This window comes from Aotus nancymaae, unplaced genomic scaffold, assembly GCF_030222135.1.
Source record: "Aotus nancymaae isolate 86718 unplaced genomic scaffold, 86718_ANA_hifiasm-v0.15.2.pri h1tg000014l, whole genome shotgun sequence".
Classification (NCBI taxonomy): domain Eukaryota; kingdom Metazoa; phylum Chordata; class Mammalia; order Primates; family Aotidae; genus Aotus; species Aotus nancymaae.
The window spans coordinates 54,806,256-55,382,971 of record NW_026988425.1 but is presented as its reverse complement, the minus strand read 5'-3'; the positions used below and the strand labels follow the sequence as shown (position 1 = coordinate 55,382,971).

Below are 576,716 nucleotides of genomic sequence, written 5' to 3'. Positions count from 1 at the left end.
TGAGCACAGGAAAAATTTTACCTTTTATTAGCCCTGTAAAGTTAGACCAGCTGATCTTTTAGTGCATATTACAGACATCAAGTTCTCTGTATGGTTGAAGTTTCTCTTTTCAGACTTAATGCAAGAGTCAGTGCTACTGAGTCTGTTATTCAAAAGCTGGTGGGGTCCAAATCTCTTTTGATTAAATGTTAAATAAACAAAACATCACTCTCAGAGATGGTCTCTGAAGACACAGAACGGAAAATACTTGGAATGCTAAACATACTTTTTAAATCTTGCACAGCCTTTTGTAAAATACAGCAACATATTTTCAAATGGATTTTCTTTTCTGTCTCCAGCATTTAACCAGTCTTCAGACACAGTTGCCACATCATTTCCTTTCAGCTGCTGCAGGCTACTTGTGAGTCAGAGTACTGATATCATGAGCAGGAATGACCTGGGTGGGGGAATAGGGGCACTGGGGATTTGGACACATGACAGGAGCCCCAATGCAAAGGGCTTCCATCCAGCTGCACCTGCACGTCCCCTGCCAGTCGTCCCCCACCAGCAGTTCCCTGCCAGTCATGATATCACAGAAAGTTATTTCCTTCAAGGAATCCAACTTTCTTAGCTCACCCTGCCAAGGTCACATCCACCCTGTTTACTGGCATGTCACATACCCACATAAGAGAGTTACACAGAATTTTTAGAAATCTAAGTTAAATCTGAAAATAGCATGTTTTTGCTTTCTCTGAAGTTCCCTGCCTTCCAATATTCCAGATAAGCCTTGAAAGCTCCCTCATAGAACTATATAAAGATAAAAATTCTTTCTGTATCCTGAGTTTTTATTTTTTTTTTTGAGATGGAGTTTCTCCCTGTCACCCAAGCTGGAGCGCAGTGGCGTGAACTTGACTCGCTGAAACCTCCACCTCCTGGGTTCAAGCAATCCTCCTGTCTCAGCCCCCCAAGTAACTGGAAGTACAGGCGTGCACCACCACACCCTGCTAATTTGTATTTTTAGTAGAGACAGGGTTTTGCCATGGCAGCCAGGCTGTTCTCAAACTCGTGGCCTCAAGTGATCTGCCTGCCTCAGCCTCCCAAAGTGCTAGGATTACAGGCATGAGCCTTTGTCCCTGGCCTGTAACCTGATTTTAAATGCTTTGACTTAAAATATGGATTCTTTTTTTTTTTTTTTTTGAGACTGAATTTTATTCTTTTTGCCCAGGCTGGAGTGCAATGGTGACATCTCGGCTCACTGCAACCTCTGCCTCCTAGGTTCAAGCGATGCTCCTGCCTCAGCCTCCCAAGTAGCTGGGATTACAGGCAAATGCCACCATGCCCAGCTAATTTTGTATTTTTAGTAGATATGGGGTTTCATCATGTTGGCCAGACTGGTCTTGAACCCCTGACCTTCAGTAATCTACATGCCTCGGCCTCCCAAAGTGCTGGGATTATAGCTGTGAGCCAACGCACCCAGCCAAATATGGATTCTTAACTGCCAAAAGCCAACTCACTTATGGAACAGGATCCTTGGTCAGAAAGAGTTGCTTTATTCTCTATTCTATAACCTACCCCTGCCCCAGCTGCTGACAACATCAATGACATTCTTTTTCTTTTTTCTTTTTTTTAAGATGGAGTCTCACTTTGTCACCCAGGCTGGAGTGCAGTGGTGCAATCTCGGCACTGCAACCTCCTGGGTTCAAGCAATTGTCCTGCCTCAGGCTCCCAAGTAGCTGGGACTACAGGCATCCACCAACAGGACACCTGACTAATTTTTTTTTTTTTTGTATTTTCAGTAGAGACAGGGTTTCATCATGTTGGCCAGGCTGGTCTCCAACTCCTGACCTTAAGTGATCCGCCCATCTCGGCCTCCCAAAGTGCTGGGATTACAGTCATGAGCCACTGTGTCCAGCTGTCAATGACTTTCAATCGGTTCTAAAGTTTCCTGCTGCCCTGAGTGATTCTTTCATCTTATAGACTGTTGGGATGGCTGCTGAAAGAGAATCATAGAGCCGAAACCAATTCTGAAGTTCCTTGCTTCTGAGAGATGAGAAGTGTCTCAATACTGGGTGGCAAAGGAAGAAAGAGTGAAGACGCAGTTAGGGAGGCTACCATTTGATGGACAAACCACACCGAGGGCTCTCCTTAAAAAGGAAAAGCTGACTTTTGGATGGTTCTGTCCTCTCCTTTTCTACTTACTAGCTGTTTGGCTTTCAGCTGCAAGAAACCAGTGTAAATGCGAGGACAAGGGATGGAATATTCAAGTGCATTTTGAACAAGTTGTTTTTTTTTCAATACCATCTTGTGCTTCCTGACTCAGAAGATAAGAATGAGGAGATCTCAACCTCTTGATGATGTGCCAGTGGCACTTGTAGTACCCACAGCAGGAATGGAAAAGGCAATATTTATTCCCAGGACCCTGATAACATCATCGTTAAAGTCATTCGTCCACTCCTAAGTAGCTTGTGTTTTACAAGATCTGGTGAGAAAGAGGCTTCATGAGCTGTACTAGGCATTTTTTTTTTTTCCTTTTCCACCCTTACCTAACATATTTTCCACCCTTACCTAACATATCTAAGCACTGTTTGGAAAAAATTAGATGGATGACAAAACTGAATATGCCATATGCTATTATATTCATTTTAGTTTAATGTATCCAGAATATATTTTCCTGTTGCAAGAATGGAAGCTTTCATCCTTTCTCTTCATCATCAACTACTCAAAATACGAAAACATTACATAACACCTACTTAAGTTTCTACTATGTGTCACATCCATCCATCCATCTACATGTCCATCTGTGAGTATTTCTCGAGTACTTAGCATGTGCCAGACCCTATGGTGGAGATAAGCAGAGGAACGGTTTGCAAGCCTTGCCCTTCAGAAGCTTACAGGCATGCAGATGATGTCACTTGTGTCTTCTGTGCACACCTTCATTAAACACAGTTAACTTTCTACTGTTACTACACCTGGACAGGACAGCAGGGGATGTGGCTTTGCCCTAGACAGTGCCCTTAGGTTCATAAACTTTCCCTGCCCCATTGTCTATGCTTGCTATCCACCCTGTCCACTGAAGCATGATACACAGTCAAGAGAAAAATTAATGTTTACTGCAGTGGGAGAAAAATTCAGGACATAGCTCAGATAAAATACAGAATAGTGTCAAATATTCACTTTGTAATTGTAAAATTGAAAGCCACTGCCAAGTACAGTTTATTTGTTTTTCTCTCCTTTCTAGGCTACTGACCCCTACTCCAGAATTAGGCCTTTGGGGTTACAGCTCATCTGGCTTAATTCACCCATTCTGTTTTTCAGTCCAGTCATTTTTCTGGTCTCCAGAGGCAAGCCATGAGGTCCTTTCTTTTGGTGGTGGGGTGATGGGCAGGGATCCCTAAGCGTAGGTTCCTTATCCATCATCCAACGAGCTGTGTCCTTTGAAATACTGTTGTATTTTGAGGGATGTGTGAAGGGGGGAACTGAACTGAAAGGAAACCTGGGCTGAGGACAGGACGCCAAAAAGGCACCCAAGGCTTTCTTTTATGCTGTGTCCAGCCAAGCCTCGGACAAGCACCGGGGTTTGTTTATGGAATTTCATAAATAGCCCAGACAGCTCTCCTGGCTAATACTTCCTGAAAAAGTTTCCATCCTCCAGGACAAGGCCAGAGCTTCCCGGCTTGCCTGCTGCAGTTTAGCAAGGCTGGGTTACAGGTATGCAAATACATTACTGGTGGGTTAAGATAGGGATCCTCTTGGCCCTGGGGGCTGCCGGCCAGGTCCTGAGGCAGTTAGAGCAGCCACCTGCAAAAAGTCAGGCAGCCATGCCTCGCCTTTGTTTTTGTTTTTTGTTTTTTTTTAAATGATGTTATCTAAAGGGAAATGCCCCACCTTTTATCATCTGAGCTGATAAGAGTTCTTCTGGAGAGATGACTGAAGATAGCTCCCTCTGTTTGCCTAGGGGCCAGAAATTCTAGTCGGCCATGAGTCCCATTGCTGGCCATTGGTGCAGAGGCCAGCTCCAGTCCAGGAGTTTCATCCTTAGCCTCAAGACCATCTCCCCCAACCCTTCGTTACTTCTTGCTCTGAACCACAGGTGAGCATTTCTGGCTGCTCTTGTGTCCTGTGTGTGGGGGGTTTGTTTTTGTTTGTTTGTTTGTTTATTGAGACAGAGTTTCACTCTTGTTGCCCAGGCTGGAGCATGATCTTGGCCCACTGCAATCTCCGCCTCCTGGGTTCAAGCAATTCTCCTGCCTCAGCCTCCTGAGTAGCTGAGATTACAGGCGTGTGCCACCATGCCTGGCTAATTTTGTATTTTTGGTAGAGACGGAGTTTCTCCATGTTGGTCAGGATAGTCTCAAACTCCCGACCTCAGGTAATCCACTCACCTCAACCTCCCAAAGTGTTGGGATTACAGGGGTGAGCCACCATGCCCAGGCTTCTGCCCTGTGTTCACAGCCTTCACTTTGGGTACCACTAGCCCACGTTGGCTCAGAGTCTTCATCCTCAGTTCCCTCAGCCTATCAACAGGTCCAATAGAAATATAATGCCAGGTATGTAATTTTAAGTTTCCTTCTAGCCATATTTTAAAAGGTTTTAAAACAGTTAATATTAGGGTTTTTTTTTTTTGCATCCAAATTTATTTATTTATTTAAACAGCTTTGTCGAGATATCATTCACACACTATGCAATTCACTCATTTAAAGTGTGCCATTTAGTATGTTCACAGTGTTCTTCTTCTCATTGTTATTACTATTTTGAGACAGAGTCTCACTCTGTCACCCAGGCTGGAGTGCAATCGTGCAGTCTCGGCTCACTGCAACCTCTACCTCCCGGGTTCAAGTGATTCTCCTGCCTCAGCCTCCCGAGTAGCTAGGACTATAGGCATATGCTACCATGCCCAGCTAATTTTTGTACTTTTAATAGATACGGGGTTTCACCATGTTGTCCAGGCCGGTCTCGAACTCCTGACCTTAGATAATCCACCTGCCTTGGCCTCCCAAAGTGCTGGGATTACAGGCGTGAGCCACTGTGTCCAGCCTTTGTTCACAGAGTTCTACAATCACACCACTATCAATTTTTTCTTTTCTTTTTGGACTCAGGGTCTTGCTCTGTTCAAGCTGGAGTGTGGTGGTGTGATCATAGCTTACTGCAGCCTCAAACTCCTAGACTCAAACCATCCTTTCACCTCAAGTTCCCAAGTAGGTGAGAACACAGGTACGCACCACCACATCCTGCTAACTTTTTGTATTTTGTAGGTAGTTTCTCACTATGTTGGCCAGGCTGGTCTTGAACTCCTGACTTCAAGTTATCTTCCCGCCTTGGCCTCCCAAAGTGCTAGGATTATAGGCATGACCTCATGATTAATCTTAGAATTTTTTTCACCCCATAAAGAAATCCCATACCATTAGCACCCACTTTCCATTTCCCTCCAGATCTCCCCAACCATAGCAACCACTAATTTACCTTTTGTCATAACAGATTTGCCTATTGGCTATTTCATATAAACAGAATCATGCAATGGGTAGCCTTTTGTGTCTGGCTTCTTTCACTTAGCATGATGTTTTCAAAGTTCATCCATGTTATAGCATTCATTTTAATTGTGTATTTTATTTAAGCCAATCAAGTATTATCACTTTAACATATAGTTAAAAAAAAGGGTTAATAATATATTTTGCTTTTTAAAAATATGTCTTTGAATTTTTGTGTGTGTTTTTACAAATACAGCACATTTCAAGTGCTCAGTAGCCACATGTGGCTAGTGGCTACTATTCTGAACAGCACAGCCCTAGCCAGAGTCTGTTCTGCTACCTTTAAAACAACAAGAACAACAACTCTCTCCACTTACCGCCTCAATCCTGGGGACCCTCACCTGCATCAGCACCTACACCATCATTCACAGGTTTGAGGATTTTAAGGTAATCACCATGTTGTGCTGCTAAATTCTTCCTTCTTTTCGCTCCTAGAAGACCCCCAGCTCCTGCTTCTGCCTTGTCCATTGCAACTGAGATCAAAGCCTTCAAGCAGGTAACTGGAGCTCACCCTGCCTGCTTGATACCTGCTTGCTCTGTTTCTCCATACCTCATAGTTAGACGATGCATCTTGCTAAAGTGAAACGTTCTGCATCCCTCCATGAGAACACTCTAGAAAAACCTAACAAGAGAAGCTTTCCTCTTACTTTTAAAAAACAAGTTTGTCGTTTCTTAATTTTCTCCCTGGTCCATTTTCCACCCATTGTCTTGCTCAGAGCAGCTCTAAGCACTCAAATAAAGCTCACCAGTAGGGTTAGATTTGTGAAATTTCTACAAGCTTCCTCACAGCTTTATCCTGCTCCTGTCAGCCATTTCCCCCCAAAAAATGGACATTTAATCAGTGCAAGAGTACATTGTATTAGGCTGGCTCCTCAGCCATCACCTCCATTCAGGCTCGAGGGAGACTACAGAAAGAAACCCACAGTGCTGCCAGTGATTGCCTGGGATGCAGGAATTTCAATACGAAGCAGTACCTTTATGAACTAAGCACAGTATTTATCTCAATATAGCTCTGACTATCTGGTAATAAGTAAATTATTTCTAAACATTTGTGACTCAAGATTGGTACATGGAAATGTTTGTGAAATTATCTTTTTGAGGGAAAAGCTTAAAAGATTATTTAGTTCACAAAATGGAAGATTGAGGGCAAGTTTAATAGAAATGTGAGAACAGCAGTATCAGCATCTATCCTGTTACTCTTCCAAGTCGGAAGGGAAAGAATGAGCTAAAATCGTTGCAGAAGGAATTTGGTGTTGACTTTAGGAAGAATTTTCTGCTAATAACGTTGAAGTGCTGGAGAACCTCACAGAAGGAGTTTCTGGGTTTCATTCTACCAACATCTACTGAACACCTTCTGGAGATTTCCTGGTTTGTGTCTAATTCTATCCTACAGCTAAATCGGGAAGATTTCACCCAAATGCTTTTCCAGAGTCTGGTTTTCCTAAATTGAAGTGTTGCTATCTCTTTTTCCAAACTTAACTTTTCTTTTTATTCTCAGCCACCTTTGAAGGTTCCCTGGGCCCACAAGACCTGGAGCCTGCCATATGCACACAAAAAAAGTTTTAAAAATTAAGCATTATTCGAAAAGTAGAAAATCTACACAAGAAAGAGTTCTTTAGCCTCTTGGTCAAAAAGCCATTCGTAAAGCAGCAGCATTCTGGGGAAAGTGGCAGCAATGGCAGTCACCTCAAAGGTTTGGAGACTTCCTGTGAGCTTATTTACATGACCTACTTCTTTTTATTCAACTAAAACTTTGTTCTCTACAGAAAATGGCAATACCATTACCATTTTAGCATTCCCTGTGTTCAGCCTCACCCTCTAACAGCTTGGCTGTCTATGCAGAACAGTGAAAACACCCAGAGCCCCAAGAAATGTCATAAAATTTTACCCTGTCCAGTGACACTCTATTCAATGAGTTGTAGAGAACCACGTTTTCTTCCAAACACCTAGCTATGAATCATTGACTCGTTGACTTCCATTTGGAGTAGTTTTCCTGTTGTAATTAATTTTTCCTTGTGTTATGCACATGCATGAGCACCTAACCTTTCTTAAGGATGCATGTCTAATTCCACGTAATTCTGAAATTCTTCAGTTGTTTACATGGCAATCTTGTGTGATACAGGCTAGTCTACTACTGCTATCATTTTAAGACTGAAATATCTTAATAATAGTCCCCCCTTTTTTTTCCTTTTCCTCTTGCTTATTTCCATATGGAAGGAATTCTTTTGAGGTAATAGGGCAGTGGGGTAGGAGACAGTTTGCTTTAATTTCTGCTAGTTATTCCATGTTATGCCCAAATGGGTTATTTGCATCTGGTCTCTATTTGTTTGCATAACTAGATCAAATTCTGAAAGGACTTCCATTTTGAACGGTTAACTCTCACCAAACACACACACACACACACACACACACACACACACACATGACCAAGCTCCAAGCTGGAGACACCAGCCTTGGAAAACCTTTGCTAGAGAAAAAAGGATTCCCCTAAAGTTCATCACAAAGCCGTTCTGGTTTCAATTTCCCCTCTCCTTTTGAAATAAGATCCGTTACCCTCAGCCCTCCACCTAAAGTAAAGTAGCTGGGACTTGGCAGGAAGTACCATGGCAGACCACCCAACAACAGGGGTGTCTGATGTGGAAGGGAAAAGTTAAATGAAAAATCTTAAGATGATGTCAAAGAGATGACTCAGGCTCCCATTTCTCTCCAGTGAAGATCCGCACGCTGGAGTGTTCAGTTACTCACCCAGCTAGAAGGGGCTGGGCTAAGTCACTTTCCAGTCCATACCTCAGCCTTCAGGCAGTGTACACCAAACCCTTTCAAGAAACTCTGATGCTTTCAAGTTCTTGAGAAATATTCCTATTCTCTAAACTCCTCAGGCTGTCTTCTGTCCACATACCGATCCTGTCTTCTGTCCACATACCGATCTCTTCCTTTTACACATTTTCTTATCACTGTCTGATGTGTTTTTTCCCTTCCATTAAGCCGTGAAGTTCCTAAAGCCAAAGAATGGGTCTTGTTCCACCAGAGCGTGTCCAGCACCTCTATGCTAATACCAGGGACAGGGGAGTTACTCAACCCACATCGCTGAGCTTGCATTACTTACTTGTTTTGTTATCACTCTGGATCAAGAGTCTCTCCCTTAGATTGTGAGATATGGGAGGGCAGGACCTCAGTTAGTGAAAAATGCAAGTGGCTCCCTGCCAGAGTCAGCATCACTAGTGCATGCGGGAAACAGCCACATCTGGGGTTTGTGATTTGAGGGGTTTTGGAAACACCTTCCACTCTCAACTTCTAAAATGTCACCAACTGTCACCTTTTTTCACTTACTGATTTGAGCCTTGTTCAAAGTCATACATGTGGTGTGACTTTAAAACCTTTTGATGATCTTCATATGATTTGTATAACTTACCATGTTACTGTTGAGAGTAGATAAAGGAACGATACCGTGTGGGAAAAGGAGGAGACATGACCAGAAAGGTGAGAGGGGAAGTTCGGATGTCAGTCGGCCCTAATCACACCAACATCTTTTCAATAATGTGTGATGGTGTTGATATGAAGAATTTTTCTCCATCCAAAGGCACAGCAGATTCTTTGTGTGTTGACTAGAATATGAATAAGAATGGGTGCATTTAAAGAGTGCTCACTATGTGCCAGAAAGTTGCTCTAAATGCCTATGAGCAACCCAGTAGACCCCGCAACTCCCTGTTATCCTTCCAATTTTACAGATGAGAAGACTGAGGTATGGGGGATCCAAATGTCACCAAGGCAAGAAGGTGGCCAACCAAAAAGAAGAGTAAGAATTATTGACACTTTTATTTTTATTCCTTTTCTTTTTTTTTTTTTGAGGCAAGATATCACTCTATTTATTGCCCAAGCTAGAGGTCAATGGTACCATCATAGCTCACTGCAGCCTTGAACTTCTGGGCTCAAGGGATTCTTCCTACTCAGTCTTCCGAGTATCTGGAACTACAGGAAAGCGCCACCATACCCATTTGATATTTTTAAAAAGAAAGTTTTATAGACACAGGTCTCGCTATGTTGCCCAAGCTGATCTCAAACTCCTGGACTCAAACAGTCCTCCCACCTTGGCCTCCCAAAGTGCGGGTGTTGGGAGCCTGATTCATTATTTGAAATAATTAAGCTGACCTTCCCTCATCCCCTTCCCATATTCACCCCCATGATTTTCATCCTTCTCCTCCCTTACCTTTGATAATCTTAATGAATCCTAAACGTGGGAAATAAAGTTTCATCTAAGAAGGCAGAAACGGTGTTCTTGGCATGCATAAACTCTTCTACAAAGAAGAGTTTTCAAGAAATGGAAAGAATATGCTGTCATTAACAACAGTTTTTAAAATGTAAATTGTGATTCAATACTTTAAAAGTACCCAGGGATTCCTCTAAATTGCAATGTGCGCATTGGGGTGATTCCCCCCTACACTATTGACTAAACAGAGATTATAACCATGGCAACCTTTACATCACTTGACACATGCATATGGAGCACGGCCTTCCTGGTGGGGAGGGGTGCTGCTCTGTGTATGTACGCTGTATGCGGTTATAAGATGTGTGTAAACAGACACTCACGTGACTCAGCCAACAACTTCTTTTCCTTAAAGAGGATGAGTTGACAAAGTTCATCTTGTGGCTCTGACTAGGGATAATAAGAGTCCTTATTAAGTTTTACATTAGAAAAATTAACTATATTGGTTCCCTAGAATCAAGGTGATTGCCCAGTAAATAGGAGGAGACCAAGCTAAAGTAAAAATAAATACTTTTTATTTTTTTTTAAAAAAAAGCAGATAAATAGCAGAGCAAGAGGCAAGAGGCAGGATGCACCATGCCTTGGTCCCTACATGTTTGTAGGGTTTTGTTAAAGACAATGGTATGACGTTGGAACTTGGATTGCCTTGAGTACACCCTCACAGCGTTGCTTGTGGGGCAAGCATGCCTGGGAGATCACCTGGGGCACCATGCCCTGCCTATCTCAGACAAGTAACTCCAGGCAGCAGGGGTGAAGCTGAGCAGCCTCATCCTTAAGGGGCAGAAGCCAGCTGATATTTGTCTATTAGGGCTATGAGGCTGTGAGGTTCTGCTGGGTCCCTCCTGGAAACGGCTCCTTCCCATCCAGCACCCAAAGCCAGCAGCAGAGGGCAAAGCAGCTGGGCTTTAGCTCCAAGCTCCACAATCCTCCTGGTGAGCTTGAGTTTAAGGGGCTTTTACATGCAGTATGACTTGAAAACCTAATAATCTTTATCTAATTTATATAAAAGAAATAGCTCTTTAACCAGTGTGGCAGCTTGTGCCTGTAATTCCAGCTACTGGAGATGCTGAGACGAGGATTGCTTGAGCCCAAGAGTTGGAGACCAACCTGGGAAACATAGTGAGACCTTGTCTCTAAAATAAACTTTTGTTTGTTTGTTTGTTTGTTTGTTTGAGATGGAGTCTTGCTCTGTCAGATGAGAAGAGTTAAAATCCCTGCCAGGCTGGAGTGCAGTGGTGTGATCTTGGCTCACTGCAGCCTCCGCCTCCCAGGCTCAAGCGATTCCTCTGCCTCAGCCTCCCAATATCTGGGATTACAGGTGCATGCCACCACACTCAGCTAATTTTCTTGTAGTTTTAGTAGAGAGGATTTCACTGTGTTGGCCAGACTGGTCTCAAACTCCTGACCTCAGGCCATCTGTCTGCCTTGGCCTCCCAAAGTGTTGGGATTATAGGCATGAGCCACTGCACCTGGCCTTAAAAAATGTCTTTTAAGTAGCCAAGTGTGATGGTGTGCACCTAGAGTCCCAGCCACTTGGGAGGCAGAAGGATCCCTTGAGCCCAGGAGTTCAAATCTGCAGGGAGCTATGATAGAACCAACTGCTCTCTTGCCTGGATGACAGAGTGAGATCCTGTGGAAAGAAAGAAGGAAGGAAGGAAGGAAGGAAGGAAGGAAGGAAGGAAGGAAGGAAGGAGGGAGGGAGGGAGGGAGGGAGGGAGGGAGGGGGGGAGGGGGAAGAGAGGGAAGGGAGAAAGGAAGGAAGAAGGAGGGAAGGGCAAAGAAAAGAAAAGGAAGGGAAATAGCTCTTTGAAGCAAACCTCTTAAACCTTTAAAAATTGTCTTTGTTACTTGGGGGCTTTGGGTTGACTAATCTCTGTTATGAACTACGTAAGGAATTCACCAAAGTTATCCTTGCCTTTAATTTTTATCACATGTGGCTGTTTTATGTTCTTGTACAAAGATAGTGTAGGTTCAACATATTGACATTTTTGGAGGCTTAGAACTACCAATAAAACACTGATACTTATTGCACTTTACTCTTGAGCTTGTAAAATGCACGTAGTAAATTTTTAACTTTCAAAGAAAACTTTCACTTTCATGAGGACCTTGGCTTGAAGCTATATCCAGTGCTACAAAAAGTGCTGATAGCTCCTTAGGTTGGACATCCTCTACTTTCTCTCAGCCATGGGGTTTAGACATGCAGTAAGAATTATTTAAAAAAAAAAAAAAAGATTCCGTCTACATTTAACAAAAGTTAGAGGAGTTCTTTTTAATTCTAGAAAGAAAAGGGATTTTTTTGTTTGTTTGTTTTGGAGAATATCTAAACCCACACGTAGTAATAAACACATTACATAATGCGTTCAGATACTAACCTTCATTTTCTCCTGCTTAAAGAACTGGTGGTAACCCTTCACTGATGGAGTGAGGGAAATGTAACTGTTCACACCTACTCTGGAGAACTTTTGAACATCCCATGAGGTCTTATTACTAGGTCTGCATTGAAATGTCAGCCTCTGTCTTCAGGATGTTTAATTAGAGATTCACTTCTTTTTGAAAGCAATGTGTTTAGGCCCTGAGTCCTATTCAGCTTTTTCCCAGGGAAAGCTTTGTGTCCCCCTGATATAGCTATTGCTGAGTGATGCTGCAGCTCTTGGTGTCTCTAACCTGGGCACTCTGCAGCCATATGCCCTTACTACCGAAGACCACAGTTCTTCTCAGCACTGTGGCAAAGGCAGAGGCATTTAAAAAGCTCTATCTAATGGGAATAATTTCTTCCTGCTTGGAGTTTGAATGTAAATAGTTCCTTCACGGGATGAATTATGAATGAGATCATTACCTAGCCCTTGTCTGTCACCCAAGGTATTGCTGTTTGAGAACTTCATGTTCAATATTGCCTTGAGTACACGAAACCCAAGGCCTTGAGGAAACGCTGACACATTAAAGGCAGTACAGATGAGGTGGGTGGGCTACCAGGGTCATTTAACCTCAAGCTCAAGGGGGCCACAGACTGTGGCTGCCATTCTGCAGCAAATTTGTGTAGGAAAACAGAATGCATCTCATCCTAATATAAATCCTAAGTTAAATCCATCAAGCTGTCGACTCTCACTATAACAGCAGGAGAAAGGCTGGGTCCAGTAGTAAGGGGCATCAGAATCTGTAAGCTTCTTTTCTTTGTCCTCTCTGAGGCTCTTAGACAGTCCACATACCTGTTGATGCAGTAATACCTTGCCAATGCTTACCGCCATCACTAGTTAGATTTTGTTATATCAGCTGTATCAGTCAACAAACCTCTCTTGTTGGTAAGGTATGTCGATGGCCATGACAATATCAGAGATAAATGCTCTAACAGCATAATTGGTTCTAACCCACTTGCTGACCTGTTGGAAAGAAATGGCATATGAAGATGTAGTACTGGCCAGAAAGAGGGGTGCAGCCAGATGAGACAGCTGATCCCTGGCAGAGGTCTGCATTACCTCCAGGGGAGAGCTGAGCCCTGGCTCTTGGGAGAACTGCTCTGTGCACTTGCAAGCAGAGCCAGGGCACACAGAAGGGGCCCTGGGAGGCTGGGAGTATGCTCAGGCAAACGTGAAACTCAAGCCTGAAAGCTAAGCCCCAAATCCAAATATGCTGTTACGCAAAGCGTTCATAGATTGGCTGGTGTTTGATTCTCATAAGAGGTTACTTGTTGGCATGTGCTGAGTAATTCTCTGGCATGCCTGTGGCTCGTCAGTGGCATTCCTTCCTGAGTCACCACTGGACCCACAGCCTGGCTCAGGGAGCAAGGTCCAGCACTGTCCAAGAGCCTCTCTTTTCAGATGAATCCCAAAGCCCACTGCCCTGATTTGCAGATGTCACTGCGCTTCCTTTTCCATCTTCAGAGATGAGCTGGTAGGCATTTGCAGTGAGTGTTTGAAGGACTTGAGGAAACATTTTGGGGGTTGCACCTAACTGTTGAAGTGATTAATATTTGTCTGTCATCAGCTGGATGAGAAGAGTTAAAATCCCTGCCAGAACTTTGGAGGCCTAGGGAGATGGCATCTCTCTTGGGAGCAGCATTAGGCCAATTACAATGCTCAGCATTTCCTCAACACTCTAGGTTCAGAGTTCTTTGCAATCAGTTTGTTTCTTTAGCTGAGTTTCTTAAACACACACCACCCCTTGTGGAGCTCTCTGGGCCTCCACCCAAAAGCTAAAGGATACAAAGAGGAAGAAGAAAAGACTGAACAGCCGACTCTACCCAACAGGGAAACCAAGCCAAACATTTCAGCATTTCATTATTCTCCAAAAGCCTGTCGATACTACAAAGGGGGAAACTAGGAACAGCCAAAATGTGCAACATAAAAGGTTGGCCACATACATGATAGGAAAACAAGCCATCATTAAAATCGTGCTGTAGACTGTAGAAGAAACTTTAATGATGTGGAAAAATATAAACAATATATTGTTAAGTGAAGAAAGCTTTAAAACAGCATGGACAATATTATTATAGTTTATGAATATATATGTATAGTTCTAGGTGATGCACACATATAGAAAAAAGACTGAAAAAATACCAATTAAAATATTAATGGCAATATTTCTAAGTTAGGATGGACTATAAGTGATGTCTCTCTTTTTTCTTCCAAATTTTCTATAATGAACATGTTTTAATTTTATTTTTATGACTTTATTATTATCTTGATTATCAAATGAAACATGCTCACAGTATGAAATCCAAACAATATAGAAATGCGTAAAGTCTAAAGTAAATTTCTTTCCATCCTGCCTAAGAGATAGTTTCTACCAAATCTGTATTTTCAAAAGTATTATGGAATGTTTATGTATTAGAATCACATATAGTACTTCAACTTATCTTTTTCTTCACTTAAAGTACCTGGGATATATTCCCAGGTATGTATGAGTACTTTCTTTCTTTTCTTTTTTAAGTCAATCAGCTAGATCTCTGGGAGGCCAGCAGGGAATGAGAGATTCTCCACAGGTAGGCAGGGGAATGAATGGGCACTGGAGTCACAGAATGCAAGAGCTGAAAGGGATATTAAATGGGGCTTCATTTAGCCCACTTATTAAATGATGGAAAAATGAGGGTCCAGAGACCAGAATCCACATCTTCTAATTCCCCATCCAATATTGTTTTTACTATGTCACACTGCATACAGTATAAAACAGATATTAATAAGTGCTTTTCAAAGAGCTTCAACTTTGTCAACCTTTTGTTTTAGCCTTATCCTCTGTAGCCGTTTTCATGCTGCTGATAAAGATATACCTGAGACTGGGCAATTTACAAAAGAAAGAAGTTGAATGGACTTACAGTTCCATGTGGCTGGGGAAGCCTCACAATCCTGGCAGAAGGCAAGGAGAAGCAAGTCACATCTTACATGGATGGCAGCAGGTAAAGAAAGAATTTGTGCAGGAAAAACCCCCCTTATAGAACCATCAGCTCTCATTCGACCTATGGACTAGTACGAGAACAGCATGGGAAAGACTTGCCTCCATGATGCAGTTACCTCCCACCGAGTCCGTCCTACAACACATGGGAATCCAAGATGAGATCTGGATGGGGACACAGCCAAACCGTATTACCTCCCTTGAGCGAATTGGGGGAAGGGATCTTCCCCACTTTACAGATAATACTAGCCAACACTGGTGGGGCACCATGTGCCATGTTATAAGCCAAGCTATTTGCCTGCATTCTCTCACATGTTCTCACATGAACTCTCTGAGGTTGGTACTATTGTTATGCCCATTTTATAGATGAAAAAAATTCAGGCTCAGAGACTTTGAGTAACTTGCCAAAGTCCCCACAGCTGAGACACGATGGAGCTAAGGCTTCAATCTATATCTAGTCCTAGAATCCTTACTTTGAAACATTACACTCTATTTTTTGCCGGCTTAGCACATAAACTTTTCCCATACAACAAAATTTACTCTTTCCCTTTTTCTTTTGTTGTTATCCAGTCCTTCGCAAATGAAGTGAAACAGGAATGACATTAGAAAATGCAATCTGGTGTCAAGCAGGGTTCAGGGGCCTCACTTGCTGTTCAGGACTCTGTGCCAAACACTGGGGTAAAAACAAAACAAAACACCCAGTCCAACCACAGCTATTCTCACAGTTGGCAAAGGAGTCACCTGGCACTTATTCAGCGTGTCCCATACAAGGTGGTAAACTGCTTGCTCCCCTGGTATTTTCATTTCTTATGTAATTGTGCACTCCTTTCAACTCGACCAACATGTTAGCACTTGTAGGTAAAGCTGATCTTTTTTCAATCAGACACACAATACACATTGAGTCATGTGTAGAAGGCCTGCACAATGTTTTTGTTGTGAACAGAGCCCCAAGGGCCTCCTCTTACAATCCTCACATGTGTGTGACCCTCATGGAAAGAGGGCTGCCTGGTGCTGCAGTGTGTGGCTCTCTGCACACAACAGCAGGATATCTGGGTGTGTGGTGAGCTGTCACCTCACCCACCCAATGCTGGCCTTCCGTAAGCCGGTGGTTTGGGGCTTACCAAGACATTTGTACTGTAGCCTCTACCATTTATTCACCTTCTCCTTTCCACTTCTAGTGCCTTCTCCCTTAGCCTCAGGCTTCTGTTAAATCTCTCTGCCTTACAACAAATTTTCTGATTTGTTTTCTCTCCTTGTGTCTTGGAAAGCTGCACTATCTCCACCATTGCTCCATAAAGCACAGGGCCGTTCCCCTTTCCCTTTCTTCCATCCTCTCAGAGCCTCTTCTCTGCTCCCGGCCCTGTCCCACATGTGTCATTTCCTCTCCTTTCTCTGCTCTCCAGGCTCTCTGTCACTACTATATCCATTTTCAGCAAACAGGCTGGAAGCGTCATTCTGAATGTGGAGACTCTGTGTGCTGAAATGACTCAACCCATTGACTCAGTGGCCTGCTACTTGGGTAAACTTCTCAGCACTGCTGTTTACTAACGAGATAACCTTGAGAAAGTTATTCAGCCAGTCTAAATCTCATGTTCTCCGCAAGTCAAATGGGGATAATGAAAATCTCTACTTCTAATTGTTGTGAGCCTTATATTATGCTCCATAATCCTGAGGTTTGGGTTACAGGGCTCCAGACTTGTATATGCCTTACTAGTTGGATGATACTGACCAAGATACTGACCTTCTCTCTGACCAAGTGTCCTCACTTCTAAAGTGAGAGTGATAATAATAGGACCTACTGTATTAGTGTGCTGGGAAGATTAAATTAGTGACTAAACATAAAAGCACCTGGAATAATACCTGGCACACAGGCACTTTCCCCAAAAGTTGGCCATCATGACATTGGTTCATGACAGACTATGCCTAGAATGTGGCTTGCTTGGGGGCACTCACAGGGTGGCAGCTACACTGTGCTGCTCTTGCTCTCCACTCTGGCTGTTCACCTCCAGGAAGCCTGATCGTGCATTTCCCCCAGAGTGTATTTCCAGAAGTACTCTTCTCTACATTGCACCAAATGTAAACCATGCCATGGGGCAGCCTGGCCTAGGGACATTTAAGTCAAGAACTGAAACAGGAAGGAAATAATGTGGCAGGTTTTCTATTATAGCTCACTGTGCTTTCGTCCCAATGTTGAATAATTTCATCCTTAATTATTCTGCAAAACAACGTTAGCAAATCACATTTAATTTCTCCCCTTAAAGGAAATAACGTATATAGCATGCTTCGAGCAGAGCTTGGGGCTCCATAAATTGCGGGTCTTGTTCATTGATTCTTGTAAGAGCAATCTAGCCACATACAGAAAACATAGAAGAGAAAGAAAAGGAAAACTAAATCCTTTCCTTTAGTCCACCATTTGTTGTCATTTTGTACTCTCATGTTTTAATGTACTACGAGAACTCATATTTTAAAGAATTCTACTGACAATCATTTCAGAGAATGAAGATTCTTTTTTAGAGAGTTAGGCCCTTCAAGAATGCAAGAAAAGGATGTGCCTGGATTCTCTTTGGTAAAGTGAGGAAGCCCAGGGTATGATCTCTTCAAGCGCTGTCCAGGTCAAAACAGCCTCAGAATCTTTTGGAAGATCTCCTGAGCTGGAGCATCTCCAGCATTTGCATTTTCCAAAACAGAAGGTACTGGGATTTACTTGTCATCAACCAACTCAAAGGATAGAATATAGCACCAGATCCCCTCAGAAATGATTGAGTTCTTTTTTTTTTCAGAGGTGAACCATGGCTGGAGAGTGTTAATAATACATACATGAGAGTTAAAGCTTATAGATCCCTTTTTTTTGGTAAAAATAACAGTCCCCCACTGGGTACGGTGGCTCATGCCTGTAATTCCAGCACTTTGGGAGGCCGAGACGTGGATAACCTGACGTCAGGAGTTCAAAACCAGCCTAGCCAACATGGTGAAATCCCATCTCTACTAAAAATAGAAAAATTAGCTGGGCGTGGTGGCTCACACCCATAATCCCAGCTACTCCAGAGGCTGAGGCAGGAGAATACCTTGAACCCGGAGGCAGAGGTGAGCTAAGATCATGCCATTGCACTCCAGCCTGGGTGACAGAGACTCTGTCTCAAAAAAAAAATTAGCCAGGTGTTGTGGTGCACACCTGTAACCCCAGCTACTACTCCGAAGGCTGAGGCAGGAGAATAGCTCTCGGAAGGCAGAGGTTGCAGTGAGCCCAGACCATGCTACGGCACTCAGAGATTGTGCCACTGCACTCCAGCCTGGGCAACAGAGCGAGACTCCATCTCAAAAACAAAACAAAAACAAAAACAGTCCCCTTGGTCTACCTTCTGTAGGAATTGAGCTTTTCGTGCAGTGGGTTCATTTTAAGTGTGGGATACTCGGATGTCTCTTCTTGCTAGTGGAAGCTTCATATTCTGTGCATTCACTGCCCTCTTGCTATCCACTCCCAAATATCTTCATAAAAAGTCACTGAAAGACTATGTCAGAGGAAGAAAATAGAGATATGACTAAGAAAAGCCTTCAATTAAAAAATAATGTAAACCCCTTAGAGTATAATGTCCTAAAGGGCAGAAGAAGTCTAAAACATCAATAAAATTGTCAGCTTTTAATAACCAGCCACTTTGTCATGATACTTTATCATTTGCAATGCGTTTTTAATAGCAATTACATACTCACTTGTTTGTTTACTTATTCCTTCAACACCAGGACCACACTGTGACTTCTGTGGGTCCTAGGACCTTTGCCTTCTTGGGATCCTTCCTCCATTAGAAAAATTAAAATAGCTTAATAGACATTGTGAGTCCTTAAAATGTGAGAAAAAATTGAAACATTTTCTTCTGTCCTAACAGTTTATTTTTTCCTTTGACTTTAAAAGAAATTAAAACATTTTCTTTAGTTAGGGATGGTGATGCACACCTGCAGTCCCAGCTACTCAGGAAGCTGAGGTGGAAGGATTGCCTTAGCTTAGGAGGTCAAGGCTGCAGTGAGCTGAGATCACACTACTATACTTCAACCTGGACAACAGAGAGAGACCCTGCCTCACAACCCTCCCCCACAACACACACACACATCAAAAACAAAAGAAAACATTGTCTTGGGCCCCTAAAAAGCACTGTGAGCCCAGAACTACGCTCACTGTATTTTCTGGAGGGGCCAGTCCTGACAGCTCCTGTGCCAGGTAAGGGCTACGGGTTAGAGACACAAAGATGAGTCTATACAGCCCCGACACTAAAGAGCTCAGCAGTCTCAGGAAAACAGACCTGCAAACAAGCCATTTGGTGGCTGGCAATCAGGGCTATGACTAAAGTCTGTCACTGGTTCTGCAAGAGCATGCAGGGGCCAGCTCCTAACTCTACAGAGAGTGGGAGGACAACTTCGTGAAAGGAGCATTGCTCATGTGGCTGCTTCAGACAGCATTTTTCAGCAATTTTGTGTTTAAGGCCCACTTTCAAATTTTAGAATTTCTTTTTTTTCTTTTTTTGTTGAGACGGAGTTTCACTCTTGTTGCCCAGGCTGGATTGCAATGGTGCAATCTCAGCTCACCGCAACTTCTGCCTCCCGGATTCAAGTGATTCTCCTGCCTCAGCGTCCCAAGTAGCTGGGATTACAGACATGTGCCACGCTGCCCAGCTAATTTTGTATTCTTACTAGAGACAGGGTTTCTCCATGTTGGTCAGGCTAGTCTTGAACTCCCGATCTCAGATGATCCACCTGCCTTGACCTCCCAAAGTGTTAGGATTACAGGCATGAGCCACCGTGGCTGGCCAAATATTAGAATTTCTTGATAAATTAAGAAGTGAACACTGGGCCAAAAAAACAAATTTCAGAGAATTGAAGAAACTTTGCTGTGAATTTTGGTATATGTGGTTTTATCTTCTGATCAATATGTAAGATGTATTTTTCCTACAACTGTGGATACATGTGGTCACCTCAATATTAGCCAGTAGTGTCAAGCTGAGCGGCCTTTCAGCTGGGGATGGAGGGTACCGGCTGAGAGGGAGCTGTGGGACTGGCTGAGAGGGAGATGTGGGAAGTTCAAGGCATCGAGCTGGTCCAAAGGAAGACCATGTGTTCAATGGGGCATGAAAAGCTTTTCCTCTTGGTTACATGAAAGACTGCAGCTAGGACCCAACATAATTCTTCTCAGTGCTGAAGAACAACCAAACAAACAAGGTGATGATAATGTTTAGTCTTTTTCATGGGAAAAATATATTCTAGACATTGATCAGAATCTGGCAATAGACGTAGTTTTCAGGTGTTCAAGATATACCAGCCTGCCAAGCTACAGTGGTTGATATCTACTACTCTCAGAATAATAACTGCAAACACTTAGAATGTCCTAAGGACCATCCTAAGAGATATATATGTGTCTATAATCCTCATTGCAATCCTACTATGTGAGCATTATGATGATGCCCATCTTAAAAATGAGGAAACCGAGACCTGGAGACTTTTAATGATCCACCTTAATAAGTAGCAGAGCTGAGATTTGAACACAAGAGCTCTGGATCTAAGACCTGTGCTCTCAGTCACTACGCTTCATTACTTGTGTGGATGCTTCTTACACACCCTCTGCTGTCTCGTGCCTGCCTCTGATCAGCCTCACACAGGAGCAACTGGGCACTGCAGAGTGGAACAGGGGCCCACTCATCCTCCTGCCGTGAGCAACCCACAAGTGCTTCCAGAAATTAATGTCCTAGAACAAAAGGATGGATCCCAAGACTGATTTCGCTTGGCATCTCAGACAGTCCCACAAGGTCCAGCAACCCATCACAAGTTGCCCTGGCAAGATTGCCAGATAAAATCCAGGATGTCCAGTTAACTTTGAATATCAGACAAAGAACAAATGATTTTTAAATATTAGTATGTCCCAAATACTATCTAATCCATACAAAAAGTGGAAAATTCTTTGTCAAGTATCCAAAATTCAAAGTTAACTGGGTGTTTGGTAATTGTATTTGCTAAACGTGACAACCCTAAGCAGTAGCCAACTTGCCAACATGGCATGGCACAGGCTCTCCTTCCTTCCCTGCTTGGCTCCCTGTCTTTCATCCAGCTCCCGGGGGTCACATCCACAATAAAGAACAGCTTTATTCTGGGGTCATATCCACCCCAGACTTCTGGGAACTCAGGCTATGACCCAACTGAGCAAGGGTTTTTCCAGGAAGACAAGGTAGCCCTAATGCTCCCAGCTTTCCTGAGAGGTGGGCACTGGTGCTATCAGCATGGTACCCAAATTACAAATCAGGAAGCCAAGGTTCAAGGACATCCATCCGTTTGCTGGACTCACACTCTACTGCTCCAGCTCCATCAATCTTTTACCATGAAAGAGTCTTCCAGACGATTCTTGAGAGACATTTCAGCATTATTAGAAAAGGCATTAATTGGCTTAGGCAATCATTGATCAATTTAATAATTACCTCCATTTGTTGAAAGAAACCCTCTCAGCCACGCTGTCAAAGGGATCCTGTGACATAGGCACTGGAGAATCAGTCTCAAAGCAGCTGTAGTGTCAAGATGTTCAATGTCTCCTTTTTTATGCTCGTTGGAATGGTCAAAGTTAAAACATGAAGTTTTCAACTTCAGATCTTCGCAATGAAAACACCAGTGTTACTATTTCCACATATAACTAAATATAATATTGTTCATTTCAAATGTAATGACTGATTGCAAAGAGATAAATGCAGAAAGTCTTGAAATTACAATTGCCTTTCACCTGAACCAGAAGCTCAGTTCCCTTTTCATTGCATTTCCATGTAGGTTGGCTTCTGAAAGAGCTGAAATACTATAAACTACCAGTTGGGACAGTTGGAGAAAAATAGCAAATATTAGAGAAAACCTGTGCCAAAGCACTTGCACCCAGTGGGTATACACAGGAATGTAATCTTCTCACAAACTTTCAAAAACAAAGCCAAACCTTGGCTGCAACTAAGCCTCAAATGAGAAAGAAACTCTCATTTGCTTATGAAAAATGGGAAAGGCTGTACTTTATCTACAAGGTGTTCTTTTCCTTGTAAACCGTGTGAAACAGACCTCTTTTTTGTTCTCTTTGTCTGCTGGAAACTTCATTTTGAAGGAAGGAAGTTACAAGGAATGAACCACCTTGTAGAGGCAAGGAAATCTTTCTCCACAGTGTGGCTGGATTTGCTCCTGGAAGCAGCCCCCTTGGTAGGTCTGTCCAATAAGGCTTTTTCTCACAGCAGCCCAGGGAAGCAGATGGATTAGATGGCTGGCTCTGGTTACCTATGGCTGCCTGCCCAGTACCCTGGGCATTCCAAGGCTCCACCTTCCACCTGGCCCATAACCTCTGACCCTGGCCCTGTAGCCAGCAAGGGTGTGGGGAAAGAGGGGGGAGGGTATAGGTATCAGGCTGCCTGGGCCCAGGCTGCAAATGAAAGAGTCAGTTGTTTCCATTCCTCATGCTCTCTTGTGCAGTCTAGGGAGCTGCAGAACTGGTATTTCTCCAAATCCTGGCAGCTCACATGGCTGTGTAGACAAGCTTTGCTTATAGTGGTACATGTGTATGTGTGTTGCATGGGCATCAGCAGTCCTGCTTCCAATCCCAGCTCTGCCTCCGCCTCATTCTGGGACTTCAGAGAGCCCCTTTGCAACCTCAAGGAGCCTCAGTTTTCTCATCTATGAAATGGCACAGTTAGATCCTTGTAGGTGCTTGGGAAAAAGTGGAGAGTGGGGTGCAGAGTAGGGGCTGCTGAGTTTCCTGCCATCCTGTATAATCCTGCTCACCACCACCCCAAGGGCAGCAAAAACAACTCCACCTTCATCTGTCTTGTATTTTGTATTTTCACATAAAACCTTCTCAGAAGAAAAAGTTCTGTCGGCTTCTAAAAACCACTGGACTAGTCAATCTCTAAGTGACCTATGAAATTGATTATTAAGTGACCTATGAAATTGATTATTCTGTAATTCCATGATTCCAAAACAAAAACGCAGACTTAGACCTTAAAGGATTGTGTGCTGTTTGAGAGGGTGAGAAAATTATAACATATGTAGTGATGTGTTTCTGATACTGAAGATTCTCTTATACGCCACCTCCCTAACCTGCCACAAAAGGGACATATAAAGTTTCCAGAGTCCTAGCCCCCTCCTTTGTTACATCTGATAAAGGCTCACATGTTAATTATTTAGCCAACGGTGCTAACTGGAACATAGTCATATGATGAAGCTGCCTTGAAAACATTTCCGCATGTAACATAAGGCTCTTGCAACTTAAACGTATTTTTTTCTTCTTTCATATCAGCAGTTATTTTATGGAACTGGGCTGAGACAGCTTAGCAACAAAGGGCACTGGATTGGTGAATTATTCATGTAATCTACATTTCCTGGCTGCTGTGGATAATTGACAGGTGTCATGTCACCTTTTACAAATGTCCCACAATTATGGACCATATATCAGTGTTTGACTTCGAAGTAATGCTTCCTCTCTAAGCTAGTTTCATATTTTATTTACAGCTTGGTGGCATTTTTGACTTGGCTGCCTATTTCTCTCACTTTTGATTCCAAGCCTTTTTCTCCACTTAATATAACCAGGAACATTTAAATAATAAGAATCCCTCTCAGTTCGCTAAAGGCAGTCATTCATTGCTGGCGTGTTTCATTCATTCAGCCATTATGTTAGTCAATTTCTTGATTTAAGAAATCCAGGATGAAATGCAACTGTAAGGAAACCATAATATAAATTCTTTTTTATGACTTGTTTTGTTCACAAGGAAAAAACCAAAAGAAAATCTTCTCTGTGTCTGACATAAGTTGTAAACTGTGAGGGAGAAAGTTGGCTAGTTAAAGAATATCACTTACTTAATAGGAGCAATGGCATATTTCAAACCTCCACCAGAGTTGGAAGGTTTCTAGCATTAGAAACAAAGCCAAGACGAGTTCTATGTAGGCCTAGTGAGAAAATCAGGTAAGAAAATAAACCTGCAATTGATAACCCTGAAGACTAATGAGAGAACATACCCACACATGAAACTGAAATGTTCAGAGCAAACTGGAACCTCCGGAGTCCTCTAGTCTACCTTTACACTTTACACAGCAGGAAACTGAGGCCCAAGGCATGCAAAGGCTTGTCCATCATCCCAACACCAGTTAGTAGAAAGGCTACAAGCCAGGTCATCTGGTTCCTCTTCCAGCACTGTCACTGCTCTGGCCTGGAGCACTCTCCTTACCTCCCAGGATTCATTCACTTCTTCTACTGCCAGTGGTCACTGACTCTTCCTTGGGGAAATTCACCCCTTCCTAATACTCAGCTCTGTGATTTGTGTAGAATTATCTCAGACTCACTCTTGACATGAGCATGATTGATTAAGTCCATCAATTTTCCTGGATGGAATGGCCACATGACCTAAGCTAGACCAGTGAGAGACAGTGAATCCCAGCACTTGGATGGGAGCTGTTGGAAGAGATTTTCAGTCCCACTAGATTGGCTGTTGTAAGGCTGCAAGGTCTGGAGATGCTACAGATACTTTGCTACCAGTATGGGAAGAGGCTGGAGCTACAGGGAGTGGGTGGGGAAAATGTATCATGTGATACCTGTGGGTGAAGCTTGCCAACACAGAACAACTGGGCAGAGAAAGCAAACCTGGGTTAAGTAAACATATCATTTATCTTCTAAACCAGGACGATTCTGAGAATGGAAAAGGGCAGGACAAATGCTAAACCAGACAGGATGCCGGAACAGTAGGCATAAACAGAACTGTTCTAGGCAAACAGGGACACACAGTCATCTGCTCTACGATGACACCATCTGAGCTGCTAGATTAAGCCTTGACTCTGAATTCTGCTGGCTGGATTAAGCGAGCACTCTATTTGGCCTTTTTGGTCTAGGTGACAATGAATTTACTTCATTGTTGAAACCAATTTGGACCACTATATGGAATAGCCATACAAGCAGTAACACAGAAATGGCAGGTCTTTCCCTCTGCCTTAGAGTCCTGCAGGCTGGTTGAGGACTACACAGCCTTTGCTATTCTCTGATTATGGCTGTCAGAGCTAGGACCCCCGCAGTAAGGGGGACACTTGCAAGCCTATGGACACTCATTATCTCATTTGAAGGTATTGACTGCATTGTGTGCTAAATGCTTTGCCTCAGCAGAGAGAGCTTGGAGAACAGTTGAGTCATGTGAAAACCCTGGTGGCAGCAACCTAATTTGCAGTCCTGGGGCTTAGGGGAAATTAGCCAGTCTTAATAGGGCTTGCTTTACAAACTCAGACCTACTGGTTGTAAGCAATGCTGCAGTAACCTTAATTGTCAAAAATCATGGAGCTGTTGAATGGCATGGTGAAAGTAATTCTTCATCTTTGACATTCAGAATAAGTAAAAATTAAGAATAAGAAGGTCTTCTAGTTGTAATTCAACTCAGATTATGTTAGAGCACTCTTTAAACATGACTGCTATTTCCTCATGTGAGTTAGGAAGGAGGGGAGCGATGATGACACCACGGTATTAGTATTAGCCAATTCTACTGTGGTCAGTGCTCACTTGGCCACACTGAGAAGGATAATGGAAAAAAATCATTTTAGTTTTATTTTGGAGGGGGTTATATACTTACGTTTGAATATGAACATGTCAGAGCATCTGAACATTCCCTTAGAACAACTTCATGAAGCAAGTTTGGGAAGAATTGGAAAACTGCCTGCCCTCTCTCCAGGCTGCCCGACTACAATATAGTTCCTGGGTGAATAAGGGTTCTTTTACGGAACTACTGAAAGGTTTGTGGCCCCTCTAGCTTTTCCTACAGAAGTGTTGGTGACTGGGCCTCATACCGCTTTTCTACATACACAGAAAATAGAATTGAAGTGAATCAACCAAACAATATTTTTTTTTTTTTGCATCAAGATGAATGTGCTCATGTGAGATGTGTAAAGCAGAAAGCCATAGTAAATTAAGGCTGTGGTCTCTGTCCGATTTCAAAGCATGTGATTTGGCTGAGGGGCTGACCTGCTAAACAGCAGGAAGCTATCCATTGCAGCTTATCATAAAGAGGTAAGCTGGTATGGATGGCTAAGGCTGTTGAAATTCAAAAGAACTGGAGATCAGGGAGGGCTGGAAAGGTCAGAAAAGAAGTCAGAAAAGAATTCAGGAAGGAGGGGAGACTTAAGCTGGGCCTTGAAAGGTGCACAGAAAAGGGAGGCTATTTCCTCTAAGTAGAATTAAAGCACCATGGGACACTTAGAGGCATGAATATTCAGGATGTTTCTATACATGAGTACCATTAAGCAGCTAGGGTTCTCCCATGGAAAGTAAGTGAGATGTTAACACCACAAACTCCTCAGCAGAGTGGGTTTTAACTGTTCACAAAGCTAGGAATGAGCTGGCAAATCTAGCCACCATTAATAGGCATTATAGTCCAAGTATATTACACAGTAATTTTGAGTTATATTTCTCGAAACATCAGCATCCACACATATTCAAAGGGAAAAGTTCTGATGTTTTCAGCTGATGACCAAACTGGATGATGCATGGCTGATTTGATTTGCTGTATAGTCAATTTTGTCATTAGGATGATTACAAAAGTAACTAGACACTGACAAATTCATGAATTATTTAAAGTTATGAACGCTATGTAGCAGGTGGATATTCTAGGTCCAAAGAATGTGAAAGTAATAAAAATGTAGGAGTGTTACATATTTTTAGGGGTTTAAATGTTTACATATTTCTAAAAGCTCAAGGGAACTCCAATAAATGAGGGACAGTGGCTAATATGGTGACCTAAGACATGTCATCATGGCAAAGCCCTCAAGGGATCTACATTTTCATCATGCTAGTCACCAGTCTTCCCTTCCCTAGGAGGTGGAATGACCAAAAATTCTGGATCTCTCTGGTACTGCGTGTCAGTTTGACCATGTGCAAAGTTTAAAGTTAATCTACCTCACATATTAAAACATGCTGATAGTCCCCTCCCATTCCTCCCAGACAAATAGGCCTCCAGTCTACAGCACTGAGCCCTAGAGAAAGAAGTCACTTGCCCGAGAATTGCATTGAAGTCTAAAGCCAGATATTCTACTCAAAGCAAGTAGAAAAGGAGGGGGAAGAACTCAGTGTGTGCAAATATTAGACAGTGGATGCTCAGGGCAGATAAGTTCTCCTACTTGTGAGAAGATTAAACAAGACATTGAAGAAAGTTAGGGAATCTCCTTCCATAAATATTTAGAATTTTTAATCCAGTGTTTATTTGGAGACAAGTAGATGGGAATAATTATTCTTTTCTCTTTAGTTTCTACTAAACCTCTGTTCCCAAATATCATTCTATGAGACAATAATATCTTATTGGAAAAACAGAAAAGCCTTAAGTGAGCAGGTAAAAACTTTATAATTGAGTGAAGACAGGAAGAAAAGAAAATATTTTGACACATATCAAGACTCCTGACTGCAAACAATAAAGACTCTCTCAGGTCACCTTGGAAAAGTGGGAGATTTACCAGGAGAATTTGTGGACTGGGCAGCTGTGGAATCCTGCAGTAACAGTGGCAGCTCTGGGTCTGGCTGTTCTCCCATCTCTCTCCGGGGACACCCTGACTCATCCTCCTCTCCTTCCTGATCAGTTTCTTGGCTTCCTCAAGGCTTCTTCTCCCTCATAACCAGCTTACACATGGCATTCATTACAGCCTCTTGGGCCCCTCTCTAATCAACACCCTTCAGTTTCAGCTCACCACCACTACCTAGCATATTCTTGCTGCACTTAAGCTCTCAGGAGCATGACGCTGATTGGCCCAGTTTACCTACTGGAGTCAGGTTACATTTTAGACCATTGTCTGGCCAATGCAACAGTGGCCCTTAGGTCAGGTGCCCGCCACTGGTCCAATTCACCAAAGCAGATGATGGATGGGGGTAAAAGGGTGTGGTCAGAGCATTGCTCATCAGAAAGGGCTGAGGCATGGGCAGGCTCTGATTACTGTCCCTATTAAATTGTAATGAGGACCAGCTTTCCTTCAGAACTACCAAAAATGTCCTTAAACTGCACCATGACGGCATGTTTTATGATTTAATTCATTCAATCATGTATTCGTTCTTACCTATCTCCTATAACAAAAGATTTCAAGTGACTTACACAACTATATACAATATAAAAGGATTAAATAGTTGAGAAATGTAGTCAAATGGAAAAAAAAGAGAAAAATTAAAAGCTGGGGACAAAATTAGTACCAAGTAGTCTATAATACTCAACACTAGAAATTTGCTAAAAGTGGGTGCTATGGTCTGAATGTTTGTATGTCCCACTGCTCCCCAAATTTGTATGTTAAAACCTAATCTCCAATGCAACAGTATGAAGAAGTGGGGACTTTAGGAGGTGATTAGGCCATAAGGGCAGAGCCCCCATGAATGGGATTAGTGCCCTTATAAAAAAGGACCAAGGCAGCTTGTTCTCCCCTTCCGCCACATGAGGATGCAGCAAGAAGGAACCATCTCTGAAGCAGAGAGAGCAGCCCTCACCAGACAATGACTCTGCTGGCACCTTGATCTTGGACTTCCCAGCCTCTAGAACTGTGAGCAATACATTTCTGTTGTTTACAAATTATTCAGTCTAAGATATATTGTCATAACAGTGGGAAGGGACTAAGACAGTTGGCCTTGAATTTGTTTCTGAATCTAAGACCTGCCAAACTTAATAGCAAATGGCTACATATAAGGGGAAAGTCCAGTCAGAAAATGTCACATAGAATAGGTTACAAGCCAAGCCTGTGGAAGCCTGTCTCTCCAAAGAGATAGATTCTCTTCTTTCTGTGTTGATTTGTGGGCTGCCTTGATAGGGAAGGAGACTCTAGATTATGTCTCAAGGCTTCTTCTGGTCTTGATTTCATAACAGTAGTGGAAATTTCATTGACTGGGTCGGAAAACAAATCATTAAGAAGGTAAAATTTATGTAGCTAAAACCAACCTCCAACACAAATTCATTCCATTGGAGCCTTAGCCCCCAGTCCCCTCCAAATTTGGAGACACAGTTTGAAAGCTGAAAAGCTTTCTCATTTCTTTTTTATTGTGCATTGTAAGGCAAGAAGTACATAAGAAGGCTGGCTCAGGCACTCCAGTTTTTTGCCTGTAGCATTTCCGGTACTCTCAGATCTTCCGAAGCTCTTTATTTACTACTTTTTTGCTTCCTTTTGATGATAGAGCAGCAAAAGTTCTAGAAAGCTTGGTCCTGGAGCCTGACAATGGGAGAGTGCTACCCTGGGGTTTGAGGCATGCCATGCTACATGAGATGAACTGTGAGAGCTCTGGAAACTGAAATGGAATGTTGCCTCATACTGGAACTGGTACTCATTCTATATAAAAGGACAGCTGTTGTTTAATATTCATTGAGCAGCCACCATGTTCTAAGTGCCACATGAAGCATATACATGATGTGGCATTTGAAAAGAGAAGACTCGGTTGTATAGGAAGCGGTCACTGATAGTGGATTTGATGATTGTACAGTAAGGGGTAGAAGGGACACTTGGTGCTTTAACTTTTGCTAACTGAGAAAAATGCTATGTGGATTGCTGGGATGGTGATCCTGAAAAATCATTTACAATATTCAATTAACAATAATTAAGGCACTCAGTGGGAAGCTCCTCGCTGACTTGCTAAGTAGCAAAAATTGGTACTTGGCATTCCCAGTGGATGAGAGAAAAGATAATAAGTACCCCAAATGTAAAGACAATCAAAATGAAACCAATTATGACCAAATTATATTAGGCAAATAGAAGCACAAGTTGAATCAGGAATATTTAAGTTTTTAACAAGAAATATTAAAAAGAGATATAATAACATTTTAGCCATTAATTGATCATCTAATCTAGTTTAGTTCTGGAAAGGGAAATGGTTTATAAACCTTTAAGTTTTACATATGTTGATAAGGGACCACAGTCTATTAAAAACCTCATATTTTTAGGCATTTGTGTAGGCTAATTTTCTGTTAATATAGTTAATAATGAACCACAATTGATTCTATTACCAATAGTCTTATTAAAAAGACAGTTTGCTAGTCATTTCATCCATCTTTTCATAACCATGTGCTCACAAATATTAATGCTAATTTGATTTACTATATTCAACTTTAATAATTTTAAACTATCCTCCATCAACTAGTTTTTATAGCATTAAAAAAAGTATTTTTTCTTTACTTCTTTACAGTTTCTTTTCAACCTACTCTCTTATTATTCTTTACTTCATCAATTTTCCCTCCTCCATATATCTGAAATTATACAATCGGTTCTAGAATTCTAATGATCCCTCAATATCCAACTGAGGGATAAGTCAGTCAAGGGTCACCTGTATATACTTGTAATGCAGTGAGTCTAAAGCATGGAAAACTTGTTAGTTTTCATCTAATTCAACTTCCTGACTAGTATGCAACTATGTGTATATCCATTTCTCAAATTGACGAATATTTATATCTAAAGACCTAATCCAGACTGATATCTGGCAAGGGAAAAACAATGCATTCATCCTTGCAGTATTCATGTAAGCCTCAATAAGAGTTATCTTTCAAGTCCTCTGTTCTGCTCTGTATATCCAAGTACATCACCTCCATGAAGTCTTTACTGTTAAAAATTTTATACATATGTTTGGGCTGGTCATGGTGCTCACGCTTGTAATCCTAGGAGTTTGGGAGGCCAAGGCAGGAGGATTGCCTGAGACCAGGAATTCAAGACTAGCCTGGGCAATATAGGGAGACCCTTGTCTCTACAAAAAAAAAAAAAAAAAAAAATAGCCAGGCATGGTGGCATGTGCCTGTAGTCCCATCTACTCAGGAGGCTGAAATGAGAGGATTGCTTGAGCCAAGGAGTTTCAGGTTTCAGTGAGCTGTGATTGCACCATTGCACTCTAGCCTGGGCAATACAGCTAGAACAGTCTCTAAAAAAAAAAAAATTAAGGATGTTTGAACAAAATCCTCATATTTATTATCAAAAAACTAAGCTCAATCAATCCATTCATATGAAAACCACTCTGGAAGGGTATAGATCATGGCTATCATGTAGATGTAAACATATATGTGTGTATGTGTATGTGCATATATAAATATGTAAACATATATATGTATCTCTAAGGAAATTTTTCCAAAAAATGATCATACTCTTACAAATATAATGGCTGCATAATAGTATGGATGTAGTTCACCTCATTTGATTAGTCCTCTGTCACCAAGATTTAGGCTCTTTCCAATTTGCTTGTACATAAATCATTACACACCCATCTGATTGTTCCCTTGGGATGAGTTTCTGAAGGTTATATAGTTTATATATATATATACACACATAAAAAATACATAATAACCTGCATACATAGAGGTCATATATATTTTATGACAGTCTATTTAAATATATATGTATATATACATATGCAGAGAGACAATTAGTTCCCCCAAAAGGTGGTATCATTTTGCATTACTATGGGTAGTGTATCAAAGTGTCAAATAACCACTCAGGACAACTCTGGTTTTTCCTTGTATGACAGCTAAGAGGCATTTGGCTGTCATTTGTAGTGTTTGATTACTAGTAAGGTTGAAAATGCTTTTGTATGTTAAATCATTATTTCTTCCTTTGTAAGTTCTTGGATCATTTTCTTTATCCACTTTTATATAATAAGGATATTGACCCTTTGCTGGTTACACATACAGTATTGCAAATGTTTTTCCCAGTCTGTATTTGTCTTTTAAATTTGTTCACAGTATTTTTTCTGGCTATTTTGCATGCTAATGTTGATTCTAATATTTAGAAGAATAAATATTAGAATCAGTTTAGACAATTTCAAGAAACAACAAATCCATTTGGGAGACTGATGGGCATTTTGTCAATTAAAAATATTAATGGCTATAACTTCCAGTATGGACTCTGAAATCTAGGATCTCCATCTGCAGTTCTTCCCTTCACTGAAAAGCACTAAGTAGCTATTTTGGAGATATTGCCTTCGGTTCTATGAAAAAGAAACAAAACAACAACTACGCAAAGCAGAATATGAATGAGAACAGAGGACAGGATAGTAGTAGCTTTGGAGCTCAGAGTTTGAAAACAATGGTTGTTGAGTGGGACTTTGGGGCAGATGTGTGCTTGCTGATGGGCCAATTGGTAGGCTTCAGTGGCATGACTGGTTAAACTTGGGGATTAGATGAAAGTGCCACCTTCAATTATATCTTGTGCCTTCTTTAGGGTATGTCTATCTATTCAGATCCAGTAATGAACTCTAGTTTGGATCAGGGTAATGACTTGGTCCTATGAATTATGACCATCAAGATATTTTTTTCACTCAAATAAAAGGAATGACCTGAGCTAACATAACTTTACTAGGGAGAACGTCTGCCGACCTCTAAGATTTCCATCAAAATCATAGTTTGCCAAGGTGTAAGCTGACCGCATCCTTTATAGGCATGTGGCTCAGCCAGCTGGCAAGCTCTGGCCCCACTCTCCCCAGGCAACCAGCCAACAACCCAGTACTTGAAGCAAGATTCATGCCCACTGCAGCATTTATTTTGCTTTATTTTTTGAGGTGTTAGCCACATTCTGTTAATTGGGACTTTTGCAAAGTTTTTCAGGCATTTGGAAGTGCTCCTTTTCCCATCAATTTCTAATGAAAATATATAGTTCTGTCTGTGTTTTCAGCAAGAAATCTGTAAAAAAGACTGAAGCCTTTTTTTTTTCTTTAGCTAATTCAATGTAGTAGAAATGAGGCAGGGGGGTTCTCAGTCATTTCTAAGGATGACAATTTTCACTGCTTGACAATCTGAAATAGAAAATTCCAGTGATCTGATGATAGGCCTGTGTACAGCTCACCCCCCAAATACAATGATAAATGTTGAACAGCAGAGTTTAGGGCCTTTTGCTTAGGCATAAAAATTTAGGGAAATAGCTCATCAAAATTGGCTGAGTGCCCCGTTTTCTTATTATACAGACAGAAGTCACTGAACCACAACTTTGCTGCTTAGAAACAGGCACTAAAAGAAAGGGGGTAGGGGAAGTATGAATAGCCAGTTACCTGTATTCAATCATGAAGTGAACTTTACACTCAAGAATAAACTGATACATGTTAAATTATGCCTGAAGAAATGTCTGGAATAGCACTCAAGAGAACTGTTGGCTGGACTCTGCTCCTCCTCAGTCAGGTGACCTTAGATAAGATCCTAAGACTTTAAAGGGAGAATCTGAACAGACAAGTTCTAGATTCTAAAGCTCCACATTTTGGGGACTTGATTGAAGAGACTTATTAATTACTCTTATTAATAGGTCCAGGTATACCCTATTTTTTAAATGTCCTTCTTCCAAACTATAAACTTACTATTCATGAAGCACTTACTGTCCGTTAGGTGACATACTTGGTTCAGCAGAGTATACCCTCTGTCTCATTTTAAGCAGTTCACAATTCTCCAAATGGATGAGTAGTCAGGGCACACATACCCACCAATAAGGTAACAGAGACCTGGAGTCATGCGGAATCAGGAAAACTAGACATGGCCCTTTCCAGATCCTTTGTTCTAAGACTGACTCCATGATATCTGGTTGGAGACTGTTAGCTGGGTTTCATGGAGGAACTGGCATTTGAAGAGAACATTGAATGAATGGCAAGATTTCCAGAGACAGAGATGAAATGGAGGAAATTTTAGGCAAAGAGAACAGAATAGACACAAAAAGTTTAGGCAACATTTACAGGATTCCCAAATGAAAACACCTAGAGACAACAAATCTAATCTGTTTGCCATTTAAGTTAGAGTATTAGTTTTATCTGTTCCACAAATAGTCACTCAACACATACTCTGTATAACACACCAAGCTTGGTGATAGAGGACATCCAAAGATGTTGCTGGACGTTCTAATACAGGTTTAAACTAGGCATTTTATTTTGTTTTTGTGTTTTCTTTTGTTTTTGAGACAGAGTCTGACTCTATCACCGAGGCTGGAGTGCAGTGGCGCAAGCTAGGCTTACTGCTGTCTTAACCTGCTGGGCTCCAATGATCCTCCCACCCCAGTCTCCCAAGTAGCTTGGACTAGAGGTATGCACCACCATGCCCAGCTAATTTTTTTTTTTTTTTTTTTTTGGTAGAGGCATGGTCTCATCATGTTGTCCAGGCTGGTCTCGAACTCCTAGGCTCAAGCAATCCACCCACCTCAGCTTCCCAAAGTGTTAGGATTACAGGCATGAGCCACAACACCTGGTGGCATTTTAAATAATGAAAGAAATATATGCATATTTTGTATAAAATAAAGAAGAGGACAAAGAACTAAATTAAAAAATTACCTACCTTGTGTAAGCTTATAGACTTTGAAGGTAATGCCTCATTCAGCACGTGGAATCAAATATACAAATTTGGATGAACACAGAAGCAATAACTAATTAGCTCAAACAACATTTAAATTGATCTTTCCAGTGAAAAGGCATTAGCAAAAGCAATCTAAAGAACACCTGTTTAGATGAACTAGCATCGACAATTAGGTTCTTCAGGGAATGAGGCATTTCCAGTAGCCTTCCTTCCAATAGGAGGCAATAGAGCTTTTTTTTAATTACTGTAATCAAGAACGTTTAACGAGGCCAGAGAAAATACTCATGCCCACCTCTTAATTTCTAAGAGGAGGTAACTTCTTTAAGTCACTCACTTAATTAGCATGGGCTGGGCTGGGGTAGGGATGCTCTGCAGGATTCTCTGCTTGACACTCTTTCTCTTCCTCTTTAAGAAATCTGGGCTCAGGCCAGTTTAAACCTGTGTTAGAATGTTCAGCATCATCTTTGGATGTCCTCTATCACCAAACGTGGTGTGTTATACAGAGTATGTGTTGAGTGACTCTTTGTGGAACAGATAAACTAATACCTTAACTTAAATGGCAAACAGATTAGATTTGTTGTCTCTAGGTGTTTTTGTTTGGGAGTCCTTTAAATGTTGCCTGAACTTTCTGTGTCTATTCTGTTCTCTTTGCCTAAAATTTCCAGGTCTCTGTTACCTTATTGGTGGGTATGTGTGCCCTGACACTCATCCATTTGGAGAATGTGAACTGCTTAAAATGAGACAGAGGGTATACTCTGCTGAACCAAGTATGTCACCTAACTGACAGTAAGTGCTTCATGAATGGTAAGTTTATAATTTGGAAGAAGGATGTTTAAAAAATGGGGCATACCTGAACCTATTAATAAAAGTAATTAATGTGGCTCTTCAATTGAGTCCCCAAAATGTGGAGCTTTAGAACCTAGAAGTTGTCTGTTCAGACTCTCCTTTTAGAGTCTTAGGATCCTATCTAAGGTCACCTGTAATCCCAGCACCTTAGGAGGCCAAGGCAGGCAAATCACCAGGTCAGGAGTTTGAGACCAGTTTGGCCACCATGGGGAAACCCTGTCTCCACTAAAAATACAAAAATTTAGCTGGGCCTGTAGTCCCAGCTGCTCCAGTGACTGAGGCAGGAGAATCACTTGAACCTAGGAGGTGGAGGTTGCAGTAAGCTGAGATCGTGCCACTGCACTCCAGCCCTGATGACAGAGTGAGACTCCGTCTAAAAAAAAAAAGAAAGAAAGAAAGAAAGAAATCTGGGCTCTAAACTTTTCAGTAAAAGAAAAAAATCTGGTCCCAACAATGTGACCCGAGAAGGAGCAGGTGGTGTATTTGATTGGTGAAGTAGAAGTGGCAAGCGTGGTGCCCACATATGGTCTCTAGAGTGGCTAGTGCTGCCCATGCTGGGTCAGTCTGAAGCCACAAAGGCTGCCACTGCACAGCTACAGGGAGCATCATTCACAGAGTCGAGTGAGAAGCTTGGCTTCACGCCTTGCTGCCCCGTCTCTAGATGCCGCCCCAATGATAATAACAGCTAACATTTATTGAGCACAGACTAGAGGCCATGCATTTTATGTGCAACATCTCATTGATTCCTTGCAGCCGCTCCAGGACCTAAGTAACATTAATATCCCCATTTTAAAGACAGCACAGTTATCATACAATAAATGTGTTATGCCAAACAGGGCACCTTTTACATTAAAAAGGTGTTTTTTTAGTAGAGATGAAGTTTCACTGAGTTACACAAGCTGGTCTCAAACTCCTGGGCTGAAGCAATCCTCCCACCTCAGCCTCCCAAAGTGCTGGGATTACGGGTATGAGTCACCACACCCAGCCTCTAATAAGGCACTTTTGAGAGAGAGAGGAGGTACTATTACTAATGACACTAGGACAGCAGGTGTAAACCAGGTCTGACTCAGGCAAAGCAGAGCACGTGGTCACCCTCCAGATAAGGGCCTTCAGGTGCAGGGTGCTGGCTTGCACAAGACCAGGGACATAGCTGAGCAGGGATACTCTGCAGTGTGAGCCACAGCAAGTTTCCACTGGGCAGCTTTATATCTTTGTGCTGGGCATTTTGGAGTATCCATGTTTTGTTTATATATATATATATATGAAGAAACTATGTGAAATCTACTTCAAATCGTTATGTAAGATTAAATCAGGACAAAATACCTAATCTACAGGGAGGAGTTCAAAGCAGTAGTCACTCAGTAAACCCATTTCCTTTCCTCTGGCTCGCCTCCGTGTGACCTCTGCAAATCCCTTCGTTTCTCTGGCGTTTGGTTGCCTCACTCATGGAAGAATGGAGTGGGCTTAAGGGGAAACCTCTAAACGCTGGCATTCTTTCTCCTCTGGTTCCTCTGGAGCCCATCTTTGTTCACCCATGTGCAGCAGGAGGAATAGCCCTCTCCTCTGTCTTTAATTCAGAGAAATGGCTTCTTTTATTCATGCTCCTTTCACTTTCAGTGCTTTCTCTGGGAGGCTGAAAATGGCGGCTGTGGGAGACTGTTCACTCCTCCTGCTGTTTTCCTTCGGCTCATCGGCTTGTGCCGGAGCTCCTCCCGTGGGTCTCTCCTCAGTGTGGGGCGGAAGTACCTGAGAGTGAGCTGCTGTGCTGTGCGGTGCTGTGCTGGGCAGGGAATCCCTTTTGGATTTGGCTTGGTGGATTTTTTTTCCCCCTGAAACTTCATATCTATCACTTTATCCTTTCTTGAAATCACAAAATGTCTGTACAAAACAAACACACAAAAAACAAACCAGAAACTGCATTCAGAGGTCACACCATCATGCCAATGTAAGGACCATTTTTCCTAAGAACAAACATTGGAATTGAATCGAGAATCAACACCTTAATGAAGCAAAGCCGGTAGGAAGTGAGAAAAGCACACAAGGCTTATGGAATGAGATGGTTCCTGGAGACTGACAGAAATCCTCAAGGCAGTTTGGCCTCCAGAACATGCAAGGGTACCAGCATGCATTTGTCTTCCCTCTCCTTTTTTTTCCCTCCCTTTTAACTTTTCTTTTTTTTAATTTCTCCTTCTTTTCTTTCTCTTCTCATTTCTTTTCTTGAGACAGGGTCTCACTCTGTCACCCAGGCTGGAGTGCAGTGGCACAATGACAGTTCACTATAGCCTCGACGTCCTGGGCCGAAGCAATCCTCTAGAACTAAAGACAGGCACCACCATGCATGGGAAATTTTTTAATGTTTTATAGCAGACGAGGTGCAGTGGCTCACATCTGTAATCCCAGCACTCTGGGAGGCTAAGGCAGGAGGATCGCTTAAGTCCAGGAGTTCAAGACCAGCCTGGGCAATATAGGGAGACCCTGTTCCTACAAAACATAAAAAAAATTAGCTGGGCATGGTGGTGCACATCCATAGTCCTAGCTACTTGGGAGACTGAGGTGGGAGGCTTGTTTGATCCTGGGAGGTTGAGGCTACAGTGAGCTGTGATTGTGCCACTGCACTCCAACCTGGGTGACAGAGCCAGACCATGTCTCAAAAAATTGAATAAAAATAAAATTATTTGTAAAGATAGAGTTTTGCTATGTTGCCCAGGCTGCTCTCAAATTCCTGGCCTCAAATGATCCTCCCACCATGGCTTCCAAAGTGCTGAGATGACAGGTGTGAGCCACCTTACCCAGCCCCTTCCTTATTTCAAAGGTATTAATTGAGCACATACTTGGTTGCATTTCAGGAACTACTCTAGGCTCTGAGGGTTGGAATAAACCAAAAACAGTCATGCTCCCTGCCTTCACAGAGTTTTCACTGTAGCGGTGAGAGAGGTGTTGATCCACTAACCACACAAATGTGTCAGACGGCGACCCTGAGGAACACCATTAAAGGAGAAGTGTGATGGGTGCTACAGCCTGCTTTGACTTCATGAGGGAGGCTGGGCAAGGTCTCCCTGAGGAAGTGATGAGGCTCACACTGAGACGGGAAGGATTAGTCAGCATTCCGGGCATAGGAAGCAGCTTGTGCAAAGCCCTGAGGTGGAGGGAAGCTACTCTAGTTTGAAGAACTGAAAGAGGGCCAGGCATCTGGAGCCCTGAGAACAAAGGGGAGAGGGTGCAAGATGGGCTGGAGAGGGAGTTAGGGCCCAAGCCACACCCAGCCTTGGAGGCCTTTTTACGGATTTAGGCTGTTCCTAAAATCCATGGGCAACTTTTGGAAGTGTTTTCAGCAGGAAGGTGTTATGATCAGAGTTTATTTGAAAGTGATCACTGCAGGAAAATGGACTCAAAGCAGGGAGGAAAGGGAGCAAGGAAACAATAAGACATAACAGTAGCTGGTGTGTATGGAGCATGTTACTGTGGACCACATGCTGCTCTGTGACCTCTCTACACATCCTCTCCTTCAATCCTCACACAGCACTGTGGGCCAGGGACTATCATCCCTGCCTTTTCACAGAAAAGGAGACTGAGACACAGAGTCACTGGAACAGCATTGGTTGGCTTGTAAGTGCTAGAACCAAGCTGTGACCCCGGTAGTCCTTAGCTAGAGTCTGAAGCTTAGTTACTACATCCCAGGGGCTCCTTCCTGCCCATGGGCTGGGCAGCAGACAGTGGAGGCTTACACCAGTGTAGTGCCATAGACAGAACCATATTAAATGGGAAGAACTGTCAACAGTCAGACCAGCAGTGGGGGAGGGGAGAGGGAGAGCCAGGTTGGGGTGCAGCTCAGGGGCTGGAGCATCTGGGAGTGGCTGGGTTTGAGATGGCACAGATATCTAAGGGCATGGAGGCTTCTGTACAGCTCTGAAGCTAAGGAAAACAGCTTTGAGGATTTGGAGTCAAGATGGCCAAATAGACACAACTCCGGTGCACAACACCCAGTGAGAGAGAGGCAGAAATCGAGAGATCTCCTAGCTCCAACCAAGGTACCAGGTGCATTTCAACATGTCTGGTTTGATGGTGAGCAAAGCCCAGACAGGGCAGACTGAGGTGGGGAGGGATACTGCTTCACCCAGAAAGTGCATTTGACCAGTGAGTTGGAGGCTCCCCCTCTGGCACTCCAGTCCAGATACAGTGCTTTCCCCAAAGCCTCAGCAATACACAGAACAGGGGATCTTTGACAGTCAAACGCTGGGAATTACAAACACAGAGTTGAATAATAATCCAGGACGGTGTCCCGCACTGACGCACAGATCTAAGCAAACGCATAAGCCCATAAGCTGGCGGGGAGAGCCTTCGGACCAAGCTATTGCCCCATCCCTCTGCCCGGAGAGAGAGGGAGCTAAAAGCGGGAAGACAGTCAGTGTGGCTGGGCAGGTCCCTACCCTTCCCCTCAAGCCCCAGAGGGCTGAAGCACTAACTCTAGTGGGTTACACAGCCAGTGCCTCAGCCTAAGCTGAACCCTGAATGATCCAGCCCTGTGCAGGAAAGACATAACCCACCATTAAAGAGGTGGGACTAGGCTTCATGTTTTAACAAAAAAACACAGGAAGCCTACATAGCAATGGGACGGTGTTCATGACCACCCAGCAGCACCTCCAGGTCAGCGGAAGAGGCCAGCATAACCTCCCAGTGTAAACAAAAAAGACACAGAAAGCTTACCTGGTAACCTGAAGGTGTCCCTGGAAACCCAGCAGTGCCTCGATAGGCAGATAAGTGACCTCATCAAGCAGCTCCCTGAGATCACAGCCAGGTAAATCCACGAAGATGGGAAAAAATAAGCACAAAAAAGATGAAACTATCAAAGACCAGAACCCCTCTTCTCCTTCAAGGTATCACAACTCCCCAACAACACAGGAACACAACGTGACCAAGAAAGAGTGTGACAAATTGACAGAAACAGGCTTCAGAAGGTGGGTAATAACAAACTTTTCTGAGCTAAAAGAACATGTTCTAACTCAATGCAAAGAAATGAAAAACCTAGAGAAAAGGTTAGACGAAATGCTAACTAGAATAACCAGCTTAGAGAAGAACATAAACAACTTAATGGAGTGGAAAAAAACAGCACGAGAACTACATGAAGCAAACACAAGTTGTAATAGCCAAATTGATCAAGCAGAAGAAAGGATATCAGAGTTTGAAGATCAACTCAATGAAATAAAAAGAGAAGGCAAGACAAGAGAAAAAAGAGTGAAAAGAAATGAACAAAGCCTCCAAGAAATATGGGATTATGTGAAAAGACCTAATCTACGCTTGATTGGTGTACCTGGATATGACATGGAGAATGAATCCAACCTGGAAAACATGCTCCAGGATATTATCCAGGAGAACTTCCCCAACCTAGCAAAGCAGGCCAACATTCAAGTCCAGGAAATACAGAAAACACCACAAAGATATTCCTCAAGAAGAGCAACCCCAAGGCACATAATTGTCAGATTCACCAGGATTGAAATGAAGGAAAAAAATGCTAAGGGCAGCCAGAGAGAAAGGTCAGGTCACCCACAGAGGGAAGCCCATCAGACTCACAGCAGATTTCTTGGCAGAAACCCTACAAGCCAGAAGAGAGTGGGGGCCAATATTCGGCATCCTTAAAGAAAAGAACTTTCAACCCAGAATCTCATATCCAGCCAAACTAAGCTTCATAAGTGAAGGAGAAATAATATCCTTTACAGACAAGCAATTATTGAGAGATTTCATCACCACCAGACCTGCCCTACAAGAGCTCCTGAAAGAAACACTAAGCACAGAAAGGAACAAGTACCAGTCACTGCAAAAGCACACCAAATGGCAAAGACCAAAAATGCAATGAAGAAAATGAGTCAACTAACAGGCAGGAAAACTAGCCAGTAACAAAATGGCAGGATCAAATTCACACATAACAATATTAATATTGAATGTAAATGGCCTAAATGCCCAAATCAAAAGACAGAGACTGGCAAACTGGATAAAAAGTCAAGACCCATCAGTGTGCTATATTCAGGAAACCCATTTCACATACAAAGACACACATAGACTCAAAATAAAGGGATGGAAGAAGATTTACCAAGCAAATGAAGAACAAAAAAAAGCAGGGGGCGCAACCCTAGTCTCTAATAAAACAGATGTCAAACCAACAAAGATCAAAAGAGAGAAAGAAGGGCATTACATAATGGTAAAAGGATCAATCCAGCAAGAAGAGCTAACTGTCCTAAATATATACGCACTCAACATAGGAGCATCCAGATACATAAAGCAAGTTCTTAATGACCTCAAATGAGATTTAGACTCCCACACAATAATAGTGGGAGACTTCAACACTCCACTGTCAATATCAGTTGGATCAACAAGACAGAAAATGAACAAGGACATCCAGGACTTGAATGCAGAGCTGGACCAAGCAGACCTAAGAGACATCTACAGAATGCTCCACCCCAAATCCACAGAATATACATTTTTCTCAGCACCACATCACACTTACTCTAAAATTGACCACATAATTGGAAGCAAATCACTCTTCAGTAAATGCAAAAGAACGGAAATCATAACCAACAGTCTATCAGACCACAGCGCAATCAGATCAGAACTCAGGATTAAGAAACACACTCAAATCCGCACAACCACTTGGTAACTGAACAACTCGCTTCTTAGTGTCCACTGGATAAACAATGAAATGAGGACAGAAATAAAGATGTTCTTCGAAACCAATCAGAATGAAGACACAACTTACCAGAATCTCTGGGACACCTTTAAAGCAGTGTCAAGAGGGAAATTTATAGTAATAAACGCCCACATGAGAAACAATGAAAGATCTAAAATTGACAGCCTATCATCAAAAATGAAAGAGCTAGAAGAGGAAGATAAAAAAAAAAAACCTCAAAAGCTAGCAGAAGACAAGAAATAACTAAGATCAGAGCAGCACTGAAGGAGATAGAGACACAGAAACCCCTTCAAAAAATCATTTAATCTAGGAGCTGGTTTTTTGAAAAGATCAACAAAATAGACCACTAGCCAGACTAATAGAAAAGAAAAGAGAGAATAATCAAATAGATGCAATAAAAAAAGATAAAGGGGATATCACCACTGATCCCACAGAAAGACAAACTACCATCAGAGATTACTACGAACAGCTCTATGCACATAAACCAGTAAACAAGGATGAAATGGATAAATTCCTGGACACTTGAACTCTACCAAGACTAAACCAGGAGGAAGTTGAAACCCTGAATAGACCAATAACAAGGGCTGAAGTTGAGGCAGCAATCAATAGCCTACCAACCAAAAAAAGTCCAGGTCCAGATGGGTTCACAGCAGAATTCTACCAGACATGCAAAGAGGAGCTGGTTCCATTCCTTCTGAAACTATATCAAACAATACCAAAAGAGGGAATCCTCCCTAACTGATTTTATGAGAACAACATCATTCTGATACCAAAACCAGGCAGAGACTCAACTGAAAAAAACCTCAGGCCAATATCCATGATGAACATCGATGCAAAAATCTTCAATAAAATACTGGCAAACCAATTGCAACAGCACATCAAAAAGCTTATTCATCACAATCAAGTAGGCTTCACCCCGGGGATGCAAGGCTGTTTCAACATACGCAAGTCCATAAACATAATCCATCACATAAACGGAACAAAAGACAAAAACCACATGATTATCTCAATTGATGCAGAGAAGACCTTCGACAAAATTTAACAGCCCTTTGTGCTAAAAACTCTCAATAAACTAGGTATCGACAGAATGTATCATAAAATAATAAAAGCTATTTATGACAAACCTATAGCCAATATCATACTGAACAGGCCAAAGCTGGAAGCACTCCCTTTGAAATCTGGCACTAGATAAGAATGCCCTCTCTCACCACTCCTTTTCAATATAGTATTGAAAGTTCTAGCCAGAGCAATCAGGCAAGAAAAAGAAATAAAGGGTATTTAATTAGGAAAGGAGGAAGTCAAACTGTCTCTATTTGCAGACGACATGATTGTATATCTAGAAGACCCCATCTCAGCCCAAAATCTTCTCAAACTGATAAGCAACTTTAGCAAAGTCTCAGGATAAAAAAATCAATGTGCAGAAATCACGAGCATTCCTATATACCAATAACAGACAAACAGAGAACCAAATTAAGAGTGAACTCCCATTCACAATTGCTACAAAGAGAATAAAATACCTAGGAATACAACTAACAAAGGATGTAAAGGACCTCTTCAAGGAGAACTACAAACCACTGCTCAAAGAAATAAGAGAGGACACAAACAGATGGAAAAACATTCCATGCTCGTGGTTAGGAAGAATCAGTATCATGAAAATGGCCATACTGCCCAAAGTAATTTATAGATTCAATGCTATCCCCATCAAGCTACCAATGACCTTCTTCACAGAAGTGGAAAAAACCACTTTAAACTTCATATGTAATCACAAGAGAGCCTGCATAGCCAAGACAATCCTAAGCAAAAAGAGCAAAGTGGGAGGCATCACACTGCCAGACTTCAAACTATACTACAAGGCTACAGTAATCAAAACAGCATGGTACTAGTACCAAAACAGAGACATAGGTCAATGGAACAGAACAGAGCCCTCAGAAGCAACACCACACATCTACAACCATCTGATCTTTGACAATCCTGACAAAAACAAGCAATGGGAAAAGGATTCCTTGTTTAATAAATGGTGTTGGGAAAACTGGCTAGCAATGTGCAGAAAGCAGAAACTGGACTCCTTCCTGTCACCTTACACTAAAATTAACTCCAGATGGATTAAAGATTTAAACATAAAACCTAGCACCATAAAAACACTGGAAGAAAACATAGGCAAAACCATCAAGGACATAGGCATAGGCAAGGACTTCATGACTAAAACACCAAAGCAATGGCAACAAAAGCCAACATAGACAAATGGGATCTAATTAAAATCCAGAGCTTCTGTACAGCAAAAGAAAACATCATTAGAGCAAACCGACAACCAACAGAATTGGAAAAAGGTTTTGCAGTCTACCCATCTGACAAAGGGCTAATATCCAGAATCTATAAAGAACTAAAACAGATATACAAGAAAAAAACAAACAACCCCATTCAAAAGTGGGCAAAGGATATGAACAGATGCTTTTCAAAAGAAGACATATATGAGGCCAACAAACATATGAAAAAATGCTCATCATCACTGGTCATTAGAGAAATGGAAATCAAAACCACATTGAGATACCATCTCACGCCAGTTAGAATGGTGATCATTAAAAAACCTGGAGACAACAAATGCTGGGGAGGATGTGGAGAAATTAACACTCTTACACAGTTGGTGGAAGTGTAAATTAGTTCAACCATTGTGGAAGACAGTGTGGCTATTTCTCAAGGATCTAGAAATAGAAATTCCATTTGACCCAGCAATCCCATTACTGGGTATATACCCAAAGAACTATACATCGTTCTACTATAAAGACACATGCACACGTATGTTCATTGCAGCCCTGTGTACAATAGCAAAGACCTGGAACCAACCCAAATGCCCATTAATGATAGACTGGACAAAAAAAAGTGTGGCACATATACACCATGGAATACTATGCAGCCATAAAAAAACGATGAGTTTTTGTCCTTTGTTGGGACTTGGATGAATCTGGAAACCATCATTCTCAGCAAACTGACACAAGAACAGAAAACCAAACGCCTTATATTCTCACTCACAGGCAGGTTTTTAACAATGAGAACACATGGACTCAGGGAGAGAAGCATCACACACTGGGGGCCATTGGTGGGGCCTAGGGGAGGGATTGCACACGGTGGGGACGGTGGGGAGTGATAAAATGGGGAGAAATGCTAGATATAGTCAAAGGGGGAAGAGAGGCAGCAAACCACCTGGTTATGTATGCACCTATGCAACAACCCTGCATGACCTGCACATGTACCCCAGAACCTAAAGCAAAATTAAAAAAAATAAAGAAAGAAAACAGCTTTGATAATCTAGTGTGGGCGTCCTTATTTTCTTTCTTTCTTTTACTGGGAATTCCAGGAGATCAACTAAGAACTGCCTGCTTTGGTTATCTTCTTTTAAAAAACCAGACCTATGCCAGTGTCATTCCTGCTTTATTTATTTGTTCAACTTGATGTTTAATTATTTTAGTTTCTAAAGGTTTTACTTTCACTGTGAGAGCATTGCTAAAAATTCTGTCTGACGACTGCTTGGATTCACATGCTCATTGATTTTCCCCCTAACCCATTTCAGAATTAATCTGAGCAAATAGTCATGTTTTCTAGCTGCCAAACTCTCCCACTTCCGCCAACTGACATTCTTAAATCTGACATTGGTCAGCCTTGACCCTTGGAATGTACGTATCATTTTATTTCAACAATGTGCTTTATGTGTCTACATGTTAAAATTTCTTAAGCAATACAGACTGTACTTTGTCAATAGCTGCTACAAAAATACATTTTTAAATACCCAGTGGCTACATTCTTGCCTCGAGATAATTTTCTGGAAAACTTGCTAAAGAACAATCTTCTCACCGATTTCTAGTAGGAATGTAATAGTTCACACTACTGGACTACAAAGGCCTATTTGGCAAACCCATTCTCTGACACACTCATGTGGACATGCACACACACACCCACACCTACACACAGAGTTTTTAAAAGCAAGGTGAAGACATACACTATTGCAAACATGTTTTAAATTCTAAAATATATCACCAGAGGGAAAACCCTAACAAGTTAGTCAGAATTAGAATTCTAACTATGTAGAGTATCTTTGGCTAAGCTACTTTCCCTCGGTGATTCCACAAAGGCAGCAAGGCTCTGTGTATATTTCTTTGTTAAAATACACTTGAAATGGGGGTTGATCATCCATTCCTCAGTTCATACAATGATTATTTGGCATCTACTCTGTGCCAGAGTGATATACCAGGAGGGCATACGGTCCATTTTTTAAAAATACAGGGTCTGTCTCTGCTGCCCAGGCTGGAGTGCAGTGACACAATCCGGGTTCACTGCAACCTCCACCTCCTGGGCTCAAGTGATCCCCCCACCTCAGCCTCCCAAGTAGCTGGGACTACAGGTGTACACCACCATGCTTGGCTAACTTTTTTGTATTCTTTGTAGAGACAGAGTTTCTCCATGTTGCCCAGGCTGGTTTTGAACTCCTGAGTCAAGCGATCTGCCCACCTTGGTCTCCTAAAGTGCTAGGGATTACAGGCATGAGCCACAGCACCCAGCCATTAGCTCCATTCTAAACTTCAATCTTGTGGAGGAATCAGAATGAAAGAAGCAATTCATTACAGGGCAATAATAGTTATGAAAGAGGAAACACAAGGTGCTATGGGAGAAACACCTAGCCCAGGGAGAAGTGCATCAAACCAGGGTTTCTGGAGGAAGAGAGATGAAAGCTGAGACCCGAAGAATGAGTAGAAGCTATCCAGGAGAAGAGAAAAAGAAAAGAGATTTCTAGGCAGAAGGATCAGTGTATTCTGAGATTCAGAGTATAGAAGAATATAGAGTATTGAAAGAATGAAAGCAGCAGTGCTGGATCTTAGAATGCAAAAGATCGTTGGTGAATAAGACGAGGTCTTGCAGGGTCTTAACTTGGGCTTTATCCTGAGGATGTGGAAGCCATCGAAAGGGTCAAAGCAAAGAGTGTGGAGAATTGACGGAGAAGGGGAAGGCTGGAGGCAGAGAGATCAGCTGTTGTAAGGACACAGAAACTGGTGGCAAGAACTAGGAGAGTAGCTGAGAGGGCAGATTCAAATGACAATTGGCAGACTGGCTATTAGAGAGCAGGGGAAGGGGAAGATCAGAGAAAGACTCCCAGGTCTCTGGCTTAGTCAACTTGGTGGATGACAGCACCATTCTCTTAAAGAGAACACAGGTGGGTAGATTTTTAGCATGCTGAGGCTGATGTGTCTACGAGGCATCTAAAGCAGATGACCAGTATAGAGTGAGTTAGTTAGCTGATGAATCCGCACTAAAAATATAGACGTGGTAACTGAAGCTAGTTAAAGGAGTGGAAGAGAGAGTTCAAGAAGAGGTGTCCAGTGATTTTATAATATAATATGGAGGTCACACGTGATTTTGGAGGTGTAAGATGGGTAGGGGGATGGAGTCAGAAGCCAGACTGCAGAATGAGCACCAGAGGAGGATCAAGTAATAGGCAGTGTAGACAACTCTTTCAAGAAGATTAACCAAAAAAGGGACTAAAGGGTCCGGGAGCAGCAGCTGGCAGGTGGTTTAGGAACTGGGAGACTGGTAAATTTGAATATCAATAGAAAAATCCAGAAGAAAGAGAGGGGCTGAGGTTTCACCAAAGAGAAACAAAGTCCTACTAGATATGGCATCCAGGGACTGGGCAAAGAAAAGAAAGTGGAAAGGATGGATGTGGTGCAGTTAGAGTACAGTGTTGGCTGTGCACTGAGTTGAAGATGTTCTCACTGATGTTTTGATTTTCTATGTCAGTGGAAGGCAAGATAATCTGTCAGGAATGAGAGGGAGAGGCCAAGTTCAGTGGCTTCTGCCTATAATCCCAGCACTTTGGGAGGCTGAGACAGGTGGATTTCTTGAGCTCAGGAGTTCAAGACCAGCCTGGGCAATGTGGTGAAACCCCATCTCTACAGAAAAAAAAAAAAGAAAAAATCAGCCATGTGTGGTGACACATGTCTGTAGTCCCAGCTACTTATAAGGCTGAGTCAAGAGGACTGCTTGAGACCAGGACGTCAAGGCTGCAGTGAGCAGTGATCACACATCACTGCACTCCAGCCTGAGCAACAGAGCAAGACTTTGTCTCAAAAAAAAAGAAAAGAATGAAGGGGAGGCTCGGTGCAGTGGCTCATGCCTGTAATCTCAGCACTATAGGAGGCCGAGGCTGAAGGATTGCTTGAGACCAGGAGTTTGAGACCAGCTTGGACTGAATAGTGAGACCTTGACTCCATGAAAAATTTAAAAATTATATGGACATGGTGGCACACATCCAAAGTCCTAGCTACTCTAGAGTTTGAAGTGGGAGGATTGCTTGAGCCCAGGAGGTGAAGGCTGCAGTGAGCTACAATTGTGTCACTGCACTGTAGCCTGGGCGATAGAGTGAGATGACCCTGTCTCGGAAGGAAGGAAGGAAGGAAGGAAGGAAGGAAGGAAGGAAGGAAGGAAGGAGGAAGGAAGGAAGGAGGAAGGAAGGAAGGAGAAAGGAAGGAAGGAAGGAAAGAGGGTAAGAGAAGAGAATGAGGGAGAATTTTACAGGACAGGATGGGGAACAGAAGAAAATGAAGAAAGTTTTCTTTAAAAAAAAAGTAGTATATCTTTAATTAAAACAGAAATACATACCTATGGCTTTAAAAAAAATCCAGAAAAGTATAGTGAAATGTAAGTCTGTGTTCCACCCTAGTAGCCCAGCCCTCCAGTTCCCTCTCTGGAGACAACCATTGTGGCCTGTTGGTTCTTGCATCTTCTTTCAGAGATATTTTATGCCCTCCTCTGACCCACTCTTTTTCATTTAATATGGTACCTTGGAGATAGTGCCACATGAGGACAGATAAATCTACCCCATTATGAACCATGCGTTCTTTAAGTGGTTCCTTGTGCATACTTCTGGGCTCACAGGTAAGAGTGCATAGGAAAAATGTGTAGCCTTGAAATTTCCCTCTAAAGCCATTATAGCAGGTTACACTGTGTTATGCTCCTCCCGATCATAGACAATGCAATGTTTTAGTAAATATCTTTTTTATTTTACTCAACCTGACAAGTGGAAAGTGAAATCTTATTTTACTTTGGATTTTTTTTAATTGAGAGGAAGAAATTTTAAAAATATTTAGTGGCCAATTTGGTCTCTTTTGTTTTTGGTGAACTGCCTGCTCATGTCTTGGCCCATTTTTCTTTTGGGTCATTGGTCTTTTTCCTATTGATTTTTAAAAATAGAGAAGGTTGAAGTGGACAACAGGAAAAGGTTGAAGAAGGCTAGGCCTCCAGGGCACCCACCTGGGTCCTCCATTTCTGTAGAAGAGCTGCAGACAGAGCCCTGTAGGTTCTTTCTGAATTGAACAGCTCTTAGTTGAACTGATGTCTGCAGCCTTGGCCTGTGATTTCTTTCTCCAAGAGGTTTACAGTTTCATGAGTCCTGCGAGGTAGAGGGGAAAGGAAGGAAATCCCCATTCTTGGAGTCTGCATTGTTGGCCTGTGAAAGGATGGGGAGAAGCCTGTGGAGGAGCAGGTAGCTGGGTAGAAGCAGTCCCTGGCAGTGGGTGAAGCTCCCTGAAGCTCTGAGTCAGCTCAGACCTTGACCCCTGGGTCCCCTGGGGAAGGGATTTCAGAGTCTTCTTGCTGGGTCTTCGTGTCTACTTTTGGGCATAGGTGTCTTCTACTTGATCTACATGGTGTGGATTTCTAGACCTGGAGTGGACCAGCCCATCTCTGGTCTACTGTACTTGGTCATTCTGGATGCAGGATGGTCATTCTTAATGCTTACTTGGCCCAAGCTCGGCACCTTCACACATGGGCTATCACCACTGGGACCACCCCCTGCCAGCCACTCTCCTGGTCCACACCTAGTCCTAGGCCCAAGGTCCAGAGGGCCAGAGGTTGAGGAAGCTGAGGAAGCAGGGTGGGGCTGGGGCATCCTTTTTCTCAGCAGATAGCTGGCTCCCACCTGTTGCATTTTTCATGTCCCACAGAGAAGTTTCAGGGCCTGGAAGCCACGTTATACCCTAAACTCCTCAATAGCCATCTAAGACAGTACCTTATCTCAGGGCAGAACTTGGAGCTTCTATTACATATGAAATGTCGAAGAGATGTGAGCTGTTTTGTAAATGATCTTATCACAACATACAAATCATACAGTTAAAAATGACCTAAGAAGTGAAAGGACAGAAACACATTTCAAGCATTCATTAGTATATAAGACATGCCAGGTATACATGTGACATTTGGCCCTTACCATACCTGATAGGTAGTGACCATTATTATCCCCACTTTGCAGATGGTAAAAGTGAGGCTTAGGACATTTAAGTAATGTTCTTTAAATTACAGGGCTAGAAAGTGGAAAGGCAGGCATTGGAACCTAGCACTGTTTAATGCTATCACTCTATGCATCCATGTAGATTCCCACTGCACGAAGGTAGCTGTGGCTAAAGAAGACCTTACAGACTCAGCAACTAGCTTCATGTTTCTTGATGCTTTGCAGATTCTTCTTTTCCTGAGAAAGAGACCTATCTAGGGGTTCTAGACAAAAACAGACCCACCTTGCCTTATTAAACAGGGCCCTCACCTTAGACCAGCTGAGCCTCTCTTTTGTCTAGTGATTGGAGCATGAAGTTTCCATGGGTAGGTGATGGCTTAAACTACAGAAATCATTACTGAAGGGGGCATTAATATGATCACTCCTGATATTCAAATGCATTGGGCAGTCTAGCACTTTCCTATGAAACTTTCATAACCAACGCTTTTAGATTTCACTGGTTTAATTTTTTTTTTAATTTCTTGTCCACATCTCCTACCCAACTCCTTCATTTGTGAGGGAGGCTCAAGCTTGGAATCTGGCATCCGTAGAGCTTTGACACTGACAGGTACTGGGGTACAGACCCAACACTGAAATTCAGAGGGGCAGATTATTTTATTTTTCAACTGCCTTGATGGCTGAAGGTGGTAAACATGTCACTATGTAACAGCTGAAAAGGAAATTGAACACAAAGAAAAAAATGACACACCCAATAATCCACTATTTAAAATATTCAAACATTCAAAATTCATGGACTGTGGCAAGCCTTATTTTTTCCAAACTTTTTTTTCCATAAAGGTTATTAATGAGAGGTCTAATTGAATTTCTTATTTTCTTTCTTTCTTTCCTTTTAGTTTTAACTTGTGTTGTTCAGGTAGATGCTGACATTAAAGTACTACCTTTATTTACAACATACACTATTTCCTGGGACATTTATAGCGTGAACTATGTGGAAATAAGACTATATTTCTATTGATAAAAATTACTATAGTCTGTTACCTTCTCCAAAAAATCAGCAATCTTGTAAAATTGTTTCATATCTATTTTCTCTTTGTCTCTAGAACCCAACTTTTAGAGAAGTCTTTCAAAATTTCTCAAGCTACAATGTAGTAGATGGTTTCTAAAATGCTAAAAATACCAAAATAGTATCTTGAATTTCAGTGCCGTCTCCTCCACTGTAAGTGCCTAAGCCATTATCGTGACTGTCTTGGAGGGGGGCTGGAGAGTGAGGATGAATGAAGAATGAAGCTTTTCTTTCACAGACAGTGGAACTGACCCCAATCATAATTTTCAGTTCCTAATAAGGAAAAGTGCAGCCAGTTAAAATGGCCCCAAATTAATTATTGTTGAAGCTAGCATTTTTTTTGTAGAGTTGAAAACTAAAAGGGTGGTACTAATTTACAAATAACAAGACATAGAGGAAGCTAAAAGAAGCCTAACCTTCCAGGTTGGCATTGACGGGCAGGATCCAGCCACCCGCCACTTTGAACAAGACAACAGTGGCTGCCTGTGTGGGTCCCTATGTTGGAAAAGTATGCTTCCTAAAGTCCACTATTGCTCTTCTGTTATCTTAAAGGGAGCATATGTATTGGGGGTAACCAGAAAGGAAAAGGGGAGAAAGGAAAATACAATTCCGAATTAGAGAAAATTTGTGTCTTGATATCTCAATGAAAGTGAATTAGATTTCATTGCCAACTGCACCCATAGTCATAGTAAATGGAAAAAAAAAAAAAAAAAAAGGAAAATTGCAGTTTCTGGACTGCTTGGATTAAAGAAATCAGTGTGCGCTCCCTGGAAGTTCTAGGAGTTGCTTCCTTAGCTCTCTTCTCTCCCTCACTTTTCCCCACACCTGTTTTCTCACTCTTTGGCTGATTTGGAGGTGATATTAAGAAACCCATGTCTGGGCCGGGAGCGGTGGCTCACGCCTATAATCCCAGCACTTTGGGAGGCCGAGGTGGGTGGATCACGAGGTCAAGAGATCGAGACCATCCTGGTCAACAAGGTGAAACCCCGTCTCTACTAAAAATACAAAAATTAGCTGGGTATGGAGGCGCCTGTAGTCCCAGCTACTCGGGAGGCTGAGGCAGAAGAATTACTTGAACCCAGAAGGCAGAGGTTGCAGTGAGCCGAGATCGTGCCATTGCACTCCAGTCTGGGTAACAACAGCAAAAACTCCGTCTCAAAAAAAAAAAAAAGAAAAAGAAACCCATGTCTGAAGAACATGATCTCCAAGAAAGGCATTGCATTGTCCATTTGGAGACAGGCTCAGTTATGAATCCTGGCTCTCCCACTTGCGGGCTGTGTGATACGGTCAAATCACTTAACATTTCTGAGGTTCAGGGTGCTCATCTGTGAAATAAGGACAGTACAACCCATCTTGTACTTTTCAGGGTGACTGTGAAGAAATATATAAGTACAAGCTTCTGGATTCTAGTTTTTCTCCAGCCACTTTCTAGCTGTGTCATTTCACAAAGTAACTTATATGTGCCTTATATATGAATGAATTTCCATCTTTGTAAAACTAATACTCATCTCATATAGTCAGCAATAATAATACTTACCTCAGTTAGTCTTTTAAAGGTTAAAGGAGATGAAACACCCCTTGAAAGTTTCTGGCACATAGTAAATGCTTTAATAAATATTAGCTGTTATTATTATTAATATTAAATAACAAGTGTAAAGTGCCCAACACTTGACTGAGAAAGTGTGTTCTATAAATGGTTACACATTAGTTTGAAGCTGTAACTGTGTACATGTTGACAAGTCTTCAACTATTCAAGCTAAATACACGAGTACACATATCTCTAATTTTTTAATGCTTTATTAAAGTATAACACACATAGAGCAATGTGCAGATGTCTTAAGTATAAATTTAATAATTTAATTACATTTAACTCTGTTTTTAGATGATTTTAAAAAGCTAGACACTTTCTCTGCTAAGTCTGTCAGTTAGAAGAAAGGAGATTAATTTATTGAATTAAAATATAGTTGTATTCAGATGTATTAGTCTGTTCTCCTGAGACGGGATAATTTACAAAGGAAAGAGGTTTAATTGACTCACAGTTCCGCATGGCTGGGGAGGCCTCAGGGAACTTACAATCATGGCGGAAGGGGAAGCAAACTCATCCTTCTTTACATGGCGGCAGGAGAGAGAAGTGCAGAGCAAAGCGGGAAAAGACCCTTATAAAACCATCAGATCTCATGATAAAACCACATAAAACAATCACATCTCATAAGAACTCACTCAATATAGTGAGAACAGCATAGAGGAACCCCCCCCGCCCAGCCAGTAATGTAATCACCTCCTATGAGGTCCCTCCCACAACACGTGGGGATTATGGGAACTATAATTCAACATGAGATTTGGGTGGGTGCACAGCCAAACCATATCATCAGATATTAGAAAAAGGAAATGCTACATTAAATATATACATTTTTAAGCAACAAACAGCATGCATTTTATTAATGTAATTACTCCATCTTAACTACACTCCAAAGATTCCTTGGAGTCACCAGAACATTGGCAGTTGCTGCAAAGAAGAGGTGGTGACACTTTGATAAAAGTGCCTGTGAGTTTGACCTCTTTAGCATCCCTGATCTGGGATCTTAATTTTTTCCCCCTTAATTGATTACATCTTGCAGGAAGTTAAATAGCTTCTTTGAAAGTGCTTGACAGACAGATATTTTGCATAAATATCTGTTTATGAAGCATAAACACCAACATCTCTAGCTTTGAAAATCCTTTATTCTGAAAGCTTTCGCTGATTTCCACTATTACAAGCAAATGACAATTCCTCTTAGCAACTCTTCTATCTAGCAGTTGACATGTTTATTTTGACAATGATTGTAAAATTCATTCTGATTTCTAAAACACCCAAATGTGAAAAAGTAGGAGTCTTAGAACTGAGAAGACATTATTTTAATACTTTGCAACATATATTTGACCAAAAGCAATATAGGTTATCTGTGTAAAAAAACCTGGATGTTGTAATTGTGACTCTCTCTTTGGCTTTGTAATTTGGGAACTAAACTGTAATAAGGGCCAGAGATTTGAAGTGGGGAGTCTTAGATATTGTATCCAACGCAAATATCACTTCAAGATAACTTATCTTTCATATAATTATCACATTTTGAAGTGCCTATTCTGTGCCAGACATGTGCTATGTACATTCTCTTTTAGACTTCATAAAAACTTGTATAAAACTGGCCATATTTTTCATTTTTACAGATTAAAAAACTGGGGCTCAGAGAAATAATTGTTCCAGCTAACTCACCTGTGTGGAAGATCCTGAATTTGAACCCAAGACTTGAATTGAACTCCAAAGCTTAGACTCTTTCAAATACAATAACTTTCTCCAGTTGTGTCATGTTAAGTATGTTTAGTGTACTCAGAACACAAAGAATGACTCCAAGGATTTGTTAGGGGCCAGAGGAGTAGTAGTGTCACACACACACACACCACACACACACACAACACAATTCATTAGGGAGTTTCCCTAATGAAAGGGAAATTCAGTGATGGCTGAAGGTGCTAAACATGTCACTATGTAACAATTATATAAAGCATAAAAACCTCACTGGTACAGACCGTTGGAGGGAGGGTTGGATTGAATTAGTAGAAAGTACGAATTTTAAACTCATTTACATAATACAGATTTTCCTAATCCCCTACGAATTTCAAAGGGGAAATCCATTCTCTCATTTCATGATCAAAACAACCTCTCAAACTAGGCAGAGTTGATACTATCAACCCAATTTTACAGGTAAGAAAAATAAGGGCTGAGAAAGTTAAGTGCCTTGCCTATGGTCAGAGAGCTGTTTAGTGACAAAAACACACCTTCTTACTCTGCAGAGTGACCTAACAAATTCCTTCTGAATTACCACATAATTATTGGATAAGAATGATATGCATTCTTATATTAATTATTCATATATAAGGGATTGCCTGAAGTGCTCAAAGATGTATTTCAAACATTTCCCCTGTAATCTCATTTACATCATTCTTCTGCACTACTTAGCAAGACAGGGTTTGCTAAATGGAAGGAAAATTTCTACCCAGATCCCAATCAAGTTATTATAAATTCCAAATTAATAGGGTCTAAATAAACAAGAGCTTATTATGGAGCTAAAAGCTGATAATGTTATTTGTTTCTGATATCTTTTCTCATTTGCCTCAGCCCCAATTTAAGCATTTTATCTACTGCATTTTTTTCTTCCTGTTTCCTTATTAGAGAAACAGGGCAAGAGAGGTATAGAAGGAAAGAATTACTTGTATGTGAATAAAATTAATAAGTGAAATTATAGAAGGGGGTGAAGAGGCATCTTTTTGGTAATTTATCATAATGTTTAGTAACAGCAATTTGCAGTAATGAAATAACTAATCTTTGCTTCTCCTGGGTATGTGTTGTATTTATCGGCTATGCTTTACTTACATATTTTTTATTACTCCATTTCCTAAATTATTTAAACTTACAAGGCAACCTCTAACTTATTAATGGTAAGGCAGGCTTCGGGAATGGGAATCATGCAAATAATGATTTCATTTTTTACCCGTGTTTTTAGGGGACTGAGATATCTTTGTCATTTACTTGGGATTTACAGGGACCAAAAAGCTGCACATCATTCACCACTGGGGACAGGCAACCCAGCCTGAACTCCAAGGGCCAGGAGGACTCATCTCTATAAAATAAACTTTATATAAATAGCATCTGGGTGGAAATTTGGTTTTCCTTGTGCTGGGTTTCCTTACCTTTTTAGAAGAATCCAAAGGGATTGAGATGAGTGAGAGACAGGCCAATAGCATGAAAGGCCCAGTGCCTCTCAGAGCTACGTCTTCCATGATTAAAAAATAATGACTTTTTTGTTTGCCAGGTGCAAGGACTAAACACTCTTGGATTCTCTCTGTTCTGTCGTTTGCCCTCTAATCTACAAACACACCACAAAGGCTCCTCTGTTCCTCCCCTCAATCGCATTTCTCATTCAGACGTCCTTCCTGTTTGGGGTTCTGTTTCTTACTTCCATTTGGTTCTTTGCTTTCCTGTAGGGGCTTCTAAGTCTGTTTGTTTTCAGGTTTCTCACATTTTTCTAGTTTTGAATTGTTCCTTTCTGCAGCACAACCTCTACGTGTCGCTCCTTTTTCATTTCACTGCCTGTCTATTGTGTACCTGGTATTATTCATCATCTTTGCTTCTATTTACTTCCCTCCTCCTAGCTCTTATTTCTTTATCTCTGGCCCCTTACTTCCGCTCCTCGATTCTCCTGTTCCCATCTCGATGCCCTTTGACCAAACATCCTCTCCCCACTCCTACTTAAAGCAACTGAAGAAACACTCCCAACTAGAATGGAGTAGTGAGAAGAGACTGGAAAGAATAGAGAGGCGGCAGAGTGAACCTGGAAGGGCGTGCGAGTCGCGTTAACGACTTCCCCATCCTCTGCTGGCCTCCCCCTGTGTCCGCGGGTGTGCTTGCAAGGGAAAGACGCCGCACAAAGGAAGGGAGGAGGAAATGAAGGTGAGAGCTCAGGGCACAGGGACTGCCAAGCTGTTCTTTAAATAATACCTCAGTGTTCGTCTTGGGAACTCTACAGAGCAAGGTTGTATTTCAAGCCCAGAGCAACTCAAATCAGCTTCCCCGGAACTGGGATCCAGACGCTCTTGAAACGAAAACTGCAGGGCAGTATCGTCAGAACGTTTCCACTTGACCCTAAATTACTCTAAAACTACTTGTGGCAGAGTGCTAACGCCGACATCCAGAACAAACATCTGACTTCTCATGGTTGCCTATGACCCGGCCTCACCCTTGGCATTTTTTAATTTTAAAAATATTTCCAGAGATGTTTATAAATAAATCACACGTTTTAGAACCACCTTGCTGCCACTCTGATTGTACTGCAGAGGAAAAACCCGTGACAGTTCACACTGTGGAAATTTTGCTTCTCTCTCACCCTTCAGAGAAAAAAAAGGAAAAGAAAAAAAAACCAAGCATAATAAGTATTTAAAAGCCAGATGAACAAGAAGCTCTCAGAAAAACAGTTTTACCAGCCCGGTCATAGTAAGAAGAACAGAGTCAAATGTTCAAACAACTTGACTTTTCTTCCTTTCCCTCCCATGCCTGGGTGGCTTCTGAAGCACCGTGCAGTCCCTGTTTGGGGACAGTGGGACCCAGGAGCAGCTCCTCTCACCTGAAGTGCTGCTGAGGAAGGATGATGACATCACTGGTTCTGTTTTTCCTTCTTCAGACAGGTGTCTGTTTGTTGATTTTGAAACTGAGTCCCAGGGAAAACACCTAGCAGTTCAAATACTTCAAAACAACAACAAGCCTGCACTTTTGTAAATGGTTTTAATTTTGACAAAAGAAGGCCTTTTGCTCGGGTGAGGTGAACAGGGAAAATTGCCCCAAATTTATAACATTATTTTCTAGCATCCTGTGTGATGTCAGCATCCCTCCCCTCCTACCCTGGCCTATTCTTTAGACCAAAGGGAGCGGAGCTGGGCCTTAGGCGTTGCCAGAGGAAGGACAACAAAGGCTCAGGCCTGAGGCTTGTGCCTGACCCTGCACTGATGGAGGGTGGGTCTGAGCAAGGCTGCACCTTCCTGCTGAGGCAGCTTCCAAGCCTCAGGCTCTGCCCACTCAGCGCTGCCGTCATGTGGGACTTCTTGGTCCACGTGGGTCCTCTCTTCAACAGTATCTGCTTATTTTTGTTTTTGTTTCCTGGCTTCCCACAGATAACAAAAGGATGAGCTAAAAACTGACTCCGTATAATAGAATGATACACACACACACACAGTTGGGAATAAATTACATTCCCACAAATACACACAAAATTGTATGCACTGGGGTCCTAGTTTTAGTGCTCATTTTTCCTCTCAAAAGAAGTTTTGAAATAAAACGAAAAGAAAAAACAAAAATAAAACACTAGAAAAAAAATCCACGGCCAGATGGGGTCCAGTGACTGATGTTCTTGAGTTTTTCTGTTTCTGTTTGTTGGGAACGTTGCTGGCTTTTGATTCCTACCTTCGAGGGCTGGCGTGAAAGGGTCACTGCCTGGTTGCTGAGCTCAGGACTCTCATCCCCTTTGAGGAGCTGTATCACTGTCTTTGTGTTACTGGGTAACAGATAGGGCTTGAGCAGCTGTGCACAGTGTTAGCTCCTGCACAGAGCCAAGCAATGGTCTAGCGTAGGATGGCACCTTCCCAGCTGGCCTGGGCAGGGCTCTGGGCCTCTCCCCTCTGCCCTGCCGCAGAAGGAGGGGTTTATCTGGCTCTCTGCACTCTGCAGGAAGGGAACCACCTCCAGACTGAGTGTTTTCAGTAAAAACCCATCCCCACAATGGAGAAGCCATGAGCTCCTGTTACCTATGTCGTCACACAAACTTCCCGTGCTGGAATCAGCTGAGGTTTAATTCTCACTCCACTTAAGAACTATGACTCTAGTAGATGTATTAGTTACCTAGGACTGCCATAAGAAAGTCTCACAAAATGGGTGCATACCTATGCAATAAATAAAAATGTATTGCCTCACAGTTCTGGAGGTCAGAAGTCCAAAATGAAGATATTGTCAAGGCCATGCTCCCTCTGAAGGCACTGAGGAGGGGGCCATTGGACCCTCACTCCTAGCTGCCAGCAGCCTCAGGAGCTCCTGAGCTTAGCTGCCTCCCTAAAATCCTCCATCCTCACATGGCCTGCTTCCTGCTTCTTTGTATCTTCTTCCCTCTGTGTGCATCTGTCTTTGTATCCAAATTTCCACTTTTCATAAGGACACCAGTCATATTGGATGAGGGCCCAGGCCCACCCTAATGACCTCACTGGAACTTGGCTAAATGTGTAAAGAACCTGTTTCCAAATAAGACCACATTCTGAGGTATGGGATTTAGTACTTCAGTGTATCTTTTTAGGGGGACACAATTCTGCAAATAACCATCATCTACCTTGTCATTTAAATATTTTCTCAACTTGCAAAAAATTATCTTGTTTTGTGAATCTGCACGAGAAATATTCTGTAACTAGAGTAATGATGAATGAGATTCAAACAAATGGTGAAGAAGAACCGTTCGAGAGGTTAATAGTGGTCTGAGCATTAGGAACTTGTTAGGCCTCTTCCCCTTGTGCGTGCCTGCTCAAGCCTCTTCCGGTTTCCCCAGCAAACTGGGAATCTGATTTATACTTTAAACTGAGATTTCAGCTGGCTTAAAATTTTTTGTTTTATTTTTTACTGTAATAGTGGCTCTCACCAGTAACAACAACAACAAAAAAAAACACACAACTTTTCATTATCTATGAAGGAGGGGAGATGCTGGAACATATATTAATATGTCAGTAGGGATAATATTGGTTGCCCAGTAGCATTCACACCTATTATTGTACAGTCATGATGTAAGCCTTAAGGTGACATTTAAGGGTATTTGAGATCTTGATATGAAAAGTAATTGAAAGGAGTTTTTGGAATTGAGTTGTCATAGCATTTTCTGTTTTCTCTCTTTTTTTTTTTTGAGATGGAGTTTCGCTCTTGTTACCCAGGCTGGAGTGCAATGGTGCGATCTCGGCTCACCGCAACCTCCGCCTCCTGGGTTCAGGCAATTCTCCTGCCTCAGCCTCCTGAGTAGCTGGGATTGCAGGCATGTGCCACAATGCCCAGCTAATTTTTTGTATTTTTTTAGTAGAGACGGGGTTTCACCTTGTTGACCAGGATGGTCTCGATCTCTTGACCTCGTGATCCACTCGCCTCGGCCTCCCAAAGTGCTGGGATTACAGGCGTGAGCCACCGTGCCCGGCTCATAGCATTTTCTTAAGAATGTCAGAGCATATTAGGGTTAATGAACGTTTTGGGTTCTTCTGATTTCCTAGGCAATATTCATAATGAACCTATGATTCAAGCCTCACCTTCCAGGGCTTACACATTGGCTAATTATCTTTCATTTTCATAGCATACCTTCTGCCCCCACATATTCTCATAGCAGCCTCTACAGCTAAGAGAAATAGATATGATGAGCAAATGAGAAAAACGAGGAGGCTCAAAGAGTGGAGGGACCTCACAGGTGGTCCCTGGGAGTGCCAGGGGCTGCTTCTCCAGCCCATGGTTCCTGTCATTTCATCTGGCTGCTGGCTTCTATTACCAATCCATGGTGCTCTAAAAGGTGCTGATTTCATTTACAGGTTAGGCTAGTTTTCAGCGTCCTGTTTGAACATTCTGTTTTTGATTTTTATTTTCCAGTTTTTCTAGCTGGGTAAGACTCAGGTAGGTAAACTGGATCCGAGGAGAGATTTCTCACCTATCCCACTCTGAACTATAAAGGCTTCCCTGCAGGTGGGATTTAAAAGGGAAATGAGTGATAGTTAAGCCCGGAAGAGCCAGGTGAGAGATGGAGACCAACCCTTGTGTTTGCATAGGGGGAGTGCTTCATGCAAACGGGAGCGGGTGCAGGAGGGCTGGATAGTCTTTATTCTCTGAGTTTTCCTCCCAGTCAGAAAAATTTTTATTTTCCTTTTGATAATTTACTATCAGTGTACAAAATTAGCTCAGTAATTTTTTTTAATTAAAGAGGGTTTCGCCATGTTGCCCAGGCTGGTCTCAAACTCCTGAGCTCAAGGGATCCGCCTGCTTTGGCCTCTCAAAGTGCTGGGATTACAGTCATGAGCCACAGTACCTGGCCCACTATACAAAATTAGAGTACAAAGAAAGTAAACGTTTCTGCAATCTCAAGACTTTTCCACCTCTATCTAAGGGTCAGCCACATTGGTAGTTCAGATATATCCTTCCAGGCTTTTTTTGTTTTCTGTTGTTTTGCTTCATTTTGTTTTGTTTTGAGACAGTCTTGCTCTGTCACCCAGGCTGGAGAGCAGTGGTGTGATCTCAGCTCACCATAACCTCCACCTCCCGGATCCAAGCGGTTCTCACGCCTCAGCCTCCAAATACTGGAATTACAAGCACACGCCACCATGCCAGACTAAGACTAAGGTAGGTAAAGACTCAGGTAGGTAAACTGGATCCTTGGAGAGATTTTTCACCTATCCCACTCTGAACTATAAAGGCTTCCCTGAAGGTGGGATTTAAAAGTGACAGGAAACGAGTGACAGGAAGCCTGGAAGAGCCAAGTGAGAGATGGAGACCAACCCTTTTTGTATTTTCAGTAGAGACAGGGTTTACCATGTTAGCAAGGGTCTCAAACTCCTGACCTCAAGTGATCCACCCGCCTCAGCCTCCCAAAGTGCTGGGATTATAGGCGTGAGCCACTGTGTCCTGCCCTTCCAGGCTTTTTAGTACAAACACTATATTGGTCTGCATCTATATTTATATATAAATTAAATCATTAACATGATGGAATGTCATAATCTGGTCATTCTGCACCAGCTCTTTCTCTTCTTATATGGTAGACATTTTTCCATGTCAACTAGCTACAAAGATGTAACTTATTTTTCTCTTTTATAAAAACACATTTCATGTTTTAAAATAAAGCAGCCCTTGCACAGAATCAAATCATACAGAAAAGTATAAAATGAAAAGTAGAAGTCTTCCATCATTTACTTCTAGTTCTTTTCTTGAAGTAACCACTGTGACTCCTATAATAGTTTCTCATATGTCCTTCCAGAAAACATATTTACTAGTATCTCTGAATATGTACACATGGATAACTTTCATTCTGCTTTGTTGCTTGGCTTATGTAATACATCTTAAAATCTTAAAGAATTAAGACATACCTAATTATTTTTAACAGATGTGTAGTATTCCCTTACATGACTACACCATTATTTAACCAGTTCTCTATTAATGGACACTTAGGTTATCTTAAACTTTTGTACTAGAACAAACATCCTTTTACATAAATCTTTAGATACAGAATAAAACACTGGTGTTCATTCCTCCATACTCTCGTCAGCCGTGGGAACAAGCACTTTATTTGTGTTGTACAAAAACCTTTGCCAATTTGATAGGTAATACTTTTTTTAACTTTCATTTGTTTGCCTATTAAGAAACCTATTTTATATGATTTGTTGCCCTGAATTCCCTGTTCACGACTTTTGCCTGTGTCTATTGCAATGTTTATCTTTTTCTTATTGATTTATAAAAAAAGGTTTGCATTCTTATGTGAGAACATGCACACAGAACTCCGGTTCTGTATATAAGATTTTAAAAAGCAACTACTTTTCACATTTTCATAATTCTCTAATAAACTCCACAGAGACCAGGCTAAAGTTTACATTTGTTAAAGCAAATTTTCCTAGTGAAGTGTAAATCATGCAAAAACTTGATAAAAGAAAGATGCAGGAGAAAAGAATAGCTTGTTTTCTAGTGTCCCTTGCCATCTGAAGAGCACTTTTAGGGAGAATTTGCTAAGGAAATCATTCTTATCTAATAAACATTCCTCATTAGCAATTTTGTTATCCAACTTTAAACTTAAGCTAGACCTAAGTAAAAGTAATCAAAACTGTGTTTTCGTAATTCCAAATGACTCTCACTCATTCTGACTGATTCCTCCTCAGTTCAAATTACTGAAGTTTTCTCATAATACTTAAAAACAAGCCCATTTACAGAACCATGACATCATGATGATCAAGACTGCATTCATTTTCTCCTTCACACATTTTCCTACTGGATGAGTGGCTTCCTTGTTTAAACATGGAATTCACTGATCATGAAATGGATTTCATCCAGACACAAAATATGAAAAAATGAACTCATGGGAAATGACCCTTGAAATTCACACCATCCTCAAGGCTTGAAAGGATTTTCTATTTCATCAACTTTAGATGAGCCATAATAATAAAACATAAAATGCTATACAAAGATTAGAAAATCAGAAGTCACATACCTCATAGTTCTTCCCAAGTCTTACTTTTCTTAAGCTAACTCATTCTCAGCACTTACAGACAGTCCAGCCAGCCTCTATTCTCTGTGCTTCCAGAACACTCTGTGCATGCCTCTTTCATCACTTACTATACAATTTTGGAATGATATGAGGTGTATCTTCTCCCCGGCTTGATTGCTAGCTCCTCAGGTCAAAGACCACATCTTGTTCATCTTTGTAAGCCTGCTAGATCTCACAACACCTGGTACTTAAGTGGGCTCTCAGTAATTACTTGTTTTGTTGTGTTATTGCTACTATTTTGAACTATACAGAGAACCATTTGGACCCCATTTTTGCTCATCTGTGACAAAGATGGCTGATTGCCACTTAGCCACCACTGCCCTTTCTCCCCCTTCTCCATCTTGCTGGTGGAGCCTTGATTTTGTTTGAAGGCCATGTGCTCAGGAAACGACTCCCCTTGCCAGGCTAGGGTGGAGACCTGAAGGGTGATTAGTCCAGGCAGACTTGGCAGGCTCATGCCCTTGGCCTGTGGCCCAATCTTAGCCAAGGAGGTCTGAGTGTAAGCCACCTGGGGAGCTTTGGGAAAAGGCTTTTCTTATAGTAGAGAGAGACTCATAGGTGGAGACTCTCTGTTTTCACTGGACGTTGTTGTATTGCATGGGATGTCTGGAACTGTTGCAGACAGACATCTTGTCACATGAGTGGGGCACATCCCCAACCTACTAAAGACCTACGAGAGACTCGTAGGTGGAGACTCTGTTTTCACTGGACATTGTTGTATTGCATGGGATGTCTGGAACTGTTCCAGACAGACATCTTGCCACATGAGTGGGGCACATCCCCAACCTACTGAAGACTGTAGAGAGAGCCTTGGTTGTTTGCTTGGGCTGGAGCCACTCTTCCTGAGACTTTCGTTTTGGGAGATAATTAATCCCTAGTTGAATCCCATATACTTTAATAAAGATGGGGGAAACGAGAGAGCATTCAAGAGTCCTCTACTAAGAGGAACAGAATGAAACTAAAAGGTTAAAAGGAATCAGAGATTGCCAGGCGCAGTGGTTCACGCTTGTAGTCCCGGCACTTTGGAAGGCCGAGCAGGGAGGATCATTTGAGTCCAATAGTTGGACAGTAACCTGGGCGACATAGCTAGACTCCATCTTTACCAAAAAAAATTTAATAAATAAAAAAATTAGCTTGGCCTGATGGCATGTGTCTGTAGTACTAGCTATTCAGGAGGCTGAGGTGGGAGGATTGCTTGAACCAGGAAGGTGGAGGCTTCAGTATTCTTATGGCTTATGTAAAGTTAATGAAATAGAAAATCATGCCACTACACTCAGTTTGGGTAACAGAAGGAGACCCTGTCTGGAGAAAAAAAAAAAAAGGATCAGAAGGTTTACCTCATGGTAGAGAAGACTATGAAAGAACTTGGTTGCTGTTTCCAAGTTCCTGGAGCGTTTTATGGGAGGGGTGTCAAACTGTTATTCTCCAAGACTTCTGAAGATCTAAGTGAAAGAGGAAATGGAATTAAAGCAGGAAAGACTCTGGCTGGATTCAAGGGAGAATTTGCCTGTAAGAATGATCAAATACTGACATGGGCTACTTCCATACTGTCCTTTTGGAAGAAGACAAGAATGGGCAAGTACGAGTCTTTGAGCAGTTTATTATTCACCTACTGATGGCAATAGGAATAATCAAATGACTACCTGAAGTTTGTAATCTTACGTTCATCTGGAGAACAGAAGCTGCTGAAACTTAAGTAGATGAGGAATCAGCTACAGACTTCCAAAACTATCCATTAGCTGATAAGTTTGATCTGACAAAGCTGGAAATACCTGTTTTAGCTCTATCAGGCCAAAATGTCAGCCCAACATCCAGCTTATAATTTACGTTAAACACACACTACTTAATCAGAGCTTTGTGATTAGTCACATGTCCAGAACAAGGACATTATATGAGAAATGTAGCCTCAGGGAAGGTGGCTGATTGAGGTGCTTATTAGTAGGGCTGATCCTAAACTTAATCCACTTTTCCATAGAAGAATGAAAAATGAGTATTGGATATGGTCAGTCTCTCTGACATGTAAAAACTATAAACACAGTATCCAAGTCAGCAAGCAGCCTGGTGTGGAGCAGCTCTGCTTCACAGCCACTGGCCCCGTGTCCAAGACCAGGATTAAAGGAACTACTCCAAGAAATGCTACTGGAAGTCAATTTTACTAGCTGTGAAATTATGGTGCTGGATCATCATTATTCTGAGTGATAACTACCTCTCAATTTACAACCAAATTTTTTTCTTTTTAATTTATGTTACAACCAATTTTATATAAAAGCTATTATTAGCAAGACTTTCTCATTAACCCCAGAGGCTAATGTAAATACAATAATGGCATCTTAAAATCTTTGAAAAGTTTCATTCTTGTTGATTTGATTTTGCAGACACCACTTCGTTTGACTGAGATTGCCCCTGGGACATTTCTTTTCCTTCGAAAACTTGTAGGAGAAATCTTAAAATGCAGCCCCTGCATATTGAAACGTAGCACTCTTTCGCAAATCAGCAAGTCCTCTTTCAGCCACACCAAGCACGTTTCTATCTCAGTGTTTCCTGAGCTGGCCCCCTCCAGTCCCCTGCTCCTCTTCTTTTGCATGGATTCTCCAGCTCCTGTCCTCTCTTTTTCTTTTGCCTTGTTTTTGAGAATCCCACCATGCCCCACCTGATTCTCTGCAGCACAGGGGCACAGGCTCCCTGCCCTGACAGCACCGAGAGCCTTGAAACACCTCTGCACATCAGAGGCATTCAAAAGACCTCCACATCGATGAGCAACCTTAGGGAAGCAGAGTCTGGGGTTGCAGGCTGTCCGTCCCTTTCCTTTACACCCCCCGCCCCCTACCTGCTTCAAGGCTTGCAGCGGGCAGTGGGGAAGCCTGTGGATTTAGGTGGTGCCAGCGAGGCTGTGTTATTTGGGTCCTCATTCCTTCCCTTAGCTCCTGAGGTCAAAGCATAGAACAACCCTGTAAGTAGGATGCTGGCTCCTCAAGTCTTGGCTTAGAAGTCACCCAGACCTCATAACAAACCTTATGCTGCCACCTAATACCAGTGTGTCTTTGAGCAAGGTATTTCATCTCTAAGAGCCTGTTTCCTATAAAATACAGGTAAAAATATCAACTTCCCACATTGTTATAAGGATTAAATGGCAGATATAAAGAAAGCATTTATATATTACTCAGTGTCATTGTAGAGAAGCAAATGCCCCCCTTTTATAGCAATAATTGACTTCTAAATACCTGCGTTCAGAAAATAGCAATAGAGAGTATTTGCCACCTGCACCCAAGTTATTTCCTTTAAAAGCACCTAAGACCTGGCGAAATAGCTGCAGAGCCAAAGGCCTTCACCCTGGGGTGACTGGAGAACAGGCTGCCTCTTCCTAGAGTGACAGAGGCTCAGCAACATTGCATGTAGCACACTCCTCCCTGGGACACCAGGAAGGTTAATGAGATAACATCTAGATGGAAAGTGCTGAATGTGCTAAATATTACCAGGTTGCAATTGCTGGAGCAAGCTCTCCTTTGTCGAGCACACATGGCTCTGAAAGAGAAGGCATAGCAGGTGAGGTATAAATTAAGTGAGTCAAACACACCCTCTCCCCAGGCATGCCTCAGCTTTTCAGCAATATTGAGAGCCCCAGAAACGGAAAGGGCTTCATGTCTCTACTCTTCTGCATGCAGTTCAACTGGTTCGATTCCTGGATTTAGAAGGCTGTCCTGCCATGTTTCTGCAGAGTATCTTAGAGGCCACTGACTACACAGCTGTGAGGGACCTGCTCACCAACCTTGTGACCTGGGGTGGACTGGGGCACCTGGCTGAGTCTTGGTTTCCTTGCCTGGAAAAGAGAGATGACAGCTGCTACCTATTTCACACAGTTGTGAGGCTACAAAGCAAAAGTGCTTTGAAAATTGCAATGCATATGAATGTGAACTATTAGATGCCGCTTTTTATTCCCTCGCATCTTATCTGACCGTAACTGATGTTAAGAAATAAAAGTTTCCGACTCTACTTGCATGCTACCAACAATGTATGGTACACCGCAAAGTCTAGCTGAATTTCCACAAGGCTGAATTATGGATTGGTGCAATGAGGAAAGGTGGTACTGTTGGTTCTATTCTTAAGGACCAGCTTGTCCATGGCCCAGTGCTTGAAGTTCGTGGATCCATTAAGCCACGCTGTTATATAGAAATAGTATTAGCTTTGATTTATGTAGCACTTGGAATTTTTCAAAACACTTCCACGTGTATTATCCCAGTGCCATTTAGTGTCTATCTCTAGGTCTCTGTTTCTCCTAGATCAATCTTTTGGGATAACAGGTTTTCTCCTTGCTGTTTTCCAGTACATTGTCCCTGGAAGAGGCAAAAGCCCAGGGCTTCAAGGAGTTAGGGCTTTAAGATACCAAAACATGACCTCAAGAGATTTGCCGGAGAGGTAGCCTCAGTGGCAGCAGTCATTGGAGAAAGGAAGACAGCTGCCCAGCCAGTCTGACGGACCATACACAGACAGCCCCGTTCACAGGGAGACAACTGTCTCTCCACAACCCGCGGCCACCACAGCAGCTTCAGGAAAGGCTCCCACATTCCCAGAGCCTCTGCTGCGGCTTGCTGGCAAATCAGCCCCTCAATAATCTTATTGTATGTTTTCAAAATAATTCTCAGTAATGCCCCAAGAATGTCTGAACTTCTGTGTGAACTCTCTAGTTTGCATATTTTTCAGCTTATTAGCGGGAACTCCAATAGACAAGGCCCATGACCTTGCTTTTCCATGGACCTCTTGGCCAGGGTGCAAGGGCAGCCTCTCCTGCGGGTGAACTTGCAGTGCCCTCCTGTCTTGTTCTGATTCTCTCTCACACTGCTTCCAGCCTCTTTCTTCCCTTGCCCTCTTCATACCCAGCATTAAAAAATAAATCACTTGGCTTTGATGGTAGGTTACTCATTAGAGAAGGCTACAAGATTCAGGTTCTGAATTTTCATGAAACAAGATTCTGGAAAAAGAAGGAGAGAGCAGAGATAGTGCTGCCTTTGATGACCTGTTTACCCCAAACCTAGCGCCGCTGGGAAGAGAGCACTCAGCTTCTGATTTCAGTATGACTGCACGCAATAGCAGTTCTAATACAGCTTGTCATTCATAAATCCCTGAGACATCACAGGCCCAGCCAGATGTGATGTGGCCTGGCCTAACCCTTCAGTGCAATGCAAGGGAGGGTGGAAAATAAACCTTAATTAAAAACAAGATCTGATACTGCAAAACTACGGTTTAAAAAATGCTTTGAATGGGCTTATTTGGGAGTGTATTCAAGTGTATGGATACACAGATTCCAGAGACACTGTTATCCTGTTTTCTTAGATGCAGCTAATTATATAGAATCACAAAGAAGATAAATATCAGACTTCAGAGCTATAGGATAAGCTTCTCTCCAATACCTCTACCCAGGCTTTACCTATAGATAGTGTGATATATTTTGATTCCACATGCCAATTCTTTGTGGATTTCCAGTTACGTGTACAATAACCTTAGAGTTAGGGTCCTGCAACAAAGACAAGGGACCACACTGGTAAACATATTTTAAAATAGTTCCCAATTTTTTGCTTAAGTCATCCAGTCACTTCTATATTTATTCTTTTTTTCTCCAAGAAACCTTCCCTGATTACTATCAAAGTTGAGTCTTTTCTCTGAAACTCCTATTAGATCTATGTAAGATCTTATAAACTCTCTTGGTTTCTCTTTTATACTTTTCATTTGTCTCTCTGTTCAACCTTATGAATAATTTTTAACCATTTTTTTCCTTTTTTTAAGAGACAAAGTCTCACTCTGTCACCCAGGCTAGAGTGCAGCAGCCCAATCATATCTCACTGTAGCCTTGAACTCCTGGGCTCAAGGAATCCTCCTGCCTCAACCTTCTAAGTAGGTGGGACCACAGGTGTGCATCACCATATCTGGCTAATTTTTTTAAAAAAATCTTCTGTAGAGACCAGGCCTCTCTTGTTACCCAGGCTGGTCTTGAACTCCTGGCTTCAAGCAATCAGCAATCCTCACACCTCAGTCTCCCAAAGTACTTGGCTTACAGGCATGAGACATGAGCCACCACACCTGACTACTACTATTTCTCCTTCTTCTTCCTCTTATTATTATTCTTTTTGACTGGGCCTACTGACTTTAACCAGTCTATTAGACTTTTTTTTTCAATTACATTTTTAAAATTTTTATAAATTCTATTTGTTTTGAAATTTCTAAGAATACTACTTTTAGTCCTTTCTCCTTATATAATTTTGATCCCCTCTATTATTACTTTTTGCCAATTAAAAGTATATATTTCATTCAGGACATAGGCACAGGTAAAGATTTCATGAGGAAAACATCAAAAGCAATTGAAGCAAAGCAAAAATTGACAAATATGATTTAATTAAACTAAAGAGCTTCTGCACAGGAAAAGAAATTATCATCAGAGTGAAGAGACAACCTATAGAATGGGAGAACACTTTTGCAATCTATGTGTTTGACAAAAGTCTAATATCCAGAATCTACAAGGAACTTAAACAAATTTACAAGAAAAAACAAAATACCAAATTAAAAAGTGGGCAAAAAACATGAACAGACACTTCTCAAAAGAAGACATTTATGTGTCCAACAAACATGAGAAAAAGCTCAACATCACTGATTAGAGAAATACAAATCAAAACCACAATGAGATACCATCTCAGACCAGTCAGAATGGCAGCTATTAAAAAGTCAAGAGGATATGTGCAGTGGCTCATGTCTGTAATCCCAACACTTTGGGAGGCCAAGGCAGGTGGATCACTTAAGGTCAGGAGTTCGAAACCAGCCTGGCCAACATGATGACATCCTGTCTCTACTAAAAATACAAAAATTAGCTGTGCATGGTGGTGCATGCCTGTAGTCCCAACTACTCGGGAGGCTGAGGCAAGAGAATTGCTTGAACTCAGGGGGCAGAGTTTGCAGTGAATCGAGATTGTGCCACTACACTCCAACCTGGGTGACAAAGTGAAACTCTGTCTCAGTAACTAACTAACTAAATAAATAAATCAGTCAAGAAACAACAGATGCTGGCAAGGCTGTGGAGAAATGAGAACACTTTATATACTGTTGGTGCAAATATACATTAGTTCAACCATTGTGGAAGACAGTTTGGTAATTCCTCAAAGACCTAGAACCAGAAATACCATTTGACCCAGCAATCCCATTACTAGGAATGCAGCCAAAGGAATATAAATCATTCTATCAAAAGATACATGCATGGGTATGTTCACTGCAGCACTATTCACAATAGCAAAGACATGGAACCAACCCAAATGCCCATCATGATAGACTAGATAAAGAAAATGTGGTACATATACACCATGGAATACTATGCAGCCATAAAAAGGAATGAGATCATGTCCTTTGCAGGGACATGGATGAAGCTGGAAGTCATTATCCTCAGCAAACTAACACAGGAACAAAAAAAACAAACACTGCATTTCTCACTTAAAAGTGGGAGTTGAACAATGAGAACATATGGACAAAGGGAGGGGAACATCACACACTGTGGCCTGTGGAGCGGGGGTGCAGGGGGAAGGGAGAGCATCAGGATAAATAGTTAATACATGTGGGGCTTAATACATAGGTTATGAATTGATAGGTGCAGCAACTCACCATGGCACACATTTACCTATGTAACAAGCCTGCACATCCTGCACATGTATTCTGGAACTTAAAATCAAAAAATAAAATAATGTGGCCAGGTGCGGTGGCTCATGCCTGTAATCCCAGCACATTGGGAGGCCGAGATGGACAGATCATGAAATCAGGAGTTCAAAACCAGCCTGACCAACATGGTGAAACCTTGTCCCTACTAAAAATACAAAAATTAGCTGGGTGTGGTGGCTCTCACTTATAATACCAGCTACTCAGGAGGCTGAGGCAGGAAAATCGCTTGAACCTGGGAGGCAGAGGTTACAGTAAGCCAAGATTGCACCACTGCACTCCAGCCTGGGCAACAGAGCAAGATTCCATCATACATAAATAAATAAAATAACGTGATTATGAGAAAAACTCACATATTTTATGTGTGATGGTAGTTACAATATCTAATGTCTTTCTGGGTTTGATCCTTCTATTTGGTTTCTTGGCTATCCCCCATGGTGTCTTGATTGCTATGTGTCTTATGAGTTTTGAAGGTCAAACCATAACCTTTGGTGCTCAATTGTGAGAATGAGGCCTGATGTGGGAGGTGGGTTCCTCCGGAGAAGATTGTGTTCATTTCTGCCATGTACCTGAAAGCAACTAACACATGAAACCAGCTTAAAATAAGCATTTCAGCTTGAGGGTTTTTTTCTGGTCCTCACAGATAGTATGCATTTTGGACCTCAAGTCCCTGTGCAGGTTTGCTTGTGGTTACACATTTTCAGGGAAGATTTTTTTTTTCCTTTCCACTCAGCACAATGATCAAGAAAAGCAAGTTTCCTTGCTATCTCTGTCTGTGGAGTGGGCTTATATCCCATTCACCCTCACACTGAAGGTGCTTTTCTTTGGGGTCCTAGCTTTACATGCAGATTTCATATTAGACTTCACCTTGGTTGGCCCCTGGGCTTGTTTTCCTGTCCCCTTCACCCCATACTGACATCAAAACCTAAGATCATTGTCAGCAAGGATCTACAGATGCCACCATGGAAAAGGTTACATTCAGGTAAGGACTGTCACCTTTCAGGATTCCTGCTTTCATTTTATTTGCCTCTGACATTTTTTAGTCTTCTATCAGCTCAATGGTACATTTAAAAAAATTTTGTTTTTGAAACAGGATCTCACTACATTGCCCAGGCTGGAAAGCAGTGGCACTATCTCGGCTCACTGCAACCTCCACCTCCCAGATTCAAGCAATTCCCCAGCCTCAGCCTCCTGAGAAGCTGAGATTACAGGCATCCGCCACCACACCTGGCTAATTTTTGTAATTTTAGTAGAGATGAAGTTTCACCATGTTGGCCAGGCTGGTTTCAAACTCCTGACCTCAAGTGATCCACCCACCTCAGCCTCCCAAAGTGTTAGTATTACAAGCATGAGCCACCATGCCCAGCCCGAAAATAAGTTTTCATTCTGACATTTTATTTAGCATTTTTAGTTGTTTGCAGTGGAGGGCTGTTCAGAGTATCTATTGCCATACTGATGTAAACAGGAGTCCTATTGTATTACTTGTCGTTTGAAGTGTTTCATATTTTTAAAAATAACAATTCTAAGAAGAACTCCTGGAAGAAAACAAAAAACAAAGAACATTAAGTTAGGATTGTGAGATTATTGGTGAGTATTCCTTGCCCCATTTTTTTGTACTATACATGGAAAAAATTTAATGTTGGTAACCAAAGGTGTCTTTAGGATCACATCTTAAATAATAGTTCATTTCCATAAACTGAAGTGTCAAGTAATTCTTAACTTATCTCAACCAAGTAAATCTGGAAAGGAAATATAGATTGAAAAAGACCCCCAAGTGGGTAACATTGAGTTATAAATGCAGTAAAGCCACTATTCAAGTGCAGTAAAAGCACTACCCAACTTGAAAATACATAAAATAATCTTATGTAGAACTTGCTCTGAAAGAGCTGGATACCTATTTTCTTCTTAAAGGCAGTAAATGATGTTTCCAGTATAAACGTCTCAGGAAGATTGAACTTTAACATTTGCTCATTAAATTATACTATTCTTTAACACTCTTTTCAAATCTCTTAAAATACATAAAACTGACTTTTGAGTGTTTGTAAGTAAATATTTCAAGTTCATATCACATTGAGTACAGCCTCTCAGTCTCCTGAATATTTGTGGTTGAGCAGACGTGATGGTACCCAACCCTACCAACAGCTCCCAGTGAAACCCACACACTGAATGTTTTATGGTACTTGATCATATCACTCCTGACCTCATTATTTCACATTCGCTAGTGGAAGATGATCAAATTTTCAAATTATTGCCAATCTGGTAGGCAAAAAAATGATTATCTCATTATGGTTCGTTATTACCTTACCCTTTTAACAGCAGGATAATATTTCATTGCATGAGAGGAAAATAATGTTTTCACAATTAGATTCCATATTTTACTATATGTTGCCAGACTGCCTTAAGAAAAGTCTACCATGCTCTTCTCTATGATGCTACAAAGTCTACCTTCAGGACAGGCACAAGTTCTTATATTAAAGTTCCAGGGCGGGCGCGGTGGCTCATGCCTGTAATCCCAGCACTTTGGGAGGCCAAGGCAGGCGGATCATGAGGTCGGGAGATTGAGACCATCCTGGCCAATATGGTGAAATCCTGTCTTTACTAAAAATACAAAAATTAGCTGGCTGTGGTGGTGCGTGCCTGTAATCCCAGCTACTTGGGAGGCTGAGACATAAGAATGGCTTGAACCCAGGAGGCGGAGTTTGCAGTGAGCTGAGATCATGCCACTGCACTCCAGCCTGGAGACAGGGTGAGACTATCTCAAAAAAAAAAAAGTTCTCTAAACATCTAAATTCCTAGATTACATTTCTAAAATGATTTTAGTTTATATTTTATAGTTTTACATTGTATTACTTGTAAAGTCCTACTGCCTACTATCTATAGCTGTACCTTGCTTTTAGAAAAAAAAAATGTGTAAATACAAGAACCCAAACTTACAAAACAAATAAGTGAGGGAGTTACTATTTGCATTACAAAGTTATTATTTGCTTTACAAAATGGAACCAATTTAAATTGAAAGCACCTTGAGAATTATCTGAAATATGACCAGATTTGCAAAATTTAATTTATACATAACTCTTCCAGAATAAATCAAGCACACAAAGTGAGGTATATCTAGTTGAACATGATTTTATGAATCTGAAGAGGTCGATTTAATCTGCTGCTGCTTTTTTGAGAGGCAAATTGTGCGCAGTATAAGGAATCCATGAAGGATTAACACAACTGTAGTTATGTGATTTTTTTTCTCAAAAACTCTTGTTTTTAAAATTATTATTATTAAAGCCTGTGCTTCAAAAGTAGAAAGAATATCCATTTCTCTGCCCTTGCTTTTCAGGCTTTCCACTGCATGCCAGCCAACAGGGTGGCATATGGCACATAACATGCATAGTCAACCTCCCACCAGCATATTTGCAGAACCAACAGTACATATTGAACTAAACCACACCTCCTGTAAAAGACTTGTAATCATCCTTTACTCTTTGGTGTAGAAGAATGGTGGTAGGTGGGGGTGGAGGGGGGAGATCTGACATTGGGCAGGAGAGCTGAAGGGAATAGAAATCTAGCATTACAGAGGGGGGTGGCCTTCTGATTCATTGGCTCTAATTCCCTCACCAGACACACGAAATGACAATGCTATAGGGCTTAGAAAAATTGGGGCAACTCTGGGGCAGTGGGCGGCTGAGAATGTATTAATGACAGCCTGCCTAGGCCTTTGAGCGGCAGATAAAGCACACAGATACACACTGCCCACGGTAAAGCAGCCCCAGTCCTGCTTACCAAAGAATTTCTCAGTCTTTTGTCCCAATCACTCATCTTTTTAAAGCTTGATTCCAAAATATGCAATGTGCCATTTTAAAATACTTTTGCTTTTAGAAGAAGTGTCCAACATAGAAACTGGAGGGAGGAGTTTGGCATTTTCCCATCGCATTCGGGAATCCCCGCCTGCACTCTAACCACAATTAGCGTGGTGCCTTCAGAATGCAGGCCTAGGAGGAAGAAGGTGGGGAGTAGGCTAGGTCCTCCTGGCACTTCCCTTTTTCCTTTCCTCTCACCCGCTCTCCAATCAGTCAGAACTGCAGGCAGCTACCTGGGGTCTACTGGACACTCCTAGAGGGCCAAAGGAGGGGCTGCACCCAGGATCTTCTTTGGCACTTTCAGAGTTTATGGTCTCTGGACTAGAAAAGAACTGATCCATTGTATTTTATGAAGTCAGTGGGAAATTAAAGTAATTAAATGGGAAAAGGACTGGACTAGGCATCGGAAGACCTGGGTGTGCTTTCAGCTGTGTCACTACTTAGCCAAGTAGCCTTGGGTCAGAAACTTAATCTCAGGTCTTCTCAGCTGAAAAATGAGGGTTGAACTAAATGACCTAGGAAGTAAAACTGAGCCAAGTGATGGATTTTGTGTACATGTGGGTGTCTGTGTGTCTATGTGTGGAGTATGAAAAGATAAACTCAAGGAAAAATGGATAAAAGCACCCACAATGTAAAGATCCAGAAGTGAAAGTCAGCAGCTGGAATGATCAGAAGATCTAAGGAGAGAAAGTTCTTTGCTATTGGCACTGTGGAACAAGTGACCCCAAAATGGAGTGGTGTAAACCAAAAACCAGTTTGTTAATTTTTTTTTTTTTTTTTTTTTTTTTTTTTTTTTTTTTGAGACGGAGTCTCGCTCTTGTTACCCAGGCTGGAGTGCAATGGCGTGATCTCGGCTCACCGCAACCTCCGCCTCCTGGGTTCAGGCAATTCTCCTGCCTCAGCCTCCTGAGTAGCTGGGATTACAGGCACGCGCCACCGTGCCCAGCTAATTTTTTTGTATTAATAGAGACGGGGTTTCACCATGTTGACCAGGATGGTCTCGATCTCTCGACCTTGTGATCCACCCGCCTCGGCCTCCCAAAGTGCTGGGATTACAGGCTTGAGCCACCGCGCCCGGCTGTTTGTTAATTTTTTTAAAAGATGACTTTGTGGGTCATGAACTCAAGAAGGGCTTGGCTGCTCCCTTGGCACACTTGGTTTTCATGAAGCTGTCATCAGATATTGACGAGACTGCAATCATCTGATGGCTCACATGGACTGAGTGCCCTAGATGCCCATCCCCATGGCTGGCAGGGGATGCCCAGTGAGGCTGAGACCAGAAGGCCTTCCCAACTTGGCTTTCTCAGTGGAGTCAGGCCTCTTACATGCTGGCTAGCTTCCCCCACAGCAAGCGGCCCAAGACAGCAAAGCAAAAGCAGAGCGGCCTTTTCTGGCCCAGCACTGGAAGTCACACAGTGACACTCTACCATCCTTCACTGTCACCAGCCCATCCTGATTCAGCTGAGGAGATGGGGACTCTTCCTGAGAGGACGTGAAAGGATGTAGGGGCCGCAGGCACCTTCTAAGAACACGCTGATGTTCTCAGTATCTTTGAAATAAATGTCTTGATAATTTATATGATTCAATCAGCTTTCAGAGACAAGAGGCCTTCTGAATAATCAGTTTGCTGTGTCCTTTAAATGTACTTTAAGAATCACTGCACCTTTCAAGTAAATGACATGGCTTCAAATCTGAGATAACTTTAACCTCCACAGTTGTTTGATGTGAATAAGGTTAGCTACAAAACTCCTTGGTGCTGGGAAAAGGTAAAGAACTGTGTAAAAGGACCGGGCACAGTGGCTCACGCCTGTAATCCCAGCACTTTGGGAGGCCGATGCGGGTGAATCATGAAGTCAGGAGATCGAGACCATCTTGGTCATGGTGAAACCCCGTCTTTACTAAAATACAAAAAATTAGCTGGGCGTGGTGGCGCTCGCCTGTAGTCCCAGCTACTCAGGAGGCTGAGGCAGGGGAATTGCTTGAACCTGGGAGACGGAGATTGCAGTGAGCCAAGGTCGCGCCACTGCACTCCAGCCTGGTGACAAAGCAAGACTTCATCGACAAAAAAAATTGTGTAAAAAATCAGATAACTGGACTATTATTTGTAGGCTGATTAGGATGCTTCAGAAATAGGCCTCTGCTCTGGCGAATCTGACAGCCCATTATGAACATGGGGCAATAACACCACACAATACAGGGAAAGAGACAGCAACTCAAGAGTGCCTCAGAGCAAACTATTCATCGCAGGTAAAACGCCTGCTACTGGGGCCTGGAGCGTTCTGATGCTGGTGGCTGATGGCAAACACACTTCATGCGCTCGTTCTTGAGTCTAATTTCTGTAATGATTTCTTCCCATCATGTGCAGCCACCATCAGGCTGATTTTAGTTCCTGGGGCTTAAGCAGTTTCTAAAGGTTGTTATCACGCCCCTTCAGTGGAGCATATCTTCAAACACCTTCCTGGATAATTACCATGGCCCAGTGATTGGGGAATCACCAGAGTGATTTTAAACACACACACACACACACACACACACACACACACACACACACACCCATGCTTCTCCAGTGTGTTTCTCTGTGTTTGTTTTCTTTGTGCATTTTCAAAGCCCAGCGGTTCATGAGAGACAGTAGAAGGACAAAATAAGAAGACATATGGTAGTGCTTAAATTATTCCCCGAAAGGGAAAGTGTCCAATATGAAATTATTCAGTTTTTCTCTACTCTTCTGGGGTGGGGAGAAAGCATTTCAACCAAGAAAATAATAGGGTACCCACAATGCCCAGAGGAGAACTGAATTATATTATCAACTTCCAAATACAGTCAGCAATATTTCACCAGAAAAGCAGCTTTGCAAAAATTAAACTTCTAATGTTTACACTGGGAAATACCTCCAGTCCTTCTCTACCATTCCCCAGCATCCCCTGCACACACACACATGCACACACACCCCACACACACACACTCAATTTCTTAGACTTTCTAGCTCCTCTCTGTTTTGTTCACCTCCATTTTCCTATGTACAGGTTACTCTGTAGTGAGGTGCCCAAAATGTCTGTAAAAGGAAAAACTACCCAAAGTAGAATTTTGTCTTAGTTTTCAAAATGTTCTAAGAACCCATGGATTAATCTGACATAAGATTGTGAAAAGTGGCAGCCAAAAGGAAATCAGTCAATTAGACAGTTTCTTCCGATCCCTTTTCATTCAGTTGGGTACTAGAGGAGGGAGGCAGGGTTGGCCTTCAGCTGCTGTTGTTTTTACTCAGTTTGTGCAACTTCAATCTATTCAACCTGGGCATAGGCATATTATATAAAGGTTTTATGAAAAGAGATAAACTTTGAGAAATATTTTTTAACTTCAATTTTAAAAATAGGTATAATGAGTCATGCCCGTAATCACAGAACGGGAGGCTGAGGCAGGAGGATTGCTTGAGACCGGGAATTTGAGATCAGCCTGGGCTACATATAGTAGTAGTCTACTTTCTCTACAGCCTCTCTACAAAAAATAAAAAATGTAGCCAAGCATGGTGGTACATGACTGTAGTCCTAACTATTTGGGAGGCTAAGATGGGAGGATTGCTCAAGCCCAGGAGTTTGAGGCTGCAGTGAGCTATGATTACACCACTGCACTAGAACCTAGGCGACCAAACTTGTCTTTAAAAAATAAAAATAAAACTGGGTGATGCATTAACATGGGGCAATATCAACACAATATAAAAATGTATATGTTGAAGAGTATGTCTCCATTTGCTCTGGCCCGGTCCCTTCCCCCAGCCACCTCTCCCTGTAAGTGAGAACATTGTTAGCTTCTTGTGCATCCTCCTGGGATTTATGCTGATACAAGCAAACACAAGCATATCCATATTTTCCTCCCTTTCCCACTGTTTTGAGAAAGAATTTAGGAGAGAACGAACTGGACTCACTTGTCCTGGGGGTGGGAATCCATGATGGGATATCAGCAGCTTGGAAGAATGGAAATGATTTCTCAGTGATTTAGATTCCCAGAATCATTTTATTTGACTTTGGTTCTTTGATTAAACCTATTCTTTGGGCCTCTTAACTCTTTAAACTTCCAAAATCTTTGTTGTCTGAGCAAGCAAAAGTTTTAGATCACTCATAGAGCTCATCTTTTTTGCCTAACAACAAAAACATGTGTATGCTGACTTTAAGAAAAGAACAGGAAACACAGTGGCAAGAGCAGGGCAGTGTCCTTTTAGGAAGAGCTGCTGTCACCCTGGGTCTCAACGTTAGCATGTTGGAGTGCTGGCCAAGGCCTGAGGCATCAACATTTATTCCACCCAGAAGCTTTTCTTTATCTTACATGCACCTAGACATAGAGACAAGGCCTTACAAATGTCTTATTTTTCTGACACTTAAGAATCTCAAATAGAATGATTTTGTAGATTTCAGAAACAGCAGGAATGTGTATGTAGCCAGATAATTGATGCTGGGTATTGTGTAGGACTGGGCCAGATCCCCAAAACAATTAAATACTTTTAAATTCATATTTTAGAAACGAATAGGCAATAAAGACAACAGCCTGTCTTTCGAACAATTTGAAACACAATAACGATTAAATGTTGTCATTTTTTGTATAGTGCTATATATATGCAAAATGTTGTCATTTTTTGTATAGTGCTATATATATGCCAGATGAATAAAAGATAAACTAAATCGTGAATGACATATAGAATAAATTACCACATAGGTGCGGATTATAACCATTGCTTTACATTGTAGATATTTCCTAGAGTTATATGGTGAGTGAGTTTGTAGAAATGAAATGAAATTTTGTTAAATATTTAAGGAAATCCTTAAGGTGATTCATTTATTTTAATATTTCATTTTAACTGGCTTTTTTTGTTGTTGAAAAACAAATACATGTGCATTGTAAGATGTTTAAACAATACAGAAAGTATACGATAAAAAAATCTTCCACTGCATCCCAGGCTGTCAGGCCCGGTCCTCGGAGGTAACTATCACAACACATTGTTATGTTTCCCACAGAAATATTCTGCACCTTGTAATATGTCTATATCTCTATCTTAAAAACACAGACAAGGGCATGTAGTAAACTCGTTCTCTGCTTGGCCTTAGTCCTTGTTAGCAGCTGCATACCACCTCTCCCAAAGCCACAGCATATTCCCACAGAATATTGGAAGGACAGGCCTCCAGTAATTCAGCAGCCAGGTCCTTACTGTGGGATGACTCTTCTATGAAGTGAAGACAAATCTTCAGGAGGGTAAAATACAATTGCCTTCTAATCATCTCTGTCACCCAGGATGGAGTGCAGTGGCACGATCTCGGGTCACTGCAGCCACGACCTCCCGGGCTCAAGCAATCCTTCCACCTCAGCCACCTGAGTAGCTGGGATTACAGGAGCATGCCATTATGCTCTGCTAATTTTTTTAGGGATGGGGTTTCACTATGCTCCCCACTGATCTCGAACTCCTGGGCTCAAGCTATCTGCCTGCCTCGATCTCCTAAACTGCTAGAATTACTGGCATGAGCCACCACGCCTGGCCTAATAATCTCTTTTGATAAAGCGATTTTCTCATATAGCAAGTGGTGTCCAACTCTCCTTTAGCCACTGTGGCTTCTTGGACTCCCAGATCTATCCCCCAGGGAGGTCACCATGCTCAACCTGGCTTCCGTCTGCCTGCGTTGCAGCCCAGAAACTCCTCAGACAGTCAGCTGGGGCTATCCTAGGGTCCACCTCATTTGTTCCCCTCACAGAGACCATCACTCTGGGCTCTTGCTGTCTCTGTCTAAAACCATTCTTTCACACATTTTGCCTAGTTTTTCAGTTGTGTCAGGCAGGAGGATAAATCCAGTCCCTGTAACTCCATCTCAGCCAGAAGCAGAAGTGTTTTTTAAACACCGAAGTGTTTCCTAAACTTGGATGTGTACAATCATCTGAGAAACTCATTAAAAATAAAGATTCCTGGGCTCCCACCCAGAAATTCTGATTTGGCAGGGTTGCCTGGGAATCTGTATTTGTAACTAGAGCCCCAAGCAGTGTTGAAGCAGCCTTGCCATGACCAGGCCTGCTGTGTGAGAACCACTGGCTCAAAGGATGATTATGTTTATTTGTCAGCTATCCTCAAGTGATACCACCATATGGGCACTTTGTTATTCAGATGAATAAAATAAAAATAAATGGCGAGGTGGATTTCTTGCCCAACTTAAATTGTTGAGCCTTTAGAAACACACTACTGTCTCTGATGAGTGTCTAAAGAGGCCTGAGTTCGGTTCTAAGGGACAGGTCTACTCAGTGGGTGGCACTGCAGATGCCATGTGCTTGAAGGCAAGTTGGAGATCAAGTTGGAAGGGACACATTTGCTTGTCTGCACAGAGAGGGCACATATCCCAGCAGCTTTAGCTTAGTTAAACTCAATTTGGAAAATATTTTTGGCTCATGTGGTTTTATGCTTTTAGAGTTCCATTTTAAGCACTGGGTCCATCCAAACCCACTGAAGCTGAGCTGAAGCATCCAAGGAAGATGCTGAGTTTCACACAGATCTCTGCTGAGTCTGGAAAAATCTCTCAGATTTGTCCAAACTGCTTTGTTGAGAAACCAAAACAAAAGTCACTAATCCCAGTGGGGCTTGTAAGGTCCATGGTTTTTGTCCAAAACTATGGCAAAAGCAGTGGTCAGTCATGTGACTTACAAGTCTAAAGGTTTCATTATAAAACCCAAAAAAAGCCCCACAAGCTTAGTCTTAAAATATGCTCCCAAGAGACAAACCAGAAAAAAAAAAAAAATCATCTTAGTTTTGGCCTGGAAGCATAGACTAAGGAAACATGTCCAAACCAAATGTTGCCAGGGCTCACTACATTTTAAATCCAAAGTTAAATTTTATTCCATTGAGGTGACACTGTTTATTAACACTGTCTGTGGCAATTGGATTGTCTAGAAAAGTTCAGGAGCGCTGGAGGCCCACTCTTGTTTATGCTATGAGCAGATCCGGCCTGCTGTCGAATAAAATAAGTACCAACAACATAAATTGTAAGATTTTGCTTTACCATATCTTCCTTCCCCTAGGATATGTAGACAACACATTATGAAATGAATTATCTTTCCTATTATTTAACATAAAATTTTACTCATTAATGTCAGGTCCTTTTACAACAATGACTCTTAAATTCTAGGATACATTTGTGACACTTGCATATTCTTGTTGTTTATCATTATTTAACAAACCACCTTAAAATTTAGAGAGTCATAACAACAACCACTTAATTGCATTTCAGGATTTTGTGAGTCAAGAATTCTGGCAGGGCTCAGCTGAGTGATTCTTCTGTTGCATGTGATTGACTGGGGTCACCCATTGGTATTCAGCTGGTGGCTGGTCTTGTTTGGAGAGTCTGAGATAATTTCACTTACATGACTAGAAAATTGGAGAGTGATTGTAAAGTTAGCTCAGCCATGTTTTTCTCTGTCTCCATGTGGTCTTAGGGTCTCATCACATTTCTCTGGTGGCCCAGGGCTCCCAGAGACCTATGTAGCTCTGGAGCTGTCATTGTATCATTTCATTGATCAGAGCAGCCATGTGCATTTCAAGGGGTGGAGAAATAGATCCCACCTCTAGGTGGGGAAAATGTCAAAGAATTTGTAACCATCTTTCATCCACCACAACACAAATGCCAGAGCTCTCCTCTCAGAAATTCTGGTTTGCTAGGGGTGTGGCGGGGTCCAAGATCTGCATTTTAGAAGGCATTCAGTGAGATTCTGGTACAACAGGTCCTTATAGCACACTTAGGAAAATACCAAGTTATAAAGTATAATGGAAAATGTGCTTATAATCAATCTATTCATCAATCAATTAACGAACATTGACTAATCATGACATGTGCCCCAAATCACATTAGGTGCTGTGGAGTGTAAAGAAAGGACCGCTGTCCTCACTGCATTCGTGCTTCACTGGGGCCACGTGCAGGGGAGCAGAGCCTGAATGCCAGAACCATGGGAGAGGATTGGGTGGGAGCAAAGGGGCAGTACAGAGTGGGCTCCTGCAGCCCGGGGGACTGAGGCAAGCACCTTGGAGCTGAGCCATAGAAATCAGATCAAAAAGTGTGCTGGAATGAGTAGGTGGACAGAATGAATTATGGGGGAAAGGGAACTGGACTCTTTAAAGATCCCAGCCAGAAGTGCGGCTGGGGGCAGGGGAAGGGAGCAGGAAGCACAATGACTACCAAGCTCATTTTCCAATGTGTAATCTTTTCTCCCAGGCTTTTGGCAGGATTATCTCCTCTAGTGTCTTCATCAGCTTGGGCTGCTGTAACAAAATACCACACACTGGATGGCTTAAACATTGATTTTCTTACAGTTCTAGAAGCTGGAAAGTCCAAGATCAAAGTATCAGCAGGGTTGGTGTCTGTTGAGGAAACTTCTCCTTGGTTTGCAGATGGCCTCCTCCTTACAGTGTCTTCACATGGCCTTTCCTTGGTGCACGGGGGCACACACACACACTCACACATATATACACACATGCTCACACACTCACACTCACACATGCTCACACAAATCTCACACACATATACACACACACATACACATGCTGACACACTCACACAACATACACACACACTCACATATACACAACCACATACACACATACACACACTGTCACACGTACACACAAACATACACACACACTGTCACACACCCCTACACACTCACAGCCTCACATATTCAGACACACACACACACACACACACATGAGGAGAGAGACTCTCCCTCTTCTTATAAGGCCTCTACTCCCATCAGGAGGGTCCCATGCTTATCTAATTCTAATCACCTCCCAAAGGCCTCGTCTTCCAACATCGTCACTTTAGGGGTTAGGACTTCAACATATCAATTTGTGGGGAGGAACACACACACTTACTCGGTAACACCTAGTCCCTTATTCCTCTGTGATCCTGGCTTTCTGTCCAGCCCTGCTGGCCTGTGTTGCTCATGTGCAGACACACCACGCAGCTCAGCTCCAGAATGGGAACAGCTACTCTTTCTAGCAACAATGCACACTTTCAGGGCAGCCCATCTCCCTTCCTCTTAAACTCAGCTTCTGACTCATCCTGCTTCTGGCTTCATCAACCAAATGGTGTCTGGACCCCACCCCCAAAGCAGGCTGTGTGTGAGGAAAAGGGAGGAGAGGGGAGAGGGTGGCTCCTGGAGGAGGCACAGGTTGGGAGGATCTCAGTTACTGGGTAAGCTATGAAGGGTATTATGATGGAGTCTGTGAGCAAATTGCTTAAACAATGCTAAGAAAGATCATCTGAAATCTAGAAAGATTCACAGTATTACAGATAACAGTGGAATGAACTCTGTTGCTGACCAGAAGAACAGGGTGGGGAGCAAGTGCTGGAAGAGAAAGAGGGTGCAGGAGGCCATCTGTAAATAGGGGCATCTGTAGCACGCTCAGCAGGCCAGGCCTGGCTGCGCCAAGATGTCTAATTGGGGTGGACAGGTACACTCCATCCATGGAAAACAAACCCTTCCTGTCCAGATCAGAGGTTGCTGTCAGTACTAAGCTTCTAAATTCTGAAGCCCAGAGTTAAGACCGAAAGCCAGGACCGAAAGCCAGGAGTGTTGTCAGCAACCAGGCAGGAGCCTAGGCACAAACAAACGGAAGTCCAGGGCTAAGCCGTGAGCCAGGAATCAGCCTGGCAAGGAGCCATGGGACAGGTCGAGAGTAGACTGAGCAGCTGCAGCCCCCACCGAGCAGGGTGATCAATGGGTCAGAGGATGCTCTGCAGACAGACAGCAACCAGGAAGACACAGATAGCCATGAGCAAGGCTGCGAAGATCGGCCAGGATCACGGCCCATCTGCAGGAAGGGGAATGGGAAGTTGGCAGAGAACAGGATTGAGGACAAGCATCTCGGATGGTCTCACTGCCAGTAAGAAAGCTGCTGGTTCTTGCATACTTGCATACTTCCTGTTGGGACAAAAAGCAAGCTCAAAGCAGCCCAAGGCTTCTGGGTCTGTTTTAGGGACAGGATGGGAAGGGAACACTATGCCTCTCTGTTCCAGTTAGATGAGAGGGCCCCTCTAGGCAGATGCAGGCCTGGCTTGGCAAGCAGAAGCATCTAGGAGAAGAAGAGAGCCCCATCTTCCAGGCAGATGAGGATGCACCCCCCCACCCCCCCACCCCCAAGCTTGGTGAGCAGAGTGCAGTCTGGATTCAGCGCCCCCATCCCTCAGCCAGAGCTTCCGTGCAAACACGTGTAACCATAGGTGATGACCCTGCCGTGAAGCAGGAGAGGAGAGCCAATTGTGGTCCTGAAATACTTGCACACACTGGCCAGATCTTAGTGTTTTGACCGTAAGTCAGGGCAATGTTGGGCTTCTCTTCTCTGAGTTCTCTGGCACCTTCTCAGACACAGGGGTTGTAAATGAGTCATTATGGGGGTCGGGACAGGTATGAAACATTAACACTGGGCTGATTCGGAACATAGGTGCAAGTGGGTGAGCCCAGATGGCCTGGTGCATCTGCACCGTGGTGCCACCGCAGCCTGCCCGGGCAGTGGCTGGCTTATGCTGGGGTGGGGTGGGTGAGCTCAGAAAAGCTACCGAAAGGCACTGCTGCCAGAAATGCTGTTCCAGCTGGATGACAAGCCATGTTCTACGCCCTGGTGTCTGGAGAACAAAAACTCCTGCTGTGCTTCTTTTAAGATTAGAAAATACCACCTTCCTATAGGGTTATTTCTGAAGATTTCATTAAAAGGCAATGGTGGTCACAGCCTTGCCACCTTAGCTCCCTTCCCCGGGGTGGTCATTGTACCTGACCACTATGCTTTTTTTTGCCACTCAGAGTAGCCCTTAACCTGCCTCTATTTCCTAATTTGTCATCCATCCATTTCCTTATCTTTCCATAGCAGCTTTCCCAGGGAGCGTGTTGGTTCTGGCAAGACGCTCTTGACCTGATTTCTGTTTCAGTTAGGTCTGTTTCACTAGGTCTGGCCAGTTAGGTCTCTCTTATGCTACTCTTTTATTCAATATTTCTTGAATGCTTGGCATGTGCTGGACACTGTGGTAGGGGAATGCAGAGATGACTGACATGGTTTCTCCCCTTAAAGAGTTTGCAGTATGGTAAGAGACACGGAAACAAACCAGCAGTAGTGGGCAGTGGCTGTGTGCGGGCATATCCAGCATCCATTCCCTCCTTCCTCTTCCTAACAGAAGCATAACACTGTTCTGGAATCTTCCCTCTCCTCTCCTCCACAAGAATCACCTCTCTCTCTCTCACACACATGCACACGCGCATGTATACACACACACACACACACACACACACACACAGTGCCTGCATTGGAGGTGAGGTCTAGAGACTATTTGGTGGATAAAGCCAGAAGTGGGATGAGTCAGAAGTGGCATCTAAGAGGAAGGGAGCTGGGGCCACACTGACAGCCCACGCGGGCACTGGATGGGCTGTGTTATTGGATCCACTCTGGAGGTGAGCTGCGTGGCATGAGCGACACAGGCCAGCAGGACTAAAGAGAAAGCCAGTGTGCAGCTGTGCTTTATTCATTTTCACTGCCATAAACTATATAGTATGAATATACTATAATTTATTTATTAATATTCATGAGTTTATTTACTCATTCAGTCAATGGACATCTGAATTCTTTCTAGTTTCTCAAAATTGTGTTTCTTTGAGAGGTGTTGTTTGATTTTGTTATTATGATAAACAATGCTGCTGTAAACATTCCAAAACAGGTCTCCTGGTACACATGGGAAGTTCACATTTAGGGGTTAATACCACATTGTCTTCTCCATGATGGTACAACTGGCATTTCTGACAGCAGGCATAAGTGCTCCATTTGTTCCGTATCCTCACTCACACTTTGTTTTGTGACACTTATGATTTCTTTTTAAATCTAGTGATATACATTGCAAATTTGAACTTGAATTTTTCTATTAATGAGATTAAACATATCATAAACATTGGTCATTTGTGTTCCTGCCTCTGTGAAAGCTTATTCAAGGCTTTTGCCCATTTCATCCAGAGAAGACTGATGGTGGCGTGGACCAGCATAGTGGCAATGGGGTGGTGAGAAGAGGCCAGTGAAAAGAAGCACTGTGTTGTTATAAAGGAATATCTGAGGGTGGGTAATTTGTAAAGGAAAAAAGGGTTTATTTGGCTCATGATTCTGACGGCTGGAAAATTCAAGATTGGGTATCTGCATCCGGTGAGGGCCTCAGGCTGCTTCCAATCAAGGCAGAAGGTGAAGAGGAGCCAGCCTGTGCAGAGACTACAGGGTGAGAGAGGAGGGAGGTGCCAGGCCCTTTAGCAACCAGCTCTGAAGGAAGTAATGGAGAAAGAACTCTGTTAGACTCTATTAAGGCATTAACTCTATTAGGGCATTAATCTATTCAGGAGGATCCACACCCATGACCTAAACGCCTCCCATCAGGTCCCACCTCCGACACTAGGGATCAAATTTCAACATGAGGTTTGGAAGAGAAAAACATCTCCGAGCTATAGTAGCTCTGACAGGATTTGTTGATGGACTGTGTGAGGCATGAGAAACAATAAAAAATGATTAGTCCAAGAGACATGCCTCAGCAACAGGAAGGATGGCGTTGCCTTTGCTGAGATGAGAAGAAGGGAGGCAGAACAGGCTGGAGGGAATGCAAGGAGCTCAACACTGGACATGATGTTTGAGGTTGCTGTGAGGTATCTCAGAAGTGGTGTCCTGTAGCCTGCTGGACAGAGAAGACTGGAGTTCCAAAGGGAGGCTCTGAATGATGCTAGACGTTTGGACGTATCTTTCAGGATCGTCACAGAAAAGAGTGCAATACTCAAATTAGACAAATTTAAAGAGGGTTTTATTTACAAAGAAACTATTTTTACAAATGGGGGGACAGGGAAACACAACAGCTGGTGAAATACCAGTGCTCTACTTGGAATAGCAAAGAACAAGGGAGATAGGTGTTACAGGAATTTGTAGGTGGAGAATTGGGTCAAGAAGGAGGCTTTACCCAAATGTGGTAGCTCAAGTCTGTAATCCCAGCTACCAGGGAGGCTGAGGTGAGAGGATCACATGAGCCTAAGAGGTCAGGGATGTAGTGAGCTATGATTATGCCACTAAACTCGAGCCTGGGGAATAGAGTGAGACCCTATATTTAATAATAATAATAATAATAGTGACCAAGGAGGCCCATGAGAGACATTATCTTTGGTTAAATGTCTTCACACAGTTGGAGCTGAGGGAAAAAAAGTCCAACATCACTCTTCTCTTTCCCTTTAATATCTTGCCACCATTCACTGTTAGTCACAACCAGCCAGAATCCAGAAGGCACAGAGACCTACAGATAGAGTACATACAAGCCAACCTCCTAGGTAGACACCAGGGCAGAGAAAGGTAGAGAATAGACCTGGAGGGAAAGAGAAGTTACCTGGAGCAAGCAGAGAAGCTGGTATAGCTGGAATTTACAGCCAGGAGACTGGATGAGATGACTGGAGAATGCACAAAGATGGAAAAGATCTTGAAGAGGTCTGAGACTAAACTCTGGATTAGTCTGGTTCCTAGAAGCTGGATAGAGATGGAGGAAGCAGCAAAGGAGACTGAGAAGAAGCAACTAGGAACTCCAGGAGGGTATGGTGTCTGGGAAGCCAAGGAAAGTAGTCATTTCTAAATGTGCCACCTGCTGTTGATAGGTCCAGGAAGATGAGGCCTAAGAACTGACCACTAGATGTAGCAAAGCAGAGGTCTTTTGTTGACCTTGACAAGAGCAATGGTAGTGGAAGGGGGACCTCACTGAAGTGGGTCTGAGACAGGAATTAAAGCCTTGAGAATAGACAACTTTTTCAAGGAATTCTGCTATAAATTGTAAAATTATATATAAAGAGATGAGGGAAATGGATGGTCGATGGAAGGAAAAGTAGATCAAGACAGGCTTTGTTTTTAAGATGAGAGGAAATAACAGTCTGTTTGTATATTAATAGGAATGATCCAGTATAAAGGCAAAAAATGGATGATGCAGAAGAGAAGTAAATTGCAGGCAATGCCCTGGAACAAGCAAGAAGAGGTGGCATCTGGAGCACAAGGAAAGGGCTTGGGTTGAGTTAACAGCTTGGAGAGTTCATCTCTAGGAGCAGGAGGGATGGGATGGTGGAGTGTGTGTGTACAGATGCTTGTGGGTGTGTAGATATGATGGGTAGTTTGTGGTGAGCAGATTCACTTTTCATCATGTCCATTTTCTCAGTGCAATAGAAAGCAAGGTCATCAGCTAACAGAATCTGGGAGAAGTTTTGAGAAGAGAGGAAATAATATGAAGCGGTCCACTAGTTTAGCAATCATCAAACTTTTTTTCGCTTGCATACCTCCTAAAATAATTTCGAAAATGGATATTTCCTCATATATTTTTTAAGTGGCAACTAAAATTTTTCATTATAAATTTAAATCATTGCAAAAGATGTAATTTCATTTATATAACCAGCTGGGAAGAGAACGAGTTTTGTTAAAGCAAAGTTATGGAATTTTAGAAACGCTTCTGAGTTATGTAGCAGAAATCACAAATATTATTACCAAAAAGTATTTTTATAAATATTTTTATATCTATTATTAAAATTATTTTTAATGATCTACCAACTGACAATTAGTTCTTCTTCAGTTTAATTAAAAGCAAAGAATAGGAAACTGAGCTGTAATAGTTATATGCCCCAATAATGTCATTTATTTTCTTAACACAAATACCAATATTTCAGGTTGTGCCTGTATCTAATTCCTTATGCACTGGGCCATGGAGCATACTAAGATTCATAACAGATAAGATGCATGGGTTTTTTTCCTATTTTCATAAAAAAGAGAAGAGCAATTATGAAAGGAGACTCCTGAATTCCAGATGTTCTCAGGCAAGTTAATTTGGGGAAAGTGTAAATCTGCAAAGTGACTCTCTTAAAAGTATCCTTGCCAACATGTCTCTTAGGAATTCTTCATGTATAGTTAAACATATATACAACATAAAATTGAAGATTTTAGCCATTTATTTAAGTGTACAATTCAGTGGCATTAGTTACATTTACATTGTGGTACCACCATGACTACTACACATCTCCAGAACTTTTTCACCATCCCTAATGGAAACTCTGTTCCCATTAAACGACTCCTCATTCCTCCATTCCCCAGCCATTAGCAACTAGTCTTAGCATTTTTGTCTCTATGAAACTATTTAGGTACCTCATATAATATCTGTTTTTTGTGAATGGCTTATTTCAATTAGCTTAATGTCTTCAAGGTTCATCCATGCTGTAGCATGTATCAGACTATCACTCCTTTTAAAAGCTGAATAATATTCGTGTGTGTGTGTGCGTGTGACATTTTGTTTATCCATCTGTCCATGGGCATTTGAGTTGTTTCCCCTTTTTGACAATTTGACTAATGCTTCTATGAACATGGGGTACACAAATATTTATTTATTTAAGCCCCTGCTTTCAATTCTTTTGGATATATACCCAGAAGTGAAATTTCTGGATCATGTGGTGATTCCGTGTTCAGGTATCCATTCTAAAGACACTTGTCTAAGAGAAGAGGAGCAAGAATGGACCGAAGGAAGATAGTATAATTGCAGGACTCTGGTAGGGCTCAACTGAGATTGGCAAGTCTGAATTTAAAGTAAAGCCAGTGAGCATGTTTGTGTTATTTTATTCCAGCACATTCAGTTGTGCAGGTGCAAGCATAGGTTAGAGGAAATTTTGGATAGAACCATGAATTCAGTTTAGTCAGGCCATGATGTTAAAGCAGGGAAAATGTAAAGGAGTTGAGCATGCCCATAATCTGAGTGGTTACAGTTATTGAGTGTGGAATATAAGCTGGATAAAGACTTGAAAAGCATTTTATAAATTTTTCCATACTGACCTGGCAGATTCTGTTAGATTAATTTCTAGGTTCTTTATAAATGAAAACCTTTAAAAATATGTTTTCCAACTGTTTGTGGCTAGAGTATACAATAAAATTGGTTTTTATATACTAATCATAGATCAAGCCAGCCTAAAAACCTCTCTTTTAAACCCCAGTGCTTTGTATATAGGATGCATTGGGTTCTTTTGTAAGTGGTCATATCCTCCATAAATACTAGGAGTCGTGTTTCTTGCTTTTCAGTTCTTATGATTTTCTTTCTTTTTCATGTCTTGCTGTATTTGCTAGTAAGTCCAGTATAATTTTGGATAAAGAACTGGTGATAGATGACCATTATTATCTAAGGACTGACTTTAAATGGATGTTTCTAACTTTCCATCATTAATAAAGATATTTACTCTAGGTTTTTGGTAGGTACATTATCCAGTAAAGGAAGTTCATAAGAGTTGGCTAAGAGTTTTTTTTTTTTAATCATGATTAAATATTGAAGTTTTTTGTACTAGTTTGTTTTCACACTGCTATAAAGATATACCCAAGACTGGGTAATTTATAATGGAAAGAGTTTTAATTGACTCACAGTTCCACATTGCTGGGAAGTCCTCAGGAAACTTACAGTCATCGCAGAAGGCATAAGGAGAAGCAGGTACCTTCTTCACAAGGGGGCAGGAGAAAGTGAGTGTGAGCACAGGAAAAACTGCCACTTATAAAAGCATCTGATCTCGTGAGAACTCGCTCATCACAAGAACAGCATGGGAGAAACTGCCCCATAATCCAATCACTTACCTCCCTTGGCATGTGGGGACTTCAGGTCCCTCCCTTGACACATGGGGATTACAACTCAAGATGAGATTTCTGTGGGGACACAGCCAAACCACATTATTTTTTCAAATGTGTTTTCTGTATCTACTGAGATGACCATATGGTTTTTCTCTAATGATTGGTTAATGGGTAGAATCTATTTATGGAATTTTTAATATTGAATTATTCATCTATTTCTCATATAATCTTAACTTGGTCATGATGTAATATATTTTTCATCTTACTGGAGTCTTTTAATATTCACAATATAAGGAAACAGGGTTCATAACACTCATTTCACAGACAGGAAACTGAGACATAGGGAAATATGGAATATGCATGAGATTTACACCCAGCGGGTAGCAGGACAAGGATTTAAACCCTGGTCTGTCTGATTCTGAACTTATGTTCTTTTCACCAACTATTCTCTTTGAAGCAGAAACCAGATCTTTCTTATATGCCTCAAGTGGCCGGGGCAGTGCTATACTCACAGTACTTTTCAAGAATTTGTGTTGAATAAATACTGAATGGATGCTCCAGGACTCTTCTGTGGATTTTTAGAATGTTCCTTAGCTAAAAAAAATAAAATAAAATAACGCTCTTCATTAAATTAGTTCATCTTAGTATTGGTCATAAAATGATGTGAAAGGCAAACAGAAGAAAAGGTCTATAAAAGTGGGCCTAATGGTTAATCCTAATAGTTCTTTACTACTACCGTTCTTGAAATTCTTTATCACATTGGAATGGATAAAGATGGCCAGGAGAAGACAGAAAATAATGAAAGGAAGAGAAAGTCTCTTAACAGAGTTCCCCTCGGTCAGTGTTTCTACTAGTATGTCCATACTCAGCACCAAAGAGAAGCCAATATTATTGATGCTCAAGTCTTCATTAGAGCATCATCTCTTCAGTTTAAAAAGTGGTATTTTCTGAGCAGAAATATTATAGAGAGATTGAGAACAAGCCTCCCAATTAGAGAAAGAAGAAGGACATGCAAAGACATACCTGAGCATGGTTAAGGGGCAGGAAACCAGGTAGAAGTCCCCCTCCATCCTGCAGGACCCCGGGATGGGCCTCTGGGGCATAAACAAGGGCAGGAGGCTCTCTACATAAAACTTTTGCCAAGATGGGATGAAGTAGTCAACTGTTATAGCCAAAATAATATTTCACTGCTAATAGAAAAACAGGCAGAAAAAAACTACCTTGTCACCTCTTCTGGGAAAAGCAAAAATAAAGTTGTATTTCATCCTTAATTTTCCACCTTGTGGGCACAAATAAAAGGAAATTACTTCTGGGCAATACTGCACATATTATAGAATAATGAGCCATCTTAAGCAGTTGGGCAAGAAGCAGAACAACAAATGTTCACTCCAGAAAAGAAAAGAATCATGCAAAAAGAGTAGTGTTGTTTTCAGCAGTAAAACCTTAAAAAGAAATCAAAAGGGAGATACAATCAGATATACTACCAAGGGCCAACTAAGAATGCCACACATATCATTGTTAAAGAGACAGAGTGACACTTGGGTATACACTGGAAATTTGGCACTTGGGAAGATGATCTGATTTACACCTGGCTCCTCACTCCACTCATGGCCCTCTCTACCTGCAGCACCAAAGCAAATCATTTCATATCAGCTTTCTTCTGTGTGTGTGTGTGTGTCTTTTAATTGTTAATTCATTGAACACTCCAACAAGTTATTCTATGAAGCCAGCTAATAAGACAGTCCCAAACACAGTAAATCAATCAGCTTTCAAGACTGGCTTCTAATTGCATGTGGCCCTTCTGTGTCACTGTGTTGGCAAAATTAGTAAGATGGCCCCCAAGGTTCCTGCCCCCGGTGTATATGCCCTGAATAATTCCCTCCCCTTGAGTGTGAAGGCACCTATGGATATAATGGAATATCACACTCTATATCAATATGTTATGGGGTATGGCAGAAGGTATAAACAGATGTAATTAAGAGCCCTAAGTAGTTGACTTTGAGTTAATCAAAAGACAGATTATGCTGGGTGGGCCTGACCCTACGAGGAAGCCCTTACAAGAGTTCAGATATTTGAAGTGGGAGAGATTTCTTCTGCTCATATTGGAAAGGCAGACAGCTGTGTTGTGAACCGCTAAGATAGGACATGTGGCAAAAATCCAAGAGCACCCCAGAACCCAGAGTAGTCCCCAAACAATGACCAGCAAGAAGCTGGGACTTCATTCCAACCCAAAGCAACTGAGTTCTGCCAAGGACCAGTGAGACTAGCAGAGGATACGAGGCCTCTGAGGGACTTGCAGCCCTGGACGACCCTTGATTCCAGCTGGGTGAGACCCCGAACAAACCACCCACCTAGCCCACATCCAGACTTCCCAGCCAGGGAAGCTCTTCGATAATAGACGTATGCTGTTTAAAGTTACTAAGTTTGGGGTATTTTTTAATGCAGCAATAGAAAACTAATGGGTTTATTGCTGAGCCTTAACATTTGAGAAAAATATGCCTAATCCAAGGTTTTGAGGTACTGTGTGGATTTATTAGGTAATGTGGGAGATGCAAACGGCCTTCTTTGTAAGATAGAAAAGATGTCTCTATCGTTTTAGCTGAGGGCACGTGATCGCCATTCATGCTGTTCATCAAGCATTTCCAGCAATCCCCCACTCTGGATGCCGACAACCCTGCACAGTAGTCCCCTTTTCTGAGGTTTCATTTACCAGGGCTCTGTTACCCATAATAAATGGCAGTCAACTGAGGTCTAAAAATATTAAATGGAAAATCCCAGAAATAAACACTTCATAAGTTTTAGCCATTCTGAGTATCATGTTGAAGTCTCCAACCTTCCCCCTCTTTTCCACCAGGAACATGAATCCTCTCTTTGTCCAGTGTCTCCATGCTTTAGATGCTCCCACTTGTTAGCCAGTTAGTAGCCATCTCAGTTGTCAGGTGGGAAAAACACAGGGTCTGTTGCTATCCACAGTTTCAGGCATCCACTGGAGTCTTGTCTGTCCACGTTGGTGTAATCCTTGTTGGATGGATGATGTGCATGATGTTGGCCAATGAGATGGAAGCAGAGGTGATATGTATCATCTCTGGGCCACAGCACTTGACTGATGCAAGACTCTCCAGAGCTCTCTTTCTCTCTGCTATAGTGCACAGCAGTGTTCCTGATAACCTGGGTCCGACAGTGAAGATGTGTGGGTTGGATCCTATTCTCTCATTATGCACCTGTAGTGAGAACAAAATCTTTGTTATTTTAAAACACTATAATTTTAGGTTGTTTGTTACTGTAGCACAACTTAGCCCATGCTGACTCGAATGGGGGCTTACTGAACTACACAGCCCAAAAAGATTGCCAGAGACACAGAAATGAAAAGATAAGATAGGAGAGCATACAACATCTTTCATGTTTTCGTATGTGTAAGTTATTTCTGCTCCTCATTGTAAAAAACAAACACCTCAATTAAGTGCAAGCAGTAAAGAAAAACATGAGAAGAATGTCAGACATCACTCATCCATGTTGAAAAGCATGGAAATAGCAGGAGCCACTAACGTCTGAGAAGAAGTTCAGAACCAGCAGAGTGGTTGGCTCTATTCTCCAGCAAAGAGTAAGGGAAGCTCTTCTTGCACAACTCTTCTTAGGACAAATGCCATCATCATCAGTCTTTAGGGTTCCCATGGTCCCTTAATTGTGAGAGGCTAGAAGGCAGAGTCTCCATGTCCTACTGAGCAAGAATGAAGATAATTGAGAGCAAGTGTGTTTATCCAGCAGAAACAAACAACACAAACAAACGGAAAGTCTGATCGGGGGGTGTGAGGGGGAAGGTACTATCATAGGAGAAAACAGAGATGAGCAGTAAAATTCTGCTTTAGCAAAGGAGAGAAGCAGCATCGGGCTAATAGGAAGATGTGCGTTATGTGATCAGTTTAATCAGTTTTAAGGGCCTTTTGAAAGTAGTTCAGATGGGTTCTGAGGCAAACACTATACTTAGATCTTAAAGATAGAGGTTCTGGTGAAATGTTCTTTGGGAAATTAGCAGAAATTTCATTCTAGCAGGTTTGGATTTTGAAGATAAAAATACCACTGGCTCTGTGAATAGTGGGATACTTAAAGCAGACATGTATAAATTAAGCTAACCTTATGCATATCTTCTCAAAGTGTTATTCTGCTCAGATGACATCAATAATGTATAGCCACGGAAATGAACTGAGGAGGGAAAGATCTCCTGACTAGCACCTGGTAACTCTTGACCAATTATAATAGAACTGACTCGATTCTACTTCTCAGACAGTTAAATATGATCAAAAAGATACATCACCAAAAACTAGAGTTGGCCACTCTTACTTGTGGAACATGTTTCAATTTGAATATATTAGCTGTGTCTACATAGGAAGAGGAAATGGAATTCTGGAGCAATGAACTTGGTAATTCAGGCCATAAGCTTATATTTACAAAGAAAACATAAAGTAATTGTGACAAAGTAGGTTGTTCAATTGAGTCACCTAAGATAATTGCTTCAATTCCCTCACCCCACCTTTTCCCATAGCTGTGTAGTCATAGTTTTGGGAAATAAGAATATTGTGGATGTTTGAATGTTGTCACACCTAGTGAGAGCCCCAAAGCTATTGTATCTGCAAAACATTTGCCGGCTAGTCATATGCTCTTCTCATCCAATGCTAGGTGATTTGACCAGCATTGTACAGCTACTACAGGCAAGCTAGGTACTACAGGCAAGTTGGGTACTACAGGCAGGCTAGGTACTACAGGCAGGCTAGGTACTACAGGCAGGCTAGGTACTACAGTGTTTTTCAGGTTCTATCTATATATCTCTGGACCTGGGTGATCAAGCCATCTGGATGATGAGAAAAGAGTACAGCATTCTTTAAAGGAATGCCACTCTGCTCTCACAAAGTCAGCGATCACAACAGGGAGAGGTAGCAACTTAGGGTCCATTTATATGTAACTAACTGCGTCATATTTAATGAGCTTATCACCAAAGATACTAAAATAGGCATGTACTGACCTCTCATGTGCAACCTGAAATTGTAAAGAGGTGGCGCTAAAGAGGTAGTTTAGGTGTTCTGGAAAGAATCACTTCCTTTCTAGAACCAGTTATCCTCTCCCTGGTTTCTCAGCTTTTCTTCTAAATAGCAATGCTGACGCTTTATTAGTTAATCAATAAGACATGATACAGAGTATGGTTATCATAAAATAATCATACCCTGGAGCATTTTGAGGCATGAGCCACTTGTCTCTAATCAGATTGGGTTGAGATTACCTTTGGATAATCACACTCCTGGGAACTGTCTCATTTCTATTATGAGTACATTTTATAATAGGGAAAAATGTACATTTCTGCAGGGGGAAAATGAAGTTGGCAGCATATACCTAGCAATCATTTCAGTTGAGCTGAGAAACATTCCTCTTTTTGAACAAAGTCAAACTATGCTTCATCTATTCAAGCAATGTCAGAGAAAAGAGGCACCTCACATGCAGTGTGGGAGATGCAATACAATGGAAACTGTATTTTACTTTGGTGTTGCAAGCTTCAAATTATATGCAAACATTCAAAAAGGGCATTTGAAACTTGGCGTGCATGTTTATAAATGGCACATTTTGAATCTGGAGTGGGTTTAGGTGTCTAGGTTACAATAACAGATGATCTCCCATGTAAAAATGGAACAAAGACTTTCTTTAGCTTCCTACAGAGAAAGATGTTCATTTCGGCTTCAATTATAATACTAGGCACACTGGAGATTCTGTTAAGAGCAATTTCTGTCTATTCCTCCTTATCCTGACCAGCCAAAAATTTTATTCAAATTACATATATTGGAAAGTTAAAGACAGAAAAGCCCAGTGAGCCATGAAATACACTTTACAACAGTGTGCATAGCACTTAGCCTATTGGTTTTAAATGATGGAAAAATCTATTTAAAATGTTAGATGAACACACTGCAGGCTGCAGAGATGATTATAAACTCTTAGAGCTGTAGGTTTTAATCCTATTTTTTTACACATAGTATTTATATCCAGGAAGTTTTAACATGGGATAAATGATAAAGTAAAAAAGATGGTGAGATACTTATGTTAATTACTCTGTGATGGAAGTACATTTTTGTAACTAATAATGAAAGTGAGAGACAAGAAAGCCAGACATTATTATTGCTATATTGGTAGAATCAGATGCCTAATATTGTGTGTTATTTTTTTTTAGCTATAAAGCTCTCAAAATAAAACAAAATTATTTCAGGTTGATCTTTTGAATGAAAGAGAAAAGGTGGGACAGAGGAAAGAAAAACAGTCTCATTTATGGATTTGTTACATTAGAATTAAATTTAGCTTCTATATGGCAACACTGCACTTGATTAATGATACCCCCTTTCAATGCTGGTTATTTCAAGAGCCTCAGAATGTCTGTCTGGGGTCCAGCAATTGCTTAATCCTTCCTACCATTTCATTTCCTCCGAATTCTACTTGATCTCTACAAAACAGCAAGGACAGCTGGGCTCCTGGCTTGAAAGAAATAGGGCCTGGCCAGAAAGAAACCAAGTAAGGATTTGTACTAGTCATTAAAAATTCAACTCACAGGATAAGATAGAAGAGTCCATTTTTAATTCAGAGAGCAGAAAGACTCCCTACCTCAGATTTCCCCACATTGGTAGATTACTTGTTTTTTCTGCTAATAGTGTCATTTTCCCTTTCCCAGAAGAGCCAAGAGGCAGCCCTAACACAAATTGTGCTGTCACCCCACACCTCCCAGTATGAAAGTCAGCCGAGCGCGACATAGGTGGAGCTAGAATGAAAGTGCCTGAGAACAGGCTCGTTCTCTTCTAGAAGCCATGTGAGCCTCCCAGCCTGGCCCTGCCCTGGACTGGGATGGGACTTCTCAGAAGCGTTCTTCCACCATTTTGACATCCCTGGCCCCCATTAATTCACTTCAACCTTGACTCTAACATCACCACTGCCCTGAACGGCTATCTCTAAGGCCACCGCATAGTTAAAAGTGAGTGGACTGCACCAACATCTTCCTTGGTTGCTGCTACATTCGTTCTCAGCCAATAGTGACATTTCACTATTACTGTCTCTCTCACATTCACTTTGCTAGGTCCTCTTTCTTCCCTAAATATTAAACATCCTCCCAAGACCAAGAGTGTTTTTGGCCCTTCATTTTCCTCTCTGGGTAATGAACCCTCTCTCGTAGCATCTACTGTGTCAAATCCACAGGTCTGACTTTGACCCATGAATAGCTTATTGTCTTCCACTAACACCCAAACCTGACAAAAACTGAGCTGATTTATTGTGGTGTGCAGAACTCTAAGATGGCTCCCTGTGTGTGATTTCTAACCCCTGATATTCAGACCTTTGTGTATCCTCTCCTCTTAAGTGTAGATAGAAACTGTGACTTCCTTCTAATTCACAGACTATGGCAAAGGTGAAGGAACGTAGCAGGTGTAATTAATGTCCTTCATCAGTTGACTTTGTGAGTTTATCAAAAGGGAGACTATCCTAGGTAGACCCAGCCTAATCAGGTGAGGCCTTTAAACCTGGGTACAGGTCTTCCCTGAAAGAAGAGACTCAAAGCAAGAGAGGCAAACACTCTCTTGTTGACTGTGAAGAAGCAAATGACCACTTTGTAAACTGTGGGTGGAGAGGGCAGCCTCTAGGAGCCGAGGGCCTCAGTCCTATAGTCATTAAGAACTAAGTGCTGCCGAGAATCTGAATAAGCCTAGAAAAGACTCTCAAGCTCCAGATAAGAACATCAGCCGGCTGCCCATGCAACTCTGAGTAGAGGGAGACTCTGAGTAGAGGAGGACGCAGCTAAGCTGTGCCAGGACTCCTGACAGAAATCGTGTATTGTGTAAATTAAATAGGTGGTGGTAAATTATTTTGCAGCAACAGAAGACTTACCTTTCCAACTGCTTTCTTACTGTCCACTTGGGCTCAGAGCTTTAAAGTTACCTGTGACTCCTTCATCACATAGCAAGATCTGTCACTTGTGCTCAGCCAGTATCTACTGAATTCAACTGCATTCCTCTGTTTTATTCAAAACCTTCATTTATTCAAAACATATTTGCTGGATTCTGTGTTCAGCTCTGGATATGCAATGATAAATGAGACAGGTATGGTTCCTGACATTATGCAAAGTAAAATTTAGTGGACAAAATAAACATTGAACATATAATTGCAAGGTGCTTTTAGAGAATTCTGGAGGGAACTTTAATCTAGTCGGGCTGGGGAGGAGGCAAGGAAGGCCTTACTACCTCAAGCCTCAATGATTATATCAGGCTTCTCATTCCTCCAGGCAGTTACACACAGAATTGCTGGGCTCATCTTCCTCAAAGATATTTTCCAACTTCAGGAAATTGTCTTCTGTTTGAAGACTTTCAATGGCTCCCTATTACCTCACAGATACAATAAGGAAAACACTGATAATGTTGTAGAAATGTTATTGTGCCTCATCTAATAAAGGCCCAGAGAGCTAGAGAGACTTGAATGAAGCCACAGAAATGGTAGAAACAAGATCAAATTTTCTATAAGCAAACTCTGAATCAAATCCTCTTCCCATACTGTTGCTACCTCTTTGATATTATAAAATGTTTGTAAACATTTTTTAAAATCATAAGTATGGAGCTTACAAATGTTACAGATAAATCAGGTAACGTCAGGTAACGTCTCCAAATAAAAAGCACTTAAACTCATTTTTGGCCCTTATCTCAGGAACAATTCAATTAGTCTATATGCTTAAAGCTAATCTAGGATCAATGTTTGGTTAATACACCTGCATTCACAAGCCTGTGACTATAAAATGAGGATCACATTTATGCTTATACCTAAATTACATAACTCTGAAACTTCCACCTGGCAAAGAAGAAAACAGCAGCAGAGGATAACTCCTGGTGATCCACCCAGCTCCCCTTTATAGACCAAGCACTCACTACTAAGTTTGGGATTTTTAACCAGGAAGAGCTTTCCTTTTCTTCAAAGAATTACCCTCAGGAACCTCTTCATTAGGAAGGCTATTCCAACCCTCCACACTTGGGGCTGGGGGGCCAATATCAGCCAATGACTGTCTGGAATGTGGAGTACAAAAGGCCAATTCTGTGATGTGATCCATTTCCAGAATCCATGCATGGGATCCGATGAAATCTATCTTCCAGCTGAGACCTCGTTCTTGAATAGCTTTCTTCCCCTTCCCTATCCTGCTTCTCTCATGCGCTTCTCCAAAGAATAGTACTCAAATCAGTCACTTGGGCAAGATTTCCCACCCCAGGCAAGGCTTTTAAGTAACCTAAGCTCAAAGGAGAAACTAACTCCGAGTATTCCTCATTTGTTTCTGTACAACACCGAGGGAGCCTCATAAGTGCCTACTAACCAATCTGTCATGGCAGGCTCATGTTACGTCCTCACCTTTTCCTCTCCCATGCAGATGTTCTTACCACTGCCCAGGTATCTGGGTGACTGAACTCCACCACGGTTTCTGCCGAAAGCTTGCACTTTGAGAACAACACTGTCCATGCTAAGGATGCTGGTTATCAGAGGTTCCCCAAGCTGGCAGTGGTCAAGATGTTGCAGCCCACCTGACTTCCACACAGAGTTGGAAGAATGGCCTTTTTCTTCACTTTTTGGACACTCATTCATGGAGGGCCCATGGCAGGTCTGCTTTTGCCCAGAGTTTCAGAAGTTCTGCTTTCTGGCTTTTATTTCTCTAATCCTGAGAGATCAAGCCCATTTCTAGGGGCAGGTGGCAAAGCTGATGTCATCCCTTTAAAATCTTCTTATAGCCTATGCCTTCAACAGAACACATCCCTCCTATTCCAGCTAAAAATCAAAAGCCCTGTGGTGAGCACGAATGCATGAGGAGGAAGCCTTATCTTCACCAGTATCTTCTGGCACCCAGTTCAGCCAGCCAAATTTTTTTTTTAACTCAGTTTTTATTTTAAGCCTGTATCACGGAAACCTCCTTCCTGAAACTATTTTGGATAGAGAACTTCTGTAAAGAAGAACAGATACAACCTGTTTTTGAGAAACTCTTAGTTTGTGAAAGTTATTAAAATGTGCTTAGATACACATAGAAAAAACTTTCAAAATACAATTCCTCTAAACCTTACAAAGTTTATTCGGTTTTAAATAAGGAACTTTTATAATGAAATCCAAGAATTTTTTCCATTTCTCTTTCACAGAGATTCAAAGTTTATGTGGTATGTTCTCTAATATGTTATTAAAACAATTCTCAAGCATACAGCAAAGTTGAAAGAATTTTACAGTAAACACCTTTATACTCATCATCTAGATTTTGCTATTAAAGTTGTACATATTATACTGGCTTTATCATATCATCTTACATCTAACAATCAATCCATCCATCAGTGATGGTGGTTTCATTATTTTTAAAAAAGACATTTCATACTTTGATTTAGAACAAGAAAATATCCCATATTTGGAAATTTAAGTGCAAAGAAATCCTACTGTATATTATCTCTTCAACAATAAAAATATTAGAGGCATAATCTCTTATAGTCTTGAGAAGCTGTACTTGCCAGACTGGCCTGGCAGGGAGATCTTAAATTATCTTTAAAAATACTAGTTCTGGGAAAAAACGGGCCCCGGGAAAGATGGCTGAATAGGAACAGCTCCGGTTCACAGTTCCCAGCAAGACTGATGCAGAAGGCAGGTGATTTCCAACTGAGGTACCTGGTTCATCTCATTGCAACTGGTTGGACAGTGGGCACAGCCCAAGGAGGGCGAGCCAAAGCAGGGTGGGGTGTCACCTCACCCAGGAAGCACAAGGGGCTGGGGAGCTCCCTCTCCTAGCCAAGGGAAGCCATTAGGGACTGTTTCCTGCACTTAGGCCCAGATACTACACTTTTCCCAAGATCTTCACAACCCACAGACCAGGAGATTCCCACAGTACCTACAAAACCACCAGGGCCCTGGGTTTCCAGCACAAAACTGGGCGGCAGTTTGGGCAGAAACTGAACTAGCTGCAGCAGTTTTTTTTTTTTCATGTCCCAGTGGCACCTGGAACACTGGTGAGACAGAACTGTTCACTCCCCTGGAAAGGGGGCTGAAACCAGGGAGCCAAGTGGTCTGGCTCAGCAGGTCCCACCCCCACGGAGACCAGCAAGCTAAGATCCAGTGGCTTAAAAACTCACAGGCAGCACAGCAGTGTGAGCTCATCCTGGGTCATTCAAGCTTGGTGGGGAGAGGGGCGTCTGCCATTGCTGAGGCTTAGGTAGGCAGGCTCAACACCACGGTGTAAGCAAAGCTGCCAGGAATTCCAAACTGGGTGGAACCCAACAGCTCAGCAGCTTCAGGCACTGCCTAAATAGATGTCCTTACTGGGCAGAGCATCTCTGAAAAAAGGCAGCAGCCTGTCAGGGACTTATAAATAAAGCCCCACCTTCCTGGGACAGAATAGCTGGGAAAAGGGGTGGTAGTGAGTACAGCTTCAGCAGACCTAAATGTCCCTACCTGGCAGCTCTGAAGAGAGCAGCAAATTTCCCAACACAGTATTTGAGCTATGATAAGGGACGGACTGCCTCCTCAAGTGGCTCTCTGACCCCCATGTATCCTGACTTGGAGACACCTCCCAGTAGGGGCTGACAGACACCTCATACAGGAGAGCTCTGGCTGGCATCTGGCAGGTACTTCTTTGGGATGAAGCTACCAGAGGAAGAAACAGGCAGCAATATTTGCGGTTTTGCAATCTCCACTGGTGATTCCCAGGCAAGCAGAGTCTGGAGTAGACCTCCAGTAAATTTCAGCAGAGGGGCCTGACTGTTAGAAGGAAAACTAACAAACAGAAAGAAATAGTTTAAACCTCAACAAAAAGGACGTCCACTCAGAGACCCCATCCAAAGGTCACTGACCTCAAATACCAGATGAAGATAAATCCACAAGGTTGAGAAGAAACCAGTGCAAAAAGGCTAAAAACTCCAAAAACCAGAATGTCTCTTCTCCTTTAAGGGATCACAGCTCCTCAACAGCAAGGGAAAAAAACTGGATGGAGAATGAGTTTGACAAATTGACAGAAGCAGGCTTCAGAAGGTGGGTAATAACAAACTTCTCCAAGCTAAAAGAGCATGTTCTAACCCAATGCAAGGAAGCTAAGAACCTTGAAAAAAGGTTAGATAAAATGCTAACTAGAATAACCAGTCTAGAGAAGAACATAAACAACCTGATGGAGCTGAAAAATACAGCATTAGAACTTCATGAACCACACACAAGTTTCAATAGTCAAATTGACCAAATGGAAGAAAAGATATCAGAGATTGAAGGTCAACTCAATGAAATAAAGCAAGAAGACAAGATTAGAGACAAAAGAGTGAAAATAAATGAACAAAACCTCCAAGAAATATGGGATTACAAGAAAAGACCAAATCTACATTTGATCAGTATACCTAAAAGTGACAGAGAATAAAACTAAGTTGGAAAACACTCTTCAGGATATTATCCAGGAGAACTTCCCCAACCTAGCAAGGCAGGCCAATATTTAAATTCCAGAAATGCAGAGAACACCACAGAGATACTCCTCAAGAAGAGCAACCCCAAGACACATAATTGTCAGATTCACGAAGGTTGAAATAAAGGAAAAAATGCTAAGGGCAGCCAGAGAGAAAGATCAAGTTACTCACAAAGGGAACCCCATCAGACTAATGGGCTCTCTCTCATCAGACTAATGGGTTTCTCCAGCAGAAATCCTACAAGCCAGAAGAGAGTGGGGGCTAATATTCAACATTCTTAAAGAAAAGAATTTTCAATCCAGAATTTTATATCCAGCCAAACTAAGCTTCATAAGCGAAGGAGAAATAATATCCTTTATGGACAAGCAAATGCTGAGAGACTTTGTCACTACCAGGCCTGCCCTACAAGAGCTCCTGAAGGAAGCACTAACCATGGACTGGAACAACCAGTACTAGCCACTGCAAAAACATACCAAATTGTAAAGATCATTGATGCTAGGAAGAAACTGTTATCAACTAAGGGGCAAAATAACCAGGTAGCATCATAATTGCAGGATCAAATTCACACATAACAATATTAACCTTAAATGTAAATGGGCTAAATGCCCCAATTAAAATACACAGATTAGCAAATCGGATAGAACCAAGACCCATTGGTGTGCTGTATTCAGGAGACCCATCTCACATGCAAAGACACACATAGGCTCAAAATAAAGGAATGGAGGAATACTTCCCAAGCAAATGGAAAGCAAAAAATAAAAAAATAAAAAAGCAAGAGTTGCAATACTAGTCTCTGATAAAACAGTCTTTAAACCATTAAAGATCAAAAGAGACAAAGAAGGGCATTACATAATGGTAAAGGGATCAATGCAACAAGAAGAGCTAACTATCCTAAATGCACCCAATGCAGGAGCACCCAGATTCATAAAGCAAGTTTTTAGAGACCTACAAAGAGACTTAGACTCCCACACAATAATAGTGAGAGACTTTAAAATTCCACTGTCAATATTAGACAGATCAACAAAACAGAAAATTAACAAGGATATTCAGGACTTGAACTCAGCTCTGGACCAAGCATACCTAACAGACATCTACAGAACCCTCCACCCTAAATCAATAATATATACATTCTTCTCAGCACCACATTGCACATATTCTAAAATTGACCACATAATTGGAAGTAAAACACTCCTCAGCAAATGCAAAAGAATAGAAATCATAACAAACAGTCTCTCAGACCACAGTGCAATCAATTAGAACTAAGGATTAAGAAACTCACTCAAAACCACACAATTACAAGGAAACTGAACAACCTACTCCTAAATGGCTACTGGATAAATAACAAAATGAAGGCAGAAATAAAAATGTTATTTGAAACCAATGAGAACGAAGACACAACATACCAGAATCTCTGGGACACATTTAAAGCAGTGTGTATAGGGAAATTTACAGCACTAAATGCCCAAAAGAGAAAGCAGGAAAGATCTAAAATCAACACCCTAATGTCAAAATTTAAAAAACTAGAGAAGCAAGAACAAATAAATTCAAAAGCCAGCAGAAAACAAGAAATGACTAAGATCAGAGAAGAACTGAAGGAGAGAGACACACACAAAAAAACCTTCAAAAAACCAGTTAATCCAGGAGCTGTTTTTTTTTTTAAATGTCAACAAAATAGACCACTAGCCAGACTAATAAAGAAGAGAAGAGAGAAGAATCAAATAGATGCAATAAAAAATGATAAAGCTGATATCACCACCAATCCCATAGAAACAAAACTACCATCAGAGAATACTATAAACATCTCTATGCAAATAAAACAGAAAATCTAAAAGAAATTGATAAATTCCTGGACACTTATACCCTCCAAAGACTAAACCAGGAAGAAGTCAAATCCCTGAATAGACCAATAACAAGGTCTGAAACTGAGGCAGCAATTAATAGCCTACAAACCAAAAAAAGTCCAGAACCAGATGGTTTCACAGCTGAATTATACCAGACATACAAAAAGGAGCTGGTACCATACCTTCTGAAACTATTCCAAACAATAGAAAAAGAGGGAATCCTCCCTAACTCAATTTATGAGGCCAGCATCATCCTGATACCAAAACCTGGCAGAGACGCAACTAAAAAAGAAAAATTCAGGCCAATATCCACGATGAACATAGGTGCAAAAATCCTAAATAAAATATTGGCAAACCGAATCCAATAGCACATCAACAAGCTTATCCATCATGATCAAGTTGGCTTCATCCCTGGGATGCAAGGCTGTTCATCATATGCAAATCAATAAATGTAATTCATCACATAAACAGACCCAGAGACAAAAACCACATGATTATCTCAATAGATGCAGTGAAGGACTTTGACAAAATTCAACAGCCCTTCATGCTAAAAACTCTCAATAAACTAGGTATTGATGGAAAGTATCTTAAAATAATAAGAGCTATTTATGATAAAGCCACGGCCAATATCATACTCAATGAGCAAAAACGAGAAGCATTCCCTTTGAAAACCAGCACAAGACAAGGATGCCCTCTCTCACCACTCCTATTCAACACAGTATTGGAAGTTTTGGCCAGGGCAATTAGGCAAGAGAATGAAATAAAGGGTATTCAAATAGGTAAAGAGGAAGTCAAATTGTCTCTATCTGCACATGACATGATTGTATATTAAGAAGACCCTATTATCTCAGCCTAAAATCTCCTTAAACTGATAAGCAACTTCAGCAAAGTCTCAGGATACAAAATCAATGTGCAGAAATCACAAGCATTCCTATACACCAGTAACAGACAAACAGAAAGCCAAATCATGAGTGAACTCTCATTCATAATTGCTACAAAGAGAATTAAATACCTATAAATACAACTTGCAAGGGATTTGAAGGACCTCTTCAAGGAGAACACTAAACCACTGCTCAAGGAAATAAGAGAGGACACAAACAAATGGAAAAACATTTCATGCTCATGGTTAGGAAGAATCAATATCATGAAAATGGCCATACTGCCCAAAGTAATATATAGATTCAATGATATTCCCATCAAGCTACCATTGACTTTCTTCACAGAATTGGGACTGTCTTCAAGAATTGGAAAAAAACAACTTAAATTTCACATGGAACCAAAAAAGAGCCCACATAGCCAAGACAATTCTAAGCAAAAAACAACAAAACAAAAAACCAAAAAAACAAAGCTGGAGGCATAACACTACCTGACTTCAAACTATACTACAAGGCTACAATAACCAAAACAGCATGGTACTGGTACCAAAACAGAGATATAGACCAATGGAACAGAACTGAGGACTCAGAAATAACGCCACACACCTACAACTATCTGATCTATGACAAACCTGACAAAACAAGCAACGGGAAACTGAGTCCCTATTTAATAAATGGTGTTGGGAAAATTGGCTAGCAATATGCAGAAAGCTGAAACTGGATCCCCTCCTTATACCTTCTATAAAAATTAACTCAAGATGGATTACAGATTTAAACATAAGACCTAAAACTATAAAAATCCTAGAAGAAAACTTAGGCAATACCATTCAGGACATAGGCATGGGCAAATTCTTCCTGACTGAAACACCAAAAGCAATGGCAACAGAAGCCAAAATAGACAAACGGGATCTAATTAAACTAAAGAGCTTCTGCACAGCAAAACAAACTATCATCAGAGTGAACAGGCAACCTATCCAATGGGAGAAGATTTTTGCAGTCTACACATCTGACAAAGGGCTAATATTCAGAATCTACAAAGAACTTAAGCAAATTACAGGAAAAAAAAAACAAACCTCATCAAAAAGTGAGTGAAGGATATGAACAGACACTTCTCAAAAGGAGACATTTATGCAGCCCACAAACATATGAAAAAAAGCTCATCATCACTGGTCAATAGAGAAATGCAAACTAAAACTACATTGAGATTGCAAACTAGAATGGTGATCTTTAAAAAATCTGGAGACAACAGATGCTGGAGAGGATGTGGAGAAATAGGAACACTTTTACACTGCTGGTGGGAGTGTAAGTTAGTTCAACCATTGTGGAAGACAGTGTGGCGATTCCTCAAGGACCTAGAAACAGAAATACCATTTGACCCAGCAATCCTATTACTGGGTATATACCCAAATAATTATGAATCTTTCTATTATAAAGACACATGTACACATATGTTTATTGCAGCACTGTTCACAATAGCAGACTTGGAACCAACCCAAATGTCCATCAGTGATAGACTGGATAAAGAAAATGTGGCACATATACACCATGGAATACTACACAGCCATAAAAAGGATGAATTAATGTCCTTTGCAGGTACATGGATGAAGCTGGAAACCATCATTCTCAACAAATTAACACAAGACCAGAAAACCAAACACTGCATGTTCTCACTCATAAGTAGGAGCTGAACAATGAGAACATATGGACACAGGGAGGGGAACATCACACATTGGGGAGTGTCGGGGTTGGGGAGGGATAGCATTAGGAGAAATACCTAATGTAGATGATAGGGTGATGGATGCAACCATCATGGCATGTGTATACCCATGTAACAAACTTGCATGCTCTGCACATGTACCCCAGAACTTAAAGTACAATTAAAAAAAAAAAAAAAAAAGGAAAGCAAGTAAAGGGAAAAAACAATAAATGGCTTCCTGAACAATGAAAAAAAAATACTAGTTCTGGGTGAAGATTGTTTTAAAGCAATGGGTAAAGCAGTCATAAATTAAATCACATTGAAAGTTGAGCAGACTGTCAAGTAAAATTTTAAGTACTAATTCCCTAAAGCCTTTGTTCAATCATCAGTGTGGAAAGCTACTTTTACTTAATCAGTAGGTAAATGTGCCTATTTATTAACTCTTGTGTATGAAGTCAGAAACTGAATTTAGTTACAATCTTAATGCACTAAATAGAAACATATAAACTTCTGTAACATTTACATTAATGTGATTAAATCACCTGGAAAGTGTTACATTAGGAGCAATATACTTCATTTTGTGACACCATTTTTGATAGGGATCTAAGCAGAGACAAATTTCAGCTAGCAAAAAGCAGACATACATTTTGTTTTACTTTCATAAAAGTAAAATTTGTTCATCTTGGTACATATGAAGCAGTTTTATCATTTCAAATTAGATAACCAGACAGTTCACTCAAAGAAAATTTGGCTGATTGATTTGTTGCTTAAAGTGGCTAGTTCCTTGAGAATGCTATAGGAGAATGGCAATGGTGATGAAAACGAAGTCCCTGCATAAAAACAGAAAACAAGTAGAAAATTCAACCCAAAAGCCATGGACTACATTTGTAACCAAACTTGGTTCATACAGATATCCCAAAATGTGAGTGGGTGGGGTAACCCACCAATAGCCACAAGATCTGCCTCATATTAGCATCTGTGCAGAGGGAAGCTGAGAGAAGCTATAGGGCATCTGCCAGATGTGAAAGCAGGAGAGCCCAGAATTCACTGAAAGCATAGCAGGCCAATTAGAAGACAGCAGGTGAAACCAACGGGGTTTTATCTACTCCAATAGTAGGTGATTACAAGGTGCACAGTAAAATCTGAAGAGTCCATAAGCTTTTGAAAATGATCAGCCAGGGCTCCCTTCCAGGCCAGGGCCCCCACACTATAGCAAAAGGACTGATAGTGAAGCAACTGCAAAAGGACCAAGATAACAGAGAGCATGGAAAGAAATGGTCCAGATAAAAGTGGGAGAGGGACGCAAAACCAGGAAATTTAAGCATACAAGCCACCATATTATGTTAACACTATAAGAAACAAGAGGTAGCTCTGTGAAGTCAGGAAAACTACCTGAATCAAGCATCCTTCTAAAAGTTAAGGAAAACTAATGTCACATAAAAATAAACACAGAAGTAATGAAGTCAAATCCCACACGGTTATTGAAAAAATAGAATGAGGAGAATAACATTCCTAGTCAGTGAGAGGATGTCAGAAAGACATGCCCATAAAATAGATACATTTTAACCTATTATTTCAAAATGATTGAAAAGATATTAAGAAAACAAAACAAGACAATATAAATCAGAAGTAGAAAAATGAGGTGATAAAACTTGAGAAAGAAATAGAAATTAAACAATCACTTTGGAAATGAAGGCTAAAATAGAAGCAGCATGAAAATATATAAAAAGAAAATAAAACACCTTAAAAAGAATACAAAGTGAAAGGGGAAATTCATTAGAAAGAGATAAAAGTATTTGAGAAAAAAATGACAGATACTGAAAACAGTCAAAGGAGATCCAATATATGGATAACAGAAATTCTTGAGGAAGAAAAACAAGGCAACAGAACAAACACTAAAAATTATAATTAAAAAAAATCCTAAAGCAGACAAATATTTGAAACTACATTTTAAGCTTAGTAGTCTTTACATAAAAGGAAAAAATTATTTGGGCATCTACCCCCTCTTCCCCCAAGAAGAAAATTAAATTACACATTATTAGTGAAACATTTAGAAAGCAATGATTTGTGGCAGGAGGAAATGGAGTAACATATTTAAGACGAGAAAAGAAAATGTAAGCCGAAGATTTAAATGTACCAAAAATATATTTTCCAGTATAAAGGGCACAGACTATTATCAATATGTGACAACTCAAAGAATGTCATTCCCATAAATGTTTCTCTTCAGGAATCTATTAGAGCAGGGGTCTCCAACCTGAAGGTCCACAGACCCAGGGACTGATCCATGGCTGTTAGGAAATGGGCTGCACAGCAGGAGGTGAGCAGCAGGTGAGCGAGCATTACTGCCTGACCTCTGCCTCCTGTCAGATCAGCAGTGGCATTAAACTCTCATAAGACCATGAACCCTATTGTGAACTGCTCACGTGAGGCATCTAGGTTGTGCATTCCTTGTGAGAACAGCTGCATCCCAAAGCCATTCCCTAATCCCTTCTGTTCAAGGAAAAATTGTCTTCCATAAAATCTGTCCCTGATGCCAAAAAGGTTGGGGACTGCTGTAATAGAGAATAAGCTTTAGACAACCTCAATAACCCAGAGATATTACACAAGGGCTGATGATGAGCATGAGATACATGGTTACTTGTAGAACTTAAGATTAAATAAGTTCTGAGAACTAAATAAAATTTAAAAGATATGTAATAGTTATTTGCTTTGACAATGTAAACATAGTTCAAGCATTAAAAATGTGGAAATAGAAATAGGCAAATGTAAGCATGCTTTCACTAAGAGACATCATAAACAGTTTTATTTCAGTAAATAGAAAAGTTTGAAACTTTGACAGAGAGACAGTTTTGTAAGCAAACATTGAGAATATGTAATTAGAACATGTTTCTTTAGTTACTCAATGCTTTGTGGGAAGAATGGAGCATTAAGAAGCTATTTCAGGGTCAGGTGAGAGCTGGCTTGGGCTAGGTGGTGGTGGTGGCAGAGATGGGGAGAAGGGGAGGATATGGCTTCTAGGATGCATTCCCAGGACTTGCCGATACAGGGAGGAGGGAAATGTAGGAATAAAGGCTAACTCCTAAATTTGCTTTTGAACACTTGATAGATACTGATCCAGTCTGAAGCCTGGGAATAAAGAAGGTTTTGGGTGGCAGCAGTGGTGGTGATGTTGGGGAAACAACTAATCTGTTTTTGCCATGCTCAGTTTGAGATGCCTCTTAGACTCCATCTGCACATCTGTCAAGCAGACTATTAGTAGATACTCAAATCTGGAGTTCTAAGGAGAGGTTAGGTTAGATTTGGGAGTCAAATAGATACTATTTACATCTATAGAACAGAATAAGGTCACATGTGAGAGTCACTGGATTTTTAAAAGCAGCAGCTTTAGCATACAGCCATGGAAGAATGTCAACATTGGTATGTGAAGCAGAGAAGTCAGCAAAAACGGCTTCTATATGTGCTTGATAAGTGTGGTGGCAGGAAGTTAGTCCTCAGCCACTGCTGCAATGACATGTCCCATGACAGCATTTTTTTTTTTTTTTGAGGTGAAGTCTTACCCTGTTACCCAGGCTGGAGTGCAATGGTGCAATCTCGGCTCCCCGCAATCTCCGCCTCCTGGGTTCAAACGATTCTCCTGCTTCAGCCTCCTGATTAGCTGGGATTACAGGTGTCCTCCACCATGACCAGCTAATTTTTGTGTTTTTAGTAGAGATGGGGTTTCACCATGTTGGCCAGGCTGGTCTTGAACTTCTGACCTCGTGATCTGCCCACTTCAGCCTCCCAAAGTGCTGGGATTACAGGCGTGAGCCACAGTGCCCAGCCCCATGATGGCTTTAATAGCATCATGCAGGTACAACTGGGCAGTGTCTGTCTCAGATGGAAACCAGGTACCTCCCCCTTTCTGCCCTGGGGCTTATCTGACCCATGAAATAGGAATCTAATGGTACTTGTACATGAGCTGGGACTGGGAAGATAACACTTGTGGGATCACCCCTCAGCTGTGGCAAATGAGATCCAGTAGATACATGATTCCTATCCCCCAGGCAGACAGTTCTAAGGTAAATTTTATCACACTCTTTGGGGTCTTATGAATCAACCACTTGTTGCACCAGTCACCTGTAACTGTGGCTACTTCCATAATACGACCTTTTATTGGCTTTCTATTCTTCTCTATGACCTCTGGTATGGTTTGGCTGTGTTCCCACCCAAACCTCCTCCTGCAGCTCCCATAATTCCCACATGTTGTGGGAGGAACCCAGTGGGAGATAATTGAATCACAGGGGTAGGTCTTTCCCATGCTGTTCTCATGATAGTGAATAAGTCTCATGAGATCTGATAGTTTTAAAAATGAGTTTCCCTGTGCAAGCTCTCTCTCTCTCTCTCTCTGCCTGCTGCTATCCATGTAAGATGTACTTGCTCTTTCTTGCCTTCAACCATGATTGTGAGGCCTCCCCAGCCATGTGGAACTGTAAGTCCATTAAACTTCTTTCTTTTGTAAATTTCCCAGTCTTGTGTATGTCTTTATCAGCAGCATGAAAATGGACTAATATAGTAAATTGGTACCAGTAGAGTGGGGTGCTGCTGAGAAGATACCCAAAAATGTGGAAGTGATTCTGGAACTGGGTAACAGGCAGAGGTGGAACAGTGTGGAGGGCTCAGAAGAAGACAGGAAAATGTGGGAAAGTATAGAACTTCCTAGAGACTTGCTGAATGGCTTTGATCAAAATGCTCATAATGAAATGGACCATGAAATTTAGGTTGAGGTGGTCTCAGGTGGAGATTAAGAACTTGTTGGAAACACAACTCTTGTTATGTTTTAGCAAAGAGACTGACAGCATTTTGCCCATACCCTAGAGATTTGTGTAACTTTAAACTTGAGAGAGATGATTTAGTGTATCTGGCAGAAGAAATTTCTAAGCAGCAAAGCATTCAAGTGGTGACCTGCGTGCTATTAAAAGCATTCAGTTTTAAAAGGGAAACAGAGAATAAAAATTTGGAAAATTTGCAGCCTGACAATGCAATAGAAAATAAAATTCCATTTTCTGAGGAGAAATTCAAGCTGGCTGCAGAAATATGCATAAGTAACAAGGAGCCAAATGTTAATTCCCAAGACAATGGGGAAAACATCTCCAGGGCATGTCAGAGGTCTTCATGCAGACCCTCCCATCACAGGCCCCAAGGCTTAGGAAGAAAAAAATAGTTTCATGGGCTGGTCCCAGGGTCCCTGTGCTGTGTGCAGCCTAGGGACTTAGTATCCTGTGTCCCAGCCACTCCAGCCATGACTTAAAGGGGCAAGGTACAGGTTGAGCTGTGGCTTTGGAGGGTGCAAGCCCCAAGACTTGGCATTTTCCACATGGTATTGTGCCTGCAGGTGCACAGAAGTCAAGAATTGAGGTTTGGGAACCTCTGTCTAGATTTCAGAGGATGTATGGATATGCCTGGATGCCCAGGCAGAAGTTTGCTGCAAAGTGGGGGCTCTCATGGAAAACCTCTGCTAGGGCAGTGCACAAGGGAAATGTGGGGTTGGAGCCATACACAAAGTCCCTATTGGGGCACTGCCTAGTGAAGCTATGAAAAGAGGGTCACCATTCTCTAGTACCCAGAATCATAGATCTACCAACAGCTTGCACTGTGCACCTGAAAAAGCCACAGACACTCAATGCCAGCTCATGAGAGCAGCAGGAGGGAGGCCATACCCTGCAAAACCACAGGGGCAGAGATGCCCAAGACCATGGGAGCCCATCTCTTGCATCAGCATGACCTGGGTGTGAGACATGAAGTCAAAGGAGATCACTTTGGAGCTTTAAGATTTGACTGCCCCACTGGGTTTTAGACTTGCATGGTACCTATAGCCTCTTTGTTTTGGCCAATTTCTCCCATTTGGAATGATTGTATTTCCCCAATGTCTGTACCCCCATTGTATCTAGGAAGTAACTAACTTGCCTCTGATCTTACAGACTTATAGGTGGAAGGGACTTGCCTTGTCTCAGATGAGACTTTGGACTGTGGACTTTTGAGTTAATGCTAAAATGAGTTAAGACTTTGGGAGACTGTTGGGAAGGCATGACTGGTTTTGAAATGTGAGGACATGAAATTTGGGAGGGGCCAGGAGAGGAATGATATGGTTTGGCTGTGTCCCCACCCAAATCTCATCCTGTAGCTCCCATAATTCCCATATGTTGCAGGAGGGACCCGGTCGGAGATAATTGAATCATGGTGGTGGGTCTTTCCCTGCTGTTCTCATGATAGTGAATAAGTCTCATGAGATCTGATGACTTTAAAAATGGGAGTTTCCCTACACAAGCTCTCTCTCTGCCTGCTGCCATCCATGTAAGATGTGACTTGCTCTTTCTTGCCTTCCACCATGATTATGAGACCTCCCCAGCCACATGGAACTGTAAATCCATTAAACGTCTTTCTTTTGTAAATTGTCCAGTCTTGGATATGTCTTTATAAGCAGTGTGAAAATGGACTAATACAATCTCTCACCTCAGCTCCCTGGAACCTTTCTCCAAAAAAACCATCTAATTACAGGTCTTTGTCTCAGGCTCTGTTTTAGGAGGGAACCAATATCTTAAGAACAAGACCATATTCAATTGTGTTGAATGCTGCCAAGAAGCCAAGGTTTGCAGGATGTGATGAGATGGGATTACTGGAAACCCTGACAAGAGCAGTCACAGTGGAGAACTGGAACTGCCTCAATATGAGGAGTTTGAAGAAAATAAAAGATGAGGAAATGGAGACAGAAAATGGTAGACATTCTTTCAAGGGTCCAAATGCTGTGGACCTTTGAATTCCAGCTACTCTCTCCTTTTTGAAATATATCACACTTTCCAGCAACTGAGGAGGAGAAGTATAGGCCAATAGCTTGACCCTACATAGGATCAAGGCAAGGTTTTTTTTAAAAGCCAGGAGACAGTAGACCATAGGAATGATAAGCATGCCCAACAGAGAGGAAGAAACTCATGCAAGAGGGGGAGGGGAAATTGGGAATTACAGCAGGTAGGATCTTGAGCCCAAGTGTAGGGGTTGGCCTTTGGCCAGAACAAGGACCCTTCATTCATAGAGGCAGAAAGAAGGCAGAGTATAGACAGGTGTGGATATAGGTAGTGTGGTGGCTTAGATGGTGGCAAAATAATGGAATTCATCTCTGGTTGCTTCTATTTTCTCACGAGTTATATTATTAGGTCAAAAGCTGAGGGAGGGTAGTTGGGGGTGTAGAAAGTTTGAGAAAATAAGATGAGGGAAATAATTTTGGAAACTAAGAACACAAACATTGACTTAATCCATTTGCATTGCTATAAAGGAATACCTAAGGCTGGGTAATTTATTTAAAAAAATATTTATTTTTTAAATAAATATTATTAAATATCAATATTATTTAAATATTTATATTTAATAATAGATAAAAAATATAAAATATTTGTTAATTTATTAATATTAAAAATATTTAATAATATTGAATATTTATTTAATAATAAATATTTAAATAATATTTAAAATATTATTTAAAAATATTTATTTTGGTACAAGAAGCATGATGCCAGCATCTGCTTTTAGTGAGGGCTTCAAGAAGCTTTCACTCATGGAGGAAGGGGAAGGGGAACAGGCATCAAACAGCGAGACAGGAGAAAAGAGAAGAGGTGCCATGCTCTTTTAACAGTTCTCACAGAGACTAATACAGTGGGAACTCATTCATTATCACAAGGATGGCAATGGGCCATTCATGAGGTATCTGCCCCCATGATCCAAACACCTCCCACCAGGTCCCACCTCCAACACTGGGGATCAAATTTCAACATAAGACTTGGAGGAAACAAATATCCAAACTATATCACATATTAAGCAAGTGACAGCTAAGCTGTACTGAGTGCCCATTTATTTGTTTTACTAAAAGGACTGCTAATTAATTTCCCATTTTGGGGGCAGGTGGCTTTTACATCTAGATATTGTTTATTTTTTAAAACTTGCTGTTACCAACATTATAGAGTAGTAAAAATTATAATAAAGAACAAAAATGGAAACCCAGCCTCTCAGACCAAAAGCAAGGGGCCAGGAAGAGCCAGGGGAAGGATGACTGCTCAAAGGACCATGATCCCAATGAGAATATTTAATTTGGGTCATATAATTGGCTCAATGTCATCAATGTACATCAAAAAACTCCTGTTGCAAATGTACAGATGATTTTTTAGTAAAAGAATGCTTTAGAATATATATTTTCCCTAAAACAAAGCATTAGATAGAATTATAATCTTTCCTCTATCAGCAGCTTAGAAAAAGAAAAGTTGTATGAGCTTATTGCAGTGGTAGAGGTGAGACACATTAACAACTGTAGGCTTCCCAAACCATAAGCCTGAGTAGAGAAGTTTCTAAGTGCCACACTGAGCAGTGACATCATTGTTTCCCTAGTTACCCAATGTGGAGGCAGAAATGAATAATCTAGATATAAAAGCAATAACTGATGGGGTGGGAGTGTTATTACCTTTTATGGCCATGAGATCTGTAATCCCTGTAACTCAAAATGTGGTCACTCAAAACATGTAACCCAAAAATGTTATGGGGCCTGTTGACTCATTGCTTATGGTACTGGCAAAATACGTTCTATATTCATTTACTTTTGTGGGAGCTGAAAGTAGCTGTTTCATTGGCTATATCTTAAGTCCTGAATTAGAGTTTTGTGTATATGTCAACACAAAAATATACACATATTTTGTATTTTGCAGAGAGCTAGTAGATAACAAGTATCTAGTAAATATCACAAGATTATAAAATATGTATGTGTTTATTTATACAATACACATGGCTCATTCCATTCATTTAGTTAAATGACACCTACTCATGACACTCTCAAAAGCTGAAACAATCCTATTTCCACCCTGATAGGAAACTTAAGTTCACTTTTCTTTTGCACTTATTGTAATATGTGACCATCAGGTAGCCCTTTTTTTTTTTTTTTTTTTTTTTTAAGGTGATTGTCTTTCACAATCATCTTGAATACTTTTTGGAACAACTCTAATACGTAAGCTAAAATGATTATTCTCATTTTAGGGGTGGAAAACTAAAGAGTATAAAGTTTAAACGTTCCATGCAAACTCATCTTTTATTGTTGTTATAAATACTTTTGTTTCAGGGTGCATCTGAGATCAATAGCCAAAGAAGACAGCCTCTGAACAGTGCTTCACTGTCACGCCCTGAGTCTGGAAAGTTGTATTTGAGTGCTGGGTTTGATAAATGTTAACTAGAAGCTAAAGCACAAAGACCATGGCTAACAGACACAGTGCCAAAAGTTCAGCCTAGTAACTACTCATCATGCCTGAACAAAAAGATATTTTATACCAGAAGTGTGGAAAAGGATTTTTTGCAGTTTTTCTAGAATCCTCGTCACAGTGTTTAACAATGTTAAATCATTTAGATAATAATTTTTCTAGTTTTCAGTTTACCTAATAGTAAGTTTTTGATTATTTTATGGAGTTTTTTTTTTCAGTCAGAACAACATTGTTCCTGTCTTTTCAGTTTATTATTCCCAAATAAAAAACTAACCTCTGCTGGGTGCGGTGGCTCACGCCTGTAATCCCAGAACTTTCAGAGGCTGAAGCCGGCGGATCACGAAGTCAGGAGATTGAGACCATGCTGGCCAACATAGTGAAACCCCGTCTCTACTAAAAATACAAAAATTAGCTGAGTGTGGTGGCACTTGCCTATAATCCCAGCTACTCGGGAGGCTGAGGCAGGAGAATCACTTGAATCAGAGAGTTGGGAGGTTGCAGTGAACTGAGATTGCACCACTGCACTCCAGCCTGGCAACAAAGTGAGACTCCATCTCAAAAAAAAAAAAAGTTTAATCTCTCTTCAGAATTTTAGGGCTGTGTACTATAGCCATTAGTTTAACAAAAATCTGTGCAGGGTGAGGGGCCAAGATAACCAAATAGAAACAGCTGCTGTGGAGGCCTCCACTGAGAAGGAAAATGGCGAATGAATCCTGTACCAGCAAACTGAGGTATCCAGGTCCTCTCACTGGGACTAACTAGGCAGTTGGCGCAACCCCCAGAGAGCAAGGAAAAGCAGGGTGATGGTCCACCTAGGAGCTGCAAAGGGCAAAGGGAACTCCCACCCCTGGCCAAGGGAAATGGTGAGTGATTGTGCTACATGGCCTGAGAAATCACACTTTTTCCACAGATCTGTGCAACCCATGGATCAGGAGGCCCCCTCCCGTGAGCCCACACCACCAGGGCCTTGGTTCCCAGCACAGAGCTGTGCAGGTTCTCCACAACCATTTGGCTGGAGACTGCTTAAGGCTACCAAGTTCCCAGGGCCTTGGGAAGCTGTCATTACTGCAGCTGCTTGCTGCCTAAGATCAACTGAGCTCCCAGGGGAAGGGCAGCCATTATCACTGTGGCTGCCTGCTGCCTAAGATGACTGAGCTCCCAGGGGGAGGGATAGCAGCCACCACTGCAGCTCCAGTTTTCCGGTTTTCCCCTTATGGTCCTGTTAGGAGGTTGGGTGGTTTGGACCCAGGAGGAATTCCCCACAGCGCAGCACAGTGGCTGTGGCAGATCATGGCCAGACTGCCAGACCCTGACCCATCCCTCCTCAACTGGCTGGCCTCCTTGTGGGAATTTTAGCTACTCAGGCTGGGGGTTTACAGTCAGAACTCTCATCTCCCTGGGACAGAGCACCTTAGGAAAGGGGCAGCCATGGTCTCTGCAGATCAGTAGACTTAGTCTTTCCCCCTGGTGTCTCTGAGGAATATGGGCAGTCTGGATGAGTGGGATTCCTCCAGCACAGCATACCCACTCCACCAAAGGGCTGCTAGAATCACAGCAGGTCTCTGATCCTTTGCCTCCTGATTGGGTGAGACCCCCACAACAGGAGTTGCCAGACACCTTATACCAGTGGGAGCATTCCCACTGGCATCAGGTTGGTTTCCCTCTGGGACAGAGCTCCCAGAGGAAGGAGGAGGCAGCTATCTTTGCTGTTTTGCAGCCTCCACTGGTGACACCTCCAGGTGTGGGAGGGACCCAGGCAACTAGAATCTGGAGTAGACCTCCAGCAAACTGAAGCAACCATACAGAAAAGGGACCTGTTAAAAGAAAACCAAACAGAAAGCAACAACAGTATCAACAAAAAAGTCCCCAGCACAACCCCATTCAAAGGTCAGCAGCCTCAAAGATTCAAACTAGATAAACTCATGAAAACAAAGAATCAACAAAAAAATGCTGAAAACTCAAAAAGCCAGAGTGCCTCTTCTTTTCCAAATGATTGTAACACCTCTCCAGCAAGGGTACAGAACTAGGAGGAGACTGAGATAGATTAATTGACAGAAGTTGGCTTCAGAAGGTGGGGAATAATGAACTTTGCTAAGCTAAAGGGTCATATTCTAACCAGATGCAAAGAAGCTAACAACCATGATGAAACATTACAGGAGCTGTTAACCAGAATAACCAGTTTAGAGAGAAATATAAATGACCTGATGGAGCTTAAAAACCCAACACAAGAACTTCACAATGCAACTGCAAGTACTAATAGCCAAATAGACCAAGCAGAGGAAAGAATGTCCCAGCTTGAAGACTATCTTGCTGAAATAAGACAGGCAGACAAGATTAGAGAAAAAAAGAATGAAAAGGAATGAATGACACCTCCGAGAACTATGAGATTATTGAAAAAGACTGAACCTACAACTGATTGGGGTACCTGAAAGAGACAGGGAGAATGAAACCAAGTTGGAAAACATACTTCAAGATACATCCAAGAGAACTTCCCCAACCTAGCAAGAGAGGTTAACATTCAATTATACAAAATCCAGAGAACACCATTAAGATACTCCACAGGAAGATCAATCTCAAGACACATAATCATCAGATTTTCCAAGGTTAAAATAAAGGAAAAAATGCTAAGGGCAGCCAGAGAGAAAGACCAGGTCACCTACAAAGGGAAGCCCATCAGACTAACAGTGGACCTCCTGGCAGAAACCCTACAAGCCAGAAGAGATTGGAGTCAATATGCAATATTCTTAAAGAAAATAATTTCCAACCCAGAATTTCATATCTAGCCAAACTAAGCTTCATAAGTGAAGGAGAAATAAAATCATTTTCAGACAACCAAATACTGAGGGAATTTATCACTGTTGGGCCTGCCTTGCAAGAGCTCATGCAGGAAGCACTAAATATGTAAAGGAAAAATCATTACCAGCCACTACAAAACTACACTGGAGTACAAAGACCAAGAACGCTGTAAAGGAACTACATAAACAAGTCTGCAAAATAACCAGCTAGCATCATGATGACAGTATCAAATTCACAGATAACAATATTAACCTTAAATGTAAATGGGTTAAATGCCCCAATTAGAAGACACAGAATGGCAAGGTGCATAAAAAGTCAAGACCCATCAGTGTGCTGTATTCAAGAGACACATGCCATGTGCAAAGACACACATAGGCTCAAAATGAAGGGATGGAGGATAATTTACCAAGCAAATGGAAAGCAGAAAAAAGCAAAGATTGCAATGCTAGCTTCTGACAAAAAAGACTTTAAACCAACAAAGATTGAAAAGACAAAAAAAGGACATTATATAATGGCAAAGGGTTCAATTCAACAGGAAGAGCTATTTTAAATATATGTGCACCCAATATAGGAGCACTTAGATTCATAAAACAAATTATTAGAGACATACAAAGGGACTTACACTCCTACACAATAACAGTGGGAGACTTTAACACCCCACTATCAACATTAGACAAAGTATTGAGGTAGAAAAGTAACAAAGCTATTCAGGTCTTAAACTCAGCTCTGGATCAAGTGAACCTGATAGATATGTACACAACTCTTCACCCCAAAACAAGAGAACATATGTTCTTCTCAGTGCCACATGGCACCTACTATAAATTGGTCACATGATTGGAAGTAAAACACTCCTCAGCAAAAGCAAAAGAACTGAAATCATGACAGTCTCTCAGAACACAGCACAATCAAATTGGAACTTAATATTAAGAAACTCACTCAAAAAAACAAGAAAAAATAAGAAAAAAGAAAAAAGAAACTCACTCAAAACCACACAATTATATGGAAATTGAACAACCTGCTCCTGAATGACTCCTGGGTAAATAATAAAATTAAAGCAGAAATCAAGAAGTTCTTTGAAACGAATAAGAACAAAGAGGAAATCTACCAGAATCTCTGGGACATGGCTAGAGCAGCATTAAGAGGGAAATTTATAGTACTAAATGCCTACATCAAAAGGCTAGAAATATCTCAAATCAACACCCTAACATCACAATTAAAAGAACTAGTGAACCAAGAGCAAACAAACCCCAAAACTAGCAGAAGACAAGAAATAACCAAGATAAGAGTGGCACTGAAGGAGAAAGAGACATTAAGAAAACCCTTTGAAAAATTAACAAATCCAGCAGCTGGTTTTTTGAAAAAAATAATAAAATGGATAGACTGCTAGCTAGACTAATAAAGAAGAAAAGAGAGAAGAATCAAGTAGACACAATAAAAAATTATAAAGGGGATATCACCACTGACCCCACAGAAATACAAACAATCATCAGAGAATACTATAAACACCTCTATGCAAATAAACTAGAAAATCTAGAAGAAATGGAGAAATTCCTGGACACATACACCCTCCCAAGACTGAGCCAGGAAGAAGCTGAATCCCTGAATAAACGAACAATCAGTTCTGCAGTTCTGACGTTCAGGCAGTAATAAATAGCCTACCAACCAAAAAAGTTCAGGATCAGACAGATCTACAGCTGAATTCTATCAGAGATATGAAGAGGAGCTGCTACTATTTTTTCCCGAAACTATTCCAAACCATTGAAAACTCATTTCATGAGGCCATCATGATCCTGATACCAAACCTTGGCAGAGACACATACAAAAAAGAAAACTTCAGGTCAATATCCCTAATGAAATCGATGCAAAAACTCTCAATAAAATTTGGCAAACGGAATCCAGTAGCACATCAAAAAGCTTATCTACCTCGATCAAGTCGACTTCATCCCTGGGCTACAAGAGTGGTTCAACATAAACAAATCAATAAACATAATTCATCACATAAACAAAGCTAAAGACAAAAACCACATGATTATCTCTATAGACGCAAAAAAGGCCTTTGATAAAATTAAACATCCCTTCATGTTAAAAACTCTCAATAAACTATGTATTGATGGAATATACCTTGAAATAATAAGAGCCATTTATGACAAACTCACAGCCAATGTCATACTGAATGGGCAATAGCTGGAAGCATTCCCCTTGAAAACCAGCACAAGACAAGGATGCCCTCTCTCACCACTCCTATTCAACATAGCATTGGAAGTTCTGGCCAGGACAATCAGGCAGGAGAAAGAGATAAAAGGTATTCAAATAGAGAGGAAGTCAAACTGTTTGCAGATAACATGATTCTATATCTAGAAAACCCCATCATCTCAGCCCAAAAGCTTCTTAAGCTGATAAGCAACTTTGGCAAAGTCTCAGGATGCAAAATCAATGTGCAAAAATCACAAGTATTCCTATACACCAAAAACAAACAAGCAGAGAGCCCAATCATGAAAGAACTCCCATTCAGAATTGCTACAAAGAGAATACACCTAACAAGGGATGTGAAGGACCTCTTCAAGGATAACTACAAAGCTCTACTCAAGGAAATCAGAGAGGACACAAACAAATGGAAAAACATTCCATGCTAATAGATAGGAAAAATCGGTTTTGTGAAAATGGACATACTGCCAAAAGTAATTTATAGATTCAATGCTATTTCCATTAAACTACCATTGACATTCTTCACAGAATTTGAAAAAACTACTTCAAAATTCGTATGTAACCAAAAAAGAGCCCATATAGCCAAGACACTCCTAAGCAAAAAGAGCAAAGCTGGAGGCATCACACTACCCAACTTCAAACAAAACATCATGGTACTGGTACAAAAACAGACACATAGACCAATGGAACATAATAGAGAACTCAGAAATAATATTGCACATCTACAACCATCTGATCTTTGACAAACCTGACAAAAACAAGTAATGGGGGAAAGGATTCCCTATTTAATAAATGGTGCTAGGAGAAATTTCCTATTTAATAATGGCTGGCCATATGCAGAAGACTGAAACTGAAGCCCTTTCTTACATTTTATCCAAAAATTAACTCAAAATGAATTAAAGACTTAAATGTAAAACCCTAAATAATAAAAACCCTAGAAGAAAATCTAGGTGATACCACTCAGGACATAGGTGCAGCCAAAGATTTCATGATGAAAATGTCAAAAGCAATTGCAGCAAAAGTAAAAATTGACAAATGTGATCTAATTAATATAAAGAGAATCTGCACAGCAAAAGAAACTATTATCAGAGTGAACAGATAACCTACAGAATGGGAGAAAACTTTGGCAATCTATCCATCTGACAAAAGTGTAATATCCAGAATATACAAAGAACTTAAACAAATTTACAAGAAAAAAAAACCCCATTAAAAAGTAGGCAAAGGACATGAACAGACACTTCTCAAAGGAAGACATTTATGAGTCTAACAAACATGAAAAAAAGCTCAACATCACTGATCATTAGAGAAATGCAAATCAAAACCGCAATGAAATACCATCACACACCAGTCAAAATGGCAATTATCAAAAAGTCAAGGAACAACAGATGCTGGTGAGGACGTGGAGAAATAGGAATGCTTTTACACTGTTGGTGAGAACGTAGATTAGTTCAAACATTGTGGAAGATGGTGTGGCAATTTGTCAAAGACCTGGAACCAGAAATACCATTTGACCCAGCAATCCCATTACTGGGTATATACCCAAAGGGATATAAATCATTCTATTATAAAGATACATGCATGTGTATGTTCACTGAAGCACTATTCACACTAGCAAAGACATGGAATAAACCCAACTGCCCATCAATGATAGACTGGATAAAGAAAATGTGGTACATACACACAACAGAATACTATGTAGCCATAAAATGGGATGAGATCATGTCCTTTAGAGGGACACAGATGGAGCTAGAAGCCATTATGTTCAGCAAACTAACACAGGAACAAAAAACCAAACATCGCATATTCTCACTTGAAAGTGGGAGCTGAACAATGAGAACACATAGACATAGGGAGGGGAACAACACACACTGAGGCCTCCTGTTGGTGGGAGTAGACAGTATCAGAATAAATAGCTAATGCATCTGGACCTGTTCCATGCCAGGCATGTTCTCTAGGTACTGCTGTCACCTTGAAGTCTCCTTTCTCCATCCTGGAGACTCGCCTTGTCTCTGTTTCTTGGGTCCCAGGTCTTCCTCTTTCTTGCCTTACATCCTTGTTTTGGTGGAGCACATCCTCCTATAGCTTCTAGAGGAAGTATGCAAGGGAAATGGACTTCTACAGATCTTCATTCTGTTCTCACAGTTTTAGATGAGCATGAAATTGAAACTGGAAAAATCATTTTCCTTCACAATTTGGAGGCACTTTTTCATTGTCTTACCACTTCTACTGTCATGTTTTGAGAAATGTGGTGCTATTCTGATTCTTGATCCTTTTATGAAACTCATTTCCCTATATCTCTGGAGATTGTAGGATTTCCTCTTCATCCCTAATGCTCTGAAACATTGTGATGATATGAAATGGTGTAGGTCTATTTTAGAGCACTGTGCTGGGTAAACATGCCTTTCAGTTCTGAGGAATCCTCTTAAATTACTTTTTATACTTTCCTTGCCTTCATTTTCTCTGTTTCCTCTTTCTGGAGCTCCTATTATTTAGGTATCAAATTAGGCCTTCCAATTTTCTTATCTTTTCTCTCCTACTTTCCATATATTTGTGTTTTTATAATTGAACCTTCTGCAGTATTTACTAAATTGTGCCTTCAACATCTATCTCCTATTTTATGTAAACTCTCTTTATATTTACTACTGCAATTTTAACTTCCAAAAGCTTTTCTTTTCTTTCTTTTTTTTTTGGTTCTGTAATTTTTTTTAAACATAGCAATCTGTTCTTTTTTTAATGAAAGTAACAACTTCTCTTATGTTTCTGAACTTGATGGTGTACATCTCCCTGAAGTGCCCCCATTTCTTCTAAGTATGTTTGGTGTCTGTCATATCAAGAGCCCTTCTGGTATTCCACTGCGTTTTGCTGAAACCAAAAGTTGTCCACCAGAAAGCTGATTAGAAACTCTGTGCATGTGCACTTAGCTTGCTGGCTATAGTCTTCACTGTAGGGCAATTTAGCTGAGCCTATCCCTTGGGGCATGCCCAAGGTCAACATGTTATTCCTTGAGGAGTTCCTGATGTCAGGGTCTTAGTTCTTTTCTCTCCCCACAATAAGATTTCTGTTTTTCTGCCAGCAGCATGTTAGTTTGACAGCCAGCTGTCTGGGAACTGAGAGGGTCCGGGGCAGTTGCTGTACAAAGTGGGAAAAGGATAAAAGAATAATTGCTTCATTAACACACTGTCATTGAAGCCTTAACCTCATCTTCACCCTTGCTTTCCAGAGATACCTGGGTCTTGGGGGATTTTGTAATGTAAATTGAATTTCTGCTCAGCTTTCCTCACTAAGAGTTTAAAAATCTGCTTTCTCCAGTCCACTAAGTCCAAAATTTTGAGACTGTTTTCTTCTTTCCTGTTCTCCCTTTTATTATATGTTGTGCCTTTAACTAGAAATTTGACTTAAGCTTTTTAAAGGCTTGTCAGATCAATTCAACAAACATATAATGAGCACCTATCATGTGCCAGGTTCACAGATTCATCACTTTAATGTATCTGTGGGCTTTTTGGCTCTTATTAAATGCTGGTCTGGATTGATAGATATTTTTCAAGCTTCTATTGTTCTCCATGAAGCCACTGGGCTACTTTATCCAGTTTTTATGTCTTTTCTTTATTATATTATCTCTAGGGTACCATTTGTTCTTTTTCTTGTCTTCTATCAACTGGAAATGTTTTCCCCATCTTTTAGATTTAAGTACATAACCTATTTCTGAGCCTGTGTCTTCTTTCTACCTAAGAATGCCTCCTTTACCAACCTACAATAGTGAGGACTTAACCTCCAACAAGTTAATAAAATTAATTACTGCCAATGTGTGTTCAGGCTAAAAATGGATCATCTTCTCCACTCCGATTGGACAGTGCCATGATTCTTCCTGTGTCATAGACCTGATAATAGTGATCCAGAGATGTTATAATTAATCACCTTGTCCATTAACATTATTATTTACTAGCACCCACTGTGCAGCAAGGACTGTACTAGGAGTTTTCATATGTGTCAGACAGAATTGTTTTCTGGAGGCATAGTGTCTGGATTACAACCATTCCAGTTATTAGCTATGTGACCTTGGATAAATTATTTCTTTGTGCTTTGTTTCCTCATCTGAAAAACAAGTAAGATAATGGCACCTACATCAAATGACAAATGTTTCTTCTGTAACATGAATATAATAGCATGTCCTCCAAAAAATCATTTTGGATATTATATGATCTGATATATATCAAGTCCTTAGTATGGTACAATCATGGCTTCCCAACAGTCCCCCAGAGTCTTAATACTTTCTGGCATTAACTCAAAAGTCCAAGTCCAAAGTTTCATCTGAGACAAGGCAAGTTCCTTCTGCCTATGAGTCTATAAAATCAAAAGCAAGTTAGTTACTTCCAAGATACAATGGGGATACAGGCATTGGGTAAATGCTCCCATTCCAAAAGGGAGAAATTGGCCAAAACAAAGGGGTTACAGGTCCCATGCAAGTCTGAAACCTAGAAGGGCAGTCATTAAATCTTAAAGCTCCAACATGATCTCCTTTGACTCCATGTCTCACATCCAGGCTACACTGATGCCAGGGGTAAGCTCCCAAGGCATTGAGTAGCTCTGCCCCTGTGGCTGCTTTCACTGACTGGTATTGAGTGCCTACGGCCTTTCCAGGTACATGGTGCAAGTTGTTGATGGATCTGGATTCTGGGGTCTGGAGGACGGTGGCCCTCTTCTCACAGCTCCACTAAGCAGTGCCCCAGTGGGGACTCTGTGTGAGGGCTCCAACCCCACATTCCCCCTCTGCACTGCCCTAATAGAGGCTCTCCATGAAGGCTCCACCCCTGCAGCAGACTTGTATTAGTCCATTTTTCACACTGCTATAAACAAATACCCAAGACTGGGTAATTTACAAGGGAAAGAGGTTGAATTGACTCACAGTTCCACATGGTTGGGGAGGCCTCAGGGAACTTACAATCATGATGGAAGGCGAAGGTGAAGCATGGACCTTCTTCACATGACAGCAGGAGAGGGAAGTGCAAGCAAGGAAGTTCCACACTTTTTAAACCATCGGATCTCATGAGAATCCCTCACTCTCACGAGAATAGCATGAGGGAAACTGCCTCCATGATCCAATCACCTTCCTCCCTCAACACATGGGGATTATAATTCGAGATGAGATTTGGATAGGGACACAGAGCCAAACCATATAAAGACTTCTGCCTGGGCATCCAGGCATTTCCATACATCTGCTGAAATCTAGGCAGAAGTTCTTAAACTTCAACTCTTGTCTTCTGCATGCCCGCAGGTCCAACCTCATGGAAGTCACCAAAGCTTGGGCTTGCACCCTCGGAAGCAATGGTCCAAGCTGTACCTTGACTTCTTTTAGCCACAGCTAGAGGTGAAGTATTTGGGATGCAGGGCACCATGTCTTAAGACTGAATGGGACCTTGGGCCTGGCCCACAAAACCATTTTTCCCTCTTACGCCTCCAGGCCTGTGATGGGAGAAGCTGCTATGAAGGTCTCTGAAATGCTCTGGGGGCATTTTCCCCATTGCGTGGTCTATTAACATTCAGCTCTTCTTTAATTACGCAAATTTGTGCAGCCTTGAATTCCTCCTCAGAAAATATATTTTTCTTTTCTACCACAAGGTCAGGCTACAAATTTTCCAAAGTTTTATGCTCTGCTTCCCTTTTTAATATACATTCAAGTTTCAAGTCAATTCTTTGTTTATGCAAATGATCACAGGGTTTTAGAAGTAGCCAGGCCACATCTTGGATGCTTTGCTGCTTAGAAATTACTTCCACCAAATACCCTAAAATAATCTTTCCAAGTTCAAAGTTCCACAGATCTCTAGAGCAGGGGCACAATGCCACTAGTCTCTTTGCTAAAGCATAGCATGAGTGACCTTTACTCCAGTTCCCAATAAGTTCCTCATCTTCATCTGAGACCACCTCAGCCTGGACTTCACTGTCCATAACACTATTAGCATTTTAGTTACAACCACTCAACAACTCTCTTGGACATTCCAAACTTTCCCTCATCTTTCTATCTTTTTCTGATCCATCTAAATTGTTCTATTCTCTGCCTATTCTTCAGTTCTAAAGTTGTTTCCACATATTCAGGTATCTGTATAGCAAGACCCTACTTCTCTGGTAACAATTTTCTGTATTAATCCATTCTCATACTGCTATAAAGAACTACCTGAGACTGGGTAACTTATAAAGAAAAGAGGTTTTATTGACTCACAGTTCCACAGGCTGTACAGTAGACATGACTAGAGAGGCCTCAGGAAACTTAAAGCATGGTGGAAAGATGAAGGGGAAGCAAGCACATCTTCACATGGTGGCAGGAGAGGGAGATAGAATGAAGGGGGAAGTTTCACATACGTTTAAATCACCAGATCTTGTGAGAACTCACTATCGTGAGAACAGCAAAGGGGAAATCTGTCCCCATGATCCAATCCCCTCCAACCAGGTCCCTTCCCCAACATTGGGAATTACAATTCAACATATTTTGGTGGGGACACAGAGCCAAACCATATCACCATGCAATGGGGCAGTCTGGCACATGGTGTCAGCCTGAGTGGTGTGAGGAGGGCATGCATTGAGGGGTAGAAGGGGAAGTAGAACTTGCAGCCCTTGGCAGAGTTTCAGAGCCCAAGGGAGGTGAAGAGGGCACTTGTATGGGAGAGGCAGCAGTGACAAAGGAAGATGGGTTACATATAGAGACATTAACCAACTAAGGAAGTACATGAAAGGTAATGGGAGAGGGGTTTCTCATTGTCAGGGTAGGGAGTTATAGATATGGAAAGGATGAAAACTAGAATCAACTTTGTGGTGTTCATTTGGAATTGAGGGTATTGGTATGAACTGTGTATCTGTTGAAGAAATGGACATCACAGTTTATAACCTTCCCACAAAGAAAATTCCAAGCACAGATGGCTTCAGAGTAAATTCTCCCAAACATTTAATGAATAAATAATAACAATTTTACTCAAACATTTCCAAAAAATAGAGCAGAAAATACTTCCCAACTCATTCAATGAAGCCAATGTCACCATGATACCAAAAATAGGACAGCTATTACAGCAAAGGAAACTACAAACCAGTATCCCTTATGAACATAGATGTGAAAATTCTAAACAAAATTTTAGCATATCAAATACAACAATATATTAAAGGTATAAAAAGATAGTACATCATAACCAAGTGGGGTTCATCTGAGAAATGTAAGATTGGTTTAACATTAAAAAATGAATCAATGGAATTCATCATGCTAACACACTAAAAGAGAAAAACATGATTATCTCAATAGATGAAGAAAAGGCATTTGACAAAATCCTGCTAAGATTCTGTTCTACCTCATCAAGTACAACCTCTGTTGAGAAGGATCATTTGAGAAGGAGAAACACTGATAACTGTCTATTCTATTCTTCAAGATATTCAGAGCTGGGACTCCACAGCCACTATGGTTACATGTTGCTCAAGCATATATTCTAATTCTCACTTAACTTTTACCTAAATGCATTAGATTATCATTTAACTCATTGTTTCCCAAACTCGGTTATGTGAAACAGTAGCAGTCCTTGAAACATGAGGCCCTTTGTGGAACCTCATGATGCACATTAACATATTAAAAATCTAAGTCCAGGGAAGAAATCACATTCAAGATATTTTTACTTCATGTGAATTTCAACCATTGGTGTCTTATCAGGGTAATTATTCTATACTCACTAATAGAAGCATTTTATTTTGACCCATCCATCCATTCTTGCTTATATATTATATAATATGTATAGGAGTTTATAAAAAAATAGCATGGCTAGAGCAGTCTGGGAAAACTTGGTGGAAGGGTGAATGGGTAAATGTCCTGGACTCTTGCCTGCTGCCAGTTTACAGTAATCTTCCTTAAACATCACTTTCCTCCCAATGTTCCTCTGCCTGTGTAACCTCCTACACACATCAACTCTGTATTCCACCATGGAAATTAGTATTTTCCCAATTCTTTGGTTTTAATATGTTTTGAATGTATAAAAGAATATAAAATGCTTACTCTAGATTAATAAAAACAATCTGTTACCAAGAAAATGTTTTAAAACCACAGAAGAGATCAATGAAAAAGATAACTTTTAGTTGTCCCAGAGAACCCCTTTAAGGGGTTTCTCTCTATATACCCAGAGAAAGCCATGTGATGAAAATGAAATTTCTTCTGGTGTTTGCTAACACAGTGTTTCTTTCTATAAGCATGGAAAACATATTAAAAAGAATTGTGTCCTGTGAGAGGTGAATCTATAAAAAAGCTGGGCATCAAGTCATAAACCTACCACAGGCAAGTAAAATAAAAAGGGAAACCCAGCAGAGCATTTTCCTTTTGTGTGTTCAGGGCATTAGTGAATTATTCTTTGTGCAAAGCACTGCACATCTGGGAAGTGAATAGTTTAAATAAGGTAGTAATATATTTAAGAGCACCTTTTGAAAGTTACAATCCCCAAGGAAGATAAACCATAGAATCCTTTCATTGCAAAAAAGAATTCAAATATATTTGTTATAACAAAGGAGCAAAATGGATTGTGGTATGTGTAATATGCTGAATGTACAAAAAATAGCATTCTTGCTCAGTCTGATACTGCATAAGTAATTTTTCAATTAAAGTACCTTTTCCTCAACACTTGAAATAGTTCTTGGATAGTTGTAAAGTACTAATGTTAAGTGCAATGGGGCAATGGTCATTTAGTGTAAACAGGAACAAGACTTCAGCTAAGCTAGAATAGTATTACAAACATTATTTTGATTCTTCCTGTGAAGATTTAGAACCAAAGCTCATAAAAGCAGAAAGATACTGAAATTAATTTATAATGATCTGGCCTTAGCCGGCAAAATCAGGACAAGCCCTTAAAATACATATGCTTTGAAGCACAGGTCCAAAAGAAAACATACATTTGTATCTTAGTATGTTATCTATTTTGTCTTCCAGGTTCAAAAGGCAAACAAAAGGCCCAAATTATAATTATTATTAATGGCTTCAGAAATACATTAATATTATCTATACTAAGGACATGTACAGAGGGATAATGTTGTAAGAAAAATTGTGGAGAAAACAGAATATTACATAGATTCATCAAAACTATTATTTTCTATCTTTCAGGAAAGAGGCTTTCAAAACAGAAACAGTTTTAAGTTAAATGAATCCATCTTTGCCCCCTTTTTGGGATAAAGGAAAACTTAAAAGGTCTGTATATCTGAAAAGATACATCCATTTGTACAAATAATTTTACTCCAAAGTATATTTATCGAGAGAATGCACATTTGGTTGGGACTTAGCATCTTAATACCATTGCCATGGTCACTGTGAAGTACCTTTAAAAAATGAAAGATATAATTCCTGCCCTCTAAGGACATTTTATCCTGTTAATTTTAGAATTCTAGAAATAATACTAGATATGGTTTAAAACTAAAATGCATTTTATTTTCTTGGTGAAACATACTCATAGAAATTCATATTAAGCAAAGATACAATCCTGAATAATCTTTTTCATTACCTGGATGAAAATGGTCATCTTTATATCCAGACAGCACCCACCAGTAGAATAACCAAAAGAACAGTTGTTTTCCTCATTAGATTACTGGCTCACTAAATTTTCATTCAGAAAAAGAGTTTCATTGACTTCTGTCATATTTATTTTTACTAACTAGGACTACGTCCAACAGAAATGCAAGCCTATGTGCACTAAGAGATAGCACAACCATATTCACAGCAACACTATCTGTAATGCAAACTGTTAGCAACCCAGATGTCCAACACAGTAGAATAAATAAGTTGTCATTTATATAATGGAATACTACATAGCAATGAAAATGAACGGACTGCCTCTACATTCAACATCATAGATAACAAGTGAAAGAAACGAGACAAAAGAATATATGAAGTATGATCTCATTCTGTAAAATTTCCAGACACACAACACTAAACTATATGGTTGCATATGGTACATATGGATGCACATCCAAGTGGTAAAACTGTAAAGAAAAGCAATACATGATTACTTTAAAAGTAAGATTAGGCCAGGCACAGTGGCTCATGCCTGTAATCCTAACACTTTGGGAGGCAGAGGCGGGTGTATCACCTGAGGTCAGGAGTTTGAGATCAGCCTGGCCAACATGGTGAAACTCCATCTCTATTAAAATTACAAAAATTAGCCAGGCATGGTAATACATGCCTGTAAGAATTGCTTGAACCCAGGAGGCAGAGATTGCAGTGAGCCAAGATCATGCCACTGCACTCTAGCTTGGGCAACAGAGTAAGACTCTGTCTCAAAAAAAAGGTAAGATTAGAACTTACTCAGGGAATAGGAATTGAGCTTGGAGAGAGGGTTGTGACTGGAAAGAGATCCAAAAGACTTCTGACATGCTAGTCAAATTCTTCTCTTCTCCTCCTTCTCCACTTACTTATTTTACCATGAATGGCAGTTACAAAGAGTAACTTTGTTATTTGGTTGTTATTCTTACAACCATTTTCAAGTTGTACATGTCACATGTTATCACTTTCTTGTATGTTACACTTCATAGTAAAACATGTTAAAAAAAAATCCCAAGGATTAGTACGCTAAATAATACACATAGACATAGACACACACACACACACAGACACACATCCCCCACTCTAATTGGCTTCAAGGAGAAAAGAAAAAACCTGATTCTATATTAGACTTCCCTTGTTCTCCTTCTCTTCTACTGAGCACATATTAAGTGTGCAAATGTACTTACCAACTAAAGAGATAAGAGTTTCGAAGTGCATCAAAATGTGCTATTCAGTGTCATGAGTGTTATTTGTGAGCTTCAAAGACTTAGGTGGCTTTTTTGGCTGATGCTGGAACTGCATGTATGTATTCCTATTCCCCCACTTGTCTATTGACAACACTGGCTGATAAGTAGCTATGCAGTAGTGCTTGAAAAAAATGGGCATCTTCCTGTGCTTACAGCTGTGACACAGAAGCAGCTCAACTTTGATCTTACACCTATGGCCTGCCCCTAAGTTTCCTGCTTCCATCATTACTGTGGATTCTAATCTTAGAAAAAGCCTGCCTCATTGAAAAAACAAATATACAAACCTCAGCTAACCCAGCTATGTCCACCTATAATATTATTTATCTGACTTAAGCCTTAACCTATTTTTCTCCATGCTCCTGAATTAGTTGAGTACTAGGTTATTGTGTTACCAAATCAGCTCCCTTTCATCTGCCCTGAATGAAACTTGTAACAAATTCTGATTACTGGTGATGGGATATCCTTAGAGCCTCTTTCAGCAGTTATCCCAATAAAAATCTTGGTTAACAGACTGATAATATCAAACTCTGACATATTACATCAGAAAGAAAATAAGTTGACCAATTGCCCATTTCTTTACTCCAGATTAGATTTTCTAAAGGAGCACAGAAAATCTATACAGCAACTTTATTCTCCCCTCTGTGATCATTGGTATTCTCTAGCTCCTGGGTAGGTCAAAATCAATTTAACATGCACAGCGGCTCATGCCTATAATCCCAGCACTTAGGGAGGCAGAGGTGGGAGGATAGCTTGAGCCCAGAAGTTGGAGACCTGCCTGGGCAACAAAGTGAGACTCCATTCCCTGAAAAAAGGAAAAAAAGAAGAAGAAGATTAAAATACCGGAATCTGATCTATGTTCTTAGAAAATTAAATTTTATTTTTCAAAATCAATCACCTAGTAATGTTCTGGTGCAAAAAATAAAGGCAATACAGCTCACTCTATCATCCAAAGGTTTATCCACAGAACAGCTTACTTCAAGCAAACCTTGATCCAAAGCTTGGTAAAATAATTAACAACACTGCTTAAGTACATGTGGTCAACAGTCTGTCTACTTAATTTATCATCCTGAATCAAGGCCTTAAAGGCAAAATAATTATTTGTCTCTGTTTATTCTGGCAAAGATAAACATTGAATGAAAATGGGCATCTCTTTTTAGGTTGGTGCTTTATTTCAGCCTGAGTTATACTTTCTCTCGTTTCTAAAATAAGGTGAATAGGAATGACTTTTGCAAGGGGGAAGGATAAAAGACAGAGATATAGAACAATCCTATAAAGTTACATTATTCCACTTAAATGATGTCTACACTGTAGCCTAATACTTTTCTCCAAAATACTATGACTCAAAGGATATTTCTCCAAATAAAATTACATGCTGTAAGAACGTGCTACGACAGAGCAAATACAGACCGTAACTAGTAACCCTATTCCTCACATCACTGTTATAAATGGGGTGTCACTAAATTAGAGTTTCCCAAACCATCATGCCCATTCAAATACATATTCCAAGCCTCATTTAATACTGAAATTATGTCGGGATTAGTTACTATTTGGCTTATACATACCATGTTTACTTTCACTTTTAAAGAAACGAAAACTGACATACAGCTTATAACATTTTCTGTGGGAGCAGAAGCCAGTGTGATGTAGGACAAAATGTAAACTTCTTATATTTTAAAAAAGCATTTTTAAAAAAGAGGAATAAAAATATCACTTTATGTTTGTGAGTTACTGGGATTCAAACCGTCTGATTCCATGCCACAGCTGTCCTTAGTTTCCTTAATAATGAATTATCCAAAATCTTCGAATGAAAAAAGTGATTTTAGTAACTGTAACATCTCAGGCTTTTGTTTATCATGAGACAGACATGTATTCTCATTTTTTTCCACACTCTGCCCCCAGTCATCACTTATAAAATAAAATCTGAGTTAAAAAAAAAGCCATGCATTTTCCAACCAAACGTCTTCCTTGACAAATATTATTTGAAATTAGATTATAGCTATGTGTCTTCTTTTTCCACTCCTCAGTGGCAGTTAGTGGCAGAAAAGAGATGATCAAAGCAACAGCAGGATCTAGAATTTCCACATATTAGCATAGATTATTTTAATTAAACACAAGTCCAGAAATTAAGTATAAATGGTTTCTACATAAAATATGGTTTAAAATTAATGAAGTACTTCTATTAGGTTGGTGCAATTACCAAAAACTGCTATTACTTTTGCACCAACCTCATAGAAAGAAGCTTACCTGTTAATTCATTAAAGTCAAGATTGCACCTATTCAGATAATCACAACCATCTAGCAGCTTCAGTTAAAATATTTCCTTTAATTTATCTCTCCTGAGATACAGAGAGCAAAATCATTATTTTACTGGATTAGCTTTTTAATTTTATAAGGCAATATGTGATTATTTGTACAATGCTAGAGTTCTGAGTTGTGATAAAGACTATGGTAAACAATTGTTAAACTCATGTTTCCCTCAGTTTTTGCACAGCCAGTGGTTGCTTAAATAAATAAGTAATGTGCTGTGTATACACAGAAAATAAAAATTTAAATACCTATGTTTGTGTCAAATCGTGTTTCTTTAAAGAAGGCAAATGAACAGTTCTCACTCAGCACACATAATATCCCCTAGTTAGATATTTTAAAGTTGCTCAACTCAAACAAGGAATTCTAAAACAATCACCCAAAGCATGAAAAACAATGTCATCTTAACAGATTAGAGTTTCCTAAAACTAATTGCATAAAAAACTAAAAATTGAAGAGAAAAATCTTTGACATAAAACTTTTGCTATCAGGAAAAAATATAATAACAATTACTTTACAAAATTTGCCATAATCTATTTTATACCCATTTGTGGTCCTTGATACATTCATTGTTGCTTTTCAGTATGGAATTCCCTCTCATTTAGTGGCCCTGCTTGGGCTCAGGTGTCCAGAGGTCTCTACGAATCAGGTGGAGGAAGATGATGGAGAAGCTGCATAGCAGAGAACCTTGCACCAAGGGCAGGGCTTGGTGGTGGAGGAGAACCATGCCATGGCTGTGCCCACTCAGAATCCTCAAGTAACACAGTTGTCTAGGTCAGTGGTTCCCAAGCTTGTCTACAAATTGGAATCACCAGGGGAGTTAAAGTGCTCCTGACACCTGTGTCCCATCCTGAGAAATAGTGATTTAATTGGTTTGGGATACGGCCTGGGCTTTGGCATTTTAGAGATCTCAAGGTGGTTCTACTGTGCAGACAAGTTTAATCACAACTGCTTTATATTATTTTATATTTTTGAAAAATTAGGTTCAGGTCAATTTTAGGATGCTTCTTACATCAGTCTCAGGGCATTTGGGGGAAATCTAGAGGACTACTTGTTCTAGAATATTTGCCTAACTATAAATCCATGGAGGTAAACCAAGATCCAAAAGCAAAACTGTGATATAATGGAATTATTTATCATTGCCAAAAGAAGAATAAAAGTAGAAAAATAAAGGCATTAAAATAAGCTAAAATTTATAAAATGTTTCTTCAAGACAAGAATTATGAATGTATCAATTTGTTTTTTCCAAACCCAAGCCCTAGAAACTTTCTTCTGTTTGCCACTTGAAAATCAGAAGAATGAGAGAAGAACACTGTCTACAATAATGTGGGTTTAAGTAATGATCTGGATTTGTACAACCTAGTCCAGCTTTCCACCTTATCAGATGGACCAGGGGCAGCTGCTGGAACGAGGAAGAAGGAATTGGGTATTACACATGAATAAACCTGCGGAGAAGCTAAGTTCATTAATGTTCTGTTGGCAGGAATCAAAATGACTTAGAAGCAGCCAAGCTGAATTACAGGTTTGATTTACTTAAGAGATACATGTTATGTGGACATCAGCATTTTTTTAAACCAGCCTCAAGGCAGCCTTGATGTCGAGACCTTGTAATCCTTCCTTTCACAGTAAGATCCAATTGTATTTCCCTGTGGCTTCTCCAACTCTTGTGGGGGTATATGAGCTATGAGTACAGAAGAAATAAAATAGTTTTAAAAGTTCAAAAGTATCAGCTTATCAAAAGTAAATATTGGGAATACTAAATATCTCTGCTCCTTTTTTTTTTTTTTTTAAGGTATGTGAATAGATTGAAACTGGAAAACATATATTTCAGTGTCAGGTTCACAATGGGAAGATGTAGCTTCATTTTGATTAATGGAGCTAACATATCTTAACCAAAGCACTGAGCTGAATGTATCACTCCTTTGAAATGGAAACAATGACTAGATCATAATAGGGATATGTGGATGTTGCCTTCCCACCTCATTACACAATGTAATTTGCTGTCAGTTCAAAATTCTACCAATAGTTGGGCAAACCAAGGCATTACCTGCTTATGTGGAGCAACAGTGCCTAAGAAAAGAGTATAGTGGGTGTGAACTGTAGCCAGTGGACAAAAATAGTGAAAAGCAACATGCATGTTCAGTCTTAAAGGCTTCTTTGGTTTAATGCAATGGAATGTGTTCCAAATGTCAATATAGGTAATTTTCAAGATCTTCCCAGTCTCATTGAAAGTTGACTGCAAATCACCAAAGCATCAAAATAGAAGGTAGTTCTCGATTATTTCCAAATAAACCAGATCATCCACAAGGATGTGCTCTTCTGGCAAGTGACATGGCAACTGGGTTTTCATTTTGAGGGCCAACTGCAACCAGTTGTTTATTCTGAGGTTTCAAACTTAACAGGTCCAAAACGGAACTGTTCCAGTTTCAGATCTACGGATCATTTCCCTCCATATTCTGCTTTTACTTCCCCCGTACATGCTGCCAAAGTTAAGTTTTCCACCTACACAATCAACAAACCAGAACTGGGAGTCATCCCGGGCTCCTCTCTTTGCATTTCAGTGCCTCCCTCCACGTTCTAGCCACCGTAGATCCTGACTGGCAAATTCATTCGCCCCCTACTCTCCACTCTGTTGGCCACCACTGTAGTGACCACCCCTGCAGGTTGTGTCCTCATCTTTCGCGCTTAGACTATTGTATTAGCATCCTCTTTGGTCTCCAAAGGCCTAATTTTATGTTCTGTCAACACCCTCCCTACGCTCTGGAGTTTTTTCCTGCCCTGTTACTCAAATATGAGTATACCATCTCCCTGCTTATTCTCTGAAAGCTGTGTGCCTGTACTCTTGCTTTTCCTCTGCCTGGAATGTTTATCTCCCCGTGTTCTTGCTGACTAGCTTTTGATACACTTAAACTTAAGAAATGGCCGAACATTTTCTCTGTCAAACCTTTTCTGATTTATCAAGCTAAGTTAGGTATTTCCTCTTCTGTGTTTCTTATATCACCTTGTAATTTCTTTCTTACATGTTGGTCCTCTCTCCTTATGAGAGGGAGCTCTATACCTTGCTCAATACACCCAGGACTCAGAAAGCGCTAACGAGTCCACTTGTGTTAAATCAGTGATTCTTCATCTGCCTACTGAAAGTAGCTGGGGAACTTTACAAAATACTGAGGCCTGGACCCTACTGCAGACCAATTCAAGTGGAATTGCTCGGGGTGAAGCCTAGGTACTTGTAGGTTTAAAAAACTGCCCAGGTGATTCTAATGTACAGCCAGGGTTGAAATCCACTGTGCAAAACCACTGATCTCAAATGCTAGTTAAAGCTGTATGAAGAAAATAGGAAGTTTGATGGTTTTTTTATTTTTAAGGATATTGTGTTAGTTATCTATGGCTGGGTAACAAATCATCCCAAAATTAAGCAACTTCAAGCAGCCTTTCTCTCACAGTGTCTCTTGGACAGGAATCTGGGCACAGCTTAGTGGGTTCTCTGACTCAGGGTTTCTCAGAAGACTGCATTCATGGGGTGTTAGCCAAGGCTGTATGTGGGAAGAAGGAGAGATTGCATGTGAGCTCACTCGACTGGCTATTGGCAGGACTTGGCTCCTCACTGGCTGTTGGCCAGAAGCTTTCTTTGGCTCTCCTGCCTTTCATCAGGGCAGCTTGTAGCATGGCAACTGGCTTCCATTAAAGTAAGCATGTGAGAGAACGAGGAAGTGAGCAAGGTGGAAGCCAGAGGTTATCTTTAACCTGCAAGTGACATCCTTGCTTTTTGCCAGATTCTGTTTATCAAAAGCTCTAGCCCAAACTCAACGGGAGGGGATAATACAAGGGCACAAATATTAGGAAGACCATATCTTTGGGAGTCATCTTAGACACTGCCTTCCACAGACATTTAATGATGATACTCTAAAAACTAATTTACCTTAAAGGAATCCCAACTAGGCTGTCTTAAAATTAGGAGCATGCACATCAATGGTTTTCTTGTAGAACAAATGTCATATGCTTTGGTAGAGATGAACTAAAAGTAAACTCACAGGTGTACTTTCTAATAATAAATTTATACTTTTGTTTAATTTTCTAACCATAGTTGCATTAATGTAAGGCCATTTAGACAAGGTAATATCAAGGCAAGGCAGCTTGCATAATTCCAGCCTTTACAGGCCTTATGAATTAGGTCAATGTGCTTTCCAAGGACCGAAAGTGCTCCTTCTTTTTTTCCTAACATTTTCCTACTTATACAAGTTCATAGAAAATAGGCCAGACACTCTAAGGACTCAACACAAAATCTGGTTTTAGTAAAGAGCAGTTACAGTAAATCTAAAGGTAAAATATCAAGCAAAATAGGCAAGTTGATGTACTGATATTAAGCTGATGAGAGTAATCAATTTTAAGTTTTTTGCTCATTTTAGTGGGACAAGCTAATGTATCGAACAACACTGAATACTAATGTTAATAACTATAATTTAAACCTTCCTCAAAGGCCCTATCAATACTAAAGGATTCATTCATCTGTGGACTGCTTATCAGCTAATGCTAAAAATGCACGTTAAAAGTGCTTAATGATATTTAACAAAACTACACAAACCACTAAAAGTGAAAAGAAAACCTTATGAAGGCACAAATGACTTGCACTCTTGAAACCTGATGTTGACAGCACATTTACACAAAATCCTAAACTAAATTTATATTCCAACTACAAAATGACATCTCATAAAACAGCACTGGCCTTCCAGATTCAAAGTACTGCTTTTGATAGCACCTTTTTCCTTGAATCATTTTCTAAATATTTGTTCAAAAATATTTGTAGTTTGTAAAACCTGATGGGGTTTTTAAAAGGATATGATCATATTGCACACTTATAATAGATGTAACAGAATCGTGCTTTAAGTACTTTTTGCATGCACAAGAAATTACTTATGAACAATCTGTTGTCGTTTGCTTTTAAAAAGATTAAATAGCACCATTGGGGGAAATCTGCCCTTTCTTTCAGCTGAGGTAGCAATTCTCAGTGACATGATTATAATCACTAAGACCTGGAAGATAAAGCCGTGATCAGCTACTATTAGCCAACATAAATAATTCTGTGTCAACCACTGTTAGTTACAGCAGATGTGAGGATTAAAGCTAGTAACCTAAAGATTTCTGAATCCCTATAGCCCTTTAATATGTCTCTCAACCATCCAGTTCTCATGGCCTAGATAGGGTTATTTGGGGCTTAAGTTTGAATATGTTAACCTTATTTAAAAGATGGCATCTCAGCTGCCAAGCTGAAAGATGATTGAAACAGACAGGTCACCTAAAAATCTAGTAAGCTTTATTTTCACAGTAGTGAGTTAGCAATTCTAAAATTACTTTCTGTGTATTCTAGTCATGAACAAATGAATAAATATTTTGAGGATAATGGAAGCCAGGTTTCTTTCTGTTAAAGGAGTCACAAATATGGAAAAGGGAGAAACTAGAAAGCAGTGTTTGACTGGAGTTGAAGATAGTACAAATTCACAGCTTTTAGTAGCTAGAAATAAATATTTTTGTACGTATCTGTCTGTTGAGAGAGACAACTATAAGCCATGACACACCAGTAGCAATGAGCAAACCTGACACTCAGTAGATCTTGGTTCCTGAATACCATTCTACGTGGAAAGGAAGCAGAGCTCCTTGGAGAAATAGCTAATTGCAGGGCTAGAGTGGGAACAGTACAAGATGAGCCAGAACATCTTGTACCAAAAAGTAAGAAAGGCCCCAAAGAATGATGAGGACACAAGTAAAGGACACAGACATCCTGGGGCTCCCATTGGTCAAATCTGGGACAGTGAGAACATCAAAATAAGTAACAACAGTAACAGTATTTGGTTTGTTGACTAAGAATCCATGAATTCATTCTGTTGCAAACAAACGAATGGGGGAGAAAGGAAAATGCTTTCTTTCAGTAGAAAGTCAACTAATAAATATTGAGTTAGGAAATCAGTCACTCAAGGATAGGGAGGAGGAACAGGTTTAAATGTCTCATGGTAAAGCATTCAGTCTCTATAGCACCCATTGACATGAAAGAGCTGTTTCTCAATAAGGATACAATTCTCTGCTGCAGATGATATCACCTTGCTCCAGAATCCCAGGGGCCATATTATGACTCTTCCACTGGACTTGCCATAAATTCCACACTACATCTTTTCACACCACTGACACACTATGGTCTGCTGGGTCATATGATCCAAGCGTCAGGGCTGCTTGCACCTGAAGCCGGGAACTGTTGCAGAGCCCTTTCCTGCTCTGGGCCCTGTTCAGAGCTGGCAGCCTTCCATGTCACTTGGTGTATGATGAGCTGGTGCATTACTCCTAGATGTGGAATACTAGTGCTATACTTCCTTATTGGTGTAGAGGCTATAAGATGCAGCAACTTGTCTTTCACTTCAGAGAGGAAACCTCGACACTGCCCTGAATACTGGACCTCTAAAAACTTTACTGTGACTGGTCTCTGAATCTTCAGTGTTTTTCTCCCATCCTCTGGCACTCATGTATCCTACCAAGGCCTTCACCATACTATCTCTTCATCATCCTGTCCAACAAGTAGGATGTTGACAACAAACTGGATCAGTGTAGTGTTTCTGAGGGATGAGATGGTCCAGAGTTCTTCATATTATGACTGAGAGTGAGAGTTAGCATATCCTGAGGCAGAACTCAGCCTGAATATTTTTGTCTGTTCTATATGAAGATGAACTATTTCTGATCCTGTTTTCCAACTGGAATGGTATAAAATGCAGTTACCAAGTCAGAGTACATACCATGTATCTGTATTGATCTGCTCTAGCAGTAAGTCCAGCACAACAACTGAGAGCAGGGTTGTATAGTTACTGTCTAGGATCTATTCAGTTTCTTTAAGGACCAGCCTGCAAATATAAAGAGGATTGGGACCACCACTCCTCCACCCTTCAGGTTTTAAATAGTGGGACTAATTTCCGTTATTCCTCCAGAATACAATATTGTGTCTGATTTACTATCTTGGCAGGAGTGGGAGGCAGTTTCAGTGTTTTACTTGGCTCTCCTCACTATGACAGCTTAGTCCACGGACCCAAGCACCCTTAAAATCCAATCCCGAGTGCTCCCTGGTTCTTGCCAGTATGTCAGCATGTCTCAGATGGGTTATGTAGGGATTTAATCCTAGTTACTGGCTTGGCAGCCAGTATACAAAGTAGGGAAGTTGGAGAAGGTGGGAGAAAGGACTACTGCCTTGCGGCAACAAGATTTTTTATCTTCCAGCACAGCAGACACGCTCGTTAGACCAGAGGGCCCAGAGGGAGCTGCAGGGGCATCCATCCAGACCCCATCCCATGTTCAGAATCCCAGGTTTCTGTACCTTTACATTAATAGACCTGCCTGGTCTAAATATTCAGTGCTCCAATGTCTCTGGAGCTCTGTGACTCTTAATTAGCCTTAGAACCTGTGGTTCAACGGAATCTGCCCTACAGGTGATAAAGCCCTCTTTTTAAGTTACCACAGAGCCTCTCATGCTTAGCTATTAACTGCTTAACAGTCCCATTTCTCATTTTCCATCTGTAGTGTTTAAATATGTTAGCAACAACCAGCTAACTCTGCTCTCATTGCAGGCATTATTTTCAAATGCCTGTTATCACAGTTACCACCATTATTTCCCTCTACTGGGACATGGTTCTAAGTCAACACTGGTGAAATTAAGCTGCAAAGTTATGCCAGGGATTATGAATGCTCCATCTACCAACCAAGGTGGCATCTTCTCGGTCAGGTAATTGATGGGACTATCCCAATTTTACCCCAGAAGGAGATGCCAAGATGGGATTAAATGTGTAAGACTTTTTATTAGGGAAAACTCCTGTGAGAGAAGATGGGGAAGGAGCTGGGAAAGAACTGGTGGACTATCACACTAGGTTGCAAGTTTGACCCCAAATGTCAGAGAGAGGGAAGGAAGTTTGGGTGGAAGTGTACCAGACTGCCATGTAGCCTAAGGAAGGGTTGGCAAAGCAATGGGGGATGTCCTTGAGCCTAAGTTGGCTATTAGAAGAGTCTTGTATCTCCTAAGGTCTCTATGATGCTCAGTTGCTGAATTGTGACAAAAGCAAGGTCTTAGCACAAATACAGTGATGGATTTCACAGCATAGCAAGCAGTTGGGGCCCTTGGTGAATTAAAGCTCCCTATAGTTGGAGGTCTGTGAGGTACATTCTTATAGCAGCAGCATCCTAGCAAGAGGCAGAGCTGGGATTCAAACCAAGTAGTTTGGTTTGAGTGTATACTCTCACCCACTGAACCAGAAGGCATGTCTTGGAAATAAAGAGGTCTGAAATAAATCTATCATGCAAAAGATTTATAAGGAGTCTGGGCCAGACTAGTAGGATCTCTAGGATCCTCTAAAGAGTTTGTATCTCATTCTACAGACAATAAAGTGGGGGATACAGGGCGAGGCCACATCACAGTTAACGTATAGGACTATATCCCATATGCATTACATACATGCATGAATAATTTACAGACTGATGTGTAGCTTTGAGTTCTCTGTGGTGTAAAAGGATTAGCAGATTTAAAGACAGATGCAACAAAAAGTGATTCCTGTACTGCATATAAGATATGTCATGCTGCATATATGGTAAAGTGGTCCAAAAAGTGCTGACAAAGCATTCATACTTTCCAGGATATAAAAGTTTGAAAAAAAGGACCAAGACAAATCCATTTTCTATAACTCTTTATAAAATCTTACTGTGGTACAAGGCAATCAAAAATTCATTGAATTTTTACTCTTTTAAAAATTTTATTAATTTATGTTTTTGAGATGGGAGGTCTTGCCATGTTTCCCAGGCTGGTCCCTAGCTCTTAGGCTCAAGAGATCCTCCTGCCTCAGCTTCTCAACGTGCTGAGACTACAGGTGTGAAGCACTGTGTCTGGCCACTATTTATTACCTGTATTAAAAATTCTACCATTTTTTACACAGAGGCACTATTGCCACTTAGGCTGTGTGTCAAATTTGCATTTACAGGCTAAATGAAGAACTTAACTCCTATTTATAATATTAATTAAGTGACAATCCATGTTAGCTGCCAACAATCAACTTACAAATAAATTCTATAGAATACAACCTTTATTATCAAAAGGAAGTTACATGTTTATTACATTAAACAGGTACTATTAATACTATTTTATAGCTATAAGAATCCAGGCATAAAGTTTTCTTGACCCACATAATGAGATAAAATATGAATCCAGAACTAGAGATAGTATCAGAATCCTATACACCTATATTCATTAACGGTACAACTCTACAAGTGTGGCACAGTCCTACAATAGAATATTAAAACCTAGAGATTAAAAAAAAAAAACAAAAAAATTGGTCCAACTTTCTTGAAGGCAGAAATTATTATTATCTGCTTATTACAGAAAGTGGAAAATCAGTTGATCAAGGGCAAATCCTAAGAACTTAGGAAAACTTCAAATTCAAAGCCTCCAGAAACTCATCAAACTCACCAGTATTACTTATCATACTTCAACAAGACATATATAAAACAGAATGGAGTTTCTGATTTCAGACTGTTTTACTTCCTTACTGTAAGCCAGGAAGGCTAAAAACATAAACTCAGCAGAAGCAATTAAAAATTAAGTGAGGGACCAAGATGTGTAAGTGATGGTTTAGGAAACTATATTTATAGCCTGGTATCATTAAATTTTTGTTTATTTTTAAAACTAGATTCCAAATATACACATTATACTCTGAGAGCTTTTTAAAGACATAAACTAGCTTTTAGAATTAGACTTTGGGATGCAATTCCAAATGATTTTTTTACGTTCTACAGTTCTGAATGAGAACTAATGGTTCTGAATAGAGATTTAAAAATAAACATAAAAATATGGATCAGTGGGAGAATTTTACTTGTAACTACCTGTTACGTATCAGGGGTCTCTATGTAAACTTCTGAGACTCAAACACTTTACCTACAGGCAATCTATATCCCATCTTATTTTACAAAGCATTGTGATGTCTTCCTATGTGTACATATACAATAATGATAAAGGATATCTGTTCCACGAAAAGTGTATTTAAAAAGAAATACAAGTATGCAGGTCAGGATGAATGTTAAACATGAACTTCAAATTTGGCTCTTGAGCTTCCTAACAAAATTCTATCAAAAAGTGGCTTCCGAAACTATTCTTAGAATCACATACTAATATAGCTTACATGGGACTTTATATAAGGGACACGGAGGCTGGGTGTGGTGGCTCATGCCTGTAATCCAAGCACTTTGGGAGGCCGAGGAAGGATTGTTTGAGGCCAGGAGTTTAAGACCAGCCCTGGCAACACAGCAAGACCCCATCTCTAATAAAATTAAAAAATAAAAAAATTAAAGGGCACAATATGACACAGAAGACTATACCCTTGACAGCATCATATAGCAAACACAGCTAAAAATTTCTGCATGGTTACTTTAAGCAGTTAGCTTAGGTGAAGGCAGAAGGTCCAAATTAAAATGCTACTTGGTGAAGGTAATCGTGCTAGGGGCTGCTTTTGCAATACAAAGTTTTTACACTGAAGGCTTCTTAAACATGAATTAGAGTCTTCCCAATGGGATAGCAATTCTAATTTAATGGCTAGGAGAACCCAGTACAGAAATAAGAAGTCACCTGACATAGCTAAAAATCATTTAGGAACAGGCCTAATATTTGATCCTCTAGATTCAGCCAGAAAGTTTCCAGTCTCTTACAATTTTAGCAGGACTTCAACCCAAGGCTTCAAATTTACTGGAGATTTCACTCCTCCAAAAGGAAGGCTCTAACTACAGGGAATTAGTTTGCAGCATGTGGCATTCTGAAGATTAAGCATTGTAAATATGAAGTTTTGGAGTTAAAAAAGCAAACATGCAATTTTCAGTATTATGTCAACAAAATTCTATAAACTACCCAAAACAGCAATATATAATCACCTATATTGACTGTGCTCAAAAACACAATGAATTGATTTTAAAATGTAAGGAAATGGCCATGGGCAGCAAGGAATATCAAGAGAAGCACCTACTATCTAATCTTTCTCCTGCAATCTGCGTTTGGAATCACAGGCTGCAAGGTATCTAGTGAGGGCATTTTCAAAGATCTCTATTTAGATCTCTAGTCTAGCTTGCTCTTATCTTAAATCGTAGCACCTACAGTCTAGGACAAATTCCTTCTATTTTATCAATGAAAATAATGAATCACTACTTTCCTTCAAATACTTTTACAAAGTTGGAAATCATTAAGTGACTAGTCTTCTCTCATTAACAAGATAACTACAATTATTTTAGCCTTTCCCCAAACATCTTATTAATCTTTAGATCTCTTCTTACTAGGGTATTTCATCAGTTTCAAAACATACTTCAACAGTTTGGTACTTTATTATGAGTTTCACAAATAACCAGGATTTACATTATTTCATAATTCCTTCAAACATTCTCAGTTTTATTTGTAAGCAGCAATGCTATATCGTGAAGTCAATTATTTAAAACAATGTCCTAGGTATTGGGGTAACTGACCTCATATAGCTTACATTCTAGTGGGAAAAGAGTGAACCAGTAAACAAGATATCAGTTTGAGGTAAGAGCTGTGGGAAAAAAAAATAAGTTATAGGGATGGGGATGTCTTTTGTAACAGGTAGCACTTCATTTGAAACCTCTAGGAAGGCAGTAGCCCTGCAAAGATATGCAAAGAATGTTTTAAGCAATTTTTGGCTAATGAAGGTTTAACAAGTTATTCTGCTGTATATTTATACGCATTCCTTCCAAATTATATAACCTTGTATTGTTCCCTACTGAATCCTTTTTTTTTTCAAGACGGAGTTTCGCTCTTGTTACCCAGGCTGGAGTGCAATGGCGTGATCTCGGCTCACCGCAACCTCCGCCTCCTGGGTCCAGGCAATTCTCCTGCCTCAGCCTCCTGAGTAGCTGGGATTACAGGCACGCACCACCATGCCCAGCTAATTTTTTGTATTTTTAGTAGAGACGGGGTTTCACCATGCTGACCAGGATGGTCTCAATCTCTTGACCTCGTGATCCACTCGCCTCGGCCTCCCAAAGTGCTGGGATTACAGGCGTGAGCCACTGCGCCCGGCCTGAATCCTGTTTTTATTTTGAAGACTAATTCTATCTTTTATAAGCTTTTCATTATCTCCTTTAATTGGTATATTCCATAAGTTTAAGACGCATGCCTTCTAATTTAAACAAGCGTTTCTTACTAATATTAACTAACATTTAGTTTAGGAAGTGTTTCTGCCAAATAACACTTAATAATAGTTGAAAAAATAATAACTGAAATAACTTACAGGATAGGCCTAAATGAGTTTTCTAGAAAATAATCTGGTCATACTTTGCAGGGAAGACAGGCTGAAACAGGCAGAGCATGATCCATTCAGAAGATGAGGCTAATGGGACCATGAACCACTGATGGGATGGTCTAACAGCAGTGAAAGAGCCCAACAGAGAATTGAGAGGTTTATAATGTCATTCAAGTGGGATGAAGAAGCCAATCAACTGGCAAGTTAGAGAAAACCTTCCCCAGCACATTAGCTCTCTGAGACATGCTGCCACCACCTGGGCAATAGGCAATTTTGAAGTTTGGGGGAATTTTAGTTATTATCTGTTAACAATTACAGAATCAAAAAACATACTTTCATTTTATAAAATCAGCATTTTTGTCAAGAAAAATAAAAGACAAAAAATGCTGAATTCATAAAATGGAAGTATGCTTTTTGATTCTACAATTGTGTTGTTTTTTTGATTTAAAAAGAGATTTTGGCCAGATGTATTTTAAAAAATACTGTTTTATTTTTAAAGTCTCTGGTTCCCTATCTGTAAAATGAGTATAACAATACAATCCTGTGGGGTTGTTCAGTCTCGGGATTAGTAATAATAAGTATGAAGCACCTAGCCCAGCACCTGGTACATACTATTATTCATTAATAGCCTTTTTTTTTTTTTTGAGACGGAGTTTAGCTCTTGTTGCCCAGGCTGGAGTGCAATGGCATGATCTCTATTCACTGCAACCTCTGCCTCCCAAGTTCAAGTGATTCTCCTGCCTCAGCCAGCCAAGTAGCTGGGATTACAGGCATGCACCATCACACTCGGCTAATTTTGTATTTTTAGTGGAGACGGGTTTCACCATGTTGGTCAGGCTGGTCTCGAACTCCTAAACTCAGATCATCCACCCACCTCTGCTTCCCAAAGTGCTGGGATTACAGGCATAAGCCACTGCACCTGGTCACAATAAGTAGCTTTGAAAAAATTCTTCTTCTTCAGTATAAACTTTCAAATATTGCTAAAATCTGATTACTCTAAAAAAAATTACTGGCCAGGCACAGTGGCTCATGCCTGTAATCCCAGAAATTTGAGAGGTGAGGCGGGCAAATCACCTGAGGTCAGGAGTTAGAGACCTGATTGCCCAACATGGTGAAAAGTAGTCTCTACAAAAAATACAAAAATAAGCCAGGCATGGTGGTTTGCACCTGTAGTCTCAACTACTCAGGAGGCTGAGACAGAAGAATTGCTTGAACCTGGAAGGTGGAGGTTGCAGTGAGCCAAGATTGCACCACTGCACTCTAGCCTAGGCAAGAGAGCAAGACTCTGCGTCAAATAAATAAATAAATATCACATAAATGTGCCTATTAAGAAATGTATTTGCACTATGCTTCAATGGAAGAAAACAACCTCACAAAATAAAATTTAGGGAAAAAACCAATTCCATCAATGTAAGATGCAGGTGAGAGCACTCTCAAAAGTCTTTTAGTCAAGACTAAATTGTTACTAAACTATATTATCTTAAAATAATATTATCTGAATCTTATTCTGGTTTCACTACTTACAACTTTGACATGGGTTAGAATGAGATGTAATTTTGTACCAACCAAGGGAAAAATACTTTTTAAGCAAAAAAAATGGCATATGACTGCCACAGGGCTTCCATTCTCAAAAGAAAAAAGAACTTTATAAGGCTCTACTTATAAAATATAATTGCAATAGAGTATACTAGTGCTGAAGAGGCGGGTAGTGTGATATACTACATAGGAATTATCTTATGCAAAGGCAGGCATAAGGTTTATTAATTAACAGCATAAGGTTTAGTTAATTTGGTTTAACTTACATGAATAAGATTTTATATTTTAGAAGTAAAGCAGACCTTATTTCCTTGTTATTCTAAATTGGTATTCTGACAGACATTTGAGAGAGAATGAAAACCTGATTAAGAATCTTTTCAAAGAAATAAGATCTCAACCTGGAACAGTGGCTCACACCTGTAATGCCAGCACCCTGAAAGAAGCCTTTGCAGGAGGATCACTTCAGGCGAGGAGTTTGAGAACAGCCTGGGCAAAACAGTGAATCCCTGTCTCTAAAGAAAAAATTTTAAAAATTAGTTGGGCATAGTGGCATGCATCTGTAGTCCCAGCTACTCTAGAGGCTGAGGTGGGAGGATCCCTTGAACCCAGGCAGTCAAGGCTGTAGTGAGCTGTGATGAAGCCACTGCACCTAGCCAGGTGACTTAGTGAGACCCTGTCTCAAACAAACAAACAAAAATCACTGAAACTCATTCTCTCTAGTTGGGCTTGACTTAGAACTGAATACATTAAGCAAAAAATTAACACTGGTTATAGTTTTTAAAAACAGTGAGGATGCTAAGCTGGGCACAGTGGCTTGTGGCTTATAGTCCCAGCTACTCAAATGGTGAGGAGGAAGGATAGAGCCAGGAGTTCGAAGAGGCAGTGGGCTATGACAGTGCCACTGCATGCCAGCTGGGGCAGAACAAGACCATGTTAAAAAAAAAAAAGACCTTAAGAAAACTTGCGATGATGTTTATATCAAATATCTTACTATGCTATTTATTTAAGTCAGATAAATGACCAAATCCAGTCCAATTTACAGATTTTAAAGCTGAAAGGGCATTGGAGATGGCCTAGTATGCTTTCTACATACGTAAGTGGAAACATGCTCAGAGTGATTTATCAGAGTATACATATCATTACTCAACCAAGACTTGTGAATCTTAGTTCATGAGCTCAGACTCTTCACTATGGAAAGTAGTTCACAGTATTCAAACCAATCCTGACATCACCTTTAGGTAAGGCAATGCAGACTGCAGTAAGGAACTCCACTGTGGCAACCCCTATGCTACTCCTGGTTTTGCACACTGCCCTGTAACTTGAAGCTAGATAAGCAAACTTAGATTGTAAAGGCATGGTCTAGACCATCAGTGCCCAACCTTTTTGGCATCAGGTATTGGTTTCGTGAAAGACATTTTTTCCCTGGACAGGGTACCGTGATGCTTTAGGGATGAGACTGTTCCACCTCAGATCATCAGGCATTAGACTCTCAGAAGCAGCACACAACCTACATCCCAAGCACTTGCAGTTCACAATAGGGTTCGCACCATGAGAATCTAATGATGCTGCTGATCTGACAGTAGGCAGACAGGCAGAAACGCTCACTCACCCATCGCTCACCTCCTGCTGTGTGGCCCAGTTCCTAATAGGCTACAAACCAGGTACCAGTCTTTGGTTGGGGACCCCTGGTCTACATTACAGCTAAAGAGCTACAGAGGCTTTCTCCTTATGTGCCCTTTCTTCCTGCCCAAGACTTCTGTGCTTTTAACCAGGGATGCAGCACTGCAAGTATCCAGAGGCAGTAACTGGGAAAACCATCTACCATGATTAAAACAAAACACGTGTTGGCCTCTGGACGATGAATGTTAAAATAATACATTCTGATCACATCTTGAATTCACGACTTGGGGAAGTTTCAGAAAAATCAGTTACCTCTAGTAAGTATTTAATGCACACAATCCAGTGACTGAGTCTGCTTTTTTCTGGCTATTACAAGTACAGGCTAGGCCTAAGCAGCATAGGCTTTGAAACTATCACCTAGGTTTTCAAATAAAAATGAGTAAGAAAACAACTGCTGGTAATACAACATTATAAACATTAACATATGCCCAACGAACAGTATCGTAGATCGTTAGATTATCTGCCAAAAGCCTGTTCCCTAGTAAATAACACTTATTGTTTTACCTAAACTAGTTAAACATGTCGTATCTGGCTCCTCAAAGAGAACATTCTATAGTGTTTGGAGAACTAAACAGTGAAGAGGTCTTGCAACATTTGTCAGAGGTAGTCAAACAGTGCAAGCAATCACAAAATTTGGTCACCAAGCAAACCAGAGCTAATCTTTCAGTTCCTGTAGATTAGAAGACAGTATTATACTAACTCTTTCTCTTTCTGCATGTTGACTTTCGCATCCCTTTATTTGTGTAACGCAAGAACAAGCACCTCTATGGGAACTCAATGCCCTGACAGTTTAATTACTTGTCAAGTTTACTCTGGGCAGGTATTGATCATTCTTTCGTGAAATGAGTTAGGTACTTATTAAAAACAAACAACAAAACCCCCCTTTTCACACAGCATGGCGGCATTTCTCTTGGTAACAAGGTTGAGTGGATCCACCAAGGCCCAGCAGCCTGCCCCCTTTACCTAAGAACTGTAACTATTGTCCACCCAGAAGAGAGAGGCGTGAGGCGGGACGTGAACCAGGATGAACTCGTCGCAATCGTCAAGAGTCGCTGTGTGACCCTCACCTTGACTTCGGGCGGTTTGTGGGGACCCAACTGCTTTCTTGCCGCCGCTTGAGTTTCCCGCAGCCAAACACCTCACCCACCCGGAACCCTCCAACTGTCCGGCTAGAGCAGGGGATGGGGGTTGTCTCTCGATCGACCTCAGGGTCAAAGGCTAAAGTCCATAGCCGCTTCGGAACCGCTCGAGTCCTGAAGCCGCTCCACGCCTCCACGCTCACCACCTGGTCCCCGCAAGACGCGGCAGTCTCGGGCTCCAACCCGGAAGGGAGCGCGGGTGCCGTCACCCGCCCCGCGCGGCCTCACCTGCCGCTCCCCGGAAATCTCAGCGCCGCCCCGTCCCCGCCCCGCACCCTCCCGTGTCCTCCAAGTCGAGGTCCCAAGACCCATGCAGCAATGGCGCAGCCGGAAACTGACCCCTGGACTTCCTCCCGTTCGGCTGGCGAGTCGGAACGCCTGTGGGCGGGACGCAAAGGCCGCAACTTCCGCCTTCCTGTTTCCGGTCTGGCGGTGAGTGGGAAGTGGGGAGTAGGGAGTGGGGAGTGGGGGTCACAGTCTCTGGGGCGATGTAGAGGGGGCAGGTGGCCGCCGCTGCAGTGCTTTTCTCCCGGTAACCAGCAGAAACGGCGGCGGCGCAGAGTGTGGCGGGGCCAACCCAGGATCCTCCGGCTCTGCGCGACGAGGGGCTCGAGCTTGCTAAGGCCGAAGGGCAGGGGTGAACGTGGCCTCCGTGCGTCTGCGGCCCCGATAGGGTAAGGAGGGAAGAGTGAGCAAGGGAGAAACGTTAAGAAGGGAAAGACAAAGGAGGAAGTGCGGTTGGTCGTCAACTGCCACCAGCTGCAGCTGCAGGGCCCACGCGGATCTTGTTGGGAGATCGAGCCGGGTCGATCTGTTTTGGGAGGAAGAGTAGGATTTATTCCTGAAAGTGGGAGGCGCGGGCGTTTGGGTCCGAAGTTGAGGTGCAGGGAGAGGTGTGGCCTGCGGACCATGGCTATTTTACTGCAAAGTTCTTTTGCTTATCTCTGAAACTTACATTGGTTATTCGCTACTGGTCTGGAGAAGGTGAAGGCAGGTCGATCTCAGTAGTACCTAATTCTGACTCTATGGGTGAGGTCGTATGAAGTCTGGGAGCTGAGATATTTAACATATTAGGCACTTTCATATGTGTTCAGTTGAAAATCGTGGAAAGATACAATAAAACCAGTTTTTCTGAGGTAATAGGATTGTGGGTGGATTACTATAATTTGTTTTGGTTATCTCTTCTTATTTTCTAAGAAAAGGACATAAATTGTATAATAGACCCCAAAAACCTTTAAAGAGTAAGGTAAGGTGTTTGATTTTTTAGTGGTGTACCTAATCCAGTAAAGGAATGAATGGCAACATTTTTAGTATAAAAAGTTCAAAATCTAGGAATGGGTGTGGTATCAGTGAGCCAACTTGTCTCCTATATGTCAGTGAAATAAAAAAATTTTATTATTGAAATAAGTAACTTAGTAAAATATTCGATTTCCAGTAATTAGGATTTTCTTACAGGGCATTTGCAATTGTGGTAAATTCAAATGAGGAAGAAACAGATATGAAGTTACTATAATGTACAAGCAATTTTACATGTCATATAGGTTGCTTATATACAATACAGAAATTTTCCATTTAAAATTTTATTAACAATTATCCTCAAAGTTGTGACTTAAATTTTGTTTTCTTTTTTGTATTCTCTCCAACTCACCAATTGTACAGAATTTATACCATCTCTCAGATGTATACAGTAGAACTCAAGAAGACAGACAATCAAGGGTCATCTGAATCGTGATTGGGTCACTAATAATACCAGGACAAAGTTAGAGATCACTACTCAAGCATAAGGTAGATGATTCTTTAAAAATTCCAGTTGAAATTGTAAGAGGATGTATATACACTCATTCCCCACCCAGGTATTCTAATTCTGCACTTTGAAAAGAAATTGGCACAAACATGAAAGGTAGAAAAGCCCTGGGGCAAAATAGAAAACGTCACTCAAGTCACATAATCCTCATTTGCCAGATGCCTTTTCTTACACTCAAAAAGGAACAAAACACATGGCATCTGTTAAGGCTACTTTTCTCATTTATTAAGTTAGGCTTATTTCACAGGGGTCCTCAAAGCTGAAAGGGCATAAAATAGCTGGGTACTTTTTGCTTATTTGGCATATTAATGTGATGTCATGACTCCCTTACCCTCTCTTTCCCATTCCTGGAAATAGCCATCTCTCCTCCTCTGTGAGCATTTCACATGCTTTGTGGCTTGTCCTTTTCAAACACCAAATTTGCTGATTTGTATTTTTGTTAATTAGTAATACTAAGGATATGTCAAAAAATGACAAACTGTATTAAGCTGTTTCCTGGAATGACCATAGAAAACTCAAGATTCTTTTAAAAGTCTCCTGCTAAATAAAGTTTGTCTTGAATATGGGAGGCATGTGAGAATGCATAGTCCTTATGATAAAGTCAAATGGCTCTTTTTAATCTTCTATAACTTTACGTCTTTGAAGTGTCACTATTCTGGATGTCTAGATGAATTACTTTTTCCTAACTTGGGATACTAGTCTTTATTACATTAGTACTAATTAGTACTTTTTAAAAAAGCAAACTGAGTGATAATGGAATTCTGAGTTAACTGGTTGTATGATGAAACTTTTTCAAAATTTGATTAACTGCAGTCTTTTTTTTTTGTTTTTTTTTCCTCTGTGTTCTCCACCTACTTCCCCCAGCCCCAGTTTTCTTAAGACTGCTATGAAGATGTTTGATATAAAGGCTTGGGCTGAGTATGTTGTGGAATGGGCTGCAAAGGACCCATATGGCTTCCTTACCACTGTTATTTTGGCCCTTACTCCACTGTTCCTAGCAAGTGCTGTACTGTCTTGGAAATTGGCCAAAATGATTGAGGCCAGGGAGAAGGAGCAAAAGAAGAAACAAAAACGCCAAGAAAACATTGCAAAAGCTAAACGACTAAAAAAGGATTGAAGGACTGAACAGTCTCTACAACCAGGGAAAATCATTTGGAAAATTATGCAGCTTTGGAAGAACCCACTGAAGTTCTTTGGATTTCTTGACAGTATTATTTAGTAAATGAAATTTGACCAAATGGAAGAATCATGTTCTGACCTCAATACTGTAGTGATTTTTAGGCTTGGGTGTAGAAGTTTATAGGTTTCTATTGACAGTTATTGTAAATTAGCATTTATTATGGTACAAATTCCTTATAACTGACTTAGTAATTTGCTGCTTAGCAGTTTATGTACTGAAATGAAGACATCCTATAGGGAAAAATGAGTTTAGATTATGAACTCAATTCAGATGAACTCTATTTAAAATGAGGTCCTGTTTTGGACAAAGGAAATTAAAAATGTCAAAGTCAGAACTGTCCTGTCTGAGGTGAAAAGTGTGCTTTGGCTTAAAAGGGATACAGTATATTAATTACATCTTTTTTCTTAGAGTCATTTCTGGCTTTCTCAAAACAAAATAATATTAATCTATGAGTACTTCTATTTGCTGCATTTTTCTTATTTTAGCCTTTGAGACAGCTGGTAATTATGAAGACATTTTGCATTTTTTAAAATGTAATTTTATAAAGAATTATCTTTACTATGTAGAATACCACCTTCTGGATAGAACAATTTTTGTACTTAAAACACTGCCATTTTCATAGAGATGACTTTTTGAGAGGAGTAACACTATGGTTAGAGCTTGCAGTAAAAATGCCAAACACTGTAGTAACTTGGAACCAGGTTATTCTTATGCTAAGCAGAACTGTAAAATAGTGTCTTATCAGGTAATTCGCTGATTACATAGACACCACTTTTGTTTTTTGTTTCATTCTTTAACTCGTGGTAGTAATTTTTTTTTTTTTTTTGAGATGGAGTTTCGCTCTTGTTACCCAGGCTGGAGTGCAATGGCGCGATCTCGGCTCACCGCAACCTCCGCCTCCTGGGTCCAGGCAATTCTCCTGCCTCAGCCTCCTGAGTAGCTGGGATTACAGGCACGCGCCACCATGCCCAGCTAGTTTTTTGTATTTTTAGTAGAGATGGGGTTTCACCATATTGACCAGGATGGTCTCAATCTCTTGACCTCGTGATCCACCCGCCTCGGCCTCCCAAAGTGCTGGGATTACAAGCGTGAGCCACCGCGCCCGGCCCTGGTAGTAATATTTAATACTTTCTAATCAAACAGGTTCAAAGTGAAACTTTAAATTTCTGTTAAAGAACTCCTCAAGAGTAACAGTGAAGTCATACTTCATAAGTGGTAAAGAAAGGTATAAAGTTTGTAAACATTTTGTTGGGTATAGTAGTAATTGGGTGAAAAGGATAAATTATATCAAAATGAGAATGTGCTGTAATTGGAAGTAAGGAGCTAAAGGATGTTTCTTTCAGTTAAGTAGTATAACTGGAACATTTTGCTATTAAACATGGCTTTTATAAATGCATGGCCCAGTAATTTTTATTCACTGTTAGTATTTAATTCACTGTCAGCTTATTAATGTTTTCTGTACCCCTGATAATGAATTTTAAATTATAAAAAATTGTCCTGCAGCTACAGTTTAAAAATGAAACTAGATATTAAAATAAATTTGATAATTTTTTATAAAGAGGTCCTGGATTTTGTTTTTTTTTTTTTTTTTTTTTGGAGGGACTAACATCTTAAGTTACATTATGTTATGCAGGTTAGAATTTCAGTTACAGCTGAGCATACTTGTAAAACTTTAGGGCTATATTCCTCAGAACCTAAGGACCACTAAGAATGTTTATGGACCAGTTTGAATAACAATGCTGTTCTTTTAGATTATCAGTCTCTGATATATCTAAAATTCGTTTGGTTTTCTGCAATCAAGCTGTTCATGGAAATAATTTATGTACATGTTTTATTTATGATCACATTTTAGAGTAAAAGTATGGAAACAAAGGATATACTCATAATTCTCATTTATCTACTAAAGTTATGGTTTCATCAGTTCTAACGACTTAAGGATATTTAAAAGTGTTTTTCTGTAATTTGTTAGTCTTAACAGATGCCAATTTTGTATTTGTCATATACTGTTTTTGTTTTTTTCACTTTTCCCAATCATTTAGACAGCCTTTCTATATATGTGAGATAAAGATTTTACTGTGTGTGTGTGTGTGTGTGTGTGTGTGTGTGTGCAAGAGTTAGAGAGAGTATGGAATATTATGAGGTTTGGGATTCTTCAGAAAAATCATCTCCCACTGCAACAGAGCACTGTTGTTAAAGAATCCCATTTACTATTATCTGGAATACTAGAAATGATATCTTGTATTGTTTAATACCTAGAGATTGTTTACCTATTATGGTGTTTCTGAAGTTCTGATAACTAAGTACAATCAATTACCTTTCTAAAGCTGGTTTTGGAGGAAAAAGCCGTCCCCAGGCTGCCTGTAACAAACGTTTTATCAAAAATAAGCAAAGTTTATGTGCTGGATCTTGAGCCATAGTATCCATATGATAAATTTCAGCATGTTACTACTTACCAGATATATAAGGACATTTAAAATTTTACTTCTTTATAATAAGCAAACTAGAAATAAGCACAGGAAGCTGTGGGCTGGAAACCTGATGTTGAAATAGACCTTATATTTTATATGGTTCTAAATTGGAGAAAATTTGATCCTATTTAGGAATGATTGCTTTTATATTTGCTACTGGTTATAGAATCATGCTGATTTACTTCATATCTGGAATAAATAAGGACGAATTCACATTTCTCAAACATATTAAAAGAGATTACATGGTCAAATACCCAAAGTTTGGGAAATACATGTACAACTGAGACAAATTTCTTTTCTGGATGATCTCTTGGAGTCTTTTAACTTGACTACCATAGATTGTCCTCTATACCTCTCTCCAAAGAAATTAAATACAATTTGGGAAAGCCTACTCTTCATAAACTCAGGTTACATTTAAAGAGCTCAGTTAATGATATAGCATTTAAACAACATAATAGTATTGATTCAAGGTTAATTAAATAAATAACATCCAGAGATCTGTTAGTAAGAATAGGAATGGAAAATGATTATTTCCTCCATTTTTGTTAGTTTTTAACTTCAGGTATCTAAGGCATAGCTAACAAGCTAGGTTTATGTAATCAAACCCAGTAGCTTTTCTGTACTTTGTCAGTTTGTGTAATGCTAAGCTATTTTTGTAAAAATGAAAAGTATGCTATGTGTATGTATAATAGCAGAGGCATAGAATGGAAGGCTTTACTTCTGATAAAGTACTTAAGGTATATAATATTTTTCATGTTAACATGAAATTTTACCTTTGAAGTTAAAGTTTTTTTGGCATAGGTTTAAAATCTGTCTTGAGACATTTTCATAATAAAAAACAATGATACGAAATATGGTGGGCAAACTAATATTTACTATTTTTAATTCTCCTTTGTGTCTGGCCTAAAAGCCAAGTTTTTAAAGAAAAGTTCTTTAGAAAGACAAATATTAATTAAGCCAAGATTATAGTTTACTTTTTATGCAGGATATTTAACTTTGTGCCAACACCACCTAACTAATGTGACCAGTCATCCTTAACATGTTAGCCTGGTGGAAAGGGATGTGGATAGGTTATTATAAATTCATTTCCACCCCAGAAATCGCCTTGAAAAGTACAAGCTCTACTAATAATGGTGGCTCTGTATCATCATCATTAACATAGGCATTTTTTATAAAGAACTCTTGGCCAAGATTTTCTCATGCTGCTTATGCAAAACAGGTATTTTAAAATGAAAACCATAAAAATTGGTAGTTAATTTCTGCCATATCTAAGATATTTATAAATAGACTATATGGCAAACATTTGCAAAAGGTGTATATAGAATGAAATTAATGAGCTAACAGGAATTTGGCAGCAGAAACACTAGTGTGTTAAAACATTTACAATTTTCTCTGCAATCCAGTCCAGGAGTTGTTAAGTACATCTTAATCTCAATTCACAGTCCCACCTATACCACAAATTAAATAATTATATATCTTTTTTTTTTCCCTTGAGATAGAGTTTCACTTTTGTAGCCCAGACTGGAGTGTGATGGCATGGTCTTGGCTCACTGTAACCTCCGCTTCCAGGTTTCAAGCAATTCTCTGGCCTGAGCCTCCCAAGTAGCTGGAATTACAGGTGCCCGCCACCATGCCCAGCTAATTTTTGTATTTTAGTGGAGATGGAGTTTCACCATGCTGGCCAGCCTGGTCTCGAACTCCTGATCTCAAGTGATGTGCCTGCTTCGGCCTCCAAAGTGTTGGGATTACAGGCATGAGCTACTGTGCCTGGCCTTTTTTTTCTTTTTTTAGAGACAGTCATGCTATGTCACCAGGCTGGAGTACAGTGGGAGTACAGTGGCCTCATGGTAGTTCACAGCAGCCTTGAACTCCTGGGTTCAAGTGATCCTCCCACTTCAGCCTCCAAAGTAGCTGGGACTGCAGGTACACACCATCATGCCCAGCTAATTAAAAAATTTTTTTGCTTCAGGACATGGTGGCTCATGCCTTTAATCCCAGCACTTTGGGAGGCCAAGGCAGGTGGATCACCTGAGGTCAGAAATTCAAGACCAGCCTGGCCAACATGGTCTTGAACTGGATCATGAAACCCTGCTCTACTAAAAATACAAAAATTAGCTGGGAGTGGTTGTGCACATCTGTAATCACAGCTACTCGGGAGGCTGAGGCAGGAGAATCACTTGAACCCTGGAGGCAAAGGTTGCAGTAAGCTGAGATGGCACCACCGCACTCCAGCCTGGGCAACAGATGAGACCGTCTCAAAAAAAAATTTTTTTTTTTTGTGGTGATGACGTCTCATTATGTTGCCCAGGCTGTTCTCAAATGCCTGGCCTCAAGCACTCCTCCTGTCTTTGCCTCCCAAAGCACTGGAATTACGGGTCTGAGCCGCCCTGCTGGCTGTATGTATCGCCTTTCATACTACCTAGTGGCTAGTTCCTTTTTTGCCTCTGTGGTAAAATGTAATACCACTTAGAAATGATGTAGTAGAGATAAAATATTTCACCTGGTACTATATGACAACTGCTGGAATGTTGGGCTTTTTGTCATTAAGTGTGGTGATTTTGTCACTTGATTACTTGTTTTAGTATAAATGCTTTATTTCTGTAGTGTATTTCTTAGGCAGTTACATTTTTTACCTGCTATTAAGTAAAAATTTTAATCTGTGTTTTTAGGAATTCATTGTTAATGCCTAACCAAGGATTTACTTATATTCAGAGCATAAAAATGCGGGTCATTCATTCAGTAAATATTGAGCATCTATCGTATGCCAAACACTGTGAGGGTTTTAGAATAACAACAAAAACTTGGTTGTGCACTCCAGAAAATGTATGACCCTTTTAATGTACTTTTGTAGGTAATGTTTTAACATGTACATTGTCTTCTGTCTTCTAATGGAATTGATTTCTGCTTTTTGAGAGCTTTCCCCAATTGTCTATTTTATTCAAAGTAATTTTCATTCTCACGGAACTCCAGTTATTGTATTATTTCTTTCTCTGCTGTTCTTTCAGACTTTGTTATGGATTGTATACTTCTATTGGTCCTAATTCCTCTCCAAATTCCAACCACAGTCCTACCACAAGCTAGCTTTAGTCCCATATTCTCATCAAGGTCTTAATGGCTTTTTTCACTTATCAACTAAGTTTTCTTTGCCTCCACATGTTTTATCCAAGTTCACGTTTTTGGTTAGTCTTTTAGAATCTTACAGGTTACCTCTCCAGAAATAAGAATCTTTTCATTCTTTTTCTCCTATATTTGATCAACTGGGAGAGTTCACTATTTTACCCTCATTATTTCTACCAAGTTATATCTATGAGTGGTTCCCAAATGATCATAAAGATCCAAAGTGTACTCAGGATTCACGGCTACAGGATCCTTCTCAAGGGAGTAATCCTAGGAGGGAAAAACAAATCTAAGCAAATTCATAAATAACAATGACTAAGTCAAATGAAGGAATTAAGTCTAAAAGAAGTTAGATTTCTATAGTACATACTCTCACATTCCTTGTGCATACTAAAAATGAACTCTTAAGATTAATGGAATAGGAAACTTTGTACATTCAGAAAATACAAGGCAATTCACTTTTGATTTCTTTTATTTGTTAAAATAGACACACTCATATACCTGAAAAGATTTGACTATGATGCATTCATTGACTGGGGCTCTTGCCATCTTGTGGCATCCAGGATCCTGGCTGATAGGTTTTACCAGTGCTGCTGGGAGCCACTGAGGGTTCTTCCTTTCCAAAGTATGGAGCAGAGGCATGCCCTTTAATTTGAGTGTCAACTGGTGGAGCCAAGAGTTCTTCACTGGTCTCTTTACTAAGGAGTTTTTCTTTTTCATAAAACTCTTGGCTTTTTATTTTGATTTCTTCTCTGTATTTTTCATTCTTTAGTATTTCCTGCATGTATATATAAATGGAAGAAATTATCAAATTTCTAGTTAAAAAAATCAAAAATAGTTTTTATGAAAAGAGCCAATAAAAATAAAATACATATTATATACATATACATACATACATACTTTGCATTTAAATAATAAACAGTTATGTATATGTTTGAAAAAGCTGTATGATTACATACTAGTGTTACATAAACAGTTCTGTCCTGATTTTATGCTATAATAGACATGAAACACTACATAGTAGAAATATTTACTACCCAAAAAATGAAACAAACAAATGTGAAATATTACACGAGAGCCTAAGAGACACTCTATGAAAAATTTCCTAAGCCTAACACTGATTTCTGCCTTAAAGCTCATCAGTGACTATACTTTTCCACTGGTGAGAAAGAAGTGCTCTGACTACCCTTTTTTTTCCTTTGCTGTTCAAATGTGTGAATGCTAACATCACCTTCTACAGTACCAGAACCAAGCCTATCTATTAATAGTTCCCTTTCTCCTCTGGGGTGGTATGGCAGGAAAGGAGGGACATAGGAATGGAATCAGGGTTTGGCATGCCCTAGACACTGTTGCAGAGAAGCACTTTGCTATTGGAACTACTTTCTCAAATCTGTGCAGAGTTTGTACAACGCAGTTCTGTTCCTCAGAATTCTATCTAGGAGGATCTATGCCAAAAATTACAATCAATCCTTTGTTACTGTATTTCCTTGAATAAAAGACCATCACATTTAAGAAATATCACTATAGCATTAAAAAAGGCAGACTCCACACGCAGTTTCAAATATGTTAAAATTTGAAAAGATAGGTATCCTAAAAACAAATGCAATACAGTAATTACATCTTTGGTCTTTATTCATTCCCTCTGTTTTTACAATGCATTTCTAAATGTGTACAAATTTTTAATGTTCTTTTTGCTTACTTGTATTATCTGATTTTTAAAGAACATGTTATTTGTAATGTGAACTTAGAATGTTAACGTAACTAATATCTTGACAACAGTGACCAAAAAAAAAGTTCTCTCAAGTATTTTTAAAATTTAAAAACTTTTAAAAAATGACACTTAAAGGGCAACATCTGAATATCTAAATGTATGATATTACCTTTCTGTTTCTCAAGTGAATTTCAATGAATATTGACTGTATAGTCCTTTAAAAAAGTAAGCTCCAATACTAAAGTAACATTTAAAATAACAGTTTGGGACAGGAGCAGTGGCTCATGCCTGTAATCCCAGCACTTTGGGAGGCTGAGGCAGGTGGATCACCTGAGGTCAGGAGTTCGAGACCAGCCTGGCAAACATGGTGAAACTCAGTCTTAAAAAAAAATGACAGTTTGTACTTAAAGGGAGAATTTTTTTTGTGGTTTTAGTGTTACAGACTTAGTTTTAGATATGACGAAGGGCCCATCTAATGAAACTTCTTCCTCAAAGCAAATATGTACAGGAAAGAACAATATTTATAAATATTCTTGTAATTTTCACAACACAGAGCAATTCCCCATGAGTAGTTTAATCACCACAGTAACTGAGCTTCTGGGCAGTTGCTACAATGAGGGTGAGAGTAAAGAAATCAGGTTTTCTTTTTCCTATAGCCTCTAGAATTCTTATGTAAGGTGACAATATATCACAAAGGAAATCTCTCCATATCATACCGGAAATAGTGAAAGTAGAAAAAATTCAAGTTCCTGTGTCTTAATAGAAGCTCGTTCTTTGGAGTAGAATGAAAGGTTCAGGACCAGGTTAAACTTGCACTAGTAATCTACCTCAAGTAGCAAGAAGATACTCAGAAATTGGTATAGAGCTTGCTTGGATTTTTGTTTAATAGACCAGTCACATCACCGACTTTATTTGCATCACCTCTATAGTTGCAGTCTTAGAGCTGCTAAATGCATGTGCTTTTTGATGAAAAGAAAATAGAGGGGAAAGATCTGTTCTCATTTCTCCTGCCTTCACATAATTTCTCTTTATTCAACATTACTCTTCTAAGACTTTCTTATAATCGCTATTAAGGCAAAGGAAAAGCCAATCTGAATATATTAATTATTTTTACATATGAAGATGGATTAAAGATTTCAGAGTTGAAATATATAGAGACTATAATGTTTTCTAAAAAAAATTTCCTTTTCTTTTTCTGAAAAAATATAACTGTTACCAGGCAAAATTAAACAGAACATAAATCATTTATGAAAATAAATACAGTCTTGTAAATATTTAGAATTGAAGGGCCAAGTGCTCATGCCTGTAATCGTAGCATTTTGGGAGGCTGAGGTGGGTGGATCACTTGAGGCTAGGAGTTGAACACCAGGCTGGCCAACATGGCAAAACCCTGTCTCTACTAAAAATACAAAAATTAGCTGGGCATTATCGTGCATACCTGCAGTCCCAGCTACTCAGGAGGCTGAGGTAGGAGAATCACTTGAACCTGGGAGGTGGAGGTTGCAGTGAGCTGAGATTGCGCCACAGCACTTAAGCTTGGGTGACAGAGCAAGACTCCATCTCAAAACAAACAAACAAATAACAACAAAAACAAAAAAACTATTTGGGATTGATAAGAAAGTAGTCAGGTGGAGAAAACAGGATAGGAATTGTAGACCTTGAAGACCCTTAAGAAAGTCTATTTTCAGGCCGGGCGCGGTGGCTCACACCTGTAATCTCAGCATTTGGGAAGCCGAGGTGGGCGGATCACAAGGTCAAGAGATCGAGATCATCCTGGCCAACATAGTGAAACCCTGTCTCTACTAAAATATAAAAATTAGCTGGGCATGGTGGCGCGTGCCTGTAGTCCCAGCTACTCGGGAGGCTGAGGCAGGAGAATTGCTTGAACCCAGGAGGCGGAGGTTGCAGTGAGCCGAGATCACACCACTGCACCCCAGCCTGGTGCCTGGTGACAGAGCGAGACTCTGCCTCAAAAAAAAAAATAAAAAAGGAGTCGATCCAAGATGGCCGATTAGGAGGAACTCAGGATTGCAGCTCCGAGAGAAGGCGCAGAGGGTGAGTGGATGCCGCATTTCCAGACGGATTTTTACTGCCCACAGACCAGGAGATTCACAGGAGGAGCCCCATGGGTCGCCAGTGCCGCTGGTCTGACCGGCGTGGCCGCTTGGCCTACGCCCTGGGGCGGGGGGCAGTGGCTCATTGAGCAGAGTGAGAGAGACTGAGTCCCCTCTGAGCCAGCAAGGGGAGCTGAAGCAGGAAGTCAAACCAGGAGACTCCTGGGCAAGGGCACACCACGAATCTCAGAGCCGCTGCTTTGGCTGACGCAGCGGCTGACAGGGCAGCAGATTTTTACTGCCCACGGACCAGGAGATTCACAGACGGAGGAGCTCCACGAGTTGCCAACGCCGCTGGATGGACCGGCACGGCCGCTTGGCCAACACCTGGGGCAGGGGGCAGCGGCTCCTTGTGCAGAGTGAACAAGACTGGGTCCCCTCTGGGCCAGCAAGGGGAGCTGAGGCAGGGAGTTAAGCCAAGAGATTCCCGGGCAAAGAGGGCACCACAGGAAGCACGGCTGAACCCGGGACGGTCCAGCTCTGTGGGGGAGGGGCGTCCCCCACCAGGAAACACCCTGCAGTTCCCAGGGCAATTTGCCGTAACCAAGGTAACCCACCACTACAGAGACTCCGTCACTACAGGGGCAGGCCAACATAGCGGAAGCAGTTCTAACTACACCCATATAAACAGGACTGCAGGGAAGTTCACACGGAACTTGGGCGGAGCCCACAGCAGCTCAGCGAAGCCTCTGCAGGCTGAGTGTGACTAGGCTGCCACCTTGTGGGCAGGGAAAACAATAGCAAGACAGCGGGAAATCATAAAAGCCCTAACTCCCTTGGACAGAACACCTGGGGGGAAGAAAAGGGGGTTTATGAGTTCAGCTGCTGCAGACTTAAAATTACCAAAATCAGAAAGACAGCAACTACAAAGTCGATAGGTGGATAAATCCACAAAGATGGGAAGAAACCAGCACAAAAAGGATGAAAACACCCAAAACCAGAACACCTCTCCTCCTACAAGGGAGTGCAACTCCTCACCAGCAAGGGAACAAGACTAGATGGAGAATGAGTGTGATGAAATGACAGAATCAGCTTTCAGAAAATGGATAATAAGAAACTTCCATGAGCTAAAAGAACATGTTCTAACCCAATGCAAAGAAACCAAGAACCTTGAAAAAACACTTGACGAAATGCTAACGAGAATGGACAACTTAGAGAGGAATATGAGTGAATTGATGGAGCTGAAAAACACAACACAAGAACTTCGCGATGCATGCACAAGTTTCAACAGCCGAATTGACCAAGCAGAAGAAAGGATATCAGAGGTCGAAGATCAACTCAATGAAATAAAACGAGAAGGGAAGATTAGAGAAAACAAGGTAAAAAGGAATGAACAAAGTCAACAAGAATTATGGGACTATGTGAAAAGACCTAATCTATGTTTGATAGGTGTACCTGAATGTGACACACAGAATGCATCCAAGCTGGAAAATACTCTTCAGGATATTATCCAGGAAAACTTCCCCAACCTAGCAAGGCAGGCCAATATTCAAGTCCAGGAAATAGAGAGAACACCACAAAGATATTCCTCTAGAAGAGCAACCCCAAGGCACATAATCATCAGATTCACCAGGGTCGAAATGAAGGAGAAAATACTAAGGGCAGCCAGAGAGAAAGGTCGGGTTACCCACAAAGGGAAACCCATCAGGCTCACAGCAGATCTCTCAGCTGAAACCCTACAGGCCAGAAGAGAGTGGGGGCTGATATACAACATCCTTAAAGAAAAGAACTTTCAACCCAGAATTTCATATCCAGCCAAATTAAGCTTCATAAGTGAAGGAAAAATAAAATCCTTTGAGAATAAGCAAGTACTCAGAGATTTCATCACCACCAGACCGGCTTTACAAGAGCTCCTGAAGGAGGCACTACACACAGAAAAGAACAACCAGTACCAGCCACTCCAAAAACACATGAAATGGTAAAGAGCATCAACACAATGAAGAATCTGCATCAACCAATGGGAAAAACAGCCAGCTAGCATCAAAATGGCAGGATCAAATTCACACATAACAATATTAACCCTAAATGTAAACGAACTAAATGCCCCAATCAAAAGACACGGATTGGCAAATTGGATAAAAAGCCAAAACCCATCAGTGTGCTGTATCCAGGAAACCCACCTCACATGCAAGGATACACAAAGGCTCAAAATAAAGGGATGGAGGAAGATTTACCAAGCAAATGGAGAGCAAAAAAAGCAGGAGTTGCAATTCTCATCTCTGATAAAATAGACTTTAAAGCAACAAAGATCAAAAGAGACAAAGAAGGACATTACATAATGGTAAAAGGATCAATGCAACAAGAAGAGCTAACAATCCTAAATATATATGCACCTAATACAGGAGCACCCAGATACATAAGGCAAGTTCTTAAAGACTTACAAAGAGACTTAGACTCCCACACAATAATAGTGGGAGACTTCAACACCCCATTGTCAATATTAGACAGATCAACGAGACAGAAAATTAACGAGGATATCGAGGATTTGAACTCAGACCTGGAACAAGCAAACCTAATAGACATTTACAGAACTCTCCACCCCAAATCCACAGAATATACATTCTTCTCAGCACCACATCACACCTACTCTAAAATTGACCACATAATTGGAAGTAAATCACTCCTCAGCAAATGCAAAAGAACGGAAACCATAACAAACAGTCTCTCAGACCACAGTGCAATCAAGTTAGAACTCAGAATTCAGAAGCAAACCCAGAACCACACAGCCTCATGGAAAATGAACAACTTTCTCCTGAATGTGGACTGGATGAACAATGAAATGAAGGGAGAAATAAAGATGTTCTTCGAAACCAACGAGAACGAAGACACCACATACCAGAATCTCTGGGACACATTTAAAGCAGTCTCTAGAGGAAAATATATAGCAATAAGTGCACACATGAGAAGAAAGGAGAGATCTAAAATTGACACCCTATCGTCAAAATTGAAAGAGCTAGAGGAACAAGATCAAAAAAACTCAAAACCTAGCAGAAGAAAAGAAATAACTAAGATAAAAGCAGAATTGAAGGAGATAGAGACGCGAAAAACCCTACAAAAAATCAATAAATCCAAGAGCTGGTTTTTTGAAAAGATCAACAAAATAGACAGACCACTAGCCAGACTAATAAAAAAGAAAAGAGAGAATAACCAAATAGATGCAATAAAAAATGACAAAGGGGATATCACCACAGATTCCACAGAAATTCAAACCATCATCAGAGATTATTACAAACAACTCTATGCACACAAATTAGAAAACCTGGAAGAAACGGATAAATTCCTGGACAGTAGCCTCCTCCCATGCCTAAACCAGGAAGAAGCCGAAACCCTGAATAGACCAATAACAAGGTCTGAAGTCGAGGCAGCAATGAAGAGCCTACCACCCAAAAAAAGCCCAGGCCCAGATGGTTTCACAGCCGAATTCTACCAGACATACAAAGAGGAACTGGTACCATTCCTACTGAAACTATTCCAAATAATCCAAAAAGAGGGAATCCTTCCCAAATCATTTTATGAGACCAACATCATCCTGATACCAAAACCCGGCAGAGACTCAACAAGAAAAGAAAACTACAGGCCAATATCCATGATGAACATAGATGCAAAAATCTTCAATAAAATACTGGCAAGCCGATTACAACAGCACATCAAAAAGCTTATCCACCATGATCAAGTAGGATTCATCCCGGGGATGCAAGGCTGGTTCAATATATGCAAGTCTATAAATGTAATTCACCACATAAACAGAACCAAAGACAAAAACCACATGATTATCTCAATTGATGCAGAGAAGGCCTTCGACAAAATTCAACAGCCAAACTCTCAATAAACTAGGTATTGACAGAACGTATCTCAAAATAATAAAAGCTATTTATGACAAACCAACAGCCAATATCATACTGAATGGGCAAAAACTGGAAGCATTCCCTTTGAAATCTGGCACTAGACAAGGATGCCCTCTCTCACCACTCCTATTCAATATAGTACTGAAAGTTCTAGCCAGAGCAATCGGGAAAGAAAAAGAAATAAAGGGTATTCATTTAGGAAAGGAGGAAGTCAAATTGTCTCTATCTGCAGACGACATGATTGTATATCTAGAAGACCCTATCACCTCAGCCCAAAATCTCCTGAAACTGATAAGCAACTTCAGCAAAGTCTTAGGATACAAAATCAATGTGCAAAAATCACAAGCATTCCTATACACCAATAACAGACTTAAAGAGAGCCAAATCAAGAAGGAACTGCTATTCACAATTGCTACAAAGAGAATAAAATACCTAGGAATACAACTAACAAGGAACGTAAAGGACCTCTTCAAGGAGAACTACACACCACTGCTCAACGAAATAAGAGAGGACACAAACAGATGGAGAAACATTCCATGTTCATGGTCAGGAAGAATTAATATCGTGAAAATGGCCATACTGCCCAAAGTAATTTACAGATTCAACGCTATCCCCATCAAGCTACCAATGACCTTCCTCACAGAACTGGAAAAAACCACCTTAAACTTCATATGGAACCAAAAGAGAGCCCGCATAGCCAAGTCAATTCTAAGCAAAAAGAACAAAGCGGGAGGCATCACACTACCAGACATCAAACTCTACTACAGGGCTACAGTAATCAAAACAACATGGTATTGGTACCAAAACAGAGATATAGACCAATGGAACAGAACAGAGGCCTCGGAGGCAACACAACATATCTACAACCACCCGATCTTTGACAAACCTGAAAAAAACAAGCAATGGGGAAAGGATTCCCTGTTCAATAAGTGGTGTTGGGAAAACTGGCTAGCCATATGCAGAAAGCAGAAACTCGACCCCTTCCTGACACCTTACACTAAAATTGACCCCAGATGGATTAAAGACTTAAACATAAGATGTAACACCATAAAAACCCTAGAAGGAAACCTAGGCAAAACCATTCAGGACATAGGCGTAGGCAAGGACTTTATGACCAAAACACCAAAAGCATTGGCAACAAAAGCCAAAATAGACAAATGGGACCTAATCAAACTCCACAGCTTCTGCATGGCAAAAGAAGCAGTCAATAGAGTGAATTGGCAACCAACAGAATGGGAAAAAAATTTTTGCAGCCTACCCGTCTGACAAAGGACTGATATCCAGAATTTACAATGAACTAAAACAGATTTACAAGAAAAAAACAAACAAGCCCATTCAAAAATGGGCGAAGGATATGAGCAGATATACAAAAGAAGACATACATGAGGCCAACAAACATATGAAAAAATGCTCATCATCACTGGTCATTAAAGAAATGCAAATCAAAACTACATTGAGATACCATCTCATGCCAGTTAGAATGGCGATCATTAAAAAATCTGGAGACAACAGATGCTGGAGAGGATGTGGAGAAATAGGAACACTTTTACACTGTTGGTGGGAGTGAAAATTAGTTCAACCACTGTGGAAAATAGTGTGGCGATTCCTCAAGGACCTAGAAATAGAAATTCCATTTGACCCAGCAATCCCATTACTGGGCATATATCCAAAGGATTATAAATCGTTCTACTATAAGGACACATGCACACGAATGTTCATTGCAGCACAGTTTAAAATAGCAAAGACCTGGAACCAGCCCAAATGCCCATCGATGATAGACTGGACAGGAAAAATGTGGCACATATACACCATGGAATATTATGCAGCCATTAAAAACGAGGAGTTCACGTCCTTTGTAGGGACATGGATGAACCTGGAAACCATCATTCTCAGCAAACTGACACAAGAACACAAAAGCAAACACCACATGTTCTCACTCATAGGTGGGTGTTGAACAAGAGAACACATGGACACAGGGAGGGGAGCAGTATACACGGGGGTCTGTTGGTGGGGAGGGGAGACAGCGGGGGGGGTGGGGAGTTGGGGAGGGATAGCATGGGGAGAAATGCCAGATATAGGTGAAGGGGAGGGAGGCAGCAAATCATACTGCCATGTATGCATCTATGCAACAACCTTGCATGTTTTTCACATGTACCCCAAAACCTAAAATGCAATAAAAAAAAAAAAAAAAACCTAGAAAACCTGAAAGAAATGGATAAATTCCTGGACAGTTGCTTCCTCCGAAGCCTAAACCAGGAAGAAGTCGAAACCCTGAATAGACCAATAACAAGGTCTGAAGTCGAGGCAGCAATGAAGAGCCTACCACCGAAAAAAAGCCCAGGTCCAGATGGGTTCACAGCCGAATTCTACCAGACATACAAAGAGGAACTGGTACCATTCCTTCTGAAACTATTCCAAATAATCCAAAAAGAGGGAATCCTTCCCAAATCATTTTATGAGACCAACATCATCCTGATACCAAAACCCGGCAGAGACTCAACAAGAAAAGAAAACTACAGGCCAATATCCATGATGAACATAGATGCAAAAATCTTCAATAAAATACTGGCAAGCCGATTACAACAGCACATCAAAAAGCTTATCCACCATGATCAAGTAGGATTCATCCCGGGGATGCAAGGCTGGTTCAATATATGCAAGTCTATAAATGTAATTCACCACATAAACAGAACCAAAGACAAAAACCACATGATTATCTCAATTGATGCAGAGAAGGCCTTCGACAAAATTCAGCAGCCCTTTATGCTAAAAACTCTCAATAAACTAGGTATCGACAGAACGTATCTCAAAATAATAAAAGCTATGTATGACAAACCGACAGCCAATATCATACTGAATGGGCAAAAACTGGAAGCATTCCCTTTGAAATCTGGCACTAGACAAGGATGCCCTCTCTCACCACTCCTATTCAAAATGGTACTGGAAGTTCTAGACAGAGCAATCAGGCAAGAAAAAGAAATAAAGGGTATTCGATTAGGAAAGGAGGAAGTCAAATTGTCTCTATTTGCAGACGACATGATTGTATATCTAGAAGACCCCATCATCTCAGCCCAAAATCTCCTGAAACTGATAAGCAACTTCAGCAAAGTCTCAGGATACAAAATCAATGTGCAAAAATCACAAGCATTCCTATACACCAATAACAGACTTAAAGAGAGCCAAATCAAGAACGAACTGCCATTCACAATTGCTACAAAGAGAATAAAATACCTAGGAATACAACTAACAAGGAACGTAAAGGACCTCTTCAAGGAGAACTACACACCACTGCTCAACGAAATAAGAGAGGACACAAACAGATGGAGAAACATTCCATGTTTATGGTTAGGAAGAATTAATATCGTGAAAATGGCCATACTGCCCAAAGTAATTTACAGATTCAACGCTATCCCCATCAAGCTACCAATGACCTTCCTCACAGAACTGGAAAAAACCACCTTAAACTTCATATGGAACCAAAAGAGAGCCCGCATAGCCACGTCAATTCTAAGCAAAAAGCACAAAGCAGGAGGCACCACACTACCAGACATCAAACTATACTACAAGGCTACAGTAATCAAAACAGCATGGTACTGGTACCAAAACAGAGATATAGACCAATGGAACAGAACAGAGGCCTCGGAGGCAACACAACATATCTACAACCACCCGATCTTTGACAAACCTGATAAAAACAAGCAATGGGGAAAGGATTCCCTGTTCAATAAGTGGTGTTGGGAAAACTGGCTAGCCATATGCAGAAAGCAGAAACTCGACCCCTTCCTGACACCTTACACTAAAATTGACCCCAGATGGATTAAAGACTTAAACATAAGATGTAACACCATAAAAACCCTAGAAGGAAACCTAGGCAAAACCATTCAGGACATAGGCGTAGGCAAGGACTTTATGACCAAAACACCAAAAGCATTGGCAACAAAAGCCAAAATAGACAAATGGGACCTAATCAAACTCCACAGCTTCTGCATGGCAAAAGAAACAGTCAATAGAGTGAATCGGCAACCAACAGAATGGGAAAAAATTTTTGCAGCCTACCTGTCTGACAAAGGGCTGATATCCAGAATTTACAATGAACTAAAACAGATTTACAAGAAAAAAACAAACAAGCCCATTCAAAAATGGGCGAAGGATATGAACAGATACTTTACAAAAGAAGACATACATGAGACCAACAAGCATATGAAAAAATGCTCATCATCACTGGTCATTAGAGAAATGCAAATCAAAACTACATTGAGATACCATCTCATGCCAGTTAGAATGGCGATCATTAAAAAATCTGGAGACAACAGATGCTGGAGAGGATGTGGAGAAATAGAACACTTTTACACTGTTGGTGGGAGTGTAAATTAGTTCAACCATTGTGGAAGACAGTGTGGCGATTCCTCAAGGACCTAGAAATAGAAATTCCATTTGACCCAGCAATCCCATTACTGGGCATATATCCAAAGGATTATAAATCGTTCTACTATAAGGACACATGCACTCGAATGTTCATAGCAGCACAGTTTACAATAGCAAAGACCTGGAACCAACCCAAATGCCCATCGATGATAGACTGGACAGGAAAAATGTGGCACATATACACCATGGAATATTATGCAGCCATCAAACACGATGAGTTTGCGTCCTTTGTAGGGACATGGATGAACCTGGAAACCGTCATTCTCAGCAAACTGACACAAGAATACCGCATGTTCTCACTCATAGGAGGGTGTTGAACAATGAGAACACATGGACACAGGGAGGGGAGCACTATACACTGGGGTCTGTTGGGGGGGAGTAGGGGGGACAGCAGGGGGGTGGGGAGTTGGGGAGGGATGGCATGGAGAGAAATGCCAGATATAGGTGAAGGGGAGGAAGGCAGCAAATCACACTGCCACGTATGCACCTATGCAACAACCTTGCATGTTTTTCACATGTACCCCAAAACCTAAAATGCAATAAAAGACAAAAAATAAATAAATAAATAAATAAATTAAAAAAAGAAAGTCTATTTTCAAGTATAAATTATCATAAAGCAAGTATTTTCCCTTACTTGGAACAGTAAGGAATTTCTTGGAACAATATCCCCTTATATTTCCATATGTTTATCAAATAACAGTATGTTTCAATGTTTGTATAAGGATAAAGCAGGAATGAGGGTCTTTCTTCACATAAATATTTGTATTTTAAAAACAAATATTCACAATTTCACTTATTTATCTTGCTGCCAATAAATATTTCTCTTTAACATTTAAAAAAAGATGGCTAAATAGTATTTTATCACTAGTATTGTACCATGATTTACTTAACAACTCCCCTACTGATGCTTCAATATTTCACTCTTCATTAAAAAAAAAACATTGTGATGATCATCCATATGGGTAATTATTTGACTCAGACAGGGTTCCAATCCCAGATCTACCATTTACTAGCTGTGTGACACCAAGAAGGCTACTTAACTTTTTTAGTCTCAGTTTCTTTATCTGAAAATGGGGCTTATATGCATAATAGTATTATTTTTCTTAAGATAGCTATGTATTACAAGGTGAGTAAGCTTTTATAAAACAATGCCCAATGGGCCGGTGTGGTGGCTCACATCTGTAATCCCAGCACCTGAGAGGTGGGGAGATCACTTGAGGTCAGGAGTTCAACACCAGCCTGACCAACAAGGCAAAACCCAGTCTCTATTAAAAATATACAAATTAGCCAGGTGTGGTGGTGCACTCTGTAATCCCAGCTACTCTGGAGGTTACGGCATGAGAATAGCTTGAATCCGGGAGGTGGAGGTTGCAGTGAGCCAAGATCATGCCACTGTACTCCAACCTGGGTGACAGAGCAAGACTCTGTCTCGAAAAAATTAAATAAATGAATAAACAAACAATACCAAATGGAAGTATCTTCCTTTTGTTCCCCTTAAGAAACCTCTAGAGTTCCCTTAAAGATTGAAAAGTTTATGCAGATTACAGATTTTTCCATATTCTACTGTAAGCCAAACATTATTCATTTAAAAAATTGAATCTTGTTTATATGTGACTATGTAAGTATAAATATTTATACCTCAAGTAACTCATATGTATACTCTTCACAGTGTTATTCTCTGAACTTTTCTCAATAGTGGCACAGAATTTGGGCTCTGAAGCCAGACCACTGAATACAAATCTCAGTTCTTCCATTTACCAGCTGTGCAAACCTGTGAATATTACTTAACTTCCCTGTGTCTCACTTCCGTGTTGTGTGAAATGGAGATAACGTGTTTTCTTCAATGGGTTGTTGTAAAGATTGGGAAAGAACTGGCTACTGGGCAGTAATAGTACAATAGGGGAAGGTACAAATAGATTTTTAAAAAGTGACTGTTTATCTCATTCTATTAAAAAATAAACATACCAAACTTGTACCTATCTCTCTTTGAGATGGGTAGAGGTGTTACTAAGAGGTAATCTACTAGTTTCAGACAAAAGATGGAATAACTGGTACCAGAGACTAGTCCTCCTGCCGTGACACAACTAGAAAACTGGACAAAAATACATTTTTCAGATACCGGACAACAGGCAGCACAGTAGTGTGATCCCCGAAGGGCATCAATGAGAAACAAATGAGATAAGCCCTGTATCATCCCAGCTTTCTGGCTGGAGGCACATTACTGGATGCAACACAGGGTGGGGGAACCCAAGCAGAGGATGATGGTTTAGGGAGAGAGAGAGAGGGTTGTTTAGTGAGTCCGAGAAAGCTAGAATATGCTGGGATATATTAGGCAGAGTACCAGGATACACAGAGTAAGTTTTAGAAATTTGCATAGTAATCCACTTGAGTGTTCAGCTGAAAATTAAGCTGTCCATGTGCAGGGTGAAACTTCACAAAGCCAGGAAGGACAACTTTTCGCTAAAGAATACTGGGCAACTGTAGGCTGAAAATTACTGGAGTTTGCACTGGACTAAGAAAAAGTCAAGTTCTAACCAGCCAGGGAGAGTTCTCTAAACACCTGAGGCATTGTAAAGACCTCAGAAGGGTCACTCAGGTGTAGGGCTAAACTAGCTTGGGAGTATAGCCTATTTAAGACCTGTGCTGTACAATACAGTAGGCACTAGCCACATACCACTTAAATTAAATGAAAAATTCAGTTACTGAATTATACTAGCCACATTTCAAGTATTTCATAGCCAAATATGACTAGTGGCCACTATATTGGAAAGCACAGTCATAAAACATTTCCATCATAGCAACAACTGGGATTGGACTCTACTGCTCTAGGGCTACCCTAACAAAACTTAAAAATAAGATTCTAGCCAGGCATGGTGGCTCACACCTGTAATCCCAGAATGCTGGGAGGCTGAGCTGGGTGGATTCCTTGAGTCCAGGAGTTCAAGATCAGCCTGGGTAACATGATGAAATCCTGTTGCTACAAAAAAATACAAAAAGTAGACAGGCCTCGTGACATGCAGCTGTGGTCCCAGTTACTCGGGAGGCTGAGGTGGGAGGATCGCTTGAGACTGAGAAGTCAAAGCTGCAGTGAGCTGAGATCGCACCACTACACTCCAGCCTGGGTGACACAGTGAGACCTTGTATCAACAACAACAACAACAGCAACAACAACAAAAGCTTCCAAAAGTGTGGGCTGATTCACATGTCAATTAATGGCCCTCCAGAACAAAACTCAGTATTTTCTAAAGGCAGACAACAAAATTGAGATACTATACATAATACTTTAATGTTCATCATGTAATCAAGAGGTGAAGAGGAAAGTATGACCCAAAACCAGTCAATAGAAGTAGACCTAGACATGATAGAAATGGTGAAATCAACAGACAAGGACTTTATCACAGTTACTATAAAAATGTCTAAAGATTTAAAAAAAAACAATCAACATGAGGAAAGAAATGGGAACTGTAATAAATAACCAAATATAACATCTGCATGAAAAACAACCTATGAAATAAAAAAATTGAGTGCTTAATGGTAGATTAGATACTGTAGAAGAACAGTGAATCTCAATATAAGACAATGGAAAATACATAAACTGAAGCGAGAGTGTTTTTAAAAAGGCTAATAAATGAACAGAGTCTCAGTGAGCTACTGGACAATACTATGCAGTCTGACATACATGTAGTCACAGAAGGAGAAGAGAAAATAATGACTAAAATATTCCAAAGAGATAAAAACATAAATTCACTGATCTAAGAAGCTCAACAACCGCAAGCAGGATAATCACATAACCAAAGCACATCTAAATCAAATTGCTAAAAACTAATGATAAAATCTTAAAAATAGACAGAGGAAAAAAGACACTTATACAAAGATAAAGATAAGAAATAACATTGAGTTCTCATCAGAAACAACTTACAGTTCTCTATCCAGTAAAAATATCTTAAAAATGAAGATATTATAAGAACATTTTCAGAGAAAAGCTGAATTTGTCACAAGTAAACCTGTACTACAAGAAATATTAAAGGAAATACTTCAGCTGAAGGAAAAAGATACAAGATGGAAACCTTGTAGAATAAATAGCGCTGAAAATGATCAGAATGAAGGACTTCATTGCAGAGAAAAACACCAGAGTTTTGGACACTCTGCTCAGTGCTAGATGTCCTGAAACTCTATGTCCACCCAATCTAAGTTCCCTGAACACATGAGGAGCATTGTTACACTGTCCATTGAAACTGCCAATACAGATTTTGAGGCCAGTCATTACTACGCTGCTAAGAAAACTTCTCAAGCTTTGTAAACGTGGTTCAGGAGATGCACAGCCTGAAAGGCAAGAGGGCTGTTGTTACCATGTGTAGCCCTCAAATTAACAACACTCTGCCTCATTACCTCCTTATTCCCATCAACAAAAAGTCTCTGCTCACCAAAGCTTCCATATTTTACATCATTGTCCTGGCTCCCATGGCTAGGGATATAGAGCAGTATATCAACAATGGCCTTCTTGTCCATCTGAAGCAGAACCTCATGGAGTTGACAAATGAGGCATGCATGAGGTCAACCCCTTCTAAGAGGGTCATATAAAGAGTCTCCTGGAGTGAAATATTGAATAATATAATTCTCCAAGAATCTCAGGGAAGAAGAGAAAGAAACCATACTGACAGGAAAAAAAAAAAGGCATACGCTGTATCAAAATCTGTGTGTCAAAACTTTCCTTAAATGTATGTGTTATAAACAACCAATGTTCTGTAACAATCTCTCTCTTTTCAGGGGTGTTCTGCTGGAACAAATTAGTTTAGGCTTGAGTTGTTTATGAAGCCTTAATATTGGGAAAACAAATTATCAAGTGTGAAAAGTATTACAGGGTAAGTATCCCTTATCTGACATGCTTGGGAACAGAAGTGTTTGGGACTTTGAATTTTTTTGGATCTTGAAATATTTGCTTTTTACTACTTACCAGTTAAGTATCCCCAAATCTTTTGAGTGCCATAATGGTGCTCAAAAAGTTTTGGATTTTGGAGCATTTTGGATTTCGAATTTGAGCTGCTCAACTTGCATGAATTAAATGTTTGAATTTATATATTTTTCCAGTTAAAATTCAATATAAATTAACATTGTGAAGGATTAAAAAAGAGAAAAAGAGAAAACTCTAAATGCCTTTAACAAGCTCATCATTGTTTTTGTAATGTAGTTAATGGTTATTTATAATGTACTATTCATTTATTCAGTGATGTGAACTTAAGCCCTCAGAAGGTTGTAGCTCAAGTCCTTTCCAATGCTGTTACTTTGCTAAGAGCCCTGCTTAAGAACCCTTTTGGTGACTATATTATTATTATTTTTTATTATACTTTAAGTTCTGGGGTACATGTGCAGATTGTGCAGGTTTGTTACATAGGTATACACGTGCCATAGGGGTTTGCTGCATCCATCCCCCTCCCTCTCCCCGCATCTACATTAGTTATTTCTCCTGTTATCCCTCCCCAATTGCCCCACCCCCTGCTATCCCTCCCTTAGCCCCGCAAGTGACTACATCATTGTTGCATTCAGTGTTGCTACTTGCTCTGTATAGTAATGACAAAAGAGATTTAAAGTTTGTTTTTTAAAAAAACAAACCTTAAATATGCAATTACCAACATGCTGACTTGTAGCTCACTCATAGACATTAGGCATGACATAATCAGTAGTTACCCCACTCCAATCATACAGTCCCTCATGTGAAATCCTACTAATCATGAACCTTCCATAAAGGCAGGGAATTCAGCTCTAATATATATTTATCGCTGTGGAAGATATTAGATAACAGAAGTGGATATTTGAACCATAAAGAGGAGGTAAAACAAATGGCAGAAAAATACTAGAGGTCTCTCCAATGATATGTTGGGAGAGAGAAAGAAAACTAATGTTATGTAAACCTGGACTTTGGAAATGCACTCTAATATCTGAGGGAAGGCTAAGAGCTGATGACCAGTGCTCTCTGATCAAGTTATCATAACTATAAGATAAGTTTAGATTACTTGATGAGTATTGGGGGAAGGGAAGGCTGAGAGATATCTAAATGGGTTCAAAGGTTACTCAAAGAGTTTTCAACCTCAGGTATCTGTCATTCTGCTTCTCTGAGGCCACACTCAGACCAGAGGTGTGGGAGTGAACATTTTTCAGTCTATACTATTAAATGGAATCAAATATTTAGATGCAGATCTAAGAATATATAAAAACTTTTTTAGGAATATTATCTGTTATTATATATATACCTAATGAACAAGAGAATGTAAACACAAATTATAAGTTACCCATTTTTACTAATTTAAGATATGTAAAATATCACTAATTTTTTTTATGCTGTGTGTGATGTGTGTATAAATAAAAATGAATAATTGTTTTCAAACCATCATTCAAGATTTCAATCCCTTAGCCCAATTTTTCTCCTTAAAAGGCTCAAACCTAGTCAACTGAGAATTCTTCTATGAAGGAGTGTTTCAGTAATACTTTATATGCACATATATATGATGCTGATGGTGTGATATTCATGGTAAGCATAAAATTCCATAATAACATACTTCAAAATTATTTGAATAATGTTTATATTGATAGACATGGAAATGGAATAGAGTTAATGCTCAGCCCTTTATTAGGGAATTAGAAATTTGCTTTAAAAATGTCATGAATCCAGGTAGAAAAAAGGCATGTTGATCACACACACGCACACACACACACGCACACGCACACATACACACAAACAATATGCCATTTCTTCTTTAATGTTCTGGCTCCATGTTCCTCTAAAGTTTAGCATTTATAAATGGTCTCTATTTAGATTCAAGTACTTGTGAATTCCAAGTATATCATATATAACTATGTTCAAAACACACGCCAAGACAAAATCTAAATATAGTTTAAAATAAATTCAACAGTGCTTCATTGTTAGAAAGTTTACTATATTCAAGAGCAAGTTAAAACTCAGGAGTCAGTCTTATGGCCATGTCACTGGGTTCTTTTTCAGTTTTCTGTGGGAACAAAACCATGTCTCATTTATAAAGTTCAAGTCATATTACACGTAAAAAGCGAGAACCTGGATTTATAAAAGTTATAATTTAACATTAAAAATTAGCAGTACATTTGTGGCAAAAGCTTAATGTGCATATATTTTTAATATCTACTGGAGTTAGACATACTTTTCAAAGTATACATAAGATAAGGACATAAAAAATATTTATATTACTAAATATTCCTAAATGCATACATTTTTTACTGGTTACCAGACATAAATTTGATCTTGACAGCTCTACTAATTTCTTTCCATAATTTAAACTATATATACTAGTGAATAATTTTTATTTTAATAAATATTTAAAAATTTAAAGTATGAGGATATTGCCTTTGAGTCAATTAAAACATTTTTCATAGAATACAAAAGGATTTACATAGATTATAAGTGAAATTTGGCATGAAGTACGTTTCAGGACCCTATACCAGTAACATTTGTTTACTATTAGATAGTCACACTCAGAAGGTAGCATCCCAGAATATACCTGACAGACCCCCATCTTCAACATAATTATAAAATTACAATGGCAATTTGGTGTTTTAAAATGTTCAGAGCTGAATATTCTTTTACAGTGTCAATTTTGTAGCATGCTGAGAAACAATTCAGGCCTAGCAAATGCTATAGCGATGTCTCAGCTTGAATACATTGCCAAGTTGTTTAATTAAACTACATTTTCTAGTTCTACACGTTGAACTGCCAAGATGAAATAAGTTATTAGATCACCCTTTTTCATCTATGAAAGAAGGAAGAAAAAAGAAAGAGGTGCACAGATCACCAAAAGGTATTCTGTATTCAGGCCCAAGAGAATACCTGCTAGATTACCAATCAAAAATAAATTTAATCTTGCCTGGATGGGAGTAGAAACCAAAAGAGTAAATAAAGTGACAGAGCTTAGGTTAGTATGATAGTACTGGGTTGCTAAGAAATCTATTAGAATAAAAACAACAGCCAAGCGAGTTATGCTTTAGCAGAAGCTGCTCCTGCTATGTGTTCTTGCCAATCACTAGTACACTTCTGCCAAATCAATGTCACATTTAATTTATTCACATTGAAATCTATTGCAAACATCCTTTGATCAATTACAATAATGAGAATGTACACTGAGTTTTGTTGTTTTGACATGCTTTCTTGAACCTCCCTCATGCATTTTTAAAAACATTTCTAATTGCAAGAAGGCTATCTCAATGATTCCTGTTATTTGAGGGGACAATTGTATGGTTTGTTTATATTATTTGCTGGCTAGGAATTTCTGGCATTGAGTTTTCTTTCTTTGAACTTGAGCCAGATTAATTATTAAATCTCAAAATGTCACTAAAATGAACTAATCACAGAGCTCAAGTCATTAATAGTTTTGCAGGTGGTACTGCCTTTAAGAAAATAAATGAACTTCCATATATATGTAAAAAGGGCCTCTGAGCATAAAGACACAATTATTTAATTGAAAAAGAAATTTAGCAGTTAAACATTAATAAAAAATAATTAGAGTCACTTAATGATAGTCCTCTTTAATTGAACTACTCTGGTGGGAGAAAAGGAAAACCTTGCTCCCTTGTGTGGGAAGAGGAAAGACCATAATCCCGGGGAGAAAAAGCAATGTCAGGTCCCCATGGCTTTCCAGGCTTGGCCTCAGAGACAGAGAAAGAAATGGCAGAAAGGCAAGAGCCCCGGAGGAAAGAAAAGGCTCCATCTGTGAATGATTGCTAACATTCATTGAGCTATTATGTGCCAGCTGCTGTAGGGGGAAAAGAATTCTTCTGGCCTAGGTTGAGAGAGGGAAGAGTCGGACGAGAAGTAAGACATAAAGAAGTTGTAATATAGGCTATATATAGTCTGCCTTAGAGAATAAAAAATGTGTTCAGAGGCAGCACCCTCCAGGACTTGTTGCAGGGGACAATAGGATCTGTGGCCCTGAAAGATATACTTATTCATTCATGTGTTTTTCATTCTTTCATTCATTTAATATATACTGAGCACCTACATTTTAAAGGCCTAGGGATGCCGAGACCAAAACTTAGCTCCTATTCTTATGAAGCATCTTTGGGGAACAAAGAGGATGGGCAAAGGAGGTACCCTGCTGTAAGGCAGACTTCTGCAAGAGTCAAGATAGGGTAGAGCTGGGTAAGCTCCAATGGCCAATTATGTGGCTAATGCTTATGGGTCCTTTCCTACTTTCCCATTCACTAACTAATTGGTTCATGCATATGTTAACTGAGAGCCCACTAAGTGCCAAGGATTGAGTTAAAAGACACAACTTTTACCCTGTGCTCAAAGAACTCACAATCTAAGGAAGAGAGATAGGTTTTAAAAAATTAAATTATAATATGATAAATTCTGCAATCATATAAAGCAAAGAATGTTATGAGAATGCAGAAGAGCTGGTATCCCAATTATTATCCACAGAGTGTGGACTGGAAGGTTAGAGAAGGTGATATTTCAGTCTTAATCAATCAGAATCAACCAGAGATCTGAGAAGAGGGGGCATTCTAGGAAAAGGTAAGCATGCGTTCAGAGGTATGAAGGAGTAAAGCAGCAAAGCAAATTCAGGACACTGTGAGTGGTTCACATGGTATACAGAGGTTAGAACATGATGAATCTTGTAATGCAGTGTTAGGATATTTAGGTTTCACCCTGAAAGTGATGGTGAACCATTTTGGGCTTTGAAGCAAGAGCAAGATTTCCAGATAAAACACAGGATGCTCAGTTAAATTTGAATTTCATATAAACATCAAATAATTTTTAGTATTTGTGTCTTAAAAATTGCATGGGACATACATGTAAAAATATTCCTTGTTCATCTGAAATTAAAATTTAACAAGGTACGCTGTATTTTTATTTACTAAATCTGGCCATCATAAGCAGGAAACACATATGTTTATCCCATATTTTTAAAAAGATGACTCTGGCAACTATAGAATTAGATTGGAGGGATGCAAGACTGGAATAGAGAAATTGGATGGCATGCCACTGCAGAAATGCAAGTAAGAAAATCATTAGGGCAGGAACCAAGACAATGGTATTGAGACAGAGAAGAAAAGACCCATTGTTCAGATTGTTCAGCAGGTAAAAGGTCTTAGTCACCAATATGTGAAAGTGAAGGAGATAAGGACAATCCCTGTTTCTAATGAGTGATGACAGTAACACTTTGCAAGCTGAGAACCTCTGGCTGGCAATGTCCTGCCCAGGCCTTGCTTGACCACGCTACCTGCTGCAGGAGACAGCCCACCTACTTGGCCCACCTAGGCCAAGTCTGGCTTACACACTGGTTCCCAAATTCTTGTCCCGCACCTTAGAAGAATGAGGATGTGCTGATATTCAAAGAGTAAACAAGGCAGGGAGTTTTACTGAGTGATGAAACAGCTTCAGTAGAGAGGGAATGGGAGGGGTGGTCCCCCTACCTGAAAGTGGGAAACTACTCCTAATATGGCTGAGTCGGGGGCTTTTTATGGGCTCAGAATGGGAAAGGGACAGGCCATAAAGAGTACTGGAAAAGACAACATTCAATTGTTAAAAGGCATTATTCAGAAAGAATTAATCAGGAAAGGGTCGGCAAACAGGAACAGAAGTTCTCACTGTGAGTTGCAGGTTTCATCTGGGACCAGTAGCCTGGTTTTTCAGCCTTCAGGCTGTTTTTGGCTTGAAGGTGGGGTTTCACCAGGGACCTGCCCCATTCGCCTAAGCATTTGGCTACCTCCTCTCACTATCAACATATGCCATTAACCATGGTAGGAAACATAGAAAAAGAGTTCTGCTTTAAACATACCAAATTTAACTTGTAGGTAAAATATCCAAATATCTTTTTGTCAAACTGTTAGCTCCTTCTTGGCCAAACTTCAGAACACTGAAATGCCTTAAGGACTCAATTCTAGGCCCTCTTTTTGACTATACGGATGGTCCCTGATGATGATTCAACTTATGATGGTGCAAAAGCGACACGCATTCGGTTGAAACTGTGTTTTCAAATTCTGAATTCTGATCTCTTCCCAGGCTAGTGATATACCATACAATACTTTCTTGTCATGCTAGGTGGTAGCATTGATCGGCAGCTCCCAGTCATCAGTTTGATCACAAGGGTAGACAACCCACACTCTACAGTGTACTGTGTTACCAGATGATTTTGCCTACTTAAACTTTGCATGTTTAAGGTTGACTAGGCTAAGCTATGATACTTGGTAAGTTAGATGTATTAAATGCATTTTTGACTTAACAATGGGTTTATGGGGATATAACCTGGGTAAGTTAAGGAGTAACAGTACTCTCTCTCGAAGTAATCATTTCTTATCCCAAGTTTAAATACTGTCTACATATGCTGAAAAAGCTCAAATTCATTTCAGGCCTGACTGCTCCTCAAGTTCCAGAATGATATAGCCAACTATCTGATTAGACGTGGATGTCTAACAAACATGTTAAATATGTCCAAAGATCCCTTAGGCTCAGAGGACTAATTTAAGGTCATACAATTAGACTACACTTGAAACAGTTATCTGCCTCCACTATATTCTCCTTCTACTGTTCATTACTCTTTGCACAGTTCTCAGCAATCCACACACATGGCTTTGCATACAGGTATCCTGTTGCCTGACTACAGTGTTTCCCTGATGCCTAGAAATTTTGTCTTGCTTCAACAGGGCCTGGTCTCCCTTTCCTCACATGCTAAGATACAAGCAACCTCCAAGGCAACACCCTACTTCATGAACATAGAGAGGGCCTTCCAGTTAACTGGAAGATCTAAAAGTTAATTACTATACTCTCAAAGTAGTTTCTGTGACATACCAAATGCACACCAGTGGGCAGGATCTGGGGAAGAGGAGGCTGTTACTGGGATGTCCTCATGGTGGGAAGAAGCACTTTAGCCAGCAGCAGCTAAATCAGCTTTCCTTACACAATTGTGTACATTTACTAAAACGAATTCCTATTTTCCTTTACCTCCTACATTTACCTTGCACTGAATTTTATCAATTCCTCCTTCAAAATGTATCTTGAATTGTGCATTTCTCTTTATCTCTATTGCCAATAGCATTTCTTGCTTGGACTATTATTGCCTCCTAATAGGTCTCCTTGGTCCTCTATGATCTAATATCCACATAGCAATCAGAGTGACCTTTCATGCCACTTCTCACTAACAACCCATTAATAGGTCCTTGGAACAAAATCCAAACTTGCCTGTTGCAAATATGGAGATATTCTGATAAGCCCTTCTTCAAGGACTTGCTTCCCAGCTGCAGTGAGTGCTGTAAGCAGACAGCCTGCAGCTGTCAACAGTTTTAGCATGTGCCACAGCTTGTGGCCACCTTTTTCTTTCTTTCTCTTTCTCTTTCTTTCTTTCTCTTCTTTCTTTTTCTTCCTTTCTTTCTTTTTTTCTTTCTTTCTTTTTTATGTTTTAGATGGAGTCTCACACTGTCACCCAGGCTGGAGGCTGGAGTGCAGTGGCATGATCTCAGCTCACTGAAACCTCTGTCTCCTGGGTTTAAGCCATCTTCTGCCTCAGACTCCTGAGTAGTGTGGATTACAGGCACCCGCCACCACACCCAGCTAATTTTTGTATTTTTAGTAGAGGCAGGGTTTCACCACGTTGGCCAGGCCAGTCTTGAACTCCTGACCTCAAGTGATCTGCCCACTTTGGCCTCCCAAAGTGCTGGAATTGTAGGTGTGAGCCACTGCGCCTGGCCGCTGATAGCCACCTGTCTAGTGGTTTTCCAGGGTAGCACACATCCAGTAACTAAACAAGGCAGGCAGGGGCCTAAAGGCCTGGTCATTTCAACCAGATGTACAAAGACTCTGATGGGCAATACTTCCTCCAGAGCTTCCCAATGATTTGGCTGAAGCTTTGTTGGGCCTACATCATGGATTGACTTTATCCTCTGTCTACTCCTATTTTCCTCCTCTTCCTTTCATAAGTATGCCTAATAAATACCTTCTATTTCAATGTCTGCTTCTGAGAACCCAACTTTTAACAAGGCCCTATGTGACCCAATTGCTGCTTACCTCTCCAATCTCATTTCATGTCACTTTTCGCTTTGGTTATTATACTCCAGCCTCACTAGCTTCTTTGTTCTTTAAACACACTGCATTTCACTTGGCCCCTTTCAGCTCTCTACCTGAAAGTCTTTTCCTTTCAACATGGCTAGCTAAATCTCATACTTCAGGGAAGACCAATAACTTAAAGAGAACTTCCCCGGCTTATCTATCCAAAGTGATCTTTCCAACCAGACACAAAAACAACACCCAGTTTACTTTGTAGTACTTATCATAATATCTCATAATCTTTATTATTTATGTATTTATTTATATGTCTTGACTAGAATATAAACTCCAGGGCCAGGAATACATATAGTTCACTGTTAACTTTCCCAGCATCAAGTTTAGCAAATTATGTGTAAGTGTTGAAAAATAATCTGTTGTATGACTAAATGACTCCATGGGTCCAGCTCAAGAGAGAGGATAGGGCTGGAAATCTGGAAGTATATGTGTTGGCTGAAGCCAAGCCAAGGATGAGATTGTCCAGAGAAATGGTAGAGAAGAAGAAGAGCCAAAGACCAAGGACAGATCCCTCATGTTGACCACCAAAATTTAAGAGGTAAAGGAAAAACAGGAACCAACAACGGGTTGAGAAATAATGGTCTAAAAAGTGAGGGGATAATAAAAAAGGCATTGGTAAAAGTAGCAAATATTGATGCCTCACTGAAATTCTCTCAGCTTACTCTGTAGCTTTCTGAATAGCTTATTTAAACGAAACTTGTTTCTTCAAACTTCTGCACTTCTTAGTCTGAGGACCAAATTCACCTCCCATAATGGGCAGGATGAAAATACCAGGGAGTTAACACTCCCCAGGAGCAAGCCTTACTGAGAAATTGGTGGATAAATACCCCAACTTCCTTGCTCTTCAATGGAACCACTCTGTGATGTGTTCCATAGTCTCTCAGAGGGCTCCCGGCAAAAGTGAGCTCCAGTTTGCCCACAGCATTTAACCAGCTTATTAAGGCACCTTTTACTGACCTCCCTCCTTTCCCTTTCTTACTGTTCAACTCTAATGCTTTTAGAAATGACCTTGCAAATAAGCTACTTGTATCCACATTCTTGTCTCAGATCTTGGTTTGGAGGGAACACAAAATTAAGATAGTAAAGAAGCCACAAGGGGAAAAAAAATTTGAGGGAAGTGGTTAACTCTATGAAATGCAGGTGGGGATAGAATTGAGACATATCCATCCAATGGACTTAGCATCAAAGTGTTATTCGGTGACTCTGAGAGAGAAGTTTGAGGGAGGTGATGGAGGCAGATGCAGATTTACTGGAGGGAGAGAAAACACTTCCCAAATAGTCTTCCATAGATCACACTAGCTTCCCAGGAAATTAAAAGGTGCTTGACATGCCAAAATTTGTATGGTCAAATAAAACTGGGAAACAGACTTTCCAGTTCAAGAGTCCCAAAATTTCCCCCTCTCCTTTTGAAAACCTACCCCTTAAATAAAAGAGATACCAAGATGAGAAAAACTCAAAGCCCTTTTTTGATAAACAGGGTGTTTATCTAAAATAGCAAATGACAACATAAAAAGATGAAAATAAATAGAATACCAAATAATTTAGCAGAGTACAAACAGGGATACTGGTGAGAAAAAAGCAATCCGCTCTAGAGACCCTCAGAAAGGCTCAGAAAACAGAAATAACAGAAAGGGGGAATAAGGTATATAGAACCAAAAGCTGGAAAATTATTTGAAATGCTGTGTAAGAAGAAGTGATTCTCTTAGGATACCACATCTAGCCCAGAAGTTATTTTTCTATTTCTCCATTCCCATGGGAGACAAAATATATATATATATATATATATATATTCTCTGAAGAAACTGATAAAGACAGGCTTAGATGTAGGGACCAAGAAGAGGGCTAGGTTGAATTGCCACACCGTAAGTGGGGATAGTGGAATATAGCTAAGTAAAAATCTGCATTCCAAACAGCGAGCCCCTCAAGCTCCTATATACACTTAGTTTGAGAAGGCTAGCAGCTACAAACATACAACCCACTCCAATCCTACTGATTTATTGTAAAGGTCATTAATTCTGCAGCACTGCCCACGTGATTTTGGCTAATTGCAGCCTTGGTGGTATCATCTAACATGTTGCTTTACTCCTGTATTTCATGTAAACTGGCAATTACATCCAGAGCAGTGGTTCTCAAACTTCAGCATGCTTTAGAATCACCTGGAAGCTTGTTAAAACACAGACTGATGGGCTTTACCTCCAGAGTTTCTGATTCAATAACTGGGGATAGGGGCCCTGATATGCACATCTAACAAGTTACTAGGTGATTTTGATGCTTCTGGCCCTGAGATCACACATGAGAACCACTAATCCATAGTTCACAAGGGTCAACAAACTATGGGCCAAATCCAGCCTATCTAAATAAAGTTTTACTATGACACAACCATGCTTGTTCATTTACATATTGTCTTTGTCCACTTTCATGCTACACAGCAGAATTAAGTAGTTATGACAGAGATCACATGGCTTGCAAAAATAAAAATATGAATGAATCCTTTTCCAAAAAAATTTGCTGACCATTGATCCAGAAGGTTGCTTAGATTATTTTGGCATGAAAACATCACAAGTACATCACATCAGGAGAAACAACGTCTGGTTGATCCAGACTCAGTGGCGGTTGCAGGCCAATCTGTTCATTATGAAGTACCACACCGACCTTGGTTTTAGTACCCACTCATGATCACTACTTAATGTATTATTTCTTTAAGGGTAACAAACTGTAATTTTTCTAATTGTATTGTTCTTAAATTTATTAGCTGTTATTAAATAAAGAAGAATTTCTCCTCATCAACTACTTGGTTATTGAAATAGTTTGTACAGGAAAAGCAGAATAAATGCTTGAAATTTCCCCCCTTGTCAATATTCAAAATAGTAAGTTCATACTCTAGAAACTTTCAAAGGTGACCAATTAACGTTTTAGTATCATGAACTCATATTTATATATTTGAATGTTTCAATCCATTGCTTTGGTTAATATTTCTATTTTTTATGCTCAAACTTGACCCATCTTTGGCTGGTGGGAGCCCCTTCCAGTTGGCTCCTGTATCTTTTTCACATAATCTTCTTGGTTTCTTTGCTCTTTGGTTTGAAAAGATGTCCTAGACTCTCCTTGTACATTTTCTGCCTGAGACTTGAAGTCAGCTCTTTCTCTAAGGAGACCTGGTTCCTTAGAGTAGAAAATGGTAAAGTTCATAGTCTGAAATGAGATGTTAATTGCTACTGGACTGTCATTGCTGTTAGGTCTTTCCAGTGGACAGAGCTAGGAAATATGTTTTTATTCATTTTTAGAAAAAAAGATGTCAGCTCATAATGACATTTCCAATTCAAATTTAATATTGTAGGTTTTTATTTAACTTCTTTTATGCTATAAATTTTGGTTCCTGAAAATATTCATATATTTATTTAAAATATGTGTGTAAAGATGCCACTATTACTGCTAACAAAATTATTAAATATAATTGAGGATTTCTTTTTATTCCTTTCTTTTTGTCCTTAGAATATACTCACTGAATTGGGAGTGACAGTAAGAAGAGTAAGACAAATATTTTTTAAAATTTAAAAAGAAGATAAAAAATGAATATGCTCACTGATATATAATGTCTTAAAGTAATTTGAAATCATCTTTTTCCCCTGTGTGATTATGTTATCTACTTGATATACAAATAGGTTCATTTGTTTCAGGGATTTTTTAAAAACTGGGACGGGGAGATTATTGTATTTTTAAATTGTATAAAACATCTATATGGTTCCAAAGGGAAAATTATACCAGATATAATAAAAGGAGTCTAGCTTCCATCCCTGCTTTTCTAACCTGTTCCCTCCCTGTCATTTTTATTAATTTTCTGTTTATTCTTCCATTGTTTCTTTTTTTTTCCTTTCCACTGCTTCTTTACAAAATAAGCAAATACATGTGCATCTCTCTCTCTTTCTCCACCTTTACGTTAAAGGTACTATCAACTGTTTTTCATCTTACATGTCTTGCTTGACAATGTATCATGAACATTCTATAGAAGAATATCTTCATCATTCCTTTTAGCCTTATCGGACTCCATTGTGTAGCCATATCATGGCTTACTAACAGATATTTGGGTTGTTTCTGCTCTTTTACTATGACATATTTATAATTACTATTACCAGTAGCCCTATAAATTATGCCAAATTACATATTTTCACCAGATAATTCTGAGTAGATTTCTACTAGAAGTTGGATTGCTAAGGCAGAGGATAAAAGTATATGTATTTCACTGGCTATATAAAAATAAGAGTTTTGCCTGCCCTTTATGGCTCTCTGTCCCCCACAATTCAGTCCCTAAAACAACGTCTAGCACATAATAGGTGCTTAACACATATTTGCTAAATGAATGAATGTGCCTCTGTCTGTGCACTTTACTCACTATTAATTGGTTTCTTTTTTAGTAGATCATCTGAGCAAGCAATCACTGTTGACTGATAATCTGATTTTGCATATTTGCAGGTGTATTATAAATCCAAATCTAAACTTAAATAGCTAGAAATCAAGAATATGTCATATTCCATTATTAATAAGTTCTTTTTCTAAATGGCTTATACCCCTTCTCTTTATATTGCTGAAAAAGCCTTATGATTCTGAAAATTGAGAAAAGATAGATACAAACTTATTTATATTCTTGGGAATTTATACTAGTTTTAAAAAGTCAATGTGGTAAAAATGAATCAGTTTACTACTTTTAAAATTAAGTTAGAAAAAATATTTCTCTATTTTTCTTTGTGTACCTGCCACCTATCATTCACCAAGTATGTGGCTTAAAATATATCACCACTCAAGTAAGGACTTCCTAAATTAGGAATGGCTTAAGGTACAAAAGTTAAAGTCAACCAACTATTTTGGACCCAAAAAACTTTTTTTCAAACAAACTGCTATAATGATGGTTCTATTTCCTGCAATTTACTCACAGTGCAGAATATCTACAATAACAAATACAAATATGATAGGTTACAATACATCATCCACAGTGGCTGTGACTGATCAAAACTTGAAAGAGGCTGCTCACATCTCAGAAGGACTACTGGTGTTGTTTCCCAGAAGAGGCAGGGGTAGTGTGGGAAGGCAGATGGGGAAGTGACCCTTAGTTAAAATGGAATTCAGGACTCCTGCCTGCGCCCCCACCACCACTACGAAGACAGTCCAAGCATTTCCCTTCTTATGGGACTGGAGAAGGTGGGATTAAGAGGATAACCTCAGTGTATAAAGTAGTACAGTAGCAGGGGTTTGGAGAACGTGACTGTGGCCGACAAGAAGTACAAAAGTCAGATAAACCACCAACATTCCAGCAGTAATAACAATAAAATCCACTTTAGACAATATGAATAGCACTAACAGGCAGTCAAGACTACTTGAAACTCTGCTGAGAAGGGAGTACAATTCCTGAGAAGAGTAGCAGCTGATGAAACCATTTGAAATAACATTGTGGGAAGGAGGGAGAGGTAAAAGGGAGGAACCACACTAACATCTCTTCTGCTAATAGAAACTGAAAAGGCCAGTCTACTAATCAGCGTTGTAGAAAAAATTCTAAGAGTTGGGCAATCAGGTGTAAGCACAAGCGGGTATCAGTGGTAGCCCAGGAGCCAGGCTTCCTTTAAGTGTGGTGTCAGGAGAAAAAGAGAGGCTCAGCAATGTTCCAGCAGTGATGGAGACAGGAATATGAAGAAACAATTAAGGTGAGAATTCTCAAAGGAGTTTGGGGAGGGCAGCAAAAAGATCACTGGGAAATAAGAACAAAGGAGAAGGGGGATAATCAAGGGTAGAGGAACCCACCAAGAGATCTAGGCTGACGCCCTCTTTCTTTCACTTATTCATGTACACAGTCATTCAATATTATTGAGCAACTACTCTGAGCCAGGTACTGTTCTAGATCCTAGAGATACGGCAGGGCCCAAAACATAGTCTGGCTCTCATAAGGCTTAGATTCTAGCAGGAAGAAACAAACTATAAATAGACAAATCACACAGTTAGAGAAGGTAAGTAAATAGGTGACTGGCTGTGTTGCCATATCCTTCTCATTTAATCAGCTTGCCATTTTGCTTTAGTGAAGAAACAAGAAACCAGAAATAGAGTGGGAGTATGTATTTGCATAGGGGTAAAACGGAACTTTTAAAAGTTCATTCAGAATGTCCTTTTCTCTTTCTTAAAATGGAAATCACTTTTCTTTTATCTGCAAAAGTAATACATCTTGAAAAAAATACAGAAATTTAAACAACCAGAAATCTACAAAATAGAAAATATAAATCTACAAAATAGAAAATATAAATCTCTCATAATTTCATATCCACTGTTAAAAAGTCTAGAATAATCATTATAGACTTCCCCTGCATATACATATGTGTTTATAATATATATATATAATGTATCTCATTTATATTGTTTATAATTATAAATAAAGTGTAAACTATGAATACTATTGCATAAACTACTTTTCACTTAATATTTTTCAGACATCTTTTTTTGTGTCAATATATAGTGTACATTATCCTTCTTAGTGGCTGCTTAGTAGCTAGTATTCCATTGTACTTTATTTGTTCAATCTTCTATAGATGTTTAGAATGGTTCATATTTTACAATACTACAAACAACATCCTTGTATAAAATTTGCAGACATTTGCCATTCATTCCTTATGATACCTTCTCAGAACTGGAATTGCTGCACTAAAAATTTCTCATATATTTGGAAAATTGCTCTCTGAAGAGTTAACATCCAGTCTGGGCAACGAAGTGAGACCCTAATTCAACAACAACAATAAACAACCCAATTATCTGAGTGTGGTGGCCTGTGCAGGCTAAAGAGGATGAACTGCTTGAGTTCAGGAGTTTGACGTTACAGTTAGCTATGATCTTTCTACTGCTACATGGCTACTAAGAGAGTGAGACTCTGTCTCAAAAAAAAAAAAAAGTTAACATCAACTTACACCTGTACCTACGGTGGATGAGAATACCTGTTTCCCCACAATTTTGTCAATACAAAAAAGAAAATTCTTTGTCTGTTCTATATTTTAAAACTTTTCCCCTCAGTCTTTGGTTTCTCTTTTAACTTTGTCTAGGATTTTAGTTATCAAAAAGTAGAAACTTCTTACGTTGTCAAATTTGTCAATCTTTTCATCATAGCAGATGGCTTTGGTGTCATGCTACTGTCTCGTGTGTGTTCCTTTTTTACCCTTCAGTTTCAGCCTAAAGAAGGTTGAACCTCTTTTCACATTTGTAATGTCCCATTTCTGGTACTGTTTGGTATTGTTACATGTCTGTCTTTCTCACTGGAACATAAGCTCCCTTGGCCATCTGTAGATTCTCCTCTACATCTCCAACATCTAATGTAGAATAAGCATTTACAAGTTATTTGTTGAATAAATTTTAGTGTCTTCCTTTTTGGGGCCTACTACTAGTTTTCCCTGGAACAATGTTCCTTCTAAGAGATCAACTGAATAGTAAAGACAGTTTAACAAACCCTTCACTACAAAAAGTAATTTAGAAGGAGGGAAGGTAAATCTCACTGACTCCTTCTCCAAAGAAATGCATCAGGTCAGGAACTCTGAACCGGACTTGTCAGAAAATCTTGAACTGGACTTGACTGAACACTGCAATATGACAAGTGAGTCAGGCAAGTTATATAAGATCTTTGAGGAAATTCTTCTGGTTCAATAACCTGTAATGTTTCTTTAATGGTAGCCAAGAGTGCATCTAAATCCTGTTTCTCAAGAATTTTGACGGTTTCAAAATCTACTGTTCACTTTTGAAAATTAATTACATGCCACACAACAAATTTAAGAAGAGTCTTGTGATGCCAGACACTCCAAAAGTTGGAAATTTGTAACCTGGTTTCTATTGATATCCTCTGGGATGGCAATTAATAACTTATTTCAAGGAAAGTGTTATTTGTTTTAGGTATTTAAGTACAAGCTTCAGCAACAGTGATAGTCAATTCCTTGAACAGTACTAGTTAATAAGGATACAAACTAAAGGTTCGTTTTGCCACTTGCTGGGTAAAACCATTCATTTAAAAGATATCAAGATTGGTTCCTTTGCATTCTGGCAATAAAAAGCTCTGTAGTACTCAGATTAGATGAATGTTTTTTAGAGTAATTCTTGAGAATGTTTCTTTTCTTTTATACTATCTTTTAACTCTGGCAGGAATTAGAAAAGCTCTTATCTGGAACATTTTCTTAAGAATATTTGTAATATTAGAATTGGAAAGTCTTTTTAACATGTCTAGGTTGAACAAAAAGCTGGGTTTTATTTGCATAGTGCATGCTAATACCATTTATTTTCACTATTAGCATTTACTTATAAGTACTTTTCCTTCTTAAATGGAGAGGCAACTGTGATGTTTTCTAGGTGAATCCATGGAACGTATTAATCTTCCCTGAAAATGTCATTGGACTTATTACATGTAAGTATTTTGCCAATACACAAATAAATTTTGTTAGCAAGTATTATTCTAGTGTGAAAATATGCATTGACTTTTAAAAATTATTCCATTTAAACCATAATGCAATATAAATTTACTGATAAAAACATCAATTTGGTGATTGAAGTGTGGAAATCATTCTACAGAAAATCTTAGTGAAGTTATTTTCAACAAACACATACGTAATGAAATGTTTTTACAATAAACTGCCATGTAACTTGGTGGTCATCCATCATACAATTAGTTTAACTTTGTGAGGGAGACAATTACTGAAACTTTATGCTTATTAGTCCTCACTAAAATAAACCTTTTCCTTGTTTTCAGAAGAGACACTGTCAAAACAGATAATTATAGAAAAGCTAGATAACAGTTTGAAAGACAGGACCTGTCACGAAAACTTTATTTTCCTTTTTAACATTTCACCTTATATCTAGTTGTGCAAATCAGAAAACATTTAATTTTATTACTGCATATCAAGAACTTCACACATTAAAGATGAAAAGCAATAAATTTTTAATCCAAATGTTTTTAATACTTTGAGAACAAATGAAAGAAAAACAATTTTTTTAATAAAAAAGAAATCAAGTTAAGCAAATGCCTAGATTTATGACACTTATTTTAAGCAGAAGATCCTTCCACACGTTCCCTCAAAAATGGATCTTTCCTTTGGTACTACTGTATTATGTCTCTTTCTGTATAATCAAATTTCTAAGCTAACAATATAACTGGATGCATAGGACTTGAGGCACACTTAGTGCAGAATACATTGAGCTGAGCTGTACTACTGTTTTATATTTGTAGGTTATTTATTATTATGGCAGCCAGGCTCTAAAGTTATCCAAGATTATTTAGGTAATCAAAATCAGAAGAATTGGCCTAACAAATAAAAGCAGTCATTTCTAAATTTAAAATATAGAACACTGTCATAGTTAATATCCAACTGGCAATGGGCTTATCTTTCATTTTGGGGAATGAGTCTAATTACTTTGTTCTGAAGATTTGGTAGTTTCTGTTTCTTTAATTAATTAAACCATCTGCCTTGTCAATATACAGTTTAAAATGTTGACTTTATTCTATTTTAAATTTACTTGTGGGACCACCTAAATATTAAGGCCAAGTTATTGATGTGAACCTTGAATCCTATGGATTTGAAAAAAAAATTCCTTTTAAAATAAGAACTATAGGCACATGGCATGAAATCTGAATGATGCAAAAAGATTTTGAGATAAAAAGTAACACTCCACCTTACACATGCCCAGTTACCTACTTCTCCCTTCCAGAGGCTGCCACTGTATTCTTCTAAAGATTCTATTAGAATCACAATTTCAAGTTTTTTTACCATGATAAAACAATGTAGGGCATAAAGAAAAGAGCTGACAATATTCAGTGATGGAAACTATAAAGCATCCAAGAGTTTAGGAGAGGAAATGGTAACAGTTATAGTTCAAAATACCTATCAACAAAAGTCTGCCCATAACTTTCTAATATTGTGGCCAGGTATTTAAGATCTGATTCTACTTATCAAAAAAGAGTAGAAATTAATATTTTCCATTAAAAAATCTGATACACTATGAAAGGGAATGTAGAAAAAAGAAATACAGAAACAGTGTGACATAATGTGGTACTGTGTACCCATGCAAATCTCATGTCCAACTGTAATTCTCAGGTGTCAGGGGAGGGATCTGGTAGCAGGTGATTGGATCACAGGGATGTATTTTCCATGCTGTTCTCATGATTGTGAGTGAGTTCTCACAAGATCTGGTGGTTTAAAAGTGTAGTACTTCCTTCCTTGCTCTCTTTCTCCTGCCGCCATGTAAGATGTGCCTTATTTCCCCTTTGCCTTCTGGCATAATTGTAAGTTTCCTGAGGCCTCCCCAGCTATGCAGAACTGTGAGTCCATGAAATCTCTTTTCTTTATAAATTACCCAGTTTCAGTAGTTCTTTATAACAGTGTGAAAACAAACTAATGTACAATGAAAAAAAAGTTCAGAATAAAAACTACTGTGAGGTTAAAGGAATACTATCCAATTGAACACAGTGATGAATGGAAATGTTCTAATCTGTGCTGTGCAACATAGTAGCCACTAGCTATATGGCTACTGAACATTTCAATGTGGTAGGGTGACCAAGAAACTAAATTTTTAATTTTAATTTTAATTAAATTGTAATAGCTAGACGTACAATACAGTATATATCATACTGGATAACACAGGACTAGATAGTCTAGATAAAAGATGAGAAATACTAGTAACTAAGAAATTTTAAAATGAAAGATTTAAAATTATAACACTACAAATAAAATTTGAGAACCATCATGAGAGTAATATGTCCAAAATAGGAATCTTTCTATAATCTGACATTTGAATAAAAATCTTTAGAAACTAGAAACAATACTCATTCAAAGAAGTAGGTATACAAATTAAGTATGTAAAGAATAGTGGAAGAAAGTAAAGAGTAAAAATGAATTCATATAAACAATCATGTTAAAGACAAAAAGCATTAATTATCTGATAAAAAGAGCACAGCAGCACTTTATAAATATTTGCTGAATGGAAATGAGGTAGCTATTATGATGGGCCTCTTCCTTGTCATGTCGTTTGCACCATCTGTCAGTCAGTTACTGGGAAGAAGAAACTATTCAGCTAGCATTCTTAATTTCCTTTTTAAAACTTAAATATTGTTCTGATTAAAGAAAAATGTTCCCTTTATGTAGCAAATTCATAAAATATAAAAAAGCATAAATAAGAAAATAAAAATAAACTCACCACTCAAATAACCATTATAATTTTGTATTTATGTTTCCTTCCAGTCTTTTTTCTACATACACAGTGTCCCTTTACTTTAAAAATACTTAAAAAGCAGGGTCAGATCATACGATATATTTTTAATTTTCTTCTTTTTAAAATTCATTCTCATACAACGTGTTTACAAAGGGTTAAACACATAAAGAAGACATCAACCTGGAAAGAGGCTAAACCAAATGACTAATTAGATTCACATTTACACCTTCATTGCTAATTGTAATAAACTTGTTTGAAAAGAAGATCTCCAGGAGTTAATTAGCTAGCAGCATTTATCAATAAGTGATAATGTATTTACATTTTACATGTACATGTAAATTTGCAAGTCTTTCATTTCCCAATAAAAGTGTGAACTTTAGCAAAATTTTCTCATATCAATAGTTGTATTAATCTTACCTAAGATATAATTGTCTTGGAAAATAGAGGCACAAGTAAAGCACCAATTAATGTGTTAATTGTTGTTTCTTGTTTAAGGAAATTTCAAATTGTAAAGCATGCTAATAACTAAAAGATAACAGAACAAAAGACTGATTCAAAGTATCCAGGCCCAACAGCTAGTACCAATATTGATTACATTCTTGTGAGGAGAATTTTGTTCACTGGGTCACACTCATGCCTTCCTGGCCAGGAATCTGAAGACTCAAAATTCTTGAGCATTCAAAACCCACAGGCTTTTAAAGCAAGAAATGTAACTAAAAAGTAATTATTATCTGTGATGGACAGTTTTATGTGTCAGCTCAGCTAGGCTATAGGACTCAGTTACTCAATTAAATACTTATTGGGAAAAAAAAAATCAGTGAACTTTTGCATGAGATAAGCTTCAGGTATACTTGTGGACCAAACCAAGCTGTTCCTGAAAAATTAACCTTAGGGTGTGTTAAGTACCTGGGCAAGTACTAAATGATACCACAGAATTTTGGCTATACACACACACACACACACACACACACACACGCACACATACACACACACACACACTCTTCAGTAATATCCCAAGGAAGATATTTTAAGCCAGCAGGATCAATGTGCACTAAGGTTACAAAATTAAGTGGCCTTTTGTATTTAATTACAGTCATGTGCTAAGCCATGACATTTCAGTTAACAATGAATAACATTTAAGACGGTGGTCCCACTGTACCTTTTCTGTTTAGATATAGTTAGAAACACAAATACTTACCATTGTGTTACAGTTGCCTACCTACAGTTCAGGACAGTAGCATGCTGTACAGGTTTATAGCCTAAGAGTAATGGGCTATACTATATAGACAGGGTGTGTAGTAGGCTATAACATCCAGGTTTCCCTAAGTACACTCTATGATGTTTGCACGATGACGAAATGACCTAATGATGCACTTCTCAGAATGTATCCCTGTTGTCAAGTGACACATGACTGTACTTGGTACTATTTACATTTTGAATTCATGTCTGTTAAAGACAACAGTTTTGAATTTTTTATGGCTTATGTTAACAAGTGATCCCAGGGAAGAGGAGCAAGATACTGAAGAGTATGAAACAGGGAAGGAAGGAAAGCCAAAATAAAGGTGTGCTCCGGAGTTGGTCACTGCTCTGGGAGCTGGACCCAATCCCTGCTGAGACCTTCTGAGGAGTCACATTGAATGCTCAAGGGACAGGAAAGGAGCTTTTATTCATTAGCTTCTATTCCCTTGATATTAGGTATCAAGGGTTATCTTCTATGTTAACCCTCTCACACTTCCAAGTTGGTTTCCCAGAGACATCCCATGCCACAGTGTCAGAGCAGAAAGCAAAATATACTCTGTAGAGCTATAGTGAGGTTACTACATCTGTTAGTTGGTTGCTGCAGCAAAGTTGGAGTAAAAACACAGAAAGATGTGAGGTAGGGCACAAGAGGTGTCTGACACAGGGCTTTCATTTGCTTGTCTCTTTCCACTGAGACTGAGAATTTACAGTCATCTTGGACTACAGAAAAAGTAGTTAAAAAAATTCAAATATTGCCCGGGCACGGTGGCTCATGCCTGTAATCCCAGCACTTTGGGAGGCCGAGGCAGGCGGATCACGAGGTCAGGAGATTGAGACCATCCTGGCTAACACGGTGAAACCCTGTCTCTACTAAAAATACAAACAATTAGCCGGGCGTGGTGACATGAGCCTGTAGACCCAGCTACTTGGGAGGCTGAGGCAGGAGAAGTTGCTTGAACCTGGGAGGTGGAGGTTGCAGTGAGGCGAGATCGCACCACTGCGCTCCAGCCTGGGCGACAGAGTGACTCCATCTCAAAAAACAAAAACAAAAACAAAAACAAAAACACAAATATTTTACATTCTAAAAAATTCAAATATATTAAATTGTGCTGAATATTATGATGAGAAAACAAAGATGGCTCTTAAGTCATACAAATGGGGAACAAAAACATAGAAGAAAATTTCACAATGATTTCTGCAAAGCAAACCTTCAAAATACCACAGCATTATTTACAAACACAAATTAATCTTTTTCAAAAGATAGTTTAAATGAGTGTAGAGTTCAGAATTATTTCTGTATAACTTCACATCAAATCAGGATTCTTGTGGACTTTAAATAACAGGTACAAGTGATAGTAAAATAATGGCAGCTATCATTTATTGAATGCTTATTTTGAGTTATGCGATACTACTTTGTTAGATTAAAAAATGAGTCTAATGATTAGTAATTTTTCAAACTTTTTAGACTATGACCTTTAATGAGTGCATTAGTCAAGGTTTTCCAGAGAAACAGAGAGTGATTGTAAGGAACTGGCTTTCATGATTATGGAGACAGACAAGTCCAAGTTCAAATTTGCAGGGTAGGCTGGCAGGCTGGAGACCCAGGAAAGAGTTGGCAGTGCAGCTTGAAGTCAGAAAGCAGTCCTCAGACCGGGCGCAGTGGCTCATGCCTATAATCCCAGCACTCTGGGGAGGCCAAGGTGGGCAGACTGCTTGAGGCCAGGAGTTCAAGACCAGCCTGGCCAACATGGTGAAACCCCATCTCTACTAAAATACAAAAATTAGCTGGGTGTGGTGGCACATGCCTGTAATCCCAGCTTTTTGGGAGGCTGAGGCACAGGAATTGCTTGAACCTGGGAGGCAGAGGTTGCAGTGAGCCGAGATCATGCCACTGTACTCCAGCCTGGGTGACAGAGCAAGACTCTGTCAAAAAAAAAAGAAAAAAAGAAAGCAGTCTTGAGGCAGAATTCCCACTTCCTAGAAGGATGTCCATGTTTTTTTCCCTTAAGGTCCTCAAGTGATTGGATGAGGCCTACTCATATAATAGAAGTAAGCTGCTTTACTCAAAGTCTACTGATTTAAGTATTAATCTCACCTAAAAAATAGTTTCACAGCAAAATCTAGGCTAGTATTTCACCAAATATCTGGGTACCACAGTCTAGTCAAGTTGACCCAAAATTAAGCCACACAATAAGAAACAGATTTTATACCACAACTTCATAAAGAAAACACACATGCAAGTGTATCTACAAGAGTTTCAGAAAGCAGTAAGTACTCCTAGCATGCTTTTGTACACTGACATTTTCTATTTCATGTTTTTCTAGCTCACTAAAAGAAAAACATGCTGTAACCCATCAATTTAATTTCACAGCCCACAAATGTAATACACAGGTTGAAAAACTCTGCTCTACATGATACATCTATTTACTGATGTTTTAGAATACTGGTAAATAAATGCATCGCAGTGATACCAGAATATAATATTTGAGAAGAAAACTGCATACATTTGAACACATGAAATATGATAAACATGTGTATATAAAAAACTATATGAAATGCCTAATTCCTTACCACTATAGGAATAGCATATGGGTATAGTATTTTATCACCATTGTGATAAATATTTGAGAATAAAATCAGGCATGCCTAAGGATGTAACATCAGAGGCAATCAACTGTGGCTTAGTATCCTATAGGGGTTATCACCAACGTAATCAACACAATTTTCTTAAACACCATTATTTGTCTCATTAAAAAATATCTAATTATATATGATAAAAGTGATCAGCAAGTAATTTATTTAAAACTTAGATTGAGTAAAATCATTACTTCTTCAGAATGGAGAGAATAAGAGGAAAAACATAAATTGTTTTGGTGAGACAACAGAAAAAAATGTATGGATTAAAACAGACAAACAAAAAAAACCACCTAATCTCATTTTAACTCCTTTAACCTTTTTCACTCTGGATCTAAACCCAGTTTTAAAACTTAAATGAGACTTGTCTTAGTGACCAGCGATATGACTCAGAAGGTTAACTATTCAGAACTAATTCTGTATACTTTGATATGCACCTAGTAAGTTTTGATGACTCTTAAAAGAGCCTGAGCAGAAGTATATCTAAAAATAATTCAAAATAGCACCTTATTTATATAAACTTATTTTAAAAACCTTTTATATTTTGCCCTTTAAAAGTCAGATAAAGTTCAAAATAGAGGGAAAATTATGCTAAGAATAATCTAGGCTCAAACTCAGACCTCAGCCTTGTATAGGAGTATCTAAGAAACAGTCCTTTTAGACTGAGAAAGATGAGATCCTTGAAATTGGAGATACTATTTCTTAGGAAGACCTGCCTAAAATCAATGTTTTCAAAACAAAAAAGATTTAGAACACAAACTATCATAAACATATCTTGTACAATTAATAAATAAACATCTACAATTAGAGAGGCAGAATAGCTTACTGGTTAAGAGTACATATTCTGAGGAGCTCAAAACATTCAAATGATTCATGTTCACTGCTTACCACATTTTTCTTTTCTTTTTTTAAACTTATTATACTTTAAGTTCTGGGGTACATATGCAGAACGTGCAGGTTTGTTACATAGTTACACACATGCCATGGTGATTTGCTGCATCCATCGCCTGTCATCTACATTAGGAATTTCTCCTAATGCTCTCCTTCCCCTAGCCCCCCACCCACTGACAGGCCCCGGTGTGTGATGTTCCCCTCCCTATGTCCATGTGTTCTCATTGTTCAACTCCCACTTATGAGTGAGAACATGTGGTGTTTGGTTTTCTGTTTTTGTGTCAGTTTGCTGAGAATGATGGTTTCTAGCTTCATCCATGTCCCTGCAAAAGACATTAACTTATCCTTTTTTATGACTGCATAGTATTCCATGGTGTATATGTCCCATATTTTCTTTATCCAGTGTATCATTGATGAGCATTTGGGTTGGTTCCAAGTCTTTGCTATTGTGAACACTGCCACAATAAACATACGTGTGCAGGTGTCTTTATAATAGAATGATTTACAATCTTCTGGATATATACCCAGTAATGAGATTGCTGGGTCAAATTGCTGACCACATTTTCCTAAAGAAGTATGATAAATTTTATATTCTCTTAGTTTTCACAGAGGTAGAGGTCATTACCAAAGAAGGTACATAGAGAAATGGTATCTCCATGTATTTTGTTACTATGTTTCAAGGGATTGTTTTTCTTCATTTATTATGGTAGTTAAGTGAAAATAGCAGAACACAAAAGAGTAAGTTTACCATAATTACAATTATGCACCAATGTATGCACAGGCAAATTAACTTGCTAAAATTAAGAGTTGTGCAGCCAGACACAAGATTTCAGGTAATCTATTACTTCTATTTAAAAATTTTTAAAACGTACTGTTATTTTGATTTTTTAATAAAGGAAAATAAACCAAGTAAGGTCATAGTATTGGCAAGCCAGAGAGTCCCCAAAGTGTTCAATAGTTACACTTGCAGGTGTGCATTGCAGGCCTCAGGCACCTGTGAGTGCAGACAACAATATCTTTTTGCCTGATCAAAGGCAGAAACAAATGGTTAGGCCTGAGGTAGGTCAAATGACTGGCATAAAACTGCCCAATAGGGACCTTCCATTGTGGATGGTGGTTAACCCATTCAACCACATCTTTTCCTTTGGGGAGGTAGAAATGCTAGTAGGTAAATAAAAAATGGGACATTGATCAAACCCAGGATATATCCTTTCTAGTTTAGGAAGACAAAAATCCCAGAATAACTTTATTATTGAAAACATAGTGCTTCAGTGTAAATTTGCAGTAAGATCAAATTTCTGCAAATAATATATGAATGTATTTTCCCTGAAAATGTAAAATATCCAAGTAATTTTCATACCGAAAGAGAATACTAAAAACAGAATCTAAATATAAATTAACAATGTTATGTCTAGTGTAGTGTCCAGGACAAGTTAGTATGTACAAAACAAGTCTACATGCAAAGAAATTATGTTAGCTCTTGAGCATATACCAGATGTCTGATGATAAGTAACTGTAATAATATAAATATATAAGCATTAAGGCTTTTAAAACGACTTTCAAGAACTAAACCACACTGATTTTTTTTTTTTTGAGATGGAGTTTCACTCTTGTTGCCCAGGCTGGAGTGCAATGGCATGATCTCGGCTCACCGCAACCTCCGCCTCCCAGGTTCAAGCAGTTCTCCTGCCTCAGCCTCACACGTAGCTGTGATTACAGGCATGTGCCACCACACCCGGCTAATTGTGTATTTTTAGTAGAGATGGGGTTTCTCCATGATGGTCAGGCTGGTCTTGAACTCCCGACCTCAGGTGATTTGCCTGCCTCAGCCTCCTAAAGTGCTGGGATTATAGCTGATTTGTTTTTTATGCACATTACTATGACAGTTCTTCAAGTACCTTTGGTATTTTCAAATTTCAAGTATTCCATTTTTCAGTTTATTTGGAGTAACTTGTTTTTCTATCAGGGACCCAATATGTTCTTTTAAAATACATAATTACAAGGTTTCATTGCATTCTTTTAAAATAAAGTATTTCAAGTGTAAAAATAAACATAAGTAATAACATACACCTATAACCCACCATCGAACTTAAGAAATAAAACACTATAGACACGACTAAAGCCCTCTGACTCTGAACCCCAACATTTTCCTTCCCTAGAGATAACTACCCTGTTTCTCATGTATCATTTTCATGAATGTTTTAATACTTTTACAACATCTTTATATATCCATAAATAATAGTGGCAGTGTTTTTACTCCATTTTTTGCACACTTTATCTTCTAAGACTTTTGAAAAACTATGCATCATCTTGCACATTTCAGTTGACAAGTAATGACAAAGAATGCATTTTCTAGCTTATTGTATATCGAATGAATACTTTAAGTATGTTTTTATCAAAGCCTTGGAGCTAGAGTTCAGCTTATTCAATACACAGAGACTATAACCATATAACTTAATTGGCAAGGCTAGTCCTCATTGTCAAACTCAACCAGCCAAATCTGACTTACTATCTGTCAAAAAAAGTCTGACTTAATTTTAAAATTCAAATAAATGTGTTATTATGGATCCCCATGACAACTTTCTCACTTGTGCATTTTAATTTTAAGACAGATAATGGACAGATAGCTAGCTAGGTAGGTAGACAGAGAAACTATAATATAAGGCATGGAGACTGGCCATGAGTTTGTTGCCTGGATGAAATAATGTGTTACCCTTCACTAATTTTTACTGATGCTTTCTTTACTTTGCTCTCAAGGGACTATCCCTCAAGAGAGATTCACTCTCTGATTGTCTTTGTGTGGTGCCCTGGAGATTTTTAAACTGCAAGGCAAGACACCATAGTAAGATTTAGTATGGACAAGGGGTAAGCCTTTCTTTTGAAAAGTGGGAGACAGATGATTTTGAAAGAAGTAAGAAAGGGGAACTGGCAGACCAGAAAGAGTTCTTGGGCAGAAAGTTTTTAGGAAGGACTCCATATGGAAAGAGAGAATGAGGAAAGTAATTTTTTTAAAGCTATTCATACCTGTATATCCCATAGAAAGTCTTTGTGTATCCACTGGTATAGCCAATTTGAAAACCATTGATCATTACCAGGGTTGACAAACTAGGATCTACCTGCCAACCATTTCTGTAAATATGTAAAGCCTAAAATATTTACTATCTGATACTCTGCTGAAAAAAAAAATTCAACTGCTCATCTATATCATTGTATATGTGTTTTTTTTAACATTCTTTTTTTAAAAAAATCGATCATATGCATTGGGCTGGGCACATTGGCTCACGCCTATAATCCCAGTATTTTGGGAGGCTAAAGTGGGAAGATCACATGAGGCCAACATTTCCAGGTAAGCCTAGGCAACATAGTGAAACCCCCTCACTACAGAAAGCCAAAAAAGTTAGCCAGGCATGGTAGTGTGCACCTGTAGCCCCAGCTACTTGGTAGGCTGAAGTGGGAGGAACACTTGGGCCCAGGAATTCAACACTGCAGTAAGCTATGACAGTGCTACTGCCCAACAGCCTGGGCAACAGAGCAAGACCCTGTCTCTAAAAAAAAATTATATATCTTTGTATTGAAGGGTCATTTCATTCTAAAAGGCTTGTTATGACAAATAATAATTCCCTCTTCTCAAAAGCAATACTTTATATTCTTTTTTTCTTAATTGTACTTTAGGTTCTGGGGTACATGTGCAGATCATGCAGGATTGTTGCATAGGTACACACATGGCAATATGGTTTGCTGCCACCATCCCCCTGTCACCTACATCTGGCATTTCTCCCCATGTTATCCCTCCCTGACCTCCCCACCCTGCCGCTGTTCCTCAACGGTCCCCTCAACAGACCCCAGTATGTGATGCTCCCTTTCCTGTGTCCATGTGTTCTCATTGTTTATCACCCGCCTACGAGTGAGAACATGAGGTGTTTGATTTTCTGTTCTTGTGTGAGTTTGCTGAGAATGATGGTTTCCAGATTCATATACGTCCCTACGAAGGACACAAACTGATCATTTTTTATAGCTGCATAGTATTCCATGATGTATATGTGCCACATTTTCCTTGTCCAGTCTATCGTCAATGGGCGTTTGGGTTGGTACCAGGTTTTTGCTATTGTAAACAGTGCTGCTATGAACATACCTGTGCATGTGTTTTTATAATACAATGATTTATAATCCTTTTGGTAGATACCCAGTAATGGGATTGCTGGGTCAAATGGAATTTCTATATCTAGGTCCTTGTGGAAGCACCACACTGTCTTCCACAGTGGTTGAACTAGTTTACACTCCCACCAACAGTGTAAAAATGTTCCTGTTTCTCCACATCCTCTCCAGCATCTGTTGTCTCCAGATTTTTTTTTTCTTTCTTTCTTTTTTTTATTGCATTTTAGGTTTTGGGGTACATGTGAAAAACATGCAAGGTTGTTGCATAGGTGCATACGTGGAAGTGTGATTTGCTGCCTTCCTCCCTTCACCTATATCTGGCATTTCTCCCCATGCTATCTCTCCCCAACTCCCCCCCGCTGTCCCCCCATTCCCCCCAACAGACCCCAGTGTATAGTGCTCCCCTCCCTGTGTCCATGTGTTCCCATTGTTCAATACCCGTCTATAAGTGAGAACATGTGATGTTTGATTTTGTATTCTTGTGTCAGTTTGCTGAGAATGATGGTTTCCAGGTTCATCCATGTCCCTACAAAGGACGCGAACTCATCGTTTTTGATGGCTGCATAATGTTCCATGGTGTGTATGTGCCACATTTTTCCTGTCCAGTCTATCATCGATGGACATTTGGGTTGGTTCCAGGTCTTTGCTATTGTAAACTGTGCTACAATGAACATTCGTGTGCATGTGTCCTTATAGTAGAACGATTTATAATCCTTTGGATATATACCCAGTAATGGGATTGCTGGGTAAAATGGAATTGTTATTTCTAGGTCCTTGAGGAATCGCCACACTGTCTTCCACAATGGTTGAACTAATTTACACTCCTACCAACAGTGTAAAAGTGTTCCTATTTCTCCACAACCTCTCCAGCATCTGTTGTCTCCAGATTTTTTAATGATTGCCATTCTAACTGGTGTGAGATGGAATCTCAATGTAGTTTTGATTTGCATTTCTCTAATGACCAGTGATGATGAGCATTTTTTCATATGCTTGTTGGCCTCATGTATGTCTTCTTTTGTAAAGTATCTGTTCATATCCTTTGCCCATTTTTGAATGGGCGTGTTTGTTTTTTTCTTGTAAATCTGTTTTAGTTCGTTGTAAATTCTGCATATCAGCCCTTTGTCAGATGGGTAGGCTGCAAAAATTTTTTCCCATTCTGTTGGTTGCCGATTCACTCTATTGACTGTTTCTTTCGCCGTGCAGAAGCTGTGGAGTTTGATTAGGTCCCATTTGTCTATTTTGGCTTTTGTTGCCAATGCTTTTGGTGTTTTGGTCATAAAGTCCTTGCCTACGACTATGTCCTGAATGGTTTTGCTAGGTTTCCTTCTAGGGTTTTTATGGTGTTAGGTCTTATGTTTAAGTCTTTAATCCATCTGGAGTCAATTTTAGTGTAAGGTGTCAGGAAGGGGTCGAGTTTCTGCTTTCTGCATATGGCTAGCCAGTTTTCCCAACATCACTTATTGAACAGGGAATGCTTTCCCCATTGCTTGTTTTTATCAGGTTTGTCAAAGATTGGATGATCGTAGTTATGTTGTGTTGCCTCCGACGCCTCTGTTCTGTTCCATTGGTCTATATCTCTGTTTTGGTACCAGTACCATGCTGTTTTGATTACTGTAGCCTTGTAGTAGAGTTTGATGTCCGGTAGTGTGATGCCTCCCGCTTTGTTCTTTTTGCTTAGAATTGACGTGGCTATGCGGGCTCTCTTTTGGTTCCATATGAAGTTTAAGGTGGTTTTTTCCAGTTCTGTGAAGAAGGTCATTGGTAGCTTGATGGGGATAGCGTTGAATCTGTAAATTACTTTGGGCAGTATGGCCATTTTCACGATATTAATTCTTCCTAACCATAAACATGGAATGTTTCTCCATCTGTTTGTGTCCTCTCTTATTTCGTTGAGCAGTGGTTTGTAGTTCTCCTTGAAGAGGTCCTTTACGTTCCTTGTTAGTTGTATTCCTAGGTATTTTATTCTCTTTGTAGCAATTGTGAATGGCAGTTCCTTCTTGATTTGGCTCTCTTTAAGTCTGTTATTGGTGTATAGGAATGCTTGTGATTTTTGCACATTGATTTTGTATCCTGAGACTTTGCTGAAGTTGCTTATCAGTTTCAGGAGATTTTGGGCTGAGATGATGGGGTCTTCTAGATATACAATCATGTCGTCTGCAAACAGAGACAATTTGACTTCCTCCTTTCCTATTTGAATACCCTTTATTTCTTTTTCTTGCCTGAATGCTCTGGCTAGAACTTTCAGTACTATATTGAATAGGAGTGGTGAGAGAGGGCATCCTTGTCTAGTGCCAGATTTCAAAGGGAATGCTTCCAGTTTTTGCCCATTCAGTATGATATTGGCTGTTGGTTTGTCATAAATAGCTTCTATTATTTTGAGATACCTTCCTCGATACCTAGTTTATTGAGAGTTTTTAGCATAAAGGGCTGTTGAATTTTGTTGAAGACCTTCTCTGCATCAGTTGAGATAATCATGTGGTTTTTGTCTTTGGTTCTGTTTATGTGGTGAATTACATTTATAGACTTGCGTATATTGAACCAGCCTTGCATCCCCGGGATGAATCCTACTTGATCATGGTGGATAAGCTTTTTGATGTGCTGTTGCAATTGGCTTGCCAGTATTTTATTGAAGATTTTTGCATCTATGTTCATCATGGATATTGGCCTGTAATTTTCTTTTCTTGTTGAGTCTCTGCCGGGTTTTGGTATCAGGATGATGTTGGTCTCATAAAATGATTTGGGAAGGATTCCCTCTTTTTGGATTATTTGGAATAGTTTCAGTAGGAATGGTACCAGTTCCTCTTTGTATGTCTGGTAGAATTCGGCTGTGAACCCATCTGGACCTGGGCTTTGTTTGGGTGGTAGGCTCTTAATTGCTGCCTCGACTTCAGACCTTGTTATTGGTCTATTCAGGGTTTCGACTTTTTCCTGGTTTAGGCTTGGGAGGAGGCAACTGTCCAGGAATTTATCCATTTCCTCCAGGTTTTCTAGTTTATGTGCATAGAGTTGTTTGTAATAATCTCTGATGATGGATTGAATTTCTGTGGAATCTGTGGTGATATCCCCTTTGTCATTTTTTATTGCATCTATTTGGTTATTCTCTCTTTTCTTTTTTATTAGTCTGGCTAGTGGTCTGTCTATTTTGTTGATCTTTTCAAAAAACCAGCTCTTGGATTTATTGATTTTTTGTAGGGTTTTTCGTGTCTCTATCTCCTTCAATTCTGCTTTGATCTTAGTTATTTCTTGTCTTCTGCTAGGTTTTGAGTTTTTTTGATCTTGCTCCTCTAGCTCTTCCACTTTTGACGATAGGGTGTCAATTTTAGATCTCTCCTTTCTTCTCATGTGGGCACTTATTGCTATATATTTTCCTCTAGAGACTGCTTTAAATGTGTCCCAGAGATTCTGGTATGTGGTGTCTTCGTTCTCGTTGGTTTCGAAGAACATCTTTATTTCTGCCTTCATTTCATTGTTTATCCAGTCAACATTCAGGAGAAAGTTGTTCATTTTCCATGAAGCTGTGTGGTTCTGGGTTGGTTTCTGAATTCTGAGTTCTAACTTGATTGCACTGTGGTCTGAGAGACTGTTTGTTATGGTTTCCGTTCCTTTGCATTTGCTGAGGAGTGATTTACTTCCAATTACGTGGTCAATTTTAGAGTAGGTGTGATGTGGTGCTGAGAAGAATGTATATTTTGTGGATTTGGGGTGGAGAGTTCTGTAAATGTCTATTAGGTTTGCTTGTTCCAGGTCTGAGTTCAAATCCTGGATATCCTCGTTAATTTTCTGTCTCGTTGATCTGTCTAATATTGACAATGGTGTGTTGAAGTCTCCCACTATTATTGTGTGGGAGTCTAAGTCTCTTTGTAAGTCTTTAAGAACTTGCCTTATGTATCTGGGTGCTCCTGTATTAGGTGCATATATATTTAGGATTGTTAGCTCTTCTTGTTGCATTGATCCTTTTACCATTATGTAATGTCCTTCTTTGTCTCTTTTGATCTCTGTTGCTTTAAAGTCTATTTTATCAGAGATGAGAATTGCAACTGCTGCTTTTTTTGCTCTCCATTTGCTTGGTAAATCTTCCTCCATCCCTTTATTTTGAGTCTTTGTGTATCCTTGCATGTGATATGGGTTTCCTGGATACAGCACACCGATGGGTTTTGGCTTTTTATCCAATTTGCCAGTCTGTGTCTTTTGATTGGGGCATTTAGTCCGTTTATATTTAGGGTTAATATTGTTATGTGTGAGTTTGGTCCTGCCATTTTGATGCTAGCTGGCTGTTTTGCCCTTTGGTTGATGCAGATTCTTCATTGTGTTGATGCTCTTTACCATTTCGTGCGTTTTTGGAGTGGCTGGTACCGGTTGTTCTTTTCTATGTGAAGTGCCTCCTTCAGGAGCTCTTGTAAAGCTGGTCTGGTGGTGATGAAATCTCTGAGTACTTGCTTGTTCACAAAGGATTTTATTTTTCCTTCACTTATGAAGCTTAATTTGGCTGGACATGAAATTCTGGATTGAAAGTTCTTTTCTTTAAGGATGTTGAATATCGGCCCCACTCTCTTCTGGCTTGTAGGGTTTCTGCTGAGAGATCTGCTGTGAGTCTGATGGGCTTCCCTTTGTGGGTAACCCGACCTTCCTCTCTGGCTGCCCTTAGTATTTTCTCCTTCATTTCAACCCTGGTGAATCTGATGATTATGTGCCTTGGGGTTGCTCTTCTAGAGGAATATCTTTGTGGTGTTCTCTCTATTTCCTGGACTTGAATATTGGCCTGCCTTGCTAGGTTGGGGAAGTTTTCCTGGATAATATCCTGAAGAGTATTTTCCAGGTTGGATGCATTCTCTTCGTCACATTCAGGTACATCTATCAAACGTAGATTAGGTCTTTTCACATAGTCCCATATTTCTTGTTGACTTTGTTCATTCCTTTTTACCCTGTTTTCTCTAATCTTGCCTTCTCGTTTTATTTCATTGAGTTGATCTTCTACCTCTGATATCCTTTCTTCTGCTTGGTCAATTCAGCTGTTGAAACTTGTGCATGCTTCGTGAAGTTCTTATGTTGTGTTTTTCAGCTCCATCAATTCATTCGTATTCCTCTCTAAGTTGTCCATTCTCGTTAGCATTTCGTCAAGTCTTTTTTCAAGGTTCTTAGTTTCTTTGCATTGGGTTAGAACATGTTCTTTTAGCTCACGGAAGTTTCTTATTATCCACTTTCTGAAAGTTGATTCTGTCATTTCATCACACTCATTCTCCATCCAGTCTTATTCCCTTGCTGGTGAGGAGTTGTGATCCCTTGTAGGAGGAGAGGTGTTCTGGTTTTGGGTGTTTTCATCCTTTTTGCGCTGGTTTCTTTCCATCTTTGTGGATTTATCCACCTATCGACTTTGTAGTTGCTGTCTTTCTGATTTTGGCAATTTTAAGTCTGCAGCAGCAGAACTCATAACCCCCCTTTTCTTCCCCCCAGGTGTTCTGTCCCAGGGAGTTAGGGCTTTATGATTTTCCGCTGTGCTGCTGCCATTTTCCCTGCCCACAAGGTGGCAGCCTAGTCACACTCAGCCTGCAGAGGCTTCGCTGAGCTGCTGTGGGCTCCGCCCAGCTTCTGTGTGAACTTCCCTGCAGTCCTGTTTATATGGGTGTAGTTAGAACTGCTTCCGCTATATTGTCCCGCCCCTGTAGTGACGGAGTCTCTGTAGTGGCGGGTTGCCTTGTCTATGGCAGGTTGCCCTAGGAACTGCAGGGTGTCTCCGTAATGGAGGACGCCCCTCCTCCACAGAGCTGGACCGTCCCGGGTTCGGTTGTGTTTGCTGTGGCACTTTTTTTGCCCGGGAATCTCCTGGCTTGACTCCCTGTTTCAGCTCCCCTTGCTGGCTAAGAGGGGACACCGTCTCGTCTGCTCTGCCCCGGGAGCTGCTGCGTCGGCTGAAGCCGCGGCTCTGAGATTCGTGGCGCTGTTTTTGGCCGGGAATCTCCTGGCCTGGCTCCCCACTTTCAGCTCCCCTTGCTGGCTTAGAGGGGACTCAGTCTCACTCACTCTACACAGGGAGCCGCTGCGCCAGGGTGCAGGCCAGGCGGCCGCGCCGGCCAAACCCGCAGCGCTGGCGACCCGTGGGGCTCCTCCGCCTGTGAATCTCCTGGTCTGTGGGCAGTAAAAATCCGTCTGGAATGCGGTGTCCACTCACCCTCTGTGCTTTCTCTCGGAGCTGCAATCCTGAGTTCCTCCTAACCTGCCATCTTGGATCCCGCTGGAAATTATTACTATAAAAGTTGAGTTAAGGTTTGCTTTTGTCAGGAGAGAGGGGGTTGTGATTGGGATGGGATATATGGTTCTGAAGTAGATGGCAAAATTCTATTTCTTGAAACCTGTGGAATTTGCCTTATAATTCCACAGCTTAGTAACTAAATAAGCTTTACTTTACATTAAAAAATATGTCTTACTTTACATTAAGAGAATCTTTTCCTCTTAATATGATGTATCTAGAATTTGGACTTGAAGAGTGTAAAAGTTACAGTGGTAAAAGTTGTGTTTGATAAAAACTAAAATGTGCCTAACGAAGTGGTTGTTCACTTGAGTTAGAGGTACTAGTGTGGGTAAAGTTAAAGAATTGGGCAGCTAAGACTTAGGAAAGGATTGAAAGGAGAAGACCTTATGCCAGGTTCTAATCTCGGCCATCAGTATGGTAGACTGGCTTGCATGCTGGCACACATAAAAATAATGATCAGGTACAGAGAAATATACATGTATAGCATGTTATATGGATAACAAAGGTCCTCCACTCTCCTGGGCCCACAAACAAAGACTATTTGGGGAAGCAAGAAGCAGTTGGACTCATTTTCTTTCTGTGGGACGTGGGAAAGCAAGCACAACTTCCTTCAAGGAAAAAAGGAACTCACTATCTCTCAGGCACAGGCAGATTTCAGTTGAGGTTATGTGGTAGAGAAAGTTTTCAGGAAAATATTAATGGTGAATGGTAATTTGCTAACAAAGAGACAAATTCCTGAAACACAATGGAAAGGGTCAAGAGGAAGGAAAAGTGTGTGTGTGTGTGTGTGTGTGTGTGTGTGTGTGTGTGTGTGTGTTAGGGAGGGTACAAAGCAGCATAAAGAACAAAGTGATTAATAGTACACTAAAAGGGAGGCAACAAAAGAGGGCTCATTTTGGATAATCAAAATTAACAAGAGTGATCTCAGGGATAGAAGGACTTGGTGTGTTCCGACTACAGCTTGTTTGAGGTGCTGAAATAACCTAAAATTCACAGAGGTGGTGCCTGAGGCCCAGCTATTGCAATTGCCTCCACTAATCACTTTGCCTATTCATGTTTCTATGAAGAAGGCTTTCAAACTTCTAAGGATGGAGGAAGCACCTTAACAGTAGCACTTACTATGACCAAGAAAAGGAGAATAAGAAGGCTCTTCAATCCATCCTTCACTGTAAACTACTGTGCATACTTCTGAATCCTGGATCACATTGCCCCCCCGCCCCAAAAAAAACAGCTTTTATTCCAAGTTTTATCAATGTTGGAAAGAAGGGTCTGAGAAAAGTAGGACAAGGCAGAAGCAATATATGAAGTTAGCAATGGGTCAAGAGATATACTCAGTCAGACCCTGGCTGAATGAACATTGATGGGTTTGGTATATGATGAATGTATGGAGCAAGTAAAGATAAATGTGCCAGTTAAGGTATCATCATGATTCTGCTCTAGAGCACCCACCTCCCAACAAATGGGGATTGAGTATTGGAGCCCATTTATCTTGTCATTAGAGTTTGTAGTAGTGAGGGAATAGGCAACAGAAAAGAGGAGGGAAGTCCTAAATAGTAAAATGAAGGGAATGTCTCTAGACAAAAAGTAAACAAGGCAGTATACTAATGCATTTAGAGACTCTCCTTTTATGAAATAACTTCTTATAAAATAATTTTAGAGCTCTTTATGTAACTTTAAAATTAAAATTATAATTTAATGAAATAATCTATATTAAAATCATGTTGTGAAACACATATACCATAGCATTTCTATGCTTTTTATTGTTTATCACTAACTATAAATTTTTAAGTTTTAAATAAAAATTCAACTCAACTACTAATTACTGAGTGTTATAAAATACTTGCTAATTCTGTATTTTAAAGTTTCTTTGGATACTTGATGGATTTAAATATATAAAATTAAGGGAAACATAAGAGCATGGTTTGGATAGGACAAAGAGATTCAGTGTTTCTCAAACTTTTCTACAAAAGCCTCAGTACTGGCAGAGAGAACTCCCAAGACCCAGGGGAAACAACCTGGTGCAAACTGCTCCAAATCCAGACTTTCTAAAAAATGTTTTTATTTTGTTTTAAATTTTTATTATTTAACTTTAAATTTTATGTAAATTTTGTTATATTCCATAATATGAGCATTTATTTTATCATATATTTTTTATTAGTGATACGTTATATATTACTTTATTATAAAAATGTTTTAAGTTATTTTCTATGGAATAAAATCAACACTTTGGGAAAACACATCATACGTTTTCTGAAGGTTCATATATCCTTGGGAATATACACTCCTAAGAGATATTTTTCTTGCATAGTCTTACCTCCATAGTAGGTGGAGTCTTTCTTGTTCTTCTAATCCAAGCTAGAAAGAAAAATAATATTTAAATGTCAGTTTTCCATAATTTGCACAAACATTTTAATCATTCATGGATAAAACAAATTTTTTGAGTACCTACTCTATATTATTTTAGGTACTAGAGATACAGCAGGGAATAAAACAGATTAATTCCCTCCTCTACTGTAGCATATGTACTTCTGAAGAGGTTACAGAAAATAAACACACAAACATACATTTGGTGGTGAAAAGAATACAATAGTGTAGAGAAGATAAAGAGGGGATGGTTTTATATCTTTAAAATCATACCTCCTAATTATCTAAATTTGCCTGGGTATATTTATGGCCTACAAGCCAAACCAAAATGCAGTGAACTTCAAGGCAATACCAAAATCATATTATTCTCAAAATCTGTATTAGTTATTGCTCAATTTATAAAGGAGGGGACTTAGAAAAAGTTTTCATTTACAGAGATTTCTTTTCTGATTTGCTCCAGCAAGCAGCTACTCAATGGTTGGTACGTGTCATCAGGCCTTAGCTCTAACACTTGGGAGATGGGCTGCAGAGACAGAACCCACATTTGTTACGTGGCTGTTCGGAACTGGGTACTGTGCTAGATGTTATAGCAATGGGAAGGGAGTGGGGCAACTGCTTCTAGGGAAGTTATCAGAATCACATGGAAGATAGTGTAGTATAGTGCTTATGAGAATGATTCCAAAGTCAGATTTTCTGGGTTCAAATCCTAACTTCATCACATATTGGCTGTGTCACCTGGAGCAAGTTATTTAATTTTCTAAGCATCAGGCTTCCCATCTATAAAATGAAATTATAAAAGTATCTACACTTTGGGGTTGTTGTGAAAATTATATGAGATAATATACATAAATGCTTACCTTGGAGCCTGGCACATAAGTCTAAGTTATTACTATTATTCAATAAACCTTTTAAAAACAATACTCAAAAAACAAAAGAACAATAATATCTGCTTAGCCTACAATGTTGTATAGGAAACTGTGAGCAAATATACTGTAAGGAATAGGGTCTTGAAGGCCACTGTTTTATCATTTTAGATGATTCACTCTTCACTACAAAATTGAAGAAATAGAAATAAAATGACTTCCCAAGTTTACACATTAAATAGTAATGGTTGTATTTGAATTTGGATCTGACCCTGTCTCTGGCTCTAAAAACCATCTGTGCTCAACTAAGGAGTCTTTCAAAGTTTATGAACAACATGCAAAGAACATTAAACCAGAAAGAGGAAGCTGGGTTAGGTGTGACCATAACTACATGTGAGAAAAATAAGAATTATTGATCCCATTTTAAAGATTTGGAAACTGAGGCTCAGAGAGATTAAGAAACTTTCCTGATGCCATATAAGTAGTGACTGGGAATTAAATCCTGGCTGAACTGGCTCTAAAATCTTAGCTCTATCCATTCAACAGCCACCCTCTCTTTTGACCAGCTCTAATGGCCGGCCTTCTTTATCTAGGCAAAGACTGTCACTGACTTACAATAGCTTGACTTGGGATTTTCGACTTTATCATGGTGTGAAACCATTCTGTTTTTCATTGCAGTACTTATTTAATGAATTATATAAGTTATTTAAAACTTTATTATAAAATAGGCTTTGTGTTAGATAATTTTGCCCAACTGTAGGCTAACGTAAGTGTTCTGAACACATTTAAAGTAGGTTAGGCTAAGCTATGATGTTCAGTAGTCTAGGTGTATTACACTTATTTTCTACATAATGATATTTTCAATATATGATAGGCTTATGGGGGGGGCATAACCTCATTGTAAACTGAGGATCATCTGTAATAGCACCAGGACCTGTCTTCATAAAAAGCCCAGCACTGAATGGTCTATGGGGGTGGAAACAGTAATATTCAACTGTGGACTTGGGATCAGTCATTTCCCCTGCTCTGTTCTCTCTTGCACTTAACCCTTACATGTATCTCCAATACATTTCCAGTGTTCTCCATTCTCTACTCCTGTTTCTGAACTTCTACCCTTGTCCCTCCCTCCCTCCTCTCTCTCTTTCTTCTCTCTCTTCACTTTTCTTCCTCTTCCTCTTCTTCTTCCTCCTCTTCTTCTTCTCCTCCTCCTCCTCCTCCCTCTCTCTTTCTCTCTGTCTCTCTCTCTCTCTCACTCTGTTGCCCAGGCTGTAGTGCAGTGGTATCATCTCAGGTCACTACAACTTCAAGTGATTCTCCTGCCTCAGCCTCCTGAGTAGCTGAGATTACAGGTCCTCCCCACCACATCCAGATGGTTGTTAGGCCATAAGGTTGTCAAAGGCAGGAGGTACCCATAGGAAATTTATTTTTTCTGTTATTTTAAGTACCTACTCTTTTGAGGTATTTACTCTTTTAAATGCACCAACAGAGTAGGTACTTTAAAAATTACTGAATGAATATTTCTTTTGAAAAATACTTGTTCTATCAAGATTTTGATCTATATTGGAAAATCCAGCTTAGCAATACCACAATTCCTCTGTGTATTCAAGGAAATAAGTGACATTGGGAATTTTTCAATTACCTCTTTATGGTCAAAATTAAAGTTACTTAGATTCAGGCCAAGATGGCCAACTAGAAGCAGCTAGGGTATGTGACTCTCATAGAGAGGAACCAAAAGGGTGAGTAAATACAGTACCTTCAACTGAAACATCCAGGTACTTGCATTGGGACTAATCAAGGAAACAACTCAACCCCTGGAGAATGAAGAACAGCAAGACAGAAAAACAGCCTAGCCTGGAGTGACATGGAGCCAGGGGAACCTCCCCACCTAGGGAAGTGGTAAGTGAATGTGTGCCCCTGGGAAACCATGCTTCTCCCGCAGATCTTTGCAAACCCCCAGTGAGGAGATCTCCTCCTAAACCCACTCCACCAGGGTCTTCAGTCTGACACACAGAGCTGTGTGGATTCCTGGCAGAGCAGCTGCTCAGGCATCGTGGAGGTGCAGGAGCTTTACATACTTAGGCTCTGGGCTTCCCAGCAAGAGTGACTGCAGCTCTGTCAAGGTGGGAGGTTGGACCTCTGTACATACCAGTGGGAAGAGGGCTGAACTGAGGGGCCTGAGCAGTGATGGTCCGCAGGCCCCACTTTCAAAGTGCCTCACAGGCTAAGACCCACTGGCTTGGAATTCCAGCCAACCACTGGAAACAGCATTGCCCCTACCTAAGACAGAGTTCCTAGGGGAAGGGGAAGGGCTGCCATCTTTGCTGTTTGGATAATTCAGCAGTTCCAGCCTGTGAGCTCTGGAGAGTCCAAATCAACTAGGGACAAAAGGGATCCCCCAGTGCAACACAGTTGCTCTACCAAAATGTGGCCAGGCGGCTTCTTTAAGTGGGCTCCCGATCTGTTCCTCCCCACTGGGCAGGACCTCCCAACTGGGGCCTCCAACCACCCCTGCCCATGTTCTCAGGCTGACAGACATTTGAGAACTTCCTGAAACAGAGCTCCTAGAGGGAGAGGTAGGCAGCCATCTTTGCTGTTTTGGTGACAAAATCATTCCAGTCTCCAGGCTTTGGAGAGTCCAAGTTGACCAGGGGTGGAAGGGGAATCCCAGCATAGCACAGCTGCTCTGTGAAAGCATAGCTAGAGCGCTTCTTTAAGCAGGTCTCTGATCCTGTTCCTCCTGAGTGAGACCTCTTAACTGGGGTCTCTAGCCCCCTCCTACAACTGTATTCAGGCCAGCAACAGGTCTGTACCTCCCTGAGAAGGAGCTCCTAGAGGAAGGCGCAGTCTGCCATCTTTGCTGTTTTGCAGCCTTCGTTGGTGATGCCTCCAAGGTACTGGAAAATTCAAGGTAACTAGGGACTGGAGTGGACCCCCAGAAAACTGCAGTAGCCCTACGGAAAACTGGCCAGACTATTAAAAGAAACAAACAAACTAAAAAAAAAAAAAAATCCAAAGGTCAGCAACCTCAAAGAGCAAAGGTAGATAAATCCACAAAGATGAGAAAGAATCAGTGCAAACATTGAAAACTCAAAAAGCCAGAGTATCTTTCCTCCAAATGACTGCATCACCTCTCCAGCAGGTGGGTTCAGAACTGGGCTGAAGATGAGATGGCTGAAATAACAGAAGTAGCATTCAGAATATGGATAAAAACAAATTTCACTAAGCTAATGGAGTACGCTGTAACCCAATGCAAGGAAGCTAAAATCATGATAAAACATTGCAAGGGCTGATCAACCAAACAGCCAGTATAGAGAAGAAACAACCTGACAGAGCTGAAAAACATAATACAAGAATTTCATAATGCAATCACAAGTATTAATAACAGAACAGACCAAGTGAAGAATCTTAGAGTTTGAAGACTGTCTTTCTGAAATAAGGCAGAGAAAAAAGAATGAAAAGGAATGAACAACCCCCCCAAGAAATACGGGATTATGTAAAGACACCAAATCTGACTGATTGGTGTACCTAAAAGAAATGGGGAAAATGCAGCCAATTTGGAAAACATATTTCAGGATAACATCCATGAGAAGTTCCCCAACCTAGCTAGAGGGGCCCACTTTCAAATTCAGGACATGCAGAGAACCCTAGTAAGACACTCTACAAGAGGGTGAGCATGGTAGCTCATGCCTATAATCCCAGCACTTTCAGAGGCAGAGGCAGGTGAATCACCTGAGGCTGGGAGTTTGAGACCAGCCTGACCAACATGGTGAAACTCCACCTTTACTAAAAATACAAAATTAGCTTGGCACCTGTAATCCCAGCTGCTTGGGAGGCAAAGGCAGGAAAATCACTTGAACCTGGGATGCAGAGGTTGCAGTGAGCTGAGATCACACTATTGCACTCCAGCCTGGGCAATAAGAGCAAAATTCCATCTCAAAAAACAAAAACAAAAAGATACTCCACAAGAAGATCATCCCCAAGACACATAATGACCACAGTCTCCAAGGTTGAAATGAAAAAAACAATGTTAAGTGCAGCTAGAGAGAAAGGTCAGCTCATCTACAAAGAGAAGCCTGACTATCAGCAGATCTCTAAGTGGAAACCTTACAAGCCAGAAGAAATTGAGAGCCAATATTCAACATTCTTAAAGAAAGGAAATTCCAACCCAGAATTTCATATCCAGCCAAACTAAGCTTTATAAGTGAAAGAGAAATAAGATCCTTTTCAGACAAGCAAATGCTGAGGCAATCTGTTACCACCAGAACTGCCTTACAAGAGCTCCTGAAGAAAGCACTAAATATGAAAAGACCATTACAAGCCACTAAAAAACACATCAAAGTATACAGACCAGTAACACTATAAAGCAACCACATAAGTCTGCAAAATAAACAGCTAACATCATGATGACAGGATCAAATCCAAACGTATCAATATTAACCTCAAATGTAAACAGACTAAAAGCCCCAATTAAAAGAGACAGAGTGGCAAGCTGGATAAAGAACCAAGATCCACTGGTATACTGTCTTCAAGAGATCCATCTCACATGCAATAACACCCATAGGCTCAAAATACAGGGATGGAAGAAAACCTACTAAGTAAAAAGAAGACATAAAAAAGCAGGGGTTGCAATCCTTGTTTCTGACAAAACAGACTTTAAACCAATAAAGATCAAAAAAGACAAAGAAGGGCATTATGTAATGGTAAAAGGTTCAATTCAATAAAAAGACCTAAGTATCCTAAATATGTATGTGCCCAACACAGGAGCACCCAGATTGATAAGGCAAGTTCTTAAGAGACCTTCAAAGAGATGTAGCCTCCCACATGATAATAGTCGGACACTTTAACACACCATTGACAATATTAGACAGATCATCAAGACAGAAAATTAAGAAAGATATTCAGGACCTGAACTCAACTCTATTATCAAATGGACCTGATAGATATCTACAAATCTCTCCACCCCGAAACAACAGAATAAACATTTTTTTTTCACTGTCACATGGCACTTACTCTAAAATTGATCACATAATCCTAAGTAAAACACTCCTTGGCAAATGCAAAGAACTGGAGTTGTAACCAATAGTATCTCGGACCACAGTGCAATCAAATTAGAACTCAAGGTTAAGAAATTCACTCAGAACCATACAATTACATGGAAATTGAATAACCTGCTCCTGAATGACTTTTGGGTAAGTAATGAAATTAAGGCAGAAATCAAGAAGTTCTTTGAAACTAATGAGAACAAAGACACAACATACCAGAATCTCTGGGACACATCTAAGGCAGTGTGAAGAGGGGGAATTTATAGCACTAAATGCCCCCATCAAAAAATTAAAAAGATCTCGAGTTAATAAGCTAACATCAAAACTAAAAGAACTAGAGAACCAAAAGCAAACAAACTCTAAAGCTAGCAGAGGGCTGGGTGCGGTGGCTCACGCCTATAATCCCAGCACTTTGGGAGGCCAAGGTGGGTGGATCATGAGGTCAAGAGATCGAGACCATCCTGGTCAACAAGGTGAGACCCCGTCTCTACCAAAAATACAAAAATCAGCTGGGCATGGTAGCGCGCACCTATAGTCCCAGCTACTCGGGAGGCTGAGGTAGGAGAATTGCTTGAACTCAGGAATTGGAGGTTGCGGTGAGCCGAGATCACGCCATTGCACTCCAGTCTGGGTAACAAGAGTGAAACTCCATCCCCCCGCTCCAAAAAAAAGCTAGCAGAAGACAAGAAATAACCAAAATCAGAGCTGAACTGAAGGAGAAAAACCACACAAAAAACCATTCAAAAAAAGAGCAACAAAACCAGAGGCTATCTTTTGGGAAAAAAAATTAATAAAATAGATCACTAGCTAGACTAACAAAGAGGAAAGGGGATAAAATACAAATAAACACAACTGGAAATGTGTTTATAAGGGGGATATTACCACTGACTCCACAGAAATAAAAATCATCAGAGAATATTATAAACACCTTTATGCACAAAAACTAAAAAGTCTAGAAGAAATTGATATATTCCTGTACACATACACCCTCCCAAGACTGAACCAGGAGGAAACTGAATCCCTAAACAGACCAGTAACAAGTTCTGAAATTGAGGCAGTAATAAATAGCCAACAAATTGAAAAAGGCCAAGGCCAGACAGATTCACAGCTGAATTCTACCAGATGTACAAAGAGCTGGAACCATTCCTACTAAAACTATTCCAAAAAAATTAAAAAAGAGGGGCTCCTCCCTAACTAACTCATTCTATGAAGCCAGAATCATTGTGATACCAAAACCTGGCAGTGTTTGATACCACAAAAAAGGAAAACTTCAGGCCAATATCCTTGATGAATGTCGATGCAAAAATCATCAACAAATATTTTTGTACTAGCAAAGTACAAAAGTATTAGCAAACTGAATCCAGTAGCATATCAAAAAGCTTATCCACCACAATCAAGTTGGCTTCATTGCTGGGATGTAAGGCTGGTTCAATACATACAAATCAATAAATGTGATTCATCACATAAACAGAACCAAAGACAAGAACCATATGATTATTTCAATAGATGCAGAAAAAGCTTTCAATTAAAATCAGCATCCCTTCATGTTAAAAACACTTAATAAACTAGGCATCAAAGAAACATACCTTAAAATTATAAGAGCCACATATGACAAATCCACCACCAATATATGGAATGGGCAAAAGCTAGAAGCATTCCTGTGATTGTTAATATTGAGTATCAACTTGATTGAATTGAAGGATGCAAAATATTATTATTGGGTGTGCCTGTGAGGGGGTTGCCAAAAGAGATTAACATTTGTCAGTGGACTGAGAGAGGTAGACCCACTTCCAATCTGAATGGGCACCATCTAATCCGCTGCCAGCATGGCTAGAATAAAGCAGGCAGAAGAAAGTGGAATGAGCAGACTTGCTGAGTCTTTTGGCCTTCTCTTTCTTTCATGCTGGATGCTTCCTGCCCTCAAACTTCAGACTCCAAGTTCTTCAGTTTTTGGACTCTTGAACGTACGCTAGTGATTTGCTAGGGACTTTTGGGCCTTCAGCTACAGATTGAAGGCTGCACTGTCAGCTTCCCTACTTTTGAGGTTTTAGGACTCACACTGGCTTCCTTGTTCCTCAGCTGCAGACAGCCTATTGTAGGACTTCACCTTGTGATCATGTGAGTCAATTTTCCTAATAAACTCCCCTTCATATATACATATATCCTATTAGTTCTATCCCTTTAGAGAACCCTGACTAATACAATTCCCTTGAAAACTGGCACAAGACAAGAATGCCCTCTCTCACTACTCATATACAACATAGTATAGGAAGTTCTGGCCAGGGCAATCAGGTAAGAGAAAAAAAGTGGAGTATCCAACTAGGAAGAGAAGAAGTCATACTATCCCTGTTTGCAGATGACATGATCCTGTATCTAGAAAACCCCATTGCCTCAGCCCAAAAGCTTCTTAAGCTGATAAGCAACTTTAACAAAGTCTCAGGATACGAAATCAATATGCAAAAATTGCTAGCACTCCTATACACTAACAACACTCAAGCAGACAGCCAAATCACGAACAAACTCCCATTCACAATTGCCACAAAAAGAATAAAGTACCGAGGAATACAGCTAACTAAGGATATGAAAGATCTCTATAAAGAGAACTACAAACCACTGCCCAAAAATCAGAGATGACACAAACAAATGGAAAAATATTCCATGCACATGGATTGGAAGAATCAATATTGCTAAAATGGCCATACTGCCAAAGCAATGTGCAGATTCAATGCTATTCCCATTAAACTACCATTGACATTCTTCACAGAACTAGAAAAAAATTTTTCAAATTCATGTGGAACCAAAAAAGAACTTGAATAGCCAAGGCAATCCTAAGCAACAACAACAAACAAATAAAGCTGGAGGTATCACACTACTCAACTTCAAACTATACTACAGAGCTATGGTAACCAAAACAGCATGGTACTGATACAAGAACAGTCACATAGACCAATGAAACAGAATAGAGAGCCTAGAAATAAGACTGCACACCTACACATATCTGATCAACAAACAGACAAAAACAAGCAATGGGGAAATAATTTCCTATTTAATAAATGGTGCTAGGATAACTGGCTAACCATATGCAAAAAATTGAAGCTGGACCCCTTCCTTACACCATACACAAAAACTAATTCAAGATAGATTAAAGACAAATGTAAAACCCAAAACTACAAAACCCTGGAAGACTACTTAGGCAATACCATTGAGGATTTGGAATACACAAAGATTTCATGAGGAAGACACCAATTTGCAAAACAAAATTTGCAATTTTGTTGCAATTGCAACAATAGCAAAAATGGACAAATGAGATATAATTAAACTAAAGAAGTTTTGCATAACAAAAGAAACTATCAACAAAGTCAACAGACAACCTACAGACTGGAAGACAATTTTTAACAAGCTATGCATCTGGCAAAGGTCTAATATTCAGCATCTGTAAGGAACTTAAACAAATTAACAAGAAAAAAAAATAACCCCATTAAAGTAGGCAAAGGACATGAACAAACACTTCTCAAAAGAAGACATACATGTGGTCAATAATCACATGATAAAATGCTCATCACTGATCATTAAAGAAATGCAAATCACACCATCTCACACCAGTCAGAATGCCTATTATTAAAAAGTCAAAAAAATAACAGACACTGGCAAGGCTGCAGAGAAAAAGGAACGCTATACATGGTTGGTGGGAGTGTAAATTAGTTCAACAATTGTAGAAGACAGTGTGGCGATTCCTCAAAGACCTAAAGACAGAAATATCATTTGACACAGCAATCTCATTGCTGGGTATAAACCCAGAGGAATATAAATCATTCTATTATAAAGACACATGCATGTGTCTGTTTATTGCAGTACTATTCACAATAGCAAAGACATGGAATCAACCTAAATGTTCATCAGTGATAGACTGGATAAAGAAAATGTGGTAGATATACACAACGGAATACATGCAGCCATAAAAAAGAACAGGATCATGCTTTTGCAAGGACATGGATGGAAGCCATTATCCTTAGTAAACTAACACAGGAACAGAAAACCAAATACTGCATGTTCTCACTTGTAAGTAGGAGCTAAATTATGAGAACACATGGACACCTAGAGGGGAACAATACACACTGGGTAGACAGGAGGAGGGAGAGGATCAGGAAAAATAACTAATGGCTACTAGACTTAATACCTGGGTGATGAACTAATCTGCACATCAAAATCTCCAGACACACATTCACCTATGTAACACACCTGCATATGTACCTCTGAACTTAAAAGTTTTTAAAAAATAGTTACTTATGTATAATTATGATTTTTTTTCTAGAAAAGAGCTTCCTTTTAAAATAACTCAATATGAGCTATATATCTATAAAAGGTTTTAAGCAATATATATTCAGTTTTAATGTAGATTAGAAGTTATTTCGAATTTTATAAAAATGAACTACTAGGGCAGGTGTCAGCAAAGTATAGCCTGCAAGCCAAGTTCAGCCCACCACTTTTTACTTTTTTTAATGGTTGCAAAAACATCAAGAGAAGAACAATATTTCATGACATGAAAATCATATAGAATTCAAAATTTCAGTTTCTACAAATAAGGTTTATTGGAACACAGGCACATATTTGTTTACATATTATCTGTGGCTGCTTCAGTGCTACAGCATTAGAGTTGAGTAGTTGTAACAGACTAAGTGGCCCATAAAACCTAAAATATTTACCATACCATCTGGACCTTTAAAGAAAAAGTTTGCCAACCCCTGTGCCAGGGCTATCATTAAGTATATCCCTTTAGTGAAAAATATATGTTTTGATGCAAGAACACTTTCATATTATTAAAAATAAAAATAATTATTGAGTATTATACTTTTAACTAAGGATTACCATGTATTCTAGAGTCTATGAACACACACCAGTGGGCATAAGACCATGCCGAAAAAGTATAATGGCATAATGCACACTATTGTCACTATGAGAAAAACTACTCTAAATAACAATTTGCCCTACTGATGAGTCTATAAAATAGCATTTTCAGTTCTCTTGTAAGGCTGACAAAAAAATACTTCAATTGAATACAAATCATTAAAAAAAATTCCAAAGTATTAAGAGGTTGGAGAAACTCTGTTATATGTTTTCTAAAGCTTACTAGTTTTGCACAAGTTTATAAAATTCATCCACTGATATAAGAATATAAAAGAACAGATTCTGAATGTATTAAAAACCACCTAGTCTATTTATTGTCAGGGGACACTATTATCTAATAAAGACAAAGGGGCTTCCATTAGCTTTATTTTCAATGACCATTTAACGAATCTTTGTTTTATACAGATAAATAAACATAACTGATGAAATAAGCTTGTATATTTATAATCATACAATAACCAGATACTTGAAATGTCCTGTTGGGATGATGAGTGATGCCACTACTATTTATTATGCATCCTGTAAAGGTTACAACCAGAAATGCTCAACGTGACCACTTATTTGTATAATCATACCCAATTTCCCAACTACTACATACAGCAAAGGAAATGACCCGCTGAAGGTTGCATTAATATCAAGTCATTACTTGGTTGTTTTTGTTAATTTCAAAACAGTCTGAAACCGAACCATTATCCAATTATAAATTATATGATAATTTTGCCATTGCTAGTGATATTTATGTGGTGAAATCTGTATCTGTCCTCATTATAATATAAAGATTGTTTGAAATGAATTTAGCAAGATAACTGGACAGTTTACACCTTATGATCCTAGCATTCTTTCATCAGTGTTCATTTGCATTCTCATCAGTATGCATGGGATTTTCACTGAAGTTTAATATTCCTATTAGAATAAAACACCCTATAATAAGATAAAAGGTGAGTATGTAAATTAAAGCACCCATTAATCACTTAAAGAGACTAGAAGAATCAAGCAAGAAAATACTTCATACAGCATACATTCCTCAAATCTCCATAGGTACTAAAAACGGCAAATACACATTTAGAAGCATTGTCAACAGAGGCTAAAGTAAATGAAATACTCTCTCACTAGATCCAGTAGGTAACCATTCAGAACCAAAATTATGGAAAGGTTATCAATAGACTGCAGCCAAAAGATATTACATTAGAAATATGTTTTACTTCACTTATGGAAGAGACTGCAATAAAACTTCAACCTTTAAAAAATGATCTTTGCTAGTTCTGAGTGTTGACACTTCATAAAGGACTATGAAAATAAGAGATCCAAAGTTTTTACTGTCAAAATCTTTCAAAGGATATATTATGAAATAAATCATTTTCCAATTATTGACTTTTAAGTATATCTTAGAGATATTATCAAATTAAGTTGGCATCTTTAACTTACAAATTTTGCGGTGCTCATGGCTATTACTGTCTTTTTTCTTAATCAACTTTATTGAGGTATAATTTACACAATACAGTGAGCCATTTTAAGTGTACAATGCCGCAACTTCTAACAAAATGTTTACAATCCTGTGATCAGCACCACAATCAGTAGATAGAACATTTCTATCACCTCTAAAAGTTCTGGAGTCTGTTTACATGGAAACACCCACCTTATCCTACCCACAGCCCCTAGGCAATGAGTGATATTCTTAAGGTAGCCTACACAACCACCACCTCCTGGTATTCATACATTTGTATTATCTCTTCTCCTTGAGTGGGTGCAGGACCCATGGCTTCTAATTATGAGAATGTGGCAAAGGTGATGAGATATATGTGATTGTGCGATTATATTATATAAGATTATGGTGCTCATCTTGGCTGGAGTATTTTTCTCCCTGGCTGGCTGTAAGGAAAACGTGGCCATATTGGGAAATCCCATTGGCAAGAAATTGTCAGTGACCTCTAGGACTCTGTGATCTTTGGCTAGCAACCAGCAAAAAGTGAAGCTCTCAGTCCTACAACTGCAAGGAACTGAATGCTGCCAACAACCACACAAGTGGGAAGGTAGAGCTTTCCCTAATCAAGTCTCTAGATGAGAACCAGCCTTGGGTTGATTACAGCTTAATGAAACCCTTAACTAGAGAACCCAGCTAGGCCGTGCTTGGGCTCCTGATGCACAGAAACTGTAAGATAATGAATGTGTCTTGTTTTAAGTTACTATTATTGGGGTAATGTTTACAGACATTTGTTTATCCTCTCACTTGCTGGATATTTGAGTGGTTTTCAGTTTTTGGCTATTATGAATAAAGCTGCTGGGAAAAATTTGGGTACAAGAATTTGGTCGGACTTATGTCTTTATGTTTCTGGGTAAATATTTAGCTATAGAATGTCCAGGTTGTAGAATAAATACATGTTTAAATTGATAAAGAACTAATAAACTGTTTTCCAAAGCAGTTGTAACATTTTACACTCTAGTCAGAAATACATGAAAGTTTCAGGTACTTTACATCTTCATGAATGTATTGTCTGTTTTGTTGGTATTGTCAGTTTTTAAAATTTTAGTCTACTTGTATGTAATGGTACTTCACTGTTGTTTTAATTAGCATCCCTTGATGACTACTGATTTTACATATTGTTTTAGTCTGCTTGGGTGCCATAACAAACCACCACAGACTGGGTGGCTTAAACAACAGAAAATTTGTTTTCGCACAGTTCTGGAGGCTGGAAGTCTGAGATCAAGGTGCCAGTATAATCAGCATCTTTCTGGGGTCTCTTCTCAAGGCTTGAAGGCAGCAATCTTCTCAATATATACCCACATGACTTCTTTTTTTATGCATGCTCTGGGAAGAGTACAGCTCTCTGGTGCCTTTTCTCCTAAGGGCACTAATCTCATTAGGGCCTCACCCTCATGACCTCATCTAACTCTAATTACTTCCCAAAGGTCCCATATCTCTAAATACTACCATATTTAGAGTTAGGGGTTCAACACATGAATAGGGTGGAAGAGTATAGGGGCAACTACAAACATTTAGTACATACCACAAATCATCTTTGGTGAAGTATCTGTTTTTATCTTTTGCCCATTTTAAAATTAATGTTTCTCTTATTGAGGTATGAAAGTTCTTTACATATTCTGAATACAAGTTCAATGTGAGATATGTTCTCCTTGTCTATGACTTGTCTTTTCCTTTGCTCAAATAAATCTTTTAAAAATTAGAATCTGCAAAATTCTGGTGAAGTCTAATTTGTAATTTTTTTTTAAACTTTGTGTTTTAGGGTCCTATTTAAGAATTTTTTGACTACTCATAATTGAAAGATTTTTCTTCATCTTTTTCTTCTAGTTTATTAATTTTAGCTTTATATTTAGGTCTGTGATAAATTCCAAGTTAAATTTCTTAGGGGATTATATGAGGTAATGTTCAAGGTTTATATTTTTTCCATATGGAAATTCACTTATTCAGCACAAGCTATTGTAAAGAATTTTCTTTGCTATTGAAACATCAATTGATCATATAAATATAAGAAAACTTCTGGATACTCAGATTGGTTTCATTAATTTTATAACTAACCTTACAGCAGTACCAAACCATCTTGAAAAATGTAGATTTATATTAAGTAAAATTCTCCAATCTTGTGCTTTCTCTAAAAAGGTTTTGAGTATTCTAGCTTCTCTGCATGTTAATAAAAAATTTAAAATCAACATACTAATTCCAAAATGAAGGCGGCTAGTATTCTGGTTGGGGGGCATTGAATTTAGAGATCAATTTGAAGGGAAATAACATCTTTTAAATATTAACTCTTCTGATCTATGAAAATTGTACATCTTTCCATTTAAGTCTTCTTTAATTTTTCTCAGCAATAGTTTATTTTTCTTTTCTTCCTTTCTTTTTTTTTTTTTCTTTTCTTTTTTAAAAAGAGACAGGATCTTTTAAAAGAGCTGTGGAGTGATCACAGCTCACTATAACCTCAAACTTCTGGGCTAAAGTGATTCTCCCAGTAGAATACAGTAGGCTGGGAAGACTACAAGTGTACACCACCACACCTGGCTAAAGTGCTTATTTTTCGTAGAGACAAAGTGCTGCTATGTTGCCCAGGTTGGACTGCAAGTCTTGGCCTCAAGTGATCCTCCCACTTCAGCCTCCCAAAGTACTAGGATTACAGCTGTGAGCCACCTCACCTGGCTGATATTTTATGTTTTCCAATGTAAAGGTCTTAGATATAATTTTGTAAATTTATCCCTAAATCTTCAAGTTATTAATAGTATTTTAAGTAATATAATTTATAATTGTTTGGTATTAATATGTAGATATATAATTGATTTTATATTGCCCTGTATAAAACTCACCTATTAATTTTTACATACATTTTGTAGACTGTCTACATGTAATAATGTCATCTGTAAATAGAGTTTTACTTTGTCCTTTCTTATCTGTATTCATTTCATTTATTTTTATTGCTTTATTGCATTGATGGGGATTTTCAAAGATGATGTGAAATGTAAAAAGTCAAAAAAGATATCCCTGTCTTGTTCCCAATCTTAGAGGGAAAGTGTTCTGCCTTTCACCATTGAATGTGAGGTTAACTATAAGGTTTTATTTTTGTTTTTTTTACTTAATGCCCTTTTTCAGGTTGAGGAGCTTCTTTTCTATTTTAAGTTTGTGAAATTTTTAATCATGAATGTATACTGAATTTTGTCAATTATTTTCTGTACCAACTGGAATTAACTCATGATTTTTCTCCTTATTGTTACGATGCTGAATATAAATTGATTTTCAAATGTTAAATCAATCTGTATTACTGGGATAAACTCCACACGATCGTGGTATACTGCCCTTTTTATATATTGCTGGATTCAGGTGCTAATATTTTGTTAGTGATTTCTGCATCTATGTTTATGTAGGATATTGGTCTGTAGTATCTCTTTATTGTTTCTGTCAGGGGTTGATAGCAGGTTAAACAGGGCCTAATTAAATGAGTAGAGAAGTATTCCGATCTCCTGCATTTTTGGAAAGAATATGTGGCCCATCCTGGTGAATGTTCCATGTGCATATGGAAAAAAAATGTGCATTTTACAATTGCTCAGTGGACTGTCATATGTCAACTGGGTCATGTTGTTTCATGTAGGTGTCTTTTATACCATTCTGAACAACTTCTGCTTTTTGTGTAGCATTTCTAGACCATTTAAATTTACTGTAACTACTTACATAGGTTTAAATCTACAGGTATTTGTTTATCTATATTCATAGCAGCATTACTCACAATAGTCAAAAGGGGGAAGCAACTCCAATGTCCATCATTAGATGAATGGATAAACAACATATGGTATCTATACACAATGGAATAATATTAAGCTCAAAAAAAGAATGAAATTCGGATACAGTCTACAACATGGATGAACCATGAAGACATTATGCTGAGGGAAACAAGCCAGACAGAAAAAGAGCAAATACTGTATGATTCCACTTCTATGACGTGCCTAGAGTAGTCAGATTCATAGAGACAAAAAGTAGAATGGTGGGCACCAAAGATTGGGGGAAAGGAGAAAATGTAGAGTTATTTTTCAATGGGCATGAAGTTTCAGTTTGGGAAGAAGTAAAAAGTTATGGAGATGAATGCTGCTGATAATTGGGAAGAGTGAATGTTCCTAATGCTACTGAACTGTATGCTTAAAAATGGCTAAAATGGAAATCTTTATGTTATGTATAATTTACCACAATAAAACGAGAGGATAATTAAAAAATAAAATCAATCAATGTAATAAATCATATTAACAGAATGAAAGAGAATAACCATAAAAATAATCTCAATAAATGAAGAAAAGACATTTGACAAAATCCAATAACATTCATGATAAAAACTCCCAGCAATCTAGGAATAAAAGAGAGCTTTTTAATCTGACAGCAGACTTCTACAAAAACTTACAGCTAATATCATATCTAATAGTGAAAAACTGAATGCTTTCCCCTAAGACCAAGAACAAGGCAAAGTTGTTCACTCTTACCAGTTCTACTCATCATTTACTGTGGAGGTTCCTTGCCAGTGCAGTAAGGTGAGAAAATACAAAGGCTTACACATGAGAACAGAAGAAACAGAAAGGAAAGATTGTTTATGTAGATAACCACAATACGTTTACAGTAAAGATGATACAATTGATAAGTGTGTTTAACAATGTCATGTAAAGTACACAGTTGATATACAAAATCAATTGTACTTCTATGTATCATCAAAGAATAATTTGAAATCGGAATAAGAAACAACTAGCGATAGCACCAAAAAAAAAAAAAATCAAGAAACCTTTAGGTATTAATTTAATAAAATATATGCAAGATCTATATTGAAAACTACAGGCCAGAAAAGGTGGCTCACACCTGTTATCCCAGCACTTTGGGAGGCGGAAGCAGGCAGATCACTTGAGGCCAGGAGTTTGAGACCAGCCTGGCCAACATGGTGAAATCCCATCTCTACCAAAAATAGAAAATAAGCTGGGTGTGATGGCGTGTGCTTGTAATCCAAGTTACTCAGGAGGCTGAGGCAGGAGAATTGCTTGAACCTGGGAGGTGGAGGTTGCGGTGAGCAACAAAAATAAACAATTGAGAATGAAAACCCTATTCAATAAATGGTTCTGGGATAACTGGCTAGCCATAGATAGACAAATGAAACTCGACCCCTAACTTTCACTATATACAAAAATTAACCCAAGATGATTTAAAGACTCAAATGTAAGATGTCAAAGTATAATATCCAGAATCTATAAGAAGCTTAATAAATCAAAAAGAAAAAACCACACCATTAAAAAGTAGGCAAAGGGCATGAAAAGACATTTCTCAAAAGGCATACATGTGGCCAACAAACATGAAAAAATACTCAACATCACTAATCATCTGAGAAATGCAAATCAAAACCACAATAAGACACCATCTTACATCAGTCAGAATGGCTATTATTAAAAAGTCAAAAAATAACAGATGTTGGTAAAGTTGCAAAGAAATGAGAACACTTATACACTGTTGGTGGGACTGTAAATTAGTTCAGCCTCTATGGAAAGCAGTTTGGTGATTCTCAAAGAACTACTAATAAAAATAGAACTATCACTTGACCCAACAATCCCCTTACTGAGTATATACCCAGAGAAAAATAAATTGTTCTACCATAAAGACATATGCATTTCACAGTTATCGCAGTACTATTCACAATAGCAAATTCATGGAATCAAATTAGATACCCATCAATTGTGGACTGGATAAAGAAAATGTAATACATATATACCATAGAATAGTATGCACCCATTAGAAAGGATGAAATAATGTCCTTTGCAGCAACATGAATACATCTGGAGACCATAATCCTAAGTGAATTAATGCAGAAACAGAAAACCAAATACTGCATGTTCTCCCTAATAAATGGCAGCTAAATATTGAGTACACATGAACATAAAAATGGGAACAACAGACACTAGGGAGGGTACCACGTTCACTATTTTGGTGACAGGTTCAGCTGAAGCTTAAACCTCAGAATCATGCAATATCCACGTAAGAAACCTGCACATGTAACTTCTGAATCTAAAATTAAAAAAAAAAAAAAAAAAAGAAAGAAAAAGTAAAGTGTACTTGTAAGCATGGTGGTGTGTGTTTGTAGCCCCAACTACTTGAGAGGCCGAGGCAGGAGGACGGCTTGAGGCCAGGAGTTTGAGACTAGCCTGGGCCACATAGCAAGACCCCCATCTCTAAAAAATAAATTATACATGTGCACTCTTAGCTTCTAGTTCTTTCCTGAGAATGATGAATTTTACTTGTACGGCTATCTCAGTAACTTCATTTCAGGTCCTTGCTTTACTCCAGCCTAAAGCAGCAGCTCCATCAATACTTACACTTATGCATGTTTTTTTCTCCTGTGAATCATTGTTTTTATTAAGCAGGCCATTTACTGCTGAGGCTATATTGTCTCTAGTTTATCTTTGCTTTGGAGACTATCAAAAATTAGGAAGTATAGTCTTTCTGTCATAAGTGAAGACATGCTAAAAACATTTGTAACATCCATTTCGCAGTCTAGTACCCTGCATACTTTGTCCAAATACATGTTCCTTCAGCCATGCTTTCTGTTGGCTTTCCAATAATGTATTCTGATGGAGAAATATATTTTAGCTCCTTGCCAGATTGTTTTTTATTCTGCTAAAGTTTTAATTACAGACATTTTTATCACAATGGGAAGAACAAATGATTTCCAATGGTATGTAAGTTTCTGCTTTTGCTATAAAAAACTAAAAAAAAATTCAAAACATTTATCATTAAATTTAAAGAAACTTTGGAAAGCCCTGGATTGAGTATAACACAACTTTAAATATTTCTGGAACAATTATACAGGTTTGCCTGGGCATTTGATCTTCACATGCTCTACTACTTGGGATAGCTTCATATTATATAACCTAGCATCTCAAGACTAATCTATGCCCAAGGTGAGGTTCTTCATTTAAAAAGATTGGGGCAAATCCATGTTTCAAATAGTCTTTTGGGTTAAGTCAAATCCTGAGACTGGGAAAAGGGTCAGTTCTAACACTTTCTTATTGTATCCCCTGCTTGTCTCCTTATTACTATCATTATTCGGTAATTATTTTTCCAAGATGGCTGTATTATTCTTTTACAGTTTTATTGAGGTATAATTGATGTATAATAAACTGCACATATTTCAAATATAAAAAAATTTATATGGGCCCTGCCTAATCAAGAAAAAAATCTTCAGAAAGAAGTTGGCAGAATGGTATCAAGACTTGTTACAAAACCTCAGTAATCAAGACAATTGGCACTAGCTAAAGGATAAATAAATAACTCCATGGATGAAATAGAAAATGCAGAAATAGACACATCTATAGTCAACTGATGTCTGACAAAGGTGCTAAGGCAATTCAATGGAAAAAACAGTGGTCATTTGACAAAATGGTGCTGGAAAAGTTAGATTGCCATATAAAACATGAAATTGTTGTCTATACAAAAATTAATTCAAAATGCATCATAGACTTTCATGTAAAACCCAAAACTGTAGAACCCTAAACTTCTAGAAGAAATCACAGGAAAAAATATTCTTGACCTCAGGTTAGGCAAAGATTTCATTCATACAATGCTAAAATCATGATATACAAAAGAAAAAATGATAAAACTGGAAATATTATAATTAAGAATATGTGCTCTTTGAAAGGCACTGTCAAGAGAATGAAAAAACAAGCCATAGACTGTGAAAAAATATTTGCCAATCATATATCTGATAAAGGACTTGTATCTATGATATGCAAGAAATTCTCAAAGCTAAGTAATTTTTTTAATTTAATAAATTTCAGGCAAAAAGATATAAATAAGAGTACACCAAAGAAGATATACAGATGGCAAATAAGTTCACGAAAAGATGATGTAGGTCATTAGACATTAGAGAAATAAAAATTAAACCACACTGAGATATCAAAACACACCAATCAGAATGGCTCACATGTAATGAAACTGACAACAGCAATGGCTAGAGATGAGGAACAGCTTGAACCCTCATACACTACTAATGGGAATGCAAAATGGTATAGCCACATAGAAAAATATCTTGGCAGATTTTTATAAAATCAAATCTATACTTAAATACAAAATGGTACAGCCACATTGAAAAATATCTTGGCAGTTTTTTGTAAAATCAAATCTATACTTAAATACAAAATGGTATAGCCACATTGAAAAATGTCTTGGCAGTTTTTTTATAAAATCAAAGCTATACTCAAAATAAAACCTATCAATCCTGCCCAAGGATTTACTTGACAAAAAGTTTATGTTCTCAGATTTGTACATGAATGTGTATGTGAATTAATATTGCAACTTCACTCATACTGCTATAAAGTAGAAAGGACTCAAATGTCTTTCAACTAGTTAATGCAAAAAGATACATCAATATGACAGAATTCTAGTCAGCAATAAAAAGGAATAAACTTACTGACTCATGCAAGTACACAAGCAAATCTCAAATGTATTAAGCTATGTTAAATAAAAAGCTGCCTTTTGCTTCTAGTCAAGATGGAGCAACAGGGACAAATTACATAAAACAACAATCTTCAAGACAATGAACACTGGATAATGAAACACGGTGGTCTCAGAGAATGTTAAATAAGTGAAGGCTGCCCTCACAATTGCCCCAGATTACTGCTTTGAGTTTCGGTTGTGCACCAGGGAGGGAATCCTGTCAAAACCCCACTGACTATATAAGTTAAGAAGATGGTGCTGGGAGTCTAGGGAGACCAAGGTCACATAAGTTCACAGTTCAGAGAACCAGTTGGGTGACAACTACATAGAGGGCAAACCCTAGAGGATTGGCAGAGGCCCCCCATCAAGAAGAGGAAGTTCTGCAACTTGATAAAGGCATCTATGAGAAAAACCTACAAACAACATATTTAATGGTGAAAGACTGAATGCTAAGGTAAGGAACAACACAAGAATATCCTTTCTAATCTTTTCTATTCAAGTGTATTGGAGGTCCAACCAAATTGTCTGGAAGTCCACAGAGTCTGTGCTGCACTGTGAGTTGATTTGAGATACTTCTTGAGTCATGAATCATAGAGCATTAGACATATATGGAGGTTTAAAGGGTAATGAACTCAGCATTTTAATTTTATAGATGAAAAATAGGAAGGTAAATCCCTTTGCCAAAATGACCAAGGTAGTAAATGACCATTGTAGAGCATGGATGTAACCTAGGTCTTGATGTTGGAACAGGGATAGTACCATCCATTGTCCTATCATTTTATGAAGCTTACTTTGAAAGTTCTTGGTGAGGAGCTACCGTGGCCTGAGAAAGACATGTTGAATAGTTATGAACAATTATTAATTCTAAAAGCAATAAAAGTAGGTATCACATTTTATACTGAGATATTTATTATTAACAGTGTTAATGACAGATAGGTATGGTTTAATATACCTAAAAAGTAATTTTTACCTAACTCTCTTCTGAGGTTTTATTTTTCTATTTTAATGAGTACATATGATAAATAAAGTTTAACTGGATCAGGATCTTTCTGCCTCTTCCAACTATATTCTGCTTTGTATGTATTTTAGGGTTCTCATAAAAAATGTTTATTACCATTAACATGAAACAAGCTTAAACTTATCAAAAACAAGAAAAATAAAAATGAAAGATAAATACAACAATCTGAATTATAGAGAGACAAATATGAGAGGCTCTACATAAGAACTACAAATAATGCCATGAATTAAACTTACGAGGTTGACTGAAACTTTGTAACATCGCCCAGTAGTTAGTACTATACTATCTCCCACAGCTGAGACTTTGTCCAAGAATCTTCTGTATGTTGTTAGTTTGTTTGTTTTTTCCCTGTGAGACAGGGTCTCACTCTGTCACCCAGACTGGAGTGCAGTGGCATGATCTCAGCTCACTGTAATCTCTGCCTCCTAGGTTCAAGCAATCCTTCCACCTCAGCCTCCCAAGTAGCTGAGATTACAAGTGCGTGCCACCATACCTGGCTAATTTTTTGTATTTTTGGTAGAGACAAGGTTTCACATTGCCTAGGCTAGTCTAGAACTCCTGGACTCAAGTGATCCGCCTGCCTCAGCCTCCCAAAGTGCTGGGATTACAGGTGTGAGCCATTGCACCTGGGTGAATCTTCTGTATGTTTGAAAACAATTGATCTGGTCTGCTGTTCCATGTCTTTCTTCTTAAAATGGACTATTTTCAGCAAGTCAGCAAACTTCCCAAAATACCTTTTCCTTAAACATACTTACATACTTTCAATTTGAAATGCATTCATTCAACAAATGTTGATTGACCTTATATTTACTTTACATAAACTATTGAGCTAGGCCCTGAGAATACAAAAGTGAATAAGGTAAGGATCCTATCCTAAAAAATCTTCAAGCGTAGGGCAGAGGATGCAAATAAGTAAACAACAAACCCCTTATAGTGTGTTATGTGTCATGATTGAAGGAGGTCCAAAGTGAGATGAAAACAGAAAAAAGGAAAATCTCACTTATCACTGGGGGTTAGGGGCTAGATCAGAAAAAACTTACAAAGAGAATCAATGCCTACTCCAAAACTTGAATAAAAAATAGGAGTTTGCCAAGTTATAAATGATGTAGGCAGTGTAATATAATATTGAGTAAAAATCTGGAAGCAGATAATTTAGGTTCCAATCTGGGTTCTAGCTGCTATTTGCATTTAGGAAGCTACTTAAATCACTCTTCTTCATTAGGAAGAATTAGAAGAGAATTTATAATTTCTCACTACCATATCTACCTATCTACCTGCATTTATGCCCACAGACTCTTTTTCTGCTACACTATTGATGAATTTTCCATGCTTTTGCTCAAAGGCCAACTCTTCCACCTGTGTACTAGGTTCTCCTCATCTTGTCTTCTCAAGGACGTCCTCTTTCCTGCAATTCTTCTTTCTGACTGGATCTTTTCCATCACTATTACAAAATTCTCTTGTCTTTAAAACAAAACAAAGTATTTCTTGACTCCATTTTCCTCTCCAAGTACTGCTTCATCATTCTCCTTTTCTTTACAGAGAAACTCCTCATAAACACTGTCTATTCTCAGTCTCTCCAAATTCTCTCTTGTTATCCTTTTTATAAAATCATGTATTTGCTCCTACCACTCTACAGAACTACTTTTGTGAGAAATCCCTCTTCTTAAAGCAGAGTTAATTTTCAGTCCTCACTTGAGATTTTGATTACTTCTTCCTCTTTGATATTTGGCTTCTATGACACTTTTCTTCTTTTCTCCTACTTTTCTGGCAGCTCCTTTTTCATCTCCATTGTCTCTAACTAAACTATGGAGCATCCTAAGGGTAAGTGTTTGAATTTCTCATTTTTTATTTGCACTTATTCTGTTTGTGATCTCTTCAGTCTCATTGCTTTAGATACCATTTATTTGCTGGCAACTCCTAAATTTTATCTCCAGTACAGATACGTCCACTAAATTCTTGGCTCACATACAATTTAACTTGGATGTCTAATAGGCATCTCAAACTTAGCATGTCCAAAATTGATTTCATCTTTCTACCCCTAACTTGCTCCTTTCACAGTTCTGCACATGTATATTAACAGCAACTCCTTTTTCCAGGTGAGGCCAAAACAGCTTAAGAGTCATTATTGACTGCTTTCCTCAGACATTCCACATCCAATATGTCATCAAATTCTGTTGGCCCTACTTTTACAATAGATCCAGAATGCAACTACTTCTTTCCACCCCCCCGCCCCCCAACTATTACTCTGGCCCAAGTCACAATTAATCTCTTGCCTAAATTATTACAAGAGCTTCCTGTCTCCATATTTTGCCTGTGTTCCCCTAAGTCTATTTGCAATGCAGCAGCCATAGAGATCCTGTTAAACATACTTCAGGACTTATGACTACTCTTTTCAAGACCCTATAATGGCTTCCAGTCTCACTAAGAATAAAAGCCAGAGTCTTTAAAATAGGCTACAAGGCCCCACAGATTGACAATCCTGTTAACTCTCTAACCTTATCTATTACTTTCTCTCTCATTCTATCCCAGTCACATTGGCTTCCTTGCTGTTCTTTAAACATCTGAGCATGTTCCTGCCTGTTCCTGCCCCAGGTGTACTTGCTCTCCAGTAATGCTCCTCAGATAGTTAGCTGCATGACTAGAGCTCCTTATGTTTTTATTCAGAAGTCATCTCAGCAAAGCCTTTTCTAAACACTATTTAAAACTGCAAAATTCTCCCCAACACTCCCTATGTCCTTTCCCTGCTTTATTTTCTGTGGCCATCAACGTACAATATAGTCTAGTTTTTTATCTGGTGTATCGTCTTTCTCCCACCCCAGAACGTAAGCTCTATGAATGTAGAGGTCCTTAATAATTACCTACGAAATGAACAAAAAGGGCACATTGTTTAATCTATATTGTGGGAGAATATTCAACTTGCAGGTACCAGTATCCTGCTACTAATAATTGACAAATATAATATTCATCTGAACCCAAAAACACTTAATTTACTTTTTCATGATGTTGAGTTCTTATTTTTCACATTTAATTAATATGTACCACCATAAAAATAATTTTTGTTTAGTGTTTGGTTGATACATTTGTTTCAAATATATGTTCCATGGGAGAGCTATGCCGAATTACTAGATCAGGACAGCCATAAAAAGATCAGAACTTCATTCAAACTTTCTGAAAGTCTCAAAGGCTGAAAAATGAGTCATTGCCTATTCATTTATTTATAACTTAATTTATTTCTATAAACATCTTAATTCTATACTATTATTGGAAAAATGTTAAAAACAGGCTCATTATAAGAAGGCGCAAGCATTATCTAAGAATTGTAAATGTAACTTATAACACTGGAGAGTCTGCTAAAATGAGAAAGCTCAATTGCCCCTCCTACAAGTTGCCAATTTATGTTCTGTATTTCTTCAAAAACCCTTTTGTATCTACTTATTTTTATGTTCTATTTCTCATAGTTCTAGTATTTTCATAGCTAGTAAGCAGAAATGGAAAAATATTTTTACTAAAATGATGTTTACATTCACATGCTGGCATAAAAGTAACATAATGCCTATAGCTACCACATGTAAGGTATCATGCTATGCCAACCAAGAGGCAATGAGCCTACTGTTTCCTCATGTATAAAGCTATATAACTGAGGTCAATCAACTAACCTTTTTAGGCCTTAGGTGCTCCATCCATTGGGTGATATGGTTTGGCTCTGTGTCCCACTCAAATCTCATTTTGAATTGGAATCCCCACGTCATCGAAGGAGGGAGGTGATTAGATCATGTGGGCGGCTTCCCCCATGCTGTTCTTGTGAAGTGAGTGAGTTTTCATGAGATCTGATGGCTTTATAAGTGTTTGGAAGTTCCTCCTTCATTCTTTTCTCTCCTGATGCTATGCCACGAAGGTGCTTGCCTCCCCTTCACTTTCTGCCATGATTGTAAGTTTCCTGAGGCCTCCCCAGCCATGTGAACTGTGAGTCAATTAAACCTCTTTCCTTTATAAATTACCCAGTCTCGGGTATTTCTTGTTTTTCATCTTTTTTTGTTTTTTGGGGGTTTTTTTTGATGGAGTTTTGCTCTTGTTGCCCAAGAGGAGTGCAATGGCGTGATCTCAGCTCACTGCAACCTCCGCCTCTTAGGTTCAAGCGATTCTCCTGCCTCAGCCTCCTGAGTAGCTGGGATTATAGGTGCGCACCACCATGCCTGGCTAATTTTTTGTATTTTTAGTAGAAATGGGTTTTCACCATGTTAGCCAGGCTAGTCTCAAACTCCTGACCTCAGATGATCTGCCTGCTTCAGCCTCCCAAAGTGCTGGCATTACAGGCATGAGTCACCGTGCCTGGGCTTAGGTATTTCTTTATAGCAGTGTGAAAATGACCTAATACAGTGGGTTAATTACAGTGTCTACCTTATGGTGTTTTGTGATAAGTAAACAGTGATGGTAAAGTAATGGGATAATACCAGGCATCCAGGTAAATACTCGATATATGTAAGTGATGTATAATATAGGTATTGAGGTTTCAGTTAGGGTTCTTTTAGTTGCACATACCAAAAGCTAACTCAAGCTAGATTTCATGTAATTCAGTGCATACTGATTAAGTACCTACTAGGTGCCTTACTACGTGCCAGGCAATGTGCTAGGCACTTAAAGCAATAAAGGGAAATACATAACATGGTTATCGGGTACCATTTTGAACTCAGTCTTGGCAGCTGAACTTCATTCAGAAAGAAACTGAACTGGGAACCAGAAAGCTGCTGGAAAACTAGGAAATATTCTCTCTATATACTTCTCGTAAACTAGTTTCAGTTTTCTTCTCAGTAAATCTGCTTTTTCTGCAATATCAGCTTTTCTGAAATAAATCAGCTTTTTATGCAATAAAACTTTGATGGTAGATTAAAGGTGACCACTTACAAACTACTAAGTTTATATGTTACTGTTACAGCCACACTGAGAGACCAACTGCTGCTGTTTTGTCTCCCTTTGATCTTTTATCTTAATTTTAAAGTCTTAGGAAAGGGATCAAGCATCCATTCTTGTCTAAACAATAGGTCAGTAAATAAGGTCATTGTGAATTGAAAAAAATACTCCAAATGGTATCTACAGCAAGTGTCATGCATGAATTATAAAAGAGAAAACTAAAAGTTTAAGTTACTTTGCAAGTTCATGTGTATAGTGAGTGCCAGAAACAGGATTCAAATCCTAGGGTTATGCAAGTGTAGCGTCACCATATGAAAGTGAGTGCCTGCTTAAATTTTGCATCTTAGGATTTTTGCTTGCCTCACCTTAGTACCAGTTTTTCTAATGCTTAATAGTTCTTTTTGCTATACATGCATCCCCGTACTAAAAGTTGGCACCTTCACAACTTTCAAAGAATGCAATGTTAAAAAAAACAAAGTTTAAAACATTCAGACAGTAAAATTTTTTTTGCAAAGAGAAACATTATATAATTATGTATGGTCTTATTGAGTTTGTATATTGTTAAACAACCTCCCATGAGATTCTACTAAAAGCAGAAACTTACCTTCCCATTCTGTTGGAATATCCCCTGGTTCATAGTCTACTTCTTGTTTTTTTGCTGCTTCTACAATTCTTTTCTCTCGAATAGTTTGTCCTATAAGACAAAAGTCATTAATACATTTTTAAATATATGATACAGTACTTACTATAATTAATCCTTTAATATTGCATAACCCCTTATATGGTTAAAGAATTAAATTAACAGGAAGAGAATAGATTCCATTTTGAATTAGGTATATTACAAAAGGCAAATTCTAAACTACTGCAATAATTTCTAATTATCTACCACAGCGTACAAAAATTAATGGTAGGCTTGGTGCAGTGGCTCATGCCTATAATCCCAGCAGTTTGGGAGACTGAAGTGGGTGGCTTGCCTGAGCTCAGGAGTTTGAGATCACCCTGGGCAACACGGTAAAACTCCATCTCTACTAAAATACAAAAATTAGCCAGGTATGGTGGTACACACCTGTAGTCCCAGCTACTCTACTTGGGTACCTGAGGCAAGAGAATTGCTTGAGCCTGGGAGGCGGAGGCTGCAGTGAGCTGAGATCATGTCACTGTACTCCAGCTTGGGCTACAGAGTGAGACTCCGTCTCAAAAAAAAAAAAATTCTAAATTCAACGTACAGAAAAAGAGTAACCAATCTATAGGGCACTAATGGTCAATAAAAATATTGTAATAATCAACAGAGAGTTCAACTCCTTCTGATTTACATGTATATATCTTAAAGGTACCAATGGCTGCTGCAATCACCCAATAAAATTGATATTCATGACTGTTACTAAGTGTGTAATGGACCAAAGACCCTGCAGCCACCCTGTCCCCAATACATTGACAAACCAAGGGAACCAAGCCATGGGTTGAATTCCATGGCCCATCTGAATCACTCCTTCTTAAGGGAACTTAAAAGAAGAATGACAAAAATTGGTCATTGGTTTGGTTACGGCTATGGTGGATTGAAGGTCACCACTTACAAGCTACTAAGTTCATATGCCACAATGAGAGGCCAACTGCTGCTGTTTTGTCTCTCTTTGATCTTTTATCTTAATTTCAAAGTCTATTGTTCTTCAGATGAGAAATTAATATCTGGAGTGGAATAGTAGCAATGTAGAAACATGAAAGCAGAGAGAACAGTAAAGGAAAAGTTGGTGAGAAGTCAAGAATGGAATGAGAATGCCTAATGCTTACATTTCTCCATTAATAAAAAGTTGATTAGTGCATATTTTAAGTTTATACAGAAGGCATAAAACTATTAGTTATTTTCTTCTGTTTTCAGAAAATCTTCATTATATCTTTCAAAGCAGCTTTGTCAAAATGGTTGCTTCAAAACATGTTCCTTTCTCATTGAAACTCTGAGCCTGCAGAAACCAGGTAGGCTTTCTGCTACCTACTATTTAACAAGTGTGCCTGCCTACTCCAGGGAATGTGAGCTGAGACAGAGAAGTCATCAATGAGCAATGACAAAGGGAGCAGCATGGCTTAACAGTGATCAGACCAGTCAGGGAGAGAAATTTGGACCTTACAAAATACTACTTTCTCTTACCACTCCTAGGCCAATCTTACACTATGCTAAATATACTGACTTACATAATTAAAGAAATCAACCTTGATACCTACAAATCTCTCTCTTGCACTACCTGATATTCTATTAACTGTAAATTCCATTAAATGTGGACAGGAAACTCCTGGGAGTGACTGTGCAGGAGAAAGAAAGACATAAGAGGAAAGCCTGAGAAGGCTGAATGGCTAGTTTTATTTCTTCCATCTTAGCAATATTAAGTGTAAGGCTGGGAGTTCATAGACAACCCATTCAGGCTAATAAACCTTAAGAATGTGGTTAGGGAAGTTCTGCATTTCGTTATGAAGTCATTTAATCAGGTGGATTTAATCCTAATACAGAAGTTCCCCAAATTCTACAAAGAGGAGTTACCTTTTGCTCATCTTACCCAATAAATTTACAGTAGGACAAGGGACTGGTAGTAAAAGTTGTAGGGACAAGGATTAGGGTAAAAGGAGCCTATAACAATGACAGCTGCATTTCTGTCATAGTAGAGGCTCAATATATGTACATGTATTTTACTAAAACACTATTCACATTCACATATATAAATATATCATAACAAGTTACTATAAATTTAGCATTTGTAATTTAGCACACATTAAATTATGCTTCCATGACAATTTTCAAAATGTGTTAGTCAAATACCTATGTCTTCATATAGTCCTTATCTAATTACCAAAATGTAAGAGTATCTTTTTGGAGTAACAGTTATAGAGAGGAAAACTATTGTCTAAAATAAAAATTGAAATACATGGGATCCTAAAAGTACATGTATGATATATAAGTTTTTAAATGTACATCAATAAAGTTTAGCACATGGGAGAGGATAGACAGGTCTACAGTTCTCAGTAGCACTACTAAATGCATATATATAACAGGCATATCTGCAACAAAACAAATTAACTTTTTATTCCTACTCTTAGGTCTATCAACTTCATGTAAGGTCTCCCAAGGATTAAATCAAAAGTTATACCTATCTCTCTCTCTCTCTCTCTCTCTCTCTCTCTCTCTCTCTGTGTGTGTGTGTGTGTGTGTGTGTGTGTGTGTGTGTATGGAAAGACAGGAAGAGTAATTAATGAGCTAGTTTAATTTCAGGACAATCACTGAGTAAACCTTTGTTTAGAAATAGGTGACATCAAAGATGTGTTTTTAAAAGTATACATCTTTAGAAATGTAAAATAAAGCTATTAGCTTATTAAATAAATTCTTTGTAATCAGACATGTTTATCTCCTCAATAAATTACTGTAAAACTACTCCCTTTTTTTGGAATAAATGCTACTTGTATAATTTTTATGAACTAGGAATGGAATTTATGCCACCCACTGAGCAAGGAATTATGCACAAACTGTACACTTACTGATACTAATATGCTTTCATGCAGTATTTGTAAAGACAATCCTTATCATAGTAAAAAAATTTCCATCCTCGTGAATATAGCAAATTTAAGTACCTGCTCAAGTATCAAAATTTTAGGATCTGATTTACAATTAAAAATTAACTTAGTAACAAAAACATTTAATCCAATATGTGTAGGTTCAGTGAGTCCTAATACAACAAAATAATTGACATTGGTAGACTCAATGAGTATTATTAAGTAAAATAGTGCATAGTTGTTTTATTTAATACTAAACAATATTATATTTAATTGAAACACAGAATGAATTCAGGAAGGTGGTAATGGTCAACAATCTATGGATTTAAAGACTGTAGATATAACAGTATATTTTTCCAAACTTTAAAAACTTTAAAGTTAGCTGATGTCAAGTCAATTGTCCTAGGAAGATAGCAGATTTCCTATTTCTTTGTTTAGAAAAATATGGAGCCCATTTAGTTTTTAAAAAAAAGAAAGGAAGAAAAAATAATAAAAGGTGAAATCCTGAGGCATATCATAGATGACAAAGGTTTAGGTCAAAGACAGATTTCACCTTTTCTACTGAACTTCTAAGGATAGAGTATGAGTACCCTGGACACAGACATAGGAAGGAGACTCCAGAGCAGAATCCTAAACTTCAGCCATTGAAGTACCATCTTTGCGATTTTTGCCATACCTTACAGTACTATATCTTAATATTTTTCTTTACAGTAATTTGCATTTTTCTTCAATACTCATTTTTATCTTTCCCTAAAAAATATTCATGAAATCACTGACAATGTATTAGTTGTATTTTTTGCTCACCTATAAAAATAGATGTAAAAAATGTAAAGGGTTGTCTTTGTGTCATCTAAAGTCATCTTGTAGGCCACACTTGGGAAACCACACTGCAGACCACATTTTTTTTTTTTTTTTTTCCGAGACGGAGTTTCGCTTGTTACCCAGGTTGGAGTGCAATGGCGCGATCTCGGCTCACCGCAACCTCTGCCTCCTGGGTTCAGGCAATTCTCCTGCCTCAGCCTCCTGAGTAGCTGGGATTACAGGCACGCGCCACCATGCCCAGCTATTTTTTTGTATTAGTAGAGATGGGGTTTCACCATGTTGACCAGGATGGTCTCGATCTCTTGACCTCGTGATCCACCCGCCTCGGCCTCCCAAAGTGCTGGGATTACAGGCTTGAGCCACCGCGCCCGGCCCAGACCACATTGTTTGAAGAGACAGGCCCAGCCACATATATGGTGATACAAGGCATAAAAACCAATATAACCAGTAGGAAATTCCTACGGACAGGGAATGGTGTTGAATATCAAAGTCTTGCTTGGATTATGTTTACCCTTGATTTCATAAAATCCTGTAGTGTACAACAATGTTTTGTTAGGTTTGAAGGAAGAAGGGAGAGCTCCTAGATTTCCAGAGAGAGGCAGGGAAAAAAAAAACAACACTAACATTTATGGCATGTTTACCATGTGCCAGACAATGAACTAAGATTTAGCTCTGCATGAGTAATTTCATTTAAGCTTTATAATGCTATGAGGTACTATTATTACTTCATTTTAATGAACCATTTATATATTTCATTTATAAAGAGATTGAGGCTTAAAAGAACTTAAGACATTTACTTGGTAGCAAACAGAAATCAGGATTTGAACATGGGTCTTTTGACTCCAGATCCTAGACACTTAACCACTAAGATATGTTGCCAGACTTTCAGATAACTACAAATGTTACATCTTTAAACTGACTAGATTTCAGCTGGTAAAATACAAGGGCTAAGCTAAAAAGCAAAAGTCACTGCCATTTCTTAAAAGATTAAAAAATAAACTATTTCTTTCCAAAAAAGAAAAACGGAAAAACTACTGCCTTTCATTAAGGTGTTTCAGAATGTAGAAAACACATCTTAAATCACTTAACTTAATCCTAATAATAGTCATTAAAACTTCACTGAAGAAGATTTGGAAAATACCAAAAAGTAGAAACAAATTAAAATGATCTGTAAGCACATGACCCAAAATATCATATTAACATAATTATTCTATTTCCTTTCAGTTTATTATAACTAACAGATCATAAATACACAACACATACACTTGTGCACATATATTTATAAGATTAAAGGTGTACCTATATCCTTTTTCCTACCACATGGAAAATATGAAAATTTTCATGTCATTGTTCCATAACTTACAAAGAAAAATCAACATTCAGTTTCTGAACTTGTTCTGACATTCTGAGGAAAAAGAAATTTCTTGTAAAAATGTGTTAATAACATTTCTTTTGTTCAACTGTGTTTAAAATGTGAAGATAAAAGTGAAAAAGACTGCCTTGTTAAGCACAGGCCGTAAAGCAAGTTAAAAAAAATACTAAAAATGAAAATTTATGCCAATTAAAGATATGTATCAGATATGCCATACAAAGGCAGTTTTACAAATTAAGGCAGAACTTCAAGACCAGGGGAGGAAGAAAGAGGTAAAGTATAGTGATCCATACATTCTTTATGTTAACATGTAATGGATTTATTAGTGATATTTTAAAATGAATTAATAAACACTTAAAAATTCTCACTTTTATGTGTTTAAAATAAATGTTATTGTATATATTTAAGGGATATAACATGATGTTGTAAGATATGGATAGACAGTAAAAAGGTTACTAAGAGTGATGCAAATTAAAACATACATCATCTCACAGTTACCCCTTTTTGCGTGTGGCAAGAGCAACTAAAATCTACTCATTTAGCATGAATCCTACACACAGTACAATTTTATTACCAGTAGTCTTCATGAACATTAGATCTCTAGATTTGTTCACCCTATATATCTGCTATTTTGTATCCTTTGACACACATCTCCCTACTCCCAACCACCCCTTCCTGTCCCAGGTGATCACTGTTTTGTTCCTGGTTTCTGTATACAATCAGCCCTCTGTATCCATGGGTTCTGCATCCACAGATTCAATGGACCACAACTGAAAATATTTGGGAAAAAAATGATAAAATAACAATACAACAATAAAATAGAAATTTAAAATACAGTATAACAACTATTTACATAGCATTTAGACTATATTTGGTATTATAAGTAATTTAGAAATAATTTAAAGTATATAGAAGTATGTGGATAGGTTATATACAAATACTATGCCAAGTTATATGAGTGACTTGATCATTGCAGATTTTTGATCAAAATGTTTTGGTCAAAAATTAGTTGATCATATATGTTTAGATTGATTTCTAGGCTCTCTATTCTGTTCCACTGATCTATATGTCTGTTGTTATGCCAGTACCATACTGTTTTGATTACTATAGCTCTGTAATAAAATTTTAAATCAGAAAGCATTAAAAAGTGTTTATTAATTTTAAATCAAGGTTGCTTCCAACTTTGTTTTGCTTTCGCAGAATTGTTTTGGCTCTCTGAGGTCTTTTATGGTTCTATACGAATGTTAGGATTATTTTCCTAACATTTGTGAAATATCTGTGAAGAATGCCATTGGAATTTTGATAGAGATTGTGTTACATATGTATGCTGGTTTGAGTACTATGAACATTCTAACAATATTAATTCTTCCAATCCATGTGCATGGGATATCCTTCCCTTTATTTGTGTCTTCTTTAGTTTCTCTCATCAGTGTTTTACAGTTTTTGGTGTACATATTTTGCACCTCCTTTCTTAAATTTATTCCTTAGTATCTTATGTTATTTGATCCTATCATAAATGGGATGCTTTCTTGATGTCTTTTTCAATTAGGCTGTGTATTAAAATGTTAATTTTTGTATGTTGATTTTTATATGCTAATTTTTGTATCCTGTAACTTTATTGAATTCATTTATTAGTTCTAACAGGTTTTTTATTTTTTGTAAAATCTTTACTTTTTTTTTTAACATATACAATCATGTTTTCTACAAATAAAGATAATTCTATTTCTTTTCTGATTTGGATGCCTTTGATTTCTTTTTCTCATCTGATTGATCTTGCTAGTACTTCTAGTACTACGTTGAATAGAATGGGTAAGAGTGCTTGTCCTTGCCTTGCACCAGATCTTAGTGGAAACATTTTCAGTTTTTCTCCATAGATTATAATGTTAACTGTGCATTTTTAATAAATGGCCTTTATTACATTGAGATATTTTCCTTCTATAACTAAACTGTTGAGACTTTTTATCAAGAAAGGATATCAGACTTTGTTGAAACTTTTTTCTGTACTAATGATGATCATGTAGTTTTTATCTTTCATTCTGTTGTAATGTGTCACATTGATTTGTGTATTTACCAGTCTTGCATGCCAACAATACATCTCCCCACTTGGTCCTGGTGTATAAGCTTTTTGATGTGTTGTTGGATTTGGTCTGCTAATGTTTTATTGAAGAGTTTTGCACCAATGTTCATCAGAAAAATTGGTCTGTAGTTTTCTTGTGATGTCTTTGTCTGGCTTAGGTATCAAGGTAATGTTGGCCTCATAAAGTATGTTTGGAAGCATTCTCTGTAGCTCTATTTTTCAGAGGAGTTTAAGAAGTATCAGTATTATTTCTTCTTTGACTGTATGGTAGAATTCAGCTGTAAAGCCATCTGGTGTTTGGCTTTTCTTTGTTGGGGGTTTTCTATTACTTCTTTAATCTCTTTATTAGTTATTGGTCTGTTCATGCTTTCTATTTCTTCCTGACTAAATCTTGGTAAGTGGTATTTTTCTAGGAATTCATCCATTTCCTCTAGGTTACCCAATATGTTGGTACATAATTGTTCCTAATATTACCCTTTTCATTTCTGAGGCATCTGCTATAATTTCATCACTTTCATTTTTAATTTTGTTTGAATTTTCTTTTCTTAGGCTGCTTAAGGGTTTATAAATTTTGTTTTCAAAAAACCAACTCTTTATTTTATTGATTCTTTCCATGTTTTTTTTGTTCTCTATTTGATTTATTTCTGTTCTGATTTTTATTATTTCCTTCCCTCTGCTTATTTGGGGTTTAGTCTGTTCTTTTTATGGTTCCTTAAGGTGTAACATTAGACTATTTCAAATATTTATTGTTTTTAACATAGGCATTAATTGCTATAATGTCCCTTTTAGAAATGCCTTTGCTGCATTCCATATGTTTTGGTACGCTGTGCTGCCTATGTCATTTGTCTTAAGACATTTCAAAAATTTCTCTTTTGATTTATTCTTTGAAGAAGATCTCTTTGGGTTCAATCTATTTGGGAATCTCTGACCTCAGAGTGTCTGGAGAGTTGGGTTCCTCAGCTCAAGGCCTTTCAAAACTACTATAAGCACCTTGGACATGAGGTATAGGTTCACTCTCAAAGGCACAAGTGAATGCAATTCTCCCACTAAGCCAGGGTCTATTGCTCTGAGGCACACTCTAGCATCTTGGGTGCAAGGGCTGGGATATAGCTGTGGTTCTGACCCTTTAGTTTTATTTTTTAAAAAAATCAATACATATTCCACAAACAAAGTTCTCTCATAATTATGAAGAGTCTAAAGGAATTCTGAAACCAAAATGTTTGAGAACTATATATACCACTGAAAAAAACCAGGACTCTATAAAGCCACAGCAATAAAAAATATAGATAAATAGATGGATAAATAAAAATTGGGGAGATAAAACGGCTCTTGCTTACCATGCTGATAAACAGCAAATGTGAAACAAGTATTTTCAGAGTTGGAAAATCATTATTTTCTAATAATTATCATGACTGGTTCTGGTAAAAATTACTAATGGAAGGGAATTGTTTTTGTTTTTATTTAGAAAGTTTCGCTTTCTTCTGCATATAGTGTTCTTACACATATGAAAGCTGCACAAGACATTATTTAAAGTATGGTTAGAAATAAGATTTCTAATTTTACTACTTACAAATGCTGCCTTCCTAGGATTTCAGTGACCCTGTAGGTAAGTAAGACTCTTAAAGGTGCCTGTGGCAGGAAACACCAATGGTTCTTAAGAATGAAACAGCAGACTCAGGCATCTCTCCTTTCCTGGGCCACTATTCCTTTCTTAATTCATTCACACAGGCCAGGAGAGATGTTTGGGCACCTTTAATCTTTACAGTTCAGATTTTCAGAGCTCACAAGATATCTAAGACAGTGAAGGATGGATTTTCTTCGACTAGTACCAAATCAAAGGTAGAGGGCTATAGAGCTGTAACCCACAAGCATATGTAATCCTTGGTGATAGTTTTCAACCGGTTGTCTACTTCTAGTCCAATATTTTCCATTGATGGGGTAGCATGAGGAGAGATGAGTGTAATTTGGAGGTGATTTCGGGGTTGAAAGAAAGGTTGGGTTGAGTGAGGTGACACATTTCTGAGACAGATGTTTCCTTGTATATAAGCAAGCTTCAGACTTTTGATGCCTGACAGGAGCCCCTGGCTTGGAGGAATGGTGATCAAATAGGTAGGACAACCAGAGTAAGATCCTTATAGTCTGACTGATGTCTGTCCTTTTATAGCAGCGGCAGCAAGCAGTACAACCGGGAGATAATTTTAAATCAGTTTGTTGACTGGTGGTGATGTATAAAAGACTGAATTCTGCATACAAAAGGAGGTTTAGAAGTGTCAATGCATAATGTATAAAAGTGAGAACTATTGAAAGCCAAGTACCACACTACATATATGTAAGTCTTAGAAATGTCTAACATTTTACTTCATTTACTTCCTTTCCATTACTGTGGTAATCATACATTGAAAACTGTGTTTTTAAAAACAAAGAAATAACAAATATAATATTGAAAAATCATTTTTGTTTGCTGGCTTTCAAACTTTGTTATTCTGAAACACTGCAAATAAAATGAACACCAATTAAGAGCACTAAAATAGGAATTCTTATACTGAAAGCCATTTTTACATATGACTTAAAGTATAATTTGACTAAAGTTACTCAGATGCAGCATCTATTTATTAAGAACTTGCTGTGCACCAAACAATGTTTAGGTTCCTTTCATGTTTTATCTTTTATCTTTAAAACAGTCTTCTACAGATGAGAAAAAAGAGGCATAGGGTAGTTAACTTATCCAAATGTTCACAGCTGATTAAAGTAGTATAGCTAGCATTTGAACCCAAGCATTTCTATGACTCCAAGCATAAGCTTTTACTGTTTAAGATTTTTAAATTAGCGTTTACAAAGTTTGTATATAGTATTATTACAGATACCCAATTAAAAACTAACATTGTATTCATGACTAGCATAATCTATTATTCCTTATAGTGATTAAATTATCTGACATGTCCTACATATACTTAGGTGAACATGGAAGACTATCTCCACAGATAATATATTTTTAAAGCAATTACAGAAGTCTTAAAGATAAGCTTTTGGAATTTTTAAGACTGCCAACTAGTTCAATGGATTATCTAAAATCTTATTAGCTTTCTCATATTTACAAGTGTTCTACAAGGAATCTCAACTTGTTCTATCACAGAAAATCCAACATGATATCAAAATGCTTGGTTATTCTGAAATGCTTTATATACTATGATTTAGCCTTTCATATCTGAAAAGATAAAAGGTCTTAAACTACACCCAGAAAGACGACAGAACAATTCCAAGTAATCTATTTCCTATATATATATATATTTTTTTTTTTTTATTGCATTTTAGGTTTTGGGGTACATGTGAATAACATGCAAGGTTGTTGCACAGGTGCACACGTGGCAGTATGATTTGCTGCCTCCCTCCCCTTCACCTATATCTGGCATTTCTCCCCATGCTATCCCTCCCCAACTCCCCACCCCCCCACTATCCCCCCTCCCCCCCAACAGACCCCCGTGTATAGTGCTCCCCTCCCTGTGTCCATGTGTTCTCCTTGTTCAACACCCGCCTATGAGTGAGAACATGTGGTGTTTGCTTTTGTGTTCTTGTGTCAGTTTGCTGAGAATGATGTTTTCCAGGTTCATCCATGTCCCTACGAAGGATGTGAACTCCTCCTTTTTAATGGCTGCATACTATTCCATGGTGTATATGTGCCACATTTTTCCTGTCCAGTCTATCATCGATGGGCATTTGGGCTGGTTCCAGGTCTTTGCTAGTGTAAACTGTGCTACAATGAACATTCGTGTGCATGTGTCCTTATAGTAGAACGATTTATAATCCTTTGGATATATGCCCAGTAATGGGATTGCTGGGTCAAATGGAATTTCTATTTCTAGGTCCTTGAGGAATCGCCACACTGTTTTCCACAGTGGTTGAACTAATTTTCACTCCCACCAACAGTGTAAAAGTGTTCCTATTTCTCCACATCCTCTCCAGCATCTGTTGTCTCCAGATTTTTTAATGATCGCCATTCTAACTGGCGTGAGATGGTATCTCAATGTAGTTTTGATTTGCATTTCTCTAATGACCAGTGATGATGAGCATTTTTTCATATGTTTGTTGGCCTCACGTATGTCTTCTTTTGTAAAGTATCTGTTCATATCCTTCGCCCATTGTTGAATGGGCTTGTTTGTTTTTTTCTTGTAAATCTGTTTTAGTTCATTGTAAATTCTGGATATTAGCCCTTTGTCAGACGGGTAGGCTGCAAAGATTTTTTCCCATTCTGTTGGTTGCCGATTCACTCTATTGACTGTTTCTTTTGCCGTGCAAAAGCTGTGGAGTTTGATTAGGTCCCATTTGTCTATTTTGGCTTTTGTTGCCAATGCTTTTGGTGTTTTGGTCATAAAGTCCTTGCCTACGCCTATGTCCTGAATGGTTTTGCCTAGGTTTCCTTCTAGTGTTTTTATGGTGTTACGTCTTATGTTTAAGTCTTTAATCCATCTGGAGTCAATTTTAGTGTAAGGTGTCAGGAAGGGGTCGAGTTTCTGCTTTCTGCATATGGCTAGCCAGTTTTCCCAACACCACTTATTGAACAGGGAATCCTTTCCCCATTGATTGTTTTTTTCAGGTTTGTCAAAGATCAGGTGGTTGTACATATGTTGTGTCGCCTCCGATGCCTCTGTTCTGTTCCATTGGTCTATATCTCTGTTTTGGTACCAGTACCATGCTGTTTTGATTACTGTAGCCTTGTAGTACAGTTTGATGTCCAGTAGTGTGATGCCTCCCACTTTGTTCTTTTTGCTTAGAATTGACTTGGCTATGCGGGCTCTCTTTTGGTTCCATATGAAGTTTAAGGTGGTTTTTTCCAGTTCTGTGAGGAAGGTCATTGGTAGCTTGATGGGGATAGCGTTGAATCTGTAAATTACTTTGGGCAGTATGGCCATTTTCACGATATTAATTCTTCCTAACCATGAACATGGAATGTTTCTCCATCTGTTTGTGTCCTCTCTTATTTCGTTGAGCAGTGATTTGTAGTTCTCCTTGAAGAGGTCCTTTACGTTCCTTGTTAGTTGTATTCCTAGGTATTTCATTCTCTTTGTAGCAATTGTGAATGGCAGTTCCTTCTTGATTTGGCTCTCTTTAAGTCTGTTATTGGTGTATAGGAATGCTTGTGATTTTTGCACATTGATTTTGTATCCTGAGACTTTGCTGAAGTTGCTTATCAGTTTCAGGAGATTTTGGGCTGAGGTGATAGGGTCTTCTAGATATACAATCATGTCGTCTGCAGATAGAGACAATTTGACTTCCTCCTTTCCTAATCGAATACCCTTTATTTCTTTTTCTTGCCTGATTGCTCTGGCTTGAACTTCCAGTACTATATTGAATAGGAGTGGTGAGAGAGGGCATCCTTGTCTAGTGCCAGATTTCAAAGGGAATGCTTCCAGTTTTTGCCCATTCAGTATGATATTGGCTGTCGGTTTGTCATAAATAGCTTTTATTATTTTGAGATACGTTCTGTCGATACCTAGTTTATTGATGGTTTTTCGCAGAAAGGGCTGTTGAATTTTGTCGAAGGCCTTCTCTGCATCAATTGAGATAATCATGTGGTTTTTGTCTTTGGTTCTGTTTATGTGGTGAATTACATTTATAGACTTGCGTATATTGAACCAGCCTTGCATCCCCGGGATGAATCCTACTTGATCATGGTGGATAAGCTTTTTGATGTGTTGTTGTAATCGGCTTTCCAGTATTTTATTGAAGATTTTTGCATCTATGTTCATCATGGATATTGGCCTGTAGTTTTCTTTTCTTGTTGAGTCTCTGCCGGGTTTTGGTATTAGGATGATGTTGGTCTCATAAAATGATTTGGGAAGGATTCCCTCTTTTTGGATTATTTGGAATAGTTTCAGTAGGAATGGTACCAGTTCCTCTTTGTATGTCTGGTAGAATTCGGCTGTGAAACCATCTGGGCCTGGGCTTTTTTTGGGTGGTAGGCTCTTCATTGCTGCCTCGACTTCAGACCTTGTTATTGGTCTATTCAGGGTTTCGACTTCTTCCTGGTTTAGGCATGGGAGGAGGCTACTGTCCAGGAATTTATCCATTTCTTCCAGGTTTTCTAATTTATGTGCATAGAGTTGTTTGTAATAATCTCTGATGATGGTTTGAATTTCTGTGGAATCTGTGGTGATATCCCCTTTATCATTTTTTATTGCATCTATTTGGTTATTCTCTCTTTTCTTTTTTATTAGTTTGGCTAGTGGTCTGTCTATTTTGTTGATCTTTTCAAAAAACCAGCTCCTGGATTTATTGATTTTTTGTAGGGTTTTTCGTGTCTCTATCTCCTTCATTTCTGCTTTAATCTTAGTTATTTCTTGTCTTCTGCTAGGTTTTGAGATTTTTTGATCTTGCTCCTCTAGCTCTTTCAATTTTGATGATAGGGTGTCAATTTTAGTTCTCTCCTTTCTTCTCATGTGGGCACTTATTACTATATATTTTCCTCTAGAGACTGCTTTAAATGTGTCCCAGAGATTCTGGTATGTGGTGTCTTCGTTCTCGTTGGTTTTGAAGAACATCTTTATTTCTGCCTTCATTTCAGTGTTTATCCAGTCAACATTCAGGAGAAAGTTGTTCAATTTCCATGAGGATGTGCGGTTCTGGGTTGGCTTCTGAATTCTGAGTTCTAACTTGATTGCACTGTGGTCTGAGAGACTGTTTGTTATGGTTTCCGTTCTTTTGCATTTGCTGAGGAGTGATTTACTTCCAATTATGTGGTCAATTTTAGAGTAGGTGTGATGTGGTGCTGAGAAGAATGTATATTCTGTGGATTTGGGGTGGAGAGTTCTGTAAATGTCTATTAGGTTTGCTTGTTCCAGGTCTGAGTTTCGTCCTGGATATCCTTATTAATTTTCTGTCTCGTTGATCTGTCTAATATTGACAATGGTGTGTTGAAGTCTCCCACTATTAATGTGTGGGAGTCTAAGTCTCTTTGTAAGTCATTAAGAACTTGCCTTATGTATCTGGGTGCTCCTGTATTAGGTGCATATATATTTAGGATCGTTAGCTCTTCTTGTTGCATTGATCCTTTTACCATTATGTAATGTCCTTCTTTGTCTCTTTTGATCTTTGTTGCTTTAAAGTCTATTTTATCAGAGATGAGAATTGCAACTCCTGCTTTTTTTTGCTCTCCATTTGCTTGGTAAATCTTCCTCCATCCCTTTATTTTGAGCCTTTGTGTATCCTTGCATGTGAGGTGGGTTTCCTGGATACAGCACACCGATGGGTTTTGGCTTTTTATCCAATTTGCCAGTCTGTGTCTTTTGATTGGGGCATTTAGTCCATTTACATTTAGGGTTAATATTGTTATGTGTGAGTTTGGTCCTGTCATTTTGATGCTAGCTGGCTGTTTTGCCAATTGGTTGATGCAGATTCTTCATTGTGTTGCTGCTCTTTACCATTTCGTGCGTTTTTGGAGTGGCTGGTGCTTGTTTTTTTCTATGTGTAGTGTCTCCTTCAGGAGCTCTTGTAAAGCTGGTCTGGTGGTGATGAAATCTCTGAGTACCTGCTTGTTCACAAAGGATTTTATTTTTCCTTCACTTATAAAGCTTAGTTTGGCTGGATATGAAATTCTGGGTTGAAAGTTCTTTTCTTTAAGGATGTTGAATATCGGCCCCCACTCTCTTCTGGCCTGTAGGGTTTCTGCTGAGAGATCTGCTGTGAGTCTGATGGGTTTCCCTTTGTGGGTAACCCGACCTTTCTCTCTGGCTGCCCTTAGTATTTTCTCCTTCATTTCAACCCTGGTGAATCTGATGATTATGTGCCTTGGGGTTGCTCTTCTAGAGGAATATCTTTGTGGTGTTCTCTGTATTTCCTGGACTTGAATATTGGCCTGCCTTGCTAGGTTGGGGAAGTTTTCCTGGATAATATCCTGAAGAGTATTTTCCAGGTTGGATGCATTCTCTTTGTCACATTCAGGTACAGCTATCAAATGTAGATTAGGTCTTTTCACGTAGTCCCATATTTCTTGTTGACTCTGTTCATTCCTTTTTACCTTGTTTTCTCTAATCTTCCCTTCTCGTTTTATTTCATTGAGTTGATCTTCAACTTCTGATATCCTTTCTTCTGCTTGGTCAATTCTGCTGTTGAAACTTGTACATGCTTCGTGAAGTTCTTGTGTTGTGTTTTTCAGCTCCATCAATTCACTCATATTCCTCTCTAAGTTGTCCATTCTCGTTAGCATTTCATCAAGTCTTTTTTCAAGGTTCTTAGTTTCTTTGCATTGGGTTAGAACATGTTCTTTTAGCTCACGGAAGTTTCTTATTATCCATTTTCTGAAAGCTGATTCTGTCATTTCATCACACTCATTCTCCGTCCAGTCTTGTTCCCGTGCTGGTGAGGAGTTATGCTGCCTTGTAGGGGGAGAGGTGTTCTGGTTTTGGGTGTTTTCATCCTTTTTGCGCTGGTTTCTTCCCATCTTTGTGGATTTATCCGCCTATTGACTTTGTAGTTGCTGTCTTTCTGATTTTGGTAATTTTAAGTCTGCAGCAGCTGAACTCATAACCCCCCTTTTCTTCTCCCCAGGTGTTCTGGCCCAGGGGTTTAGCACTTTATGCTTTTCAGCTGTGTTGCTACCATTTTCCCTGCCCACGAGGTGGCAGTCTAGTCACACTCAGCCTGCAGAGGCTTCACTGAGCTGCTGTGGGCTCCGCCCAGCTTCCGTGTGAGCTTCCCTACAGTCCTGTGGGTGTAGTTAGAACTGCTTCCGCTATGCTGGCCTGCTCCTGCAGTGACGGAGTCTCTGTAGTGGCGGGTTGTCTTGGTTACAGAAAATTGCCCTGGGAACTGCAGGGTGTTTCCCGATGGAGGACGCCCCTCCCCCACAGAGCTGGACCGTCCCAGGTTCAGCCGTGTTTCCAGAGGGGCCCTCTTTGTCTGGTAATCTCTTGGCTTGCCTCCTTGCCACAGCTCCCCTTGCTGGCCCAGAGGGGACACAGTCTCGTTCACTTTGTTCAAGGAGCCGCTGCTCCCCGCCCCCCGTGCAGGCCGAGCGGCTGCTCTGGTCCAACCAGCGGCGCTGGGAACCCGGGGAGCTTCTCCGCCTGTGAATCTCCTGGTCTGTGGGCAGTTAAAATCCGCTGCCCTGTGTGCCGCAGCGTCAGCCGAAGCAGCGGCTCTGAGATTCGTGGCGCTCCCTTGCCCGGGGGTCTCCTGGCTTGGCTCCCTGCTTCAGCTCCCCTTTCTGGCTCAGAGGGAACTCTGTCTCTCTCGCTCTGCATAAGAAGCCACTGCCCCCCGCTCCAGGGCGTAGGCTGAGCGGCCACTCTGCTCAAACCAGCGGTGCTGGCGACCCGTGGGGCTTTTCCTCCTGTGAATCTCCTGGTCTGTGGGCAGTAAAAGTCCGTCTGGAAATGCGGCGTCCACTCACCCTCTGCGCCTTCTCTCGGAGCTGCAATCCCGACTTCCTCCTAAGCGGCCATCTTGGATCGATCTCCCTCTATTTCCTATATTAGTGAAAATGTCATGTGGTACGCTTAAAGCAACCAAATATTCTGTTTAAACTGGACTTCATTCATGAATTTTTTAAAGCCACAAATAAAATTTTAATCTCAAAGTACATAAGAATATCACAATTTAAGAAAAAAAGATAACCTATTGTAAATTTGTATTTGTGCTTTCCACAAGGACAATAAACTCTTATTGACTGTTAATTTTTAAAAGTACCATGAGAGCTTTATATTCAAACAAATCTTTAAAGTTCTAAAAACATCTGTAATTCAACCAACAAATATACACTGAATAGTCTACTGCATTAATCTAAGATTTATAATTAAGCAGGTTCATTTTCTGATTATATTCCCAAATCAAACATGTAAGTCATAGAAATGTCTAGCATTTTACTTCATTTACTTCCTTTCCATTACTGAGGAAATCATACATTGAAAACTGTCTTTAAAAAAAAGAAATAACACTTACATATTATGTTGAAAAATCATTTATTTTTCAAAATGAAAGGCATTTTTGATCCGCTGAAAAAGCACAGTTGCAATTGCACCTGATCTACTCTCCAAAAGAAGGTAACCATTCAAACAAAAAACATAAATGATGAATGCATGACTATTTAGTCCATGTAATAATGTGTTCACTCTGAAGAGCTGAAAGAAGCAGCCATTTCAGGTTTTGATTGATGTGTAGGAATCAGCTTTTGAAAGTACTCCATTCACTTAATACATTCTATACTTCTTTGTAAAGCTAAATTATCTCCAATGTATGAAGTATATTCATAATTGAAAATTTGAACATTTAACAAAATATCACAAAAATGAATATTAGGTGATTCTGCTATGAATGTATCTAAATTATAACATGAGTTAATGTGTCTTAAACACACACAAAAAGGAAGGAAAAAAGGCGGGGCTGAAAATTTGTTTAGCTAAATTAAATAGGCTTTAAGACATTATAAAGAATTTCAAGTTTTAACGAAACTATTTTATAATAAGAGAACATTTATGAATGTGATTGGAAATCTTATTTAATAGTGACTCAAGCAAACAAATTCCAATCTGGTATACTCTTGATATAAAAAAAACAAAAAATATAAATAAAAAGAACATTTTCTTCTTTCAAAATTAGTAAATACTCATAGTGTGGTATAAAATAATATAATCAAGTATTTAATTTTCACTTTGAAAATCTAATTTGGACTTGGGGCTTTCAATATACAGGTAAAAAGAGAAGGAAGGAAATAATTTAAAATGATGGCAAATATTACTAGAATTTAGAGAATTATAAAATTATAGTACTTATAAAGCTTGAGCCAAGCCCAAACTTTATTTTCAGATTTGAAATGTAGCAGATACAGTTGATTATGTGATTGATTTCTAGACCCAAATGGTTTCACAGAAATCAAGTACTTGGTCATTAATCATAGACCATAAAAGAGTCAAAGACCGTACTGTTATCCATTGTTACTAATTCACAGAATATGAGGCAGTTTTAAATATGAATAATTTAATAAAAATAGAGTGCATTTTGTGGTACATTAGTCTCAATTTTAAAAAATTATATTTATTAATCCATGAAATTACTAATACCCTTCATTAATCTATTTAGTTAGCCACCAGGCACCACTGATCACTAATAAATAGAAACATATTCTGATATAGAAGGAGACCACATAATCATCTAATGAAATATGATAGTTATCAAGTTAACAGGAACTACACTAGTATTTGTGAACAGATCCCCAAGCTCAAAAATTGGATTTAGCTGGTAAAAGGCTGGGGTGTCAATAATTCTCAAACTCTTGTCATTAAAAATGTGTTCTTTAGAGGTTCAATTTACAAAACTGTTCAAGCAGAGCCTCTCTGGTTGAGGCAGGGGTCCAGAGTACCACCCACCTTTTCTTTCCTCTCCTTAAATGTGATTACCTCCTCACACTCTTAGGAGTCTAAGGAATCCTGTGAAAATCACTGATTCAGATCAAGTATTGTACTTCTGAGATTCCCAGTCTGTCCGGGAACATATAACAAAATCAAGATCTTACCAATGGGCAGAAAGACCACCATTCATTTACTTCTTTCCCTATACTGTTTTTCATTTAGTTAGTCAAGCAATCTGTCACAAACTACTGAGTAACTGGTAGCAAGACAATGTAGGACTTTTCCTACAGTTCTGTTCTTCAAGAACATATAAAGCCTACTTCAGCTGTGAATCTATGATTTAAAGCTGGAACTTGATTTAAGGCTTGTTTCCAGTGTTCAGAAAGGATGAGTTCAGTGAGAAGTCATTTTCTCACGTTGGCATAAGAAGTGCTTAGGAGGAGACAAAGAAGTCTGAACAGCAAGAGGGAAAAACAACACTCCAATTCACTTGTCATCAAGGAAGCAGGCCTTCACTGGGGAGGCATTCTTAATACTTTGAACCCCTCAGAACTGGATGCTGCTGTGAGGGGAAGATTTAGGTAGTTTGACACAAATTATCAGCAGTGAAAGGAAAGAAAAGTTCAGCAAGAAAAATTTTTATATAGTACCATATTTTTTGTTTGTTTGTTTTTTTGAGACAGAGTCTTGTTCTATTGCCCAGGCTGGAGTACAGTGACATCATCTCAGCTCACTGCAACCTCAGCCTCCTTGGTTCAAGTGATTCTCATGCCTCAGTCTCCTGAGTAGCTGGGATTACAGGGAGACACCACCACGCCCAGCTAATTTTTGTATTTTTAGTAGAGACGGGGTTTCACCATGTTGGCCAGGCTGATTTCGAACTCCTGACCTCAGGTGATCCACCGCCTTGCCCTCCCAAAGTGCTAGGATTACAGGCTTGAGCCACCGTGTCCGGCCATAGCACCATATTATTTTAGTCATTAGTTTAAACTCTTCCTATGACAAACTTTTCCCTGGTTAATAACTAATAAAATTGGATGACATGAATTTTACCTTTGTTCTCTATTTTAGTTCGCTGGTAGAAAGATATGCTAATAAGCTGTGATTGCACCAAAAAGCAGGCAGTAGAAGCATGAAAAACAAAAGTTGATTCCATTTTGCGTGTGAAGGCTGTAAAAAGACCATTAATCTTGCTATTTTTACCTACTTATTCCTTATTTCTCAATGATGCTCAAAAAGATAAACACTATAGCCACAAATAGTAAGATCTGCAACAAGGTATTACTTTAAGATGGGGGTCTCCAAAAATAGAGTGCATATAAAAGTGAAGCCTGCCTCTCTACTCAAGGATGTACTGGTAGCCCATGCCTGGATATTTACCTACAAAAGAATCAAATAATTGGAGTTGAAAAATTCTTTATTTTTAGTAGCAAATGACAAAACTTAACACTTTTTCCCTATTCCTTACTACTTTCTTATAAGCTTCCAGGTTCTGAAGATCATGTAATTTAGTCTAATTTAGCAATATATAAATAATATTATGTTAATTTGGCATATTAATATTATCTGATTCATTTAAGAGATGAGCAGAATTATATGTATTGAGCAACAATTATGTATATGGTATTATTAGGCAATTTATTTTTACTTTCTTGTTTAATTCTCACAACAATCTTCACTTTCATAATTGAGGAAACTAAAGCTCAAAGAAAATTTAATGGATGAGGAAAGGTGTGTCCTGAATTATGTTTAATTTTTACATGGAAATTTAAGAAAATGTACTAACAAAATCACCTCCTATACTACAAAAACAGTGTCCACATATAGTCAGGTTCACACTGTCTCCCTTTTTAATTTCTGCCTCCTTTTCATAATTCATTTTACAACCACTTCACGTATACTTTTCACACTCTCCCTTTGCTTTATGCTACAGAACAACCTAACTATTCTGTGACAATAGCACCACTTATTGGCTGGCAAAGGTATTGGAATAATCTGAAATCAGTATCCGCTTTCTTACCTTTAAAAAGATAATGCATAATTTGGGCTCGCTTTTTCTTCTGCCTTTTTTATTTCAGCTGACTCACACCTACCTGAAAAAGCATTTTTCTCACATATACATATATCTCCTATTTTTGTCTTTCATATCTGCTTTCAAAAACACGTAAAATTACTTATCTATTGATTTCACTGCTAATCACAATGTTTGTTGATATGAAGCAATTAAGATGAATTGTGAATTAAAAGTGATTTTTGAATTATTGTGGAAACAGAACAACAATTTATAACAGTTTCTATTTTAAAATGTGTTGAATTTAAACAAACTACACACATGGAACTTTTAGGATTCAACTGATTTGTAAGTTGGGAAACTTGTCATATTACTAAAACATATAAATGTATAGTCTTCTGTTGTGGTGTACAAGGTAAATAAAGGAATAGAATGCTAAAACAAAGCAATACTATATATATTTTCCTCCTCTTAAGAGTTAATAAGGGCTGGGCGTAGTGGCTCACGCTTGTAATCCAAGCACTTTGGAGGCCAAGGCGGGCGGATCATCTGAGGTCGGGAGTTCAAGACTAGCCTGACCAACATGGTGAAACCCTGTCTTTAAAAAAAAAAAAAGAGTTAATATACATTTTCTTGTCTTGTGGTATTTGAATCTTAACCACTACATATAATGGAACATTCAAATATTTGTTGATAACAATGAGGTCCACTGCTACTTTGAAGTGACCCCTTTAAAATTATACTAATGGTATAAGAGAGAATAGCTCCCATTATTTTAGCTTTATCTCTACGATGGAAACTAACAGGATTACATCTATAACTCTAACCACTCGATGAACTCCAATCATAAACTTTTGTTTAAAGCAATGCTCTCTACTTGTATGTCTTTATGTTTCTGCTACACAGAGTTCTGTATCCTCCTGTAAAACTGAGCTTAGCAGGGGCTGGGCGCGGTGGCTCACGCCTGTAATCCCAGCACTTTGGGAGACCGAGGCGGGTGGATCACGAGGTCAAGAGATCGAGAACATCCTGATCAACATGGTGAAACCTCGTCTCTACTAAAAATAAAAAAAATTAGCTGGGCATGGTGGTGCGTGCCTGTAATCCCAGCTACTCAGTAGGCTGAGGCAGGAGAATTGCCTGAACCCAGGAGGCGGAGGTTGCGGTGAGCTGAGATCGCGCCATTGCACTCCAGCCTGGGTACCAAGAGCGAAACTCCATCTCAAAAAAAAAAAAAAAAAACAACTGAGCTTAGTATTTAGTCCCTGAAATGGTCCTACCTTTATAAGTAAGGCCTATAAGTTCCTGCCTGTGAGAATTTTACATTGAAGCAGAGGAACATGTAAGATATCCCAAGTCAATTTGTCACTATGAAGTCATTTTTGTTGCTGGTACCAATTAAGTAGTAAGGGGGTTTTGTTCCTTGAATTTTGCCCTGTATCTCAGTTCTATAAATCGTTACTGAATGCTACTGAGAGTTGGTCTAATGGCGACATCAACTGCCCAGGTGTAGACCATTTTCCTCACTGTTAGCTATTCCTGTCTCACAAATCACCTGCCCAGGACTATTCTATTGGCTCCCTGAGACTTGGAAACCCATGGTCTGGCCTGCTTGACCAGTGGTTATGATATCCACCTCTCCCAGGTCTGAACTGCTCTTTCTTTCAAATCTGTCAAATATTTTGATAGGACTGTTATTTTACTCATTTCCTAATTCAAAAACTACAGTTGTTTTTACAATGTGAATATACTTAACAATATTGAACTGTACCCTTAAAACTGGTTAAGCTGTTATATTTTTATTTTATTTTTGCTTTTTTCTAGAGATAGAGTCTCACTCTGTCACTCAGGAATGAGTACACTGGCATGATCATGATTCACTGCAGCCTTGAACTCCTGGACTCTAGAAATCCTCCCACCGCAGCCTCTGGAGTAGCTAGGACTATAGGCACATGCCACCTTGCCCAGCTAATTTTTAAATTTTTTGTGGAGATGGGGGCTTGTGATGTTGCCCAGGCTGGTCTTTAACTCCTGGCCTCAAGCAATCCTACCACCTCATATTTTTTATTTTTTACCACAATTTTTAAAAATTTTCATTATTTTTAAAAGTTCAGTTTTTTTTTCTACTAGTCCCCTCCCTGACAATGCAAACTTGCAACAAAATATATTTTATTTCAATATTTCCCTTTATTTTATATCCACACCAAGATCTTCATCCAGGTCCTTCTCATTTCATGTCTACATTAATTTTAAAAACCTAACCATATTGCATTCTGATGTCTCTTCTTTACTGTTCAGAAGTCCTTTCTTTAGGGAACTACTCCGTTCCATACAATCCTACTTTGTCCATAGGGTTTGTGTGGGACTATCACCCTTCTACCTAGAGGTAGCAATGTAAACCAAGTTTGATCCATGGTATTCTATCCTTTTAGCCACATAAACTATTTCAGGGATGGGTACATGACCTGTGCTGAACCAATTAAGAGTGTTCCTAGAACTTTTGCTGGTGCTTCCAGGAAAAGATACTTTCTCAGCTTCTATGATCATAAGCTATAAAGACCATGGAAGATCTGGGATTGCTGGGCCATTTATTCTACTACGTGGAGAAAATCTATCTATGAATAGATTTTCTCAATTCAGAATCATGTTATGAAGATGGTGCATATCCTGATGATATGGAGCATTTGAATCTAGCTCATTTCTGTTCAGTTATATTTTCTAAAATATTGTATTAATTGAGATTGGCTAAGCTGCAGTAACAAATAGACTCTAAAAACTAAGTAGTTAAATAAATAATTAGAAGTGTATTTCTTTCTTATTCAACAGTGCTGGGTGAATGTTCAGCTAGGCCATGCAACTCTTTCCACATGGTCATTCAAGGATCCAGGCTGATGGCTATTGAGTCATTTTCAACACATGACTTCTAAGGTTTCCCTGAACACTGCCATTTCATTTATGGCCCAGGCCAATGAAGTGACTCACATTTCTTTCATTTACAATGCACTAGAGAAAACTTAGTCACATAGCCACATTTAATTTCAAATGGAGCTCCTAATGGTAATTTGTGTGTCCATAAAGAAGGAAAAAGTAGATTTTGGTAGGAAGCTTGTGGTCTCTACCACAAATACGTTCCTGAATAAAGCCAAATCAATAAAAAGGATGAATAACAGACAATAACATATTTGCCCCAAAAAAACTGGTTTTATTGAATTAAAAACTTGATGGGATATCATTATCCATAATTCAGTGTTATTATAAGAAATACTCCAGAAAAAAACTTATCAAATTAATCAAAGTACATTATCAAGAATACTTGTTCATTACAATACATAGCGTCTATTTATAAAAACCATAGGAGAAAGTCACATCAGACACTAGTATTAAGGATAGCAGAAAATAACAAATATAAGTTTTCTCTTTCAGGACCAGGAAAGATTAACAATACGGACCTAGTGTTATTAAAAGTGTAGTAAAATTAACAAGATCTTATACTGTTTGGAATATAAATTGAGCAGTACGAGTTGTGTGACAAACTGTTTCCTTTTCTGGACATACTACCAAGAAGCTTAGGGGCATGACCACGAGTGCTCTAGTGGGGTAATTATATAAGATTTTGTATTTTATTGCTTGATTTAAAAAAATAAGTAACATATCGTTTTTAGAATGAAAGCAAAATAAAACTATTTTTATTTTTGGAAAAGAAAAAATAGTTATACTCCTCTAAATAGTTGTTTGATTGATCTCACAGCTATCGTGAAGTTCTGACTTAAAGGCTTCTCCTTTTTGAGTTGGTTGCTGCAAAGCTCAGAATTGCATTTGAGTCCACTCTTAGAAAATGCATAGGTAATTAGAGATTATATCTCAGTGCCTCATATCTAGTTCTACTTTTTCCCCACCCTGACTTTAGGTTCCTCCTTTCACTGCAATTTTATGGCTCTGTCTTTGAGTCTTCAATCTTATGTCCTTTCTGGAAGAAGAAAGAGAATGATCTTATAATAGTTTTATTGTACCACAATTCTAACACTGTCCCTACACAAAACTCAATTCTACAATGCATTTTTTTAATACAGCAAAAATCCAAACTCTTCACCTTAGTGTTTATACTAATGCCTAGGTCAAACACTACTATATACGGGAGAAAAAGAAAGAAGGCTCAAGTTGCTCACACTCTGGTTCAATGATCCTAATATTTTTCCCACTATGACTCATATCTGACAACCTAATGGCCTCACATTCCTGGAGGCATACCAAGATGTATGCTATATACAATTCTCAGCATGATAACAACAACTTTGTCTCTTTGGCTATTACTGATCTGGGACACACTAGTGGTCTCAGGAGTCAGATGGTTAGGAACTCAGATTGACTGCAATAGAGAGAGATAAGTACAAGAGAGAAAATGCTGTGTGCTGTGATACCACACCGGAAAAATAAGGAACCCAGAATTGTAAAGTAAAAAGAAATGGGAAACTTTCTGTAAGAGATACCTATTCAATAACAGTTAGGCAAGCAAAAGAAAAGGTTAATAGAGATTAGAAGGATCATTCTAGAAAATTAAAATTAATAGAACAATTGGATTTTACATGGGAAAGATTATGAGAATATTTTTGGACACTTGAATATATGCTATTCTGTACCATATGTCATCCTTTCTGTGTCATTGGAAAATCAGCTAATCCATATGATAGCATTTTTTAGATAAATGAAGCCAATTCCTTTGAAAAACAAATATTCTCAGTCTGATCGTTTTAATGAAAAGAATTTAAAAATACTTTGGAGTTCTTTTTTTCCTGCCTTAGTGAACTAAACACGCTTTGTGTACTTTCTCCTTGGATAGCATGCTAATTATAAACAAAACATAGCACACTATGTTGAAATAGTGTCCTACCGTGACTTTTCGACTTTTAAATGATTCTACCACATTGCAATAATGCAGTTATTTCTTATTGCCAATTAGTGTTACTGCTAACTACTGTCTGTCAGCCCTTTTCCAATCTTTTATGTACAGAAAATTGAGGAAATGAATTGGCAATGAAAGGAAAACTGAGCTTGCTAAATCCCTCACCTTACATACTATATTAAGTCAGTAGTTCTAGCTTGAGGACACTCGTATTCTGTACAAGGTTCAAAGTGCATAAATTTTATGATTTTTTTTTAAAACACTACCTTCAAATAGATCTTGCTGGATTTTGTTTTGGCCAATTCCCAGCTATGTTTTCCTGATTTCTCAGGCTGCCATAATCCTTACTTGACGAGTATCGTTTGTGGGACAATAGAGTAGAAAAGGGTCAGTTGGCACAGTATTCAAATTTAGACTTTGGCCATAATATGTAAATAAGATTGTACATTTCATTATCATTTCCATCATAATTTTCTCTAGGTTAAAGTTGAATTTAAAATACACTACTCCACCTCACTACCAGTAGGATGGCTATTATTCTCCCTACAAAAACCCCAGAATAACAAAATAACAAGTGTTGGTGAGGTTATGAAGAAACTAGAACCCTTATGCACTGTTGGTGGGAATGTAAAATGATATAGCCACTAATTCAAACAGTATGGCAGTTCCTCAAAAATAAAAAATATAATAGTATTATCACATTATCCAGCAATTCCACTTCTGGATATATAACCAAAATAATTGAAAGCAGAGTCTCAAAAAGATATCTGTATATCCATGTGCATTGCACCATTATTCACAATGGCCAAAAGGTAGAAACAATCCAAGTGTCAATCATCAGACTATATACATCAGACTAAATATATATATATATATAAAATTGTGTATATATAATTTAAATTGTACATAGATTTTGTGTATATATAATTTTAATTGTGTGGATGTATATATATACATATATATATACATACACATAAAATGAAATATTATTCAGCCTTATAAAAGGAAAGAAATTCTGACACATGCTATAACATGGATGAACCTGAGGACATTATGCTAAGTGAAATAAGCCAGACACAAAAAAGACAAATACCGTATTATTTTACTTATGTGAGGTACTTAGAGTAGTTCAATTCATAAAGACATAAAGCAGAATGGTGGGGGAGAAGAATGAAGACTGGTTGTTTAACAGATACAGAGTTTTAGCTTTGCAAGATACAAAGAGTTCTGGAGATTGGTTGCACAATAATGTGAATATATTTAATAGCACTGAACTACAGCCTAAGAAATGATTAAGATAGTAAATTTAATGTATATGTATTTTACCACAACTAAATAAAAATACAGAAACTACAGATTTTGTAACCCTGTTCTGATAATTCTTCAACTTTTAGAGGGTAAAACACCATGTTTATTCCTTTTTTGGTCCTTTTTGAGATTCTAAATTATGTGGATTAAAAACAACTTTTACCTGTGATTTTAAAATATATGTATTTAATAAAGAAAACTCTTTGTACCAAGTAAGACTGGGTTTACAAAAAAATTACTATATACTCTTGGGACCTATTTATAACATTTTTAGTAAAAGGTTATATCAATATATTGACTCAAATAGTATGTAATTAGCAGCTATAATCCACAAGGATATAATTGATCCGTAAAATTGCCAAACTAAAATTCTGTATACATAAAAAGAATACAAAACTAATATACTTAATTTTGGACATTATTATATATTATATATTGATTTTTAAAATATACCTTGGCCCCAGCAGATGATGAGGATGCATGTTTACCTTGCATATTTGTGTCAAAAGCAACTAGAGACATAACCACAACTTGAAAAAGTACACCCCATTGTCAGTGTGGTTCTGCCACCACTCCACTCTCCAATCACCCATCTTAATCCACTGTTGTCAGAACCATGATATTTGTATGATCTCAAAGATGATATTTTCCACTGCCTGATTGCCTTCTAGCAACAAGATGAATAATATCTAAGTCATAGAGAGGAATGGTGGTTCTTCACTCAAATGTTTACAAGAATAAAAGCCACAAAGGTTACAGGAAGAATTCTCATTTGGGTATTAGGATTAACATCAACTTTGCTGAGACTGGGAACAAGATTATTGGCCCAGGTATAATGGCTTGAAGAGACCTGCCTGGGAGGTAGCTTTTGACAACACTAACCTCTCAATGCAAATAATTACACATTTCTATTATCCCTATTCTTAGGCAAATTTACTTATTCAATAAGAATCTTAATTTTATAACTCTAATGCCTCATTCTTCACTTCCTATAAAAACAAAAATTATACATGCTTTTGAAATAGTTCCAGGAATCCTACCTGATTAAACAGTGGTCTCATTTTAAATTCAATCTCCTTTTCAAAAAGTTTAATGTGAGTAGGCACTAACCCCAGGATACAAAAATAATTTGCCAACTGAAGTTAGTTAGCAAGAAATAATATGAATATTTATCTGTTTTTTCTTGACTTAAAACAGATAAGCAAACATATCTCCTCTGTGAAAGCCATCCAAAGGTAATTTCAAAACTCTCCAAACTGTAAAGGGAAGAAACAGCCAATGGAATGAATTTTCAAACTCAGTTCTAGTACATATTGAATTTAAAAAAAAATTAGATGCTGGGTGTTATTCAGGGACACACCTAAATTTGTGATATGAAAAAGAAATGAATTCATTTGTCAATAAGGCACTTGTGAGGGGAAAATGTGAAAAGAAACAAGTCTATCTTGATATTTTAACTTTATGTTTATTAAATTGCTTTGGAAGTAAAGTTTCTTTGTTCTTTCATTCCATCTGCCATGAAGTAGGGCCTATAAAATCATTGATAAATGGCTAGAAAGGCTTTCCTTTCACTGTAATGACAGTATATACCCTTACATAAATGCCACTTTAACTAACTCTAGGCACACACAGCATCCCCAAAACACTCCATTTGACTCATTTTACTTTTCCTGACCTTAATATTTCAGTAGGAAATCTTACTAAAATGAAATATTATTCTGGAAATAGCTGGGTTGATTCTTTTTTTACTTTTGGGCTCTGTGGCAGGTTATAATCCTACCAGACAAAAACATCATCTTCTCTCTGAAGATGTTTCATGTTATTTAACATGAAACATCAGAGAGAAGAGAAGATGATGGATGTTACAACACTGAGATCCAAGAGCTATGTGCACCTAATGGGAACAGCCATGGCTGGTTCAGAAATTCCTGAGGTCAGCCCCTACCTCAGATGATTAGCAGGTCTCTACAAATGGGTAATATTTTCTGGGAATGCCTTGACACTAGCTAAGCTGACAGACAAATACTGACAAACAAATCAACTTAGATTTTTTTTCTTTTTTCTGCAAAGGCAATTGGTTAGGAGTAGATTCTGAAGCCAGATCACTTGGCTCTGAAACTTGTATTCTTTAGTGTTACTTAACTTCTCTGTGCCTCAGTTTCCCTATCTAAAAAGTAGGAATAATAATATACGATCATTGGATAAAATCAGTTACTATATTTAAAGTGATACGAATAGTATCTGGAACTTAGTAAGCATTATATGCATTAGCTTTATATTATTAGTTTGTGTTAGTACTCTTGGGACAGGAGAGTAGAAAGATCATCATAAATCAGGTTTTGACAACATAATGTAAGATTATGTTTAAGACCTAGCCATTGTTCTGCTGAAGGGGAGGGGTGAGCAAGAGGAAGTCCTGATGCTCCTGAAGTTAGATTGGCCCTAGCACTCTGTAGAGCAGCCATTCTTTTTCTGCCCAGAAAGCTCTAGTGATTTCAGGATCAAAGAAACTTTAAGAAAAGCTGGTAGGAAGATCAAAAAAGAAATAAATGTAGGTGGGTGGGGAACAAATATGATTCTGGGTAATACTATTAACTTTCCAAGCATGGGGAGTCCCTCCCTTCTCTGGGGTGCAATTATAGCACAAAACAGTAGAGAATATCATTATGTAGCCCAGCTTGGATCCACAGAGAATAGCATAAGTATGCATGGGTTAATTGCCAGGCATAATGGAGGGATACTTACTTTACTTTGGTCTTTAAAACTGCTTAGTCCCAAGGTCAACCAGCATTTTAATTCTGGTTCCCTCACAAAACACATATCCAAACTCTTAACTTTCCCTCTTTCTCAGATGTGTTATCACTAAAGTCCTTCAGAAGAGATCTTACGATAGATAATACATAGCAAAATGGATATTAAGACTATGGTTAAATATGAGACACATACAACCTACCAAGACAAAATCATGGAAAAATAGAATATATAAACAGATCAGTTATGAGTAAAGAGATTAAATCAATAATAAAAAGTCTCCCATCAAAGAAAAGCTCAGGACCTGATGGCTTTACTGCTCAATTCTACCAAACAATTAAAGAACTAATACCAATCCTTCTTAAATGCCTCCAAAACACTTCTGAACTCATTTTGTGAGGCTAACATTACCCTGATACTAAAACCAGACAAGGGCACTACAAGAAAAGAAAACTACAGGCCAATATCCCTGATGAACACAAATGCAAAATTCCTCAACAAAATACTAATAAACCAAATTCAGCATCACATTAAAGGAATCATTCATCATGATTAAGTTGAGATTTATCCAAGGATATAAGAACATTTCAATATACACAAATGAATAAATGTGATACTCCCTATTAACAGAATAATTGCTAAAAACCATATGATCATCTTGGTAGATGCAGAAAAAGCACTTGACAAGATTTGACATCTTTTCACAATAAAAACTCTCAACAAATTAGACATAGAAGAAATGTACCTCAACACAATTAAGGCCATATATGATAAGCCTACAGTTTACATCACAATGGTGAAGAGTTGAAAGGTTTTCCTCTGAGATCTGGAACAAGACAAAAATGCCCACTCTCACCACTTCTATTCAATATAACACTGGAAGTCCTAGAAAGAACAAGCAGACAAGAAAAAATTTTTAAAAGGCATCCAAATCAGAAAGGAAGATGTTAAATTGTCTCTGTTTACAGATGATAAGATCTTATATCTAAAAAATCCTAAAGACTTCACCAAAAAAAATTAGAACTAATAAACAAGTTCAGTAAAGCTGTGGAATACAAAATCAACATAAAACAATCAGTAGTGTTTCTATACACTAACAATGAACTATTCGAAAAAGAAATAAGCTGAGTACAGTAGTTCATGCCTGTAATCTCAACACTTTAGTAGGCCAAGGTGGGAGGATCACTTAAGGCCTGGGGTTCAACACCAGCCTGGGCAAAATAGTGAGATCCTGTCTCAAAAAAAAAAAAAAAGGTAAAGAAAAAAATTTAAATAAAATTAAATAAAAATAGGAAAAAAATCAAGAAAATTCCACTTACAACAGCTACAAAAAATACTTAGGAATAATTTTAATCAAGGCAGTAAAAGACCGGTACACTGAAGACTGTAAGACATTAATAAATTTTAAAATACACAAATAAGTGGAAAGATATCCCATGTTCATGGATTGAAAGATTTATTACAATATTGCTGAAATGTCCAAACTCCCCAAAGCAATCTAGATTCAATGCAACCCCTTTCAAAATTCCAATGATAGTTTTTACAGAGATAGAAAAAACAATCTTAAAATTTTAATGGAACCACAAAAAAACCCAAACAGTCAAGGCAATCTCAAGCAAAAGGAACAAAACCAGAAGCATCACACTATCTGATTTGAAAATCTACTACAAAGCTATAGTAATCAAAACAGCATGGTACTGGCATAAAAACAGACACAAAGAGCAATGAATCAGAAAACAGAACCCCAAGATAAACCCACATATTATGGTCAATGGCTTTTCCACAAAGATGCCAAGAATCCACAATGCAGAAAGGACAGTCTCTTCAATTGTGGAAAAACTGGATGTACACATGCAAAAGAATAAAATTAGACTCTCATCTCACACCATATACAATAGTCAACTCCAAATAAATTAAAGACTTAAATGTAAAACTTAAATGGTAAAAATCCTAGAAGCAAACAAAATGAAAAAGCTTCTTGGCTTTAGCAGTGATGTCTTGGATGTGATACCAAAGCACAGGAAAAAGCAAAAATAGACAAGTGGAATTACATCAAACTAAAAAGCTTCTGCACAGCAAACAAAAAACAAACTAAAAACAGAGTGAAGATACAACCTACAGAATGGCAGAAAATATCTGCAAACCCACACATCTGATAAGAGATTAATATCTAAAATATAGAAGGAACTCATTCAACGGTTAAACAAAAAACCTGATTAAAAAATAAGCAAAGGACCTAAATAGTCATTTCTTGAAAGGAAACTTACAAATGTCCAACAGGTAAGTGAAATATATTCAAAATCTCTAATAATCAGAGAAATGCAAATTCAAACCACATAAGATATCATCTTACACCTGTTAGAATGACTAGTATCAAAAAGACAAAAGATAACAAGTGTTTGTAAGGAAATGGGGAAAAGGGAACTCTTTCATGCTGTTGGTGGGAATGTAAATTAGTACAGCCATTATGGAAAATAGTGTGGTGGGGTTCCTCAAAAAGTTAAAAATAAAACTACCATATAATCCAGTTGTCCCACAACTGGTTATATATCCAAAGGACATGAAATCAGTATACCAAAGAAATATCTGTACTCTCATGTTTATTGCAGCACAATAGCCAAGAAGTGGATACAACCTAAGTGTCCATCAATGGATGTTGGATGAAGAAAATGTGATATAGATATAGAGACACACACACACATACACACACACACACACACACATTCAGCTTTTAAAAAAGATGGCAATCCTGTCATTTACAACAATTTAGATGAATTGTGAAGACATTAAGTAAAATAAGTAGGCACAGAAAGACAAATGCGACAAGATCTCACATACATTTGATATGTAAAAAGCTCAAAATCATAGAAACAGAGCTAAATGGTGGGTACCAGAGGTTGTGGGTGAGGTGTTTGGGAAGATATTGGTCAAAGGGCACAAAGCTCCAGTAAGACAGGAAGAAAAAGTTCAAGAGATCTATTACACATCATGATGACTACTTAGTTTATATTAATATTAGGTTTCACTCTTGGGGATGTACATTCTATGGGTTTGGATAAATTTATAATGACATGCACTCACCATTACAGTATTATACAGAGTACTTTCACTGCACTCAGAATACTTTTAGCTTTCTTATTCATTCATCTGTCCCTTTAACCACTGATCATTTTTTCCCCCTGAGACAGAGTTTTGCTCTTGTCCCCCAGGCTGGAGTGCAATGGCGTGATTTTGGCTCACTGCAACCCCTGCCTCTCAAGTTCAAGTGATTCTCCTGTCTCAGCCTCCTGAGGACCTGGCATTATAGGCATGTGCCACTATGCCTGGCTAATTTTTTTACTTTTAGTAGAGGCATGGTTTCACACCATGTTGGCCAGACTGGTCTTGAACTCCTCACCTCAAGTGATCCGCCTGCCTTGGCCTTCCAAAGTGCTGGTATTACAGGCATGAGCTATTGCACTCAGTCAACCACTGATCTTTTTACCGTCTCCATAGTAATGCCTTTTCCAGAAGTGTCATATAGGTGGAATCAGCCTTTTCAGATTGGCTTCTTTCAACTGGTAATATGCATTTAGGTTTCCTCGTGTTTTTGAATGGTTTGATAGGTCATTTCTTTTTAGCACTGAATAATACCCCATTGTCTGAATGAATGTAATCATTTTTAAAGCTGGTTTCCGTTTACCGGATTTTCCTCAAAACAGAATTCGCCACCATAATTTCAAAAACAGAACATTATCTATCTGTCTATAATATGGACTAATATATTCATGTGGTTCAAAAATAAAGCATAAAATGGCATATAATGAAAAAACTTCCTCATGCAGTCCCATCTGCTAAGTTCCCATCCATGCACACACACAACTGGCAACTCCTCTTTATTAGTTTACCTTTTCTCAGATTATTTTTATGCATACAAAGTCAATGTAAATGTGTATGTCTCACATACATACATAAAGTTTACCCCCTTTTGTTTATCCACAAATAGTTTATTCTACAAACTGTTCTGTACTTTTCCTTTTTACATAGTAATAGAGTTGAAGATTTTTTCATATTAATACATAAAACATATCATCATTATTTTTACAGCTGTATCTATTGTGTAAATGTACCATAATTTATGGAACTGGTCCTCTAATAATGAGCATGTGAGTTTATGAAAAATGTAAATTACAATCATGGAATTATTTGTTTATAAGGACCAACGAATTTTCAATGAAAGTTAAATAACCTCCTATGGCTAAAACAGTGCTATCAAAGTTACTGTGCTAATTAAGGTATTTAAAATAATAGTTCTACATCCAAAAGTACAAATACATTCTAAAAAAGGCTCTAGCATATTAGTGACAAACTTACATGGTTATATCTGGATTTTAAATTGAAGTTTATTATGAATAATGTTACCCATATAATTCACTCACATGATATGTCAGGAAAATTGTCAGGCTTCAAAAAGAATACCTGGTTTGCCCATGACTGCAATGGGGATTTTTATATTGATGTGATAGCATTATTGGAAAGCAGAGAGAAAATAATTATCAAGTAGCCCTTCAAATCTTCACTTTCCTCTAAGACACATGTTGAACAAATGTCTGGGAAAAAATGTCACCTGCCAACTAAGAACAATGACTCTTTTCTACTTATTAGAAGATAACTTGAATATCTGTCCATGTTCACACAAAGATTTAACCATTACACGTAATGTTTATTCACCTGGTTGGATAAACTAAATGTTGCTTATAATTCATAATTTATGAATTCATAATTCTTGCAGTAACTGAAAGAGTCACATAGTTAAGTCTGCCAAGTTTTAAACTTGAAAGTCGTTTATTCTAGTATTGGTCTGTTTTTGGTAATGAGTTAAATAATTAATATTTCTTACCTACAGTCTCTCTAAGACTAAGTCTCTCTTAGCCTCTAAGAATTTAAAACCAACACTGGGAATCTTTGTGTATTAAAATTCATGAAAAAAATTGGTACAGATGAAAAAACAACCTACAACCACCTCAAGTAGTCATTAGCACCTCTATTGATAGTGTTTCAACTCTCGGATCAAAAATATTCAAATACTTATAAAACTACTTCTAATTAAAGAGAGAGAGAAATTATACTAGTAAATGGAGAATATGTTTACATTGAGATAAGAATATTACTTGATGGTAATTTTTCATATCTCAGAAATATAGGCTATAATCCAATCCTTTAAAGTTTAAAAAATTTAAATTTGTGTATATCCATTTAGATGTTACTTCTGAATATTAGCTCTTCATAAAATACCATGTTGCTTTAAATTACATTTTTAAGTCTTTTTACTAAATGTTAATCTTTATAAATGATCTGTGTTTTGGATAGAATTTTGATAGTGAAGCAGTTATTTTCAGCTGTGCTCTATAATATTGGAGCAAAATTGTGCCAATTTAATATTCTCTGGAGAATTCAGGTTGACAGTCCCTTAGGGATTTCATTTACTTAAAACCCACTTGGATTTTATTTTTTATATGAATGGGACATAAACATGATAACAATAGTTATCCTACTTTAGCTAACTATAGAAACCCAAACCTGGTAATTATAATTTTTTTCCATACAAAATATCCTTATGGTTTATACTCCAGTCTTTCTCAAATATGCATACTTAATAAAAACTAACATGTTTTCTCCTGAAGAATATATTTGGGAATCTTAACAAATAAGAATATCCCACAGTTATATGATAAATATTTGTGGGATTCTGAATTATGTATAGAATGAGTATGACACAGTTCTGCTCTCAAGGACTTCATAACTTAGCAAATGATACAAATTTGTGAAAAATAAGCACAAAAATATATATTTATGAGAGAATGTTCAGGAATACTGACTATTTTGGTTTCCTAGGGTTTCCATAACAAAGAACCACAAATTGGGTGGCTTAAAACAACAGAAATTCATTCTCTATTCTGGAGGCTGAAGTCCGAAATGAAAGTATAGAGAAGGAAGGCCCTCTGAAGGCTCGAGGGAAGAATCTTTCTTTGCCTTTTCTAGTGGCTCCTGGCCTTTCTTGGCTTGTAGTTGCGTTACTCCGATCTCTGCTTTCAACTTTCTTATGTGTGACTGTGTCCTCTCCTCTTCTTATAAAGAAACCAGTCATTAGATTTAAGAGTCCACCCTAATCTGACCCTATCTTAACTATATAGGTAAACACTCCATTTCCAAATAAGATCACGTTCTGAGGTTTCAAATGTATATACATTTTTTGGGGGGATATTATTCAACCCACTATATTGACCATGTATGAGGAAAATAAGGAAAAAAATACTTCCCAGTTTGTGTAAACTTCAGGTTCAAGTGTTCAACAACTTAGCAACTTCTTAAAAAGGTCTCAAAGTGTTCAGTTAAGAGTTTTACAAATCTTCATTTCAGTAATGGATCTGAGATGATTTAATAGAATATCCTCAAAGTTCTAAAGAGTTATTGTATCTTGATCTATAGTAATGGCTCCTCAAAATTTAGTTCATAGACTATTAAACATAAAATAAAATAGGGATGGCTGTTCCACCCATTCCTGCTTGCCCAGCATACCCCATCAGAATTAAGGACATTGTTTGTTCTTTCTTTGTTGAGGAATCAGTGAGATACTATGGTTCTTACTAAGCATAATTATTCATCCTTGCCAGAAAGAAGAGAAATGCAGCCATAATCATTAAAACTAATGACTGGCTATCCCACCACCTGAGGGATTCTTTTTTTTTTTTTTTTTTTTTTTTTTGAGACGGAGTTTCGCTCTTGTTACCCGGGCTGGAGTGCAATGGCGTGATCTCGGCTCACCGCAACCTCCGCCTCCTGGGTTCAGGCAATTCTCCTGCCTCAGCCTCCTGAGTAGCTGGGATTACAGGCACGCGCCACCATGCCCAGCTAATTTTTTGTATTTTTAGTAGAGACGGGGTTTCACCATGTTGACCAGGATGGTCTCGATCTCTTGACCTCGTGATCCACCCGCCTCGGCCTCCCAAAGTGCTGGGATTATAGGCGTGAGCCACCGCGCCCGGCCGAGGGATTCTTAAAGTCATCAGAGGTTCCCTAAATCACAGTTTGAGAAAGATCTAAGTGAATCGGCAAAACAGAGGTTAATATATATTATATCATTATTTATGCCATTTACTAAATAGTATTTCTGTGGTAGAAAATGGTACGATTATTCATTGAGATTCAGTTTTAAATTTGGGTTTTATTACTATTTTCTAGGAAGCAGAAATATTTCTTTGAATTTTTGGATTTTAAAAAAGATTGATCTCACAGCATTCATGGTTTCCAGTTCTTTTTGAGAATATTATCTATTAGTTATATGTGCTTTATAAATATCTAATAGATGTTCTATTCTTCAGAAACATGATTTTTTAGAAAATGACTTCTATAATATGTTTTCTACAAATATAGTCTCTTCCCATCTCTTTTTTTTTCAACAGTAGCTTAAATAATGCGAGTACAAATGCCACTTCCTTAAATATCTGATGGGTCCTCAGCACTCTGGCATGTGGTAGCTTTGTCCCCAAGCCTTTTTTTTTCTTTTCTTTTTGGCCTGTCAGCTGTGAGAAACAGTTTTCTACCAATTACTGTCACAATATGAATAAATTCAAAACTGAAAATATAAGCACTGAATATTTTCAGTAAATTTATCCCCAAAACTACATTAAAATAGAGACTTGCCATTTAAACAAGGAATTTAGCAAGTAATAATGAAGAAGTATCATACTATACTTTGTCTTTTATAAATAAAAACACAATATTGGAAGATAAAAAGCATTCATGCAAAGAAGAGAAATGGGCAAATGACAGCAAGCATATAAAATGAAATTTTAAAAAGCTATAGCTGCAAAGAGAGCATCAATTAAGAAATATGACCTCAAATGTTATGGACTTTTGGGTTTTTTCACCCTTTTTGGATGATTAATAATAACTTAATAAAAAATAATTTTGAAAAGATTTATTTAGCATTTACCTCTTTATCCAACATCAATCAGTTTATTTTAGTGTGTGGCTCTAATCAAACATTAGGCAACCATTTGTTCCCTAACACGATCTTGGTTTAAAAGGTAAGAGAGAAAAATACTATAAAAATTAGCAATGCTTTTAGATTATCACTCCTAATAATATCCCAAATAAACAAGATACAGTTGGTTCTTACTGTAAACTGTTCTATGCCAAAATTCATTTTCTGGGGGTGGGGTTAATAAAAGTTCTATATTTACAGGTGTGACCAAAGAGTACCGTCTGAACTGGCTACAGTCCCAGTGGTCTGGTCCATCATCCTTGTTTGGTCAGAACACAGCTATTCTAAGTCTCTGAATCACGGTCAATTTTAATACCAGGGTAATAATGCACAATTATTTGCAGGACATACTGTTTTACACTCATTCTCAGAATAGGCATTATTTTGCCTTTTGTGTACTTCCACTTAGTCTTCTCAAATGTCTTTTAGAGTATTTTATTTTTGATGATCCATGTATATTATAGATTGCAGTTTAACAAACTCCCACAGAACTGGAAGATTTGGGCCTTAAAGTTATAGTTTGTAACATCACTGACTTTTTCTCTCTATCGTTCTTTCGTTCTCTTTCTTTCGCTCTCTCTTTCCCCCTTTCTCCCTCCCTCCCTCTCATCGCCCATATTCAATCTCTCCCATCACCCATATTCAATCCACCACCAAGTCATGCTGTCAAGTCTTTCCTAATGTCCCTCCCAAGTCTGCATTGTTTGCAGCTCAACTACTCCCCTTTACTTCAGGTCTGCACCATGTGCCTGCATTATTGCAATAACAATTGTTCTAAAATAATATGTGCACTAAAATCCATCTTGTCAAAATAATACCCTAAAATACCCCTCTAATCATGTCATAACTCTTTCAGAACTATTCAAAGGCTTCCCATTATTTATAGAACCATTTCCCAAAATATGCTGTATAGAATACCGAAGTTTCATATGATTTTTATCATGTTTTGGTTTTTAAAAAGGAGTAAGGGTAAAGGGATGGGTTCTCTCGCCAAGTGTAGATAAATAGAAAAAGTGGTTTCTTTATAGCAAGATTTTTCAGAGCTTTTAATACGTTGAATACACATTGCATATATCCAAGGGTTAGAAAGTATGCATTTTACAAATTTGTTTCACCCTTTTACCACATGGCACCTTGTAACCTCTCCCAAAATATTAGGACGGTTTTTAAAAAGCACAAACCCTGAGATTTCTCCTTATAACCCTCTAAAGTCTGACCTCAAATTATTTCTAATATCTCTTACTAACTTTGTATGAATTTCCACCTTCATCTAGACTCTACACTCATTATACTTTGAGCTAGTAATATGCATGTATGACTGCCCTCCTCTCTATCTACAAAAACTCTGTCAATCCTTTATAGCCAAATTCAAGTTATGCTTCCTCTACAAAGCCTTCCCTAACAATTTGTGTGCACATAAATCTCTTCCTTTTTTGAACTATACCACTTTCACTTCATCTTATAGTCCAGTGACAATCACTGCCTAAACATAAATCTTCCAGAGACTTATCTTTGAATTTTGTTTTTGTTGGTTGTCTCTTCTCCCATAATAGAGAGCAATATCCCTGAAAGAAAAGACATATCTTTTGTACATGTCCTATAAGTACAGCTTTGCAATTAGCAGGGCCTCAAAAATATTTGCCAAATGAAGGATGACAAAAATTTTAGGATGGTGTGCTATTTGCTTCTCCAGATCGAGGAAACATCTTTCTGACCCCTGCCCCAGAAAGGTGACCTACATAAATTACATCAATAGGTTCCTTTGCCCTCTGGCTTCCAGTGGGATTCAGCTAATAGGGAATATCTACAGGAGACCAGAAGGAAGAAGGCCAGTAATATTCAAGAATTTATTTTGCTGGCTCTCTTCTTGCAAGGTCAAATGGGGGAGAAGGCTATTCCCATTGGCCCAAGGTCACAACTCTGTCTCTAGGTCCCAGAAACCACTTCTTCCCCTCACTCTTTCAGCACTGGAAATGGTAAAGACAGCCTGTTGTTAGCCTTCCAGTATTGCACTTGCGGTGGCTTCCTATACCTTGTAGTTTCCCTCCTAGATACAGCCCACACCTTTACATAGTCCCTTTATTTAGCTCTCTTCAAATTACCTAATTTGAATGTGCCATCTGTTTCTTGCCTAAATTCTAACTGATACAGATGGTAGATATAAATCGCTTGGCTGTTTCAAAAAATAGTTATTAGTCTCATAACACTAAGAATAGGCAATGAATTTGTTTTGAGAATATAAAACTAAATATAAGCTATAGTCTACAATGAGTTCTGGATTATGATCCACTTGGGTAAAGAAACCATGACGTATTCATCTTTGTATGCAGCCCTGTGCCTAGAAAAGTCCCATGCACACTGTTTGCAAAACATTCACCTGACTAATTTAACAGTCTATGATAGAAGCAGCACTCACCAAATATGCACAAGCTCATATACATTTCCCAGCCTCCTCTGCAGTTAGGTGGGGGTCAAGTGGCCAGGGTGTGGCCAGTGTAATATGGGTGGAAGTGATGTATGCTTCTTCTAGGCCTGCCCTTAACATCATCCTAAGTGAGCCTTTGACTTTTTTCTTCTCTTGTCAATGTTGAAGACTTTTCCAAGTGATGTCAATATGATAAATTAGAGCTGCTTGATTTTTTTTTTAAACCACACTTATGTTAAGCCACTGAGTTTTGTGGTTTATTTATCTAATAGAGCATCCAAGTTTCCTCTATTGATAATAATTAAACATTTTAAATAGCATGATGGATTTTAACTTCTCTTTAGCTATTACAGCTTATGAAAATTTTTGCTGTTTCAAGATAGAACGTGGACTAATCATATGCTCTAGGCTATATGATGAATGAAAATAATTACCTTAATAATTTATTATTGACAAATTGGGAAAAAAACTAAAACATTCTTTTTACTTGTTTAGCATTAGGCAAGTCTAAGAATAAGATAATTATAAAATGATGTGATGATGATGAGGAGTGCTGCCTCCAGACTGAGACCCCTGGCACAGGTTTGTGTCTCGTCCTTTTTGGTGTAGTGGGGAAGAGAAAGAGAGAAGAGAGCATTCTATGGTTTAAAGAACAATGTATAAAAAATAGTGTTTCCTACATGTTCTCACTCATAAGTGGGAGTTGAACAATGAGAACCCATGGACACAGGGAGGGGAACCTCACACACCAGGGTTTGTCGGGGGGTGGGGGGCTAGGGAAGGGATAGCATTATAAGAAATACCTAATGTAGACAACCAGTTGATGAGTGTAGCAAACCACCATGTCACGTGTGTATCTATGTAACTAACTTGCACATTCTGTACATGTATCCCAGAACTTAAAGTATAATAAAAAAATTAACAAACAAAAATGATATTTATGGAAGCTTCAATCATTTTCAGTGTTGCTAGATATTTCCTTTGTTTTAATATCCTCTAGTTTTGTTTTTAAAATATTGTTTTAAAAGCCCTTTACCAAAAAAAAAAAAAGAGAGAGAGAGAAAGAAGAAAGACAGTTGTCTTGTTCTCTCTCATCCATTAAAAACACACTATTGGCCATATTACATGCCTGTAATCCCAGCACTTTGGGAGGCTGAGGCGGGCAGATCACTTGAGGTCAGGAATTCAAGACCAGCCTGGCCAACATGGTGAAACCCCGTCTCTACTAAAAATATGAAAATTAGCTGGTTGTGGTGGAGCACGCCTGTAATCACAGCTACTCAGAAGGCTGAGGCAAAAGAATTGCTTGATCCTGGGGTTCAGGGGTTGCAGTAAATTGAGATCATGCCACTGCACTCCTCCAGCCTGGGCAATAGAGTGAGACTCTGTCTCAAAAAAAATAAAATAAAAAAAGGAAAGAAAAGCAAAGCAAATACATTATCTTCTCAAGCAGTGGGTTAAGCTTTTGAGATGTCTATGCTCCCAATGTTTTAGCTCCATGTGGATATTTAATAACCATATTTAGATAGAGGAATGTTACCAAGAGAAAATATTTGAGATATATATATATATATATATATATTTACCTACCCCCAAAAAACCAAATATGTACACATACATGAATTCACACACCAAAGTAGACAGCTATTTTGTGTCATTTGAGACTTTTAAATATCTCATCTCTTTCTCAGATTTAAGAGAATCTGAGAAATTTTACTAATTTTACTAATATGAGCAATTGTCCTTGGCTTTGTGTTAACTTCATAGTATGAACATGCTGTTTTGTTGGATTTTATTTTATTTTATTTTTATTTTTTGAGACGGAGTTTCGCTCATTACCCAGGCTGGAGTGCAATGGCGCAATCTCGGCTCACCGCAACCTCCTCCTCCTGGGTTCAGGCAATTCTCCTGCCTCAGCCTCCTGAGTAGTTGGGATTACAGGCACGCGCCACCGTGCCCAGCTAATTTTCTGTATTAGTAGAGACGGGGTTTCACCATGTTGACCAGGATGGTCTCGATCTCTTGACCTCGTGATCCACCCGCCTCGGCCTCCCAAAGTGCTGGGATTACAGGCTTGAGCCATCGCGCCCGGCCCGGATTTTATTTTTAAATGCCTTTGGCAATTATTACACATATATTGTATCAAAAATATATGGTGTGTGTTTAATGATTTAAGCTCCCTATCTTGCTGTCATCACATTTCTTTATGGCTAAAGTTACAGACATTTTTGTGTACTTAAAATACAGTCATGCACCATAAACCAACATTTTGGTCAATGACAGAACACATCTATGACTATGGTCCTATAAGATTATAACACTGCATTTTTACTGTACCTTTCCTATGTTTACATACACAAATACCATTGTGTTACAAGTGCCTACAGTATTCAGTACAGCATAATGCTGTACAGGGGCAACAGGCTATAACCTATAGCCTACGTGCATACTGATTTTTGCAAATACAATCTATGACAAAATTGCCTAACAACACATTTCTCAGAATTTATCCCCATCATTAAGTGACATATAACTGTACTAGTTAGTCAAACCACTCCCTTTAGCCATTTTTCCATCTCCTGTTCATTAGGATCTCCAACAGGTATATTGCCCATTTATATATTTTTAAGATCTTTCCATTTCTCTTAAAACATAACTATTTTTTTTTCCTGCAGAGATTTTTGAAGGCTCCTCTTCTAATGTCTAAATTAGAATATGTATCCAAATCCCTATAGCACTGCCTTCCTTGGCTATAATAAACTCAGAAATTATATACTGATTTCTCTCAAGATTCTACTTTATCAATCAGCTCTCCCTGATGATCAGAATTAGGCCATAAATAACAGACGTCTAGTTCTTCTTCTGACATAAGAATAATGTCAGCTATTGATTTATCAAATGAAACAGGTTGTATTTATTTATGTATAGTTTTCCCCAAGACAGTCAAATATAAAAGCATATCTTTTGTTTGTCTAACTTCTCCCTATAACTTTTTTTGTATGAAGTTATAACTCCCTCTAAGTAGTCATCTTAGTACAGCTTTGGTTTATCCCTGTTCAGACTTTTAAAAATATATTTGCACCAAATATTTTCCAAGAAAAAACAGCTCTACCTAAGGAGAGTTTGACATTATCATAGCCAAAACATGAATTTTTGCTGAACAAATATTTAAATAAATGAATTTGTATGTATAAATATTTTCAAAATTTATCATACAAGTGTCTTAAGTAGTTCTAGGTTTACTAATTAAAGCTTCCATTAAATGAAAAGGTAAACAATTATTTAATAAAAGTTAAATCTATATTACAAAATAGGTTTCATGTGGAATAAGATGAAACATTTATACTATGAGGGATGATATGTAATAAAGCCCCTATTTGAAATGATGTCTTAATATCTACCATATTACTGTACTAACTTAATTACATATTGCCATACATAGATGGCATAAAATATTTCATACAATTGTCTTCATATAACGTAATAATTAATGTTAAAAAAATATGTAAGCTCAATTTCTTAAAGTCGTCTACATAAAAACATAATAGTGATTTGATCACAAGCATTCCTATACACCAATAACAGACAAACAGAGAGCCAAATCATGAGTGAACTCCCATTCACAATTGCTACAAAGATAATAAAATACCTAGGAATACAACTTACAAGGGATGTGAAGGACCTGTTCAAAGAAAAATACAAACCACTGCTCAAGAAAATTAGAGAGGACACAAACAAATGGAAAAATATTCCATGCTTATGAATAGGAACAATCAGTATCATGACAGTGGACATACTGCCCAAAGTAATGGAAAACAACAGATGTTAGAGGATGTGGAGAACAGGAACACTTTTACACCATTGGTGGGAGTGTAAATTAGTTCAACCATTGTGGAAGACACTGTGTTGATTCCTCAAGGAGCTAGAACCAGAAATACCATTTGACCCAGTAATCCCATTACTGGGTATATACCCAAAGGATTATAAATCATTCTACTATAAAGACACATGCACATGTATGTTTATTGCAGCACTATTCACAACAGCAAAGACTTGGAACCAACCCCAAATGCCCATCAATGATAGACTGGATAAAGAAAATGTGGCATATATACACCATGGAATACTATGCAGTCATAAAAAAGAATGCATTCACCACCTTTTCAGGGACATGGATGAAGCTGGAAACCATCATTCTCAGCAAACTAACAAAGGAACAGAAAACCAAACACCACATGTTCTCACTCATAAGTGGGTGCTGAACAATGAGAACACATGGACACAGGGAGGGAAACATCACACACTGGGCCTGTTGAGGATTGGGTGGGGCTAGGAGAGGGATAGCATGTAGATAACAGGTTGATGGGTGCAGCAAACCACCTTGGCATGTATATACCTATGTAACAAACTTGCATGTTCTGCACATGTATCCCAGAACTTAAAGTATAATAATGATTTTTAAAAAGACAAAATAATAGTGATTTGATGGTTGCTGAGAGGTAAAGAGCCTACCGCCCATATCAGTAACTCTGAGTTCAAGTGATTGATAGTGGTTGATAAGCATAATGAATGTTCTCAAGGAGTCTATATAAGTCTAAAAAAGCAGCCAAAGGAACTAACTGGAAGAGATGTTGGTGATATGACAGGTCAGTCAGAGAAAAAAGTTGGCAAAATAGAAGGGTGGGATACCTAAGACAAAGAATGATGGTAACTAAAAAAGAAATGGGTGTTGGGTAGAAGTAGGTTCAGGAAATAGCAATGTTCTCATCTAAAATAAAAAGATTATATTATGTAAACTGGTTGGCCTTTTGCTACAAAAGACCTCACTAGTTATCTGAAGAATTGTAAGTAATCTTCACATATGCTTTTAAGTATTTTTTAAAAAGAAAGAGGAGAACAGAAACAAATAATCCTTACACTATCCAGACATTACATAACAACTTTTACCTTAGAATTTAGATGTATTAAACTTTTAATAAAATAGATTGACTTCACATTTTTAAAATGCTAAAAAAGAAAAGAGCTAAGGCAGAAAACTAACCTGTAAACAGAATCAATAGTTTTATATGTAAAAGCCCTAAATTAAGGAATTGATGCCTCAAAAAGAAAAGTAGTCCATACTAAATAGTAAGATTCAATAAAAAGATCCAAGAGCTGAGGTCTGTTGTTGACAGCAGAGCTTGGAAGAGTTTTATTCCAAGTTTTAGTTTCTGAACCAGACAATGAATCTCTAACAAATAGTAGTATCTACTCTGATCACATTAAAATGGTAAGAATGAATAAACTAGGGAATGAAAAAATGGGAATAGGAGGGCAAAGAATGGCTGCTCTACATAATGTAACCCAGACTTAGTTTAAAGAGCTGATAAGGTTCCCTCCTTGTCATGCCCATTCTGCCTATACTCTCAGAACCAAATTTGTCAGAAGTGCCCAGGATTAACCAATATGCTATCACTGACTATTAAAAACAGTATGACACATCCCCTAAGATTCCTATATACATGCTACATTACTAAAACCAGTTCCAAAGACCCTCACACTCACGATGCAGTAACAACCTGAACTACCAACTGGCAATCTGCACTTGTGAAAACTGAATGATCTTCAATACCGACCATTTAAAGGCATGATCTCTGTTAACCAGGGCTTAATCAGGATCACATTTTCTCTTTTCTCTGGAGTCCAGGCACTAATATAGACTACTTCTATGGCCACCCAGGCTTTTGCTGGGTCACCATAGTTCCCAGTTCTCATAAAGAATAAAGAGGCAAAAGCCAAAATACACTGGTTCCAGCTATAAACATAACCTCTGGAATGGGTGACTGTGAAAAGAAGACTAGGCTAGCTGCCAGCAAGGGGACATTTCTACATTAACATTCTAAAATGAAGAGACTGGTTGGGACTAGAGATGTATGTTTACACTTCAAATCTGAAAATAGGAATATACTTTTATCTGGTTGTTACAAACAGCTTGGCAGATGACAAACAGCTTTTCGCCTTGCCTGACCTCTGTTCACTAGTGCACATTGCACTCTGGGGTGAAGACACTTGCAGCACAGAATGCTCTAAGTGTCAACAATAGTACTTTAAAAAAATTTCAGAGCACAGGCCTAGAATATGCATGTGATTTCAGAGCCAGGAAAAACATGCAGAGTAGCTGGCAACAATCTGACAAATATAATAACTGTATCCTGAACACAGTAATGTGCAACCTAAGATAAATGTTTGCTTAAACCCCAAAGGGAAATAGTGTCAAGAAAGGAATATATTTGACCTTTCAGATAATAACTTTAAAATGCAGCGAACTCTTGCTTATCTGCTTTCACAAAGAGGAATCAATTGCACGAATTATTCAACATGCCTGGCAATAAAAAAAATCTTGTACATTTTATTTTTAGAGGTTTTTTTTTTTTTTTTAGCAGTTTTAGGTTCACAGCCAAATTGAGAGAAAGGTAGAGAGATTTCCGTATATCACCTGCCCTAGACATGTATAGCCTGTCCTATTATCAGTATTCTCCACCAAATACATCTGTTTTTGAAAGCAAGTATTTACCCAGACTGTCTACCTTGTGCTAGGCCTTATGTTATTTAGGTGTTGGAGGTCAGAGTGGGTAAAGACATACACTTAAATGTGTAATTAAAATACAACATGCTAAGATGGCTGAAAAGTGGTCTGTAAAGTTGTATAGGGCATAGAGTTCCATAAGACTGCAAAGTGTGTGCCTAGAGTACACATAAACTGAGCATCAGGGAGACAGATGACAGATGGATTAAAAACAGAGATAATACACAAAATACAAAACAAAATTACCTAGTGCTGGTAAAGCTGTGGGGAAAAAGACACTCACCTACATTGCTGGTGAGAATGTGAACTGCTAAAGTCTTTTTGGAGAGTACTCTGGTAATATTAATAAAAGTTGCAGCCATGGGCCATGGCTCATGCCTGTAATCCTAACACTTTAGGAGGCTGATGTGGGCGGATCACGAGGTCAAAAGATGGAGATCCACCTTGGCCAACATGGTGAAACTCCGTCTCTACTAAAAATACAAAAATTAGCTGGGCATGGTGGAGCATGCCTGTAGTCTCAGCTACTCGGGTGGCTGAGGCAGGGGGTGGCTGAGGCAGGAGAATCGCTTGAACCTGGGAGGCAGAGGTTGCAGTGAGCCAAGATGGCACCACTGCACTCCAGCCTGGCAACAGAGCGAGACTTCCTCTCAAAAAAAAAAGTTGCACATATCCTTTGCCACAGCAATGCCATTTCTTGGAATTCATCTTACAAAAGTAAAAGCATGAGTTGAAAAGGATATTTGTATAGGATGTTTATGGAGCATTTTTAGTAGGAAAAGAACTGCAAACAACTAAAATGTTCATCAATGTATTAATCAAAGGTTAAACTGTGGTATATCCATATTACATAAATAAATGCAGTTATTAAAATAATACTTTAGGTCTGACCTACGTGATGTTTATTATTTACTGTTTACTAAGAAATGCAAGTGATGAAGAAGGTAAATGGGATAATTCCATTGTTGTAATAAATACATAATACTCCTCCAGAAATTCTTATTTGTATCTGTATATGAATATAGAAATTTTATGAGTATGGAGAAGTGATGGGAGCTGTAGAAGCATCCTTTCAGGCTTCTAATATTGAATGTGATAAGAGAAGGGGATAAGTTGAAAACAAATATGCACATAGCAAATTGTGGTGGGGGAATGTTCATGCTATAAAGTAAAAGGAAAATATGTAGAACTCTATAATTTTACTCACTTTCTTATTTCACTCATGTTTCTTTTCTAATGCTACATCCTCAGAAAGATCTTTCTAGAAGTTCCTATCTAGTTGCTGCACTCAAATTCTGTCACATTCTAGCTCCTTACCTGGCACTACAGGTTTTTGCATATTTCTACTTGACATCATATTACATACTCATTTGTTTACTGTTCGTGTTTCCTACTAAAAGGCAAACTCCATGAAGGTGGGAAGAAGGCTTTGTGTTGTTTGATAATGTATCCCCAGAACCTAAAATAATGTCTGATACAAAGATGGCAGTCAATAAATATTTGTTGAATCAAGAATGAATGAATTACATCTCATACATAAAAACCAAAAATATATATGGGCAAGGACAACAAGCTAAAAGAGCAAATAAAGACATTGATTTGATTGGGTGATGAAATTAACAGCAACTGAAAAGAAAAAAGGAGGCTTCTAATAAGTAGGAATTAAATTAGTTAAGCTCATATATTTTAGAATGTTGAAAATAGCAAATTCTCAAGTGGAGTGAGCAAGGAGGGAAGAAAGAAAGAGAGGGAAGTCTAGATTACATGAATGACCCAAAATGTGAGCAATGCTGTGAAAGAAAAGCACAAATGAGAAAATAGTTTTTCCAAATACATATAAACTTTATCTGTTGGACACAGTAGTACTTCTCTCATAAAATAGTTTTGCTTTGGTTTATAAACTAAAGTATAAAAAGTCAGAATATATTTAACCATTAGATTTTGGTATTAACACAGAGAGTAAAACAATAGGAAGTGGTGTTGAAAAAGCAAGCATTTATAGACTCCTAGAAAAATAAGCACATTCTTGTCATCTAGCCTGATCATGCTTATTTAACACCTAAAGCAAATTCTGAAACTCAAAAAAAAAAAATGTCCACATGTACCTTTTAAGCACAGGTAGCAGAAATATACACTCTTCTTTTCCAGTTAGAATAGTTTATAAATTAGATGTTCTCAAATATAATTACACATAACAAAACAATTGTAATCAGTTACCATGTTCTTAAACTCTTGAGTATATAAAAAAGTAAAGATCAACACTTATTTATATGTTTTCTGGGTAATGCTATCACTTTTTATAGGCTAATGTTAAATAGAATTTTTTCTTAATGAGGATAATAATATTTTTACATACAGTTGTGAAAATTCTAATTTTCAAATAAAGCTATCTGAGGGCATCCTGTTATGGTTAAAGCACACACTGCCCACAGAGACAAAGAACTCTGCAGGAACAATGAACACACTCCGAAGTCCTTCAGTTTACCTACAATCCATGAATATTTTAAAATTGTGTATAATATGAAATCTCCACAAGATATTCGTTAAACAAAAGAAATAACTTTTGTACATTTAGCTAAAAAAAAACCCCACACAACACTTGAAAATGAAAATGAAATAATTTCCTTGAAAAGGCAACTTGTTCTGTGACTATTACTTGGCTATCCATTCAAAAAATTTTAAAAATATATTTTAAAATAATAATTGTTATTCTCAAAAACATCAACTGTAAGTTACTTGCAAGAACATGAAATAATTATTTCAATGCTATAGAAAACAAGTTTGTATTATATTCCTACAATACTCATCTTCTATCTCGAAAGGCTCTTATGAAAATAACCTGCACAATACAACCGTCTTTAACTTCAAGAGCTACCCTATTCTTTCTGTTTAAATAGTAAAGATAAACTGATTTTTATATACATATTAGATTTTCTACAGATGACTAAACACATATTTAGATATAAAATGTGGACATATTAGTTAAAATCAATTAAACTGAGAATTCCTTCCCTCTGGCTGTCTATATTTTTCTTTAATCCTGGTCAATGTAAACCCTTATTACCAGTAATTTGGGACTATAACGCTGAGGAAAAATGCTAGTCTCACGATTTTTGTCATTTCTCTCCCCCTCTTCCCCTGCAGGCTGCTACTGTTGATGGCCTTTATGGAAATATAAATTCAATCAGCAGCTGCAAATTTCATGAGACGTCCATCTTCATGCTGAATTTCTAACTGAGTGTCAAAACAATCTGTGGATTTCTCCCTGATGAAACACACATTGAATTGTAAATTTCTGCAATTTCCTCATGTTTGAATTTCAGCTGCAGCAAAATAGTGCTATCTCAGATATACTTCCTATAAGGCTCAAACAAGTAATTTTCTCCTATCCCTTTATGCCATTTAAAGAGTTAACTTTTTTAAAAAGCCATGATACAAAACATCTGCCCCCAAATGAACAATTAAATTTTCTATATTATTATAAGAAAATGAGCATATAAAAACCATTAATATATATTTCAAAAAGAAATTTTCACCACAAGAGACTTATTTGTTCTATGTGGTCATCTTTATTTATTTACTTATTTATTTGGTAATTAGTGGTAAATAATGCAATGAGCTTTGATAAAATTAGTATTTGCTATATATGAAGTCAAGACAGTAAATAAATCAAAAGCAGTCACAAAATAATGACTAGTAACTTCAAGGTTAATGAGACACATTTTCATTAAATATTGCCAAAAGTAAAAATATCAAAACAAAGAATCAAAACAGACCAGGCATTCCTCTTAATACATACTTACAGAGTTAATTTTTCACCAAAGAATCATTTTCAACTAAATTGCTAAATAGAATTACTTTTAAATAACACACAATTATGGAACCCATATTCTTTTACAACTAATTAAGCAAAAATGTTCTTTGTTTTAAACAGATATCTTAAGAAATTCATTAAGTAGCTTGTATTCCAAGACAGTAACTTGTTTTTATAAACATCTTTTATTAATGTTACTAGCAAAATAATTCATAGTCCTACAATGCAGTAGACAAATCTTATGGATGGTCTGTAAAACAAATAATAAAATCACAATTATCGATTCATTCAATAAATATGTATTGAACATCTCCTATGTGGCAGGTAATGTTTACCAGGTCATGGGGATACAGAGATGTGCAGAGTACCTTTACCTCAGAGAAGGCAGTTTAATTGAGAGGCAAAAAGAAAAAAAAAATCATTAAAACATAGTAAAATAAATGCTATAAGCTGATACATTAAGGGAGGACAAATTTAAGAGAACATTGAAGACAGAGACAGCTATATCAATGAGCAGTTATGGAAGCTTTCAGAAAGAGCTGTGGTTTCTAAGGATGTATAAGAGTTAGCCAGGAGAGAAGCAGAAGGAGAGACATTCTAGGCAGAGGGAAGAATACAATTAAACACACGGAAGCATGAAATAGCAGAGGGCCTTCGGAAAACTGTTAGCAATTCGAAACAGAGAACAGAGCTGATATGTAGTATGGTAGAATAAGGTAGGCTAGAATATTTAAATACTTAAACATTTATTGTTTAATAATAAAATATTTATTTAAACATTATCCAGAAAGAAGTGGGAAAATATTGTAAGCAGAGGTATAATAATAATCAAGGATATCTCTCAACAAGATATAAAAGCTACAGTATAATGCTTAAGAATACAAGCCCCTGGAGCCAGACTTAGTTTAAATACAGCTCTGCCATGTGCTAACTATGTAATTTGGGACAAGTTACTTTGTCTTTTTCTCAATTGTCTCAACAGTAAAACAGTGATAGTAATACTACATATTGCAGGGTTAGAATGAAAATTAAGTGTCTTATAATTATTTGAAGCTATTATTATTACTATTATTATCATTTTATAATTTGGTAGGGTCTATAGGTATAACTTAACATGAGTCCTAAAACAAATAATCTTATTAAAATCACCTAGAACACCTTTTGGCACAAACTAAACATTTGACTTATTTTCACTTAGAAAACATTTACTGAATATCTATTAGGTACCAGACACATGCAAAACAAAAAGTGTTTGAAAAACCCTACTGGAGGAAAAAGTTAAAACAATCCCAAGGCAGAATTTTTAAAAAGCTACTAATATAAAGAATCAATCAATATCCTTAAAATAGAAAGATATTAAGATTCAATCAAATTACATCAACGTTAAAAAATACAGAAAATTCTTATAACATGGTATAGTCCAAGCCAATGTGTGAAGGCTTCCCTCCTGCTCCAAACATAGAGAAACAGTGGATAAAATACTTTCAAAATAATGCCTCACAAAAAAAGAAAAATTCTTCAAGTGCTGGAAACGTATAGAAGTCAAAGCCAGAGTCATAAGCTTAAACTGACACTAGCAATCCACGGGGTTCCACACTCAGCTCTAGGCTCTAAGGGCTAAGTGCTTGGATATACACCTTTAAATCACTTGCCAGGAGTGAAAACACACCCATAGCTGATGTGAAGTGGGGGATCAATCAAGAACTGAGCATCCACCTAAAGCTCACAGCATCAAAGAGGTGTGCTACTCATGAAAAAGTAACTAGAAAAACCCTGGTCCGTGAACTCTGCGAAAGAGTAAAGAAGCCAGTCATTAATTTGAAGCCTTTGATAAGAGCAGGAAAACAGTCACTAGCTAAAAATAAAAAACTCTAGAAGAGTATCCTATGTACGTGAGGGTTTTAAATTTACATAATTCCATGGTGTAAAATTAAAAGTAACATAAAATCTGGCTGGCTTTGAATCTGTGAAACTATTAAGGATCAAAAGATGTAAATATAAATAGTCCCACAAAGATACTCACATACTATACTGGACTGCCAAAGAATACATAGTCCCTAGTAAAGATGAGATCATAATAAAAAATTATAACTTGAAGAAACCATCATGAGGACAAAGTTTTAACTGATGTAATAAATAGGCAAATTACCCTTCAAATACTACAAATAAAATTTTGAAAATGACTAAACCAGTAAAAATGTTAATAATAATTTTTCAAAGAGAGAGAAGCCACAATGACAATACTGGTCATACGAAAAAAGAACTAAAATATTTTTAAGAGAACCAAAGAGAAATTCAATTTAAAAAAAAATCCCTGAAGAAAAAGAAAACCTCAAGGAAGGATTGATTAGAACAGCTGATGTGCAGGACGGAATACAATTTATATCTTTACTAGGTGTTCTAGAAGGAAATGACAGAAGAAGGGCAGAATACATATTTGAAAAGACAGTGGCTGACATTTTCCGAAACTGATGAGCCACATGAAACCCTTCCCAGGTCCAGGAAAACCAAAAATCAGGATAAATAAAAACAAAAGAAACTCATACCTAAATAAAGTACAGTGAAAATGTAAAACACTAAAGGCAGGCTGGGCATGGTGGCTAACGTCTGTAATCCCAGGAGGGCAGATCACCTGAGGTGAGGAGTTCAGGGACCAGCCTGGCCAACATGGCAAAACCCTCTCTCTACTAAAAGTACAAAAATTAGCCAGGTAAGGTGGCGTGCGCCTGTAATCTCAGCTACTTGGGAGGCTGAGGCAGGAGAATCTCTTGAATCTAGGAGGCAGAGGTTGCAGTGAACTGAGATCACACCATTGCTCTCCAGCCTGGGCCACAGAGCAAGACTCTGTCTCAAAACAAACAAACAAACAAACAAAAAAACAGCAACGAAAGGATCTTAAAAATAGCCAGGAAAGGAAAGTTATTTACAAAGAAAAGATAATTGAAGGTAGATGTCTCATATGCAAGAACAAATGCTAAAAAACAACAGAATAATATCCTCAAAGAGCTAAGGAAATGTGTTAGCCAAGAATTCTATACCTCGTTAGACCATCATTCAAGTCTGAGAGGAAAACAGACATTCTCAGACAAATGAAAACTGATAATTTATTTCTCCCAGTCTCTTGGGAAAAATATGTGTAAAGAAAGAAAACTGATCATAGAAAAGAAAATGGAATGTAAAACTATATTATGAGAAAAGATATTGCTAAACACAATAGAAAGGTAAATAAGCATATAATATTGATATTAACAGTAACAGAAAAACTAATTGACTTGGAAAGAGTGATAGTTAATATTTTTGTCAATTTGGTTGGGCCATAGTACCCAGATTCCTGGCCAAACATTATTCAGATGTTTCTGTGAAGGTGTTTTCTGGATGAGGTTGACATTTAAATTAGTAGACTTTGAGTAAAGCAGATTAACCTTCATAATATGAATAGGCTTCATCCAACGAATTGAAGGCCATAAAAGGACAAAGACAGGACAACCTCTCCTGAACAAGAAGGAATTTTGCTAACATAATATCTTTAGAACCACAATTTTTCCCTGGGTCTCTTGCCCACCAGACTATCTTGCAGATCGTGGACTTACCAAGCTTCCACAAGCACATAGGCCAATTCCGTAAAATGAATCTCACTCTCACTTGTTGGTTCTGTTTCTCTAGCGAAGTCTGACTAATGCAGAAGGCATTTAGAAACAAACGAAAACTAACATGCTAAACAATACAAGGAAGGTACAAATGAGCATGGTATGCAAGGTAAAAAGCCATAATATTAAAAACTGTTACACACATAAATAATATCAACACCAAGGAAGAGACACAGAATGTATAACATCCAAAACAGCAGAGTGGAAAATGTGGGGGAAGGAAAATAATGCAGAAAAGCTTGTCAATCAAAGAGAGGGGAGAAAAGATAAAAGACACTAAAGGCATGATTAAGAGAAAATACAAAATAAAGTGATACATGCAAAAGTATGTTTATTGCAGCACTGTTCACAACAGCAAAGACTAGGAACCAACCCAAATGCCCATCAATTATAGACTGGATAAAGAAAATGTGATACACATATACCATAGAATACTATGCAGCCATAAAAAAGGATGAGTATGTGTCCTTTACAGGGACATGGATAAACCTAGAAACCATCATTCTCAGCAAGCTAACCCAATAACAGAAAACCAAACACCACATGTTCTCTCTCATAAGCAGGTGTTGAACAATGAGAACACATGGACACAGGGAGGGGAATATCACACACCGGGGCCTGTCAGGGGGTGGGGAGCTAGGGGAGGGATAGCAGGGGGTGGTGGAATAGGGGAGGGATAGCATTGGACAAATACCTAATGTAGATGACGAGGTGATAGATGCAGCAAACCACCATGGCACACGTAAACCTATTTAACAAACCTGTACATTCTGCACATGTACTCCAAAACTTAAAGTGTAATAAAAAATAAATAAAGTGATAGCAACATGTCCAAAAAATCATAAAATATAAAATAAGATTATAATCACCTATTAATACCCCAAAACTTAAAGTATAATAAAAAATAAAGTGATAGCAACATGTCCAAATATATCATAAAATATAAAATAAGATTACAATCACCTATCAAAAGAATTTTAAAAATGTTTTAAATATCCACTTAAATTCTATTTAGAAGAGAATTAGCTAAAACGCAGCACAAAAATAAACTAAATAAAAGAATGACCAAAAAAAAAAACAAAAAAACCAAAACCCCAATAAAATAAACCTGGCAAATATTAACCAAAATAAACCTGGCATCATAGTATTAATGTAGAAAAAAATTAACAGTTTTCAAAAGGGCCATTTACTTAATGATAAAAGGAAAAATTGCTGGAATATAACACTCTCAAAGCTATACACACCTAATAACACAGTCTCAAAATATATAAAGTTGGATAGAATTATAAGTAAAAATATACTAATACAGAATCAAATTGAGAAATATTAATATACATCTCTCATAATTTGCAAGAGAAAAATCATTAAAGATTTTGAAGATTTGAAAAGTTTAACAAGTCTGATCTTATAAGTATGATCTTGCAGAGTACCAGACATCTGCAACTAGATTCTTTTAGAGCACATATAAAATCTTAATAAAAATTAACCAGGCAGCAAGCTACAAAAGTAGTCTCAACAAACACCAAAGAGTATGTCACATGAACTTACTCTATCCGTAGTGCCTGTGAATCGACAGAATAAGGGCCTTCTAAAGATGTCTGTATACTAATCCCTGGAACCTGTGAATGTTACCTTACATGGCAAAAATGACTTTGCATACGTGACTAAATTAAGGGCCTTGAGATGAAGAAGTTCTCTTGAATTACCTATGGATTCAATGTAATCATTAAGAGTCCTTATAGAAGGAGACAGAAGGGCCAGAGTTACAGAAAATGTGAAGGCAGAGCAGAGGTCTGAGAGTCAGAGACAGATCTGTCTGAAGATTGACAAAGGGGTCACAAGCCAAGGAATGCAGGTAGCCTCTAGAAGCTAGAAAAGGGAAAAAAAACAGATTCTCCTCTAGATCCTCAAGAAGAAACACATCCCTGCCAACAACTTGATTTTATCCCAGAGAGAATTTTGGCTATCTGACCCTAGAACTGTAAGATAGTACATCTGCGTTTTTTTATTTTATTTTTATTTTATTTTTATTGCATTTTAGGTTTTGGGGTACATGTGAAAAACATGCAAGATTATTGCATAGGTGCATACGTGGAAGTGTGATTTGCTGCCTTCCTCCCCTTCACCTATATGCGGCATTTCTCCCCATGCTATCTCTCTCCAACTCCCCACCCCCGACTGTCCCCCCCCACTCCCCCGCAACAGACCCCAGTGTATAGTGCTCCCCTCCCTGTGTCCATGTGTTCCCATTGTTCAACACCCGTCTATGAGTGAGAACATGTGATGTTTGATTTTGTGTTCTTGTGTCAGTTTGCTGAGAATGATGGTTTCCAGGTTCATCCATGTCCCTACAAAGGACGTGAACTCATCGTTTTGATTGCTGCATAATATTCCATGGTGTATATGTGCCACATTTTTCCTGTCCAGTCTATCATCGATGGGCATTTGGGCTGGTTCCAGGTCTTTGCTATTGTAAACTGTGCTGCAATGAACATTCGTGTGCATGTGTCCTTATAGTAGAACGATTTATAATCCTTTGGATATATGTCCAGTAATGGGATTGCTGGGTCAAATGGAATTTCTATTTCTAGGTCCTTGAGGAATCGCCACACTGTCTTCCACAATGGTTGAACTAATTTACACTCCCACCAACAGTGTAAAAGTGTTCCTATTTCTCCACATCGTTTTTTTAGCTACTAAATTTGCAATAATTTCTTATAGCAGCAATAGGAAACGAATACTATGCCACAAAGTTAGAAATGCGAAACCAGTAATAAAAGTAGCACCAAATCAAGTTTCCTAACATATTTGGAAACTTTTTGAAAAAACAGACAAACAAACAAAAAACAAAGATTATAGTCTCAGCTACTCAGGAGGCTGAAGTAGGAGGATCACTTAAGCCCTGGAGTTGGAGGCCTGCCAGGGCAACACAGTGAGACCTCATCTCTTAAACACCATCCCTCCTCACACAGACAACAAAATCCACACAGTTCAAAATAATTCATGGGCCAAAGAAGAATTCAGAATGGAAATTATGACATAATTAAAACTTATCAGACAAGCACAACATAAATGTATCAAGCATTCAGAGATGAATCTAAATTATGATATATAGTAAAATATATAGCTCTAAGTGTTTATAACAGAAAACAAAGAAACTGAAAATTGATTATCTAAAATTTAATTCAAGAAATCAGAAAATAATACCAGCGGGAGTTGGTGGGGAAAAGGAAACAGAGAAAGTAGAATATATGAGATAATAAGAGAACAATTATTGCTTAATGAAACAAAATAAAAAACTATGTAATTAAAAGCTGGTTCTTAAAAGAATTATAGCCAAACCTCTTATTAATAGGTCAAGTTTTAAAAGGCAGTGTTAGGAATTCACAAATATATGTAAAAAGCATAAGGGAATGCAATAAATAATGTTATACAAATAAACCTAAAAACTTGAACAGTATAATTTTCCAAAATACACATATTATCAAAATGGATCAAAGAAGAGCTAGAAAAACTAAATAGAACATGCAACTATTAAAGACACTGAATTTGTAGTGAAAAATCTTTCTGTAAAAAACACCAAGACCAGAAAATCTAACCTTTAAATTTTCCAGGACACTTAGGAACATCTAACCTCTGTTTTACACATTCTGTTCCAGAGAATAGAAAAAAGAAGGAAATGATTCAGCTCTTATGAACAGGCAAACATAATCTGATACCAAAAATCAGAAGAGGCCAGTATAAGAAAAAGGTAAGGCCCATCTCATTTATAAGAATATATGTAAAAATCATTCATTTTTAAAAAACCACATATTTTCCTTATTATCTTGAAAGCTCACAGCTGGATGTTTTTAAAAAAACAAAATTTATATTTCATCCAACACTACTGGTTATTTTATAGCAGGAGGGTTTTTTAGCTTCTTTAGATTGCCTTTTTGCTAGAAAAATAAAAGTAGTCTTTCTAAGAAACTTTAAAGTTTTTCTTAATTTGTTATGAATTTATTGAAGTGCACTGCATTTTTTAAAAGAATATTTATCAATACTCCAATTGTACAGAAAAAAGAATTGTAGTTTAGTATCAACCCTCTGAGGAAAGGGGAAGAGCAAAATGGGGGAAGGGAGGCAGTGAAGATAGGGAAGAGAAGAGAAAAGGAGAGAAGAGGGAAAACAAGAAGAAGATAGAATAGCAGCTAATACTTATACAGCACTTATTATGTGCGAGACAGTCTTCTAAACACTAACCGGTTTACTTGCCTAATCTCCAAAATAACACTCTGATGACAGGCACTATTGTTATCCCCATTATACAACTAAAGAAACAAGTGAAAAAAATAAAGTACAATCATTTAATTTTCTTTGTGGGATAAGATACTCAGTGGACTCAGAGGCAGCACTAAAATGTACTCCCTGTGAATGAAAGGTAATGTCTGATCAATCATCATTGCTACCTTAAAGATTATCTAGTACAATATCTTTATTTTACAGATGAGGAAATATAGGCTTTTAAAGAGAATGAGAATTACCCACATAAGGTAATAGAACTCAAAAATGACAGTCAGTACAAGAAAACAAATCTTAAGAATTATTTTTTGTGTGTGCATACTGATATTTTATTTGGATAAAATTTTCTTAGTGAGGAACTAAATTGCTAATGGTGTATCCACATAAGGTATGCAATAAAATGCAGGTTCTTAGACCATCCATAAGCCTATGGAATCAGAATCTCTGGTATAAAATTCAGTTTGTTGTCACCGTTTTTAAAGTTTCCACTTAGGGAACCTCTATATAGAGGTGAATGAAGATATACAAATTTAAGAACACTACAAACTAGCTTTTATTATAAATGCATAATTACGTATCATGTTCTAAGTGGTAAATAGGTATTGGATAAATAAAAATACATTTCATTGCCATTTGTATAGCTTAAACTTGAAACACTTAGTTCTACTCCAGAGCCAAGGCAGAGGATTGTTTGAACTGGGGAGGCGGAGATTGCAGTGAGCCAAGATCGCACCACTGCACTCCAGCCTGAGTGACAGAGCAAGACTCCATCTCAAAAAAAAAAAAAAAAAAAAAACTTATGTTAAATTCTAATGTATTATTTTAAAAATTAACAAAGTTTGATGAATTTAAACCAGTGGTATAATGGCAAATGTTTAATAATCTTCTGGGTACAGCTCCAACATAAATACTGATTAGATCACAGTTATCTGAATATTGGAAGACTGTTTCCTTAATTTTTGTGCTATTCAGAATATAGTGACTATAGACATGATATGCATTAACATATTATCTATCACTTCCTTAAATGCAATCAACAAAAGAATAAATCAAGCCCTGATTTGTAGCATTTGCCAATTTCTGTGGTTTAAATAAATACTCTTTTATTGCTAAGGTCAAGCCCTAATATGATGTCACTAAATGTGGAGTCAGGAAGACATACACGGTAGCCAGTCATTATATATTATTTTTACCATATAAATATGATACGCATAAATAACCTCAAGAGCATAGATAACAGTAAAATATAGTAAGCTAATTAGAAAGTACTGAGTTTGAATATTTACTGCCTGTGTTTTTAATATAATATAAGTTTATATGAGGGCACAGTGGCTTACACCTATAATCCCAGCACACTGAAAAGCCAAGGTGAGCAGATCACCTGAGCTCAGGAGTTTGAGATCAGCCTGGCCAACATGGCGAAACCCGATCTCTACTAAAAATACAAAAAAAATTAGCAGGGTTTGGTGGACATGCCTGTAATCCCAGTCACTTGAGAGGCTGAGGCACAAGAATCTCTTGAACCTGGGAGGCGGAGGTTGCAGTGAGCTGAGATCATGCCACTGCACTTCAGCCTGGGCGACAGAGTGAGACTCTGTCTCAAAAAATAAACAAATACAAAGAGACAGGGTCTCCCCTATGTTACCCAAGCTAAACTCAAACTCCTGGGCTCAAGCAATCCTCCACTCCTGCCTCTGTTTCAGAGAGTTGAGACTATAGGCACATACCACCCTGCCCAGCTGATTCAATTTTTAATAATGTTTATATTTAACAACTAGCTTACAAAATTTCCAATCAGTTCTAATGGGCTGGTACAAGCTGACTCCATCCACTACACCATTGAAAACCCATACTACTGCATTCTGAAATTTCACATAAAATCATACATTTATTTTTTCATCTCAAACATTCTACAAAGTTATCTAATTTAGCAAAAATAAATTAATAAAAAAGTGTTCACAAAGAAAACCTGAATCAATAATCTATTTGTTTACATTTTAGTTCAAAGCTTCTACGAAGGTTTTTAAATTGAGATTAGTATAGAAAGGACTCCCATGCTTAATCTGAGTCTGAGGTGTATACTTTGCCCTAATACACACTGACAACATAACATCAGTATGAATTTGTCTTATTCCAAAATCATCTTATTAGGACACAGTCAACTTTTTTTTTAAACTTACTATCTATTGTAGGCTGGCTGTTTGATGCCTATGCCTATCTCATTTGAACAGGAAAAAGCAAGAGTGGAAAGTAGAGAAAGGAATATGCTTTTGATGTGAGACAAATGTTGAGTTCCTAATTTTAAAATGAGGGAGAGAAAATGAGTACAGTAAGGGACTTGAGCATCCTCATATTTTTGAATCCTTGGGGGACCTAGAACCAATTCCCTGAGAATATTAAGGATGGCTACTTTCTTTGGGATAGACCTAATCTTATCAAGAGTGGCCAGGCACCAGGTGCTGGATATCCCTGACACATCAAGGGTACAATGAGAAGTCTACCTTATACAGGCACAAACAGCCTACCCCCTCTAAATTGAAACTCCCTTATTACCATCAAGATTTATAAGCCATGTCGATACCTAAAACTACAAGCTTTGACCACTTTACGTGACATTCAGATGACTACAAAACAGAGGCGTTTGATCTGGAATCCTCAGGCTTTGGGGAGAGAACTGTTCCATAGACTCCTACCATAATAGTGGAGGACAGCATAGTAATTACTCAAGCATTTATCTCTACCTTAAGAAATATATTCTGTCAAGACAATATATTAGTGTGGTAGAAGGCAAAACTAGTCAAAAAAAGGCCAGGAGTGGTGGCTCACGCCTGTAATCCCAGCACTTTGGGATGCTGAGGTGGGCAGATCACCTGAGGTCGGGAGTTCGAGACCAGCCTGACCAACATGGAGAAACCCCATCTACTAAAAATACAACATTAGCTGGGCATGGTGGCACATGTCTGTAATCCCAGCTATTTGGGAGGCTGAGGCAGGAGAATTGCTTGAATCTGGGAGGCAGAGATTGCGGTGAGCCAAGATCGTGCCATTGCACGCCAGCCTGGGCAACAAGAGTGAAACTCCATCTCAAAAAAAAAAAAAAAAAAAAAAAAATTAGTCAGAAAAAGAAGCAAGCTTCAAATTCCCTATTGACAGTTATCTCATAGTTTTCCTACCACATAGTTATTTGCCAGCTTTCATGCTACATGGCTGCCACCTACCAGAAATGCATTATAATTTCAATATACATACAATATAGGCAATCACCCAATAGGATTTCTTTGAAACTAGCCTATGTCCCCCAATATATAATTTTGTAATTTCAGTCTTTGGCTTTTCCATCTTATATAACATGCCACTCCTCTGCTGCCCTTTGTCTCTTTCAAATTTTATATAAAAAGGGTGCCAAGTATATATATGTGTGTGTGTATGTGTATAATATTTTAAAATCCCAAAGGTGAATCATTTTACCTCTGTATAAATCTATTTTATTTATTTATTTTTTGAGACAAAGTCTCTTTCTGTTGCCAGGTTGGAATGCAGTGGCGAGATCCTGGCTCACTGCAACCTCTACCTCCTGGGTTCAAGCGATTCTCCTGCCTCAGCCACCCGAGAAGCTGGGACTTCAGGCCACCACACCCAGCTAATTTTTGTATTTTTAGCAGAGATACGGTTTCACCATGGTGGCCAGGATAGTCTTGATCTCTTGACCTGATGATCCATCCACATCAGCCTCCCAAGGTGCTGGAATTGCAGGCATGATCCACTGTACCTGGCCATAGATCTTTTTAAAAATAAAATCTGTTAGCCACACATTTAATTGTTAAAATATAATCCATAATCACCACCATAGGACAGGGTAAGAAAAATATATATAATCTGTTATTATTTTTGTTGGTTTTTAATCTTTTAGCTTCAGATTTTGAATCATTTTTTTAAATAGAAACTTGGAAATTTACAGTACGGAGTGTTGTTCTAATATGTAGAATTTTCTATGCATTGTGGAAAGATTTCTTAGTACTAAAGCCCACCCAGAGATATTTCAAAAATCATTATGTTTTCGTGACTCTCATATTAAATACAGAAATACAAGAAACTGGGCCAGGTGAGGTGGCTCATGCCTGTAATTCCAGCACTTTGGGAGGCGGAGGCAAGAGAATCATTTGAGGTCAAGGGTTTGAGCACAGCCTGGCCAACATAGTGAAACTCCATCTTTACTGAAAATACAAACATTAGCCGGGCATAGTGTCGTGTACCTGTAGTCACAGCTACTCAGGAGGATAAGGCAGGAGAATCGCTTCAACCCAGGAGGCGGAGGCTGCAGTGAGCCAACATCACCCTACTGCACTCCAGCCTGGGCAACACAGCAAGACCCTGTCTCAAAAATTCAAAAAAATTTAATTTAAAAAATTGGGTGTTATATTTAATAACATTTTAAAGTAATTACAAATAGTGTGTCAGATAAGTATATATTGTTTTAGTTACTCAAATTTTTTAAAAAACTCTACCATTAGACAAGACCTACTTTCAGAGTTCATAGGAGTTTGTGTCTAAGCATGCCTACTCAAAACAAAGCCAATGTCTCAAAAGTCAGCCTTGTTTGTGATGGTTCTTTGACTTCAATTTAGTCTCCTAAGGTAACAAACAAGAAAAAGGAAAAACAAAGATTCTTCATTCTTATTTAATGTCTATATGATGGGTGTTGAATAGATATTAAATACATGCAAAAGATGTTCTCTTCTCCCTTTATATAATTAGAGCTTAACATTATTCTAAAACTTATAAAACCAAAGATCTGTTAATATGGATAATTAACAATAACAGAAAGTTTATCAGCCTTGGTGTTCCAAAAACAGCTGTAGGAGTGAGAAAGGCTATCACTACAGAAACTAAAACTATATAACAGGAGCTCTGCCAAGATGGAATAGGAATAGGAACAGCTCCGAACGCAGTTCCCAGCAAAAGCGACGCAGAGGGCAAGTGATCCCGCATTTCCAACAGAGGTACCAGGTGCATCTCAATGGGACTGGTTGGATAGTGGGTGTAGCCCAAGGAGGGAGAGCCAAGGCAGGGTGGGGCGCTGCTTCACTTGGGAAGTACAGCAGAACAGAGGACCACCCTCCTACCCAATGGAGATCATCAGGGGCTTTTCTGGCCACTCTGGCACTCCAGTTCAGATACTGCACTTCTCCCATGATCTTTACGGCCTACAGACCTGGAGATTCCTGCCAGCAGAAAAGCATCATGGATTTCCAGCACAAAAACCAGCACAAATCTGAGCAGCCGTTTTAATTGGCAACTGGAATCCCTGCGAGACAGAGCACCACATTCCCCTGAAAAAGAAGGGGCTGAAGGCAGGGAGCCAGGTGATCTGGCTTGGCGGGTCCCACCCCCACAAAGACCAGCAATCTGAAATGCACTGGCTTGAGAGTCTCGCAGCCAGCACAGCAGTTTGAGCTTGACCCAGGACGGTCAAGCTCTGTGGGGGAAAGGGCATCCACTGTTACCGAGGGAGTCATCGTTACCTAGAAAATCTACCATTACCGAGGCAGTCCGCCATTACTGAGGCAGTTCTAACCATACCTGTGTAAACAAAACTGCAAGGACATTTACAAAGCAGCTGGACAGAGCCTGCAGCAGCTCAGCAACGCCTCTGCAGGCAGACAGTGACTAGACTTCCTCATTGCTGGGCCGGGCATCTCTGAAAAAAGGCAGGAGGACATCACAGACTTATAAATAAAGCCCCAAGTTCCCAGGACAGAGCACCTGGGAAAAGAGGCAGTTGTGAGTTCTGCTGCAGCAGACTTAAACGTCCCTGCCCAGCAGCTCTGAATGGAACAATGGAGCTCCCAGCACAGCACTTGAGCTCTGATAAGGGACAGACTGCCTCCTCAAGTGGCTCTCTAACCCCCGTATATCCAAAGAGGCACCTCATAAAGGAGAGCTCTGGCTGTCATCTGGCGGGTACCCTTCTGGGACAAAGATACCAGAAGAAGGAACAGGCAGCAACTCTTACTGTTCTGCAGCCCTTGTGGGTGAACCCCAGGCAAGCAGGGTCTCGAGTGAACCTCCAGCAGTCCTGCAGCAGATATGCCTCACTCTTAGAAGGAAAACTAAAAAACAGAAAGAAATAGCTTCAACATCAACAGAAAGGATGTCCACTCAGAGACCCCATCCAAAAGTCACCAACATCAAAGACCAAAGGTAGATAAATCCACGAAGATGGGAAGAAACCAGTGCAAAAAGGATGAAATCACCAAAACCCAGAATGTCTCTCCTCTTCCAAGGGATCACAACTTCTCACCAGCAAGGGAACAAAACTGGGTGGAGAATGAGTTTGAGGAATTGACAGAAGCAGAAGACAGAAAGTGGGTAATAACAAACTTCTCTGAGCTAAAGGAACATGTTTAACCCAATGCAAAGAAACTAAGAACCTTAAAAAAAGGTTTGATGAAATGCTAACTAGAAGAACTAGCTTAAAGAATAACAAAAACTACTTGATGGAGCTGAAAAACAAGCACAAGAACTTCACAAAGCATATACAAGTTTCAATAGCAGAACTGATCAAGCAGAAGAAAGGATATCAGAGGTTAAACACCAACTCAATGACATAAAAGGAGAAGGTAAGATTAGAGAAAAAAGAGTGAAAAGAAATGAACAAACCCTCCAAGAAATATGGGATTATGTGAAAAGACCTAATCTAAGTTTGATTGGTGTACCTGAATGTGACCAGGAGAATAAATCCAAGCTGGAAAACACTCTTCAGAATATTATCCAGGAGAACTTCCCCAACCTAGCAAAGCAGGCCAACATTCAAGTCCAGGAAATGCAGAGAACACCACAAAGACATTCCTCAACAAGAACAACCCCAAGGCACATAATCATCAGATTTAACCAGGGTTGAAATGAAGGAAAAAATGCTAAGGGCAGCCAGAGAGAAAGGTTGGGTTACCCACAAAGGGAAGCCCATCGGACTCCCAGCAGATCTCTTGGTGGAAACCCTCCAAGCCAGAAGAGACTAGGGGCCAATATTTAACATCCTTAAAGAAAAGAACTTTCAACCCAGAATTTCATATCCAGCCAAACTAAGCTTCAAAAGTGAAAGAGAAATAAAATCCTTTATGGACAAGCAATTGCTAAGAGATTTTGTCACAACCAGGACTGCCTTGCAAGAGCTCCTGAAGGAAGCACTAAACACAGAAAGGAACAACCAGTACCAGCCACTCCAAAAACGTACCAAATGGTAAAGACCATCGACACAATGAAGAAACTGCATCAACTAACAGGCAAAACAACCAGCTAGTATCAAAATGGCAGGATCAAATTCACACATAACAATATTAACCATAAATGTAAATGGGCTAAATGCCCAGTCAAAAGACACAGAATGGAAAATTGGATAAAAAGTTGGTGTGCTGTATTCAGGAGACCCATCTGACGTGCAAAGACACACATAGACTCAGAATAAAGGAATGGAGGAAGATTTACCAAGCAAATGGAAAGCAAAAAAAAGCAGGAGTTGCAATCCTAGTCTCTGATAAAATAAGAAGGGCATTACATAATGGTAAAAGGATCAATGCAACAAGAAGAGCTAACTATCCTAAATATATATGCACCCAATACAGGAGCACCCAGATACATAAAGCAAGTTCTTAATGACCTACAAAGAGACTTAGACTACCACATAATAATAGTGGGAGACTTTAACACTCCACTGTCAATATTAGATAGATCAACGAGACACAAAATTAACAAGGATATCCAGGATTTGAACTCAGATCTGAACCAAGCAGACCTAATAGACATCTACAGAATGCTCCACCCCAAATCCACAGAATATACATTCTTCTCAGCACACATCACACTTACTCTAAAACTGACCACATAATTGGAAATAAATCACTCCTCAGCAAATGCAAAAGAATGGAAATCATAACAAACAGTCTCTCAGACCACAGTGCAATCAAATTAGAATTCAAGATTAAGAAACTCACTCAAAATCTCACAACTACATGGAAACTTAACAACTGGTTCTTGAATGTTGACTGGAGAAATAATGAAATGAAGGCAGAAATAAAGATGTTCTTCAAAACCAATGAGAACAAAGATACAACATACCAGAATCTCTGGGACGCATTTAAAGCAGAGTCTAGAGGGAAATTTATAGCACTAAATGCCCACATGAGAAGTGAGGAAAGATCTAAAATGGACACCCTAATGTCACAATTAAAAGAACTAGAGGAGCAAGATCAAACAAATTCAAAAACTAGCAGAAGACAGGAAATAACTAAGATCAGAACAGAATAGAAGGAGGTAGAGACACAAAAAACCCTTCAAAAAATCAGTGAATCCAGGAGCTGGCTTTTTGAAAAGATGAACAAAATAGATAAGAGTGCTAGCCAGATTAATAAAAAAGAAAAGAGAGAAGAATTGAATAGATGCAATAAAAAATGATAAAGGGGATACCACGACTGATTTTACAGAAATACAAACTACCATCAGAGATGACTACAAACAGCTCTACGCACATAAACCAATAAATCTAGAAGAAATGGATAAATTCCTGGACACTTACACCCTCCCAAGACTAAACCAGTAGAAAGTGGAATGCCTGAATAGACCAATAACAAGGTCTGAAGTTGAGGCAGCAATTAATAGCCTACCAACCAAAAAAAAGTCCAGGATGAGATGGGTTCACGGCCAAATTCTACCAGAGGTACAAAGAGGAGCTGGTATCATTCCTTCTGAAACTATTCCAAACAATACAAAAAGAGGGAATACTCCCTAACTCATTTTATGAGACCAACATCATCCTGATACCAAAACCTGGCAGAGACACAACTAAAAAAGAAACTTTCAGGCCAATATCCATGATGAACATTGAAGCGAAAATCTTCAATAAAATACTGGCAAATCGAATCCAACAGCACATCAAAAAGCTATCCGCCACAATCAAGTCAGCTTCATCCCAAGGATGCAAGGCTGGATCAACATATGCAAATCTACAAATGTAATCCACCACATAAACAGAATCAAAGAAAAAAACCACATGATTATCTCAATAGATGCAGAGAAGGCCTTCGACAAAATTCAACAGCACTTTATGCTAAAAACTCATTAAACTAGGTATCAATGCAATGTATCTCAAAATAATAAAAGCTATTTATGACAAACCCACAGCTAATATCATACTGAATGGGCAAAAACTGGAAGCATTCCCTTTGAAAACTGGCACCAGAAAAGGGTGCCCTCTCTCACCACTCTAGTATTGGAATTTCTGGCCAGAAAAATCAGGCAAGAAAAAGAATAAAGAGTATTCAATTACGAAAAGAGGAAGTCAAATTGTATCTATTTGCAGACGACATGATTGTATGTTTAGAAGACCCCATTGTCTCAGCCCAAAATCTCCTTAAGATGGTAAGTAACCTCAGCAAAGTCTCAGGATACAAAATCAATGTGCAGAATTCACAAGCATTCCTATACACCAATAACAGACAAACAGAAAGTCAAATAATGACCGAACTCCCATTTACAATTGCTACAAAGAGAATAAAATACCTAGGAATACAACTAAAAAGGATGTAAAGGACCTCTTCAAGGAGAACTACAAACCACTGCTCAATAAAAGAACAGAGGACACAAACAGATGGAAAAACATTCCATGCTCGTGGTTAGGAAGAATCAATATCATGAAAATGGCCATACTGCCCAAAGTAATTTATAGATTCAATGCTATCCCCATCAAACTACCATTGACCTTCTTCACAGAACTGGAAAAAACCACCTTAAACTTCATACGGAATCAAAAAAGAGCCTGCATAGCCAAGACAATCCTAAGAAAAAGAGCAAAGCTAGAGGCATCATGCTACCTGACTTCAAACTATACTACAAGGCTACAGTAATCAAAACAGGATGGTACTGGTACCCAAACAGAGATATAGCTCACAGAGGCCTTGGAAGTAATGCCATACATCTACAACCATCTGTTCTTTGACAAACTGGACAAAAACAAGCAATGGGGAATGGATTCCCTGTTTAATAAATGGTGTTGAGAAAACTGGCTAGTCATGTGCAGAAAGCTGAAACTGGACCCATTCCTTACACCTTATACAAAAATTAACTCCAGATGGATTAAAGATTTAAACATAAGATGTAACATCATAAAAACCCTTGAAGAAAACCTAGGCAATACCATTCAGGACATAGACATAGGCAAGGACTTCATGACTGAAACACCAAAAGCAATGACAACAAAAGCCAAAATAGACAAATGGAATCTAATTAAACTTAAGAGCTTTTGCACAGCAAAAGAAACTATAATTAGAGTGAACCAGCAACCAACAGAATGGGAAAAAATTTTTGCAATCCACCCATCTGACAAAGGGCTAATATCCAGAATCTACAAAGAACTAAAACACATTTACAAGAAAAAAACAAACAACCCCATCAAAAAGCAGGTGAAAGACATGAACAGACACTTTTCAAAAGAAGACAGATATGAGGCCAACAAACATATGAAAAAATCCTCATTATCACTAGTCATTAGAGAAATGCAAATCAAAACCACATTGAGATACCATCTCACACCAGTTAGAATGGCGATCATTAAAAAATGTGGAGATAACAGGTGCTGGAGAGGATGTGGAGAAATAGGAATGCTTTTACACTGTTGGTGGGAGTGTAAATTAGCTCAGTAATTGTGGAGGACAGTGGGGCGATTCCTCAAGGATCTACAAGTAGAAATACCATTTGATCCAGCAATCCCATTACTGGGTATATACCCAAAGGATTATAAATCATTCTATTATAAAGACACATGCACACGTATGTTCCTTGCAGCACTGTTTACAATAGCAAAGACTTGGAACCACCCAAATGCCCATCAAAGATAGACTGGATAAAGATAATGTGGCACATATACACCATGGAATACTATGCAGCCATAAAAAAAGGATGAGTTCATATCCTTGCAGGGACATGGATGACTCTGGAAACCATCATTCTCAGCAAACTGACACAAAAACAGAGAACCAAACACCCCATGCTCTCACCATACGTGGGTGTTGAACAATGAGAACACGTGGACACATGGAGGGGAACATCACACACTGGGGTCTGTTGGGGGGCAGGGGGTTAGGGAAGGGATAGCAGAGGGTGGGGTGATTGGGGAGGGATAACATTGGGAGAAACACCTAATGTAGGTGATGAGGGGATGAAGGCAGCAAACCACCATGCTATGTGTATACCTATGTAACAATCCTGCAAGATCTGTATATGTACCCCAGAACTTAAAAATTAAAAAAAAATTTTTTTAATAAATAAATAAAACAGCTGCAATAAAGTTACAATTATGCAAAAAAAAAATGTTAGAATGGCCTACTCTGAGTTATTTTTACTTACAACATTTCTGATATCAAATATGTGAGGTTTTTCTTCACACCAACCAATTCAACTCTCCAGACACCACCTGTGGGTCCTAAAATTCAATTTAATTCAATTATGACACTAAGTGCTGGGAGTTAATGCAGACCTCATAGGTTAAGGGCTCAGTCCCAAGACTACTGGTACTATAGACACAGGTCACAAGTCTCAGGTTGCCATCTGTACTTCTGACCAACCAGCTATAAATCAGGGGTTCCCAGGACTCCCTCCTCAAGTCTGATAATTTCCTAGCACAGCTTACAGAACTCAGGAAGACATTTTATTCACTATCACCTATTTATAATAAGGATAGAAATGAACAGCCAGATGTAGAGTTACATAGAGTGAAATCTGGAAAGGTTCCAAGCACAAGAACTTCTGTCCCCATAGAGCTGATGTGTGCCACCCTCCTGGCATGCAGAAGTGTTCACCAACTTGTGGGTATTGTCAAAACTTGAAAGCTCTCCAAACTATGCCATTTAGGTGTTTTCATATAAGTCTCATTAAATAGGTATGGTTGATTAAATCACTGGCCATTGGTGATTAGCTCAACATCCAGACCCTCTCCCCTCTCCAGAGATTGAAGGGTAAGTCTGTAAGTCTCAAGGCTGTAAGTCTCAATCTTCTTATGTCTTGGTCTTTCTGGGGACCAGCCCCATTCTTAAACTATCTAGGAGACCCTTGCCACCAGCCATCTCATCAGCATACAAGAAACACTCTCATCACTCCAGAGATTCCAAGGGTTTTAGGAGCTGTGTGCCAGAAACTGGAGACAAAGATTAAATATGTATTTCCCATGGTACCATACCTACTATCAAATTCAATATTCTCCAGCAGGAATTACCCCAAGGTCAGGTATATAATTTAGCATGTCTATAAAGGTGATTTGCACATGACCTATACATAAATTACTTCTCAGGAATTTCCTAGTATATTTCCAAATTCCTATCTTTGTTTTCTCTAAACTACTATGTTGCATGCTTATTTTATTTTCAACCACTCTTTTTCACCTAAACTAGGAATTCCTAACTCTACCAAAAAAAAAAAAAAAAAAAAGAAGATAAACTTAGGAACATCAGGACCAAAAGATATCTTGGCTGAGTCCTCAGTGATGCAAAAGCAACAGTCCAGAGAATGCGAGAATGCATGACTAGATAGAGAAGCACATTCAATGTTATATAATTCAGAGCAGTGAATTTTTAAAAACTAGCTTTATTCAAAATCTCCAAACATTCAGGCAGATGTCCAACAGAAAAGAATAACTAGAAATAAATCCATTAGCTTTAATATAATCCAAATATATAAGGCACAGAACATTAAATCAATATAATGAAGAAAAAATCTTAAAATACTGTATTTTAAGAGAGTTGAAATTATTATAAAGGGAAAAATTTCTTTTTATGTACTTTTGAACAAAAGACATTAAACAAAATTAAGATCCAAAAGAAATGATTGCTCTTCCATAAATTAAGTGTTGGAAAAAATTTTAATTAAGTTTGAGGGTTTCAAATGAACAAAATTGTACTAACGTATTTTTTATGTATCAGCTATTTCCTAGGGCTGATTAATTTTTTTTAAAAAGCTACCCTCCAAGTTTCAATAATTTTCTCAACTTCTCTGTTTGAATGCCTGCAACACTAACAATCATTTTTATTTGATTATGTGACTTAACACCACAATATGAAGATAACATTTTTTTCTATTCTAAGATAACCAACTGTTGGAGAGGTTTTTAACTGAAATTACCCTGTCATGCTATTTACACAATTGCCACTTAGAGAATTTAAGCAAGATGCAAATTTGATTAAAGCAAATTATTGTTACAATTTTCAAAACACTTAATAAATGAGATTATAGGTGAAACTATTATAGAAGAAATGCATATGATTTCGTTTATTTTTTTCATTTACTATGCTCCATTTCTTTGTAAAATGTTTTATATTTTTCTGAAAGCTAAAATACTCATTCTACTTGGAAAAAGCTAAAAATTGTATTAAACAAAAAAAATTAATTAAATGATTTTTCAAAGTAGAGATAGACAGATCCAAAGTATTCTACAATTCAGATTTATTCAACATGCAATACTAATTTATATTATTATTCAACATGTCTACATTCAATAGTCAAGTATTGACATTAAGCAGAATTTTGCAAATTATAAACAGTTTTACTTGTACACTAATTAAAAAATCATAAAGTACTAAATTGAAGAAGGAAAAAATAACAGAATAAATTTTAATTGTGAATTTATACATGCATATTTACTTAATTTCAGTGAATCATCTGAGAATTAGAGTAAGCCAAATGATTTAGATAATAGCTATATCTTCAATATTTGTCTGTTGGGAAGAAACAACAAAATATATTTAATTTTAAACATGTACAAACAGGTTACCAGTAATAATGTTATCAAAAGCAGTATGAGTAGATTAATGGAGCTAGAAGCAGAAATGCTAGGCTGGGCAAGAAAGTTCAGATTGGAGGCATGGATTCCTGATTTTTTTTTTTTGAGATAACATACTAAATACCTATTTAATGTGCCAGGCATTGAGTTAGGGTATAATAAGATGCTAGGCACTGAAGATATACTGATAAGCAAGACAGCCCTCACTGCATTTACAATCTACCAGTGAAGACCAATGATAATGCTATCAGTAGAGGATTTTAACGTCATGCAATAGAAATGTTTGCTTAGTTTAAACCTACAAGGAGATGGGCTCACAGAATTGTTGGGAGGCTGAAGAAACAGTCTCAGAAGCTATGAAATGAAAAATGAAACCATCGAAAATAATGCCACAGAACTAGTTCAGTGAAGACCTACCTTATGGCAGCCACCACACAACAACAGATACTACAATTTGCACCACTAATCTCACAGGCACTAAACAACAGGTGATGCCTCAAGTTTGAGTGCTCCTCCTCCTCTCTTCCCCTAAAAGTCCTACCCAACTAAAACCACTGCTGGGAAGAATTATCTGCTGCTCCCATTTATTTATTTGTATCACTAACTTATGAACTCAAAAGCGGGGCAGATACTTCTCATTGGTTGAGTCTAGATCATATGTCCATGGCCTGGCTACAAGGGAAGCTGGAGGAGTGAGTACACAGCTCTTCCTCTGGGGAGAAAGTGGGGAGAGCTCTGCCTCCTAGCAAGACTACTAACCATAAGGCGCAGAATTATCAAAACACAGCAATAGACTCATATGAATAGCAGCTATATCAGCAAGTAAAAACATAAGGAAGAAACTATGTAACACTAACTTAAGAGAGACATTTATTTTTCCCTCACATAAGGAGATATTGAGGACAAGACTCCAGGGCTCACATGGTGACAGATCCAGTCATAAGGGATTCAGCCTCCTTCTATCTGGCTACTCTGCTGTCCTTACAGTGTCATCTCATGACCCAAGATGGCTTCTAAAAGGCCAGCCAGCACATTCACATTCTAGTCAGCAGGAGAAAAGGGAAGAGGAAAAGAAGAAAATGCCCTTTTCTCTTTAATGATACATTACAGAAGTCATACTCAACATATATCTTATTTCCCAAAATTTAATTGTAAAGCCAAACCTAGCTGTAATGGAAAAGAGGGAATGTAGTGATTTGCTATGTGGTAATATGTCCAGCTAAAAATTAAGAGTTCTTATTACTGAAAGAAGAAGGGATAAATATATAATGCAAGGCAAATAGCCACATAAGCCACAGCAAGCCACAGTGAAAAGCAACCACTAAAATGAGATCTGTAATAACAAAGAATGGTAAGACAAGTACAAAAAAGAACTATGAGAACATATAACACAGGATTCTAACCCAGTGTAGAAATAGGGAAGGCCTCCCTGGGGAAGATACATTCGAATGAGAGGTAAAGGATGTGGAGTTAGCCAGATGGAAGAGTTGAATACAGAAAGGAGAGAAGAAGAAGGGGAAGGTAGTTAGAGGCAAGCAAAACATGTGTAAAGGCCTGGCATGATATACAGAAAAGGAACTGATGAAGCTCTAGTGAGCTTAAGGCTACAGAGCAAAGGGAAGAGCAGAGTGAGATACTTGTCAGAAAGGCAGAGACCAGATACTGTGTTATGCCTCCTAAATTCCGCAGCTTGGACTTGATCCTAAGGATGGTATGAAGTCACTGAATTAAAGCAACACAGTCATATAATCATAATTAGATTTGAAACTCAGAAATCGCACCAAGACCAGAGTGTGGAGCCTGGATTAGAGGAAAACAAGGTTGGAGGTCAAAAATAAAGAGGTAGCTGTAGTTCAGGAGAAAGTGACAGATGACTAGACCAGGGTAGGGGTACTGAAGATAGAGAGAAGTGGAAGGATTCAAGAGCCAGTTAGAAAGTCTAATTGACAGGCAACTGAAGGAACATTGGGAGTAAGGCAGAAAGAGTTAAGTAAAATTTCAAGTTTCTGACTTGCACATCTAGTTGGAGGTGGCATCATTTATTAAGACAGGAAATACTAGAGGATATTTTGTTTTGCTTTGTTTTGTTTTTTTAGAGGAAGGGAATAATTAGTTTCAGTTTTAAAATGCTGACTCTGAGGCCCCATTTATATCTGATTGTAAGCTGTTGTCTTTAAGTATCTGGAATCGGAACATAGGGAAAATGAATTGGATTTGTTTTAGAGCAATCAGCACTGGAGCCATGAGAGTGAATTCCATGGCTTGAAGAAGTTGTACAGTAAGACTAGTAATTAGCTGAGAACAGACCTCCAATCAGCCTAATTACTAAAGAGATAGAAAAAGAAAAACTACAAGACATTTTATCTCACTTCTCAAAGATTCTGTTTTAGTAGGACTGGATAGGTCCAAGGAATCTAGAAACTTAACAAGTAAATTTAATTGATTTAGTTTAATTCTGATGTCATAGGTCAAGTGTATTCTAAGTATCATTGTTATAAATCTGTGCATTCCAATGAATTATGAATTAATCTCTTGAGATGCTCTTGAGGGAGGGGGTTGATTATTTGGTGAGATTAGTAGATGTTATACACTACATTCTGCCTACTATACCCCTATGCCTCTGCTTTCCCTCTTGGAGAATCCCAGTGCACAACAGCAAATTGAATGTTCCAATAGGTTCTACGTTTTGTTAGAAAACTTATTTAACTCTGTTCAAGTTGTTCCCCAAACTTATTTGGCTTCAGAATATATTTATCTCATAAAACCTAAAATATTCTATGATCTGAAAACACTGTTAAAAGACTCCTAACAAAACGTAGAAAATCTAGAAGAATGTTGTCTTTCAATTTTCAAATTCTTTTAAAAATGTAGGAAATCACTGTAAACCATGATGATAACAATAATAGATATGGATCAGTAGAAAAGACCACAGTAAAAGTTTTACATGCCCCCTAGAAATTATAATGTACAAAGATACAAACAGCAGGAATGAAGAAACTCAAATAGAAGAAACTCTTAGGAAAATAAATAAAAGAAGAAAAACTGATGAGAAGAAGAAAATAATAAAACAAGAAAAACTGATGAGACAGACAAGGAAGGCAGTTCATTAAAAACCTTGGATACTACAAAAGCAATCCTCATCTTTCAAGGCCCTAGTCAGTAATACTTTTTTTCTACAGAGCTTAATATGATCTGCCTCTGTGGAAGAGATAACAGAAAGACACAAATATGCGATTTGGAATGAGAAGGATCTATGTTTACAATTGAGTTCCGTCACTCATTAGCTAAATGAACCAGCCAATATGTGCCACAAATGGTTGATGAAAGTAATGATAAAGGTGGTGATAATAATGCTGACTACCATTCACTGATCACTTACTACACACCAAGCCCTTTACATACTCATCTACTACTCACAATGCTTCAAGATAGGTGGAATCATCTTCATTTTATGGGGAATGAAATTGTGGCTTCAGAGCATTTAAGCCATTTGTCTAAGACCTTGAGATTGTTTTGAACATCAAGAGAAATGAGGTGTGAATGAACTATTCTAAAGGCTGTAAAGCTCCAAACAAATTGTAGATGTTATTAAATAAGAATGTGAATAAATGCCTTTGCTACCTCTACATACTTGCTTGCTAATATTTCTTACAAAGACTACTCTTTATAGTAATATCAAATATCAATTACCAAGGGTTAAGAGATGTGAACATCCATTCTTTAAGAACTAAATATTGACAGTTTCTTCCTACTATATTGTTCCAAAACCAGAGACTTAGTGTTACTAGTATTTTTGGAAGCTCTAGTGAATCAAATGCCTTGACCAAAATGGTCATTAATTTTAAGTAAATAAAAGCTCAAATTTCTATTACAGTATTAACTAATTAGATGGTAATACCCATACTCCAATACATTCTCTAGACACATCCCTGGGAATAATACAGTATGTGTTAAACACAGTTTCTAATTAAAAGAATAAATGTACAAGTATGAATGAAGTGAAAGTACATTTTATAGCCATATAGGATTTAGTATTCCAGTGTCTGGATTAAGAGTTCTAGGGGCTTAAGTGGGCTATTTTGGGCCAATGCTATTAGTAATCCACTTTATCTCAGAAAAGTTTTAACTTCTTTTGTATGTGACTTTGATCTGAAACAGCTCCTTCCATGTCTCTCTCTATGACTAGTGAAACTTGATCACTCAGATCTTTCCTCAGTCACAATGGTTATTCACCTGTAGAAGTGCCGGTTATCATGCTAGTTTGGAGAATTTCTCAGACAGTGAGATCCCAAAGACTTAAAATAGTAGACTTAAATTTACTCAGCCTCCCATAAAATACACAAATAAACATATTCTCATGTAATTACAGCTAAAAAATGTCTAAGACATCTGAAACTCTTCAGTTCTAATGTTTAACACTCTCAAAAATGCTTTTATTCCCTTATATGATATTCCAATGGATTTCACAATTAAAGCTTTTGAAATACACCACATATTGAGTAGTTAACAGTTATACAGATCCATTATATCAGACTCTTGTACTATAAAAAAATCAATTTCAGTTTTTTAAGTATTATCCTTTACATTGGGTAGCATAATATATAATTGAAATATGGTACTAACTCACTGATTTAATTAACAGGAAATCATGTTTGCTATAAGAAAGTACATGAGATATATGAACATAGAAGGAACATTCGTAAGTCAATAGCATGGGAAAAGAGAAAAAAAATAAAAACAATATAGACAGAAAACTTAGTGAGTACAGCCACATAGGATAAATAACATAGGTGCAAATAGCCCAATAAACTTCAAAGGGCTATAAAGGCACAAATATTTTACAGGACAGAAAAGTAAGCAGTGGTTATTATTACAGTGTAAACTATCATGCAATGTCTTCAAGAAAAAAAGGATACAGGCATCAAAGATGTTTACTAAAAGTACAGATTTAGGGCTGGGCACAGTAGTTCATGCTTGTAACCTCAGCACTTTGGGGACCCAGGTAGAAGGATCACTTGAGGACAGAACTTTAGGACCAACCTGGGCAACACAGTAGGAAGACCACAATCTCTAAAAAAAAGAAAATAAAAAATTGGCCAAGCATGGTGGCATGTGCCTGTAGTCCTAACTAGTGAGGAGGCTGAAATGGGAGAATCACTTGAGAACAGGAGTTTGAGGATGCAGTGAGCTATGATCATGCCACTGCACTCCAGCCTGGGTGACAGAGCAAGACCCTATCTCTTAAAAAAAAAAAAAAAAAAAAAAAAAAAAAAGTATAGATTTTTTTTTCAAAGAAACCCAGCTATCCAGGATAATTTTTTTCTGGCTTTCAACATATCTGAAATTTTGGTATACTGCTACTTACATTTCACATGGGGACTTGCCATAAAAATTAGTTATCCTAATCGTGATCCCCCAAGGATATAACCCTTTATTTGATAGACAGAACCTTGTTTTATTTGGATAGTACCAGAAAATTTCACCCAGCTCATAAATAAAAAGGGTTCTCCTTTTTTAAAAATTTAAATCGTAATATTAATAGTAATAAAAAAGAAACCCTTTTGCCATTTCAGCAACAAAACTTACTTGAGACAATATTCTTAGAACTCTAAGAGTTAAAAAACTTCAATAGGCAGTATATTCCAAAGGCCTTCTTAGCCAGTTTTCTAAAGTACAGAATGATCAATAAAAATCAGCCTATAACTGTACCTTCCAAACGTCAATTGCAGGGAATCTGTGCATTCAATGGAATGCCAAATAGTACTGGCAGACATTTATAGAAAGAGAATGCTATGTTTGCATTGTTCTGTTAATAGCATGCTAACAAGTATATTTCCTATAGAGTCACTAATGGACAGAAAAAAATATATAATAAAGTAGTGAATAGTGGACAGTCATTCGTGTTCTAGTGGTCTACAGTTACTAGAGAGAAAAAAGAATAAGTCCTATAATTTTAGGAGCTGTAAAAAAGAATCCTCTCTTGTTAAATCTCAAGGGAATCTGAAGAGGGAATAAAAGAGAAAAAAGTCAGACAGATTATGCTGTCAATTTTAGTTGTCATAATGTGCTTCAGAGATAAAACATTCCTCTGAATGGCAATTGAACAGATGGAAATTTTCATTTTTGGTTAACTGGTTGGAAGAATTGGACCAGTACCTAAAATGACATTGAAATGAAGCTCAAACCCCCTCCCACAAGAAGGAAACAGATGCATCACTCCAGATACAAAATAAATTATTGAACAGTGCATATATTATATTGGCATCATTGTATCCAACTGTACATCTGCACAATGTTTTAGTCTCCTGGTGAGAGAACAGACATTTCTGAAAGGGAAAATAGGCAACTATTGAAGTGAATCAGATAAGTACACCATTTGGGTAAGAAAAGCCGAAGCAACACTTCACTAAATTTGAAGTTATTCATGCTGAGGAAAAGAAAGAACCATAAATTATACTGATTCCAATGTCCTTGAACTTATACATTGAATTAAATGTAGCAGATTTTGAAATATAAAATCATGTTTTCAGGATTTTCATGATCTTAAATCAGAATGAATAAGAAAAAAATATGACTACTTAAGATCCTAAATGAGTTAAGGCTGAATACCCTCCTTGCTTGATCTGACAAGAGAAGTAAGTGATATATTAAAGTAAAACTACATTTCTTATCTTAAGCTAGTATTAGAGAGGATTCATGGAATAGGTAACTGAAAGGAGACCTGTTTGATGATTTAAAGTTAATAAACAATCCTATGAGTTGTGAACTAAGGAAACAGTTGAGTTGAGCTCCTTTTGATTCTCTTAAGTTCCACCTATACTTTCTGACAATACTGTCCTGCTTGGTCCTTTTGCACTGCTCTCATCATCTGTTGCTTACTGATGGAGCTGATCCATGGTAGGCAGCTTGCATTACCCTACACTGCCACTCAGTTTTCCTATCAACCCTTTCCTCTCTCTCCCAACTCATTAAATCCTTAGTCCAGCTGCTAAGGAAATATGAGGATACCAGTTTTAGAGGGCACGTCAAATAAGCAAGATTTATCATTTTATTTCACTTTTAAGGTATAATGTTCGTTGGCATTGGGCCAGCAACATTGCTGTGTTATATATGAGGCGACTATATAAGAAGGTTTGATCAGGGGATGTGGATGATGCTTGAGATGCCAAACCATGAGGTTAGTACCTAAAAAAGAAAGGAGCAAAAGAACAAATGTCTTCAATATAAAATATTTTATAGTTTAATAATAAAAATTCTGACTTTTTATTTATTGTTATTCATCAGAAGGTAAGATTTTACTAAATAATCTAAAGTCATAAATTATTTTCTGAGACATGACTTCTAGTCAAACTACATTTAATAAGGATTCAGTATCTTAAAGACCAATTAAATAATGTATGTCTTGACTATTAAAACAGCAAAGGTAAGGAAAATACTTTCAGGGGAACCCTACAAAATACTAATGGAGAGCAGACAGCACACAAGCGTGATGAATTATGAGTCTCTCTCTATATATAGTTGCACAATCTTCACAATGGTGTTCCCTTCAGAAATAAAAGTTGTACAGGGAAATCATTCATTGCGCTCTCCCAATCATTTTTAAACACAGGCAAATGTGAAATAGTGAAGAGCTCATTAAAGATATAGAAGACAAATACAACCTAAAAGTAAAAGTATAAGGAGGTTGGGCCCATCTGGACTTATTAGTCAGAGCAAAGCCTTGAGGGGAATAGCTGGGGATGTTGGAGAGGAGAAATAGTCAGAAGGTAATTGGGAAAGGGGAAGTCAAGTTGGCTCCCTCGCTGGGGTGTTTCTGCCAAAGAAGGAGACTAGGAATAGAACCTTCAGGAATAGTATCATATGGTGGCTGGACTCCCAAAGAGAGTGCTGCTAGAAAAAGGCCATGGTATAATATGGTAATGATTCACAGATGGATAAGAGAAAGAAGTGGACCAGAAATCATATTATGTCCCTCTGCCTCATTCCAAGGCTCTCTCTCATGTAAACTTAAGCTGCTCTATGGTTTCCAGGCATTCTATAACCATTCTCCATTAGTATCTCTCAGTGTTATTCTGTAATTAGTCTTATACTAATATGAGTGGAGATTTCATTAATTGATAACCTAAAATATTTCAGAAAACATGCTACATATTCCAGGTGGTCTATATCCAGTGGTCACTGGTCATAAGACTAACAAAAGAGGTTCATGGATCATCAAGGAGCCAGGTGAAAATTCCATATCTACAGGGCAAAAAGGTAGGTAGGATTCCAGTTCTTACTAAATGAGAGCCGAAAGAGAGCCAAAAGGGTTAACCTGAAGAATGCAGCATGTTTTCACTTCAGGTGAAGCTGACTCTCAGTTAATTTCATTGTTGGTAGAGATAAATAATTAGCAGACTTATTTTGATATAGTATATTTTCTTAACAAACATAGTATTAACATGACATTTATTGACCATAAACATAAAATAAATTAATTCTGAATAAAGAATTTCTTAACATAGATAATATAGTATAGAAAGTGTTGAAAGGTAACCTCTGAACAAACAGTACATGCAGAAATCTCATGGTAAATCTGATGGAGGCTGGATTTACCTCTCTAAGTGTAAAGCCTGAAACAGGACAGAGAAAAGCTGAATTGCTATTAATGAAACAATATATGGCAAATTAACTCATCTTCCATTAAAAAAAAGGCAACAGATACTAAAGCGCTTTTAATTCCTGTGTTCATTTTTTTTGTTGGGCAAATAGACAATCAGCACATTTTTAATACTGTCAAATTCCATAGTCAGTCAACCACTGGTCCTTCAACACTATGAAGATTTTATTATATTCCTTAGCAATCAGTGATAACAATTTTAATTTTTTCTTCTATAATATGGTCTTCTAAAACTTTTTTATTTTGTCCATCAAAAGTCATTATGCAAATTCCAGACCAAAAAAAATTTCTCTCAATCTGGAATTCTAAACACTGTTAGTTTTTCTGATTTGCAAACAGTGACAAACAAACACAAACAACAAAAACTAAGTCATATAACAAAGCAAAATAATAGACTATCTAATTTTTGGAGAACTTTCTCTAATTCCAGAATAAGGTACTCTGGCTCCACAGCAAACATTTTCAAAAACATGCTGTATGTGAAGGCACTAATATTGACAGCATTCATCCTATGTACTAACGTGACTAGTAATTCTTTCTTAAAAACTTGAGATAAAATCCATATAATATAAAATTTACCATTTTACCAGTGGCATTTAGTATGTTCAAAACTACTCTCTTTATCTAGTTCCAAAACATTCTCATCACCCCAACAGAAAAACCCAGAACTATTAAGCAGCCACACTGTTTTCTTTCCCTCCCCAAACCCTGGCAATTTGCTTCTCTATCAGTGAATTTGCTTGTTCTGGATATTTCATATAAATGGAATCATACAATATGTGCCTTTTTGTGTCTGGCTTCTCTACTTAGTATAACATGTTCACAGGTTCATCTATGTGGCAGCACATATAAATTAGTACTTCATTCTTTTTATGGCTGAGTAATATTCCATTGTATGTATATACCACATTTTGTTTATTCATTCATCCATCAATAAACATTTGGGTTGCTTTTGCCTTTTGGCTATTGTAAATAGTGAAGCTATGAACATTTGTGGACAGGCATTTGCTTAAGTATGTTTCAATTTCTGTATATACCTAGGAATGGAATTGCTGGTTCACATGGTAATTCTATGTTTAACTTTTGAGGAATAATCATTCAATCATTATCTAGTGAGAAGACTTCTCTGTGGAAAATATATTTGAGACTTTTGATGCTCCTTATGCATCTGGGGTAACATGTCATTATTTTCACTCAATTTTCATTGATCTTCTAAGATTTGAAATATACGCAATCTACTATATTAGAAACATTTATCCTCAAAGTCTCCAATTCCATTTTCTCTACCATAGTAAGTAGCTTTATACTTCATAGCATACTGAAAGTGTCAATTGGTACAGTGCCCTCAAATTCTCAAAAATTAAAAAAATAAATCACTGAATACAATGGGTCTCCTACACTGAAAAAAAAACCTCATTTTAACAACAAGTTATCCAGCCAAAAAACAAAATTAAATTAAAAACTTATGAAAGTTTGATAAAAAAATTTTATGCAGTACGGTCATACATTGAGAAGGAAGCCAGAGAAAGGTATCACCGACTTTGTGGAATACTGTTGGAAGGAGAAAAACAAATGGAATTTTTACAGGAAAAAAGGATGATCATAGAGATTAGATTTGGGTTGAGTCATAGCATCTTTCACTCTGAAGAGAGCACACTACTCAAACCCCTATCACATTTTATAGTTTATTCATTAATAGCCAAAGACTTTGTTAAATAAGTCTCTGATTCCAACATTCATGACTATTAATGGGATAAATATGGGTTTTCATCATGTTGGAAACAAATACAATTTTATAAGCCTACTCCACATAGTAATTTTTAAAAAATACATTATAAAAGGTCATCAAGCTACTATAGTTCCAAAATAGCATTAATTTCTTTTTGCTGCAACAGTTTAGAGGTTTCACATATCTTATTTCATAATTTTCAGAAACCAAATATCATTTAAAATCATCTATAATAATACATTCTAGAAAGAAGAAAGTAATCACTAAAATTTTTTGTTTCTTCGTTATCAGTTTCTCAAAGGACACTATCAAATGTTACCAATCACAAATGGCCTTACTAAAATTAAAGATCTATATTTGTTGGTTTATTTATTCATTCATTTAAGTTTACATTGCCCCAAATGTTCCTGAATATGTTAGCTTTTAGACAATTTAAACAGTACCTACAAATTTCATTTTGCTGGCTACAAACCTGACCTAGAATCATATTTTGAGAATTCTAGAGTTTAAAATTTTGACTATTTTCTACCCCTAAGAGAAAAGACATAGGTTGGTGCCACTTGTTGGCTGGGAGGCACATTAGTACTTTGCTGCCAGTAATTTAGTAGGAAACCTGGAAGGTCACCAATGAACCAAAAATTAGGATAAGCCTTTCCCCAAGATGGTAATACCTCATTTATAGACAGCTATTTTACATATTTTAAAATTTCTGTTCTCTCATAAGCATATAAAGAAAGAATATAAGAAGGAAGGAATCTAAGCATAATGGAGGGAAGAATGGAAAAGCAGATCCTGAAAACATTTTATTTGTTCACAGGTGTAAAATGGCAATCCTCAAACTAATTCAAAAGGAAAAATATAATTTTATTAGTTATGAATAATTATGTTCAATTCTTTTATTTTCTAGTTAAAATCTAATGTCATATCAAAATGTTGTCAAGACTTACCTTACAGTTTATGAATAAAAGGTATGTTATAAAGAGCTCAATAAAGTTTTTAAATTCCATTGTTAGTAGCATCTTTATTATACATATTTGATCTAGACAATCCCTTATATGGGTGACTAAATTCTCACACCGGCTTTGACTCATTTTCCTTTCTTCTAGCTAGCTTATTATTTTTATAATATTTCCAGTGCCTCAGTTATTTTACTAATGAAAACATCAGTGAAGTCATATACAGTTATAAGAATACTCCACAATGGGGTCAGACAGACCTTTCTTATGAGTTACAAAAGGGACTGACTAGAAACTACAGCGAAATCACCAATCCTTTGTGTTGATAAACGTAAGCCACATTTATAACACACTAATTGGACTACTGCTGTTAATATGCATCAATACCTCTATTTCTATTTTAGAAACCACCTGTTTTCAGTTTGATGAACTTACTATAAAGTTTGGTATTATTATGATAAATAGAAGATTGTTTTTAGAAGAAAAAGAGATGAGACAGAGGGTAAAGCATGATGGAGAAATAGAAATCTCCACCAACTGTCCCCCAGCAAGGACATCAATTTAACAACTTTCTACACACACACACAAAAATACCTTCATGAGAACCAAAAATTTGGTGAGCTTTCACAGTACTTGGTTTTAACTTCATATCCCCAAAAGAGGGAGTGAAGAGACAAAAAATCACTCTTGAATTGCCAGTGCCACCCCTCCCTGACCCCAGCAATTTTAAGGCACAGAACTCATTGCTGTTCTGTTAGAACTAGAAAACCAGACCAAACTAAGCTAAGCCTGCCTACAGAGGGAATATCAAAACCAGTCCTAGACAGAGGGGAATCACTAATTCTAGCAGTTTGAACTTAAGTGCCTGCAAACCTCACCACCAAGGCCTGCGGCACTCTGTGTCTCCAAGTAAACCTGAAGGCAGTCTAGGCCATAAGGACTGTAACTCTTGGATGAGTCCCAGTGTTGAACTGGGCCCAGAGATGGTGGACTGGGAGGGCACGGTCCACTGTGGGGCAGCCACAGGAGTGCTGGCAATAGCTCTTCCCTAACCTCATGCTACACAGCTCCCTGCTCCAAGAGATCCCTTCCTTCTGCTTGAGGAGAGGAGAGGGAAGAGTGGGGAGGATTTCGTCTTACATCTAAAATGTCAGTTCAGCCAAGGCAGGATAGTGCAATGGTCGGAGTTGTGAGGCACCTGTTCCAGGCCTTAGCTCCCAGATGATATTTCTGGCCACATCCTGGTCCAGAAGGAAACCCCCTGCCTTGAAGGAAAGGACACATCCTGGCAGCATTCATTATCTGCTAGAAGAGCCCTTGAGCCCTGAGTAACCAGTAGAAACACCCAGGTACTACATCAAGGACCTTAGGTGAGCCTCGGAGACTTGCTGGCTTCAGATACCAGCAAATCCACAGTAGGGTAGAGCACCAAGCAGGTTTTAGAGTCTCCAATTCTAGGACTTGACACTTGGATGGCACTTCTGTACCTACCCTGGGTCAGAGGGGAGCTCACTATCCTGAAGGGTGAGTCCTAGGCCAGGCAGCATTCAACACAAGTAGACTTAGGAGACCTTGGGTCTAAAGGAAACATCAAGGGCAGTACTCCTTGTGGCCTGGGGTGGCAGTGGCCATGGAGTGAGGCTCCTCTGCCTTTGAAATGGGGAGGGAGGGTGGGAAGGACTGCATCTTGTTGTGGTTTGGGTGCCAGCTCGGCCACAATACAGTAGAACCCCAGGTAGACTTCTAAAGTTTTTCACTCTAGTCCCTGACTCCTGGATGGTACTTCTGGACCTTGCCACTCTGAAGGGAAGGACACAGGCCTGGCTGGCTTTATCACCTGCTGACTGAAGAGCCCCAGGACCTTTAGTACACATAGGCAGGAGTGTAGCCAGGGAGTGGTCACAGCAGACCTTGGGCAAGATCCAGTGTTGTGTTGGCTTCAGGTCTGACCTAGTATAGTCATAGTGTTCATGGCCATAGGGATGCTTGTTATACTCCACTCCCAGCTTAGATGGCTTAGAACAGAAAGATAGAGAGCTTCTGTACGTTTGGGAGAAAGTAAGAGAAGAGAACAAGAGTCTCTGCCTGGTAATCTAGAGAATTCACCCAGATCATGTCCAAGACTATCAAGGCAGTTCCTCTATGACTCTGCAAGAACCACAGCATTGCTGGACTTGGGGCGCCCTTTAAAGCAGTATCTGCTTAGTGCACAACACCAAGTCCTTTCAAATATCTGGAAAGCCTTCCCCAAAAGGACAGCTAAGATAAGTCTAAACAGTGAAGACTATAACACCTAAACTTTCAATGCCCAGACACTGAAGAACATCTATTAGCATCAACACCATCCACAAAAACATGATCTCACTAAATGAACTAAATAAGGCACCAGGTAACAATTTGGGAGAAAAAAAAGACATGTGACCTTTCAGAAGGAGAATTCAAAATTGCTGTATTGAGGAAACTCAAAGAAATTCAAGATAACTTAAAGAAGAAATTCAGATAAATTTCACAAAGAGATTGAAATCATTAAAAAGAATAAAAATTCTGGAGATGAAAAATACAATGGGCATACTGAAGAATGGAGTAGAGTCCTTTAACAGCAGAACGGATCTAGCAGAACAAAGAATTAGGGAGCTTGAAGACAGGCTATTTGAAAATACATAATCAGAGGAGACAAAAGAAAAAAGAATAAAAAACAATGAAGTATGCCTACAGGATCTAGAAAATAGCCTGAAAAGGGCAAATTTAAGAGTTATTGGCCTTAAAGAGGAGGCAGAAAAAGAGATAAAGGCAGACAGTTTTTTCAAAGGGATAACAACAGAGAGCTACCCAAACCTAGAGAAAGACACCAGTATCCAAGTACAAGAAGGTTATAGAACACAAGCAGACTTCATCCAAAGAAGACTACCTCAAGACATTTAATAATAAAACTCGCAAAGGTCAGGGATAAAGAAAGGATCCCAAAAGAAAAGAAATAATAAGCAATGGAGCTCCAATACTGATGGTAGCAATCATCTGGAGTGATTGCTACCATCACCCCAGCCATAGCAGGGAAGCATGGCCAAGGCTACATACTCCACAGGCCCTGCAGGAGCCAGGAAAAAGTGGGAGCCCTGCTCCTTCCACATTGGTGAGGTGGCAGTGCCCCAAGTGCAGCTGCAGCTGCCTGAGTGACAGAGTTGTGGCTGTGGACCTGGGCCTCCCACTCCTGGAGTAGGCAGGAGCCACACCCTCCCAGGTGCAGCTATAGTCACCCAAGCCACAGCTGCAGAGCCAGACATCTGCACACACTCAGGAGCCTAAGAAGGCTCCCCCTGCCCCTACAGGCTCAGAAGTGTCTTCTCCCGCTCCTGGTGCCTGCTTCTATCTTGAAGCAAGTTTGGGGCTTAGCCCAGGCACTGGTATAGCCCAGCTGGGTGTGTGCATGATCAGGGCAGTGCTGACATACCAGCCCCCTGCCACCTCGGTCCCCTCTGGACTTTAGGCACCAATAAGCATGAGAGGGAAGCCATGGCAGGCTGAGGGCAGCTTGGCGCTGACCTGCAGGTGCCTCTTGGTGCGAATAGCCTGGGCAGAAGGGGGCAGGTCCCTGGCGAGGCCCCACCATCAGGCCTAAAGACTGGGGGCCACACTGCCAGTCCTACAGATCAGAGCAGGAACTTATGGTGTCTTTTCAGGACCCACCCATGGCCAACCATGGACAAATTGGCATACACTTCTTCCCCTCGGAGGCCCATAAAAGCCCTGGGCACAGCCAGAGATGAGCAGACATCAGGACAACAAAGCAGCTGAGAGGAGCTACCCACTCCAGGGCCTCCTCTCTGCTGAGAGCTGCAGATGTCAGGATGACCAGCTGCAGAGAGAAACTACCCACTCCAGGGCCTCCTATCTGCTAAGAGCTAACCACTCAACATGATGATCAGACTGCAGAGAGGAGCTACCCACTCCAAGGCCTCATCTGAACTATGCTGTCATTTGGTGAAGCTCCTCTTCACCTCGCTCACCCTCCACTTGTCCGTATATCTCATTCTTCCTGGACGCAAGAGAAGAACTTGGGACCTGCCAAATGGCAGGACTGAAAAAGTTGTAACACAAACAGGGCTGAAACACACCCCTTGCTCACCACATTGTGGGTGAAGAGAAGAGCTGCAGCCCTTCAGGGAGCCCAGACCTCGGAGTGCCCCAAGCCAGGGCTGTGATTCCCTCTCTGAGGCCCTGAGGTTCCTGGAGTCTTCAAGCTGCTGGGTGACAGCAGCTTGGAGACTGCAGGACAGCCAAGGAATCTGCTTGCAGCGCGCCAGCGCTAGCTGCAGTCTCACAAAGAGCCAGTGCCCATGCTGCACCTGGAGCTGCCCACCCTGCTGCAGCAGCTGGCATGCCTGATTGTGCGGAGTGGCTGCACCTCATGCTCACTAGCTCACATACCTCTTGCCACCCCATGTCTGGCTCAGCCTTGGCAGGCATGGGATCCAGGCCAGTAGCCTGAGCCAAGCACAGCCTGCCAGGTCCAGTGCGTGGAACGAGCCCAGTGGGCCCAAGAAAAACTCAGGCAAAGGCGCCACCAGCCATAGAGGTATCTGACCAGAAAAGTGACACCCCAAGGATCCTGCAACAAGATGTCTGGCTCAGTGAAAACCTTTGACTTTTCAGTGAAAACCTTACAGGCCAGGAGAGAGTGGCCTGATATATTTAAAGAACCAAAGGAAATTTTTTTTACCCTAGAATAGCATATCCAGTGAAAAGATTCTTCAAACATGAAGAAGAAATAGTTTACCAGACCAAAAAAAAAAAAGCTGAGGGGTTTCCCCAATACCTGAAGGGAATACTTCAATCAGAAAGGGCATTAATTAGCAATAAATAATCACAGAAGGAACAAAACTCACTAGATATAGTAAGTACACAGAAAAACACAGAATATTATAACACTGTAACTGTAGAGTAGAAAGACTAAATGATGAATGAATCAAAAATAATAATGTCTCACCATATACAAAAATCAAATCAAAATGGATTAAAAAAACTTCCATCTAAACCTCAAGCTATGAAACTATTATTCTAAAAGAAAACAGTGGGGAAGCTCTCCAGGACATTGGACTGGGCAAAGATTTCTTGAGTAATACCCCACAAGCCCAAGCATCCAAAGCAAAAATGGACAAATGGGATCACATCAAGTCAAAACGCTTCTACACTGCAAAGGATACAATCAACAAAGAGAAGAGACAACCCACAGAATAAGAAAAAATATTTGCAAACTACCCATCTGACAAGGGATTAATAACCAGAATATATATAAAGAGCTCAAACTCTACAGGGGAAAATCTAATAATTAGATCAAAAATGGGCAAAATATTTAAATAGACATTTCTCAAAAGAAGACATACACATGGTAAATAGGCATATGAAAGGATGCTCAATATCACTGATCATTAAAGAAACCCAAATCAAAACTACAATGAGACATCATATCACTCCAGTTAAAATGGCTTATATCCAAGACAGGTAATAACAAATGCTGGTAAGGATGTGAAGAAGGAACCCTTGTACACTGTTGGTGGGAATGTAAAATTAGTACTACTATGGAGAACAGTCTGGAGATTCCTCAAAAAACTAAAAATTGAGCCACCATATGATCTGGCAATCTTTCCCATAGGTACACATACCCAAAAGAAATGAAACCAGTATATCAAAGAGATATCTGCCATGTTTATTGCAGCACTATTTACAATAGCCAAGATTTGGAAGCCACCTAAGTGTCCATTAATAGATGAATGAATAAAAAAAATGGTACATATACACAATGGAATACTATTCAGCCATTAAAAAAACATGATACTGTCATTTGCAACAATGTGAATGGAACTAGAGATCACTATGTTAAGTGAAATAAGCCAGGCACGGAAAGACAAGCATCACATGTTCTCACTTATTTGTGGGATCTCAAAATGAAATTGAACTCATGGGTAGTGGGTAAGTAGGGATAGTTAATGGGTACAAAAAAAATTAAAAAGAATAAATAAGACCTACTATTGATAAGACAATAGGGTGACTATAGTCAATAATAATATTTTTAAATAACTTAAAGAATGTAAATATTTGTGACTCAAAGTATAAATGTATGAGAAAATGAATACCTCATTCTCCATAATGTGCTTATTTCACATTGCGAAAGAGAATATCTCATTCACCATAATGTGCTTATTTCACATTGCATGCCTGTAACAATCTCATGTACCCCACATATATATATGCCTACTAAGTACCCACAAAAATTTTTTAAAACATCTTTAAAATTTTAAAATAAATAAATAAAAGAAAAACAGGTGAAACATTATAAATGCACTAGACTTATGGAGAACTCAATTATATAGAACACGTGTTAATGGCATTAAGAAAATTTTCAACTAGTTTAAAGAAAAAATGTTAATTGGTCTATTTTGTGGTATGCACTAATAAAAAGTAGCATAGTAAAAAATCACTTTGAAGATTGTTGTTGTTCAACTAAACCAGGAAAATGCAGCCTGAGTTTGTAGGAGCTTTGGGCTAGTCATAAACTCTCCAAATCTCAGCTGCCTTATCTATAAATGAACAAAAGGAAACATCCAAAAGGCTCTGCATTGAGAATCCATATCTGGGAGGAAATAATAGCATCTTAAAGTTACATATATACATGCCTAGAAATACACAAAATTAAAAATGTTAATAACAATGATTTATTTTTCATCTTCAAGGTGGTAATGTGGTTTCTGAAATAATAAAACTGGAGTAAAAACATATACATTAGAAATACTTTTTAATATATATTATGCTTAGACGTTTTTTATAAATTTTCTTTATGGAAAACTACAAATAGAAAGTCAATCCTTTCATTGGAAAATGTTAAAGATCAAGGCAGGAAGATTACTTGAGCGAAGTAATTCAAAACCAGCCTGGGCAACACAGCAAGATGCTATTTTAATAAATACATAAAATAATTTTAAAATGTGCCTAACATTTATATATTCTACTTCTATATTTTATACCTTATTGATTGCTCAAAACTTCACTTCTTAATTTTTAACTTTAAGGGTACTTGGTAAGTGTATATATTTATGGGGTACATGAGATATTTTGACACAGGCATATAATACATAATAATCACATCACAATAAATAGGATATCCATCACCTCAACTATTTATCCTTTCTTTGTGTTACAAACAATCCAATTATACTCTTTTAGTTGTTGTGAAAAGTACAATAAATTATAGTTGACTGCAGTCATGCTACTGTGCTATCAAATACTAGGTCTTATTCATTCTGTCTAATTATATTTTTACAACCATTAACAACTCCACTCCTCCCCTGCAACCCTTCCTAACCTCTAGTAACCATCATTCTGCTCTCTGTCTTCATGAGTTCAATTGTTTAATTTTTAGCTCCCACAAATAAGTGAAAACATATTAAGTTTGTTTTTCTGTGCCTGGCTTATTTCACTTAATAAATGTCCTCTAGTTCTATCTAAGTTGTTTCAAATGACAGGATCTCATTCCTTTTTATGGCTTAATAGTACTCCATTCTGTATATTTACCATTTTCTTTTTTTAAAAAATTTCTCTTTTAACTTTTACTTTAGGTTCAGGAATACATACACACATTTGCAATAAAGGTAAACTCAGGGCTTGGGGGTTTGATATACAGATTATTTTGTCACCCAGATACTAAGCATAGTACCCAAAAGGTATTTTTTGTGATCCTGTTCCTCCTCCCACTCTCCGACCTCAAGTTTGCCCCAGTGTGTGTTGTTCGCCTTGTTGTGTCCACATGCCTTGTTACTTAGCTCCCACTACTAAGAGAGAACATGCAGTATTTGGTTTTCTGTTTCTGTGTTAGTTTGCTAAGAATAATGAAGACCATTATTTTCATCTTCAAGGTGGTAATGTGGTTTCTGAAATAATAAAATGCCTAATTTATTGAGAGTTTTTCAGTTCCATCCACGTTGCTGAAAAGGACATGATCTTGTTTTTTATGACTGCATAATATTCCATGGTGTATACGCACTCCATTTTCTTTACCCGTTCTGCCATTCACAGTGCTTGACTCCATGTCTTTGCTATTGTTAACAGTGCTGCAATGAACATCCATGTGCATATGTTTTATGTAGAACGATTTAGATTTCTTGGGGTATACACCCAATAATGGGATGGCTGGGTTTTAAACTAGTTCTGTTTTAAGTTATTTGAGGAATTGCCACACTGATTCCACAATGGGTGAACTAATTTACACTTCCACCAGCAGTGTATAGGTGTTCCCTCTTCTCTGCAACCTCAACTGCATCTGTAATTTTTTGATTTTTTAATAATTGCCTTTCTGACTAGTATGAGATAGCTCACTATGGTTTTGATTTGCACTTCTATAATTATTACTGATGTACAGCATTTTTTTCATATGCTTGTTGGCTGCATGTATGTCTTCATTTTAAAAACATCTGTTCATGTGTTTGGGTTTCACTTATAAAATTTGCTTAATTTTAATTTAATTTTCCTTACAGATTCTGGATAGTAGACCTTTGTCAGAAGCAAAGTTTGCAAATAGTTTCTCCCATTTGTAGACTGTCTGTTTACTCTGTTGATAGTTTATTTTGCTGTGTAAAGCTCTTTAGTTTAATGAGATCCCATTTCTCAATTTTTGCTTTTGTTAAAATTGCTTTTGGTGTCTTTGTCATAAAATATTTGCCAGTTCATATGTCCAGAATGGTATTGCCTAGGTTATCTTCCAGGGTTATTATAGTTTTAGGTCTTCGATTTACATCTTTATATTCTTGAGTTGGTTTTTGTATATGGTGTAAAAAAGGGGTCCAGTTTGGGAGGCCGAGGCGGGTGGATCACGAGGTCAAGAGATCGAGACCATCCTGGTCAACATGGTGACACCCTGTCTCTACTAAAAATACAAAAATTAGCTGGGCGTGGTGGCGCGTGCCTGTAGTCCCAGCTACTTGGGAGGCTGAGGCAGGAGAATTGCTTGAACCCAGGAGGTGTAGGTTGCAGTGAGCCAAGATTGCGCCATTGCACTCCAGCCTGGGTAACAAGAGTGAAACTCTGTCTCAAAAAGAAAAAAAAAAAAAAAAAAAGGAGTCCAGTTTCAATCTTCCCCATATGCATAGCCAGTTATCCCAGCATCATTTATAGAATAGGGAGTCCTTTCCCCATTGTTTTGTTTTGTCAGCTGCATCAAAGATCAGATGGTTGTAGGTGTGTGGCATTATATCTGGGCTCTCTATTCTGTTCCATTGGTTTATGGGCCTGTTTTTATACCAGTACCACACTGTTATGGTTACTGTAGCTCTGTGGGTGTAGTTTGAAGTCAGGTAATTTTATGCCTCCAGCTTTGTTCTTTATGCTTAGGAGTGCTTTCACAATTCAGGCTCTTTTTTGATTCCATATGAATTTTAAAATAGTTTTTTTCTAGTTCTGTGATGAATGTCATTGGTAGTTTGATCAGAATCACATTGAATCTATAAATTGTGTTGAGCAGTATGGCCATTTTTTTAAATAATATTGATTTTTCCTATCCATGAACACAGAATATTTTCTCATTTGTTTGTATCATCTCTAATTTCTTTAAACAGTGTTTGAATTCTCATTGTAAAGACGTTTTACCTCCCTGGTTAGCTGTATTCCTAGGTATTTTATTCTCTTTCTGGCAATTGTAAATGGGATTGCATTCCTGATTTGGCTCTCTGCTTGTATGTTGGTGTAAAGAAATGCTACTAATTTTTGTACATTGATTTTGTATCCTGAAACTCTGCTAAAGTTGTTTATCAGCTCAAGGAGCTTTTTGGCCAGGAAAATGGGGTTTTCTAAATATAGAACCATGTCATCTGCAAACAGAGATATTCTGACTTCCTCTTTTCCTATTTGGATGCCTTTTATTTCTTTTTCTTGCCTGACTGTCTTGGCCAGAACTTCCAATACTATGTTTAATAGGAGTGGTGAGAGAGGACATTCTGGTCTTTTGCCAGTTTTCAAGGAGAATGCTTCCACTTTTGTCCATTCAGTATAATGCTGGCTGAGGGTTTGTCATAGTTGGCTCTTATTATTTGCGTTCCTTCAATGCCTAATTTATTGAGAGTTTTTAACATGAAAGGATGCTCAATTTTATCAAAAGCCTTTTCTGCATCTATTGAGATAATCGTGTGGTTTTTGTCTTTAGTTTTGTTTATGTGATGAATCACTTTATTGATTTGTGTATTTTGAGCCAACTTTGCGTCCCAGAGATAAAGCCTACTTGATTATGGTGAATTATCATTTTGATGTGCTGCTGAATTAGGTTTGCTAACATTTTGTTGAGGATTTTTGCATTTATGTTTATCAAAGATATTGGCCTGAACTTTTGTTGTTGTATCTCTGCCAATTTTGGTATCAGAATAATGCTGGCTTCATAGAATGAGTTAGGAAGAAATCCCTTCTTCTCAATTTTTTGGAACATTTTCAGTAGGAATGGTACCAGCAGTTCTTTATACATCTGGTAGAATTCAGTCATGAATTTGTCTCGTCCTGGGCTTTTTTTTGAAGGCGGAGGTTGGTAGGCTATTTATTGTGGATTCAATTTTGGAGCTCATTATGAGTCTGTTCAGGAATTTGATTTCTTCCTTGTTCAGTCTTGGGAGAATGTATGTGTCCAGGAATTTATCCGTTTCTTCTAGAGTTTGTATTTTGTATACATAGAGGTGTTCGTAGTAGTCTCTAATGGTTATCTGTACTTCTGTGGGGTCAGTGGTAACATTTTCTTTCTCAATTCTGTTTATTTAGATCTTCTCTCTTTTCTTCCTTATTTGTCTAGTTAGCAGTCTATCTATATTTATTCTTTAAAAAAACTACTTCCTGGATTTGTTGATCTTTTGTATGGTTTTCATGTTTCGGTCTCTTTCAATTCAGCTGATTTTGGTTATTTTTTGTCTTTTGCTAGCTGTGAGGTTGGTTTGCTCTTCTCTAGTTCTTCTAGTTGTGATGTTAGGTTGTTAATTTGAGAACTTTCTTTTTGATGTGGGTGTTTAGTGCCATAAATTTCCCTCTTAATGCTGCCATACTTGTGTCCCACAGATTCTGAGGTGTTTTATCTTTGTTCTCATTAGTTTCAAATAACTTCTTGTTTTCCGCCTTAATTTCATTATTTACTAAGAAGTCATTCAGGAGCATGTTTAATTTGCATGTAACTGTAATAGTTTTGACTGATTTTCTTCAAATTAAATTCCATTTTTATTGTAGAGTGTACCACATTTCATCCAGTCATCTCTTGATGGACACTTACGTTGCTTCCAAATCTTAGTTATTGTGAATAGTGTTGGAATAAACAGGGGAGTGTAGATATCTATTCAACATACCAATTTCCTTCCTTTTGGGTATACACATAACAGTGAGATTGCTGGAGCACAGGTAGCCCTATTTTTTGTTTTTTTCAGGAAACCCCAAACCATCTTCCATAATGGTTATATTACTTTACAATCCCATCACCATGGCACAAGGGCTCCCCTTTCTTCACATCTTCACAAGGATATTATTGCCTGTCTGGGATATAAGCCATTTAGCTAGAATGGGATATCTCATTATAGTTCTGATTTGAATTTTTCTAATAATCAGTGATATTGTTTGGCTGTGTCCCCATCCAAATCTCATCTTAAATTGTAACTCCCACAATTCCCACATATAGTGGGAAGAACCCAGTGGGAAGTGATTGAATTATAGGGGTGGGTCTTCCCTGAGTTGTTCTTGTGAATGAGTCTCGAGATCTAATGGTTTTAAAAACAGGAGTTTGTCAGTAAATGGGTGTAACTTAGGAAAGAAAAAAAATCGGAGTTTCCAGCCAGGCATGGTGGCTCACATCTGTAATCCCAGCACTTTGGAAGGCCAAGGCACACAGATCACAAGGTCAACAGATTGAGACCATCCTTTCCAACATGATGAAACCCCGTCTGTACTAAAAATACAAAAATTAGCTGGGAGTGGTGGTGCACACCTATAGTCCCAGCTACTCAGGAGGCTGAGCCAGGAGAATCACTTGAACCTGGGAGGCAGAGATTGTGGTGAGCCAAGATTGCACCACTGCACTCCAGCCTGGGAACAGAGAGAGACTCTATCTCAAAAGCAAAAAAAAAAGGCAGTTTCCCTGTTTTGCCTGCCGCCATCCATGTAAGATATAACTTGCTCCTCCTTGCCTTCCACCATGATTGTGAGGCCTCCCCAGCCATGTGGAACTGTAAGTCCATTAAACCCCTTTCTTTTGAAAATTGCCCAGTCTCAGGTACGTCTTTATCAGCAGCATGAGAACAGACTAACGCAATCAGTGATGCACCTTTTCATTTACTTGTTTGAGGTTTGAATGCCTTCTTTTGTTGCCACACAGAAGCTTTTCGACATGATATAATCCTATTTGTCCATTTTTGCTTTGGCTGCCTGTGCTTGTGGAGAAATCTTTGCCCAGTTCAAAGTACTGGAGTGTTTCTCCAAATATTTCCTTTAGTACTTACAGTTTGAATTCTTATATTTAAGTCGTTAGTCTATTTTGATTTGATTTTTGTATACGGTAAGAGACAGGGGTCCAGTTTCATTTTCTACATATGGATATACAGTTTTCTCAGCACCATTTATTAAAGAGATCGTCTTTTCCTCACTGTATGTTCTTGACAGCTCTGTTGAAAATGAATTCATCATAGATGTACAGATTCACTTCTAGATTCTCTATTGTATTCCATTGGTCTGTGTGTCTATTTTTTGTTTGTTTTTGCAGAGTCTTGCTCTGTCACCAGACAGGAGTGCAGTGGCATGACCTCAGCTCACTGCAACCTCTGCCTCTGCGTTCAAGTGATTCTCCTGCCTCAGTCTCCGAGTAGCTGGGATTACAGGTGCGTGCCACCACTCCCAGCTAATTTTTGTATTTTTAGTAGAGACGGGGTTTCCCACGTTGGCCAGAATAATATAGCTCTCTTGACCTCATGATTGCCCCCTCAGCCTCCCAAAGTGCTAGGATTACAGGTGTGAGCCACCACACCCAGCCTGTGTGTCTATTTTTATGCCACTATGATGCTATTTTGGTTAATATAGCTCTGTTAATAAAAACTTTACACTTTGTCTCCCTAGTTTTTAACTTTGTGTTGTTTCTATTTATATCTCATTGTACTATCTTAAAAATTTGTTGTAGTTATTATTCTTGATCAGTTCACCTTTTCTTCTTTCTACTTAAGATATGAGTAGTTTATACACCACAACTTCAGTGTTACAGTATTCTTTGTTTTCCTGTGTGCATATTATTACCAGTGAGTTTTGTATCTTCAGATGATTTCTTATTGCTCATTAACATCCTTTTCTTTCACACATAAAAACTCCCTTTAGCATTTCTTCTACAATAGGTCTGATGTCAATGAAGACCCTCAGGTTGTTTGCCTGGAAAAGTATTTCTCCTTTATGTTTGAAGGATATTTTTGCCAGATATACTATTCCTTTTTTTTTCCTTTCAGCATGTGAAAGTTTTCACTGAAAAGTTAACTGCCAGAGGTATTAAGCTCCATTGTATGTTATTTTATTTCTCTTGCTGCTTTTAGGATCCTTTCTTTATCCTTGACCTTTGGGAATCTGATCATTAAATGTCTTCAGGTAGTCTTATTTGAGTTAAATCTGTTTAGCATTCTATAATCTTATTGCACTTAAATATTAATAACTTTTCTAGGTTTGGGAAGTTCTCTATTATCTCTTTGAATAGCTTTCTACCCCATCTCTTTCTTTATCTCCTTTTTGAGGTCAGAGTCTCAGATTTGCCCTTATGAAGCTGCATTCCAGATCTCATAAGCATACTTCATTCTTTTTTATTGTCATTTCTTTTGTCTCCTTTGACCATATATTTTTAAACAGCCCATCTTCAAGCTCACTAATTCTTCTGCTTGATCACTTTTGCTGTTAATAGACTCTGATGCATTATTCAGTGTGTCAATCTCATTTGTCAACTCTGGAATTTGTTTGTTTTTTTTTTTTTAAATATTTTGAGTGCAATGGTGCAATCTCAGCTCACTGCAACCTCTGCCTCCCAGACTCAAGTGATCCAGCCACCTTGGCCTCCTGAGTAGTGGGGACTACAGGCATGTGCCACTGCACCTAGCTAATTTTTTGTATTTTTAGTAGATGGGGTTTTGCCATGTTGCCATGTCACACCTGGCCTGCTTGATCTTTATAATTATTTGTATCTCTTTGTTAAAATTATCTCATAGGATACTGAATTCTTTCTCTGTGCTACCTTGAATTTCTTTGGGTTTCCTCAATACAGTTATTTTGAGTTCTCTGTCTGAAAGGTCACATATCTCTGCCTCTCCGGTATTGGTCACTGGTGCTTTATTTAGTTTGGTGAGGTCATGTATTCTTGGATGGTTTTGATGCTTGTGGATATTCACTGGTGCCTGGGCACTGAAGAGTTATTTATTGTAGTCTTCACAGTCTAGACTTTTTACCCATCATTCTTGGGAAGGCTTTCTAAGTATTCAAAGGGACTTGAGTGTTACAATCTTTGGTCTTTGGTCACTGCAGTAATATCTGCATTAGGAAGTACCCCAAGCCCAGTAATGCTGTAGCACTTGCTGGCTCATTGAGGTACCTCCTTGGTGGTCTTGGGTAATATCCAGAATGCCCTGGATTCCCTGGCAGACACTTCTGTTCTTTTCCCTTAACAAACAGAGTCTCTATATACAGAGCTGTCTGGAGCTGGGGAAGAGGTAAAACAAGCATCCCTGTGATCACCACTAGTTATACGGCTTTGGATCAGATTGAAAGCCAGAACACATGAGGTCTCACCACAGATTACAGTGACCAATGCCTGGATACCCCACCTGTGTTCTCTGAAGTCCCAAGGGCTGTACAATCAGCAGGTGACAAATTCAGCCCGGTTTATAGCCTGCCTCCTTCAGGCAAGTTGCTCCTAGCCCTGGACAGATCCAGAGGTGCCATTCAGGAGCCAGGGTTGGGAATCAGGAACCTTAGGAATCTACCTAGTGCTCTATTCTACTGTGGCTAAGCTGGCACCTGAGCCACAAGACAAAGTTCTTCCTAGTCTTCCCTTTTCCTCAAGTAGAGAAGTCTCACCCTACGGCCACCGCTGCCCCGACCCTGAAGGGAGTATGGTCTGGCTACCACCAATGTTCACTCAAGGCCCAAGGGCTTTTCAGTCAGCTTATGGTAAATGCTGCCAGTCCTGAGTCTCTCCTTTTAGTATAGTGGGCTTCCCTCTGGCCCAGGGCAGGTCCAGAAATGCCATCCAGGAGCCAGGGCCAAGAAGTGGGGACCCCATGAGCAAAGGTCCCCACTTGGTACCCTACTGTGGCTGAGCTGTTATCCAAGCTGCAAGACAAAATCCCGTTAGTCTCCTTCTTCCTTTAAGCAGAAAAAGTCATTACCTGTAGCCACCATAGCTGGAATGTGCTGGGTCACACCTGAAGCCAGCATAGCTCTGAATCTCATCTGAGACCAGCAGTGAGTACTGCTTGGCTACTACTGCTGATTATTTAGGGCCCAAGGGCACTTTTGTCAGCAGGTGATAGATCCTGCAGGGACTAAGTACTTCCCTTCAAAACTGGATTTCCTTCTGACCTAGGATGTGTCTAGAAATGTCATCCAGGAGATAAAACCTGAAATGGAGGCCTCAGAACTCCACCTGGTCCCTATCTACTGTGGCTGAGTTGGTATCCAAGTTGGAAGAACAAAGTCGTGTTTATACTCCTCCTCCTTTCTTCAAGCAGGAGGAAAGAGTTTTTCTTAAGAGTTTTGAGCTACACTGCCTAGGGTTGCAGGAGAATGAAGAAGGGGTGACACAGACACTCACTTGGCCCTCCCAGCTGGTGTCTCACTAGGTCACATGGACCGCAAATCCACTATCTCTGAGCCTAGTATAGTACAGCACCAAGGCTAGCCCAGGAATTGGTCCTTGTGTCCTAGACTGCTGATATGATTTGGGTCTGTGTCCTCACCCAAATCTGATGTTAAATTGTAATCCCCAATGTTGGCGATGGGACCTGGTAGAAGGTGATTAGATAATGGAAACAGTTTCTCATGGTTTAATCCCATCCCCCTTGATGCTATCATTGCAATAGTGAGTTCTCTTGAGATTTGGTTGTTTACAAGTGTGTGGCAACTCCCCCAACTGCTTGTTCCTGCTCTGGATATGTAAGATGTTTCTGTTTCCCCTTCACCTTCTGCCACGATTCTAAGTTTCCTGAGGCCTCCCCAGAAGCAGAAGCTACTACGCTTCCTGTACAGCCTGCAGAACGGTGAGCCAATTAAACCTCTGTTCTATTAAGAAGTGTCAGGTATTTCTTTATAGCAGTGCCAGAACAGACTAAAACAAGTGTCTGTCAAGTTTATCAAAGACCACAGAGGACTTTAACCCACAGTGTCAAGCCTTGCCACAACTCAGGTTTTGACTGTTGAGATAGACAATTCATTTCCAACTAGGGCTGGTCTAAATGCTCCCTAAATGGGCACCAGCTGAGTTCTACCCTGTGTTGCATTCAACTGTGATAGGGCAGCACCGAGTTCTAATGCAATGTCCAATAATCCCTGCACTTTCCCTTCCCTAAGCATACAGATAACAGTCTCAGTGGCCCATAGCTGCTGCCAGGGGATAGGGGATAAGTCTTTCCTATCCTTTTTAGTACCTCTTTCCTTATTATGATTTTAAAACTAGGTACTATGATCACTCATTTCTGCTTCTGGTTCTCATAAAGGTGCTTTTTCATGTGAATAGTTGTTCAATGTGGTGCTCCTGTAGGGGGGGATGACTGTTGGTGGCTTTTTTTGTGTGTGGAGGGGGACAGAATCTTGCTCTGTTGCCCAGGCTGGAATGCAGTGTCGTGATCTCAGCTCACCGCAACCTCCACCTCCCAGGTTCAAGCAATTCCCCTGCCTCTGACTCCTGAGTAGCTGAAATTACAGGCACGTGCCACCAAGTCCAGCAAATTTTTGTATTTTTAGTAGAAACAGGGTTTCACCATATTGGCCTGTCTAATCTCTAACTCCTGACCTCAGGTGATCTGCCTGCCTTGGCCTCCCAAAGTGCTGGGATTACCAGTGTGAGCACCATGCCTGGCCTGGTGGCTTCTATTCAGCCATTTTGCTCTGTCTCCTCTATGCTCATCATTTTACTTTTGATCTTCAATGACAAAATATACCAGTCTCCAACAACCAAGGAAAAGTCATTTGTTTCCTTTTTTCTTTTTTTGAGATAGCTCTGTAACCCAGGCTAGAATGCAGTGGCACAATTATAGCTCACTGTAATATTCAACTCCTGGGCACAAGCAATCCTAACATCCCAGCCTCCTGAGTAGCTAGGACTGCAGATGTATGGCATTCTGCACAGCTAATGTTTTCTAGTTTTTGTAGAGATAAGGTCTCACTCTGTTTCCCAGACTGGTCTCAATCTCTTGGCCTCAAGGAATCCTCTTGGCTTGGCTTCCCAAAGTGTTGGTATTATAAGTGTGAGCCACCACACTCCATTAGTATTTTCAATTTTTATAATGCCTATATTTTGATTATATTAATTTTTTAATATTGCTTATTAATTAAAGTACTTAATATTTTATTACAGACTAGATCTTAGTATCTAAAAGAAAATAATTTGTGAAAATGGCATTTCTAAGAAAATAAAGTCCATTAATTAAAACACAAACACAAAGTTATAGTAAATACCTGGCACACAGAAGATAGATATTCAATAATTATTTACTAAAAAGATGAATGAAAGTGGCAGAAGTTGGCCCTGGTTTGATGGACTGCTCATTTCTCCTTCTATTATACCATCTGCCTCCCTAAATACCACATAGGCATAGAATAACATATCAGATTTCTTAAGGAAATAGAAAAAGGCATTGCTAGGAACAGTTACTAAAATAGCTTCATTTAAAATGCACAAAAGGAGGCTTCAGAAAATACATCTTAAAAAGAAAAATGAAAATCAAATTTTAGAGGTAAAATGATAAAAAAATCTTTTAAGTTTAAAGTGAAACTATCTCAAGGGTTTTTATAGCCTCGAAGAAACTACTTTTCTCCTTATTCTTCTACTGCTTGAGAGAGAGGCCAGCAGAAGCACTACAAGAAAAGAAATGAGACAAAGTAAGCCAAAGTCTATCCCTATGGGGTCCATTTTTTCTATTTAAAAAAACACTGACTAAATATCAACTATATGTTAAGGATCATCATAAGTGCTGAGAACAGAAAGATTATAATATGTGAACATTAGTTTAGAAGAGTCTGACAAATTTAAAGAATGAATGAGTCTGAAGGCATACATAAAACCTAAAAAAGCTTTAAGCTTATACATTGAGAAGCTAAAAAAAGCCCACACATTCTAATCAAAGTCTACTTCATTTGATACTAGAATTAGAGATTGTATTAAAACAAAAAATTCCCATTTATTAATTTTTAAAAAATTTACATCTAGTAATGTATTCTTTAAAAAGCTATTTATTATTTTTGAAACTGTTAGTGTATTTATTTACTTTATAGCAGACCCCTATAATTACCAATCCCAAAGAAAATATTACATGGAAATCCAGTATACAAAATTAGAATAAAGGTTAGCAGTTCTTTTAAAACAAGTGAAGGCCAGAGGCCAGGCTACTTGGATCATCTTCATCCTGCTCATATGCCAAGGGCACCAAATTGACAACAAGTAATTTAAAAGTATTGCATCACTAATTATAATTTAATTCCACAAACTGCTCTTGCCAATGTTATCAATGACCTACATGTTGCTAAATCCAGTTCTTAATTCTAACAGCTCATCATACTTGAACTATCAGTAGTATCAGTAATGTAAGGCATATTGCCAAGTTAAAATGAGGAAACTGAGGCCAGTGTGAGAAAATGAGAATCCAATTTATTCAGCTCCCGGGCAAGGTTCTGTGGTCCAGGAAGGGGCCAGAGAAGTCACACTGGGCTTCTCAGGGTGTGGGGTTTTATAGGGAGTGGAGGTAATTGATTGGTCTTTAGGGAAACAAAGAGCAGACAGCTTCATTGGTGAGGAGGATTGATTGATTATTAGGGAAACAAAGAGCAGAGAGTTTCATTGGTGAGGGAAAGTCAAGGTGCTGATGGGGCGAGCTGCCATTGGTTGCCAGGCAGGACTACTGGTGGGCTGACTGGCTGGGGAGGTCAATGTTAAGCTGCCGTTGGACAAATCTTTGGTGGGCTTTTTAAATTTTGAAGGGGTCGAGTGAGGAATGAAGGAGTGGGTGTGTGGAGCCTGCATAGAGAGAACAGATAGGAGTGGGTGTGGGGAGCCAGCATAGAGAGGCCAGCATGGGGAGAGATAAGTGTGTCCATTTAACTCCCGGTGAGGCAGCCGGCCTTACAAGTAACATTTCCCCTTCTTTCTTTTCCCTCCCTTCTTGTTAAAAATGATTATGTGGCTTCCAGGGCACCTGACTTTCATAGTTCACTCCTTTTTGACCGAGGAGTGAGCTACCGATTGACCAACAAATCAGCAGCTGATCAATAACCCCTTGCTTATTCCTTCTCATATCCCCAACCAATTAATGCAGAAGATCCCAGTGTTCCGTGCTTGGTTATGTTCTGTTGTCCACACTGACTCTAGGTGATCTCATCTAGTTCCATGGTTGTAAATAGCATCTACTGTTAATAACTCACAAATTTATACTTCCAAATCAGACATCTCTTCTAAATTTCAGGCTCATTTATCCAACTGCCCTTCTGAATCTCTCCCTTTAGATATAGAATAGAAATCTTAAACACAACTTGAAACTGAGTATCTGATCTTACCTTTACATCCAGTTGCTCCTGCAGCCTTCCCCATTTCAGCTGATACAATTCTATCCTTGCAATTGCTTAGGTAAAAATCCTTAGAATCATTCTTAAATCCTTTCTTTCGCTCACTTGAGACTTCACAATAACAGCAAGTCTAGGTAATGACAGCCAAATAAATTGGAATGTTGCAACACAATATCCTTTAAAAAAATTAATCATACATACATATACAAAAAGAACAAACAGAACTACATAAAATTAATGCCCTCAACATAATTGGAAAACAAACTTCAAATTATCAGCAAATAGAAAAATAGGCCGGGCGTGGTGACTCACACCTATAATCCCAGCACTTTGGGAGGCTGAGGCAGGTAGATCACTTGAGGTCAGGAGTTCAAGACCCTGCCTAGCCAACATGGTGAAACCCTGTCTCTACTAAAGATACAAAATTAGCTGGGTGTGGTGGTGTGCACCTGTAATCCCCATGAGTTGGGAATCTGAGGCAGAAGAATTGCTTGAACCTGGGAGTCAGAGGTTGCAATGAGCTGAGATTATGCCACTGCACTCCAGCCTGGGTGACAGAGTGAGACCTTGTCTCAAGAAAAAGAAAAAAAAAAAAAGAAAGAAAAAGAAAAATAAACACAGATCTCAGTAAGCTATCCTTCTGGCTCCTGTCACTATCATTAATGCAAAAAAAGGAGACATTCCAAGAAAAACTGAGAAACTTCCCAGAAGAGAGAAGCACCCTAGAAGCAGGCTTAAGATTAATCTAAAATTACCATTAGGGCAGGGCACAGCGTCTCATGCCTGTAATCCCAACACTTTGGGAGGCAAGGAGGGTAAATTGCCTGAACTCAGGAGTTTGAGAGCAGCCTGGGCAAAATGGTGAAACCCTGTGAATCAGTCAGGGTTCTCTAGAGGAACAGAATTAATAGGATAGAGGTATATATAAAAGAAAGTTTATAAGAGAGTACTGACTCACATAATCACAGAGGGAAGTCCCACAATAAGCCATCTGTAAGCTGAGGAGCAAGGAAACCAGTCGAGTCCCAAAACCTCAAAAGCAGAAAAACCAACAGTATAGCCTTCAGTCTGTGGCCAAAGGCCTAAGAGCCCCTGGCAAAGCACTCATGTAAGTCCAAAAGACCAAAGGCTTAAGAACTTGGAGTCTAATGTTTGAGGGCAGGAAGCATCCAGAGTGGGAGAAAGATGAAGGCTAGAAGACTCAGCAAGTCTGCTAATTCCACTTTCTTCTGCCTGTTTTATTTTAGCTGCACTGGCAGATATTAGATGGTGCCCCCCTGGACTAACAGTGGGTCTGTCCCTCCCAATCCACTGACTCAAATGTTAATCTCTTTTGGAAACACCCTCAAAACATACCCAAGAACAATATCTTGCATCCTTCAATCAAGCTGACACTCAATATTTACCATCACACCCTGTCTCTACCCAAAATATCAAAAATTATCCAGGCATGGTGGCATGTGCCTGTGGTCCCAGTTACTTAGGAGGCTGATGTGGGAGAATCATTGAGCCTGGGAGGCAGAGGTTGCAGTGAGCCAGGATCATGCCACCATACTCCAACCAGAGTGGCAGAGTGAGACCTCATCTTAATAAAGTAAAATAATCTTCACAAAGAAAAAGTTCACTCTTTTATAAAAAGTATTTAAAAGATCTTGAAAAACCAGAGGACTTAATAAAAGTACTTAAGAATCCATGTGATTTAACATCCAGAAAGATCAACTCAAAGACATATTCTACTAAAATTATGAGACTCCAAAAACAAAAATACTTAAGGCCTCCAAATAAAACTACTGCATAACTTACATTACTCCTTTTGCTAAAGTTTTTCCAGGCATCCCTTAGTTTGCCAAAGCTCACTTGCTGGTAAATTTATCAAGAAGTGCTTCTGAGTATAGAATTTCCCTCAGTTCATGCATATCTGTAGCCTTGAATCTTTATAATTGAATATAACATCCTTTGTGTTATATTTATTTCCCTTTGTGAAAAGGAAAAAATAATGTTGGGAAATTTCTCAACAACGATATAGAAAGCAAGGGAACAGTAAGCTTCCTAAACAAAAAACTCAAGAAAAAAAGTGAGACAAGGATGCTACATCCAAGCACAAAGATTCAAGACTACAGACATGAATTAGCTCAGGGAACTCAATACTCAGGAACATTTCTTGAGGAATCTACCAGAAAATAAGCGGTGTCCACCCAAGGGTTGACTGGGGAAACTTTAGCAAAAAGACTAATGGTGAGCATTCAGTACCTTTCATTAGAGATCTAAGTCTAAAACAAAGGCAAGGAACAGAATGAAAGACAACCTAATTATATGTTATATACTATGTATTAAATATATTTTAAAAGCAGTCAAAAATGCAACTAAACATTAGGAGACAAGTGAGCCCATAAGTGAGACCCAATACCAAGAAGAATTCCCTCAGGCATTACTTCCCCAGTGGGGACAAAGAAAGATTGGGAGGACCCTAGCAGGCACTGACAGAAAAGATCCCAATATCCCTTGTCACTACTGTAGACATACACAATGTTAGCTGCTGAGGATTCCTGCTAACTTTGTCAATGGCAACCTGAGCTGACAAAGTGACACAGAGACTACACCGCTGCATCATCATTGTTGCCAGAACCATTGCACCCCACCAAGCCAGGACCTATAAACTCTCTGACAGAGAAAGCTATTTCTCCTCCAAAACCTGTCTATAAAGTCTGGAAGAGGTAACTGCTTCACCAAATGTACAGACATCAATGTAAGACAACTAAGAAACTTGAAAAACTATGGAAGCATATCACCAGAAAAAGAACACATTAATTTCTCAATAGGTGAACCCCCCAAAAATAAAAATCAGTGAACTACCCAACAAAAAATTAAAATAGGAAGGTCATCAAACAGCAAAAAAAAAAAGTACAAAGAAATGACTGAGCAAAAATCAAGAAAACAAAAACAAAACAAAAGATTTATATGAGAGATTAAAAGCATTTAAAAAATACAGTATGGAGGTGAAGAATATAATGAATCAAATGAAAACTATAACAGAAAGCATCACCATCAAAATTCATAAAGCAAGTCAGGTAAGGTGACACATGCCTGTAATCCCAGCTACCAGGGAGTCTGAGGTGGGATGATTATCTGAAATCAGCCAAGGCAACACAGCAAGACTCCATCTCTTTTAAAAAACTAACAAACAACAACAACAACAAAAACTGATCAAGCAGAAGAATCTGTGAATTCAAAGAGGGGTTATTTGAAAATATATAGTCTGAGGAAAAAATGATTAAATAATAAAAAGAAATGAAGAAAGCCTATGGAAGTTGTGAGACAGAAACAGAGAAACTCATTGCATTATAGGAGGTAGGATAGAAAAGGAGTAGGAAGCTTACTGAAAGAAACAATAGCTTAAAATGTCCCAAAACTAAAGAAAGATATATGCCCATTCAGAGAGAAAGGAAAAGAAAAAGAAAGAAAGAAAGAAAGAAAGAAAGAAAGAAAGAAAGAAAGATAGATATCCAGGTATAGGAAGGTCAAAGATTTCCAATCAAATTCAACACAAAAAAAGACTATACTAAGACATAGTATAGTTATAGTGTCAAAAATCAAAGACACAGAGAGGATTCTGAAAGCAGTAAAAGAAAAGCAGCAAGTCATTCATAAGAAAATTCTAATAAGGCTGTCAGTGGATTTATCAGCAGAAACCTTACAGGCCAGGAGGGAGTGGAATTATATATTAAAAGACTAAAGAAAAATAACTGCCAACCAAGAATACATTACTTGACAAAGCTGTTCTTCTGCAAAGAAGGAAAGACAGGAAAACAAAAGTTAAGAGAGTTCATCACCACTGGACCAACCTTACAACAAATGCTAAATAGAGTTCTTCAACTTGGGGGAAAAAATGAATACTAATTAGTAATGTGAAACTATATGGTAGAAGTAAGTGTACAGTCAAATTAAGAATACTCCCTGTAATCCCAGCACTTTGGGAGGCCGAGGCAGGAGGATCACGAGGTCAAGAGATCGAGTCCATCCTGGCCAACATGGTGAAACACTGTCTCTACTAAAAATACAAAAATTAGCTGGGTGTGGTGGTGCGCACCTGTAGTCCCAGCTACTCAGGAGGCTGAGGCAGGAGAATTGCTTGAACCCAGGAGGCAGAGGTTGCAGTGAGCCAAGATTGTGCCACTGCACTCCAGCCTGGAGCCTGGCAACAGAGTGAGAGACTGTCTCAAAAAAATAAGAATACTCAAATATTGTAATGGTGGTGTGTGAACCTTCAGTATAAAGATTAAAAGGTTAAAGGTTAAAAGGTAAAAGGTAAAAGGTAAAAGGTAAAAGGTTAAAGGTAAAAGATTAAAAGACTAAAGGTTTAAGATAAAGGCTATATTAATATTAAAGATAACCACAATATAAAAAGATGTAAATTGTGGCATCAAGAACATAAAATGTAAAAGGGTTGGAGTAAAATTGTAGTTATTTTATGCAATCAGAGTTAAATTATCAGCTTAAGATAGCCTGTTATAACTATATTTTCTGTAAGCCTCATTATAACCACAAAGCAAACACCTATAATAGACACACAAAATAGAAAAAGTAAAAAATCAAAACATATCACTATAGAAAATAACCTAATAACAATGGAAGACAGTAAGAGTAAGAAAGGAACAAAGAATCTATAAACAACCAGAAGACAATTAACAAAATGGCAGTAGTAAATCCTTAGTAAATCTTTATCAATAATTACTGTGAATTAAATACTCCAATAAAAACACATATTGTAGTTGAATAGATTTTTAACAAAAACAAGACCCAACTATATGCTGTTTAGTGAGACATTCATGGCTGGGTGCAGTGGCTCATGCCTGTAATCCTAGAACTTTAGGAGGCCAAGGCAGATAGGTCACAAGGTCAGGAATTCAAGACCAGCCTGACCAACATGGGAAATCCTATCTCTACTAAAGATACAAAAAATTAGCCAGGCATGGTGGTACATGCCTGCAATCTCAGCTACTCAGGAGGCTGAGGCAGGAGAATCACTTGAACCCAGGAGTCGGAGGTTGCAGTGAGCTGAGATTGCACCATTGCACTCCAGCCTGGGTGACAGGGCGAGATTCCGTCTCAAAAAATAAAATAATAGTAATAGAGACATTCATTTCACCTTGATGAACATACATATGTCAAAAGTGAAGGAACAGAAAAAATATTTCATAAAAATGAAAACCAAAAGAGAGTATAGCTGTATTTATGAGATAAAATAGACAGTAAGTCAAAAGCAGTAAAAGAGACCAAAAAAAAGTTGTTATATAATGATAAAGAGGTAAACTCACCAAGATAACAATACTAAATATATGTGCACCACACATTAGAGCACCTAAGTAAAAAGGCAAATATTAATAGATCTGCAGAGAGAGACAAACTGCAATATGATAGTAGGGGACTTAACTATCTCAGTTTGAACAATGGATAAATGATCCAGACAGAAAATCATAAGAAAACACTGGGCTTGAAATATGCTTTATACAAAATGCACAGTAAACATATAGAAAGCAATCCATCCGACAACTGCATAATTCATTCTTCTGATGTACACAGTCAACATTCACCAGGATAGATATCTGATACAGTAGATCTCATTACTTGTTATTGATCTCATACAGCAGGCCACAAAACAAGTCTCAACAAATATACAACAAAAATCGTATCAAGTATCTTTCCTAAGGCAATAGTATAAAAATAGAAATCAGTATCAGGAAGAAAAACAGAAAATTCACAAATATGTGGAAATGAAACAACATGTTCCTGGATCAAAGAAGAAAATTAAAAATATCTAAGACAAAGAAAAATAAAGCCAGAGTAACTCAGAAAAAGAGAAAACTCAAATAAATAAAATCAGAAATGAAAAAGCAGACATCACAACTAATACCACAGAAATTCAAAGGATCATTAATGGCTACCATGAGCTACTATATGCCAAGAAACTTGAAAACCTAGAAGAAATGAATAAATTCCTTAGGTATATACAACTTACCAAGATTGAATCATGAAGAAATCCAAAACATGGAAAGACCAATAACAAGTAATGAGATCAAAGCTGTGATAAAAAGTCTCCCAGCAAAGAAAATCCACGACCTGATGGCTTTGCTGCTAACTTCTACCAAAAACTCAAAGAACAAATACCAATTCTACTCAAACTATTTGGAAAAATAGAGGAGGAAGGAATACTTCCAAACTCATTCTACAAAGCCAGTATTAACCTGATACCAAAACCAGACAAAGGAACATAAAAAAAGGGAAACTACAGTCCAATATCACTGATGAATATTGATGCAAAAATCCTCAACAAATACTAACAAACCAAATTCAAGAACACATTAAAAAATCATTTGCTGTGACTAAGTGGTATTCATTCCAGGGATGCAAAGATGGTTCAAAATACACAAATCAATTAATGTGACAGATATATCAACAGAATAAAGAAGAAAAGCCCTATGATCATTTCAACTGATGCTAAGATAGCATTTGATAAAATTCAATATCCCTTCATGATCAAAATCCTCAACACACTGGGTATAAAAGGAACATATTTCAATATAACATTAATAAAAGTCATATGTGAGAGACCTATAGCTAGTATCATACTGAATGGAGAAAAACTAAAAGCCTTTCCTCTAAGATCTGGAATACAACAAGGGTACCCACTGTCACCACTGTTATTTAACACAGTACTGGAAGTCCTAGCTAGAGCAATCAGGCAAGAGAAAAAAAGGTTATCCAAATTGAAATGGAAGAAGACAAATTATTCTTGTTTGCAGATGATATGATCTTATATTTGGAATAACCTAAATACTCCACCAAAAAACTACTGAAACTAATAAATAAAGTTGCAGGATACAAAATCAACATACAAAAATCAGTAGCAAACAATCTTAGAAAGAAATCCCATTAACAATAAGTACAACTAAAATACCTAAAAATTACCTTAACCAAAAAAGTGAAAGATGTCTGCAATGAAAACTATAAAGCACTGAGGAAAGAAATTGAAGAGGACACACACACACACAGAAAAAAATAGAATGGTATTCCATGTTCATGGATTGGAAGGATCAATTTATTAAATATCCATAATATCCAAAGCAATCTACAGATTTAATGCAATCTTATCAAAATACCAATTACCTTCTTCACAGAAATAAGAAAAACAATCTTAAAATGTATATAGAACCACAAAAAAACCTGAATAGCCAAAGCTATTCTAAGCAAGATGAACAAAACTGGAGGAATCACATTACCTGATTTCAAATTATACTACAGAGATATAATAACCAAAATGGCATGGTACTGGCATAAGAACAGACTGAACAGAGAACTGGCAGAAGAACAGAACAGAATAATCAGTGAAACAGAATAGAAAACCCAGAAGCAAACCTACACACCTACAGTGAACTCATTTTCAACAAAGGTGCCAAGAACACACAGTGGGGAAACGACATTCTGTTCAATAAATGGTGCTGGAAAAACTGGATATCCATATGAAGAAGAATGAAACTGGATCCCTATCTCTAATATATACAAAAATCGAATGAAAATGGACCAAAGACTTAAATCTAAGACCTCAAACTATGAAACTACTAAAAGAAAACAGTAGGGGAAACTCTCCAGGACATTGGTGTGGGCAAAGATTTCTTGAGTAATACCCTACAAGTGTAGAGCAACTAAAGCAAAAATGGATAAATGGGATCACATTAAAAAGTTTCTCCACAGCAAAGAAAACAATCAATAAAGTGAAGGGACAATTCACAGAATGGAGGAAAATATTTGCAAACTGCCCATCTGACAAGGGATTAACAACCAGAATATAAAAGGAGCTCTATATATTCTGTTTTCAATTATATGGGGAAAAATCTAATTCAATTTAAAGATGGGCAAAACATCTGAATACACATTTTCAAAAGAAGATATAGAAATGGCAAACAGGTATATGAAAAGGTGTAACAACATTGTTCAACCTCAGAGAAATGCAGATCAAAACTATAATGAGATGTCACCTCACTCTGGTTAAAATGGCTTATAACCAAAAGTCACACAATAAATGTTGGCAAGGATGTGGAGAAAAGAGAACCCTTGTACTCTGTTGGTGGGAATGTAAATTAGTACAATCACTATGGAGAATGGTTTGGAGGTTCCTCAGAAAGCTAAAAATTGAGCTAACATATCATCTGACAATCCTCCACTGAGTACATTCCCAAAAGATAGGAAAACAGTGTATCAAAGAGATATCTCCACTCCCATGTTTACTGTGGCACTATTCACAATAACAAAGATTTGGAAGCAACCTAAATGTCCATTAACAGACAAATGAATAAAGAAAATGTGGTACACATACACAGTGGAGTTCAATTCAGCCACAAAAAAGAATGTGATCCTGTCATTTGCAACAATATAAATGGGCCCAGAGGTCATTATGTAAAGTGGAATAAGCCTAGCACAGAAAGACAAATTTCACTTGTTCTCATTTATTTGTTAAAACTAAAATTTAAAACAACTGAATTCATGAAGATAGAGAGCAGAAGGATGGTTACTAGAGGCTGGGAAGTGTAGTGGAGGGGTGGTGGGAAAGTGGAAATGATTAAGTGGTACAAAAAAATAGAAAGAATGAGTAAGACTTAGTATTTGACAGTACAACAGGGTGACAATTGTTAAAAACAAATTAATTTTACATTTAAAAATAACTAAAACAGTGTAATTGTTCACAACACAGAGGATAAATGCTTGAGGTGATGAACATCCCATTTATCCTGATTTGATACTATTCATCACACAGCTATATCAAAATATCTCATGTAACCTATAAATATATATATATATAATATACCCATAAAAATGAAAAACTAAAAATTTTAAATAAAAAATGAAAACATAACATACCAAAACTTACAGCATGTAACAAAAGTAGTTCTATGAAGAAAATTTAAGGCAATGAACAATTATATTAAAAACAAAAATCTCAAATATACAATCTAACACCCTGCCTCAGGAAGTAGAAAAGAACAAATTAAACTTAGTCCAAAGTTAGTAGAAGAAAGGAAATAATAAATATCAGACCAGATAAGGAAATAGAGAGAGACTAGAAACCCAATAGATATGATCAGTGAAACTAAGAAATTGGTTTTCTAAAAGATTAAAAAAAAAATGACCAAACCTTTAGATAGACTAAGAAAAAAAGAGAGAAGATACAAATAAATAATATCAGAAATGAAAGGGGAAGCAACAATGGACACTATACAAAGAAATACAAAGGATCCTAAAAGACTACTATGAACACTTATTTGCCGATTGTATAACCTAGACTAAATATATAAATTGCTAGAAACATACCATTAACAGAAGGTTTTATATTTCATGTTCAGGTTTTATATTTCATGAAGAAGTATTATATTTATTATATTAAATATTATATTACATTTAATGAAGAAATATAAAACCTGAATATATTTCATGAAGAAACATATTTATTATATTAAACATTATACTATATTTCATGAAGAAATATAAAACCTGAACAGACCAATAACAAGTAAGGAGACTCAACCAGTAATAAAGTTTCTCATTCATATGGAAATAAAATTTAAAAAAAAAAGAAAAGAAAAAAAAAGAAAGTCTCGCATTAAAGAAAATACCATAACCCGATGGCTTTACTGCTGAATTCTACCAAATATGTAAAGAAGACCTAACACCAATCCTTCTCAAACTCTTCCAAAAAAATTGAAGATAAGGGAAATGTCCAAACTCATTTCATAATGCCAGCATTACTGAATACCAAAGCCAGAAAAGGACACTATAAGAAAAGAAAATTATAGGCCAATATTTCTGATGAGCATAGATGTAAAAATCCCTTAACAAAATCTTAGCAAACCAAATTCAAGGGTGCATTAAAAAGATCATTCACCATGATCAAGTAAGATTTATCCCTGTAATTCAAGAATGGTTCACCAATGTACACCAATAAATATGATACACTATAATAACAGAAAGAAGGACAAAAACCACATGATCATCTCAATAGATGCAGAAAAGGCACTCAACAAACTTCAACAGTCTTTCATGATTTAAAAAAAAAACTTTCAACAAATTAGATATAAAAGGAATGTACCTCAACACAATAAAGGCCACATATGATAAACGTATAGTTAACATACTCAATAGTAAAAAGTTGAAAGCTCTTCCTCTAAGATCTGAAACAAGACAAGGATGCTCACTCTCACCACTTCTATTCAACATAATGCCAGAAATACTAGCAAGAGCAATTAAGCAAGAAAAATAAATAAAAGGCAACTGAATCAGAAAGGAAGATGTTACATTGTATTTGTTAGAAAACAAGACATTATATTCTTAAAAAATTCTAAAACTCCACCAAAAAACTGTTACAACTAATAAATTTAGTGAAGTTGCAGGATACAAAAATCAAGATACAAAAAATCAGTAGTGTTTGATAAACTATCCAATAAAAAAATCAAAAAATCAATTCCATTTACTATAGCTACAAAATAATATTAATACACATTTAGGAATACATTTCGCCAAAGAGGTGAAAAATCCACACAATGAAGACTATAAAACACTGACAAAAGAAACTGTAAACTGCAGCATACACAACTAAATGGAAAGATATCCTGCATCATGGATTGGAAAAATTAATACTGGCTAATTATTCATACCACCTTATGCAATCTATAGATTCAATGTGATCTCTATCAAAATTCCAATAACATTTTTTACAGAAATAGTGAAAAACAATCCTAAAATTTCGATGAAGACACCAAAGACTCTAAATAGCCAAAGCAATCTTGAGCAGAAAGAACAAGACTGGGGCACCACACTACTTGATTTCAAAATCTACTATAAGGCTAAAGTAGCTAAACAACATGGTATTAGCACAAAGACCATTGGGATAGAATAAGATGTCCAGAAATAAAGCCATGCATTTACAATTAATAGACTCTTTACAAAGATACCAAGAACACAGATGAAAAAAGGAAAGTCTCTTCAATAAATAGTGTTTAGAAAACTGGACGCCACATGCAAATGAATGAAATTAGACCTTCATCTCACATCATATTCAAAAATCAACTTGAAACAGATTAAAGACTTAAACACAGGACTTGTACTGTAAAACTAGAAGAAAACAGAGGAGAATGCTTTTTGGCCTTGGCAATAATTTCTTGGATATGACACCAAAAACACAGGCAAGAAAAGCAAAAATAAAAAAGTGGGATTACCTCTAATTAAAAAGCTTCTGCACAACAAAATAACCAAGAGTAAAAACACAACCTTTGGAATGGAAGAAAATATCTGCAAACTATACATCTGATAAAGGATTAATAACCAAAATATATAAGGAACTTAAAAAATTCAACAGGAAAAAAACTAATAAACCATTCATAATTGGGCAAAGGATCTAAACAGACATTTCTCAAAAGAAGGCATATAAATGGCCATCATGTATATGAAAAAAATACTCAACATCAATAATCATCAGAAAAAATACAAATTAAAACCACAACGAGACATAACTTTGCACCTATTGGAATGGCTAATATCAAAAAGACAAAAGGTAACAAGTGTTGTTGGCAACGTAGAGAAAAGGAAACCATTGCACGCTGTTAGTGGGAATGTAAATTAGTATAGCCATTATGGAAAAACAGTATGGAGGTTTCTCAAAAAATAAAAATAGAACTATCATATGATCTAGCAATCCCACTACTGAGTATATATACATAGGAAATGAAATCAGTATGCCAAAAAGATATCTGCACTCCCATGTTCACTGTAGCATTATTTAGAATAAGTAAGATAAGGAATTAACTCAAGTGTCTACTGACAGATAAACAGATAAAGAAAATTTAGTATATATACAAAATGAACACTATTAAATATTTAAATAGAAGGAAAATACCATTTATAACAACATGGATGAACCTGGAAGATACTATGCTAAGTGGAATAAGACAGGCACAGAAAGACAAATATACCAAATGATTTCACTTATATATGGAATCTTTAGAAAGTTGAACTCATAGAAACAAAGAGTAGAATGGTGGTTGCCAGGAGCTAGGGGTGGGGAAATAGGGAGATGCTGGTCAAAGAGTACAAAGTTTGACTTAAACAGGATCAGTAAGTTTAAGAGATCTATTGTACAGTATGATGAGTATATTTAATAGTAATGTATTATGTACTTGAAAATTGCTTAGAGGGTAGATCTTGAGTGTTCACACCACAAAAAGAGCAGAAATAGGAGGTGTTACCAGAGTCTGGTGGTTGGTAGGTTTTGGGGAAATGTTGGTCAAAGGATACGAACATTCTTTGACAGGATGGAGAAAATTCAAGAGCTCCATTGTACAACGTGGTAACTGTGGTTAATGTTATGTGATTGGGCGTAATAGTTCACGCCTGTAATCCCAGCACTTTGAGACGCCAAAGCAGGCAGATCACTTGGCTCAAGACCAGCCTGGCCAACAGGGTGATACCTTGTCTCTACCAAAAAATACAAAAATTAGCCAGGCTTGGTGGTACATGCCTGCAATCCCAGCTACTTAGGAGGCTGAGGCATGAGCATCGCTTGAACTTGGGAGGCAGAGGTTGCAGTGAGCCGAGATCGCGCTACCACACTCCAGACTGGGCGACCGAGTACAACTCTGTCTCCAAAAAAAAAAAAAAGTGTTGCATACTTAGTAAGTGCTAAGAGAGATTTTAAGTGTTCTCACCACAAAAAAATAATTATGAGGTGATACATATGTTAATTAACTTGAGTTAGCCATTCCACAATATATACATATATCAAAACATTATGCTATACATTACAAATAAATACATCTTATTTGTTCATTTAAAAAATAAATCTTAAAAATTAGAAAGATTAACCAAATGTGGTATAAAAGTAACATTTGGTTGATTTGGGGAACATATGTGAGAATTCTTTGTATTATTATTGCAACTTTTCTGTAAGTCTAAAATTATTAAAGAGTTAAAACAAAAACAATAAAAAAGTCTCTTAAATGATCTTCCTGCTTCAATCTCTGCCTGCTACAGTCTATTCTCAAAAAAAAAAAACAAAAAAAAATCAGCAATCCTTTTAAAACCATAAATTAGATTATGTAACTCCTCTGCTTAAAAACTCTGGAATAATTCCCCATTTTATTCACAGTGAAAGCAAAATGTATACTGCTATTCCCTCTGATTGGTGTGCTCTTGCTCCAGATACCCACTTAGCTAACTTCCTCAATCCCTTCAAGTCTTTGTTCTTAATCTACCCTAACCATCCCATTTAAGATTTCAACCCACTCTCTATTGCCAGCACTTCTGATCTCGACTCTAACGTAGTTTTCCTTTGCTCTTGACACTTAAAACACTGTAACAATTGTGATAGTTTTTAAAGCCATCTGATTCCTTCAGCTACAATGTAAGCTCAGTAAAGGCACAGATTTTTCAGTATTCTGCTTAATGATATAGTATCTGAAATGCTTAGAACTGTGCCTGGCCCACATCAGGTATAAAATAAATATTAGTTAAATGGATGAACAAGTTTTGCTGAACACCTGCTACAATCTAGACATTGTCCAGAAGAACACATAGACAGGGACCTAGCTACACAAGCAATCGCCTATAATCCAAATGGGAAATACAGCACAATGTACAATACTTAGGGAAAGATGAATTCTGGAAGAGAGATGTGTCAGTAGGTTGACTCCCTTTTCAAAAATTGTGCCAGTGAGGTGAAGGCAAGTTGCAGAGATATTTATGTCCAGGAATTCCTCACTGACTGTGTACTCATTAACAGAGTAAATGAAGTTCCTAGTATATGTAGGAAGCAATAGTCTCAATGTAAATAAAAATCTTCACTATGAAACTTACATTAGGGGACATTTAAACATCTATACTCAATATTAGAATCTCTACCTCATCTTTAAAAGACAATCTCGGCTGGGTGTGGTGACTCACGCCTATAATCCCAGTACTTTGGGAGGCCAAGGCAGGCATATCACGAGGTCAGGAGTTTCAACCAGCCTGACCAACATGGTGAAATCCCATCTCTACTAAAAATACAAATATTAACCGGGCATGGTGGTGCACGCCTGTAGTCCCAGCTACTCAGGAGGCTGAGGCAGGAGAATCGCTTGATTCTGGGAGGCAGAGGTTGCAGTGAGCCAAGATCATGTCACCTTACTCCAGCCTGGCCAACAGAGAGACTCCATCTTAAAAAAAAAAAAAAAAGACAATCTCTTTGTTTATAAGTCAGTTTCTCCAATTTGCTAATGTGTATAAATGTAGCACAAGGTGAATGCAAAGTAAAATTGCAAATCTCAGAAAAGATAAAGTTTCAAGAAGTCTATGAAAATAATATAGCATCATGAGAAAATTATTCATTTCTAATTGAAAAGGTGGCAAAGGTAGTTATACCAATAAGAACTGGAACACGAAAAGTGTTTTAAAGGATAGTGAATAGAGTATTAATCACTGTTAATCACTGATTAATAAAATTCTTTAGAAAATTTGATGATGCTTTCAACTTTTGCAAAAAATAACACTTCCATTAATTCCATGGAGACAAATGTGAAATGAAGAATGTCATATTGTGCTATCATAATTTTGTCAGAAAACCTATATAAAAAAATCAGTATTTGTTCACCACACACACAAAAAAAGTAACTGTAAGGTGAAGGATATGTTAAGCTTGATTGTGGTAATAACAAAGTATACATATATCAATGTATACATATATTTATGGTGTTCAAGCATACTGAATACCATAAATATATATAATTTTTATTTATGAATTAAACTTCAATAAAGCTGGAGGAAAAGTAGGGAGAAAGAGTCTTGCTCTATCACTCAGGCCAGAGTACAGTGATGCAATCATAGTTAACTGCAATCTCAAACTCCTGGGCTCAAGTGATCCTGCTACCTCAGCTTCCTGTGTAACTAGGATCACAGACATTGATTCATTCTTAATTCTAGTAATTAGCTAAGAATTGCAGTCACTTAGTAAAAAAAAATTTTTTTTGAGGAGTCTTGCTCTGTCTCCCAGGCTGAAATACAACAGCACGATCTCGACTCACTGCAACCTCTGCCTCCTGGGTTCAAGCAATCCTCCTGCCTCAGCCTCCTGAGAAGCTGGGATTACAGCCATGTGCCACCACATCTGGCTAATTTTTGCATTTTTAGTAGAGACAGGATTTCACCATATTGGTCTGGCTGATTGCAAACTCCTGACCTCAGGTGATGTGTCTGCCTTGGCCACCCAAAGTGCTAGGATCACAAGTGTGAACCACCACACCCAGCCAAGTTACATAGTAAATTTTGCTGAAGACTGTAGGTTTGATTTTCAACATAAAGAGGAAATCAAATTTCACCCTTTCTCTCATTCACCACCACCACCACCATCAGCCATCACCACTACCATCAACAATAATTTCTTTTACAAGACTTCATTCTTGAACAGGTGACTTCAGGTGATCCCTTTTGAGCACCTTCTGTCCTCTTTGAGGGTGATGTGTGCTTAATCAGAATTATATTTTTAGTAAATAAAACAGAAAATAATTTTCTGCCATTTATTCAGGTGAAGAGGGGGAAAGTGTAAATAGAATGCAATTTGTCAGATGGACCACAAGATGGAGGCACCAGTCACCTGGAAGGAAATAAAATTAAAAAACCGGCCTCTTAAGTGTAAAAATAACAAACCCAATTTTTTTAAAAATCAGATATATTTTCAATTAATTTTATAAGAATGAAAATTTATTCAAATAATCCAACAGTGAAGTCTGACATATAGTTCTGAAGATATTATCTCTACCAAACCCGATTCAATTGAAAAATCTCAAAAGCAACCTTGTCAACTCATTTTTGTAACTCTTGCAGAATAACTCATACTTACAAAGTCTTCAAACGGCAGCAGAAAGGAACTGCTGAACTGAGTGGTACTTTGAAAAGTGAGGGAGTAAGAAAAGTGTTAGTTTCATGTAATTTACACGGGTGTAGAGAAACTGGGTTTTACACAAACAGAATTAAAATTGAGTTTCATAGCTACTTGATATTGACAAATCAACACTAGACATACTATTTTCCCTCATTTATTATAGTCTTCAACAAATATAGTGAATCATGACAAATGCTAGGAATAGTGCCTAATACACAATATTTAAGAAATACTAATTCTCATTGTTATTATTGACACTACTATTCTTAATATAAAGCAATTATAAAACCCTCAAAACAAAAGAGGACAAGTAACTCTTTTTCTCTTCCATGAAATATTTTCAACCCCACTTAGAAATATAACCTAGTGGCTGGGTGACGTGGCTGACACTTGTAATATTAGCACTTTGAGAGACCGAGGCAGGTGGATCACGAGGTCAGGAGTTCGAGACCAGCCTGATCAACCTGGTGAAATCTCATCTCTACTAAAAATAAAAAATAAAAAATAAAATAGCCAGGCGTGGTGGTGCATGCCTGTAATCCCAGCTACTCAGGAGGCTGAGGCAGGAGAATTGCTTGAACCCGGGAGGCGGAGGTTGTAGTGAGTCGAAGTCACGCCATTGCACTCCTGCCTGGGCAACAGAGAGAGACTCCGTCTCAAAAAAAAAAAAAAAAAAAAAAAAAAGAAAGAAACATAACATAACCTAGCTTAGTCACTCATCCATTATTAGTTTTCATTTCTATTCAAAGATTTCATATTTCCATGGCAGGAAAAAAACAGAATTCAAGATTAAGGTTCCTTAATTTATAAGCATAACGAACTGACGTGTATGACTGTGAACAGATTTCATCCCCCTATTTTTCTCTGGTTGAAAGTGTGACACAGATGTGGTATCATTTGTGTAAGTTAGGGAAAAGGATTTTTCCCCCCTTCAACAAAATACAATTAAGTATTTAAGTGCATGAACACATATACACATGAACTAAGGGAATTCAGTAAGTAAATGAAATAGTCTCAGAAGGAAACATAAGACATGAATTTCAAAATGAAGATCAGAAAGTTAAAAATCCAACCTTTCAAACAACCCTGAGACAACAACCTGTATAAAAACCCTTAAATTATTATTTTATATTCAACAAAGTATTTTAAAGTAAACAACTTTTTATAGATATCACTAAACAGAAGGCATGTTTTAGCTAAAATCATAAAACATTTTAGGATATTCTATCAATCTGATGATGTCCATGGATGATTACATCATGTGACCTCTGGATCTCTGATAAGAAGGAATGTTACTACCGAAAAAATCAAATGTTTAATTTTTAAATTTTTTGATCAATTCTTCAAAATATAATTGCCACTCACATCACTGTGCATTACTGATTAGGAACAATCCATATCATCATTTAAAAATCTTCATCTTAGAAGTTAGTTTATAAAACAGTAGTGCAGAGCTTATTTGGAAGAAAGAAATACATCTGATTACTTTAGAGAAATGATTACTCCATCAAGTCAATCCAAAAAAATTTAAGTCAATCTGTAATTTTTTTAAAACAATTCTGCCATCTACTGGAAAAATCTGAAATGTCTTCATAATTTCCTAAAAGAGTAAATATCACATTGAAAAGAGCAATATATCATGATCTTCCAATTAGCTACTAAAAACAAGAGACTTTACTTATAATTCCGACTATTTTATTTGTTTTGTTTCTTAATAACTACTTAATTACATACTAATTCATTATAATTTTTAGTGTATTTTAAATCCTAAATACAAATATATTGAGGTGATATAATTTAAAACAATGCAGCATTACAATTACATGTAACAGTGGATAACATAGTTTTAATATATTCATCCTAAAAAAAAAAAGAAGACTGGGTATCTTAACAAGTTTGAGGCTGGCAATGAAATTATATTTAGAAGAACACTGACTAAACCAAGTCCAAACCTAAACCACACTAGAGGCGTTATGACATTATGAAAAGATACTCTAATTTCTAATGAGAACATTTTAGTCCCTGAAGAATAATTTAGCCAATTTATCATAATAAAAAGAAAAGTATATCTTAAGCAACTGTCTTAATATTTTGTAAAACTAGTTAATCATTTTCTGTGGTTCTTTTATATTTTGTTTTGTTTTTGTCTTTATGCCTCTGGGTCCATAAGCACCTCAATTCATTGAAAAGCTACTTTTTCAGCATCTACTTTCTATCCAGACATATGCATATAAAGTACATTTAAGTATTCAGAAACATAACAATCATCTCAAATTTAAAATGAGGATAATCATCCCTGGTTACATGGTTGTTATAAAAATGTGGAATAATCAGAGTTAGCACTCAGTAAATAGTAGCTATCATTATTTTAAGTATTACTAAAAAGACTGGAAGCTACAAGAGGTTGAGAACAAAATGAATGAAAACAATGTATTTTCAATTTGTGTTACAAATTAAATATGAAAACTTCAGATTAAAATACCCCATGATTCATGTTTACTTCCTTTATCTCCCAAAATCCAACTGAATTTATTAAAGAATATATGAGAGGAGATGTACCTATGCTAGAAAACAAAGGTACCATTAAAAGGTCAGAAACTAAGGCCAAAAGGCCTGATATACATAAAACAGGTGTTTAGCTTAGATCAGTAATCAATAACTATCTGTCACATGAGAAAATTAACAAATGATACAGGATGAGATGAAAAGCAAACTTAGCAGTGCTGACTGGCCTATGAATCAGCACAAGCGAATAGGCCTGCCTAGAAAGAATCAATATAGTTTTCCAAAAACAGGTCCTGAGAAAACTCCAAAATTGGAGCAGTAAGGCTAAGAGCAAGTGGTAAATGTTAACGGTCCAGTCCAAAAAAATTTGGAAATGCCACCAGTCCTACTACAGGGGTCCTGGTTATCACTAATACAAGTTACACACAAAATACAGGTTTTTTAAAAAACGACAAAAAGAAAACATCAAAAGAACAACGCCAAACCATAATATGTGGTCAGTGTCCCAATGAGCCCCTTCACTATTTCTCACAGGCAACTAAAACTTTCACCTAATACTGATAGTCTTAAGATTCTCACTAGCAGGGACTGAAAGTGAAGGGACCCTGTATTCAGTATAGTTCTACCAAAGTAATTCTACCAGAATGCTATGAGACCTACTGGCCTATAATATTCACTGGGGTCTGTCTGGGTATAAACAGCTAATTTCAAGTAAATTGAGGGTTATGCTGCAAAAGATATCTAAGGAGGGTAATCAGGAATCAGAAAAACAGTTTTTAAAAAGATAAAGGGTAAATCTATAGAAACTTAAAAAACAAACTGTTTAAAAAAAGGTAAACAGATCAGCCAATAAACAAGAACATCATAGGATAACCAAGAAAATACGAATGGCCAGATATTTGATGATATTAAGGGATTTTTTATCTCTATATACGACAGTGTTATTTTTACATTTAAAAACAGGAGTGCTTGTGTTTAAAAGACACATACTGAAATGTATATAGGTAAGTTGACAAGATGTTTGTTACCTGCTTCAAAATAATATAGGAAAGATAACTGAGGGTTATGAAGAAAATAATATTTAACCACAGTATAACTGTAAAAAGTGAGTTTTAGGAATGTGGCAATTTGCTTTCTCATTGTCTCTACTTCTTATGTTTGAAACATTTTAATTCAATAATCAAAAATAAATGAACAGTAATTCTCAAGTTAGAACAAAGGTAAAATCCAACTAACATTCTTAAAAATGAAGCACAAAGAAAAGGTATAAAACACCCTTCAATTATAAGCAAAATTCTATTTCTGATTAGCAAACCTCAATTTTAAATTAATAACTTTAAAGTTTGGTTAATAACTCTTTTGATCTGTTTTCTCAAAAGCATTTGAGAACGTCATATTCAAAAGCCAGAGTTTTCTTTTTAACTAAAAAACATAAAATATAAAATTCAGAAAATGTTATTATAAATAATGTTTGGCACACTGATAATCCAAGTATATGTGTGTCTAAATATACTCACATAGAAATACAGAAAGTATAGAAAATATAGTTGGGCAGTAAATGTTTTCATAAAAACCTCAGCACAAATTTTTCTCAGCTCACATCTTTTATAAATGTATAAGTAACACTTCAAAAAACTGAGATAACATACAAATCAATCAATGTGATATACCACATTAACAAAATGAAACACTGTATGACCATCTCAATAGGTGCAGGAAAAGCATTCAATAAAATTCAGTCCTTTTCATGATAAAAATTCTCAACATCAGGTATAGAAGGGGAATGTACCTCAACATAATGAAGGCCGTACATGACAAATCCATAGTTAACATTATATTCAAGAGTGAAAAACTGAAAGCTTTTCCTCTAAGGTCAGGAATGAGACAAGGATTCCCACTCTCACCACTCCAATTCAAAAACAGAAGTCCTAGCAAGAATAAGTGGTCAAGAAAAACAAATAAATGACATCCGAATTGGAGAGGAAGAAGCTGCAGATAACAATCTTATACATAGAAAGCCCCAACGATTCCACACACAAAAGAAAAGCTGTTCAGACTAACAAATGAATTCAGCAAAGCTGCAAAATATAAAGTCAATATAGAGGCCAGGCATGGTAGCTAATGCCTATAATCCCAGCACTTTGGGAGGCCAAGGCAGGTGGATCACTTGAGCCTAGGAGTTCAAAACCAGCCTGGGCAACATGGTGAAACCTCATTGCTACAAAAAATTCAAAAATTAGCTTAACATGGTGGCACATATCTGTAGTTCCAGTACTTGGGAGGATTACTTAGACCCGGGAGGTAGAGGTTGCAGTGAGCCGAGATCACGCCAGTGCCCTCCAGCCTGGGTGACAGAGTGAAATTCTGTCTCAAAAACAACAACAAAAAAAGTCAACACACAAAAATCTATTGCATGTCTATATATTATCAACAAATTATCTGAAAAGGAAATTAAGAAAACAACCTACTTACAATAACATCAAAAAATACTTAAGAATGAACTAAGGCATTGAACGACTTATACACTGAAAACTATAAAACACTGATGAAAGAAATGGTTTAAAGCAGACACGAATAAATGCAAAGACATCGGCTATGTTCATGGACTGGAAGAATTAATACAGTTAAAGTGTTCATACTACCCAAAGCAATCTACAGATTCAAGACAATCTCTATTAAAACTCCAAAGATATTTTCTTTCCAGAAATAGAAACAACAATCCTAAAATTCATATGGAATTACAAAAAGACACTGAGTAGCCAAAGCAATTTTAAGCAGGAAGAACAAAGCTGGAGGCATCACACTGTGTGATTTTAAAATACATTTAAAAGCTACAGTAATCAAAACAGTATGGTATCAGCATAAAACCAGACATGATGGAACAGAAGACAGAAGCTAGTAATAAACCCACACATGAAATCAAGTGCGTTTTGACAATTATGCCAAGAACACACAATGGAGAAAGGATAATCTCTTCAAATAAATGGTACTGGGATAACTAGATATCCCCATGCAGAAGAATGAAATTGGACCCTTATCTCACACTATATATAAAAATCAACTCAATATGAATTAAAGACTTCAATGTAAGTCCCTAAACTAAAAAACTCTTAGAAGAAAACAGGGAAAAAACTTCTTGATGGCTTTGGCAATTATTTCTTGGATATGACACCAAAAGCACAAAACAATGAAAGCAAAAATAGATAAGTCAGATTACGTCAAACCAAAATATTTTGGCAAAGTAAAGGATACAAAGGCAACCTATGAAATAGGAGAAATATTTGCAAACCATATCTCATAAAGGATTAAAAACCAAAATAGATAAGCCACTTCTATGACTTAATAGTAAAAAACCAAATAACTTGATTTTAAAATGGGCAAAGGAACTTACAGACATTTCTCCAAAGAAAACATACAAGTAGCCAACAGGTATATGAAAAGGTTCTCAACATCACTAGCCATCAGGGAAATCACATTAAAACCACGATAAGCTATCACCTTACACCTGTTAGAATGGCTACTATTTAAAAAAAAAAAAAGACAGCAGAGCATGGAGGCTCATTCCTGTAATCCCAGCACTTTGGGAGGCCGAGGCAGGCAGATCACTTGAGGTCATGAGGTCAAGACCAGCCTGTCAACATGGCAAAACCCCATCTCTACTAAAGGTACAGAAAATTAGCTGGGCATGGTGGCATGTGCCTGTAGTCCCCACTACTCAGGAGGCTGAGGTGAGAGAATTGCTTGAACTGGGGAGGCAGAGGTTTCAGTGAGCCAAGATCCTGCCACTGCACTCCAGCTGGGCAACAGAGTGAGACTCTGTCTCAAAGTAAAAAAAAAAAAAAGACAACAATTGTTGGGAAGGATGTGGAAAAAAGAGAACCCTTTTACACTGCCTATGGGAATGTAAACTGGTACAGCCATTATGGAAAACTGAATAGAGTTTTCTCAAAAAATTTAGAATATAACTACCAAATGCTCCAGCAATCCTACTTACATATCCAAAGGATTTGAAATCAGGATCTCAAAGATGTTTGCACTCCCATGCTCATTGTGGCATTATTCACAAAATCCATTATAGGGAAACAACTAAATGTCCACTGATGGATGAATGGATAAAGAAAATATGTTATATACACATAATGGATTATTCAGCCATAAAAGAGAAGAAAATCCTGTCATTTGTGACAACATAAATGACTCCTTGAGGGCATTACGTTAAGTAAAATAAGCCAGGCACAGAGGCCATGTATTGAATGAATCTAAAATAATCAAATTCATAGAAGCAGAGAGTGAAATGATGGTTGCCAGATGGTAGGGGGAAAGGTAAATGAAAAGATATCAGTCAAAGAGTACAAAGTTTCTTTTATACAAGACGAGTAAGTCCTAGAATATCTAGTGTACAGAATAATGATTACAGTTTGCAAGACTGTGTTACACACTTAAAATTGTGCAAAACAGGGAGATCCTACATTAAGTGTTCCTATCACACACACAAATAACAATAAATAAGATTGTGGAAGAAAACTTTTGGAGTTGATGTTTATGGCATAGATTGTGTTGATGGTTTTACGGGTGTATACTTATGTTTAAACTCAAGTTGCATATGTTAAATATGTACAGCTTTTTATATATCAATTTTGTATATCAATTTGTACCTAAATAAAGTAGTTTAAGCAACAGAACAAAATGACAAAATTATGTTAATTCTAAGATATTCTAATAAAATATTGAACTAGAATAAGAAGTTTATTTCATAATTATTAAAATATGAAGTTTCAAAATCATTGCAAGTTGCCTGGCACAAACAATTCATTAGAAAAGGTTATACGACTTTTTAAAAATGTATTCCAAAAATAAATCTGTCGTGTTTGATAGAACATTTGTCCTGGATCCTAAAACAAGACATCACTGTTACCTAATGTCCACTACCATCTCTGCCTTATCCCTAAAGGAATTTGGTTTTAGGAGCACCAACTGAAGCTAGTATTATGAAAAGTAACAGATTAGTTGCAACACTCAAATACCTACATTCAAGTAATTTATAATGTTATTATGTTTTCTTCTTATCATTATTTTGTTTTTATTTTTTGAGATGGAGTCTCTGCCAGTGGCCCGATCTCAGCTCACTGCAACCTCTACCTCCTGGATTCAAGCAATTCTCCTGCCTCAGTCTCCCAAGTAGCTGGGATTACAGGTGCCCACCACCACATCCAGCTAATTTCTAAATTTTTAGTAGAGATGGGATTTCACCATATTGGCCAGACTGGTCTCAAACTCTTGATCTCAAGCATTTGGCCTGCCTTGGCCTCCCAAAGTGCTGGGATTACAGGTATGGGCCACCGTGCCTGGCCTTCCTATAGTTATTTTTTTCTCTCTCTCTCTATTCCCATTACTACAGCCCAGTGGGATCTCTTTCTAAGATCATGGTAAATCTAGCAATGCTGGCACATAATCGCCCATTTTAGTTCCTCTCCTCTCCCCTCTAGCTCACCTTCACAAGGCCTCTGGAGTCATTTCTCTGGAATCTCTAATCATGTCACAAACTTTTCCCTGTTGAAAAGCTTTTAATGGCTACCTGTTATCTACAAAATGAAGTATAAACTTCAAATCTATAGTTTTCAAGGACTTTTATAATCTGACCTTGTCTATTCCCTCAGTAAGTCTTCTCTTCTACACTTAAGTCAACACACATGGGTCTACCTTCCAACACATTTCCTACCCCTTCTTATGCTTAACCAGGAGTACTCTCCTACTACTCTTTCTGAAATCATACTTGTCCTTCAAGGTACTGATGAAATGTTTTCAGCTATATATCTTCCTAAGTTCTCCAAGTTACAATTAAACACAAAGCACCTTCTTTTTTTATATAGCATAGCTCTAACAGTCCGAAAGTTATTTCTTAAAAAAGCTAAACGTCTACCCTCTGATCGAAGGTCAGAGTTAAGAATTAAACAGATGACTCTTAATTCTCTTCTATGCAACAGTCTTTCAAATACTTGAAGCACCTCATAAATTATCTCTTCATACAGTAAATTTCCTCAAAATTCACAGCTCATACTTAAGAGATAATTTCTAGGAATTTTCATTATCAAAACCAGCCCTGTCTGGATATTCCAGGTTTGCAACCATCTCTCTTAAAGTGAGGTATCCATAACCAAACATAATACTCTAAACCAGTGTTTTTGCAACTTAGGCAAATGATTCATACTCCCCCAAATTTGGACATTCACAATATCTATTAATAAATTAACGAGATTCAGGGGAAGATGGCCGAAAGGAAACTTCTCCGGAGTCCAGCTACCACTTAGTGAGACAGAACCAAAGCGATATCAGTGTCTCCGAGCAAGGTACTGGTTTTGTTTTAAAGGAACTGGTTGAACAGCGGGATTAACCCCCAAAAAGGCAGCGAAAGCAGCCCAAAGGCGTCCAGCGGATGCAAGGTGGGGCACTGCCCCACCTGGAAAGTGTATCACCTCCTCGCTTCTCTGAATCTGATACAGTAATTCACTCCGAGACTTCAGCAGCACACAGACCAGGAAAACACTGCCTTGCTGAGAACCACCTGCAGTCGCAGACCCAGGTGACAGCCCAGGCTGGCAGCCCCAGCCAGACTGGTGCCTTGTTAGCACAGACCAGGGTGGAGATTTGGACTAATATCAAGAAAGCTTGCGAAAAGAAACCATCCCACAGAAGGGAGAATTGAAAGCGGGGAGGGGGATACGATACGACCAGACAGACCCCTCCCCTACATGATCCAGCAACCGGAGTCCCTCTCGCCCAGAGAGTTTTGCAGTTAACACATACTCCACCCCGGAACAGCGGGCTTGGCAGAGAGAAAGAGCCCACCATTGGGAAGGCGGGGCTAACCCCCACTAGTACGGATACCAGGAGAAGAATCAACAGCAGCCTGGCTGAGACTGAGGCAGCCCAGCAGTGCCTCCATTGGCAGAAAACGGACAGACTGTCTCAAGTGGCACACAGACACCTGCATTTAAAAAAAAAAAAAAAAAAAGCCTCGGGGCCGGGCACGGTGGCTCACGCCTCTAATCCCAGCACTTTGGGAGGCCAAGGCGGGTGGATCACGAGGTCAAGAGATCGAGACCATCCTGGTCAACATGGCGAAACCTCGTCTCTACTAAAAATACAAAAAATTAGCTGGGCATGGTGGTGCGTGCCTGTAATCCCAGCTACTCAGGAGGCTGAGGCAGAATTGCCTGAACCCAGGAGGCGGAGGTTGCGGTGAGCAGAGATCGCACCATTGCACTCCAGCCAGGGTAACAAGAGCGAAACTCCGTCTCAAAAAAAAAAAATAGCCTCATACAGGAGAAATAACCCAACTTTAATAGAAAGGATGTCTACTCAGAGAAGATGTGAGGAAACCAGCACAAAAAGGACAAAAACATCAAAGTCCAGAATGCCTCTCCTCCCCAGAGAGATCACAACGACACACCAGCATGGCAACAAAACAGGTCAGAAAATGATTTTGATGAGCTGACAGAAGTAGGCTTCAGAAGATGGGTCATAACAAACTTCTCTGGGCTAAAAGAACATGTTTTAACCCAATGCAAAGAAACTAAGAACCTTGAAAAAAGATTAGATGAAATGCTGACGAGAATAACCAGCCTAGAGAAGAACATAAACAACTTGACGGAGCTGAAAAACACAGCACGAGAACTTCATGAAGCATACACAAGTTTCAATAGCCAAATCAATCAAGCAGAAGAAAGGATATCAGAGATCGAAGATCAACTCAATGAAATAAAAAGAGAAGGCAAGGAAGGAGAAAAAAGAGTGAAAAGAAATGAAGAAAGCCTCTAAGAAATATGGGATTATGTGAAAAGACTTAATCTACACTTGATCAGTGTACCTGAAGAAGACGGGGAAAATGAATCCAAGCTGGAAGACACTCTTCAAAATATTATCCGGGAGAACTTCCACAACCTAGCAAAGCAGGCCAACATTCAAATACAGGAAATACAAAGAACACCACAGAGATACTCCTCAAGAAGAGCAACCCCAAGGCACATAATCATCAGATTCACCAGGGTTGAAATAAAGGAAAAAGTGCTAAGAGCAGCCAGAGAGAAAGTTTGGGTCACCCACAAAGGAAAGCCCAACAGACTTACAGCTGATCTCTCAGCAGAAACCCTACAAGCCAGAAGAGAGTGGGGACCAATACTCAACATCTTTAAACAAAAGAACTTTCAACCCAGAATCTCATATCCAGCCAAACTAAGCTTCATAAATGAAGGAGAAATAAAATCCTTTACAGACAAACAATTACTGAGAGATTTCGTCGCCACCAGATCTGCCCTAGAAGAGCTCCTGAAGGAAGCACTAAACACAGAAAAAAAATCTAGTACCAGCTACTGCAAAAACGAACCAAACGGTAAAGACCAATGACACAATGAGGAAACTGCATCGACCAATGGGCAAAACAAACAACCAGTAACAAAAGGCAGGATCAAATTCACATATAACAATATTAACGTTAAATATAAATGGCATAAATGCCCCAATCAAAAGACACAGACTGGCAAACTGGGTAAAAAGTCAAAACCCGTCAGTGTGCTGTATTCAGGAGACCCATCTCACATGCAAAGACACACATACACTCAAAATAAAGGGATGGAAGAATTACCAAGCAAATAGCAAAAAAAAAAAAAAAAAAAAAAAGGGTTGCAATTTTAGTCTCTGATAAAATCAACTTTAAACCAACAAAGATCAGAAGAGACAAAGAAGGACACTACATAATGGTGAAAGGATCAATACAACAAGAAGAGCTAACTTTCCTAAATGTATATGCACCCAATACGGGAGCTCCCAGATACATAAAGCAAGTTCTTAATCACCTACAAAAAGACTTAGTCTCCCGCACAGTAATAGTGGGAGACTTTAACACTCCACTGTCAACATTAGACAGATCGATGAGACAGAAAATCAAAAAGGATATACAGGACTTGAATGCAGAATTGGAACAAGCGGACCTAATAGACATCTACAGATCTCTCCACCCGACAGCTACAGAATATACATTCTTCTCAGCACCACATCACACTTACTCTAAAACTGACCACATAATTGGAAGTAAATCACTCGTCAGCAAATGCAAAAAAACAAATCATAACAAACAGTCTCTCAGACCATAGTGCAATCAAATTGGATCTCAGGATTAAGAAACTAACTCAAAACCGCAAAACTTCATGGAAACTGAAAAACTGGCTCCTAAATGTTTACTGGATAAACAATGAAATGAAGGCAGAAATAAAGATGTTCTTCGAAACCAACGAGAACGAGGACACAATGTACCAGAATCTCTGAGACACATTTAAAGCAGTGTCTAGAAGGAAATTTATAGCAATAAATGCCCACATGAGAAATGAGGAAAGATCTAAAATCGTCACCCTATCATCAAAATTGAAAGAGCTAGAGGAGCAAGTTTAAAAAAACCCAAAAGCTAGCAGAAGACAAGAAATAACTAAGATCAGAGCAGAAACAAAGGAGATAGAGACACAAAAAACAATTCAAAAACTCAATAAATCCAGGAGCTGCTTTTTTGAAAAGATCAACAAAATAGACTGCTAGCCAGATTACTAAAAAAGAAAAGAAAGAAGAATCAAATAGATGCAATAAAAACAATAAAGGGGATATCACCACCAATCCCACAGAAATGCAAACTACCATCAGAGCTTACTACAACCAACTCTATACACATAAACCAGTAAACCTGGGAAGAAATGGATAAATTCACAGACATTTGCACCCTACCAAAACAAAATCAAGAAGAAGCTGAAACCCTGAATGGACCAATAACAAGGCCTGAAGTTGAGGCAGCAATTAACAGCCTACCAACCAAAAAAAGTCCAGGTCCAGATGGGTTCACAGCTGAAGTCTACCAGATGTACAAAGAGGAGCTGGTACCAATCATTCTGAAACTACTCCAAACAATACAAAAGGAGGGAATCCTCCCCAACTCATTTTATGAGACCAACATCATCCTGATACCAAAACCTGGCATTCAACAAAAAAATAAAATTTCAGGCCAATCTCCATGATGACCATAAATGCAAAAATCTTCAATAAAATACTGGCAAACTGATTGCAACAGCACATCAAAATGCTTATCCATCATGATCAAGTAGGCTTCATCCCAGGGATGCAAGCCTGGTTCAACATATGCAAGTCCATAAGCATAATCCACCACATAAATAGAACCAAAGACAAAAACTACATGATTATCTCAACAGATGCAGAGAAAGCCATCGATAAAATTCAACAGCTCTTTATGTTAAAAACTCTCAATAAACTAGGTATCGATGGAACCTATCACAAAATAATAAAAGCTATTTACAAAAAACCCATAGCCAATATCATACTGAATGCGCAAAAACTGGAAGCATTCACTTTGAAATCTGGCACTAGACAAGGATGCCCTCTCTCTGTACTCTTATTCAACATAGTATTGCAAGTTTTAGCCAGAGCAATCAGGCAAGAAAAAGAAATAAAGGGTATTCAATTAGGAAAGGAGGAAGTCAAATTGTCTCTATTTGCAGACGACATGATTGTATATTTAGAAGACCTCATCATCTCAGCCCAAATTCTCCTTAAGCTGATAAGCAACTTCAGCAAAGTCTGAGGATACAAAATCAACGTGCAGAATTCACAAGCATTCCTATACACCAATAGCAGACAAAAAGAGCCAAATCAAGAGGGAACTCCCATTCACAATTGCTACAAGAATAAAATACGTAAGAATACAACTAACAAAGGAGGTAAAGGACCTCTTCAAGGAGAACTACAAACCACTGCTCAAGGAAATAAGACACAAACAGATGGAAAAACATTCCATGCTCATGGTTAGGAAGAATCAATATTGTGAAAATGGCCATACTGCTCAAAGTAGTTTACAGATTTAACGCTATCCCCATCAAACTACCAATGACCTTCTTCACAGAACTGGAAAAAACCACTTTAACTTCATATGGAACCAAAAAAGAGCCCACATAGCCAAGACAATCCTAAGCAAAAAGAACAAAGCTGGTGGCATCAAACTGCCAGACTTCAAGCTATACTACAAGGCAACAGGAATCAAAACAGCATGGTACTGATATCCAAACAGAGACATAGGACAATGGAACAGAACAGAGGCCTCTGGAGCAACACCAGACATCTACAACCATCTGATCTTTGACAAACCTGACAAAAACAAGCAATGGGAAAACAATCCCCTGTTTAATAAATGGTGTTGGGAAAATTGGCTAGCCATGTGCAGAAAGCAGAAACTAGACCCCTTCCTGACATCTTACACTAAAATTAACTCCAGATGAATTAAGGACTTAAACATAAGACCTAACACTATAAAAAAAACCTAGAAGAAAAACTAGGCAAAACTATTCAGGACATAGGTATAGGCAAAGACTTCATTACTAATACACAGAAAGCAATGGCAACAAAAGTCAAAATAGACAAATGGGATCTAATTAAACTTCAGAGCTTCTGTACAGCAAAAGAAACAATCATTAAAGCAAACCAGCAACCAATATAATGGGAAAAAAATTTTGCAATCTACCCATCTGACAAAGGGCTAACATCCAGAATCTACAAAGAACTGAAAGAGATTTACAAGAAAAAACAAACAAACCCATCCAAAAGTGGGCGAAGGACATGAACAGACACTTTTCAAAAGAAGACATATATGAGGCCAACAAACATATGAAAAAATGATCATCATCACTGGTCATTAGAGAAATGCAAATCAAAACCATACTGAGATATCATCTTACTCCAGTTAGAATGGCAATCATTAAAAAATCTGGAGAAACAGATGCTGGAGAGGATGTGGAGAAATAGGAACACTTTTACACTGTTGATGAGAGTGTAAAATAGTTCAACCATTGTGGAAGACAGTGTGGCGATTCCTCAAGGACCTAGAAATAGAAATTCCATTTGATCCAGCAATCCCATTACTGGGTATATATCCAAAGGATTATAAATTGTTCTATTATAAAGACACATGCATAAGTATGTTCACTGTGCACTGTTTACAACAGTGAAGACCTGGAACCAATCCAAATGCCCATCGATGATAGACTGGACAAGGAAAATGTGGCACATATACACCATGGAATACTATGCAGCCATAAAAAATGATGAGTTTGTGTCCTTTGTGGGGACAGGGATGAATTCGGAAACCATCATTCTCAGCAAACTGACACAAGAACAGAAAATCAAACACTGCATGTTCTCACTCATAGGCGGGTGTTGAACAATGAGAACACATGGATACAGGGAGGAGAGCATCATACACTGGGGTCTGTTGCGGGGGGAATAGGGGAGAAACAGTGAGGGTTAGGGAGGGATAACATGGGGAGGAATGCCAGATATAGGTGATGAGGGGATGGAGGCAGCAAACCACATTGCCATGCATGTACCTACGCAACAATCCTGCATGTTCTGCACATATACCCCAGAATCTAAAGTGCAATAAAATATATATGTATATAAAATTTAAAAAATAAAAAACCTGATCTCATCCTCATCTTTCTTCTTCTGTAAGTAATGTGTATTTTTCTCTGGCTCTATAAAGATTTTCTCTTTATTAATGGCTTTGAGCAATTTAATTAAAGCCTTGGTGTGGTTTTCTACACTTTTCTTTCGTTTGGAATTTGTTAATGTTTTGAGGTCTGTGGGTTTATCATTTTCATCAAATTTCGAATATTTTTGACCACTATTTTTTCAAATATTTTTGGTCTCCAAAATGACCTTTATCCCTTATGGTCTCCAGTTACATATATTAGGCCACTTGAGGGTGCCCCACAGCTTGCTAGCTCTTTTTTTTACTGGTCTTTTTTCTCTCTGTGTTTTATTTTGGGTGAATTTTATTACTATCTTTCAATCATAAATGTGTAAGGACATAACAATAGGTATTGAAAATACATGAAGCAAAAACTGACAGAACTGGAAAGAATAAAAGACAAATGTACACATATATTCAGAGGCTGCAACATACTTTTTTCAATAATTGATAGAACAAGTATAAAGAAAAATCAGTATGAATATAGAAAGCTTGAACAACTCTATATCTACCAGCTTGGGTTAACTGACGTTTACAGTACATTCAACCCAAAATAGAAACATATAATACATTTTTTTGAAGCACAAACAGAGCATTTACCAAATCACACCATATTTGTAGGCCATAAAACAATTTACAATAAATTTAAAATAAATCATATAAAATATGTTCTCTGAATAAAATGGAATTAAACTAGAAGTTAATGAAGATATCTAGAAAATCTTTGTAAATTAAATATTTGTAAACTAAAAAATATTTGTAAATTAAAGAACAGGCTTCTAAATAAATACATGGGTCATAGACAAAATAAGAAAATAGTTGCATGAAAAATATTTTAATATAAAAATTTGTCAAATGTGGTCAAAACAGTTACTACAAGAAATTTTAGCATTAAAAATGTATAATAATACATTAAAAAATAGCTCAAATTATGACCTCAGTGGCCACCTTAAGAAACTGTAAAAATAAGAACATATAAAATCAACTGAAAGCAGAAGAAAACGATGATGATATAAGAGTAAGCAATAAAGTAGAAATCAATGAAAAAAACTTACAGAGAAAAATCAATGAAACTCAAAGCTGATTTTCTAAAATAATCAATAAAATTAACAAACCACTCATCAGATAGACCAAGAAAACAAGAATAGTCACAAATTATCAATTCAGGAAAGAGAGGATATCACTATAAATCCTACAAATATTAAAAAAAAAAAAATGACGTATTACAACAACTTTATGACCATAAATTCAACATATTAGATAAAAAAGGCAAACTACTCAAAAGATAAAAACTACCAAAACTCACCTAAGACAAAATAGATAGCCTGAGTAGTCTTATAACTGTTAAAGATACTGAATTTGTAAGTTAAGAATTTATTATCTTTGATTTTTTCATTCCAGCCTTCCAACAAAGAAAACTCCAGGACTAGATGGCTTCACAGGCAATTTATACCCAACATGTAAGAAATAAATAATACATATTCTTCACAAACTCTTCCAGAAAATTCAAAAGAAGGAAGCACAATTCAACTCATTTTATAAGGACAGCATTACCCTGAAAACAAACCCAGAAAAACACATTAAAAGGAAGCAAGAAATTAAGATCATAAAAAGACTCACACATGAATGTTCAGAATTTATTTGTAATAGTCCCTAACCCAAAACAACCCAAATATCTAGGAAAGGTGAATGGATAAACAAATTATGATATATCCATACAATGGAATATTACACAGAAATAAAAAGGAATAAACTACTGATGCACACAAAAACATGGATCAACCTCAAAATAATTATGCTGAGTGAAGAACCTAAAAAAAAAGCAGAATATGTGCTATATGCTTTCATTTAAATAAAATTCTAAAAAATACAAACTAATGTCTAGTGTTAGAAATCAGATGAGTAGCTATCCACGGAAGCAGAAGCATAAGGCAGCATTAGAAAGGGGCACAACAAATTGTGGATATCGGATATGTTAACTTTCTTGATTGTGTTGATGGTTTCACAGATATATACATATGTCAAAACTTACCAAATTATACATTTTAAGCATTAGCAAATTATTTTGTCAATTATACTTCAATAAAACTCTCAAAATGCAATTGCAATTATGCAAGAAAATATACAAATGAGTAACTAAGAATATGTAAAAATAAAAATATTCATGTTATTGTAGAATAGACATGACCAGTAATTTGAAACTTTAATGATACTGTATCTCTATAGAAATGAATGATACAAAAAAACTTATATAAATGCATTTTTTGTGTTTTTTTTTTTTTTTTTTTTTTTTTTGAGACAGAGTCTCACTCTGTCACCCAATCTGGAGTGCAGTAGCACAATCTCGGCTCACTGCAACCTCTGCCTTCCAGGTTCAAGCGAATCTCCTGCCTCAGCCTCTATAGTAGCTAGGATTACAGGTGTGTGCCACCATACTTCGCTAATTTTTGTATTTTTAGTAGAGAAGGGGTTTTACCATGTTGGCCAGGCTGGTATGGAACTCCTGACCTCAGATGATCTGGCCAAAGTGCTGGGATTATAGGTGTGAACCATGGCCATCAATGTATTTTTTTAATGGGCAAAGGTTTGAACTTTTGGTGATACTTCACCAAAGATCTGTGGATAGCAAATAAGCACATAAAAAGACTGTCAACATCTTCAGGCATTAGGAAAATGAAACTTAAAATCACAATAAGATACCACCACACACCTATCAAAATGCCTAAAATAAAAATAAAACACACACAAAAAAAGGAGAATACTGGCCTGGCCAGGCACAGTGGCTCATGCTGTAATCCCAGCACTTTGGGAGGCTGAGGCAGGTGGATCACCTGAGGTCGGAAGTTCAAGACCAACCTGATCAACATGGAGGAACCCAGTCTCTACTAAGAAAACAAAATTAGTGGGGCATGGTGGTGCACACCTGTAATCCCAGCTACTCGGGAGGCTGAGGCAGGAGAATCACTTGAACCAGGGAGGCAGAGGTTGCGGTGAGCCAAGATTATGCCATTGCACTCCGGCCTGGGCAACAAAAGCAAAACTCTGTCTCAAAAAAAGGAACAAACAAAAACGGATAATCTAAGTGCTGGTGAGGGTGTGGAAACAACTAGAACTTTAATGCATTGCTGGCAGGAATACAAAATGGTAAAATCACTTTGAAAAGCAGTTTGGTAGTTTCTCATAAAGTTAAACATACATTGATCACACAACCCAGTAATCCCACTACTTGGTATTTACCCAAGAGAGATGAAAACTTATGTTCACACAAAATCCTATATGGGAATGTTTGTAGAGGGTTTTGTCAAAATCACAGAAACTGGAAACAACCTAATGTCCTTCAGCTTGTAAACAGATAAACTGGCAAACCCATACAATGGAATACTACGGAACAATAAAAAGGAACAACTACTGACACATGGATGAATCTCAACTACATTATGCCAGGTGAAGCAAGCCAGAGTCAAAAGTCTAAATCCTGTGTAATTCCATTTATATAATATTCTAGAAAAGGCAAAATTACAGGCCCATAAAACGCATCAGTGGTTGCCAAAGGGTGTAGGAATGAACTACTAAGGGGTTAGAGGAAATTCTGATGGTGATGGAATTATTCTATTACTTGATTCCAGTGATGTTCCTCTGTACTCATTTGTCAAAAACCATAAAACTGTACTATAAAGGGTGAATGTTACTGTATGTAAATTATACTTCAATTAAAAAAAAAAATCTGACAGTTTGCATTTTTTTAAATGTTACTGACAACTTATGGAAAAGAAACATCTTTCTCTCTGCTTGAAATCCGTCAAGAAATACTTAACACCTTGCTAGATTCTTTGTGGGCTTTTTTCTTTTTTCGTGAGACATATTCCCTGCCTGACAAAGGAGCTCATTAGGGAAACAAGTCTAAATATTAAAAATAAGTTACAGAAAAAGGCTAGGCAAAAATAAATAAATAAATAAATTCGAGTGATAAATCACAGAATATGTTTTATATGTGTGGGAAGTAAATAGCACACAATTTTGGAAAGGTCTTACTTAGTGCTTCTCAACATTACTGTTCTTAGATTATCTCTACCTTTCAAGTGAGGATTATGAGACTTGGAGACGACAACTACTTTGTGATTCCCGAGCTATTAGGTGTCAGAACTGAGATTCTAACCTACGCCTCTTCGCCTAAAGCCTGACGTCTTCTGCCTGCGGCGATGGAAAACACAGAAGAGGTTATGATGGCAGCTACACAGTGTGACTTAAATGGACAGCAACGCCTCCTACTCCCCAAACAACCCGCTCCACTACTTGGAGCGGGTATTTCCTAGACAGAAATACCACGAATAGTGCCGTGTTTCTTAAACTGAGCTCATCGTGGTCTTGGAATGCAAACTCCCGAGAACGGACGGAATCAGCGAGTCTTGTGGGGATATGGACCTACGTCTGAGAAGTTTTGGTTGTGAGTAATGCGCATGGGGCCAGGTCCGGAGCCAGGGTGCCAATGAAAAGGGCAAACACCAAGAAAGAGGACAGACGAGGAGCTTAAGATACTCCTCTTCGATTACACCACTCAGCTCGGGGTCACAAGGAAGTTGGGGGGAGAGGGGCACCGCGTACGAAAAACCTCTTCCCTGGCCTTCCCTGGCCCCTTTGGTACAAGATTTCCTTGTACTTTTCCCCGCCTCCGGCGCCAGTCGAGGACTAAAACTGAGGCTCCTCTACCAGCGTGGCTGGGAGAAAAGGGGTGTGCGTCTTAACAACGCGAGCAGCTCGTGCACAGGGGGAAGACGCTGGGTCACAGTGAACGCGGACGCACGAGGCCGGGCCAAGGCGCCAGACCGCCGGGGAAAGGCGCCCAGGGCAGGGCCAGGTAGGGCTCCGACTCCGGAGTGAAGGGAGTCGACAGTGGCCAACGAACTCGGGAAGTTCCCTCCGGTGACATCCTAAGTGTCGCACGATGCATTAGTTGAGTAGGCGCTCTCATTTTCCCTCCATTACTGACCACGCAATCACTGCCCTTGCCCTCACCTCACCTCTCCAGTTCTTGTACCCCGCGATATAGTAGTAGTTGTTCCCGAACTGGTCCGTGCCCACGTGCTCCTTCACTTCCCTTGACAGCGATCTCCACAAGAAGCGGAACAAATCCTGAGACCAACCCATACCGTCTACCCAGATTCCAGCGCTGTCAGCTGCCGGAACCGCAGTAAGGGTAATGCTCCAGCCGCCTAACCAGCCCACGGTGGCGGAGAAGTCAGGCCCGCCTCCATCCTCTAGCCCTTCTAGTAACGGCGCTCACCATTGGCCGGATTTATCATCGCCTGGCCAATGGGAGACTCTGCTGTTCCAGCCCCGCCCCCGAGCTCTGTCATGGCGACATTCAGTGCTGCAGCCGGTGTGAGGACGCGCTATGCTGGGGTTTTTGTCCGCGCGACAAACTGGTTTGGAGGACGCTCTTCGCCTGCAGAGAGCAGCGTCAACACGGAGGTAAAGAAAACCTTTTTGGCTAAAAGGCCAGTTAGAATCTGGACCAATAATTGTAAGCTCTCCCCACACTTTCCCGTCTCATCGCTTTCCTGCCACCAGACTCGTATTTACCCTCTTCCGTGTGGCTTGCGAAAATAGGATGCTTTTTATTTACTGGTAACAACTTGCAGGCAAGTGGGTTCGCCCGCGGGCTCAGGTGAAGACACTATAAACCTAAATATGAATGCTTCGTTTTACTGTATTCCTTCTCTTTTAAGTTACTCCAGAGAATAACTATCCTCCAAGGACTCGTTCATTCATTCAGTCCACATTTTCAGTGAGTTCCTACTGTGTGTCAGGCAGCATATTAAAGGCAGAGGACACAGGTCAGGAATTGAACAAAGTTTAGAATGACTAGAGTGGAGAATTGGGGTAGGGACCATTGACAAGAGATGAAGTAGACAAAAACTAGATGAGGAAGAGCCTTGTGTGCTTGGGTAGAGGTGTGAAGATGAGAATAAGGTAACAGCTATTGCATTTTGTTCTCTGCTTGGAGAATGGGTTGCAATTGAGAACAAGAGTGGGAGACAAGTTAGGTAACTATTAGGATTACACTTGTCCAGGAGAGAGTTGATGGAAGCCTCGGCCACAGAGTTGCCAAGTACAATAAAGAAAGTGGAGAGATTTGAAAAACATCTAAGAAATAGAATCAGCAGGCCATGGAAATTGATTGGACGAGTGAAGAATGAATAATGATTCCCAGGTCTATGTCTTGTATAAGAAGTTGAATGTTGATAATATACTCTGAGAGAGGATTTTCCAAAGGGAAGAAGCAAATTTTACTTTTAATTTTGCCCACATGAATTGAGAAACCTGTGAAGATTATTTACTTGGACAGTGGAGAACACAATTGCATGTGAGTTCTGCGTTCTGGAGAAATGTAAATATTAGTTTCCAACATTTTATCCCTTACGTTTTCAATGTTGTGAAATATCTCTGAGAGTTCCTTTAATGTGTTTTTTTGCCAGTGTCACTTCCTATGACAGATCAGCAGCCTTTCATCACAACCACGTTTCCTCGTTTATGTCTATAAGTTCACCTTAATTGATTTCTTCAGTCCAAATATCTGGAATGTCTCCACTGTCACCAGTGTCATCGTTCCCACAATCAGCATGTTCTCACAAGCAGCTATTTTTTTCTTTTGCTCCTTTTATGCTTAATGCAAGTTTCACTTCTAGTATTATCACTCTTCTTGAGTGCACTTTCATTCCTCTTTTAATTTGTAAAATTAAATTTCCTCTTTTAATTTGTAAAATTCCATGTGGGTTTATTTCGGGCACAGAAATATTAATAACAAATCTACATGCTTTGCAGCCTGCGTGTGAACTGAATAACATGCACAGTGACTAATCACCTGTAGACTTTGAAAGAAGTAAAATTGCAAATTGGTCACCAATTTTGATTCATATGTTATTTATGTAATTTGTGAAATGAAAAGCTAGTAGCAAACTTATGCTATTTCTCACAGTTAACAAACTGTGGTAACTGAAATTCATATCGCACTGTGCAAAGTGAGGACTACTTATATGTTTAAGTCAAATAAAATATTTAAAAATTAAAAAAAAATTTTTTTTTTCCTCCCAAGTAGCTGGGACCACAGGCACGTGCCAACACACTTAGCTAATTTTTAAATTTTTTGTAGAGATGGGGTCTCCCTGTGTTTCCCATTCTGATCTGGAACTCCTGGGCTCAAGTGATCCTCTTGCCTTTACTTCCCAAAGTGCCAGTATTATAGGTGTGCGCTACCACAACCAGCCTAAATTTTTAAAAAATATTTCCATCATTAAGTGATGTTTTTGCTTAACTAAACAACTATATAGTTCCATTTTATTTATAGGAAATGTCTACTGCTCTTTCTTGTCATCATGTAAGGGCAAAAGTGTGAACACTGATATGCAGTGTTCATAATTTACACCCTCTAAAAAACTTTTTACAACTTTATTGAGGTATAATTGACATATACTGCACATTAAATTAGAATATACAATTTGATGAATTCTCACAGATATTTACTTTTGAAACCGTTACCATAATCAAGAGAGCATCCATTACCCTACAAATGTTGTCACGGTCCTTTATAATCCTTCTCTCCCTTCTTTCTCTGCTTTACCCTCTTCCTTCTCTAGAAACCACTAATCTGCTTTAGGTCACTATAGATTAGTTTGCATATTTAGAATATATAAATGGAATTTTTTTTTGTCTGGCTTCTTTTACTCTGCATAATTACATTATTTTGAAATTTCTCCATGTTAATTGCATGTATCAATTCCTTTTTATTGCTGTGGAGTATCCCACTGTGCAGATATACAATAGTTTATCTAGTCACTTGTCCATGGACATCTGAGTTGTTTCTAGTTTAGGACCAATACATTGACAGCTGCTCTGAAAATTCATGTATGAGCCATTGTATGGACATATGCTTTTATTTCTCTTAAGTTCATACTTAACAGTGGAGCGACTAGATATATCCTTTACTTTTTAAGAAACTGACTGTTTTCCAAAAGCATTTTCCATTCCCACCACTAGTAGGTAAGAGTGCTACTTGCTCCATATTTATGTTTTCCCTTTCCTCCTTTCATTGAACTATTTAAATGTTATTTAGTTTTCTATTTTATGTGTTATGATTTTGACAGTATCTTTGTATAAAATTTTAGTGGTTTCTCTAGGAATTATAAAATACATACTTTTCATTGTCTACTTTGAATCATTTCATGGTTTTACTGCTTCATTTGGCATACAAAAACCTTATCACCCTTTCCCCTCCACTATATATATTGTCTTATATTTTATATTTACATACATTATATAGTCCATCAGACATTATAATTTTTTTCAACCATCAATCATATTTTAAGGAAAAGAATAATCTATTACATTTACCCTGATAGTTATCATTTCTGTTGCTGTCTCTTTATTCGTGATGTCTCTAATTTCCTTCTTATATCTCTTTCTTCTCTCTGAAGAACATTGTTTATCATTTTTTTAGAGTAGGTCTAATGGTTTCTGAAAAGGAATCTGCAGCCATTCAAATCATTGTTTTCCTATAAGTAATTTATCATTTTTCTCTGGTTGCTTTGAAGACTTCATCGTTAGTTTTCAGCAGTTTGATCATGATATGTCTGGTTGCAGATCTCTTTGGATTTATCCTAGTTAGGGTTCATTTTGCTTCTTGAATTTGTAGACTTGTATCTTTACATAAACTTGGGAACTTTCCAGCCATCTTTTCCAACATTTGTTTCTACACTACACTTTTTCTCCTCTCCTCCTAGAACTCTAATGACATAAATGTTAGTCCTCTTATAATCATTCCTCTGGTCCCTAAGGCTCTCTTCTTTTTCCCTCCAATCTTTTCCTCTATGTTGTTAGAATGTATAATTTTAATTGATCTATCTTCAAGTTCACTGATTCTTTCCTCTGCCATCTCCAATCTATTAGTGAATACATTAAGTTAAAATAATTTTATATTGAAAACTAAAATTTCCATTAGGTTTTTATTTATGTCTTCTATTTCTTTGCTGAGACTTTCTATCTTAACAACTGTTTCAAGTGTGTGCACAATGGCTTGCTCAAGCTTTTTTTATTTTTAGAGATGAGGCCTCACAGTGTTGCCAAGGCTGGTTTTGACCTCTCAGGCTGAAGCAATCCCCCTCTCCTCAGCTTCACAGGGAGTCACTGGGATTATAGGCTCAAACCACCATGCCAGTGTTGTTCAGGTTCAAGTATTTTACAATGTTTGCCTTGAAGTCTTTATCAGATAATCTCAACACCAGTGTCATCTCAGCTTTGGCTTCTTTTGATTGTCTTTTCCCATGCAAGTTGAAATTTTCACAGTTCTTCATATACAGGGAAATTTTGGATTGCATCCTGGACGTTTTGAATACTGTTAGAAGACTCTGGATCTTATTTTAATCCTATGAAGAATGTTGATGTTTTTGTTTTAGCATTTACTTAGCAAAGTTCTTCAGGCTACAAGAACCTACCTACTTATAGGGACTGTAGTTTTAATGTTAGTTCAGTTTTCAAAGTCTCTTCAGATCTGCCCCAAGTGTATGCCATTCAGTGGTCAGTCTGTGACCTGAGTGGTTAGCTCAACTTTCAGATTCCTTTGTATATTACTGAGGGTTAGATCTATGCATGCTTCACTCAGGGATGAGTTCTGGAGTTTATAAACAACTTTATGGGATCACTTTCCTGAGCTCCTTCTTCTCTGTGATCTCTTGGATATGTTCTAATTCTCTGAGACTCTCTATTTTGGCCATCCAGCCAGAAATTTTAGGCTCCAGTTACCCTGTTCTGCCACATACTTCCATGTGTAGGCCCAAGTCTGGCCTCAGAAGTGAAAAGAGAGGTAATAAGCAATGGGGATTGCTTCTACCCTCTTGGGATCATGGCTCAGATGAACAGAGAAAACAATTTCCCTCCCTCAGAGTTCTGGCTTCTGCAGGCCACTGTTTCTAGCTGTAGCCATCTCTCTCATGGGATTGCTTGCGACTATTTAGTTTTCAGAGTCCTCAAGTATCTGTCCATGAATTTTGTTTAGTTTTTATATTGGTGTTACCCAGAACTAAAGTATTGAATAAAGAATGAAAGGATCAAATTAAATATCACAACTCAAAAAACAAGAATTAAAAGTCCAGTAATATAAGGGAAAAGACAAGAGATTAGGAGGGTAGATTCAAAAGATCTAGTAGGCAATAATAATTCTAGAGGGAGAACAAAACAAAAATAAACAGTAATTAAGGAAAAGAATTACAGAAAGACCTGGATTCGTAGACAAAAGGGCTCACTGAAATCCAGAGAAGATTGATAAAAAATATATAAAAGTGTGTATACCTAGTAAATTTATCTAGCAATGAAGAGGAAATTATTAAAAGCTTCCAATAGTAAAGAATTTACCATTCACAAAGGTAAAACATCTCATCAGTAGTTTTAGACACCGGAAAACACTGGAATGATACCTACTAACAAGAAAGAGGTATTGTAGCCTGTAATCCCAGCATTTTGGGAAGCCAAGGTGGGCGGATCACTTGAGCTCAGGAGTTCGAGACCAGCTTGGGCAACATGGCAAAACCCCATCTCTACGAAAAATACAAAAATTAGCCAGGCATGCTGGTGGGTGCTGTGACAGGTGCCTGTAGTCCCAGCTACTCATGTGGCTGAGGCACGAGGATCACTTGGTGGAGGTTATAGTGAGCTGAGACTGTACCACTGCACTCCAGCCTGGGTGACAGAGTGAGACTCTGTCTCAAAAAACAACAAAAAATTATCTAAAAGTTAAAAAAGAAGTACTGCAACCCAGGAATCTAAACTTAACCAGTCTGTCAGAAAAATATCTTTGCGTTAAGATTCATAGAAATATTTTGCCCCATTTCCGTTCAGGAAAAAAAATAGGAAAGAACATTAATTGAAAAACAAATGTATTTGAATAAAATCCAAAGGGACATAAACAATGAAGAGGAAGGGAAACCTATGAAACTTGCATTATGTGTATGATTAAATATAAATATATAATAATAAACAAGCTGGGATGCTCTGGTTTCTCTTCATAACAAATAAATCTTTCACCTTTTAGTAAAGATTTCTGTGGAGAGGAACAATTATGAGTTATAACTGAATTTTTTGATATCTTGCTTAGGCAGGGCTCATTTTAAAAAATAAAAAAAAATGAAAAATAAAAAAGAAGCTAGAAATATATAGTATGGCTGCTAAATTTTTTTAGACACTTAATTGACAAGAGGGAAATGAATAGCAACTTCATTAGCAAAAATAAAGGTAGAAGAAAAAACTATGACATTAAATAAATAAGGAATAATACCAAGTATATCAGATGTCATACCAACAGGTGAACAGGCTGATTTCTTTCATTAAGAAGCATATATTATCAGATTAGTTTAAAAAGCAAAATAAAGCTAAAAGCTGTTTCTCAGAAATACTTTAAGTTAAAATATTTTAAAATACTTTAAAAATTCTTAAATAGTTAAAAAATTAAAGGATAAGGAAATATCAGACAACTGTAAACAAAATGTAGGCATCACTACAAATATTAGACAAGCTATAATTTAAGGTTAAAAGCACTAGACATTTAAAGAAGGACATTATATAAAGCTATATACATATGGAGGAAATGAATAAACAACAAACTAGATTTAGTAGACATTTGACTTTACATCCCTTAAATGGAGAATGTGCATGCTTTTTATAAAAGTCAGTGATACGGGCCGGGCGCAGTGGCTCACGCCTATAATCCCAGCACTTTGGGAGGCCAAGGTGGCCAGATCACAAGGTCAAGAGATCAAGACCATCGTGGCCAACATGGTGAAACATCATCTCTACTAAAAAACACAAAAATTAGCTGGGCCTGGTGGCATGTGCCTGTAGTCCCAGCTGCCTGGGAGGCTGAGGCAGGAGAATTGCTTGAATCCAGGAGGTGGAGATTGCAGTGAGCCAAGATTGTGCCACTGCACTCCAGCCTGGTGCCTGGTGACAAAGCAAGACTCTGTCTCAAAAAAAAAAAAAAGATAAAAGTCAGTGATACATTTACCAAAATTGTTCTTGGCCACTAAGTAAACTTAAACTTTAGCAAATTCAAAAAGATATCTATCTAACAGGCCACATTCTTTGATCATAAGCTATAGAAACAGGAAATAAATCAATTAATGGTAAGATTACCACCACCTCTAATGTTTTGGAAATTCAGAATTACATTTCAGAAAACTCCAGAATCAAAGATGAAATGAAAATTGAAATTACAAATTGACAACCAAGGAAAAAGAGAATAACCATTTCTACAAATCAGGGGACCCAGAGAAACTTATATTCAGTGAAACTTCACAACCTAAAAAGAACAACCAATAATACACACACACACATTAACCCATTGAACAAGAAGAATATGTAGCCATAGCCATCTTAAGACACTAAAACAGAAGAGAATGAGAGGAAATAGTGGATAGGAGGTAGGACTAACTTGGCAGCTCCCACTCAGATGGACAGAGCAGTATATGGAGTTGCACATTGTGAACTTTTGCTACAAGAACTACCACAGAAACATTCCAGGAAAGCTGAGAGGATCCACAGACTCTTTGAAGGAGTTGGATTGCTGCTGAAGGCTCTGGGGGACCGCCAAGGAACTGTGAGTCAGCTGGCTTTCTCAGCTGGGAGGCTTGAAGCCTGGGACAAATTCTCAGCCCTGCTGGAAATAAACTCAGAGTTATTGTAGTGGCACAGTGGGAGTGAGACCAGCCCTTCAGGCTGCAGGTTGCATGGGAGCTGGGTCAGGCCTTTAGCTGCCAGCCTTCCCCAACTTCCCTGGTGACCTGTGTGACACAGCAGAGGCAGCCATAATCCCCCTGGGAACATAACTCCACTGGCCTGGGGAGCACACCCCCTCCACCACAGCAGCGGCAGCAATCCTCAGACATGCCTAACCCTGCTCCCACCTGATGGTCTTTCTCTATCTGCCCTGGTAGCTGAAGACCAAAGACATAATCTCCTGGGAGCTCTATAGTGCTCCCCACTGACCCTAGGGCAAACTTCTATCCTTTCTATACTACTGCAGCTGATGCCCTCTTGAAAGTGCCACCTCCTGGCTGGAGGCCAATCAACACAAAACCAGTGCACTTAACAAAAATACAACCAAGGACCCTCATAGAGTCCACTTCATTCCCCTGCTGCCTCTACAGTTGCAGGTGCTGGTATCCACAGGTGAGAGACCTAAAGACAGATCACATCACAGGACTATTTGCAGAAATTCCCCTGTACCAACCAGAACCTGGTAGCTCTGCTGGTTGGCTAGATCTACAAGAGAAATAACAATCACTGCAGTTTGGCTGTCAGGAAAGCCCTATCCTTAGGGGAAGGAGGAGAGTACCAAATCAAGGGAGCACCTCATGGAACAGAAGAATCTGAAGAGCAGCCCTAGAGTTCCAGATCTTCCCTCTGACATAGTCTACCCAAATGAGAAGTAACCAGAGAAACAATTCTGGTAATATGACAAGACAAGGTTCTTTAACATCCCCAAAAAAATCACATAAGCTGATCAACACTGGATCCAAACCAAGAAGAAATGTCTGAATTGCCAGAAAAAGAATTCAGAAGGTTGATTATTAAGCTAATCAAGAAGACACCAGGGAAGGATTAAGTCCAACTTAAAGAAATTTAAAAAAAAAAAAAGATATGAATGGAAAAATCTCCAGTGAAATACTTAGCATAGATAGAACACATTCACAATTTCTGGAAATAAAGGACACACTTAGAGAAATGTAAAATGCCTGGTAAGTCTCAGCAATAGAATCAAACAAGTACAATAAAGAACTTGGGGCTCAAAGACAAGGTTTTCAAATTATGCAATCTGATAAAGACAAAAAAAATGTTTTTAGTGAACAAAGCCTCCAAAAAGTTTGAGATTATGTTTAGTGACCAAACTTAAGAATAATTGGTGTTCCCAATTATCCAAGGGAGAAATCTAAAAGTTTGGAAAAGGCCAGGTGCAGTGGCTCATGCCTGTAATCCCAGCACTGTGGGAGGGCCGAGGCAGATGGATCTGAACTCCTGAGATCAGGAGTTCAAGACCAACTTGACCAATGTGGTGAAACCCTGTCTCTACTAAAAGAAATACAAAAATTAGCCAAGCATGGTGGTAGGCGCCTGTAGTGCCAGCAACTCGAGAGGCTGAGACAGGAGAATTGCTTGAACTTGAGAGGCAGAGGTTGCATTGAGCCGAGATCACACCACTGCACTCCAGCCTGGGTGACAGAGTGAGACTCTGTCTCAAAAAAAAAAAAAAAAGTTTGGAAAACATGTTTGAGAGAATAAACAAGGAAAACATCCCTGGCCTTCCTAGACACCTAGACATCCAAATATAAGAAGCTGAAATTCATCCCCAAAATTTATCACCTAAACATATAGTCTTCAGGTTATTAAAGTTAAGACAAAGGAAAGGATCCTAAGAGCTGTGAAACAAAAGCAGCAGATAACCTATAAAAGAAAACCTATCAGATTAACAGCAGATTTCTCAGCAGAAGCCCTACAGACTAGAAGAGATTGGAGTCCTGTCTTTAGCGTCCCTAAACAAGACAATTATTAGGCAAGAATTTTGTATTCAGCAAAACTGAACTTCATGAATGAAGGAAAGATACCGTCTTTTTCAGACAAACAATACTGAGAGAATTTGCCACTACCAAGTCAGCACTATAAGAACTGCTAAAAGGACCTCTAAGTCTTGAATCCTTGAAATACACCAAAATAGAATCTCTTTAAAGCATAAATCTCACAGGACCTGTAAGACAGTAACAGTTTAAGAAAAGGTATTCAGGCAACAACTAGAATAATGAATAAAAGAGTACCTCACTTCTCAATAATAACATTGAATGTAAATGGCCTAAATGCTCCACTTAAAAGATACAGAAACCGTCATTCTCAGCAAACTAACACAGGAATAGAAAACCAAACACCATTTGTTCTCACTCATAAGTGAGAGTTGAACATTGAGAATGCATGGAAACAGGGAAGGGAACATCATACACCGGGGCCTGTTGGGGGTTGGGGGCCAAGGGGAGAGGGAGCATTAGGAGAAACACCTAATGCATGAGGGGCTTAAAACTTAGGTGATGGGTTGATGGGTTTAGCAAACCACCATGGCACATGTATACCTATGTAACAGACCTACACATTCTGCACATGTATCACAGAACTTAAAATATAATAATAATAAAAAAATTAAAGACACTATATGTCATGTATAGGGAAACATATTAGGAATACAGTATATGGTAATCATTAGTCTAAGGAAAAAAAAGACACAGAATGGCAGAATGGATAAAAATTAACCAACCCCAAGTATCTGCTGTCTTGAAGAGACTCACCTAACACATAAAGACTCACATAAACTTAAAGGGTGGAAAAAGATATTCCATGCAAATGGACACCAAAAATGAGCAGGAGTATCTATTCTTAGACAAAGCAGACTTTAAAGCATCAACAGTTAAAAAAGACAAAGAGGGACATTATATAGTGGTAAAAGGACTAGTCCAATAGGAAAATATCACAATCCTAGCTATATATGCATCTTAACACTGGAGCTTTCAAATTTATAAAACTAAGAAATTACTACTAGACCTAAAAAATGAGATAGATAGTAACACTAATAGTGGGAGACTTTAGCAGTCTGCTGACAGCAATAGACAAGTCATCAAGACTCAGAAAGTCAATAAAGAAACAATGGACTTAAACTATACCCTAGAACAAATGGATTTAATAGATATTTACAGAACATTCTACTCAACAACTGCAGAATATAAATTCTATTCATCAGCATCTGGAATATCCTCCAGGATAGACCATATGATAGACCACAAAATAAGTCTCAACAAATTTAAGAAAATCGGAATTATAGCATGTACTGTTTCAGACCACAGTGGAATAAAATTGGAAATCAACTCCAAAAGGAACCCTCAAACCATGCAAATACATGGAAATTAAATAACCTGCTCCTGAATGATCACTGGGTCAACAATGAAATCAACATGGAAATTTAAAAATTCCTTGAACTGAATGATAATAGTGACAAAACCTATCAAAACCTCTGGGATACAGCAAAAGTGGTGCTAAGATGAAAGTTCATACCATTAAATACATACCTCAAAAAGTGTGAAAGAGCACAAATAGATAATCTAAGGGCATACCTCAAGGAACTAGAGAAACAGCAAACCAAACCCAAACCCAACAGAAGAAAAGATCAAAGCAGAAATCAATGAAATTGAAACAACAACAAAATACAAAAGATAAATGCGACAAAACACTAGTTCTTTCAAAAGATAAATAAAATTGACCATTAGCAAGGTTAACTAAGAAAAGAAGAGAGAAGATCCAGTAAGGTAAGTTAGAAACAACACAGGACGGGCGTGGTGGCTCACGCTTGTAATCCCAGTACTTTGGGAGGCTGAGGTGGTTAGATCATGAGGTCAGGAGTTCCAGACCACCCTGGCCAAGATGGTGAAACCCTGTCTCTACTAAAAATACAAAAATTAGCCAGGTGCAGTAGCACGTGCCTATAATCCCAGCTACTCAGGAGGCTGAGGCAGGAGAACCACCTGAACCCTGGAGGCAGAGGTTCCAGTGAGCTGAGATCACACCATTGCACTCCAGGCTGGGTGACAGAGTGAGACTCCATCTCAAAAATAAAAATAAAATAAAAAAACAGGAGATGTTACAGCCATTCAGGGCTACTATCAACAACTTTATATGCATAAACTAGAAAACTTAGAGGAGATGGATAAATTTCTGGAAAATACAATCCTCCTAGATTAAACCAGGAAAAAATAGAAATCCTGGAAAGAACAATGACAAACAATGAGATTGAAATGGTAATTAAAAAGTTTCTAAAAAAAAGTTTAGGAACAAGCAAACTCACAGCTGAATTCTATCAGACATTCAAAGAATTGGTACCAATCCTATTGACCTGTTCCAAAAGATAAAGAAAGAGAGAATCTGCCCTGAATCATCCATGAAGCCAATATCATACTAATAATAAAACCAGGAAAGAGCATAACAAAGAAAATTGCAGACCAATATCCCTGATGAACAGAGATGCAAAAAATCCTCGACAATGCACTTGCTAACCAAATCCAACAGCATATCAAAAATATAATCCATCATAATCAAGTGGGTTTCATACCAGGAATGCAATATACTGTCAATATATTTATCAATCCCCTGTATGTAACCAATCTCCCATCTCCACTACCATCCCTTCCCCCAACAACCTAGGCTCTACTTTTTGTCTCCTCTAAAATCCGTACAGTCCCCAAACAAAGACTACTTTCTCAACCTGCTCAGGTTCTGAAATTCCACTCTAGGGAACCTAATCCCATACTAAGTGAGGAAGCATACCTCTCCCCAGCATAATGACTTTAGCACTGAATTATTTGTAAACTAGAAGGAGAGGTTAAGATGAAGGAAAAGGGGAATAATACTATAAAGGGAAAGAGATGTGGGGAGAGTAGCAGAAGGCAAGGTATACAAAAAACAAGTTAACATGGCAGGTCTGAGAATGCTACCCTTAGAAAGTTCTGCTTACAAGACTGTCCCTTGGCTACAGTCTGGGATTTCAGGAAGGTGGCCACCATGACTGGATAAGAATGGTTCACTGTGCCTAAAGTACTTGAGAAAATAATGTCCTTTATGATGAATACTTGCTTTTCTTTTGGAAGTTTGGAATTTGGGTACAAGCTAGATAGAGGGTGCCTTTATGAACAGTACTCAGTAAAAACTTTCAACATTGAGTCTCTAATGAGCTTCCTTGATAGACATTTCATACATGTTGTCACAATTTGTTGGGAAAGGAATAAAGTGTGTCCTGTGTGACTCCACCAGTAAAGGATTCTTGGAAGCCTGTGCCTGGTTTCCTTCACACTTTGCCCATACACCTTTTCCCTTTCCTGAGTTTATCTTGTAACCTTTCACTGTACTAAATCACAGTCATGAGTAAATGCTGAGTTCTGAGTCCTTCTAGAGAATCATCAAACCTTGAGATGGTCTTGAGGACTCCCCCCAACACAATGGCATAGGAGTAGAGGGAAAAGAGAAGGGAAAATGCCTGAGGAGAGAGTAAAGAGTAGACTGATAAAGAAGGGAGGGTAAAAAGGAAAAGAGAGAAGAGGGAAGGCAGAAGAGACCGGAGTAGAAGAATAAGGAAAAAAAGTAAGCCCTGGTATCTTTTAAAATCACCTTTCCAATCTCTTATAGACATCACAGCATTGCATACTGGTTATTAATGTCTAGCATTCACTTGGCTTGGTCAGTTTCCATACCAAACTGATTGCTAAATATTTTATCAGTCTCTTACCTTTTCTATGGCACATACCTGCCCAAATTTTCTATTTAATTTCACTTTTTACCTTTATTATTTACTTTTTGCTTTAATGTCTTTAAATGACTTTTATAGGATGTGTATTATATGTATACATGTATGTATTTTCTTTTTTTCTTTTTTTGAGATGGAGTCTCACTGGGTAGCCCAGGCTGGAGTGCTGTGGCACGATCTTGGCTCATTGCAACCTCCACCTCCCAGGGTCAAATGATTCTCCTGCCTCAGCCACCCAAGTAGCTGGGATTACAGGCACCCGCCACCATGCCCAGCTAATTTTTGTATTTTTAGTAGCAATGAGGTTTCACCATGTTGGCCACTCTGGTCTCGAACTCCTAACTTCAGGTGATTCACCCTTTTTGGCCTCCCAAAGTGCTGGTATTACACGCGTGAGCCACCATGCCCAGTCCCTGTATTTTCTATCTACTATCTACTCTTTATTTTAGTGTTTTTTAATTTTTAGAATTTTTTATATCAATAGGCTTTTGGGGAACAGGTGGTGTTTGGTTACATGAATAAGTTCTTAAGTGGTGATTTCTGAGATTTTGGTGCACACATCACCTGAGCAGTATACTCTGTACCCAATGTGTAATCTTTTAACCTTCGCCCTTCTTCCACCATTTCCCCTGAGTCCCCAGAGTCCATTGTATCATTCTTATCCCTTTGTGTCCTCATAACTCAGCTCCCACTTATGAGTGAGAACATACAGTGTTTGGTTTTCCATTCCTGAGTTACTTCACTTACAATAATGGTCTCCCAATTCCATCCAGGTCACTGCAAAAGCCATGATTTCATTCCTTTTTATGGCTGAGTAGTATTCCATTACATATATATATATATATATATATATATATATATATATATATACACACACACATATATTTTAGGTTTTGGGGTACATGTGAAGAACATGCAAAATTGTTGCATAGGTACACATGTGGCAGTGTGATTTGCTGCCTTCCTCCCCTTCACCTATATCTGGCATTTCTCCCCATGCTATCTCTCCCCACCTCCCCACCCCCCACTGTCCCTCCCCTATTTCCCCCCAACAGACCCCAGTGTGTAGTGCTCCCCTCCCTGTGTCTGTGTGTTCTCATCGTTCAACACCCACCTATGAGTGAGAACATGCAGTGTTTGATTTTCTGTTCTTGGGTCAGTTTGCTGAGAATGATGGTTTCCAGGTTCATCCATGTCCCTACAAAGGACACGAACTCAACGTTTTTGATGGCTCCATAATATTCCATGGTGTATATGTGCCACATTTTCTGTGTCCAGTCTATCATCGATGGGCATTTGGGTTGGTTCCAGGTCTTTGCTATTGTAAACTGTGCTGCAATGAACATTTGAGTGCATGTGTCCTTATAGCAGAACGATTTATAATCCTTTGGATATATACCCAGTAATAGGATTGCTGGGTCAAATGGAATTTCTATTTCTAGGTCCTTGAGGAATCGCCACACTGTCTTCCACAATGGTTGAACTAATTTACACTCCCACCAACAGTGTAAAAGTGTTCCTATTTCTCCACATCCTCTCCAGCATCTGTTGTCTCCAGATTTTTTAATGATCACCATTCTAACTGGCGTGAGATGATATCTCAATGTAGTTTTGATTTGCATTTCTCTAATGACCAGTGATGATGAGTATTTTCTCATATGTTTGTTGGCCTCATGTATGTCTTCTTTTGTAAAGTGTCTGTTCATATCCTTCGCCCACTTTTGAATGGGCTTGTTTGTTTTTTTCTTGTAAATCTGTTTTAGTTCTTTTTAAATTCTGGATATCAGTCCTTTGTCAGATGGGTAAAGTGCAAAAGTTTTTTCCCATTCTGTTGGTTGCCAATTCACTCTAATGACTGTTTCTTTTGCCATGCAGAAGCTGTGGATTAGGTCTCATTTGTCTATTTTGGCTTTTGTTGCCAATGCTCTTGGTGTTTTGGTCATGAAGTCCTTGCCTACACCTATGTCCTGAATGATTTTGCCTAGATTTTCTTCTAGGATTTTTATCGTGTTAGGTCTTCTGTTTAAGTCTTTAATCCATCTGGAGTTAATTTTAGTGTAAGATGTCAGGAAGGGGTCCAGTTTCTGCTTTCTGCACATGGCTAGCCAGTTTTCCCAACACCATTTATTAAACAGGGAATCCTTTCCCCATTGCTTGTTTTTGTCAGGTTTGTCAGATGGTTGTAGATATGTTGTGTTGCCTCTGAGGCCTCTGTTCTGTTCCATTGGTCTATATCTCTGTTTTGGTATCAGTACCATGCTGTTTTGATTGCTGTAGCCTTGTAGTATAGTTTGACAAACAGTTTCTCAGACCACAGTGCAATCAAGTTGGAACTCAGAATTCAGAAACTAACTCAGAACCACACAACTTCATGGAAACTGAACAATTGGCTCTTGAATGTTGACTGGATAAGCAATAAATTGAAGGCAGAAATAAAGATGTTCTTCGAAACCAATGAGAACGAAGACACAACATACCAGAATCTCTGGGACACATTTAAAGCAGTTTCTAGAGGAAAATACATAGCAGTAAGTGCCCACATGAGAAGAAAGGAGAGATCTAAAATTCACACCCTATCCTTAAAATCGAAAGAGCTGGAGGAGCAAGATCAAAAAAACTCAAAACCTAGCAGAAGACAAGAAATAACTAAGATCAGAGCAGAACTGAAGGAGATAGAGACACAAAAAACCCTTCAAAAAATCAATAAATCCAGGAGCTGGTTTTTTGAAAAGATCAACAAAATAGACCACTAGCCAGATTAATAAAAAAGAAAAGAGAGAATAACCAAATAGATGCAATAAAAAACGATAAAGGGGATATCACCACAGATTCCACAGAAATTCAATCCATCATCAGAGATTATTACAAACAACTCTATGCACATAAACTAGGAAATGTAGAAGAAATGGATAAATTCCTGGACACTTGCATCCTCCCAAGCCTAAACCAGGAAGAAGTCAAAACCCTGAATAGACCAATAACAAGGTCTGAAGTCGAGGCAGCAATTAAGAGCCTACCACCCAAACAAAGCCCAGGTCCAGATGGGTTCACAGCCGAATTCTACCAGACATACAAAGAGGAGCTGGTACCCTTCCTTCTGAAACTATTCCAAACAATCCAAAAAGAGGGAATCCTTCCCAAATCATTTTATGAGACCAACATCATCCTGATACCAAAACCCGGCAGAGACTCAACAAGAAAAGAAAACTACAGGCCAATATCCACAGTGAACATAGATGCAAAAATCTTAAATAAAATACTGGCAAGCCGACTGCAACAGCACATCAAAAAGCTTATCCACCATGATCAAGTAGGATTCATCCCGGGGATGCAAGGTTGGTTCAACATACGCAAGTCTATAAACGTAATTCACCACATAAACAGAACCAAAGACAAAAACCACATGATTATCTCAATCGATGCAAAGAAGGCCTTTGACAAAATTCAACATCCCTTTATGCTAAACACCCTCAATAAACTAGTTATTGACGGAACGTATCTCAAAATAATAAAAGCTATTTACGACAAACCAACAGCCAATATCATACTGAATGGACAAAATCTGGAAGCATTCCCTTTGAAATCTGGCTCTAGACAAGGATGCCCTCCCTCACCACTCCTATTCAATATAGTACTCGAAGTTCTAGCCAGAGCAGTCAGGCAAGAAAAAGAAATAAAGGGTATTCAAATAGGAAAGGAGGAAGTCAAGTTGTCTCTATTTGCAGACGACATGATTGTATATCTAGAAGACCCTATCACCTCAGCCCAAAATCTCCTGAAACTGATAAGCAACTTCAGCAAAGTCTCAGGATACAAAATCAATGTGCAAAAATCACAAGCATTCCTATACACCAATAACAGACTTAAAAAGAGCCAAATCCAGAACGAACTGCCATTCACAATTGCTACAAAGAGAATAAAATACCTAGGAATACAACTAACAAGGAATGTAAAGGACCTCTTCAAGGAGAACTACAAACCACTGCTCAATGAAATAAGAGAGGACGCAAACAGATGGAGAAACATTCCATGTTCATGGTTAGGAAGAATCAATATCGTGAAAATGGCCATACTGCCCAAAGTAATTTACAGATTCAACGCTATCCCCATCAAGCTACTAATGACCTTCTTCACAGAACTGGAAAAAACCACCTTAAACTTCATATGGAACCAAAGGAGAGCCTGCGTAGCCAAATCAACTCTAAGCAAAAAGAACAAAGCGGGAGGCATCACACTACTGGACTTGAAATCCCAATACTTTTCAAGGTGAAGGTGAGATGATTGCTTGAGGCCAGGAGTTCGAAACCAGCCTGAGCAACATAGCAAGACTTCATCTCTACGACAAATACCAGAACTTAGCCAGGTGTGGTGACATGCAACTGTAGTCCTACCTATTTTGGAGGCTGAAGCAAGAGGATCCCTTAAGCCCGAGAGTTTGAGACTACAGGGAACTGTGATTTGCCATTGCACTCCAGCCTGGGTGGCAGAAGGAGACACTATCTCTAAAACTAAAATTAAAAAAAAAATTTGTTAAAGTTCAAATGCAGCTCAGCCAAATATTAGCTGTGTGACCTTGGGGAAATTACTCATGTACTAATCTTATAATCAGGAAATGTATTTAATAATAATTACAACCCCTGGATTACCTACACTTATTTTATTTTTTTATTTTTATTTTTTGACAGAGTCTTGCTTGTTTTGTCACCCAGGTTGGAGTGTAGAGTACAGTAGCGTGATCTCAGCTCACTGCAACCTCTGTCTCCTGGGTTCAAGCAATTCTTCCACCTCAGCCTCCTGAGTAGCCAGGATTATAGGCATGCACCACCATGCCCAGCTAATTTTTTTGTATATTTTAGTAGAGACTTGGCCAATCTGATCTTGAATCCCTGACCTTAAGTGATCCACCTGCCTCAGCCTCCCAAAGTGCTGGGATTACAGGTGTGAGCCACCATGCCTGGCCTGGCTTTTTATATTAGCTGTTACTGTTATTGATCAAAGTCAAATAACTCATAAATGTTAGTCTGGATATTTAAACCTAAGGCTGAATTGCAATGTATATAAATGTATTGCTATAAATATGCTTAGATGTGTGATAGAAGATTTAGGCATTACTTGTCGTTTATTTATTTTTTTTTTTGAGACAAGAGTCTCGCTCTGTCACCCAGGCTGGAGTGCAGTGGCGTGATTTCAGCTCACTGAAACCTCTGCCTCCCGGGTTCAAGCAATTCTCCTGCCTCAGTGCCCCCTAGTAGCTGGGATTACAGGCATGCACCACCAGGCCTAGCTAATTTTTATATTTTTAGTAGAGATGGGATTTCGCCATGTTGGCCAGACTGGTCTCAAACTCCTGACCTCAGGTGATCCACCCACCTGGGCCTCCCAAAGTGCTAGGATTACAGGCATGAGCCACTGTGTCCGGCCTACTTGTCATTGTTGTACTATATGTTATACCTAGAAGACAAAGGGCCATGTAGCTTCAAATCCTATACTTTATACAGCTAAAATGATTTCCAAAATGCTTATAATTACTTGTTGTGCTACTGTCAATAAATGAAAGTATCAGTTTATGCCTTTCCAGCATTGTGCATTGTCATCTTTTAAAAAAGCTGACAATTTTATAGGCTAAAAATTTATAATTTGATATTTAAACTAGCATTATTTTAATCAATAATGAATTTAGAAATCATTCTTGTTAAATTAGTGTAGATGCTAATAACATCCAACAGATTAAGACAGATTCCAATAGTTAATATTCACTAGGTACTTACAATGCAGTAGGCGTTGTAATGAGCACTTTTTATATATAAACTCATTTAATCTTAATAATATGCTCACTAGGATAATGATAGTTTACTTTTATAAAATATCAGAAATGTCATTTGTCTTAGTTTGAGAGAGTACTTGTAAATTATTTGTACTGATATTTAATTGGCTTTATTGAAATACATATAAGTGTTAAGTTGAACATAGCCTCTTTTCTTTATGACAGCATCTCATTCTGTCTTAAAAGAAGCCTGCACCCAGGCTGGAGCACAATGAATAGATCATGGCTCACTGCATCCTCAAACTACTGGGCTCAAGCAATCCTCTGCCTCAGTCTCCTGTGTAAGAGCCCACCACCATGCAGCTTATTTTAATTTTTTTTTTTTATAGAGATGGGGTCTCGCTATGATCACCGAGGATGCTTTCAAACTCCGGGTCTTAGGCAATCTTCTCACCTCAGCCTCCTAAAGCGCTAGGATTAAAGGCAGGCATGAGCCACTGCCAGCCCATACTTATTTTTTATTTCTGTCCATCTTTAAGAAACACTTGAAGGAATTTCTATTAAATCTGTAATTTGTGCTTTTGTCCATTAGATGTCCTCAGCTACGTTTATCAGAATTTAACTTTTTACATACAAATTTTAGTCTGTAAATACATTTAAAAGTTTGCATGTAATTGTTACTACTGTTGATATTTTAAACATTTATACAAGGTCTCTAAAAATCTATAAATACATTAGGATGTGTGGTAGAAGATTTAGACGTTTCTTGTGACTTTTGTACTATATGTAATCTTGGTTAAGTAAGAAATTTTCAAGTGTTAAATTACTTGTTAATTTTTTTTCTTTTTTTCCCCCTTTTTAATTTAAAGAGTTTTGGGACTGGAGTTAAATAAAGACAGAGATGTTGAAAGAATCCATGGTGGTGGAATTAACACCCTTGACATTGAACCTGTTGAAGGGAGATAGTAAGTTTATTATACTTATATAATCATTTTTCTTTCTAAGTGAAATGCAGTAAAATCCTGCTTTTTCAGATTAATGATATAGAAGATTCATTAAAATTAATGAAAATCCTAAATTGTAGCATTTTTGAATCTGGCATTATTAATTTCAAATAAATGCAAAACATCAAACCTACAAAATGTTGTCATATAAACATTTCCAAGCTACTTTACTATAAATAAATACTGTTAAATCAACAAACATTGAACTTCTTTTGGATGCAGAGGGCTTTTAAGTGCTAGTGTCTTTAGGTGCTATTTTAAAACATAGTTGCTATTCTCAAAAAGTCTAATGGGAAAATAAATATAAAAAGTGGAGGACTATTTTGAAGAATTAGGTTCAAAACAAATAAGAATTATATTTGAGTTTTTCTGGCTTTACCCCTTAGCAGCTTTGTGACCTTGAGCAATTTACCTAACCTTTCTAATTCTCAGTTGCCTTAGTTATACAATGGCAACAACAATACCTACCTAACAAGTTTGTTTGGAGGATTAATTGAGATAATATGTACAACATGATTAACATAAAACCTGGCATATCATATATGGTTGCCACCACTGCTCCTGCTATTGATCAAAATCAGTATTGCATATACTTTTATTCCTTTTAGTCCCATCTTTAGACAGCAGCTAAAGTGCTTTGAAAAATGCAATTCTCAACATACTCTCCTACTTACAACTCATCGTAACACCATGTTACTCTTATAAGACAATACAAAACCTTTCATGTGGCCTATAATTAGGCCACGTATAGCATTAACTAAAGGAAACAGTTTGTCATGTTATTGTATGTTTCATGTGGCCTATAATTAGGCCACAGATAGCATTAACTAAAAGAAACAGTTTGTCATATTATGGTAATGTTTAGTGTTTGACCCAGAATTTTTATTTTATACCGAAATGTTATTATTCACATTAAGTCAAGTCAGAACAGATTTGATAAACTTCCACTTTTTACTTCCAGCTTCTACTATGGTCTCTCCCAGTAGTGTATAAGAAACATCTTACTTTTAGCATGTGGTTAAATCTAAAAGATGATGAGTAATAATTCTTTCCTTTTTCCTGACCTTTTCCAGGCTCAGTATAACACCTTCTATTCAAGGACAGCTGTGGGGCACTCACTTATGAAACATATGCAGACATGAGCAGCAAGAGATAGCTGACTTTTGGGTTTGCGTACTGGTCAGGAAAGTATTCAATACTGCTACTCCAGCCAGCCACTTGGGGTAGTATAGTAATCAGTTGTGTGGCCTGTGAAGTATAAAAAGCCAGTAGACTACTAGTTGGCAGAGTTGGTGAGAAATGTGGGAAGTTATAGATTATATGTGCGTGAAATATATTTGAGAAATACAAGTGAGGTGTCTTTTAGTACAGCACATAGAAAAAGTCTGAAGATTCTTGCTACAGTGGTTTTCCCCTTTATTGCATGGTAAAAGTCTACAACTATTTATTTCATTGCTAAGACTTTTATTTTGCATTAACCCCTTTTGATAGCAAAAAGAGATATAAAAAGGAAAGTGTACATTCGGTGGAAAACTAAATTCTAATTTTCTTTTTCTTAAGAAAACTCGATGTATATATAACTTGTTCAAAATACCTGTTAATATTTACCATCCACTGTGAGAGCTGTAAAGATGTCACTGAAAATCAGAATGGAAACTAGACAGAATACACAAATCTGATAGAGAAGCATTTATTTTCAAAGTTAGGTGTTATTTTACAAAAACTATCTGAAAATTACAATTTAACAGAGGCAACTGCAGAGGATGCATTGGCATATCACTCTGTGATGCTTGAATTTTCTTTTACACCTTTTAAATTCTTCTAAGTTAATTTCATTCATCTTTAATACTAAGTTTTCTTGTCTATATAAAAACAGAAACCATATCTCTTAATACTCTGTCAGCAGAAAAGTATCTCATAATTAAATAATGTCAGTGCCATCAAATACTTCAAATAGAAAGTTAGTGGAATCCAAGAAAAGCTTTTGAAAGCCATTTTAACATAGTTGAAACATCTGACATTACTGTAAATGCCATATCAATTAAGATTAAAAGTTCTTAACATAATTTTGTTTTATATTTATTATACATCAATATAATATACATAATACATGGTAAGAAAAGCATAACTTTTAACATAATTTTGTTGTAAACCAATTATACATCAATACAATATACATGATAATACATGGTAAGAAAAGCAATGTTTTGTGAAGATGAAGTATGAAGCAGAAGTGTTTTTGGAGTTAGGTGTAGTATACATGTAACAACTGTGTCCAAACATTTTATCAATCTAAATAAAAGTTGTAGTTGTTAAAATTTACAAATATTTCTCTATGTATACATTTAGAGTAACTGAACTATAAATTTTTGTAATAAAGCTAATGTGGAATATTTTTTTAAATAACTGAGTAGCCCATTATTGGCAGTCTTTCTTTACTGCTCATCAGTTGGATTTGAGCCATCAAATAACTACTTTTAAATTAACCTAATTGTTTTATAAATTGGTATTGAATTTATCTTAAAAACAAGTCTATAAATCACTACTTGCTACTAGTTCATGAACTGTTTGTGACTGGTTCACAAGACAAGGAGCTTGTACTAAAATGTAAATCTACTCCATCATTACACACACCATTTAAAGGAGCTAAGATATGTTTGCAGCAAGACTTTCTCAATGAAGAAAGGCATGCGTTTATTTCTGGCACAAGCTCCTTATCTTGGAGAGTTAAATAGCACTGCTCTACATTTAATTGTATTTTGTTCAAAATCAGGTGAAAATCTTTCAGTCAAAATATTCTGTGAATGTAGTGCCAAAACTGTAGTTTGGGTGCCATTCTTGAAAGATGACAATGTCAATGCAGTTTTTAACATTCCTTTAATTCTCCATTAAAACACATAAAGGGACTAAAAATGGCAAGTAAAAAAATCAGATTAACACTTACAACAAAACTAGGTCATGAAGTATCCCCACAAACCCCAAAGTGGAAACGAACTACTGACAACTACACTACCAGCATTTATGCCAGAGGAGGCAGTAAAAAGTGCTAAGGCATCTGATATACCTGGATAAGTCCAAAATAACCAACAGGTTGTTGAAAGCTTAGCAAGCAAATTTGACTACAGTAGCTAAAATTGGGAGAGGATGGCATACTCTAATTGTAGGTAAGTTTGAATGGTCCATGGTAAGAGCAGAAGGAGCTATAACAGTCTGGGCCCTAATATCTCTCTAAAGAGCTAGCCAGTCAAAGCTCCCCTCCAGTACAGAACTATACACTGAGGAAAAACTGCTGGAAATAGAATCCAAATTAAGCAATTCAGAGACAATAGAAACAAAGGAGAAAGATGTCCCCGATAAAATTGGGGAAGTGAACAGAACCAGGAAATCTCTGAAAGTAAGCTGCCATATTTTGAAATCTTACCCCTGAAAAAAAATTGTTCAGGGAAGAAGAGGATTTTTAATATATAAAATTTAAACATTATTCTAAGTCAAGCCTCCATTCTAAAAGGTTAAGAAATTGATTTTACATAAAAATAAGCAAAAGAATAAGATTAAGGTCAAAGTTCCTACAAAATTATTATAAAAACAAAGAGAGGCCGGGCGCGGTGGCTCAAGCCTGTAATCCCAGCACTTTGGGAGGCCGAGGCGGGTGGATCACAAGGTCAAGAGATTGAGACCATCCTGGTCAACATGGTGAAACCCCGTCTCTACTAATACAAAAAATTAGCTGGGCATGGTGGCGCGTGCCTGTAATCCCAGCTACTCAGGAGGCTGAGGCAGGAGAATTGCCTGAAACCAGGAGGCAGAGGTTGCAGTGAGCCGAGATCGTGCCATTGCACTCCAGCCTGGGTAGCAAGAGCGAAACTCCGTCTCAAAAAAAAAACAAAGAGAATAAGAAGTGGACTAATGCTGTTACAGGGAGTGAAGTCATACCCAAAATAAGTGCTTATAAAACAGATGAGAACTCTAACCTAGTATTTCAAAACTAGGTAAAAGTTGTTTTATAAAGGTATAATAAATAAAAGAATAATGTTAAGTTGGAATTAGAAAAACCTCAGAAATGAGATGCTCAAACTCAAAAAATAGAAATAAAAATATTTCAGAAATGAATACTGACTAAAACATAAGGAACACAAATAAATGGAAGAGGTAATGCCCTAGAAATAGAAACTAGAAAGGAGGAAATTTTTAAAACCAAAAAGAAATGAAGAGAGAAAAATAATTCAAGAGATGTATATATAGAATATAGGCAAAGAAGATCCAGCATAACATATAATAAGAGAGGACAGAAGAAAATCAAGGCAAAAGAACAGAATAAATATGAAAACAATAATTCAAGAAAACTTTTCTAGGATAAATAAAATCTGGAACTTTATATAAGGGGGAAAATTACGTTATTACTAGACTTTGACTTTGGCTTTCTGGCCAAAGAAATGAAGCTTCTTATACAAGATGCTCAAGGAAATTAAATGCGAGTCAAGGATTTTATATCCAGCCAAACTGATTTCAAGTATGAAAAGGACAGATAAATTCTCAAAAACACAGGAATTCAGAGACAGTTGTTCTCATTAGCCATTCCTTAAGAATCAACCAGAGAATGAAATCTTTCAACCAGAATGACAAGAGAGACAACAACGTAAGGATTGATGGTGAGCAATAATATTAGCAGATAGCAACACTTTATATAGATGTATAAATTGATGGATCTAGGTATTGGTTTGTCTGCTAATATCACATCACAATAAAGAGCAATGGCAAATAGAAATCATTTTAAATTATAGCACATGAATGCAGTCGCCAAAGTCCAGGCTGGACATTCTAGGACAAATGATCTGGTTTCTGCAACAAAGAAATTACAAGAGAGGGAAAAAACGCAAGAGGGAGGGAGAAAGAAAGGCAGAGGAGACCTATAGATTAAAATTAAAAGGCATTAAATTTTTTTAAAGCAAAGCTAATATTCACGCATACACTCTAGGGTGATGAGCTATGAACTGTACAGAAAAGAAAGACAGTGATTATGGTAAAAATCATAATAACAAGTTACTTTGAGATGAGAAGGAAGGAGTGATGATCTAGAGAGATTGCATTGTTTAGACCTTTGTGAAGAATTTTTCATGGTGCCCCTATTTTTAATGGGGATAAATGTATATTTTGTATAGTAATGAAATAACATTCACAATGTCTAAGATTTTATAATATTTAAATTTGGTGTAACTTCCAAAAGAAACATAAAACAGAATTTGTTCAAGGAGGATTTTATCTTATTAAAAAAAAGTACTAAAGAAAGGTACTTTGAATGAAGGTCAAAAGAAACAGTGAAAATAATCTGAAATATTTGCACATTTCAAAAATGTCTGCCATTTTGCAGAATTTGCTCTGAACTTACCATGTATCTCATCTATTGTTATTTCCCAAATTAAACATATTATGGCTTTTAGGGAAGTCAGTTAAAGGTGGCAACAACTCTAGATTTAAAGATGATTTTAGACAATAAGTTCATATTGAAAAATTCCATTAAAAAAAAATACAAGTAACAGTCTTAGAGACAAATAAGGTTAAGAAACTGATTAAAGTATAGGAAGTCCCAAGAATGATGTTTACAAATTATTAAGTTCAACCAATGTATGTAGCTTTAGTATATATGCTTGTTACTTTTAATTTTTAGAAATGTTTTTGCAACGTTTTTGAATAGAATAATTTTTTAGGTTCTACCAATATAATAGACCAGCTCTAGAGTGAGTCAGTAATTGTTTCCCAAAAAAGATACTGCTTATTTTTTAGCATCATCTTTTACTCTCAAAAGTAAGGCTTCCAGTGATTTGGCCCCTGCCTCTCATCTCTCACCACTCTTTCCCTTCCACCCTGCTCCAGCAACACTTACCTTTTTTTTTGGTTGCTAGAGTGGAGTTAGAATGTTACTTTTACACCTTTCTGGCTAACTCTGAATTCTGCTTCACATGCCAGCTTAAATATTACAATCAGGGAAACTGTTCCTGAATTTCCACACTAGAATAAAAATAAGTTATTGTGACAATGATCCCAATCATAACTAATAATTTGTGTGATTATGCATACTACCTGTTTTTGCTATTGGAATGTAAACTGTGCAAAGACAGAAACCATGCCTGCCTTGTTCACAGTTGTTTTAGCAGAGTGCCTAACATTGTAAGAACTTAAAGTTGAATGAATTGAGTGAATGCATTCATAAGAGAAGGAAGTAATCTAATATTTATTGATCCCCTATTTTTTGCCAGGTACTATAAAAAGAATTTTGCACTTAAATTTTATTATCAACATTGTGATTTAGGTAAAAATGTCCCCCTCCTTTACAAATGTTGAAAGCCTTAGATAGGTGGTGTAACTTGCCCAGGGTCGAAATTAGGACATTTGAAATAACTGTAATATTTTATTTTCTTAAGAAATCTCTTTCACAATCATGCTGCGTTTAGAAATATATATTAAAAAAAGAAATCTCTTTTGCCATCTTGTTTCCGTCACTCTTTCTTTTTGAAGTTATGGAAGTAAACTTGAAATGATCACAGAATGAATTTTTTATATTCATCTATAAATACTAAGAAATTTTAGTTTATTAAGTCTGTGTTATTGAGGATTAACTCATTGCAAACTAATGTATCCTTAATACATTTGAGTGTTTGCAAATCAGTTTTTAGAATTTGCAATCATAAACGGACTACATAAAATGATAAATTAATGTGAACTTTTTTTATTATCAGCATGTTATCAGGTGGTTCAGATGGTGTGATTGTACTTTATGACCTTGAGAACTCCAGCAGACAACCTTATTACACATGTAAAGCAGTGTGTTCCGTTGACAGGTATGTATTAAAAATGTTAAAATGTATGAATTTGTAAATAGTTCAGTATTTTCTGCATCTAATGCAAAACATGAAAGTAGAAGTTAAGTGAATGGGTCAAGCAAATTGTTCAAGTGACACATTTGCATGGTTATTCCTTGACACTTTCTTAAAAATAGTAACTGACATTTAGGTATAGTTTTTTAACATGTGACTTCCCCAAAACAATTTTGGTATCAAATTCGAAAAGGATTTTATTTTTTAAAAACTTTTGATTATATCCTTCATTTTCTATACCTAAATGGCACATCTCAGTAACTAAGAGTTTTCAGTACCTCTTAGTATAAGATTCATTTATAGTCCTTCAGCTAATTATAAACACAAATTATATTTTAAACTGATACTAATGGAAGAAAAGGTTTAGATATATGAAACATACTGGTATTCCCTCACCCAGGACACACATACACATATACCCACTCACCCCTCTCTTGTCTCTCTACTTATCAAAGATGCCTAACTTAAAAACATACTTCTATAATACTTGTCTTCTCTGACTATTCTCTACTGGCTTACCAATCTTGTGATAATTTTTTTAAGTCTAATAAAATGTTTTGTGACATAGTTTTTCCATTTTGGTCATTTAATCCTTTCTCATCACCTATATCCAATCTGATAATGAGCAGACCTTTGAATTAACAGGGAGAATGGGTGCTAAGAAAATGCTTTCAAGAGGGAAAACTTTGTAAACATTAACATCAACAGTTTTTACAGCTTTTCCTAAAGCATTAGAATAGATGCTATGAAATACTGGTGAAGAGATTTTTCTATTGTTTTTTGGCTCTGGTGCTTCACATTGGAAATACAGATTTGGGGAAATCAGTTAATCTCAGCTTCAGATTATTTTGTTTTAAAAATAAGTATACATGCCCTATGGTTCTTAAACATTTCAATGAGAATTAAATGAAATATTATCTTTTTAAAAGCATGTTGAAAACTAAAACCAAAGTGTAAGTGAAAAGCAATGTACTTACAGGAAAACTTAGTACAAAACAAGATATCTCCTCAAATACTCTGGAACTTAGAGTCTTAGGCCATTTATACTCTCTTCCCACCCTCAGTAACAAAAAAAGTCATGTTAATTAATTTAATTCATTTTTATCTTATTTTATCCCAGCTAACATTTTAACAATAAATTTATTTTGTTACATAGCAAAATAGTATTTTCATCTATTCCATGTGCTATATAATAGTCCATGAGGGACTGTGATTTGCTTATTTTGGCATGTGACATAAGTAAATGCCTAATGTGTCAATCTTGTCTTAATATGATTTTTATTCTTGGATTCAGACTCTATCTTTAAAAGTGTGACTTTGAATTTGAAAATGGACATCATAGTACGCATCTTTACAAAATCTGTTATAGCATTTTATACATCTGAAGAGTTTACAATCTTATTTAAAAATAATTTCAATAAAGACTATTATTAAGTTAATGTGGCTTAGACTATTTTTTGATACTTATTGTTAGTATACTTAATGTGTTTGTCCTTGAGCACTAAAAAGATTCCTTTCCTCTACCAAAATTCTTATTAAATGTAAATGAGAATAACAGAACATATAGTAACATAATAAGTAACATAATATAGTAACATAATAAAATATTTTATCCTATTTAAAAATTTAAACTTAAAATATAAATGAGCTTTTATTTGTGATCACTACATTAAAGATTTGTTTTATTTAAAACTAGTATCACTGGAACAATCTCTGTAGACGTCAGTGTTCTTAGGAGCAGAAAGAAATCAGTTCTGCTTATCTTAAGTGGAAATTTATTGGAAGAATATTTAATATTTCACATAATTGTCAGAAAGATGGGAGAATCAGTTTTAGAAAATGAACAGAAAACAAGAGAAGTCAGGATAGGTCACACCACAAGAAGATTAGGTTAGGTTTTGCCAAATGTCACCAACACAGACTCTCAACTTTGAATAATGGCTAACTCTCCCAGGAAAAGAGAAGGTCTAGAGTCCCTTGCTTTCTGTAACAAGAGGTAGAGCTCTTATTTTCAATAAAACGAAGGGGATTCCCCCCAAATAGGAAGAGTTTGAATGCTCACCAGCCAAGGAAAAAAGGCACATGTCCACTACAATCCACCCATTTGGCTGTCCAGCACGTATATATACCTTTCTTCCCATACTTACCCTTTTTAAAAAAAAAAATGTTCCAGGCTGAGTACGGTGGCTCACACCTGTAATCCCAGCACTTTGGGAGGCTGAGGTGGGCAGGTCTTGAGGTCAGGAGTTCAAGACCAGCCTTGCCAGCATAGTGAAACCCCATCTCTACTAAAAATGCAAAATTTAGCCAGGCATGGTGGCACATGCCTATCATCCCAGCTACTCGGGAGGCTGAGGCAGAACAATCACTTGAACCTGGAAGGCAGAGGTTGTGGTGAGCCAAGATCTTTCCACTGCACTCTGGCCTGGGCAACAGAGCGAGATTCCGCCTCAAAAAAAAAAAAAAAAAAAAAAAAAAAGTTCCAGCCTAACCTAATGCAAGTCTCCACTATACAGCCAAAAAGTGATCATCCTCTTCCGCAAAGGCTGATGATCCTAAGTTGAAAACTAAAACCACTGTGTAAGTGAAAAACAATGTACTTACAGGAAAACTTAGTGGAGTTTTCCATACCTGGCTCCATTTCAAGGTCATGTTCATTTTTCAATCGTTTAACTTATCCCATATCAGTATTATACAATTTGTGGACTCAATTATAGTTAGCCTATAAAAATAATAAAGGTAAGAGAGGAAAGAATGGGGAAATTATTAAAATATATAAATATTTACAGAGAAAAGAAGGAAATATGAGTAGGTGCTATAGTTCTTGTATTTTTACAGCTGTTTTGATGCCAGAGTTGGCACTTAAGACTTTCCTTCTTCATGTTCTCATTCCTTCAGATAGCACCACAACTCTTTAAGGTCCCAAATCTTCATCATAAGGAATCCAAAAGCAACATGATTGTATCTGCATAGGGTTACAGAAGGCTTCTGATAACTTTTGTTTTCTATGGGAAATTTCAAACAGATACAAGATTGGAGAATAGTATAATGACCTGTGTATCAGTCACTCAGCTTCACCAACCATCATAACCAATATTGTTTCATCTCTACCTCCTGCCTATCCACCCTCATAATTATTTTGAAGTAAATCTTGAACAATATGTAGTTTCATCCATAATTATTTATGTCTCTAAAAGATAAAGACTTTGTAAGCATAACTACAGTACCATTATCTTACATACACAAAAATTCTCTATTAAATATCCAGTCTGTGTTCAAATTTCCCTCTTTGTCTCATAAATCTCTCTTAACAGCCAGTTTGTTTGACCCAAGATTCAGTTAGGTAATACACTGATTCAGAGCATACTACATCCTTCAGGACAGCATACCACCCTCACAAGGTGGTGTATTGTAGCTGGCATCATAACTGAGTCTTCAACATGTTGTGTTTTTATGGAAGATGGGTTACATAAGATGTGAATTTCATGGGCCTCCACCAGTTACATTCTTTGGTCAGAGAGTAAGTTCCTTGATAAAAAGCAATATTGTGTGGAATACTATAGAGGTGTGTGAGGCATTCAACAATTCTAAGAATAGTAGTGCTAACAGAATGAGACTTGGGAAAAGCAAATCCAAAACCAAAACAGCTGTTTCTTCCATTAAGACCAAATCACTGCCCCTTCCAAGATGAAAGAAGTCCAGTATAGTTGGCTGGTCCTTTCAGGCTATATATAGTACAGAAACAGAGAATCTCCCACATTATGACCCTTAGTAGGAGGCACACCTCTACATCACATTATAGGAGCCTGAATCTAGAGATTCCTGGACGTTCTCTCTTGCCTTCTTCTACACAGCTAGGACACAGGCATGTGATTTCAGTTTGACCATTCATATCATCCTACCTGAGACTACTACTTGTTCTTAATACAGCACCAGTTTTGAAACTCACATACATCAGTTATCTGTAAATTTTGATCGTTGTTTTGTAGATATCATCCTGATGTTCACAAATACAGTGTGGAAACTGTACAGTGGTATCCTCATGACACCGGCATGTTCACATCAAGCTCATTTGATAAAACTCTGAAAGTATGGGATACAAATACATTACAAGTAAGTAAATTACAACATTTGCAAATTGCTGTGTAGGATGAAGGAGAATTTAATCCTAAATGATTTTAGTATGATTATTTGCTGAGATGTCATATATGTTAGATGTGAAAGCAGTATAGTAGTTAAGAAGAGCTAGACTGCTGGAGTTCATATCCTGGCTGTGCTGCTAACCAGCTGTATGACAATCGGCAGATGTCCAAACCTCTGTGTCTGTCTCATGTGTAAGTGGAAATAATGATTATAGAATGGTTGTGAGGATTAAATGAGCCAATATATGTAAAGTAGCTAGTACAGTACATAGCATATAGTAAATGCTCAAAAACTATTAGCTATTATTAGTATCCCTGTGTGAAAACTATGGTCTAGTAATCTAAAGTAGAAAATTGTATTTATCTTTGATTTATCTAAAAACTTGAAGGAAAAAGCTGTTAATACTGTAGCTTAGTAAAGGCAAGCAGTGGATAATAGTTTCTATGATATTTGGTCAAATTCACATTTCTAGTGCTAATCTTTTCTCTGACCTCTACTCTGATATTTCTGTACTTTTCTACAGTACCTCTATACTTAAATGTAGTGTCATCTCTTCAAACTTAACATGTTCCAAACTGAATGTGATCACACCTCATTAAATTTAGTCATAAAATCTTAGCAATTCTTTCTTCAAACTCTCTCATACCTCTCTTTTCTATTTCCCTTGCCTTTACTGCACAACTAGACTACTAAAATCTCTGCCTTGCTTTCCTTCTACATTTTCTGCACTAAGTTCTACCCCAGAGTTAATCTTACCATAAAGCAGTTTCATCATGTCGTTACCCAAACCCTCTAGGGATTCCCATTGTCTAAACTCAGCTTGGCATTCTAAGTTATCCGTAACTTCAGCCCTTGTTCCTTCAATCCTACTTTCTACCTGTCTTCAACACAAATGCTTTGCTGCAACTAAATTGATCATGTTTTGAAGCTGTAGTATTCCCTTTCCCTTGCAACTTTTCCCTTCTCTTAAGGTCACATCTTTTTTTACAGTTACTTTGAGCCAGGACTGAGGATGCCAGAGTCCGAGTTCCATTCTGCCACTTATGAGATTTGTTGCTGTAGATAAGTCATTTAATTTGTTAGCAAAGGTCTCTTCAGCTATAAAATTAAGGTGTCAGACTAGATGTTGTCTAAGGTCCCTTTTAGTTCTATCATGCAATTTAGTGATTTTAGCTTCTGGAGTGCATATTAACCGTTATTTTACTTTAACTTTATGACACTATTTTCTGTATTCTTATTTTAACATATTTTCATACTACCTTATAATATCATTTTTATACTTGTGTGTTTTATTTGTTGTCCTAGATTGTTACTTCCCCAAAGAAAGGACTACGTCTTATACATTACTAAATTTAGTATTATGTACAGTAACTGCTGAATAAATGCTTTAAGGATGACTAGCAATGTATGTAACTGGCCACATATTAATAAGTAATAAAATCACAAAGTATATTATGATTCTCATCAGCAAAACAAAACTGTGTTGTGTCTATAAATGCAAATTTAATACACTTCTAATAATTCAAACTAAGTAGATGTGTCTTTTTGACCTTGCTACATTAGAATAGACTTATCATTTCACATTTATCTGTATATTAAAGTATATTTATTTAAAATACATGTCATTGAAAATGAGACTATATTTTAACAATTAAATAAATGTCATGAGCTTTCACTTCTGCCTATAATGGAGTATCTTGTAGCCAAACCAGCACCTCCATTGAGAAAAGCTAGATAAAATATAAACAAACATCTAGTTGAGGGTTTTGGAAAGCTGCCAAGAAATCTAAGACTTGAGAATCAGATCCTAGAGAGAACACTTAGAGAAATACATTCACTTTCCACACACTCTTTTTCTCTTTGGGCATTTAACATTAATGTAGAGCAAGAGACTGAGAAGACAGGCATTAGATAGTTTCAAAGAGGCAGATAAATGAGTAGGACTTTAGTCAATTTCATAAAGCTGGAGAGACAGAAATTGAGCTGTGGAATGTTGGCTGCCAAGACAGCCAGAAATTAAAGGGTCAAGATCACAGAAAGAAGACAGATGCAGAGAAATAAGCCGAACATCTTGCATTGGTTTTTTCATTGAGGTATTTGCTGACCAAGCTATGCAAGGCCATACACTAAGAAACGAAGCAGAAAACATCTGAAAAACAGCAATTTTCCCCAGTCACGTGGTACTGGAGAGAAGAATTGCAGTGCAGTACTTGCTAAGTAGAAAGGAGCCTAGCAAAAAACCCAGGCTCTTAGAGCACCTAGAGGGATATACTCTAAGAATGGGTACAAATAGGAGGTAAATAGAGCCCAATTTTTCCTATGTAATTTCTAGTACTCAAATTATTATTCTAAACACTTAAAAAGGCTGGGTGTGGTGGCTCATGCCTGTAATCCCAGCACTTTGTGAGGCTGAGGGCAGGCGGATCACCTTAACTTGGGAGTTCGACCAGCCTGACCAACATGGAGAAACCTCATCTTCACTAAAAATACGAAAAATTAGCCGGGCATAGTGGCTCATGCCTGTAATCCCAGCTATTCGGGATGCTCAGGCAAGAGAATCGCTTGAACCCGGAAGGCTGTGGTGAGCCAAGATTGTGCCATTGCACTCCAGCCTGGGCAACAAGAGTGAGACTCCATCTCCAAAAAAAAAAAAAAACCCCCACTTTAAAAAGAGATAATACCAATCTTATGCAAATGCTTCAAGAGGGAAAAAAGGGACATTTGTAAACTTTTTTTATGGGGCCAGCATATCCTTAATCAGCATATCCTCAACACTTACAAGGGCATTACATGGAAAATATAGGCCAGTGTCTCTTAAATATAAATACAAAATTTCTAAATCAACTATTAATAAGTAGAATCTAGCAATATACAAAAAGAATAATATATCATGAGTAGACAGAAACAAAGTTGTTAACATCTAAAAATCAACTAGTGCAATTCATCATGTTAACAGAAAGAAGGGGAAAAACTACATAGTAGTCATCTCAATACATATAAAAATTTTTAAATAAAAGTCAATATCTTTTTCTTTTTTTTTTTTTTTAAGAGACAGAGTCTTGCTCTGTTGCCTAAGCTAGAGTGCAGTGGTGCAATCATAGCTCACTATAACTTCAGACTCTCCTGGGCTCCAGGGATCCTCCCAGCTCAGCCTCCCAAGCAGTGAAGGCTACAGATGTGCACCACGGTCTCCAGCTAATTTTTTAAACTTTTTGTAGAGACAGTATTTCTCTATGTTGCCCAGACGGGTCTAAAAATCTGGCCTCAAGCTATCCTCCCGCATTGGCCTCCAAAAGTGTTGGGATTACAAGCATGAGCCACTGTGCCCATCCTCCTTTTTTTTTTTCTGAGACAGAGTCTTGGTCTGTTGCCAGGCTGGAGTGTGCAGTGACGCAACGTGGGCTCACTGCAACCTCCGCCTCCCGGGTACAAGCAATTCTTCTCCCTCAGCCTTCCAAGTAGCTGGGACTACAGGTGTCTGCCACCACGCATGGCTAACTTTTTGTATTTTTGTAGAAACGGGGTTTCACCTTGTTGGCCAGGATGGTCTTGATCTCCTGACCTCATGATCCACCTGCCTTGGTCTCCCAAAGTGCTGGAATTACAGGCATAAGCCACTGTGCCTGGCACCACATTTTTAAAAATTCTCTGTATACCAGGAATACAAGAGAAATTCCTTAATTTGATAAAAAGTATTTTTTTTAAAAAAAAACTAAAGCAACCATTATAGTTGGTGGTAAAATGTTGAAAGCTTTCCCTTTGCGTTATCCCCATTATTTCCTCTGTTTAACATTGTACTAGATGTCCTAGTCAGTGCAATAAAGCAAATGAAGGAAACAAAAGATACAGGAAGTAGAGAGGAAGCATTTAAACTGTCATTTACAGAAGACGTGATTATGAACCTAGAAAACTCAATCTATAGCCAAATTATTAGAATTAATATAACTAAATTTAGCAAATTTGCTGGATTCAAGGTAAAAAATTTCTGAATTCCAGACACAAACAATTATAAAATGAAATTTCAAAACTAATATTGTTTACCATAGCATCAAAAATCATCATATACCTAGTAATAAATTTAATGAAAAATATATGAGACTATTCTGAATATACAGAGAACTTTTGAACATTATTGAGAGAAATTAAGACCTAAATGAGTGTGAGGTATTCCATGTTCAAGAATTAGAAGGTCAATGTGGTAAAGATCCCAGTTCTACCCAAAGTGATCTATAGAATCAATGCATTTCCTATCAGAATCTTAGAAGATTTCTTTTTTGAAAATTGACTAGCTAATTCTAATGTTCATATGGAAATGCAAAAGGGCAGGGTATTCTTGAAGAAGAGTGAAGTCATATGGAAATGCAAAAGGGCAGGGTATTCTTGAAGAAGAGTGAAGTTGGAGGACTTCACCCTCAGATATCAAGACTTACTAGTTAAGGCAATGTGATATTGGTGTAAGTAAAAAAGAAAAACACCACACGGTGGAACAGGATAGAGAATCAATAAATGTACCTGTTCATGACAATTATTTGATTTATGATAATGCATGTAACCCTTGAACAGTGTGGAGGTTAGGGAAGCTGACACCCTATCACAGTTTAAAATCTATGTATAATTTCTGATTCCCCCAAGAGGCTATTAACACTAATAGCCTAGTGTTAATTGGAAGCCTTCATGATTACATAAAGTTAATTAACATATACTTTGTATATGTATTATATACTGTATTATTTTATTATTTTTTTTTATTTTTCCAGACAGAGTCTCTCTCTGTCACCAGGCTGAAGTGCAGTGGCACTATCTCGGCTCACTGCAACCTTCGCTTCCTGGGTTCAAGCGATTCTCCTACCTCAGCCTCCCGAGTAGCTGGGACTACAGGTGCATACCACCACGCCCAGCTAATTTTCTTATATTTTTAGTAGAGATGGGGTTTCGCCCTGTTGGCCAACCTAGTCTTGAACTCCTGACCTCAGGTGATCCACCTGCATTGGCTCCCAAAGTGCTGAAATTGCAGGCATGAGCCACTGCGACCAGCCTATATACTGTATTCTTAAAATAAAGTAAGCTAGAGACAAGAAAATGTTATTAAGAAAATTGTGAGGAAGAGAAATATATTTACTACTCAGTCAGTGGAAGTGGATCGTCATAAAGATCTTTATCCTTATCATCTTCACATTGAGTAGACTGAGGAGAAGGAGCAGGAAGAAAAGGGGTTGGAGGAAGAGGGGGGCTGACCTTGCTGTCTAGGGTGGCAAAAGGTGGAAGAAGATTTGGAAGGAGGGGCAGGCACAGTTGGTATAACTATGGAAATACATTGTAATTTCTGTCTGTTCTGCTTTATTTCTCTAAAAATGTTTCTATTACAGTACTGATCCTTCTTCCACTATTTGCTTTAGTTTCAGTGCCCATATCTTCGAAGTGTCCATGTCATAAGAGTCCTTCGTGGCATTATATTATCCCAGAATTAAGGTACTTTTGTCTGCATTTAAAACCTGTTCAGGCAGATATCCTTTGTCCTCAATGATTTTCTTAATGGCATCTGGAAAATCATCTGCTGCCTCTTGGTGGGCAGAAGCTTCTTATCCTGTTACCTTGACTTTTTTAAAGCCAAACCTGTTTCCAAAATTAACAAACCATCCTTTTCTGGCATTAAGTTCTCCAGCTTTAGATCCTTCACCTTCATTTTGCTTTACATTATCATATAATGACTGTAATGACTTCTCTTTTAAAAAAAACCATACTAGAGTCTATATATAGATATGCCTTTTTTTTAACAATCCCACACCCACATAAAAGCTGATTTTCAATAAGAGGTCAAAGGTATTTCACAAAACGTGCACGATTTTCACACTGGTGGCATAGCTGCAGTGACAGCATCACAAATTTTCTTTTTTCACAAAAATTTCACAAAAAATTTCTTTTTCTTATTCTGTATTCATTTATCTTAAAATGGTAGGCAACCACAGCTGCAGATCTTAATCTATAGTACATGTCAAGCAATTCAGCTTCTTCTTGTAATATCATGACTTTTCTCTGCTTCTTGGGAGTACTTCCAGCATCACCAGTGACACTTTTTATAGGTTCCAAGCTGTACAATATATGAATTTTATCTTGAAAAAGCCATTATTAAAGAAAAAATCTATACAGGAATAACCCCCAAGTTCTCTAGCTTGGCAATTCAGTGAATTACATTGTTATTTACTAAGATAGGGAAGGGTGGGAGTGATTAGTTCAATTTTCGATTTGTCGAGTTTGAGGGATTTACAGGAAATCCAAATGGAGATAATCCAGGAATTGAGCTCTACATATCCAGAATTCAGGAGTGAGGTCTACACTGAATATACAGATTTGTGCTTCACTACATGTCGAGTATCCCTAATCCAACAGTTCAAAATTTGAAATTTTTTGAGTTGTAGATTTGAAATACTTATCCAATAAGTATAATGCAAACATTCCAAAACCAAAAAAAATCTGAAATCTGAAACATTTCTGGTCCCAGTTACTTTGGATAAGGGATACTTAACCTATAACATGCAACTGGCAATTGAAGAGATTGCATAGAACAAAACCCTGAGGGAGACAAAGATAAATAGGATAGAAAAAGGAAACCAAAGCCTGCTAAAAGTGATGAAAAGATGGAACCAAAGAGAGAAAGAGGAAAATCAGGAATATATGATACAATGGAAGCCAGTAAAAGAGACTGCTTTAAAGAAGATGGGAGTAATTAGCTGTGTTGAATGCTACTAACATATTAAATCAGATGAGGAGGTTATTGGTAATATTGGAATAGTAGTGTGTATTAAAGTAGTGAAATAAATAAGATTGCAATTAGTTGAGAAATACATGGGAGATAAGGAATTAGAGATAGCTAAAGTTTGGATTGAGGAGGAGGAAAGATTAGGGAGAATGTAGGGTGAAAAGGCTTTTTTTTTTTTTTTTTTGCCTTAGTGAGAGGGTGGTAAGATGAAAAAGACTTGAACTTTTAGTGCTGTTGGGAATGAGCCAGTGGGGACAGAGGTTATAGATACCCAGAAGATAATCTATAGGGTGAGATCTCTAACAGTGCTGAAGGGGATCTAAACACAAGTAGGAGAATTAACATTAAAAATGGGGAGGAATCTCGAGACCAGCCTGGCCAATGTGGTGAAAACCCATCTCTACTAAAAATACAAAAATTAGCTAGGCATGGTGGTGGGCACCTGTAGTCCCACCTACTCAGGAGGTTGAGGCAAGAGAATCGCTTGAACCCAGGAGGCAGAGGTTGCAGTGAGCCGAGATCACACCACTCCACTCCAGCCTGGGCAACAGCAAGAAAGACTCTGTCTTAAAAAAAAAAAAAAAAAAAGGTTAGGAATCATGATTTTATGATAACAGGAGTGAAGAAGGAAAAAGGATAAGTGGAAGCAAATGTGTTTGTAGATTTGTTGGTAAGCCATTAAGGGAATTCTGATTGAGTGCCTCCTATTTTCTCCTTGAAATGAAACATCAGATCACCTGTTGTGACTGAGTGGGATGTTTGTGGAGAAGATTTGAAATAGTTGCAGAATACTGCAGAGAAATATAGTGGGACTAGCAGTCATTACTGAAATTCAGAGGAAATGAATAATTTTTTATAGTGACACTGCCCTATTATAAGATTTTTTTTACCTGGGTAGAACAAGGGATTGGCCAAGTCTGGGCCCATGGGCAAGTCTGGTTCATGGCCTTTTTTTGTAAATAAAGTGGGTTTTGGCTACAGATATTGAAAGTGCCTTTGCAAAAATTTATCAGTGACAAAATTGTGGCAGTAGGGGAGATCTGATCTAGCCAACACCCCCTCTTACCTTTAGTCCTCAACTGCCTGAATTATTCCTGGACTTTGGCCAAGCTAACTTTGGGAGACAGTTAATACTCTATTTTTAAATTTTATTTATTTATTTTTGAGACAGAGTTGCTCTCTGTTGCCCAGGCTGTAGTGCAGTGGTGTGATCTCAGCTCACTGCAACCTCCACCTCCTGGATTCAAGCGATTCTCCTGCCTCAGCCTCCTGTATAGCTGGGATTACAGGCTCCCACCACCACGCTCAGCTAATTTTTGTATTTTTAATAGAGATGGAGTTTCACCATGTTGGCCAGGCTGGTCTCAAACTCCTGACCTCAAGTGATCCTCTTGCCTCAGCCTCTCAAAGTGCTGAGATGTGAGCCACTGCCCCCAGCCATTTTATAGTTTAAATGATAATAGTCCTTCCCCGAAACTCAACCACCTTTGTAAAGCTAATGAGAGTCCACCAGACTTGGAGGAGGAGAGGAGCCTGAATTCTGCTAAGGTGTAGATGTAGACCCAGCAGCTCACACCTGTAATCCCAACACTTTGGGAGGCTAAGGAGGGTGGATTGCTTGAGCCAGGAGTTGAAGACCAGCCTGGGCAACATGGCAAAACCCCATCTCTACCAAAAATGCAAAAATTAACCAGCCTCATAACCTGGTCTCAAAAATAAATAAAGAGGGAGAGTGAGAGAGAGACATAAATGATTGCCGGCCATTATTCTGGAGGTCACAAGATATATAACTTCCCCAATTACTCCTGAGATAACTTCACAACTGTAGAACCTAAAATTGGCCTTTTGAGATATCTTTTCAGGATTTTTTTCATGTCTGACATCAATGGCTCCACCTGGACATGCCAACTGCTGCTGTGGCTCCACTCAGAAGTGGCTGAGTGCACAGGAGGACCATTCTCCACACCCTTCTGATTGCACCCCCAACCAATCAACAGCAAGCACTCATTCATTGCCTAACTACTCCCACTCCTTCCCCCAAACTACCTTTGGAAAACCCCTAACCTACAAGACTTCAAGGAGATTGATTAGAGTAATATTAATAAATCCCATCTCCCACTTGGCATGGCCAGCCTTAATCAATTAAATTCTCTACTGGAATGCCATTGTCTTTGCGAATTGATTTTGTTTGTGCAGCAGGCAGGAAGAACCTGCCGAGCCGTTCCAATATGTTCATTTGTTGTCCATGACTGCTTTAACACTGCAGTGACAGAGATGAGTAGTTGGTCCTGAAAGCCTAAAATATTTACTATCTGACTCTTTACAGAAAGTTTGCCAACCCCTGGTGTAGATCAATCCGGAAGGCAGACATTTGGGGTCACCCAGGGTAGAAGTCTTGATAAATGGAAGGATATTAGCAAAGGAATTGAAGATATTGGCAGTTGACCTTGGTATTGGTATTGGACCTTGGAACCCAACCTGGAGAGGAAAAGAAGTAGATGAAAGGAACTGATAGAGGTTCCAGAGTTTATTCAGATTTCTTGAGAGTAGTTGGCGGATGGTGGGGGAAGCTGAAAATGATAGAAGATTGTGATCATAGATAATTGAAATGTATGATTTCAAAGAAGGGGCAATTCTAGGTAGTGACAGTGTCCTGGGTGTGGTAGCTCAGGTTGTATGGAACTGAGAGGCAGTGCTGGCTACATCATCCATGTAGATACTGAGCCCCCTCCCTACCAGGGTGGGTGTAGAGGAATATGGTAAGCCACATGCTTGCATTTTCTTAGTTTCTGGGATTTACTGGGAAAACCTATTTTTTTTTTCTCATAGAAGGGAGAAGAATGTTGTAAATAACAGGATTTCAAATTATCAAGGTTTTTTGGGGTATTACATTCCTATGTTTAAGTTGAATTGCTAACACTCAATTTAAAAATTGCTAAAAATTTAGGGAAAAGTAAAGAGTAAATTTATTGCTTTGTTTTTATTATTAAAACTTATACTTTTTAAATGTCTTTTGATTATTAGACTGCAGATGTATTTAATTTTGAGGAAACAGTTTACAGTCATCATATGTCTCCAGTCTCCACCAAGCACTGTTTGGTAGCAGGTTTGTAAGTGTATTCGTTTGTCTTTTGGCATATTGAAAACTTTCTCCCTTTTTATATATAATTAGTTTTGATATAGACATTTTAAACCTGAGGAATATCACAATTCACTTTTTTTTTTTTTTTTTGAGATGGAGTTTCTCTCTTGTTACCCAGGCTGGAGTGCAATGGCGCGATCTCGGCTCACTGCAACCTCCGCCTCCTGGGTTCAGGCAATTCTCCTGCCTCAGCCTCCTGAGTAGCTGGGACTACAGGCGTGCACCAACACGCCCGGCTAATTTTTGTATTTTTAGTAGAGACGGGGTTTCACCATGTTGACCAGGATGATCTCGATCTCTTGACCTTGTGATCCACCCGCCTCGGCCTCCCAAAGTGCTGGGATTACAGGCGTGAGCCACCGCGCCCAGCCACAATTCACTTTTTTAATATATGTACTATCTGTATTCGATTCAACAGATATTGTGCAAGTCAAGCACTATCTAGTGGCCAGGATTCAGAGATTAAGAGCATATTTCTGTCATCTAAAGAGTTCCTTTTAAACCACCAAAGTTTCAGAGATTTTACATGAATAAAAGTTGGCAACTTTCCCAATTTGACACAATAAAACAAGGAAATTATTTCCTTCTCTAAGGTTGTGTTTCAAATTAAGCATCAATTTATATAAAAGCACCTGCAACAAACATCTTCATATATAAGGAAGAAAAAATTATTTTCTAGTATCAGGTATCTGGGCCCTGTGATGCATTATTCCTGTGGCACCATGTAGGTCTCTACTTCTGGACATCAGTCAGCTGTTTTATCCATAAAGAAGAGCTAGGAACTAAGTTGTCTTTGAGCTCCTTTCAGTCTGTGTCCAGAGTTTCTGTGAATATGTTACTAGTGATTGAAAGTGTATCATTAACTTGGAAAATCTATGCTATTAAAATACAATGATTTGATTTGATAAAATGGAATAGAACTGTACATACATACATTTACACACATTTACCAATATAAATTTCCTGGGTTTGATATTGATTTGATATTAGTTACTTCACACATAATCATGGGGAAACCTAGTGAAGGGTACACAGTCCTCTTTATACTAGCTTTGCAACTGCTTGAAAATCTGTAATTATTTCAGAATTAAAAATAAATGTAATAATAGAAGTCTCTTACTAGTAAAATATAACTGTAGTTAAAATAACTTTTTTAAATGTAAACGTTAAAAATGACTTGAAATGTCTTTTTGGCATATATCTTTATATTTCTACATAGATACATGAAAATGTCGTGATTACTAATGATAATGTCTTGTTTCCTTTTAATGATGATTTATGATAAAATTATCTTAAATCATTTTTGTTTTTACAGTTGGTACTAGAGGACCCAAAGTACAACTCTGTGACTTGAAGTCTGGATCCTGTTCTCACATTCTACAGGGTATTTTTATTTTATTTCAAACAGCAACTACTTTGAGTAAAGCATTCAATAAAAAGAAACATTACTAACAATGTATTCTTTGTGAGTGACATGACTGATATATTTTGTGCTAGTTGTTAAAAGTCAGCAGGGAAATAAAGATCCTTCTGTGCATTATTCTTATAAAACTGAACTACTGAAAAGACATTTATATGAACAATGGTCATTGGGGAACCTCAAAGGATATGAAAAATAGGTCTAACTCAAAAGCTGGTGTTATTTCTACATTTAAAAAAACTAATGCAACTGGAAAAGAAAGCAGGATCACAACTCTGAGAGGATCAAAAGATGTGGGGCGGTTTATTTGTTTGCTGGAGAGAAGAGTATTGCATATTTATATGCTGGGAAAAGAGTACCAGTATATTTGTCTCATGCGTATTATGTAATATTCTGGCTAATGAGTAAACATTGTGCTTAATATTTAGGTGCATTTTTTCTCAGTAAGAATATTTTAGAAAAAATATATTGAAGTAATTCTGTGGTAAAGATATATTAATTTAAATTATTCTTGCTCCTTTTTTTATCAATATTAGATTGTCTAATTCTAAACAATAAAAAGATAGAATATGATTTACATATTTTTACTTCTCTCAGAATCTGCACATAACAATATATTAAGAAAAGTTGGTGAGATGGGTAGCATTTTTTGACATTATTATGAATTTCTATTAATATAAGCTGGGCAGATGAAAATGTCTGATGTGAATAGTTCAGTTAGGTAAAAGTGAATTAAAATGTTGAAATCACCCTTTAATTTTATTACCTGTGCTTTCTAGGAAAAAAAAAATTATATAAACGCTTTTTTACAGTCATTAATTAAAGTAATTTTCTCTTACAACTTTATGAGAAATTGGAAGATATTTTTATCCTTTAAAATGTTTATCTTGTATGTTTTATTACAGTAATTGAGCTTGAGTTATATGGATTGACTGACATAAGCTAACAACTGTATTTAAAAAGAAAGGCTTACTTAACTCTATTTTTTCCAAAGCAAAACCAGTTATTTTACAATAAAATGTCATGTGTTAGAAATACCCCTGTAAACTTCACATTAGCATTGAAATGTAGATTATTATAAGTGTAAGAAATGATCATATCTATTCACATTGAATATTTAGCCTCACTTTCTTCAGAATCAGGTGAAATTATTGGCACTCTACCTTTGGATTTTTCAAATATCTTGCAAGACTTTTCATACAGTTGTATTTGCAGGTCATAGACAAGAAATACTGGCAGTTTCCTGGTCTCCACGTTATGACTATATCTTGGCAACTGCAAGGTAAAATTTAACTTATTTGCTTTGAAGTGCACATTAGTAATTAATAATGAGCATTTAGAAAAGACTACATTTATGTAATGTATGTATTTTAGCATATTTAATTATTAATTAGCTCCTTTAAAACTGAAGTGTTGAGTTAGAGATTTTAATTCATGTCACCAAAGGAAATCTGCCTTTGCATTCTAATTCTAATCCTATCCATTTTCAAGGTGTTTCATCTTAGAACATAGAGGAACTCTGTTGTGTCATTCTTATACACAAAAATATAACACTGTGCTAATTTTTAAATAGAGCATTTTTATTCATTATCTTTAACCTAGAATTATTTTGAATATGATATAACATATCCACACATTCACTAATTCTATTTTCTAATATTTAATTACTTCTTCCCACATGCCAAGCATTGTACTAGGGACACAGAGGTAAACCAAGGCTTCGAAAAGCCAACAATCTAATGATCTAATGGGACATATAGTCAAAAATCAGTGATTACAGGGCATCCTGAAAAATGCTTTAATAGAGGCACATTTTTGGTAGGTGTATATAGGAAAAGAAAGCAGGATCACTTAACTCTGAGAGGATCAAAAGATGTGGGGAGGTTTATTTGTTTGCTGGAGAGAAGAGTATTGCATATTTCTATGCTGCGGGAGGAGTACCAGTAGAGAGAAACAGGTAAAGATAAGAAATGGAGAGAATAAATGGTGCATCAGGAACTTAAATACACAGAAGTGGGTGGTATCGAGGATCCAGATAAGGGTGGAGGGGACACCTGGTTTGGCACATGAAGAGCACTGTGAGACTAAATGGAAGAGGAAAAGGTGGAAGTGAATACAATTAGGTTTGTAGCTTTGGCAGAGATGCTGAAGAAGTTCAGACTGAAAGGCTTCTCTTGGTTTTTAGTGGACTAGGACTTGATGTCATCTCTTGAAAATATAGGAATGAGGATGCAATTTTGAGGAAAGATGGTATGGATCTGGAATAACAGATTGAAAGAGAGAGGGAGCTGATTAAGGGCGCATAGAATTACTGGGCAGATGTTCTCAGTTGAAGATGTAGATCACAGGTGTACCAGGCCACAGTAATTAAAACATTAAAACAGACTTAACAATTTTCAGTGTCTACAGGAAAGTACCTCAGTGCCTGAAAATTGTAGAAGTCATGGGAAAAAGGAAAAAAATAAAATCACAAAAAGGCTTGTAGGAGGGATCAAGGACCTAATGAAGTAGAAGTATGAGAGTTAGACTAAGAAAATTTTAGAACTGAAGGGAAAAGAAATAGTAATCAAATATTTTGATATATTTTCATAAAGCTTTAAGTAGAAGAATTATTACAAACGCTATTCATATTAGTTTTATAAAGATCTGTGTCTGGATTGTTTTTGAGTTGCCAGCCCTCTTTCCCTGTCACAGTTTAGGCCCTAAAGAAACTTCTCTTAATAATTAACAAAATATAACGTTAAAATTTACGATTTCTGAAGTGCACAAGGTCTAGAATTGTAGCCATAAGACTGACTGAAGAGGTATGAAGGTTAGGAGTTAGGTGCTGGTTATGCTTGGGTGGATTTTACGTTTTTTATGCTTAACTTGGTTTTCCTGAGAACAAAGGAGAGCTAAGAAGCTTTCAATTATAAGAATGCCCCCAGGAATTTGAATCAGTACCAGAATGGACCTAGTAATCAGTGTTAAAAGTTGGATATGTTCAAATCTAATCTGTTTCAGAAGACACTTAAATCCTCATACAAATTTCATTTCCCTCAGCTGGAAAGAAAGAAAACCAACTTAAGAATGGGAAATGCTAGCTTTTTGCTGACTATTCTAGTTGGCTAGGTTTGATGGCCATCTGTGAAAAGAATCAAAATTTTTAAAAACCAATAAACCCTGTGTGTATATTTTTTAAAAATTTATAAATAAAAAACAGGCTTATAAAATGTAAAGTAATACTCTCTCTTATTAAAATGGCATGGATAAGCCCCCCTGGGTTACAATATTGTTGAGGTCCTTGTGAGGACACGATAGCATCAGATGAACTGATTAGGAGCACATCAGATTGCCAGGCATTTTTCTTTAGGAATAGCCTAGAAACTGAAATAGATGTCTGATCATAGATTTGGCTTTCTTCTTTTTGCTTTCTTGAAAAAAAATGGAAGTAAGTTCGAATTTCTAGGAAACATTAAATATAGTTTTCATATATCTGGTAAAGATTGATTTGAGTACAGGAAACCAAATGGAAATGCATTGTCCTCGTTATTCACCTTACTCTTACCATTTTTTATATAAAAAGGAAAAAAACACCAAATCATACCGAATGGATTTTTGAGCAAAGTGAAATTGGTTAATTGCTTGTCTTGACAGCATTTGGATAACAAGCAGTAGAAAAGGTGTGGTAAGGAACTTACTAGGAACAAGCTACAGGCCTATCTGGTCCTTGGGAGAAAAGATGCTGATATAATTTAAAACAACATAAAAAGCAGCAGAACTTTATTTTTGTTATCTGAAAAAGAAAGCTTACTTTTTTTTTCTTGCTATTTAATCAGTTATTTGAATTACTGTTAACTATTGAATAGTTGCTGAAAAGGGAAAGTTCAACAACCCTAGTGTATATATACATTTGCACCTATGTAACGAGACCTTTGTCAATGTAACATTTATTCTTCTCAGTGCTGACAGTAGAGTAAAATTATGGGATGTGAGAAGAGCATCAGGATGTTTAATTACTCTTGATCAGCATAATGGGGAAAAGTCACAAGCTGTCGAATCAGGTAAGGAAGAATGCATTAATAAAGAAATACAACAATGATAGTTTTTTTTACATTGAAGCCAAATAATAATTGCATATTGACAAATTGCACACTTGATGATTTTTTAAAAGGCATTCATCATATATCACTTTCTTAATTTATGTAAACTAAATTATGATTCTCTTTCTTTAAGATACAAATAAAAATGGCACTTTCATTTGGCCCTAAATTTTCAAAAGTAGAAACTTTTATGAAGTAACTTGCTTTACTTATTTTGTTTTTGCTCCATTGAGGCCAACTATACAAATTCAATGCCATTTTAAAAATCACAATAAATTACAGAAATAGTAACGTTTTGTGGCCATTGTATCAACATAAAATTGTGTTAAATGTGAGTCAGCTGTAATCCATGTGACAAAGTACCTAAATTGCATTTTTACAGTAGAATTTAATTCCAGTGTAGAAATTTTGATTTAGAATTAATTCTGGACCAGATATGTATTAGAATGAACTATATAAAACCTATGAAATTTTGTGTAGTTTTTAAAAAAACTATATAAAACTATAGTTTAAAAAACTATATAAAACAACCATAGGTTTTATATAGTTTTATATGAAATATATTAGAATGTATATAGTTTTTTAAAAAACTATATAAAACATGTTTTATATGTTTTTAAATTAATTAGCCTATTTTAGAATTATGCTTTCTCAAACTTGTTAATTTTGAAAGTGATACATATTTTGAGACTACAACAGTCATCCTTTTCCTTTTAAGGGTTTTTTTTTTTTTTTTTTTTATGGAAAACACGAGAATTACTGATTTTAATAGTCCATTGAATGATTTTTAGGTTAGCAATAAAAATATTATATAAGAGAGATGAAAAGTATTTCATTTTAAATTTTAGTGTTAAGCTACACACTTAACTGAATTTGATGGCACAACTTCCTCGCTGGAAAAAAAAAGTATGTCTGGTAGAATTTTTTTCCCTTTTTTTGTTTTCTTCTATTTTTATGCTTCTGATTTATATTGCTTATCCTATTCAAATAATCTGAAGGGTTGGTTAATTTTAAGTATAAGCCACTTAACATTTTTTAAGTAACTCAAGTTGTTGTCCTTTAATATGTTTAAATAATTGTATCATCAAACATTAAATATGTTCTGAATACAAGAACAGATAAACTGAACTATATTTTTCATTGCAGCAAACACTGCTCATAATGGGAAAGTTAATGGCTTATGTTTTACAAGTGATGGGCTTCACCTTCTCACTGTTGGTACAGATAATCGAATGAGACTCTGGAATAGTTCCAATGGAGAAAACACACTTGTAAGAGATTTTTAAGTATATTTTTGGGTATAAAGAAATGGGTCTGTAACATACACTTGATGTTTTTCTGTATATTTAGCTCATTTCCTCCCTTTGAATCACAGCTCTTTTTAAAAATGTGTTTCTACTATGTGAACTAGTAATTACCAACTCAAGATAACCCACCCCTACCCACCACCTACTACATTCCCCTTACTTAGCAGAAAATCACTGTTCCACTAAGCCACTCTGTTCTTAATGGGAGTGCAAAGTATAGTAGAGAAGAATAAAAGACTGAGAATACTGATATAAATTAAACATATGAAGGTAAGTAATCAAATTTTATATAGGTTAAGTATCCCTAATCTGAACATCTGAAATATGAAATGTTCCAAAATCTGAAACTTTCTGAGTGCTAGCACTCAGAAAGGAAATGCTCATTGGAGCAGTTCAGATTCTGAATATTCAGATTAGGGATATTCAGCCAGTAAGGCAAATATTCCAAAATCCAAAATACTTCTAGTCCCAATCATTTTGGATGGAGATACTTAACCTGTACTATATATGACTTGTAAACAAAATTCACAATGAATTTTATAGCACCAGAACATGTAATACTTTATTTAATACTACTGAAATAAATATATTTGGAAAGTACATTCATATGTGGCAATTAATTTCTAGCACTTGTTTTGATGGTATGCCTATGGCTTATTAATTTTCAGAATAAACTACCAAAAGCTTATAACTTGGTGATAATAATAATAGCTAATATTTATTGAGTGATACTGTGCTAATAATAATTAGCCTTTAATTTGGCAGGCAGTATTAGACAGCAGTGAGCAAAACATGGAAACGTCCTGTCCTCATGGAGCTTACATTTCAGCAAAAGGATGAAAGGCATTAATTAATGGACAATCACATAAGGCAGTCAGAGTAGGCTTCACTGAGGTGACACTCGGCCTGAAGGAAATGGGGAAGTGGCTCATCAGTTTTTTTCTGGGGGACAGCATTCTAGTCAGAGAAAGAAATAAAGTATAAAGACCCTGAGGCAAGAACTTGCTAAGGATATGCAAGGAAGAGCTAAGAGGCTCTTGTGTTGGAATATGAAGAGAATAACAGACGAGGAACAGAAGGAACTAGGGTACCAGAGCACACAGGCCCTGCAGGCCTTTGTAATGGCTCAGGGTTTTCTCTGGGCGAGATGGAAAGCCACTAAAGGCTTGTGAGTGGAAAAGTGACAGGATCACTCTGGAAAAGTAGCTGGGCATGTGTGTCAAATTTAATGTGAATAATATAAATGGTACTGAATGTATATATAAGTTGTTCATGTGGCTCTATTCCATTTTTCTTTCCTTCTTGAAGGTGAGTCTCATGCCCTTTGGATTTTTTCTAGTAAGGCCATATCTAAAATAGTGTGTTGAAAATGGTAATACCTTTTACAGTGGATCAAAGTAAAAGTAATTCGTATATAGATTAGTAGGGTATCCCAGCAACTGACCTACATAGAATACTTACAGAAATTTGGGACATTGATACCAGAATAAACAGACAGAACCAGTTCTGCCATTTAGTAACTTCTTTTTTTCATTTTAAAGTTGACAGATGAAATGGTACATATTTATCATGTACAGCATGATATTTTGGAGTAAATAGAATATATACATTGCAGAATGATTAAATCTAGCTAAGTAACAAATGTATTATCTCATAGTTATTTTTGCAATAAGAATACTTAACATCCACTCTTTTTGCATTTTTCAATAACACAGTATATCATAATCAACTGTAGTCACCATGCTGAACAATAGATCTCTTCCTCTTACCTACCTGTAATTATGAATCCTTTGACCAACATCTCCCCAAACTCCCCTTTCCGCTAATCACCCCAGCCTCTGGTAACCACTATTCTACTCTAATTCTAAGAGATCAACTTTTTCAGATTCCACATATGAGCAAAATCATGGAGTATCCATCTTTCTGTACCTAGCTGATTTCACTTAACATCATGTCCTCCAGGTTCATCCATGTTGTTGCAAATCACAGGATTTTCTTCTTTTTTATGGCTGAATAGTATTCCATTGTGTATATATACTACATATTCTTTATTCATTCATCCACTGATGCATGCTTAAATTGATTCCATATCTTGTGAATAATGCTGCAGTGAGCATGGGAGTGCAGATATCTGTTTAACACACTGATTTCATATCGTTTTGATATAAGCCCAGTAGTAGGATTGCTGGATCATGTGGGAGTTCAATTTTTAATTTTTTGAAGAATCTCTCTACTGTTTTCCATGTGGCTGTTCTAATTTACATTCTCACCAACAATGTGCAAGAGCACCCTTTTCTCCACATCCCCTCTAACACTTATTATCTTTTGTCACAGAGATAATAGCCATTATAACAGGTGTATCTCATTGTGGTTTTGATTTATATTTCCTTGATGATTATTGATACTGAACATTTTTTTGTATACCTCTTGGCCATATGTAATTCTTATTTTGAGAAATGTCTTTTGAGGTATTTTGCCCATTTTTTATTAGGGCTATTTATTTTCCTGCTCTTGAGTTGTTTGAGTTCCTTATATAGTTTGGATATTAACCAAATATATATGGTTTGCAAATATTTTCCCCTATTCTGTATGTTGCCTCGTCACTCTGATGCTTATGTCCTTTACTGTGCAGAAGCTTTTGAGGTTAATGTAATCCCATTAGTCTATGTTTGCTTTTGTTGCCTGTGCTTTTGAGGTCATATCCAAAAAGCCATTGCCCAGACTAATGTCATGGGGCTTCTCCCTTGTATTTTTCTACTAGTTTTTTAGTTTCAGGTTTTATATGTAAGTCTTTAATCCATCTTGAGTTGATTTTTTTAATATGGTGAGAGAGAGGATTTACTTTCATGTTTCTGCATTTGTAGGTCCAGTTTTCTCAATACCATTTATTGAAGAGATTATCCTTTTCCTATGTGTGTTCTTAGCATTGTTGTCAAAAATCAGTTGACTGTTAAATGGATAGATTTATTTCTAGGTTCTATTCTGTTCCATTGATCTGTGTGTCTGGTTTAATGCCACTATGATGCTGTTTCAGTTACTGTAGCTTTGTAGTCTATTTTCAAGTCATATCTCAGCTAAAGTATGATGCCTCTAGCTTTGTTCTTTTTTCTCAAGATTGCTTTGGCTATTCAAGGTCTTTTGTGATTCCACATGAACATTAGGGTTTTTTTTCTTTTCCTGTAAAGAATATCATTGATATTTTGATAGTATTGAATTGCATTGAATCTATAGATTGCTTTTGGTAGTATGGACATTTTAACAGTGTTAATTCTTAAAATCCACGAACACAGATGTATTTCTGTTTATTTGTGTGGTTTTTAAATTTTTTTTTTTTTTTTTGAGATGGAGTTTCGCTCTTGTTGCCGAGGCTGGAGTGCAGTGGCGTGATCTCGGCTCATTGCAACCTCCACCTCCCAGGTTCAAGCGATTCTCCTACCTCCCCCTCCCGAGTAGCTCAGATTACAGGTGACCATCACCATGTCCAGCTAATTTTTGGTATTTTTAGTAGAGACGGGGTTTCACTATGTTGGCCAGGCTGGTCTCGAACTCCTGACCTCAGGCAGTCCACCCACCTCGGCCTCCCAAAGTGCTGGGATTACAGGCATGAGCCACTGTGCCTGGCCAGTAATTTTTTTAAAATAGCTATTGTAAGTGGAATTATGTTCTTGACTTCTTTTTCATATTAGTTTGCTGTTAGTGTATAGAAACACTACTGGTTTTTGTATATTGATTTTTGTATTCTGCAACTTTACTGCATTTGTTTACTAGTTCTAATAGTTTTTGGCTGGAGTCTGCAGGGTTTTCTGTAAGATTATGTTATCTGCAAATAGGGACAGTTTAACTTCTTCCTTACCAATCTGGATGTCTTTTCTTTCTCTTGACTAACTGTTCTTGTTGGGACTTCTAGTACTACGTTGAATAGAAGTAGTGAGAGTGGGCTTCCTTTCTTATGTCAGATTTAGAGGAAAAGCTTTTTATTTTTCCCCATTCCGTGTGATGTTAGCTTTACTGTGTTTAGGTACATTCATTCTATACTTAATTTGATGAGAGTTTTATCATGAAGGGATTTTGAATTTTGACAAATGCTTTTTACATGTCTGTTGAAGTGATCACGTGCTTTTTATCCTTCATTTTGGTAATGTGATACTGTATCACATCTGTTGATTTGCATATGTTGAACAATCCTTGCATCCCTGGGATGAATCCTACTTTATCATGGTGAGTAATCTTTTTAATAAGTTGTTGGAGTAGATTTGCAATATTTTGTTGAGGATATTTACATCTGTGTTCATTAGGAATATTAGCCTGTAGTTTTTTCTTTTTTTTTTTCTTTTTTTCTGAAATGGCATTTGCTCTTATTGCTCAGGCTGGAGTGCAGTGGCACAGTCTTAGCTCACTGCAACCTCTACCTCCCAGATTTAAGTGATTCTCTTACATCAGCCTCTCAAGTAGCCAGGATTACAGGCATGCACCACCACACCCAGCTTTTTTTTAATTTGGTATTTTTAGTAGAGATGGGGGTTTTACCACATTGGCCAGCCTGGTCTTGAACTCCTGACCTCAAGTGATCTGCTCACTTTGGCCTCCCAAAGTGCTGGGATTACAGTAAGCCACTGCACCTGGACTGTAGTTTTCTTTTTTGTTGTTATTCCTGTGTCATCTTGGTATCAGGGTAATGCTATCCTTGTAGAATGACTTTGGAAGTATTCCCTCTTCAGATTTTTGGAAGAATATGAAAGAGTCTGAAAGAATTGATATCAATTCTTCTTTAAAGTTTAGTAGAATTCATCAGTGAAGCCACTTGGCTCTGGACTTTTCTTTGATGGCAGACTCTTTATTTGTGATTCAATATCCTTACTTATTAGCCTGCTCAGATTTTTTTGTTTCTTCATAATTCAGTTTATTTCTTCTAGGTTATCCAATTTGTTGGTATGGTATTGTTCATAATAGTCTCTTATGATCCTTTGTATATCTGAAGTATATCTGGTATCAGTTATAATGTCTCTTTTTTATCTCTGATTTTGTCTGCTATCTTTTTTCTTTTTAGCTAGTCTAACTAAAGGTTTGTCAATTTTGTTTCTCGTTTCAAAAAACAACTCTTCATTTCCTTCATCTTTTATATTATTTGTCTAGTCTGTATTTTATTTATTTCTGTTCTGATATTTGTTATTTCCTTTCTTCTACTAATTTTGGGTTTACTTTGCTCTTGCTTTTCTAGTTCCTTGAGGTAACAACATTAGGTTGTTTGTTTGAGGCCTTTTTGTTTTCATATAGACATCTATTGCTATAAACTTCCCTCTTAGAACTGCTTTTGCTGTGTCTCATAGGTTTTGGTAGTTGTGTTTCTGTTTTTATTTGTCAAGAAATTTTTTAATTTCACTTTTGATTTCTCCATTGACCCATTGCTTCTTCAAGAGCATGTTAATTTCCATGTACTTATGAATTTTTCAAATTTATTCCTGTTACTGATTACTGGTTTTATATCATTGTAGTTTGAGAAGATACTTGATACTATTTCCATCTTCTTAAATTTGTTAAGCTGTGTTTTATCGCTTAACATATGATCTATCCTAGAGAATGTTTTATAGTCAATTAAGAAGAATGTGTATCTTCAGCTGTTGGATGGAATATTCTGTATGTGTCCATTAGGTACATTTGGTCTGAAGTACAGCTTAAATCTTATGTGTCTTTGTAGATTTTATATGTCAGAGTGATCTACCCATTGCCAAAAGTGGGGTGTTGAAGTCTCCTGTTATTATATTACAGTCTATCTCTGCCTTCAGGTCTATTAGTATTTGCTTTATATATTTAAGTGCTCCAATATAGAAAGCATATGTATTTACAATTGTTATATCTTCTTGCTGAGTTGATGAGTTGATCTTTTTATCATTGTGTAATGACCTTCTGTGTCTCTTTTTACCATTTTGACTTAAAGACTTAAAGTCTGTTTTATCTTGTATAAGTATAGCTCCTCCTGCTCTCCTGGTTTCCATTTGCATGGAATATTTTTTTTGTTTCCTACCTTTACTTTCAATCTGTGTGTGCCCTTACAGGTAAAGTGAGTCTCTTGTAGGCAGCATATACATTGGTCTTGTTTTCTTATCCATTAGCCATTCTGTGTCTTTTGATTGAATAATTTAATCTATTTATATTCAAGTTAATTATTGATAGGCAGGGAGTTACCGGTACCATTTTGTTCATTGTTTTTTAGTTGTTTTGTAGATCTTTTCTTCCTCTCTTACTGTCTTCCTTTGTGGTTAAGTGATTTTCTCTAATAGTATGTTTCTATTCCTTGTTTTTTGTTTTTAGTGAATCTATTATAGGTTTCTGCTTTGTAGTTACAACAAGGCTTATAAAAAAATCTTTTAACAGGTTATTTTAGGCTGATAACAACTTTACTTTGATCACACAAATACACACACAAACACACACACACATTCTGCATTTAAACACCACTTTCCTCACCTCATATTTTCTATTTTGGGGTGCGACAATTTACATCTTCTAATATTGCATATCTCACAACAAATTATTGTAGTGATTATTATTTTTAATAGTTCTGTCTTTTAACCTTTTTGCTAAAGATAATCCAATTTACACACCACCATTACAGTATTAGATTATTCTGAATTTGACTGTGTACTTTTACTAGTAAGCTTAATACTTTCAGATGTTTCTGTGTTTTGTATTAGGATCCTTTTCTTTCAGCTTGAACTTCCTTAGCATTTCCTGTAAGACAGGTCTGGTCGTGATGAACTCCTTCAGCTGTTGTTTGTCTGGAAGTCTTACCTCTCCTTCATTTCTGAAGAACAGCTTTTATTGATATAGAATTCTTGGTTGGCAGGTTTTTTTTCCTTCTAACAATTTAAATATATCATCCCACTATCTCCTGGCCTTTAAGGTTTCTTCTGAGAAGTATGCAGCTAAGTGTATTGGAACTCCATTATATGTTATTTGCTTCTTTTCTTTTGCTGCTTTTAGGATTCTCTCTTTGTGTTTAATTTTTATTTGCATTAAATATGATAAGATACCTTTGACCTTCTTATACTTGAATATTTGTATCTTTCTCCCAGTTTGGAAAGTTTTCTGCTATTATTTCTTTAAATAATCTTTCTATCCCCTTTATCATCCTCTACTCCGTCTATTCCCAATAACACATATATTTGCTCTTTTGATGCTGTCCCTTAAGTCCTGTAAGTTTTTGTTTCTTTTCATTATTTTTTCTCTTTTACCTAAGTACACAGATTCTTTCTTCTGTTTCATCAGTTCTTCTGTTGTTGCTCTGTATTGCAGTTTTCATTTTGTTCATTGTGTTTTCTAGCTCCAGGATTTCTCTTTGATTTTTAAAAAATTAATTATTTTAATTTTTTTATTAAATTTATCATTCTAGTCACTGTTTTCCTCATTTCATTGAATGGCTTTTCTCTCTGTCTCTGTCTCTCTCTGTCTCTGTCTCTCTCTCTCTCTCTATATATATATAATATATATGCGTGTGTATATATATATGCATATATATATACACGCATATATATTATATATATATATATACACATACATATTTTAAGTTTCTTGAGCTTCCTTAAAACAGCTATTTTGAATACTTTATTAGACCATTCCTGTATTTCATCTCTTTTGGGCCAGTTATTGGCTCCTCATTTTGTCTTTTGATGACATCATGTTTCCCAGATTGCTCTTTGTCCTTGTGGTTATTCATCAATGCCTGCACATTAAAGAAGTAGATACTTACTTCAGTCTTTCCAGTCTGGCTTTGTTTGGGAATGTCCTTCAACAGTAAGCCTATCCCGAGATTCTGGGCTGTTCATCTGGTGTCATCTCTAAGCCCTTGACAATGGTAGCACTATAGGGTGCCCTATGCCCAGGACTACCATGGCTTGGCACAGTGCTGGGGCACAGCTGAAACCCATGGCCAATGAGGCTATCCTATCACTGGAGTGTCCTTGAAGCTGGCAGTTGGTGAGACAGGCCTGTTAATGTGGGTTATTTGAAGGCCAAGGCCGTTCTGGTTGGCCTGTGGTGATGCAGCCCACAACTTGAGTCCATTTCACAGGGAATACTGGTTCCCATGTGGCACCAGAGTGGGTCTAGGAGTCAGTCCATGCATACTGGCCTAGAGTCAGGGGCTATGGGGCTCTACCTATTGCTGGGTTTTATTGTGGTAGGCATAGCATTGGGATCCCAGACAAAGTCCTATGCTTACTTACCTCTGTTTCCCCCAGTGGATAGTATCACTCTCTGTGCTGTGCTGCCTGGAGTTGAGGAAGGGGTAATGCAGGTAATGTAAAACTGTCCTTACTATCTTTTTCAGTACATCTTACTATGCTATAGTCAGGTACTATAATCTGTCATCTGGTTTCGTCAGCTCTTGTGAAGATATTTTTATGTGAGGATAGTTCAAATTGATGTTTCTGCAGGGGGAGCAATCACTGGAGAGTTCTTTTCCACCCTCTTGCTCTTTTCTCCTTCCATTTAGTAACTGAAAGCATTAGTCAGTTACTTAAGGTGACATCATGAAAGAATTGTCAGGGTTTCAGTGTTCTCATCTTGTAAATTGGGAATATCATCTACCTAAAATTCAGTTGTAAGGCTAAAATAGAAGTAAATAAAGAGTAGTACCTGCTAAATAATAGGCATAGCATAAATGGTAACTGTTTTTATTGTATATTGTTGCATTAGTAATAGTATCTTTATTATAAGTTTCTTAAAAAGTATAACTATACACTTCTAATATATGTATAGTTATTTCTAAATTATTTGCAAATTCTGTTGTGAGTCAATATGTTTAATAAAATAAAATCTCTTAATTTTTGGATAAAATCACATTTTTTTCTTTATACTTTGCAAACTCCCAGACATACGTTAACCACCCTCCGGAGACCATTGCCATAGAGTACAGAACAGTACCTACTGGGGAACTTCACAAAGTAACAGGTTTTGGCACAGGAAAAGAAGAAAAAGCTTCAGTTTTTGAGCCTACAAGTGATTTGATGATAACACTGCTTTAGAAAGATTAATACCACATTAAGTTGCAGGATGTATTGGCAGAGAAAAGTCTAAAATTTGAAAAGTAGATAGTCTGGTGTTTACTATTTTAGTTACTAGTGTTATCAGTCACTCTTTGAGTCTATTTTTATTCTTTCCTGTTCCTCATCCCATTATTAAATTAGTTTCAAGTCCTGTTAATTCTTCCTCCTTAATTTTTTTTATCTGTCATCCCTTCCAGCCTCACTGTTGGGTTATCTCTTTATTTAATTACAATAACATTCTTCTAACTTTTCCCAATTCACATCCTAGTGGAAATTTCTCAATAGTTCCCCAGTATTTTCAGGTTATTAAAACTGAATGCCTCTGTCTTCTGAGTACAAGACTTTCCTAAGCAGTGTCTTCTAGATTACTAGCTTTATGTCTTACTACTTTCCCATTTTTTTCCCTGACTTTGGACTACTTAGCAGTCTTTAAATATACCATGTTCTCTCATCCTTTCATTCTGCTGCATAGACTGTTACCTTTGCTTTAGCATACCTTTCCTCTTCTTCCTGTCCTAGTGGTGTCTCAGCTTTTAAGACTCTTCTCTCTTTAATTCCTCCAGTCTAGCTTAGATGATCCCAGAATATCCTGTGCTCTCTTGTATTTTAATGTATTATGATGATCACTTCATGGAATGAAAGAAAAGTCATTTACAAAAATACGGCACAGTGGTTTTTGATTGATGTAGTCTAAGTTCAGTTATTCACTAGCCAAGAGACCTTTATCAAATCGTTGAGCTTTTCTAAGTGTTTTCTTTTTGTGTAGTAATGCCTACCTCATTATATTCATATTGTGCTGAGGATATGCAATAACACTTGTACAACACTTAGCACATTATCTGATACAGCAAATGTTGACTTCAGTAAATGCTATGTGTCAGTATTATTAATTATTATGCTGATACTTGTTTGACAGTAAAATGAGCTGCCTTGTGATGAGGTCTCTGCATCAACCTAGGTATTCACTTAGTGACTAGATATGTATCTTTCCTGGGGCAACAAAAGGTACACATGTTAATATAAGGGAATCAGATTTGCTGTCATCTTATTTCAAGTCTACAAAATTTTCTTCCCCTATCAAAATCTTTTCAAAGCCTGCCTTAAATACCACCTTTAAGATATCATATCCTAAAGTAGCCTGTTCCTCAATACTTTCATAACAATGTTTAACACACCACTTATTATATACCACTTTTTATGACTAGCATTTATGTTCATAAAATGGGGTTTTTAGATCACCTAGCACAGTGTGTGACATAGTAAGCACTTAGTAAATGGCACAACTCTCCCTTCCTTAGTCTGTTATTTGAACTTCATTCCATAGGCATTGGAAAGATTTTGATGGTTTTTGAGCCCACAAATGATTTGATCACAGTGTTGCTTTAGAAATATTAATGTGACATAAAGTTGCAGGATGGATTGGAGGAGGAAACCCTAAGGACAAGACAAAAGCTAATGCACTGGTTCAGTATTCACACCTTATTCAACACTTTCCAGTTCGTATTTGGAAAGGAATGTGGTATAGCGGAAAGAACATAGATTTTCTAGCTAGGTGTCATGATAAACAAATGTGAATGAGGCCATCACAGTCTAGCAGTTTATAATTTTTCCAGGATGACCAGTGAAATACTAATTTAAAAGTGTTTTGTATTTTTGCTTCGTCACCCCACCCCCATATCGTTGCGCAATTTGTTGCACATGTAGGATCAAAAGACACAAATGAGGGAATGTTATACTTTTAAACATGTATAAGAATTAATCTAGGAATTTACTGAATACCTTTGTGTTCCAGGTACTCTCATATGGATTATTTCATTTGCTTTTACACAATAAATAATTCTATGAGTAAATGATGTTATTTCCATTTAACAGATAAGAAGAATGAAACAAAGTGGTTAAATCATTATTCATAAAGGACAAAAAAAAAAAGATGAGTGTTTAAGACCCAAGTCTGCTGAATAGAAGTTTAATATTTAACCCACGATACTGCTGCTGCCATGAGGTAGCTAAACGCATGTACCCATTTCTGGCACAAGTTAGCCTAAAGGGAAAGTAAGCCAAGTATATTATCCATAGATTATAGGCATATATCCATTTTGACTTCAGTGTTTTTATTTGTGTGTGTGTGTGTGCATATGTTTATGTACACACACACACACACACACACACACACACACACACTCCCGTCTAACCTTTAGGAAAAAAAATCACTTTTTTTTTAGAGACGGAGTCTCTCTTTATTGCCTAGGCTGGAGTACAGTGGCGTGATCTCGGCTCACTGTAACCTCCACCTCCCAAGTTCAAGCGATTCTTCTGCCTCAGCCTCCCGAGTAGTTGGGACTAGAGGCACCCACCACTACTCCCAGCCAAGTTTTTTTGTATTTTTAGTAAAGACAGGGTTTCACCATATTGGCCAGGCTGGTCTTGAACTCCTGACCTTATGATCCGCCCTCCTTGGCCTCCCAAAGTGCTGGGATCACAGGCATGAGCCACCATGCCCAACTGACAAATCACTATTTAAACTTCAGAATTAGCCATGACAACAGTTAATTTTGTTGATATGCATGATCATGATTATGATTGCCAAATGATTAGTTACTGGCATCAGGAAGTAAACCCATCAACTTATTTAGCCCAAAGCTTCTAAAACTTGCATGAGCATACAGATTACCTAGGGATTTTGTTAAAATGAAGATTATTTTTGGTAGGATTGAGAGTGGGGCCTGGAAGTCTGCATATCTAACTGCTTCAGGTGATGCTCACACTGCTGAGCTTGCACACTACACCTTTGGAGTATAAGCACAGAATTTTAATTTTTGTCCCAAATACATAATAATTTATATAAAGGTAAAACTATAGTGTACAAACTATTTGTGGTCTGTGCTTTTTTACACTTAGCGTTTTTCCCTGTTTTCTGCATAATTTTTATAATTATGATTTATATAAATCGTAAAGGTAATATGACATTACTAGGAATATACATCTATTCTCAGTTATTTTCCCATTCTAAATAACACTGGATTGATTTCCTCTGGGCATATAGCTTTTGCTATTTAATTACCTCCTTAAGATAAATTCCCAGAGCAATTACCAGGTCAACGGGTAAGAATATCTTTGCTGTTTAATGGGCAAAGTTTTGCAAGATGAAAAGAGTTCTAGAGATGGATAGTGATGAGAGTTGCACAACAACATGAATGTACTTAATACCAATGAGTACCATTAAAAATGGTTATGATGGAAAATTTCATGTTATGTGTATTTTACCACAATGAAAAAATTTTTAACTATACAGAGAAGGGAGAAGCCCCGCCCCCTCACAGAGACCACACAGTGGGCAGAGTCAGGTGCCACCAGGCTGGCAACCGGAAGTCAGAAGTCCGGAGCAGCGCAAGAGCATCTGTTACCCTCTCTTCTCAGATACCCACCAGAAGTGTTGGAAGAGAACAAGCAGATTTGAACCTATCTGCTTTCAAGGTGGTCATCATGATGAAACTTAGAAACAAAAGTGAAAAGCCAGGTAAAGGTTCCAAAGGCGTAAGAAGCCTGCAAAACAAAATGGGAAGAAAGCAACCTCCAAAGTGCCCTCTGCTCCTCAGTTTGTTCACTCCAATGATCATGCCAGTCTAGAGGCTGAACTGAAGGAGAGGGTTGAGGAAATGAGGGAGAAGCAGCAAGCTGCCTGGGAGCAAGAAAGACAGAACACAGGTCTATCAAGAGCTACTGTGAGAATATCCTAAGACGCCAGGAGGAGTTTGAGCATAAGGGGGATGTTTTGTAGGAATTAAGTACATTTCCTCACCTGGATGACGAGATCAGAAGGAAGGCCTATTACAAGGAGTTCCGTAGGTGGTAGAATACTCTGATGTGATTCTGGAAGTCCTGGATGACAGAGACCCATTAGGCTGCTGCTGCTTCCAAATGGAGGCTGCCTTCCTACGGGCAGAAGGCAGCAAGAAGCTGGTCCTGGTCTTGACCTGGTCCCCAAGGAGGTTGTGAAGTAGCTGGATTACCTTCGGAATGAGTCGCCAACCATGGCTTTCAAGGCTGGGATCCAGCCTCAGGTCAGCTTTGGAGCTGAAAATCTCATGAGCGTTCTGGGAAACTAACGCCACCTTGGTGAAGTGCGCACCCACATCCATATGGGCATTGTGGGCCTTCTCAATGTTTGGAAGAGCAGCCTGATAAATAGCCTGAAGCACAGCTATGCATGTAGTGTGGGAGCCATTCCTGGGGTCATGAAATTCACACAGGAGGTCTAGCTGGACAAGTTCGTCCAGCTGCTGGATGCTCCAGGCGTTCCAGGACCCAGCTCAGACGTGGGCACCATCCTGCATAACTGCATCCACGTGAAGAGGCTGGCAGACCCCGTGACCCCGGTGGAGACCAACCTTCAGCGCTGCAACCTGGAGTAGATTTCCAACTATTACCGCCTCTCTGGGTTCCAGACCACTGAGCGCTTTCTGACAACAGTCGCCCACCATTTGGGAGAGAAGAAGAAAGGCTTATACAGTCACGAGCAGGAAGCCAAAGCTGTCCTAGCTGACTGGGTGAGCAAGAAAATCAACTTCTATAGACCACCACCACCCACTCACACTCTTCCCGCCCATGTCAGTGCTGAGATCGTTAAGGAAATGACCGAGGTCTTTGACATTGAGGATACCAAGCAGGCCAATGAAGACACCATGGAATGCTTGGCCACTGGAGAATCTGATGAGCTGTTGAGTAACACAGACCCACAGGAAATGGAGATCAAGTCGCTTCATTCTCTGATGATGAAAATAGCAGATGCCATTGAAAATAAAACCACTGTATATAAGATTAGAGATTTCACTGGGTATTGTACCAATCCAAATCGTCATCAGATGGTGTGGGCCAAACTCAATGTAGACCACCACACTAAAAACAACCATAGAGTAATGTCTGCCCAATGCACTGCTGCCCAGTACTGCAGGGGATCATGGAGATGGACCCTCTGCAACAGGGCCAGGCTCTGGCATCCTCCTTGAAGAATAAGAAGATGCAGAAACGTGCAGATAAAATCACCAAGGAGCTGTCTGATTCCCTGATGTCTGCCCTTGACCTCTCTGGCAATGCTGATGATAGTGTTGGTGACTAATTGACTGATCTCACTTACCTTCTGCTCCAAGCACCAGTTCCAGTGGGATGGGGCATTACCAGTGAATAGTTTGGTTCTCTCTGAAGCATCGGCATATTAAAAGAATCCTTCCCCAACTATGTGTCTTTTCCACTCTCTCCAGTAAAAAGAGCCCCAAGAGGCTGGACCTGAAAAACCCAATACCCTTTATTTAACCCCTACTCTGTTTTATAACAGAAATAAAAGAAGCATCAGCAGGAAAAAAAAAAGAGAATATACCCCCAAAAAAATTATTACCCCCCTCCCAAAAATATATTTTCAAAAGAATTATATTGTTTTTTGGGGGGAGGGTAATGATTTTTTTTCAATCTTTTGAAAATATCAAATTTTCAATTTTTTCAATTTTCAGTCCTATTTTCAATCCTTTTGAAAAAGAAATACCAGTCTTTTCAAAAGTATGATATTGTTTTTTGCTGGTATTCTCCCTAAAAAAAATTTTGTGGGGGGAATTCTCTTGAAACGAATGTTTTTTGGGGAATATTGTATAGCCCCAAAAAAATACTATTCTTTTGAAAAGAATGATTGCATTAATAAATCATTTGCCCTTTTAGAAAGAATCACCAAATTACACTGCCACCAACATGTTTGCCAGTATTTAGTATCTTATGTTTTTTTAAATTTTTTGCTCAATGGTCTAGAATGATTCTTCAAGGTTGCAGTCTGTATTTTACTTCTGTTAGACTGAAAAGTAAACATTTACCCTTGTGGTTTTTTACTATTTGTATTTCCTCTTACGTTAAATGTACATTCATGTCATTGGCCCTTGTTCTGTCGATGTTGAACATTTTCCTTAAATTTAAAAGAGCCCTTTTTATAGCATAATATTTTTTAAGTATTTCTACTAGTCTTTGTTGTCTTTTAAATTCAGATTTAAGAGATGAGTAACTTTATTATTTTAATCCTACAGGTGAACTATGGAAAAGTTTGTAATAACAGTAAAAAAGGATTGAAATTCACTGTCTCCTGTGGCTGCAGTTCAGAATTTGTTTTTGTACCATATGGTAGCACCGTTGCTGTTTATACAGTTTACTCAGGAGAACAGATAACTATGCTTAAGGGACATTATAAAAGTGTAGACTGCTGTGTATTTCAGTCAAATTTCCAGGTAAGAATGATACAGGAATTTAAAATGTTCAGCTAGCTAGCTTGCCAGACCAGTTTTATGTAAAATAATAAATTGTGATTTCATTCTAAGGAGTTATACTTTTAATCCACATTTGAACTAGGATTTACTTAATAGAGACTAGCACAGCCTAGATTTTTAGATGGCATGTAATATATGGATGAATCAGTATAATATTGTGCAACTTGATTGGCATAAATTCTCTTTTCTTTTGCATATAACCTTCATTTATTTAGCAATTGAAAATCTTTGGTGAATTAAAATAATTTCTTGCAAACAATCTTTTGGGTAAGAAATGAAATATAGGCATTTAATCATAAAATAGAATGTGTATATGTTGGTTCATATATGTGTGGATGATCTATTCTTCCTTATTTTCTATCAGTGGCTAATAAAGGGAGGTTTTGAAGTTAATACAACCTATATCATTTCTTAAATACCCTGGCTTTTGTTTGTTTTACATGCAGACCTTTTCACATCACCAATGGAGCGGATTGTTTTTTTTTCAGAGAACACTGGCACAAATTAACTCATGTACTCCTTTAAATGAGTCTAACATTGCAAAATAGTTGGTATTTTCCCTGTTTTTTAGGTAAGGAAAATAAAACTCATGTAAGTTAAATACTGATAGAATGAAAATTATGGATTATTAGAGCTCAAGGAGACTATCACTTTGTGAATCTCCTATTCATTCATTTATTCATTAATACTGATTGCCTAATTTGTGCCTGACACTGTGCTATAAGATATATAGACCTGATTTTTCAGCCAGTACATACCATTATGGCAGTATTCAATATTTAAATACTTACATATCCTACTAGCCGGTAAACAGCTGATATACCAAGCCCCCCAAGTGACCTCCAGCCTCAGCCCCTTCCCTGGGACCTCTTAGACCTCACCTTACCCCAGCAACTAAAAGGGGACCTACAAGACCCTACTCCAACTCTATAGCCAGTATCTCTTCTTATTAGTCATTGTCCTAGTATACCAGTTGTTAAACATATTTAGTGTTCTGGGAGAAGAAAACTAAAGCACCAGAGAAGTGACATGACTTGCCCCTAACTTACAAGTAGTTATTGATAAGCCATGTATTGATATTCAAAGAAATTCTTAAAATATTGTCCCTCTTTTCTTGTCCAAAATTACTTAGAGACACAGCCAAGATTTCATCCCAGGTACTCTGACAACAAATTATTTCTTTCTACCAAACTGGAGCTTCCTAATAGATATGCCTAGAATGGATTAAAATCATGCTAATGGCTGGGCACAATGGCTCACATCTGTAATCCCAGCACTTTGGGAGGCCAAAAGGATCACTTGAGCCCAGGAGTTCCAGAACAGCCTAGGAGACAGAATGAGACCCCATATTTACAAAAAATCGAAAAATTAGCCAGGTGTGGTGGTGTATGCCTGTGGCCCCAGCTATGCAGAAGGCTGAAGCAAGAGGATCGCTTGAGCCCAGTAGATTGAGTGAGCTGTGTTCACACCACTGCACTCCAACATGGGCAACAGAATGAGACCTTGTCTCCAAGGGGGAAAAATATTAGATAAGATACACTCAACATCAAAATAAATAATGATAGTAAGGGATTACAACCTATTGACTAAAATAGAAATTCATGAATCTAGGCTGATATAAGTAAATTAATGAATTGAAAATTTGATGAGGAATGAGATATTTACATAATCTCAATGTATCTCCCACAAAATATGAAAGTACAAAGATAAAAATATTAATTTTACCCTGAAGAAGCCTGACACACATCACCTTCATCAAATAATCTAAATTAGCATCTCAGTTATGGGACATCACTTCTGTGATATTCCTGGCCAAATTGGATCACCCAAATTTAATCATGAGGAAACACAAGCCAAGCCAAATGTGAAGGACATTCTACAAAGTAACTGGTATATATCTCCAAAATTGTCAAGGTCAGAAAAGACAAAGAGACTGAAGAACTGTTTCAGCTTGAAAACTAAAGAGACTTGACAACTAAGTGCAGCATGTGATTTTTAACTGGTCCCTTTTGCTATAAAGGACGGTATTAGAACAAATGATGAAACGTGAATGGGGTCCAAGAATTAGATGGTGGTAATAATATGAATTTTCTGATTTGGTTGGTTACTTTGTAACTATAACGGAAGTACCTTGTTCACAGAAAAAATAAACTGAATTATTTAAGAGTAATAAGGCCTTATGTTGGCAACTTACTCTCACGATTTAGGAAAAAAAAATTTAACTATTAAATATTAAAATATTTTTTATTTTTTACTGCACTTGTAACTTACATTTTGAGATTATTTTTTAAGAAAATTTAATTGCCCAAATGAACTCCTGCATCTATCACAGACACTTCAAGGCTTAATGTAAATCCTTACATCTAAGTGTTATAAGTCATTCTAATTTCAGTATCTCTTTCTTGAACATCTACAGAATATCCTTTATGGCTTCACTGGATGTGTTAGTACTTATTGTGAATTGCCCTATAAGCTTATCTGACCAAGTTATTTTGGGTATTACATGGCCTTCTCAAAGAAATAAAATTACTCAAGGGCACTAAACATACATATCTTTGTATCAGCCACAGTTAGTGTAACCATATAATCAGATTTTATAATACAGTCAATAAAATTGTGTTATATTTAGGAAATTTGCTAATGTATATCTAACAATTTTTTAAATTTTTAAAATTTTCTATAAATACCTGTATAATCTTATTTTCCCTTTTCCCACATCCTTACTTAAATAAAAAGCACGATTATACCATGCCTCATATTGTTTTTGAGATATACAATAATACAAATAAATTGTAAAAAACAGCAGAGGAAAAAAGCCAATATAACATGTTCCTTCGGTTTTGTTGGGGAGGGGAGTGAGCATTGTTCAGCCATAAGCAAACAGCATATCCACAGACACTGACATAGGCTGTGCATCAGCTCAAGTTTCCCTTTATGAAGTAAACTTCTCAACAGGAATGGGATATATGTCTTCAAGCTCTTCTGTTGAATTGCAGCCAGTTATGCAGCTGTAAGCTAAATAAAACTTTCTGTGAACTTGGCCTATTTTAGTAGAAGCTCATATGGTTTCTTCACTGAAGTCTTTATTGAAGCTCAGTTTTTGAACACAGAAAGACAAACTATTTTTTTCCTTCTCTGACATTAGAAATATATGGATACTATAATTGATAAAACTGCTAAGATTTGGGGTGTATTTGTAAAATTTCACACCATTAGTAAGCCCTGACAAATCCTATTTTTAAATACAAACAAAGCTTTACTAACAAAGAAAGAAAGAAAAAAGAGCATCAGCCTAGTTTCTTTAGGGAGTAGAAATAGCATTAATGAAAGTCCTGTGACCCAATTGTTTCAAAAATGATATAATTATTTGTTTGGTGTCAGCTTTTGATCCACAATATCATCTTTGCTTTCTGTGTTATAGGAACTTTATAGTGGCAGCAGAGACTGCAACATTCTGGCATGGGTTCCATCCTTATATGAACCAGTGCCTGATGATGATGAGGTAAGCATTTTCACAAATTGTACAGTGACTTCTAAATCATGAGAAATAATGTTTCGTTACTTTACTTTATATGAGAAAGACTTTTAAAGCATTTCTTGCCAGTGGCCTGCACCTGTAATCACAGGTACTTGGGAGACTGAGGCAAGATGATCACTTGAGCCCAAGAAATCAAGACCAGCCTGGGCAACGTAATGAGACCCCATCTCTAAACAACAACAACAACAAAAAAGCATTTCTTGGTATTTTCAGATTGTAAAAATAATTGGACTGTTTTAATATATTTGGAAAATTCAGAAAAATAGCAAAAGAAGAACATAAAATTCCTCAAATTGAATTAGTCAATATTAACATTTTGATTTGTTTCATAACTGTTTTTTTCCTTTGCATATGTTTTTTAACATAGTTCATATCATGGTTGGACATTCAACTTGGTATCTTACTTTTCTGATCAACACTGTACAATAAGCCTTTTTTTGTGTCATTAATAACTATGTGTAAACATTTCTAATGATATAGTATTCTGTCATTGATACAACACAATTTAAATACCTAGTTGGAGACATTTCTGTTGATTATTATAAACATCAAGGTAAATATCTGTTAAAAAAAATTGTTGATTTTTTTATTATGTCTTTAGATAGATTCCTAGAAGTGGAATTATCTCTTGAATTACTATGTATGACTTTTTTATTTTATTTTATTTTATTTATTTATTTATTTGAGATTGAGTCTCACACTGTCACCCAGGCTGGAGTGCAATGGGGCGATCTTGGCTCACTGCAACTTCTGCCTCCCGGATTCAAGCAATTCTCCTGCCTCAGCCTCCCAAGTAGCTGGGATTACAGGTGCCCACCACCACACCTGGCTAATTTTTGTATTTTCAATAGAGATGGGGTTTCACCATGTTGGCCAGGCTGGTCATGAAGTCTTCACCTCAAGTGACCCACTTGCCTTGGCTTCCTAAGGTGCTCAGATTACATTCATGAGCCACCATGCCCAGCTGACATTTTCAAGACTTTATTCTTGTGTCAAATTTAACCAGTTTACACTCCTACCAGCAGTCCGACAGTGCCTATCATAGAACATAAATCAGTATAAACATGACAGTGTAAATAAGGTCCTTAAAAATGCAGTAGGTAAACAAAGATGAATAAGACCATTCTCCCTGGCCTAAAGTAATAGGCTCTGTATTTTTTTTTTCAACTTTTACATCAAGCAGTAGGAAAATATAGGCTGTTTAAAGGTGGTTTCTCTCCCACCAAGGTTTATTCTCCTAAGCACTGTTAATCATCCTCATTTATCTAAATTTCTACAATATAAAAAGTCTAAAAGCAATGTCTAAAAACAATGTATATACATATATTTGTGTGTGTATATATATATAAATAATTATTTAAGTTGGAAATATAAATAACATAGTTAGAAATACCTTAAGGTAATCTTAAGCAAGTCATAGTAAAAGCATCTTAAATGGAGGTTGAGGAAAAGTTATGATAGAGTATGTTTGACAGTCAAAAAACATTTTTCATATACTGTTTAGTTCCTTTATGAAAATAGGACTATGTCAAAAACCACATAAAATATGATTTGTATAGAGGTAATTGATAGCCTCTCACAGCTATTGACAAAATACATTTCATACCTAAATTGTCAACTGCTAGAGTTTCCTGCAGTGTAAAACCTGTGAATTATTTTCTTTTGTCCTTAATTCAAAGAAAGAGAAAAAAATACACCGATAAATGTTCAAGTAGCCAGCCAATGCCATAGGCATACTTCTAGATTTTATCACATGTCTAATTTGGTTTATTGTGGCTTGATTAACTTTAGCATACAGCTGCTTTTGATGTCAGAATATTCTTCTGTATAAAGCTTAATATGATCAAATAATTGGATTTAGCTATTTATTTTACATTTTATTATGTAATTATTGTGTCCTGCTCTTTGGGAATTGCTATATACATTAAATCCAAGTTATAACACTGTAAGCCATGTTAGGAAGTATAACATTTTATTTACCAAATGAAAACAGTAAAAAAGAAATGAAAAGTAAATCTATAGTGACTTATGTATTGAAAAGGATGTTAGAAGAATACCACATTGTTTAATTCATAAAGATAATATTTGGCCAGGTGTGGTGGCTCACACCCATAATCCCAGCACTTTGAGAGACTGAGGTGGGAGAATCACTTAAGTCCAGGAGTTTGAGACCAGCCTGGGCAACATAGAAGAACCCATATGTACAAAAAATAAACAAAATTAGCCAGGTTTGGTAGCTTACACCTATAGTTCCAGCTACGTAGGAGGCTGAGGTGGGAGGATCACTTGAGCCCAAGAGTTCAAGGCTCCAGTGAGCCCCTATTGTAGCACTATACTCCAGCCTACATGACAGAGTGAGACCCTGACTCAAAGAAAAAAATAAGATAATATGTGACTGATGGTTTATTTCCTTGTTATGTCATTATAGTGATAGTTTGAACTCTGTGTGTAAAAAAAACTTTTGTATATGAGAAATTAAGTAAAATAAGTTAGAAAATCACAGAGATACGCAAAAATCAAGTTGACTTTTGTATTTGCTTTAGAGCTATAAAACCTTACCTTTTAAAATGCCATGTTCAGATATTTTAAGATAGCAGTTATTCTCATGTTAATATAAAATGGTATGTGCTAAGGTTATTTCCATAAAATTTTAACTTGAAAGATTCCTGTGAATATAGGTAGAACATGAATGTGATCATAATACAGATCCCAATAGAACAGCCTGTCCAGAAGATCCTGTTCCTTACATGTGTGTTTATAATTTAAGCCATATCGAAAAATGCTTTTATCCCAATTATAAATTAAGTATATTCATTTGATATTTATTTTCCAAGGAGGCAGTGTAGCACACTACAAAACAAAAAGCACACACACATATATACATGCGTACTTAGTGTTTAGCTTCAGGTAAACTGGGTTTGAATCCCAGTTCCGTTATTCATTATACTTATGATCTGGGACAAGCTTATGATATTTCCAAATATCAGAATTGTCTAATCAAAGTTATTCTTAGGTTTCCTTTCAAATGCGTCCTTCAGATGAGAGTTACTTCCCCATCAACCAAAATATAATCCCTTAAGGGTGTTTCTCCTGATATCCAATGTAGAAGATCAATTTAATTCTGTCTAAGGAAAGGAAAGACTGGATGAGAGCGACAGGATTTATGGTCTTTAAGTATAAATCCCATTATTTAATTGACAGACTGTTTTATTATATTTGGAGGAATATGGCTTCCTTTTGACTCTACTTTCTAAAAGCTGGTCTGGTCAAGACAAGCCTATCTATAACTCCTAATCACTTTTTCCTGACTGCAATCTATAGGGCAGGTTTATTCCAGTTTAAACCTGACCTCTCTCTAAGAATCTTACTTTGTTTTGACATTCACACAATACATAATTGTTTTACATACCACTTGTGCCCATATATAATCACTTGCTGACAACTGAGACTTGCCACTATTTACCAGTCAGAAATTTGAAAGTTATCAAGAAATATCCTTGTAGATGTTAAATCTGGTTTTATTCCTTCTCTAAATTCATAACTAGGTCCTGTCTAAACTCTTTATTTCTATAACATTCACACTATCTGTCAGTAGAACTGACAACCTGGTGAGATAGATATAGTATGTTCAAGCACAGACTGGATGTCCACTAGGAGGAGATGTTGTAGAGAAAACTGAAGTAATAGGTAATAGTAGTGACACTTGATCAGAGGATTAGGAAGTGTGGCTTATCCACCCAGGGACACGTGTGTGTGTGTGTGTGTTCCCAGGGCTATTTTTAGTAGCTATTAAAGTCAAAGTTAGAGGGCTCTAGACACAGAGTAGGGAGGAGGACTCATCTAACTACCAATGACAAGATGTCTTTTAATAAATTCTCAGTAAATAACCTAATTTAGTAGTTAAATTGAAAACCCAAAAAGACAAGAAATTCAGTAAATGTTTGGATGAAAGAATAAATGAACAGACTTCAGTATACTACCATTGCAAATGTAGACTGTGGCTAGAAATCAGTGAGTAGTTAGCTGAGGTTTAGTAATAGTTTTATGACTGGGCACGGTGGCTCCCGCCTATAATCCCAGCACTTTGGGAGGCCAAGGCAGGCAGATCTCAAGGTCAGGAGTTCAAGACCAACCTGGCCAATATGGTGAAAACCTGTCTCTACCAAAAATACAAAAATTAGCCACGTGTGGTGACACATGCCTGTAGTCCCAGCTACTCGGGAAGCTAAGGCAGAAGAATCACTTGAACCTGGGAGGTGGAGGTTGCAGTGAGCCGAGATCATGCCACTGCACTCCAGCCTGGGTGACAGAGCAAGACTTCATCTCAAAATAATAATAATAATAATAATAATAGTTTTGTATCTGGACATTTGAAGTATAATAGAATTTTGGTTGTATACCTAAGTGAAAATAGCCGACATTAGATTTAATAATGTACTCTAATCTGTTTAACAATAAAGAATGCCTACATTAACATATTGTTTTCCAACTATTCTAGCTGATACTTGGGAAATTTACTGGAAACACTTAACTTTTTCTACTGTTTTCATTGTAAGATTCAAAGTTATCATATTCATCAAAAGGAAAATGAACATTCTTAGACATGCAGTAGGGGTTACCCTTAAAAAATATTTCTATAAGTTATAAAAGGCAATACACCTAAAATAACTTAAGGGTAGTCTTGATGCTAATACAGCAATGGAATTTGAATCTGAATAAAATTGTAGCAGTTGTAAAAGTTGCACAAAAGGAAGCAAACCTGGCTTATAATACCCAGTTACTTTAAAAATGAGACCATCTTAAAGCCCTTTTAGTTATTTGCCAGAGAATTGGAAGGTAGCTATTCAGAAGTTTTCCCAAAAATGAACTGATTTGAAATGCCACAGATTATTAAAATTTCTCTAATTGCTAATCACCTTTATTTTAGGTATGGCTCTAAATCTGTAAGAATACTGTGATACTTTGTTGTTGTTTTAAATAAACATAATCTAGATACACGTTATCCTTCAGAGAAGTCTCTAAGGAAAACCTGTGTGCTGATTATAAACATGTTACCATTTTTGACATATTTTGCATGTTTTACTAAACTGCCCTATCAGCCTATAAAAATAAGTAAATAAATATCACTACTTAAAAATAAGTACGTAAATATCACAGTAATAACCCACATTCTTTTTTGGACTAAAAATGGTATTATTGAGCTTGATGAATACCTTATTCTCCATATTTGGGTATTTGTTTATTTATAAAAGTTATTTTCATCCAAACAATAAAGAGTTGCCAACATTGATATTTTGAGCTGTCAGGTCAGACTGTACACCTGGAGTCCAGTCTTAGCCCATGGATGTCAGAATGCCACTTTCTCCAGGTAATTTCAAAAAGTTGTTGAGAAATACCTTGAGCAGTAGCAACATCATGATGTATATATATATATAAGTATGTATTTGTGAGGTGATTACTTTAAAGGAAATAGAGTGTTTAGATGAAGTCTGGTATTGTCTGTTTAAAATGGAGTTGTATTATCTTATATTGTATGTTCTGAAATTAACAGTTATACATTTATACATTTTCTTCCAAAATAATATAATTGCTATTTATCTGATATATTTCATAACTTTATTATGAGCCTAAAATTATGAAGTAGAAAAAAAAAATCTTCCTTTCTTTATTTTTTTTTTAGACTACAACAAAATCACAATTAAATCCGGCCTTTGAAGATGCCTGGAGCAGCAGTGATGAAGAAGGATGAATATCAACCTTTAGTACCTTTGTGTCTCTGCTGAAACTTTTTAAACGAGACCATATGTGGTTTTTTTTTTCAACTATACGGTCTATTCCTGACAGCTAAATTGGTCCTAAATGTGGGTAATTTGTTTCCTCATGTTTTAAAATGAGGTTAATATTTGCATAAAATCCTAAAACAGACTTCTGTATCATTTATTTAATCAAAATGTGTTCCTTGAAACCAGTTGCTGTGGCCTGGGGAAGCCCCCATTGCTACAGTACAAGTACATAGTCATTGTACCTCAACTGTGACTTTCAGCAGATTTTATGAACTATAAGATGCAGTTTCAGAGGATCACCAAGTGGAGGCCATCAGCATTGACTTTCTCCTACTTGCTGTACTATCGGCCTGCTCATTTCCACCTTCAAGAATGATTTTGACAAGAATGAGTATATCAAAAATACTCATTGTATTTTTGATATCAAAAATACAATGTATATCAAAAATACTCATGTTGAAATGGTAACATCAAAATTATTTTATTCTTCATCTATTCACATTTTGCAGTGATTTCATTTAATTAACCATTCTTTAGCTTTATGTTAAACATTTTTGGGCTCAATATCTCCTACAATCCAAAAAGTTTATCACAGGCGGCTTTTAACTTTGTGAAAATCCCTTGTTTGCTTTATTTTAATGTAAGAAGGCAGTTTGCACTCATGCTTGAACTCTATTTCTATGAAACTCATTAAGACATGACCAAATCCTGCCTCATTCATTCAAGCAGAAAATATCCTTGAAGGGAATCTGGCTTAAACATGAAATGTTGTAAGAAAATTCCTATGTTATTGTCTCCTTCTGCGTCAACCCACAAATGATTATCATGAAGGTAATCTTAATATTCCCTTCCTGATCCTTACCAGCAGTAGACTAGTAAACGAGGCTTTTAAGAACTTGAATACCAAAAGTATACAGTTGTTGAGGTTTTTGTTTTTGTTTTGCTGAGATGGAGTTTCACACTGCTGGAGTGCAGTGTCATGATCTCAGCTCACTGCAGTCTTCACCTCCCAGGTTCAAGCATTTCTCCTGCCTCAGCCTCCCAAGTAGCTGGGATTACAGGCTCCCACCACCACACCCAGCTAACATTTTGTATTTTTAGTAGAGACAGGGTTTCACTGTGTTGACCAGGCTGGTCATGAACTCCTGACCTCAAATGATCCGCCCGCTTTGGCCTCCCAAAATGCTGGGATTACAGATGTGAGCCCCACCCTCCCTGGCCAGTTGTTGAGCTTTTAAGTGTATAATGGTTAGACCTCATATCAGACCTTTCCAGCCAAATGTTTTCCATACACTTGCTTTTACAATTGATCTTTTTTCCAACTGACACATAAAATTTTATGTATTTGCCATGTACAACATACTATTTTGAAGCATATATACATTATAGAATGACTAAATCTAGCTAATTGACATATGCATTACCTCACATAGTTACCGTTTTTGTGGTAAGAACACTTTACATCCATTCTCTTATCATTTTTCAAGATTAATTGTAATCTTGTAACTATAGTTACTATGTTGTGCAATAAGTCTCTTGCACTAATTCCCCCTATTAAACTGAAATTTTGTATCTTTTGACCAGTGTCTCTCCAACCACCCTAGCTCCTGTTAACCACCATTCTACCCTCTACTTCTGCTTTTTTTTTTGAGACAGAATTTTGCTCGTTGCCCAGGCTGGAGTACAATGGCACAATCTCGGCTCACCACAACCTCCGCCTCCTGGGTGTAAGCGATTCTCCTGCCTCAGCCTCCCCAGTAGCTGGGATTACAGGCATGCGCCACTACACCTAGCTAATTTTGTATTTTTAGTAGAGATGGGGTTTCTCCATGTTGGTCAGGCTGATCTCGAACTCCCAACCTCAGGTGATCTGTCCACCTCAGCCTCCCAAAGTACAGGGATTACAGGCATGAGCCAACGCGCCCAGCCTACCCTCTACTTCTATGAGGTCAACCATTTATATATATTTACCACATTTTATTTATCCATTCAACCATTGATAATTGCTTAGGTTGATGCCATATCCTGGCTGTTGTGAATAATGCTGCAGTGAACCTGGGAGTGCAGATATCTCTTTGACACACTGATTTCATATCCTTTGGATATAAGCCCAGTAGTAGGATTGCTAGAGCATTTGTAGTTCTAATTTTAACTTTTTGCAGAACCTCCATACTGTCTTCCATAGTAGCTGTACTAACTTACATTCCTACCAAGAATATGCAAAAGTTCCCTTTTCTTCACATCTTTGCCAACTTGTTATCTTTTGTCTTGTTGATAATAGCCATTCTAACAAGTGTGAGGTGATATCTCATTGTGGTTTTAATTTGCATTTCCCTAGTCACTACTGATGTTGAGAACTTTTTCATATATCTGCTGGCCATTTGCATGTCTTCTTTTGAAAACTGTCTTTTCAGGTTCTTTGCCCATTTTTAATTGGGTTATTTTCTTGCTTTTGAGTAGAGTTTCTTAGATAGTAACCCCTTATCAGATCTACAGTTTATAAATATTGTTTTCTCCATTATTTCTTCACCTTATTGTTTCCTTTCCTTTGCTGTGCAGAAACTTTTTAGTTTCATGTAATTTCATTACTGTACTTGCGCTTTTGTCACTGTGCTTTTGAGGTCATATCCAAAAAAATCATTGCCCAGACCAATGTCATGGAGCATTTTCTCTATGTTTTCTTCTGATAGTTTCAAATCATTGATTTATTAAGCCGAGGTCATTCTACTTTCACTCTTGTTCCCTTGGTGAGGGTGCATTTGACCTTTGAAGAAAGCTGTTTTGAAAAAGCTATTGGCCAGGCATGATGGTTGTAATCCTAATACTTTGGGAGGCCAAGGCTGGCAGATCACTTGAGCTCAGGAGTTCAAGACCAGCCTGGGCAACATGATGAAACCTCATCCCTAAAAAACAAATACAAAAATTAGCCACGTGTGTTTTACATGCTTCTAGTTCCAGTTACTCGGGAAACTGAGTCAGAAGGATCACTTGAACCTGTGAGGTCGAGGCTGCATTTAGCCAAGATTGTGCCACTACACTCCAGCCTGGGTGACACAATGAGACCTTGTCTCCCCCACCTCAAAAAAAAGAAAAGAAAAACTATTAAAATTGGAAATTTCTTTTTAAGAAAAAGGAAGGCTTCTTCCAAACTGCAAATACCTGTTTTACTTATTTCTAGTTATATAGATACATAGGCTCATTGTAAATAATTCAAACAACATAAAGCCCTAAAAAAGAAGGTAGTGGTCACCTAGAATTATAATACCATAAGGTAACCACCACTAACATTTTCATGGACATTCTTCATCCATCTCTTATGATACATATAATTTTGCATAATGGGATGTTCAACATGCTGTTATCATAAACACCCCTCTCTTTCCACATTAGTACCCCATTCCCCATTCCTTACCGCTGCTGCCACAAACCAAGTTATTAACCTAGCCTGTGTTCTTTCATATTACAATCCTATATAGATCTATGTAGACATATAGAGGATGTGTTTTATTTTGCAGAACTGGGATATACATAGTTCTGTCTTGAATTTTTCAGATACAGCTTATATAAATCCCTCTCTGTCATTTGTTATCACAAAGTTATTATTTTTGTTAACTGCATTATACTCTATTTTGTGAATGTGCCTCAGTTGTTTTCAGCTGGTCCCCTATTCAGAGCTACATGTTTATTAGTGAAGACTGTGAACTGTATTATATTCTCCTTAGTTGGTATATTTCAGTGTACAATTTACTTATTGAATATCATCTTTTTTCCTCTGAAATGATAATTTAGCTGGGTATATGATTTTGGGGTTGTAGTCCTTTTCTTTTATTGGTCTACAGATATTATGCCCACTTTTTTCTAGCTTCTGGTATTGCAGATGAGAATTCCAGAGCCAATTTGATTTTTTTTCCTTTGTAGGGAATTCATTCTTTACAGCTGGAAGCTTGTAAACTGAGGTTTTAAAAAAATTACAGTTTCTTAATTTTGTCAAGATATCTGATGTCTTTTATACATATATATATATTATTGCACTTTAGGTCTGGGGTACATGTGCAGATCATACAGGATTGTTGCATAGGTACATACATGGCAATGTGGTTTGCTGCCTCCATCCCCCGTCACCTGTATCTGGCATTTCTCCCCATGTTATCCCACCCAAACCTCCCTACCCCCGACTGTCCCTCCCCTGTTCACTACCAACAGACCCCAGTGTGTGATGCTTCCCTCCCTGTATCCATGTGTCCTCATTGTTCAATACCCACCTATGAGTGAGAACATGTGGTGTTTGATTTTCTGTTCTTGTGTCAGTTTGCTGAGAATGATGGTTTCCAGATTCATCCATGTCTCTACAAAGGACACAAACTCATAATTTTTTTATGGCTGCATAGTATTCCATGGTGTATATGTGCCACATTTTCCTTATCCAGTCTATCATCGATGGGCATTTGGGTTGGTTCCAGGTCTTTGCTATTGTAAACAGTGCCGCAGTGAACATACATGTGCATGTGTCTTTATAATAGAACGATTTATAATCCTTTGGATATATAACCAGTAATCGGATTGCTGGGTCAAATGGAATTTCTATTTCTAGGTCCTTGAGGAATTGCCATACTGTCTTCCACAATGGTTGAACTAATTTACACTCCCACCAACAATGTAAAAGTGTTCCTATTTTTCCACATTCTCTTCAGCATCTGTTGTCTCCAGATTTTTTAATGATCGCCATTCTAACTGGAGTGAGATGGTATCTCAATGTGGTTTTGATTTGCAATTCTCTAATGACCAGTGATGATGAGCATTTTTTCATATGTTGGCCTCATAAATGTCTTTTTTTGAAAAGTGTCTGTTCATATCCTTTGCCCACTTTTGAATGGGTTTGTTTGTTTGTTTCTTGTAAATCTGCTTTAGCTCTTTGTAGATTCTGGATATTAGCTCTTTGTCAGATGGATAGATTGCAAAAGTTTTTTCCCATTCTGTTGGTTGCCGATTCACTCTAATGATGGTTTCTTTTGCAGTACAGAAGCTCTGGAGTTTAATTAGGGCCCATTTATCTATTTTGGCTTTTGTTACCAATGCTTTTGGTTTTTAATCATGAAGTCCTTGCCTATGCCTATGTCCTGAATCGTTTTGCCTAGGTTTTCTTCTAGGGTTTTTATGGTTTTAGGTCTTATGTTTAAGTCTTTAATCCATCTGGAGTTAATTTTAGTGTAAGGTGACAGGAAGGGGTCCAGTTTCTGCTTTCTGCACATGGCTAGCCAGTTTTCCCAACACCATTTATCAAACAGGGATTCCTTTCCCCATTGCTTGTTTTTGTCAGGTTTGTCAAAGATCGGATGGTTGTAGATGTGTGGCATTGCCTCCGAGGCCTCTGTTCTGTTCCGTTGGTCTATATCTCTGTTTTGGGACCAGTACCATGCTGTTTTGATTACTGCAGCCTTTTAGTATTGTTTGAAGTCAGGTAGCGTGATGCCTCCAGCTTTGTTCTTTTTGCTTAGAATTGTCTTGGCTATGCAGGCTCTCTTTTGGTTCCATATGAAGTTTAAGGTGTTTTTTTTCCAGTTCTGTGAAGAGGGTCATAGGTAGCTTGATGGGGATAGCGTTGAATCTGTAAATTACTTTGGGCAGTATGGCCATTTTCACGATATTGATTCTTCCTAACCATGAACATGGAATGTTTCTCCATCTGTTTGCGTCCTCTCTTATTTCATTGAGCAGTGGTTTGTAGTTCTCCTTGAAGAGGTCCTTTACATTCCTTGTTAGTTGTATTCCTAGGTATTTTATTCTCTTTGTAGCAATTGTGAATGGCAGTTCGTTCTGGATTTGGCTCTTTTTAAGTCTGTTATTGGTGTATAGGAATGCTTGTGATTTTTGCACATTGATTTTGTATCCTGAGACTTTGCTGAAGTTGCTTATCAGTTTCAGGAGATTTTGGGCTGAGGTGATAGGGTCTTCTAGATATACAATCATGTCGTCTGCAAATAGAGACAACTTGACTTCCTCCTTTCCTATTTGAATACCCTTTATTTCTTTTTCTTGCCTGACTGCTCTGGCTAGAACTTCGAGTACTATATTGAATAGGAGTGGTGAGGGAGGGCATCCTTGTCTAGAGCCAGATTTCAAAGGGAATGCTTCCAGTTTTTGCCCATTCAGTATGATATTGGCTGTGGGTTTGTCATAAATAGCTTTTATTATTTTGAGATACGTTCCGTCAACACCTAGTTTATTGAGAGTTTTTAGCATAAAGGGCTGTCGAATTTTGTCGAAGGCCGTCTCTGCATCTATTGAGATAATCATGTGGTTTTTGTCTTTGGTTCTGTTTATGTGGTGGATTACGTTTATGAAGACTAAAGGATATCTGATGTCTTTTTTTGTTCTCTCTCATCACTTCTTATTCTTCTTGGGAGCTCTTTCAATGAGGGTCCAAACCTCTTCTCAGCTCAGGTATATTTTCTTCTAATATTTGTCTTATTGTTACTTCTCCTTTTTTCTTCTTCTTTTTTGGATTATCTAATAATGGCATGTGATTGACCTCCCTATCTTTCTTCCTTTTTTTTTTTAGACAGAGTCTTGCTCTGTCACCCAGGCTAGAGTTCAGTAGTGCAATCTCAGCTCACTGCAGCCTCCACCTCCCAGGTTCAAGCAATTTTCTTGCCTCAGCCTCCTAAGTAGCTGGGATTACAGGTGTCCACCACCATGCCACCTGGCAAATTTTTGTATTTTTTTTAGTAAGGGTGGGGTTTCACCACACTGACCAAGCTGACATTGAACTCCTGGGCTCCAGTGATCCGCCGGCCTCGGCCTCCCAAAGTGCTGGGATTATAGGAGTGAGCCATCGTGCCGGGCCTGACCTCTCATTCATTGTCTTATCTTTTCGTTTCTCCTTTTCTTTTTTTCCAATTCTTAGAACTGTTCTTGGCATGTAGAAGGTGCTTAATAAGTACTTGTTTTGTTGTTTCTGTCATATACTTTGTTTGTGTGTAATCGTCAAGGTTACTAATTCAGGTCTGACTGATAATTCAGGGAGACTTGTTAATTATTCTTTTATTTCCCTCCCTACCCTACCCTGTTTTGTTTTGTTTAAGCACTTGCAGAAATATAGCAGAGAAATATGGGAGTTCTAGAGAGGCTTCCACTAGAAACTTTTTAAAAATTGTTTATTCAACTGGTATTTGTCAAGCCTTATTCACAGTGTATATCAGTGAATCTATTATGAAGGCAGTGATTACCTGTAAGTTCTCTCCAATGCCTTGTACATTTTATATCTTTTCCTTCCATGCTGTCTTGGCTAATGATATATTTCCTTTAGTCACCTAAGGTACTTGTATCCTGCCATATTTCAAAGAATACTTAGGCCATTTGTTCACTTCAGTTTGATTACATTTTTAACTAGTCATCATAGTATATCTATGAAATGTCTAGTTTTAAAAAATATGTAGAAATAATAGATGCACGTGTAATTAACATAGCCATAAACCTATTTTTAACCAGAAGCCTAAAATTCACATCATAGATCAGCTTGACCTTCTATACTTGCTACCAAGCCTTTACTTTAGAATTAAGGAAACACCTTAATAGAGAAAAAAAGATAACACCCTTCAACTGAGGTGTTCCTTGTGTACAGTTTATATTAAAAAGCCCCATTTAAACTAGATTTTAAAACCTTTATACAGTTCTCTAAAGACAAAACTTTAAACTGTACCAATTATAACAACAGATAAACTTCAAAATGAAGCTCTTCAGTAAGAGACACATAGGTTTACAGAGCTCATATTGGTGAAGAGACACCATTAGCTTTATTATTTATAATTGAAATGAGGTGATGGTAGAAAAAAAATTGCATCAGCAAACTAATCTCAATTATTTTTCAAAGCAAAATCACTATTTCACAATGGAAAGAAAAATTCAAATTAGATATTTAAATAAGAGCTACATAGTTTTAATTCTGAAATATTTCATTACTGTTAAGTAACATAGTAATACTTTATTTCTGTAAAAATGATAACACTAGTGAAGATGAGAAAAGCTAAAAACATTTCTGTGAATTCTATAATTTTTATAAACAAATACTTCGTTAAATTTCCATTCTTTTAATTTAAGATTTTCCATGTTCAGGTGCTAATTGTTGAACCTGAACCAAAAATCTTATCATTAAAGCAGTAAACTTAAAATCAATCTAACTATGCCAGAAATGGAATGACAAGAAGCTCAGCACAATTAGAATTTTGCCTGTCAAAAAATATAGCAGGAAAGCTAATTACAGAAAGGAAAACAATCACTTTGCTTTCTATTGTGATGAATTTTCTTGACATCAGAAGGTTAAATCTAGTGCTCAGGATAGTGCTAGTTCTTCTGTTTTGATTCTGGAAAAGTATTAAATTCAGGGAAGAAACCTAACAAAGTTGAATTGTAAATATGTTTTTTCTTTCTTCTTTGCAAAGATTATGTTTGTAGTTCTTAATGTGCTACCTAGAATCACTGTAGTAAACCTCCTTGGTGCTTAAAATTATTACAAATAATTTATTATAATACAAGTTTATCTATGTTGCTAGCTCTGTCAGCAACATCCTCAGATGCAGAAGGCATGCTTCTTTTGCTGCCAGGAGGTTTTTTTGGTTTTTTGTTTTCATTAAAAGTAATGACAAAAACCGTAATTACTTTTGCACCAACCTAATATTAGACAATTAAAATTTCAAAGGAAGGGGAATAAATAAAACAACTATGTTGTGACTTCTCTTAGTTCTCTGTGTGTAGGAGTCTTCGGGTCCCTATGTCCTTTTGACTGACTGCTCCTCATGAAGATACTGGTAAGCTTTGTGCTAATGGATTGATACAGGTTTCTGAGTTCATGCTCTCCTGAGGCTTGGAAAGAAATGGGTGTCACTGTCTCAACCTGTTCGTTATTCTGTCTCTAAAAACACAATTAATTCAATGTTCAGACTAAGTTTATTAAGTTGCTCGTGTTTTTATGCCTTGACAGTTTGTTAATGCTGGTTGCATATGTTTTACAGAACTTCTGGCCAGGTAGCTCAAGGGCCTGGTGCATGGCTTTGTTCTCTTGGCATTGCTAGTCAGAATTTTTTTGTTTTGTTTTTGAGACAAAGTTTTGCTCTTGTTGCCCAGGCTGTAGTACAATGGCACGATCTTAGCTCACTGCAACCTCTGCCTCCCAAGTTAAAGCGATTCTCCTGCCTCAGCCTCCCAAGTATTTGGGATTACAGGTGTGCACCACCATGCCCGGCTAATTTTGTACTTTCAGTAGAGACGAGATTTTGCCATTTTGGCTAGGCTGATCTCGAACTCCTGACCTCAGATGATCCATCCGCCTTGGCCTCCCAAAGTGCTGGGATTACAGGCATGAGCCATTGCGGCCAGCCTGTAGTCAGCTCTTTAAGGCAACAATTTATTGGCTCAGGTGATTGGACAAGCCACTTCTCTTTTGTTCATTTCATCCTTTGTGGCAAGGATTAGCAACAGTAGAGGGCCTGTCAATATCTTCTGTAAAAACACCAGCAGGAGCAGAAGAGCTGCTTCTTCCATGTGGCTCAGACACTTAACTCCAGCTTCTCTACATCCTGCATGATGGTATCATCCACTGTTTTGTAAATCTGTATATTTTCTAAATAAATACACTGTTCAAGGTTGTGCTAAAACAAAGAACATTCCTAATAAGTCTTTGAGAACTGAGTTATTAACTTTTTATTGTACTGTTGTAATGGTTTCTTATATATATTATATATGCAAAATTCTATCAGATTACTATGGAAAAAGTTATTAGAATAACTCAGTGATGATCACTATGGACATTAAAGAATGGTAAGATTATTTTTAAAATCATAATAGTTTTATAAAGAAATAAAGAAGTCTGGGTGCAGTGGCTCACACCTGTAATCCCAGCACTGTGGGAGGCCAAGACAGGAGAATCACTTAAATCCGGAAGACAGATGTTTCAGTGAGCCGAGATCGCGCCACTGCTCTCCACCCTGGGTGACGGAGTGAGACTCTGTCTCAAAAAAAAAAAAAATGGAAAAAAGAAAGAAAGAAATAAAAGACAGTGGACTGGAAATCGAAAGGCCTGAGTCTATCTTAGGTCGCTACCAAGGAAACATGTATTTGGATATTTTTTACCTTCTTTTTTTCATTAGTTAAAAATGAGGGAAGGGGACAGAAAACTGGAATAGAAAATTATTAAGGTTAATTCCTGCTCTAAAATCACATATTGTCATATTTAGAAAGCATTTAAAAATTGTATACATAAATAATTAGAGGCTTATGTTCAAAACTAATTAAAGTTCATTGAAGGCAGGGGTAGAGTGTCACTATAAAAGTTTCATGAATTGTCTTAATACTGAATGAACACTTCTAATGGAATGAACATGTGGTTTTGCCTGAATTACACTTTTAAAGTAATGTTTCCATCAGAATTATTAAAGAGCAATCATTGATTAGCTATTTGATTTTGCAGGTTTCTTCATTTGTAGAAAGGGAATAAATTATGCCTTACAAAGTTATAAGAATAAATTAAATAAAGTTCTGAAATATAACAATCATTCAGCCAATAGAACTCCTTTTACTTAAAAAAAATCTCAGGATTATTGGGCTCTGAGCTCTTGTAAAAATTCACTCAAATTTCACCTTCTCCAGGACATGACCCGCTTATTTAGTCTTTCTCTCCCTTCTAAAATGTATACTCCATGAGTGCAGAGATTTTTGTTCTTGTTCTCCAGCACCTGGAACACTGCTTGGCAGACAGTTGATGCCAAAAAATATATAAATTTTTTTTTGAATTGATTAGTGAACAATGCAATTACGAAGCACTTAACTATGGACCAATAACTCTACTTCACAATTCACAAATGATTAAGTTCTTAATTGGTTATTTTTTCTGTAATTTATGATGTATGAATTTTTAAAAGTATTATTAAATACTATATTGATAAGCTGGGTATCACATTAATCTTTTAGTTTTTCTTCCCACAGAATGACAGAGGGTCCTATTCTCAAAGTTGCTATTGGCCTGTACACCCAACATAGATCCTCCGTGCATCTTTCTAGTCTTCTCTGAGGGGCTTAGTAATTTTTTCCTGTAGACGGGTTATATTGAGACTTGCCTTGTGACTCTCAACAGCTAAACAAAAGTAAGAGAACTTCAGGAAATCTGGAGTTCAGATTTTTTTGTAAGATCTTCACGTCTAGTCTGTTCTCATTTGGTAATATTATGGTTGAACTGAATTTCTCCATTGCCCTTGACTCTAAAGTTCTGGACTTTCTGCTCTTGTTTTCTTCCATTATGGAAAAATGACAAATAGTTCTGGAAATTCTATGTTTCAGGTCACTGATTACCTTTGTACCCAGAAAGAAATACGGGAAACATAAGATGGAGGCTCCCAATCTCAAATGCTCACAAAGGGCAGGAGGACATAGTAAATTAATGAAAGAGTAGGGGTAGCAAGAATCAAATGTAAGAATTATGGTTTTTATTTGTATTGTACTGTGGTATAAGCATATAACATAGTAACTATATTATAGATTACATTTTCTGATATGAAATTCAAATATCCAATCAAAAATAGGTATTTTGATTATATTTTTCTTCAATAATTATTTTTGTCTTGAATCAGAGAAATGCGACAGTTTTTTCCTGCCCTATTTGGGATCAGTATTTTATTCCAATATATATAAAAGTGTTTCACAGATACGGTTTTTCTAAAACAGATTTCCTTGCTCAGCCTTTTTTGTTGTTGTTATTGTTTTCATACATTTAAAATATATACCTGGGCTGGGCATGATGGCTTACGCCTGTAAACCCAGCATGGTCTCGGCTCACTGCAACCTCTGCCTCCCTTGTTCAAGTGATTCTCCTGCCTCAGCCTCCTGAGTAGCTGGGATTATAGGTGCATGCCACCACGCCTGGCTAATTTATATTTTTATATATATATATATATATATATTTTTTTTTTTTTTTTTTTTTTTTTGAGACAGAGTTTTGCTCTTGTTACCCAGGCTGGAGTGCAATGGCGTGATCTCGGCTCACCACAACCTCTGCCTCCTGGGTTCAGGCAATTCTCCTGCCTCAGCCTCCTGAGTAGCTGGGATTACAGGCACGCGCCACCATGCCCAGCTAATTTTTGTATTTTTAGTAGAGACGGGGTTTCACCTTGTTGACCAGGATGGTCTCGATCTTTTGACCTCATGATCCACCTGCCTCGGCCTCCCAAAGTGCTGGGATTACAGGCATGAGCCACCATGTCCGGCCTTATTATTATTAATATTAGTTGAAAAAAGGCAAACTAATCCCAGTTTTTTCATTTTTATAAATTTTAAAATCAAATGACTATTTTGGAATTCAATTCTTAGCTCCCCAAGGGGTAAATACCACTTAAATTTCTGGAAAATAACTTCTGCACATGACAGATTTTTTCAGGCTGAATTTCCCAAAGACACAATTTGGCTAGAAATTAGATCAATAAAATGATTATGAATATAGTTGCATAAAAATAAAGCGAATGTAACTGATTATGAACAGACACTGATTTGTGTAACCAGTTATAAACATACTTGCAGAGAAATAGAGTATACATAATCTCAACCAAAGGCACAATTTTTGACTAAATCTTTAGCTAATGCTTGCTTTAGACAACATAAACCAATTTCTTACAAGTATCCAAGAAAATAATCTCTTCAGTTTCCTACCTCTTCTATTGTGCACAATTTATCAAGTAAACATTTAAGAGAATGAACTACTACATTCATAACATGTTTTCTTTTTTTTTCAGTTAAATATTACTCCTACTGAATTATGAAACAAACACGTCATATGACTTGTGCAAACTGCCTCTATAGGTTTGCATTTTGTAAACCAAGTTCAGTGTTAACATTGACTTGCTGGAGTACCTCCTGCAGTCCCGTGTGTAAGCACTTCACTCAACACACAAAAATGCTTTCCTGACGTACCCACTGTGGTCACAATGTTCAAAAGTTATTCAAGGCCAGTCACAGTGGCTCACACCCGTAATCCCAACGCAGAGAGTCTAAGGTGGGAGGATTACTTGAGGCGAGGAATTTGAGATGTTCCTGGCGAACATAGCAAAACGCTGTCTTAAAAAAAGTTTTTAAAAGGTTATTCAGGCCAGACTCGGTGGTTCACACCTGTTATCCCAGCACTTTGGGAGGCTGAGGCAGGTGGATCACCTGAGGTCAGGAGTTTGAGACCAGCCTGATCAACATGGCGAAAACCCATCTCTACTAAAAATACAAAAATACAAAAATTAGCTGGACTTGGTGGCACCTACCTGTACTACCTCCCAGCTACTCAGGAGGCTGAGGTAGGAGAATCACTTGAACCTGGGGGGTGGAGGTTGCAATGAGCCGAGATCATGCCATTGCACTCCAGCCTGGGTGACAAGAGTGCAACTGTCTCAAAAAAAAAAAAAAGTTATTCAAATACTTAAAACCTTTCTGATACTACAAATGACTACAGCTACCTGGGTGGTATTTATATATTTTATATCTCTACTCTTATTAGCTTAAAAAAAAGCTACAAATAATTTAACCTTTTCATGAAACTCTGTATAAGTCCCTTCACCCCAGCTTCACCATACTAAGAAATGTTATAGCTGATTAAACTAATATTTGCAAATATTAGTTTCTGTTCAAGACACCATTTTTGCCACAATCAACCATTTTATAAACCCATCCTTGGCACAAGTGTTTCATGCTATGAAAATGTTTTCATTAAATATATTTTGCACCATTACCACATATTGTATGTGTATAAAAAGAATCTGCTGTAATTCTAGTCTCTGCTTTCAGTTCATTTAGTTTTTAATTAAGTTTGTCATTACATGTCTTTACTAATCTGGTCATACTTCTTACTGTCTTTTGTTTCAAAATAGCTTCCTAAATTATGTACAATTGGTGCATAATAGTTGGTGTGCAGTATTAGTCATGCAGGAACAATCTCTACTTCCACAAGGACATGTGCTCTTCATCTTTTGAAACACATGGCTGTGCCAGTCTTTCACTATCTCATTTATAATAAAGAGAAAAACCGTATTGTGATGTGATGATAAATGGCAGCTCCCCATCAGTGTTAGGAAGACATTAGGTAGTGGTGGGAATTATGACAAACTTAAGAACACCTGCCTAGTGGTAATGGCTTTCATGAATTAGAAGTAGGTTTATCTGAAAATCCAAAATAACATAGCTACAATAAAACATAAATTAAAGTTTCTTTTGATAAAATCCAGGAAGGTTGTCCTCAGTTGGTATGCTGGTTCCAAGATCATCAGGAACCTAGGCTCTATCAGATCACTCCTGCACCCTCTCTCAACAGCTTCCTCCCTGTGGTACAAGGTGATTGCTCTAACCATTGTATCCACATTCTAACCCAACAAGAAAGAGAAGAAGGAAGAAGGCATACTCCCTTTCTTTGGGAACACTTCCCAGAGGTTTCACACACCATTTTCACTGACATCCTATTGGCCTGAACTCCTGGTCACACCTAACTGAAAAGGAAGCTATCTTTATTCCAGGTGGCCATGTCCTAAGCCAGAAACTGAGAGTTCCATTACTGTTCCCAAAAAAGAAAACAGAGACTTGGGAGCAATCAACAGTTTATGCTATTTGACTACTCAGCTCTAGCTAAATTACAACATGTGGGATGTGGGCCTGTTGTGGCTACAAATACTCATTACTGAAAGAGAAATGAAAAATTCATATTTTTATATGAAACCATGAAATATTTAGATGTTAACAAGAAATTCAAAAAATTGTCATAGCCTAGACAATTCATAAATCCAATAAATCCTAGGGTTGGAAAGACCCTTAGTTACTAAGGAAACAGTTTTACCAGCTCAGATTCATCTATTGAATCATTCATTCACAAGTTGAGCACCAACGAAGTGCCAGTGAATACAACAGACCAAATCCTTGCCTGTGCTCAAACATTTCCCTCGAGAGTAGATGTTTATTAGCATGAATTTAAAGTTGTGACTGCAGATATGGGCATAGAGTAAGAAAGATGCAGTCTTTAAAACCTGTGCTTATATGGCCTTATTATACTGAAGAGGAGGAAAAAGACAATGTAAATGTGTAAAATAAGGTATATTATTGAAACTACAAAGGAGGAAAAGAAGGCAGAGAAAAGGAATGGGAAGTGGGAGGAGGGAATAGCATTAAAATTTTAGATGGAGTATCCAGGAAAAGCTTCACTGGTGAATCTTGAGTAATGACCTCAAGGAAGTGAGGGACCTACCCAGCAGATATCTGAGGAAAGAGCATTACAGACAAAGGGAGTATCAAGTATAAAAGCCCTGCGATAAGACCACAATGGCATGTCCAAGGATCAAGAAGAAAGCCAAATGGAGAAGGATAATTAGCGGGATAGTGGTAACAGATTACCTCAGGTCAAGAAGGGCCTTGTAGGTAACTATAGGGCTGACAGGAATCCATTGGAAGGTTTTGAGCGGAGGAGAGACATAATCTGACTTTGGTGTTAACAGGGGAACTCTGGTGTCAGAGTGTGGATTGGCTGAAGGCAAGTGCTATGTCTGATTGTTTCTGTCTCCCCTAAATCCATAAGTTGAAACCTAATCAGCAATATATTAGGAGGTAGGGACTTTAGGAGGTGATTAGGCCATGAGAACAGAGCGCTGCCTTTTCCCCTTCCACCACATGAAGACACAGCACGAAGGCACCACTATGAACCAAACAGCTAACCAGTCCTGACCAGGCACCAAATATGCTAGTGTCTTGATCTTGGACTTCTCAGCCTCCAGAATTGTAAGAAATAAATTTCTGTTGTTTAGAAGCCACCCAGCTTAGTATATTTTGTTATAGCAGCCCAAAGAGACTAAGGGAACAATAAGCAGAATCAAAGAAATCAGTTAAGAGGCTATTGAAATATTCTAAGCAAGAGATGATGGTGGCAGTACCAAGATGGTGACAGTGGAGATGATGGGAAGTGGTTTTAGATATATTTTGAAGAGTTGGCAGAGAGGAAGAGAAGAGTCAAAGATGGCTCCAAGGATTTTGGCCTGAGCAACCAAAATAATAGAGTTGCCATTGAATGAGGTAGAGAAGACTACAAGAAGGGGAAATACCAGTGGCTCTGTTTTGGACATTTAAGCTTGAGATACAAATTAGTAATCAAAAGGTGGGGCCCAGTGGGTACTCAGATATACAAATCTGGAGTTCAAGAAAGAGATACAAGCTGGAAAACACATTTGGGAATTATGACTATAGAGATGGCATTTAAGCCTTTACGTGATCTGAGTAAAGATAGATGAGAGAAGACAGCGAAGAACTGAACCTTGGAGCACTCCAAAATTTAGAGTGGAGGTGGAAGATGAGGGAAAAACTGGTGAAGAACCTGAAAAAGAATTTCCAGAAAAAGGAGAGAAGCCAGGCAATTATGGTATCTCTGATGTCAAGTGAATGCAGCATTTCAAGAAAACTGTAATCAACTGTATCAACTGATGATGATAGGTCAGCTAAGATGAGGACTAAGAAATGACCCGCTGGCTCATGCTCGCAACAACTACATCAGCCCCTAGTCCTAGAAGAGGAGGAAATTTCTCCAGAAAGTTTTTCACTGCCAGAACCAGTTTAAATTAGGAGTTTCTCTTAGTGTTCCTTTGGCATACTTTGCTTATCTATATAATAGTACTTAATTTAAAAATAAATTATAATTGTTTGCCAAGGACTACTCTAGATGGGCAATTAAAAAAAAGATGTGGGGTCAAAAATTCTTATGAAGCTTTCATTTTAATTGGGGTGTGGAGAAGGGTAGACAATAAACAATATTCAGAGAAAATGTGTATAGTATGTTAGGTGATAAGTACTATGTAGAAAAATAATGTAGAAGAGCGGGATAGGGAATGTGAGGAGTTTTAGTTTTAAACAGTATGCTCAGGAAATGCCTCTCTGAGCAAACACCAGTAGGATTTAAGAGAGCAAGCCAGGTGGGTATCTGGGAGAAGACATTCTAGGCAGAGGGAACAAGCACAGAAGCCCTGAGGCAAAAGCACGCCTGCTGGGTCCAAGATATAGCAAGGAAATCTGTGCAGCTGTATCAGACTGAGCAGAAAGAGTGTAAGAGATAAAAATAAGAGATAATAAGGAGAGGTGGCAGCTCTTGTAGGTGATTGACAAGACTTTGGCTTATTCTTTCAAACAAATGGAAAGCGTGGAGGATTTAGCACAATGTCCTGAGGTCAGTCTGGACACTGTTTTGATAATGAACTCTAAGGGCAGCGGTCAACAACAGAAGCAAGGAGCAAGAGGCTATTGTAATAATCAAGGTAAAGTTAGGAAAACTAGTCCATTAAGGAAGAATGCCAAGAGGTTGTCCAGCCTTACCTAGCAAAACATCAATGAGAGGCCAAAGGAAGAGCTAACCATTTCCTGCTTTCTGCAGGGTGAGACTATAAATCCTTCTCTAAGTACTATCTTCTCTGAATATTTTATCACTTGAGGTAGGCTAACTGTTGTAACAGATTAACTACAAAGTTTCAGAGGCTTCATGTAACATAAATTTGTTTATAATTCCTAAAAGATCCTTCCCCTCCACAGGCTAATTTGAGAACTCAGAATCCTTTCCATCTTTACCACATTCCACCACATTCTGCATATAAGGCTTCCTTCAGAGAAAGAGCATACAAGATTTCACTTGGTAAGTGTGAATGAGCCAGGCCTGGAAAGGACAAGAAGCACTTGCTCAAATTCCATTGGCCAGAATTTACTCTCATGGCCATTCCTAAACTGTAAGGAAGACTGGGAGATATAATCCAGTCGTGTACCCAGGAGAAAGAGGAAACAGATCTAGGGAATAGTTAGCAATCATCTGCTATAACTGAGTGGCCATGCTTTTCATTTCTACTCAGGAGATGGAGGTTGCAATGAGCTGAAATCATGCCACTGCACTCTAGCCTGGGTGTCAGAGCAAGACCATATCTTTAAAAAAAAAAAAAAAAAAAAAAAGCTGGTGCAGTGGCTCATTCCTGGAGTCTCAGCTACTTGCCTGAGGATCACCTGAGTCCAGGAGTTTGAGGCTGCAGTGAGCTATGACTGCACCACTGCACTCTAGCCTGGGTGACAGAACAAGACCCTGTCTCTTAACACACACACACAAAAAAGCTGACCATTTCTATGCCCATCACTGTTTTCACTTACAATAACTCTTTTCTTAAGCTTTCTGAACAAGTCTAACTTTCATCATCCTAATCTAGAAAAAAAACAGCTAAAACAAATGAGCTGTAACTAAATGACTAACAAACTTTGCTTTGGGGGATATGGCACAGCTTCTTCACCCTTGTTTCCTAGAACGCTTTATCTGCGCAATTGCTTAAAAATAGATGGGGAACTCATTTTAAATGCATTAAATGGATATATAAAACCAAGAACAAGAGAGATAAAAGATACCATTTTTTAAATCACATCCATTTGCAGAGTCAGCTCTTGATGATCTGTGCCAAAGAAAAAGAAACACAAGTAATATAAAGCAATTTACAATTCCTTTACTTCACTTAAGAAATCAGTCACGGCCTGGTGCAGTGACTCATGCCTATAATCCCCTCACTTTGGGAGGCTGAGGCAGGCAGATCACAAGGTCAGGAGTTCAAGACCAGCCTGACCAACCTGGTGAAATCCCATCTCTACTGAAAATATAAAAAAAAAATAGCCAGGCATAGTGGTATACACCTATAATCTCAGCTACTAAGGAGGCTGAGGCAGGAGAATTGCTTGAATCCAGGAGGTGGAGGTTGCAGTAAGCTGAGACTATGCAAAACCCCATGTCTACTAAAAATACAAAAATTAGCTGAGCATGGTGGTGCATGCCTGTAATCCCAGCTACTTGGAGGCTTAGGTGAAGAGTTGTTTGAACCTGGGAAGTGGAGGTTACAGTGAGCAGAGATCACACTGTGCCACTGCACTCCAGCCTGGGTGACAGAGCAAGACTCCATCCAAATATATATAAATATATACAATCCCCAGTGCCTCATTTTGCTTACCACAATTTTATTAGGTAGGGTAGCAGTGCTATGGTCTGAATGATTCTGTCCTTCTAAATTCATATGTTCAAACCTAATCACTAATGTGATGATATTAGGAGGGAGGGCCTTTCAGAGATGATTAGATCATGAGGATAGGAGCCTTCAAGAATGGTTTTAGTGCCTTTATAAATGAGACCCCAGAGTGCCCCTTTCATAAAGAGAAAGAGCCATCAGGGCTGGGGCTCATTCCTATAATCCCAGCACTTTGGGAGGCCAGGGTGGAAGGATGGCTTGAAGCTAGGAGTTGGAGACCAGCCTGGACAAAATGGTGAAACCTCACCCCTACAAAAAAATACAAAAATTAGTTGGGTGTGGTGCTGTATGCCTGTGGTCCCAACTGCTTAGGAAGTTGAGGTGGGAGGATTGCTTAAGCCCAGGAAGTTGAAGCTGTAGTGAGCTGTAATTGTGCCACTGCACTCCAGCCTGGGTGACACAGTGAGACCTGGATAAGAAAGAAAGAAAGAAAGGGAGGGAGGGCAGGAGGAAGAAAACCAAAAGAAAGAAAGAGCCATCGATAAATCAAGAAGGACTGCACCAAATACTGAATGTGCTAGCTGCTTGATCTTGGGTTTTCCAGCCTCCAGAACTGTGAGAAATACATTTCTGCTGTTTATAAACTACTCAGTTTATGATATTTTGTGAAAGCAGCTTGATCAAACCAAGACAAGAAGTCTTTTGGAAATATTTAAAACCTATAAAAAATTTAAGAGCTGGGCATGATGGCACATGCCTTTAGTCCCAGATACTCAGGAGGCTGAGGCAGGAGGATTGCTCGAGCCCAGGAATTTGAGGTTGTGGTACACTATGATTGCATCTGTGAATAGCTGATACACTCCAGCCTGGGCAACATAGTGAGACTCTATCTCTAAAACAATTTTTTTTTTTTTTTTTTTTTTGAGACGGAGTTTCGCTCTTGATACCCAGGCTGGAGTGCAATGGCGCGATCTCGGCTCACCGCAACCTCCGCCTCCTGGGTTCAGGCAATTCTCCTGCCTCAGCCTCCTGAGTAGCTGGGATTACAGGCACGCGCCACCGTGCCCAGCTAATTTTTTGTATTAGTAGAGACGGGGTTTCACCATGTTGACCAGGATGGTCTCGATCTCTTGACCTCGTGATCCACCCAAACGTGATGATTGGAGATGCATGAAACGTGATTAACGTCTCTGCGTAATCAGGACTTGCAACAATTTTTTTTTTAACAGAGTATCATACAATATACAAAATCTAATATGTAAATCTTAATGTTTTTATAAAATCTTATAAAATGTGATAGCCTATTAATAAAAATGTTCTTTGTTTTTTTCTTATCCCAAATTGATAAGCCCTTCAATCACTACACTAAAAATGTAATGATTATCCAAGAAAGTAATCATCCAGGATTGGTAATAAATTATATAGGTTATATCTCCAAAAGCAGGTATATCTAGGGAATAAAAATAAAATATACAATGTGAAAAGACACAGATAAAACTCATTAAAATTCTTTCATTGGTTATTGTATTGCCATCCAAAGTGCAGCTGGCCCTCTGTTGGAGGGGCCTTGAAATTTGTGTTTTTTAGCATTTAGCCTCAGTGATTATAAAAATTAAGCAAATTTGGGAAACACTAACCTAGCATAAATGAAACTCCTCCAGGAAGACAGAGCCTCCATTTGCAGAATTGTTATGTAAACCTATGAGGTACATTAGATATCAGTTAACTATTATTGCATAAAAGTTAGCACAAAAAAATTATGAGTAGCATGCTCTGCAAATAACATACAGTGTCTAGTAACAAATTCCCAAAACTCATAAGAGTTACATGGAGTTTTAAATTGTAAATTTTTTTCATGTTTTCTTGTTTCCATTAAATCACTAAAATACAGTTTTTCCTGATGATATATTATTTACCCATATAATAAAACATAAACTATGATAGTAGTTTTACCTATTTGCAAAGCAGTTTATTATCATGAAATGTAGGACATGAGAATTTTAACCAGATATTATGTTAGATTGGGCCTTCACAAAACTGTGATACCAAGATAAACTGATTGAATAAACATTCAGATATATAGTTGGCATAGAAAGCATTTTTATTATATCTGAAATCAGATCAAACTTGATTTCATGATCATAATAAGTGGCAATTCTTCACAGTCAAAAATCATGAGTATTTTCAGATAATTATGATTTACAGGAAAATAATTATATTGATTGTTATAATAAGAGATGTTCTCATTCTGTATCTCCCATTGCCTTGGAGATATAAATTTTACTTATATCTTAGATATGTGAACAGGATTACCAGAAAGAAAATTATTTTTCTGAAACTCATAGTATGCATTTCAATCCACAAAAAAATAAAAAGGATGAAGCCTTTAAGTCTGGTAGGCTACAGATACCTTGAGGTAAAGAAATAAGATGAGGGAATGGTTGATAGTCACTTACTCAATTAACCTATCATATTGCAATTATGTTCCTCCTCTGATGATATCAGAGATATCATTATGAAATCTATATAAAATAAACATAGGAAAACATTTTAAAGCATTTAAATGTGAAACTCACAAAAGTACATTCCACAACTTTTCTAAATTTCTTTTTGCCATCTACATATTTATTTAGCACCCACTGTTTGTAGGCTAATATCCTAGACACCACGCATATAAAGACAGATTAGATAAAATATCTTCCCTTTAGGGTTTATAGTTCAGCTGAGAAGGCAATAATAAATTTCAGAAGAGATAGGTCACATGTAAGGTACCTCAGCAACTCTAACAGAATCATATACAGTGTGTGTTAAGATGCACATTCCTTGGCTCACTCTCCAGATTTACTAAATCAGCATCTCAAAATAATTTTTAGGAACTTGCATAACATCCCAAGGACTGTGACTCTCAGTAAAGTTTGAGAATCACTGGTAAAAGTTAAACCCATATGATACTGACATAGAGTAAGAAGTTGACAGGGTTCAATTTTCTCTTAAAGAATGGAATACAGTGGTGCTCGCTTCAGCAGCACATACACTAAAATTGGAATGATACAGAGAAGATTAGCATGGCCCCTGCGCAAGGATGACACGCAAATTCATGAAGCGTTCCATATTTTTAGACTGGACAGGGAAAATGTGGCACATATACACCATGGAATACTATGCAGCCATAAAAAACAATGAGTTCATGTCCTTTGTAGGGACATGGATGAACCTGGAAACCATCATTCCCAGCAAACTGACACAAGAACAGAAAATCCAACACCACATATTCTCACTCATAGGCGGGTGTTGAAAAATGAGAACACATGAACACAGGGAGGGGAGCATCACACACTGGGGTCTGTAGGGGGGAACTAGGGGAGGGACAGTGGGGAGTGGGGAGTTGGGGAGGGATAACATGGGGAGAAATGCCAGATACAGGTGATGGGGAGGAAGGCAGCAAACCACACTGCCATGTATGTACCTATGCAACAATCTTACATGTCTTTCACATGTACCCCAAAACCTAAAATGCAATAAAATATATATATATAAAAGAATAAAACACAGTGAAAAAAATAAAATTGTAATTATTCACAATTCACAATGATATTGCCTCAATAAAATACCAAAGGCACTCTACAAGTTACTAAGAGTTTAGTAAAGACAAAGGATTTACAACCATTAGACAAAAATTAACATTCTTATATTTACAATTAGAAAATGCAATTTAAAAATACATATATCAGGCTAGGCACAGTGGCTCATACCTGTAATTTCAGCACTTTGGGAGGCTGAAGAAGGAGGTTCTCTTGAAACCAGGGGTTTGAAACCAGTCTGGGCAACATTCCAAGATCCTGTCTCTGTAAAAAGTTAAAAATTAGCCCCCCGTACTGGTGCATGCCTGTAGTCCTAGCTACTCTGATGCTGAGGCTGGAAGACTGCTTGAGCTCAGAAGTTAAAGGCTGCAGTGAGCTATGATTGGGTCACTGCACTACAGCCCGGGCAACAGAGTGAGACCCTGTCTATATTAAAACAAAAAACAAAAAACAAAAAAAACCATTGATAATATTGGCAATAATTATAAGGTTCCTAACAATAAGCATAATAAAATATGTGAAAGACCAAAAGAGAGAAAATGAAAACTTCATTAAAAGAGAAGATTTACACAAATGGAGATATATGTTCATGGATGGGTTACCTCAATATTGAAAAGATGACAGATTATTCCTAAATAACTTTAAGACAAAATAAAAATCCTGCCATAGCTTTTCAGTGGAAACAAGAAAACAAGAAAGACAGCTGCTTTTCAAATGTACACAAAATAGTAAAAGAAAAAGAAATTATAAAGCAGGACACATAGACAGTGGAATGGAATTAGCCTAAACACAGAACCCATGTGTATGGGATTTTAGCAAATGGGGGAAGGAGGGATAACCTCTTCTCTAGTCTCACTCTTGGTGCTCTTAGCCATTCTCATGCCTTTCAGCGTCATCTGGAAAGTGACTACACCCAGATTTATATTACTAGCCCACACCTCTCTTTCTTGACCTCCAGACTGGTGTAATCAACTACCTACTTGACATTCATTCCCATTTACCTATCCCATGGATAGGTAACAGGCATCTCAAATTAAAGCAATGCCAAAGAACTCCTGACCTGCCCTTATCTCTACTTTGTTCTTTCACAGTTTTTCTTTTTTCTTTCAGTAAATGGCAATTCTTTTCTTCCAGTTACCCAAGGCAAACACTGTGGAAACATCCTTGACTTCCTTTTTTTCTCTGTCATAGCCCATATCAAAGTCTCAGGAAATCCTGTTGATACTACCTTCAGAATGTATTTTTAAAATCTTACCATTTTTCACTACTATCAACTTGGTCAAAGCCACCTTTATCTCTCATCTGGATTTCCCAAGAGCCTCCTGATTATCTATTGTCTTACTTCTGCCCTTTCTCTCTTCCTCCCTACCCCATGCCCTATTCTCAAAAAAAGTTGCCAAAATACTCTTTTTAAAATGTCACAGGATGTCACTTCTCTACTCAAACTGCTTCCTTAACTCTGTGACCTCATTTCTTACTGTCCTTATGTCCCCCCTCACTGAAATTCAGCTGACCTCTCCTCTTTGCTGGTCTATGAATGGAACATCCCAGGCCATGCCTGCAGGGCTTTTAGCCTTGCCATTCCCATTGAGTGGAATGCTGTTACTGGATAGGCATGCAGGTGTATCACCTTACCTGTTCAAAATCTTGGCTGAAATTCCTGCTCCACTGGGGCCTTCCCTAACCACTTTAACATTTAACATAACTCCCCACCTCCAGAAGTCCCTATTCCCTTCCCTTCTTTATTTTTCTTCATAGCACTTATCAAACCCTGAACACTACATTTTTTACTTCTTTACTCATTTATTGTCTGTCATCTCCAACTAGAATGAATGTACAGTCCCTGAGAATGGGGAATTTGTTTTGTTATCTACTGAAACATCAGAGCCTGGAACATTGCTGCACTCCAGTATTTGTTAAATAAATGAATCCATTTGAACTTCTGCATTTTGAAATTTCATAAGTATATATAAATGGTAAATAGTGACAGACTCAAAGTCAAGTATCATTAAGCAATTGTCTCCTATTCCCAAAAGACTTCCGAAATCTACTAAACGATCTCTTTTTAAGATAAAAGCAAAGTTATCTAAAAGGAAGGAGAAAAGTTTTTTTGACTTTGAGATTCTTTGCAATTTAAGCTTTTTTTTTTTTTTGCTTTCCTTTCAATGGACACTTTCAAAGTTTTACATAAAACATGAAAACCTCCTGTTCAATTTAGTAGGATTAAGCTGGTGCAGGCAATCCCTACATGTGAAGAAAACATGCTTCCGGCCCCTGATTTTTTTCTCCCTACCCATCCTCTCTGGTTGTCCTGATGCTCCCCGCCCCCTTTTGTGTTTTTTTATTGCATGCTGAGAACTCACAACACAAAGCTCACATTTGTGAGGTGCTTGGGTCATGACTTCAACTAAAAATGGTCATTTATTTATTTATTTATTTTTAGATTTCTGGACAGCACAATGCCAGCCTTTGGTTTTGCCTCAGAAGCAGGGATCTCTGGGCTATTTTGCCTTCCAGCTCTTGACGCCATGACTCCAAATCATACCAGAGATTAGAAGGATCATTACCAGACACAAGGCCAGGTGCGTTTAAAAAATAAATAAATAAACCAAGCGCAGGCGCACACGCCGAACGCTCATCCCCACACCACATTCCAATCCGACGGTAGATAACGAGAAATGAATTGCTAGACTTTGTTCCTGCAGCGGTTGCTGTTACCAGAAACAAAGTTAGATTATATACAATCTACTCTTCTTTGTTCTAGAAGTCCTCTCCCCATGGACCCCACCCAGACTGCAGCAATTCTATAGTTTCTTATTCGTTATAAGCAGGGGATGGAGCAGACCCAAGTCGGCCTTCTCCTCTAGGTCTGGCCTCCATTTTAGATGTGAATTAACGCTCACAATACCCTTTCAGGAGCAGGGAGTCCCTTTTTTCTCCGCCCCAGCCTCAGCCTCAGCCTCACCTAGGTTTTCCTAATTTCGGATTTTTCTACAACTCATTCCCAAATGAGACACGCATGACGACAATTTCCACTCTGCCATGTCAGCCTGGAGATGTCCCCCAAGTGATGGCATCTGCGCTAGGAAAGAAGGGTTAAAGGTGCCACAACCAGCCCCGCTAGCCCGGAGCGGCCGGTGGGCGCCAGTCCCAAGCGTCAGGGCGCGCGGCTGAGGCGAGGCGAGGCGAGCGTGGCCCCCGCCCTCCCTCCCGGCCGCTCCCCCGCGCGCCGCCCCGCCTCCTCCCTCCGGCCCTCGGCGGGCACCTGGCGGTGGCGGGCAGGGGGCGGCGCTGCGCGCGTCAGGCGGCTGGGTGGGAGAGCAGGCAGGTGACACCCGGCGGCCTCCTCCCCTTTCCAGCCCAGTCGGCGGCCGGGACAGCAGGGGCCGCTGTGAGGAGCTCCGCGCTGGCGCCGCCCGCCGCCGCCCTTCACTCCCGCGCGCGCCCGGCGCTTCGGCTCCGCTCCCCGTGCGGTGAGTGCGGGGCTTCGGGCCGGCGGGCAGGGGCCAAACTTTCCCGGGGCGCGGAGGAGAAGAGACGGGGGCGGGAGGCAGAGCCGAGGGAACGGCGTCGGGAGCGGCCGGGTGGAGGAACTCGGGCGCTGCGCGAGAATTGGGATCCGGGTGCGGGGGCCCCGGGAGCCGGACCAGGCCCTCCGTGGGCTCGGGAGGCGCTTGGGAAGTTGTGTCCCCTCCGCCTGCGCGTGGGGAGGGCCAAGGCCCTTTTCCGCCGGAGCGCGGTGCTGCGGTGCTCACCTGCGCCTTCTCCGGGAGCCCCCTCCCACCAGCATCTCGAAGGGAAGATCGGGCGAGCGGGCGGGCTCTTCGCGGAGCGGAGCCTGGACTGTGGTCCCGCGCGGCGCTAGCCCTGCGAAGCGGAGCGGGAGGGGCAGAGGTGCTCGCCGGCGAGGCTAGGAGGGAGAAGGACCTGCTCGACCTTGGACGCGGAGGTCATTTTCCCAGCTCCGGGGTCTGGCCTCGCTACCACCCCCCAGATTCTCGAACCCCTTTCTTTCTGTTTCCTTCCTTCCCTTTTGAGCGCTTTTTTGGCTCCCTCGGCCGGATGAATTCGGGGCGCTGCCCTGGGAGCGGGGCGCTGTCCCTCCGGCTCCGGAGCCGCATCCCGTCCCGCTGGCTGCTGCTGGCCGGGAGGAGACTGATGAGTACAGAGCCGCGGAACAGGTCGTGCCGGAGATGGAAACAGGAAAGCCTGTTGTTCTGTCGTCCATGGTATCGTTCGTTGGGAAATGGGCTTTCTCAAGTCAGCGCTGTTTCAAACTTCACCCCGCGCGGACCTAGAGCTCTTTGGAGCTCCCTGGGGAACTCGGGACGGGAAGGAGCGGGTCTTTACACCTGTCCTGCTCCCTGTGTTGGGAACAGCGCGAATGAGTCCCGCGCTAACTAAAGAATAGTTTTAGCGACCCGAGTTCCTCGCCTCTTGCTTCGATCTCCCCTCGGAAAGCATGTTCACTTAACCCTGTGCTCTCGGATTACCCATTATTTCACTCCTCACTTTTACTGCTTACCTGCTCCCAAAGAGTCATGGATACCTCCGCCTTCTTACCACGCACCTGCTTATTCATTCCCTTTCTTTGTAGTTTCCGTTCGTACTACTGATCAGAAATTGGTCTCCCCAAGGTCACCGAGAACTAAATAAAATCCATTCCTCACCCCGTGGCAGACATTTATCAGTGCTTAGGTGCCAGGCACTGATCTCAGTTCTTGTATTAAAGCTTTTAATCTTCACAACGATCATGTGAAGTAGATATTAATATTACTCTAATTTTAATGATGAGGAAACTGAGGCACAGAGAGGTTAAGTAACATGCCGAAGGCCTCACCCATCTCAGCAGTAGGAGAGTCCAACTCTGGGGCTCTGTCTCCAGCACTGGAGCTAGAGTTCCTTTGCTCGTCCTTAATTTCTGAAGTCCCGTGCTGTTTCAGGCATTGTTGATCAGGCTGTCAATCTCAGGTCCCTCTTGTCCTTCATATGTGTCTTTATACTAGTTTAGGCCCCCACACCCTCCACCCCCCACACCCCTTTTTTGTTGCCGTTTAAGAAAAATAGATCTACGGAACTTCGATACTTCATCTCTCGCCTGTACTTATCTGGCTTAACTCTCACCTGTACTTATCTGGCTTAAGATTCTGTGCTTTCCACATCTTCTTCAGTTTTAGTGTAATACCTCTCAGTGCACATGGTAATATTTCACTTGGACTTGCCTGGCTTTTCCCCAAAACAACTCTAGATGCTCATTTCCATTAAGGGTCCTGCCATTATCCTGGTCTCCAAGGTGCCCTGTCTCATGCCATTCCTCTCTAGTTGTGAAATATCTTCTATCCAATTTTTACGTGGTCTCTTAGAGCCTTTATCAGTCTCACCCATTCCCATCCTCTCTTCACCACTCTCCCTCTTCCCCACCCCGAACACATCATATGTCCTTTTCTACTGTTCATTATCATTTTTTATGTTTGCTTTCCACAAAAAGATTGCAGACAGCTTAGGACATTAAATCTTTAGGCCTTATAGCTAGTAGTTGCTTGATAAATGTAGAATATGATACAGTATAAATTTTGGTAGCATAGATCAGGCAGGTTTGATGATGGTGGAAATTTTTAAGCCAGGTGTTACAGGCTTACTCCTTAACAGGAGTTTGCCTTGGTAGATGTGGAGGAACTGTGGACATTGTAGATAAAGGGGAGAAAAGCCTGTGTTCATTCCATTATCACAAACAGGGACCTAGCTGTCCTGATGAAACATTAATTTTAGAAGTATAATGAAGCAGGGCAAATCCATTTATCCTTATCTTGACAAAACAAAACATGAAAACACAGGAAGTTAAAGAAAACCCCTTTTTATTGAAAAATATAGCACATACATAAAAGTACATAAAACATAAATGGACAGATTAACACAGTAGATGTATTCAGCAGTAGAACGACTGTATTATTCTGGCCATAGATAGATAGTCAGATGAGGCTGCAGTCAGGCCAGACAGGAATATGTTCACAAAACCTGTATAAGGTGAAGTGGATCTGGACTGCTCCCGAGGGACATTGCCAAGAAAGAATTGGCTGTGCGTGGGGAGGCTTGAGGGAAGGAGAAAATAAGACTGGAAATTGGTACCAAAAGGATAAGCTCAGGGAACCAAGAAGAGAGTTCTGACCCACTGAGCATAATTCTACCACAATGAATATTTAGCCATGTTGCCTTTGTCTCTCTTTTTATTTCTATGCATATTTTTCTACATCGTACTCTCTGTAGAATTTTAGTATTCCCTGGCTGGGCACAGTGGCTCACACCTGTAATCCTAGCACTTTCAGAGGCTGAGACAAGCAGATCACCTGAGGTCGGGAGTTTTAAACTAGCCTGGCCAAAATGGTGAAACCCTATCTCTACTAAAAATACAAAAGTTAGCTGGGTATGATGGCGCATGCCTGTGGTCCCAGCTACTTGGGAGGCTGAGGCAGGAGAATCCCTTGAACCTGGGAGGTGGCGGTTGCAGTGAGCTGAGATCTCGCCACTGCACTCCAGCCTAGGTGACAAAGCAAGACTCTTGTCTCAAAAAGGAAAATAATTTTTTTTTTTAGTATTCTGTGTTTTCCATATAACACCTAGTAAGCATTTTTCATCTTATGTAATTTTTAGAACTCATATTGTTTGTATTCTAGTAATTATAATGTAAGTTACTTAACTAATACTCTATTGTTTGACAAGTATATTAGCAACAAATTATAAACAAGCTAAGTTGTAGTAATACTTATCTTTGCAGCTGTATCATTTTACAAATTGGGAGTCATTTTCTTATGAGACTATTCCAGAAACAGAATTACTTTATCAGCAAGTGTGGTCATTTTTATGGTTCTTAATACACATGGTCAGATTTCTAAAAGCAATTTAAAAAATAGGATCAATGCATTTTGCCTAACTTTTCTCTCTATGAACTAACAGCAATTCAATTCAACATGAACAGTATTATTAAATGTTGTATCAGTTTCCTCAGGCTGCCATAATGAAGTACCACAAACTGGGTAGCTTGTAGAAACAGCAATTTATTGCCTCACAGTTCTGGAGGCTACAAGTCTAAAATTAGGGTGTCAGCAGTGCTGATTCCTTCTGAAAGCTCTGGGGGAGAATTTGTTCCAGCTTCTGCTAGGTTCTGGTGACAGCAGCACTCCCTGGCATTCCTTGTGCCGGCATCACTCTAATCTCTGCCTCGATCTTCATATGCATTCTCCCTATGTGTCTGTGTCTTCACATAACCATTTTATAAGGACACCAGTCATATTGGATTTAGGCCCACCCCACTCCAGTATGACCTCATTTTAACATCTGCAAAAATTAAATTTCCAAATAATAGCACACTGTGAGGTGTTGGGGGTTAGGATTTCAACATATCCTCTTTGGGGCACACAATTCATCCTGCCAAAGGGTCTTGAAATGTGCATAAAAGAAAGCCTGTATCTTCAAATAATTTCTAGGCAAATTAAGAAAGTAGGATTTTTTTCTAATTATTGAGATTTGTTTATTCTCCATGATGTACCACTTGTGCTTATCAGTTCTAAGATATGAAGGATGCTTTTTTTTCCCCTGAGACAGGGTCTCTTTCTGTCACCCAGACAAGAGTGCAGTGACACAGTCATGGCTCACTGCAGCCTCAATCCCCAGACTCAAGCAGTCCTCCACTTCAGCCTCCACAGTAGCTTGGACTACAGACACATGCCACCAGGCCCGGCTAATTTTTTGTATTTTTTGTAGAGATAGAGTCTCACTGTGTTGCCCACATTGGTCTTGAACACCTGGGCTGAAATGATCGTCCTGCCTCAGCCTCCCAAAGTGCTAGAATTCCAGACGCGAGCCACTGCACACAGACTGGAAGGATGCTGTTTACCAAACCCATAATTCTGGAGCCATGGTGAATGTGGTAGCATGTTAAATTGAGAACAGCCAGGATTTCAGTAAGATACATCACATAGCATGGAAAGAAGCATGCCGTAAATGCACTTTTAGAAATATGTCTTACATGTGTTTCAGTGACTCGTCCAATTTTGACCATACACAGTTACAACAAGTTGAAAACTAATACCAATCGAGCATTTTATAACATTGGTCTTCTAAAAAATTTGGTTTCCATTATTTCTAATTGATTTCTAAAAGTACATGTTATTACATTGGCAAGTGAAATCACTCTTTTTGTAAATGATAGAAGTTGGCATACCATCGTAAATTATTATTATTATTTTTTTTTGAGACAGAGGTGCAGTGGTGCAATCTTGGCTCACTGCAACCTCCGCCTCCCAGGTTCAGCGATTCTCCTGCCTCAGCTTCCTGAGTTTTTTTTTTTTTTGTATTTTTGTAGAGATGAGGTTTTACCATGTTGGCCAAGCTGTTCTCAAACCCCTGAACTCAGGTAATCTGCTCACCTTGGGCCTCCCAAAGTGCTGGGATTACAGGCATGAGCCACCATGCCTGGTCATATACATATACCTATATATGTAAACACACACACACACACACATATGTATATATATACACACACACATATACATATATATACATTTTTTTTAGATGGTGTTTCGCTCTTGTTGCCTGGGCTGGAGTGCAGTGGCGCCATCTCCGCTCGCTGCAGCCTCTGCCTCCTGGGTTCAAGCTATTCTCCAGCCTCAGCCTCCTGAGTAGCTGGGATTACAGGCACTTGCCACCATGCAGGGCTAAGTTTTGTATTTTTAGTAGAGACGAGGTTTTACCACGTTGGTCAGGCTGGTCTTGAACTCCTGACCTCAGGTGATCCACCCACCTCAGCCTACCAAAGTGCTGCGATTACAGGCATGAGCCACCACACCCAACCCATAAATATTTTTAAACAGACTATTATTCAAATGAAATAAGTTTCCACATAACTTACAAGTTTCCCGAGTTAAAGACAAATTTTAATCAATCTGGATAAGCAGCCATGTAAGCCATGAGCACCAGCAGCCTTGCTTCTTGGACTATCTAATATAGGGTAATAAAGCCAAACCTAGATAAAATTGGGGAGTTTCAGAAGTTGCATACTCAACAAACATTTGAGTGTTAGCTTTGTGTCAGACAAAGTGACTGGCAGGATGCTAAAGCCAGTCCAGGTCCATACCAGACAAGTAAATGTAAGTTAACAAAATTACAGTTCGCTGTGATAAACTGTGCTGTTATATACACAGACCGGGTCCTGGGGAGGCAAAGCAGAGGTAGGCAGACAGGAAGTCCTTCTGAGCAGAAAGAAGAAAGAGTGGGACTTAGGGCAGCTGAGAAATGGGGTGAGGAATGGGAAACAGAACCTAGGGAGAGAGAATGCAGATGCAATGAGGGAAATGCAAATACTTTACAGAAGACAGTGTGAGCTGAAGTTGCCTAGGCATGCAGAGTCCCAGCTTACTGAGAGGGTCATTTGACCTCATAAAGGTTTTGGATTTTATAACATCAGTGGGGAATCCTGGGAGGCCAATAAGAGGGAAAAGGACCTGTTAAGATTTGTATTTTGAAAGCATCCCTCTGGTGCTTGCCGTTTCACCTTTCTGAAACCTTTTCTCCTCCCATCGTCGCATATCCCTATCTGATCTGGAAAGGACAGCTACCTTCCTTGTTTACATTAGGTATCTTTGTGTGTGTGTGTGTGTCTGTGTGTGTGTGAGAGAGAGAGAGAGAGAGACAGAGTTTTGCTCTTGTTGCCCAGGCTGGAGTGCAATGGCGTGATCTTGGCTCACCGCAACCTCTGCCTCCCAGGTTCTAGTGATTCTCCTGCCTCATCCTCCTGAGTAGCTGGGTTTACAGGCATGCACCACCAAGCCCAGCTAATTTTGTGTTTTCAGTAGAGACGGGGTTTCTACATGTTGATCAAGCTGGTCTTGAACTCCCGACCTCAGGTGATCCGCCTGCCTTGGCCTCCCAAAGTGCTGGGATTACGGTGCCCTGCCTACATTAGATATCTTGATTATGCTTAGCTTGCATGTGAATTTTGAAACAAAATTAACTTAATGGGCATCATCTGTACCGCTGTCCTTAAAGGATACTCAACGTTCCATTTACATTTAAAACATCTTATTGAAAATTATGAGGTGAAAGATTTGGCATCTTTTAGGCATAAGTAATCGTTGCAATGAGTCTTCTCTTTGCTCTTTTTTGAGACGTAGTCTCACTGTGTCACCCAGCCTGAAGTACAATGGCGTGATCTTGGCTCACTGCAACTTCTGCCTCCCGGGTTCAAGCATTTCTCCTGCTTCAGCCTCCTGGGATTACAGGCACCCCCCCGATCACCCCCCACCCCCACCCCTGGCTAATTTTTGTATTTTTAGTAGAGAAGGGGTTTCACCATGTTGGCCAGGCTGGTCTGGAACTCCCAGTCTCACGTGATCTGCCCATCTTGGCCTCCCAAAGTGTTAGGATTACAGGTGTGAGCCACTGTGCCCAGCCTGCAATTAGTCTCTTTACGTGCATTTTCTAATGAATCCTTTGAAGCCAGCAAGGTCTGGCTTGTCATATGGACAGGTACAGAAACATGAGAAAAGCAGAAAGGGTGCTCAAGCTATGCTGGTAGAAATATGCAGCAAGGGTTTAAACCTAGGTATGATTACAGGCTTTAGGCTCTTCCCACTCTACTAACTCTGTGGGTTGACATTTTTTAGTATATAGGAGGCACTACAATATCTTACAATAGTTTTGTGAGGGCATAAGGGCAACCATAAAAAGAAACTGGATTTAGACTTTTTAGGGTCAATGGTAGAAATGTGAGATCTAGACAAAGAGAGTTTCACTAGCGGCCCTTAACCTAAATACAGCCCTGTCCCCTGCCTCCTCCCTCTTTCTGTCCCGAATTTTTGGGTTTTGTCCTAATAGCACATTTGTGATTTATATGTGTGTTTATTTTAATTAAATGCTTTAACAAGGACAGAACAAAAGTAAAGGGTGCTTGTTACTTAAGGGTGACTATTTTAAGTCTGTTCAGGGGCTTTTCTGCCTCTCATCTTACCTGTCTTGTTGTGCCTTCTTCAGGCAGACAGTGCTGTGTTGCATCCCGTAGGACAGAAAGATTTATGTCTCAGAAATAAACCAGCCAACAAACAATGTTGACCCACATTTTAATCCCTCCCTGCTTATCATTCAGTTAGCTAGAAAGCACAGCTGATACTTTCATCCTTCATCCTCTTCTTTGTAATTCTAACAGGTGTAACTTTAACTTAAAGAAAGAAAAGATAGAAATGACATTCCTGGAATCCAGAGTCTAATGACTGATCATTCAGTAGCTTAGGGTGAGTTCTTAGGCAAATGTTGAATGGAATTTTTTAAATTAAGCTGTGAGAACCACTATTCATTGTTCAAAAGGAAAAAAATGGTAGTGGATGTAATATTTAGCATTAAATATTGTCAGTATTTTTAAATAAAATGTGTGTGTGTGTGTATATATATATATGATTGAACATATACAATTGCCCTTTTTTATAGGTGAATAAACAGTTGGATTTTGGCAGTTTGCATATGGTTCATCTTGATTCAAATACAATCCCGTCGACATCTAACAGTTGACCAATGAGCTTATACTCTTCATTTCCCTGTAAGCAGATGGGGTGGTGCCTGGGCATGATGAACACTGGCTTCTAGTAGTCTGTTTCCTTCTCCCAACTGCTGGGATATTGGCTTAACAATTTATTGCATTTATTCCAAACATGTTGGTGCCAGCTATACTTGTTATTGTGACAGATTATTTAGATGTGTGTAAACTTATGAAACGTAAAAGTGCAAAAAAAAATATTGTTACTGTGAAAGGAATGTTGAATTCTTTGGAAAGGTTCTGTAATAGTGAGTCACTAAGAAATGGGTCAGGAAAACTATAAAAAAAAATCAGAAAGATGGCTGGGTGCAGCAGGCCATGCTTGTAATTTCACCACTTTGGGAAGCCTAGGTGGGAGGATTATTTGAAGACAGGAGTTCAAGATGAGCCTGGGCAACACAGTGAGACATCCATCGCTACAAAAAATTTAAAAAATAACTTGGTGTGGTGGCATACATCTGTAGTTCTAGCTACTCCAGAGGCTGAAGTGGGAGGATTCCTTTAAGTCCAGGAGGTCAAGGCTGCAGTGAGCTATGATTGCACCACTGTACTTCAGCCTTGATGACGGAGTGAGACCCTGTCTAAAAAAAATTTTTTTAATAAAAAAAAACAGAAATTGTAAAAACTTGAAAAATATTCTGAGCTTGCCTTTAAAGTGTGTGTAGTTGTTTTATTTTGTTTTGTTTTCAATTCACTTAGAAAATTAAAGCTGGAAATTGTAGAAGGTAAGTTCTAGGTATGGTTTATATCAGAAAAATATTGGTGAGGAGCTCTTCCTCAAGGACGAGGATAGTCTTGGGACTGCTTTGTCTTTTTTGCCTCCCAGGCTCAAGTGATCCTCCCACCTTACTCTCTCATGTAACTGGGACTACAGGCATGCACCACCACGTCTGGCTAATTTTTGTATTTTAGCAGAGATGAGGTTTTGCTATGTTGCCCAGGCTCATCTTGAACTTCTGAGCTCAAGCCAACTGCCTGCCTCGGCCTCCCAAAGTTCCAGAATTACAGGTGTTAGCCACCACACCCAGCCCTTGGGACTACTTTGGAAAATTGGAGAATTAATGCATATTTATATTTTTTAAGGAAAAGTAAATGTTTATGGTATCTAAATAAATTTTTGATTCTTTGCTATGAATAATTTTTAAAAAATCAACTAACCAAAACTAGTCAGAATTCCTGTTCCTGTTAGTCTGACTGTAATAGTTTCTGCTATAGTATAGTAAGTAGTCAGAACTTTTGATTAGCATACCATACTAATGGTATATAATCAACTCATACTTGAGATGGGATCTCACTGTATCACCCAGCCTGGAGTGCAATGGCATGCTCTTGGCTCACTGCAACCTCCACCTCCCAGGCTCAAGTGATCCTCCAACCTCAGTCTTCCATGTAACTAGGACGTTAGGCGACTGCCACCACACCTGGCTGATTTTTGTATTTTTAGTAGAGACGGGATTTCACCATGTTGGCCAGGCTGGTCTTGAACTCCTGACCTCAAGATCCACCATCCTCAGCTTTCCAAAGTGCTGGGATTACAGCTTCTGGCATCAAACGTTCTTCCCATCTCAGCCTCCCAAGTAGCTGGGATTACAGGTATAAGCTACTCTGCCTGGCTCATGTTTCTTATTTTAAATTGGGCTTTTACTAATAGCATCTATATAACTTTTAAGTTTATTTTAATAATGTGAACCAATATGTAGAACTCAGAGCTGGGTCCTAGCTGCATTAAATGGCTTACATAAAAATTGAAAGCAAAAATACATAGTATAACTTTAGCTAGAGTTTATTAAATATGAAAAATTTCTTAATGTTATTAAGTTAACAAGTTGGTCAAGGTATAACTTATTTTAGAGTCAAATAGTAATTACAAAAGTATAATTATTCTTTTCTGAATCATTAGTAGGTTGAAGAAAAAAGGCCAAACTTACAAAATGAGAAAAATAAAATTATATTTTATAATAATAGCAATTTTTTTTTTTTTTTTTTGAGACAGAGTCTGGTTTTGTCCCCAGGCTGGAGTGTAGTGGCATGATCTCGACTCACTGCAAGCTCCGCCTCCTGGGTTCAAGCTATTCTCCTGCCTCAGCCTCCCGAGTAGCTGGGATTACAGGTGTGTGCCACCACACCCAGCCAATTTTGGTATTTTTAGTAGAGACAGGGTTTCACCGTGTTGGTCAGGCTGATCTTGAACTCCTGATCTAGTTATCTGCCCCACTCAGTCTCCCAAAGTGCTGGGATTACAGGCGTGAGCTACCATGCCTGGCCAATAATAGCAATTATTAAGCACTGCTGCCTATATCCCAGCCACTGTGCTAAGGTCTACTTACGCCTTATCTCATTTAATCCTCACAGAATCCCTAGAAGGTGGTATTGTTCCCATGTTATAAGCAAGGAAACTGATGCAAATAGAAGTTAAGAACCTTGCCCAAGGTCACATGATTAGTGATAGCACCGGGAATCAGACCTAGTTTAGCCTGAACTCCAATGCTCATGACACTTACTACTTTATAACTTGGTACTTTAAAACCGAATTTAATTTCTAAATAGGTTTTAAAAAAATTGTTTTTATAGTGTAAACAACTTATTTGTGAGATAATCCTAGACAGTACCAGAAGTTGGGGAGTGGAGAAGTGAGACAGGAAAAGAGGCAGCCAACACAGGGAGTGTTAATGAAGAGTCTACTACCTCTGTGGGCACCTGGGGCTCAGTCCCACTGGACATCCCTCGGTGTTGTCCTACCCCAGGAGCTGAGAAGTGAAGCCATTGCTGGGACATGAGCATGTTGATCGTTTTTCAAAGAAACGTTAGTGTTTTAAGCTGCAAAGGACCTGAGAGGTCATTCAGTCTGACCTCTTATACAGTTGAGGACATGATGCCAAGTCGTTTGGCCAAGACCACAAGCCTATTTAGTATGTTGGGACCAGAAACACATTTTCCCAACTAGAGTGCAGGTGCTTTTCTAACTGATAATCATATTTTCTTCATTAGTCTTAATTCTGAATATGACTTGGCATTGAATTGTTGAAGCTCTTGGATTGCCCCCCTTCATCTTTATCTACAAGTAACAACATTAATTACTCCTACAGATGTTCCTGTAGAATATGGCAGGACAAGGATTATTCTTCCCCTGTGTTACAAGGTGAAAAACTGAAGCTCAATTCAATGCAATTCTGTGCCTAGTACTGAGGCCCATGTATTATAAAACCTAAGCCTGAACCATGGGTAAAGGTGGAAAAGAAAAAAATGTACTATTTTAGCAGAGATGACTAAATTATCTAGCCCAAGCTGTGGACTTTGTCTAACAGCCCTCTTCCTTTTCTCATTCTCTGCCCTTAGCACTTGAGTTTATCCCCATTAGGTGACTGCCTGAGTATCTCATGGCAGTAGAATTTTTGGAGTTGGGAAAGAGTAAGGTTGATGGAGAGTTAGTGCACATTGCTTTGATGTGCACTCTCAAAAAAAAAATCTATTAATCCCCAACCTTTGGTTTTACCACTTTATCAGTAGACAGAGCACAGAGCAAATTTGGGTTGCCATTTCCTTATTAACAGGTAAATATGTGTTGCTGCTCAATGCTGATTGCAACACTGCATGTGTTAAGTGCTCTAAACTCACTTTTAGAGACCAGAAAATCTGAGGCTCCAATTAAGTGACTTTCCTCAAGGTCACCTGAGTGGTGGCTGGCATACCTGGGTTCCTAGAATGCAAAGATTCTGACTATACATTTTGCTGCTTACTACATGTTGCCTTAGAGTTTATTTTCTTATCTTCAGAAAAAAAAAAGTATTGGTTTGGGAGACGCAGATGATATGCTTATGGAATAGGAATATTGCAGATTTTAAATATGATCATATATAATTCACCTTCTGCTTTTTTCTGAGAAACACTTGAAATGTTTATAATAAATATATTAAGATCCAAGCATAGAAGGGGAAAATCTAGGTAACGCAGTTGTGATAAATGGAACACTAAATTTTAATGGTTAGCCAGGAGCTTACAACTCTAATCGTTTGTTTTTTGCTTTTTTAAAAAGCATAAATATGGAAGGTACTTTTTTTTCTAGAAGTAAAGTGCGAAAGGAATTTATCAAGTAGGTTCTAATAAAGAGAATCTTGAATTCCTTTATGGATAATACTTGACAGTTTTGCTAAATAAAAATTAATATTGGTTCTTGATAACTCACTAATTGTGGATGTTAATGAAGGTAAACTCTTTGAAAACATTTTTCCAAAAGCTCCCGGGCTAGGCTAATAAGATTCTTCTGATGATATATACAACAAAAACTCTAGCACTAGACAGAGCAGAGCCTTTTAAAACTTGAGGTTAGTCTATGGATGAACTTCAGAAGGTCCATAAACTCCCAAAATATCACTTTTGTGTGTACATATAATCTCTGGGGAGGTGGCCCATAGCATCATAGTCTCAAATTTTAAAAGCTATTGATTTAGAAAAGGATGAAATAATATATGTAAAATGCTTAGTAAAATTTTACTTAATGTATACATGTAAAGGATTGGCCTTTAATGATAGTATTGAAATTAGGCAGATTATGTTGACATGAACCAACTGTACAGACTTTATCCATATTGTAAGGACACGATTATTATAGACAGACACTAGAAAAAATATATAATCTCCTGTGTCCGTAGTAGTTTCATTTGTTGTCCTAGTTGTCTAGGAAGAAAGGTTTTTACTTTTTGAATGTTAAATCAGTATTCACTCATTTATGTAATAAACATTAGCTACTTGCAGTGTGCTAGACACTGGACATATGAAATCTAGAAGTCATCTCCTCCGCTCATTTTTTTTCTTTCTCATGTCTATATGTAAATTAGCAGCAATCATGTCAGCTGTGTCAACAAAATGCATCCTGAACCATCTACTTCAGTAAGCTCCTACTCTTGCTGTATTCTCACAATCAATTCTCTACCAAGCAAAAATTATTTTTTTAAAAACATCAGACAGATCATGTCACTGTTTTGCTTAAAAGCCTCTGATGAGAGTTTCAGTTCCACAAAATGGAGTTCTAGAGATGCATGGTAGTGATGGTTGCACAACAGTCTGAATGTGTTTTATTTAATACTGAAATATACTTTTAAAAATGGTTACAATGGTAAATTTTTATTTAATACTGAAATATACTTTTAAAAATGATTACAATGGTAAATTTTAAGTTATTTGTATTTTACTATAAATTGAAAAATGAATAGTCATACTACCAAAAAAAAAAAAAAAAAAAAACCTCTGATGGTTTCCTCTTGTACCTTGAATAAAATAAAGCCCAGGTACCTTACCTGAGGTTGGAAGACCACCAGTGCCCATCTGTGCCATCCAGCATCACTGTCCTTATGGTCTACTTTCTGTTCCTCTGCTATTGTCCTTCAGGACCACTAGGCTGCCTGCCACATCCTCCCCAGTATCCTAGCTTTTTCTCGCTATTCTACTATCACAGCCCTCTGCCCCAGGTACTGTCACTTCACTCTTTTGCGCTTTATTTTCTTCATCACTTTTGCCACTATTTGTCTTATTTACGTTTGCGTTTATCTTCATTTGCTTGTGTGTCTTCCCACAAGACTGTAAACTCCATGACAGCAGGGATCTCACTGTATCCCTAGTCACAAGAAGACTGCTTGGCGCATAGCAAGTGCCAAATATTTGATGAATAGATGAATAGAGACATAGTACCCTCCCACAAGGACCTGACAGTTTCTGATGCTGTCTGAGTCTCAGGAGCCCTGAGTTGTGCTTTTGAGCAAGACCTTAACCTGTCAGCCAGGCCTCACATAGAGAATGGACAATGATTTCTCAAAATGAAATGATCAGGGGAGGAGAAAAAGGAGCAGATGATGTGGGAAGAAAGAGCCAAAATTGCAGTAAATATTTCCTCTTATTCAAGGGTAGAATAAACTTTTTCTCTCTTCTGTCTTTCTACCCATCTAAAATAAAAACAGGAGAAAACAAAAATACAGCTATTTATCAGTAGCCACTCATGATCCTTGCCTAAGCCAAATGTAAAATGAAAGTGGTGCAAGATATTGTATGTCACATTCCCAGAAATGCCTGACTCCTGTGAATCATCTGCCCTTAGAGAGCCCATTATGAGCACTCAATTGTATGAGTCAATATGTCTGCCTTGCCAGAATGAGACCAAAATTTTACCAGCCTTTCCATCATTCCAGAATTATCTTCTCTAGTATGCCTTTCCCCTGTGCCAATCAAAACTCACTCTTTGCATCCTGCTTTCACAAACAGGTAGATTTATAGACAACTGGGCTCATGTTCATGTATTCATTAATATTTTTAATGATAAATATAAAAGATAGAGGGATTTATACTATAGACAGATTTTCTGTACTTGACATGCAAAAATTTTCCATGTAATCAGAAAAATCAGATCATTTTCTGACAATATATGCTGATTTTAGAAATATAGAAAACTTGCACCAGAAAATAACAAATAAAAAAACTTATAACAACAAAGGAAACAGATATCACTTACAATTTTACCAACCAGAAATAACAATTGCTAACATTTTGGTAAACTGCTTTGCTGCTTCTTGTAGCCTTTTAAAAAAGTTGGTTGAAGTTTTTCTTGAGGAAAAGAATTGGGAAATATTTAGATGAGGAACAAGAACTATCCTCTAGTATGCTTTTTTTTGTAAGCTCTAAACACAAAATATAAACCTTTCCAACATGAATGTTTTTATTTATTTCTTAAAAAAAACCTCATTATAGAAATTTCTAAACATTTATGAAAGTAGAATGATGTAATAAACTGATATACTCGTCACTCAGAATCATGGCTAATCTTATTTCATCTGCAAATATTTCAGTATACCTCTAAAAATAAGGACTTTAAAAAATTACAAACTATACCACTATCATACCTAAGAAGTTAAAAATAATCCCTTAATGTCATTAAATAGCCAATCAACCTGAAAATTTTTAAAAACCACCACTTTGATGACTAAAGTAGTGAGAGACTCTTGGGTAATAAGATGATATGCAGTCTAAGTAGCAAATTATATAATCACAAGAAAAGCTTTAAAACAATAGAAATAATTTATTTAGCTGTGCCTACTGCATGTAGTTAGCTATTAATACATTAGTAAACAATCTGCCATTTTATGTTTTAATAACTTTGCTATTTCTTTATTCTCATGGTTTAAATTCAAAATCCAGTGTTCACCTATGCTTAATGATTTTTATTTTTGAGACGGAGTCTTGCTCTGTCTCCAGTCTGGAGCGCAGTGACACAATTTCAGCTCACTGTAACCTCCGCCTCCCGGGTTCAAGCGATTCTTCCACCTCAGCCTCCTGAGTACCTGGGACTACAGGCAAGTGCCGCCACACCCAGCTAATTTTTGTATTTTTGTTAGAGACCGGGTTTCACCATGTTGGCCAGGATGATCTCGATCTCTTGACCTTGTGATCTGCCTGCCTTGGCCTCCCAAAGTGCGGGGATTACAGGTGTGAGCCACCGTGCCCGGCCACTTAATGATTTAAAAAAAAAATCTCTTATGCATTTTTGGGCTTAGCACAGGGAAAAATTATGAACCAGATACATAAAAGTCAGCAGTTTGACATGTTTCCATAACATTCCATACTATGATACAATTAATATATTTTTCTAAAGCTATACTTTACCTGAAGTAGAGTAAAAATGAGATATTAGGCATATGCTTTGTTAAATTAATAAAGGAGAGCAAATCCATTTATTCTAAGAATTTCAGTAGTAGAAATAATTTTTGTGCTCTTAATGATATATGTTAATTTTTAATGAAAAGTGCTAAATCCTCAAAGTCTCTGCATAATTTATTCCTATTATAATGTTTGCCAAATGAGGGTGTAACAGAGAGAATGCAGAGAACAGCAAAAAAGTTTACTTGGCTGAAAGATTAGTTCACAAGGAATCAGAGTGCCAGGTGAGGGTGAGGGGTGATGAAGCCCATAAGGCAGAATTCCAGCTTGGTTGCAGACTCCACTAACAAATTGCTCGAGGGTTCTGAAAAGACAAAGGACCTGGTGCCAGGTACTTTGAGCTGGGGATTCAGATGGCTGTCTCAACACACTGTTAGTATAGAGGGAACTAGGGGTGTAAAATGGGGGAACTTGAGGACTTGGTCTAGCACAGATCCTAGATGGGGTGTGCCTCTGTGGATGGAAAGGAGTGAGAAGGGCAGAGAGAGTGAAAGAAAGGTGAAGAAGCGGGGAGTCTGGGTGTGCAGGAAGGATAGGAGGCCAAGGTTGGGGTTGGGGCCTGTAACTCAGGTGGGTTGTGGTTCCAAAATTGGTCACCTGGGGAAACTAGGTCAAGGACATGTTTTGGTTGTGATCATGGAAATTCCTTTATTTCTATTCCCTATTAATCATTGCAGGTTAAGTTAATTACATGCCCATTTGTAGAATTTGAGACTTTTCACTCTTCTGGGCAATTCTTTAATGATGGGGCATTTAAAGGCTTAGAAACTATTGGGCTATTTCTAACATCAAGTGTACGAAATGTCATTATAGTAGATAAAGCCAACCAGAGTAACTAGGATTTCTCTCCTACTCCCAACTAACCAGGAAGAAAACCCATAGTATTTTAGTATCTTGTATAAAATTGTCTAGAAAGAAAATATCTTTGTATTTACCTAGAAAGATATTTGTAAATATTTGACATGACAGCTTTCATAGGGTAGTCATCTACAATTTGTTTGTTGATGTTCAGCTGTTGTTTGGAAAGCCGTAGTTGGAGGAACCTACATTGAGGTAATATTGAATTAAACAATATATATCTTATCCAGATGGATACTGGAAGGAAAAATTAGTCTTTCTAAATTGTTTCTGGCATCTTCTCCTTCATATCAAAATTACATAACCTAAAAATTAAGTAGTGATATTTTTAGTAGTACTGTATTGCAAATGTATTTTACACATATTATACGTTAAATCTATTTGTCTGCCAGCTTAGGTGTGTAATTACACTTTCCCTGGGAAAATGTTTTCTTCCAAATTATAAATTTTGTTCTCAATTGGAGGTTTTTTTTTTTGCAGACATGGAGTAAATGAAGATCCTCCGTTATCCTAAATCTGTGTTCATGTTTAATTTGTTAAAGAGAATTGAGACCTTAGTAACAATTGTTTTAGTCTAACTGTACTGAAGAAAGTGGTATGGATACAGGTATAGTCTGCTAACCCAGAGGCCATTTATCATGAAATTTCAGTACCCAAATGTTTCCGGAAATGAGTAAGCAGAGAAATTATCCCCAAGCAGAGAAAACAATGTCTTTTGAGTACATCTGTGCTCCACCCAGAGGGAAACCCTCTGGTTTTTAATCTCCATCCATTTAGCACTATTTAAACATTCTAACATCTTTGGTTTTCTCATTTTGCATCCCATAGCATATTAGGGCCCACAAATTAGAACGAGTGAGATTTTGTAGAAATAGGAATGCTAGTAACAAACAGTAAGAAGGGCAGTGGCTAACAAACTGATAGGGAGACGACAGGAAATTTATTTAAAAACAGACACTGGCATTAGAAATGCCTTGCAATTTGGAACTTTTAGTGCAGGGCAAAGATCCATAGCCATAAACAGGGGTAGTCCCAGAGGACACTGCTATGATATTGTTGTTCTTAATAGTATTCGTGAATCATCCCGAAAAGTTGAGTTATAAGATGATTGAAATCTTAAAAAAAAATGTTTTACAGTTAAAAGAATCAGAATCACAGATATAGGTGTATCTGGGCAGGTGTATCTTTGATTACACCTAGAGATAAGCATTTCAGTTATCTAAAATACTTTTTTTTTTTTTCCTTTTTTTGAGATGGGGTCTCACTCTGTCGCCCAGGCTGTAGGGCAGTGGCACGACCTCTGCTCACTACAACCTCTACCTCCTGGGTTCAAGCAATTCCCTCCCTCAGCCTCCCAAGTAGCTGGGATTACAGGCACCCACTACCACACCTGGCTAATTTTTGCATTTTTAGTAGAGACTGGGTTTCACCATCTTGGCAAAACTGGTCTTGAACTCCTGACCTCGTGATCCACCTGCCTTGGCCTCCTAATGTGCTGGGATTACAGATGTGAGCCACCATGCCCAGCCTAAAATACTTTTATGAAACACTACATTACTATATAAGGCTGGATAAACTGTACTCATAAAGAGAAAACAGGATTAATTAATTTGATCTTACTGTATGTTTTCTTAACCACCCCTCTCCTTGAGTACCATTTATTTTTCTTCCCTTTCTGGGCTGACCTGTACATATTATAGATACGTACTATTTGGTGTATGTGTACTGTAATACTTCCCCTATGTTCAGATTTGTGATAGGAAAGACCATTATGCTTTTTGCTCTCTATAGGATTCATCAGTCCACATGCCCTGCCCGTCCACTGCTGGTCATTCCCTCCCCTGATGGGAGCTCCATGCTCTATTCCTGTCCCCACTTGGCTGAACCTGTGACTGCCAATTCTTGCTTGTCTCAAGGCAGAGTATTTAAGGCTATTGATTCCCACCCTTCCTCTCATTCTTGTAATTTTTGGTTACTGACTAAAAGAGAAACCCTTTACTGAGTATTATAGCCTTTCTGTTGGCTCCTTTTACTATTAATCATACTTTCAGCTCTCTCCTTTATTCTTTGAGACTGGTGTTCCATTGTGTTCCAGCTCCCTTATATCCCTAGTCTCATCATTTTCCAAACATAACTGAATCACAGCTCTTTCCCTTAACCTCGGGCACATAGGAGAAGGTTCATCCATCCATTCATTCAACAAATATTTCAGTGTCTGTTACATGCCAAGCACTGTTTCAGATGCCAGAGAGATAGCAGTGCACAAAACAGAAGAAGATCCCCGCCTTCAAGTAGCTTATATTATAGAACATTCTTGGGGGCAGAGAGGGGCAGAGATGGTCAGACCATAAACAAGTAAATTTAGAATATTGGTGAAATAGGTATAAATGTATATATAATAGTGAAAGTACGATGGAGAAAAATAAAGCAAAGTAAGGGAAATGCATGTTGGTGGGGTGATGAAGATGACATTTTAGCAGGGATCTGGGGAACGTGAAGGTGTGAGCCATGGCATATATCTGGAGGAAAAGAACTACATGTTGTGGGGACAGTGGTTTCAAATGCCTTGAGGCAGGGAATTCTTGGTGTGTTCAAGGTGAGATCAATGTGGCTGAAGCTAAGCTAAGTAAGAGAAGTGAAACCAGGCATGGTGACTGACACCTGTAATCCCAGCACTTAGGGAGGCTGAGGCAGATGGGTCACCTGAGGTCAGGAGTTTGAGACCAGCCTGGCCAACGTGGTGAAACTCCATCTCCACTAGAAATACAAAAATTAGCCAGGCGTGGTGGTGCATGCCTGTGATCCCAGCTACTTGGGAGGCTGAGGCAGGAGAATCATTTGAACCCAGGATACGGAGGTTGCAGTGAACTGAGATCACTCCACTGCACTCCAGCCTGGACAACAGAGTGAGACTCTGTCTCACAAAAAAAAAAAAAAAAAGAGAGAAGAATGAAAGGTCAGAGTCAGAGAGTAGTCAGGGGCCAGATCATGTAAGGCTGTAGAACCTATTATAAGAACTTTGACTTATACTGTGAGTGAGATGGGAAGATATTGGTGCATTTTAAACAGAGAAGGGGCATGCCTTGGGTTTTTGTTTTGTTGTTTTTAATGTGAGGAAGACCTTAAAGAGGGACAATGTTGAAGTCAAGGAGACCAGCTAAGAAACTATTGCAATAATCCAGATAAGACAGAACACTGGATTGGGCCACCATCAAAGTAAAGTAGTTGGATTCTAGAATATATTTATAAGCTAGGGTTGTCAGCATTTCAGCATTTGCCCATTAATTTGATGTAAAGAGAAATGGAGACTTTCTTCCATATTCAAAGATCTGAGCAGACTGGCCAGGATTCCCCTATCTATCCATTGCCACATTTGAATCTATTACTTTTTTGCTTCCATAGGAAAATGAAACAAAACTCTCCTTTTTTGAACATCTCACTCTTGGGCTTTGTTCCTTCTGCCTTTCTTAATCCTCTTTGACTGTTCTTGGCTTCAATCCCACATGCCTTGGGGACTTTGACGTTTCTCCATCCTCACTCCTGCTGTTGCTCTGGGAGACTTTCAAGTCCCTTCAGATGCCAACTTGTGAGCAGCCTTAAAGTTCCTTGTCTGACTCAACTGTGAACTGTGATAACCTTTACAGCACTGTAACCACCTGCTTTCATGACCAGTCTCTGGGCCTTATCACCTAGAACTATGCCAAGAAGATATAATTAACTCTACCATCTCATTTTCAAGTGACAGTCTCTGGCTGCTCCGCTCTCTTACACCTCTCAGCTTGCACTGAGGGGCTGCTTATGGTACAGGCTTGGGGTTGTCAGTGTGATAGCACTCTGGTGACCTGTGTGGTTCAGCTCTTTAACATATTGAGCTTCTGAATAATATTTCACCTTTTCAACGCTTCCTATTGCCTGTGCGATGACTTTGACACTCTTCCTCACTTGCACTCCTTTCTCAGTGCATTTACCCATCCTACCACCCCAAGGTACCCAATTCCTACTGTTCACCAAGAAATAGCTCAGTGTCACATCTTTCACGGAGCCTTCTTATCACTCACATCTTCATTTATTTATTCACTGATATTTATTAGACACTTGCATTGTCCCAGGCAGCAAACCACATTCCCGAAAGGAGGAAGGTAAGAACACACCTGAGGGCATTAGAGAAGTGCTTTTCAGACTATCCATGGTGATGGACCAACTGGGTTTTTAATTTGTTTCTTTTTTTCCCTGTTGTGGATCAGTAAATGGTCCTATTGCACATGATGAATATGCAGGTTGCACCACCTGTGACTCACCTCACAAATTCAACAACACTTGAACTGGTCTATGCCTTGTTCAACAAGCATCACATATTTGAATGTCACAACAATGTCAAATTGCTATAAACATTTCTAAATGCTTACACTTGATTTCTAGACTTAGCTGGTACCAATCTAGTAACAAGCCATTTGTATGTCAGCACCAGTCACAGGCCACTGCACTAGAGTGTTTGCTATAGGTGCCATGGTAGAAGAGGGGACAGCTTATATCAGGGGCTCAGAAGAGACTGGACAGTTTGTCTGGATGGTTTAGCTGTAAGAGGAACAGAAAGCCTGTTAGAGGAAGGCAGAATTGTAAAAAGTGAGCTAGGCTTCCCAGCCAGCCGAACAAGGACTTTTAGTCACGAGGAGAAAGTGGAGCGTAGATAGAGGGGGAAGGAGGAGCACTTGGGCCTGCTGAGTTGGAGGATAGAGGGGCATAGTAGAAAAGAGTTGCTGTAAGGCAAGAGATGAAGCCAGAGAGTCACATGGGGTTGAGATCGTTCATTCAGCGAATACTTTTAGGGAAACAACCATGTGCCAGATCCTGCCTAAGCATTGGGGTTAGAAGTCCATCAAGGACAGTTTTTCCTGTACTAGAGTTTAGAAGGGTGCTAAGGGTCACCAAAGAGTTAGACTTCTTAGTAACTGTAGGCGGTCTTTGAAGGATTTTGAAGTAGAGCATGGTGTGATTGCTTTAATCCTTAGGAAGATGACTCTGGTGGCCTTGTGTACAATGGATGGCTGTTCATTCAGGAAAGTTATTTGAAAGGTGATTTTAGTAATTTTGGCCACACAAAGAAGGAAGTGAACTAGGCAGTAATTATAATTGTTACTCAAATTTACTGAGAACTTGGTACAGGGCTTAAAGCTACAGCATACTAAAAACAGATAATTCACTAAGCAGAGAAAACAGCAGTACAAGACAGACTTATCAGTAGACAAATTTATTAGTTTACTTCCTTCTATGTGTGGCCAAGAGATGATAAAAGTCAGGAAATAGCAGTCAGGGGTTGAAGGGAGGAAATGGGGTTGAAGAAAAGAGAAAGGGACTTTTAGGAGAAATATTATTAAGGTGGTATACACCACAGGTCTTAAGGGGTCAGTGGAGTTTAAGAATGGTTCACAGTTTCAGACTTGTAATAAGGTTCATGGTCCAACTCATTGAAGGAATCCATAATAGAAGGGGAGGGTGTTGAAGTGAGAAGTCAGGAGTCTAAAGATGTCATACCAGTTAGGTGCCTCTCTGTGCTCCTGTAATGCTTTGTGCTAACTTCTTGCATAGAATTGTCCAGTAGAACTGAAGTACTTATGAGCTCCTTGAGAATGTGTACCCATTTTTCCATCCTAGACACTGAGCACAGGGCCTGGCATGTGGAACAGGCTTAACAAATGGTTCTTAAACTAAGCCGAAAGATAATGTATTAGTTTTCTATTGCTGCCGTAACAAGCCATCACAACTGTTTAAGTTCATTGAAATAACACAAATGTATTATCTCACAGTTCTGTAGGTCAGAATTCCAGGTTGGTACAGCTGGTTTTTCTGCTCTGTGTTTCACAAGGCCCAATTAAGGTGTTGGTCAATTGGACTCTTATTAGGAGGCTCCATTTGGAGCTCCAGTGGGAGCTTGAAATCCATTTCCAAGCTCATTTTGGTTGTTGGCAGGATTTAGTTATTTTATGGCTGTAGGACTGAGGTCCCTGTTTCCTGGCTGGCTGTCAGAGGCCACTCTTAGCTCCTAGGAACCTCTCCCCAGTTCTTGAATGTGGGCCACTCCATCCCAGAGCCAGCTAAGTTGCATTGAATATTCATGCTTCAAATCCTCCTCCTTTCAGCCAGAGACAGTCTCTACTTTTAAGGATGCATTTGATTACATTGAGCCTACCATGATAATCCAGGGTAATTTCTCTATTTTAAGGTCTGTAACTTTAATTACATCTGTAGAAACTCTTTTGCCACATAACATAGTCACACAATCTGGGGATTAGGTCATGGACATATTAGGGGTGGAGGGGAGAGCATCATTTTGTCTACCACAATAGTAATTATCCATCAAGTCATGTAGGCATTATGATCCTGGTTCTTAAACACTTATGCATTCTAGCACCTCTCACTTGTACAGGGAAGCAAAAGGAGACTGGATTTGTGCAGTGTCAGAAGGGAATGGGAACAGAGATAGATCATGACCCTTCAACTTCCACTCTTTCTTCTAAACATCAGTACATTGTCCCTCTCATCCATCTGTCTATCCATCTATCCCATCTATTCAACTAGTCATTCATTAATTCATAAACATTTGAGTGACTGCTTTTTTTTTTTAAAGAGTCTATGCTAGGATGGAAAATGAGGAAGAAAGTGAGATACAAAGATAACACCTGATTTCTGTCAGTTCATTTTTGGTAGATTGAGGTCTATATCAAGTTTTCTTAAATCCATGCTGTCTGCTGATAAGTTTGTCTCGTGTTCATGTTTTCTTCTCTGCATAGTGAATTATCTGTTTTTAGTATGCTATAGCTTCAAGCACTATACCAAGTTCTCAGTAAATGTGAGTAATTATTATAATTACTGTTTGGTTCACTTCCTTCGATGTGTGGCCATAAAATTTAGGAACCATTACTACATGTATCTTATCGTTGCTTTAATTTTTAACTTAATATAAGTAACCAGTGTTACAGTTGGTTATTATTCTTTCCAGAGATCTTCTGTGCACATACAAGGAAGTATTTGTCTTGTGGCTGGCATTAATTACATATTTTACTGATTATTCCATAGCAGCATAGGTAAAGCTATTTCATTCCTTTATTTTAATAGGTTTTTTTTTTGAAACAGAGTCTCACCCTGTGCCCAGGCTGTAGCAGCACAGTGGTGCGATCTTGGCTCACTGCAACCTCTGCCTCCCGGGTTCAAGCGATTCTACTGCCTCAGCCTCTGGAGTAGCTGGGATTACAGGTGCCTGTCACCAAACCCAGCTAATTGTTGTATTTTTAGTGGAGACAGTTTCACCATGTTGGGCAGGCTGGTCTCAAACTCCTGACCTCAAGCGATTCACTTATCTCAGCCTCCCAAAGTGCTGGGATTACAGAGGTGAGCTACCATGCCTTGCCCTTTTATAACTTTATTCTTTTTTCATAGCATAGTATTCCATTGTTCAAATATACTAGTTTTTTTAAACAAGTCTCATATTGGTGGACATTTGGATTGTTTCTAGGTCTTTTGCTATTAAAAGATTGCTACAATTAAAAAATCTCCTGTGTGTATCTTTCATGCAAGTATAAGTGTGTGTGTGTGTGTGTGTATATATATATATATATAGTGTGCATATATATGGTATGTATATATATGGTATATATGTGGTGTATATATATATATGTGTATATAGACAAACACACACACACACACACCATATATATATACAAAGCAAGCAAAGGTAGATAACTTCTGCAAGGTTTTTCTGATTTCACTCTCAGTGATGCTAAAGGAAAATTAAATACTCATCTGCTTATTTCATTATCAGAATTTAAGTGGTAGATTTAGTGTATATTTAGGTTATTTAGAGAGCGATATATATTCTGTACACAAACACACACACACACACACACACACCATTTTTTTTTTGTACTAATTGCCAAATCGCTCCCATAGGGGTTGTACCAGTTCACATTCCCATCAGCAATGTATGAGAGTGCCTGTTTCTCCACACCTTAGCCAACAGTGTGTTATCATATCAGACTTTATGGTCTTGGCCAATCTGATAAGTAAAATATTTCACTGTAATTTAAATTTGCACTTGTCACATTGTTAACATTGGGCATCTTTTTGAATATATTTTAGAGTTATTTGTATTTCCTTTTCTGTAAACCCTCTGTTTTTTATATCTTTTTTCATTTCTCTACTGAGAAATGTTGAGTTTTTTTAAATTTATCTGAAATTTGTTTTAATATAAGATGAAATATGGATTTCAGTTTTTTTCCAATTGGCCACCTATTGATCTTCACATAATTTGTTGAATAATCTGTATTTTTCCCAAATTTAAAATGCATGTGTATCCACTATGAACTAATTACTGTGTCTACCATGTTGGCCAGGATGGTCTCTATCTCCCGACCTCATGGTCCACCCACCTCAGCTTCCCAAAGTGCTGGGGTTACAGGCGTGAGCCACTGAGCCCAGCCTTAATTTCTTAAATATTTAAAGTATCTACTGGAAGAGAAGCTGCCATGGCATTTTCATTGTACATTTTTCCAGGGCCACATGTTGAAATAACCAGTGCTGACTTCGTTTCAAAATCCTCTCATGCTGTAATTTGGCCTATGTGTCTAGAACTGACTTTGTGGCATTATGGATTGTACTGGGGTATAGGTAAATAACATTTATTCTTTGCCCTCCGGTAATTCATCTTGCCTTATTGATCCCAATCTATTCAGGTAAAATCTTTAGACTATGTAGTGGCCTAAGGTTAACCAATTAATCCTCCCAATACTATCTGTTTCTTTCTTTCTTTTTTTTGAGACAGAGTCTTGCTCTGTTGTTCAGGCTGAAATGCAGTGACATGATCTCAGCTCACTGCAACCTCTGCCTCCTGGGTTCAAGCGATTCTCCTGCCTCAGCCTCCTGAGTAGCTGGGACTACAGGGGCCCGCCACTGTGCCCCGCTAATTTTTGTATTTTTAGTAGAGACTGAGAGTCACCATGTTGGCCAGGCTGGTCTCGAACCCCTGACCTCAAGTGATCAGCCTACCTTGGCCTCCCAAAGTGCTGGGATTTCTGGCATGAGCCACCACAACTGGCTCCTCCCAAAACTTTTCTAAGTGACATATATTATCACCATTTTGTAGGTTATAGAGACTCAAAGATTAAAATTGCTCTGATCTATGGTCACAGAGCAAGTTGGCAGAGCTCAGACTCAGGTTGTGGTCTTTTGATTACTAGTGTTATCCTACACCATTCCAGGATGTACCTCAGATCTGCCTGACATGTGTTTTCCCTCCATTGACCTCAGATAAAACCACCATAACTTGCGATCTTCAACATAACTCCACTATTCCGTCTTGGCTTTAGCAAACCTAAAGACTTTCACCATTTTTATTTTATTTTAAAAATAAATTTTATTGTGGGCTGGGCACAGTGGCTCTCACCTTTAATCCCAGCACTTTGGGAGGCCAAGGGGGGTGGATCATTTGAAACCAGGAGTTTGAGACCTGTCTGGCCAACATGGTGTAACCCTGTCTCCACTAAAAAAGAAAATACAAAAATTAGGCAGGCATGGTGGTGCATACCTGTAATCCCAGCTATTTGGGAAACTGAGGGAGAAAAATTGCTTGAACCTGGGAGCTAGAGATTGCAGCGAGCTGAGATCATGCCATTGCATTCTAGCCTGGGTAACAGAATAAGACTCTGTCTCAAATATATATATATATATATATATATATATATATATATATATATATATAGTATTGTATATATTTGAGAATTACAATGTGATGTTCATTTTTAGTTCCTACTTTTTAATGAAAGGGCTAAGCAAAGGTAGATAACTTCTGCAAGGTTTTTCTGATTTCACTCTGAGTGATGATAAAGAAAATTAAATACTCATCTGCTTATTTCATTATCAGAATTTAAGTGGTAGATTTAGTATATATTTATGTTATTTAGATTTAGGTAATTCTAAAATTCTTTCCCAGCTGTATGATTCTTGCTAGCATTTTTCATAGTTTTATGTTCCCATATAGGAGGGAGTGAACAAAAACATTTAAAGAATGACAAATATTTTCATGTGGGTTATTTGGAGGGAAAACATGCTACAAATTCCTTCATCCAATTAAAATTACACTTGTTAAGGAAAGTCATGTGGACTGATTATTGTATAATAGTAGTTTTTATGTCAGTTCATTATGTATTAGCTTGGTAGCATATGTTTAAATGCCACCTTTTAAAATTCTGTATATGCTTTCAATTTAAGGCTATCAGCTCATATGCTTTGTTAGGGTCCTCTTTTAGGTTCCTGGCAATTAGCTGCAATGTAGTTCATGTGATATTTTTCACGGGATAGGGATTTTAGGAGCAGTAAACAGGGATGGGGTGGAGGTGAGTCCCCAGCCCTGTGTTTTCTGCTTACCATTCACAATTATCACTATAGCAAGGTAAGGTCTTCTAGATGATTTTGCTCACTTCTCTTGAAAGCTGTACCTGTCTGGAGTCCCTGCGAACAGCACCCAATCTGGCCCATTTGGATACTTGAAGGCATAAGTCATTTCATATGTTTGGTGGGAGAAGTATGTTGTTAGGGTCTGGTTAGCTAATGCAGGGCTGGCCACACCCAGGAAACTGGTTCATAAACTCGAATTCCAAGGCATACATGTAAAATTGATCATATACATAGACACAGCCAAGATTGAGCACATGTGTATGTGGGTAATTCTGCTCAGGAGATCCAGTTGTAGATGAGAAGGTTGTTTGGTAAAATTCAAGCAAAAAGAATTTGATTATCCTGTTCACTCTAGAGATGATTCTGTCTTTTCAAACCTTCATTCACAACACCCTTCTAGACAGTGCTGAAAAACCATAGCAGGTACTCTGCCAACTCTGTTTTGGAGACTTTGAGGAAACTACCTTACAGTTTGCATTCAATTTTATATCACCTTCACTAATTTTAACAGAACTGTCACAACCTGCTAAAGCTATTTACCACATAAATGTTAAATTATTTCTTGTTTCTGTGAAGGGTATTATCTAATCATGATCAGCAGACTGGCTCTCTTTTATTCCCAGTCCATGGGATTGAAAGACATCTTAATGCAAAGACCTTCAAATCTCTATTAACCTGCAATCTGCAAAGGTTGGATGATTTAACACTTCTAGATTTTGTCCTAGAATTTGGAGATTCTCCCTACTTGAGGACCTGAACTTTCTATTCCTGAGTCTACCTTTATTCTTTTCTGAGACTTTTCTAAATGGTAGTGTAGGGAGATTAGCAATAAAATAAACCACAAGCCATATATTTTAAAGGTCAGTGTGATCATTATTAAATAATCAGAGACTACTAGGATAGATTGTATTAACCTTCTCTTATTAGGTAGTCCTGGGTTATATTTGGGGTGTGGCAGGATAATACATTGATTTTCACTAGCTTAGCTCCTACTTATCTTTTGAATGGTGTGCTCAGAAGTGACTTCCTCCAGGAAGACTTTCTTGACTTCTGCCCACCATTCCCACTTTGCTGCCACTATTGTAGAGCAAATACTATGCAGTATAACTGTGTACTTGCCTGTGAACTCCAAGAAGGCAAACATTCTCTAGTCCATTTTAAAATTTTTATTTATTTTTATTTTTTATTTTTACTATTTATTTTTGACACTGAGTCTCGCTCTGTCACCCAGGCTGGAGCGCAGTGGCATGATCTCGGCTCACTCTAACCTCCACCTCCCGGGTTCAAGAGATTCTCATGCCTCAGCCTCCCAAGTAGCTAGGATTACAGGCACCCACCACCACGCATGGCTAATTTTTTTGTATTTTTTAGTAGAGACGGGGTTTCACCATGTTTGCCAGGCTGGTCTTGAACTCCTGACCTCAAGTGATCCACCCATCTAAGCCTCCCAAAGTGCTGGGATTATAGGTGTGAGCCACTGTGCCCAGCCTAGCCCATTTTTTAAAAAACAGCTTTATTGGGATATAATTCACATACTATACAATCCAGTCATTTAAGGGGCACAATTTAGTGAGTTTTAGTATGTTCACAGAGTTGTACAGCTATAACAATCAACTTTAGAACATTTTTTCACCCCTAGAAAGAAACTCAATACCCATTGACACTCACTTCTCACTGCCCCCTCACTCCCAATCTCCAGACCTAGGCAACTACCAATCCACTTTCCATCTCTATGGATTTTCCTGTTCTGGACATTGTGTATAAATAAAAGTGTGTGTAATCTTTTGTGACTTTCTTACTTAGCATAATGTTTTCAAGATTCATTTGTGCTGTAGTGCGAATCAGTACTTCGTTGCTTTTTATTACTGAATAATATGTCATTGTATATATACCACATATATTTGTTGGTTCATCATTTAATGGACATTTGGATTATTTTCACTCTCTGACTATCATGAATAATGCTACTATGAAGTTTTTCTTCATAGTTTTTGAAGTTTTTCTGTGGGCATATGTTTTCAGTTCTGCTGGATATATACCTAGGAATAGAATTGCTAGGTCATGTGATAACTCTGTGTTCAACTTTTTGAAGAACTGCCAGATTGTTTTTATAGTGGCGGTTCCACTTTACAATCCCACCATCGATATGTGAATGTTCCAGTTTTTCCATGTCTTTACCAAAATTTGTTGTTGTCTGACTTTTTAGTTATAGCCATCCTAGTGGGTACAAAGTGGGTCATGTCCATTTTTGAATCCCCAGCATAGGGCTTACTGTGGTGTTTATAAATGTTGATTGACTGACCGAATTCATTTCACCATCTTGGTCTTCTTACTGCCCTCCACACTGGGAAGCTGTGTGCTATCATGACAAGTATAGACTGGAGCCGTGAACTTTGAACACTTCCTCTACGGCTTAATAACCATGTGATCTGGAGCAAGTTTCTTAACTTCTCTGAGCTTCAGTTTCCTTATCTGTAAAATAAAGATAATGGTATTTCTCTGATAGAGCTGCTAGCAAGATTGAATGTGATAATGTCAATGGAACACCTAGCACAGTACATGATCCAGAACCTTCAGTTAGTGGGCATTATTGTTATTCTCTTGGATAACTTGGGTTGCAACTCGCTCTACTCCCTTGCCTCAAGAAGTAGAGACAATAGTTGGTTTCAGGGGATGTGCCTAGTTGTACTGCTTGTGGTATGCTGGGTCAGCTCCCTTTGTTTCAAGAAAACTCTGCAATCGCCTCACAGGATCTGTTAACACCTATTCGACTTTTGAGCAATACTCCAAGATGACTACTGAGGCTGGATGAGAAGGCTGATTGTCACCTGTGATTCTGCTTCTTCCTTGTGCATTTTTGACCCATTTCACAGATTTAGATGCTTCTAATAAATCATTATGAAAATTATATTCATTTCAGAACAACTGATTTTTAAAACTTTAATCAAGACAGCTTTCTTGTTGTAAAAGACTTCGATAATGAGGATCCCAGGTTGGCACAAGCTGATTTGGGCAACTGAGAAAAGTCTTTCCAACCTTTGTCAGAGAAGTAGTTTAGCTGAGTTCGTTCTTGTTGCCACTTTGCTTTTGAACCTCTTGGTTAATATATAAAAGCAGAGGAACTGCTTTCATCTGAGGCACACAGTGGCAAAGTTCCCATGGCAGGAAGTGTTTGTTCTTACAAATCTCATACATGGTGGTCACAGGGGAGACCTCCGTATTTTGTTTTGCTTGTCTGGGCTTTATCATCATTTCATGATTGTTTCAGTGTTTTTGCCTGAGAGCTAACTGAGAGAAAAGACTGTGATGCACTTGCTCTTAGGGACCTTCTTAGCCCCAGTCTAACTGTCCAGTTTTGGCTCCTGCTTCTCCTCTTTGCAAATCCTTTTGTACTATAACCAGGCTAGTAGTCTTTTAACAAGTATTCCCTGACCTAATAATCCTTGTTTCTATTAACAGAAAAAAATTTGATAGAAACAAAAACAAAGAGTTGATGACTTCTGAGATTCGGAGGGAGGGATGGGGGCAGGTGAGAAACAACTTACTGAAGAGAAATAGAGATTTTTACATGGGAGAGCAGTAGGGAGTGTTGAATGAGAAGAGTGGAGTCAGATAATGGATCTGAGAACTTGGGACTTGATGTGATTTAGAATAGGGAAAGGTGAAAAGGTGATGAAAAGTGGTATTTTAGGACTATTTTTTCTCTTAATAAGATTAACTCTAAGCACTTAAGGGATATACGAGTAGAGGCAAGAATTATCCAGGCCCAATTATAGTAATACACGTGTCAACTGAAGTTCTGGTTGTTAGCAGTGAGAATTGTGCGGAACATTTTCATTTGAGAAAAGTCAGGGGAATTTGTAACAGCTCACAGGCTGGAGGTAAAAGAGCACAGTCAAAGATGATTCCAATGGTTTGAATCAAAAGAAAAGCCATTAATACCTGTGAAGGCGATGGATAAAGAAACCTGTTGGTTGAAGATAGAAGCTGGGCAAGATGAGTTCCTTTTGGGATTAGTTAGGCTTCCTGTGGTGGGGGAATATCCAAATTACAATGTTTATTGGCAGTTGGAAATAATGGTCTCTGGCATGGTTGAAAGGTTGGATTCAGAGCTTAGACTTGGGAGTCATTACCATTGTTTTAGGAGCAAGTAGATGGAAAGAAAAGAGCCCCAAGGTTTGAGGGGAGAAATCCTCCAGTGCAGGGTTATGAAAAAAAGAACCAGCTAAACAAACAAGCAAGAGCTGAATGATGGAAAGGCTTGAGGCCAGTGAGATGAATGCTATATCTGGAAGCCAAGGTCAGGGCTGTGGGAAGGAAGGAGAGGTCAACAATGAGGGACTGCCAGCAGATCAGGGTAAAAACTTAAGAGAAGCCTTTGGGTTTAGCAAGAAGGAGGTCCCTAACATTTGTGTATAATTCCAGTGAGAGAGGAATCTTTAACCAAGCAAGATGGTTATCTGAGAAGAGTCACACCTTCCATCAAGCATCCCTTTAGAGATGCTGTGGTTCAGAATCCCTGCTGTGCTGAATCACAGTCTGTCAGATCTCAAGAACAATCCATTTCCCTTATTTAATTATCATATGACTATTCTTTTTTTTTCCCAATTAAATTTTACAGCTTGTCTACTCCAGCCTAGAGAGGGCTTGTCACTATTGTTATGAAACAACATAGGTCACAACCAGTAAAACTTTTTCTATTCCAACACATTTTCTGGTGAAAATTAAATATACACCAAACAATAAATTTGGTTCTCTGTTGTCAAACTTAACAGCAAGAAACTCTTCGTTACATTGTGCTGTTTCATTTCCTCTCAAGATAAGATTTATTCTTTATATTGCTCTTTTGCTTGCTAATTCATTCATTCATTTTTTTGGAGAGATAGGATCTTGTTCTGTTGCCTAGGCTGCAGTACAGTAGCACAATCATTGCTCACTGTAACCTTGAACTACTGGGCTTCAGTGGTCTCTTGCCTCAGTCTCCTGAGTAGCTGGGACAACAGGTGTGTGCTATCATGCTCAGCTAATTTTTAAAAAAACTTTTGTAGAGATGAGGTCTCCTTGTGTTGTCCTGGCTGATTTCAAACTTCTGACCTCAAGCAATCCTCCTGCCTCGGCCTCCCAAATTGCTAGGATTAAAGGCATGAGCCACTGCAACTGGAATTATATTTCTCATTTTTGTTTTTTTCTAGAATTTATCTTAGATTAAGATTGAGACTAGGTGTCTTACTCTTTATGTTGCTATAAGAAAATACTAAAGAATGGGTAATTTATAAGAAAAAAATTATTTCTTACAATTCTGGAGCCTGGAAGTCCAAGGCCAAGGGGCCACATCTGGTGAGGGCCTTCTTCTTCTTCCTGGTGGGACTCTGCAAAGTCCTGAGGTGATACAGGGCATCACATGCTGATGGGGCTCATGAGAGCTGGCTAGACTGGCTTTTATAACAGACCCACTCTCCTGGTAAATAACTCACTCCCTCCATAACCCATTAATCCATACATCCATGAAGACAAAGATGGATGGCCTTTGTGTGAGTTATACAGGCCCCAGTTTTTCAGTTTCTAATATTTTATTCCTGGTATGTCATTATTTATTTATTTTTATTTTTACCTTTTCCATTTCCCTTTTCAGGAATATGTCATTATTTATTAGTTGAACAAAATATAGTGGAAAGAGGAAGATGCCTGCTACTTATCAGGAAATAAGTCAGATGGATTAGTTGAGAAGGACACTGAAGCCAATAAAGAGAAATACTTAGAATGCCCAGTATGATAATGACTAAACTATCTTCTATACTATATAGAGTAGTATGTATATAGTGTGTGCATATACACACATAAACTGTATACTGTTTTTTTATTTTAGGTATGAATGATTATAGTTCAAATGAATAAAATGCGAATAATTTGCAAAGTTTTTTTTAAAAAAGGTACAACGGACCTTAATGAAAACTTATTCCTCAAGTTTTTGAGAATCAAATCTCAGTTAAGAAAATCTTTTGAGAGGATCAAATATAGCCTTTCAGTAAAGGGCAGAAACACAAATAGAATACAGTTAGACAACAGAAAGTTGAGCAGTTGACCTTGTCATGTGAGTTATTTACGGATAAACATACCTTATTATGCTTCTAAGTTAAAATTGAAACTGAGAAAACTGGGCCTTCTTACTGCCCAGTACAGCTATGATAATTTCTTTATTGATTGATGAATACTATGGATATTTATACCTTGACTTACCTCCCCTGGGCTGGTACTGTACACAATACAAATTTGCTTAAGAAACCCTTCCGCCCTACCCTACAAGAACTTACAAAATTCTAGGCAAGGTAAAACATATATACAAATGAAATGCAGTATAATGACTATGAAGTATAGAAGTATGTGCAGGAGTTAGAACCAAAATATTAATAACAAGTGTGGTATGGATGTCCAACAAATCAGATCAGATGCCAGCCCTGAAAAACTGACCTGGCTGTTCTAATGCACAAGAGTGGAATATCAGTACTGGCTACATATGATGTGCTGTAGGATTGCATATTTGTATAGTTTAGTAATGGATTCCACTGAATAATCATGTACAGGTAATGGACTAATCTATCATCAGTTTTGAATAAAATAATGTTTCTAACATGAATTCTTTGTAGAAGCTTTTTAAGCAGAAGTTTAGTTAAGCAGTGGGTTTAGAAAAATCCACATGAAAAGCCTTTAATAAATGAATGAATTCACCATCTCCCTTTCCCTTAAGTATGTGATTCCAGTGTCCGTGTCCTCACCCATGAATGGGAAATGAAGGTGTGTGTTAAGTATTAAAGTATAGCAGGAGGAGGATCCTAGGGGTACTGCCCTAAACTGGGCCAACCTGCTCCTTTAGTTCTTCTGCCCGCAAATGTTTTCCTTTATACTATAAGAAATTGTCTATTTTATTCTCTTAACTACCTAAAACACTCAAAGATTCATTTGTGTTAACAAGCATTGTCTTAAAAAACAAAATCAGAAAATCATAATGCGGGGTTTCCCTAAATGTGGTTTGAAGGACCACCTAAATGAGATTGCCTGTGAGGAAGGCCCTGGAAATATCTTTCAGCAAGTGCCTCAGGAAAGCCTAATGTACATTCAAGTTTCAGTATTAATGATGAAATTACTTTCTTTCCAATATGTAGCCAACATGTGTTGCAATTTAATAAATTGACTTTTTGTTTGTTTGTTTGAGGGGAGTTAGGCAGTTGTGTACTTGGGACATTTTTGGTGGGTTTAAGGCCTTGATGCATTAAATACCTGTTATGCTTTTGTTTCAGTGAAATACTTACTTCGAATTTCCAGCTGACTGAAATGCAAATACGGTTTAGAACCCTAGCTGGTTTAAGTTGAGTGCTGGTGCTGAAATAAGGACTTTATCTTGCCTGCCTGCTTTGTATTTGTGGCTAGTGGAACTTCCCTTGAAGCTATGGTTCTTCTATTTTCTTCCTTTTTTCTGATTTCCTGTGAAATCAAAGCTTTCTCTTAGGGATATACATAAACACTCATGCAATTTCAGCTTCTCTTCTCCCACCAACTTTTCCTGATCTTACAAACGTATTCAAGATATTTTCATCCTTGTCCTTTACTCTCTTCTTTCTTCCTCCTATAAATAAATATCTTGAGTAACGGGGTCATAGAAAGGGAGTGATCCCAGAAGTCAGTTGAACTGAGTGTTGGGTTCAACTCTTTTGGAAAATCCTTCAGAACTTCAGTCGTCACAGCTAGACAAACTCTAGAGGTCCCTCCAGTTCAAACCTTTCTCTGGGATGAATTTATATTTGTCAAGACTAGCTACTTTCAATGCCTCCTCACTCCTTAGGGCCTGCGTTTAATTTCTGCCACCCAGCTGTGTCTTATACTATAGAAGTTTATAAATTATTAGCTAATTTTAAAATTCAGTAGGTTTTTTCTTCATCCATATTCACTCAACACTGGATAACTAGTTTTCTTCCTTAGATTCTTTGATACTACCAATGCCAGTTGTCAGCCTTAACATTCTTTTTCCTTCTTTCATGTTTAAACATTTTAAAATAGAGTTGTCAGACATACACAGAAGTAGAGATTAACACTTATATACCATAATCAACCATCCTCAGAAATTGGTAATATTTCACCAGTCTCTTAATATTATTTTTTAAAGAAAATATCATTTTGTTCTCATAAAGTAGTAAGTACATACTCATTCTAGAGGATTTAAGCAACAGAGGAAAGAAGAAAAGTATATGATTTTCCTTAAGTAAATCACCCCAATTCCAACACCCAGAAATAATGATCACTATTGTTATTAGGTCAGCACCTTTCTAGGCATGTATACAGATGAAATGCTGGACACCTGGATAGCTAGCCAGATGTATTTTAATAAATTTGATCATATATGGTACTTGTAAATAAAAAGTATTGAATTTACCTCTACTAGAACTTAATAGAAAAAAAAGAAACTGAAATGAACCTGAAGAAATTGCTGATTTTCAAATAAATATTTTCCCACACAGCCAGGTTACTTAAATGAGATCTGAAAATCTTGTATGAAAAGAGAATGTGAAAACCACAAAAAAGCTGGAGTCATTCTTTTATTAAAAAGTAAAAACTGTGAATCCCTGGCTCTACTAAACATACAAAAATTAGCTGGGCATGGTAGTGCACGCCTGTAGTCCCAGCTACTCGGGAGGCTAAGGCAGGAGAATTGCTTGAACCCGGGAGGCGGAGGTTGCGATGAACCAAGATCGCGCCATTGCTCTCCAGCCTGGGTAACAAGAGTGAAACTCCGTCTCAAAAAAAAAAAAAAAAAGTGAAAACTATTTTCTCTTAATTTTGCTGTAACACTAAAACTGCTCCAAAAAAATAAATTTTATTTAAAAAATATTTTTGACAGTCTTAATGGCCATATTAATGGACTCACTACTATAAAATTTGAGGATATTAGCATTTCACATTTCTTCTGCCTTCCTTTGCCCTCATCTTCTGATTTTTGTCAGTTACATTATTTTAATTTGTGGAAACAGTGTAACATAGTGGCTTGTGGAACCTGGGCCTAGGAACCAGGCTGCCAGGCTAGCTATGTGAATTTAGGCAGATTACTTAACTACTATGTCTTAGTTTTCTTCATCTGTAAAGTAAGGATAGAGTTGTTGGGTAATGTAAATAAGTTAGTTGATCTAAATAATCTAATATATAATAAATGTTTAGTGAACATTATTTATAATTCTATCTTATGGAATTCATAGTATTTACATGCTATTCTATAGACTTAATATTCTTTCTATATTTAGAATTCAAGATATTTTGATCCTTGAAATAAGTCTGTTCACCACCAGTCAGTATTTTTGAAAAGGGTTTTCCATCCCAAAATTTCTTTTGATTAATCTCTATATTGACTAGACTTTATAATGCTGTCTTTTTTTTCAAGAAGGCTAATGGATAAACATCCTTTCTTCTATTTTTGGGAAGGTTATTTCTGTGGCCTTTGTATTTGAAAAAGATCTTAGGTATAATTTTCCTGAGTTATGCTTTGTTTCTTGTAAAACTTTGTGTTAATCCATTTGGCATTGAATGCTGCTTTAGAGAAGTCTGATTTAGCCTACATTTCTCATTTGTTTTCTTTTTTTTTTTTAGCTTACATTTAAAAAAATTTATATTCAGTAAATTCACTTCCTTTGGTTCACAGTTTTCTGCATTTTAATTCATGCATAGAATCATGTAAGTAACACCACAGTTAAGATACAAATCTTCCCATCACCCTCCAAAATTCTCTTGTGCTGCACTTTGTAACGAACCCCCCTCCATCCTCCAACCCCAGGAAACCTCTGACATGTTATCTATCTTTATAGTTTAGCTTTCTTTAGAATTTCATGAATGAATTTTATAGTATGTATTTTTTGGAGTCTGGCTTATTTTACTTAACAGAAATACATTTGAGATTCATCCACGTTGTATCAATAGTCTTTTCATCACTGAGTAGTAGCTCATTGAATGGATATGCCATTGTTTGTTTATCCATTTATTAGTCAAAGAACATTTCAGTTGTTTATTATTTTGGGTGATTATTAATAAAGTCACTATAAGGACGGGCGCGGTGGCTCACGCCTGTAATCTCAGCACTTTGGGAGGCCGAGGCGGGTGGATCACGAGGTCAAGAGATCGAGACCATCCTGGTCAACATGGTGAAACCCCGTCTCTACTAAAGATACAAAAAATTAGCTGGGCACGGTGGCGCGTGCCTGTAATCCCAGCTACTCAGGAGGCTGAGGCAGGAGAATTGCCTGAACCCAGGAGGCGGAGATTGCGGTGAGCCGAGATCACGCCATTGCACTCCAGCCTGGGTAACAAGAGCGAAACTCCGTCTCAAAAATAAATAAATAAATAAATAAATAAATAAAGTCACTATAAACATTTATGTACAGATTTTGGTATGAATATAAGTATTTCTTTCTCTTGGGTTAATATTAAGGGTAAAATTGCTAGGTCATATGCTAAGTATTTGGGATTTTAATAGGAATTGTGTTGATTAATTTAGGAGCATTGACATCTTAACGATATTAAGTCTTCCAAACAATGAACATGGTATCACTTACCATTTATTTAGGTTTTCTTTGATTTCTTTAATTTGATTTTTCTGCATAGATGCATAAGAATTTTTTCTTATTCTTTCAGTTCATCAATTTAACCAAGATTTGTCTTGCTATTGATTGTTATGCATCAGATTTTCTTACAATCTTGTTTTCTCAGTCTGTCTATAAAGTCAGTAGGAAATTATTTTTTGTTATGTATTTGAATATTGTTACTTTTTCTTCTGTTGAATTCTGTACTTTAGAAAGACCAATTACCCTTATATGGAATCATCTTTGCCCTCCTTATTATTATTTTATTGCTTTAACCTTTGTCATTTTCATTTGAACACTTCAGCTTTTCTTCTATATCTGGAAATCATTATTTGGCTCTGAATACTCTGTTTCTGACTGTTTGATTTATTTTTTAGTGTGCTAATGATGCTTTGGTCCTCAATTTGTTGCATTGGTTCTACATTCTCCCATTCCATTTTATTCTTTTATTATTTTATGAATACATGTTTTTAACTCAGAATACTTCTGGAGAATTTCCTTTTTTTTTTTTCAGTTACCTTTTGTTGTTCTTGGTTCTTTTTTGTCTTCTGTGTCTTTTTTGCTTTGCTTTCTTTCCCCTCACAGTCTATTTGTAAAGTTTTCCAGTGATTTTTTTTTTTCATCAAATGAATATTAGGGCACCTCTAGTCAAACTTCATACTTGCTCTGATACAGCTTGGGTGCTTTGCTTTCTCTTTCCCACAGTATTTTTGAGCCAGTTTTTTTTTTTTTTCACTGAGCTATAGTTTGAGGGCTGATAATTTCAATTTATAGACCTTTTTTCCTGTAGCCTGAGGACATGGAGAGTGAAGGAAAGAAGAATTCAGCTAAAGCAGGTTATACCTGAGTTGTATTTTCACGTTTAAAGTAATGTTCAATATTCATACCAAGATTCATTCCACCTCATAGGTTGCATCTCATTCCCATTAAGGCATTTTTATCGGTTTACCGGTGTATGGTAAACCAATAAAAATGCCTTAATGGGAATGTTATCATCAGAATCTATCCTATTGGTTTATTCACCACCTTCAGAAAAAAAATTAGGATTGTTAGTCCTTTTGCTTCTCCTAGATGTGGGGATACTTGTGAGGATTCTTAGGCTCTTTTGCATCCCCAGTGCAGCTGGGGGAAGAGGCCGTGTGGGGTTAGGAACCCTGCCATATTGTAGATGCCACTCTGCTCCCAACCCTTTCCTGGGCCACAGCATTTTGCAATTTAGAACACTTGTATGTAGCCCTTCCTTATTTGGTTGCTTCTGTGAAATTTTGTGGGCAGTTTTTCTTTTGACCATTTATTTTTCTTTTTTCTGTATTTGCAGCCGCTACCAATACCAGAGTAGAAGCTTCCTTCTGCAGCTTTCTGACTTGCTTCTTTGTGTTTGTCCCTGGATTCTCTTTCTATTTCCTGAACATGAGCGTTCCCTGAGGGGCTGCCTTCCTGTGAACATAAAGATGGCGGTTCACAAGCCAAGGAGAGAGACGGCAAACAGATCCTTCAGCCTTCAGAAGGAACCAACCTTACCAACACCTTGATTTTAGACTTCTGGCATTGGCATCTGGAACTGTGAGACAACAAATTTCTGTTACTTTTGTTAAACATATTTTTTTCCCCGATATTTGAAGCTCCTACCAGGCAGCTTCCTCCTCCACCTTTCTGGCTGTTGCTTCTTTAAGTTTGTCTCAGCTGCGCTTCCTGATTCCTAAACGTGGGTGTCCCCTGAGTGCTGCCCTTTGCCGTGTCTCCACCTATACAGGTTCTCACAGAGATTTAGTCTGCTCCCATATTAATGATTGTCTCTCTTTATAGGTAACCCTGGCCTTAATCCTGGGCTCTGATTCTGGATTTTGCTTCAAGTTGAGTGAACATCTTCACTTGGTGTATTAGTTTGCTAGGACTGCTGTAATAAAGTGCCATAAACTGGGTAGTTTAAGCAACAGATATTTATTACCTCATAGTTCTGAAGATGAGAAATCTGAAATCCAGGTGCTGGTAGGGTTGTTTCTCTCTGAGGGCTATGAGGAAAGGATCTGTTGCAGGTGTCTCCCCTTGGCTTATAGGTGGGTGTTCTTCCTGTGTGCATGTCTGTGTCCAAACTTCCCCTTTTTATATGGACCCCAGTCATTGTGGATTAGGGACCACCCTAATGACCTCATTATAACTTGATTACTTCTGGAAAGACTCTTTCTCCAAATAAGGTCACATCCTGAAGAACTGGAGGTTAGAACTTCAACATATAAATGTTGGGAAGACACAATTCAATCTATCACACTTGGTTATTTACTCATCCTACACATATTTTCTGCTACATGCCAGGCATTGGTCTAGGCCCTGGGAATACAGACGTGATGAGGCTCAGTCTCTTTCCTCTTAATGAGTAGAAAAGATAAGAATTAATAAACAGACATTTGTGAAACTATATACAGGAAGTGCTCTCATAGATGAGAGATTCTTTTGAGGACACCTTAGTGGCACACCTAGCCCTGACTGGCTGAATCAAGAATGATATCTCAGAGGAAGTGATACTCATGCTGGATCTTTCCCAGTAGGATGCAATACTGGCTTATGCTGGATCCTTCCCAGTAGGATGCAATACTGTGTAATTGCTCTCCCTGCTTTTAAACCACACCCTTAGTTACCCAGCCCTGGACTCCACCACCCAGTCAATCTTTGCAAAGCACCACTTTGATTAAGACATTTCTCAGTTGAGAAACCTGTAATGACTCCTCATGGTCAACAGAACTAACTCTAAAAAAATTGTTTAGCCTGGCTGGCCTTTGGTTCCTCCACAATCAGGTGCCACAGCCATATCTACTTTTCCTGTCTTGATCTTCCTATGGTTTCCATCCTTAGCCCTGTACATTACCAAGTTGTTGTAACAAACATATTGGAAACATATCTGCAACTTTTTATAATTTTGTGAAGCCAGGATTTTTTTTTTGTTTCCTATTGTATCATCACCTAAAGAAGTGTTTGGCATATAACAGATACTTCAGAATATTGGTTGAATAAGCAAATGAATTTTCTCTACTTGCAATGCAGGCCTCTCCTTTCTCTCAGCTGTGCACATTTTTGCCCTATTGAAATTTTATTCTCAAGGCTCAGCTCCTGTATCCTGTCCTCCATTATGCCTTTCTTCTAGGTCACATGTGGATAAACAGATATGACTCTTCATTCCTAAAGACTCTTGCAGTCTCTGTGAACTGTTTGAATGCCCCTGCATTCTGCTTTGCATGGTAGAAATCTGAGTAGGTGCCTTTACCTACCAGGTTTGGTTGTTTGAATTTAGGAGCCATATTTTAAAAATAATATGTCCTGCTTAGCACTTTCTTGCACAATAATAGATGTTCAAAAATTACATTGTGTTTGAAGAGAGTATGAATGAGAGGAGTATTTTGTATTTGTTTCAAAAAAGTGGGGAGGAAGACCTAAGAAATGGAACATTTGGTCTGTCCCTCTTGCCTTCCCTTATTTTTCTGTGTTTACAACATTTTTAATTTCATTCAGCATATATTTGTTAAGCATCTGTGCTATTCAAGACTTGGACTCTTCAAGTCCTAGGACTTAGATTACAAACAGGAATTAAACTGCCTTTGGGGTACTTATCACTTCTTCTATTAGAAAAATTCCTCCAGTGTGTCCCAGTAGTCACTATCATCTGTACAGTTTTTAGGATGCTTTGCTTTACTCACATTTATTCATCCCAGAGTCTAGACTCTTTGCACATGTTGAGGCTGCCTGAGAGCAGGGCCCTTGTCTTTATCCTCCTATTCCCCACTGCCTCGCACTGAGCTTATACTTGATGGCTACTTCAGTGAGTCCTTTATTTTCCCTAAAGATTCTCTGACTCTTTTCTAAGTTTGCCCTGTTTCTCCAGTTATAGAATGCTGAGTCAGGACCAGAGACTTTGGAAGGATACTGATTGCTTTGCTTAGATTGAGAGACCCTCTGTAATTGATAAGAGTAAAAATAAACGTAATAAGTAGCACAATGTTTAGCCCTCGTGCTAAAGTTTTTACATGAATTTTATTTCCTAGTGAAGCCTGTTGCTATATCATTGGCTTCTATGACACCTTCATTTCTTACAAGTTGTCATATTAACATGTTGAGGTTGTTAAGTGAACATCTAGTTTGTTTGCCTCTACTCAAACTCAAGAATCTTGATTATACTGAAGAGCTTGTGCCAAACAGAAATGCAGTCTGAATTAGTCTGGTGGGTCATGCACATATGTTATCTTTTCTAAAGGCATCTAATTCTTAATAAATCCCTTTATGAAGGGAAAATGAGGAAGTGAAAATTGAGATGAAATAATGGAGTAGTAGAGAGTGGAAAGAATGGTAAAGATATTTGTTTGGAGGTTCTATTTGACATGGAAATGACTACTCTTAAACCTGATTGAAAGACAGGCATGAGATAATTCATATAGAAAAAATGGTAATATGTTCTATTATGTCATTGTTATTGGAGGATGGGAAACATCTATTTTATTTAAATATGTTGTATATCCATCAGAACAACATGAGTTCATGGAAATGATATAACAACAATTATGAGTAGTAGCCCAACCCTATGCTCTCTGCGTTTGTAGGTTTATAGTGTGTTATCTGTATCAAAGAGACAATGGCATGAGATAATTCTAAATAACAGATACATAAGTCGCTATCAAGTCTTATATGGTGTTGCAAAGTATGTTTAACTTATCAGGCATACTTAACATATTCGCTTATTAATCATGCTTTGTTTAAATCAAAATCAAGATTAGTTTATCCTGAGCACCTATGAGCATGAAAGGTAGAGATCACCTGGAGAGGCTCAGGCTGTCCGCTTCAGTTTATATTTGAAATGGCTCTGCACAGTAATCTCTGTGTTACGGCTACAACCAACATTGTCTCTCAACCTTCCTTCTTCCATGAGTGCTAACCACTCTTCTTCCTTATTTTGGGATACTCCTTTCTCCCTGAAGTCATGTGCTTCCCCATGTGACTTGTGGGATGGAATGGGAGAGTAAATACAATGTCTCAGGGTTTTTTTTTTTCCTTTTTTTTTTTTTGGGAGGGAGTCTTACTCTGTCACCAGCCTGGAGTACAGTGGTGCGATCTCAGCTCACTGCAGCCTCCGCCTCCCAGGTTCAAGCGATTCTGCCTCAGCCTCCTGAGTAGCTAGAACTACATACAGGCGCACGTCACCGTGCCCAGCTAATTTTTGTATTTTTAGTAGAGATGGGGTTTCACCATGTTGGTCGGGATGGTCTTGATCTCTTGACCTTGTGATCCGCCTGCCTTGGCCTCCTAAAGTGCTGGGATTACAGGCGTGAGTCACTGCGCCCAGCCAAGTCCCAGTTTTTTTTTTTTTTCAATGCTTGGTTTAAATGTTGGCATGTGATGCAGTTCTTGGAAGGGGTATTTAAGGGCCTCTGGAGGAGCATTGAGAAGGATTTTGAAGCATCTAAAAAGAGACACACAAAAAATTTCTCTTTTACTGCTCTAAATAAAGGTATATGAGAATGTGCTGTTTGGAATGGTTGCTGCTATCTTTTTCCATAAAAATGACAAAAGAGAATTTGCCAACTCAGGAGAACTGCCCTACCTTTGGACTTCTTGTACTATGAGAAAACATATCCCCTTATTTGTTAAGCCATTTTGAGTTTTCTGTTACTTGCAGATGAAAGCACCTTCCCTGATTCTGTAACATTTCCATTGAAAAAATAGAAAGCTAGGTGTTTAGTGTCTTAGTCATTTCTCCATTGGTTTTGTTTGCCAAAATTACAAGGCTTATAGTCTAATTTTTTGTGATTTACTGAGACCTAAGATACAGTAATGATTTTCTCTTTCACAGATACTTAAGAACTTCAAGCAGTCATCACTGATATAAGAGGTTAGTTTACATCCTGGATATATGTGCTGATTCAAAGATCTGTCCCCATATTTCACATCTCTCGTGAGTTCTTTTGAAATCCCAGATAAATATTTTCCAGCATTGATTGCACCTCCTATTCCTGCCCTTCTTGACCCAGATGCCTTATCTTTCCCTAGTGACCTTCTCTTACTGAATCCTTTGTCACGTATTTTATGCCTGTTGCTCATGGTGTCATGGGTGTTGTCATGTCTGAGAATGATTTATGAAGCATTAAGAAAAGATTCTCAAACCTTGCCCATCAGAATTTTTCCAAACATCAACTGAATCCAAATCTCTCTCTGGGTAATTCTGATTTTCAACCAGGTCTAAGAACCACTGATGTAAGGATATAAAAGAAAAATCATACTGACTGAATCCCATACCTAAAGTAAATGGTTTCAGATCTCACTTGACAAACTCACAAGTCTGTATTAGAGTCCTCCAGAGGGACAGAACCAATAGGATAGATGTATATATAAAAGGTAGTCTGTTAGGGAGAATTGGCTCACACAATTACAAAGCAACATCTCACAAGAGGCCATCTGCAAGCTGAAGAAAGAGAGAGAAGCTAGTAGTGTGGCTTAGTCCAAGTTCAAAAGCCTTAAAACCCGGGAAGCCAACAGTGCAGCCCTCAGTCTGAGGCCAAAAACCTGAGAGCCCCTGAGAGCCCACTAGTGTAAGTTCCCAAAGTCCAAAGACCAAAGAGCCTGGAATCTGACTTTCAAGGACAGGAGGAGATGGAGCAAGCGTCCTGTAAGAGAAGAAAGAGTGAACAGACTCAGCAAGCTGCTTATCCTTCCTTCTGCCTGCTTTGTTCAGTTTCATTTTTTTCTTCTTTTTTTTTGAGACAAGATCTTGCTCTGTCACCCAGGCTAGAGTGCAGTGACGCGATCATGACTTACTGCAACCTTGACCTCCCGGGCTTAAGGTGTCCTCCTGCGTTAGCCTCCTGCTTAGCTGGAACCACAGGTGTGTGCCACCATGCCTGGCTAATTTTTTGATTTTTATTGTAGAGATAGGGTCTCACTTTGTTGCCCATGCTGGTCTTGAACTTCTGGGCTCACGTGATCCCCTCACCTCGGCCTCCCAAAACGCTGGGATTATGGGTGTGAGCCATCACACCCAGCACTCTTTAGGGTTTTCTAGTTGTAAAATCCTGTTGGCTGCAAGCAGACACATTAACATCTTCCTTTCTGATTTGGATGCCTTTTTATTTCTTTTTTGCATAATTGCTCTGGCTAGATCCTCCAGTACAGACCCTATACCAAAATCTGAGATTCCTCTAGTCCAGGCCAGTCACAGTGTCTCATGCGTACAATCGGAGCTCTTCGGGAGGTCAAGGTGGGAGGATCACCTAAGCCCAGGAGTTTGAGACCAGCCTGGGCAGCACAGTAAGACACCTGTCTCTACAAAAAATAAAAAATTAGCTAGGCATTGTGGCATATGCCTGTAGTCCCAGCTACTTGAGAGGCTATGGTGGGAGAATTGCCTTAGCCCAAGAGAGTGAGGTTGCAGTGAGTCGTGACATGCCACTGCACTCTAGCCTGGGTGACAAAACAAGATCATGTCTCAAAAAAAATAAAAATAAAAAAGTTTTAAAAGTTAGAATGCTTAATGGTGTAGTACAGTTGACCTTCATAACTGGGGGTTCCACCTCCACCACCAGTGGATTGAAAATATGTACAATTGGCCCTCTGATTCCATGGATACAGAACCCATGAATATGGAGGGAAGACTTTACTATGTTGAATAGAAGTGGGAAGGGCACAACAAAGAGGTCATTCAAATACACAGTGAGATGATTGCCACCTGCACACCAAGAGAAGAGACCTCAGAATGGGATCTTATCTTGCTGGCACCTTGATCGTGAACTTCCAGCCTCTAGAGCTGTAAGAAATAAATTTCTATTTTTTAAAACAAAAACAAAAAAAGTGGTGACAGTGGGGATCCTTATCTTGATCTTAGAGGAAAAGCTTTCAACTCTTTACTGCTGAGTATTATGTTAGCTTTTTATATATGGTCTTTGTTGTTTTGAGGTTTCTTCTAAACCAAATTCATTGAGTTTTTATTATAAAAGGATGTTGAATTTTGTCAAATGCTTTTACTGCATCTATTGGAATGATGATGCGGTTTTTGTCTTTCATTCTATGGAATATGGTGTATCACATTTATTGATTTGCATTTGTTGAACCATCCTTATATCCCAGGGATAAATCCCACTTGATCATGGTGAATGATCCTTTTTACGTGCTGTTGAATTTGATTTGCTGGTATTTCCTTGAGGATTTTTGCCTCTATGTTCATCAAGGGTATTGGCCTGAAGTTTTCTTTCCTTATAGTGTCCTTGTCTGGCTTTAGTATCTGGGTAATGCTGACCTTATGAAATGAGTTCAGAAGTATTCCCTCCTCTTCAATTTTTTGGAAGAGTTTGAGAAGAACTACTATTAGTTATTCTTTAAATGTTTGGTGGAATTCAACAGTGAAGTTATCAGGTCCTGGACTTTCATTTTATGGGAGGTTTTTGATTACTGACTTGACCTCCTTACCCACTGTTGGTCTGTTCGGATTTTCTCCAGCTTCATAATTCAATCTTGGAAGGTTCTGTGTTTCTAGGAGTGTATCCATTTATTCTGGGATATGTTGGTGCATCATTTTTTCATAGTATTTCTTATGCTCTTTTGGATTTCTGTGGTATCATTGCAATGTCACTTCTTTCATTTCCAATTTTATTTATTAGTCTTCCTTTTTTTTTCTTTGTGCAGCTAAAGGTTTGTCAATTTTGTTGAGCTTTTCAGAAAACCAACTCTTAGTTTTATCTATCTTTTTGTTTTTCTAGCCTTTATTTCATTTATTTCTACTCTACTCTATGTATTTTCTTGCTTGTGTTGACTTTTTCTTTTTCTAGTTTCTTGAGATGTAGTGTTAATTATTTATTTGAATTTTGTTTTTCTTTTCTATTATAGGCATTTAAACTTCCATTTTAGAATTGCTTTTGTGGCATTCCCTAAGTTTTGGTAAGTTGTGTTTTCATTTGTCTCAATATTTTCAAATTTCCCTTTTGATTTCTTTTTTGACCATGAGTTGTTCAGGTGCATGTTGCTTACTTTCCATGTATTTGTGAATTTTCCAGTTTTCCTCCTGTTATTGATTTGTAGTTTCACATCATTGTGATAAGAAATAATGCTTGATATTGATATGATTTCAGATTTAGTGACACTTGTTTTGTGGCTTAATAAATCATCTATCATGGAGAATGTTTTGTGTACACTTCAGAAGAATGTGTATTCTGCTGTTGTTGGATAGAATGTTCTACACATGTCTGTTAGGCTCATTTAATCTAACATGTACTTCAAGTTCAATAGTTCCTTATTTATTTTATGTCATGATTTATGTGATGTTGAAAGTAGGATTTTAAAGTGCTCTACCATTATTGTATCATGTTCTGTCTCTCCTTTGAAATCTGTTAATCTGCATTATTTTTGGTGCTACTATGTTGAGTACATATGTATTTACAATATATTCTCTTGCTGAATTGACCCCTTTGTCACTATATAATGATCTTATCTCTTGTGACAGTTTTTGACTTAAAGTCTATTTGGTCTGACATAAGAAAATAATAATTTTTTACAGCTTTATTTTTATTTCAAACTTTTATTCTTTGGGGTGGTAGAAAACTATTTTAGTCAACTTTAATCTCTGAGTACCTCCCCTCCACCCTCAGCAAGTTACAAGAAGCTTATGTAGTATCAAGGTAATTGGGAGGAGGAGCCTTTTAATCCTCCATATTCTCTGTCTATGTTGCCATCCTCTGAGATATCCAGGGTCCCATCAGGTCTTTGGCCACTTGTGCTTGCAGATCTGAAGAGATATATGTTGTTTCTATTTTTATGACTCCTTCATTTTGTTAGATATAGTGAACCCCACGTTCCTCTTCAAAAAATCAGTATGTCAGTATGTTTAGCTCTCTTATTCTTTAATTCTCTATTTTAAAGTTTAACTTCCTTGTAGTTCCAGTAAACAACCTTCTCCACCGGTTCTAATCAGTGGTTCACATCTGTTCCCCTGGCCCCCTACCCTGTCCTGACTCATCTTGGTCAACTGCTCTAGTCACCTTCTTTGACCCAGATCAGCCCTGGCTACCTGCTCTGACCTGCCTGTAACCGTCCTTCCCGCCAAACCACCCACCCTGCCACTCCAGCTTGGACCCCTGCTCTCTTTAAAATAGCCAATTGGGATTAGTCTAGCTTGTGTGGTCTAACCCTAGCCAATAGGGTAACAACAGAGCAGTAGGGGCAACTCCTGTCAGGCATAAGTACCCCTTCCCCTCCTTGTCCAGGTGTGCTCTTGCCATTGTTCCATCTGTGAGCTGCACCCTTCTATAGAAGTAAATTTGCTGAGAGGATTTATCTTTGAGTGCTATTTCTTTTGCGGCTTTGAAATTTTACTTATAACAATTTTCTATGGTTTTTCTGTAAAACTTCTGTAAACCCAGAAAATCTGAAAGATTTCCTGAAAATGAAATGAAATAATTTCTCAGTTAATTTAGAAACTTTATTTGCCAAGGTTGAGGACATGCACCTGTTACACAGTCTCAGGAAGTCCTGACAACATGTGCCCAAGGTAGTCAGGACCCAGCTTGGTTTTAAACTTTTAAGAGAGACATGAGACATCAATCAATATACGTAAGAAGTACATTGGTTCCATCTGGAAAGGCGGGGGACAACTCAAAGCAAAGGCAGGAAGACTCAAGAGGGCTTCCAGGTCGCAGATAGGTGAGAGACAAAGGGTTGCGTTCTTTTGAGTTTCTGATTAACCTTTACAAAAGAGGAAATTAGGTATACATTTATCTCAGTGAGCAGAGGATAACTTTGAATAGAATGGGAGGCAGGTTCTCCCTAAGCAGTTCCCAGCTGCTTTTTCCCTTTTAGTGACTTTGGGGGCCCAAGATATTTTCCTTTCACACTTCCATGCCTGTTGAGGGTGCTTGGAAGTCCTTATACTGCTCTTGCACTGGACTGGAACAAAAGAAACTTTCAATGGCTGCCCAAAGTCCCATTGACCACCTGTCCCACCTCTGCCCAGGCAACAGGGCCTGACCTCTCTTGCCCCCCATTATCCTACCTGGCACTTCAGGCCTTACCCTTTAAAATACCAAGGAGAAACGTAGGTTAATATATATATATATGAACCATCCAAACAAAACACAAAATCCTGTGTAGTCAGTGGCATGGACATGTATTTTTGCTTCTGTAATGTGTGTGTGTATATTATGTATATATTGCCACATACACACATGGTGTATATATTATAATTAACAAATTTGAAAATTTGTCATTTGAAATAATTTTTCACTGAGGCTGTTCCACATTCTAGATTTGCTTCCTTTTAATTGGAGTTGTAATTGGTGATAATTCCAGCAGATAAACGATTCTGCTGGAATATATACATCTAAATGACTCGTTTCTTCAAAAATATTTACCTCAGACTACTATCTACTATCTGTCTATTCCACTAATACTGCTATAGCTCCAAACATTTCCCGTGGGTTTTTTTTTTTGGAATTGTTCTTATTTTATAAACCATAAGCTGAAAATGTCAGTAGTAAATTACTTTATCATTAAACCCAGCTCTACTCCCTACCCTTTCCCACCCCACTGATAAAAATATAGCCCTGTTTGATCCATTTGCCTCTAAACCAACTCAACTTTTGATTAGTTATGAACTTGTTGTACAGAAGCAGTAGGCAAAGATTTTTCCTCCTTTAAAACCATTTAAATGAAATTCTGAGAAACTCTGAAGTTGATTGTTAAAGAAAAGCTCGAAAATTGTTTTAATGACTGTATCACTGAAACAAAAGTGTAATTGCCAAAGTGATTACTCTGAAGCAAACTGTTATTGGAATGAATGTTGGTAGCTTCCTTTAGAACAATAGTTCTCAACTTGGGAGGATTTTGCCCCCCAGGGGACATTTGGGAATTTCTGGAGATGTTTTTGATCGTCTCAACTTGTTCCTGGCACTCGTGGATGGAAGCCAATGTTGGTTCTAAACATCCTATAATACTCAGGACAATTCTTCACAACTAAGAATTGTCTGCCCCCAAATATCAATACTGTTGAGGTTAAGAAATCCTGCTTTAAACAAATTATCACTTTATAGCCATCCCTCATGTTTTAATATACTTGAGAGCTTCTGATCACTTTCCTTCAGCCTCATGGCCTCTTTGAGATGTTGTTTCTGCTAAAGTGTAAAGGGTGGGGACACGAGTGGGAAACCAGTTCCAGTGAGAAAACAGGTGAGGAGGGGACTACCAGGAAATGTGTGGATTAATATCTAGGTGGAAGTTTCCCTAGCAACCTTTGAATTCTTTCTAAGAAGTTTAGTTCTTATCTCAGGGATTTTTCCTGCCTAAGATGGTAGGAACAGAGACTTGGGGCCTCAATTTTCTAGGATCATAACCCAGAGAGAGACTGCATACATTCCCCTCAGGGAGGCTTTCACCACTTTGTGGGCTGCGATCCCACTGCCCCTTCTGACTCAAGTCTGAACTTCCCTGTCCCTATCTAATCAGTCATGGTTAGCTGCCTTTGCCTTTTTATTCTCCACACTGCTCTTGCTCTCTGCCCTTGCAACAGCTTCTGCATTTGAAGGCATGTTCTGATCTGTTCTTTATTAGGCAGTTATTATTTCTCCAGAATAGCTTGATTTGCCCTGTCCCCTTCTCCTCCCTTACTCTGTACAAGGGTAAAGTTTCAAACACCCCATCCCCCATATGAGGCCAGACATAGCTTTCCATAGGAAGGTTAGCTGTTTGGTTTTTACCCTGCAGAACCAATTCCACCACAGAGCTCCATCCCTATGTTGGTACCTTCCTGCAGTTCATTTCAGTGTGTGGTCCCTTGAGCAGCATCTCTGGCTAGTCAGTTCTTTTCTTTCTGGTTTGTCCCTGATATCTGATTTCCAAAGCAGAAGATCAGTGGGGAGGCCAGAACCTCCCAAACATCAAAAGAGAAAGAGAAAACCATATGGCTCTGTTCGTGGATTAAAGGCACGCCCTAGAAAGCCATGTGCTGGTTCTTCCACTCCTTTCCCTCAGGGACAATGTCTCCACTATATGTTGCAGAATTAGAATAAATCTCTACATTTGAATCTACCTGGAAATGGTTGGCCATGATTTCTGGGCTCTTGTCTGATACTTCCCACTACAAGCACCTCTGAGATCCCATTCCCCATCTGAGTGAATTCCAGCAAAATGTTCTCCCAGAGTTCTGCCTTCTGATCACTGTTGAAATAGACTTGAGCAAAAAGGACAAAGTGACCAGGTGCCTAAGCACACTCTGTATATTCTGGTGTTAGGTCTACATCATGCTAACATAGGCAGCTTGTGGCTTTGAGTAGTCTCCAGGTAGGTTGCCCTATGGGAAGGGATTTCTCCTCTATGAAGAAGGCACATTTCTCATATTTGAAATTAACATTTTTAATTTGAGTCTAAAGAAGCGAATTAAGTCACTTTTTTACCAAATGACCGAGCTGTCATGTGATACTATCAAAATCAAGAAGCAGTATTCATGGGGCAGTTGCAGGTGTGGGGCAATGAAACACCAGCACCACGACTCATGAGTGAGCTCCGGTTTACTCCACTCCTGCCACACATTTTTCAGGCCGTAGGAGGCAGGCTGAGCTCTGACTGTAAGCCTCGGCTATTCGTCTGAAGTACCTCTCTTGTTTCTTCCACCCTTAATGGAGGTGTGGTGATTTTTCTACTGCCTTATAATCTAAGGTAGCCCCAAATTCTGGGCCACTGCTCTCTCATGATTACCTTCCTCTCAACCTCTCAATGTCTTTGTTGCTGAGCTCTGACCTCTAACAACTGTTAAAAATATAGTCAGGTAATGTTATAGTACAAACACTACTTTTATTAGTCTACTTTCTTCTTTTTCACCATCATGGGCCCCAGGACTTGGATATTGTATGCAGTTAACACCTCTTTATTATAGTCTTGCAAGTAGATCATTTCAGATAAGTCCTCTGAGAGTCCTCCCAAAAAAGGACAAGGATCTCTCGCTTCTGTCCTCTGCTGCTCACTTTGTAGGAGGTCCATATTCCTTAGCAGCAGGATAAGTTATTACCCCTGGTTTAGAGTTTTAAGTCTCTGCTTCATTTCTTGGGTATCAGGAGTCTGCCAGATTAAAGCTCTTGAACTTTAATGTTTCCAGGGCTCTGTGGATGCTACCCTAAAACCCAAATCTAGTTCCTCTGCTTGATTTTACTGTAAGCAGCAACATGTCATCCTGGTATCTGGTGCCTGCTGGCTTAGGGCAGTGTTGAGCTAGCACTTTGAAGATGCTGGAGTTCAGTCTCGTGAGTCCGTTTTTCTCCACATGGCTTCTAGGTCTGGGCAAAAAAATTGCAGCAGTATTGTCCTATTCACGAATTGAAATTGCAAACTAATGATCTTGTTACACAAATATGAGACCAGTTTCTGAACCTCTGTGGCGTAACACCAACCTCTTTAACTACTCTATTGAGAGTACAGTGGGTGCTTGTCCAAGAACAATCTGAACACCAAAGCCCCCTGTGACCCATCATGGAGGACCTCCCACTCCTCAAACCCTTGATAGTATCTCTTCAGTCTTCTCGTAATAGTTTAAGCAATTAACCAACTCTGCTCCATGAAAAGTTTGTGTGGGCCATGTTTGGGCTATGGAGCACCACCACTAAACTTAGGCCAGCCATGGTCAGACCTGAGATGAGGCTATCATTTGAAGCAGGAATGCATCAAGGAGATAGGTTTGTAGATCATTTTTTAGGGTCTTCTTTCTCTGTGGTGAGCTTCATTTATACAAGAGCCTTAATTTTTAAGGCATTGCCAGTGCTGAATTTCTTTGCCATCAAATATTCTAAATTGTCTTTTCAGAACCTGGTTCTGATGTTAACTAGAGGTTATCTCTACCCCCTATACACCTACACCACATGGATTAAACTGCTCCCCCAACTTTTTTTTAGAGACAGGGTCTTGCTGTGTTGCCCAGGCTAGACTTGAACTCCCAGGCTCAAGCAATCCTCCCACCTCAGCCTCACATGTAGCTGGGACTACAGGCACATGCCACCATGCCAGCCTTGCTTCCTATCTTTATGTGCCCATTGTCTAGCAATCAAATGCCCATGATGAGTCATGGTCAAAGAAGGCAAAGATATGTCTGGCTCTAGTCTAGGGACATCACTATACTCACAGTATAATTACAGTTGTTAACAGTTTTCTAGACCAGTCAGTCCCTACAATGTCACATTGGCATCCAGTCCATCACTCTCAGCTCATAAGGAGATACTCAGTAGTTTGTGTTCAGTTCCAATAAGGTAAGGGGATCATGTTTTTCTGTCGTGCCCCATCCCTGTGTAATTGTGGATGTTCCTTCTCTTCTGGTGGGCCTATAAATGTTAAGGACTGTGGACAGCAGGTTATCTACAAGCAATGGATTAATGACAGAGAAGTCCACACTCCAAAAAGCTTTGGTTAATGGATCTTTTTCATACCTCTGTAGTCCTTCATCTCCTGCTGGCTTTGATGACATCTACTCCTGCCTCATCCAGTTTGGGTTCTTCCTCTGACTGCCTTTCCCTCTTCCTTCATCTCAGTCTTGTGTAGTTTAGGATTGGAGAAACCAGCTTTCTTGGCTGCCTGTGAATATTTCTGACCTGCATCAGAGTGTGGTTTCTTTGAGTCTTTGTGCTTTGGTGAGGGAGGGGAGGGGAAAATGGCCTGTGTGAAGCTAGTGAAAGAAGAGGAGGAAAAAAATCACACAGAAACAGAATAATACTTTGAAATGTAACCCTGCCACATGCTTTGTAAAACTAGAATATTTCACTCTGATTCTAAATAACTTAAACGGCATTATTTCAGTATATCAGTGGTTAAGGTGAGGGGGAAATGTAGTTTTTTTGTGGTCTAAAACACTCATATTAAGACAATTGGAAGACACAAAGGGAAGAATCATATAATCTGTTATATGCTAGCTCTTAAAAGTAGTAGAGTTTTTCCTAGATTTGTTCTGTAAACTGCCATTTAACTGTACCAGGTAATGAGATGGCTAGATGCTTTCCAATTAAATTGGCACAACTTAAAAAAAATGTATTTTAGATTCAGGGGGTAAATGTGCAGGTTTCTTACAGGGTATATGTGTGATACTAAGATTTGGGCTTCTGTTAATCTTGTCAGCCATGGAGTGAACACAGCACCCATAGTAAGTTTTACAGACTGCATCCGCTCTCTCTTTCCCTCTTTCTCATCCCGCATTTTGAAGTCCCCAGTGTCTAATCCTTGTGTCTGTATGTACCCATAAAGTGGCACAACTTCTCTCTAAATGATAAATTGCTGCTTTTGGCTGAGTGTGGTTACTCATACCTATAATCCCAGTACTCTGGAAGCCTGAGGCAGCTGAACTGCTTGAGCCCAAGGAGTTTGAGACCAGCCTGAGCAACATGGTGAAATCCATCTCTACAAAAAAATAAAACAATTAGCCAGGCGTGATGGCACGCTCCGGTAGTCCCAGCTACTTGGGAGGCTGAGGCAGGAGGATTGCTTGAGCCTGGGCGGTTGAGACTGTAGTGAGCTGAGATCTCCCAAGTGCACTTCAGCCTGGGTGACAGAGCCAGACCCTGTCTCAAAAAACAAAAACAAAAACAAAAACAAAAACAAAACAAAACAAAACATACACCCACACACAAAACAAAACTAAAACAAATGGATGATTTTGGTTGAATGCTCATTTTTAAAGATCAGATTCTGTGCTACAAACTTTACAAATATATATTACTTTATATGGTCCTCAAAACAACTCTGTGATTTAGTTTGTTTTATCTTGGCGGATACTGAATGGCATTCCCATTTTACAGATTAGGAAATTGTGCTGTAATTTTGTTGGAGCCACACAGCTATTAAGTGGTAGGATTGAAAAGCCAAGGTCATTGTGAGCCCAGAGCCCCTGCTCCCAACCCCACATTACACTTTTGCCACAGAAGTGAGACATGATCTTTTAGGAAAATAAGAGTCCAGGCTGACTGGCAAGACCCTGGCATCACCACAGCCAATCTTGAGTCTGGACTCCACCTAGAAGATGGTATATCAAAACAGAGGCCATGCCGACATGCTCTCCTGAACTTGGAGAAATCCTCTGGAGGGGATGGACTCTTAAAGAATTTAGACCAAATCTCTTTTTTGTGTGCATGTGTATTTGTGTATGAATTTTTAAATAGGAATGTTCCAGTAAAGGTACAGCTGATTTTATTCTTTATTTTAGGTAGGTAAAATGTCCATATGAGCCAAAAAACAACAGTATAAAATCTTTCTTCTATTCCTTCAGCCCAGTTAGTACCCCATTCCCTTTTTCATGTCTACCTCTTATGAATTCCTTTTATACAACTATGAGTAAATGTAAAATTGTATTCCTATGCCTTTTCTTCTTTTATATACAAGGTTATCATTTTTAAATTCTGTACTTCCTTTGCTTTTTTCCCCTTCCTTCCTTCCTTCACTTCCTTCCTTTCCTTCCTGTCCTTTTTTGTTGGAGTCTTGCTCTTGTTGCCCAGGCTGGAGTGCAATGGCATGATCTCTGCTCACTGTAACCTCTGCCTCCCAGGTTCAAGCAGTTCTGCCTCAGCCTCCCAAGTAGCTGGAATTACAGGCACCTGCCACCATGCCCAGCTAATTTTTGTATTTTTAGTAGTGACAGCATTTCACCATGTTGGCCAGGCTTGAACTCCTTACCTCAAATGATCTGCCCACCTCAGCCTCCCAAAGTGCTGGGATTACAGATGTGAGCCACTGTTCTTTGCTTTTTTTAAATAGAGATTTATCTTAGAAATATTTCCATATTAGCACATGGAAAGGTTCTTCATTCTTATTTACAATGGCATAATATTTCATGGTGTTAAATCTGTTATCATTTATTAGCCAGCTCTCTATTAGTAGACATTTGGGTTATTTCCAGGCTTTTGCTCTCACTGCTGCAATGAATAAACCTGAATATATGCCACTCTGATGTATGTCTACAGGATAAATTTCTAGAAGTAGAAATGCTGTGTTAAAAGTATGCATTTATAATTTTGACCAATAATGCCAAATTGTCCTCAATAAAAGTTACACTAATTTTTACTTCTACCAGTAATGTATGAAGAGAGAGAGTTTCCCACACTCCTGCCAACATAGTTAATGCATGTTTGGATTTTGGCCCATTTGATAAAAAATGTTTGGATTTTGGCCTCTTCAATAGATAAAAAATATTGCAGATTATTTAAATATGGTTAGTTAAGCAACTTTTCATACATTTAAGTTCCACGTGTATTTCCTTTTCTGTGGACTTTGTCCATTTCCTCTTGACTTACAGGTCTTTTATCAATTTCTAGAAACTCTTCATCTATTAAGGAGAGTAGCCTTTGTGTATGATGTGAATTGAACATATTTTTTTCTGTTTGCCATTTATGATTAAGTTTGTTAACCTTCTCTTTTTTTTTTCTTTTGTCCCAAAACCTGAAAAGTATTGTTAGCCTTCTCTTATGTCTTCTGAATTTTAGGACTTAGTGAGAAAGGCCTTTCCCACTACAAGGTTATAAAAGTCTTCTACTGTGTCATCTAGTGATTTCATGGTTCTGTTTTTCTTACTTAAATCTTTGATTGATTTGTAGTTTATCTTGGTTTATAATATAACACTTGGATTGAACCTTTTTTTTCCTCAGATGGCTATCCAGGTATACCACACCATTTAGTGAATAATGTCTGGTAATTCGGTGTCTACTGATTTGAGATGCCACCTTTATCATATACCATATGCTATATATATATATATATATATACACACACACACACACACACACATACACACACACATATATCATTTCATTTATACTTACATAAATAAAATGGCTTTACTTTAGAATCCTAGAGGAAAGTCTGAATTTTCTTGTGGCAACCCTAGAGGATTTTTTTTTTTTTTTGAGACCAAGCCTCACTCTGTCACCCAGGCTGGACCCGACTGTAGTGCAGTGGTGCAGTCTGCTCACTGCAACCTCTGCCTCCTGGGTTCAAGCCGTTTTCCTGCCTCAGCCTCCTGAGTAGCTGGAGTTACAGGTGCCCATCACCACACCTGGCTAATTTTTGTATTTTTAGTAGAGATGGGTTTCACCGTGTTGGCCAGGCTGGTCTCCAACTGCTGACCTCGGGTGATCTGCCTGCCTTGGTCTCCCAGAGTGCTGGGATTACAGGCATGATCCACTGCACCTGGCTGATTTTTTTTAGCTGTGGTAAAATATACCTATTATTTTTACTGTTATGTATATTTTAATTTAAATGGTTACCATTTTAATCATTTTTAAGTGTGACATTCCATGGCATTAAGTACATTTACATTGTTGTGCAACCATCACCAACATCATCTCTAGAACGTTTTCATCTTCCCACCATGTGGCTTTGAATCCAAAATATCAGTAATTTTATGACATACCATTCATTTGTAAGGTAAGCCCTGATTTTAGAGGTATTAAAATATGGTAAAATACACATCTTAGGTAGATTTTAGTTACTGAAATATTTATTTACTGAAATATAGTTCTGAATTTTCAAGTGTAGTGTGTTTCTGAACATTCTGTTCTATTACATTCATTTATCTTTCCATGTCCCAGTGCCACACTGTCTTAATTATTGCAGATTTATAACAACTTTTAATACATAATAAGGCTGGTTTCTCCCCACTGGTCTTCTTTTTCAGAAGATTTTTTTTTCTCCAGTTATTCTTGCCTATCTGTTTAGATAAACTAAGCAGCTTTTCCTTGGCTCTTTCAGACCTTTCCTTCCCTCTTTCTGTCTCTGTTCTACTTAAATTATAAAAATTTGCATATAGATGACTTTATGAAGCCTAAAGATGAGCTCTAAGTCTAGGTTCAGTTTACCTTCTCTGAAAGTTTCTCTATCTCTTCACTTTCTTCTCCTGGGTTTCTGCTTTAGCTTTGCCACTTCAAGTACAGTCCATTTCTGATCGATGTTGTCACCACAAAAGGGAGCTGCTCCTATGAAAGTTCTTAGAGTCCTTTACTGTTTTTGAATCTTACACATAAAATGTTCATCTTTTTCAGTGAAATTAGCGATGTCTCTAGAAGAATGGAAAATCTGAAATGTATGCAACTGCATCAGGGTTTAAAGTAATTTACTAATGCATTTGCCCTCAGTAGAAACTTGTTTTGCCAGCTATTCATATTAAATTTTTAGCATTTTAAATGTTGTATTACTAGAAGCTTGACTTTATTTGCATTTATAGATCATAACTCATTTCTGTTTTATTTTACTGAAGAACCCATTAAAAGAGCCAGTAAGTCCTGTGGAAAATGGCCTTCAGCGATCTTACATCGAGGACTGTGCGTCTTTATGATAATTGGATCAAAGATGCTGGTGAGTAACCACATTTCCTAATTGAGGTTCATCCTTCCTTTTTATGCCAGATTATAGTATTTAATAGGATTTCATTGGAACCAAATGAGAGACTTTGCAACTTAACAGTCCCTGATTACTAGCTAACCAAGAGGAAGTATGCGGGTTTCATTACAGATATGTACAAAGATGGAGCTACACAGATGTTCATTACAATGTTTACAGTAATGAAAATAGCCTAAATATCCAGTGAAGGGAAGTGATCAATAAATGATGGCCCGTTCCAATTTAGTAGCCATTAAAAGTGATTTTGGAGGGACTGTGCTCTTCGGCTTGATTCTTCCCTGGTGCTCCTGAGGGAAATTACAGTAACTGCCAACAATGGCCCTGTCCATGGTGATTCTTGAATGAAAGAGTCGCAGCCCCCAGGAACCTATCAGAGAGAACAGGGAACAGAAAAACCAGGGAACAACTGACTAGGACACCCCTGAGTGATTCTGATATGCCTGCCTTGTGCCCTTGACCATTTATTTTAGAAGTCAATGTTTTAGAAGAACATTGAATGCCATAGCAAGAAGTTTAAAATATGTTAAATGAAAACAGGTTATAAAATACCCCATACATTTCTTTCATGGGGGTTAGCAGTTATCTCTAGGTAGTAGGATCATTGGTAATTTTCACTTACCTATATTTGTCTGCTATTTTTAAATCACAACAAATGTGTGTTGCTTTTATAACCATTTTTTAAAGTTTTAAAAGCAGAACAAATGTAAAATTTCAAAAACAGACAAAGAATCAGAGCATCTTAGAGCTGAGGTGGATCTTAGATATCATCGAAGCTAATGCCTCATTTTACAGTTGAAGAAATGTGACCTCAAAGTCATGGTTAGTTGATGGCATAAAAGACTAGAATCTATGTGTTCTGATTATTAGTTGTAGTATTCCGGCATTTAGCATTTGAGTTATTTTTGAGATACTGAGCTGTACATACTCACCACCATCACTACTTTATGTTGGTTCTTACCTATGAACCAGAAATTGCAAGTCTACTGAATTCAGGGAGGAAATGCATCACCTCTTGGCACCTACAACAGTTGAAATTATATTCAAATTTACAATGATTTCAGCAAAGATCCACTGTTTCATGGTTTGCAGCTTTCTTGGTTGCAAAGACCAAAACTGCTAAAGACCAAATTTATTTCACTAAAAATGTTTCCAACAGTTTTTCCTTTGAGGAATGCAAAGGCTCTTTGTAAGTATCTCATAGAGAAGCTTCACTGTGGTAAGGAAAACATAGTGACTATATCTATCTTTTCCTCTTCGTTTTTTCTTCTTTTTTCAGTTTACATAATAATACAGGGAACATTCAAGTTTCTTAAGGGGTCATCCTTCTCTGAAGGTTTACAGTAGTTCTCATAAAAATCAGTATTAATTTAAATACTAATTTTCATTGCTTTTCAAAGAGAGGTGTGCCTTGCTACCTGAACTCTCACTATTTGAACTTAGGAACCAAGTAGATTTGGGTGCAGTTTTTGAAATAGAGTTATTTGGAACAGCAGATCTCTTGCTGTCCAATTCTTGATGTCACTATCCCAAATACAAGAATCCAGGAGACTCCTAGAATCCAAGAGAATCAATGACCTAACTGAAGAGCCGAATAGATGTAGACAATGATAAATATCTATGTAGTCCTAGAAGTTAAAAATGCTTCACTATGAAATTCTTTAGAATTCCAGTTCCACTTTTATCCATGGATCAACTCCTTAGTTTTTATTAGGAATACCTACATTGAAATTGTTGAGTAAAATTAGATCAGATGTGGAGTGAAGAGAGACGTGGAAACAGCATTGCAAATGGTGCAGGGAAGTTGAGGGAAGAGAGGCAGGAAGAAGGCAAAGAATACCTGTATTTGAAGTTACGCTTATTTGAAGATTTGGGAGGGGAGAGAGGGTATAGGGATGTGGAGTGAGAAGACCTAGATTTAAGGTCTGACACTTATGTAGCCCAGCTAGGTGACCTTACACACATTATTTATCGGCTGTGAGTCTTTGTTTCTTTATTAGCAAAACATAAGTGAGAATAGCATCTACCAGCTACCAGATACCATACATGAAAGTGCTCTGCTATTTCGGAAGTATCCCAACATAGATAGTGGTGCTTGTTGTTACGGAGAATAGATTTCATCTGAAAATACTCTTCATATAGCATATCACTTAAAAAAAATTTTTTACTTTTTTTTCCCAGCCATGGTCTAAAAGGGTTAAAATGTTTTGTTTTGAGATATACAGCTTTATGAAAACCCTGTGAGGTGTAACAGGAAAGTTTTTTCCTTCTACTTAGTGTAGTATTGATCTCTGAGAGCCATTAGGAATCATTTATGGCCATCTTAGTCCAGTTTTACTTTGCTCACCCTGGAAATGTCTGAACTTATGACCAAGGGCCAAGAATTTCAAGTGTATTCTTGGCTTTAGCCCTAATCCTGAGTAACCTAAGGAAACTTACTGATATTCATTGGTTCTGATTCCTAGAGAAGTGGTGGTTATCCATAGTTATTTCATATGGAAAAATTCCACAGCTACAGAATAAAAAATGGTTTAATTAATACTTAGCAATAAGAGGATTTATTAGGATTCTTAGATGTGAAATGTGAGATTTTGAAATAATGCTATGGGAGCATTTTGGATTATGGAGAAATGAAAAAGTTGTAAATGTTTAAAAATACAACTTTCCTTGTATTTGATTAGAAATGATGACTTTTCAAACTTAGTCATGATCGTTTTTTGCAAGAAGATGGAGTATGAGTAAGATTGCTGCCATTCTGAACCTTAGTACTTCAAAAAGCACTTAAGTTACATGTTTGCTTTTCCTTCCAGCTTCTTCATTTTATTGGTACTTGGAATCTTAAAGGTGTACTGTTTGAGCTAGTATGTGCTACTTAAGAAGAGAATACTCTTTTACAAGTAGTTGATGGAAAAGCTCATTAACATTCTATGTATGTGGCATTCTACTTTCCCTGTGCTCTCTCTCTGGGACACTCTTAGAAAAGAATTATTAAGCTAGTGATAAATCAGAACTTTGGTAATTATTGGGGTAAAGACTGTCAGACAGCTTGGCTTCCATCCTCTGCTTCTATCGTGGCTCTACTCATGACACTTAAACCAAATCTCATGCCAAAAAGAATGTACATGAAACCCCACCCCATTAGTCTTTTGTTTCTGGGGAAGACAGAGTATCTCATGCCCAAACCGAACTTTTTCAACTTATGTAATGATACAGAGAACATTCGAGTTTCTTTAGCGATCATCCTTTTCTGAAGGCTTATAGTGGTTCTCATAAATTCAGTGTTAATTTCAGTACTAATACTTCAGATAGAGGTGTGCCTTTCTACCTGAACTCTGATTATTTGAACTTAGGAATCAAGTAGATTTGGGTGCAGTTTTTAAAACAGTTTTGAAGCTATTTGGAAGAACAGATCCCCTGATATCCAACAGTTGCTATTCACTATCCCAAATGGGATCATAGATGGAGTCAGAATTAACTTTAACTGTCACCCAGCAGGTGCATTGGTACTCTCTGTAACATGCCCACTACTTTATATGGAAGTGGACTCTCTATTCAGAAAGGTATAACTGTTGCTGTGAGAGAAGGCCAGAAAAGTGAACAATGACCAGAGTCATGAGTGTCATCCTAATGAGTTTGCATTTTATTTGCTCAGTAAGGAAGAGCTAATTTAAGCAATTTTATTTGCTCAGTAAGGGAGAGCTAATTTAAGCAGAGGAAGAATTTAAGGATAGCTTGATTTTTAGAAAATGAATTTGACAATTGCATGGAAATCAATGTAGCAGATTCGATCAAGAGGCAGTGAAATCATATAAAAGACTATTGAAGAGTACCTAGTGAGGGGTGTTGTTGCCCTAAATACAGGGGAGGAAGCTTGGTCTCACACCAGACCCCTAGCTCCTAACTGTGACAGTTAATCAGGGTCACCTTAGCAGCTTTAACAAATTGTTGCCTGTTGACAAATTACAAATTACAATTATATATATTTATGGGGTACAAAGTGATGTTGTGATATATGTATCCAATTTAAAATGATTAATCTAGTTAGCATATCCATCACTTCAAATACTTATCTTTTTATGGTGAGAACATTTGAAATTAATTTTTTACAATTTTGAAATATACATTATTATTAGCTCTAGCTATCATGCTGTGCAATAAATCTCAAAAAGAGATTTCTCCTGTTGAACTTAAACTTTGTACCCTTTGATCAACATCTCCCTATTCCCCTAGTCCCTTGGCCTCTGGTAACCACCATTCTATTCTGCTTATATAAATGTGATTATTTTAGATTATTTTAGACTCCTGTGTAAGTGGTAACATGTCTTGTCTTTCTGTGCCTGGTTTATTTTGCTTAGCATAATGTCTTCTAAGTTCATCCATATTGTCACAAATGATAGGATTTTCTTTTTTAAGTCTGAATAATAGCCAATTGGTTATTTCTATCTGTATATCTACAGGTCTGTAACTGAGACAGGCATAACTTTAGATTGACAGATATCACATTTTCTTTATCCATTCACACATTGTTGGACACTTAGGTTGATTCTACTTCTTGGCTATTGTGAATAATGCTGCAGTGAACATGAGAGTGCAGATATCCCTTCAATATGCTGATTTCATTTCCTTTGGATATATATCTACTAGTGGGATGCTGGATTATATGGTAATTCTATTTTTAGTTTTTTATAGAACCTTCATGTGGTTTTCCTTATAGCTGTAGTAATTTACAGTCCCACCAACATTGTACAAGGGTTCTCTTTTCTCCACATCCTTGTCAGCACTTGTTATCTTTTGTCTTTTTGATAACAGACATTCTTACAGGTGTAAGATACTATCTCTTTGTTTTTTTTAATTGCATTTTCCTGATGATTAGTGATGTTGAGCATTATTTTCATCTATCTGTTGTCGATTTGTAAGTCTTCTTTTGAGAAATGTTAGGTCTTTTTTCCATTTAAAAAAATGGATGCATAGAAACCATGTCCTGGGATTCTGATTCAATTGGACCAAGGCTGTTTTCTGCAATTTGACTTTTAAATACTGTAGAGGCAATTTGGCTCTGCTAACAGAATTGAGATCTTCTATAATAACAGTATCAAGCTTATTGAGCACTTAGGCTCTTTGCATATGATAACTCAATCCTCTATGAAATACACGCCTTAAGCCCAATTTGCAGATGAGGAAAGTAAATACAGAGAAGGTGAGTCAATTGTCCAAGGTGACATAGTGAGCCAGTGGGAGAACCAGGATCAGAATGCAGACTGTCTTGACTCCAGAGTTTTGCTGAAATATAATTTCTAAAGCTTGGTGTTTTATTATTTACTTTGAAAATAACATCCAATTAAATTAACCAGTTTTCCCATAATTATTTTTTATCTGTAGAACTTGAAAGTCATGTACAGGACTTAAGGTGTGTGCTGAAAATATTAAATTACAGGAAACGTTATTTATTTTAAAATTATTTCCTTCTGCTTCCTGAGCCAGCCCAGCATGCTTTTCCTGGCTTATTTTCTTTCTGCTGCTACCAGAGGAAGAACAGAGAAGTGATGTCATTTGATTTTTCCCCCTCCTAAGTCAATGAAAGAATAAAATAAAACATATCTCTAATTTGGCAATTCTTTTACTGACAGTTAAGCTAGTTTCTAACCATATGTATGATGACTGTTAATAATAGAATCATTTGAAATTGTTTATAAAGCAAAAATAAAAACAGAAGTCAATTAAACTCTTGCCATGCAAAGCTGGTAATGTAACAACCTTCCAGAGATCTTTTGGTATTGTTTTCTTTTCTTTTTTTCTTTTTTTTTTGAGACCGAGTTTCGCTCTTGTTACCCAGGCTGGAGTGCAATGGCGCGATCTCGGCTCACCACAGCCTCTGCCTCCTGGGTTCAGGCAATTCTCCTGCCTCAGCCTCCTGAGTAGCTGGGATTACAGGCACGCGCCACCGTGCCCAACTAATTTTTTGTATTTTTAGTAGAGACGGGGTTTCACCATGTTGACCAGGATGGTCTCGATCTCTTGACCTCGTGATCCACCCGCCTTGGCCTCCCAAAGTGCTGGGATTACAGGCTTGAGCCACTGCACCCGGCCCCTTTTCTTTTCTTTTCTTTTCTTTTCTTTTTGAGACAGAGTCTTACTCTGTTCTACAGGCTGGAGTGCAATGGCATGATCTCTGGCTCACTGCAACCTCCACCTCTTGGGTTCAAGCTATTCTCATGCCTCAGTCTCCCAAGTACCTGAGATTACAGGCATGCACCACCACTCGACTAATTTTTGTATTTTTAGTAGAGATGGGGGTTTCACCATGTTGGCCAGGCTGGTCTCGAACTCCTGACCTCAAGTGACCCAACTGCCTTGGCCTTCCAAACTGCTAGGAATACAAGTGTGAGCCATGTGCCTAGCTAGTATTGTTTTCATTAGTTTTTTATTTTATTAGCAATAAAAACTAGACATAATAATATGAATCTCATCTTGAATTGTAGTTCCCATAGTCCTTACTTGTCATGGGAGAGACCCAGTGGTAGGTAATTGAATCACAGGGGCAGTTCCCCCATGCCATTCTTGTGATTATGAGTGAGTTCTCTTGAGATCTGATGGTTTTTTCAGCATCTGGCATTTCCCCTGCTGGCACTCATTCTCTCTCCTGCTGCCCTGTGAAGAGGTGCCTTCCACCATGATTGTAAGTTTCCTGAGGCCCCCTCAAGCAAATTTAAACCTCCCCAGCCAAATTAAGCCTCTTTCCTTTATAAATTACCCAGTCTTGGATATTTCTTCATAGCAGTGTGAGAATGGACTAATACAGTAAATTGGTATCGCAGAGAATGGGGCACTACTATAAGGATACACAGAAATATGGAATTGACTTTGAAATGGGCTAAAGGCAGAGGTTGGAACAGTTTGGAGGGGTCAGAAGAAGACAGGAAAATGTGGGAAAGTTTGAAACTTCCTAAAGACTTGTTGAATAGATTTGGCCAAAATGCTGATAGTGATATGGGCAATGAATTTCAGGCTGAGCTGGTTGGTCTCAGATGGAGATGAGGAACTTTTTGGGAATAAAGGTGATTCTTACTATGCTTTAAGGAAGAGAATGGCAGCATTTTGCCCCTGCCCTAGAGATCTGTGAAATTTTGAACTTGAGAGAGATGATATAGGGTATCTGGCAGAAGAATTTCTAAGTGGCAAAGTGTTAAAGAGGAAGAAGCATAAACGTTTGGAAAATTTGCAGCTTGATGATGCAATAGAAATGAAAATCCAGTTTTCTGGGGAGAAATTCAAGCCTGCTGCAGAAATTTGCATAAGTAACAGGAGCTGAATGTTAATCACCAAGACAATGGGGAAAATGTATCCAGGGTATGTCAGAGACCTTGGTGGCAGTCCTTCCCATCACACTCCTGGAGGCCTATGAGGAAAAAATAGTTTTTTGGGCTGAGCCCAGGGCCCTCCCTGCTGTGTGCAGCCTAGGGACTTGATGTCCTACATCCCAGCTGCTCCAGGAACGGCTAACAGTGGCCAAACTACATGGCTTCAGAGTGGGCAAGCCTCAAGCTGTGGCAGCTTCCACATGGTGTTGAGCCTGTGGGTGCACGGAAGTCAAGAATTGAGATTTGGGAACCTCCACCTAGATTTCAAAGGATGTATGGAAACTCCTGGATGTCAAGGCAGAAGTTTGCTGCAAGGGGTGGAACCCTCATAGTGAACCTCTGCTAGGGCAATGTGGAAGGGAAATAGACCCCAAACACAGAGTCCCCACTGGGGCAACTGCCTAGTGGAGTTGTGAGAAGAGGGCCACCATCTTCCAGACCCCAGAATGGTAGATCCACTGGCAGCTTGCACTGTACACCTGGAGAAACCACAGACAGTTCTGGCCAGTGAAAACAGCAGGGGCAGAGCTGCCCAAGGCTGTGGGAGCCTACATCTTGCATCAGTATGACCTAGATGTGAAATGTGGAGTGAAAGGAGATCATTTTGGAACATTTCGATTTAATGACTGGCCTATGGGATTTCGGACTTGCATGGGGCCAGTAGCTCCTTTGTTTTGGCCAATTTCTGCCATTTGGAACAGGTGTATTTATGCAGTGTCTGTATGCCATTGTATATAAGAAATAACTAATTTGCTTTTGATTTTACAGGCTCATAGGCATAAGGGACTTGCCTTGTCTCAGATGAGACTTTGGACTTGGACTTTTGAGTTAATGCTGGAATGTGTTAAGACTTTGGGGGACTGTTGGGAAGGCAATGATTGTGTTTTGAAATGTGAGGACATGAGATTTAGGAGGGGCCACAGGCAGAATGATATGGTTTGACTGTGTCCCCACCCAAATTTCATCTTGAATTGTGGTTCCCATAATCCCCACATGTCTTTTAAGGAACTGGTTGGAGGTAATTGAATCATGGGGACAATTTCCCCATGCTTTTCTTGTGATTGTTTCTCACAAGATCTGATGGTTTTTTAAAGTGTCTGACATTTCCCTTGCTGGCACTCATTTTCTCTCCAACCACTTCATGAAGAGGTGCCTTCTGCTGTGATTGTAAGTTTCCTGACATCTCCCCAGCCATGCAGAACTGTGTTGAGTCAATTAAATCTCTTTCCTTTATAAATTACACAGTCTCGGGTATTTCTTCATAGCAGTGCAAGAATGTCTAATACAAAGATCTTCATGTATTTAAGGTTTGCACTACCCACTTATAGAAGAAATCCATCAAAGTTTGATCAGTTTTAATTTTTTCCCTTGGTCCATGGTTCTTTGGCAACTTTTATTTATGGAGACTTCCTTTGTGACATACAGACCCATAGCAAATGTTCCTTGTGAATTAACTTTTTGATGTGCTGCTGGATTCAGCTGGCTAGTATTTTGTTGAGGATTTTTGCATATATGTTCATGAGGCATATAGGCCCATAGTTTTCTTTTGTTGTTATTGTTGTGTCTTTGCCAGATTTTGGTGTCAGGATGATACTAGTTTCATAGAATGAGATAGGAAGGAATCTCTCTTCCTCAATTTTTTGGAATAGTTTCAGTAGGATTGGTACTAGCTGCTGCTTTGTATGTCTGACTACCTAATCTTCAGTCATTTAATTTGTAAATTTATTTTAGTGAATGGCTATATTTACAAACTGTGTTCCACAGAACATTAGTTTCATAAGATGTTAAATAACATTCTACAAAAAAGTTAATGTTTTGTGGCCAAATAAGTTTGGAGAATGTGTCATACTACCATTCCCATCTTGGCAATTCATGGTGAACATGAAGCATTAAGAAATCCTACAGTAATGCAACCTGTTTGTTTAACCCAGCATTCTAGTACTCCCCCACTCTTTGTAGAAAGTCTTTAAATAGCTTGCTTCCATGCATAGTTTGGAACATGCTTGTATAGGATATAAGAGAAGAAACAAACTCATTTTTCTCCCAAGCAGTCAGTTTTCCTATCGACATTTGTTGAAGATCTCTTCCTTCTTTGCTTGTTTATAGGGCTTCCTTAATCATATATTAAATTCTTAAATGTCCTGGGATCCAGTCTGGTGCTGACTCTTGACTCTTTAGCTTTATTTATTTATTTATTTATTTATTTATTTATTTAGAGACAGAGGCATCTGTCAGTATTTTTGAGGGAGGCTTATTTGAATGCAGAATAATCAGCAATGCACAGTGATGGTCAAATGTAAGCACTCTAACGCTAAAATTAGGGCCAAGTGAGTTATCAGTAGTAGAGTCCTACTGAGGAAATTTTGAGTGGAAGTTCACACTTGCAGGGTATTCAGAATTTGTCAGTACTCGACACATCATTAGCAGCTTAAATGAACAAGAGCTGCTACCCTTCTTTTCCAATTGATAAAGTGACAGTAGTTAGCATCCTGAGGTTAGTCATGGCACAATTTTGAGTCAGATCCTTCTGGAAACTTATCCATACTTACTTTCCTTCATAATGCTCTGGCTTCATGAGGACATTTAGTAAAATTACACTTGAACTACTAGCAATTATAGACTTAATCACATTTTGTCCTGAGTTGTAATTTTGTTATTTATCCATCTCTGCTAGCCTGCAGCTGGCAGTAAGCAGATAAGTTTTTGTTTACAATTGTGAGACCAGTGCATTTTTTTGCTCAGAATATCACAGTGGTTAGCCTACATGTCGGACTCCAAAAGTCCATACTTGGGCTACTTAAAGGATGCTCAGCTCCTTTTCTATTCTGTGATTCTGTGATACCATATATGTGGAAGTGTACCAGAATTCCTGGGGAAGGAAAAAAGAAGCAGCAAACACAAACTTTTTTTAATAAATAAAAGAATATGTGGATGGATAAACTCTAAGATATTAATAGTAGCTATAGACACATGGTGGGATGTTGCTGGGTGTTCTCTCTTTCAGATAGCCTTGGCACCCTGTGCTGGGCCCTGGAGAACGACCCATGAAGACTATCCTTGGGCTTGCTCCCCTGCCCTCTGCTTTCTGCTTAGGTCCAGCCAGTGGAGAGGGGGAGGAGAGTGGAGTTGGGGTATCTATTCCTCTGGCCCCATACATACAGAATTGTCTTGGTCTGGCTGAATCCCTTAAATGGCAGTCAAAGCTTGTCTTAGTGCACTCAGGATGCTCTAAGGAATTATCATGGACTGGCTAGTTTATAAGCAATGGAAATTTATTTCTCAGAGTTCTGAGGGTGGAAGTCTGAGATCAGGTTGCCAGCACTGTCAGGTTCTGATGAGGACCCTCTTCCAGGTTGCAGACCGCCATCTTCTCATTGTATCCTTACATGGGGAAAAAGAACAGGAGAGCTCCCTGGGATGGCTTTTATAAGGGCACTAATCCCATCATGTAGGAAATCAGTACATAACACAGCTCCTCTCCAGGAGGGCTTCTCCAAGTCACTCTCTCCTTTTGGGTTCTGGTCACTATTACTTCCCCTAGCCTGTTGAGGCCTAGGGTTGTTGAGAGTCCCACTGTTTCTAGCTGCAGGATACTTCCTTATTCTTGTTGATTTCTTTTTCATCTTTCTAAAGATACTAGTGATCATTGCCCAGATAGCTCACAGTCAATGGTACGATCTGGGTGCTCAATTAAAGAAATGTTGGTTGCTGTTAGTTATCCTTTGGCTAAGCAGGTGTGTGCTCACATATTGTTTTTGTCTTAGATCCAAGAGTTGAAGATTGGCTCCTCATGTCCTCGCCTTTGCCGCAAACCATCCTCCTAGGACTGTATGTCTATTTTGTCACTTCTCTGGGACCAAAGCTCATGGAAAATCGCAAGCCCTTTGAACTCAAGAAAGTGATGATAACGTACAATTTATTCATAGTACTGTTTTCTGTGTATATGTGTTATGAGGCAAGTGTCTTCAGTATTCCTAATGAGAGAATTTTACCTGAGTCTTTCTATGTGTCACTGTGTTTTCTGTTAAAAGGGTAACCTTTGCAATTTAAGGAATTTAGAAACTGATCTCACTAGAGCAGGTATTTGCCAAAATAGTATTAGGTATAGACCAAATAATAAACTCATTTGAGGATCTCAGTATAATCTATCTCACAGACAATGAGAAAAATTAACATCTAGTCCATGGATTTGTACATAGTTGCCTTAATGGATGATTGAAGGGAATCCATAAATTTTAGTTTTGAGAAAACTCATAACTAAAGTAGTGAAGCTGTTAAGTGGAGGGCTGATATTTGAACCCAGGTCTGTCTGACATCAGAGTTCATCTTGACTCAGTAATGAGTTGTCATCATCATGGTAGAAACCTGCGGTTTCTGGATACTCTGATGAACTATAGGATGGTAGACTGTTTTGGTTGGTTTAGCTGGGCTTTGTGGGGACAGAGAGTATAGACTTAGTAAAGCAGTAGGTGAGGGAGCCTGTTACTTAATTTTTTTTCCCATTAACTTTTTAATTCATTACTGTTCCTTAATTGTCGATAAGAGAGATGAGGCTCTTCCAGGACCCTAAAACAGATTCACGAATTCTCTCTTCCCCTGTACTATTAACATGCCTCAGCCACCCGCAGTGTTCTTTTCTGAGATTCTTTGCTTCTTTTCCAACTCTGGCTGGCTTCATCATCCTTTTTTATTAACTTTCTCTATAGCATAGCTTGTGCTTAGTCATAACTAGGGCTCACAAGGGCCCAATATGGCCCCACTGACCTCTCCTGATACCATAGTCTCTCCACATGCATTTTTCTGACCTGACTCTTGCTACAGATCCACCAGATTTGATCACTTTAAATCTACTCTGGCTGACCAGGTGTGGTGGCTTACACCTATAATCTCAGCACTTTGGTAGGCTGAAGTAAGAGGATCGTTTAAGGCCAGGAGTTTGAGAACAGCCTCAACAACATAGGGAAACCTCATCTCTTAAAAAAAAAATAGCCTGGTGTGGCAGTACACACCCGTGGTCCCAGCTACTTGGGAGACTGAGGTGAGAGGATTACTTGAGCCTGGGAGGTCGAAGCTGCAGTGAGCCATGATCATGTCTACTGATGGAACGAGACCCTGTCTTAAAAAAATAAAATAAAAAATCTACTCCGGCCTTATTTTTCACAGACCTCCCTATAGTTGAGACTCACTCTGCTGCTTTCCATTTCTCCTATTTTATTTTCAAAATTAACTCACAGGCTACTCTTACTGTCCCTTCAGTAGTATGAGCAACTGAGAGGGAAAGAGTGATAGAGATGGGAGCAAAGAAGACACAAGGTCCTAGCATGATCTTATGGGACAGCGTGTTGTAGTAAGGGATAAGAACATATCTGAAAGTCAGGAGATTAGGGACTAGTTAGTTCTAGTTCTGCCACTGACTGGCTGCCTGTTTTTTAGCAAGTTACTTCATCTTTCTGGGCCTCAGTTCTCTCATTTTATAAAGACAGGATTGAAACAAATAGTCTCTCAGATCCCTTCTTGTTCTCAAATTCTTAGGGTCTGTGTCTGATTTGTCATTGATTGTAATGTCCCCAAATATATTTCTTGGGCTTCGAAAGAATCAGCAGTCAGCTTTGATTCCTACTTGATCAAATACAGTGTAAAAGAAGGTTTTAAAATATCTGAATTTGAGACTTTCTGACTCTCATTTACTGCTAATACTTGAGTTACTTATGGGTCAGTTTCAGCAATTACCTGCCAAATATGAATTATTAATTTTTGAATTCAGGAAATTCTTTTTCTTTTCTTTCTTTTCTTTCTCTTTCTCTTTCTTTCTTTTTCTTTCTTTCTTTTTTTCCTTCTTTCCTTTCCTTTCCCTCCCTCCCTTCCTTCTTTCTTAGAATTCTCTTTTTCTTTCCCTTTCTTTCTTTGAATTCTTCCGTCTTTCCTTTCCTTTCCCTCTCTCCCTCCCTTCTTTCTTTCTTAGAATTCTCCTTCCTTCCTTCCGTCCTGTCTTTCTTTCTCCCTTCTATCTCTCTTTCTCTTTTTCTTTCTCTCTCTCTTCCCCTCCCACCCTCCCCCATTCTCTCTTTCTCTCTCTCTCTTTCTTTTATTTCATTCTCTCTCTCTCTCTCTCCCTCCCCAAAAGGGTCTCGCTCTCTCAGCCAAGCTGTAGTGCAGTGGCACAATCTTAGCTCACAGCCTTGCCTTCCCAGGCTCAAACGATCCTCCCACTTTAGCCTCCCAAGTAGCTGGGACTACAGGCATGTGCCACCATGTCTGGTTAGTTTTTTAATTTTTTGTAGAGATTGCATTTTGCCATGTTGCCCAGACTGGTTTCAAACTCCTAGGCGCTAGTGATCCGCTTCCCTCAGCCTCCCAAAGTGCTGGGATTACAGGTGTGACCCACTGGGCCTGGCCTAATTTTTCTTATTACTAGTCTGGAGTATAGACGTATATATAAAAAGTTCCACAGGCTGTTAGAATGCTCTTAAATGTTTTACTCTTGTTACACAAAGGCTTTTGACAGCCACACAGCATGCCATACATCTGTTGATGGCACATCTGAACACATGGTTTATTGTATGGAATATGATTTCATTTGGTTTACAAAACAAACACCTCCACTAGTGTTTGTTTTGTAATTTGAAGAAGGTGAAAGGGAGGCAGGCACATCAGACTCAAGGAACTCAGATGCCTTATTGTGTAGTAATTGTTTGAAAGTGCTAGGTACTTGGCACCAGTCAGACACTAGCAGAGACCACTTAAGACCCAACAGAAAGCCAAGTCGCACAACTTTCATTCAACACAGTGCTTGTTTGGGGTATTATTCATTACATTTCCAGTAAATAGCTCCTGACCATAGAGCATTACATTAGTCAAAGTGAGTCTGAGCACAAGAGAATATGAGGACACTCACTGACAGCAGGATATTATAAAACAGAATTAGCCATTTCTATGTCATGTGCCCTTATTACTTTGGGAAAATCTATTGATTTGTTTTTGAAAGATATTTTTCTCGTTCACAAAATACATGTTGTGCTTTTTGGAGTGTTAATTTTCAAGATTTTATAACTTACTAAGTTAACAGTGTGATTAAATTATAAGTCAAGCTAGGGGCTAGTCTCAGAAAAGAATGATGCACTTTGTAATACCATCGTATCTAATAATTGTTCTTCTCTTTTGTTTCTTTTCTTTGCACCATCAGAATATTATTCTGATAATGCCGCATAAGCTTTTGTTTCTAGAATGTAATTTATTATAAAGTTGTAATTTTACCTTTAATAGTAATTAAAACTAGAAATTTAAAATGTGGTTCAATGGCAGAAAAGGATATAACCATTATACTGAGAGAGATCTTCCAGGGAGGATTTGGCATGTATGAGTATAAGAAGTCAGAGAAAAGAAGTACTGATCATATTGTCAGTACCCTAAATTAAGCATACCATTTCATGTATGTGTTAATTTAAAATTAGAGCCTTGGCTTTTCCTTTTCAGATACTGTTTTAAAAGAAGCCCTTCCCACCATCAGACTGAAAGAATGTCAGCATAATCTTTGAATTACAGTTCAGATTTATCAACAATAGGTTCTTTCTTCTCACCACCAGCCTTGCATCACTTTGTGGGTGTGTTGGCATTAAGGCCTGCCAGATTGCACTTTTATTGTTAACAAGAGTATTTTCCTCTTACTTGTCTTGTGGATCCACGGTAAAACTATCAATAATATCTGAGCCGTGGACTACCAGTCCACATCACACTCACCAGCCAATGATGGGAAAAGCCCAGTTGTTGCAGCTCTCTCATGAGTACATTAAGGCATTCTGGTTTCCATGCTTACTTATTGACTAAGTAGAAAGACTGGAAATTGCTAGAAAAGACTGATTCAGATCCAGGTATTCCTCTAAGAGTACACAAACACATTCACTCCCACACATACAGCTGAACCTAAGATAAATCACCTACCAGTATTTGCTGCATAAGCAAAACGCCCCTCCAAGTGTTTTATTCTTTACTATATTAGAATAATCATCCCAAGAGATGAGCATTTTAGTGAGAACACAGTTTATATAAATAATATGAGTTTGTGGTTTTGAAAATTCTTGATATCAAGAATGTTCATAGTTTGTATTTGTTCCAGCTGCCTTTTCCTCTGCACTGACTACTGACTCAGCTGAAAATGTAATGAACAGATATTATCAAAACTACCTTTGTTCGGGCTATTGGGAAAATGCTTTCCTTTCTTAATATGCATGTGCTCTCTTGCAGTTTGTGATGTCTGGCTGGGGTACAGGTTATTCATTTCAATGTGAAATTGTTGACTATTCACGGTCACCCACAGCTTTGAGGGTAAGTTTCTCTTTGGAAAATCTTGAAATTCAAAATCAATGTTAAAATTTTGTCAACTGTTCGTAACATTGAATGTAAACTTAGAATAAGCAAATGACTCAATTATCAGATTGTGTGTTTTGGGGGGAAAAAGCTAAGAATAAAAGAAAGTCCCATGTATAATTTTCTATAAAATGAAAATTGGTGCTTTTCTTTTTGAATTTCTTGGATTTAAGAATAATTTCACATCTGGTTTCTCAAAAATTAAAAATAAAATTACCATAGATCCATTAATTCCACTTCTGGGTTTATACCTAAAAGAATCAAAAACAGAGACTTGAAGAGATATTTGTACAGCCATGTTTACAGCAGCATTCTTCATAATAGCCAAAAGGTAGAAGCAACCCAAGTGTCCATGGATAGATGGATGGATAAACAAGGCCAGGCATGGTGGCTCATGCTTGTAATCCTATCACTTTGGGAGGTCGAGGTGAGTGGATTGAGCTCTGGAGTTCAAGACCAGCCCGGGCAACACGGTGAAACCCCATCTCTACAAAAATATAAAAATTAGCCGGGCATGGTGGCATATGTCTGTAGTTCCAGCTACTCAGGAAGCTGAGGCAAAAGACTCACTTGAACCCAGGAGGTGGAGGTTACAGTGAGCCAAGATCACACCATTGCACTCCAGGCTGGGTGACAGAGTGAGACTCTGTCTCAAAAAAAAAAAAAAAGATAAATGGATAAACAAAATGTGGCATAATCATAGAATGGAATATGATTCAGCCTTTAAAAGGAAGGGAATTCTAACTCATGCTACAACAGGGATGAACCCTGAGAACACTATGCTAAGTGAAATAATTTGGTCACAAAAGGACAAATACTGCATGATTTGGCTTATATGAGGTACCTAGGGTAGTCAAATTCATAGACACAGAAAGTAGAATTGTAGCTAGGGTTAGGGACGAGGAGGAATGGGATGTAGTTAAATAGGTATAGTTTCAGTTTTGCAAGATGAAAAAGTTCTATGGATGGATGGTGGCAAATGGTTGAACAACAATGTGAAGGCACTTAATGCCACTTAACTGTACACTAAAAAATGGTTAACATGACAGATTTTATGTTATGCATATTTTACCAAAATTTAAAAAAATAAGCTTTTCTTCCATATAAAAAATAAATAAAATTAATTTATACTTATTTGTGCTTCTGCAGATGGCACGTACCTGCTGGCTTTATTACTTCTCCAAATTTATTGAGCTATTAGATACAGTGAGTATATGGCCACCACATTTGGTAAATGTTTGATCTTTCAAAAAAATATTTGATCTTTCAGTGAAAGCAATAAACTGCTGTAGTTTCACTTGTCTGATAATTTTTTATTTCTCCTTTTCAGGTAGACCTACTGTTATCTTTTTTAACCTTTTATTATCAGTAACTTTAGAGAATAGACAGGATAACTTTATTTTTTCAGTGTTTTGTAAACTCTAAAAGGTTTCTGTTATATAGCTATCACTTGATTAAGATAAGCATGTAACTATGTTATATACTACAAAACTGTATCTTTACATAGATGGATGACAGTTGTTTTATGAATTAAGTTCAGGAAGTAAAAAGCAAAAAACATCTTACCTTTGTTCTTTGTTTTGTTTTTTTCATCCCAAAGCACAGTCATCTATATTCCTTTAGGAGAATAAGTGCTTAAAAATTCATAAACTTACACTAGAATGTTGAATTACTCCTGGGGTATCAATAATTCAGCTGCTTTTCTGAAGTCTGTGCTTGCTGGGCACTATCTCTTCCTACTTCAGATCCCGGTGAGGATCAACTCTAAACTTGGATGACTGGTCCTAGGAGAAGCAAGTGTCAAGGATTAGGGTCTGTGATTTGGAGGAGAAAGCCATGAGCCTTTGTTTCCAGTGTAGCTTAGGAAAGCTGAATATTTGTTGTAACTTTGCAGCAAGTGTATCTTGGTTATTTGGAGCTAGTTTTGGCTCTGAGACTGGAAAGTGTGTTTTCTTTGGAATGCATACCATGATATTCCTTATAGGAAATCTCAATATGCTTCACCTTTTCAAATGACTAATCACATAACATTAGAATTGGAAAGGGCTTGTGTGAACATAAAATGCAGTGGTTCTCAAACTTTAACATGTGTTTAGAATCATTTGGAAGACTTGTTAGAACACAGATGCCTAGATCCCCGCCCCCAGTTTCTGATTCACTACGGTCTTAGATGGAGCTCAAAATTTGCATTTCTAACAAGTTCTCAGATGATGCTAATGCTATTGGTTCAGGGACTACATTTTGAGAACCTGTATTCTAGTGGTTCTCAGCTCGAATTGTGCAATAGAATTAATTGCATTAGGGAAAACAATGACGACAAAAAAAAGGCCCTACCTCCAGGGATTTGGTGCCAAATGGTCTGGAACAGAGACCAAGCATAGCTATTTTTAAAAAGCTTCTTGGATATTGTAATATGCAGCCATGGTTGAGAAGCATTAGTCCAGAACCTTCACTCTGAGAAATTGAAGCCAAGAAGTTAAATGACTTACCCAGAGGATTGCTGCTACTGACAGGGACCAGGACCCAGATTGATAGTGTATGGCTTTTTCTGTTGTACAACTCAGCCATCTTCCCTGTGCTTACGCAAATGCATTTTGGCTTCATTGTTTCTGCTTTGCATGTTCTCAGTTCCAGCTTCCATAAGGAAACTGTGCTGCTTTTATATCCTTCCCTAAACTACATTTCTCAAATACTCCTCTTAATCCTTTTCTTTGTGCTATTCTGTTTAGTCTTGTATTTAAAAGCCTTAACACTGGTATTCTGAATTTCACTTTGGAATGTTTTTTAAACATTTCCCCCTCCCCCAGATTCTACCATTTTGTTTATAGGGTTTTTACAAACCACAGGATATGTTCACTCTGAGTGTTACCTTCCTTCCCCTTCTCAATTTTTTTGTATGCAGTTTTGCTTTCTTTTCCATCATATTTCTCAAATTAACTTTTCAACTTTTTCTCCCTTCATTTTTCTTTAATATTAATTTGCTAACTTTTGATTTGTTGCAAGTCCTCTTCATTTGCCTAATTCTTTATCCACGTCAGTAAGATATATTAGATAGCAATGTGGAATATTTCAATCCTGAGTTGTCTACTTTCCCATATACTTCAAAATCCACTGGGATTTTTTTTTTTTTTTAACCAATACAATTTCTTTCAGTAACCTTTGGCCATATTCCTTACTTTATATCTTTGATTTTTAAATCTACATAAAGTTTCATTTCACCTTTTTATTGGTTCTGCCATGTGTAAGCATGGTACCTAAGTTTCTTCATAATAATTAGCTTTTGAGCTGCCCCTTGGGGAATTAGCTGCTTCTATAAGCATTCTATAAGGCAGCGCTTTTAGATAAAATTATAAAATACTTTGCACTCTGCCAATATTTTTGTAATACTTAATACACTATCACATGATTTTATATGAACTTGATATTCTTTAAATTATTTCAGATCTTTTTTGTTCTGCGCAAGAAAAATAGCCAAGTGACCTTCCTTCATGTATTTCATCATACCATCATGCCATGGACTTGGTGGTTTGGAGTCAAATTTGCTGCAGGTAGGCAAGAGAAAGTTGGGATCATGTGTTATAAACAGTAACATTTCTGTATGCTATAAACAAAAATATTTTTCTGAAATGTGATTTATAAGAAGCTCAAATCAAAGAGTCACTTTGTTTATACTTTTTTCATGAATTATTACTTGAAAACTAAACATAAGACTCTTAAAATAATTGGGTTTCCCCCACTCTTTAAATATGCGTAACTTCTGGCCACAGCCTTCTACACATATTCTTTAGTTGTTTTGTTTGTATTTTACTTTTTTCCCAAAAAGGTTTATTACATATCTTTAAATAAATAAATAAAATGGTAAAAGCTTTGGCTTTATAGGAGTATAGAGAACAATTTCCTGTATGTTCCCAGGAAGTTAGAATGCTTATCCCAAATTCCATGTCTTATTTGCCTTCAAATTTCTAATAGCTGACACACACTCTAACCCCTAATAGCTCTTTAAAGATGTATCAAATTGTGGTTACCCCAAACTCTTAAAGCATCCTACCATGTTAAAGGATGTGTTGATATTGTTTCTAAGGTCCAAAATAGTTTAAATTGAAAACTTGGAAATAGGTTGTTTGTTTCTTTTTCCTTTTAGGCTTCTGAACATCTAAAATTGGAGAAACCAGAAGTAATTTTATCCTATTATGCAGTTTTAAATAAGTGATATCCCCAAGGGGATATATTCTTGGTTGGGGAATTTATTTATTCCAGTTTCTTAAATTTTAGAAGTCTTCAAATAGGCCCATAGCTCATAACATTTCTGTGAATAGTTTGCCTCTACTGGCCTTTCTGACTGCTAGACTAAAAGAAAGGAGGAACCACAATTGAGGAACTCTTGTTTGAGTTCTAGACTCTCTAAGCATGGAGGAATAAAATCTACATATATCAGAGCATGAGAGGACATGGATAAGCCAGTGTCTGGAAGGGGATGCCAGAACCCAGAGGAGCCACAGAGGCTGCAAATCATGAGTAAACAGCTGTCCCTACCATGGCTTATGGGCATCGGATTTTCCAGGATGTAAAGTACCTCCTTGCTCAAAATTGGCATTTATTATTGAGAAACGTTTTTAAGTAAATGTAGCTGCTTTTTCTTATAAGGTCTGTACGAAAAACATTTAACTTATATTAAAACAAGATAGTCCCAGCGGTGTACATTTCTCAAATCAATGGTAACTATATTATTTAATCTCCATTATTTTACTTATCCTTACTTTCTGTGTTTCTGTTTCTTCTTCTACGCATATTGCCCATTTCCATTCTTTCTGTAGTGATATACATTGAGACTTAGTGGTGTTTGTGAAAAAATGGAAAATACCTAAACACTCACTAATAGAGTGGTTATTATTACTTGTGTATGTGTAACTGTGAAACAAAAATGATATTGAGAAGTATCAAATGTCCTAAAATGAGGATCTTATACACAGGGACTTAACAAAGCTCATCTTCTTTGTTAAGCAACTTGACTCCTAAATTATCAGAAATGGATGATTATTCTATTTTTAAAGTATGCTAGAAAAGGTGCTTTCATATCCTTATAATTTATTTATTCTGGTTTCTTGCATGAGGCCAGAATACACACTGAAAAATAAATGTGAATAGAAAAAAATTGGAAGGCAGTATCCCAAAATATAAGCAGTGGTGATTTAGAGATAGTGAAAGAAAAAGTGTTTTTTTTTCCTCCTTCTTTATTTCCCTCCCTTTTTCTGTATTTTCTAATTTTTGTATATTGAATATCTGATAGTTCAGTAATGGGAGAAATAAATTTTATTTAATGAATTGAAAATTTTTCTAACTTCCATGTTTGAGTCTATTGATAGTATAGTTTCCATTTCAAAAGCAAGCAGTGCTTTTAATAATGAGAATTTAAATATGACATACCTCATTTTTTTTTTTTTTTGAGGCAGAGTTTTGCTCTTGTTGTTCAGGCTGGAGTGCAATGGTGCGATCTTGGCTCTGCCTCCCAGGTCCAAGTGATATACCTCAATTTTTAAGTGGTACTACTATGTTTATGGACATCAGTCACTTTACAATGGGTTTCTTGTCCACACCTTAATCCTTCTTCTTTACAAAATGAAAATAGTAGATGATAGTTTTTGTCTCCCTCATATGTTCCATGCATTGGTACTTCTATTCAGTCTTACATGTGGAATTCTAGTAAACACTTGTTCAGCAGACCTGATATCTGTGTCAGAGACAAGCACAACAACAAAACCTATTTCCAGAAATGTAGTTTGGGCACTAACTTCCATTCCTAGAATGAAACTGTCCATTCTAAACTGTTCTTTGCAAAAACATGAGCATAGCTGATCTCTAGCTAGTATTTAATTTCCTGTTTTTCTGTTGTACTCCTCAATGGGGTAATAGCAATCCAGCTTTTCTTTTGAATAGGACGAAAATATTTCTGTGGTAGATTTTTATATTAATTGTGCATATATCTCCTTCCAGAGATATGGAGAACAGTGATAATTACCCAGGTGATTCCTTTGTTTTTTCCAAAGGAGTAAAATGTGGTGGTACTAATTGTAATTCATTCTTAGATGTTTGTTTACAGACCCATTATCATAAAGAAGAGCACAGGCTTAGAAAATATTTGGTTAGAAAGCCTTCCAAAGAACATACAAAAAGCATTACTAATTAAAATATAGTTGTTTTGTAAATAAACTTATTAAAATAGCTTGTCAGAAAATAATTATAACTAGAGAAAGTAAACATGTTACTTTTATTTGACAGCTTATTTTGATCGGTAAGCCTTAGGAAACACTCTTGGCTACACTAGTGCTTTGTTAAATCCCTGTGTATAAGTTTCTCATTTTAGGTTATTTAATGGTGAAAGTGTCCAAATAGAAAATAGGCACTCCTCTATTAAATAATAGGAGAGGCATCTTAGTTAGAAAAGCTCTGACTTAGTTCCATATCAAAGGTGAAATATATTTTCTATGTGTATATTATTATGAAACACAAATGAATTTGAGAGGTATTTGGCTTATCCTTCTTTTAAGCAGCTTGACTCCTAAACTATCAGAAGTAGACAACTATTCTGTTTATTTTTTGAGACATTTCGCTCTTGTCACCCAGGCTGGAGTGCAGGGGCGCGATCTTGGTTCACTGCAACCTCTGCCTCCTGGGTTCAAGTGATTCTCCTGCCTCAGCCTCCTGAGTAACTGGGACTACAGGCACCCACCACCACGCCCAGCTTATTTTTTGTATTTTTAGTAGATACAGGGTTTTGCCATGTTGGGCAGGCTGGTCTTGAACTCCTGACCTCAGGTGGTCTGCCTGCCTCGGCCTCCCAAAATGCTGAGATTACAATCACGCCTGGCCGAACTATTCTATTTTTAAATTAACTTAGAAAAGGTGTTCTTACACCACAGTAATTTGTTTATTCAAATTTCCTTTGGGAACGAAGGCTAATCCAAGTGTAAATAATACAAGCTGGAAAGTTGTTAATAAGCTTCATTAATTCCATTCCTTCTGACTTGAAATTTATGGTAATTGAGGGATTAGCTAAAATTTGGTTTACTCTAGTCAAGTGGAGAAAGTTTATGTAGAACAGTATAGCATAAATGAGGCTTTGGAAGAATAGTTAACAACTTTAAAGTAATTATTTAAAACAAGTTATTTTAACAGAGTACTTCAGCAGTGCTAGTATCTAGACATATCTAGAATTGCTACAATTATGAATAATTATTTAAAAATTGGGGAAGATCCAAGATGGCCAGTTAGGAGCAGCTCAGGATTGCAGCTCCCAGTGAAAGCACAGAGGGTGAGTGGACGCCGCATTTCCAGATGGATTTTTATTGCCCACAGACCAGGAGATTTCCCAGGCAGAGGAGCCCCACGGGTCGCCAGCGCGGCTGTTTTGACCGGCGCGGCGGTTCCCAGTGCAGAGTAAACGGAACTGTGTCCCCACTTAGCCAGCAAGGGGAGCTGAAACAGGGAGCCAGGCCAGGAGATTCCTGGGCAAAAAAGCGCCACGAATCTCAGAGCCACAGTTTCAGCCGGCGCAGTGGGTCGCCACACGGGAAATCACACAAATCCTGGCGCCTTTTCAACAGGCGACCAGGACACCTGGGAGAGAGCCGACCGTTCAACTAAAAAATAAAAGGCTCTGAGGCAGGGAGCCAGGTGATCAGGCCCAGCTGGTCCCACCCCCACAAAAACAAAAACAAAAAAACAGCAATTGGAAACGCTCTGGGTTGAGCGTTTCACAGCAAGCACAGCTGGACCCAGGACGGTCCAGCTCGGTGGGGGAGGGACGTCTGCCATTACCGAGGCACTCCACCACTACGGAGGCAGTCCGCCATTGCTGAGGCAGCCTGCCATTGCCAAGGCAACCCGCCATAGCTGAGGCAGCCTGCCATTGCCGAGGCAACACGCCGTTACAGAGAGAGTCCGTCATTACAGAGGCGGGCCACCATTGCCGAGGCAGGTCTAACTACACCTATATAAACAGGACTGCAGGGAAGTTCACACAGCAGCTGGGCAGAGCCCACAGCAGCTCAGCGAAGCCTCTGCAGGCAGAGAGTGACTAGGCTGCCTCCTTGTCAGGCAGGGCAGCCCTGAAGGAAAAAAAAAAGGCAGCAGCACAGCAGAAACTCATAAATAAAGCCCTAACTCCCTGGGACAGAACACCTGGGAAAAAAAAGGGGTTTATGAGTTCTGCTGCTACAGACTTAAACTTACCTGCCCAGCAACTCTGAATGAACAACGGAGCTCACAGCTCAGCACTTGAGCTACTATAAAGGACAGACTGTTTCCTCAAGCAGCTCCCTGACCCCCGAATATCCAAAGAGTCACCTCATAAAGGAGAGCTCAGACTGACATTTGGCAGGTATCCTTCTGGGACAAAGCAGAAGAAACTGGTAGCAACCTTTACTGTTCGGCAGCTGCTGCAAGTGATCCCCAGGCAAGCAGGACCTGGAGTGGACCTCAGCAGTCCTACAGCAGAGGGGCCAGACAGTTAAAAGGAAAATTAAGAAACAGAAATAACTTCAACATCAACAAACAGGACGTCCACTCAGAGACCCAATCAGAAAGTCAGCAACTACGAAGTCGACAGGTGGATAAATCCACAAAGATGGGAAGAAACCAGCGCAAAAAGGATGAAAACACCCAAAACCAGAACACCTCTCCTCCTACAAGGGATCACAACTCCTCACCAGCAAGGGAACAAGACTGGATGGAGAATGAGTGTGATGAAATGACAGAATCAGGCTTCAGAAGTTGGGTAATAGGAAACTTCCGTGAGCTAAAAGAACATGTTCTAACCCAATGCAAAGAAACTAAGAACCTTGAAAAAAGATTTGACGAAATGCTAACGAGAATGGACAACTTAGAGAGGAATATAAGTGAATTGATGGAGCTGAAAAACACAACACGAGAACTTCGTGAAGCATGCACAAGTTTCAACAGCCGAATTGACCAAGCAGAAGAAAGGATATCAGAGGTAGAAGATCAACTCAATGAAATAAAACGAGAAGGCAAGATTAGAGAAAACAGGGTAAAAAGGAATGAACAAAGTCAACAAGAAATATGGGCCTATGTGAAAAGACCTAATCTACGTTTGATAGGTGTACCTGAATGTGATGAAGAGAATGCATCCAAGCTGGAAAATACTCTTCAGGATATTATCCAGGAAAACTTCCCCAACCTAGCAAGGCAGGCCAATATTCAAGTCCAGGAAATACGGAGAACACCACACCACAAAGATATTCCTCAAGAAGAGCAACCCCAAGGCACATAATCATCAGATTCACCAGGGTTGAAATGAAGGAGAAAATGCTAAGGGCAGCCAGAGAGAAAGGTTGGGTTACCCACAAAGGGAAGCCCATCAGACTCACAGCATCTCTCAGCAGAAACCCTACAAGCCAGAAGAGAGTGGGGGCCAATATTCAACATCCTTAAAGAAAAGAACTTTCAATCCAGAATTTCATATCCAGCCAAACTAAGCTTCATAAGTGAAGGAAAAATAAAATCCTTTGTGAAAAAACAAGCACTCAGAGATTTCATCACCACCAGACCTCCTTTACAAGAGCTCCTGAAAGAGGCCTACACAAAGAAAAGAACAACCAGTACCAGCCACTCCAAAAACATACCAAATGGCAAAGAGCATCAACACAATGAAGAATTTGCATCAACTAATGGGCAAAACAGCCGGCTAACATCAAAATGGCAGTATCAAATTCACACATAACAATTTAACCCTAAACATAAATGGACTAAATGCCCCAATCAAAATACACACACTGGCAAATTGGATAAAAAGCCAAAACCCATCGGTGTGCTGTATCCAGGAAACCCATCTCACATGAAAGGATACACAAAGGCTCAAAATAAAGTGATGGAGAAAGATTTACCAAGCAAATGGAGAGCAAAAAAAAAAAAACAGGAGCTGCAATTCTCATTTCTGATAAAATAGACTTTAAAGCAACAAAGATCAAAACAGACAAAGAAGGACATTACATAATGGTAAAAGGATCAATGCAACAAGAAGAGCTAACAATCTTAAATATATATGCACATAATACAGGAGACCCAGATACATAAGGCAAGTTCTTAATGACTTACAAAGAGACTTAGACTCCCACACAATAATAGTGGGAGACTTTAACACCCCATTGTCAATATTAGATCAATGAGACAGAAAATTAACAAGGATATCCAGGACTTGAACTCAGACCTGGACCATACAAACCTAATAGACATTTACAGAACTCTCCACCCCAAATCCACAGAATATACATTCTTTTCAGTACCACATCACACCTACTCTAAAATTGACCACATAATTGGAAGTAAATCACTCCTCAGCAAATGCAAAAGAACGGAAACCATAACAAACAGTCTCTCAGACCACCGTGCGATCAAGTTAGAACTCAGAATTCAGAAACCAACCCAGAACTGCACAGCTTCATGGAAACTGAACAACTTTCTCTTGAATGTTGACTGGATAAACAATGAAATGAAGGCAGAAATAAAGATGTTCTTCGAAACCACGAGAACGAAGACACCACATACCAGAATCTCTGGGACACATTTAAAGCAGTCTCTAGAGGAAAATATATAGCATTAAGTGCCCACATTAGAAGCAAGGAGAGATCTAAAATTGACACCCTATCGTCAAAATTGAAAGAGCTAGAGGAGCAAGATCAAAAATACTCAGAACCTAGCAGAAGACAAGAAATAACTAAGATCAGAGCAGAACTGAAGGAGACAGAGACACGAAAAACCCTTCAAAAAATCAATAAATCCAGGAGCTGGTGTTTTGAAAAGATCAGCAAAATAGACAGACCACAAGCCACATTAATAAAAAAGGAAAGAGAGAATAACCAAATAGATGCAATAAAAAATGATAAAGGGGATATCACCACAGATTCCACAGAATTTCAAACCATCATCAGAGATTATTACAAACAACTCTATACACATAAACTAGAAAACCTGGAAGAAATGGATAAATTCCTGGACAGTAGTCTCCTCCCATGCCTAAACCGGGAAGAAGTTGAAACCCTGAATAGACCAATAACAAGGTCTGAAGTCGAGGCAGCAGTCAAGAGCCTACCACCCAAAAAAAGCCCAGGTCCAGATGGGTTCACAGCCGAATTCTACCAGACATACAAAGAGGAGCTGGTACCATTCATACTGAAACTATTCCAAATAATCCAAAAAGAGGAAATCCTTCCCAGATCTTTTTATGAGACCAACATCATCCTGATACCAAAACCCGGCAGAGACTCAACAAGTAAAGAAAACTACAGACTAATATCCATGATGAACATAGATGCAAAAATCTTCAATAAAATACTGGCAAGCCGATTGCAACAGCACATCAAAAAGCTTATCCACCATGATCAAGTAGGATTCATCCTGGGGATGCAAGGCTGGTTCAACATACGTAAGTCTATAAATGTAATTCACCACATAAACAGAATCAAAGACAAAAAACACATGATTATCTCAATTGATGCAGAGAAGGCCTTCCACAAAATTCAACAGCCCTTTATGCTAAAAACCCTCAATAAACTAGGTATTGACGGAACATATCTCAAAATAACCAACAGCCAATATCATACTGAATGGGCAAAATCTGGAAGCATTCCCTTTGAAATCTGGCTCTAGACAAGGATGCCCTCTCTCACCACTCCTATTCATTATAGTACTGGACGTTCTAGCCAGAGCAATCAGGCAAGAAAAAGAAATAAAGGGCATTCAAATAGGAAAGGAGGAAGTCAAATTGTCTCTCTTTGCAGATGACATGATTGTATATCTAGAAGACCCCATCATCTCAGCCCAAAATCTCCTGAAACTGATAAGCAACTTCTGCAAAGTCTCAGGATACAAAATCAATGTGCAAAAATCACAAGCATTCCTATACACCAATAACAGACTTAAAGAGAGCCAAATCAAGAAGGAACTGCCATTCACAATTGCTACAAAGAGAATAAAATACCTAGGAATACAACTAACAAGGAATGTAAAGGACCTCTTCAAGGAGAACTACACACCACTGCTCCACGAAATAAGAGAGGACACAAACAGATGGAGAAACATTCCATGTTCATGGTTAGCAAGAATCAATATGAAAATGGCTATACTGCCCAAAGTAATATACAGATTCAATGCTATCCCCATCAAGCTACCAATGACCTTCTTCACAGAACTGGAAAAAACCACCTTAAACTTCATATGGAACCAAAAGAGAACCCGCATAGCCAAGTCAATTCTAAGCAAAAAGAACAAAGCGGGAGGCATCACACTACCGGACATCAAACTATACTACAAGGCTACAGTAATCAAAACAGCATGGTACTGGTACCAAAACAGAGATATAGACCAATGGAACAGAACAGAGGCCGTGGAGGCAACACAACGTATCTACAACCATCCGATCTTTGACAAACTTGACAAAAACAAGCAATGGGGAAAGGATTCCCTGTTTAATAAGTGGTGTTGGGAAAACTGGCTAGCCATATGCAGAAAGCAGAAACTTGACCCCTTCCTGACACCTTACACTAAAATTAACTCCAGATGGATTAAAGACTTAAACATGAGACCTAACACCATAAAAACCCTAGAAGAAAATCTAGGCAAAAACCATTCAGGACATAGGCGTAGGCAAGGACTTCATGACCAAAACACCAGAAGCATTGGCAACAAAAGCCAAAATAGACAAATGGGACCTAATCAAACTCCACAGCTTCTGCACGGCAAAATAAACAGTCATTAGAGTGAATTGGCAACCAACAGAATGGGGAAAAACTTTTGCAGCTTACTCCTCTGACAAAGGGCTGATATCCAGAAGTTACAATGAACTAAAACGGATTTACAAGAAAAAAACAAACAAGCCCATTCAAAAGTGGGCGAAGGATATGAACAGATACTTTACAAAAGAAGACATACATGAGGCCAACAAACATATGAAAAAATGCTCATCATCACTGGTCATTAGAGAAATGCAAATCAAAACTACATTGAGATACCATTTCATGCCAGTTAGAATGGCGATCATTAAAAAATCAGGAGACAGCAGATGCTCAAGAGGATGTGGAGAAGTAGGAACACTTTTACACTGTTGGTGGGAGTGTAAATTAGTTCAACCATTGTGGAAGCAGTGTGACGATTCCTCAAGGACCTAGAAATAGAAATTCCATTTGACCCAGCAATCCCATTACTGGGTATATATCCAAAGGATTATAAATCGTTCTACTATAAGGACACATGCACACGAATGTTCATAGCAGCACAGTTTACAATAGCAAAGACCTGGAACCAACCCAAATGCCCATTGATGATAGACTGGACAGGGAAAATGTGGCACATATACACCATGGAATATTATGGAGCCATCAAAAACGATGAGTTCGCGTGCTTTGTAGGGACATGGATGCACCTGGAAACTATCATTCTCAGCAAACTGACACAAGAACAAAATCAAACACCGCATGTTCTCACTCATAGGCGGGTGTTGATCAATGAGAACACATGGACACAGGTAGGGGAGCACTATACACTGGGGTCTGTTGGGGGGAAATAGGGGAGGGACAGCGGGGGGTGGGGAGTTGGGGAGAGATAGCATGGGGAGAAATGCCACATATAGGTGAAGGGGAGGAAGGCAGCAAATCACACTTCCACGTATGCACCTATGCAACAGTCTTGCATGTTCTTCACATGTACCCCAAAACCTAAAATGCAATAAAAAAAAATTAAGGAAAAAAATAATAATTTCTCCTGTGTAACAATTTTATTAGATTTTTTCCTTTTAAGATTATAAGTGATGAATTTGTATTATCCTTTAAACTTTCTGAAATGCATGGTGTTTATGAATTCAGTTCTTCTTCTACCATAATCTAATTTGATGAGATTTAAGAGAATAGAATGTTTTAGAGAAAATTGTAAATTCCAGGTCAACATTACTAAGCTGACTCAGGCTATACATAAAGAATACATATTTTTCCAGATTGTTCTTCTTAGGAAAGGGACCCTAGGGGACAGTGTTCCCCCTGCCACACTATCAGCTGAACACCCTGTTACCCCTTCTGCTATATTACTGGTCTAGCTAAAGACAATTGAAATGATCTTTTCTTACATTCCCACATGTTCTTGGCTTCTATTCTTAATTGAAGGTGATCGGTAGGAAATGTGGCAAAATTAGAAGAGGAAAACCAAGATAGGAAGGCATAATTAATTGGAAGCAGTAAGTTAGGATGGTTTAACAATTAATAGATATTTACTTTGGGAAAACAATAATTCATTAAAGTAAATATAGCAGTTTGTTAATGAAAGCCAGTGGTTTTACTGCCAAAATTATTTAATGAAGATTATTGAGAGTAGGAAAAGTAAATTTGATTCCACACAATCACATGTACAAAAATATTCTTAGCAGCTTTATTCAGAATAGCCCAAATTGGAAGCAACCCACATGTCTGTCAATAGGAGAATGGGTAACTAATGATGCATTTATATGGTATAATACTATGAAGTAGTAAAAAGAGAAACTATCAATATATGTACCAGGTACAAAAGAGTACATCCTATGTAATTCCATTTATGTGAAGTTTAATAGCAGACAAAATTAGTAGTTGGTGATAAGAAGTTAGAGTAAAGGTTACCTTGGGAGGGGTATATTCGTGGAAGAACACATGGGAATCTTACGTGGTATTGGAAATGTTCTATATCTTGATCTTGGTGGTTACATGGGTGTATACATACATGAAAAATCATCAAGTTAAGATTAATGTACTTTGTGTACTTTCTATATGTTAACCCTCACTAAAATATAAATGTTATTACTATTATTTAGCAATATATTATATTTAAAAGGTAACTAAGTTTAAGTAAACTCAAATCATAAGACCACCTTATGCTAAGATATGACAAAATAAAGACATGCCAATTTACTTTCTCAGAAGTGTATCTTATATTTTACTAAATATACTATTCAGCTCCCTCTAATTTGATAGTTAACAGGATTTATATTTTATATATTTTTTCCCTAAATTTAAGAAATAATTATACAGAAAACTAAGTTTAGACAAAAATGTGGTTCATTTTAAGGAACAATGGCCCCATGTTACAATAATTTTATTTTCCAGGTGGTTTGGGAACATTCCATGCCTTTCTGAATACAGCTGTACATGTAGTCATGTATTCCTACTATGGACTCTGTGCGCTGGGACCAGCCTACCAGAAGTATTTGTGGTGGAAAAAATATTTGACATCATTACAGCTTGTGAGTAATTAATTTTCTTTAAAACCATATATGAAACAACTAGAGTCACTTGTTTTTACTGTGAATAGGATACTAGTTAAATAAACAACAAAGTTGGCCAGCCACAGTGGCTCATGCCTGTAATCCCAGCACTTTGGGAGGCCGAGACGGGCAGATCACTTGAGGTCAGGAGTTCAAGACCAGCTTGGCCAACATGATGAAACCTCATCTCTACTAAAAATACAAAAATTAGCTGGGCGTGGTGGCGGGCACCTGTAATCCCAGCTACTTGGGAGGCTGAGGCAGGAGAATTGCTTGAGCCTGGGAGATAGAGGTTGCAGTGAGCTGAGATCACGCCTTGGACTCTAGCCTGGGCAACAGAATGAGACTCCATCTCAAAAAAGAAAAAGAACAAAGTTAACAAAACAATAGGAGTTGAGTGTCTGGCCCTTATATAATATACCATCATTGTTCTTAATATGTTAGCTGAACGTTGTTAGAAACTTTGTTGAAAAGAAAGCATATTTGGTAACCAGGAGGCTGAGACAGTTAAACCAGCATGTGTATTTTTATGCCATCTTTATACTATTTTATGCATTTGTACAAAAATAAATATGTTTGTGATCAAAATAATTCCAAAATTGTAAGACAGTCAATAGATATAACACTAAATTAGAAATTTCATTAGATCTAAATGACCTTGAAGGAATGCAACTTTGAGGGAATGATGAGCCTTCCTGTGTGCTTACCCTTCAAGTCCTAACATTTATAAGTCCATCTTTCCTCCAATCAATAAAAAGCATTGTGAGAATTAAAAATGTAGAGGGTTAGACCAACATATATATATTACATAAATCTGAATACTGCCCCTTATATAAGCAGTGTTTGAAAGAGCAGAGGCACTCAGTTTAGACCTAATAATACATTCTAAGCATTAATTCTCAAAATATATGGTACTTAATTTTTTTGGAGAATAATTATGGGTTTGAGATGATGATTTGCTGTAAATTTTATTGGCATCTATTAAAAGGAGAATTCTGCCATCCTTGTATTTCCATATTTGCAGTCTATAATAAATTGATGTCATAGTCTGCCAGTAACACCAATGGGAAAATATGAATTTGGCTTAGATAGTGTGTTGAAGATTAATTTTTTATTAAAATCCTGTTACAGATTTCAATTACAGAATTTGCTAAATGAAATTTGGTACATTCATATAATGTGTTCTCCCAGGTGAGAGATTGATATTTTAATGTGTAAGGATCCAAAGTTAAGATCAGAGTATTTCCTTGCAAACTTATTTGTTATATCTGAAATTGGCAGCAAGCTCAATGACCAACCATAAGGAAATCATAAAATAGACTATTTTAATTCATACTTTGAAATACTATGAAGTCATGAAAATTACTCATTGTTGCTTCTTTAAAAAAATATTATTTTCTCAAAGTAGTATATGCTCATTGCCAATAAGTGAGAACACCTAATTAAGCAAAAAGAAAAAAAATACATGTAATTCTACCACCCAGGGATAATCACTGCTAATGTTTTTATTTTGTTCTCATCCAGTTTTTCTCTCAGGCATATGTATATACCTTTTACATGATTTGTATAGTATTGCATATATAATTTTGTTTTTAGGCTTTTGTTCTGTTAACATACTCTTAAATGTTGTACAGACTTTTTAATAATGTGGAAAAATACTGATGTAGAAAAAATAGGATGGACATTTGTTCATTATATTCTCAAAGGAATTAATTATACACAAGTACAAGTACACACATGCATAGAATGTTGAGGACATTGCTTAGTCTTCCTAAAGTTTTATTTTCTCTTTTGCAAAATGAGAGGAATAAATGGCTATGCTATGGGAATGTCAGAAACATACATTAAGATAATGCAAGGAAAGTTGATGATGATAAGGATAACATGATAATAAACTATATGAAAATCTTAACCATTATTATAACTAGATAGACTGTGGGTAATTGTTATCTATAGAGTTTTACTTTTCTAAAATTTCCATAAAACCCATGTTGCCTTTTAATCAGGGAAAACATGATAACCAGAAAATCTGAATATTAGCCTGGAAAAGGTCCCTTTTGGGACTGTGTAAGATGTTCTGCCCCACAGAGCCCTTGAGCCCTACTAGAAGGGCCACCAGTTCTCTCTTATACCTTATAGATTCTCTGCCTCAGTTGGCAGTTCAGACACATTTCCACCTATGACAGTGGAGGACAAGTGGCAGGTATAAAGATTCAGAGATGCTTTGGCTACTACAAAATTCAAGGGGCTCTAGGTAAAATGTTTTCATTTTCCAAAAATTAAAATATCTGGTCCAATATCAGGACAGAATATTTGAAATTGAAATCATCCTGAAAAAGTAGGCCACAAGGTAATGGTCCCATGGTCATTTCATCATAGTCAAGGACTCAAGTCAGAGACTTATAGAGAAAACTTGCTCTGTTGATTCTGTGAGTAGTGAAAAGGTTGCTGCACTGCACAGCACAAGGAAACATTTAAATATGGACCCTGCGGTTGTGCCATTTTGCAGTTCTGAATAGTGGATCCATACTTCCAACTGGCTTTTGATACTATAGCACCCATATCACTCCCAGGAAGGCTAGATTTAAAGATGGACTTCTCTGTCCAACAGTGCACTCCCTGCACCTTGGGTGTACATAAACATAGGTAGGTAAAGAATTGTAACTCTTCATATCTGGATAATTTTTTTTCATGCTTTCATTTTTTAGGTCCAGTTTGTTATTGTCACCATCCACATAGGCCAGTTCTTTTTCATGGAGGATTGCAAGTATCAGTTTCCAGTCTTTCTGTACGTCATTATGAGTTACGGTTGCATCTTTCTGCTGCTCTTTCTCCATTTTTGGTACCGTGCTTACACCAAAGGTCAGAGGTTGCCCAAAACTGTGAAAAATGGAACTTGTAAAAACAAAGATCACTGAAGCACAACATAAGTCTATGATCGAAAGTGATACATTGTCTTCCTTGACAATCGAGATATTTACCTATGCAGTGCATTTTGTATATTTTTCAAAACTAAGAGCTTGTATTTTTATGATAAGTTATTGGGATGTCTGATATTTGAGAGCCTGAAGCTCCCAGATAACAGTCTTCTGATAGTTAGAGCCTACAGCAGCCAGGAGTTTGTTTCTTTTTTTTTAAAGGGGCTTTTAAACCGAATCCAAAGGTTTTGTTTAACACATTTTGTTACAGTGAAAGGAAGATATGAAGCAATACAGTACTCTTCAAGGAAGTCCAGTAAAGATGAAAAATACCATTAGATATTTTGAGCAAGGACGGAGATCCATGTGATACAATAGATTCCCTCTGCTGGGTCTGGAAACCTCCAACCGTAGGCCCTGACTTTGTCATTTATTGACTATATTCAGAAGATACTATATTTGCTCTAGAGTTAATTCCCATTTTAGCGAGCTAACACAGGTGAAAATTGAGTGAGTTTTTGATAACTTGTCATTTTAAATCACTAATGATAATTTTCAAAGGATCTTTTGAGTAGCCATCACCAGTTCTGCTGATAAGACTTCCTCACAACCCTTTTGCTGTACAAACAGTTTCGCAGTAACAATCCTTTGGGTTAGTACCCTGATGCATTTGACACCAAGTTTCATTCAGTTGATTATTTTGAAAATAAGATGATTTGTTTTAATGGGTTAATGAACACTATGTTATTACTGTTTTACAATTAACTATATCTTTGGAAAGAGGTGAATTTGTCAATGAAAAACGTACTGTGTAGTTCAGTGGGAAAAATCTGTTGTCTGGTATAGTATCACACCACTTTCTTACATTGTCATGGTTTAAATTATTATCTTGGTTAAATATATAGGTTAGATACTTAAATGTTCAGATCATTAGCACACTGCAGGTACAACCTTAAATCATAAATAATATTACCCATTGTACACAGTTTCCAGATTGGGTTAGAGTGACTGTGAAGCAACTAGAGGCAAATTGTGGCACAGAGAATATCTAGGGGAAAATTGATTATGTAAGCAAGGGCTGTTCTACTTTGGGAGAGAGACAGACTACATAATAGCTATAGATTATGTAAAGTTATAGATATACTGCACAATAAAATATTTTCCAGAATTGTGAATTAATCAACAACCTGGATTTCTGTTTCCAGACCTATAAACCATATAACGAAGGACTGAAACTCATTTGGCATAGACTTTGTTTCTTTAAAATCACTACTTTCTAAAATTCTGTTATTTTTACATTTTCTTATCAGAAAACCAAAACTATTAGTCAGCAGAGTTTTGTCCAAGAAATAGCAATATTTGGACATTTGTGAATTTTTCCCAGTTTTTTTCTTCTTTTATTTATATTCAGTTTTGAAGGACTGTTTATGTTCATAGGACTTTAAACAATTTAAGGCCCCAGTTAATTTTGAACACACAGATATACTTATTGTACAACAATGCCTAAGTTTTACTCAATATCTTGGCCTTTTATCTTTACACTTACCAGATTCATAAGGTTATTTGCCTTTGAGTAATCTTTTGCGATTTCACTTGATTACAGTATGAGAAGGTAAAGGTTGATAAATGGGAGTAATTTTATATATTTTTTTTAAAAAAATAAAGGACAAAAGAGCACAGCTAAAGGAAACTGCTGCTCTAATTTATTTCACTGCAAGGTCTCAGGACTCCTTAACTGTTTTCCAGGTTTGGCTCTTCATATCTAACCTGCGGTAAAATGAGAAGGTATGTCAGGTGCTGTTATAAATCACACCATTTCCAAAGACCCCAAGTGATAATAGAGACCAAAATGAGGCAAAAATAAAATAGATGAAACAGGAGAGTTTAATTCTTGCATACTTTCCGACCTTCATCATACAACCTCGTATAACCTCCCTGCAATCTTTGAAATGTTTAACTTGCCTATGAGCTAACATATAATAAAACACATACTCAATTATATGAATAGAAGTGGAGAGCTAGAATGCTACAAAATAAATCATAACTGCCAAAAGTATCCTGCATAGAAACATCAACATGATTGTGGATCAAAATGATTTTCACTGGATATAGAATTTATATAGGCCATATTTATTAAAAGAGTTCTGTGTGATCACATAGAGTTCCTTTGGGATTTCATCCCACTTTTCAGGACTTAATTTGTTTCGGTTTGCTTACCTAACAAACAACAACAACAAAAAAAAATAGTTCCAAATCTAGTTTATTACATAAAACTCTATGAATCCTTGAGGACCTATATGTATATTGTAAATAAATGCAAATATAGATTTTTAAATATCTATAGGACTTTGCCATTTTACTGCCTTAATTATAAAATTATGACATTATGTTCTATTACGCTTTATTTCTGTTAACTTTTTAAAGACTGGAACACTCCGTGGACATTGTTAAAGTTTGTTTTTCCCTGTGTATTATAATAAATTTGTGTTATTGCATATATATGTATGTGTATTTTCCATTTTGGAATCTAGCTGCATGTGTTTGCATGGGTCGGTGGCTTTTAATTTGAATACTCACCAATCAAAGTTATTTTATGTATTTCTTGTACATGTGCAGTGTTCATCTTTGGGATACAAAGACACCTAGGACATAATTGGTATCTCCTGGAGCTTACCAACCGGCAGATGAAATTATATGTCAGGGCAGTAGATGATAGGTGCCAAATGAGTGACAGTTCTGCCACTTAGCAGACTGGGAAGACTACCAAGGAATTTGAATTTGAGTTATATGTTTAGGTTGTACAGAATTTTAAAAATTAGTGGTATATTTTTAGGCAAGGTTTTTTAAGTGGAAAAAATTAACAAAAAAGAATAGTTTTTCCATCCCTACTGGCTCTAATAAATGGGGCAAGCTAATGATCACTGTTTGCTAAAATGAGAAGATTTGCTAAAACTGAAAAAAACAGTGATCATTAGCTAACCCCATTTCTTAGAGCCAGTAGGGATGGAAACAGAAGAAAGGTTGATGGGGACGGCTTGTGCTGATACGACCCGAACTCACTGATCAATCTTAATGTCATTCAAAGTGGGACAAGCAGATGTTTTGTCTCTTAATACACTGTAATATTATGAGGTATTCATGGCAAAAAAAATTTTGAACTTGAATCTAATCAATCCTCTATTCTAAACTACTAGTTACAGGAAATACAGAAGAGTTAAAAGACACCAAGAGGATACAATCAGCCAAGTCCAGAAAGTAGGAAATTCCATAGAACAAATGACCTGATTTCTTCAATAAATAAATGACATTAAAAAAAGGAAACCAGAGAAGGTAACTTCTGTAGATGAAAAGACTTAAGATATACTAACCAAATGTCATTTGAATCCTGATTTGAACAAACCATCATAAAAGGACATTCTTATAACAGTTAGATATAAGTGAACATGAACTAAATTTTAAAAGATGGGAGTTATTAATATTAGATATTACTGTATTGCAGATGGATATATTTTAAAGTCCTTATATGTGAGATATATACACTGAAGTATGTATATGTAAAATGATAGGTTGTCTGATTTCACTTTAATATACTCTAGTAAAAAGAAAAGGAGGTGTTGATAATTGTTAAAGTTGGGTAATGGGTTCACTTCATAGGAGTTTATTATACTCTTCTGTCTGCTTTTGTGTATGTTTGAAATTGTCCAGTTTTTAAAAAGCAATATGTGTACTATAATGTTCTATATAGATGTTATTTAAGTTAGAAATCAAAATAATAGAACTGCCATATTTTCACTGGTAGTCCGTATTTAGGGTTTTCACTGCATCTAAATGTCATGAGAAACTTTAATATGTACTGGATGTGGTCCCTGCCCTTAAAAAGTTTACAGTACAGTTTAAAAAGACAGGCCTACATAAAATGTTAATAAAAACAAAGCCAGCATACCTATTGACAAGTGAAAAGTGTATTACAGATTTGCAATATTATTTTCCTAATGTTAAGTAGTTAGCTTTGATAAAACAATGTAATGTTCATCAGGACCCACTGAAGATGTTTGATGGAGGAGTAACATGATCAGCCTGGGTATGAGAGCTTCTGGAAAAGAATCCCTTACATGGAGCCCAAAGCTCTCTGTCACCAGCACTTTCCAGTATTTCCTTCTTGTAGGAAGCAATTGGGTATAACAGACTGTAGTTACTGTCTGTCATTCCAAAGCATCATGCCATGTAGCTAAGTACTCTGGGGAGGGGCAAGGATATAGAGAAAATCCACATATACCATATACTGCAAGGGAAGAAGGTGTCTTTGTATGCTTCCTTGGGTACCAAATACAATAGAGTCTAGATCTGTTTCCTTCTAAAGGACTTTCCAGGAGTCCCACACAACAGCTTCCACTTACATCTCAATGGTCAAAACCGCCTCATGGCCATCTCTAGCTGCAAGGGAAGCTGTGAACTATAATTTTCTAGATGGGCACATTGTCATCTCCAAGAAAATTAGATTCTACTAGAAAGAAGGTCAGAAATGAAGTTTGGGTAAGCACCTGATGTAACCTCACCCACTGAGAATCCACCACCATGATGGGCCACTATTTTGCACAGGAGTACATATAATTCTTCAAGTGTCTAAATGGAAAAGTGATTGAACATACTTATTTAGGTCCATCACTGTGTCTGGCATCAGCCAATGATTAAATGATTATTTTTGGATGAATAAATATACATATAAGTTAGATATAATGTATTATATATAATAGATTCATTCAAAATGATTGATATATAATTTTTAATATAGACTACATATTGTATATATTCAGCGTACATATTTAGCTTATATTTT

The 576,716-nt window shown here is 38.2% G+C and overlaps 4 protein-coding genes, 2 non-coding genes and 2 pseudogenes across 22 annotated transcripts; 7 read left to right on the top strand and 1 right to left on the bottom strand.

The window, feature by feature from the left end:
• The first annotated feature begins 152,660 nt into the window (after positions 1–152,660).
• Positions 152,661–155,999, top strand: SMIM15 (small integral membrane protein 15). 2 transcript variants are annotated; one of them, XM_012462301.3, is made up of 3 exons: positions 152,661–152,875; positions 153,861–153,986; positions 154,870–155,999. In XM_012462301.3, exon 3 carries the CDS (start codon positions 154,892–154,894, stop codon positions 155,120–155,122), a length of 231 nt encoding a protein of 76 aa, XP_012317724.1. In that variant the 5' UTR covers positions 152,661–152,875; positions 153,861–153,986; positions 154,870–154,891; the 3' UTR covers positions 155,123–155,999. The 2 variants fall into 2 exon arrangements, with proteins under 2 accessions (XP_012317724.1, XP_064232080.1); XM_064376010.1 differs by lacking the exon at positions 152,661–152,875 and having other exon boundaries at positions 152,883–153,986.
• A 1,300-nt stretch (positions 156,000–157,299) lies between these two features.
• On the bottom strand, positions 157,300–381,490 carry NDUFAF2 (NADH:ubiquinone oxidoreductase complex assembly factor 2). Of its 2 annotated transcripts, XM_064376008.1 has the most exons (5): positions 381,255–381,490; positions 345,196–345,334; positions 241,977–242,066; positions 214,635–214,675; positions 157,300–161,548 (listed from the first exon to the last, which is right to left on the bottom strand). In XM_064376008.1, exons 1-5 carry the CDS (start codon positions 381,384–381,386, stop codon positions 161,297–161,299), a joined length of 654 nt encoding a protein of 217 aa, XP_064232078.1. In that variant the 5' UTR covers positions 381,387–381,490; the 3' UTR covers positions 157,300–161,296. The 2 variants fall into 2 exon arrangements, with proteins under 2 accessions (XP_064232078.1, XP_064232079.1); XM_064376009.1 differs by lacking the exon at positions 345,196–345,334 and having other exon boundaries at positions 381,260–381,490.
• An 81-nt stretch (positions 381,491–381,571) lies between these two features.
• On the top strand, positions 381,572–453,908 carry ERCC8 (ERCC excision repair 8, CSA ubiquitin ligase complex subunit). 5 transcript variants are annotated; one of them, XM_012457258.2, is made up of 12 exons: positions 381,572–381,710; positions 401,245–401,340; positions 408,114–408,215; positions 412,241–412,364; positions 422,176–422,257; positions 423,609–423,677; positions 424,929–424,995; positions 427,656–427,756; positions 428,942–429,066; positions 444,209–444,406; positions 447,867–447,947; positions 453,664–453,908. In XM_012457258.2, exons 1-12 carry the CDS (start codon positions 381,634–381,636, stop codon positions 453,730–453,732), a joined length of 1,191 nt encoding a protein of 396 aa, XP_012312681.1. In that variant the 5' UTR covers positions 381,572–381,633; the 3' UTR covers positions 453,733–453,908. The 5 variants fall into 5 exon arrangements, with proteins under 5 accessions (XP_012312681.1, XP_012312683.1, XP_012312686.1 ...); XM_012457260.2 differs by lacking the exon at positions 447,867–447,947; XM_012457261.3 differs by lacking the exon at positions 401,245–401,340 and having other exon boundaries at positions 381,601–381,710.
• Positions 387,277–387,392, top strand: LOC135274919 (U5 spliceosomal RNA). Its single transcript, XR_010342664.1, has one exon. It is a non-coding gene; the product is annotated as a U5 spliceosomal RNA (small nuclear RNA).
• LOC105720636 (guanine nucleotide-binding protein-like 3-like protein) lies at positions 441,630–443,262 on the top strand (annotated as a pseudogene).
• Positions 453,909–473,899: 19,991 nt separating the features above from the next.
• On the top strand, positions 473,900–474,022 carry LOC135275015 (U8 small nucleolar RNA; annotated as a pseudogene).
• A 1,779-nt stretch (positions 474,023–475,801) lies between these two features.
• LOC135274926 (U6 spliceosomal RNA) lies at positions 475,802–475,908 on the top strand. The gene has a single exon (XR_010342671.1). It is a non-coding gene; the product is annotated as a U6 spliceosomal RNA (small nuclear RNA).
• A 27,837-nt stretch (positions 475,909–503,745) lies between these two features.
• Positions 503,746–574,378, top strand: ELOVL7 (ELOVL fatty acid elongase 7). Of its 11 annotated transcripts, XM_021670195.2 has the most exons (11): positions 518,862–519,137; positions 519,381–519,427; positions 523,408–523,446; positions 526,431–526,481; positions 537,805–537,902; positions 549,067–549,257; positions 553,544–553,624; positions 554,816–554,872; positions 557,109–557,214; positions 568,804–568,940; positions 571,670–574,378. In XM_021670195.2, the coding sequence occupies exons 5-11, from the start codon at positions 537,839–537,841 to the stop codon at positions 571,877–571,879; spliced, it is 846 nt and encodes a 281-aa protein (XP_021525870.2). In that variant the 5' UTR covers positions 518,862–519,137; positions 519,381–519,427; positions 523,408–523,446; positions 526,431–526,481; positions 537,805–537,838; the 3' UTR covers positions 571,880–574,378. The 11 variants fall into 11 exon arrangements, with proteins under 11 accessions (XP_064232071.1, XP_021525870.2, XP_021525868.2 ...); XM_064376001.1 differs by lacking the exons at positions 518,862–519,137; positions 519,381–519,427 and adding an exon at positions 503,746–503,763; XM_021670193.2 differs by lacking the exon at positions 519,381–519,427.
• The last annotated feature ends 2,338 nt before the right edge of the window (positions 574,379–576,716 follow it).

Coding starts and splice junctions, on each gene's coding strand:
- ERCC8 (XM_012457258.2), top strand. CDS start 381,634: ATGCTGGGGTTTTTGTCCGCGCGACAAACTGGTTTGGAGGACGCTCTT. Junction 401,341..408,113: donor GAACCTGTTGAAGGGAGATA/GTAAGTTTATTA, acceptor TTTTATTATCAG/CATGTTATCAGGTGGTTCAG. Junction 423,678..424,928: donor CTGTTCTCACATTCTACAGG/GTATTTTTATTT, acceptor TTGTATTTGCAG/GTCATAGACAAGAAATACTG.
- SMIM15 (XM_012462301.3), top strand. CDS start 154,892: ATGAAGATGTTTGATATAAAGGCTTGGGCTGAGTATGTTGTGGAATGG.
- ELOVL7 (XM_064376001.1), top strand. CDS start 537,839: ATGGCCTTCAGCGATCTTACATCGAGGACTGTGCGTCTTTATGATAAT. Junction 537,903..549,066: donor TAATTGGATCAAAGATGCTG/GTGAGTAACCAC, acceptor TTTTTGTCTTAG/ATCCAAGAGTTGAAGATTGG. Junction 554,873..557,108: donor TTATTGAGCTATTAGATACA/GTGAGTATATGG, acceptor AAATTATTTCAG/ATCTTTTTTGTTCTGCGCAA.
- NDUFAF2 (XM_064376008.1), bottom strand. CDS start 381,386: ATGGGTTGGTCTCAGGATTTGTTCCGCTTCTTGTGGAGATCGCTGTCA. Junction 345,335..381,254: donor ACAAGAACTGGAGAGGTGAG/GTGAGGGCAAGG, acceptor GTCATTACCTAG/ACTTGCTGTTATTGTGAAGT. Junction 161,549..214,634: donor AGACTCCACCTACTATGGAG/GTAAGACTATGC, acceptor ATATACATGCAG/GAAATACTAAAGAATGAAAA.